The sequence below is a fragment of the Lissotriton vulgaris genome, chromosome 12, assembly GCF_964263255.1.
Source record: "Lissotriton vulgaris chromosome 12, aLisVul1.2, whole genome shotgun sequence".
In the NCBI taxonomy this organism is placed as follows: Eukaryota; Metazoa; Chordata; class Amphibia; order Caudata; family Salamandridae; genus Lissotriton; species Lissotriton vulgaris.
In genome coordinates this window covers 496,559,359-497,136,074 of record NC_141700.1, presented here as the reverse complement: position 1 = coordinate 497,136,074, position 576,716 = coordinate 496,559,359, and positions in this window count along the sequence as shown.

The window sequence follows — 576,716 nt, the reverse complement described above, 5'->3', positions numbered from 1 at the left end:
TTTCGTGCCCAGGTCTTGTTGAATTCTGGAATGGAGTAACTAAAGTTATTTCTACTAAACTTGGTACTCCTATTTGGCTCTCGCTAAAAGATGTATTTATAGGAACGTCAGTGGAAAATAATGTGTTATGTGATTTACTGAATATCTTAATTACTTGTGCTAGACTGACTATTGCTAGAGATTGGGTTCAACAAAACTCACCAAAGGTCATTGAGTGGTGGAGTCTTGTTAAAGAGATATATAATATGGAATATGCTCTGGCAAATACTAGGGGTCTACAGGCTAAACGGAAAGTGGACAGAATATGGGGATTAATTATGTCATAAAACTGCTTTTTGTAACTTTTTGTCATTTTTGTTTATATCTTTTTGTATAATTTGTTTGATGTACCCCTTTGATGCAAAATAATAAAAACAATAAAAAAAAAGGCAGTGTTCTCAGGCCTGGACCCATTTTGCCTAGCTTTCATCCATTATGCCCAGGGGTAGTGAGTGGTGCATGGACCTAGTCTTTCTGTGGGGTGTCTTGAATTTAAACATCATTGAGGGCATGGATGGCATGGGATTGTGCTGATTTTTGTGTGTTTTTCGTTTTTTTTGGCTGCTGTTGGGGCCTTTTGCCCAGGGCTAGTGAGTGGTGCATGGACTGAGTCTTTCTGTGGGGTCTCTTTAATGTAAACATCATGGAGGGCATGGATGGCATTGGATTGTGGTGATTATTGTGTGTTTTTCGATTTTTTGGGGGTGTTGATGGGGACTGGCCATGTGGGTGGGGGCCATTTTGAGTGCTGGTACAGGCAGGCCCTGGTCATGTGCTGGGGGGCAAGGGGCCATTTTGAATGCAGGCAGTGTTTTCAGGCCTGCACCTATTTTGCCTAGCTTTCATCCATTATGCCCAGGGGTAGTGAGTGGTGCATGGCCCTAGTCTTTCTGTGCAGTGTCTTGAATTTAAACATCATTGAGGGCATGGATGGCATGGGATTGTGCTTATTTTTGTGTGTTTTTTTATTTTTTTTGGCTGCTGTTGGGGCCTTTTGCCCAGGGCTAGTGAGTGGTGCATGGACTGAGTCTTTCTGTGGGGTCTCTTTAATGTAAACATCATAGAGGGCATGGACGGCATTGGATTGTGGTGATTTTTCTGTGTTTTTCGATTTTTTGGGGTGTTGATGGGGACTGGCCATGTGGGTGGGGGCCATTTTGAGTGCTGGTACAGGCAGGCCCTGGCCATGTGCTGGGGGGCAAGGGGCCATTTTGAATGCAGGCAGTGTTCTCAGGCCTGCACCCCTTTTGCCTAGCTTTCATCCATTATGCCCAGGGGTAGTGAGTGGTGCATGGACCTAGTCTTTCTGTGGGGTGTCTTGAATTTAAACATCATTGAGGGCATGGATGGCATGGGATTGTGCTGATTTTTGTGTGTTTTTTGATTTATTTGGCTGCTGTTGGGGCCTTTTGCCCAGGGCTAGTGAGTGGTGCATGGACTGAGTCTTTCTGTGGGGTCTCTTTAATGTAAACATTATGGAGGGCATGGATGGCATTGGATTGTGGTGATTTTTCTGTGTTTTTTGATTTTTTGGGGTGTTGATGGGGACTGGCCATGTGGGTGGGGGCCATTTTGAGTTCTGGTACAGGAAGGCCCTGGCCATGTGCTGGGGGGCAAGGGGCCATTTTGAATGCAGGCAGTGTTCTCAGGCCTGCACCCCTTTTGCCTAGCTTTCATCCATTATGCCCAGGGGTATTGAGTGGTGCATGGGCCTAGTCTTTCTGTGGGGTCTCTGTCTTTAATGTAAACATCATGGATGGCATGGGATTGTGCTAATTTTTGTGTGTTTTTCGACTTTTTGGGGTGTGTAACTGATGTTCCTCTGTCTTCCAATGCTTTTAGGTGCACAAGAGAACCACCAGTGCCAGGAAGAAGTCCTGCAGTGGTGTGTGCAGCATAACCTCACGCGACGTCACATGTGGCCACAGACTAAACAACTCTGCAACTCGTGCAACTGCGGCCTGCTGTTCTGAAATCTGAAGAAGATGGCTCCAAAAAAAGTTCCCCATAGCTCCTCTAGCAAGAAAGTTGCCAGTAAGGAGCAGAAGAAGCAAGTTACCAAGGAGACTGGTGTGCCGCCCGCCACATTTTTTGGGATTACAAAAAAAAGTACGCCTGCAGCAGCAGCGGGATCTGCTAGGGACCAAGCTGGGAGCAGCACCCCCGCTCCATTGGGCTCAGTGCCACCACCACCACGCCAACTTAAGTCCAAGCCCTTGAGTGCTTTAGAGACAGCGAGTCTAGTTGTTCAATCACCATCGACCAGTGATGTTGGCTCATCGCAAGAAAGTCGCAGCGTCCCTCAATCAACACAGGTTGTTGTAACTCATCTGACGAGTGTTCAACAACCACAGCCACAACAAAAACCACATGTGCAAGTACAAGCCCAAGTACATGTGGAAGGAGAGGCAGCGCAAGGAGATGCGCAAGCAGAGGTGCATGGAGCGGCACAAGTGCCCACAATAGTTGTTCCTCCCGAAATAGGGGCACATCAAGAAATCAACATTCAAGCCGAGGTATCATTTGAGGAAGCCACTCCTCCTGATCATTCATTGTCTTCCAGATCCCTAGCAAGTAAAAGATCAAGGATGGTGTCTACATCTTCTTCAAGCCCCCTTCCCCTATGGATCTAAATTGGGAACCACCACAGCCGTCTGAGAGTGAGGCACACCATGATCTGACAAAGGTAGCTAAGCGTAAAAGAAAGGTCCCCGAAACTCTCGTACTTATGGGGTGTGATGATGATGCTGAAGAAGAAGTGGCGTGTACTAGTCCTGCTGATGAAGACTCTCACGACGACGACGCAGTCTTTATAAACGTCACTACAGGCTCAGCGGGCATGCAGCAAACAGACATTTTTACCCTTGCCCGAAAAGCTGTTGAGCATGATGTTGTCGACAAGGAGGAACAGGGACCACCACCATTGCAGTCAACTAGTACACCACCACCTACCGCTTCCATATTTTCTCGCCAGAAGGGACCTCCATCCACCTCGACCTCCATTTCCTCAATTAGTGGTGCTGCAAGTGCACAACGTAGTAAAGTTCGGCAACACACATCCTCCACTTCATCTGGCATTAGCAGCATGACCAGTATCGCCTCCTCCGCCCCCCACAGACATTTGAAGTCCGCAGTTTGGGACTTCTTTAGTGTTTGCACAAAAAGGGAAAACATAGCCATTTGTAGCATTTGTAAGCTTGCAGTTAGTCGTGAAACGCTTGTTACCAACTATGGTACAGGAGGCCAGAGAGGTCATCTTGAGAGACAGCACACTGTCCAATGGCATGCGCACCTAAAGGAGATCAAGTAAGCCCGAACTGCAAGTCAACCAACTGTATCCGTTGATGTTTCATCTGATGATGACGAGGAGGAAGAAGCGTCAAACACTTCACTTACACCCAGTACCCCTGTCAGCAGCACACCCCCTGTGAGCCACACTAAGAGTGTGGGAGAGAGTGAGACACCAATGCGAAGAACTTCATCATCACCGAGCGTAACTGGGTCGAAGAAGTCATCATCATCATCATCCCGTAAAATCATGGTCCAGCCCACCATTAGAAGCATGTTGTTTTCAGATCCGCCATTTGAACGCAACCACCCAACGGCGCGTCTGTATAACACTAAGCTGGCTAAAATGCTAGTGCTGGACCTTCTCCCTTTTTCTTTTGTAGAAGGGGTTGGTTTTCTAGAATTAGTGGCAGCGCTGTGCCCTAAATGGAAGGTTCCTAGCCGGTTCTATTTTGCCAGAGTTGCGGTTCCAGCACTACATGAAGATGTGCTGGAGGTGATTGGGGCAGCTTTGCAGAAGAGTGCTGTTCACACTATACATCTGACAACAGACATGTGGACCAGTTGCGCAGCCATGATTACATGTGCATCACTGCACACTGGGTCTCTTTTTCAGGGGTTAAAGCAAAGCTAAACGCAGGTGTTGACCCGGACAACGTTTTTAAAGCTGCTTGGAAACATGCAACACTAGCCATGTTTGGCATGGAGACAAGTCATACAGGAGAAAACATTTTGCAGGAGTTTAACACAAAGGTCTTTCAATGGCTGTCCCCAAGAAAACGCAAGATTGGTTATGTTTCCACGGATAATGGCGCCAATGTAGTTAAGGCCATGGATAAGGGTAGCTATTTCAGAGTGCCGTGTTTTGCGCACTGTATAAACCTGGTTGTTAAAAAATTCTTGAGTGAAGAAAGTCCAGTGTGCGAGTTACTGACCACCTGCCGAAGAATGTGCACACATTTCAGCCATTCTTTTAAGGCCCAGAAGCATCTGAGGGGCCTGCTACATCAACATAAACTGCCAGTGAAAGCACTCATCCAGGAGGTGGCAACACGTTGGAACTCAACCTTCTACATGCTTGAGCGTCTGTATGAGCAGTGTGTGGTAGTCGATCAGTATTTCTTTAGACAGGGTGCAGCTATGAAGGACCTGAGGATACATGCGGAGCAATGGAAGCTAGTTTAAAGCCTGACAGACATGCTTCGTCCTTTTGAGGTCTTCACGCGTTCAGTCAGCAGGGAGGACTGTAATTTGGGAAAAGCTATCCCATTGTTGCGCACTCTAGAGCACCAACTGAAGGCGGTGTCTTCTACGTTTCAAAAAGATGAAGAAAAGCAAGAAGCTTTTGATTTGGCGGAGAAATTATTAGAGCGTCTACTTTGTAATGAACGTCTTCAAAAGATCCACACAGAACAGCATCACATTTGTGCTACTATTCTGGATCCACGCTACAAAAAGGCACTGGCAGGCAGAGTATTCTTTCCTTTTGGTGACGCAGAAGTTTCAAAGTACAAACGTTGGCTAGCTATGTCAGCCATGAGGTTTGAAAGAGAACGGCATGAAATTGAAGGAAAAGGCAGTACATTAACATCAGCAGGCCATCCGGAGTCAAAAGAATCCACTTCTGCACCTGTGGCTGTGGCAGAAGTGAGTGATTTTCCCTCTCAGCCGTTAAAGACACCAACAACCGGATCATCTGCACCAGACACAACAGTAGCATTGTGTGAAGAAGAGGATTGGCTAACTCAGCTTGCGTTTGCTTCTCTAAAGGTCCCAGCAAAAAGTAAGCAAAGTGGAGGAACCGTGGAGAACCTTTAGTCGATGGTGCAGGACTATCTGAATGACTCAACAGAGGTCTATGTTCATGATGACCCATTGGCGTATTGGCATGGGAAAAAAGAATTGTGGCCAGAGATATCCAACCTGGCTATAAATTACTTGTCTTGCCCACTCGCAAGCGTGTCTTCTGAACGTGTTTTCAGTGCTGCTGGTAGCATTGTAACTTCCAAAAGGACCCGCCTCTCGCCCAAAAATGTGGAGAGGTTAACAATGATCAAGATGAATCAGCACCTCATACCACCAGATTACAAAATACGAGAATACACGCAGGAAGAAGACGAGGAGGACACCAACTTAGATGAGGGAAGTTCTTCTCTGTTAGGTGACCTACTCCCGCCTGAATTCTCACAGTATGAGGATGAACTCTTCTTCCCTGACACCGAACCCTGAAAATGAGCCAATGAATCAATAACTTTCTTTTTCGTCCTTATTCACTTTTATTCCTGTGCGTCTGTCTTTCTTTGTTTTGCAAAGTCTATATAAAAAAATTGTAATCACCTAATCACAAAAACAAGCCCATCAGCAGAACTGTCTTCACTTATTTGCTTATTGATTTGAAGGTGCCGAAGTCTGCATTCCTCAGGTTCACAAGCTCACAAGAACATGCTCCTCTATCCTCCTCCTCCAGACTCCTATTTCCCTCAAAGCAGATGGCTGGATTACGCCCAATGAAGAAAGACTCTGCACTTGTGGGGGTGTTCTACTTCTTTGCGGGTGAGTTGACGGCTCTGGGGCCATTGCTGGGAAGGTCTAATACCGGATAAAAGTGGTTTGGAGAAAATCCATGAGGAAAAAGTTTTTGCCTTTTTGCTCACTATCGTGTTTTCGGGGGCCTGTTTGGGTGGGTTCCTGGTGTTTGGGGGTGGGTTTTGGGGTCTGGGAGCACTGCTGGCACAGTCTAATGTTGATTGCATTTGTTTTCCAGGACATCTATGGTGGAAAAGTGGAGTTATGACCTAGCTGCACAGCGCGTTTGGACAGAAGGCCGAAAAATATTGTAAGTATGAGATTTTCCATTTTTGCTTTTTGCCTGTTTGGGGGTGTTGTGCTTTTTTGCGGGTGGGTTGACGGCTCTGGGGCCATTGCTGGGAAGGTCTAATACCGGATAAAAGTGGTTTGGAGAAAATCCATGAGGAAAAAGTGTTTGCCTTTTTGCTCACTATCTTGTTTTCGGGGGCCTGTTTTGGGGGCTTCCTGGTGTTTGTGGGTGGGTTTTGTGTCTTGGAGCAAAGCTGGGTATTGATACTTTTCATTGCAAGTGGTTTGAAGCAAATCCATGGTGGCAAAGGGGAGTTAGTGCCTAGCTGCAGAGCGCGCATGGAGTGATATTGGAAATTTGCCTGAAAATTACTTTACTAATTCCCCATTTTTGTAGTTTTGCTTTTTGGCTGTTTGGGGGTCTTCTACTAGTTTTCGCCTGGGTTTACGGCTCTGGGGCCATTGCTGGGAAGGTCTAATACCGGATAAAAGTGGTTTGGAGAAAATCCATGAGGAAAAAGTGTTTGCCTTTTTGCTCACTATCGTGTTTTCGGGGGCCTGTTTGGGGGGCTTCCTGGTGTTTGTGGGTGGGTTTCGGGATCTTGGAGCAACGCTGGGTATGGATACTTTTCATTGCAAGTGGTTTGATGCAAATCCATGGTGGCAAAGGGGAGTTAGTGCCTAGCTGCAGAGCGCGCGTGGAGTGATTTTGGAAATTTGCCTGAAAATTACTAAGTCCCCATTTTTGTAGTTTTGCTTTTTGGCTGTTTGGGGGTCTTCTACTAGTTTTCGCCTAGGTTGACGGCTCTGGGGCCATTGCTGGGAAGGTCTAATACCGGATAAAAGTGGTTTGGAGAAAATTCATGCTGAAAAGCGTTTTGGCACATTAACTTAGGGCTCGTTAGGGTTAGCACTAGCAGCAGGATTGCATGTGTTTCGGGGTGTTCTAGATTTTTGCTACTGAGTTCTGGGGTCTTAGAGCACTCTTGGGAATCTGTAATTATAGTTGCAAGTGGTTCGAAGAAAATCCATGGTGGGGAAGGGGGGATTTGGCCTAGTTAAAGAAAGCGTTTGCCACTATTCTTAACTTAGGGCTCGTTAGGGTTAGCAGTATTGTATTGCATGTGTTTGGGCGGGGGGCTGTTTGTGGGGGGGATTGTGAGTCTTTGAGCGATGCTGGGTATGGATACTTTTGCTTGCTTGCAAGTGGTTTGAATACAATCCACGGTGGATAAGGGGGGATTTGGGCCTATTTTACTTTCAAAGTACGTTTTGTCACCATTTTTCTACTAGGCCTCGTTTTTTGAGATCTGATTGGGGGTCTTCTACATTTTTGCGACTGGGTTTAGTAAGGGTCTGGGAGCACTGCTTGGAAGGTCTAATTTTATTCTAAAACACAGTTTACAGTACACCTAGCTTGGGGGGAAAGATCCGCTAAATTAATTCGCCCATACTTATTTATCCTTCAAAAGGAGACTCAGACAGAGTACGCACTTTCAAAAATATTGTACTGTCTATTAGGAAACTCAAGTGTGACTTTTTGCACTACACAGCGTACATACCTTATATTTATTTGTCAGTGGTGTTCTAATATCACTTCCTGCTTTTCCATCAATAATTACAGGCCGGGTTTCAGTCTGTGCAATGGGAAAAAAGGATGAAGTCAGGCTTCACATTAGCGAGCCGCAATTCAGCATCCGCCAGGCAGGCAATGGACAGGGTGTCTTCTGGTCACCAACATTGATGGACTGAGCGTCAGCTGGAATGGAGGAGTCCCGCTAATAGGAGGAATGGTTTGATGCATGCAACTTACCAAATTCAACAGGACAACTACAACAACACACAGATACAGTATCCGTTCTTTTCTAATTATCTTTTAAGTAATGTTATTGCTGTGAACTTTTATGAGTGTGACTCTGCATTTCTTTGATCTCTGCTTCTAAATTCATCCCTACAGCCATTCTATAGGTTTTACTTGTTTTATCTTTTAAACCTAATTTAATGTAAGAAGTGTTTCTCTGAGTGCAGAGATAGGCAAGTGAAAACGCATAATTATTACTCCAGCCCTGTACTGTCTCATTCTTTCATTCACGGTTGTCGAAAGTACTACTTACATTTCAGTAACCATGCATGCAGTAGTGCATGCACTTCCTTTATGTCACTTAAAAGATTTATGGTTAGCTTTGTACCCAAAGATTTCTTTATCTTCAATTATTGTTTGTCCATGCTGTGCTTTTTTTTCTTCTCTCAACAAAACTTTCCCAAAATCCCCCATTCCCATCCATTTTCCAAACCCTAACCCTCTTTCCCCGGGCTGTGTGGTTTGGATTGATGCGTGACTAATATAATTCCACACACTTGCTGGGGAGGATAAGGTCATAGCAACAGGCTGGTGAAGGAATCCGAGGATATATTCTATTCTTACTCAGCTTGACACTCAGTCACTATTGGCAAATGAAAGCAGATTTTCATGTGCGTCATCAAGAACATCCTCCTCCTAGACGTGGCAAATTATTACGCTGCTGTGTCCTTCACCTTCGGTACTATTTCTAGTAGTAGTAGCCAATGTCAAAGAAATTCAACGCAAGTATTACTTATACTTTCAATACTTTACCATTTGTTAGGCTACATTGTGGCACTGTTCTAGTGTACTGTCACATGCTATATTCTCTATCGTACCGTTCTAATGCTACGGTAAGGACAAACAAGGTTTCATTTTCTTTTTTTTCAGATGCTGCAACTGCCACTGTGTAACACCACAAGTACCACCGCAATGATGACATTTCATCCACCAAGGATTGCCAACCTTAATCGCCATTTCGCGTGCAGCCAGCCCTGTGCCTAGCCCTATTTCCAAACACAAATTACAGGTAAGATAAGCGTTTGGGGGGAGGTAGTATAATGGAGTATTAGGACTCGGAGAGACGAGAGACTGACGGTCCTAGGACTATTGAATTCACTTACTCTGTGAGAGGCACTTAGTTTTGAAAACATTTGGGCTATTAGTACTTACACAACTTGAATCAAGATGCCACTTAAGTTTCTGGACTGTTAAACCCCCACCCACCAGCCTCAAAAGCAGTAAAAAACACCTATGCTAAGATAAAGTTTAAATTATATTTATATATCCCTAACATAAATAATCTCCCGCAAGACCCAACCCACCCCCCTCCCGAACCCCAACGAATGTCCCTGAAAACGAAGTCCAAAAAAGTAGAAAACCCAACTCCCAATTCCCACCCCCCAGAAGTCTTTAAAAAAGGGGCAAGGGACAGTCTCCTCCTACTGCTGGCTGCTGTTGACTTTTCGGCCAGGTCGGCATGCTCCTTGCGGAGGGTCTTGAGCAGGGTTTTGGTGTTGAGGAGCTCCTGCTCGAGGTAGGAAACCCTCAGGGAAAGGCGGTGCATCCTTTTTTTGTAACTGCTGTTGGTGGCATCTGATTTCTTTGCTGGTCGGCGGTGGCGGGTGGCTGCGGTACCCCTGCTCCGTACCGCTGGAGACCTGCTGCGCTGACTGGCTGACCCAGGGAGCACGGAGGAGGATGCAGGTGTCGCCGTGGATATTGTTGACATACTAGTCTGCGTGTCCTCCTCCTCCTGGGCCACCAGCCACCGATATTCGGCGACAGTGGCCACCATCCTCCGTTGCCGGGCCCTTTTAGCCAGCTCCTTCCGGGTTGGTTTGGAAGGAGCACCTATATGAAGAAAGAAAGACATAGTCTGTAACCAATGCTCTTTAAGATTAACACAAAATGATTCAGCAGAAAGTTGTCACAGTAGAACTAGCAACTTGCAAGCGCAGTACATAACTATTGTGGCCAGTATCTATCTAACCTCCCACTTCTTCATCCTTGCTCTAACATTAGTGGGAGTTTAAGGAATCAATTCTACGAGCACTATGGACTCACTCCATTAGAGTCGACTATGACAGTACACCACTCTTATTCTTCTTCTTCTCTCTTGTTTACCAAAATTGGTACGTTAACTTCTGCGAGCTGGCATAATGCCAGCGCAGTCAACTTGCACCCGAGAAAAACAGACGCCCGCCATGATGAGTGAGACAGACTTGCGTTACTGTACCAGTCCAGTACATGCAGGTGGTGATGCTCTTACTTTTCCATTACGGGTGGCACTGAGAATACTCTGTTACAAGGGCTACTGCCTAATTAATTTAACCTTCACCCTACAGTGCCAAAGAATACTAGAAAAGGAAAATGAAGAAGATAAATAATCTGATTATCTATCACTGCACATGGTATGTATTTGCTTACATATGGGATGACTTTAAGTGCTTTGCTTTTTATTGAGTGAACAGTGATACATCCACACATGAATGACCGAGTTCTACTAAACTTATTAACAGAGGTAGTGAGTGGCCATCGTAATAGCCGGATATATGATGTGCTTGCAATACAAACTACTGCTACTATTCATGGTAGTATTCGGAAAAAATTGCAACTTCTTTTCCTTGCCTTTCCTACACTGGGACGGACGTGCGGGTGCAGTGTTACATGCTCTTCAAAGTAACACTTAGTTCATCCAGTGACCGTCTACTCTCTCTAGATACACATATGCTATCTAAGAGTCAGATAGTACCATGATCCAGGCATCCATCCATTCAAACTATATGTCAATCATTCTTCTTCATGTCTCTCATCTGGACAAACCTTACGTTTTCTCACGGGGAGCACACTATGCAGTCTGCAATCTCAATAAGTAAGGAATATAAGAGCTTACCACTGCCCGCCACTACCGTGGCAACCCGCACAGCAGTTTCTTGGTCCGGCACTTGCACCGCCTCCTCCCCAGAGCTTTCCTCCTCCACCTCCGCACTGGGCCCAGCACCAGATGTTCCACCTACAAAGTATATTTAAGAATGTTAGATGTCATAGACATACACCACTCACTAGTATTTTGTCTAGGAATGAAGAAATGTGAATACAGAAACCAATCTAATAATTTGTGACTGTCTACTCTAAAGTAAAAATGTCCCTTTTTTCAGGGAAGGGTGTTGTCTTGCTGCACTTTTTGGCACAACTGATGAATGCTTGCTTTTTAACACGCACCATTTTTCTCATAACATACAGAAGCTTCCCTTCTAAGAACAAATCATCATCACCACTAGGACAGAGGGACCAACGATTCAGCACCAAAAAGAAAAATTAAAGTTCAAACCAGGTGAGGGCTCAGCTCGCCCACAATAAATGTGTGAAATAAATCACTATAAGCACTTTTCCATTTTTAATCAACCGTTTATGTTTTATGACAAGCTTGATTTTAATACATTTTTTTACTTTTAATAAAGCTTTAAAACTTAAATAGACTCTGTGGTTTTTGGTCAAGAGTGAATGAGCAAAAGGTTTTGCAATTTGCAAGCATGAGTCCGTGCCTCTGACACTTCTGGACTCTGACTCTGTACTCTTGTCCTGCGTTGGATAATCATCATTGGGGATCAATCATTGATGAATTCGGGAGCTAAATGACTCTGCCACACTATCTAGTCAGTAAGGAGATTGGGGGTTCTTCAAAGACTGATATCACTGAGGTATGTGGAAAGTCTACCTGCGCCAATTATAATTGATAAGCAATGCACTATTTAGTGTCCATAGTTCTGTTTGTGCAGATTTGTCCCTGCAACAGTAGTAGTATGGATTGTCCTCCTATCCAAACTAAAAGTAAAGTAGTATCTTATTCTTTCTTGGTGGTCATTCACCTTTTTATTGTTGGTAATTGTCAAAGCATAAACATTTAGAAGACTTGAAAAGACATAATGGAAAATCCCAGAGGACTGCACTCAGAGCATAGAGCTATTGCTGACTAGAATGGGAGTCCAATGGAATTGATAAATACAACAGAAGTTTCAAAAGAGGGTCCAAGGGATATGGAGTTTAAAGACCCACACCTGGTTTTATCCCCAGCTCCAACTAAATGTATAACATAAGAAACACAGGGGGTCTATTAGCTTACTATCAAAGCTACACTATCAATACTGAGTCGACTAGACCTCAACGTGTGAAAATCACGAAGATAGTGAAAGAATGAACAAATGAATAAAGAGGAGTGGACTCAAACTGCAAAGAAGATCGGTACATTATAGAATATTCATAAGTGGCTGACCAGTCCAAAACCGATGATATAGGGTTTCCATCAAAAAAGACTTAATGATCAGTCATATCATCTGGCCAAACCCTGGTGTGTGGAAGGCTAGTCCCCTTATCATAGGGACTGAACCGCACAGTGTCGATATCTTAGGATTTGGTCCACCAACATTAATGAAACATCCGTAGTGACTGATCTTTGATGGTTTGAAAAAAGGTGCAACACAACAGAAAATGTGACTTAAAATAGGATGGAATGCCCTCCTTTGTACAACTTTATTCTATGGACGTGACATGCCTCCTAATTAAAAACAGAACAGTGCAAGAAGACAGTACCAAATATCTGCCTGTAAATGGAATTGCATATATGTGAGATAACAATCCCAGGCATACAATTAAGGTAGTGGCACACTAGATTGAGGCAAACACACAACTAATTCAATATGAAAAAATACATTTTTATTATGATCGAAACATATAATAAAAATCAATACATTGATCCAAATTGATAAAATAACATTGTACTAATACATATGTTGTCACAATAAAAAGTATTATAAGAAGAACAGATGGTTTCCTGTCGACGCGTTTCGACATGCACACTATGCCTTCATCAGGACTTTAACCATCATATTTCTGTGAAAAAAGGATTATAAAAAATGTTTTACTACATGGTTCCTTCATTCTATAACAAGATGATTGAATCAGTTTCCGTTTGCCAAAAAATTCTATTGCCAAATATTTTTCCCAATCCTGATATACTGCTCAATAGTTTAATGCCTGTATTCTTATCAAGTACCTATGCATTACTTATTTTCTAAAAACATCACAAGTGAAACATACATGTCTTCAACATTATCTACAAAAACAACCATTTAACTAGCATAAAAAGGAGTAAGAAATTATAGCATGATGTCTAATGTTGAACCTTTACCCTTACAGTACTTTTAGTTCATAAATAGAATATAGGATTAGTTTCCTCTCCTAATGGTTCTACCTGTATCTCTATACTTAAATTCTTCCTATTTTTCATGCTATAATTTCTTACTCCTTTTTATGCTAGTTAAATGGTTGTTTTTGTAGATAAATCATTAATAAAATTCCAAGTATAATGATGAATTGTCAATGACTCATGTAGCGACTATTGCATTCAGCCATCATGTATAAATAGGAAATGTCAAACTTATATATGAATAAGAAAGAAATTTATACATAACCATCGTTTACATTATATCAAATGTGGTGCTATGTTGAAGACATGTATGTTTCACTTGTGATGTTTTTAGAAAATAAGTAATGCATAGGTACTTGATAAGAATACAGGCATTAAACTATTGAGCAGTATATCAGGATTGGGAAAAATATTTGGCAATAGAATTTTTTGGCAAACGGAAACTGATTCAATCATCTTGTTATAGAATGAAGGAACCATGTAGTAAAACATTTTTTATAATCCTTTTTTCACAGAAATATGATGGTTAAAGTCCTGATGAAGGCATAGTGTGTATGTCGAAACGCGTCGACAGGAAACCATCTGTTCTTATAATACTTTTTATTGTGACAACATATGTATAAGTACAATGTTATTTTATCAATTTGGATCAATGTATTGATTTTTATTATATGTTTCTATCATATTAAAAATGTATTTTTTCATATTGAATTAGTTGTGTGTTTGCCTCAATCTAGTGTGCCACTACCTTAATTGAATGCCTGGGATTGTTATCTCCCATATATTGTTTGCCCTGTCCCAGGATATTTATCCATAACAGGGGGTCCTTGTTTTGTCAAATGTAAATGGAATTGCCAAATGTGCAATCTTAGTTAGCTACACAGACAGACTAATAAGAATAATCTAGTAATACCTCATGGAGTCATAGTCCAGGCAGGATAAGAATTTAGAGTCTACAAGAAGATCAAAGACAATTTAAAAAAAATCGAATGAGGAACGCTAGGAAAAAATAGGTACTCTATATTAAAATTAAAACTTACCGGGCCAGCAAAGGAGCCCTCGCCTGACCGATCCTGGCCTTGTTCAGCAGCAGCAGCCTCCCCTAATGTCCTCTTGCCCCTGGGGGGAGCTGATGTACAACATGAAAGAAAGAAAGACCCGAAAACATGGATGATTGTTGTCAACCAAATCAAACATTACAAAAGAACAATCACAAAATGTTTTGGCGAATTAGCAAATAGACAACTATTCCACTGGATATATATTGACCTATCTCATGTGGTCTACTACGATATTAGTATTGCTTGATTTGCGGACCGTCGACTTGGAAAGTTATGTAACTCACTAAACACACTACTAAAAAGGTTCGCCTAGGACTGGCAGGCAGCAGTCCGCAGCACGCGAAGTGACAGACAAACTCCATCGTGATTGCAGATCAGCGACAACACTAAAAAGTTTCCTACTACATTAACCAATCATTAAAATACTCAAACTATCAATCCACCACCAGTATTTCTTCTTATTGCCAGGTGTACAAAGGAAGGACTGGACTTGAGTCTGTAGGGGCAGATTTACAAGCCCCTTGCGGCTCTTTTGCTCCGTTGTTGCGTGACTTTTGTGACGCAGCGGCAGAACAAAAGAGGCGCCATGATGCGGTGTATCTTAACAACGTGACGCATATGGGAGATGCATCACGTTGTAAAGCCCTGTGCCATCAGGGGGCGTTCCGGCACAAGGGAGGGCGTTCCTGCGCAGGAATGCATCCTAAAAGTGGCTGAGTGAAATCTACAAGATTTCAATCAGTCACTTTTAGGACAATGATGCTTGACTCAAACCCTGCTCCTGCTTGAAGCAGACGTACGGCTTGACTCAGTATTGGGGAGATAGGGCACCCCAGAGCATTTCTGGAGCTGCGCCATCGTTGCGATGCAACTCCAGCAATGCGCCGCCTTTACGGCACAGATGCGTAACGCTTCGGTCACGTTTTGGGCCCATGGTGCGCCGCATTGTAAATACGTCGCACCATGGGTGGTGGTGGCGTGGCGCACAATTACTGGCGCATCCCTGCTACGTCGCAGGGTTGCGCCGGTAATTAAAAATCTGACCCTTAGTGTCTAGCATTACGCAGTTCCTTAAACTACACTCATACATAATTTCTCAGGCCAATGAAATTAACCCAAAATCGAAAACAAATAAGCAGAGTACCAACGCTACTGAGAAGGATGAGCAGTGCACCTGAAATGCACAGAAGATTTTGAAATATAATTTACCTACAATGTAATCAGCAGCATTATTGCAAGAGAAAACAGAGCAGTGAAGAAATAGCTCCTACTACTCACCAAGCCCGGGGATCTCGAGGCCGACCAGGTTGATCAAGTCGCATTCCCGGTCCAGGAGATCCGTCCAACGGTGGGTGGCCTGGTTGTAGGTGCGCCGGACCCGAGAGTGTTGGTACATGGCCCGGCACACCTTCTCCCACCGCTTCCGGCGCTCCCTTATCCCCTAGCCGCTAGCGATCTTGCCGCCTGCCATGATGGTCCTGGGGAGGCGGCGCTGGACATAAAAGACTAGTGCGGCCACCTCCTCCGCACTAAAGATCTCCCGGGCTGAATAGATTAAAAAAAACTTCAAACAAGCAAAGGATGGCAGAGATTGACAGAGGATACAGAAAGCATGCCCAGAACCATAGCAATGAATGAAAAACAAGATGGCCGCGCCCGTTCATGACCCCGTGGGTAAGTTCGCGCGAGCACTACGCCAAAGTTCTAATGGACAAACAGTGGAAGTTTCCATCTGCAGAATCTACCGAATGACCTGAGGTGGCAGTGTTGCAAAAGAGAATTTCTCTGTGTTGCTGCGACCAAAAAAAGAAACCCATTCCTCAGCACTCTGCCCAAGTTCTAATGGACTAACAGTGGACGCTCCCATGTCCCGAATGACCAGAGGTGCCAGTGTTGCAGAAGAGAATTTCTCTGCATTGCGGAGACCCAAAAAAAAGAAAGAACCCATTCCTCAGCACTCGGCCCAAGTTCTAATGGACTAACAGTGGATGTTTCCATCTGCAGAATATACCTAATGACCAGTAGGGCCAGTGTTGCAGAAGAGAATTTCTCTGCGTTGCCAAGACCAAAAAAAAAGAAATAGTTCCTCAGCACTCGGCCTTCCTTTATCCATTTACATGGTAAGTAAAACATTCAATTGAATACTTTTGCTTGTCATTAAATAAGTTCATAGCATCTGGGGGCCCTCTGTACCTTTACAGTGGGGTCTTTGGCTTAATTATAATTTGTCGAGACTGTAGCAATATGGATGTTATTACAGTGATCATGGTATTTTATCAAAGACTTTGTCTCCAAGGCTGTCAAAGCCTGCTTTAGACGCTTGTGCTAACAATATGTCATCCGAGGACAATACTGTCTTAAAGGCTGGACTGAGTTGCTTTAAGTGAGGACGATTGAGTTACTTTCTCATGGAGTGAAACTCCTTTAACCTGTTTTACTTTCTCATGGAGTGAAACCCATTTAACATGTGTCCCTTTAGTCTGTATGTGCGACTCTGATACTCCAGGTGGTTTGCTGTTTAGGATACTCTGCTATCCTGTAGCTCTATCCCACTTACAAAAGGAGGACAAGGCTTTCAGTGGTTCAGAGTACTTTTCCATAACACCTCCTACTTGTCTTGCTTTCATTATTAAAGATAGTTCTCTTGTGTGTCCTCGCCACCCTGGGCGATTGGTCAAGTGGTGGCCTGACATCATAAAGCTAGAGCAGGATGTCATCTGACATGAGGGACAATCCATTCCCTAGAAAGCGCTAGGATACATTTATCATAGGATTGAAATGGGTAGCGGGGTAAACAGGTTGCCCAGCTGAAGACGTAGATGATTAGATGAAAGAAGCTAGGGCATTATTTGCGAGTTGTACATTTGTTTGAAGGTGTGTTTAATCACAAAGTTCTCAACTTCTCTATAGCTTAACTGATAGGGATGTACTAAGATGAGGATTGTCTGTTATTCATGGTTTTTATTATTCCCACTAACTGTAGTGTAAACCTTCCTCCCTCAACTCATCAGATAATCTAATTGCTATTGGTGTATCATACCCTAAAAGAATTGCACTGAGAAAGGGACACTGTCAATTGACTGGCAATCGCATTCTTTTATCTGCGTCCTGATATAGCTGCTAGTGTTGTGTAGAGAGTGGTAGCAATTGAGGCATAAGATTAAGAGTTGTATGCTAGGTTGAACATTAAAACACAGATTTACATTTTGAGTAAGCTGTGGATTTTCAAAATATTACTATCTCCACAGTACTGATTACTAACTTTTAGAAAACCTGTTTTTTATTGCATTGCATTAGTTGAAAATATTCCAAGTTCTAATGCACTAACAGTGGACTTTTCCATCTGCAGAAAATACCGACTGACCAGAGGTGGCATTGTTGCAGGAGAGAATTTCTCTGCGTTGCTGAGACCAAAATTAAAAAGAACCCATTCCTCAGCACTACGCTAATGTTCTAATGGACTAACAGTGGACTTTTCCATCTGCAGAAAATATGGAATAACCAGAGGTGGAAGTGTTGAAGAAGAGAATTTTTTCTGCGTTGCTGAGATGAAAAAAAAGGAAACCATTCCTCAGCACTACGCCCAAGTTCTAATGGACTAACATTGGACGTTTCCATCTGCAGAATATACTGAATGACCAGAGGTGGCAGTGTTTTAAAAGCGAATTTCTCTGTGTTGCTGCGGCCCAAAAAAAATCCCCATTCCTCAGCACTCTGCCCAAGTTCTAATGGACTAACAGTGGATGCTTCCATCTGCAGAATGTCCTGAATAACCAGAGGTGCCAGTGTTGAAGCAGAGAATTTCTCTGCGTTGCTGCGACCCAGAAAAAAAACAATTTACCAGCACTCTGCCCAAGTTCTAATTGACTAATAGTGGACGCTTCCATCTGCAGAAAATACGAAATGACCAGAGGTGAAAGTGTTGCAAGAGAGATTTTCTCTGCTTTGCTGAGACCTTAAAAAAACGAACCCATTCCTCAGCACCTGGCCCAAGTTCCAATGGACTAACAGTGGACGTTTCCATCTGCAGAATATACCTAATGACCAGAGGTGCCAGTGTTGCAGAAGAAAATTTCTCTCTGCTGCTGAGACCAAAAAAAAAGGACCCATTTCTCAGCACTCGGCCTTCCTTTATCCATTTACATGGTAAGTCAAACTCACATTGAATACTTTTGCTTGTCATTAAATAAGTTCATAGCATCTGAGGGCCCACGCTACCTATTTGGTGGGTCTTTGGCATAATTATAATTTGTCGAGACTGTAGCAATATGGATGTTACTACAGAGATCATGGTATTTTATCAAAGACTTTGTCTCCAAGACTGTCAAAGCCTGCTTTAGACGCATGTGCTAACAACATGTTATCAGAGGACTGTACTGTCTTTAAGGCTTCGACTGAGTTGCCCTAAGGGAGGGCAATTGAGATACTTTCTCATGGAGTTAAATTCATTTAACCTGTTTCCCCGCACTCTGTATGTGCGACTCTGTTTCTCCAGATGGATTGCTGCTTAGGATACTCTGCCGTCCTGTAGCTCCATCCCACTTCCAAAAGGAGGACAAGCCTTTCAGTGGTTCAGAGTACTTTCCCATTATACCTCCTACTTGCCTTGCTTTCATTATTACCGATAGTTACCTAGTGCATAATAGTGCATAATTGGTGATATCTGCTCCTCCTGTGTGTCCTCGTCACCCCGAGTAATTGGTCAAGTGGTGTCCTGACATCATAAAGCTGGAGCAGGATGTCATCTGACATGAGAGACAATCCATTGCCTAGAAAGCGCTAGGATACATTTATCATGGGATTGAAATGGGTAGTGGGTTAAACAGGTTGCCCACTTGAAGACATAGATGGTTAGATGAAAGAAGATAGGGCATTATTTGAGATGTGTCCATTAGTTTGATGGTGTGTTTAATCACAATGTTCTCTACTTCTCTATAGCTTAACTGATAGGGATGTACTAAGATGAGGATTGTCTGTTATTCATGGTTATTATTATTCCCACTACTGTAGCGAAAACCTTCCTCCCTCAACTCATCAGATAATCTAATTGCTATTGGTGTATCATAGGCTAAAAGAATTGCACTGAGAAGGGGACACCGTCACTTGGATGGCAATCTCATCCTTTTATCTGCGTCCTGATATAGCTGCTAGAGTTGTGTAGAGAGTGGTAGCAATTGAGGCATAGGATTAAGAGTTGTATGCTAGGTTGAACATTAAAACTGAGATTTACATTTTGAGTAAGCAATGGATTTTCAAAATATTACTATCTCCATAGTACTGATTACCAACTCTTAGAAAACCTGTTTTTTATTGCATTGCATTAGTTTGAAAATATTCAAGTTCTAATGTACTAACAGTGGACGTTGCCATCTGCAGAATATACTGAGTGACCAGAGGTGGCAGTGTTGCAAAAGAGAATTTTTCTGGGTTGCTGAGACCAACAAAAAAAAGAACTCATTCCTCAGCACTCTGCCCAAGTTCTATTGGACTAACAGTGGACCTTTCCATTTGCAGAATATACCTAATGACCAGAGGTGCCAGTGTTGCAGAAGAGAATTTCTCTGCGTTGCTGATACCAAAAAAAGAGAGAACCCATTCCTCAGCACTCTGCCCAAGTTCTAATGGACTAACAGTGGACGTTTCCATCTGCAGAATATACCTAATGGCCAGAGGTGCCAGTGTTACAGAAGAGAATTTCTCTGTGTTGCTGAGACAAAAAAAGGAACCCATTCCTCAGCACTACACCCAAGTTCTAATGTACTAACAGTGTTCTTTTCGATCTGCAGAATATACCTAATGACCAGAGATGGCAGTGTTGCAAAAGAGAATTTCTCTGTGTTGCTGCGACCAAAATAAAAAAAAACATTCCTCAGCACTCTGCCTAAGTTCCAATGGACTAACAGTGGACAATTCCATCGTGTTGCAGAAGAGAATTTCTCTGTGTTGCTGAGACAAAAAAAGGAACCCATTCCTCAGCACTACACCCAAGTTCTAATGTACTAACAGTGTTCTTTTCGATCTGCAGAATATACCTAATGACCACAGGTGCTAATGTTGCAGAAGAGAATTTCTCTGCGTTGCTGAGACCAAAAACAAATAACCCATTCCTAAGCGCTTGGCCTTCCTGTAGCCATTTACATGGTAAGTCAAACTCACATTGAATACTTTTGCTTGTCATTGTCTGTACCTTTTTAGTGGGGTCTTTGGCATAATTATAAATCTGAAAGAGACACGTTAGTGATAGATTCCTCACCTTAGAATATCCCCAGGCGTCAGACTGGATCCGGAATATTTTGCGTAGCAATACCCCTGCGCGCCGGCAGGCGTCGTCCGCGGTTCCGTGTCAGTCGTCGGCGTCGTTAGCGCCGGAATGACGTTGTCGGAGTTTTTACACGCCGCCCATGCGCGCGGACGTCAGTTCTTTTTTTTTCCGCGCCAGCTAGCGCAGATCCGGAGAAGCTCTACCCCTTAGTTTTTTTTGACTAAATTTTTTTATCTTTTTGATCATCTCTCTACTCGAGTCTTCGACTCCAACGGTGCCGGTAGGTCAAGGGACAGGTTGTGGGTTTGGAGGCCTTGCAGCTCCGGGAGTGGTCATCCGTCATCAGGATCCAAGTCCTCAGGTAAGAGGCATAAGAGGTCGGAGAGACATCATCGTTCCTCCGACCCACCCCGACGCTCGCACGATGCGCCCGGGGGTTCAGGTGACACCACCCACGCGGCTCCGACGGAGTCGCAGTCGTCGCCGCCTGCCCCACACCTTCGGGGCCCTGGGCAAGACGCGACGCCTGAGGAGATCGAGCGGTACCTCATGGCCTTGAGGTCCCTCCCTCCTCAGCCGGGTTCCGTGGTGCCTCCGGGCCCAAAGGCCCCGGCTGGAGGGCCTAGCGGGTCAGGTGCTTTGGCTCCGACGCCGTCGGGTGCTTCGACCCCGCCAACGACTTCGGTCCCGGTGCCACAGGCCCTCTCTGGATCCGCTTCCGGATCCGGGTCGTCGCCGGTCGTCCTCACGACCTCGCTGACGCCGGCCCTACGGGTGTCGCCCACGGCGCCTGCTATGGGTGCCGTCCCTGATCCTACCCCTGGTCCGGTTCTGGCGCCGGAGCGGCGCCAATGGGCACTGCATCCGACGGCTCCAACGCTGTTGGGTGCTTCGGCCCCGGAGCCGCCAGCGAGTTCGGTCCCGGCGCCGCAGGCCCTCTCTGGATCCGCTTCCGGATCCAGGTCGTCGCCGGTCGGCCTCGCCGACGCCGGCCCTACGGGTGTCGCCCCCGGCGCCTGCTATGGTGCCGTCCCCGATCCTACCCCCGGTCTGGTTCTGGCGCCGGAGCGGCGCCGATGGGCGCTGCATCCGACGGCATTTGGAGATTTCTATTTCCATGAGCAGGACCCATCTGTTGAGCCTGTACTACAGGAGATGGGTGACGAGGGTGATTGGGAGGGGTCTGAGGACCCTCTGGCACGGGAGTGCCAGTCACCACAGGACTGGACATATGAGCTTGGGGAGGCCAGTGGCATTGACACTTCGCCAGACACTGGATTTGTCTCCCCTCCCACCGTGGCTACGGAGGAGGGGGCTGCTTATAGTGTAGTGTTGACACGGGCAGCCAAGGCCTTAAACCTTGAGCTCCCTGTCGCGGCCGTGAGGACTAACCTCCTCACAGAGGTCCTTAAACCGCAGGCAAGCTCCAGTGAGCCTCTGCTGCTGTTTAATGAGGCCTTGTGTGACGTTCTTGTGGGCACTTGGTCCTAGCCCGCCACAGGTCCGACTGTGGATAGGAACGTGCCCAGAGGCTACTGCCCGACTCCGGGCGAACCTAGCTTTTTGTCCACCCACCCCACCCCCGAGAGCCTGGTCATCCAGGCCTCCACTTCCCAGACCGTATTCCTGACGGCCCCGCCCGATCGGGAATCCAAGAGGTATGAGCAGTGCGGGAAGAAGGTGTTCTCGTCCCTCAGTTTGGGACTGCGGTCAGTTAATACCGCATGCCTCTTGGGCCGCTATACCCACACCCTGTGGGACGCGGTCGCGGACGTACTACCACAATGTCCGGAGGAGGTCAGGGCAAAAATCACCCAAACCCTTGCGGAGGGTCGAGATGCAGCACGGTATTCCATCAGGTGTGGGCTGGATACCACGGACTCACTGGGCAGGGCGATGGCAACAACAGTGGCGGTTCGATGCCACGCTTGGTTGAGGTCTGCCAACTTTTCGGCCTATGTCCAGGCCACTCTGCTGGACATGCCGTTTGATGGCCGTTGCCTCTTTGGCGACAAGGCAGACCATGCGCTTGAGCGATTTAGGACTCCAGGGCTACAGCCAAGTACTTGGGCCTCTCGGCCCCTCACCAGCAAACGGGTGCCTTTCGCTCCTTTCGTGGCCAAGGAATGGGCGCCCCCACACGTGCTGCCAGCCACGCGCCGCAGAATGTATAACAGCACGGTGGCGGCTGTGGAAATCGCCGTGGCGGCGGTCGGAGACAACGGCGCGGCCAGTCCACACCTTCCCCCGCAGCACCTGCCTCAAAAGCCCCTCCTAGTCCGTGCTTTCAGTCCCATGTGATGCCAGTGGGAGGGCAGGGTTCACCATCACCTCTTCCACTGGTGCACTGTCACGTCGGACAGGTGGGTGCTGCAAATCGTCCGAAGGGGCTACTCCCTCCCTTTCGAGGCGACCCCTCCAGCCATGCCACCGCAATTCCACCGCGTGTCGGGGGATCACTTGCAACTTCTGCAAGAGGAAGTCACGGCCCTCATGGCCAAGGGGGCCATCGAGTGCGTTCCTAGGCCAGAAGTAGGGTGTGGTTGTTACTCCGACTACTTTCTGGTACCCAGGAAGGGCAAACGGGGCCTACGCCCTATTTTGGATCTACGGAACGTCAACGGCTTCCTCCGGAAAGAGAAGTTCAAGATGCTGACTCGGGCTCAGGTCTTAGCTGCCCTGGATCCAGGAGACTGGAAGGTAGCGTTGGACTTGCAGGACGCCTATTTTCACATCCCCGTCCTGCCGTCCCACCGGCGTTACCTCAGGTTCACGGTAGGCCATGAGCACTTTAAGTTTACCATGCTCCGCTTCAGCCTTACCAGCGCCCCACGGGTGTTCACCAAATGTAATGTAAAAATTTAATGTAAAATACATTTGTAAAGCGCATAAATCACCCGAAGGTCTCAGAGCGCTGGCAGAAAAAAACCCCAAAAAACAGAGCAGATAGACAGAGTAGGTCTATGGGCTTGCAGCCAAAAAGAGCCAGGTTTTTAAGTGTTTACAGAACCTTAGATGATTAGGTTCAGTCCTGATCTGGAGTGGAAGGGATTTCCAGGCTACAGGGGCAGTTTTACTGTAGGCCCTATCGCCATTTCTGACTGTACGTACCCTGGGGATTGTCAGCAGTGACTTGCCAGTAGATCTGGTTAGGACGGGGATCAGGACAGGGGCGTTCTTTGCTAAGATTTGAGGGGAGGCGGGGTCTCCCGGGGCTCCTGACTTCATTTTATGCAGTTTTACCTCCACCTCTGTTTCAGAACAGGTTGAGAATTCTCTTAGGCTGTTAATGTGGGTTGTTGGGTCACTGGAGTAGTTGGTGGGTAACAGAGTAGTCTGGGGCAGGGGGGGTGTTGAGGAAAGAGTTTGTGTATATCATTGATTTTGTCATGAAAATACAGGGCTACGGTGTCAACCCACTCTTTAGATTCGTTGGGTGTTTGCTGGCAGGCAGGTGGATTGGTGAACTCTTTTACAATTTTATATAACTCTCTCTGCGAGTTGGCTGCTTGGGAGATCCTGTTTCCGAGATACACTTTTTTGGCCGTGGCAATTTCACTCATGTAAGACCTGTGAGCTGCCTTATAATGTAGCCTGTCATTAGTGTCTTTGGTTTGGCGCCATTTTCTTTCTGCAACCCTGACCAAGTGTTTGGTTATTTTCAGGAACCATGGTGAGATCTTAGAGGGAGGCCTAGAGGCTCGTGCCGGGGCTATAGAATCTAGTGCCAGGGAGATGGCAGAATTCAGGTCAATCGCTGCAGTATTAGGGTTGGTATTTTCTGTGATAGGGGGTGGGGAAAAATGAGTGGCAAAAGCAGTCTGGGTAATTTTGTTCAGTGGTCTGCTCAGTTTTTTTTGGGTCATTTTGTGAGGTTCAGGATGGAAACCTGTGATAGAGAATGTTATTACAGAGTGGTCAGTCCAGAGTACAGGCGAGATCTGATTGACTTCAACTTTGGCCGAGTTGGTACAGATCAGATCAAGTGTGTGACCAGGGTTGTGCGTTGGGCCGGTCGGTATTGGGTAGAGTCCAAGAGAGGTCAAGTTGTTAACTAGGTCTATGGTATGGGGGTCACAGGATAGCTCCAAGTGATAGTTAACATCCCCTAATAGCAGGAAATTCCCTGTGGCCAGGGAATAGGGAGAAATAGCTCCAATTAGCTTATTTACAAAGTGGGTTTAACTCCTGGGGGTCTGTAAATAAGGGCCACTTTCCATGCCTCTTTATTCCCGAGGGTCAGGGTGACAATGCCCAATTCGCCCCAGGGCTCTAAGTAGGAGTCATGGGGTTGGAGTTTAATGGAGGATTTGTATATGATGGCAATACCTCCTCCTTTTTTGCTGCGCTGGTCGAGGCTGTATAATTTATAGTCATGGGGCAGGGCAATAGCGATGTCTGGGGTGGAGGACTCTTGACAAATAATATATCAGGATTATCGGAGTCCAGGAGCGACCAAACTTCTAGGGCATGTTTGGGCAATGATCTCGTGTTGCAATACATGCACATTAGGTTTGTCGGGGAATCAAAGTCCGGTGTGCTATTATGAGTTTGCACTGTTTTTGCCAGAGCAGAACCATTCCCTTTACAGTGGCTAAGTGATTTGGGAGTTTTATTACTGGAGCCGGTTGTGTTTAGGGAGTTGAGCTCCTGGTTTGTATATCATATAATACCCATTAAGGAGTCTGGGCCCGAAGGGCAGTAAGGGAACTAATATAAAGAACGAAAAGACCAGGGTACCTGGCATCTGGTATCGGCCGGGAGCGGACGGGCGCAGACGGGCTTGCCTTTGGCACACCGCCGGCGCGCCACTGCGCGCGTCCGCTCGGCGCACTGGTTAATGTAGTGCCAGTGGGCGGGAACACAGCAGTGTGGGCTGAGACTAAAGTGCTAACTCAAGCGTGACCAGGAAGTGAGGGTGCCTAGAAAGATGGTGTTAACCCCTCCGCTCAAACGGCACAAGCTGCGGCGGATCAGGGGGACACCGGACACAGGTGGAGTCCTGTTCACTTTTAAAAGCAATTCCGATTTTTAAAAGCAGCAATTTCCGATTTTTAAAAACAATAACAGTGTGCATGTGGTCGTGGGGGTGTCGCGGGCCGGAAAATCAGGCAAGGAGGCCGAATGTAGTGGGCTATAGTTGGGTTTTATTGTTACAAGAGTCAACCGAAAGGATGAAAAAGTAATCCAGCTGGGTCGCGTAGTTCTTCCGGGTCGGCTATCCTCCGCTTGAAGGTTCCGCGGCTGGGCTCCGTCTCCGTTGCTGGGGAGGTACCTCGGAGGGCAACAAGAGAAAGAAGGGACCGTTAGTCCGAACAGGGACTCAAGGCGTACGCTGCCACCGACACCGGGACGTGAGTGGGATGGAAAGGAACGAATAGTGAGGGAGGGAGATACGGGGAAGAGGAATGTACTGAAGGTTAAAGAACTAGACAATAGAAAGGGTGTCAGGGTGAGGGTGACGGGAAGAGGGGCGTCTTAAGGTGAGAGTGCTTTACGATATTCACAGTGTTTATAATGTGCGATAAGTGCCTAGAGGTAAGAGATCTATACAATATATACACTGAGCACCTAGCGTGCTCACGGGGAGGTTTACGCTACTCACGCGGTCCGCCGTAGCTCTCCAGTGAGCCACGGCCGCTCTTCAGCCACCTCCTCAAGGGCTCCACCAGTCCTCCGACCACTCGTCTTCTTCGGCTTGTTCTTCTTCTCGCTCTCCAACACCAGTCTGAGTATCCTGCCACAATGCTCCGACGGCGTACTCAATGGTGCTTCCGCTTTTCACTCGTTCTGTCGCTGCCTCCGGGGTGGGACTTCCGGGGTCACGGTGAAGTGCTTCCGGTGGCTGAGGGTCAGTGATTGGCTCCTGGAATAGAGAGAGGGGCGGGGCACTGTGGGTCATGGTTTTCGCTCTGGCAATGTTACGGACCCAAGGAGTTTGTCTGAAAGTGCTTGGGCGTGGGGCTCCCGACAGCGGTAAGGTTTCAGGGGGGCACAGTCCGGGCGGGGGTGACAAAGGGACCGGATCACAGTGCAAAATTACAATTTTTAAAAGATTGCCAAAGTGATGGCGGTGGTCGCAGCCCATCTGCGCAGGTTAGGGGTTTCAGTCTTTCTCGCCCCGACAGTCGTCAACCACCTCCAGACTACGGCCGATCTCCTGCATCTGCTGGGGTTCTCCATCAACGTGCCGAAGTCACACCTGTGTCCTTCTCAGAAGCTCCTCTTCATCGGAGCGGTTCTGGACTCGGCGCAGTTTCGGGTTTATCCACCCGAACAGCGGGTTCGGGACATTCAGGCTCTGATTCCAATCTTTCAGCCTTTATCCCGGGTCTCGGTCAGGTTGACACTGCGGCTTCTGGGGCTGATGGCCTCCTGCATCCTTCTGGTGCATCACGCCCGGTGGCGGATGCGGGCTCTGCAGTGGGACCTGAAGTTTGTGGGCCCAGCATCAGGGCAACTTGTCCGACCATGTCTTGATCTCGGAGGGCACTGCAAAACAGCTGCAGTGGTGGCTCACGAACCGCGATTGGGTCAGTGGCAGATCCCTCTCCCTACCCCACCCGGAGCACGTAGTTGTGATGGACGATTCCCTCCTGGTTTGGGGAGGCCACATGGGAGAGGCGGAGATCAGGGGTCTCTAGTCTCAGGCGGAGTCCCAGCTCCACATCAACCTTCTGGAGCTGCGGGCGATTCAACTTGCACTGAAGGCATTCCTCCCCTCTGTCCGGGGGAGTGTAGTGCAGGTGTTCATGGACAACACCACCGCCATGTGGTACTGCAACAAACAGGGCGGGGTGGGGTCGTGGACCCTATGCCAGGAGGCTCTACGCCTCTGGCAATGGCTGGAACATCAGGACGTGACTCTGTTGGTTAAACACCTGGCAGGTTCCCTGAACGCCAGGGCGGACGAACTCAGCCGTCGGTGCATGATGGATCACGAATGGCGTCTGAACTCGGACATGGCGCAAGGCCTCTTTCAGCAGTGGGGAAAGCCTTGGTTAGATCTATTCGCCACAGAAGAGAACGTGCAATGTCATCAGTTCTGCGCGTTGGAGTTTCCAAGGCGGCACTCGCTCAGGACGCTTTTTGTCGCGAGTGGAGTTGCAGTCTATTGTACGCATTTCCGCCTATACCACTTCTGCCCAGAGTGCTGAAGAAGATCAGACGCGACCGGGCCCAGGTTATCCTTGTGGCTCTGGACTTGGCACGAAGATACTGGTATCCCGAGCTACTGGTATCCCGAGCTACTCAGCATGTCAGTCGATCCCCCCGATTCGTCTGCCTCGTCGGGAGGACCTTCTGTCGCAGCAGCAGGGGACGGTCCTCCACCCGAACCTGTCCAGTCTCCACCTACAAGCTTGGAGATTGAGCGGCGACAGTTGAGGCCATTTGACTTGACTCCCGAAGTCTGTAATGTCATTCTGGCAGCCAGGCGTCCCTCCACAAAGTCGGTATACGCCTGCTGGTGGAACCGATTTGTGGCATGGTGCACAGCAAAGTCTGTAGATCCACTCTCTGCACCCCTTTCTGAGGTTCTCCTCTTCCTTCTTTCTCTTGCCCAGCAGGGCTCTGCTCTGGGCACTGTCAAGGACATCAGCCTTCCTTGTTCAAGTCCCCCATTGTAAACAGATTCTTAAAGGGCATTACTCATATGTTCCCTCCTGTTCCTTTCGTGATGTCCCAGTGGGACTTGAATCTTGTACTTAACTACCTAATGTGTGCTCCCTTTGAGCCGCTCCATAACTGTCCTCTCGGTCTTCTTACCTTGAAGACTGCTTTCCTGGTTGCCATCACCTCTGCCAGGAGAGTGAGTGAGCTCCAGGCTCTTTCTTCTACACCTCCTTGCCTCTCTGTTCATCCGGACAAGCTTGTGTTGCGGACGAGACCTTCGTTCCTGCCCAAGGTTGTCATGGCCTTCCACATCGGGCAGTCCATTACCTTGCCCACCTTCTTTCCGCCTCCGCATCCCTTGAAAGAGGAAGAGAGGCTCCACCGTCTCGACCCAAAACGTGCGCTCTCTTACTATCTGGATTGCACACGCCAGTTCCGGGTGGATGACCAACTCTTTGTTGGTTACGTGGGCGCTAAGAAGGGAAAGGCGGTGCACAAGCTGACCATCTCGCAGTGGATCATCTGGTGTATCCAGGCGTGTTACTCCTTGGCAAAGAAGGAACCCCCTGTGGGACTACGGGCTCATTCTACCCGGGCCACGGCGACTACCACTGCCCTGGGCCGAGGAGTGCCCTTGCAGGATATTTGCCAGGCAGCTACGTGGGCCTCGCTGCACATGTTTGCAAGACATTATTGCCTTGACAGCCAAGTCTGGAGGGATGGCTTCTTTGGCCGATCTGTCCTCCAGGACTTTCTGGTGTGATTATTGGTTCGCAGACCCACCACCGGGGTTGGTATTGCTGTGGTATCTATTCTAAGGTAAGGAATCTATCACTAACGTGTCTCTTTCAGATGCACAAGTTACTACTTGTGTAACGATATATCTGTAAGAGACATTAGTTAGTGATAGATTCCTTACCGATCCACCCATCCTCCCCGTTTTGCGAACCAATATCTAGGGTTAAGGTCATCCCCTTTCAGGGCCCTAGTTTCATGGCACCAGTGTTGGTTCTATCATGGCTCTGCGTATCTGGCACGGAAAAGCTGTGTATCAGAACTGACGTCAGCGCAAATGGGCGGCGTCTAAGTACTCCGACGACGTCATTCCTGCGCTAACGATGCCGACGGCGGACGCGGAGCTGCGGACGACGCCTGCTGCGCGCATCGGTATTGCTACGCAAAATTTTCCAGATCCAGTCTGATGCCTGGGTATATTCTAAGGTAAGGAATCTATCACTAACTAATGTCTCTTACAGATATATCGTTACACAAGAGACTGTAGCAATATGAATGTTATTATAGTGATTATGGTATTTTATCAAAGACTTTGTCTCCAAGGCTGTCAAAGCCTGGTTTAGAGGCATGTGCTAACAATATGTCATCAGAGGACATTGCTGTCTTTGAGGCGGGACTGAGTTGCCTTAAGTGAGGGCAATTGAGTTACTTTCTCATGGATTGAAATTCATTTAATCTGTTTCCCTGCACTCTGTATGTGCCACTCTGATACTCCAGATGGATTGCTGTTTAGGATACTCTGCCATCCTGTAGCTCCATCCCACTTCCAAAAGGAGAACAATGCTTTCAGTGGTTCAGACTAATTTTCCATGACACCTCCTACCTGCCTTGCTTTCATTATTACAGGAAGTTACCTAGTGCATAATATTGCATAATTGCTGATGTCTCCTCCTCCTGTGTGTCCTCATCACCCTGGGCGATTGGTCAAGTGGTGTACTGACATCATAAAGCTAGAGCAGGATGTCATCTGACATGAGGGACAATCCATTCCCAAGAAAGCGCTAGGATACATTTATCATGGGATTGAAATGGGTAGCTGGGTAAACAGGTCGCCCAGCTGAAGACGTAGATGGTTAGATGAAAGAAGCTAAGGCATTATTTGAGACTTGTCCGTTTGTTTGAAGGTGTGTTTAATCACAATGTTTTCGACTTCTCTGTAGCTTAAGTGATAGGGCTGTCCTAAGATGATAATTGTCTGTTATTCATGGTTTTTATAATTCCCACTAACTGTAGCGTAAACCTTCCTTCCTCAACTCATCAGATAATCTAATTGCTACTGGTGTATCATACCCTAATAGAATTGCACTGAGAAGGGTACAACGTCATTTGGCTGGCAATCGCATCCTTTTATCTGCGTACTGATATAGATGCTAAATTTGTGTAGAGAGTGGCAGCAATTCAGGCATAGGATTAAGAGTTATATGCTAGGTTGAACATTAAAACGGAGATTTATATTTTGAGTAAGCTGTGGATTTTCAAAATATTACTATCTCCACAGTACTGATTAATAACTCTTGGAAAGCCTGTTTTTTATTACATTGCATCAGTTTGAAAATATTCAAGTACTAATGGACTAACAGTGGACTTTTCCATCTGCAGAAAATACCGACTGACCAGAGGTGGCAGTGTTGCAGAAGAGAATTTCACTGTGTTGCTGAGACCAAAAAAAAAGAACCCATTCCTCAGCACTCAGCCCAAGTTCTAATGGACTAACAGTGGCCTTTTCCATCTGCAGAAAATACGAAATGACCAGAGGTGGAAGTGTTGCAATAGAGAATTTCTCTGCCTTGCTGAGACCAAAAAAAAGGAACCCATTCCTCAGCACTCGGACCAAGTTATAATGAACTAACAGTGGTCTTTTTCATCTGCAGAAAATATAGAATGGCCAGAGGTGGAAGTGTTGCAGAAGAGAGTTTCTCTGCGTTACTGAGACCAAAAAACAAGCATTTACAATGCAACAGTCTGTCCTTTGAAAAAGTTAGAGCTACTGGCATTGTAAATGTCAAACTTATTATTTATGTGTTAGTTTTGAAAACAGATAAATAAATGGCATTGTCATTTACAATGCCAGTAGCTTAATCTCTCGCAAATGTGCGACCTATTGCATTGCATTTCGCTGCCTGTGCAAGAAAAGTGTTGGTTGAAGGACGAGATACAACAGGTTGCATGCATATTCCTCTAATAAGGAAAGCAATAGTGCTGGTGTTTGACTTCACTAAGTGTGAGGGGGTAGAGGAAGAGGTGTGGGTATCCTCCACAGGAGTGGGGTGGGGAGGTAAATGTGCAGTTATGCACACAAGAAAATTGCAGCTGGGGTTATACACACAGACAGTGGTGGGCGGGGTTATGCACACAGACAACAATGGGAGGGCAGGCGGGGTTATACACACGGACAACCGCAGAGAGGGATATGCACACGGACAACAGATGGTTTGCAGATGGGGATACGCACACGAACAATGGAGGGTCGTCGGTTGGGATTCTGCACAAGGACAGCAGCACGAGGGCAGGCGGGGTTATGCTCATTAAAAACATAGGATAGGTTGGGTTATGCACACAGACAATGGCAGGTGGGTGGGATTATGCACACAAATAACGGCCGGATGGAGATAGGCACACAGACATCAGAGGATGGGCGGGGCTATGCACAAGGACAACAACATGCACAGTAATGTACACAGAGAATGGCGGGTAGTGTTATGCAAACAAACAATGGCTTCATGCACAGCAACAAAAGCAGGCTGGCAGGGTTAGGCACATGGACAATGGTGGGCAGGGTTAGACACATGGACAATGGCGGGCCGGCGATATAATGCATACGGACAACGGTGGGTAGGTTATGCACATTGACAATGGCGGGCAGGGTCATGCACCCGGACAACAGAGGGTGGGCAGGCGGGGTTAGGCACACGGACAATGGCGGGTGGGGTTAAGCACACAGACAACGATGGGTGGGCAGGTGTGGTTATGCAGAAAATGACAGAGGGATATGCACATTGACAACAGAGGGTGGGCAGGTGGGGTTAGGCACACAGACAACAGAGGGTGGGCGGGCAGGGTTAGGCACACGGACAACAGAGGGTGGGCTGGCAGGGTTAGGCTCACGGACAAGGTGTCCTGTTGCTACAAACGCCTTTCCAGTTGCCAGGGGCTGACCAGATATTACGTCAAGGGGAGGACACCTTCTTGCAGGCAGCTGCTCGGTTGGGTTGGTTCTTTTTGGGAAGTATAATGGGGTAAGAGATGACACAACAGTTGGGGAAGGGAGGGCAGCAGGCGCTATTATTAATGCGAGAAGAGGGAGGAGAGAAGGTACAGGTGAGAGCTCGGGCCACCAGTACAAGCACGAGGGCTGGTGAGCACTCAGGGAGTGTGAAGACATAAGGGCAAGAAAACAACAGCGAAGGAGTAAGCGAGAGCACAAGTGCGTAGAGGATATCGCGGCACCCGTGCTTTACTTGTAACATTATAAAAGTAAAGCGCGGGTGCCGTGACTATACCAAAATGAAAGAAATAGAAAAAAACATCTATTTCATTCATATTGGTATAATTACGGCACCCGCGCATTACTTTTAACATGTTACAAGTAAAGCGCGGATGCCACGATTATACCAAAATGAAAGAAATAGATGTTTTTTCTATATCTTTCATTTTGGTATAATCGTGGCAACCGCGCTTTACTTGCAACATATTTAATGCAAAGCGCGGGTGCCACGGTTATAATAAAAAAAAGTAAATTTCACTTTTAGAGCCGTCCCGTTCAACGGGCTCGGGCTGACTTGCTGTTGTGGTAAAAGCGTTCTCATCTTCTTTATGGGGCGAAACAGATGGCCCCATAAAGAAGATAAGAAAGCTTTTACCACAGCAGTAAGTCAAGGAAGCTAGTCCATGTGGGACAGCTTTAAAATAGAAAAGAGTACTTCACTAGGACCTTTTTTCCCATGGCTAGCCACCGTTTAGCATGAACGGTGACGGGGCGGGGCTTAACCTCGCTAGTGAAAGTACTCCATCTTATTAAAGCTCGCCAGTGAGATTGCACATGTGCCAGCCATCGCAGGCCGAGACCTAAAAAGGAACCCATTCCTCAGCACTACGCCAAAGTTCTAATGGACTAACAGTGGACATTTCCATCTGCAGAATATATCGAATGACCAGAGGTGACAGTGTTGCAAAAGAGATTTTCTCCGTGTTGCTGCGACCAAAAAAAAAACAATCTTCAGCACCCTGCCCAAGTTCTAATGGACTAACAGTGGACCTTTCCATTTGCAGAATATACCTAATGACCAAAGGTGCCAGTGTTGCAGAAGAGAATTTCTCTGCGTTGCTGAGACCAAAAAAAAGAACCCATTCCTCAGCACTCTGCCCAAGTTCTAATGGACTGACAGTGGACGTTTCCATCCGCAGAATATACAGAATGACTAGAGGTGCCAGTGTTGCAAAAGACAATTTCTCTGAGTTGCTGAGACCAAAAAAAAGGAACCCATTCCTCAGCACTACACCAAAGTACTAATGGACTAACAGTGGACGTTTTCATCCACAGAATATACCGAATGACCAGAGGTGGAAGTGTTGCAGAAGAGAGTTTCTCTGCATTACTGAGACCAAAAAACAAGCATTTACAATGCAACAGTCTGTCCTTTGGAAAAATTAGAGCTACTGGCATTGTAAATGTTAAACTTATTATTTATGTGTTAGTTTTGAAAACAGATAAATAAATGGCATTGTCATTTACAATGCCAGTAGCTTAATCTCTCGCAAATGTGAGACCTATTGCATTGCATTTCGCTGCCTGTGCAAGAAAAGTGTGGGTTGAAGGACGAGATACAACAGGTTGCATGCATATTCCTCTAATAAGTAAAGCAATAGTGCTGGTGTTTGACTTCACTAAGTGTGAGGGGGTAGAGGAAGAGGTGTGGGTATCCTCCACAGGAGTGGGGTGGGGGGGGGGGTAAATGTGCAGTTATGCACACAAGACAATGGCAGCTGGGGTTATACACACAGACAGTGGTGGGCGGGGTTATGCACACAGACAACAATGGGAGGGCAGGCGGGGTTATACACATGGACAACCGCAGAGAGGGATATGCACACGGACAACAGAGGGTGTGCAGATGGGGATACACACATGAACAATGGAGGGTCGTCGGTTGGGATTCTGCACAAGGACAGCAGCACGAGGGCAGGCGGGGTTATGCTCATGAAAACATAGGATAGGTTGGGTTATGCACACAGACAATGGCAGGTGGGTGGGATTATGCACACAAACAACGGCCGGATGGAGATAGGCACACAGACATCAGAGGATGGGCGGGGCTATGCACAAGGACAACAACATGCACAGTAATGTACACAGAGAATGGCAAGTAGTGTTATGCAAACAATCAATGGCTTCATGCACAGCAGCAAAAGCAGGCTGGCAGGGTTAGGCACATGGACAACGGTGGGCAGGGTTAGACACATGGACAATGGCGGGCCGGCGATATATTGCATATGGACAACGGTGGGTAGGTTATGCACATTGACAATGGCGGGCAGGGTCATGCACACGGACAACAGAGGGTGGGCAGGCGGGGTTAGGCCATGGACAACGGCGGGTGGGGTTAAGCACACAGACAATGATGGGTGGGAAGGTGTGGTTATGCAGAGAATGACAGAGGGATATGCACATTGACAACAGAGGGTGGGCGGGTGGGGTTAGGCACACAGACAACAGAGGGTGGGCGGGCAGGGTTAGGCACACGGACAACAGAAGGTGGGCTGGCAGGGTTAGGGACACGGACAAGGTGTCCTGTTGCTACAGACGCCTTGCCAGGAGCTGACCGGATATTACGTCAAGGGGAGGACACCTTCTTGCAGGCAGCTGCTTGGTTGGGTTGGTTCTTTTTGGGAAGTATGAAAGGGTAAGAGATGACACAACAGTTGGGGATGGGAAGGCAGCAGGCGCTATTATTAATGCGAGAAGAGGGAGGAGAGAAAAGACAGGTGAGAGCTCGGGGCACCAGTACAAGCACGAGGGCTGGTGAGCACTCAGGGAGTGTGAGGACATAAGGGCAAGAAAACAACAGCGAAGGAGTAAGCGAGAGCACAAGTGCGTAGAGGATATCGCGGCACCCGTGCTTTACTTGTAACATTATAAAAGTAAAGCGCGGGTGCCGTGACTATACCAAAATGAAAGAAATAGAAAAAACATCTATTTCTTTTATATTGGTATAATTACGGCACCCACGCGTTACTTTTAAAATGTTACAAGTAAAGCGCGGGTGCCACATTATACCAAAATGAAAGAAATAGATGTTTTTTCTATATCTTTTATTTTGGTATAATTGTGGCAACCGCGCTTTACTTGCAACATATTTAATGCAAAGCGCGGGTGCCGCGGTTATAATAAAAAAAAAGTAAATTTCTCTTTTAGAGCCATCCCGTTCAGACGGGCTCGGGCTGACTTGCTGCTGTGGTAAAAGCGTTCTCATCTTCTTTATGGGGCGAAATAGATGGCCCCATAAAGAAGATAAGAAAGCTTTTACCACAGCAGTAAGTCAAGGAAGCTAGTCCAAGTGGGACAGCTTTAAAATAGAAAAGAGTACTTCACTAGGACCTCTTTTCCCATGGCTAGCCACCATTTAGCATGAACGGTGACGCCAGCCAATGGAAAAGAGGGGCGGGGCTTAACCTCGCTAGTGAAAGTACTCCATCTTATTAAATCTCGCCAGTGAGATTGCACATGTGCCAGCCATCGCAGGCCGTAACCTAAAAAGGAACCCATTCTTCAGCACTACGCCAAAGTTCTAATGGACTAACAGTGGACATTTTCATCTGCAGAATATATCGAATGACCAGAGGTGACAGTGTTGCAAAAGAGATTTTCTCCGTGTTGCTGCGACCAAAAAAAAAAACAATCCTCAGCACCCTGCCCAAGTTCTAATGGATTAACAGTGGACGTTTCCATCCGCAGAATATACCGAATGAGTAGAGGTGCCAGTGTTGCAAAAGAGAATTTCTCTGCGTTGCTGAGACCAAAAAAAAGGAACCCATTCCTCAGCACGACACCAAAGTACTAATGGACTAACAGTGGACGTTTTCATCCACAGAATATACCGAATGACCAGAGGTGCCAGTGTTGCAGAAGAGAATTTCTCTGCGTTGCGGAGACCCAAAAAAAAGAAAGAACCCATTCCTCAGCACTCGGCCCAAGTTCTAATGGACTAACAGTGGACGTTTCCATCTGCAGAATATACCTATTGACCAGAGGTGCCAGTGTTGCAGAAGAGAATTTCTCTGTATTGCTGAGACCAAAAAAAAAGAACCCATTCCTCAGCACTCAGCCTTCTTTTATCCATTTACATGGTAAGTCACATTCACATTGAATACTTTTACTTGTCATCAAATACGTTCATAGCATCTGAGGGCCCTCAGTACCTTTTTAGTGGGGTCTTTGGCATAATTATAATTTGTCGACACTGTAGCAATATGGATGTTATTACAGTGATCATGGTATTTTATCAAGGACTTTGTCTCCAAGGGTGTCAAAGCCTGCTTTAGACACTTGTGCTAACAATATGTCATCAGAGGACATTACTGTCTTTAAGGCGGGACTGAGTTGTCTTAAGTGAGGGCGATTGAGTTACTTTCTCATGAAGGGAAACTCATTTAACCTGTTTCCCTGCACTCTGTATGTGCGTCTCTGATACTACAGATGAATTGCTGTTTAGGATACTCTGCCGTCCTGTAGTTCCATTCCACTTCCAATAGGAGGACAATGCTTTCAGTGGTTAAGAATACTTTCCCATTGGGGAGATGGGGGAAGAATGCATGTCATGTTAGGGGCACGCCCAAGTTCACAGGGAAACATCTCCACACAGCTATCTGACTGCACTGAGTTACGTATGCACCAGGATGCCGGATAATGATAGGGATGCCCATAGGAACCAGAGGGGAGTTAGTATTCGAACGTGGAATGTAAATGGGCTTGGTAGCAAGATTAAGAGGGGGTTGGTCAGTTCCTACATTAAGAGGTTGAGCCCCGACATCACACTACTCCAGGAAACGCATCTCAAAGGGACAAACTGCTCCTTTCTAGCTAGAGGACAATATAGGGTACTAGCACATGCAAGATACACCTCAGGATCGAGGGGGGTAGCTATCCTCATAAAAAAGACCACACCGTTCTCCATAGCCCAAACATGGAACGATTTACAGGGGACATACGTGGGGGTGAAGGAGACGTGGAATAGGCGCGAGTATACAATACTCTCAGTATATGCTCCCCCAAAATTACAGGCGAGCACCCTTAAGAAGGTGGTAGGAATACTCCTTGACACAGCAGACACGATACAGATTTTAGGCGGGGACTTGAATGACGTAATGGATCCGGGGCAGGACCGATCGGGGACGACCAATAGGGACCATGCTCGAACCCCCCTAGCGGGAATGGTGGCTACCATGGGACTCACGGATGTGTGGAGGTGGTTGCACGCAGACGAGCAGGCCTACTCCTTCTTTTCAGGGGCGCATATTGTACACTCAAGACTAGATTACATCCTCATGTCCAGACAGCACTTAGCAGTCAATGATACGGCAGACTACAAGGCGCGGGGGATCTCTGACCACTCCCTACTCCTGGTGCACCTGGGAGCAAGGGGGGAGGGGACGGCCGGGTCCTGGAGGCTGACGGCATGGGACCTGCAGAGTGTGAGTGTAGCAAAGGGTTTAAGAGCAGATCTGAGGGTCTACGTTGCCGATAATAAAGGGACAGTCCAATCCAAAGTCCTATTCTAGGAGGCTCTCAAAACGGTGATGAGGGACAGGATACAGAATAGGTTGGCTGAGGAACGGAGGAAACTCCAAGCGAACACGGCGGCACTCGAGGCATCTATTTTAGACTTGGAGAGGGAATATTTGATCTCGAAAGAGTCAAGAACCCTCCGGATGCTGACGGACACTCAAAAACAATATCGAGAACTAGTCACAGGGGAGGCCAAAACCCAAGCGTTAGCCACACTGCATAGAATGTATGATGTGGGGGATAAGTCGGGCAAGCTGTTGGCGTGGCTTAGCTAAAAGGAACGCGCAGCGCGTTGGGTGGAGCACGTCAGAGACCCTACGGGGACACGGCTGTGTACGGATGCTAGCATTGCCGAGGCCTTTGCGACCCACTATGAAGACTTTTACCAGGCTAGAGACCTAGGAACCTATGAGGAGGCGTTGCACTATATGGACACGATTGAGTTACCGGCCCTCTCTTCTGAAGCCCGTCATGGCCTAGAGGCGGACATTACTCTGGATGACATCACCGAAGCTCTTGCCCGGCTTCGGCCGGGTAAGACCCCGGGACCGAATGGCTTCCCGGCTGAATTCTTTAAACGCACGGCAGACCTCCTAACGCGTCACTTGAAGGGACTATTCGAAGGGGCACTGCAAGAAGGGGAACTTCCCCCGGACCTGCGCATGGCAATAATCGTCCTGATTCATAAAGATGGGAAGCCGCATGACGACTGTGTGTTGTACCGCCCCATTTCGCTCCTGAATATTGAGACGAAACTCCTGGCCACCATCCTTGCGACGCGCCTCTGTACGATAATATCGGACCTGATCCATATGGATCAGTCAGGGTTCCTTCCGGGTAAGGCCACTAGACTGAACCTTCGCCGCACCCATAATTGGCTGCAAGAAGTACGAGACAGGGAGGACCCGCATTGGTTTCTTTCCCTTGACGCAGAGAAGGCTTTCGACGCGGTCCACTGGCCTTTTCTTGAGTGTGTTCTCAAGAAGTTCGGCTTTGGCCCAAAATATTGTACCTGGGTTACCCTGCTTTATACCGAACCCAGAGCAAAAGTGAGAGTGAACGGCACCACGTTAAGGGATTTCCCAGTCCAGAAGGGGACCGGACAGGGCTGCTTGTTGTCCCCCCTCCTCATTGCACTCACGATTGAGGTCCTGGCAGCTAAGATAAGGCAAAATGTAGATATCAGGGGGTTCAGAAGGATTGACCTGGACTCCGCAGAGGAAAGAATATTGCTCTACGCGGATGAAATCCTCCTCTACATTACCCGCCCGGAAACCATGACCTTGGAGATCTTCCGGGAATTAGAACAGTATAGTAGGTACGCCGGTTACCAAGTGAACTGGCACCAATCGGCCGTATATGATCCTAAGGGACGGGGAACCTGGCCGTACCTTCCCGATCGATTGCTGACGACAGTGGAGGGGTTTAAATATCTTGGAGTATATGTTACCCTGGATCGTACACAGTCCTACCAACGCAATGTGGAGCGAATACTCCCGAACTTCGTGGAGGACGCGGCGCGATCGCTGCAGCTCCCTCTCACTTTATTGGGACGGGCGGTTATGTTCAAGATGATCTCACTACCCAAATTCCTCTATGCCCTGCAGAACGAACACTATCCCCTCCCGAACGCCGTCTTTAAGAAAATACATGCGGAGCTTCCGTCCTTCCTGTGGTTGGGCAAACATCCTAGAGTGGCACTGACTACACTCCAACGCCATCAGTATAGTGGGGGGATCTCCCTTCCGAACCTTGAGGCATACTACTGGGCGGAGCACATTGCCCCGATTAACGAATGGCTCCATGCGCCGGCTGATCATCCTACCTATGCCCTTGAGAGACATAAACTTTCCCCTAAACCGCTGCTGTACTACTTATATGGGGGGGTTCGACGACCATCGCTACCCCCCGTAACGAGTCTCACTCTACAGCTGTGGCACAAGGCGATGAGCCACGCGGGCTGGGGAAAGGCACCCACCCGACAAACACCGATATGGCTTCCGGAGTTGAACAAGTTAAGAGGGTTCCAGAGATGGGACGACATTGGTATTTCCACCTTGGGAGACATAGTGGCGAAATGGGACTTGAAAACTTTCGCAGCGCTGAAGTCGGAGTTTGGACTCCACCGCACGCAGTTCTTCAAGTATGTCCAGTTGAAACATGCCTGGCGAGCCGAAAAGACACAAATGACAGACCTACCGGAGTATGCCCCCCTGGAGGGTAGATTATTGCAGGAACAGATTCCACAGAAGGCGGTGTCGCTCACCTATAGAACACTGAGAAACAATATGCTAGGGGATCTGGGGAAACTTATGAGAACATGGGGGAATGAGGTGGGTGCCATGGAAGATTTAGATTGGGAGATGGTCCTAATGCATCCCAGAGAGGTGGCCATTAAATCCCGACTAGGGCTTATCCAGTTCAATGTCCTACATAGAACATACTATGACAGAGTCAGGCTCCATACCATAGGCAGGGCAGAGGACACTAGGTGCCTTAGGCGAACACGGAGGGGATTTCTACCATATCATATGGGCTTGCCCAATAATCCAGGGCTATTGGGGACACGTAGTCACAGAGTTAGGTGAGGTGCTGGAGACTCCTATCGCCTTGGACCCCAAACTGGCCCTTCTGGGCATGACCAACGATGTAGACCGTGCGCGCCCTCTGTTGATCTTTTTGGTAATGGCACTGGTGGTGGCCAAGAGGGATATAGCTAAACACTGGGGTGCGCCTGAACTGGCAGGAATGGAGGAGTGGAGGAAAGGGATAGACCTTTACATGGCCGCTGAAAGGGTTACATACAAGGCGAGGGATGTCCGAAGAAATTCCATAGGGTGTTGGGCAAATGGGAGAAGCATGGGAACGGGGGAAGATGCGCTGATGATTACATGCTGTATTGTTGAGTTTTATTAAAATGCAAATAAAAATGTTTTAAAAAAGAATACTTTCCCATTACACCTCCTACTTGCCTTGCTTCCATTATTACAGAGAGTTACCTTTTGCATAATAGTGCAATCTGAAAGAGACACGTTAGTGATAGATTCCTTACCTTAGAATATCCCCAGGCGTCAGACTGGATCCGGAAACTTTTGCGTAGCAATACCCCTGCGCGCTGGTAGGCGTCGTCTGCGGCTCCGCGTCCGTCGTCGGCGTCGTGAGCGCCGGGATGACGTCGTCGGAGTACTTAGACGGCGCCCATGCGCGCTGACGTCAGTTCTTCTTTTTTCCGCGCCAGCTAGCGCAGATCCGGAAGAAGCTCTACCCCCAGTCACTTTTTGACTGAAAAGTTTTTGATCCTTTTTGATCTCTTTTAGTCGACTGTCTCGACTATCGGTGCCAGGGATGCCCGGGTTCAAGCCTTGTACGAAGTGCGGCCGACTCATGTCGGTCACGGACCCCCATCGCCGGTGCCTGAAGTGCTTAGGCCTCGACCACGACGATCGAACCTGCGTCGACTGCCGGGCCCTGACGTCGAAGGCTAGGCGGGAGCGGTCCCGCAAGCGTCTCGAGCTGAGGCACTCGGCCCCGCGCCGCTCCAGGTCCCGGTCCCAGTCCCACGGGATACGAGGGACAGGTCGCGAGGTCGGAGTCATCGACGTTCCGGAAGTGGACACCGATCGTCTGGTTCCAAGTCCTCAGGTAAGAGGCATGAGAGGTCGGAACGACACCATCGGTCCTCCGACCCACCCCGACGCTCGCTCGATGCGGCCGGGGACTCGGGCGACACCGCCCACGCGGCTCCGCGGGAGTCGCAAGCGTCGCCGCCTGCCCCACACCTTCGGGTCCCTGGGCACGGCGCGTCGCAGGAGGAGGTCGAGAGGTACCTCATGGCCATGAGGGCCCTCCCTCCTCAGTCGGTTCCCGTGGCGCCTTCGGGCCGATCGGCTCCGTCTGGAGGTCCTTCCGGGTCGGGCGCTTCGGCCCCGACGACGTCGGGTACTTCGGGCCCGGCGCCGCTGGCGACTTCGGTCCCGGCGCCGCGCGACCTCGCTGGATCCGGCTCTGGATCCGGGACCTCGCCGGTCGACCTTGCGACCTCGCCGGCGCCGTCCCTTCAGGTGTCGTTCCCGGCAGCCGATGTGGTTGCCGACCCCAATGCTTCCTACGGTCCTACTCAGGAGTCGGAGGGGCGCCGCTGGGCGCCGATTCCGTCGGCCTTTGGAGACTTCTATCTCCACGAGGAGGCCCTGGCTGTTAATCCTGGTCTCCAGGAGCCAGGTGACGAGGAGCAATGGGAGGGGTCCGAGGACCCTCTGGCACGTGATTGCCAGTCGCATCAGGACTGGACATATGAGCTTGGGGAGGCCAGTGGTATTGACACCTCGCCAGACACTGGATTTACGTCGCCCCCGACTGTGGCTTCGGAGGCGGGTTCTGCTTACAGCGTAGAGTTGACGAAGGCAGCTAAGGCCTTAAACCTTCAGCTCCCCGTCGCGGCCGTGAGGACTAATCTCCTCACTGATGTCCTCAAACAGCAGTCCGGCTCCGCGGAGCCCCTCCTGCCGTTCAATGAGGCCTTGTGTGACGTTCTGCTGGGCACTTGGTCCAAGCCCGCCACAGGCCCCCCTGTGGACAGGAACGTGGCCAGACGCTACCGCCCGGCACCGGGCGACCCTTGCTTTTTGTCCACCCATCCCACCCCCGAGAGCCTGGTCATCCAGGCCTCTAACTCCCAAACCGCATTCCCGTCGGCCCCGCCCGACAGGGAATCCAAGAGATATGAGCAGTTCGGGAAGAAGGTCTTCTCGTCTGTGAGCCTAGGGCTACGGTCTGTGAACACCAACTGTCTCTTGGGCCGCTACACCCACACTCTGTGGGACACGGTTGCGGAGGTGCTGCCACAATGCCCTGAGGAGGTCAGGGCTAAACTCAGCCAAACCCTTGCGGACGGCCGAAATGCGACACGCTTCTCTATCCGGTGTGGGCTGGATACCACGGACTCACTGGGCAGGGCGATGGCAACGACGGTGGCGGTTCGACGCCACGCCTGGTTGAGGTCCGCCAACTTCTCGGCCGATGTCCAGGCCACCCTTCTGGACATGCCGTTTGATGGCCGTCGCCTCTTCGGCGACAAGGCAGACCATGCGCTGGAACGTTTCAAGGACTCCAGGGCCAAGGCCAAGTCCTTGGGCCTTACGGCCCCACGCCAGCAATCGGGTGCCTTTCGCTCCTTTCGTGGCCACGGAAGGGGCGCCCCACCGCGGACCGTCAGCCACGCGCCGCAGAATGTTCAGCAATGCGGTGGCGGCCGTGGGAACCGCCGTGGCGGTGGTCGGGGCCAGCGGCGAGGCCAGTCCACACCTCCCTCAGCAGCCCCCGCCTCAAAACCTTCCTAGTCCGAGTTTTCAGGCCCATGTGACGCCTGTGGGAGGCAGGGTTCGCCATCACCTCTCCCACTGGCATTCAGTCACTTCGGACAGGTGGGTGCTGCAAATTGTCCGAAGGGGTTTCTCCCTCCCCTTCGAGTCTTCCCCTCCATCCATGCCACCTCAATACCACCGTGTGTCGGGGGATCACTTGCGACTTCTGCAAGAGGAGGTTTCGGCCCTCTTGGCCAAGAGGGCCATCGAGCGCGTTCCTGGGCCAGAAGTAGGACGTGGTTGTTACTCCCACTACTTTCTGGTGCCCAAGAAGGGCAAAGGGGGCCTACGCCCTATCTTGGATCTGCGGAACGTCAACGGCTTCCTCCGGACGGAGAAGTTCAAGATGCTCACTTTGGCTCAGGTCCTGGCTGCCCTGGACCCGGGAGACTGGATGGTAGCGTTGGACTTGCAGGACGCCTATTTCCACATCCCCGTCCTGCCGGCCCACCGGCGTTACCTACGGTTCATGGTAGGCCAAGAGCACTTTCAGTTCACCGTGCTCCCCTTCGGCCTTGCCAGCGCCCCACGGGTGTTCACGAAGGTGATGGCGGTGGTCGCAGCCCATCTGCGCAGGCAGGGGATATCAGTCTTCCCCTACCTCGACGACTGGTTGTTGAAGGCGGGCTCGCCCCAGTCAGTCGTCAGCCACCTCCAGACTACGGCCGACCTCCTGCACTTGCTGGGGTTCTCCATCAATGTGCCGAAGTCACACCTGTGTCCCTCTCAAAAGCTCCTCTTCATCGGAGCGGTTCTCGACTCGGCGCAGTTTCGGGTTTACCCACCCGAACAGCGGGTTCGGGATATTCAGGCTCTGATTCCTGTCTTCAGGCCGTTATCCCGGGTCTCGGTCAGGTTGACGCTGCGGCTTCTGGGGCTGATGGCCTCCTGCATCCTTCTGGTGCGTCACGCCAGGTGGCGGATGCGGGCTCTGCAGTGGGACCTGAAGTTTCAGTGGGCCCAGCATCAGGGCAACCTGTCCGATCATGTCCTGATCTCAGAGGGCACTGCGAAGCAACTGCAGTGGTGGCTCACGGACCGCGACTGGGTCAGTGGCAGACCCCTCTCCCTACCCCAGCCGGAGCACGTAGTTGTGACGGACGCGTCCCTCCAGGGCTGGGGAGGCCACATGGGAGAGGCGGAGATCAGAGGCCTCTGGTCTCCGGCGGAGTCCCGGCTCCACATCAACCTTCTGGAGCTGCGGGCGATTCGTCTTGCACTGAAGGCATTCCTCCCCTCTGTCAAGGGGAGCGTAGTGCAAGTGTTCACCGACAACACCACCGCCATGTGGTACTGCAACAAACAGGGCGGTGTGGGGTCGTGGACCCTCTGCCAGGAGGCTCTGCGCCTCTGGCAGTGGCTGGAACATCAGGGCGTGACCCTGGTGGTTCAACACCTGGCAGGCTCTCTGAATAACAAGTATCAACAAAGGGAGGTAGAGTATGGAGATAGGATTCTCACTCCACGGGCACTGATATTTAAACAAGAAGAATCCTACTCAGGGTGTACACCTTAGGGAATGGGGGACACCCAGTGTTGTGTTTAATACCCCTCACACACCAACAGGCCCCTTGGTGTCATGCTTCATCATCGGGGTCTTCGCACCCCGCTGGAGGGATGCGGCGTGCTACGACCAGCGGCTGCGCGGGAGCACTAGAGTGGTTGACTATGTGTGGTGTGTGTTATGTGCTTGTGCTGGGGTATATGGGAGAATGTGAGTGAAGGGTGTGGTGAGGATTAAAAAGACACCTGGCCAGTAGGTTGTAAGAAAAATTTATTCGAAAACTCTGGCTGGTGCTATTAAAATAAGTGCAAGGCGAGGTTAGTAGTCTTGATTATGGACTTTACCTCTGGTGTGCGTCAACATGTTTCGGAACTCAGTGTTCCTTCTTCAGGACGGGTGCACAACTTCCCAACCCTACTCACGTGTGTTTTTTAGTAAAAAAATGTTGTTTACTAAATTTTTAGAAAAAAGTGAAAAATATTTACAGTGAGAGACTAGGCTATAGTGTGCCTACAGCGGTTTGTCGGGATCATGCAGTTGCATGTCTCATTTAGACTGTCATGTTCTGCCTTACGAGCATGTCCAGAAAGCCAGGGTGGGTAGGTGGACTCCTAATAAAGTCCGCCAAAGTAGGCCTCTTTCCTCCCTGCTATACTCCGCTGGCTCTCTGAATGCCAGGGCGGACGAACTCAGCCGCCGGTGCATGATGGATCACGAATGGCGTCTGAACTCGGACGTGGCGCAAGGTCTCTTTCGACAGTGGGGAGAGCCTTGGTTAGATCTATTCGCCACAGAAGAGAACGCGCAATGTCAGCAGTTCTGCGCGTTGGAGTTTCCAAGGCGGCACTCGCTCGGAGACGCTTTTCGTCGCGAGTGGAGCTGCGGTCTGTTGTACGCCTTTCCGCCTATACCACTTCTGCCCAGAGTGCTGAAGAAGATCAGGCGCGACCGGGCCCAGGTCGTCCTTGTGGCTCCGGACTGGGCACGAAGATACTGGTATCCCGAGCTACTCAGCATGTCAGTCGATCCCCCGATTCGTCTGCCTCTTCGGGAGGACCTTCTGTCGCAGCAGCAGGGGACGGTCCTGCACCCGAACCTGTCCAGTCTCCACCTACAAGCTTGGAGATTGAGCGGCGGCAGTTGAGGCCATTTGACTTGCCTCCCGAAGTCTGTGATATCATTCTGGCAGCCAGGCGTCCCTCCACAAAGTCGGTATACGCCTGCCGGTGAAACGGATTTGTGGCATGGTGCACAGCAAAGGCTGTGGATCCTCTCTCTGCACCCCTTTCGGAAGTGCTGCTCTTTCTTCTTTCCCTTGCCCAGCAGGGCTCTGCTCTGGGCACTCTTAAAGGGTACCTTTCTGCTCTATCAGGCTTCTTGAGGCTACCAGATCAGCCTTCTTTATTCAAGTCCCCTATTGTGAGTAGATTTCTGAAGGGCATCACGCACATGTTCCCTCCTGTCCCCTTCGTGATGCCCCAGTGGGACTTGAATCTGGTTCTCACCTATCTGATGTGTGCTCCCTTTGAGCCGCTTCATAACTGCCCTCTTCGTCTCCTTACTCTAAAGACGGCCTTCCTGGTTGCCATCACCTCTGCCAGGAGGGTGAGTGAGCTCCAGGCTCTTTCTTCTTCTCCACCTTTCCTATCTGTTCATCCACACAAGGTGGTGTTGCGTACACGACCTTCCTTTCTGCCCAAGGTTGTCACGGCCTTCCACATCGGGCAGTCCATCACTTTGCCCACCTTCTTTCCGCCTCCGCACCCCTCGAAAGAGGAGGAGAGGCTCCACCGTCTGGATCCAAAACGTGCGCTCTCCTACTACCTAGATCGCACACGCCAATTCCGGGTGGATGACCAACTCTTCGTTGGTTACGTGGGCGCGAAGAAGGGAAAGGCTGTGCACAAGAGGACCATCTCTAGGTGGATCATCTTGTGTATTCAAGCATGTTACTCCATGGCGAGGAAGGAGCCCCCGGCTGGATTGCGGGCTCACTCCACTCGGGCCACGGCAACGACAACTGCCCTGGGCCGCGGTGTCCCCCTGCAGGACATCTGTCAGGCAGCCACGTGGGCCTCGCTGCACACGTTCGCAAGACACTACTGCCTGGACAGTCAAGTCCGGAGGGATGGCTTCTTTGGCCGTTCCGTCCTCCAGGACTTTCTGGTGTGATATTCGTTCGCAGACCCACCACCGGGGTTGGTATTGCTGGGGTATCTATTCTAAGGTAAGGAATCTATCACTAACGTGTCTCTTTCAGATGCACAAGTTACTACTTGTGTAACGATATATCTGTAAGAGACATTAGTTAGTGATAGATTCCTTACCGACCCACCCATCCTCCCCGTTCTGCGAACCGATATCTAGGGTTAAGGTCATCCCCTTTCAGGGCCCTAGTTTCATGGCACCAGTGTTAGTTCTATCATGGCTCTGCGTATCTGGCGCGGAAAAGCTGTGTTATCAGAACTGACGTCAGCGCGCATGGGCGCCGTCTAAGTTCTCCGACGACGTCATCCCGGCGCTCACGACGCCGACGACGGACGCGGAGCCGCAGACGACGCCTACCAGCGCGCAGGGGTATTGCTACGCAAAAGTTTCCGGATCCAGTCTGACGCCTGGGGATATTCTAAGGTAAGGAATCTATCACTAACTAATGTCTCTTACAGATATATCGTTACACAAGTAGTAACTTGTGCTATTTGCTGATGTGTCCTCCTCCTGTATGTCCTCGTCACCCCGGGCGATTGGTCAAGTGGTGTCCTGACATCATAAAGCAAGAGCAGGATGTCATCTGCCATGAGGGACAATCCATTCCCTAGAAAGCGCTAGGATACATTTATCATGGGATTGAAATAGGTAGCTAGGTAAACAGGTTGCCCACCTGAAGACATAGATGGTTAGATGATAGAAGCTAGAGCATTATTTCAGACATGTCCATTTGTTGGACGGTGTGTTTAATCACAATGTTCTCGACTTCTCTATAGCTTAACTGATAGGGATGTACTAAAATGAGGATTGTCTGTTATTCATTGTTATTATTATTCCCACTAACTGTAGCATCAACCTTCCTCCCTCAACTCATCAGATAATCTAATTGCTATTGGTGTATCATACGCTAAAAGAATTGCACTGAGAAGGGGACACCGTCACTTGGCTGGCAAGCATGTTCTTTTATCTGCAACCTGATATAGCTGCTAGAGTTGTGTAGAGAGTGGTAGCAATAGAGGCATAGGACTAAGAGTTGTATGCTAGGTTGAACATTAAAACAGAGATTTACATTTTGAGTAAGCTGTGGATTTTCAAAATATGACTATCTCCACAGTACTGATTACTAACCCTTAAAAAAACTGTTTTTTATTACATTGCATTAGTTTGAAAATATTCAAGTTCTGTTAGACGGACCGGGAGGATCGGCCGAGGACAAGAGGAGAGGTCTCCGGGGAGAGCCGTCTCCAGCGATCGTACAGACGAGTAACTTCCCCCCCACAGACGGACACCACACAAAGATAAGGTTTACGTTCTTTATAAGCAATCTTAAAGTACGGTAGAATGGTACAAGGAGGTCTGGACTCAGGGGTCCCCTCGATTCTAGTCTCTCGGATGGGAAGGGGGTAGCGGGACAGTCTTGTTACCAATCTGGCAGGGGTGATGATATGATGGATAGCTCTCAATCCTCGAGCTCGGCGTTCTAGATGGACGGGCTGCGGCAGCGCCGGCAGGTCCCGAGATGATCGTAGGTAGCGACGGTCCGCGGCGGCGCCAGCAGGTCCCGGTGAAGATGGTAGTTACAACGGTCCGCGGCAGCGCCAGCTGGTCCCGACGAGGATGAAGGATTCAGAAGGTTACGGCAGCGCCAGCAGGCAAGACGATAGTTCGCAAGGCAGGGCTACGGCAGCGCCAGTAGTCCGTCAAGGATGAGTTCTTCACGGCGTCTCTCGACTCCAGGATACAACTGCCCTCCTGCTCTGGAGCTGCCCCAGTTATAGGTCTGGCGCCCTTTGATGTCCGGACCCTCGCACTTGGAGGTCGGGAGGTCCGGGATGAGGGAGTCCAGACACCCAGCAGGGGGGTGGAGCCAGCGCCCGGGGCCGCTGGGGGCGATCGGCACCTGGCGGGGGAGAGCCATCGACACTTCTTTCTCCCATCAACCTGCCAAGTGGAACGTTCACCTCCTGGGTGGATGGTGGTGCCGGGATGTCGGGGCCTGGCCAGGCCCAGGGTTAGGGTCGAGCTGAGGCCACGCGGCCTCGTGGTGCAGTGTCCAAGATGGCGGCCGGGCCAGGCGAGGGAGCCGGTAGTGGTTCGGCCCCATGATACAGAGATGTCCGAGGGCAGGAGTCCCGTATGAGACGGGGTGCGGGTTGCTTCTGTGGGTAATACCTGGTGGGCCGGGGCTCGGGCCCTGTCATGCGGGGAGGGAGCAAGCCCTTCATGTGGCCTGTCCAACATGCGTCCCCCCCCAGCTGAAGGCGGGGAGAGTCACCCATCCTCTTGGGGACTCTCCTCGTCGAGGCGGAAAAAGCGTGACAGGCCATCTGCGTTGGCGTGGTCTTGGCCAGGTCGATGTTCCACAGTGAAGTCCATCCCCTGCAGGGAGATGGGCCAACGCAACAGTTTGGGATTTTCCCCCCGCATCTGCATTAGCCACTGCAGGGGCCGATGATCGGTCTGCACCCGGAAGTGGGTACCGAAGAGATAGGGCCGGAGCTTTTTGAGGGCCCACACCACTGCGAAGGCCTCCCTCTCGATGGTGCTCCAGCGCTGTTCTCGGGCCAGGAGACGTCTGCTGATGAAGGCCACTGGTTGGTCAAGTCCTTCGGGGTTCAACTGGGAGAGGACCGCCCCAATGCCATGGTCGGAGGCATCCGTTTGTACGATGAATTCCCGACTGTAGTCGGGGGCCTGGAGCACAGGGGCAGTGCACATGGCGGCCTTTAGCCTCTCGAAGGCCGCTTGACAGTCTGGGGTCCAGTTGACCGTCTTCGGGTGGTTTTTGGACGTGAGCTCCGTGAGGGGCCCCACAATGCTGCCATAGTCCCTCACGAACCGCCGGTAGTAGCCAGTGAGCCCCAAGAAGGCTCGGACCTCGGTCTGCGTGACGGGAGGCTGCCAGGACTGGATGGCAGCGATCTTGACTTGAAGAGGGGCCACCAGACCGCTTCCCACCTGGTGTCCGAGGTAGGTTACGGACCCCTGACCAATTTGGCACTTGCTGGCCTTGATGGTGAGGCCGGCCCGTTGGAGGGCCTGCAGGACCTCTCGGAGGTGGTGGAGGTGGTCGGACCAGTGGCGGCTGTACACAGCGATATCGTCCAGGTAGGCGGCGCTGAACTCCTCAAGTCCCGCCAAGACCTGGTTTACCAGTCGCTGAAAAGTAGCTGGAGCATTCTTCATGTCGAATGGCATGACTTTGAAGTGGTAGTGGCCATCGGGGGTGGAAAAGGCAGATCGTTCTTGAGCCCGGGGGGTGAGACCGATCTGCCAGTGGCCCGCTGTTAGGTCGAACATGCTGAGGTAGCGGGCAGCCCCCATGCGGTCGATCAGTTCATCCGCTCGGGGGATGGGATGAGCGTCTGTTCTGGTGACAGCGTTCAGGCCCCGATAGTTTACGCAGAATCGGAGCTCAGGGGTGGTGCCGGGGGCAGCCGCTTTGGGGACCAGCACGACCGGGCTGGCCCAGGGGCTGTCCGAAGGCTCGATGACCCCGAGCATGAGCATCTTTGACACCTCCTCTTGGATGCAGGCCCGTACCCGATCTGGTACGCGGTACGCCCGATGTCTGATAGGGGGACTGTCCCCAGTGTCCACGTCGTGCAAGCACCAGGGGGTGACTCCTGGGGTGAGGGAAAACAGGGTTGCAAACTGCAGCAGGAGGTCCCGGCAGCCTTGGCGCTGTTCCGGGGTGAGGGCATCTGAGAGTCGGACCCCGTCCACGGAGCCATCTTTCTCCCGGGTCTTTAGGAGATCAGGGAGAGGTTCGGAGTTTTCTTCTGTTCCGTTGTCTGTAGCCATCAGGAGGCTGAGCTCCGAGCGCACAAAGTGGGGTTTGAGTCTATTGGCGTGGAGGACCCGGAGGGGGTTCCGTGGGGATTCCATATCGATGAGGTAGGTGACGGGGCTCTTGCGCTCGACCACCTTGAAGGGCCCCGTCCACTTGTCCTGCAAGGCACATGGTTCGGTGGGGGACATCACCCACACTTGTTGGCCCGGTTCGAATTCGATGGAGGAGGCATTTTGATCGTACCACTTTTTCATGTGCTCCTGACTGGCCTCAAGGTTCGCCTTCGCCATTTCTCTGAATCGCCTGGTCTGATTGCGTAGGGTCAGGAGGTACTTGAAGACATCTGGAGGGGTCTTTAGGGGGGCCATCTCCCAACCTTCTTTGACTAGGCTGAGGGGCCCGCGCACAGTGTGTCCGTACAAGAGTTCGAACGGGCTGAAGCCGAGGGACTTCTGGGGGACTTCTCGATATGCGAAGAGGAGGCACGGCAGTAGCACATCCCACTGGCGACGGAGGGGCTCTTCCAACCCCCCAATCATCCCTTTGAGCGTGCGGTTGAACCGCTCGACTAGTCCGTTTCCTTGAGGGTGATAGGGGGTCGTGAATCGGTAGGTGACCCCGCACTGTTGCCAGAGGGACTTCATATATTTGGAAATAAAGTTCGTGCCTCTGTCGCTGACGACTTCTCGGGGGAAGCCCACCCGGGAGAAGATCCCCATTAAGGCCCGGCCAACCACCGGGGCTGTTACAGTTCGCAGGGGAACGGCCTCGGGGTAGCGGGTGGCATGGTCCACCAGTACCAGGATGAACCGATGTCCTTGTGCTGTACGGGGGTCCAGGGGCCCCACAATGTTTATTCCCACCCTCTGGAATGGGGTGGTGACAACTGGGAAGGGTTGCAGAGGTGCTTTAAGTTTGCGGCCGCTCTTCCCGCTGGCCTGGCACGTGGGGCAGGACCGGCAGTGGTTGAGGACGTCGTTTCTCATCTTGGGCCAGAAAAAGTGGGTCACCAGGCGACTGTAGGTTTTGTCCTGACCCAGGTGTCCAGCCAGGGGGACATCGTGGGCCAAATTTAACAAGAAGTCTCTAAAACGGAGGGGCACCACCAACACTCGACTGGCCCCTAACTCCGCGATTCTCTGTTCACTGTACAACAGGTCGTTGTCCCAATAGATCCAATGGGCTCCGGTGGTGTCCCCTGCGCTCTGGGCGAGGGCTTGCTGGTGGAGTCCCTCGAGGGAGGGACAGGTCCTCTGCTCTTGACGGAACTGTTCCTGAGTGGGCCCCCCTTTTTGACGTCACTGAGCCAGGCCGGGAAGGTCCTGGGGCTGAGCGAGCCCTTCGGGAGTTTGCTCTGGGGGGTTAGTATGGTCGGTGTCCTCTACTGGAGCGATTGGGGGAGGAGGTGCTGGCCATTCGGGTTCTTCTGGTCGGGGGATGGTACGGACGGCCATGGACCGGGTGGTTACGCATGCCCAGTCCGGGAGGCCCAACATCCCCAGGTGCTCTCTTCTTTCCACGGCGGCCCACGGGGAGCTCTCAAGATCATTCCCCAGGAGACAGTCCACGGGGGCATCATCTCGGACCGTCACCTTCAACATGCCGGAGACCCCTCCCCATTCGAAGGGGACGCAGGCCATCCGACATAGGCTCTCCGAATTGTCGGCTGAACGGACGGGGCAGAGAATGTTCGGCAGGATCTGTTCCGGGGTCACCAGGTGACAGCGGACGGCCGTCACACTGGCCCCAGTGTCACGTAGGGCTTCGGCCCGGCGCCCATTAATGTTCACCCACTGACTATATTTTCTGGTGTTGGCGGGTAGGGGAGCCCGCGGGACCACGTCTCTTCCCCCTAAGCACGCTAGAACCATGGCAGCCGGTTCCCATTCTTGTGGTTCTTGTTCGCCTTCTTCCTGTTCTTCCGAGATTTGTTCTCCCCCCAGGGCGGCGGCAGCTACCTGGCGGGGTCTCGGAGTTTGGTTCTGGGGACAGTTCGGGTCATTGGCGTAGTGGCCTACTCGCTGGCATCTGTGACACGTGACATTGGCTCGGAACCCCGGCCGTACCGGGGGGTTGCCTCGGTTGGCCGGGGGCGGGGTGCTGGCAACGGGAGCGGCCGGGACGGTGTCTCTTCCTCGCCCCTGGCCTCCTCCTCGGGGACGGTGCTGACCTTGGTTGTTCCGGTTCTGTTCGTGCGGCCCACTCCGGCCCACTCGGGTGCTTTCCCACCGGTCAGCCTCGGCGGCGAGCTGCCGTGGGTCAGTCAATTTACTGTCGAGGAGGTGCTGCCTGAGCTTGACGAAGCAGTTGTTAGAGAGGTGCTCCCACACCATGAGATTAAAAAGTTGCTCGTAGGTCGTTACATGGCTTCCCTTGATCCAACCCTCGAAGGCTCGGCTGAAATAGTTTACATATTCCACCCAAGTGGTACCCGGGATCCGGGTGCAGTCTCGGAACCTCTGGCGGTACATTTCGGGTGTGAGCCCATATCGGGTGAGGAGGGCAGCCTTCATGTGGTCATAGGAGGTCATCAGATGGTCTGGGAGCTGTAGCAGGGCATCGCGGCCTTCATTGACGAACCTCCCCCATAGACCGGCTCCCCAGTCACTTCGATCGATCCGGTGGGAGGTCATGGCGATCTCGTAGGCCTTGAACCACTGTTGTATGTCGTCATCTCGGAAATACTCTCGAACGACATCCTTGGGGATGTGTACTTTCTTTTCTGTCGCTCCTGGGGTGCGCGGTTGCTCGGGCACCCCCAGTTCTTTGTTCTGCTTCCGTAGGTCTATTTCTGCTAGTTTGCGCTCGTGTTCGTACGCCAATCTCTTTTCTTCGAGCTCTCTCTGCCTCTGTTTTTCTTCCCGTTCTTCTCGGAGCCGCAGATGTTCTAGGTTCAGTTTTTGTTCGGCTAATTTGAGTTCACCGTCCATTTTGAGCCGGGCCATTTCCAACTCATGTAGTCTGCTTTTTTCTCTCTCTCGGATCTCTTCCTGCGAGAGACCCGTCCTTTGCTCCTCGGGAGCCGTGGTGTTCCTCTCTGATGCTGCAATGTTTTGGTCCGGGGGTCTGACGGCCCCGGTTTCTGCCCACGACTCAATGGCGTGCTTGAAATCGTCTTTAGTACTCAGACCGGTGGTAGCAATGCCTAGTTCAATGCAGAATTGTTTCAATTCACGATGGCTGTACTCTTCCAATTTCTCCATCTGGAATTTCTCAGTGGATCCGCTCTCTTTGGTTGTCATTGTGGTTTTGTCGTGGGGTGAGCTACTCTCTGTACGATTACGCGTTGATTCGGATCGCGCCGCTGGCCACCAATGTTAGACGGACCGGGAGGGTCGGCCGAGGACAAGAGGAGAGGTCTCCGGGGAGAGCCGTCTCCAGCGATCGTACAGACGAGTAACTTCCCCCCCACAGACGGACACCACACAAAGATAAGGTTTACGTTCTTTATAAGCAATCTTAAAGTACGGTAGAATGGTACAAGGAGGTCTGGACTCAGGGGTCCCCTCGATTCTAGTCTCTCGGATGGGAAGGGGGTAGCGGGACAGTCTTGTTACCAATCTGGCAGGGGTGATGATATGATGGATAGCTCTCAATCCTCGAGCTCGGCGTTCTAGATGGACGGGCCGCGGCAGCGCCGGCAGGTCCCGAGATGATCGTAGGTAGCGACGGTCCGCGGCGGCGCCAGCAGGTCCCGGTGAAGATGGTAGTTACAACGGTCCGCGGCAGCGCCAGCTGGTCCCGACGAGGATGAAGGATTCAGAAGGTTGCGGCAGCGCCAGCAGGCAAGACGATAGTTCGCAAGGCAGGGCTACGGCAGCGCCAGTAGTCCGTCAAGGATGAGTTCTTCACGGCGTCTCTCGACTCCAGGATACAACTGCCCTCCTGCTCGGGAGCTGCCCCAGTTATAGGTCTGGCGCCCTTTGATGTCCGGACCCTCGCACTTGGAGGTCGGGAGGTCCGGGATGAGGGAGTCCAGACACCCAGCAGGGGGGTGGAGCCAGCGCCCGGGGGAGCTGGGGGCGATCGGCACCTGGCGGGGGAGAGCCATCGACACTTCTTTCTCCCATCAACCTGCCAAGTGGTCCGTTCACCTCCTGGGTGGATGGTGGTGCCGGGATGTCGGGGCCTGGCCAGGCCCAGGGTTAGGGTCGAGCTGAGGCCACGCGGCCTCGTGGTGCAGTGTCCAAGATGGCGGCCGGGCCGGGCGAGGGAGCCGGTAGTGGTTCGGCCCCATGATACAGAGATGTCCGGGGGCAGGAGTCCCGTATGAGACTGGGTGCGGGTTGCTTCTGTGGGTAATACCTGGTGGGCCGGGGCTCGGGCCCTGTCATGCGGGGAGGGAGCAAGCCCTTCATGTGGCCTGTCCAACAAGTTCTAATGGACTAACAGTGGACTTTTCCATCTGCAGAAAATACCGACTATCCAGAGGTGGCAGTGTTGCAAAAGAGAATTTCACTTTGTTGCTGAGACCAAAAAAAAAAAGAACCCATTCCTCAGCACTCGGCCCAAGTTCTAGTGGACTAACAGTGGCCTTTTCCATCTGCAGAAAATACGGAATGACCAGAGGTGGAAGTGTTGCAGAAGAGAATTTCTCTGCGTTGCTGAGATAATAAAAAAAGGAACCCATTCCTCAGCACTCGGCCCAAGTTCTAATGGACTAACAGTGGTCTTTTCCATCTGCAGAAAATATAGAATGGCCACAGGTGGAAGTGTTGCAGAAGAGAATTTATCTGCGTTACTGAGACCAAAAAACAAGCATTTACAATGCAACAGTCTGTCCTTTGGAAAAGTTAGAGCTATTGGCATTGTAAATGTCAAACTTTTTATTTATGTGTTTGTTTTGAAAACAGATAAATAAATGGCATTATCATTTACAATGCCAGTAGCTTAATCTCTCACAAATGTGAGACCTATTGCATTGCATTTCGCTGCCTGTGCAAGAAAAGTGTGGGTTGAAGGCCGAGATACAACAGGATGCATGCATATTTCTCTAACAAGAAAAGCAATAGTGCTGGGGTTTGACTTCACTAAGTGTGAGGGGGTAGAGGAAGAGGTGCGGGTATCCTCTACGGGAGTGATGCGGGGGTAATTGTGCAGTTACGCACTCAAGACAATGGTAGGTGGGGTTATACACACAGACAATGGTGGGCGGGGTTATGCACACAGACAACAATGGAAGGGCAGGTGGGGTTATACACACGGACAACAGCAGAAAGGGATATGCACACGGACAGCAGAGGGTGTGCAGATGGGGATATGCACACGAACAATGGAGGTTGGTCGGTTAGGATTCTGCACAAGGACAGCAGCAGGGGGGCAGGCAGGGTTATGCACATGAAAAACATAGGATAGGTTGGGTTAAGCACACAGACAATGGCAGGTGGGTGGGATTATGCACACAAACAACGGCAGGGTGGAGATAGGCACACAGACATCGGAGGATGGGCGGGGATATGCACGAGGACACCAACATGCACAGTAATGTACACAGAGAATGGCGGGTGATGTTATGCAGACAAACAATGGCTTTATGCACAGCAACAAAAGCAGGCTGGCCGGATTAGGCACATGTACATTGGTGGGCAGGGTTAGGCACATGGACAACAGAGGGCAGGCGAGATAATGCATGCAGACAACGGTGGGTATGTTATGCACATTGACAATGGTGGGCGGGGTCATGCACAGGGACAACGATGGGTGGTCAGGTGTGGTTATGCACATCGAAAATGACAGAGGGATAAGCACATTGACAACGAAGGGTGGGAAGGCGGGGTTATGCACACAAACAGCGGCGGGTGGGGTTAAGCACACAGACAACAATGGGTGGGCAGGTGTGGTTATGCACAAGAAGAATTACGGAGGGATATGCACATTGACAACAGAGGGTGGGCGAGTGGGGTTAGGCACACAGACAAGGTTCCGGTTGCTACAGACGCCTTTCCGGTTGTCAGAGGCGGACCCTGGCAGATCGGGATATGCACACGGACAACAGAGGGTGTGCAGATGGGGATACGCACACGAAAAATTGAGGGTGGTTGGTTGGGATTCTGCACAAGGACAGCAGTAGTAGGGAAGGCAGGGTGATGACTTGAAAAACATTGGATACGTTAGGTTATGCACACAAACAATGGCAGGTGGGTGGGATTATGCACACGAACAACAGCCGAATGGAGATAGGCACACAGACATCAGAGGATGGGCGGGGATATGCACAAGGACAACAACATGCACAGTAATGTACACAGAGAATGGGGGGTGGTGTTATGCAAACAAACAATGGTTTCATGCATAGCAACAAAAGCAGGCTGGCAGGGTTAGGCACATGGAGAATGGTGGGCAGGGTTAGGCACATGGACAACGGTGGGTAGGGTTAGACACATGGACAATAGCGGGCAGCGAGATAATGCATACAGACAACTGTGGGTAGGTTATGCTCATTGACAATGGCGGGCAGGGTCATGCACAAAGACAACAGCGGGTGGGCGGGCAGGGTTAGGCACACGGACAACGGCGGGTGGGGTTAAGCACACAGACAACGATTGGTGGGCAGGTGTGGTTATGCACACGGAAAATGAAAGAGGGATATGCACATTGACAACAGAGAGTGGGCGGGTGGGGTTAGACACACGGACAACAGAGGGCTGGCAGGCAGGGTTAAGCACACTGACATCAGAGGGTAGGCAGGTGGCTTAGGCACACGGACAACAGGATGGGTGGGCGGGGTTAGGCACACAGACAACAGAGGGTGGGCGGGCAGGGTGATGCTCTCGGGAACGATGAGCAGGGTTAGGCACATGGACCATGTTGGGCAGGTGAGATAATGCATACAGACGATGGGTGGGCAGGTGTGGTTATGCACACGGAGAATGAAAGAGGGATATGCACATTGACAACAGAGGGTGGGCGGGTGGGGTTAGACACACGGCCCGAGGTTGGGGAATAGAGGCGGAGGAATAGGACTCCTCTTTAGAGAGTCCTTGGCCTTCTCTCTATTCGAGGTCAAAGCGGTCCAAGGGTTTGAACTTACGGGCTTTTCGCTCAAAGGACACAAAGGGGTTCTGGAATCCGGACTGCTCTGTTACAGACCGCCGGGTTCCGTATTATCCAAGATACCAGATCTAGTAGATTTAATTTACGATCTTTCCAGATTACTTATTTTGGGAGATTTTAATCTGTGGCCGGATGGGCCTTTGGATGTAGCCTAAAGAGAACTGTGCCAGGCCTGTAGCAACCTTCAGCTGCAACATTTGGTACTTTATCAGACCCATACGAAGGGTCATGCCTTAGACCTGGTTTTTTCAGAAGCCTCTCTGGTGGTAATTAGGGAATTAACCTTCCAATGCTGGGCAGACCATGCATTGGTTCACTTTTCCCTTTACCTTCCTGCAGAATCTCTCAGAAGGAATGGGTTGAACTCCATCAAAGTGAACAGGCAATGGTCTAAACTCCTGCATAACCCTGACCACCCATCTCTGCTTTCCGGTTGTTTTAATTTGAAGGAGAATGTCGAGGCGAGCTGCTCTAGCCTGTGCCAGCAAATCACCAACTCGCTGGACACGCTGGCTCCTTTACGAAAATCTAAAGTCGAGCGTAGACCTGCCATGCCATGGTACTCGACCAATCTACTTCAACTAAAACACCGGTGTAAGCAGGCAGAATGGGTCTGGAGGAAGTCCTATTCTGAGACCGCTAAATCTTTATACAAATCAGCACTGTTGGAATATAAAGCCCAGATTAAATGCGCCAAAGCAAAATATTTTGAGGTCACGCTGACGCAAGCAACTAATAAAGCGCAGACTTTGTTTAAAATAGTAAACGACCTCTTTTGGCCTGCTTGCGCGGCCAATAACATCCCAGCCTCACAATCCCTTTGCGACTCCTTAGCAAAGGCATTTGAGGATAAAATTGCCAACATCCTGAGTGCTCTCACTACTCCAGACACGTCCGGCCTTCGGACTCTGGATGTCCCTGTACCCTCTCCTACTTTAGCTGATTTGGAAGAACAGACAGCTCATCATTGGCTGGAAAGTTTTACTCTTCCCCCATTTGATGAGTTCTGCACTTTAGCAAATGGGGTGTCTTCGGGCTCTCCTCTGGATCCAATTCCCCACAAATACTGGAAATCCTTTCAGGACGAACTCTTCCAACCTTTATACTCCATCTGCCATCAGTCCTTCAGCACTGCCACTGTCCCTGATAGCTGGAAGCTAGCGGTGGTCTCCCCTCTCCTAAAGAAACCTACACTTGACCCCACCTGTCTGTCTAACTATCGGCCAATCTCATTGCTTCCTTTTCCAGTCAAGATCATTGAAAAACTTGTGACCCGGTCTCTATCCAGTTTTCTGGAAAGTAACAACTGTCTGGATGTGGCCCAGTTCGGCTTCCGGCCAGCCCATGGTACGGAGTCGGTGCTGGTGGTCGTGTTGGACACCCTTCGATCTCGGGCCGACAGTGGTCGAGCGGCCTTTTTAGTGTTGCTCGACATGTCGGCCGCGTTCGACACGGTCAGCCACTCCATTCTTATCAACAGGCTGGAGGAGGCCGGGGTAGCAGGTCTGGCACGGGACTGGCTGATTTCATATCTCCAGAATAGTCACCAGGAGGTGGCGTTACCACCTTTTCGATCAGGCCTTAGGAGAGTGGGACAGGGTGTCCCCCAGGGGTCTGCGATCAGCCCCATACTGTCCAATCTGTACCTGTGTCCCTTGGTAAAGTTGATCAAATCCTTCGGCATCTCTGTGATTAATTATGCCGACGAGACCCAGCTCATCTTCTCCCTTGAAGGAGAAGATGCTGTGTCTACAGAGACTTTCCATCGCTGTATGACCGCCACTGCCGACTGGTTGAGAATCAACTCTCTCCAATTTAATAGCTCCAAGACCGAGGTACTCCATTGCTCCTCGGACCGCGTTCCGCGCCCTTTGCCGACTGACCTTTGGCCTTCTTCCTCCTTGGGCAACGTGGTGGCGACGGATTCTGCCCGTAATGTCGGAGTCATGTTTAACTCTAACCTCCAGCTGGACGGTTTTGTTAATAAAACCATTTCCACATGCATGCTGCTACTTCGCACCTTGCGGAAAATCCACCCTCTGCTTCCGTTCCAGGCTAGACCAGAGGTGGTGCGTGGCATTATCCTTAGCAGGATAGATTATCGTAATGCACTGCTTCTGGGGCCGCCCAGCACGTTGATCAATAAGCTGCAGAGCATTCAAAACATGGCTGCGAAGCTGGCCCTTTCTAGGCCGTGTGCTGCTCCTCTTCTCTTGCTCTTAAAGACCTCCACTGGTTGCCAGTTCAACAACGAATTATTTTTAAATCATCCTACTTGGTTTTTAAGGCTTTACATGGCCAAGGTCCAGTCATGCTACAGAACAGCTTTTCTTGGTACCATGCAGCGAGACCTTTACGCTCCTCCTCATTACATCTGGCAGTGGTTCCGAGGATCCACAGGATACGGATGGGTGGCCGGTCCTTTGGTCACGCAGCTGCCAAGCTCTGGAATTCCCTCCCTCTGTCCTTGAGGAGCTTGGAAGACTTTCCATCCTTCAAGGAAAGTTTGAAAACTCATCTCTTCCCTAGAACAGCTTAAACAACGTGTCTGTGTAAATGGTTCAGTAAAGTCTAAAGCGCCAGGATACCCTCTGGGTGGCAGATTCGTGCTATACAAGTGCACAATACATACATACATACATACATACATGCACACTGAGAATGACAGAGGGAGATGCATATTGGCAAGAGGGTGGGCATGCGGCTTTAGACGTACGGACAACAGGTTGTGGGTGGGCGGGGTTAAGCACACAGACAACAGAGGGTGGGCGGGCGGGGTTAGGCACATGGACAACAGAGGGTGGGTGGGCGGGGTTAGGCACACAGACAACAGAGAGGTGGATGGGCGGAGACTCAAAAAAAAGAAATAACCCATTCCTCAGCACTCTGCCCAAGTTCTAATGGACAAACAGTGGACGTTTCCATCTGCAGAATATACCTAATGACCAGAGGTGCTAGTGCTGCAGAAGAGAATTTCTCTGCGTTGCTGAGACCAAAAAAAAAGAACCCATTCCTAAGCACTTGGCCTTCCTTTATCCATTTACATGGTAATCCAAACGCACATTGAATACTTTTGCTTGTCATTAAATAAGTTCATAGCATCTGCGGGCCCTCTGTACCTTTTTAGTGGGGTCTTAGGCATAATTATAATTTGTAGAGACTGTAGCAATGTGGATGTTATTATAGTGATCATGGTATTTTATCAAAGATTTTGTCTCCAAGGCTGTCAAAGCCTGTTTAAACTCATGTGCTAACAATATGTCATCAGAGGACATTACTGTCTTTAAGGCGGGACTGAGTTGCCTTAAGTGAGGGCAATTGAGTTACTTTCTCATGAAGTGAAATTCATTTAACCTGTTTCCCTGCACTCTCTATGTGCGACTCTGATACTCCAGATGGATTGCTGTTTAGGATACTCTGCCATCCTGAAGCTCCATCCCACTTCCAAAAGGAGGACAAGGCGTTCAGTGGTTCAGAGTAATTTTCCATGACACCTCCTACCTGCCTTGCTTTCATTATTACAGGTAGTTACCTAGTGCATAATATTGCATAATTCCTGATGTCTCCTCCTCCTGTGTGTCCTCATCACCCTGGGCGATTGGTCAAGTGGTGTACTGACATCATAAAGCTAGAGCAGGATGTCATCTGTCATGAGGGACAATCCATTCCCTAGAAAGCGCTAGTATACATTTATCATGGGATTGAAATGGGTAGCTGGGTAAACAGGTTGCCCACCTGAAGACATAGATGGTTAGATGAAAGAAGCTAGGGCATTATTTCAGACGTGTCCATTTGTTTGACGGTGTGTTTAATCACAATGTTCTCGACTTCTTTATAGCTTAACTGATAGGGATGTACTAAGATGACGATTGTCTTTTATTCATGGTTATTATTATTCACACTAACTGTAGCATTAACCTTCCTCCCTCAACTCATCAGATAATCTAATTGCTATTGGTGTATCATACGCTAGGAAACTGCACTGAGAAGGGGACACTGTCACTTGGCTGGCAAGCACGTTCTTTTATCTGCATCCTGATATAGCTGCTAGAGTTGTGTAGAGTGGTAGCAATTGAGGCATAGGATTAAGAGTTGTATGCTAGGTTGAACATTAAAACGGAGATTTACATTTTGAGTAAGCTGAGGTGTTATGCGGGATGTCCTCAGGATCGTTTTGACGTTTTATGTTCCACCTCTAAATCTAGCCAATGACTGAATTGCTGTAATAGCACAGTGCATTGGAAGGATTAAGTGGGGGAGAAATGGGGGTTTGGGATCAGGAAGGAAAGGAAAGGGACAGCAGGGAGGGAGATCTGGAAAACACAAAGAAAAGTGTATATCATGAATACCTTATCATTCTTATTGCCATGATCACACTGTAACCCTTCCCTTATTACTTTAGCTCTCTAACTACCTGAAAAGAAAAAGACACTTCAGTGTAGAAGCAGGTGATGGTTGATAGACGAGATGATGGTATTAAGGAAGTTGCTGCAATAAGACAAAACCAACATATACATATAACAACCACTACAGGAAACATATACAACAAGGCATCAACTGAGAGGATAACGCTACATGAACATACCCCTAACTCACTCCTGATATGCTTCACAGGGTTTGAGTGTAGACCACTACCACTCGTGAAGAACAAAGTTCATAGGTCGCACGCTACTCCACCATTCCAGCGTGTGTACCCCAGGAGCATCACGGTAGATGTAGTTTTCTCAAAGCGGGTGCGCTTATCAAAAGTTCCGAAGTGTGATGCACAGTTGCAGGCCAACTCTGGACACCGGTGTTTCTGGATTATTGTCCGTCATCAGCAGAGTGTAGGATGAGTTTCAGGGGTTGCTGTGCAGGCTGCCAAAGTGTTATCAGGTATGGTACCTCTCCGGGCGCGTAGGGCGTTACCTGAGCTCGTCAGCTCGAAGGCTCAAGGGAGCCGTAATTAAGTACAAAGTTCATAGGTCGCACGCTACTCCACCATTCCAGCGTGTGTACCCCAGGAGCATCACAGTAGATGTAGTTTTCTCAAAGCGGGTGCGCTTATCAAAAGTTCCGAAGTGTGATAAACAGTTGCAGGCCAACTCTGGACACCGGTGTTTCTGGATTATTGTCCGTCATCAGCAGAGTGTAGGATGAGTTTCAGGGGTTGCTGTGCAGGCTGCCAAAGTGTTATCAGGTATGGTACCTCTCCGGGCGCGTAGGGCGTTACCTGAGCTCGTCAGCTCGAAGGCTCAAGGGAGCCGTAATTAAGGACAAAGTTCATAGGTCGCACGCTACTGCACCATTCCAGCGTGTGTACCCCAGGAGCATCACGGTAGATGTAGTTTTCTCAAAGCGGGTGCGCTTATCAAAAGTTCCGAAGTGTGATGCACAGTTGCAGGCCAACTCTGGACACCGGTGTTTCTGGATTATTGTCCGTCATCAGCAGAGTGTAGGATGAGTTTCAGGGGTTGCTGTGCAGGCTGCCAAAGTGTTATCAGGTATAGTACCTCTCCGGGCGCGTAGGGCGTTACCTGAGCTCGTCAGCTCGAAGGCTCAAGGGAGCCGTAATTAAGTGCAAAGTTCATAGGTCGCACGCTACTCCACCATTCCAGCGTGTGTACCCCAGGAGCATCACGGTAGATGTAGTTTTCTCAAAGCGGGTGCGCTTATCAAAAGTTCCGAAGTGTGATGCACAGTTGCAGGCCAACTCTGGACACCGGTGTTTCTGGATTATTGTCCGTCATCAGCAGAGTGTAGGATGAGTTTCAGGGGTTGCTGTGCAGGCTGCCAAAGTGTTATCAGGTATGGTACCTCTCCGGGCGCGTAGGGCGTTACCTGAGCTCGTCAGCTCGAAGGCTCAAGGGAGCCGTAATTAAGTACAAAGTTCATAGGTCGCACGCTACTCCACCATTCCAGCGTGTGTACCCCAGGAGCATCACGGTAGATGTAGTTTTCTCAAAGCGGGTGCGAAAACGCGAAACACGTGTCCAGGGATGGCAAGCACACCAAGTGATTACCTTGAAGACTCAAGACCCAGGTAGAAGCGCACCCGCCGATACCGACTACATCGACCATCATGCTCCGGGGTCACACGCTGATGGGACAAGCGGTGTGCGACCTCATTCTGACATACTATTTATACAGGCTCCCTTGAGCCGGTGGAGGTGACGACCTCGAGATAACGCACCCGCGCGCCTTAAGAGGTATCCAGACTTACGAATATTTTCGGCAGCCCACGCAGCAACCCCGTGCACACGCCTAATCCCTGCTGATGAGCGTTAATGAACGCGAAACACGTGTCCAGGGATGGCAAGCACACCAAGTGAATACCTTGAAGACTCAAGACCCAGGTAGAAGCGCACCCGCCGATACCGACTACATCGACCATCATGCTCCGGGGTCACACGCTGATGGGACAAGCGGTGTGCGACCTCATTCGGACATACTATTTATACAGGCTCCCTTGAGCCGGTGGAGGTGACGACCTCGAGATAACGCACCCGCGCGCCTTAAGAGGTATCCAGACCTACGAATATTTTCGGCAGCCCACGCAGCAACCCCGTGCACACGCCTAATCCCTGCTGATGAGCGTTAATGAACGCGAAACACGTGTCCAGGGATGGCAAGCACACCAAGTGAATACCTTGAAGACTCAAGACCCAGGTAGAAGCGCACCCGCCGATACCGACTACATCGACCATCATGCTCCGGGGTCACACGCTGATGGGACAAGCGGTGTGCGACCTCATTCGGACATACTATTTATACAGGCTCCCTTGAGCCGGTGGAGGTGATGACCTCGAGATAACGCACCCGCGCGCCTTAAGGGGTATCCAGACCTACGAATATTTTCGGCAGCCCACGCAGCAACCCCGTGCACACGCCTAATCCCTGCTGATGAGCGTTAATGAACGCGAAACACGTGTCCAGGGATGGCAAGCACACCAAGTGAATACCTTGAAGACTCAAGACCCAGGTAGAAGCGCACCCGCCGATACCGACTACATCGACCATCATGCTCCGGGGTCACACGCTGATGGGACAAGCGGTGTGCGACCTCATTCGGACATACTATTTATACAGGCTCCCTTGAGCCGGTGGAGGTGACGACCTCGAGATAACGCACCCGCGCTCCTTAAGAGGTATCCAGACCTACGAATATTTTCGGCAGCCCACGCAGCAACCCCGTGCACACGCCTAATCCCTGCTGATGAGCGTTAATGAACGCGAAACACGTGTCCAGGGATGGCAAGCACACCAAGTGAATACCTTGAAGACTCAAGACCCAGGTAGAAGCGCACCCGCCGATACCGACTACATCGACCATCATGCTCCGGGGTCACACGCTGATGGGACAAGCGGTGTGCGACCTCATTCGGACATACTATTTATACAGGCTCCCTTGAGCCGGTGGAGGTGACGACCTCGAGATAACGCACCCGCGCGCCTTAAGAGGTATCCAGACCTACGAATATTTTCGGCAGCCCACGCAGCAACCCCGTGCACACGCCTAATCCCTGCTGATGAGCGTTAATGAACGCGAAACACGTGTCCAGGGATGGCAAGCACACCAAGTGAATACCTTGAAGACTCAAGACCCAGGTAGAAGCGCACCCGCCAATACCAACTACATCGACCATCATGCTCCGGGGTCACACGCTGATGGGACAAGCGGTGTGCGACCTCATTCGGACATACTATTTATACAGGCTCCCTTGAGCCGGTGGAGGTGACGACCTCGAGATAACGCACCCGCGCGCCTTAAGGGGTATCCAGACCTACGAATATTTTTGGCAGCCCACGCAGCAACCCCGTGCACACGCCTAATCCCTGCTGATGAGCGTTAATGAACGCGAAACACGTGTCCAGGGATGGCAAGCACACCAAGTGAATACCTTGAAGACTCAAGACCCAGGTAGAAGCGCACCCGCCGATACCGACTACATCGACCATCATGCTCCGGGGTCACACGCTGATGGGACAAGCGGTGTGCGACCTCATTCGGACATACCACTCGTGAAGAACCCCTTTTAATTGAGGAAGTCAGAGACAACAAAGGTTAATACACTGTACATCCTGAACACATTCTCCATCAAGAAATAATAGAAAAAACGAGAAGTGAGAAGCCCTGTAGTTAATGCACACAAGGCAACGTATCCGAGGCTAGAAACCTCTTGTAGTCTGAAGTTTAAGGGAGAGCTCCGTGCTCTAATTCTAGAATACCACAAAGTTAAAGTAACCAAAAGAACTGGAGATACCCGTGGATTATCAATCATCCACTTCTCCGTCGGCCGACAATACCGACCGGGTCAAATCCTGTGTGGAAAAGTACAGACCCAAAGTAGATCAAACAAGAACACGTGTGGGCATTTGCCAACACGACCTCAAAATCAAGTGAATACAAAAGCGGCCCAATCCTGGTGCAAGCACCCTTACCGCTCCCATAGAAGATCAGCAACCGCTACCAGAGCACTGGGCAGGAGGAATTTCCTATGCCGATCTCGGGAAATGTTTTCCTCTTATGCTTCCTGGTTCGTAATCTTGCGATACTCGCAAAGGATCATGGGAGTTGTAGTCAGTCAGTCAGTCAGTCAAAAATATCTTTATTCAATTTAGTTAAAAATCATACAAAGAGATAAAAACATTTCATACAATGTAAAAACTGTTTACAATATCATACAAATCAGAGCATACATGGGATTTATAAAAAGGTAAATTGAATTCATTTAGTATTAAGCAAAGTTTAAATACATTGATTAGACGCTGTATTAAAGGGACCTGTTGTTCTGATGTGTTTTTTTAGTTCTAGCTGCTGCCACCAAAAAATTGGCCATACAAAATGTAATGCGTATGTTGTTCAAAGATTGTAGGTAGAGCAGGGCTGGCCTCACTTGTGTGAAACCAGCCTCCTTCAAAACAGGTAACAGATATTTTTTCCTGGACTCCAAATAACAGCCACAAAACATAACAAAGTGCATGGTATCTTGTACAGAAAAGTGATCACAACAACAGGGGGGGGGCTAATACAGGTTTTTCCCACGTTTTAAAATTGCCCAAATAAAAATGTAACAAATTAAACCTAAACTTAGTTAGGAGAAACCTATGGAATGGGATCGTGACCAGGCCAAGGTAAGGTGCTAGTGCAAATGAATTTACAAGCAGATAATGCCTCCTCACTGCCGGTTTCGCTAATTCCTTTTCCTCGCGGCATGCTCTTGCCCTACCCATAAATTGCTTCTTAATCAAGTCAATATCTTGTTTTTTTATGTCCCGGGTGATGTAAAGAGTTCTGGTCTTCCTAGGTCTGAGAACCCCTTCATCAAGTAGGCCAGCCATGGCACCCTTTTAAAGTGGTCCAAGGAGATGACATCAGCCATGATCTTATGGTTAAGGGGCAGCTCTTCATTGAGCCAGGTCTTCAACCAAAAGATCAAGGGTGCCATGTTCAGCCCATCGGTGACGAAGTCCAGGCCCACCTCCATATGTATTGAAAAAGTTGGTGTGGACTGTGGGACAGACAGGAGGGTCCGAATAAATCTATTTTCCGCCTTCTGAATTGGTTCCAGGTTTACGTAACCCCAAAGGGGTGAACCATATGAAGCCAAAGCAACTGATTTACTTTTATAAATCTTCAGAAGGGCTTCCATCGGCCTAGCGCCCAACCTACTCGCAAATCCCATGATGGCTGCTGAAGATCTAGTCACCGCCAGCCTTTTCGCCCTAACCTGGGGTCCCCAGGATCCCCTCTGATCAAAAAGAACCCCCAGGTAGGGGAACGTGGAGACTCTGGTGACGATCTCTCCCTTACATTTAAAGATTTTAGATTTCCCCTTGCTACCTTGGCGCCCCACAACCATGGTTTGGGACTTATTTGTGTTTATCTTTAACTCCTTGGACGCTCATGACGAGCTCAGCTCGTCATGATGTACACCTCCATACACTCATGACGAGCTGAGCTCGTCATGAACAATGGGATTTTAAAAAATTCAGCATAGTAGATGAATTTCCTAAGCATTGATGTGGCTAAGTCCAAATGGTCCATAAATGTGCCAAAGGCATCCAGGAGATGTTGCAGGCAAACACCAGTGCGGGCTATCAGCACTACGTCGTCCACGTACAGGAGCGCAGGGATCTTAACTGCTCCTGCGCGCGGGACATCACCCTCAACATCCTCCAGGTAGGCACCCAAGCCATTAATGTAGATGGTAAAGAGCAACGGGGCCAGTATGCAGCCCTGCCTAACCCCTCGCATGGACTTAAAACGGGACGTGCACCTTCCCTCGTTAGTGACCCGCACTGCAGCAAAAAGCTCTTGGTGGAAAGAGGCCATGAACTTGACCAGTGACTCATATATCCCCCTGTTCAGGAGGGTGGTCCATAACTTAGACCTGTTCACCAGGTCGAAGGCCGAGGAGAGGTCCATAAACGCTAGGAATAGGGACCCCTCCTTGGCCACTGTATATTTCGAGATCAACAGGTGTAAGTTGGAGCATTGCTCAACCGTTCCTTTCTTCTCTCTGAAGCCGTACTGAATGTCGGCCAACCTCCCGCAACACTCTAAACTATCCCTCAATTTATCCAGGAGGACTCTACCTAGGATCTTGACTGTAGAGTCCAGGAGGGATATGGGCCTATAACACCCGGGGTCGTCCCGCTGGCCCTTCTTAAAAATGGGTACGATGGTAGAAATGGCCCAGGTGGATGGTATGAGGTTGCCATTAACGGCGGTAAAGAAATTAGCTAAAACCCCCGCCCATAACTTGGGTGCATGTATGAAAAAGTCAGCCGGCACCCCGTCAGGTCCAGGGGCCTTGTTCTTGGTAGTGGCCAAAATAGCTTTCTCCACCTCAAATGTATTAAAATAAATGGGAGCGGCATCCGGGGCCACCAAGGGGCATACTTGACCAACCGTCCCATTATCCCTATATACCTTTTTAAAGTGGTCCAGCCATTTGTCATCCCGGATAACACAATCCATGACATCGTTAGTTAAATCGGAGAAAAACGGCTGTTTAATTGTTTCCCAGAATTGCCTGCTATCTTTCAGGACGGCCACGGAGAGGAGATTCTCCCAGGCTTCACGTTTGATATTATCTTGTCTGGTCTTGACGGCTAGCTTGTAGTTCTTCCTCAACGTTACAATATCATCCCTTATCCTATGAGTTCTCTTCAAGGCTATCATTAGGGACTTATGTGCCTTTGAGCAGGAAGCATCAAACCAGCGCTGCTTATTTTTGCTCCTTTCCTGGGTTTTGCCAAAAGATCCTGTGAGACCTGCCCACACATAGTCTCAAAGGCCCCTATAATCTCACAGTCCCTGGCGTTTGGGTTTTGGCACAGGGCCACCTGAGCCTCGATTTTCGGGAAAACTTCTGCATAAAAGTTCTCCGGAACCACCTTGGCCCATTTGAGTCTTCTACCCATGTGCGTAAAGTGTGCTGTAATCTAGCTGGCCCCGGGGCTGGCCCCATATAATCTCCCCAAGCTACATCAAGTATGACTGGATTGTGGTCACTATAATGGGAAGGGACTGTACGATAAGTAATGACCCTGTTTAGAATACCTTGTGTTACAAAGATATAATCAATAATTGTTCCAGGGTCGGTACCCGTAAAGGTAGCTATTCTTGTGCCCCCCTCCGGTTCATAGAGGTTATGGTTGGCCAGAAAATCTTCTAGCTCCTCACCTGATGTAGTATGCTCGAAGTGCGGTCCTTCGGGACCATCTCCCCCTTCCTTGTTACTTGAGCCACACATTTTTTTACAGGAGTGTATATTAAAATCTCCCAATAGTATGTACTCCGAATCGAAATATGTATTCTGACTGACAGACATTAAAACAGCATCTAGTCTAGCAATATTATGATCACTATTGTCCCTGTTCCAGGAATTATAAAAATGTATATATAGTGTCCTCCTGGAGGGGCTAATCTCCCTTTCAACAATAAGGATGTTGGGAGAGACGTTATTGATCTGTTTTAAAGATCCTTTAAGTTCTAGTGAAAATAAAATAAGAAGACCTCCCTTAGCTCTGCCAGCACAGCTAGGGGTAGCAGCTTTAGCAAAGCTGATAAACCCATCCAACCAAAATTTAGCGGTACTGTCCCATGTTTCCTGTAAGGCAATCACCTTGTACCCTGAGACAAAGCTAATCCACTCCTTGTCTTTGCGTTTGGAGATAATACCTGCCACATTCCAGCTTAATATCTTACAAGCCCCAGCTTCATCATTTGTTAAATGCCCTGCCTCCTCTGTTGCACGGGTACAGTCGACTGCTAGTCAGTCTATGTCCTCCAGACCCAACAGGGGGGCAAAACGATTTTCCGTGGCCAACACCGGGCCCTTCCGGGCATTCTGGTGGTCATGGGGGTGACAAGTTAATGAGGTAGTTGGGCACCTTAAGGTTTATGGGAGTGCATGTGTGTTGGTCCTGCCCTCTCCCAGTGGTGGGCGCCCTCCAGGCCTACTGCTCCAGGGGCGTCTAAATAGCGTAGTGCAAACAGGGGGAGGGTAAAAAAAAAAACAGCGGGACAGGTCTCAGTTGGTCCTTTGAAGATAAGTCAGAGCCATCCCAGAAGAGCCTATCTGCTAGGTTAGCCCTGCTAAAATTGATGACCACACAATCTCCTTGGGTAGATTTCTGTTGTTTACCAATCCAACCCACCCTCCTTGCATAAATAATCTCGTCTGCGATGTTCTCCCCGCAACATTTAGCCGAGCACCACTTGTTAGTTTTAGCCATGAGGTCCGTGGTGGATTCCACCTCCCCGACCCTTGATGGGGGGACCCCGATGAAAACAGCTACTAGTGGGGACGCCTCAGGTGGCAAATTAAGTTTATATTTGCTGTAGGATACCCTCCCAAGATCAGGTGTGCAAGGCTGGTGCTGCCCCTCCAAAATTAGAGGGGATGCATCCTTGACTGGGATTAATATATTAGTATTGGGAACCCCTGTACTACTCTCAGGTTGCGATGCCGCACATGGTGCCTGTGCCAAATCCCCCCTGTCAATCACCTTCCTCCCTCCCCTGCACTCGGAGCACATTACTCTGGGGTTTTGGACCATGTGAGGCGGAGGGTTGTTAACAAGTCTATCAATTAAAGCACATTTCTTTAATAATCCTTCTAGGCAAGTGTTTAGTGTGTCCACAATGTCTTCCGCAATCCCAACAAGTAGTGGTTCGATCCTGGCAACAAAAAGTTCCTCTAATTTGTCCCCCAGTGGGTCAGTTGACAAATTTGAAGGGCAGATACTGGTAACGTTATTATCCAACGGTCTCCTGGTTGGTTGAGTGGTTGGCTGCTGACTCAGCTCTGGCTGGCTGGCGCAGTGGGGGTAGATACCCTAGCTGTAGGGCATATGGAAGGAGGATTAACAATTATCACAACGGGGTCTAGTGGTGGCGGGGGGTTGACATTAGGTGTTATATCACTCAGACCCGGGGGGATGGATAGGCTAGTGGCTACTGAGGGAGTGGCTGCCAGACCCAGTTCGAGCTCAGCATTGGCGATCTCCTTCGTCAAAGCACCCACCGCCGATGTAAGATAAGTCATAATAGAATTAGAGTGTCTTGGAACCTTAGCGTTCTTCCCGCCCTCCTCCATAATTGTTGCTTTCTTGCGCTTACCCATTGTCGGCAGTAGATGTAATGGGGGGGCCCAGCCAGCCTCCTTCAGCCCCTGACGGCCACAGACTGCCCGCCCTCTGCCCGGGCTCAGCCCGGCGTCGCCCACGCGCGTCCCGCGACGCGGGAGGAACGGCTCGATGATAAGTGCCTCCGGGCGCAGGCAAGTGACGCGGACGCTGCAGCCGGCGTCCAAGTAATGCAGCAGGGCACTCTGGGGATTGTAGGCAGGAGACAGGAGCCCCGGTGTCCAGGAAAGCACTCTTCCCCACTCGGCGGCCGCGGGATCTCACAAGCGGCGGCGGGGGAGAGTGCAGCAGGGCGTCGCGGTGGACAGTGCGCCCCTGGTGAAGCCTGGCGTCGAAGTAGCACCCAAGCAGTTATGGCCCCCGCTCCCCAGCAGCAGCGGCTCGATGATAAGCGCCTCCGGGCGCAGGCAAGTGACGCGGACGCTGCAGCCGGCGTCCACGTAATGCAGCAGGGCACGCTGGGGATTGTAGCCAGGAGACAGGAGCCCCGGTGTCCAGGAAAGCACTCTCCCCACTCGGCGGCTGCAGGATCTCACAAGCGGCGGCGGGGGAGAGTGAAGTAGGGCGTCGCGGTGGACAGTGCGCCCCTGGTGAAGCCTGGCGTCGAAGTAGCACCCAAGCAGTTCTGGCCCCATGGGAGATGTAGTTCCGACTCGCGTCTTGCTGGGAATTGTAGTTCCGATTCCAAGCGCGATCGTGACAGTACATCCCCCCACGGGGAAGGACACATCAAGGCCCACGTTTCTCCGGATGTCTCAGATGAAAGGACAACACCCGCGATGGCGAGTGGATCCCCGCCGCAGGTTCCCACGAGTTTTCTTCCGGGCCATACCCTTTCCAGGAAACCAGATACCACAGTTTGCGGCCCCGGAACTTAGAATTCAACAAGGTCTTGACCTCAGACTCGAGTTCGCCATCCACCCACACCGGCGGAGGACGCGATCGCCCCCGCGCATGGGAGGGCTTCAACAATGACACATAAAAGACCGGGTGAATACGCAAATGTGAAGGGAGCTTCAATTTCACAGCCACAGGATTCACTCTTTTAACAATGGTGTAAGGCCCAATGTACCGGGGGTTAAACACGCTGCGTTTCCGGAAACGTAGATTCCTTGGTTTTTTTTTTAAACATTTTTTTTATTGAAGTTGTATGCAGAGTTTTACAGTATATGTTAAAAAAAAAGGAGTGGAACATTTCACAAATACATATACATTTGATTCATTTTCAGTTTAACCCAATATGTAACAATTAATGCAAAATTAAGCAAATTTAAACAAAATTAAACAAAATTAAGCCCCCAAATTTGATCGAACTTTTTTGTACCCCCAACTCTTTTAGCATATAATTGTTCACTTTTCCTAACCCTTTTCATTTTTTCAAACCATTCCTGAGACGTCGGAGCTTGTGTTGAAAACCAGTTCTGTAGTAATAAAGATCTAGCAACGGCCATTATAATGTAAATCAATTTTGCCACATGGCTTGTAAATGTACATTCAGGATCATATCCAAACATGGCCTCCCAAGGCTTCAAACTCTTCAAAGGTTTTGAAAATATATGTCTGTGAATCAAGATCGGGTTTAATTAATAACATGATATCATCTGCATATAGTTTGATCTTGGTCATGGCAGTAAATGGTAAAGTGATGTGAAGACAATTCCTAATGGCAACAGCCAATGGTTCAATAAAAAAAGCAAAAAGAATAGGTGACAGGGGACAGCCTTGCCTAGTACCACGTTGAACTGCTATTGAGCCTGCTAATGATTTGTTTATGATTGTTTGCTCTAGCACCCGTATACAAGTTCTTTATCAAATTAATTATGTCTTGTGAAATAGCCAACATTCTTAAAATAACAAAAAGAGTGTCCCACACCACCAAATCAAAAGCTTTCTCAGTGTCCAATAATAAAACCAAGGCCTGGATCCCACGTGATTCAAAATAATCTAATGCCTCGACTAAAAAATGTGTGTTTGTAAATAATTGTCTACCTGTAACAAAACCGTTTTGATCAGAATGAATCAGCTCCGCCGTAAAATTATTGAAACGAAGTGAAAGCAACTTGGTGGTTATTTTGTAGTCTGAATTTAGTAAGGTGATTGGCCTATAAGAGTTCGGATCTTTGGGTTCTTTCCCCTTTTTCAGAAAACTAATAACTGTACCTTCATGGGAGGATTCAGGAATTTGTCCTCCAAGCATTGAATTTAATAATAACAAAAATAAGTCACTGAAAGAGTTAAAGAAAACTTTTAAGAACTCTGATGGAAGGCCATCAGGGCTGCAAGCCTTACCTAATGGAAGGTCTTTTACCACTATTTCCAATTCTGCCATAGAGAATGGTCGTTGCATATGCAGTTGATCTTCTAAAGACAGACTTGGAATTTCATGTCGTCCCAAGAAATCGGAGAGCTTTTGGTGATCGATAGTGTGTTTTGTATTATAGATTCTATTGTAATGTTGAAGCATGATAGAGTTTATTTCAGCCTGAGCGAATGTGTCAATGTGAGTAACCGGGTCTTTTAAAGAATTAATCATATTTGAGGCCACCTGCTCTTTTACTTGCCAGGCTAAAAATCTCCCTGTAAAATTACTCTCTTCGTATACCTTATTTGATGTATGTATATACCCAAGTGCCTAGAAAGTAAATTTTTACACAAAACCGTTTTACTGCAATCAACCTCAATTTTTTTAATTTTTTACCCCAGGCACCCCAACCCCAACCCCAACCCCAACCCCCACCCCCACCTGTGGCCATCTTCTTTCTACACTCTCCGTAGATTCCTTGTTGAAAGCCACACAGCATCCCCTCTGCAGTACAACAGACCCTGCCTCCGATGTTAATCAGCAGCAGCCTTGCACTTGACCTTAACCAATGCAAGATGCTCCTGGGCCTTAGCCAAAGTCTCCTGAATATGCACCACTCTCCGCGCAACCTCAGGCAGAGCAGGATCAGCCCTTGGATGGACAAAGGGAAGGAAATGAGGATGCCTGCCATAGTTGCAGTAGAACGGCGTCTCCTTGGTGGAGCCATGCGTGGCATTGTTGTACGCAACCTCAGCCAACCATAAATATCCTACCCAATTGTCCTTACTCTGGTCCACATAACACCTCAGATATTGCTTGAGAGTCTGGTTCAGGCGTTCAGTCTGCCCATCTGTTTGCGGGTGGAAACTAGTGGAAAGGGCTGTGTTGATGTGGAGCACAGAACACCACTTCTTCCAGAACTGGGCAGTGAACTGGGAACCCCTGTCAGATACGATAACACTCAGTAAGCGCGCCACATTAGTCATGAGCAACACCGCCAATTGACCAGCTGAGGGCACTTGTGCACAAGCGATGAAATTACCCATTTTGGTCAGGTAGTCGACCACCACCAAAATCGCCGTACACCCCTGATCTTTAGGCAGGCCTACCACAAAATCCAATGAGATCCTATCCCAAGGATCCGATGGAGTAGGAAGAGGTTGCAAAAGGCCTTGCGAATGGCTATGGTCCGACTTCATCCTCACACATTGTTCACAGGCAGCAACCCACCGCCCAACATCGAGCCTTAAGGACGGCCACCAGAAATGTCTGAGAATATGCTCCACAGTCTTAGCAACCCCCAAATGACCCGCGCAGGGGGACTCATGGCACCACACGAAAACCTGTTTCCTAAGCCGCTCAGTGGGCAACAACAACCGATTGTTGAACATCGGGAGTCCCCCATGCATTCTCCATTCAGGATTACCCCGAAGCCACGCCCTCCATGTGAAAGCCGCTACACCCCTCGCAACCTCTTTTAGGAATGTATCAGGCTGCATGGCGCATACGACCTTCCCTGGGTCTAAGATACTGGCAGTTGGAGTCCCCTCCAGCGGAGACATGGACGACTGACGAGTAAGGGCGTCCGCCTTACGATTGTCAGCCCCAGGCCTATATGTGATGATGAAGTGAAACCCAGAGAAAAACATCATCCACCGGAGTTGTCTCGGGGTAAGATGACGGGCTGCCGTCATAAACTGCAGGTTTCGATGGTCCATGAAAACGGTGACCACATGCCTGGCCCCCATGAGAAAGTGTCATGTCCCCACTCCTGAAAGGAGTCCCGGATAGCCAAAAGTTCTTTCTCAGAGATATGATAGTTCCTTTCAGCAGGATTGAGTTTCCGTGACATAAACGCAACCGGGTGGAGCTGACCGGTCTCGGCGTTTCTCTGAGACAATACGGCCCGACTGCCGCATCCGAAGCATCGGCCTCGACCACATATGCCTTTTCAGGATCCGGATGAGCGAGTACAGGAGCTGATACAAAGGCAAGTTTAAGAGCATCGAAAGCATGCTGCGCCTGGTCGTTCCAATAAAAAACTCTGGATTTCCGTAACAACTGCGTGATGGGTGCGACTAGCTGTGAAAACTGGTTGATAAATCGCGTGTAGAAATTGGCGAAGCCAATGAAACACTGTACATCACGAACGTTGCACGGAACAGGCCAGTTCTGTACAGCAGAAACCTTCCTTTCCGCCATCTCCTGGCCCTCAGGACTCAGAATTACCCCCAGGAATTCCACTGACCGGACATGGAAATCGCACTTAATGAGTTTACAAAACAAATTGTGCGACTGCAGTATGCCCAGCACTGATTTCACATGATGACAATGAAGCTCCTCAGACTCAGAATACACCAGGATGTTGTTGATGTAAACTATCACATAATGATCCAGTATCTCACAGAGGACATCATTGAGAAAGAATTGAAATGCCGCAGGGGCATTGCACAGCCCGAATGGCATCACCATGTATTCAAAGAGACCGTACCTGGTTTTAAAGGCGATCTTCCATTCATCCCCACTTCGCATCCGGGCCAAGTGGTATGCCCCTTTCAGATCCAGTTTAGTGAATACAGTAGCCCCTTTGACTTGCTCCAATAAAACGCTAATAAGTGGCAAAGGGTACTTATTCTTTACCGTGATAGCGTTTAGAGCGCGAAAATCCACACAAGCCCTCAATTCTTGGATGGGCGAATGAAACCCAATGCCAACAGTTTGTCTAGATAGGCCCTCAGATGAATAGTCTCTGATTCTGACAATGCATAAATACGCCCCGTAGGAACCACCGCCCCAGGTATTAAATCAATCTGGCAATCATACTGCCTATGGGGAGGGAGCTCCTCAGCGTGTACTTCACTAAACACCCTAGTGTATTCACTATAGGCAGCAGGGAGTTGAACGCTCTTTTCCGCCGCTGCAGCAATACTGGCGCTCCAAGACAAAGCCTGAGCATGTTTCATAGAAGTCACATGACAGTGCCCCATACAATAATCAGAGTCCATGAGCATAGTTCTTGTGTCCCAATCTATGCTAGGGTTATGTTTCTCTAACCAAGGAAGGCCGAATATAACTCCATACTGGGGGGCCCTGATAACGCTGAACGTTATCATTTCAGTATGTGAAACCCCATACAGTACTTCTAATTCCTCTGTCACATACTCAACGGGCCAGTACACAGCTTCCTCCCATCTACTGCATATATTTCCTCAGGGTTCTCATTCCGTATCAATGCAACACCCGTACGTTGTGCTTCTTGAATGTCCATAAACATCCCAGTGGCCCCAGAGTCCACCATAGCAGACATTAACACTCTTTCACCAGCAAGCATTACCACAATCGGTATGAACAGGTGTCCTTTTGATACCGTCTTTCCATCGCCTAATGAAGAGACACACAAAGGACTCCAAGAAACCCCTTCCTGAATCTTAGAGTCTGTTAGTTTTCCAACCACACGTCTGCACTAGCAGAGGCTACTCGAGGGGCACGGAAGCGGTTGACCTTGGGCTTCACTGGGCACTCCCTGACATAATGGCCACGTTTCCCACAGTACAGGCAAAGCCCTTGCTTACGACGTGACTCTCTCTCAGCAGGGGTTAAAGCTGACCTGACAGCTCCTATCTCCATAGGTTCAGGGGCGGGGTTGAAGGTTGTTCAACCGGTTTACCCCGGTCCCCTAGAGGCTTCCTACGTGTATCTCCTCTCCTCTCGCTCAACCTATGGTCAAGCCGTAAAGTTAAATTAATCAAATTCTCCACAGCAGTGTTGGTCTATCTGGGCTATGACGTCTTTCAGTTCCTCCCTGATGGAACAGTGAGGCTTGTTTACATTTGGGCCAATTGGTCTCAGCCACCAACCTCCTAAACATGTTTAGATAAACCACCTAATCCTTACTACCTTGCCATAGCTCCAACAATTCACGGTCCGCTGTGTATGAGTCAGCCCGTCTGTCAAACACTCTCAGAAATTCAGTTCGAAAGGCCTCCCAATCATGCAACAACGGATCGTTACGATTGACTAAAGGCACTGCCCATTGTGCCGCATGTCCAACTAAATACGAGACCAAAAAGGCCTCTTTGGCTTGGTTAGTAGGGAATGACTTGGGTTTACATGTAAAATGGAGCGTCACCTGTTAAAAACACCTGAACTTTTTCTACATCACCCTGAAAGCGTTCAGGCGATGCTAATGGTATGGTAACCGGCATCTCCACCACCACCGGTGGAGGAGGAGCCGGTGCCCCTGCATCAAACGGATTACGTGGAAGACCATCAAACCGTGCTCTAAGGTCCGATGCTCCTGTCTAGAAGCAACCACTTCCAACTGGAGATTGGCCAAGACCGCTATTACTTCATCTAAGGTGGCCATAATAATCAACCCGACCGGGAGGACAAAATTCCTGGGTCTGGAAATCTGTTATGCGGGATGTCCTCAGGATCGTTTTGACGTTTTATGTTCCACCTCTAAATCTAGCCAATGACTGAATTGCTGTAATAGCACAGTGCATTGGAAGGATTAAATGGGGGAGAAATGGGGGTTTGGGATCAGGAAGGAAAGGAAGGGGACAGCAGGGAGGGAGATCTGGAAAACACAAAGAAAAGCGTATTTCATGAATACCTTATCATTCTTATTGCCATGATCACACTGTAACCGTTCCCTTATTACTTTAGCTCTCTAACTACCTGAAAAGAAAAAGACACTTCAGTGTAGAAGCAGGTGATGGTTGATAGACGAGATGATGGTATTAAGGAAGTTGCTGCAATAATACAAAACCAACATATACATATAACAACCACTACAGGAAACATATACAACAAGGCATCAACTGAGAGGATAACGCTACATGAGATACCCCTAACTCACTCCTGATATGCTTCACAGGGATTGAGTGTAGACCACTACCACTCGTGAAGAACCCCTGTTAATAGAGGAAGTCAGAGACAACAAAGGTTAATACACTGTACATCCTGAACACATTCTCCATCAAGAAATAATAGAAAAAACGATAGGTGAGAAGCCCTGTAGTAAATGCACACAAGGCAACGTATCCGAGGCTAGAAACCTCTTGCAGTCTGAAGTTTAAGGGAGAGCTCCTTGCTCTAATTCCAGAATACCACAAAGTTAAAGTAACCAAAAGAACTGGAGATACCCGTGGATTATCAATCATCCACTTCTCCGTAGGCCGACAATACCGACCGGGTCATATCCTGTCTGGAAAAGTACTGACCCACAGTAGATCAAACAAGAACACGTGTGGGCATTTGCCAACACGACCTCAAAATCAAGTGAATACAAAAGCGTCCGAATCCTGGTGCAAGCCCCTTATCGCATCCATAGAAGATCAGCAACCGACACCAGAGCACTTGGCAGGAGGAATTCCCGACGCCGATCTCGGGAAATGTTTTCCTCTTATGCTTCCTGGTTCGTAATCTCGCGATACTCGCGAAGGTCATTGGGAGATGTAGTTCCAACTCGCGTCTTGCTGTGAATTGTAGTTCCGATCCCAAGCGCGATCGTGACATGAGGATTTGAAGTACCAAAAATTATATCATAGAGCTATACTTACCAATAGCCCATATACCTCTTTACCAATAATAAGTCAGTCGGCAATGGAGAAGGTTTAATTATTTATTTTGCAAAAAGGCCCTATATAGGGGAGCCTCTCTCGACACAGCCCTCGAAGGTGCGCAGAAAAGACTACTAGAATGCAAGCAGTACAATGCATATATACTTTCTACATACCTCATGAAACCCCCCTAGAAGGAGAAACACCACTCGTCAAGGAGCCAACAGGAAAGCCCATATAAGTCACAATTGATTGCTTCGAAGCTTAGCTCATACTATTCTGGGGGTAGGTCAGTAGAGGTGCCTCCCTTTCTATCTGGGGCACAGGAGTACAGGAACGGCGCCTGCAAGAATGTGCGCATCCTACAAGAAAGGCAGATGTGACCTTCGGTTCCCTGAGCTAGATACTAATGGTCCGTTCATAGCCCAGGCCGGCATCTCAGGTCTCTGCAACAGAAGCAGGTCACGTGCTTTTCTTAACTAACAAAGGGAGACACAGGGAAACGAAACCAAAATAGCGTCTATTCAGCAAAAGGCCCGATTCTGCACGAGTGTATAACTTTCGTGTATTTACTTAGGGGTTTCATATGGAAACATACTAACATATTGGATACATTAGGCCAACATCATGTAATATCGAATTTATATTCCTTCAGACCGCCCTTTTGGCGTGATGTAGCCAATATACAATGATCCTAATCTAAGAACACACCTTCATCGATCTGCATGAGATTGGCAACTTCCTTTTGAGTCCTCTGTTTCTCTATCTTCGCCTGATGAGAAACGGACAGTGATGAAGTTAGCTTGGCAGCACAGTAAGAACAACATGCTGGCCCGCAATGTAAACACAGGCAGCAAATAAACACTATACCCAGAGCTCCTGCCAGGATCATAAAGATCTTCCAACCCCATGTAGACAAAATATTCCAGAACCATCCAGTCAAGGACCATGTACCTGTATCAGCATGTACTTCTGCTGCCAAGCAATGCAATTTCTGAATCGCAAATGTATAGTGGGGGCAGAATCAGGTATGTACACACAGCAGGAGCTGCCAATCACACGGCATGCTCCTCCTCTATCTGCTAGAATGACGTCAAGAACCATCCTGTTCTGAAGCGAAACGAGCCTCGTAGCCTGAAGCTCTACAGTTAATTAGTCAATATTCCCACAGTGGTCTGAACTACATTTTCCACCACTCTGGCCAAACGTCTAACATCCCGGCTAGTGAAAATTGGGCCCCATAAGGGAAAGAGTCCTTTTGCTATATCTACAAACTGCTGTAATGCAGTATCAGTTAGGTCTGTATTGTCAGTATTGATACTTCTACTACCTCGATGAGAATCTATTTCTCGTTTAATCAATTGATGTCTTATGATAGTTAGAAGGAGCTATATATACTGAAGGATAAAGGAAGGAAAGATAACACTGTCCTACGCATCCTCGGGGAAGCCAAGTATAAGTATTTTCACCACACACAAAATATACATTAGGCGGAGTTATTAGAGGCGGGGTACTGTTTGTGTGTAAAGTGTAGGTATAATTACACCGACTATCTCCTACTTTGACATGACCCTGTACCTTAATACAAAAGGAAGCAGTACTATTCAGAATAGGAACTGGCATTGCTTTGTCGTCTGTGACATTTCGTTCTTGAAAACACTGAAAATATTGAGTGGAATTAAAATGTTCGAAATCCAACATTTCTTCTTTTAACCAAGTAACATTTTCATAGGCAGTATATACGTTCATACAGGCTTCTGGGTCCAGAGACCCCTCACCTCCATTGCCTGATTCATCAAAACCCTGATGCTGTTCTATATACTTCAAAATAGCTTCATAGTCTTTTTCCGTGTACCTTTTGGGCTCGGCTACATAATGCAGTGTGGGGTGTGGGGGTGTGCGGGCCGGAATAACAGGCGTGGAGGCCGGATATAGTGTGCTATGATTAGCAAGGGTTTTATTGAAGTACAGAGAAGTTAAGTCCTTGGCCTTCGTTATTCGGTAAGATCCTCGGTGTTTCGGCTGTGCTTCCTCGGAAGGGTCTCCGGTGGGAAGGGTCTTGAAGGGTCTTCTACTGCACCGCCGGATTTCTCCTTCCTGGCGACGGGAGTTGGGGCGTCCCTCGGAGATAAAGGAAAGAGACACGGGCAGTTAGTTCCAACGACCACGGGACTCAACAGGTTGGCACCGACACCAGAAGTGTTAGGGTTGGAAACAGACGGTGAGGGAGGAAGGGAAGGTCGGGGAAGAGGCGGACGAAAGAGATGGGCGAAGGTATAGAGTGTCAATAAAGGGGGGGTTTGTGGACAATAGGTACTATACAGTGCAGGCGTGCGTATAACATACAGTGGGGTGCTCGGGGTGTTCTGTACAAGATTTACACTATCTATACTAATTACACAGGAAAGGGGAAACACGGAGAACGGTAACGCTTTACTCACGTGCCCCGCCGTAACTCTCGTCCGAGTTACGGCCGCTCTCCAGCCACCTCCTGAGGATGCCACCAATCCTCGCACCAAACGTCGTCTTCTTCTTCTTTCTCTCTCTTCGACCTCTCGGCTACAGCCGTCGCTGTCGGTCCGTCGCGTCTCGCCGACTCCTGCCACGAGTCCGCCGCTGGGAACGCCTTCTCCTCTGTGTCGCTGGCTTTTCTACCGTCTGCTGGGGAAAAGCTTCCGGGGTCAGATGAGGTCACTTCCGGTCCATAAGTGGCCGTTGTAGTTCCGGGGTCGGTCCATGCTGCTTCCGGTCCGCCATACTCCGGGATTGTTGTTGGCGCCTGCAGGGAAACAGAAAGAGGTGTAGCCGGTTGGGGCTGGTTAGTGTTATCGCCCGTATGGGCGGTCCTACGGGAGTGTTGTACCCGGGAGGTAAGGTCTGCCTTTTCACATCCCCTTTCCCTAGGATTGTTACTAGTACGGGAGGTGGAAAGCGGATGCCGGGAGAGGTAGTCTGCATTGCCCTGATCCAGCCCTTTACGATGTAGAGTTTGGAAGCGAAAGGGTTGGAGTGAGAGGAACCACCTGAGTACTCGATCATTGTTACCACGGTTCCGTGCCATCCATTCCAGAGGCGCGTGATCCGTATACAGAATGAACTCCCGCCCCTCCAGGTAATACCGGAGACTTTCTATCGCCCATTTAATGGCGAGGGCCTCTTTCTCAACCACTGAGTAATTGGTTTCTCGGGGGAACAACTTTCTACTTAGATAAAGGACGGGTCTTTCGGCTCCACCAACATCTTTTTGGGACAAGACCGCCCCCAACCCCAGATCTGACGCATCGGTCTGCAATATAAAGGGCTGGGAATAGTCCGGACTCATCAGCACGGTTTCTGATGTTAAGGCCTTTTTGAGCCGATGAAAGGCCTGTAGCAACAAGGGGCTTGGCTGTTTGAGGACCTCTTCTGTTTTCGTTGTTTTCTTCAATAGATCTGTTAGGGGGGCTGCGGTATGGGAGAAGTTGGGTATAAACCTCCTGTAATATCCCAGCATACCCAGGAAAGCACGGAGATCTTTACGGGTTTGAGGAAAGGGAATGGCCTGGATGGATTTGACCTTACTGTCTTGTGGACGGATATGCCCCTCCCCCAGCAGATACCCTAAGTACTTTACGTTCTGGGCGCCTAGTGTTGTCTTAGAAGGGTTAATCGTAAAGCCGGAGGCACCTAGGGAGGTGACGATTGAGTGTACATGAATTAGATGCTGCTCCCAGGTGTCGCTATAGATGACGATGTCATCGAGGTAAGCCCCCGAGTATTGGGAGTGGGGTTGTAGGACCTGGTTCATGGCCCTTTGAAAGGTCGCTGGGGCCCCATGAAGACCGAAAGGCATAACTTTGAATTGGAACAGACCCTCTGGAGTGGAAAAGGCGGTCTTGTGTTTGTCCTCTGCTCTCAAGGGGATCTGCCAGTATCCCTTGCAGAGGTCAAGGGTACTTATATATTTAGCTCTGCCGATGCGTTCAACCATCTCGTCTACGCGAGGGAGAGGGTAGGAGTCGAAGGCTGAGATTTTGTTCACCTCCCTGAAATCAATACAAAATCTGGTGGAGCCATCGGGTTTTGGTACTAAAACAATGGGCGAGTTCCAGTTACTACAGGAAGGTTCAATGATGCCCATTTTCAACATATTATTGGTTTCTTCTTTTATGACCGCTCTTCGGGCTTCCGGAACACGGTATGGTCGCTGTCTGACGATTTTCCCGGGTTCCGTGTGGATGGCGTGTTCTACCACCGAAGTGTGTCCCGGCAGGGAAGAAAACACCTTTTGCACCGAAAACAGGGTCCGGCAGAGGTCCTGTTTCTTGCTTTCAGGTAGCTCGACATCAAAACAGCTCTCAAAGGGGAGTGGGCTAACAGCAGATAAGACGGGTCGAGGACCCTCCCATTTCTTTAAGAGATTGACGTGATATATTTGGACTGACCCTCTCGTGGCGTCTGTCTGTATTTCATAGGTTACTGGAGTCACCTGTCTGGTTACGGTGAACGGGCCTTGCCACTGACCTAGTAACTTATGGTCCGAGGAGGGTAGGAGCAACAGTACTAAGTCCCCGGGTACAAAGGACCGGGCTTTGGTTCCCTTATTGTATTGTTGCTTCTGAGACGTTTGGGCGGCCAGTAGGTTTTGTCTCACGATCTCTCTGATCTCCCCTAAATGTGTTTTTAGGTTGTTGACGTATTCAGGTAGAGGACGGGTTCGATCTGGCTCAGCTTCCCAGGCCTCACGAGCCATATCCAAAAGAGTCCTGGGAGGCCGGCCATACAGCAATTCATAGGGTGAATAACCCGTGCTGCTTTGGACCTTGCACCTGATGGCAAAAAGGGCCAAAGGAAGTAACTCCTCCCACCTCTTACTCTCGAGGCCCAAAAGTTTTTTCAAGGTGGTCTTTAGCGTGGCGTTGTACCGCTCCACCAAGCCGTCGGTCTGAGGGTGATAGGCAGAAGTCCGAATTTGTTTAATTCCCAGACTGGAACAGACTTGGCGCATGAGGGAGGAGACAAAAGGTGTACCCTGGTCGGTCAGGATCTCTCGAGGAAACCCCACCCTGGAAAAAATGGAAATGAGCGCTTTGGAGATGTTTTGGGTGGTTGGTTGACGGAGAGGTACAGCTTCCGGGAATCGTGTGGCGTAGTCCACTACCACTAAGGCATACCTACAGCCGCTCTTGGAGGGTAGCATAGGGCCTATAATGTCCATCCCTACTCTAGTGAAGGGGACATCGATCAGAGGGAGGGGCTGTAGGGGAGCCCTCGGTGGTCGGTACCGGCTGGTTCTTTGGCACACCGTGCATTCTCGACAATAACGTTTGATTTGAGCATACACGCCTGGCCAGTAAAACTTTTCCAAAATCGCCTCTCCTGTTTTTTCGTCACTAAAATGTCCACCCAACAGATGACTGTGAGCCAAAAACAAAACTTTATCACGAAACAGCCCGGGGATAACCAACTGGGTATTTGCCTGGGCTCCTCCTTTCCGATACAGGAGTCCGTTTCGGATGAAGAAATAGGGACCTACGTGTAAAGGATCCTCATTGGGAAGTGCACGGCCCCAGGCATCCTGTAGTACTGGATCCTCTTGTTGAGCAGCACGGAACTCCCGGTCTGTTTCCCAGGGATGATCGTCGACCTGGGCGGGATATGCGAGGGCGAAACCTCTCTTTTCTCTTTTTCTTTGGGCCTTGGTCTTCAACGGTTTGTGATTGTCCACCGAAGCAGGGGTTTCACTGGAGAACGGAGCCTCCGCCCACCATTTTCTTAGGGAGTCTGTGGTGTCTTGAAGGAGATGGGGAAGACCGCTGTAATCACTCCCAAGAATTGCCTGTTCCGGTAGATTAGGCACCAAGCCAACAGTCAGTAAGCTTCCTTTATCGGTAGGGTGTTGTACTCGCACTTGTGCTGTTGGGTAGCACTTCGTGTCCCCGTGGACGCATTTGATGGCCACTGACACGGTCACGGGTCCGACTGCATGAGGAAGTTCTTGGGGACGCACAACACTATGGCGACATCCAGTATCCGCAAGTGCCATCAGGGGGTGTCCTTCTATGCGCACGGGACAACGAAAGGGCGGAGGGGTGGTTTCTGCTGTAAGACACACATAGTTCTTGGCCAGTCCAATCTCCATGGGTTCCTCCTTCTGGGGGCACACGCGGGCTATGTGTCCGAACCCTCCACAATGATAACATTGGGGTCCTGGTTGAGGTGGTCTTGGCAGGACCGGATACGGCATCAAAGGGGCTGGTTCTTGTTTTCGTACAACCAGGGGAGGTCTCGACGGCCGGGGATGACTGCCACGAGCTATGGGGGTTGTGTGTTCTTCCTTCCCTCTTTGTGACTCCTGGGCTCGATTGTAAGCGCTAGCTATTTCGACGGCACTGTCGAGAGTTAGTCGGGCATGTTGGCGGACCCACTTCTGTGTGGCTGGATGTAGCGAAGCCAAATACTGTTCCAGGTATATCTTCGACATGATTTCTGCTTTACTGGAGGTTTCAGGCTTTAACCACCGGTCGGCCAAGTCCTGTATACGGTAGGATAATGCTCGGGGATTTTCTTGGGGCCCCTCCCTGGCCTGGCGGAGCCTAACCCGGTATGTTTCGTCATCTATCCCCAGACGTTCCAGTATGCACTTCTTGATATCAGCATAAGGGGTCTGACCTTGTACGTTTGCTTGTTGGTAGGCTGCTTGTAATTCGCCAGTCAGAAGGGGACCGAGATAATGACCCCAACGGTCCGGGGGCCAAGCCGCCGCTTGGGCCAGGCGTTCAAAGTTAGTGAAAAAGAAATCGGGGTCTTCGCCAGCCACATACTTCTGCAAGACTACCGAGGGTAGTGAGGTCATGGGCTTCTGCTGTCCCATGACTGTCGTCAGTTTCTCGAGTGCTTTGTCCTGGGCCGTGCCCTGCCCCTTCAAAACGTCGTGTAACTGCCCCCTGTCGTTTTCCGCGGTCTTAAGGAATTGTTCCATTAGTTTGCCGAGAAGTTCCTGGCCTTCTGCCAGCTGTTTGACGGCGGCCTCCATGCTTCCGGGCAATCCCACTTCTGACACCACTTGTGGGGTGTGGGGGTGTGCGGGCCGGAATAACAGGCGTGGAGGCCGGATATAGTGTGCTATGATTAGCAAGGGTTTTATTGAAGTACAGAGAAGTTAAGTCCTTGGCCTTCGTTATTCGGTAAGATCCTCGGTGTTTCGGCTGTGCTTCCTCGGAAGGGTCTCCGGTGGGAAGGGTCTTGAAGGGTCTTCTACTGCACCGCCGGATTTCTCCTTCCTGGCGACGGGAGTTGGGGCGTCCCTCGGAGATAAAGGAAAGAGACACGGGCAGTTAGTTCCAACGACCACGGGACTCAACAGGTTGGCACCGACACCAGAAGTGTTAGGGTTGGAAACAGACGGTGAGGGAGGAAGGGAAGGTCGGGGAAGAGGCGGACGAAAGAGATGGGCGAAGGTATAGAGTGTCAATAAAGGGGGGGTTTGTGGACAATAGGTACTATACAGTGCAGGCGTGCGTATAACATACAGTGGGGTGCTCGGGGTGTTCTGTACAAGATTTACACTATCTATACTAATTACACAGGAAAGGGGAAACACGGAGAACGGTAACGCTTTACTCACGTGCCCCGCCGTAACTCTCGTCCGAGTTACGGCCGCTCTCCAGCCACCTCCTGAGGATGCCACCAATCCTCGCACCAAACGTCGTCTTCTTCTTCTTTCTCTCTCTTCGACCTCTCGGCTACAGCCGTCGCTGTCGGTCCGTCGCGTCTCGCCGACTCCTGCCACGAGTCCGCCGCTGGGAACGCCTTCTCCTCTGTGTCGCTGGCTTTTCTACCGTCTGCTGGGGAAAAGCTTCCGGGGTCAGATGAGGTCACTTCCGGTCCATAAGTGGCCGTTGTAGTTCCGGGGTCGGTCCATGCTGCTTCCGGTCCGCCATACTCCGGGATTGTTGTTGGCGCCTGCAGGGAAACAGAAAGAGGTGTAGCCGGTTGGGGCTGGTTAGTGTTATCGCCCGTATGGGCGGTCCTACGGGAGTGTTGTACCCGGGAGGTAAGGTCTGCCTTTTCACATGCAGGTACATGAGAGATAATAACTGAAACCAAGCCTCACAACTGGCTAAATGTGCTAATGGCAATGAAATTAATAAATCATGTCGATGCATTACAGATGGCAAAAGGCCACATACCCAACAATTAGTCTTATTGGTAGTACTGTGAGCTTGATGCAACATTTCAATAAACGCATTTTTAGCATACGTTTCTCGATGTCTCTCCTTATGAGGAGGCAGGGTATAAAAATAGTGTTCAGTCGGAGCTGGTGTAGTACCTAATACCTTATGCATGGGATACTGGAATTCCAGATACACAAACACACTCATTAAGATAATCATGATTATAGCAATTGATACCACAAAGGCTGCCTTCACTCTGGTAGCCCAACTAGAAAATATTGGATCACTTTCAAAGAAAGGGGCAAGGGGTCGTTCATCTTCCATGGCAAATCGAGCAAAGGGATACATTCTCACTAAAAAATCCAAACTAAACTCGGAATATGAATGCACGCCAACTGCCAGAGGGGTTCTTCTTCCCTATAAGGGATCTTCTCCCTGTGTCCGTTAGAGCCTCACAGGCAGGCTCCTATCGTTCATTAGAATGAACAAATCCAAATTCAACTTTATGTTGGTGCAATTTAGGCCCTTAACACAGTCTTTCTTTCTGAACAGAGCAATGCAACAGTTCCAAGCTCTCAACGCGTTCAGTCCAGTGTCTCGCTCAGTACCTTAGTAAAACTAATTTCAACCCTTTAACTCAAGTCTTTCCCTATCTCCTGAGATCCGAAGCTGAGGTACTGTGTGTTTTCGGGGCTGCAAGTTGTATCGGAGATGGCCAGGTTGTTCCTGGTCTTGGAACAACACAGCAGCGGGGACATGCGGTGCAACAAAGCCCTCAGATGCTTTCGAGGTAACAGCTTTCTCCAAAGATTCAGAACCAGTAGTTGTTGTCCTTCCTTGCGATAATGACACTCCCTCCTCTTGCCCGATTTCAAGGGCATCCGAGAAAGGCACAAAACTCAACCTCCGCTCTCCTTCCTGTGTTAGAACTTCTTCTTGGTTCTGCTGTAAAAAAGGAAGCGGCAGAGGAAGCTTTTTGAGGTGCGACACGTGCACCCAATGTTTCCTCCCGTCCACTTTCACTGCTGTTTGCGTTGCCAATAAGATTTGATAGGGGTGACACCACCTCGGTTCCAAACTCGATTTCCGTTGATAATTCCGCAATAGGACCCACTGTCCTGGCGCCAAACCATGTCCGGGACCCTCCGGCAGTGGCTGCAGTGCAGCTGATACCTGTTGATGAATAGAACGTAAATCTTTAGTTAAAGCGTACAAATAATCTGTCATCATAGGGTAATCAATATCACAGAAAGACCGAGGCCTTGGGACTCCCCATACATTAGCTGGGCGTCCGAAAACTACCTCATAGGGCGATAATCCTGCCCATGAATGAGGTGTTACTCTTAATGACATTAATGCTAAGGACAAAGCATCGGGCCAGCTCAAACCTGTGCTTTCGTGTATTTTTGCCATCTTCAACTTCAATGTACCGTTATATTTCTCTACCAGTCCTGCAGACTGGGGGTGTCGTGCTGCATGGAACTTCTGTTTAATCTGTAGTCCTTTACAAATACTTTGTACAAGTTGTGCATTAAAGTATTTATCAAAAGAAGTTCCTTTCTGTGTATTACTCTGTTGGTTGGTGACCATGAGGCCTACACATTTAAATCAATGACCTTTGGTTTGTAACTGTGACACTAGGCAAATATTAGTACTCCACACTAGAATATCCTTTTAGTTACTCTCAAAATTTATTTTCATAGGAAAACATTTGTACTCAATAAAACCATGTTTTAAATTGCATTCAATATATACTTTGATTGGGTGCTCTGGTACAATCTTATATAAACTATCTAACAATTCCGGTTTACGGTATCTATCTCAGAGTCACACAGAATTTAAAATCATATACTTTAATAATTGCAAATTAAATACCAAACAAATACATTTCATATACATTATAAAAGTCCCACTGTCAACGTGTTTCGGTGCGTTGGTTACAATTATGGCACCTTCCTCAGGACGGACGGAGTTTAAAACCAAGATTTTTTTACTTCTTTCTAAAAAAGAGAATGCATATAATTAATACATTATTCCTATGGAGAGTTAGTTCTAGTTGTGGACTGTTCTAGTAGTGTTCACTATTTATATAGTAACTGCCCTTACTTGAAGTATAGGGATTGGTGTCCTTCTATGAATTTTATTTTATTTATTTATTTTATTTTTACCATTTATTAAGCGCACTGTTACCGGGCAGGTGTCCTGGCGCTGAAATGATGTGCTTTCTCCATGCGATGTTAGTCCCTATAGATTGAAAAGCCATGTTTTAATGTTCTTCCTAAATGTCATTAGGTCAGTGCTTTGTTTTAGGGGGAGGGGCATTTTATTCCAGATACCAGCTGCTCCGGAGATAAAACTGCGACCTCCTCATCGAGCTTTCCTAATACGATCAGTCTTGACAAGCCATTTATTGGATGATCTTAAATGTCGACCTGGCTTGTACAGCTGGAAGTGTTGTTGAAGGAAAGACGGACCTAGTCCATTCACTGCCTTGAACACTATGCACAGTGCTTTGAACATCATACGTTTCCGTACTGGGAGCCAGTGCAATTTGCTCAGTTCCCCAGAGACGGAGGCAAACTTGGGTAGACCTGTAATTAAGCGGACAGCAGCATTTTGCAGCGTCTGTAGCTTGTTCAAGATCCCTTGCTGTGCTTGTAGATACAGACTATTGCAGTAATCGAGGCGTGACAGCACTAATGCTGTCACGACAGTTTTCCTGCTGCTACTGGAGAGGAAGGGGAGAATTTTCCTTATTGTTTTTATTATCCAGTGGACCGAGGATGAGAGGGCATTGACTTGTGCCTTAAAAGTAAGTTGATTATCAATGAGTATCCCTAGATTTTTTACTGTCGTGGCAGGTATGGGAGGATCTCCCATTTCTTGAGGCCACCAGTTGGGGGTCCATAAGTTGGTCTCATTGCCAAAGAGAAGAACCTCTGTCTTCGAGGAGTTAAATTTAAGGCAATTCCTAGCCATCCATGAGCTTACTGCGGTCATACAGTCCTGAAATCTTGCTGCTGTTCCCTCCTCTCGACCCGGGAGCAGAGATACCACAATTTGTGTATCATCTGCATAAGATGTAAGTTCAAAGCCAAATGACCGAATCACCGGGGCGAGGGAGGAGATGTATATATTAAAGAGGGTGGGGCTCAGGGAGGAGCCCTGAGGAACCCCTCCTGGGAGTGTGAAAGGAGTGGATTCAAAATCTCCCAGGGCAACCACCTGAACTCTGTCCGAGAGGAAAGATTTCAGCAAGCTCAGCGCAACTCCCCGTACTCCGCAGCCCTCAAGGCGGTCCACCAAAATACTATGGTGGACCGTATCGAAGGCCGCGGACAGGTCGAGAAGCACCAGTTCTACAGAAAGTTCTACAAAAAAGGCATGGATTTACACAATAAGGCGGCATGAGAAAAGGATTTGAACGTGCAATAATAACCTTTAAGTGAGGGGATTTTAATAAAACCACACCCAATATGACTTTTCACCTCATAGGTTGGGAGAAGACAGAAGTGAAAATATCCCCACAACCAGCAGTGTGGCTAACAGCGCGCAAAGACAAGGAGATAGCGTTGTCCCGATCTCAGGCTGTCAAGAGATATTGCAGACCTTAACCGGTATGTATGTAACCTCTCCAATGAGTTAATGGACAGGTAGATGACATATTAATGACCCATGTATTACGGCATACTAAAATAGAACGTCATGTAATTTTGAAATAGGTACCAAGACACCACTTGAGAAGGTGCAGGGAAGGACAGCCTGAATGTTAACATTAGGCGTAAAACCTATTGGTATGTATATGGATGTTAATCTCAAAAATAAGCACTAGAGTTAGAACACCATTATCTAAAGTATATAGCACTATCTGTGTTCTCCACAGGCACGGCAAGATAACCATTTGCAGACGGTGCACATTGAAAGACGTACCTGATTTAAGACACCATTGAATATGTGTCAACTAGACTTTTAATAGTGAATGATTTTGTGATAATAATGAAAACAGGTTGAAAGTCTCTGAAGTATGGTATATAATTCCATGCCTTTTTTGTAGAACTTTTTGACTCCACTGACTATGATGCAAGTGGCTTAAACCATAAAGTTAAAAGGAGATTCAGTCGTCCTGAAAATTCATAGAAGGACACCAATCCCTATACTTCAAGTAAGGGCAGTTACTATATAAATAGTGAACACTACTAGAACAGTCCACAACTAGAACTAACTCTCCATTGGAATAATGTATTAATTATATGCATTCTCTTTTTTAGAAAGAAGTAAAAAAATCTTGGTTTTAAACTCCGTCCGTCCTGAGGAAGGTGCCATAATTGTAACCAACGCACCGAAACGCGTTGACAGTGGGACTTTTTAATGTATATGAAATGTATTTGCTTGGTATTTAATTTGCAATTATGAAAGTATATGATTTTAAATTCTGTGTGACTCTGAGATAGATACCGTAAACCGGAATTGTTAGATAGTTTATATAGGATTGTACCAGAGCACCCAATCAAAGTATATAGTGAATGCAATTTTAAAACATGGTTTTATTGAGTACAAATGTTTTCCTATGAAAATAAATTTTGAGAGTAACTAAAAGGATATTCTAGTGTGGAATACTAATATTTGCCTAGTGTCACAGTTACAAACCAAAGGTCATTGATTTAAATGTGTAGGCCTCATGGTCACCAACCAACAGAGTAATACACAGAAAGGAACTTCTTTTGATAAGTATCTGATACCCAGTCCTTTCTGGTCCCTGGGAAACTCTCTTTTTTTTGGGGGGAGAGTGCCTTAAAGTATACCCCGTTGTCTGACCAAATGACTAGGGGCAAACCAAAGCGGGTATTACCTCTTTGATAAGGGCTTTTGCGGTGGCTATGGCAGTATTCTCCTTGGTGGGGTATGCTTCGACCCACTTACTGAAAGCCCATACCACCACCAATACATATTTGAGATTATTGACCCTCTCAAGTTGAATATAATCTATCTGTATCACTTCAAAAGGCAAGGTAGATGGTGCAAAATTCCCACTAAGAACTGGTTCCCTCCCGCCAGGGTTGTCCTGTAAACAGACCATGCCGTATTTAACTACATGTGCAGCAGTCTTGGAAATGTTCGGGTTATTCCATACAGGATCTAATAATGCACAGACACCTTTCGCACCAATATGAGCGGGACCATGAGCCATCACTACTACAGCATAGACCAAAGCATTGGGTAATAACCATCGTTGTTTCTCAGTTAGATCAATCCAACAATTATTTTTGTCCAGTTTTCCTACTTCTTGTTCCCATTTTATTAGCTCATCAGGGGTAGCTTCCTTCTGTAATTCTCTCACACTTTAAATGGTGTTATCGAACAAGGACGTTTCCGCCACCCACCTGGCCGATACACTGGGAAACATAAGACATTTTAGTTTGTGCAGTATCTTTGGCCACTTGGTCGGCAAAGGCATTTCCCTTCCCAGTGGTGTCAGTAATTTTCTTGTGGGCGCTACACTTGATCATGGCCACTTTCTCTGGTAACGTCAAAGCATTCAATAATCTCCATTTAAGGGCCATTTTGTATTTTCTGACCATGGGAGGTGAGAAACCCTCTTTCTTTCCACAGCCACCCAAAACTATGGGCCACGCCAAAGGCGTACTGGCTGTCTGTAAAAATATTTACTCTCAAGCCTTCACTCAGCTCACATGCTCTTAACAGGGCTATTAGTTCAGCTGCCTGGGCTGAGTCAGGGGAAACCCGAGCGGTCTCCACTATAGTTCTAAGGGTTGTTACCACGTAGTCAGCTGTCGTTGTGCCATCTGGTAACCTAAAAAAAGAGCCATCCACATACAACTCCCCTTGAGGGTCAGATAAGGGGGTGTCGCTGAGGTCTACACGTCCCTTCATTTCTTCTTATGTTCGAAATATACAATCCAGGACATCGTCCTTTTCATCATTCGAAGGGAGGGATAGTAACGTGGCTGGGTTCAGAGTGGCACATCTTTTGATAATAATATGAGGCGCAAATAAAGTAAATTCATATCCAGTCAATCTTGCACTCGTAAGGTGCAGAGTTTTTGTTCGATTCAATAGTATATCCACAGCATGCGGTACCATTACTGTGAGGTCAGTATTTAAAACAATCCCCTCTGACTGTCGAATGGCCACTGCCACAGCAGCAGTAGCCTTTAGGCAGCTTGGGAGAGCTCTGGCGACATTATCCAACACCGCCGAAAAGTATGCACAGGGTCGTTGCTTACCACCAAAACCCTGTGTTAACACTGAAAGCGAACAAACGTCCACCTCGTGCATATAGACTACAAAAGGCTTACGGTAGTCTGGAATACCCAAGACAGGTGCAGAGCAAAGAGCAGATTTTAAAGAGTCAAAAGCATCCTGACATTCATCCGTTCAGGGCAAGGGTTCATGCACATCTTTGGTAGTCAAATGCAACAAGGGTTCAGCAAAAAGAGAAAAATTAGGAATACATTGGCGACAGTAAGATGTTATGCCAAGAAAAGCACGAACATCACGCTGAGTGCGGGGCACAGACATGTTAGAAATAACAAATATTGGTTCAGGAGTTAGTCTTCTCCCCGCTTTCGACAGTAAGTGGCCAAGGTAGGTCACTTCCTGTCAACAATACTGAAATTTGGACAAGGACACTTTATTACCATTGGTCACCAAATGAGTCAACAATTTAACAGTGGCCTCCTTACAACCCTCCGCCGTATCGGAGGCCACCAATATGTCATCCACATATTGGATGAGAACATTTGCAGGGGTAAGACCAGTTCATCTAGAACCGCTTTCAAAGCTTGACTATAAATACTGGGGCTTTCAGTATAACCTTGAGGAGCACAACAAAATCTGAAGCTGCGGCCAGATAACGAGAATCTGAAAATATGACGGCTGTCAGGATGGATTGGAATGCTAAAGAAAGCATTCTTTAAAACAATCACTGAAAAATACTGCGCCGAAGGGGGAATCATAGTAAGAATTGCAGTGATATCCAGAGCCACAGGATATTGGGGAACCACTATCTTATTTACCTCCCATAGATCAATCACAAATCGATATGTATTTTTATAATCGGGATCACCATCTATCGGGGTCTTCTTTAAAATCAGTAGAATAGGGCTATTACAGGTATTAGCAGCCGTTTCTTCCACTACTCCTCTCTTAATTAAATCACGAATGATGTGCAACAAAGCTTGTTCGCCCTCCGGCGAAATTTTATACTGGGGAATACTTGGCAACTGTGCATTCGGTTTCAAGGTAGTTGATACAGGGGCTATTTTTAACAATCCTACATCTGTATCTCCTGTCGCCCAAAGGGACTGGGAAATTGCAGAAAATTCAGGTGGGAGATGTTCATTTTTAGCAAAACATTGGGACGTGCTTTTAGTGGGTGGTTGCATTGTTAAATAAACACCATCAGGAGAACAATACATTCTTGCATGCAATTTCTTTAGTATGTCCAACCCTAACAGATTTTCCCCACAATTAGAAGTAAGCAGAAAAGGAGAGTCTACAGTAATCGGACCAACAGTAAATGGAAGTGGCTTGGAAATGGGGCTCTAATAAAAGAGAGAGGGACCCCAAAGCCAAAGGGATAGGGTTCCACAATTGACAACAAGTCAAAATATAATTCCCTTTGGGCGAATTACCATAGAAAGACTAGTTCTTATAGACAAAACATATATAAAAACACACCAATTCAAAACAGTTTACAACAAGGAAGCAATATAAACAATGAAAAAACAATATAAAAAACTAGTGAAAACACTATAATGAAAGTAAATCTAGACAGTTTATTCACATACACTATATTTTGTTAAAAATGGGAAACATACAAGACGAAACTGTGAGAAGGTGGCCTGATATGCAGTGCTCACTATTCTAGTGAACACTATGTATCAGTCCAGCAACCCTTATTGATGATTGGTTGTAAGTCAACCTTATAGACCAGCTATCCTAGTAGCGTGGATACGAGCAGTCGAAGGCTAAAGACTCGAGAGGGCGTGTTAAGCCAGCTGTTTACCACACATATACCCCTTGAATACCAAGTGAAAGGACACCACACAAGTGTTATGAAAATAAACAGTTATTTATTTAAAGATCACAACAGCCCTGTACTCTTTATGAGGACAGGGTACTAAGCACAAACCAAAACTCTTACAAAAATACTTAAGTTAGCACAGTATATACAAATGCCCGAGGGGCACGGAAAACCATATACTCTGAAAGTGGAATGCGAAATTCCTAGCAGGTAAGTACAGTACTAATAGCTTTTGGAATCGCTAGGACTTGACTAGGGAATCGTTAGATTACTTCTAGGAGGCCTAGGGGACTCGGGTGCAGTGTGTGCACTCTCACGCGAGATGCGGGACAAAAGTCTATGGTAGCTAGGAAATAGAAAGTTAGTGTTCTCGGGCGAACCCGACCTGGTAGGGAGAAAACGAAAGTGGATTCTGACCCTTGGATAGTGAGGCTATGCTGGGGCACCGAAATGCCGAAGTTACCTAGCCCAGGGGCTGCAGCTGCATAGGTCTGAAAAGACGTCGGGAATCCTCGTAGACGGACCAGGAGCCGGAAGAAAAGATGCTGGCCGGTGACCAGTGAAGAAAGTTCAGTTGGATCCAAGCCTGGATCTCGAAGATAGATGACACCTGAAAGCAGAGGGGACCAAGTTCGAGACTACTAGCCAGTAGTCAGTGGGCACCAGGAGGGCACCGGATGGTAGCCACCTCGACAAGGTGAGTGGGTGACGCTTGACTCGAAGATCTCACGGACCAGGAGGCGTTGTCGGCGACCAGGATGGGGGATCGAGCTGTCCCACGAAGATAGAAGCTGTCGGCGTCGCTGGACCCAGGATTGGGCAACAAAGCCTTGGCAAATTCAAGCCCACGCGGTGGACCAAAAATGGCGTCTGGAGTGGACCAGGAGGGTCCGGGGTGCCTCTCTTGAAGAAGGAAGCAAGGGCCAGCCTGGAGCAACCAGACCAGCAGTCGTGAAGTCGTTGGGCGTCGTTCAGAAGGCCACAAGCCAGCCGGCTAGTAGCCACACAACGCGGTGCACAGCAAACAGCAGAAGGGCCCCACGCCGATCGTGGAGATGCAGGGAGGCTGATCTTGGGTGCTGGAGCTGCGCAGGGTTGGGGCTTCTCGGACCCCAAAGCACTCACCAGTGGAGGACACGGTGGGCTTGCAGTAAAGATGTCGTGCAGTCTTGGCGATCGTCGGTCCCTTGAGGTCTCGTCGCACTCACGGTTCTCAGCTTGGCTGTAGAGGTGAGTAGAGGTCAGAGGTGCCAGGGAAGTCGGGTCTCGTCGAGCTGGGTCGTCGGATTCGTGATGAAGGACTTGCAGCAGACCGCAGTGTTCTTTAGGATGGTGCCTGCGGATGCAGGGTGACTACTCCTTAGCCACAAGGGAGAATCTTGAAGAAGAAATCGTGAAGTCCTTTCGAAGAAAGTGGTATCTTGATTCCAAAGATGATCTAATTTTAACAGGGGGCCCGCTCCCATCTTTATACTAAAAAAGGGGGCTGACCCGGTGACTAGGTCCTGCCTATGGGTGGGACTAGGTGGGGGGTGGTTACACCCCTCAGCCATGCCGGACTTCCCCAGGCCAGGGGCTGGTGTGCCCCTGGAACTGGTTCAGACCGGCCTATGCGTAGTGAGCACCGGGGTGCCACTCAGCAGTCACCTTCCTGTAAAGCCCTGCCTACCCAGGATACACAAAACCATGTCTGGGACGGTGCTAGCACCGCCCCTGACAGGAAACCCTTTGTCCAGGCTCCCCTCACTGGAAGGACTCCCAGCTGCAGGGGGTCAGACTCGTGTCTGTGGTGGCAGCATCCATTTTGTGGAGCTGAGGCTTCAGTTAACTTTAACCGGGGTTCACAGTTACATACATGTCGTGTCCCTCTAGAAGGGTGGAATGCTAACCCCGTCGCCAGAATTGGCGAGGGGTTAGTATTCCAATTCGTATGACACCTTACTCGACATGTTTTGATAAAGCAATACCAAAGATAGCATTTAACCGCGAGGATTATAATGCACTTAAGAGTATATGGTATGCGATATCATGGAACAGCTATTAGGACTTGATTCCGCAAGCTGCAGACAGGCTCAGCTCATGCCAGAGCACCATCTCACACGATTCCAAGCACTCTGCCTTCAGGATTGTCAAGGCCTGCCATAGGAGTGACTGATAGGAATCTGTGTGTCCATTTTAGGGTTAGGTATAGGTATACTACACCTACAGCAAAGGGTGATTACACGACTTTGCCCCAGCTGTCATGCAGCCAGTTGTGTCAAATTTAGGAGGCCAGCCAGGGGTGGCATAATACCTGCTGCAGCCCCTGGCAGCCCTGGGTACACCCATGCCCTGAGTTACAGGGTCTGATAGGGTGGCCCAGTACCAATTGGAAATGCACCTAGGGTACATGGAATCCATTTTAAAGAGAGAGCAGTAGGCCTGGGGTCCTGAATGGCAGGGTCCCAGGTCGACTATGTCCAAAACCAGCTAAAACACAGGGCAAAAAGTTGGGGGCAACCATAGTCAGGATGTACCTTCCTACACAACCCCCCCCCAAACGAAAGGAGATAAGGCTATCCTTGTCCAGGTAAGCCTCTATTACCTAAGTGGCCATATAAGGAAGTACCAGCTCTGGCTTGGTTTCCCCCTGTGTCATGGTCCACTAGGCAACCCCTCACCCTAAGGGTATCTGAGGGTCTCCACCATAGGGAATCTCTGTCTCTGGTGTGTCTTGGGAAAGAAGAAGGCTGATGTGGGGGTGGAGTACTGAAGTGAGGCTCCTCTACCTTTGGGCTCAACTTCCTCCAATCACCATTCATCATGTGTGCCTTTCTTTCTTTAGCTGAGATGCACTGAGCTCTCAGGGTCAGCCTCTGGCTACCTAAAGCTGGAGGCTGAGTCCCTCTGTTTGGCTTACTGGAGGGACAGGTCAGGTCTGGGGTTTTTAGGCCCCATGTTTGGCTGTGCCCAACAGTGTCCAGCTGTGGGAGTTCCCTAACTACTTTTAAGGGGGATCCCTCAGGAGTCTGACTTATTTTCACTTGGCTGGGTTTACCAGCTTCAGTGACCCTAATCTGCTGATTAAGTGGTTCTTTTGGACAGGGGGCCCTTTGGGGTCCACCACTGGCCTCCCTGGTCTCTTCAGCCCTGGGCTGACTGAGGCAGGGTAGAGAGGTGCAGGTTACCTGCTCCAGACGGGGTCCCACCTGGGAAGGGTCCGCTGCCATCAGGGGCTCTGCCAGGCTAGGCCTGACTACCTCTGGGGCAGTTCCTTCAACAGGGGTAGAGTCAGTTCCCTGAGGAGGCTGGCTCTCACCTAGTGTCTGGGAGGGGGAAGACTCTTCTTCCTCCTCAATGCTCTCTGTCTGAGTGGAGTGATCCATTGTTTCAGGCTTCACAACCTCACTATCTGTCTGAGTAGAGGCTGAGACCATTTCAACCTTGCCAACCTTTTCAGGAGGGCACTCAGTCTGTGTTTGGGCTGTGACTGTCACAGCCCTCCTATCCTGCTCTGGAAAGTCTGTCTGAGCCTGGGCAGTGGCTACCACTGCCCTTCCAACCTTTTCAGGGAGGACTGGTGCTTGGACTGGGGCGGTAGCTATTACTGCCCCACTAACCTGTCTGGATAGGCCTATCATTCTGGAATGAGTTTCTTGTTCCACTTCAGCCCATGCTGAGAGTTCTAGGTCATTCCCCAGTAAGCAATCTACAGGTAGGTTATCTGTCACTGCCACTCTCATGGGCCCTGTGACATTACCCCAGCTGAGCTTGACTACTGCCATGGGATGCCTTCTCTTTATTCCATGAATGTATGTCACCTGATAAGTAAAACCAGGGGTCAGTTGAGCAGAGGGGACCAGATGGTCACTCACCATGGTGAGGCTGGCCCCTGTGTCTCTGAATGCCTCAACTTTCTGACCATTCACTAAAACTTCTTGTCTATACTTGCCCAAAATGTGGGGTCCAGTAGTGAAGTTGGCAAACCCCATGCCAGTTTCACAGACAAGAGTGTGGTCAGGGAACCTGGCTAAGCCATAGTCCTCCTGTTGGCCCAGAGTAATGCCCACCACATTCTTGGGGGCACTCCCACCACCTGGGGGATTACCACTAGTGGTAACAGGAGGTTTAGGAGTATTACCTGGAGGTATATTTCCCTTATTACCATTTTTAGGGCAACTGGCATCACTTTTGTAATGGCCCACCTGTTTACAGGTATGGCAATAAGGTTTCTTTTGTTCAGAAGGAGTGTTCTGGGACCCACCATCCTTGTTGGAGTTTTGGGGCCCTTGGGAAGTCTTCTCTGTGGATTTATCCCCACCCTTCTCTTGAGGCTTGGTTGATTCCTTTTTCTGGTCACCACCCTGGTTTTTAGGCCTAACCCTGGTTCTGACCCATTTGTCTGCCCTCTTACCCAATTCCTGTGGAGAGGTCAACTCAGAGTCTACCAGGTGCTGATGTAATAGCTGGTTCTGACAATTATTTAAGATTTGCTCCCTCATAATTAGATTATACAATCCTTTAAAATCAGTAACCTTACTACCCAGTAGCCAGCCTTCAAAAGCCTTAGTGGCACAATCAACAAAGTCAGTCCAATCTTGAGACTGAGTTTTCTGGGTGTCTCTGAACAGCATCCTGTATTGTTCAGTGGTTAAACCAAACCCATCAACCAGTACATTTTTCAAGACTTGGTAATTGTTAGCATCCTCCACCCTTGTGGTGAGGAGCTTATCTCTACCTTTACCATCAAAGGAGAGCCACAAGATAGCTGCCCACTTACTTTGGGGAACACCCTGCACAGTGCAGGCTCTCTCCAAAGCAGTAATCCATTTGTGGATGTCATCCCCTTCTTTAAAGGGGGGCACTATCTTATTCAGGTGCTTTGTATCAAAACTCCTTTCCCTATTGCTAGGTTTATTGCTGCCACCAGTGGGAACTAGCCCACATAATTCTTGCTCTCTAGCAAGGGCAAGTCTCTCTTTGGCCAGGGCAAGTTCTTCCCTTTCAATCCTCAGTTTGACTGCCCTTTCTTCAGCTTCATACACTCTCCTCTTAGGGGAAGACATTCCTCTGTGAGAAGAGTTGAGAGAGCCATTGGTTCGAAAGGATCTGTTAGAGCCTCTTGATAGAGACCTAACTCGTCCATTCCCAATGTTAAGCTGACCTGAGAGTGGGCCCAGGGGTCCCCCAGTACCAAGCTCATGTCTGCTTAAGTTGGACCTGGTTAGTCTATTGACTTCTACCTGTCCCTTATCTGCCTCATCCCCAGACAACTCATCCTCCTCCTCAGCATCATCTGCCTCATGGAGGGGATGGATATCAAAGGGACCCTGTAAGGAGGGCATACTTCCTTCTGGATTAGAAGGGTCTGGGTTACCAGCCCTACTGGCATCATAAGCCTCTAGGAGACCAATCAGAAAGGAAGTGGTGGGGTTAGACCCCTGTTTTAGTTTCCTGAGAGTACACACTTGTCTCATCTCATGGAAGCTAAGAGCAGTATATTTTGAAGGGATGACCTGTGGAGGGTCAACTGACACAAGGGGAGACTCAGTGTTTCCTCCTGTGACCGACATACTGCTTCTAGTGTGGTGTAAGTGATGCACCTACCTACACTATGTGTTACCTACTGGTCCCTTGCTAGAGTTGCAGCCAAGGTGTGCTAAGCCTTGAGGAGCTACAACAGCTGGTTCAGTAGAACTCAGAGTATTCTAAGCTTTAGTTATATGTACCTAACAGTACTTATGTGATCTTTCAACAAGATATTCTTAGGATACGTGTGGTAAAACAACAGCAAGCTCAAATCCCAACCGCTGCTCACCAATGTGAGAAGGTGGCCTGATATGCAGTGCTCACTATTCTAGTGAACACTATGTATCAGTCCAGCAACCCTTATTGATGATTGGTTGTAAGTCAACCTTATAGACCAGCTATCCTAGTAGCGTGGATACGAGCAGTCGAAGGCTAAAGACTCGAGAGGGCGTGTTAAGCCAGCTGTTTACCACACATATACCCCTTGAATACCAAGTGAAAGGACACCACACAAGTGTTATGAAAATAAACAGTTATTTATTTAAAGATCACAACAGCCCTGTACTCTTTATGAGGACAGGGTACTAAGCACAAACCAAAACTCTTACAAAAATACTTAAGTTAGCACAGTATATACAAATGCCCGAGGGGCACGGAAAACCATATACTCTGAAAGTGGAATGCGAAATTCCTAGCAGGTAAGTACAGTACTAATAGCTTTTGGAATCGCTAGGACTTGACTAGGGAATCGTTAGATTACTTCTAGGAGGCCTAGGGGACTCGGGTGCAGTGTGTGCACTCTCACGCGAGATGCGGGACAAAAGTCTATGGTAGCTAGGAAATAGAAAGTTAGTGTTCTCGGGCGAACCCGACCTGGTAGGGAGAAAACGAAAGTGGATTCTGACCCTTGGATAGTGAGGCTATGCTGGGGCACCGAAATGCCGAAGTTACCTAGCCCAGGGGCTGCAGCTGCATAGGTCTGAAAAGACGTCGGGAATCCTCGTAGACGGACCAGGAGCCGGAAGAAAAGATGCTGGCCGGTGACCAGTGAAGAAAGTTCAGTTGGATCCAAGCCTGGATCTCGAAGATAGATGACACCTGAAAGCAGAGGGGACCAAGTTCGAGACTACTAGCCAGTAGTCAGTGGGCACCAGGAGGGCACCGGATGGTAGCCACCTCGACAAGGTGAGTGGGTGACGCTTGACTCGAAGATCTCACGGACCAGGAGGCGTTGTCGGCGACCAGGATGGAGGATCGAGCTGTCCCACGAAGATAGAAGCTGTCGGCGTCGCTGGACCCAGGATTGGGCAACAAAGCCTTGGCAAATTCAAGCCCACGCGGTGGACCAAAAATGGCGTCTGGAGTGGACCAGGAGGGTCCGGGGTGCCTCTCTTGAAGAAGGAAGCAAGGGCCAGCCTGGAGCAACCAGACCAGCAGTCGTGAAGTCGTTGGGCGTCGTTCAGAAGGCCACAAGCCAGCCGGCTAGTAGCCACACAACGCGGTGCACAGCAAACAGCAGAAGGGCCCCACGCCGATCGTGGAGATGCAGGGAGGCTGATCTTGGGTGCTGGAGCTGCGCAGGGTTGGGGCTTCTCGGACCCCAAAGCACTCACCAGTGGAGGACACGGTGGGCTTGCAGTAAAGATGTCGTGCAGTCTTGGCGATCGTCGGTCCCTTGAGGTCTCGTCGCACTCACGGTTCTCAGCTTGGCTGTAGAGGTGAGTAGAGGTCAGAGGTGCCAGGGAAGTCGGGTCTCGTCGAGCTGGGTCGTCGGATTCGTGATGAAGGACTTGCAGCAGACCGCAGTGTTCTTTAGGATGGTGCCTGCGGATGCAGGGTGACTACTCCTTAGCCACAAGGGAGAATCTTGAAGAAGAAATCGTGAAGTCCTTTCGAAGAAAGTGGTATCTTGATTCCAAAGATGATCTAATTTTAACAGGGGGCCCGCTCCCATCTTTATACTAAAAAAGGGGGCTGACCCGGTGACTAGGTCCTGCCTATGGGTGGGACTAGGTGGGGGGTGGTTACACCCCTCAGCCATGCCGGACTTCCCCAGGCCAGGGGCTGGTGTGCCCCTGGAACTGGTTCAGACCGGCCTATGCGTAGTGAGCACCGGGGTGCCACTCAGCAGTCACCTTCCTGTAAAGCCCTGCCTACCCAGGATACACAAAACCATGTCTGGGACGGTGCTAGCACCGCCCCTGACAGGAAACCCTTTGTCCAGGCTCCCCTCACTGGAAGGACTCCCAGCTGCAGGGGGTCAGACTCGTGTCTGTGGTGGCAGCATCCATTTTGTGGAGCTGAGGCTTCAGTTAACTTTAACCGGGGTTCACAGTTACATACATGTCGTGTCCCTCTAGAAGGGTGGAATGCTAACCCCGTCGCCAGAATTGGCGAGGGGTTAGTATTCCAATTCGTATGACACCTTACTCGACATGTTTTGATAAAGCAATACCAAAGATAGCATTTAACCGCGAGGATTATAATGCACTTAAGAGTATATGGTATGCGATATCATGGAACAGCTATTAGGACTTGATTCCGCAAGCTGCAGACAGGCTCAGCTCATGCCAGAGCACCATCTCACACGATTCCAAGCACTCTGCCTTCAGGATTGTCAAGGCCTGCCATAGGAGTGACTGATAGGAATCTGTGTTTCCATTTTAGGGTTAGGTATAGGTATACTACACCTACAGCAAAGGGTGATTACACGACTTTGCCCCAGCTGTCATGCAGCCAGTTGTGTCAAATTTAGGAGGCCAGCCAGGGGTGGCATAATACCTGCTGCAGCCCCTGGCAGCCCTGGGTACACCCATGCCCTGAGTTACAGGGTCTGATAGGGTGGCCCAGTACCAATTGGAAATGCACCTAGGGTACATGGAATCCATTTTAAAGAGAGAGCAGTAGGCCTGGGGTCCTGAATGGCAGGGTCCCAGGTCGACTATGTCCAAAACCAGCTAAAACACAGGGCAAAAAGTTGGGGGCAACCATAGTCAGGATGTACCTTCCTACAGAAACACTATAAAATAAATAAATCCAACATTCCAATAAAAAAGGAGGTACAGGTAAAGGACTAAATTCAATCAATAATTCAGAATTTTCCTCAATTTCTTATTCCAGTATTGCTCCTTGTGCATCGACGCGTTTCGGTGGTGTATTTAAAGTTAGACCACCTTCATCAGGACAATTGTAATGAATGTTTCCCAATGGTTCTCAATCATTAAGTATCGCTTGGTCTATAATAAGGGGTACTCAGCCTCCTTCTTAGTCAGAAAAGATATTCGTCCAGCGAAATATCTTCTCAGGTTAAAAAACACAATGTAATCCTCCTATTAATCTTGATAATAATTAGGGGACAGCGAAGCTTGTGTATTGCGTAGTATCTGAGCTTCGTACCTGGCAGTTTAAAAATAAATATGGAGTACTGTATATCTCACACGCGGTATTGGTTTAGTCATGTATACACATAGTGGAGTTTTGTATTAAGGTTTCGTTATGGGTAAACAATCCCAGGAATAAGGAACCCGTGATAATCCCAGCTTGCATTCCCTATTGGCGCTATACTGAAAGCGTCCCGCGTGTCGGCAATCTCAATTCAGCAACGGCAAACTTTACATTGTTTATATTGCTTCCTTGTTGTAAACTGTTTTGAATTGGCGTGTTTTTATATATGTTTTGTCTAGAAGAACTAGTCTTTCTTTGGAAATGGGGCTCACCACGGGGATTCCTGAGAAACCCACCAATACATTAGTTTGCCCAGACAGAGCATCCCCTGGGACCAGTGAATGAGCAACCAAACTATTCATTGCTCCAGTATCCACTAAAAACTTTTCAGATGTCCCCAGCAATTGTCCTTGTACATAAGGTCCTTGTTGATCAACTGGTACTGCTATATGGCCCCCGCTCTGTCCATGGCTGTCTCATGCGTATCCATTCCCATCATATCCATCGTCTTGATAGTCCTCATGATTGTACTGTCTACCTTGGCGGTCATCGAAATAGTTCCTTCTTGACTCACCACCTGACATTTCCTCTCGTCTCATACTATTTAGATCAGGGTTACCTCGTACTCTGCCTCTTCCTCTAGTAAAACCACCTCGGCCATGAAGCAACGGACACTCGGCTCTCCACTGTCCCTCCTGTCTACAGTTAGAACATTGATTTATTCCAATGTTAGGAGGTGGACCCATTCCTCCTCCTCTTCTACCCATTGCTCTTCTGGGGAATGAACCTCTTCCTCCTTCCCTTCCACTGCTCTGTCCCCTACTAACCTGTTGCAACAGTACTCTTGTTTTTAGTTCCTTAACCTTTTTGTCAGATTTGTCCTTACTCTCACTCTCCCGATGTTCGTAATACTGGGCCATGCTAAGAATTACTGACGGGCCGCAGTAGTCCACGTACTTTCAGCAGCCTGTAATCGAGTCATTATTTCAGGGAGCAGGTTAGTAACAAATCGATTTACAAATAATCGTATACCACCCTCCGTTGTTAGGAGTTAGACACCTTGACATGCGAGATTGCAGGCAATGTGATATTTTAGCCCATATCCCTAAACTAACTGATCACTATAATCTTTGTGAACGCTCCCTAAACTGAGTAAAGAGGCGCGGCAGAACGTAGCCGTTGCTTGGCTTACTGTTCCGGTACCACGACCCCTCTTCACTTCCTGGTTGTTTGCTCGCGTCCTCCGTAGCGTCCTACGGATCTCTCTGTGTGTTCCTGGATATTTCCCTTCCTGCATTCAGCCGTCCCCTTGTCCTGCAGCATCTCGCTGGCCTGGTACACTGTGAGAATGTTTCTGCCGGTCTTCGGCATTTCTTTGTTTTTGCGCGAGTAATCTATTGCGACTACCCTTCCTTTTTTCACGCATTTTGCGGGCGTTTTCTGCTCGTTTCATTTTTATTGCTCCTTCTGTGTGGCTTGTACTTACCCTTCATTTTTTGTTGTTTGGGGACTCCTTTGAGAGTGAGCGCTCCGCCCTTGCCGTCTTTTAGGGCCGGGTGTCTCTCCTCGTGTGTGTGTGCTGCTCCGCTGTATCTGAAAGAGACACGTTAGTGATAGATTCCTTACCTTAGAATATCCCCAGGCGTCAGACTGGATCCGGAAACTTTTGCGTAGCAATACCCCTGCGCGCTGGTAGGCGTCGTCTGCGGCTCCGCGTCCGTCGTCGGCGTCGTGAGCGCCGTGATGACGTCGTCGGAGTACTTAGACGGCGCCCATGCGCGCTGACGTCAGTTCTTCTTTTTTCCGCGCCAGCTAGCGCAGATCCGGAAGAAGCTCTACCCCCAGTCACTTTTTGACTGAAAAGTTTTTTGATCCTTTTTGATCTTCTCTTAGTCGACTGTCTCGACTATCGGTGCCAGGGATGCCCGGGTTCAAGCCTTGTTCGAAGTGCGGCCGACTCATGTCGGTCACGGACCCCCATCGCCGGTGCCTGAAGTGCTTAGGCCTCGACCACGACGATCGGACCTGCGTCGACTGCCGGGCCCTGACGTCGAAGGCTAGGCGGGAGCGGTCCCGCAAGCGTCTCGAGCTGAGGCACTCGGCCCCGCGCCGCTCCAGGTCCCGGTCCCGGTCCCACGGGAGGCAGAGGGACAGGTCGCGAGGTCGGAGTCATCGACGTTCCGGAAGTGGACACCGATCGTCTGGTTCCAAGTCCTCAGGTAAGAGGCATGAGAGGTCGGAGCGACACCATCGGTCCTCCGACCCGCCCCGACGCTCGCTCGATGCGGCCGGGGACTCGGGCGACACCGCCCACGCGGCTCCGCGGGAGTCGCAAGCGTCGCCGCCTGCCCCACACCTTCGGGTCCCTGGGCACGGCGCGTCGCAGGAGGAGGTCGAGAGGTACCTCATGGCCATGAGGGCCCTCCCTCCTCAGTCGGTTCCCGTGGCGCCTTCGGGCCGATCGGCTCCGTCTGGAGGTCCTTCCGGGTCGGGCGCTTCGGCCCCGACGTCGTTGGGTGCTTCGGGCCCGGCGCCGCTGGCGACTTCGGTCCCGGCGCCGCGCGACCTCGCTGGATCCGGCTCCGGATCCGGGACCTCGCCGGTCGACCTTACGACCTCGCCGGCGCCGTCCCTTCAGGTGTCGTCCCCGGCAGCCGATGTGGTTGCCGACCCCAATGTTTCCTACGGTCCTACTCAGGAGTCGGAGGGGCGCCGCTGGGCGCCGATTCCGTCGGCCTTTGGAGACTTCTATCTCCACGAGGAGGCCCTGGCTGTTAATCCTGGTCTCCAGGAGCCACGTGACGAGGAGCAATGGGAGGGGTCCGAGGACCCTCTGGCACGTGATTGCCAGTCGCATCAGGACTGGACATATGAGCTTGGGGAGGCCAGTGGCATTGACACCTCGCCAGACACTGGATTTACGTCGCCTCCGACTGTGGCTTCGGAGGCGGGTTCTGCTTACAGCGTAGTGTTGACGAAGGCAGCTAAGGCCTTAAACCTTCAGCTCCCCGTCGCGGCCGTGAGGACTAATCTCCTCACTGAGGTCCTCAAACAGCAGTCCGGCTCCGCGGAGCCCCTCCTGCCGTTCAATGAGGCCTTGTGTGACGTTCTGCTGGGCACTTGGTCCAAGCCCGCCACAGGCCCCCCTGTGGACAGGAACGTGGCCAGACGCTACCGCCCGGCACCGGGCGACCCATGCTTTTTGTCCACCCATCCCACCCCCGAGAGCCTGGTCATCCAGGCCTCTAACTCCCAAACCACATTCCCGTCGGCCCCGCCCGACAGGGAATCCAAGAGATATGAGCAGTTCGGGAAGAAGGTCTTCTCGTCTGTGAGCCTGGGGCTACGGTCTGTCAACACCAACTGTCTCTTGGGCCGCTACACCCACACTCTGTGGGACACGGTTGCGGAGGTGCTGCCGCAATGCCCTGAGGAGGTCAGGGCTAAACTCAGCCAAACCCTTGCGGACGGCCGAGATGCGGCACGCTTTTCTATCCGGTGTGGGCTGGATACCACGGACTCACTGGGCAGGGCGATGGCAACGACGGTGGCGGTTCGACGCCACGCCTGGTTGAGGTCCGCCAACTTCTCGGCCGATGTCCAGGCCACGCTCCTGGACATGCCGTTTGATGGCCGTCGCCTCTTCGGCGACAAGGCAGACCATGCGCTGGAACGTTTCAAGGACTCCAGGGCCACGGCCAAGTCCTTGGGCCTAACGGCCCCACGCCAGCAATCGGGTGCCTTTCGCTCCTTTCGTGGCCACGGAAGGGGCGCCCCACCACGGACCGTCAGCCACGCGCCGCAGAATGTTCAGCAACGCAGTGGCGGACGTGGGAACCGCCGTGGCGGTGGTCGGGGCCAGCGGCGAGGCCAGTCCACACCTCCCTCAGCAGCCCCCGCCTCAAAACCTTCCTAGTCCGAGTTTTCAGGCCCATGTGACGCCTGTGGGAGGCAGGGTTCGCCATCACCTCTCCCACTGGCATGCAGTCACTTCGGACAGGTGGGTGCTGCAAATTGTCCGAAGGGGTTTCTCCCTCCCCTTCGAGTCTTCCCCTCCATCCATGCCACCTCAATACCACCGTGTGTCGGGGGATCACTTGCAACTTCTGCAAGAGGAGGTTTCGGCCCTCTTGGCCAAGAGGGCCATCGAGCGCGTTCCTGGGCCAGAAGTAGGACGTGGTTGTTACTCCCACTACTTTCTGGTACCCAAGAAGGGCAAAGGGGGCCTACGCCCTATCTTGGATCTGCGGAACGTCAACGGCTACCTCCGGACGGAGAAGTTCAAGATGCTCACTTTGGCTCAGGTCCTGGCTGCCCTGGACCCGGGAGGCTGGATGGTAGCGTTGGACTTGCAGGACGCTTATTTCCACATCCCCGTCCTGCCGGCCCACCGGCGTTACCTACGGTTCATGGTAGGCCAAGAGCACTTTCAGTTTACCGTGCTCCCCTTCGGCCTTGCCAGCGCCCCACGGGTGTTCACGAAGGTGATGGCGGTGGTCGCAGCCCATCTGCGCAGGCAGGGGGTATCAGTCTTCCCCTACCTCGACAACTGGTTGTTGAAGGCGGGCTCGCCCCAGTCAGTCGTCAGCCACCTCCAGACTACGGCCGACCTCCTGCACTTGCTGGGGTTCTCCATCAATGTGCCGAAGTCACACCTGTGTCCCTCTCAAAAGCTCCTCTTCATCGGAGCGGTTCTCGACTCGGCGCAGTTTCGGGTTTACCCACCCGAACAGCGGGTTCGGGATATTCAGGCTCTGATTCCTATCTTCAGGCCGTTATCCCGGGTCTCAGTCAGGTTGACGCTGCGGCTTCTGGGGCTGATGGCCTCCTGCATCCTTCTGGTGCGTCACGCCAGGTGGCGGATGCGGGCTCTGCAGTGGGACCTGAAGTTTCAGTGGGCCCAGCAATCGGGCAACCTGTCCGATCATGTCCTGATCTCAGAGGGCACTGCGAAGCAACTGCAGTGGTGGCTCACGGACCGCGACTGGGTCAGTGGCAGACCCCTCTCCCTACCCCAGCCGGAGCACGTAGTTGTGACGGACGCGTCCCTCCAGGGCTGGGGAGGCCACATGGGAGAGGCGGAGATCAGAGGCCTCTGGTCTCCGGCGGAGTCCCGGCTCCACATCAACCTTCTGGAGCTGCGGGCGATTCGTCTTGCACTGAAGGCATTCCTCCCCTCTGTCAAGGGGAGCGTAGTGCAAGTGTTCACCGACAACACCACCGCCATGTGGTACTGCAACAAACAGGGCGGTGTGGGGTCGTGGACCCTCTGCCAGGAGGCTCTGCGCCTCTGGCAGTGGCTGGAAAATCAGGGCGTGACCCTGGTGGTTCAACACCTGGCAGGCTCTCTGAATGCCAGGGCAGACGAACTCAGCCGCCGGTGCATGATGGATCACGAATGGCGTCTGAACTCGGACGTGGCGCAAGGTCTCTTTCGACAGTGGGGAGAGCCTTGGTTAGATCTATTCGCCACAGCAGAGTACGCGCAATGTCAGCAGTTCTGCGCGTTGGAGTTTCCAAGGCGGCACTCGCTCGGAGACGCTTTTCGTCGCGAGTGGAGCTGCGGTCTGTTGTACGCCTTTCCGCCTATACCACTTCTGCCCAGAGTGCTGAAGAAGATCAGGCGCGACCGGGCCCAGGTCGTCCTTGTGGCTCCGGACTGGGCACGAAGATACTGGTATCCTGAGCTACTCAGCATGTCAGTCGATCCCCCGATTCGTCTGCCTCTTCGGGAGGACCTTCTGTCGCAGCAGCAGGGGACGGTCCTGCACCCGAACCTGTCCAGTCTCCACCTACAAGCTTGGAGATTGAGCGGCGGCAGTTGAGGCCATTTGACTTGCCTCCCGAAGTCTGTGATATCATTCTGGCAGCCAGGCGTCCCTCCACAAAGTCGGTATACGCCTGCCGGTGGAACAGATTTGTGGCATGGTGCACAGCAAAGGCTGTGGATCCTCTCTCTGCACCCCTTTCGGAAGTGCTGCTCTTTCTTCTTTCCCTTGCCCAGCAGGGCTCTGCTCTGGGCACTCTTAAAGGGTACCTTTCTGCTCTATCAGCCTTCTTGAGGCTACCAGATCAGCCTTCTTTATTCAAGTCCCCTATTGTGAGTAGGTTTCTGAAGGGCATCACGCACATGTTCCCTCCTGTTCCCTTCGTGATGCCCCAGTGGGACTTGAATCTGGTTCTCACCTATCTGATGTGTGCTCCCTTTGAGCCGCTTCATAACTGCCCTCTTCGTCTCCTTACTCTAAAGACGGCCTTCCTGGTTGCCATCACCTCTGCCAGGAGGGTGAGTGAGCTCCAGGCTCTTTCTTCTTCTCCACCTTTCCTGTCTGTTCATCCTGATAAGGTGGTGTTACGTACACGACCTTCCTTTCTGCCCAAGGTTGTCACGGCCTTCCACATCGGGCAGTCCATCACTTTGCCCACCTTCTTTCCGCCTCCGCATCCCTCGAAAGAGGAGGAGAGGCTCCACCGTCTGGATCCAAAACGTGCGCTCTCCTACTACCTAGATTGCACACGCCAATTCTGGGTGGATGACCAACTCTTCGTTGGTTACGTGGGCGCGAAGAAGGGAAAGGCTGTGCACAAGAGGACCATCTCTAGGTGGATCATCTTGTGTATTCAAGCATGTTACTCCATGGCGAGGAAGGAGCCCCCGGCTGGATTGCGGGCTCACTCCACTCGGGCCACGGCAACGACAACTGCCCTGGGCCGCGGTGTCCCCCTGCAGGACATCTGTCAGGCAGCCACGTGGGCCTCGCTGCACACGTTCGCAAGACACTACTGCCTGGACAGTCAAGTCCGGAGGGATGGCTTCTTTGGCCGTTCCGTCCTCCAGGACTTTCTGGTGTGATATTGGTTCGCAGACCCACCACCGGGGTTGGTATTGCTGGGGTATCTATTCTAAGGTAAGGAATCTATCACTAACGAGTCTCTTTCAGATGCACAAGTTACTACTTGTGTAACGATATATCTGTAAGAGACATTAGTTAGTGATAGATTCCTTACCGCCCACCCATCCTCCCCGTTCTGCGAACCGATATCTAGGGTTAAGGTCATCCCCTTTCAGGGCCCTAGTTTCATGGCACCAGTGTTAGTTCTATCATGGCTCTGCGTATCTGGCGCGGAAAAGCTGTGTTATCAGAACTGACGTCAGCGCGCATGGGCGCCGTCTAAGTACTCCGACGACATCATCCCGGCGCTCACGACGCCGACGACGGACGCGGAGCCGCAGACGACGCCTACCAGCGCGCAGGGGTATTGCTACGCAAAAGTTTCCGGATCCAGTCTGATGCCTGGGGATATTCTAAGGTAAGGAATCTATCACTAACTAATGTCTCTTACAGATATATCGTTACACAAGTAGTAACTTGTGCTTCAGCCCTAGACAGCCGGTCGGTGCTCCTCACTCCCATTATTGTTTTGGTTGTGTCTGGTGTGTATGTCCTTCGAGAGTTCTACTCCTCCGGCCCCGTTACTGAGTATCCTGCTTCCCTTAACTTGAACTCTTCGATAAAGTCCGCCCGACCTGCAGTTGGGGTAAGCATACCTGGAATATCACGCATGTCAATGTATCCTGTATTGAGGTCAGTGTAACAAGGGGATTATTACGTGTATAACTTATTTTGTTTCCTAGCCTGGACATCCACCTGAGATTCCTGCTGTACCCTGCCGACCCCCTTGTATGAGGAGAGTGGTGGACACTCCTTGGGTAATTCCCTCATACTTTTAGGGGACAGTAGACAGGAGTGTGTACAAATTCACATTCTTGCTTCTGTGTCCTGGAGGTGTGGGGATTCTTCTTCGCTCCCGTGGAAATTGGTTATTCGACTAACAGAAAGCCAAGCCCACGAATTACACTTCCCCCGAGTGAAGATGGATCCTGACCCTTCGTTGGGCACTCTTGACCTCCAGGCTCATACCAGAAGTAGGGAGGTTGGGGGTAGAAAATCAAAGACTATTAGCTGAGGTACACCAGTTAAGAACAGGAGAGAGAGAAACAGGTACCATACCTAAATCCCGCAAGAATTATATACAACCCGCTAGATTCACTTTAGCTTCTCCAGAAACAGACAAAGGGGCTAGCGGCGAGGCTACCATCTCCCCTATTCAAGTCACTGTGAATACCCCTAGCCCGGTTCCTCTAGCAATGCCTGAACGATTCACAGGGGATAGCACCAAATATAAGGTATTTATGAACCAATGCCAACTCCAGTTTTTATGTAAGACTGCCTCTTTTCCCAATGACTCTGCCAAAGTGGCCTTCATAATTTCCTATCTTGCAGGGAATGCAGCGGAATGGGCTGTTCCCTTGGTCCAGAATAATGATCCGGTGTTATATGATCTTGATCTCTTTAAGGAAAAGATGAGAAGCCTCTTTGCCAAACATTCATATATGCAAGCAAGTGATACAGAGTTACTCAATCTCAAATAAGGCTCCAAATATCTCTTGTCTTACATTACTAATTTCAACTGTTTAGTGGCGGAAACTCATTGGCCAGAAGATAAGCGAACTTCCTTGTTTTATCGTGGGTTAGGTGATGAGTTAAAAGACTTACTCTCCCAAATAGTGAACCCCCCGGAAGATTGTGCCTCCTTTATTGATCTTGTAGTTAAATTGGATCATTGACTGTATGAGAGAAAAGGGGTAAAGACTCGTAGCATTGTACCTAGATTTCTTTTAACCAGAGCTGAGAAACCCCTACCGAAAGATGCCCCTGAACCCATGCAAATAGGGGGAATACGAGGACCTCTATCCACAGAAGAAAAAGACAAGAGAAGGAAACTAACTGAACCTATGCTTGTACTGTGGTAAAGGGGGCCATTTTGCCAGAGACTGTCCTGTGTGTCCTAAGACACCAAAACAATCAGCTAGCAGTTTTACTTGTTCGGAAAACTAGAAAGCTTGGGGAACAGAGAGGTCAATTCCTCAAGCTACACACCTCAGCAGATCTCTACCAACAAGATACATGTAGTAAAACATTTTACATTACCCATCACACTCACTTACATCTGCCAAAAACAATACACCATGTCTGTCCTCCTAGATTCTGGAGCTACAGGGAACTTCTTTGATATCAAACTCGCTAAACAACTGTGCCTGTCTTTTGTTGCTAAACCCCAGCCTGAATCTATATGGGCAGTGGATGGGTCCGAATTGTCTTCTGGGTTGATAAGCTATCAAACCCCGCCTGTGGTTATTGTTTTTAATAATGGGCATTCGGAAAGTCTTGTCTTTGATCTAATAGACGCACCTAATTTTGGTGTCATTTTGGGATTACCATGGTTACAAGTACACAACCCAGCGATAGACTGGGTCAAAAGAACTGTTACCTTGATATCTCCGTATTGTAAATCCCACTGCTACCTAGAAGCCAGAGGACCTGAACTTCCCTTATATTGTGCAGTCCAAACAGGGGCAGACCTGAGGTTACCTGAACAGTATTCGGAGTTTAAAGATGTATTTAGCGAACAAGAAGCAACTAAATTACCTCCGCACAGGAGTTATGATTGCAGAATTGATTTGATACCAGGCGCAGATCTGCCCTGCAGTCGAATTTATGCTTTAACTCCAGCAGAAAATGATTATCTAAAAAACTATTTGGATGATATGCTTGCGAAAGGATTTATCAGACATTCTACTTCTCCCGTGTCTTCTCCTTTGTTTTTTATTGATAGAGGGAAGGTGGGCTCAGGGCGTGTCTAGACTATAGAGCCTTGAATAAAATCACAATAAAAAAGCAAATACCCTCTTCCACTGATTCAGGTCCTTCTTGACCAGATCAAAGGAGCAAAAATCTTCACCAAAATAGATCTCAGAGGTGCTTACCATTTGATACGCGTTAAACAGGGCGATGAATGGAAAACCGCATTTCGCACCAAATTTGGACTATATGAGTATTGTGTTATGCCATTCGGTCTGTGTAACGCACCGGCGGCGTTCCAATATTTTATCAATGACATACTACGGGAATATATCAACATTTTTGTCATCGTCTATATTGACGACGTCCTTATATTCTCTCAGAATGAGACGGACCATGTGGAACACGTCCGAAAGATCCTTACCAAACTACAGGAAAATCAGTTGTTCTCTAAATTGGACAAAAGTATGTTTCACACTTCTGAAGTGGACTTCTTGGGCTTCACCATCAAACCTAATGGCCTGCAGATGGATCCCAAGAAAGTTGAGGCCTTGCTTAAATGGAAAAGTCCTACCTCTGTTAAGAAAATACAATCTTTCCTAGGGTTCGCCAATTTTTATCGGCGGTTCATTGATCACTTTTCCGAGACGATTTCCCCGATAACTCAACTCCTGAAAAAAGGGGTACCTTTTATATGGTCGGCCGAAGCTGAAAGAGCCTTTTGTGACTTAAAAGCCCAGTTCACTTCCGCTCCTATCCTTCATCACGCAGCCAACACACAACCATTCTTTGTAGAGGCAGATGCATCTCAATACGCTGTTGGAGGTATCCTTTCTCAAAGAGACACTGAGACAGGACAAATGCATCCTATAGCGTATTTTTCTAAAACCTTATTACCAGCGGAGAGAAACTACTCCATAGGTGAAAGAGAATTGTTGGCCATCAAGCTGTCCTTTCAAGAGTGGAGGCATCATTTATTAGGATCCCCACATGTGGTAACCATTTATTCGGACCACAAGACCCTTCAGTTCTTTAAATCAGCAAGAGCCCTCACACCAAGGCAAATGAGGTGGCTGTTATTCTTTAGTGAATATGACTTTTTAATCACTTATCGTCCAGGGCTACAGCAAGGAAAGGCTGATGCCTTGTCACATCTTGGTCATGAAAAATGCTTGGACAAGGAACAACCACGTCCTATAATTCCTGAAAACAAGATACTGAGAGTGGGGGAAAAAGACCACAACCTCCTTGAGATATCAAACTTCTTCTCCTAGACTTGTCACCTGAAGACTGGTTGAAGGATCCTCTACACACCATCAGAGAAGGGTTGTTTTATCATGAAAACAAACTGTTTGTTCCTGTTTCCAAGTTGAGACAGAAGATCATAGAATGGTGTCATAGTAGCTCCTTGGCTGGTCATCCTGGCATTCGGAAAACTACTGAACTATGTCACAGGTGGTTTTGGTGGGACTCTATGTCCAAAGACGTATTAGCCTATGTGCAAGCTTGCGCAACTTGTGCTCGTCAAAAGACGTCGCATTGTGCTCCTACAGGACTCTTGAAAAACATAGCCATTCCTCCAAATCCCTGGCACACGATCAGTATGGATTTTATGACTGATTTACCCCCTTGTCAAGGTTTTACCACAGTCTATGTGGTCGTTGATTTACTGTCCAAAATGGGACACTTCATTCCTCTGAAGAAAGTACCTTCCTCTAAAGACTTAGCATCTATCTTTTTGAACAACATTGTCAAGTTACATGGTTTACCCACTGTCATAATCTCAGACAGAGGTCCCCAGTTTGTCTCGAAGTTCTGGAGAGGGTTGTGTTCTGTTCTGGGTATAGATCAGACTTTCCACTGCTTATCACCCACAAACTGATGGGCAAACAGAAAGGACCAATCAAACTTTAGAACAGTTTTTGCCTTGTTTATTGACATCCCTTCCATCCACCTGGGTTCAAGCCCTACCCTTGGCAGAATTTGCCTACAATAATTCTAGTCATTCTGATACACATATCTCTCCTTTTTTCTTTTTGCAGGCACAACACCCTAGAATGATCCCTATTACATTACATCACGAGGATTCCTCTGTGCCTTCCCTAGATGAACACCATGCCCAAATCAAACAAGTATGGGAATCAGCAAAGACAGAGCTAGGTAAAGCCAAAGAAGCCATGAAAAAACAAGCTGATAAACACCGAAGACCAGAGCCTATGTATACAATAGGAGAGAAAGTGTGGTTGTCCACTAGAAATCTCAAGATGGAAGATTCGAAAAAATGTCAACCCAGATTTAAAGGTCCTTTCCCCATAGAGAAAGTCATATCCCCTGTCACCCTGAAGTTACAACTACCCCCATGCATGAAAATCCACCCTGTTTTCCACAGCTCCTTGATAAAGAAATATATACATTTCATTGTCCCTGAAATCCCTCCCCCACCTGTACAGATCGATGGAGAAGCTGAATACGAAGTGCGAAAAATTCTGGATTCCAGGAAATCTAGAGGCAAACTCCAGTACTTCATAGATTGGGTAGGATACCCCCCAGAAGATAGATCCTGGGAACCTGAGGAAAACATTCATGCAGCCAGACTGATTAAACAATTCCACAGACTTCATCCCTCCAAGCCTGGTCCTATGAATAGGCCTTTGAGGAGGGGTACTGTTAGGAGTTAGACACCTTGACATGCGAGATTGCAGGCAATGTGATCTTTTAGCCCATATCCCTAAACTAACTGATCACTATAATCTTTGTGGACGCTCCCTAAACTGAGTAAAGAGGCGCGGCAGAACGTAGCCGTTGCTTGGCTTACTGTTCCGGTACCACGCCCCCTCTTCACTTCCTGGTTGTTTGCTCGCGTCCTCCATGGCGTCCTACGGATCTCTCCGTGTGTTCCTGGTTATTTCCCTTCCTGCATTCAGCCGTCCCCTTGTCCTGCAGCATCTCGCTGGCCTGGTACACTGTGAGAATGTTTCTGCCAGTCTTCGGCATTTCTTTGTTTTTGCGCGAGTAATCTATCGCGACTACCCTTCCTTTTTTCACGCATTTTGCGGGCGTTTTCTGCTCGTTTCATTGCTCCTTCTGTGTGGCTTGTACTTACCCTTCATTTTTTGTTGTTTGGGGACTCCTTTGAGAGTGAGCGCTCCGCCCTTGCCTTCTTTTAGGGCCGGGTGTCTCTCCTCGTGTGTGTGTGCTGCTCCGCTGTTTCAGCCCTAGACAGCCGGTCGGTGCTCCTCACTCCCATTATTGTTTTGGTTGTGTCTGGTGTGTATGTCCTTCGAGAGTTCTACTCCTCCGGGCCCGTTACTGAGTATCCTGCTTCCCTTAACTTGAACTCTTCGATAAAGTCCGCCCGACCTGCAGTTGGGGTAAGCATACCTGGAATATCACGCATGTCAATATATCCTGTATTGAGGTCAGTGTAACAAGGGGATTATTACGTGTATAACTTATTTTGTTTCCTAGCCTGGACATCCACCTGAGATTCCTGCTGTACCCTGCCGACCCCCTCGTATGAAGAGAGTGGTGGACACTCCTTGGGTAATTCCCTCATACTTTTAGGGGACAGTAGACAGGAGTGTGTACAAATTCACATTCTTGCTTCTGTGTCCTGGAGGTGTGGGGATTCTTCTTCGCTCCCGTGGAAATTGGTTATTCGACTAACAGATAGCCAAGCCCACGAATTACACTTCCCCCGAGCAAAGATGGATCCTGACCCTTCGTTGGGCACTCTTGACCTCCAGGCTCATACCATGGAAGACCTCACTGCGGCATTAGTGGCCCTTCAGAAGTAGGGAGATTGGGGGTAGAAAATCAAAGACTATTAGCTGAGGTACACCAGTTAAGAACAGGAGAGAGAGAAACAGGTACCATACCTAAATCCCGCAAGAATTATATACAACCCGCTAGATTCACTTTAGCTTCTCCAGAAACAGACAAAGGGGCTAGCGGCGAGGCTACCATCTCCCCTGTTCAAGTCACTGTGAATACCCCTAGCCCGGTTCCTCTAGCAATGCCTGAACGATTCACAGGGGATAGCACCAAATATAAGGTATTTATGAACCAATGCCAACTCCAGTTTTTATGTAAGACTGCCTCTTTTCCTGATGACTCTGCCAAAGTGGCCTTCATAATTTCCTATCTTGCAGGGAATGCAGCGGAATGGGCTGTTCCCTTGGTCCAGAATAATGATCCAGTGTTATATGATCTTGATCTCTTTAAGGAAAAGATGAGAAGCCTCTTTGCCAAACATTCATATATGCAAGCAAGTGATACAGAGTTACTCAATCTCAAATAAGGCTCCAAAGATCTCTTGTCTTACATTACTAATTTCAACCGTTTAGTGGCGGAAACTCATTGGCCAGAAGATAAGCGAACTTCCTTGTTTTATCGTGGGTTAGGTGATGAGTTAAAAGACTTACTCTCCCAAATAGTGAACCCCCCGGAAGATTGTGCCTCCTTTATTGATCTTGTAGTTAAATTGGATCATCGACTGCATGAGAGAAAAGGGGAAAAGACTCGTAGCATTGTACCTAGATTTCTTTTAACCAGAGCTGAGAAACCCCTACCGAAAGATGCCCCTGAACTGAATTTGCAGCTTCAGTTAATTCTTCATAATAAGCAGTAGGATTTTGTGGGGATCAGGGAGTTGGGCCTTTAAGGTAAGTACTTTACTTCTTTTCCAAGGGGTATAAACCCATTGTTCTTGAAGTCGGGCGTCTATTACTTGCCCACCACCATCTTTTAGTTCAGGGAGCTCGGGATGATAAAGGGGATGTACTTCTCTCATCGGGTGCTGCGTCCCCCAATCAGCACACTTCCTATGCATTCGATCACGATAATGCACCAGGGTTGCAACATTTTGGAATACTTCCTTAGCTTGTAAATGGAATTTAAAAGCTCGGTCCCTAATATCAAATAATATCTGAGGGGCTAATCCTTCCTCAAAACATTGGTCCCAGAAAGAGATCAACCGGACTGCCATATGTTCCAAGGCCATTTGTTGCGGCACTGGTTCAAAATCCTTCATAGTACACCAAATATCCTCCAGAGTATAAATCGGGTTATGCATCCATTGGGATGCTTGTACCACGATTGTCCTTCTTTTTTCGGATCCCAGAGACGATCGAGTAAAAGCTCGTCGACCCTCCAAGTCCCCAATGGGGCGTTTGGGTGTAACATCTACAAGAGTGGAGGTTGCTCCACTCAGGGAGACTACTAAGTCTTTAATCGGTGGCGTTAAAAATACTGGGTGCAAAGACGAGGCAGTAGCGGGTTCCGGCATTAAAGAAATTAATTCTGAGGTAGTTGGTCAGTTACTGGGGCAGTAGCAGTCGTGGGCACCCCTACAGAGGGTGCTGCTCCAATCTGGACTGATCTAACTAGTGGCACCGCTGGATATAGACCCTGAGGGGCATACGGAGGGGGTGGACGAGCCTTCAATAGTTCCTCTATCTCATCTCCTGTTTCTGTTCGAGAAACATAACTTTTATCTGTCTGTAATCAAACTTTTATATCCATTTGCTCAATATTCTTTTCCACTTTCTCTTTTTCATATGCTACTGCCTTTTGGGTAATTGTCTTTCCTGAATTTAAGCTTCCCCAATTTTTCTTCCCTGATTCGCCGTCGTTTTGCTTCCTCCAACCATGGGTTCAAAGAATCCAACATTGATTGTCGGCTCTTTTTCATAAACAATTTATTCTGCAAATAATTTATCTTCCTCTCATCGAAATACCCTGTTAGAGGCCATTGTAAATCAGTATTATCCTTGGTATATTTGTTCCAAAGAGTATTAAACAAGATTGGGGGAAGACCGTGTTTTACATACATATCAAAGCTCGGGCTACCCTCCGGGGGAGCAGGCTGTCTTTCTTCCAGCCTTCCACCCCGTCGACAGCAACATCCAAAACATATTTTACTAAAACACGACATATTTATAAATTCACCACATTACCATCACAACACTTACTCATTCATTCAGACGGGTCCTTTCACCACATACTCATTTGTTCCCAAAACATACAATCACTCTTGTAATATACGTAAAGTGTTCAAAAGAAAAGACATTTTTCTTCACTTATTATTTATTTCGTTCTCATTTCTTAATTAAATTCTTCAATACCATACTATAATCCTCGTAATACAAAATGACATGACTTTTCCAAATCGAACAGAGCCCGTTGACTCCTGTTCGGGGAATCGATCTCGCCGGATTCCAGATCAACAACTGTTCACAAAAGAGACAGTCCAAAGACTGCGCTGAGCTCACCAGACAGGCGAACCACGAACCCTCTTACTGACCAGTCCTGTGCTGGTTGGGCCGGGCGGCTGGGCGCGTGGCTCCAGAACCCAGACATAACCAGTTGCTCCTGGGACTTTTCCGAAGAGGATTCAGCCGAGTGAGCACCCTCCGTGCAACACTAAGGCGTCCGATGTTGGCTCAATTATCACTAAACAAGTCTGTGGGGCATCCTCCCATGCAGCCACTCCGCTGCCACGTCAGACCCCAAGATTCCCTGTGGCTCGCTGACCACTACTTTCCCAATACAGTTAACTGTTACAAAAAGTCACTTCTTCCAAGTGCTTTCTATTCTATTGACGTCGAATCAACATACAATACAATTCACTCACCTGGTGCACTCAGGTCTTATTGTGGATTCTCCACTGCCGACTCCTTTACAGACCAACACGGTCAGCTGTTCCGGGTTAAGCCCGAAGGACTCCGGCGAAGGGTCTTTTAGCAGCTGGGAAGGTCACTGGACTCGAGAGTGGAATTTCTTTTTTTCTACCACAAACTAGTTTCTCAATTAGGATCCTCCTTCCGTCCACCCACTCGGCCAGAACCCCTCCCTGTCCCTCTACTCCTGTTTACAGGAGGGGATGAACCTATCGCGGAGTCCCGGCGGAGTCGCCAACTGAAGTCCCAAAAATTATATCATAGAGCTATACTTACCAATAGCCCATATACCTCTTTACCAATAATAAGTCAGTCGGCAATGGAGATGGTTCAATCGTTTATTTTGCAAAAAGGCCCTATATAGGGGAGCCTCTCTCGACACAGCCCTCGAAGGTGCGCAGAGAAGACTACTAGAATACAAGCCGTACAAAGCATATATACTTTCTACATAGCTCATGAAACCCCCTAGAAGGAGAAACACCACTCGTCAAGGAGCCAACAGGAAAGCCCATATAAGGCACAAATGATTGCTTCGAAGCCTCGCTCATACTATTCCAGGGGTAGGTCAGTAGAGGTGCCTCCCTTTCTATCTGGGGCACAGGAGTACAGGAACGGCGCCTGCAAGAATGTGCGCATCCTACAAGAAAGGCAGATGTGACCTTGGGTTCCCTGAGCTAGATACTAATGGTCCGTTCATAGCCCAGGCCGGCATCTCAGGTCTATGCACAGAAGCAGGTCACGTGTTTTTCTTAACTAACAAAGGGAGACACAAGGAAACAAAACCAAGATGGCGTCAATTCAGCAAAAGGCCTGATTCTGCACGAGTGTATAACTTTCTTGTATTGCGAAAAACAAGAGAGAGTTTTCCCGAACAAACCCAGAAAGGACTGGGAAAAAGTGTGAAAAAAAAGGGGGGGGTTCCTTTCTGTAGTTATTTCATTATCATTATACGATAAATCAGACCAATAGAGCAAGACACCTGTTATGAGACAGATTTAAATTAAAGTATCCTCAGTAACACATATACCTTCAGACCATAGGTTGTATCAAAAATGTCACATTTATTAAAAAAGAAGAAAAAAGCATTTAAAGGATTCAAACAATTTCACATAAGCATTATCATTTCATAGAAATACATGCATATTCTCTTTCTTCCAAATGTTACAATATAAAAACATATAGAGATAAGTAAAAAAGCCAGTGTTGTCGACGCGTTTCGGTGCTTAGTTGGGTAGAACACCTTCTTCAGGACTATGATTAAAAACTTCATAAATCTAAAAAAAATATATGTGGCATGACATTAGTACAAGGTACATGAGGATTTTTTTAGAAAAACACTTTTATCTAAATTCATACAGGGTCATAACTACTAGTGGTCAAATTGTCTTACTCTTAAAGCATTTTCAATTTGCTATGCCAGTCTTGATCCTGGAGTGGAATGTTCCTTAATTTGTAAATTCACCTCAGCTTGACCATCTAGAGGATCTTAAAATGACAATAATACTTAGTTTTACACATGGTTCTCTATGTGATACATATATCATTTCTTTGCGAGCACCAATGCTTACTTGATGGTGATGTGCAGATTATGTAGTACTAGATGGAGACTTCTCCAAGCGCCTGCAGTTTGTCAAGGTCGCCTCGAGATAATCATGAACCTTCTTACAAGTTGTTAGAGTTAATTCCAATTGCTTGCTTCTTTGATAAGAATTTAGGCAGGCTTTTCACCTGCAAGCGGAATTAAACAGGGAAGGTCGATTTCCGTGTCCAATTTATAGTTTATTTAGGTGCATACAGTCACATTAATACCGACAAGCACTTGGCCAGTGCTTCGAATTATTATTATGGAGAGCCTTAACGCGCTTCACTTGTGGCTACAAAGTTGTAGCACATAAATATAACAAAACCAGTAGGCACGATTTAACTAGAGTGCCTTGGTTAATTTTAAGATGCACGTGGGATGAAAGCCACAGCGTTTATGCCTAATCATATTAGTGGTGATTCGTGCTAAGATCACAAATACGACCTACGTGTGGTGAACTCGTGGTCTAAAGTTTTAAAACACAGGAGTAATATGAACGTCAGGCACATATTAATTTAAAGTGTTCTAGAGGCTCTGTTTAATTCATGCGAGCAGTCAGGCACATATTAATTTAAAATGTTCTAGATACTCTGTTTAATTCATGCGAGCAGTACAATGCAGCCAGTGTAGGGATTATTTTATACACAAAGACGACTTGTATATGCAATACTTTAAGTTTTAATATAGCGACATATTTTGTAGATTCATAGCATAATTATGTGTTATACGTGTCCATCCTGTATGTCTGCTGTTTTGAGATGGAACAGTGTATCTATATATTCTAATTTCAACATTATATTTATCATAATCAGCTGTCTTGAGGTGGAACAGTATGCACACAGTGTTATAACCAGAAGGAAACATTATTTGATAATGAGTGTTAACACATATAATAGCAGGATGTAATTCAATTGTACTGGTGGGATGACTCTATCTATGTTGGCGCGGTTGTCCAATTACTTCACCTAATTAATGACAGGTGGATCTAGTTATCAGATTTTCCGCAATCCGACTGCGTATAAATACAACTTCCGCACCCCGGCCTCCATACCGACTCTGGAGACCGGGGAGACCAGGCGGACGGCTCAGAAAGAAATCAATCCAGGTAAGATTTTGCCCACGAACACGGAGATTCATACCCGTGTCCCGAGAAATAATTTGCTGGCTTCCTAACCATAGCGTACTTTTCATCTATTTGTCAAATACCGCCGCTATATTAAAACTTAAAGTATTGCATATACAAGTCGTCTTTGTGTATAAAATAATCCCTACACTGGCTGCATTGTACTGCTCGCATGAATTAAACAGAGTATCTAGAACATTTTAATTTAATATGTGCCTGACTGCTCGCATGAATTAAACAGAGCCTCTAGAACACTTTAAATTAATATGTGCCTGACGTTCATATTACTCCTGTGTTTTAAAACTTTAGACCACGAGTTCACCACACGTAGGTCGTATTTGTGATCTTAGCACGAATCACCACTAATATGATTAGGCATAAACGCTGTGGCTTTCATCCCACGTGCATCTTAAAATTAACCAAGGCACTCTAGTTAAATCGTGCCTACTGGTTTTGTTATGTTTATGTGCTACAACTTTGTAGCCACAAGTGAAGCGCGTTAAGGCTCTCTATAATAATAATTCGAAGCACTGGCCAAGTGCTTGTCGGTATTAATGTGACTGTATGCACCTAAATAAACTATAAATTGGACACGGAAATCGACCTTCCCTGTTTAATTCCGCTTGCAGGTGAAAAGCCCGCCTAAATTCCTATCAAGGAATTAACTCTAACAACTTGTAAGAAGGTTCATGATTATCTCGAGGCGACCTTGACAAACTGCAGGCGCTTGGAGAAGTCTCCATCTAGTACTACATAATCTGCACATCACCATCAAGTAAGCATTAGTGCTCGCAAAGAAATGATATATGTATCACATAGAGAACCATGTGTAAAACTAAGTATTATTGTCATTTTAAGATCCTCTAGATGGTCAAGCTGAGGTGAATTTACAAATTAAGGAACATTCCACTCCAGGATCAAGACTGGCATAGCAAATTGAAAATGCTTTAAGAGTAAGACAATTTGACCACTAGTAGTTATGACCCTGTATGAATTTAGATAAAAGTGTTTTTCTAAAAAAATCCTCATGTAACTTGTACTAATGTCATGCCACATATATTTTTTTTTAGATTTATGAAGTTTTTAATCATAGTCCTGAAGAAGGTGTTCTACCCAACTAAGCACCGAAACGCGTCGACAACACTGGCTTTTTTACTTATCTCTATATGTTTTTATATTGTAACATTTGGAAGAAAGAGAATATGCATGTATTTCTATGATATGATAATGCTTATGTGAAATTGTTTGAATCCTTTAAATGCTTTTTTCTTCTTTTTTAATAAATGTGACATTTTTGATACAACCTATGGTCTGAAGGTATATGTGTTACTGAGGATACTTTAATTTAAATCTGTCTCATAACAGGTGTTTTGCTCTATTGGTCTGATTTATCGTATAATGATAATGAAATAACTACAGAAAGGAACCCCCCCTTTTCTAACTTTCTTGTATTTACATAGGGGTTTCATATGGAAACATACTAACATATTGGATACATTAGGCCAACATCATGCAATATCGAATTTATATTCCTTCAGATTTTCAAAATATTACTATCTCCACAGTACTGATTACTAACTCTTAAAAACCTGTTTTTATTGCATGGCATTAGTTTGAAAATATTCTAGTTCTAATAGACTAACAGTGGACTTTTCCATCTGCAGAAAATACCAACTGACCAGAGGTGGCAGTGTTGCAGAAGACAATTTCTCTGCGTTGCTGAGAAAAAAAAAAGGAACCCATTCCTCAGCACTCGGCCCAAGTTCCAATGGACTAACAGTGGACGGTTCCATCTGCAGAATATACCTAATGACCAGTAGGGCCAGTGTTGCAGAAGAGAATTTCTCTGCGCTGCTGAGACCAAAAAAAAGAACCCATTTCTCAGCACTCAGCCTTCCTTTATCCAATTACATGGTAAGTCTAACTCACATTGAATACTTTTGCTTGTCATTAAATAAGTTCATAGCATCTGAGGGCCCTCAGAACTTTTATAGTGGGGTCTTTGGCATAATTATAATTTGTCGAGACTGTAGCAATATGGATGTTATTACAGTGATCATGGTATTTTATCAAAGACTTTGTGTCCAAGGCTGTCAAAGCCTGCTTAAGACGAATGTGCTAACAATATGTCATCAGAGGACATTACTGTCTTTAAGGCTGGACTGAGTTGCCTTAAGTGATGGCGATTGAGTTACTTTCTCATGGAGTGAAACTCCTTTAACCTGTTTTACTTTCTCATGGAGTGAAACTCATTTAACATGTTTCCCTGCACTCTGTATGTGCGACTCTGATACTCCAGATGGTTTGCTGTTTAGGATACTCTGCCATCCTGTAGCTCCATCCCACTTCCAAAAGGAGGACAAGGCTTTCAGTGGTTTAGAGTACTTTTCCATAACACCTCCTACTTGTCTTGCTTTCATTATTAAAGATAGTTACCTAGTGCACAATAGTGGATAATTGCTGATGTCTCCTCCTCCTGTGTGTCCTCGCCACCCCGGGCGATTGGTCAAGTGGTGTCCTGACATCATAAAGCTAGAGTAGGATGTCATCTGACATGAGGGACAATCCATTCCCTAGAAAGCGCTAGGTTATATTTATCATGGGATTGAAATGGGTAGCGGGTAAACAGGTTGCTCAGCTGAAGACGTAGATGATTAGATTAAAGAAGCTAGGGCATTATTTGCGAGTTGTCCATTTGTTTGAAGGTGTGTTTAATCACAAAGTTCTCGACTTATCTATAGCTTAACTCATAGGGATGTACTAAGATGAGGATTGTCTGTTAATCATGGTTCTTATTATTCCCACTAACTGTAGCGTAAACCTTCCTCACTCAATTCATCAGATAATCTAATTGCTATTGGTGTATCATACCCTAAAAGAATTGCACTGAGAAGGGTACACCGTCACTTGGCTGGCAATCGCATTCTTTTATCTGCGTCCTGATATAGCTGCTAGTGTTGTGTAGAGAGTGGTAGCAATTGAGGCATAAGATTAAGAGTTGTATGCTAGGAAAGAAGAAGCGGCAACGGTGGGGGCAGGTCTCTGCATGCAACAGGGAGGAGTGCTCAATATTTAAATTAGATTATAATGGTCTCCTGTTAGTAGGGCGGATGCTCTTCTTTTCTGGGTCCACCGCTAAGACCCCTTAGGAACCATAAAAAGAGAATCAATGAAAGGAGCACCCAAATAGAAAAAGTCACGATTAACAGTCCATATTGAAGTCCATATTCATTTTATTCAACGGAAATTGTTCATTTTCCAACAGAAGCATTCATTTTGTATGTTGCATCAATATTCCTTGTTACAAAGCGATGCACAGCCTACGCGTTTCGTCCCTAATGAGACATCATCAGGGCTCTAAAGATAACAAAACAAAATATCAACACTAACATTTGTTGCAAACATGATCATATAGATATGACTATTGCATTCAAGTCATATTATTAATTGTTCACTCTTGTACAATCAAACTAACATGATGTGTCACCTCGAGACCTTAAAACATATCATCTGTAGACACCGCCAACATGAAAATTGCTTTTAAAACATTGTTTAGCACAAAATATGGAAAGCATAACATATAATAATTATGCAAAACAAAAATATCATTTCTGACGCCCTAATATTGTCATCAATTAATCAAATCTGTATATACCATTGATAATGTCACATCTCACACACTGGCTTAAACTGTTCACCTATTCATGGAATCAAATCTGTATATACCATTGATATTGCCACGCCCCTCACACTGGCTTCAACTGTTCATGGATGTATTTCCATTCTTTTAAACATCAAAAACTATTATCCACAAACCTAGATCTAATATTAAATTTTGTCAATAACCCCCAGTACATGATCTCACCTGAATACGGGAAATCTTTCTCATAAGTTATTAAGGCGATTAGTAACAAAAGATCATATGATCCTGATAATGATCTGTAAATTCAAGAAAATAACCAGCCATTAAGATCATCTTGGCAATAAAAAAAAGGGGATTCTTACTCAGCATCACAAGATTAATCTACATTCTCACCTTAACCTCTTAAGGCAATTCAATTCTTCTTGTGTTCCTCGGTGAGTGTACAACCGCATTCAAGAACCTGATTAGATCCGAAACTTGCACCCAATTTTGAGAAACTTTAGTTTTAATCTGTAGATTTGAGAGATAGTCTGCCATTAATTAAATGTAAGTTGTAATGGCGTCTTAAATCAACATATCGACTTCCTTTATATATCTCACCTTTGCTACTGTATCAAATTAGAAACACCTTCAATTCCTTGTTACAAGGTAAAGGGTTTGCCTTTATTTCGTTACTTCCTGTATTCCCCGTAATTCTCACAAAGTGCTAAAAAGAAATGAAGTCCTATCCACTGTTAGGTCCATCCCAAAAGGAAAACAAACTGTAAGCATTTGAACATCCTAGCTATTACTAGTGGGGGCGTCGTTATCTTACAAAATCTCACCTTGAAAATGATAAGAGTAAAGCCAGGCAAATACGCTGCCTTAAATTCGTTTCTTCCTGTGGTACCCGTGATTATCACCAAATCCATAAATAAATAAAATCATATCCACTATTAGGTCCATCTCAAAACAAACTAAAGGAATTTCAACATCCTAGCTAATACTAGTAGCGAAGTCCTTATCTACTGGAGTCTCACCTTAACAAACAAAATGAGTAAAGCCAGCCAAATACGATGTCGCAGCATCAATGGGTCGTGATAAACCTGTGGTGCAATTTGCTATATGCAGCATTCCCGTTTATAAATCATGAGCCCTCCAATCAGGTAGTGGGGCGACATCTGGTCACCTGGCTATATATGTCAGATCCACGTTTGCTTCCTGGATTCGGTATGATGCACAAAGGGGTCCACCTCCCGACGTCCCCAACTCTGTATGAACACAGAGTAATGAGGCAATCAGGTGAGGGAAAAAATATAAGGTGTGGGCCGGAACCGCTGGGAAGGGGAGACCTGCAAAGAAGAACACAGTGTAAATACACAGCATTAAACAGTCTACACTCGCAATGTCTCACTATGGCGGGACTAATACCTGTGGTCTAGCTGCCGAAGCCTTTTCTCCCAAGATACCAACTACTGATCGCCAACAGAGATACTTCTCTCCAAGACCACAAAACGATAAATCTATAACAGATAAGGTATACAACATTATTCTTACTATCATAACGTCATTCAACCAAAACTCTCTGTGTACGCTCATACATACCAAAGAAGTGATTTTAAGTGCAACAAGGAATGGTCCACTCCAAAATGGAAATCATCCCCACGGAAGGTATCAAGAAGGGAATGCAACTTAGAATAAAACAGGACATGAATAGTTCCAGGTAATATCCAGCGGTAAGAAACAAAACAATAAACTCAAAGTCTTTAGGATCACAAAAGAGGAATACTCCCAGCGCCCGACAATAGCACGAGTAAACACAGGGTCCTTTAATCCCACACGCCAGGCTACAGCGTAAAACAACCAAAGTCGTAATTGTCAAATTCAGCGCGAATGAGAAAAGAAGTTAGCGCTTACCTGAGCTCGCCTCAGCTCAGTAACTCACAACCTCCCCGCTTACGTCAGTGGGAGGAACCAAGGAATCCAAAGACAGATTCAAAGTCCCGACAAGAAGCCCCGTGAGCCAGTTCAACTCTTGAACGCTTACGTCAGCGTGAGAGGAACCGAGGAGGGGTCCGACATAGTGCAACATTCACGCGGCTCACAAGAGAGTCCTAGCGCTGAAGTCGAAGCAGTATGCTTCTGCGAGCTGCCACTTTCCCACAGCGATTTTCGCAGAACAGAACTTGGAACCGGCAAAGAACAGGAACCAACACCCCTGGAAGGCTCCACGAACAACTGGGAAACATCAATAGCGGGATGACCGAAGACAAACAAGCCTGCTTGCCTCCATGAAAAGACAGAATTACGCGCACGTCCAGTGCGCACTTGGCGGCCTATATTGAATATGCTCCTCCCCTTGATCAAGAGCATGCTGGGAGATGTAGTCCAGGTTCATTACGTAGGCGCAATGATCACTTCCTTACAGTATAAGGCGGTGCATTCACTACTCCTCCCATCCCTTCAACCCCTGCGTCAGAGGTGGGAGACGGACATAGGTAGAGTGGTTCACGACAAAGAATGGAGCATGGCCCTGGAATACCCCCCAAAAGTATCCCTAAATGCAAGATTCCGCAACATACAGTTCAACATACTCCATAGGGCCTGCCGCACCGCCTACACCGCGTCTTCCCAGACACACACTTCGCCTGCCCCCAATGTCAACTGCTGGAAGCGGATTTTAAAGATATGTTCTGGGACTGCCCCTCGCTCCAAGGGTTCTGGGGTAAAGTTCACTGGACCCTTGAAGAGATAACTGCCATCACAACCATGTCCACATGGGAAGCCTCTGCGCTCGGGATCTTCCGCAGGCGGAAGACCGAGAAAGTGCAGTATTGATTCCTCTCACTGGCTATTCTCTTGGCAAAGCGGGGCATAGCCATGCATTGGAGGGCCCCCCCGGACCAGCAGAGTCAGGCTGGATGGGTGCCATGCTTAAATGGGGCAAAGCGGAGGAGGAGATACTCCGGGAGGAGGAAGTGAGGGGACACCGCAAACACCCTATCTCCCTAGACTGGGCCCAACTAATGTATGGATTCACACAGGCGACGAGCCCCCATGAAGCACCAACGGCCTCGGGGGGCGCTAGAGGGCGCGCAAACGGAATGGCTGCTTAGCTACGCAGCTCCCGTCCCTTGGGCATTAATCCTTCAAAAATTTGCGGACATCGGCGAGTAATCTCGCGAAAAACACCACTGTTGGCTGCAGCGGGTGCTCCCTAACACCCGACCTGAGGCTCGATCCTTTGGAGCGGCGGACCACGCTGATATCGGCATTGGAAGATCAGCCGGCTGAGCCTTCGGTGCACGCCCCTAGAGGGAACCGGCTGCAAGATCCTACGCCAGGACGGGGCTTGCCTCGAGGCGGCAGGCCTGATCGGCGCTATTGGCTTGGCGCCCGGGGCGTGCTTGCGCCGGGACCCCTGGGGTGCCAAAATCGGCGATTACGGCCAGCGGTGAGTTGCCCAGCCTGCTAGCTTGGTTTTAAGGGACTGCTGTACTGCTGAGGGGCTGCTGGGGTCGGCGGATACTGCCGCCCCTCACGCACGTTCTGAGAAGCGGAGGTACCTGCGGGGGGGGGGGGGGCACTGTGTGCGTCGCTACGGAGCCTGCAGCGGTCAGAAGTTGCCAGACTGACATCACTCCCCCCATGCTTCTGTACAGGGTGGGGAGCGCCTATCCTTGTGTTGGCTGTGCTGTCTTCCTCTGTTGAGAGCGTTGCTGAGGGCCACATACTGGATAACTGGCAGAACGAGTGGCAGGGGCCCTAGCTATGGCCTATTGCTGAGCTTAAGTATTGAAGATTGCCCCGACGCGTGGATGACCCTGTGGAGGTCACGGTACTGGCGTCATCTCTGCGGCCCATCACTGCAGTGCTCCGAGGTTGCGGTCGGCTGGTGCGGGGGCTGGGCGGTCTGCTCTGGTGCTTGAGGCGGACGCACCCCCCGAGGAGGGATCTGGACCTCTACACATACCTGACTTCGGTGGGCCAGGCAACGCACGAAAGGCCTGTTTTTTGGACGGATATCCTCTTTACCTTGGCAGGGTGGACTGTGGCTGAGGAGACTGCATTCTCTCTGTGGGATCCCCTGCAGGCGCTGGGGGTTCAAGTTCCGGGTCCCCTCCATCGTTGGATCAGCACACTTCTGGACGACGACAACCCACCCTGCGCCCTCAGTTTAACGTAGCTGGAGTGGTGATACACGGTGTGGTGTCGCTGCCGCACTCGGTAGCCACAATGGTGCGCCCAGAAAATCGCCAATCAAAAATCAGCTTTGATGGCGCCAAGAAGGGGACAAAGACGACGGCTGCTGACTCGGGGCCCGGTGACGCCACCACATGAACCGCTACCTCCCCCGCCAGGGACATCGATCTGCCCCGCCTTTTCCAGGAGATGAGACAGGGGCTTGCCACGGTGGTAGAGAAGGTGGATGGTATGACTGCAAGGCTAGACGCACTAGTCCATAAGGTTGATCGGCATGAGGAACGCATCACCGCCATGGAACAACGAATTTCGGACAACGAAGACATCACCACATCCCACACCACTCAACTCGCCCGCATGGACAACCTGCTCCGGCTCATAGCGGCTAAGAACGAGGACTTGGAAGCTCATAGCAGACGCAACAACATATGCGTCACGGGCATTCCAGAATCCACAAACACGGGCAAAATGAAACTATACATTGAGAAACTCCTCAAGGGCTCGATTAGAGAAGATGCCTTCTCGCCGCAATTTATTGTAGAACGGGCGCACCGATCACTGGCCCCTGCCCCTAAGCCCGGGCTGCCGCCCCGACCGATCATTGCCAAATTGCTAAATTACCGCGACCGCGATGTCGCGCTGCAGGCAGCTCGGACCCAACAAACACTGCAACATGATGGAGTGAAATTTTCCATGTATCCCGACTTCACCCCTTTAGTGCAAGAAGAAAGACGAAAGTTCCTCCCTGTCAAAAAGAAGCTACAAGAGGCTCAACTGGAATACGCCCTCCTCTACCCAGCGAGACTGCGAGTCACCTACCGAGGGAAGCATCGCATCTTTACAAACCCTCAAAAAGTTGAGGACTTCCTAAAGTCAATCGGTAAAACCCGGCGCAATGGTCGTAATGCTGAGGCGGATCTGGAGGAGGAGGATCCCTCCTCAGCAGCAGAGGAGCAATGAGCACGTGGTCACATTTTGCCCTAACTGATCACTGACCTAAACTATGACCGATTACACCCGCTTCGGGAGTTGGAGAGCTGTACAACCTGCACTGCTGGCCTGGACTACTAGAACTCACCGATGGTAACGTATCCCAAGGACCATTCTCCCTGCCCCGAGCTCCACTGAGGGCGGTACTGATCGGGAGACCGGCTGGCGGGAGCAGTGGCTGTGCGCCCTTGTTGTTGTTTCCCTATTGGGTGTCCCCCATGCACAATGTTAAAAGGTCAAAGTTGTGGGAAGGGGGGGTGGGGGGAGGGAGGAAGAGGGTGGGGACAGTTGGCTGCTGGCATGTTTGGGATGCAGTAATGGGAGGGGGGGCGGGATTGTTTGGGAAACACGATTCACACACGGAAGAGGAACTCACGGCACCAAACATAACCGTCGACTATATGCTGTCAATGGTTCGATACCTGCTGTCTCACCGCTACGGGGGTGGGGTGTGGCGATGGAGGGCTTCCAATGGCGGGCCTAGGGTCTGATACACAATTGAACTGCATTTCGTGGAATGTTAGGGGACTGAACAATGCTAGAAAATGTCGTGATGTCATTGCTTATCTTAACAGACATAATATCCATATTGCCATACTACAGGAGACTCACCTATCGCCAAGGGTCAGAGCAACTTTTGCGGGCAGGTGGGCGGGACTCTGGGCATTTTCCTCATATTCGACATACGCTAGAGGTGTAGCAATTCTATTCAAACGTGCAGTGCCGTTCCACAAATATGGAGAGTTACTAGATGGGGAGGGTCGCTATGACTTATTGTGGGGACGCATGGGCCACGACACAATTACATTCGTAAACTGCTATGCCCCCAATTCTGAAATGCCTTCCTTCTTTACCGCACTCTGGGGTAGGGTAGTGGATGTTGGGTCCCGCCATGTTCTATGGGGGGGAGACTTTAACCTGGCACTAATGCCTCACTTGGATCGATCTGACGTAGCACATCATTACAAACCAAAGGCCAGAGAGGCATTGGAGGGTGTCATTGTAGAGGGTAACCTAGTGGACGCATGGCGACACCTACACCCGACACAGCGTGAAGGCACACACTTTATTCCGCACTCGGGCACTTGGTCACGATTGGACTACTTCCTCATCTCCAAAGGGGTCACCTCGGAAGTGCTGGGGATTTCACATTTACCAAGGACGTACTCTGATCACAGCCCAGTCCTATTACATACACGCATTCCTGGGTGGGATAACCCTAGGCCGGGTTGGAGGTTACAGCCGGCGGCACTACTGGACAGTTTGTTCCGAACGGAGCTGAGGGAGGAGATCGCCGCTTTTTTTCCCAGGAACAAGGGTTCTGTAGACTCTGTCGAATGCATCTGGGAGGCCTTCAAAGTCACCATAAGGGGGTACTGTATATCCAAAAGCTTTGGGGTCCTGCGTGACATACGTAATACGATCCACTCACTTCACAAAGAACTTAGGGCACTAGAACTTCGCATGGCCGAGGAGGCTAATCCTGATCTTCACGCAGAATTCAGGGACAAGCTGTCGAAATACGAGGAGGAGGCTACCAGGGAGGCAAAATTCCGGGGGAAACATTGGCAGGCCAGAAGATATTGTGAGGGGGACAGACCAGGGAGGGCACTTGCGACTCTCACACGCTCCCATCGGGACCACAATACCATCCTAGAACTCACTGACGACCAGGGCCAAATTCTTAGGGACTCAGATGCACTACTTGAGGCCTTTACCACTCATTATCATGAGCTTTACACCACTGCTACCACAGCTGACGTACCCTATGCTGACTTCCTTGGAGAGGTGGCACTGTGCTGGCTTAGCGATGGCAATAGGGCTTTCCTGGCCGCTCCCTTCGAAATTGATGAGATCTGGGAGGCCATAATGTCTTTGCAGAATGGTAAAGCGCCGGGTCTTGACGGCATTCCCGCTGAATTCTATAAAGCTTATATTAACATCATGGCCCCTGTCCTTCGCGAGGTGTACGAGGAATCGCTGGCCGATGGCATTCTCCCTCGCTCTATGTGGGAAGTAGTTATTACCTCACTCTTGAAACCGGGTAAGGATCCTGCTTCATGCGGCTCGTACTGCCCACTCTCCCTTCTGAACTGCGACGTTAAGATCCTAGCAAAAGTCCTGGCCACCGACTGTCCCTCCTTATGACTCGGATCGTTCTACCTGACCAGGCCGGATTCGTTCCTGGTCGCTCAACATCGCACAATCTTCACACCTTGTTTTTCCTGCCTCGCACAGTTCACCCCGACTTGCCTGTAGCTGCTGTCTTCCTGGATGCCACCAAGGCATTCGACTCTGTCGAATGGCCCTATTTGTTCTCTGTCCTGGGGAATATGGGGTTTCCTAAACTCTTTATCTCCTGGATCAGACTACTCTACACACAACCTACTGCGAGGGTCCTCATCAATGGTCGCCTCTCACGCTCCATCGCTATTACCAGGGGTACGCGTCAGGGGTGCCCTCTGTCCCCTCTCCTTTTTGCCATCGCTGTCGAACCCCTGGCCTGCAGACTGCGTCAGCTGCATCGCGCTGGTGCGTTACAGTGCCTCCAGCGCCAAATCGATGTGTCCTTATACGCCGATGACATTTCCTCTATGTCAAAAACCCGGACCTCCACCTTAATCCTTTGTTGCGAGAATTCGTAGTTTTTGGTAGGATGTCGGGGATACACATAAATTGGTCCAAGTCACAATTCTTCCCTTTGACCGACGCAGTGACTGACTTCCCCCTTGATTTTCCACTTGAGTGGTGAAGGACAGATCTTCGTTACCTAGGTATTCAAGTATCCCGTGACAAGGATGAAACGCTCCGCGCTAATTACGAAGTGGCCGTCACGAAACTCACAGCCGCAGTTGACCGTTGGATTGCTCTGCCGCTCTCCATGGCGGGCTGAGCGTCCCTTATCAAAATGGTGGTCCTACCCCAGTTTTTATATCTTTTCCTCAACATTCCATACTACCCGGGTGCGTACTTCTTTAAAACATTGAGGTCTGAGCTGTGTCGTTGTTCTGGGGGGGTAAGAACCCTCGGCTGCGGTGGTCCACGCTGACTCTCCCTTGTGAGGTTGGAGGCTTCGACTTCCCTGACTTTGAAGCCTATTACCTGTGCGCACAAGCACAGTACGCATATCACTGGCTGGTCCCGACGCCCTTCATGCCTCAGCTGGCGGTGGAGGATTGGATTGTGCATCCCGTTCTCCTTAATGGTCTGCTTTTCTGCCCAGAGGCACTGATACAGACACCAAATACCTCGGTCTCTTGCACTCTTGATGCATGGCGCCGCATCGCAAGAGCGAGGATTTCGGTTACTCTGCGAGCGCCTGCGACTTGCCTCTTGGGGCGAGCTCTTCGTCAACGGTACGTTTAAAACTGCAGATGTTTTTTTTTCCTCCACTGATCGCACCCCGTTGGATAATTTTTACTTCCTGCGCCTTCGTCAGGGCATGAAAGACATATTGCCTGAGTTCCCCGGGGAGCCTGAGATCTCCCCCCCCCCTCCATTTTCTGCTTAGCTTGCAGGAAGGGAAACACTTGGTCGCCGGACTTTATCGCCAGCTTAGATCGGTCGCCGCGCCGCCTGAGGCGGGGGCCCGAGCGCGCTGGAGTGCGGATCTAGCCGTGGACCTCACTGATGACCACTGGCAATCCTGCTGTGCCCTGACGGCTCGAATATCTGCCAGTAGCAGATTCAAGATGATCCACTACAAATTCTTGCACCAATTATATTACACCCCGGTGAAGAAACACCGATTTCACCTGGCCGATGATGACCGGTGCGAGCGCTGTCACACAGAGCGTGCAGGCTTCCTGCATCTGGCTTGGGAATGCCCTCCTGTCCGATTATACTGGCAGCAGGTGACAGACGCTCTTACAGCAATGACCGCGGAAACCATTGCTGCGGAACCTATCATTACACTACTTGGACATACGGCCCACATCTCTAAATCCTGTAGGAAATTCGTGGACATGGCCTTGCTCTTGGTGAAGCGCCGAGTGGCGTGTCGCTGGGGAAGAGGTAGAGCCCCCAAATTCAGAGTGGCTGTCTGACTTGACTTATTGTCAGGAACAACATATCACCTTTACCGAGTTACTACCGATCTCTAGCCAGCCCAAAGACATCTGGAGCCCGCTGGTCGGTTATCTTCTGGCACGGGCGGATGACGGCGATGCCCCAGCGGGGGGGTCTGTAGGTGATTAGCTGACGCGGAGGCGTCCGGACGTTCGACAGTTATCTGCAATTGCATACATCACTTTTACCTTCTTACATTGCCACACTGCCTCACATGATACCCCGCTGGCCGTTTGCCTGCATGGCGCTTTCCCTACAGACTGTCCACTGACGCTACACAGCTGTCGTCGGACTCTTGCCTAGCATGCACACACCACGTCCCTGGCTACTCCATACACCCTCATTACTGGTTCCAGCACCGCTCTGTGGTGCTGCACGTCACCTCTAACCTCTAGGTAAACAGATACCATTGTGACTGTAAGGTGTTATTGCATTGCTTTGGAAGACTCTTGATGTGTAATATCACATATTCGTCCCAGTATTCTTCTCTTGTATGTGGCCGTGAACCCTCTGAGTTTTGTTCTAAAGTTGGGAACTGTTCAAAAGGACTACAAGTAAACAAAAACGAAAAAACCCTGTTCTGCTGCGGTACCTACTTAGGTGCATGCCTTCTGTACTGACTGTTGGACATTTATTGTATGGTACAGAATTGACGCTGCCGGGCCCCCGGGATGCCGGTTATACAGCTGTGTCCTTCCTACTATACTGTTGTCGCTCTGATGCACACAATGCTGCCGGCCTCTGGGTTGTAGGCACAGAAAGCGGTGTACTAACTATAACATTCAATAAAAGCAGTTTGAACGCCAAAAAAAAAAAGCACCAACGGCCTCACAATCCCAAACTTGAACGGCGGCGCCGGCCCATACACCCCAATGACGCCACCACAATGCTACCCACAAATAGTAAATATCCATACCCTGCGACCCCAGCTATCCACAGCACGCAACTGATTCCCCGCATGCCCCCGTACTGCGCAACGTACGGGCAAGGCAACCCCACCCCAGCACAGTAGACGCCCTCCCGCCCCTCCCCAGGCCCCATACCCCACCGAGTTCACCCCAAAGGTTGTAACAGTTAGAAAGTTTAGACTGGCAGGGGTATCTCCCCCTACCAATGGTTTATTGGGAAGACCACAGGACACAGACATCATGACGATACATGCAGGCACGGATCATGCCGACCTCATCGGCACGAATTGAAACAATGGAGTAACAATCCACTTACCATAAGGTCATCACCACACTACGACTGGTAGGTCGCCCAACAATGGGCAGCCTCGGCTCTCCACAGGGGCAAGATACCGACACCACAGGGGACTCTGTGGTACACATTGATGAACCAAGCAGCCTGGTATGATCGATCAACACATAAAGACTATAAGGGGAAGGCTGCTCAACGTATATTGATACTATGTACTTATTGTCACGCATTACGTACTGCATAATCACTGTCATGTTGATTGTAAAATGCCAACTAAGACCCAATAAACAAATTTAAACAGAATAAAAAAAAAGGTGGACTTTTCCATCTGCAGAAAATACAGACTGACCAGAGGTGGCAGTGTTGCAGGAGCGAATTTTTTCTGCGTTGCTGAGACCAAAAATAAAAAGAACCCATTCCTCAGCACTCGTCCCAAGTTCTAATGGACTAGCAGTGGCCTTTTCCATCTGCAGAAAATACGGAATGACCAGAGGTGGAAGTGTTGCAGAAGAGAATTTGTCTGCGTTGCTGAGACCAAAAAAAAAGGAACCCATTCCTCAACACTATGCCTAAGTTCTAATGGACTAACAGTGGACGTTTCCTTCTGCAGAATGTACCTAATGACCAGAGGTGACAGTGTTGCAAAAAAAAAATTCTCTGTGTTGCTGCAACCCCCCAAAAAAAAACATTTATCAGCACTTTGCCAAAGTTCTAATGGACTAACAGTGAAGGCTTCCATCTGCAGGATGTCCTGAATGACCAGAGGTGCCAGTGTTGCAGGAGAGATTTTCTCTGCGTTGCTGAGACAAAAAAAAGAACCCATTACTCAGCAGTCAGCCTAAGTTCTAATGGGCTAAAAGTGGACCTTTCCATCTGCAGAATATACCTAGTGACCGGAGGTGCCAGTGTTGCAAAAGAGAATTTCTCTTTATTTCTGCGTTGCTGAGACCAAAAAAAACCCCATTCCTCAGCACTCTGCCCAATTTCTAATGGCCTAACAGTGGACGCTTCAAGCTGCACAATGATCCGAATGACCAGAGGTGCCAGTGTTGCAAAAGAGAATTTCTATGCGTTGCTGAGACCAAAGAAAAACAACCCATTCCTCAGCACTCGGCCCATGTTCTAATGGACTAACTGTGCCCTTTTCCATCTGCAGAAAATACGAATGACCAGAGGTGGAAGTGTCACAGAAGACAATTTCTCTGCATTCCTGAGACAAAAAAAGGAACCGATTCCTCAGCACCTGGCCCAAGTTCCAATGGACTAACAGTGGATGTTTCCATATGCATAATATACCTAATGACCAGAGGTGCAAGGGTTGCAGAAGAGAATTTCTCTGCGTTGCTGAGACCAAAAAAAAAAGAACCCATTCCTCAGCACTCGGCCTTCCTTTATCCATTTATATGGTAAGTCAAACTCAAATTGAATACTTTTGCTTGTCATTAAATAAGTTCATAGCATCAGAGGGCCCTCTGTACCTCTTTAGTTGGGACTTTGGCATCATTTTAATTGGTCGAGACTGTAGCAATAAGTATGTTATTACAGTGATCATGGTATTTTAGTAAAGACTTTGTCTCCAAGGCTGTCAAAGCCTGCTTTCGACGCATGTGCTAACAATATGTCATCAGAGGACATTACTATATTTAAGGCTGGACTGAGTTGCCTTAAGTGAGGGCGATTGAGTTACTTTCTCTTGGAGTTAAACTAATTTAACCTGTTTTACTTTCTCATGGAGTGAAATTCATTTAACCTCTTTCCCTGCACTCTGTATTTGCGACTCTGATACTCCAGATGGATTGCTGTTTAGGATACTCTGCCGTCCTGTAGCTTCATCCCATTTCCAAAATGAGGACATGCCTTTCAGTGGTTCAGAGTACTTTCCCATTACACCTCCCAATTGCCTTGCTTTCATTATTACAGGTAGTTACATAGTGCATAATAGTGCAAATTGCTGATGTCTACTCCTCCTGTGTGTCCTTGTCACCCCAGGCGATTGGTCAAGTGGTGTCCTGACATCATAAAGCTAGAGCAGGATGTCATCTGATATGAGGGACAACCCATTCTCTAGTAAGCGCTAGGATACATTTATCATGGGATTGAAATGGGTAGCGGGGTGAACAGGTCGCCCGGCTGAAGACATAGATGGTTAGATGAAAGAAGCTAGGGCATTATTTGAGACTTGTTCATTTGTTTGAAGGTGTGTTTAATCACAAAGTTCTTGACTTCTCTATAGCTTAACTGATAGGGATATACTAAGATAAGGATTGTCTGTTATTCATGGTTTTTATTATTCCCACTAACTGTAGCGTAAACCTTCCTCCATCAACTCATAAGAATATCTAATTGCTATTGGTGTATCATACCCTAAAAGAATTGCACTGAGAAGGGGACACTGTCACTTGGCTGGCAATCACATTCTTTTATATGTGTCCTGATATAGCTGCTAGAGTTGTGTAGAGAGTGGTAGCAATTGAGGCATAAGATTAAAAGTTGTATGCTAGGTTGAACATTAAAACGGAGATTTACATTATGAGTAAGCTGTGGATTTTCAAAATATGACTATCTCCACAGTACTGATTACTAACTCTTAGAAAACCTGTTTTTATTGCATTGCATTAGTTTGAAAATATTCAAGTTCTAATGCACGAACAGTGGACTTTTCCATCTGCAGAAAATACCGACTGACCAGAGGTGGCAGTGTTGGAGGAGAGAATTTCTCTGCGTTGTTGAGACCAAAAATAAAAAGAACCCATTCCTCAGCACTTGGCCCAAGTTCTAATGGACTAACAGTGGACTTTTCCATGTGTAGAATATACCGAAAGACCAGAGGTGGCAGTCTTGCAAAAGAGAATTTCTCTGTATTGCTGAAATCCCCCCAAAAAAACCATTGCTCAGCTTCTGCCCAAGTTCTAATGGACTAACAGTGGCCGCTTCCATCGACAGAATGATCAGAGGTGCCAGTGTTGCAGAAGAGAATTTCTCTGCGTTGCTGAGACCAAAAATAAAAGAACCAATTCCTCAGCACGCGGCCCAAGTTCTAATGGACTAACAGTGGCCTTTTCCGTCTGCAGAAAATACCGACTGACCAGAGGTGGCAGTGTTGCAGGAGAGAATTTCTCTGGTTTGCTGAGACCAAAAAAAGGAACACATTCCTCAGCACTCTGCCCAAGTTCTAATGGACTAACAGTGGTCTTTTCCATCTGCAAAATATATGTTATGTTATGTTATTTTTATTTGTACCACGCACAGCTGCCCCAGCAAAGGGGCATCCTGGCGCTTTGAGAAGGTAAACACAACACAGCATTAAAAGCGGGCAGAAAGGAGAAGAGACACAACAGATGAGCTAAACAAATAAAAAGGTATTGATAGCCCGTCTAAACTGAAGTAGCTCATCGATGGCCCGGATTTGTGGAGGAAGAGAATTCCACCAGCTCGCTGCCAGGACTCGAAAGGAGCGGCCACCAGTTCTGCTCAACTTAAAATGCGGGACCACTGCTAAGTTCTGGCATAGCGATCTAAGAGTGCGAGAGGGGACATAGGGGATCAGCAGTTTCTCCAAGATTTGTGGGGAAGTACCCTTGAGGATTTTAAATGCAAGGCAGAGAACCTTGAATCTAATCCTCTGCTGCACAGGGAGCCAGTGGAGAGAGCGCAGGGCATTGTACACTGAGCACCGCCTAGGCAGACCTGTCACCAGTCGGGCCGCAGCGTTTTGAACCCGCTGGAGCTGCAGAAATTCTGACTGGTTAACCCCCGCCAGTAGGGAGCTGGCATAGTCCAGCCTGGACAGCACTGATGCTTGGACAACCAGCTGTCTTGTGGGTGCATCAAAGAATTTGAGGATAGGTCGAAGTCCTCTGATGATGCCATAGCAAGAAGCCGCCACCTTCTTGGTATGACAGATGAAACTCAGAGAAGGATCAAGCCACACCCCCAGGTTTTTTATCTCTGCCGCTGGGAGGGGAGTCACACCCAACTCCGAAGGCCACCATTTGTCACCCCACAAAGCCACCTGTTTACCAACCACCATAATCTCCGTCTTCTTGGTGTTTAACTGGAGACAGACTGGAATGACCAGAGGTGGAAGTGTTGCAGAAGAGAATTTCTCTGCGTTGCTGAGACGAAATAAAAAGGAACCCATTCCTCAGCACTACGCCCAAGTTCTAATGGACTAACAGTGGACGTTTCCTTCTGCAGAATATACCTAATGACCAGAGGTGACAGTGTTGCAAAACAGAGTTTCTCTGTGTTGCTGCGACCCCCCAAAAAACGCGTTCCTCAGCACTCTGCCAAGGTTCTAATGGACTAACAGTGGACGCTTCCATCTGCAGAATGTCCTAAATGACCAGAGGTGCCAGTGTTGCAGCAGAGAATTTCTCTGCGTTGCTGAGATAAAAAAAAAAGAACCCATTCCTCAGCACTCGACCCAATTTCTATTGGTCAAACAGTGGTCTTTTCCATCCGCTGAAAATATGGAATGACCAGTGGTGGTAGTGTTGCAAAAGAGAATTTCTCTGTGTTGCTGAGACCAACAACAAAAAAGAACCCATTCCTAAGCACTCGACCTTCCTTTATCCATTTACATGGTAAGTCAAACTCACATTGAATACTTGTGCTTGTCATTAAATAAGTTCATTGCATCTGAGGGCCCTCTTTACATTTTTACTGGGGTCTTTCGCATAATTATAATTTGTCGAGACTGTAGCAATATGGATGTTATTACAGTGATCATGGTATTTTATCAAAGACTTTGTCTCCAAGGCTGTCAAAGCCTGCTTTAGACGCATGTGCTAACAATATGTCATCAGAGGACATTACTGTCTTTAATGCTGGACTGAGTTGCCTATTTCATAATATATAGTTACCTAGTGCATAATAGTGCATAATTGCTGATGTCTCCTCCTTCTGTGTGTCCTCGTCACCCCGGGTGATTGGTCAAGTGGTGTCCTGACATCATAAAGCTAGAGCAGGATGTCATCAGACATGAGAGACAATCCATTCCCTAGAAAGGGCTAGGATACATTTATCATGGGATTGAAATGGGTACCGGGGTAAACAGGTCGCCCAGGTGAAGACCTAGATGGTTAGATGAAAGAAGCTAGAGCACTATTTGAGACTTGTCCATTTGTTTGAAGGTGTGTTTAATCACACTCGTCACCAGCCGTCTGGACTACGGCAACGCCCTCTACGCCAGAACCACCGCCAAGCTCCAGAAGAGACTCCAACGGATCCAGAACGCCTCAGCCAGACTCATCCTCGACATCCCACGACACAGCCACATCTCCGGACACCTAAAAGACCTGCACTGGCTCCCGGTCAACAAGAGAATCACCTTCCGTCTCCTTACCCACGCACACAAAGCTCTTCACGACCAAGGCCCGAGCTACCTCAACAACCGCATCAACCTCTACGCTCCCAAACGACACCTCCGATCAGCCAGTCACGCCCTCGCCGCCGTCCCCCGCATCTGAAGAACGACAACAGGAGGAAGGTCCTTCTCCTACCTGGCCGCCAAGACCTGGAACTCCCTCCCGACCGACCTGCGCCTGACCCAAGACCACCTCGCCTTCAGGAAGAAGCTCAAGACCTGGCTGTTCGGGTAGCAGCAGCACCCCCCCCCCCGCCCCCCCCCCCCTAGCGCCTTGAGACCCTCCGGGTAAGTAGAGCGCTCTATAAATGCCTATGATTGATTGATTGATTGACAATGTTATCCAGTATTGGGGTATCTTTCATAGATTCACATGCTTCGAATCATCCCCGCCGACGAGGTGGGAGTCTCGCAGTACAATAAAATATATACATTATGGTAATAATAACATTACACCATAGGCTATAGTAAATAGCAAAGTCACTACACTAGCCTATCTTAGTCCTTTTGCAAAAAGAACCAAACTTGGAAGCCAGCCAATCAGACATCAGCCCCTCCTAGCACCTTCCCCACAGAGAGGCAAACTCTCAGATTTTCTACCGCACCTCGTGTGTTAGGGAGTCTCCCTGCGCTCTGCTCAGTTTTTTTCCACAAGCTTTACTTCTTTGAAGAAAGTATGTCTGATTCTAAGAAGAGTTTGATTTTGAACAGTTCTTCGTGTGGAAAGAATAGACTACACTTTGACATAGAGACCTATTGTCTCTACCCAGCACACAAAGTCAAAGACGGCAGGATTTGTAGAACCTTCCCTGCCAAGACCTTGAAGGATAGAGAGGGTCGTCTGCTGGTTTGGTTGGAACAGTTGAAGGCATCATCTGAAGTGGTTTCTGAAGGAGAAGAAAGTGTCAGTCCTCAAGTGTCCACCCCTGTGACCAAGAAGAGGTATAGATCCGGAGATCCTCCTGAGAAGCTAAGTAAGACCTTGAAATCATCCTCTTCCGAAGTGGGTCACTCTTCCTCAAAAAAAGAGAAGGTCTCTTCTGAGGTAAAATCAAGAGATAAGGTGAAGATGTCTCAGAAAACGACCTCAAAATCTCTTCAAGATCCTCCGTCGATGAGTAGAACATCTTCATCGATGAGAAAATCACCACAGAAGGTGAGTGGATCTTCATCGTCGAAGAAAAGTATACTGTCGCCAAGATCCCCGCCGGTGGCATGGACAACGAGTGTCCAAACGTCGTCGACGACTCACATGTCGACGCCAGCTTAGTCGTCGACGACAGTTATCCCGTCGTCGATGAGTATCCTGTTGACGACGCTTCATGTTCCATGGACGAGCCCGCCGTCGACGATCTCACCGTCGGCGATGATCATGCCCTCGACGGCGAGTCCACCGTCGACGACAACTTCAACCATGACGTCGACGATCACATCGTCAACGACGTCTTTTCCGTCGACGACGACTATGATCGCAGCGTCGGTGATGCGTCTGTTACAGCCATTACAGCAGAATATGAATCACCATCGACATATATTGCTGCCACTTTGAAGCGTAAAAGACCTCCGACTTTACAATTTACGCCTATTTTGAGCTCTAAATTGTCGTCTACCAGACAATTTTATCATGATGTTTCGCATATTTCTCCTTTGCCTCCAAGCCATTACTTGTAGGAATCAGAAGATGATGATGATGACCCCTACGGACAGGCACATGATCCGTCACAACTAAGGATAAAATATCAAGACAATGAAGAAGAAGAAGAATATTATGAGCCGTGTGAGTCTCTAAGGGAGCCTCAAGAAGTTTTCCATCAAGAGCCAGTGGTACAAATGCCTGCTTCCATGCTTCAAGAACTGTCGGCAATGCTGAAGGACTACAATAGTTGTTTTCCTCCAGCTCCACCTCCACAACAACCTGCTCCTGTACAAATGCAACCAGTGACTCCTGCAACACCAGTTTCTGAGCCCCAGGTGACGCTGCCTTCACGCCTACTTCAGGATGATGATGGGGACACGGTACCTGAGGATGGAGAAATTCCTAATTCGCCCACTACCATAGACGAATGGGATGAATATCTAATTCCAGCTCCTGCTTCGCCGATCTCTCCAGCTGCAGATTCTCCTCCTGAGGACATAGGAGGATTCCATGCCATTATGGAAAGAGCTTCTACTAGGTTTCATCTAAACATGCCGGTACAGAAGACAGAGTGCTTCTTATATGATTTTAAAGACCAAAGCATGAAATCTACGCGCTCTATTCCCATAATTGATCACATATGGAAAGAGGGAATAAAAATTATGAAAACTCCATTCTCTGTTCCGGCAATCCTCCCTAGGATTGACAAAAAGTACAAAGCGCTGGAGGATGCACCAGCCTGGCTTTCAGGTCACCCTAAAGCTGACTCTGTTATTTCTCAGGCAGCGCAAAGAAAATCAAGGAACCCCTCAGCTCCAATAACAGCTCCTCCTGACAAGGATGAAAGGCGTCTGGACAATAAAGGCAAACGATTTACCACAATGGTAGGTGCTACTGTTCGAGCTACAAATTGTTTAGCCATTCTCAGCAGATATGACCGTCAACTGTGGTCGGACATCTCGCCCTATTTAGAAGATCTGCCAGATGATAAGAGAATGGAGGCAAGGAAAATTCTCATGGAGGGTGAAAGAGCTGCTTCCAAGATCATTGATATCTCAATGGATATTGCATCTCTTGGATTCCGTCAACTGGCAGGAGCAGCTACTCTTAGAAGGCAGGGCTGGCTGAAAGCCACAAGTTTTTGCCCAGAGATCCAGACGAAGATCCTGGACATGCCTTTTGATGGTGATCTCTTGTTCGGTAAGCATATTGACGATGCACTACAAAAGATAAAGAAGGACACTGAGACCACAAGATCATTGGGTTCCTTGCAATATCGGAAGACACCCTTACGAGGAGCAAGGGGTAAAGGTTCCTACTCCTTTCGAGGAGGCTATCAGACATACAAACAGGAGGGGAATCAGTGTCGATACGGATTTTTGTACCAGCAACATCAGCAAACCCACAGAAACCCTCCAACAGCCGCCTATAGGCAACAGGGCAAGAAGCGTCAACCTCAAGGCAGAGATTCTGCCAGATGGCAGTGACATTCCTATTGCACCTGTCGCAGGGATCCTGCTCTCACACAGAACTGTGCATAGAGACTTAGAACCTCAGTGAATTAGGGTTTACCAAAACTCACCTTAGTACCCTAAATCCCCTACCAGTCTAGCAATCAGTGTCTCATTGGTTCTTCCATACTCACAATGATTAGACAACCCAGAATATGGACTTAGAACACCTCAGATAACGTGGAACACATGAACACTCTTTCGTTATATGATCATACAATATCCAAAATGAGGAGTAAATAAAGACACGTGCAAGTTTGAAATATTTATTTCTAATGCTGTGTTCTCAGGCACAGTATCTTAGCTAATAGAAGCAAACATATTATAAGAAACAAGGTTAGCAGCATAGTTACTATTCCATAAAACACAAAGGGTGAAAGCATGTGAAAATGCTAAAGGGGAAAGGTCTAAATAGAACCTCAGCTTACCCTCCCTTGCTAGTATATTATATTATATCTACAGAAGGTCTCTTTGGGTTTAGAAGGGCGGGCCATACCTCTGGTCTTAGTAGAAAGAGATCACATCATCTTCTACCCCAACTCTCAGCATGCGAATGTTCATCAAGTGTGTCTGGAATGAGAAAAACAAGGACCCCCCTGGGTAGTAATGTAAGCAGACTCCTAGGGCAGGGTGAATAAAGTTTGTGAAAAATTTCCTAGGCAGTCTAACCAGTAGGCAAACAATCTGACCCAATAGCAAAAGGAACATTCAAGAAATACATTTATAAAACAAACATACTTTTAATTGACATAGTAAAAATCATATAGGGACCTGAACAAATATCAGACTATATGATGAAATCATACAATAATCAAAACAAATACAATTAATACATAAAATAAAATAAAAGTTTTTAACAATTTAATAAAAAGACACCCTAAATCGTAAGTGGTGCCTAGAGTGCCATGGCGAATAAGAACTCGACGCGCGTTTCGGTGGAAAACGCCTTCCTCAGGAGTCACAGTTGGTTATCTGGAAGTATATATAAAAAGCGTATATAAGGTACAATTCTTATATATTGTAAATACACAAGTCAAAAATACATTATCTAATAAAACGTAAGTCACCAGAGCATAACATTCTACATCTCTAACAAGAATATCCTTTACGCTATTCGGTTCAGACTTGCTAAGATGCAATAGCTTTACGCTATTCTGTACAGACTTGCATAAGATGGACATGTCTTTTCACTAGATTGTGTCGTACTCAACTATCAAGAAATTCTAATTTGCAGAACAACATATAGCAAGTGAGTGAAAATTGCACTGATAACATAAAGATTGTCGTTACCATAATACAGTGAATACTCCAGAATGAATGCATATATTGGTAATGACTTACATTTGGATACTGATGACAAGCAGATGATATCTTCATTCAAGATAAAAAACAAAACAGGCAATAGATGTTCCTGGGCAATAGAGACAAAAAAGTCATAGTAAATCTTTCTAATCGTGAACCAGAGATTTTCATAGAGTCCAATGAACACACCATGTCATATGAATGCACAAAAAGATGAAAGACTATGCTAGGTACAAAAGCAATTCAGAGGAAATAAACCTCTAAATGTAGGAGAGATGCAGTCCCAGACAAAGACAGAAGTTTAATGATATGGGATTTTCAGCAGAGGCAGGTTTCCCGCGCTAGTTGACTATTTAAACGTGGCAGTTTGAACCCTCCCACTGATTCCCTTTTGGCAGACGGAACGCCGCGCCAAACACGCCTTGTGAGCATTATCCTGCCGCCAGCCGTTTATCACCAGATAAGAGCCGTTATGTGCCGGTTCAGGCTTCTTTTCATCTGTGGAAGGCTCATTTTCTCGCTTTAATAATTGCATTTAAAGTTTATTTTATGTGTTGTTAGAGATGTAGAATGTTATGCTCTGGTGACTTACGTTTTATTAGATAATGTATTTTTGACTTGTGTGTTTACAATATATAAGAATTGTACCTTATATATGCTTTTTTTTTTTATATATTTTTTTTTTTTAAAGATATTTTTATTGCAGAATTATAAACCACAGGATACAATTAATCAGCCAGTTCACTCGTGATATCCCCCCGTCCAATAAGAAATCCCAGTCGTACACAGCCATTCAGCCCGCATCCCGGAGGCCGGGCGGCAAATTACTTCGTTCAATAGGAAAACATCACGGTGCACGTCCCATAGGGACCATGGTTGAAATGTCGTTTTGCGTATCTGCTTTTACCCCCCCACCCACAACATCACTCCCGTCAGCCAACCCAGTGATAATCAGTGGTACCGCCCTTGTCGGGACCTGCCCTAGGCGCTATGGGTTGTCACACCTGGCCGCTCTACCCAACCATTCCACACTCCACACAGTACCCACCGTCCTAGTAGATCCAAGGTGCCCTAACGAGCAACCATCTAATGGCTTCCGGCCCACCCCAAACTCCCGTCAACCAGCCCCCCCAAAGCCCCCCCTCCCCTGGCAACTGCTAAGGTGTGTGCCTCGTCCTGTCGAATTGGATGGATCCACTACAGTGCGTGGTACCATACTTCTGTGTTCGCCCCGCGGTGTCCATCGGCTTAGTCCTCACCATCCTCATCCTCTACCAAAGAATCACGCAAAGCCTGTACCACTAACTCCCATGCACGCGCCGCATCCAATGCCTTCTCATTCCCCAACTTTACAGCTTGCTTCATCCGGAGCACACTCTCGCAGTCAGACCACCGCAGCAGCTCATTCTTCCATCTACGCAGTGAAGGTCCCCCCTGGACTTCCAATGCCATGATATTTCCCTCTGCGCCAATATCAGACCCAGGTCTATGAATTTGCTTGTCACCTTGGTATGTTTAGTGTGCGGGAACCAGAGCAGCAGGCACGCCGCCATGTCGAATTCCACCTCCCTGTCAGTCACTTCATTCAGGAGTTCCCCTACCTCCGCCCAATAGGTCCCCAGGTGTGAGCACCCCCAAAACAAATGGTCCATGTCCGCTCCCAGAGACGAACACCGTGGGCATCGGGCATCCGGCACCTGAAAGTACCGCTGTAATTTCTCAGGAGTTAAATAAGCCCTATGAAGCACGTAGAAATGGACCTGCTGGAAGCGCGCATTTCTAGTGCCCTTCCACGTGCGCCGCAGGATGTGGCCCCATGCCGTATCCGGTATGGGTCGGCCTACGCTCACCTCCCATTTAGCCTTGAGCCCTTGGAGTGGTTCCAGTCCCTCATTCAGCATCCTATTATGGAGGCACGTCACAGCTTTGAACGTACCAGCCGCCATCACCACATATTGGCACGCCATAGTCGTCGTGGGTTCCATGAGCCCCCCTTTCCAGTGCTTCTGTATGGCAGCCACCACTGCCGCGTGTAGGAGGAATCCCCCATCAGGCAGCCCGAACTGGTCCCGGAGCACTTCGAACGGCGCCAAAGCCCCGTCTATGTACAAGTCGCCCACTACCTGCAGTCCCGCCTCTTCCCAATCCAGCAACGGGGACCAATCTCCCCCGTGCGGCAAAGCCGTCAGCATCCCGATCGGGATCTCCGGTGCATAAGGCCGCGATGCCCTCGCTCTCCGAAGGCTCCTCTGCCAGCACAGCCGGAGCGTCCGCTCTTCCATGGTGAGGGCCCGTAACTCGAGCCTCTGTTGCATAATGATGTAGGACAGCACGTGGCGTTGTATCCCCCGATCCCGGTCCTCTTCTGGACCCCGAAACACCCTAGATACGTTCTGTGTAAGGACCTGCAACTGTGCCGCAAGATAATACAGCTCGAGGTCGGGCACAGCCATGCCCCCCTCTTGCTTGGGGCGAAGTAGCGTGCTCAGGGCCACTCTACGGCGGCCATGCCCCCATAGGAAGCCAATTATCATTGACCGCAGTTCCCTAAATACCCCCTGGGGAATCCAGACAGGCAGCGTTCGGAAATAATAGAGGAAGCGGGGGAGCGCCACCATTTTCAACAGTGCAATCCTGCCCAGAACCGTCAGCGGGAGGGTCGACCAGAAAGACAAGCTGCCCCGCAGTGCCCGGACACAGCGACCAATGTTGCCCTCCAATAGGTCCGCAGTCGCGTGGTAGATGCGAACACCCAAATAGGTGATACAAGAGGGCTCCCATACCACACCCAATTCGCTGCCAGGGACTGGCGATCCCGCTCGCAGCGGGAACACACAAGTCTTCATCCAATTGACCTTAAGGCCCGACAGCCGGCCGAACTCAGACAACAAATCCATCGCTCCGACCAACGCCCCCGAGGTGTCGGCCAGGTACAGGAGCAAGTCATCCGCATATAGCGATATATAATGCCACTGCCCGCCGCTGACTATCCCCGCGTACCGGTCACCTGATCTCGCATGGACCGCCAAGGGTTCCATCGCCAGAGCAAACAATAGGGGGGAGAGAGAGCATCCCTGTCGAGTGCCCCTGCTCACCGGGTATGCCGCAGACACCAGGCCGCCCAAACGCACTCTCGCTGTTGCCGAGGTATATAAGACCCTCGTCCACCTTCGGAACCCCTCGCCCATGCCAAACCTCTCTAACACTCCATCCAGGAAAGACCATTCCAAACTATCAAAGGCCTTCTCGATGTCCACAGACAGGACCGCCGGAGCTCCCTCCCCGTCCAAGATGGCGTCCATTATCCCCACCAGGCGGCGGATATTCAGCGCCGTGCTCCTCGTGGGTATAAACCCGACCTGGTCCTTGTGTACCAGGCCCGTCATATGTGGGGCCAGCCTGGTGGCAAGGATTCGGCTCAGGATCTTATAATCCACCGTCAGCATGGATAGCGGGCGATAAGACCTCACATCCGCGGCATCCCGGCCAGGCTTTAGAAGCGGTACAATTAAGGCCTCCCGCATGGACCCAGGCAATGCCCCCGTCTCGAAAGCTTCCGTATATACCACCAGCAGCCTGGGAGCCAAGCTGTCCACATATTGTTGATAAAATTCAATCGGCAGTCCGTCCACCCCGGGCGTCTTGTTGCGGGCCATATGTTTGATGGCCACCCGTATTTCCGTGAGCGTGATCGGGCTACCCAGCTCCTTCGCGTCTTCCTCGTCCAGGACCGGAAGCTGTCTCTCCCCCAGGTATTCCGCGATGTCCTGAACCCCCACTCCCAGCTGACTCTGGTATAATTCCTCATAATACCCCCTAAAACGTTCCAATACCGCAGCCTGGGAGTACACCATTTCTCCCTGCGCGTTATTAATGCTGAGGATCGGGCAGCCCCTAAGTTCCGTGTTAGCTAGTCTGGCCAAGAGGGTACCCACCTTGTCTCTTTCTGCATGTGCCCTGATGATATACTGCCTGTAGTCATAGCACCTTAAACGTTCCGTCTCGGTGGCAACCACTTCCTTCGCTTCCAACAACTGGGCCTGTAAATCTGGCCTAGCCAGCCTGCGGCGCTCCAAGTCCCTCAAAGTTTCTTCCGCTTTCATTAGGTCGTTCAACACAGTCGTGCGAGCATTCGAGAACCTACCCAAACACACCCCTCTCACCACCACTTTCATTGCATCCCATTCAGTGGACCTACTCGTAGCCGTACCCTCATTCACTCCGAAATAACTATCAATGCCTTGCCGAACCGCGTCGCTGAACACAGAGTCCTCAAGCGTCTCCGGCCGAAGCCGCCATGTTGGTATCACTGAGCGCTCTCTCTGCCACTGAATGTGCACCAATAGGGGGTTATGATCGGAGATAGTCCTAGCCAGGTACTCCGCATGGGAAATCAATGGGGCTAGGGATCCACCGCAGAGCACCGAATCAATCCTGACATGCAGATCATGGAGAGCAGAATAAAAGGAATAATCCCTGGCTCCCCTGTGCCGCTCCCTCCAGACATCCAGCAACCCCCATCGTTCCTGCCAGTCCTTCCTGTGCGCGGCCAGCCTGCGCACCGGGGAGTCCACTAGGGGGGGATGGGACCTATCCAGAGCTACATCCGTGATCGAATTGAAGTCCCCCCCTAACACTATCGGACCCGCCAGGAAAGAGGCCAAGGACCCCGAGAGGCTATCAAAGTATCGAGCTTGGTCAGTGTTCGGTGCATAGACACAGCAGAAAACCACATCCCGTCCATATAACCTCCCCTCCACCGCCACAAACCGGCCATCCGGATCCACTACTTGGTTCAGCACTTGAAAGGGTATCCCCGCCCTCACCCAGATCAACACCCCCCTGGCATACGCTGAGTAAGTGGTGCCAAACACCTGGCCCCGCCATCTTTTCTGCAAGGCAGCGCACTCTTTTTTGGTGAGATGAGTCTCCTGGAGCATAGCAATCTGAACCCCCCTGCGTACTAGATATGCATGTACTTTGTGACGTTTCACCATAGTCCGCAGCCCCCGGACATTCCACGTCAGGCATTTCAAATTAGGTAATGTCCCCATTCCAACTTCGTACAGTCCGATTCAAATAACGAAGGATCATAGCCCCCCCAATGCAGTTGCCCCCCCCGAACATTCCCAAAACTGAAACACTTCCCAAACCCCACTCCCCAGGACAGAGCACACGAACCCAATGGCCGCCCCCATCCAAACCTAGAACCAACGTCGCACACTCTTACCCTGTGGTCTCCACCACAGTCGGCCTTAAGGGCCCAAGGGGGGTGAGTCACCGCCGACCCCAGCTAGCGGAGCCCGCGCCCCGCGCCTTCATCCCCTCCGAAGCACACAGCTCCCCCTCCCGGCAACCCGCCCTCCATCAACAGGATACCACCCTACCATGAAGTCTCGATCTAGTCCCAAGTCTATCTCAGCCGCAGAAAATACCATCCGATGTCTGTGGGGTCACTATCGGCCCCTTCGAGCTTTCCGCCTCTGAAAGTTCCTCTCCCGTCCTGCTGCCTTCCCCTCCCGAATCCGTTTCTGCCCGTTCACTGTTCTGTTGCGACCCTGTAATGGCCGCCGTCGCTGCGAGCGCATCCCTCTTCTCCGCCTCCATTTGAGCCTCCCGTTTCTCCCGCTGGCGCCTGTTGCGGGATCTGATGCGTTGTGACTGCCTCACCCGGGGCTGCTTGGGTTGGTCTCGTCTACTTTTATGCGATCTGTCCGTCCCCGCTCTATATGACTCCAGCCATTGCCAAACTTCGTCCGGAGTCTGAAAAAAGTGCGTAGAGCCATCCATGATGATCCGCAGCTTAGCCGGGTAGAGCAAGGAGTACTGGATGCCTTCCTCCCTGAGCTCCTTCTTCACCGCGAGGAACGATGCCCTGTTCTTCTGGACCGCTTGAGTGTAATCCGGGAAGATCGTAACCTTACTGTTCTCCCCCTCATACGGGCCCGACATCCTGGCCCGCTGGATGAGGAGATCCCGGTCCTTGTAGTGGAGGAGCCGCACCACCATCGGTTGGTGGGGGCGGCCAAGCCCCGGCGGGCGAGCAGGCACCCGGTGAGCTCGCTCCAGGGTGAAAAAAGGAGTAAGCCCCTCCGGCGCTACCACAGTGCGGAACCAGTTCTCCATATAGGCCACCGCATCCTCCCCCTCAATCCGTTCCGGCAGGCCTACGACCCGCACGTTGTTCCATCTATTGCGGCCTTCGGCATCCTCCGCCCTCCGCTCCAGTGAGTCCAATTGGGCCAAAATGTCCGTGATCCTGTGCTCCGCGGTCACCACCGATGGCTTCAGGTCCAGCAACAGTTGGTCATGGTCCTTGACCCTGTCCGCCAGCTTCGCGTGATCCGCGCGTAGCAGCCCCAGGCCCGTGGCCACTTGGGCAATGTCATTGTGCAATGCTTCCTTAGTGGAGGTGATCGCATCAAGTATGGCATCCAAACGCCGGTTCAGCCGCTGTTCTTGGTCAAGCTCCGGGGAGGGACTCTCGCTCAGCCGAGTTGATGTCGCCGAGTCCCCCTCGCGACTCCCGGGCATCGGCCCTCCGATCGCCGCCATGCCAGGGTGCTGCGTCACAAGTCCAGTCGCCCGTTTTGCGTCGACGCCCGTGTTTCCGTGCCAGTCTCCGGGCACCGGGCAGTGCAATGTCCCCACCGACGCTCTCAGGAGCAATGGCCAGGTAGACGGGCTCCGTTCCGTCACCCCCCTCCGAAGCCTGAGGGGGGAAGGATGAGTCTTAGGGCGGTGGCCAACGAAGGTCCCCAAGCTCCTGGGTGAATCAGGTCAGCGTCCCCTGGTCTCAGGACACAGCACCGCCGATCCTAGTGCCTCGGGCAGCCGAGTGCAGGTTCTCTTGCCACTCGGCGACAACTTGGCTCAGGGCTGAAGTTCGGGGCCGTCCGACCACCTCGCCGCCATTTTCTTCGCACCCTCGGCAACACCTCGGCCGCCTCTTCTCTCGATCTTCTCGGGGCCAGCAGTCCCCCAGCGACTCTCCGATTATGCCCAGCTGTCCCCTTACACTTCAGAGGGCAGGAACGTCGTCTTCGGGTCGCCTAGGGTCCCGAAAACAGGAGAATTAGCGGGATTCCGCGCGGAGCTGCGAGCTCACGCCGCCATCCCGATCGGCGTCCAAGCCACGCCCCCTGCTTTTTATATATACTTCCAGATAACCAACTGTGACTCCTGAGGAAGGCGTTTTCCACCGAAACGCGCGTCGAGTTCTTATTCGCCATTGCACTCTAGGCACCACTTATGATTTAGGGTGTCTTTTTATTAAATTGTTAAAAACTTTTTTTGAATTTTATGTATTAATTGTATATGTTTTGATTATTGTATGATTTCATCACACAGTCTGATATTTGTTCAGGTCCCTATATGATTTTTACTATGTCAATTAAAAGTATGCTTGTTTTATAAATTTATTTCTTGAATGTTCCTTTTGCTATTGGGTCAGATTAATTGTTTGCCTACTGGTTAGACTGCCTAGGAATTTTTTCACAAACATCAAGTGTGTCTGTGAATGCTCTGCGCAGTGCATTATTAAACGCGCCTAAAGCCGAGTTGGCCACAGCTGCATATGTATTATGTCTAGACCGTGTGCTGATCAAACCGAACAACAAGCGCTGTGTTGAAATAACCTTGAAGGCCTCTGCACTCACTGTTCAGACATAGCTTAACAAGCAAAACTGATATTATAGGCAAACATAGTAGTCTCGTGTGAAGCAAATATTCTACTAGGCTAAAAGCTTTAATAACAAAATGAGCCGTGTGCAGAGGATGCAGAGAAGGAAATTGGCGTTTAAACTTCTAAAAAGCTCATGCTAACTCAACACAGTGTGAAGGCAAAGCCCATCTACATGACACCCTACCTTTGATCCGAGCATGGATAGAATAATATAAGGGGCAAATTTAGAAATGCAGAGTTCAATATCGATATTCCGAACATAAGTCTCCAATTTGGCACCTCAATGCCAGAGAAAAAAATAATCATAAACATGTAACTGTTGTGTGTATATATATATATATATATATATATATATATATATATATATATATATATATATACAAAATTACGCAGCCTTTGGACATTTGATAAAGTCAATAGGTCTGGGCAAAAGAAATTGAGGGAAAAAAGTAAATCCAATTGTCTAATGAGAGGTATCGGTCATGGAAGTGAGACAGGAGACACACCTCATCCTAACAATGGATATGCAAAATATGCAGCAACAGCCTCCAACAGCAAGTCACTGTTCTCATCGGAAAATAATTCGGCCATCCAATTTAATAAAGGGAAAGAACATACATGTTCCTCAATTACCGGAGCCTCTAGAACCATCAGAGGACAACTCGGTGGGTTTTCGAGCAAGCTGCGTGCCAAGAAATCTTGCGCCGCTGCAAACACATTCCAACGACCCAGTATTCCATGCATCGCTGCAAAGGCCATAATCCCTCCATCATGACAAAGCAATTCATGAGCAACTAAGGGGCTCATAAGTTGATTATAATCCGCATCGGGAGACACCGTATTGCAGAGACCCAAATCCAGGGCCCATTCGAAGTCGCAACTCAGGCAATGAAAGACAGGCTGGACGCATGTAAAGTAGGAAAATCGAAACGATAATCCATAAGCTGCACTCAATGTAGCAAGAGGCAGCGCTCCATAGTACTCAAGTATTCGGGCGCGAAGCAGCCCCACCCGAGACAGCTCGTCTTGTAACACAGGATGTGCATCCATTTTGAAACAAGCAAAACAGCAGAAGTAAGCCAGCAACAAGAGCCAGTAGTAAGGGAAATCCACCAAACAGGCTTGAAAAAATGGAATGAAAGAACGCCGGAAAGACACCGAATATCGTTTGAAATGATGTCACAAGGCCACTGCTCACAACTTTAAAAAAGTGAGCCATTCCCGATGTGGAGGATACATTGAAGATAGTGTGAATTAACTAACTGAAATGCAAGGGCAAATCAGTATTTAATAAGGCATGCACCTCAGTGCGAGTGTTAGCCATGTGAAGGACGAATGTTTCACGAGCAGATGTGAGGGCAACTTCTTTTTGGGACAATAGAGCTCTTATGCGACTAATCTTATTGAACTCTGCTTTCAAGGTCGGAATCTTGGGCCAGATGGAAACATCAAGTTTCCCATGCTGGGGTGGATGCATTACATTCTTACAGCAAACCTCACGCTCACTGACAGTAACAACATAAGCAATCCCTTTTATTAACCTGCAGCAATCTTCATTGTTTAAAAGCAAATAACTCCCATTTGCCAGTAATTGAATGTGGGAACGATAGCAGGCACGGGGTACCTTTCAAAATATAGGCTAAATTTGGCTTGTTCTGATTACAGGAGCTGTGTAACTGGATATGTCTACACATTAATGAGTGATCCGGTGTTTCAGTGCAATCTTTACCATTCAAATAAACTTCTTTTCCCTCCCTAAGGCATCTATATGTAAAAGGAAGCGACCAAGCTTCATGGAGATAAGCACTACCAAGTGGCTCGTATCTACCAATGGCAAAGTACTTCATACAGCTCTTGAACTCGAACAGGGGGAACAGGAGAGTTATTAAACCATGGATAAGCCACGTTGCAGTATTGGCCTCTGCCACAGAAAACGGTAAAGACTCCAATCTCTCAATGTGTAACATAGAAAAAGATGCATATTTCATTGAAATCAAGCGCTGCTTGTCAGTCAAATTAAACGGGAAAAACAAGGAAGAGGTATTTATGTAATGCCATGGCACTTTCCCGGCCTTAAGGGTCTGCAGGGTCCATGCAAACTGCATAATAGAACGCAATTGAATTTGACCATGGTACACAATATCAACAACAGATGACACAATATTATCCAATGTGTAAAAGCGGGAAGAAAGCGTGTTAATGCTATTATCTACAACTGCTAGCACTTTTTCTAAATTAGCTTGATCTATAGCTCTAAGGCGGGTAGCCGCCTCAATCTGGGATGTTGTCCAGAATTCTTTATAGACAGCATATATCCATCTTTTAGATCTACCTTTAGCCTGGCCTTTTATAAAATCATTCAGATCAACATCGTCAGTCAGTTTAGACAAATGCTGTTTAACTTACGCCAAGGTAGAATGTTTGAGGCAATTCTGACACAATTTGCCTACAGAATAGGTAGTCACAGACTTTCAAAACGGGGATCCACTCTTACCTGTGAAAAGCCTTGAGCAAAACCCAGAAAACGATGCTGGGATGAGTCAGCACTTCTATGCCAGAGCAAGCAGCCATTGGGATCCAAACTGGATATGTTAAAGGAGGAATTTAGCAAAAGAGTTTGTAAGTCTCTGATCAAAAATTTTGTAGTATTACCCCAACCTGAATATTCTTCTAAGTCAGGGAAAGAAGGAGCATTTAATTTTTTAGTAGTAGCCAATCCAAAGCATGTCGTCTGTGAAGTTGTAGAATTAAAAAACAACATATGGTTCGGGATGAGACATGCACGGTGCAAAGCCTCAGTGCCTTGCACTTGCCAGCTTTTAGAACCCCAAACAGATTTAAGGTCAACTGTTTACTTCCACAACTCATAGCCTCCAACAGCTAACTGGTCTAGAAAGGACTTCGAATACAGTAATTTGGTATCGGTAAGTCTTACTTTGGATGTGGACTTTTCAGTCATTTTAAAATAAAATGCATTGGGATTCGACTGATTAAAATCGGTAAAGTAAGTGAACCTTTTCAAAAAGGAAGCGGAACTGCCTTGCATTGGAGCTGGACAGTGTTCCTACTGGGTATAATTTACAGTGAGCCTCCTGGTATTAGTTTTATGCAGGTAGTGATTGCCAAAATGTTAGTAACAATACAAATCACAGTAATTAGCAGACTCCAAATACAAATCTTCAGCATCAAAGGCAGCATAATATTTCAAATCAGAAAACAATGATTCTACAGCCTGAACATCCCAATCATCAGAACGTATATTTTGTTCAACTACATCTCCCATGATAACTCTAAGCACATTAGGGACATTTATAACCTCAGTGGGCCCATGGATTTGAAATTTAACAGCATCCCACACCATCCCATCTAAGACAGGCCGAGCCCTGATGTTAACAAAAGCCAAGTCTCTCTTCAATCTGTGTGATGAGGAATGGGGAGCCAATGTTCCATTGATATGTCGAATGCATGTTCTCTCCTCGACATAGCGTCCATTGACGAGACGGAAAAAATAAAACACAAAACCAATTGACATAAAAAGGTAAATCGAAAAAAGCACTAGCCAAACTTAGGTCCAAGGTGTAAGAAGGTGGCCTGATATGCAGTGCTCACTATTCTAGTGAACACTATGTATCAGTCCAGCAACCCTTATTGATGATTGGTTGTAAGTCAACCTTATAGACCAGCTATCCTAGTAGCGTGGATACGAGCAGTCTAAGGCTAAAGACTCGAGAGGGCGTGTTAAGCCAGCTGTTTACCACCCATATACCCCTTGAATACCAAGTGAAAGGACACCACACAAGTGTTATGAAAATAAACAGTTATTTATTTAAAGATCACAACAGCCCTGTACTCTTTATGAGGACAGGGTACTAAGCACAAACCAAAACTCTTACAAAAATACTTAAGTTAGCACAGTATATACAAATGCCCGAGGGGCACGGAAAACCATATACTCTGAAAGTGGAATGCGAAATTCCTAGCAGGTAAGTACAGTACTAATAGCTTTTGGAATCGCTAGGACTTGACTAGGGAATCGTTAGATTACTTCTAGGAGGCCTAGGGGACTCGGGTGCAGTGTGTGCACTCTCACGCGAGATGCGGGACAAAAGTCTATGGTAGCTAGGAAATAGAAAGTTAGTGTTCTCGGGCGAACCCGACCTGGTAGGGAGAAAACGAAAGTGGATTCTGACCCTTGGATAGTGAGGCTATGCTGGGGCACCGAAATGCCGAAGTTACCTAGCCCAGGGGCTGCAGCTGCATAGGTCTGAAAAGACGTCGGGAATCCTCGTAGACGGACCAGGAGCCGGAAGAAAAGATGCTGGCCGGTGACCAGTGAAGAAAGTTCAGTTGGATCCAAGCCTGGATCTCGAAGATAGATGACACCTGAAAGCAGAGGGGACCAAGTTCGAGACTACTAGCCAGTAGTCAGTGGGCACCAGGAGGGCACCGGATGGTAGCCACCTCGACAAGGTGAGTGGGTGACGCTTGACTCGAAGATCTCACGGACCAGGAGGCGTTGTCGGCGACCAGGATGGAGGATCGAGCTGTCCCACGAAGATAGAAGCTGTCGGCGTCGCTGGACCCAGGATTGGGCAACAAAGCCTTGGCAAATTCAAGCCCACGCGGTGGACCAAAAATGGCGTCTGGAGTGGACCAGGAGGGTCCGGGGTGCCTCTCTTGAAGAAGGAAGCAAGGGCCAGCCTGGAGCAACCAGACCAGCAGTCGTGAAGTCATTGGGCGTCGTTCAGAAGGCCACAAGCCAGCCGGCTAGTAGCCACACAACGCGGTGCACAGCAAACAGCAGAAGGGCCCCACGCCGATCGTGGAGATGCAGGGAGGCTGATCTTGGGTGCTGGAGCTGCGCAGGGTTGGGGCTTCTCGGACCCCAAAGCACTCACCAGTGGAGGACACGGTGGGCTTGCAGTAAAGATGTCGTGCAGTCTTGGCGATCGTCGGTCCCTTGAGGTCTCGTCGCACTCACGGTTCTCAGCTTGGCTGTAGAGGTGAGTAGAGGTCAGAGGTGCCAGGGAAGTCGGGTCTCGTCGAGCTGGGTCGTCGGATTCGTGATGAAGGACTTGCAGCAGACCGCAGTGTTCTTTAGGATGGTGCCTGCGGATGCAGGGTGACTACTCCTTAGCCACAAGGGAGAATCTTGAAGAAGAAATCGTGAAGTCCTTTCGAAGAAAGTGGTATCTTGATTCCAAAGATGATCTAATTTTAACAGGGGGCCCGCTCCCATCTTTATACTAAAAAAGGGGGCTGACCCGGTGACTAGGTCCTGCCTATGGGTGGGACTAGGTGGGGGGTGGTTACACCCCTCAGCCATGCCGGACTTCCCCAGGCCAGGGGCTGGTGTGCCCCTGGAACTGGTTCAGACCGGCCTATGCGTAGTGAGCACCGGGGTGCCACTCAGCAGTCACCTTCCTGTAAAGCCCTGCCTACCCAGGATACACAAAACCATGTCTGGGACGGTGCTAGCACCGCCCCTGACAGGAAACCCTTTGTCCAGGCTCCCCTCACTGGAAGGACTCCCAGCTGCAGGGGGTCAGACTCGTGTCTGTGGTGGCAGCATCCATTTTGTGGAGCTGAGGCTTCAGTTAACTTTAACCGGGGTTCACAGTTACATACATGTCGTGTCCCTCTAGAAGGGTGGAATGCTAACCCCGTCGCCAGAATTGGCGAGGGGTTAGTATTCCAATTCGTATGACACCTTACTCGACATGTTTTGATAAAGCAATACCAAAGATAGCATTTAACCGCGAGGATTATAATGCACTTAAGAGTATATGGTATGCGATATCATGGAACAGCTATTAGGACTTGATTCCGCAAGCTGCAGACAGGCTCAGCTCATGCCAGAGCACCATCTCACACGATTCCAAGCACTCTGCCTTCAGGATTGTCAAGGCCTGCCATAGGAGTGACTGATAGGAATCTGTGTGTCCATTTTAGGGTTAGGTATAGGTATACTACACCTACAGCAAAGGGTGATTACACGACTTTGCCCCAGCTGTCATGCAGCCAGTTGTGTCAAATTTAGGAGGCCAGCCAGGGGTGGCATAATACCTGCTGCAGCCCCTGGCAGCCCTGGGTACACCCATGCCCTGAGTTACAGGGTCTGATAGGGTGGCCCAGTACCAATTGGAAATGCACCTAGGGTACATGGAATCCATTTTAAAGAGAGAGCAGTAGGCCTGGGGTCCTGAATGGCAGGGTCCCAGGTCGACTATGTCCAAAACCAGCTAAAACACAGGGCAAAAAGTTGGGGGCAACCATAGTCAGGATGTACCTTCCTACACAACCCCCCCCCCAAACGAAAGGAGATAAGGCTATCCTTGTCCAGGTAAGCCTCTATTACCTAAGTGGCCATATAAGGAAGTACCAGCTCTGGCTTGGTTTCCCCCTGTGTCATGGTCCACTAGGCAACCCCTCACCCTAAGGGTATCTGAGGGTCTCCACCATAGGGAATCTCTGTCTCTGGTGTGTCTTGGGAAAGAAGAAGGCTGATGTGGGGGTGGAGTACTGAAGTGAGGCTCCTCTACCTTTGGGCTCAACTTCCTCCAATCACCATTCATCATGTGTGCCTTTCTTTCTTTAGCTGAGATGCACTGAGCTCTCAGGGTCAGCCTCTGGCTACCTAAAGCTGGAGGCTGAGTCCCTCTGTTTGGCTTACTGGAGGGACAGGTCAGGTCTGGGGTTTTTAGGCCCCATGTTTGGCTGTGCCCAACAGTGTCCAGCTGTGGGAGTTCCCTAACTACTTTTAAGGGGGATCCCTCAGGAGTCTGACTTATTTTCACTTGGCTGGGTTTACCAGCTTCAGTGACCCTAATCTGCTGATTAAGTGGTTCTTTTGGACAGGGGGCCCTTTGGGGTCCACCACTGGCCTCCCTGGTCTCTTCAGCCCTGGGCTGACTGAGGCAGGGTAGAGAGGTGCAGGTTACCTGCTCCAGACGGGGTCCCACCTGGGAAGGGTCCGCTGCCATCAGGGGCTCTGCCAGGCTAGGCCTGACTACCTCTGGGGCAGTTCCTTCAACAGGGGTAGAGTCAGTTCCCTGAGGAGGCTGGCTCTCACCTAGTGTCTGGGAGGGGGAAGACTCTTCTTCCTCCTCAATGCTCTCTGTCTGAGTGGAGTGATCCATTGTTTCAGGCTTCACAACCTCACTATCTGTCTGAGTAGAGGCTGAGACCATTTCAACCTTGCCAACCTTTTCAGGAGGGCACTCAGTCTGTGTTTGGGCTGTGACTGTCACAGCCCTCCTATCCTGCTCTGGAAAGTCTGTCTGAGCCTGGGCAGTGGCTACCACTGCCCTTCCAACCTTTTCAGGGAGGACTGGTGCTTGGACTGGGGCGGTAGCTATTACTGCCCCACTAACCTGTCTGGATAGGCCTATCATTCTGGAATGAGTTTCTTGTTCCACTTCAGCCCATGCTGAGAGTTCTAGGTCATTCCCCAGTAAGCAATCTACAGGTAGGTTATCTGTCACTGCCACTCTCATGGGCCCTGTGACATTACCCCAGCTGAGCTTGACTACTGCCATGGGATGCCTTCTCTTTATTCCATGAATGTCTGTCACCTGATAAGTAAAACCAGGGGTCAGTTGAGCAGAGGGGACCAGATGGTCACTCACCATGGTGAGGCTGGCCCCTGTGTCTCTGAATGCCTCAACTTTCTGACCATTCACTAAAACTTCTTGTCTATACTTGCCCAAAATGTGGGGTCCAGTAGTGAAGTTGGCAAACCCCATGCCAGTTTCACAGACAAGAGTGTGGTCAGGGAACCTGGCTAAGCCATAGTCCTCCTGTTGGCCCAGAGTAATGCCCACCACATTCTTGGGGGCACTCCCACCACCTGGGGGATTACCACTAGTGGTAACAGGAGGTTTAGGAGTATTACCTGGGGGTATATTTCCCTTATTACCATTTTTAGGGCAACTGGCATCACTTTTGTAATGGCCCACCTGTTTACAGGTATGGCAATAAGGTTTCTTTTGTTCAGAAGGAGTGTTCTGGGACCCACCATCCTTGTTGGAGTTTTGGGGCCCTTGGGAAGTCTTCTCTGTGGATTTATCCCCACCCTTCTCTTGAGGCTTGGTTGATTCCTTTTTCTGGTCACCACCCTGGTTTTTAGGCCTAACCCTGGTTCTGACCCATTTGTCTGCCCTCTTACCCAATTCCTGTGGAGAGGTCAACTCAGAGTCTACCAGGTGCTGATGTAATAGCTGGTTCTGACAATTATTTAAGATTTGCTCCCTCATAATTAGATTATACAATCCTTTAAAATCAGTAACCTTACTACCCAGTAGCCAGCCTTCAAAAGCCTTAGTGGCACAATCAACAAAGTCAGTCCAATCTTGAGACTGAGTTTTCTGGGTGTCTCTGAACAGCATCCTGTATTGTTCAGTGGTTAAACCAAACCCATCAACCAGTACATTTTTCAAGACTTGGTAATTGTTAGCATCCTCCACCCTTGTGGTGAGGAGCTTATCTCTACCTTTACCATCAAAGGAGAGCCACAAGATAGCTGCCCACTTACTTTGGGGAACACCCTGCACAGTGCAGGCTCTCTCCAAAGCAGTAATCCATTTGTGGATGTCATCCCCTTCTTTAAAGGGGGGCACTATCTTATTCAGGTGCTTTGTATCAAAACTCCTTTCCCTATTGCTAGGTTTATTGCTGCCACCAGTGGGAACTAGCCCACATAATTCTTGCTCTCTAGCAAGGGCAAGTCTCTCTTTGGCCAGGGCAAGTTCTTCCCTTTCAATCCTCAGTTTGACTGCCCTTTCTTCAGCTTCATACACTCTCCTCTTAGGGGAAGACATTCCTCTGTGAGAAGAGTTGAGAGAGCCATTGGTTCGAAAGGATCTGTTAGAGCCTCTTGATAGAGACCTAACTCGTCCATTCCCAATGTTAAGCTGACCTGAGAGTGGGCCCAGGGGTCCCCCAGTACCAAGCTCATGTCTGCTTAAGTTGGACCTGGTTAGTCTATTGACTTCTACCTGTCCCTTATCTGCCTCATCCCCAGACAACTCATCCTCCTCCTCAGCATCATCTGCCTCATGGAGGGGATGGATATCAAAGGGACCCTGTAAGGAGGGCATACTTCCTTCTGGATTAGAAGGGTCTGGGTTACCAGCCCTACTGGCATCATAAGCCTCTAGGAGACCAATCAGAAAGGAAGTGGTGGGGTTAGACCCCTGTTTTAGTTTCCTGAGAGTACACACTTGTCTCATCTCATGGAAGCTAAGAGCAGTATATTTTGAAGGGATGACCTGTGGAGGGTCAACTGACACAAGGGGAGACTCAGTGTTTCCTCCTGTGACCGACATACTGCTTCTAGTGTGGTGTAAGTGATGCACCTACCTACACTATGTGTTACCTACTGGTCCCTTGCTAGAGTTGCAGCCAAGGTGTGCTAAGCCTTGAGGAGCTACAACAGCTGGTTCAGTAGAACTCAGAGTATTCTAAGCTTTAGTTATATGTACCTAACAGTACTTATGTGATCTTTCAACAAGATATTCTTAGGATACGTGTGGTAAAACAACAGCAAGCTCAAATCCCAACCGCTGCTCACCAATGTGAGAAGGTGGCCTGATATGCAGTGCTCACTATTCTAGTGAACACTATGTATCAGTCCAGCAACCCTTATTGATGATTGGTTGTAAGTCAACCTTATAGACCAGCTATCCTAGTAGCGTGGATACGAGCAGTCTAAGGCTAAAGACTCGAGAGGGCGTGTTAAGCCAGCTGTTTACCACCCATATACCCCTTGAATACCAAGTGAAAGGACACCACACAAGTGTTATGAAAATAAACAGTTATTTATTTAAAGATCACAACAGCCCTGTACTCTTTATGAGGACAGGGTACTAAGCACAAACCAAAACTCTTACAAAAATACTTAAGTTAGCACAGTATATACAAATGCCCGAGGGGCACGGAAAACCATATACTCTGAAAGTGGAATGCGAAATTCCTAGCAGGTAAGTACAGTACTAATAGCTTTTGGAATCGCTAGGACTTGACTAGGGAATCGTTAGATTACTTCTAGGAGGCCTAGGGGACTCGGGTGCAGTGTGTGCACTCTCACGCGAGATGCGGGACAAAAGTCTATGGTAGCTAGGAAATAGAAAGTTAGTGTTCTCGGGCGAACCCGACCTGGTAGGGAGAAAACGAAAGTGGATTCTGACCCTTGGATAGTGAGGCTATGCTGGGGCACCGAAATGCCGAAGTTACCTAGCCCAGGGGCTGCAGCTGCATAGGTCTGAAAAGACGTCGGGAATCCTCGTAGACGGACCAGGAGCCGGAAGAAAAGATGCTGGCCGGTGACCAGTGAAGAAAGTTCAGTTGGATCCAAGCCTGGATCTCGAAGATAGATGACACCTGAAAGCAGAGGGGAACAAGTTCGAGACTACTAGCCAGTAGTCAGTGGGCACCAGGAGGGCACCGGATGGTAGCCACCTCGACAAGGTGAGTGGGTGACGCTTGACTCGAAGATCTCACGGACCAGGAGGCGTTGTCGGCGACCAGGATGGAGGATCGAGCTGTCCCACGAAGATAGAAGCTGTCGGCGTCGCTGGACCCAGGATTGGGCAACAAAGCCTTGGCAAATTCAAGCCCACGCGGTGGACCAAAAATGGCGTCTGGAGTGGACCAGGAGGGTCCGGGGTGCCTCTCTTGAAGAAGGAAGCAAGGGCCAGCCTGGAGCAACCAGACCAGCAGTCGTGAAGTCGTTGGGCGTCGTTCAGAAGGCCACAAGCCAGCCGGCTAGTAGCCACACAACGCGGTGCACAGCAAACAGCAGAAGGGCCCCACGCCGATCGTGGAGATGCAGGGAGGCTGATCTTGGGTGCTGGAGCTGCGCAGGGTTGGGGCTTCTCGGACCCCAAAGCACTCACCAGTGGAGGACACGGTGGGCTTGCAGTAAAGATGTCGTGCAGTCTTGGCGATCGTCGGTCCCTTGAGGTCTCGTCGCACTCACGGTTCTCAGCTTGGCTGTAGAGGTGAGTAGAGGTCAGAGGTGCCAGGGAAGTCGGGTCTCGTCGAGCTGGGTCGTCGGATTCGTGATGAAGGACTTGCAGCAGACCGCAGTGTTCTTTAGGATGGTGCCTGCGGATGCAGGGTGACTACTCCTTAGCCACAAGGGAGAATCTTGAAGAAGAAATCGTGAAGTCCTTTCGAAGAAAGTGGTATCTTGATTCCAAAGATGATCTAATTTTAACAGGGGGCCCGCTCCCATCTTTATACTAAAAAAGGGGGCTGACCCGGTGACTAGGTCCTGCCTATGGGTGGGACTAGGTGGGGGGTGGTTACACCCCTCAGCCATGCCGGACTTCCCCAGGCCAGGGGCTGGTGTGCCCCTGGAACTGGTTCAGACCGGCCTATGCGTAGTGAGCACCGGGGTGCCACTCAGCAGTCACCTTCCTGTAAAGCCCTGCCTACCCAGGATACACAAAACCATGTCTGGGACGGTGCTAGCACCGCCCCTGACAGGAAACCCTTTGTCCAGGCTCCCCTCACTGGAAGGACTCCCAGCTGCAGGGGGTCAGACTCGTGTCTGTGGTGGCAGCATCCATTTTGTGGAGCTGAGGCTTCAGTTAACTTTAACCGGGGTTCACAGTTACATACATGTCGTGTCCCTCTAGAAGGGTGGAATGCTAACCCCGTCGCCAGAATTGGCGAGGGGTTAGTATTCCAATTCGTATGACACCTTACTCGACATGTTTTGATAAAGCAATACCAAAGATAGCATTTAACCGCGAGGATTATAATGCACTTAAGAGTATATGGTATGCGATATCATGGAACAGCTATTAGGACTTGATTCCGCAAGCTGCAGACAGGCTCAGCTCATGCCAGAGCACCATCTCACACGATTCCAAGCACTCTGCCTTCAGGATTGTCAAGGCCTGCCATAGGAGTGACTGATAGGAATCTGTGTGTCCATTTTAGGGTTAGGTATAGGTATACTACACCTACAGCAAAGGGTGATTACACGACTTTGCCCCAGCTGTCATGCAGCCAGTTGTGTCAAATTTAGGAGGCCAGCCAGGGGTGGCATAATACCTGCTGCAGCCCCTGGCAGCCCTGGGTACACCCATGCCCTGAGTTACAGGGTCTGATAGGGTGGCCCAGTACCAATTGGAAATGCACCTAGGGTACATGGAATCCATTTTAAAGAGAGAGCAGTAGGCCTGGGGTCCTGAATGGCAGGGTCCCAGGTCGACTATGTCCAAAACCAGCTAAAACACAGGGCAAAAAGTTGGGGGCAACCATAGTCAGGATGTACCTTCCTACACAAGGGGGTATTAAAAAATGTTTTTTAAACAGTCTTACATAAACCGAAATCCTTGAAGGCTTTCTCAATGTGTGTGAAACAGTGTCAAATGAAAATCTGGATTCTGTAGCCAAGCGAGTCTGCAAATCAGGCATCGATAAGTCAGTTGGGTAAGTATGGTCAGTTTCATCAAGTTGAGCACCAGGCAGTGTACTCAATAAAGGACTTGAAATTGCAGGCATCTCAAGGGCAACATCAGGCACTGGATTTGAAGCCGGGGCCAAAACAGAATTTCTCAAAATCGAAGGACATGAGACCGCCGGTTTCATACTAAGAAGAATCGGCCACTCTGTGTATCTTGACATTGTCAATGGAGATATACCTGTTTTCCTTACTACCTGGAAGTGGAGGTAAAATGACTGTTCTTGTGCCCTTCACACCAAGCACTGGAACCGGAGATCTATAAGAGGGACCAAATTATTTCTTTTTCTCAATCTTCTCTCGAACCAGTTCTCCAACTTGGGGTAGCCAGCCAACTACCGGGATCTGCAACGCATCATCCGAGGTGGAGGGCATATGTTCCTTTGCAAGACTGTCTCTTGTCTTTTGTAGATCCTGTAAAACATTGCAATGTTCATCTAAGTCAAAGGAGGCAGCAACAGCCACCGGATCTAGACCTTCAAGGTCCGGAACAAACATCTTGATACCAAAGAGAATCTCGTATGGGGTCCGCCCACCCAGAGACCTTCTAGGGAGATTATTAAGAGCACGCTGCACGCTATTGAGGTGGGCCAGCCAGTTCCTGCCAGTGCCTATAACTCAAGCTGTCAATAACTGCTTTCAATCTAGGGTCATCCATTCCATCACACTATTACCCTCCTGCCTGTTTGGAGACGAAAACTTGATTTGGACCATCAACGAAGTCATGGCATCCTTATACACCTTAGAGGCAAAAGACAGACCCTGTCCGAATGGAAGGTACCACAGGCAAAAATCCCTACAAAGACACGCAAGTCTCTTATGACATTCTGTGAATCAGCACTGCGGTGTGGCCAGACCCTCACAAAGCGTGTGCATGAATCAGCTTGCTACTAAGATGTACTTATACGCAGTATCAGAAGAAAAAGGACCGCAATGATCTAAGTAAACACACCCAAGTGGTTTATTAGAAATGTACAACTGTGTCTGGGGAGGACGCGCAGCAGTTGAAGACTTAATCTGCTGGCAAATGTCACATTGATGGACATAATCACGCGTCTGTTTGTACAGTTCCCGCCACCAGAAACATTGTTGTAACTGAGCCACAGTAGCCAAAACGACCGCATGCACAGGCGCAACTCCTTCATGGGCAGCTGTGAGCAGTGTGTGCCTGCGATCCGCGTTGGGAATCAACCTCTCACCAACATCAGGTATTTTCACATAAGAAACTTTATCAGGACTTAAGTGATATGAATACTTCGAAGGGAATCCCTTTGGATATTTACTTCCCTTCTCAGTCTCAGCAACAGCTGCCAAGATATCATCATCGATCTTACTTTTGGAACGTGTAACTGCTGCAACCAAATATGTCGATACTGCTGATTTTGCTGCCTCATTGGCAAGCGAATTGCCAACAGCGTGGACTCCTATGCGCTGATGACCTAGAGTGTGAATCACAAACACGAGTGGCAACTGCTCTTTAAGCTCAGCCACTTGGACCCAGATCATTTTATGTTTTATTGTGCTACCCTTGGAATCACGAAAATCATTCTGAATCCAAAAGAAGAGGTTTTCATTATAAGACTGTGCACAGTAGTAAGAATCACTCACAATAAGAGTTGTCACACTAGGATCAGCGTACTCCAAAAGCATCAGAGCACGAAGCTCTGCCAATTGTGCGGTGCAGTCCCCCAGAGTCTGCGTGTGCACGACACTGGACTTGAACTCATCATTCAAGATTGCACCAACCACAATGGCGCAAGCGGAAACGTATGCGTGTTTAGAACCATGCGCAACTTGCGCTGAACCATCAGTGTATATGATGCAATGGAAATCCTCCAAAGGTCGCATAGCCAAACGCGCAGGGTGAACAAATTCATACTGCAAAAACTCCTGCGACTGTAGGGAGGCATCAAAGATAAATGTGACATCCGGAGATGTCCATGATGCTGCCCATTGTATCCACCGAGGGTGCACAGCTTTAGAATTTGGTACACTGGCTTTCGTCACTGCCGCCAAAGCAGGATACGGGGTAACAACCAACATGCGTTTTCCCTGCGACAGTGCACATTCCTTAAGAATCGCCATTTGCACTGCTGTCAAAACTTTTTCCACAGAAGAAAACCGCATTTCAGTCGAAGTGTACAAGTGTGGTGCTGCTCGCAGCCGCTTTTTCTGACCTTGGACTCTTGCACATACTGGGAAAGCTTGTGGACCAGTAATCACCGCCAGGATCATCTGGGGAGAGACCGAACTTTGGCCGGTTGTGGGCGCGGGACTGCGAGTCCCAGCAGGACCAGCGCTGGACCTAGCAGCGCACCTTTGACTCTTCCCGCCCCTCTCCTCCCCCTGCTGCTGTTGCTCTAAAACGGCTCGCGGCCCCCACTCCGCGGGAGCCGCTCGCAGCCGCTTTTTCTGACCTTGGACTCTTGCACATACTGGGAAAGCTTGTGGACCAGTAATCACCGCCAGGATCATCTGGGGAGAGACCGAACTTTGGCCGGTTGTGGGCGCGGGACTGCGAGTCCCAGCAGGACCAGCGCTGGACCTAGCAGCGCACCTGTGACTCTTCCCGCCCCTCTCCTCCCTCTACGTACATTCATTCAAATGCGCAAACGCGGGACGCGCACGGAACGGCCCAAGGCCAACCTATTTATCGATCAGAGTATTACTCTGATAGAAGGTAGAAGGTAGGGTGTCCTTGGATCTAGAACACGCTAAGAGATCCTCTATGGGCCACTTAGCGAAGGTAAGATCCTCTGCAATAGATGGTAATTCTGGGGAAGGGACTCTTTGTGAGGGCAGACTTAGCCTACCAAACACAGTCGACCTCTCGGTCTCCCAGCTCTCAGATTCCCAGATATCAGTAGGCCAGTCTATTTTAGACCTGGAAAGGACCCCAGAGCTCCCAGCTCAAACTACTCCAGACGAAATTAGACAAGCAAGAGGGAGGAGGGAGGGCGCAATAAGTAAAAGGAAAAATGACCGGAAAATCACTAACACCACAGAGATTGGAGATATGCCTACTAGGATAGAGATCGCACCTCCTAGGCCAGAACACATACTAGTCACGGCAATCGTAAACCGCTCTGCACAAGACTCACCCAGCCTTACTAGTCCAGAATCCCCTGTTCTTCTACCTTGTAGCAATGACATAACTGCTTTTTTTTTTTTTTTTTTTTAAGTTTTATTGTTTTATTGCAAGGAAATTCTTTCTTTTGGGGTGCAAGGACATACAGCTGGAAGATGTATTCATTCTGTGTTCAAGATCCATTTACGGCAGGTGCCGAATTCTGGAAATTTCTGTTAACGTATTTTTAATTAGGCTAATTTACCTTAAAAAAAAAAAACATATACAATGACTAAATTGTCGATATGTTCTATAAATGTTTGTGGCTTAAATGATAAAAGAAAAAGGGGTATAATGGCTCAGATGTTAAAAACTATGCGGATGGATATAGTCTGTGTACAGGAGACTCACATCGCCTGGTCTAACAGAGGGTGGTTAAGAGATCTTGGACTGGAAGTTGTAGGGTGCTCTCGTCAGAGCTCTACTATAAAAGGGGTTGCAATTCTAAAGAGATATGTAATGGGGGAAATAAAAAAAGTTAAAGAAGACTCATTAGGACGATGGGTGATTGCTGAACTTAAATTTGGAGGACTGATTACTACTATATGCTCACTATATGCATCTATAATGGATGATCCCACTGCTCTTAATCATTTAAGTGTAGAATTAGCTCAATGGTCATCTAATATTATACTATGTTGAGATTTTAACTTACATTTGGAGGAAACATTTGACATTCACAGCAGCACTCCATATGAGGGTAGGAAGAAGAAGGTATTTGGAGCACTCAAAGGGATTATTCAAGAATATAGACTGTCTGATGTAGGGCATGAGAAAAGGGGGGGAATGTCTGGATATACTTTTTTTTCTGCCCCGCATCAAAGATTTTTTAGATTAGATTACTTCTTTGTATCTAAGGGTTTATATAATGAGCTAGCTCAAGTGGAATATGGGGTTCTTCCAAAAATTATCTCAGATCATAATCCCATAACGCTTAAGTTTGAATTGAGATCTTCTAATGCCCCTCGATCATGGTCTTTTGATCGTAAATTATTGTATGATTTATCCTATATTGATCATATGAATATTTGGATTCCAGAATTTTTTTCTAACAATAAAGGCACTGCTTCCCCAGAAATAGTCTGGGATGCTTTTAAATGTGGGGTTCGGGGAGAAACATTGAGTTATACAATAAGAAAACAAAAGGAAGCTAGAATGCAAGAAGATTCCGAATTTAAAAACCTTAGATCCCTAGAGATTCAGCTTATGCAAGCATGTAACCAAGGTTTACCTACCGAAAGTATTATAAAGGAGTTAACGACTCTTAAAGTCAAGATACATCAGCGATTTGCCACAAAGTTTGCTCAACAAGTTTCTGCCTTTAGGACAGAGGTTTATGAAGTTGGAGAAAATTCTGTTAAACTCTTGGCAAAGAGGGCTAGACAAAAAGCGACATTTGCTAGTATCAATAAAATAAACAATCAGACAGGGACAACTGTTAGCAAATTAGAAGACATTCTTAAAGTATTCAGTGACTTTTATTCTAAGTTGTATGCTGGCGATGATCGTCCTGACTGTTTAGATCAGATTACTCGCTTTGTTGACTTAACTTTGAATACTACTCTATCTAATGAAGAGAAGCAGAAATTAGATTCACCATTCACGTGGGAGGACATCGAACTCTCTCTAATGTCCTTAGCTTCAGGAAAAGCTGCAGGCCCCGATGCCATTCCTTTAGAGTTTTTTAAACAGTTTAGGAATGTTCTAAAATTAGAATTATTGGATCTATGTCTGAATGCTCAGCAAGGTAGCGCCCCTCAATCATGGCATGATTCCATAATCACTGTGTTTCTCAAAAAAGGCAAGCCTCCGTTACTACCCTCATCTTTTCGTCCTATATCACTTATAAATGCCGATAGCAACATTTTTTCCAAAATTGTAGCTTTACGATTATCAAATATCATTTCCCCTTTAGTTTCTATTTACCAACATGGCTTTATTCCTGCTAGAGACACTGCTGATCATATTCGGCGTGTGACTTCTTTCTTGGATTGGTCTCAAGCAACTCGGTCTAATATTGGACTTGTATTTTTAGATGCTGAGAAAGCTTTTGACCGGGTTGCTTGGGGCTATCTTTGGGAAATCCTGTCCAGGAAGGGACTAGGCCAAGGCATTATAAAAGCTTTAAAAACTCTGTATACCTCCCCTAGAGCGTATATTCGAATCAATGGGCAAATATCCTCACCTTTCTTAATTACTAGAGGCACCCGACAGGGATGCCCCTGTTCTACGTTACTTTGTGCTTTTTATATTGACCCTCTAATTAATCGTTTTTTTCTGGAACCAAATATTAAACCTATTCACTTAGCTAATATCAATTATCGAGTTTTAGCCTATGCCGATGATATAGTGATAACCACTATGGATGCTCAAACAGCTCTACCTACTATTGATGAGATTGCTAAACAGTTTGGGTCTGTTTCTGGCTATAAACTCAATCTGGAGAAAACACAAATTCTTTGCTCAGGAGAAAATCCACCTGCAAATATCTCTACTACTCCAGAGGTCACATACTTAGGAATTAAGATCTCATTACCCATAGAGAAGATACCAGAACTTAACTTAAACCCTGTAATAACTCAAATTAATACTTCGCTGCAGCGCCTAGATCATTTACACTTATCACTTCTTGGCAGACTTAACATTTTAAAAATGCTGATTCTACCAAAAGTATTATATCTGTTTCGCACAATACCATTAGAATTTCAACTGTTTTGTTTTACAAATTTAGAAATAACTATTTTTCGGTTTCTATGGGGCTATAAACGTCATAGGAAAGCTGCAAAGAAAATGATACTCAGCAATGAATGTGGCGGATGGAATGTTTCTTACTTTCTTTTTTATTATTTTTCTGCCGCATTGCAATACATTAGCCCCTTAATTATGGGAGATAGAGTGGAAGTGCTCGATTGCCAGACTCCTTCAATTTATCAAATGATTATGGGTGAGAAAGTTAAGGGCAGCTTTTTGAGGATGGTAGAGCCCAGTTATTACAAGAAAACCAAATATAAGATATTGAAGTCTGCCTTTGGAGTCTGGCAAAAAGTCCGAAAACATATAAAACTAAGGAAATTAAACTTCTACACCCCCTTTATATCAAAGGACCTCTTACCAGAAATTTTCTATGATTTAACCATGTATAGATGGCAGCAGAAAGGAATAAGGTATCTGGGTGATTTATTTTATAATGACCAAATTGCTTCATTTCAGGATTTAATGAATAATTTTTCTGTGGGAAGAAATGATTTTTTTAAATTTCTTCAACTTCGTAGCTTCCTCCAGAATCATCCTTTAATTCTTCCAGTCACAATTCCATTGTTAGAGCTCTTGAAAGAAAAAACCCTTATAGGAATTATTTACTCTAGCTTAATGCAGGAATATGGAGATGACCTAGGTCAATGCCAGCTGAAATGGGATAACAGTTTAGGTATACCTGATGTTGATATTCTATTGTCGATTAAAATGGCTTCAGACTGTCTTATAACAGGGATGATGAAATCCCAACATTTTATGTGTATCCATAATCTTTATTACACTCCAAGCAAAATTGTTAAGTGGAGCACGACGACAGGTACGACCTGCAGTCGGTGCGGGCTATATGCAGCTGATGAATTACACATGTTTTTTTTGTGTCCCAAACTTTCAATGCTGTACCAACATATTGAAACTTTTGTATCCATTATTTTGAAATGTGAGATTAAGATAACTGCGGAATTGTTATTGCTTGGCATAGACCATACTGTTATTAGGTCAAGACCAACCTCCTACTTTCTTTTTCTCTGTATGGCTGCAGTTAGATCATGTATCACTAAGGAATGGAATAGCCCGGATCCGCCTACATTTTTTATGTGGCGTGAAAAATTATTATTTATGTACAACGTTGAATCTGCTATATATAAGTTAAAGGGGGTTAAAAACAGAGCCATGGGGGAAAAAATTTGGGCACCAATTGCCGAGGGGATTTAATTTAATCTATTTTACTGCTTGACTTACTCTTTCTTCTTTTTTTTTTTTTTTTCTCTTCTTTTTTCCTTTTTTCGTAAAAATCTGTCATATATTTTTAGAACACATTGTTATTATGCTTATTATGTACTGCTGTATTTCCTTGCAATAAAACAATAAAACTTTAAAGCAATGACATAACTGCTAGTAATAACTTACAGCTTATAAACACCATCAAAGACACCTTGAAATCTCTATTTGCGCCGGCAGAAGCAAGACTGGCGCAGATAGAGAACCAGCTAAACAGTCTAGCGAAGCATATAAAGCTGACGCAAGCCCCGGGGGGAACCAAGACTAGTAAACAGATCCTCCCCAACCACATAGATACACAAGACAATGTACCCACATTGGTAAATATAACATCTAAACCAATTGGCCCTAAAATGATAAATAAAAGCAGACAAACAAAACCCCCCACTAACACTGTTATAACTATCTCACAGAGCAATCCCCCGGTGCTATCAGTAGCAACGCCCAAAACACCAGTGTCCAAGACACCTGCACCTAAAAAACTCGTGTCAAAAACTACGGCAACTAAAACGCCTGTAGCTAAAACCCCGGGCTGTAAATCACAGCCACAAAAAAATCCGGCATCACTAGCAAATAGAGCCGGACGTAGAGGACCACCCGAAGGCAGATTTCCCGTAGAGATGCCACCAGAAGCAGCTCCCTTTGTGGTGGTAATGACAGGTGTCCCTGAATTGGCGGATTATAGCACGGAACCCACATGGTCATTACAAAATAAGGCCCAGCATTGGTTAAATAATAACCGCCAAATCCCACCATCATGGCCATCTAGGATTTTGATGGTTCGCAGAACGACCTGGGTGGGAAATGGTAGAAAGATGATTCCGGGAGACTGTATTGTCATTACATTCGAGGACCCCAGAGTAGTAGATTATATCTGCTCATGGGAGCACTCGGGTGGAAACGGGGGCATAAGCACGAAACCACTCTCCTTTTTTTAACACGCAAGACAATACAATGACTTTTTTAACAATCATCAAACTCCCTGGGAAGTAATAGCTCCGCTGCATTTTGATTATGGTAACATAAGACAAACAGCGGCTCCTCGCTGTCAAGATTATGATAACTCCTGGCACACAGTAGGTTCACGCTATAGGCGGGGGGGGCGTGGGATGATCAAAGCTTATACTCGCAGAGAATAATTCATAAAGAGCAACCACGTTGGGATACTTGGTTTAACATCCCAACGAGGAACAGATTTAGTGGCCTTGAAATGGTCAATTGACCACTAGAGGTGATTGAACCAACTAATTCCATCTCACCCCACGTAATAAACTCACCCCCCCAGAAAACGATGAAGTAGTGAAAACCCCAGTTTCGCCGCCTCTATCCATATTCTTTTGGAATGTGGCGGGTCTTCGCCCTAAAATTGATGACGGGACAGCTCTGTATTTTCTGGATCAGGGGAAAATAGTCTGCCTACAGGAGACATGGTCCATAGTGGAACTCCATCTCCAAGGATATAAAACTTACTTTATTCCAGCTTTGACCTGTAAAGCGGGCCGACTGAAGGGAGGGATCATCACGTACATCGCAAATACCCTGAACTTAAAAGTGACGATAGTTGGGTCTGACCCAAATTTTCAAATATTATTTCTGGCCTTTAAGAACAAGGACTCCATCCTTCTAATTAATCTCTATAATAACTTAGAAGAGGGACCATTTTTGACCCTCCTCTATAATATACAGGAGAAAATAATCCAGTTCCGCCAATCTAGGATAGGAAAAGGGGTAGTTCATCTTGTTTGGGGATGGGGATTTTAATATACACCCATGCCCACAAGCTAAGAAAAATCAATGCGGGATAGTGGATGAGCAAGATACCCCTCTGATGCACTTTGGGCACACTAAAGCGGGGACAGCTATGAATAATATACTATCGGAATTAAATCTCGAAATAGTTAACACCATAAGCCCAGATACAAATTACCTACAGCCAACTTATGTTGGTAGAGGATGTCAAACAGTTGACTACATCCTTCTTTCTCCTGGACTGGCATGTAGAGCTAGATCTTTTGAGGTTAGGTATAACACATTAAGTGATCATTCCGCCTTGAGGATGGATCTCCACATAAATCAGGCCAAATCCGTAATCACAATCATAGAGAAAACACTTGCTCAGAATAAATTAGAGATGGGAAAACAAAATGGATATACACTGAAATGGGAGAAGGTAAATCCGGCCGAAATTACTGGAAAACTGGTAAAAGTGGCCTATCCAAACATAATCAAATGTCTGGACTTGCAAGAAACAGACAAGGCCGTTTTAAATAATTTCACCCAAATATTGGAGAAACCAAAAAGTGTCTTCTCGTAGTCAATTCTAAAGGCTTGAATACATCCATTAGAGGATGGTTTAATCATAGCTGTACAGCGGCCCTAACCAACTTAAAGTCGGCCCTAAAAAACACTTCTAGAGATCCGGCTCAGATCCAACTCTGTAGACAACAATACAGTAGGGCACGCAAACAAAGAATACAAGAACTCAAGCAGAAGCTATGGGATGATCTCCATACCAGCGCTCTCTCTAAAAACAGCGAGACATTTTGGCGAACATTCAGATCACCCTATCTTATAGACGATAATAGCCCTAAGATAGAAGTCGCCATTGGGGAAGACATATGGGTGGCTCACTTCTCCAAAATTTTTAAAAACACAATAACACCAGGAAGGACTGAAAACACACTCACAAAGGTTGAATACCCAATATCCCTACAGTTTGACATCTCTGAGTTATTAGTCGCACTAGGAGCCAGTAAAAATGAGAAAGCCCCGGGCCCAGACGGGGTCCCGGTGGACCTCTTTAAATATAATTTAGGTCTCTGGACACCTATTCTTACTACAGTGTGCAGTGCAGCAGCAAAAGTGGGTCTGATAGAATCCTGGACCAGATCTATCATGGTCCCTATCTTTAAGAAAGGGGATCGACAGGTTGTTACATGCTATCGCCCCATCTCACTGCTCGACTCTCTGGGCAAAGTCGTAGGTAGGGTAATCCTCGAGAGACTCCAGCAGTGGGCTGAGGCGAAAGGCATTATTTCCGACCTCCAGTTCGGATTCCGAGAGGGGTTCGGCACGGTGGAGCAGGCCCTTAATCTCAGCCTGCTAACAAGTAAATATACACAAGCAAAGAAGGACATGGTCTACATGGTATACGTGGACCTGTCCGCGGCATTTGATTGTGTCTCACATGCGAAACTTTGGACAATCCTGAGCCTAATGGGAGTGGATTCTGTCCTCTTGGATTTTTTGAGAGAACTATATTCAAGAGCGACTGCGAGAGTGCGTTTTGGCCTAAGGGGGGAGCTGACGGCGTCGTTTGGGGTGGAACGCGGAGTCAGACAGGGAGCGTCCTGGCCCCCTTCCTATTCTCCTTGTATACCAACGGCCTCGAGGAAGAGATGCTGAGGGGGGCCCAGGACCTGCCACAGGTAAAAAAGCGTCTGATTCCCGCCCTGCTCTATGCAGACGCCGCCGTCATCTTGGCGCGCACTACGCGCGAATTACAGAAGTCCCTTAACAGATACACCGACTATATGGGCAAGTTGGACCTTCATGTGAATGTAAAAAAAACGTTCGTCATGATAGCAGGCAGTAGGAAAAATCAAGCGAGGAGCATATATCTCAATGGCCAAAAACTTGAGGTAACTGACCAATATCCGTATTTGGGTATTATGATTGATAGAAAACTGAATTGGCGGTCCGCAGTGGATGCAAGGTGTCATCTTTTCAAAAGAGCCCCAGCGGCCCTGATGAGCTTTTCACAGAGACTAGGAAGAAGGGCTCCAGCAGAGTTATTAAAAATGTATAATTCAAAGTGTCAGGCGATTGCATTATACGGGCGGGCCTCTGGGGTCATGTAGATGTAAGTACCCTTCAGGTTGCAGAAAACTCCTTTTTTAGATTCCTGCTAGCAACACCAAGATGTACTTCTATTTACACAACTCACTTGGAACTTGGTGTCCCCTATTTAGAGGATCTCATAAAGATTCAGCCGCTACTGCTTTGGAGGCGTATTTGGACCTCAGAAAAAAATTTATTCACACAGACAATCGTAGCAGAGCTGATGACTCTTGATCAAACTGATAACATATTATGGCTCCGGTATATCAGAAATTTTCTTAAAGATTTAGGCAAGGATAAGTATTATCTACAACCTGAAAACATCATTGCCTTACCAAAGAGAATATTGAAACAACTGGCACTAAGTCATCTAGAGTCACTGAGGCTGACCTCTGAGTCCTCGAAACCCTCGGCCCTCCACGCCAATATGGTCCAGGCCACAGAAAGCATTCAGCCCTGTCTAACACTACAGATTAGCACCTATGAGAGGATGCTGCTGACAAGATTTAGGCTAGACCTCTTCTTTAGGCTAGTAGCCTTTTGTGAAGGAAATAGCTGGGACCAAACTCTCCCGGCCTGTCCGTGTGATGAAAAATCAAAACAAACTAATTTACACACTATATTGTTGTGCAAATTCCATCTCTCACATCGGAAATTATGGTTATTACCATTGTTAAGGCAGTGGGGTTTGAGACAATGCCGTCCTGCAATGCTTCGCCTTCAAATGCTGGAATCTGAATCTGTTTGTTATTATGTCCTGAATTTTTTAAAATGTGTCATGAGGCATAGAAAAAATCTGTAATAATTTACATTGGTTGTGGCCCTAGAAAACGTATTTTAAATGTATCAGCCTGACTTTGATCGAACTTTACTATGTAATATGTAGATTTTATACCTTGTAGATAAGAAACTGTATTTTAAAAATGTTGCTTTTATGGTTTGCCAATGTGTTCAACCGAATAAAGAAATGTATATATATATATATATATATATATATATATATATATATATATACAAGTGTGACTTGTAAGCAATAGGAACTGTGTCTCCTTCGTTAAAAGTGAGGTAAGTGAAACCCACCACCCCAGGGATGATTCTTATCACCAGGTTGGTGTTGTTATCACGAGTCAGTAAGAATTTAGATTCTAGAAGATCAGCCTGCAAAGATCGCAAAATGGCGGAATGTTCTGGCAGCCAGCAAGACTTGGTAAAAGTAGGTTGTATCAACACATACAAAGGCTTGATACGCTCGGCATATTCGGGAATGTAAGTACGCCCGAAATTCAAAAATCCCAGCAAGGACTGTAATTTTTTCAGAGTTGTAGGAGCGTGCAGTTGTGCACATTTCTCCAAGAAGTGAGGAGCCAATCCTCGACCTTCATTGTTGAGCTCGGAGCCCAGGAACAACACTGTGTATTCTGCAATGTGTGATTTAGCAAAATTAAATTTGTAACTAAAGTCCGTAAAGTTACAAATTATGCGGTCAACGCGACACAGATGTGCCCAAAGCTCGTCGTCTGTGAGATATATGTCATCCACATACGAACACACGTCTGTGTCAATTCTCTCCAAAAGAGAGAGAATGCGGGCAGCAAACACGCCTGGACTATTTTAATAGCCCATGGGCAAACGTTTATATCTGAGAGAGACACGTTAGTGATAGATTCCTTACCTTAGAATATCCCCAGGCGTCAGACTGGATTCCGAAATTTTTGCGTAGCAGTATCCTTGCGCGTCGGCAGGCGTCATCTGCGGCTCCGCGTCCGTCGTGGGCGCCGTGATGACGTAGTCGGAGTACTTAGACGCCGCCTCCGCGTGCTGACGTCAGTTCTTAGACACAGCTTTTCCGCGCCAGAAACGCAGAGCTATGCCAAAAACCAACACTGGTGCCTAGAAACTAGGGCCCTGAAAGGGGATGAGCTTAACCCTAGATATCGGTTCGCAAAACGGGGAGGATGGGTGAGTCGGTAAGGAATCTATCACTAACTAATGTCTCTTACAGATATATCGTTACACAAGCAGTAACTTGTGCATCTGAAAGAGACACGTTAGTGATAGATTCCGCGTGCTGACGTCAGTTCTTCTTTTTTCGGCGCCAGCAAGCGCAGATCTGGAAAAAGCAGTAACCCTTGGTCAATTTTTGACTAACTTTTTGGATCATTTTTGATCATCTTTTCGAAGTCTATCGACTCAGGACGGTGCCTATGGATGCCTGGTTTTAAGCACTGCGAGGATTGCGACCGCACGATGTCGGTCACGGATCTTCACCGTCGGTGTCTCCTATGCCTCGGCGTCGACCACGACAAGACCTGCCCCGACTGCCGTGCCCTGTCTTCGAAAGCCAGGCGGGAGCGGTCCCGCAGGCGACTCAAATTCCGGCAGTCGGCCCCGCGCCGCGAAAGGTCCCGGTCCCACGGGAGGTCAAGGGACAGGTCGCGGGGTCGGAGCCATCACAGCTCCGAGAGTCGGCACCACTCCTCCGGATCGAAGTCGTCGACCGGTAAGAAACACAAGAAGTCGAAGAGACGTCCTCGCTCTTCTGACTCCCCCTGACGCTCGCACGACGTGGCTGGGGGTTCAGGTGGCACCGCCCACGCGGCTCCGTCGGAATCGGTGGCGCCGCGTCCTGCCCCACACCCTCCGGTCCCTGGGCAAGACGCGACGCCGGAGGAGATCGAGCCCTTCCTCATGGCCATGACGTCCCTCTCTCCTCCGACGGACTCCGCGGCGCCTTCGGGCCCAGCGGACCTGTCTGGGGCCCCTAACGGGTCGACGGCTTTGGCCCGACACCGTCGAGTGCTTCGGCCTCGACGCCGCCGACGCCTTCGGGCCCGGCGCCGCAGGGCCCCAGGGTCCCGACGCTGCCGGCGCCTTCGGACCCGGCGCAGCAGGGCCCCACTGGTTCTGCTTCGGGATCCGGGTCGTTGCCGGTGGACCTAACGACCCCCCCAGAGTCGGTCCGTCAGGTGTCACCTCCGGCGCCGTCCTCGGGCGGCGCCGTCCCCGAAGCCTCCCTCGCTCCGCTTCCGGCATCGGAACGGCGCCGCTGGGCGCCGCTATCGACGCCGCTTGGGGAGTTTAGCTTCTATGAACCGGCCTCATCGTTTGACAACCCTGACTATCAGGGGATGGGTGAAGAGGAGTATTGGGAGGGGTCTGAGGACCCTCTGACCCGAGAGTGTCAGTCTCAAGAGGACTGGACAGGTGGACTTGGGGATGCCAGTGGTCTGGAGACATCTCCAGACACTGGTTTTGTCTCACCTTCTACGGTGGCTTCGGAGGAGGGGGCAACCTACAGTGTGGTGTTGATGAGGGCAGCCAAGACCTTGGGCCTTGAGCTCCTCGTCGTGGCCGTGAGGACTAACCTCCTCACTGAGGTCCTTAAACCGCAGTCATGCTCGGCGAGCCTCTGCTGCCGTTTAATGAGGCCTTGTCCGACGTTCTTTTGGGCACTTGGTCCAGGCCCGCTACGGGTTCGCCCTTAGATAGAAACGTGGCCAGACGCCACCGCCCGGCCTCGGGCGACCCATGTTTCCTGTCCACCCACCCCACCCCCGAGAGCCTGGTCATCCAGGCATCCAATTCCCAGACCGCATTCCCGTTGGCTCCGCCGGACAGGGAATCCAAGAGGTATGAGCAGTACGGGAAAAAGATCTTCTCATCCCTTAGCTTGGGACTGCGGTCTTCCAACACCGCATGCCTCTTGGGCCGCTACACCCACTCTCTGTGGGACACAGTTGCGGAAGTGCTGCCAAAGTGTCCATTGGCGGTACAGGCCAAACCCTTGTGGAGGGCCAGGATGCAGCCAAATATTCAATACGGTGTGGGCTGGATACCACCGACTCACTAGATAGAGCGATGGCAATGACGGTGGCGATTAGACGCCACGCCTGGCTGAGGTCGGCCGATGTCCAAAACACACTGATGGACATGCCGTTTGATGGCCGTCGCCTTTTTGGCGACAAGGCAGACCATGCGCTTGAGCGCTTTAAGGACTCCAGGGCTACGGCCAAGTCCTTTGGCCTCTCTGCCCCACGCCAGCAAACGGGTGCCTTTCGCTCCTTTCGTGGCCAAGGAAGGGGCGCCCCCACACGTGCCGCCAGCCACGCACCACAGACTAACATCCAGCGCGGTGGCGGCCGTGGAAATTGCTGTGGAGGCGGTCGGGGACAACGGCGAAGCCAGTCCACACCCTCCCCCGCAGCCTCCGCCTCAAAACCCTCCTAGTCCGTGCTTTTAGGCCCATGTGACGCCAGTGGGGGGCAGGGTTCGCCATCACCACTCTCACTGGCGCACTGTCACTTCAAACAGGTGGGTGCTGCAGATCGTCCGAAGGGGCTACTCCCTCCCCTTCGAGACGACCCCTCAAGCCATGCCACTGCAACACCACCGCATATCGGGGGATCATTTGAGGCTTCTGCAGGAGGAAGTTTCAGCCCTCTTGGCCAAGGGGGCCATCGAGCGCGTTCCTGGGCCAGAAGTAGGATGTGGTTGCTACTCCCACTACTTTCTGGTACCCATGAAGGGCAAAGGGGGCCTACGCCCTATCTTGGATCTACGGAAGGTCAACGGCTTCCTCCGGAAGGAGAAGTTCAAAATGCTGACTCTGGCTCAGGTCTTAGCTGCCCTAGACCCAGGAGACTGGATGGTAGCGTTGGACTTGCAGGACGCTTATTTCCACATCCCCACATCCCCGTCCTGCAGGCCCACCGGCACTACCTGCGATTCATGGTAGGACACGAGCACTTTCAGTTTACCGTGCTCCCCTTCGGCCTTACCAGCGCCCCACGGGTGTTCACCAAGGTGATGGCGGTGGTTGCAGCTCATGTGCGCAGGTTAGGGTTTTCAGTCTTCCCCTACCTCGACGACTGGTTGTTAAAGGCGGGCTCGCCCCAGACAGTCGTCAGCCACCTCCAGACAACGGCAGACCTCTTGCACCAGCTGGGGTTCTCCATCAATGTGCCGAAGTCACACCTGTCATCGGAGCGGTTCTCAACTAGGCGCAGTTTTGGGTTTACAAACCCGAACATCGGGTTCGGGATATACAGGCTCTGATTCCAATCTTTCAGCCTTTATCCCGAGTTTCGGTCAAGTTGATGCTGCGGCTTCTGGGGCTGATGGCTTCCTGCATCCTTCCGGCGCATCACGCCGTTGGCGGATGCGGGCTCTGCAGTGGGACCTGAAGTTTCAGTGGGCCCAGCATCAGGGCAACCTGTCCGACCATGTCCTGATCTCGGAGGGCACTGCGAGACAGCTGCAGTAGTGGCTCACGGACCGCGATTGGGTCAGCGGCAGATCCCTCTCCCTTCTCCAACCGGAGCACGTAGTTGTGACGGACGCGTCCCTCCAGGGCTGGGGAGGCCATATGCGAGAGGCGGAGATCAGAGTCCTCTGGTTTTCCGGCGGAGTCCCGGCTCCATATCAACCTTTTGGAGCTGCGGGCGATTCGTCTAGCACTGAAGGCATTCCTCCCCTCTGTCCGGGGGAGTGTAGTGCAGGTGTTAACGGACAACACCACCACCATATGGTACTGCAACAAACAGGGCGGGGTGGGGTCGTGGACCCTCTGCCAGGAGGCTCTGCGCCTCTGGCAATGGCTGGAACATCAGGGCGTGACCCCGGTGGTTCAACACCTGGCAGGTTCTCTGAACGCCAGGGCGGACGAACTCAGCCGCCGGTGCATGATGAATCACGAATGGCGTCTGAACTCAGACGTGGCGCAAGGTCTCTTTCTGCAGTGGGGAGAGCCTTGGTTAGATCTATTCGCCACAGAAGAGAAAGCGCAATGTCATCAGTTCTGCGCGTTGGAATTTCCAAGGCGGCACTCGCTCAGAGACGCTTTTCATCGCGAGTGGAGTTGCGGTCTGTTGTACGCCTTTCCGCCTCTACCACTTCTTCCCAGAGTGCTGAAGAAGATCAAGCGCGACCTGGACCAAGTCATCCTTGTGGCTCCGGACTGGGCACGAAGGTATTGGTATCCAGAGCTACTCAGTATGTCAGTCGATCCCCCGGTTCGTCTGCCTCTTCAGGAGGACCTTCTGTCACAGCAGCAGGGGACGGTCCTCCACCCGAACCTGTCCAGTCTCCACCTCCATGCTTGGAGATTGAGCGGCGACAGTTGAGGCCATTTGACTTGCCTCCTGAAGTCTGTAACATCATTCTGGCAGCCAGGCGTCCCTCCACAAAGTCGGTATACGCCTGCAGGTGGAACATATTTGTGGCATGGTGCACAGCAAAGGCTGTGGATCCTCTCTCTGCCCCTCTTTCTGAGGTTCTTCTCTTCCTTCTTTCTCTTGCTCAGCAGGGCTCTGCTCTGGGCATTATCAAGGGCTACCTTTCTGTTCTTTCAGCCTTTTTGAGGCTGCCTGATCAACCTTCTTTGTTCAAGTCCCCTATTGTTAATCGATTCTTGAAAGGCATCACACATACGTTCCCTCCTGTTCCCTTTGTGATGCCTCAGTGGGACTTGAACTTGGTTCTTACTTTTTTGATGTGCGCTCCCTTCGAGCCACTTCACAACTGTCCTCTCCGCCTTCTTACATTGAAGACTGCCTTCCTGGTGGCCATCACCTCTGCCAGGAGAGTGAGTGAGCTCCAGCCTCTATCCTGTAAACCTCCTTTCCTTTCGGTCCATCCGGCCAAGGTTGTGTTGCAGACAAGGCCCTCTTTCCTGCCCAAGGTGGTCACAGCCTTCCACATCGGGCAATCCATCGCCTTGCCCACCTTCTTTCCACCTCCGCATCCCTCAAGAGAGGAAGAGAGGCTCCACCGTCTGGACCCACAATGTGCGCTCTCTTTCTATCTGAATCTCACACGCCAGTTCCGGGTGGATGACCAACTCTTTGTTGGTTACGTGGGCGCTAAGAAGGGAAAAGCGGTACACAAGCGGACCCTCTCGCGGTGGATCATATTGTGTATCCAGGCGTGCTACTCCTTGGCTAAGAAGGAACCCCCTGTTGGGCTGAGGGCTCATTCCACTCGGACCACGGCTACTACTACTGCCTTGGGCCGAGGAGTACCCTTGCAGGACATTTGCCAGGCAGCTGCGTGGGCCTCGCTGCACACGTTTGCAAGACATTATTGCCTGGACAGCCAAGTCCGGAGGGATGGCTTCTTTGGCCGTTCCGTCCTCCAGGACTTTCTGGTGTGATTATTGGTTCGCAGACCCACCCCTGGGGTTGGTATTGATGGGGTATCTATTCTAAGGGAAGGAATCTATCACTAAAGTGTCTCTTTCAGATGCACAAGTTACTACTTGTGTAACGATATATTTGTAAGAGACATTAGTTAGTGATAGATTCCTTACCGACCCACCCATCCTCCCCGTTCTGCGAACCGATATCTAGGGTTACGGTTATCCTCTTTCAGGGCCCTAGTTTCTAGGCACCAGTGTTGGTTTTTAGCATAGCTCTGCATTTCTGGTGCGGAAAAGCTGTGTCTAAGAACTGACGTCAGCACGCGGAGGCGGCGTCTAAGTACTCCGACGACGTCATCATGGCACCCACGACGACGGACGCGGAGCCGTAGACGATGCCTGCCGACGCGCAAGGGTACTGCTACGCAAAAATTTCCAGATCCAGTCTGACGCCTGGGGATATTTTAAGGTAAGGAATCTATCACTAACTAATGTCTCTTACAGATATATCGTTACACAAGTAGTAACTTGTGCATTGGCGTTGTTTGACGCCACAGGTAAAACTGGTCCACTGGGAACTCAGTCCGTCCAAATTGTGGGCAAAAAAAACGTTGGAAATGTCAAGTGTGGTTTAAAACCGTTTTCGCACAAGACCATCAACAAGAGCAGGCCGTGTGTATTCTGTACTGCACAGGTACAGCAATGCAAGTTCAAATGCCGGTAATCCAATACCAAACAGTACGAATCGTCAGGCTTGGTCACAGTAAAAAGAGGGTTATTCATCGGAGACACACAAGTTTCAATTACACCTTGATATTCCAATTGTTCAAGGATTTCCGCGATGGAAGCCTTAGCTTCACGTCGGATGGGATATTGAGGTTGAGGCTGGGGCATAGGCCGTAAAGGAATCTCGTGGTGGAGGGAAAATATATCCCATCCACAATGAGTACGGTACAGAGCCGGAGCAAGGGCCTAAGTCTACTCTTCTGCAAAATTCAGCACATGCTCCTTTGAGACTGTGTGCACGAAGCTAGGGAGGATCACCTCCTCCCCTCTCGGAGCTGCGGGAACAAAAGGTGGGGGCCAGTCAGCCTCCACTAACAAAATGTCTTAGGTAGTTGTAAGATTTTCCCAAAATACCCCTTTTATGGTACGTTGTATGTCACCTTCAATTAAAAGGACAATTTTATAAAGTCTATCAGGGGGAGCTACTCTAGTATCAGCTGTCTCCACAACAACATATTGGTCAGTCACTGTCATCTTCAGTAGCGGATGCAGGGCCTCTTGCACTATGGTAATCTCCCCCGCGCTGTCCAGCAAGGTCAGAGCCCATGTCTGATTCCGAAGCTGCGTTCTCACTATCTGTGGCATATCTCGCTGCTAAAGCGGCAACTTTCTTTTTCTGAGACTGGCGTCTCTTCGGTGTTGAATCGTCCTGCTTGCCTTTAGTGTCTTTCGGGCGGTGCTTGTCGCATCCCTGCTGGCCACCCCGACCTCTGCCGCCTCCTCCACCACCGGTCGATGAGGCCCATGAGTCCTGAAAAGAACCAGGAGAGCGTTGTTCAGAAACCTGAAAACGATCAGGTGATTTTATTGTCGCGCGATCGCGCAAGTCATAAATACGTTCTGTTGGCGCAATCACTGGAGATGCAGGACGAGACTTCTGTTTCTGCTGTTGTTGTTTACCCTGTTTTTGGTTTTTCAGCCAATTTTGCTTTTTAGCCTTGGGCTGTTCAGCAGTTTCTGACATCTGCCCTTGGGGGTGCTTTTTCTCTTTAGTAGAAATTGGCTTGACTCCCAAACTATTGTGGCCCACGGTTCTTGGTAACTGACGAAGTTTATCGGCATCGGGCGCAGCCTGCAAAGCATTAGACACCTGAAAGCTCACTGCATCTCCCTTGACATTTGCAAGTACGAGAAAGGAAACTAGTCAAAACTGCTGCATAAGCGCATACCCAATTCAACCGCTGCCTCAGGTCCGTGCTCATCCTGAACACGCTTCACGACCGTTGGAAGGACAGTCATTGACGGAGTGCCGAAGCACCTCATTAACACTGCCGCAAAGATTTTACCCCATGACTCACAGTCTCCAGCTTCTGGGATCAAGTCCTTAGGCTTGCTAATTGTCAGAATCCTGTGTTTCTCACCAGGAGTCGTGTTAGGAAATACTGCTTCCAGCTGGTCAAACTTCTCGGCAAGCCAGAATGGAAAATCATCTTTATTCTGGGGGCGCTTGCCCATCACTGCGTTTACCATCACAGGACTAAGCTTCATTTCGCCCTGTCCGACTGGAAGCGCCGCAACACCTGGGGCCCGCCCGGGAGATTGCGGGTCATGTACTGCACTAACAACCTAATTACATTAATTGTGACTGTATGTAATAGCTGCAAATCAGCAAAGGCAACCGCTCCTTGTCGAGGATGCGGTGTAAATCCAGCTAATACAGGCCAGGTAGCGCCTGGAATGGACAAAGGACCTAATCTCTGTGCTAACAAAGAGTGGGGTAGGGCGCCATTAAACCAAACTCGGTGCTGCCATGCATTAATCGGAACTTCCTGTGTCCTATACGGAGAATATTCCTGTGGCATAGCAGTGGAAGTGTACGTGTCGAACACAGTAGTATTTGCGTTCACAGGAAGGTCACACACGAATAAAAGATTTCGTAAGGGTAAGCTACTTCCGCGCTCACCACCATGATCACAGCTGTGCCATCCACCGGGATGTTATAAGCCTGCAAGTGATTGCGCACCGCAATGCGACTATGCTGCGGGATGTCCACCGCGGCCATAGTGACACAGAAAGGAAGAGGTACAATAAAAACTATGTAGCACAACTGGGTAGGTATTCAAGGAAACCGTTTTGAAATATTCAAGCTTGAAAAGACCTATGTAAGTTTAGGTAGGTTTGTCCGACACCACTGTTAACCGGAAACAATAGTGAAGGGGTGAAGGACTGAACGAAGTACTACTCAAGTGTCATGTAATAAGACCACCAACGGTTGGGCGCCATGTCGCAGGGATCCTGCTCTCACACAGAACTGTGCATAGAGACTTGGAACCTCAATGAATTAGGGTGTACCAAAACTCACCTTAGTGCCCAAAATCCCCAACCAAACTAGCAATCATTGTCTCATTGGTTCTTCCATACTCAAAATGATTAGACAACCCAGAACATGGACTTAGAACACCTCCGGTAACGTGGAACACATGAACACTTTTTCGTTATACTATCATACCAGTCCAAAACGAGGAGTAAATGAAGACACATGCAAGTTTGAAATAATTATTTCTAATGCAGTGTTCTCAAGCGCAGTATTTTAGTTAATACAAGCAAACATATTATGAGACACAAGGTTAGCAGCATAGTTACTATTCCATAAAATACAAAGGGTGAAAGCTTGTTAAAATTCTAAAGGGAAAAGGTCTAAATAGAACCTCAGTTTACCCTCCCTTACTAGTATATTACATTATACCTACAGAAGGTCTCTTTGGGTTTGGAAGGGAGGGCCCATACCACTGGTCTTAGTAGAAAGGGATCACATCATCTTCTACCCCAACTCTCAGCATGCAAATGTTCATCAAGTGTGTCTGTGCATGCTCTGCGCAGTGCAATATTAAACGCGCCAAAAGCCAGAGTTGGCCACAGCTGCATATGTATTAACTCTAGACCGTGCGCTGATCAAACCAAACAACAAGCGCTGTGTTGAAATAACCTTGAAGGCCTCTGCACTCACTGTTCAGACATAGCTTACCAAGCAAAGCTGAAATTATAGGCAAACATAGTATTTTCGTGTGAAGCAAATATTCTACTAGGCTAAAAGCTTTAATAACAAAATGTGCTGTGTGCAGAGGCCGCAGAGAAGGAAAATGGCATTTAAACTTCTAATAGGCTCATGCTAACTTAACACAGTGCGAAGGCAAAGCCAATCTACATGACACACCTGCTTCAGGCTTGCCTCAAACATTCAAGATTCCTAATATTTCCCAACATTTCAACAATTGGAGAAAAATACCCAAAGACAAATGGGTATGGGACATTATAAAATTCGCACACACCCTGGAGTTCACCAAATGTACTCCCCCTCATCCACCTCTAAAGAAAAATCCACCAAATCTTTCAATGTTGTTAAAAGGGGCAATAGAAAGAGTCCCTCACTCTCAAGCAGGAAAGGGATTCTATTCTCGTTTTTTCCTGACAAAGAAAATGTCTGGGGATTGGAGGACGATCTTAGACCTGTGAATGCTAAATAAATACTTACAAAAGAAATCCTATCGCATGGTAACACTTCAAGAAATTCTTCAGCTTCTGGACCATGTGGATTTCATGACAACCTTTGATCTCCAGGATGCATATTTTCATATCCCTATTCACCCCAAACATCGAAAGTTTCTGAGATTCACTGTGGTAGGTGCACATTTCCAATTCAAAGTCCTTCCATTTTCCTGTGCTCAGCTCCAAGAGTCTTTACCAAATTTCTAGCTCCAGTAGCAGCTCATCTCATGTTGCAAGGAATCCACCTATTCCCATATCTGGACGACTGGCTTATAAAGGCTCCTTCCCTTCGCCAGGCTTCTCTTGCAACAAGCAAATGCCTGCAAACCTTTCATTCTCTGGGCCTCTCGTTGAATGCTCAGAAGTCAAACCTCTATCCTTCTCAAGTGATACAGTTTCTGGGAGCAAAGTTGGACACTATTCAAGACAAGGCATTCTTATCCACAGACAGAATATCTTGTCTTCTCTCTCTAGCATCGAACCTCCTAAAAAGAAAGTTTGCTCCAGTGAGAATGATCAAATCTTTTCTGGGGATTCTGTCGTCAGCAATTCTGTTAGTGCCTCAGGCGCAGATAAGATGAGACCAATTCAAGAGGAGCTAGACAATCAGTGGCTCCAGATCTCCGGTTCATTTAACAACATGGTTCAAGTAACTCCAGTTATGAAAGAAATCCTTTCTTGGTGGAGGTTGTTCAAGAATATCTCAGTAGGGCTCACTTTTCAGCCTCCAGTTCCGGAACTTATCATCGCAACAGATGCTTCCGTGGAAGGTTGGGGTGCGCATCTTCAAGACCTAAGCGTAATAGGGAAGTGGCCTTCAGCAATGGCAAAAATGCAGATCAACTTTCTGGAACTTCAAGCAATTTCACTGGCCCTGCAGTCTTTTCTACCTCGTCTCCGAGGATCTACAGTTCTCATCAGGACTGACAACACCACCTGCATGCATTACCTAAACAAGCAGGGTGGTACAAGGTCTCAAATTCTGTCTCAGGAAGCTCAAAACATCTGGAAGTGGCTTCTCCAGCACAATATCACTATCAAAGTGGAACATCTTCCAGGGGTCCAAAATACCTGGGCAGATTCTCTCAGCAGGACAAAGAAATTGTGTCACGAATAGGAGCTGGATCAAACAATACTAGACAATGTCTTTCAAAAGTGGGGCAAACCAAATCTGGATCTCTTTGCCACCAAAGACAATCGGAAGTGCCTGTTCTTCGCAAGTTGGGAGCTGGAGAGAGGTTCATGGGGGAACGCTTTCCTGATGAGATGGACGGGAATCTTTGCCTACGCATTCCCTCCTGTTCCTCTGATCTAGAGAATTCTGCACAAAATGAAGAAGGAACCATGCTGCATGATTCTGATTGCACCAAAATGGCCACGTCAGCACTGGTTCACAGAGTTTCTTCTTCTCTCCAAGCGTAAACCATTCCGCCTTCCGATGCTGCCGGATCTATTAACAATGAGCAAGGGTCAGATTATTCCTCCTTGCCCAGCTTAACTACAACTCCATGCTTGGTTCCTGGACTCACAGATTTCAGAGATGTAGACTTATCTCAAGAATGCAGGGACATTCTAAATAAAGCAAGAGCCCCTTCTACATTACGGACCTATGCCTTAAAATGCAAGACATTCTGTTAGTGGTGTTCTAACAACAGCTTGCATCCAATGGAATGTCCTCCCGAAAAGATTTTTCCTTATCTTTTGTCGCTTTCAAAGTCGGGTCTAACGTTCGCATCGGTTAAATTGCATTTAGCTGCTATTTCTACATACAGAAGATCTTGTGGGATGGCATCACTCTGCTCCAATCGCCTTATTAAGCAGTTCCTGAAGGGACTTTTCAGAACTTTCCTACCTATTAGAGCTCCTCGTCCGGAATGGAGACTGAATTTGGTTTTACAACAACTGATGAAATATCCTTTTGAACCTATTTATAAAGCGGATATCAAATATCTCCCATGGAAGACGGCTCTACCGTTGGCACTCACATCTTCCCGACGAGTGAGTGAAATACAGGCGTTTACTATAAGGCAACCATATTTGAAATTTGCTAATGCTTAAGTCCTCCTGCGGACTAATCCAACATTTATACCTAAAGTTCCTACTTCATTTCATTTCAATGAGCGGGTAATTTTGCAGGCATTCTTTCCTAATCCGACTTCGGCAGCGGAGAAGTAATTGGATACCTTGGATGTCAAAAGATGCTTGAAATTCTACATATCTCGGACTGGGTCCATCAGAAAATCTGATCAGTTTTTTTTCTCATATGGTGGACCCAAGCCAGGCTTAGCTGTAACAAAAGCTACTATCTTGAAGTGGATTGCATCAGCCATTCAATTCTGCCATTGCAAGGCAGGTCATCCATTGTCAAGTAAGCCTAAAGCTCATTCTACCAGGACTATGTCCTCATCTACAGCATTGTTTGCTGGTGTGTCTCTGGACAAGATTTGCCGAGCTGCAACCTGGAAGAGTGTGCATACTTTCACTCTGCATTATTGGCTGGATCTGGCAACAGAAGCTGAGTCAGCAGTTGGACAAGCAGTGCTAAAAAACCCTTTTTAGATAAGGTAAGCTTGATGGCAAAGATTTATATTGTTTCTGATATTATGCAAAGTCGTTATTGTATACATTCGTGCTGTGTATATGTATGACGTACTCTTACTCACAGTATAGGTTTGTATATATATATGTTAGGCGCTGAGGAAGGAATGAATCCGAAATGCATTCGCCGCTGCCTGAGCTGTTCATTGGTGAATAAAGTCCTTTCTAACCGGTCTCCTCTGGGCTCCTGTTTCTTCGTTTGGGGACGTTTTTTGCATATATATATATATATATTATATATATATATATATATATATATATATATGTATTTTGCAATGGTTCGACATGGTATCTACTGAGTTTCTTATGATACCCACCATCCACTATGTCTATATGTATTATTTACTGCTAGCTACTCTGATTCTAAGCATGTGAATCTATGAAAGATACCCCAATACTGAATAAGAAAATGAGTTACTTACCTGTAACTTCATTTATCCAGTATAGGTACCTTTCATAGATTTACATGAGACCCACCCTTCTCCCTGGAGAGGCTTACCTTATCATTATGGCAGACTTATTGTCACTTGTGCTACGAAAATCTGAGGGTTTGCCTCTCTGTGGGGAAGGTTCTAGGAGGGGCTAATGCCTGATTGGCTGGCTTCCAAGTTTAGTTCTTTTTGCAAATGGACTAAGATAGGCTAGTGTAGAGACTTTTTGTATCTACTATAGCCTATGTTGTAATGTTATTATTACTATAATGTATATATTTTATTGTACAGCGAGACTCCCACCTCGTCGGCGGGGATGATTCTAAGCATGTGAATCTATGAAAGAGATCAATACTGGATAACGGAAGTTACAGGTAAGTAACTTGTTTTCTTCTCGACTTCTCTATAGCTTACCTGATAGGGATGTATTAAGATGAGGATTGTCTGTTATTTATGGTTTTCATTATTCCCACTAACTGTAGGGGAACCATCCTCCCTCAGCTCATCAGATAATCTAATTGCTATTGGTGTATTGTACGATAAGAGAATTGCACTGAGAAGGGGACACCGTCACTTGGCTGGCAATCACATCCTTTTATCTGCGTCCTGATATAGCTGCTAGAGTTGTGTAGAGAGTGGTAGCAATTGAGGCAAAGGATTAAGAGTTGTATGCTAGGTTGAACATTAAAACAGAGATTTCCATTTTGAGTAAGCTGTGGCTTTTCAAAATATTACTGTCTCCGTAGTACTGATTACTAACTCTTAGAAAACCTGTTTTTTATTGCATTGCATTAGTTTGAAAATATTCAAGTTCTAATGGACTAACAGTTGTCTTTTCCATCTGCAGAAAATACCGACTGGCCAGAGGGGGCAGTGTTGCAGAAGAGAATTTCTCTGCTTTTCTGAGACCAAAAAAAGGAACCCATTCATCGGAAATCGGGCCAAGTTCTAATGGACTAACAGTGGTCTTTTCCATCTGCAGAAAATATGGAATGACCAGAGGTGGAAGTGTAGCAGAAGAGAATTTCTCTGCGTTGCTGAGACCAAAAAAAAGGAACCCATTCCTCAGCACTACGCCAAAGTTCTAATGGACTAACAGTAGGCAATTCAATCTGCAGAATATACTGAATTTCTCTGTATTGCTGCGACCCCCCAAAAAAACCATTCCTCAGCACTCTGCTCAAGTTCTAATGGACTAACAGTGGACGCTTCCATCTGCAGAATGATCAGAATGACCAGAGGTGCCAGTGTTGCAGAAGAGAATTTCTCTGCGTCGCTGAAACCAAAAAAACAAGAACCCATTCCTCAGCACTCGGCCCAAGTTCTAATGGACTAACAGTGGACGCTTCCATCTGCAGAATGATCAGAATGACCAGAGGTGCCAGTGTTGCAGAAGAGAATTTCTCTGCGTTGCTGAGACCAAAAAAACAAGAACCCATTCCTCAGCTCTCGGCCCAAGTTCTAATGGATTAACAGTGGTCTTTTCCATCTGCAGAAAATACGGAATGACCAGAGATGGAAGTGTTGCAGAAGACAATTTCTCTGCGTTGCTGAGACAAAAAGAAAGGAACCCATTCCTCAGCACTCGGCCCAAGTTCCAATGAACTAACAGTGGACGTTTCCATCTGCAGAATATACTGAATGACCAGAGGTGGCAGTGTTGCAAAAGAGAATTTCTCTGTATTGTTGCGACCCCAAAAAAACCCATTCCTAATCACTCTGCCCAAGTTCTAATGGACTAACAGTGGACGCTTCCATCTGCAGAATGTTCTGAATAACTAGAGGTGCCAGTGTTTCAGCAGACAATTTCTCTGCATTGCTGAGACCAAAAGAAAAAAAAGAACCCATTCCTCAGCACTTGCCCAAGTGCTACTGGACTAACAGAGGATGTTTCCATCTGCAGAATATACCTGATGACCAGAGGTGCTAGTGTTGCAAAAGAGAATTTCTCTGTGTTGCTGAGACCAAAAAAAAAGGACCCATTCCTTAGCACTCGGCCTTCCTTTATCCATTTACATAGTAAGTCAAACTCACATTGAATACTTTTCCTTGTCACTAAATAAGTTGATAGGATCTGAGGGCCCTCTGTACATTTTTAGCGGGGTCTTTGACATAATTATAATTTGTCGAGACTGTAGCAATATTGATGTCATTACAGTGATCATGGTATTTGATTAAAGACTTTGTCTCCAAGGTTTTCAAAGCCTGCTTTAGACGCATGTTCTAACAATATGTCATCAGAGGACATTACCGTCTTTAAGGCTGGACTGAGTTGCCTTAAATGAGGGCAATTGAGTTACTTTCTCATGGAGTGAAACTCATTTAACCTGTTTCACTGCACTTTGTATGTGCGACTCTGATACTTCAGATGGATTGCTGTTTAGGATACTCTGCCGTCCTCTAGCTCTGTCCCACTTCTAAAAGGAGGACAATGCTTTCAGTGGTTGAGTACTTTCCCATTACACCTCCTACTTGCCTTGCTTTCATTATTACAGATTGTTACCTAGTGCATAATAGTGCATAATTGCTGATTTCTTCTCCTCCTCCTGTGTGTCCTCGTCACCCCTGGTGATTGCTCAAGTGGTGTCCTGACATTAATCTAGAGCAGGATGTCATCTGACATGAGGGACAATCCATTCCATAGAATGTGCTAGGATACATTGTTCATGGGATTGTAGTTGGTAGCGGGGTAAACAGGTCACCCAGCTGAAGACATAGATGGTTAGATGAAAGAAGCTAGGGCATTATTTGAGACTTGTCCATTTGTTTGAAGGTGTGTTTAATCACAATGTTCTCAGCTTCTCTATAGCTGAACTGATAGTGATGTACTAAGATGAGGATTGCCTGTTATTCATGGTTTTTATTATTCCCACTAACTGTAGCGTAAACCTTCCTCCCTCAACTCATCAGATAATCTGATTGCTATTGCTGTATCATACGCTAAAAGAATTGCACTGAGAAGGGGACACCGTCACTTGGCTGGCAATCGCATTCTTTTATCTGCGCCCTGATATAACTGCTAGTGTTGTGTAGAGAATGGTAGCAATTGAGGCATAAGATTAAGAGTTGTATGCTAGGTTGAACATTAAAATGGAGCTTTACATTTTGAGTGAGCTACGGAATTTCAAAATATTACTATCACCACAGTACTGATTGCTAACTCTTAGAAAACCTGTTTTTTATTGCATTGCATTAGATTGAAAATATTCAAGTTCTAATGGACTAACAGTGGACTTTTCCATCTGCAGAAAATACCGACTGACCAGAGGTGGCAGTGTTGCAGGAGAGAATTTCTCTGTGTTGCTGAGACCCAAAAAAAGAACACATTCCTTAGCACTCGGCCCAAGTTCTAAAGGACTAACAGTGGACGTTTCTATCTGCAGAATATACTCTATGACCAGAGGTGCCAGTGTTGCAGAAGAGGATTTCTCTGCATTGCTGAGACCAAAAAAAAAGAACTCATTCCTCAGCACTTTGCCTTCTTTTATCCATTTACATGGTAAGTCAACCTCACATTGAATTCTTTTGCTTGTCATTAAATAAGTTCAGAGTATCTGAGGGCCCTCAGTACCTTTTTAATGGGGTCCTTGGCATAATTATAATTTCTGTTGAGACTCTAGCAATATGGATGAAGTTACAGTGATCATGATATTTTTTTTTTCAGAACAAAGTTTTATTTTGGCGTTGATAAATTGCATAACAAGCACCACACCCCGGAAATTGGAGGAGCTGTGAGCATCAGAATAGTAATCACAGTAAAGCAATTCAATCAACATTTCAGGAGGAAAAGATGCAACCATAGCCCCCTCCCTCCACCCTCCCACTCCCCCAACCCAGAACCCCCCCCCACCCCTTGCACAGCGTTTAAAACATATTTCAAATACAGATACAGTAAGAAGCGTACAGTGTGTATGTCTCATGGCCCGGGCCCATCATCCAAGTGTTCCTCCACAGGCCGATCAGGTGGTGGCGGTTCCAGCCACAGTCCACGATAATCCGCCCATCGCTTCCAAATTTTATAATGTTTCCGGGGGCAGCCCCTAGCTACGAAAATCGGGCGTTCCAGTCCCATGTAGAAGTCCAATCCCCTTTTCCACACTCCCACCAGGGGGGCTCTAGGGTCTTTCCAGGCACGGACAATGTCTCTCTTGACCACATTAAGGCCCAACAAAAGCAAATGTTGTTTATAAATGTTCCCTCCAACCTGTTCCATGACATGGAGGAGACCCAACTGTGGCGAGCGCGGGAGCTCCCAGCCCAGCACCTCAGACAGGCAGTCCAACACTACAGACCAAAACTCTGCAGTCCAGCACACGACCACACAGTATGGAAAAAGGTGCCCACTTCCCTGCCGCATCTTAAACAATCCGGGGACCCAATCAGGCCCGCCTTCCCCAATCGTTCCCTTGTGTAGTAGGCCCTGTGGAGGTACTTGAACTGAATGAATCATAGACGTACCGCAATGGCAGCTCCTCGCGGGGCCTCAAGCACTTCCCTCCAGTCCTCCTCCTCAAAGGGACCAACATCCCTCTCCCATTTATTCCGTAGGTCGTCTAGGGAAGTTGAGCAATGTGTCACTAGTGTTTGATAGATAGTGGATATCTTTTTACTTTCTAATTCTCCCATGAATACTTTGGCCTCCAGCGGGCTGAACTCCGGTAAGGAGTCTAGGCCCCTCAGAGTGGGTGTAATGGCGTGTCTAAGCTGTAGGTATCTAAAAAACTGAGTCTGGGGCATATCATATTCCTCGCGAAGTTCCTGGAACGACTTGAGGGTCGTGCCCCTGACAATGTGACCCAGGGCCGATATTCCAATTGCGTCCCAGCCCCGAAACCCCGGCAGGGACGCCAATGACAGTAATAGTCCATTTCGCCAGAGAGGAGTCTCCCTTGTAAGTTTGTTCCACCACCCCATATGTCGGAGGGCGGCACGCCATATATGATACACTGTCTGGGTAACCACTGGGAGGCCCCTTCTCCTAGTTACCGAGTAGAGTATGGTGTGCAGCGTATACGGGTCCATCAGTACCTTTCCAGGGCATAGGCCGGGTCGCCCTGGTCTCCATATCACCACTCGTTTAGGATCAGAAGATGGGAGGCCTGATAACAGGACAGGATATTCGACGTCGCCAGGCCGCCACAGTATGTGGAAAGGAAACACGTGCGTAACGCTACTCTCGTCACCCCCCCGGACCAAAGAAACTGACTGAGAGCTGAATTGACCTGTCTGAACCATTGTGGTGAAATGGGATATGGGTGGTTTTGTAACTGGTACAACAGGCGAAGGAGGCCCACCATCTTGAATATGGCCGAGCGGCCATAAACATTAAGAGGCATGCGGGACCAGGTGGCCATATCCGAACGCACGCGCTCCCACACTGGCACAACATTGCGCGACCAGGAGACACCACTCAACTCAGTCAAAAACACACCTAGGTATTGAAGGCCGCCCGTCGCTTCCTGTAGCGTCCCCTCCCAGGGCCCTAGGTCATTGCGCTCTCCCATCACCCACAACACAGATTTACGTTGGTTCAGATGGAGGCCCGACACCACACCAAATATCCGCATGATGTCCAGGACCCGCGGCCCCGATTTATTCAGGTCAGTAAGGAAGAATAGGACGTTGTTCGCATACAGTGCGATTCTATCGGAGGGTCCTGCCTGCCAATCGACACCCCGCATCTGAGCATCTATTCTCACCCATGCTGCCAACGGCTCCATGGCCAGGGCAAATAAGTAGGGCGACAGAGGGCACCCCTGCCTGGTGCCTCGCCTATAGGGAAGGGGTCGGACACCGTGCCAGCCACCCTCACAGATGCAGTCAGGTCTGTATACTGTAGATGCAGATACGATAGAAAGCGGGGCCCGAGGTTCAGGCGGGACAGGAGTGCGCGAAGGTAGACGCAGCTCACTGAATCAAAAGCCTTATCTATGTCGGCCAGTAAGAGCGCCGCAGGAATCCCCGCTGCTCGGGCCGCTTCCACCACCACCTGGGCGCGTCTGATATTATGCTGCGTTGCTCTATGGGGCATGAAGCCGGCCTGGTCGGGATGAACAAGGTCGGTAATGTATGGGAGAAGACGATTGGCCAGCGCCTTCGCCAAGATTTTCGATTCGGTGTTTAATAGCGAAATTGGTCTGTAGGACTCGGGTAGGTCAGGGGGCCTACCAGGCTTGCAAAAAAACACTATCTCCGCATGCTGCCAGTCCCTCGGAAGCCGGCCACTCTCCCTGGCCGCCTCCAGAGCTCTACTGTAGTGTGTACCCAACTGGAGATGGAATCTCTTGAAGAATTCACAGGGGAACCCATTGGGTCGAGGGGCCTTGCCCGCGTTTAATTCACCGAGGGCCGTTCCCAACTCCTCCGCCGACAACGGGAGATCAAGTCGAGCGCGCCCTTCGTCTGAGATTGCTCGTGGTGGGAGGTCAACGAGAAATTTGTCCACTTCCTCCGCCTGGAGGAGTTCCTGGGGGGCGTATTGGGCCCCGTAATATCGTGCAAAGCTGGCCGCCAGGGCCGCCGGGGCAGTCATGGGCGTACCCTCTTCATCTCGAAGGCACGGCAGGGACTGGGGATGGAAGGTGCTCTGGCAAAGTCTGTATAGCATCGAGCTGGATTTATTGCCCCATTGGTAGATTCTACTTTGGGTCGCCAGCCACAACTGCCTGGCTTCATCCAACTGCAGGGAGTCGTACGACTGCTGTAACAGCAGCAGTTGACCCACGTCCTCCTCACTCCCACCCACATGGCAGCGTTCCTCCTGGGCATGAACACGGTCAGCGGCTGTCACAGTATCTGCCGTGCGCGCCTTACGGGCAGCCGCACACCAAGCAATGTCTACCCCTCGATGTGTAGGCTTCAGGGCCTCCCAGAGAGTCACCGCGTCCGTGTCAGGGTTATCGTTGTCATTCCAGTAGTGTGCAATAGCCTCCCTCATGTGTGTTTGGTAAGGTTCCTGCTGCAAATGCCATGTGGAGAGACGCCATCGGAACGGCTGTCGTCGCTTGTCTAAGAGTAGATCCATCGCTACCGGGAAGTGGTCCGACAGACCGCGGGGCAATATAGATGTGGTACCTACCCTCCCGACCCAGGCGTGGGGGACAAATAGGTAGTCGATCCTAGAGAAGGACTTATGTACCGCTGAAACATAGGTGTGCTCGCGACGTTGGGCGTGTTGGTGGCACCACACGTCTACCCACCCCATGCCTCTCACCATGCCGTTCAGTTTAGTGGGTGTGTCCGGGGGCAACTCACCTCCTAGCCTGCATCTATCCATCCGCGCATTCATCACGTCGTTCCAGTCACCGCCAACTACTGCCATAACTTCTGGCATCTCGGCCCACACACCAAACAATTTTTCGATAAGGGCTCCCTGCAGAGGAGGCGGGGCTTACACACGCCCAAAAACCACTGATTCAGTGCCTATCTTACCCTGGATGAACACATATCTACCTTGTGTGTCAAGCCATTGAGTTTCATGAACGTAGGACAGCCTACGGTGCACCAATACGGCCACTCCTCGAGATCCCCTCGCAAAACCGGCATGGTACACTTGCTGAAAGCCATACCGTTGCAAGCTAAGGGTCTTAGTACCCCTAAGGTGAGTCTCCTGCAGCAATAATACGTCGGCCCCATCCTTCTTCCGCTGCCGGATGACCGCCCCCCTCTTAATCCTGTCCAACATCCCCCTCACATTCCAGCTCACAACACGCAGCAAACCCCTTTGCAGGCCTGATTCAGGGTTATTAACCGCCATGTACGGGCAGAAAAATGAACATTCTGAGCACACGAGACCACAAACACACACCTCGCCTCAACAGTACATGAAAGAACACTGTGCAATTCAACGCCTCCCGCCACCCCGTGCCCCTCCTCCGCAACCCCTCAACAAGCCCCCCCACCTCCCAGGTCCCACCAACAACAGCCCCACTCCCCCCCCCACCCCATACCTCAAAAACGCTGAAGTATCTGTTGCGGTATAGGTCAACTCCGGCCCCCAACGGGAGGCCAGAGATCCGCTATGCCAATGGATCCCCATGAACTACCAACTTCGCCCCCTCTCAACCCCCCCAACAAAACTCCTCTAAAATGAGGGGCTACCTCCTTATAGTCCATCCTCCCCCACCCAACCCGCACCCCGCGTCTGTAAATCCACAGGTAGTCGCCAGTGTTAGTGTTACCATTAGCGTAGGCCATCTCCAAGCAGGCCGGCAATCGCCACTATGCGGCCTGCACCACAATCGGCAAGTCAAATAGTCACCCCTCGCCATTTCACTCCTCACGGATCCACCATCGGAGAGTCTGGGGGCTTAGTCTCTTCTGCAGTCCCCTTCTTGGCCGGGGAGCGTTTCTTGGAGCGTGATCTCCAGTTGCTTCTGCTGCGCGAGCGCCGGGGCGTCCGCGGCGGAGCTGCCGAAGAGGATGAGTCCGAGTCTCTAGCCAGCGGCGTGTGAGGCCGAATTCGTACAGTTTCATCCGTCCAAGTAAAGACTTCTTCAGGGGAATTGAAGAAGAAAGTGCGAAATTGAAAGATTACTCGCAGCCGAGCCGGGTAAAGCAGAGCATATTGGATCTTAAGGCCCCGCAGGCGGGCTTTTGCGGCCGCGAAGGACTGCTGCTGCACCAACCGTGTGTAGTCTGGGAAGATCATGATCAGTTGATTATTCCACATGAGGGGTTCTTTTAGCCGGGCCTGTTTCAGGATCGTGTCCCGATAGTGATAGTTGAGCAGCTTGGCTATCACCGGCCGCGGTCGTTCACCCACTGGTGGCTTCTGAGCGAGTGCCCTATGAGCCCACTCGATGATGAAGCAGCGGGAGAGGGACTCCGACGGGATCCAGCCCTCCAACCACTCAGTAAGAAAGGCTTCCATGTTTCCCTTCACACAGTCCTCCGGAAAGCCGACAAAGCGCAGGTTGTTGCGTCGAGCTCGCCCTTCGGCATCCTCAGCTCGGAGAGCTAGGCCCTTTTGTATGCCCTCCATATTGGCCACTCGTTTCTTCAAGGCCGCCATTTCGCCCTCCACTCCAGTGATCCGGGTTTCAGCTTCCGTGATACGGGCCACTGCATTGCGCAGATCTTGTCGCAGCAGGGTCACATCGGCTCCAACGGCCCCAATTTTAGCGTCCAATGTATCTCGGGACTGGGTGATTGCCGCCAGGAGGGCGGCATTGTCCGGCCCAGCGGTCTGTTGGCCTCCCGAAGCGCCGGAGTTTCCACTCGTGCCCGTGAATTTGTCAAGTGTTCCTTGTTTCGAGGTCCCGCCGCCGCTCCCGCCTCTGGTCATCGTGGGCGATAGGGAGGGTAGTCGTCAGGTCACCTCCACAGGTCACAACAATAGGCAGCAGTGGGTCGTGAGGCCTATGCGTGGATCCCCCGCCCACCGCCTGTTCCGGCCGCTACAGTGTCGGGCCTCACAGAAAGGGCGTCAGGGGAACTCCACCCACCTCAAATTCAGCGCACTCACTCATCGAGATCAGGGGGCCACCGCGGTCCGATCTGACCGCCGGATCTCCGCAGTTCTGCCCTCACTCTGCAGCTCCTCACATCCCCACCACAGAGTACACTCCGCCGGGCGTCCGGCCCGCTTCAAGGCCCTCGCCCAAACCTTCGGGCAGCCTGTCGATGTCGTGCTAGCAGCAAGCGGGCTTCCTCGGCACAGCACACCCTCCGGCACAGGGTATCTTCAGCAGGCACCCTCCAGCAGCCGCACCTCGGGAGGAGTCAGGCCACCATGCATCCCCGCTCCGCTGTCCGTCGTCCGCCGTCTGGTGGCACCCACCTCGGGCGCTGTCAAAATCGAGGTCCCGGCTTCACCTCGCGGTACAGGCCGCTCCGCCTCCGGGGCCGATTGCACCCGCGCCTAGTCCTCGGTGTGGTTGAAAATCTCGCTACACCCGCCTGACACCTTCCGCCACTCTTCCCCATCGCGGGATGGGCACTGGCGAGGGGGGAAGGCAGGATAAATGCTCAGTTGATGGAACGGCGGGACGGAGCTACACTAGGCTACGTCCGCCATGTTCACAGTCTTGGCCACGCCCCCGTGATCATGATATTTTATCAAAGACTTTGTCTCCAAGGCTGACAAAGCCTGCTTTAGATTCCTATGCTAACAATATGTCATCAGAGGACGTTACTGTCTTCACGGCTGGAATGAGTTGCCTTAAGTGAGGGCGATTAAGTTACTTTCCCATGGAGTGAAACTCATTCAACCTGTATCCCTGCACTCTGTATGTAAGACTCTGATCCTCCAGATGGGTTGCTGTTTAGGATACTCTGCCATCCTGTAGCTCCATCCCACTTCCGAAAGGAGGACAATGCTTTCAGTGGTTCAGATTATTTTCCCGTTACACCTCCTACATGACTTGCTGTCATTATTACAGAGAGTTACCTAGTCCATTATTCCGGATGTCTCCTCCTCCTGTGTGTTCTCGTCACCCAGGGTGATTGCTCAAGTGGTGTCCTGACATCATAAAGTTAGAGCAGAATTTCATCTGACATGAGGGACAATCAGATGCCTAGCAAGCGCTAGCAGACATTTATCTTCCCATTGAAATGGGTAGCAGGGTAAACAGGGTGCCCAACTGAAGACATAGATGGTCAGATGAAAGAAGCTAGGGCATTATTTGGGACTTGTCCATTTGCTTGAAGGTATGGGTAGTCACAATGTTCTCGACTGCTCTATAGCTTACCTGATAGTCATGTAATAAGATGAGGATGTTAATCTGTTGTTCATGGCCTTTATTATTCCCACTAACTGTAGCGTAAACCTTCCTCCCTCAGCTCATTTAATTGATATTGGTGTATCATACCATAAATAAATTGCACTAAGAAGGGGAGGCCATCACTTGGCTGGCAATCGCATCTTTTTATTTGTGTCCTGATCTAGCTTCTAGAGTTGTGTAGCGAGTGGTATCAAATGAGGCATAGGATTGAGAGATGTATGCTAGGTTGGACATTAAAACTGAGATTTACATTTTGGGTAAGCTGTGAATTTTCAAAATATTATGGTCTCCACAGTACTGAATAATAACCCTTAGAAAACCTGTTTTTAATTGCATTGCATTAGTTTGAAAATATTAAAGTAATAATGGACTAACTGTGGACTTTTCCATCTGAAGAATATACAGACTGACTAGATTTGGCAGTGTTGCAGAAGAGAATTTCTCTGTGTTACTGAGACAAACAAAACAAAAAAAACAGAACCCATACCTCAGCATTCTGCCAAAGTTCTAATGGACTAACAGTGGACTTTAACCATCTGCAGAATATACCAAATGACCAGAGGTGCCAGTGTTGCAGAAGAGAATTTCTCTGCGTTGCTGAGACCAACAAAAAAAAAAGAACCCATTCTCAGCACTCGGCCCAAGTTCTAATGGACAAACAGTGGACGTTTCCATCTGCAGAAAATACCTAATGACCAGAGGTGCCAGTGTTGCAGAAGAGAATTTCTCTGCGTTGCTGAGACCAACAAAAAAAAAGAACCCATTCTCAGCACTCGGCCCAAGTTCTAATGGACAAACAGTGGACTTTTCCATCTGCAGAATATACCGAATGACCAGAGGTGCCAGTGTTACAGAATAGAATTTCTCTGTGTTACTGAGACCCAAAAGAAGAAGCCATTCCTCAGCACTCGGCCTTCCTTTATCCATTTACATGGTAGGTCAAATTCACATTGAATTCTTTTGCTTGTCATTAAATAAGTTCATAGCATCTGAGGTCCCTCATTACCTTTTTAGTGGGGTCTTTGGCATAATTATAATTTCGGTTGAGACTGTAGCAATATGGATGAAGTTACAGTGATTATGATATTTTGTGGGACACCCCCGCGCCGCACGGCCACCAGCTGCTGCGTGTGCCCCATTGCCTAAACTGCCTCGCTGCCTGCCTCGCTGCCGCTGACCACGCCCCCTCCTCCGAGCGGCGTGGTCCGTGCTCGCCTGCCGGCTGCCTTTGCTTTTGTCAGCTTTTGGTCTTGTTTTTGCTTGCCATTTGTGCTTGTTTCTTTGTAATTTTGTGTTAACGTTTTCCTTCCTGTTTGCCCGCCTACCTCGCCGCCCTCCCCTCTCCCTCCCCGCTTCCCGCCACCGCCGATTACCCCGCCCCTTTTTCTCTTCTGTACCCTCCCCGCTCCCGCCTCCCAGCTGCTCCGCCCACCCGCGCACTTGGCCTTATATGGAGACCGTGCGACGCAGGTGAGTGTGACCCACTTGTGGGACACCCCCGCGTCGCACGGCCACCAGCTGCTGCGTGTGCCCCATTGCCTAAACTGCCTCGCTGCCTGCCTCGCTGCCGCTGACCACGCCCCCTCCTCCGAGCGGCGTGGTCCGTGCTCGCCTGCCGGCTGCCTTTGCTTTTGTCAGCTTTTGGTCTTGTTTTTGCTTGCCATTTGTGCTTGTTTCTTTGTAATTTTGTGTTAACGTTTTCCTTCCTGTTTGCCCGCCTACCTCACCGCCCTCCGCTCTCCCTCCCCGCTTCCCGCCACCGCCAATTACCCCGCCCCTTTTTCTCTTCTGTACCCTCCCCGCTCCCGCCTCCCAGCTGCTCCGCCCACCCGCGCACTTCGCCTTATATGGAGACCGTGCGAACGCGTAGCGGTCACGCGCAGCGGGTGCGCCGATTGTGCGCCGAAGGCGCGCCGAAGGTAAGCCCGTCTGCGCCCGTCTGCGACCGGATCGCGACCAGCGCCAGGACCCCTGGCCCACGAAGACCCCGACCGACCCGCCTGACGTACTCCGCCGCCACCCTCATCGCACTCAACACCGGCCGACTCCCAGAATGCCACCAAGCCACACCACGACGCACCCACGGACCTTTCAGCTGCCACGCCTGCCAATTCACCTGCATCCGGACATGCCTCGCACCAGCACCCGCCAAGTCGAACACCAGCAGCACCCACCTCAAGTGCATCCTGCTCAACACCCGCTCCGTCCACAGACACGCTATCGAACTCTGGAACCTCCTAGACGCCACAGCCCCTGACGTTGCCTTCCTCACAGAGACCTGGATGAACGCCTCTTCAGCTCCCGACATCGCCATCCCAGAGGGCTACAAGATCATCCGGAGGGACCGCAACGCCAACCAGATGGGAGGAGGCATCGCCATCATCCACAGGAACACCATCCGTCTCACGACCAGCACCGACAACACCCTGACCACTGCCGAACACCTGCATTTCCAGATCCACACCGACCCGAACACCACCCTCAGAGGCACCCTGATCTACCGACCCCCGGGACCACGCACACAATTCAGCGAGGACATCGCCGACTTCGTCAGCCCGCATGCCCTCCCCTCCGCTGACTACATCCTCCTGGGGGACCTCAACTTCAACCTGGAGAACAACAACGACCGCAACACCAGCACCCTGTTCGACAACCTAGCCAATCTTGGACTCAAGCAGCTGGTGTCCACCCCCACCCACCTCGCCGGACACACACTCGATGCAGTCTTCTCTTCCAGCACAGACATCGACTTCAGCCACGCCACAGAGCTTCAATGGACGGACCACAGCTGCGTCCACTTCACCTTCAAGAGAACGACGACCCACCACCACCAGCAACAGACCGCCCGCAGAAGCTGGAACAAGATCACAGCAGACCAGCTCGCCACCTCCCTGAGCCAGCACCCTCCTGCCAGCTCAGCGAACCCCATCCAGGCCGCCGACAACCTCACGAAGTGGATCAGCATCTGCGCGGACGAGCTTGCCCCGCTGAGGACCCCGCCCAGCAGACCCGGCAGCAAGAAAGCCCCGTGGTTCACCGACGAACTCAAGAGCTCCAAGAAGAACTGCCGAGCCCTTGAGAAAGTCTGGAGAAGGGAACCTACACCGGACAACAGGACCACCTTCAAGCTGGCCACCCGGAAGCACCACCAGCTGATCCGCGCCGCCAAGAAAACTGCATTCAAGGACCGGCTGGACAACAACGCACACAACTGCAAGGAACTCTTCAACATCGTGAAAGAGCTATCCAACCCCAGCGCAGGAAACAACGACATCACCCCATCGCAAGACCTCTGCAACTCCCTCGCTTCATACTTCCACAACAAGATCGCGGACATACACAACAGCTTCAACAACCAACCAACGCACACCAAGACCGAACAACCACCCCCCACCACCACCCTCCACGCCTGGACCCCGATCAGCACCGAAGACACCATCCGCACGATGAACTCCATCCACTCCGGATCACCGACCGACCCCTGCCCTCACCACATCTTCAACAAGGCCGACGCTGCCATCGCACCCCACCTGCGAGACACCATCAACACATCCTTCGACACCGCCACCTTCCCCGAGAGCTGGAAGCACGCCGAACTCAGTGCTCTACTCAAGAAACCCACAGCGGACCCCACCGAACTCAAGAATTACCGCCCCATCTCGCTCCTCACGTTTCCAGCCAAAGTCATCGAGAAGACTGTCAACAAGCAGATGGCCGCCTTCCTCGAGACGAATGGATCCCTCGACCCCTCACAGTCCGGCTTCCGAGCCAATCACAGCACCGAGACCGCCCTCATCGCCGCCACCGATGACATCCGAGCCCTGATGGACAACGGAGAAACAGCGGCCCTCATCCTCCTAGACCTCTCCGCGGCATTCGACACTGTCTGCCACCGCACCCTAGTACAGCGCCTCAGCAACGTCGGAATCCAGGACAAGGTGCTGGAATGGATCATCTCCTTCCTCGACGGAAGAACACAGAGAGTCCGCCTACCACCGTACAAGTCAGAGGCCACCGAAGTCATCTGCGGCGTCCCTCAAGGATCCTCTCTGAGCCCCACCCTCTTCAACGTCTACATGAGCCCCCTCGCGGCCATCGCACGCCAACACAACCTCAGCATAATCTCCTACGCCGACGACACCCAGCTGATCCTCTTCCTGACCAACGACCCCGCCGCCGCCAGAGCCAACCTGCACGAAGGTATGAAAGAGGTAGCCGAGTGGATGACGACCAGCCGCCTGAAACTGAACTCGGACAAGACGGAGGTCCTCATCCTGGGCTCTTCACCCTCCGCCTGGGACGACTCCTGGTGGCCTCCCGCCCTGGGCACCGCACCCAAACCGTGCGGTGCAGACCATGCACGCAACCTGGGCTTCATCCTGGACTCCTCCCTCTCCATGACCAGGCAAGTCAACAACGTCTCCTCGGCGTGCTTCAACATCCTACGCATGCTACGGAAGATCTTCTGGTGGATCCCCACCGAGACCAGGAAGACCGTCACCCAGGCCCTCGTCACTAGCCGACTGGACTACGGCAACGCCCTCTACGCTGGTACCACCGCCAAGCTCCAGAAGAGACTCCAGCGGATCCAGAACGCCTCAGCCAGACTCATCCTCGACATCCCACGAACCAGCCACATCTCCGGACATCTGAGAGACCTTCACTGGCTCCCCGTCAACAAAAGAATCACCTTCCGCCTCCTCACCCACGTACACAAAGCCCTACACGACCAAGGCCCGAGCTACCTCAACAGCCGAATCAACTTCTACGCTCCCAAACGCCACCTCCGATCAGCCAACCACGCCCTCGCCGCCGTCCCCCGCATCCGAAGAGCAACTACAGGAGGAAGGTCCTTCTCCTACCTGGCCGCCAAGACCTGGAACTCCCTCCCGACCGACCTGCGCCTGACCCAAGACCACCTCTCCTTCAGGAAGAAGCTGAAGACCTGGCTGTTCGAGCAGTAGCGGCCCCCCCCCCCCCCCCACCCCCAGCGCCTTGAGACCCTACGGGTATGTAGTGCGCTCTATAAATGTCTTTGATTGATTGATTGATTATCAAAGACTTTGCCTCCAAGGCTGACAAAGCCTGCTTTAGATGCCTGTGCTAACAATGTCATCAGAGGACATTACTGTCTTTAAGGCTGGAATGAGTTGCCTTAAGTGAGGGCTATTTAGTTACTTTCTCATGAAGTGAAACTCATTTAACCTGTTTCCTTGCACTCTGTATGTGGGGACTCTGATACTCCAGATGGATTATTATTTAGGATACTCTGTCGTCCTGTAGCTCCTTCCCACTTCCAAAAGGAGGACAATGCTTTCAGTGGTGCAGGGTACTTTCCATAACACCTCCTACTTGCCTTTCTGGCATTATTACAGATAGTTACCTAGTGCATAATTGCTGATGTCTCCTCCTCCATTGCGTTCTAGTCACCAAGGGCAATTCGTCAGGTGTTGTCCTGACATCACAAAGCTAGAGCAGGATGTCATCTGACATGAGGGACAATCAGTTGCCTAGCAAGTGCTAGGATACATTTATCATGCTATTGAAATTGGTAGCAGGGTAAACAGGGTGCACAGCTGCAGACATAGATGGTGAGATGAAAGAAGCTAGGGCATTTATGTTATGTTATTACTATTTATAACGCGCACAGATACCCATGAGTGTCCCGACGTCGAGCCAGAGGTGAGATAGAAAGGAGGGGACCGAAAGGAAGAAGGACAAGAAAGCCAAATTAGACAAACAAGTGGGTCTTCAGTTTCTGTTTAAACAGTGCTATATCCTGAATGGAGCGTAGTTCAAGGGAAAATGTGTTCCAGGATGAGCTGGCCTTCACAGTAAAAGAGCTAACTCCAAGCCGATGAAGCTTGTATCGAGGAACTTGGGCCAAGAGAAGGGACTGAGAACGAAGAGCATGTGCAGGTAGATAAAAAGAGAAGCGTCTCTGCAGGTATACAGGGCCAAGCTTACGGAGGGCACGGTGGGCCAAAACCAGAGCCTTAAACCTGACTCTGTATGCCAACAGGAAGCCAGTGAAGAGAACCCAGGTGGTGCTGTACACTGATCCTAGATGAAATACCTAGCAGCAGTCTAGTCGCTGTGTACTGCACGACCTGGAGTCGCTTTAACAGGTAGGCCGGTATGCCAATGCAGAGTGCATTCGCATAGTCCAAGCGAGATAATATCAAAGCACAGATGATGTCTCTTTCGCTGCTTGCGGAAGAAGTTGAAAGAAAATCCTCAGGGTTTTAAAGAGGCCAAAGCAGCAGCCAGTCAGTTTATTAATATGTGTTGAAAAAGAGAGCGACTCATCAAACCAAACCCCCAGATTTTTGGCTGGCTGACCCGTGTAGGATGGCAACAATGAGTCTGGAGGCCACAGAAGTTGGTGAAAGTTAGATGGAAAATTGCCAAAGAGCAAGATCTCTGATTTTTGTTTGTTACATTTCAGCTGGGCATCCGCCAGCCAGCTGAAAACTGCATCGAAACAATGCTGAGCCGCTGTGACAGAAAGCGAGATCTTATCCCAGGTAAAAAGCAGCTGGGTGTCATCGGCGTAGGCCATAACCTTAGCCTCTAGCTCCTCTGCCAAATATATCAAAGGAGTGACATAGATATTGAAGAGGAGAGGGCTAAGGACAGAACCCTGTGGAACCTCAGTCGTGACTGGTTGAGGATGGGAGGAACACGAGGGAAGCCAAATCTGCTCAATATGGCCTTCCAGGAAGGACTTAAGCCATGCCCACACTGTACCGGAGACGCCAATCCCCACTAACCGAGCCAGGAGAAGGTCATGCGGCACAGTGTTGAACGCAGCGGAGAGATCTAACAGGACAAGAGCCGCTCTTCCACCAGCGTCCAGGCACTCCAGAATGGCTTCTGATACCTCTACTAGAACAGTTTCAGTACTATGAGTGGATCGAAATCCAGACTGAGCAGGATGTAATAATGCCTCACTCTCCACAAAGTCTGTTAATTGTTTATTAACAATTTTTTCACAGACTTTCCATTTGTTTGAAGCTGTAGTTAATCACAATGTTCTCGACTTCTCTATAACTTAACTGATAGGGATGTACTAAGATGAAGATGTCTGTTATTTATGGTTTTTATTATTCCCACTAACAGTAGTGTAAAACTTCCTCCCTCAATTCATCAGATCATTAAATTGCTATTGGTGTATCATACCCTAAAAGAATTGCACTGAGGGGAAGCCATCACTTGGCTGGCAAACGCAACTTTTTATCTGCGTCCTGATATTGCTGCTAGAGTTGTGTAGAGAGTGGTAGCAAATGTATGCGAGATTGAACATTAAAATTAAGATTTACATTTTGAATAAGTTGTGGATTTTCTAAATATTATGTTCTCCACAGTACTGATGGCTAATGCTTACAAAAACTGTTTTTATAGCATTGCATTTGTTTAAAAATATTCATGTTCTAAAGGACTAACAGTGGAGTTTTCCATCTGCAGAATATACCAAATGATCAGAGGTGCCAGTGATCACATCATGTTGCCCTGTGTTTCGTTGATTTTATTGGGGTTTTTCATTAAAATCCATGTCTAGTATTAATATACCATTGATGTTTCTTCTTTATTAATGTTTCAAAGATGTTTGGTTGTATAAACAGTGTGCCAAAAAACTATCAGTTTCTGTAGTGATTCTGTGTTTTGGTGCAGAAGGTTTCACAGAAGATACTGACATCCGTGCGCTGAAGGGGACTTGTAAGGCCCCACTGACGTCATATCCATTGACTACATCACCTCGGAGCCATACGACAACAACCCCAGCGTGCAGAGGTACTTCTGAAACTTTTCTGGATCCAGGCTGGTACCAGCAGAGAATTCAAAGTTAAGGTATCTGTGGCTAGACTGTGTCTCTGCCAGATATAGCATTGCAGAAGGCAGATAACTTCTACAATTATCTTACACCTGATTGCCACATTTAATTTACTTATAAGTTCCTAACAAAGTGGTACTCTGTATACCCAGGACCTGTAAATTAAATGCCTCCAGCACTGATTTTGCCACTCACGGAAATAGTTGCAATGGCAGGTCTGAGACATGTTTAAAAAGACTGTAATTTCAACCTAGAAAAATAAAGCTTTTTACTGGTTTAGACCTTACTTTTTAAGATATGTATGTTAATCCTAAGGTAGGCCCTAAAGACTCATAATATACCCAAACTACAGTTAAATAGTGGGACAAGTGTTTTTAAGTTTTACATGTCCTGGTAGTGAAACTCAAGAATTTTTTTTTTACTACTCTGAGGCCTAATTCTACACTGTTTTACCTTATTACATTTAATAAGTGCTAACTTTTGATTAGGAATTGGTGGAAAGGTTGTGTTTGGACTCAAATGAATTGTAATTTAAAATACTCTTTATTGGGACAGTTGGATTTTTAATTCTGATTTTTAAAAAGGCACTTTTAGAAAGTTGCCATTTTACTGCCCAGATGTTTCTAAGGCATATAGGAGTTTCTAGCTGCCTGTGCCTATGACTGGGCCCAATATAGCTATTGGTAGAGCCAGACTGTGAACAGTAGGGAAGACGGTGTTGGCAGAATGGCTGGAGGTGAGGGTGCAAGAGCTGTTTCCTGTCCTAATTCATTTTTAAGGCTTGCCACCAACACACACAAATGAACTAAACACTAGTCTTTTCTCACCACATACTTGTTGAAGAATTGATAAGGGAATTGAAGAACATTCCTGAACCAGATGTAAGGGTTATAGGGATCCCTCCAATTTAAGGACTGGCATGAGGTTTAAACATTGCAGTCCTTCTGTAATGTCCGCAGGTCCAGGAATGTACTGAAGAGTGGCTCAGCAAGTTCATTGTTCTCCAGAGGACTGCCCTGCAGCTTCAGGCCTGCTTTGCTCTCTGAGTAGGAAGACTGGGTCTGCTCTCTTCACCTCAAGCAGGGTAACTCCAAGGATCAGTTGGCTGACCTCCTGTTCCGAGCTACAGGCACGCAGCAAGCTCCAGAGGCCTCCCTGCAACTGCCCAGCTGACTTGCTCTAACTGGGCCTGCCTGAACCCTGCTGGCCTTATCTAAAGTTAGTCCCTGATCTCCAAATGATGCCTCCCCAGATCCTGGACCCTTGGCAGACAGAGGACACTCCTCTACAAGAAAAGGAGAAACCTTGAAGTTATGGACTCTTTTTCGCCAGACTTTGAGTCGAAAGCTTTTTCGGTGGGACTAACCTGGCTCCTATATCTGGATCGTGCTTCCCCATGGTCTGCCTGAACTTGCAGTCATTTGATGCGAAAGTCAAAGTGGTACTTTGTTCTTTTAGGGACTAAACACGGCTAAAACTTTAAAGTTTTATATCCCCGGTTCTATTGATTGGGTTTTTGTCATCTTAGAGTACATTTTAATAAATAAAATTAAACCATTTTTCAAAATTGGTTTGGGAATGTTCTTTTGTTGTGCTTTTACTTTATTTTCGTTTGTGCAAAGTATTCCTGCAGCACACAGTGCTTCAAACTGGACTGCTTTTGTGCCAAGCTACCAGAGGGTTAAGCACAGGTTAATTTTAGTGACTTTCATGGTTCACCCTGACAAGGACTGTGGTTTGTGCTTGAGAAGGACTTACCCATTAAACCCAGTTTCTTGCAAGGACTGACTATGCTGATGTTTTACATTGATGGACTGGTACTACGCTTAGAGGTTGCTCAGCTTGATGCAACACTGCAATCTCCACTTTGCATGCTGAAAATGTGCATGCACTGGCGTTACAAAAGTTAAGGGGGCCCCCCTTTAAGGTACATAAAGAGGACCCCACTCCGTATTTAATATGAAGCACTACAACCTGAGTACTGTGCTGAGGGGACCCCCTGCAGCTCTAGGGCCTGCATTACGCCAGTGTGTACATGTACGAGGTTCATCGGAGGTAGGGGCTGCTCTGTGGCAGTCAGGTACTAATCGCTACATAAAAGTAATTACAGCACACATTCAAATGGAATTGTAGTTTTTGGCACATGGTAGGTGTCCTGGGAAAACAAAGCTTCAGAAGAACCCCCTGCTGCTGTCCTTCTCTACTCCACACCTCCCTGTGACCTTTCTTTTAACCATGCAATGGAGGCCTGCAAAGGAGCCGGCATCTGTTTTCCTTTCTTTCGCACACATGGCATACCATGGGCTGAGAGGAATGAGCCAGCAATTGAGTTACAACTTAAACCCCCTGAATCACTTTAATCTTTGGGAAACAGAGGAGATATGGGCTTTGGCCCTGGGGAGCGAGGTTCGAGTCCCGGTGTTGGCTCATCTTCCTGTGATGCTCGGGGGATCACTTAATCAAAACACTATAATAATCTGAGCCTTGAACCAAGGGTATTAGAATGCTTTACAGAGCACCAGTTAACATTGCACACATTTACTTTATATAAAATTGGTAAATGCCGGCTGCTCGACTGTATTTTGTGCAGTCTCCATAAGCAATTCCCAGGTGGGGTGCACAAGCTCTAACTGCGCACTGCTGGCGGGTCTGAAATGCCAGGAATGGTTGAGCACAGTGTAGGGAGCTGGGCCCAAGGAGCTGGAAGGAGAGGTCCTTCCCCGAGCAGTACCTACCCTCCAGGATCTTACAGACCGTTACGTACGCAGATGTCTTGTCCTTTCTTTTCTGCGACTTTATTCGGTTATCTGGGGCTCTCTAGGACCAGTGTGTGAGTTGTCCTTGGGGAAAGATAAACGGGGAGCTCACTGCCTCCAGCAGCTAATATTCTCACAGTGCCCTACCAGAGAGGAATGTTTTATTTGGGGGTGACCACAAAACTCCCCCTTCCCTTCTCCCTCCAAAATCAAAAACAGTCTTGGCCCCAGTCGTGGACTTCTAGCCCATAGGAGCATTCAAAAATCCATGTTGATATGATTGCTTTCGAACTTTGCAGCTCACAGCCAATATACTATGCTGCTACTAAATAAAAAGTCGACAGATAAACACATAGGCACTTTCGTTTATGCTCTTCTAACAATTTGTTTGTCACATTAGCTTGTGAAGACCTATTATGATTTAGGACTTACTAAGCAGTTTCCATTAGCAAAAAGAGAAAACATCTGGGTCTTCCTCTCACCAAAGCTTTGATGTCAAATTACACAGTATGTGTTTGTTTTGGGTAACATCCAAACCAAAGTCTACAAAGTACCCCACATACAAACATACTTCTCATATTAAGCTGCCACTTTGATGTTACAGCTTTAGGGTACAGCTAGGACTGTTGGCTCAATAGATTGAAATCTATTATCTGTTACATTTTGCAAGCTCCTATACACACTAGGTAAACATAATTTGTGCCAGATACTTACCCTTTAAAAAGTGTTAAGATGATCACCACAGAGTTCATATTTTTGCTTCTATGCAAGTGATGACTATTTGCATCAAGATTTACCTGCCAAATATTTTTGGTTTCAGTATGTATTTAAACTAAACATTAAAGTACTATTTCTAATTCCACAAAAAAAACTCTAAAGAATTGCTACTTCTGGTTGACAAAACCAGTTTGCTTTTTTTGCAAACAGGCAAGACTGATTGGCTTTGCCAGTACCAATGCTTGCGTTTTTTTTAATCATTTGTCTGTAACAATTAGGAAATGTGGCCATGTGGTCAGGAGCTGTAACAAAACATGCAAAGAAACAATGGCAGCTTGAGGAGTTGTTAATGGTCTTCACAGAAGGCATCAGACAGAGGGATACATAAATGTAACATTGCATCCTGGCTCTCAAGCTCAGCCTGTACAATGGAACAATATGGCGTTGGAGTTAAAGCTCTCTCAGCCAAATAATCATTGAAATGCTCCATTCAGGGGCGCAAAGGTAACATTGACTAATGGAGAAAGACAACAGAGGCCTTGTTAAAAAAAATGTAGATTGAAGGACAACGCCCATCTTTGTTGCATCCCCTTTGATGCTGTGGAAAGGTAAGCAAGACAAAATGCTTGTCTTAGACAGGTTCATCCACTTACCAATAAAACCAAACATTCACAGTTACTATAGAACAGGAAACTTTCTAGCGAACATTTGATAATAAAATAAAGTCGGAACTGAAAGCTACATCACTATGTACATAAACATGTACACAATGCACATATAATAACGCTGGTCAATATACTCCCTAATATGATCTTTATTTTAACACACCTAGGCATCCTTAATAGTTGGTCATATCAACAAGGTGTTAATCTCCTTATTTTTTTCATTTACTAACATTGTGTCTCCAACAAACAATACATCGCTAACAAACTATTCTGACTTTAAGAGCCAGTTGGGAAACAAGTGAGTAAGTGGGTCAAAAAGCACTAAGAACTTATCAGAACACTGCACATTTTTCAGGCTTTCCCGTATAGATGAAAAACGTTTATAGAAATCAATTCTGGTGAATAGTTTAAATCTCCTTTAACTTTTTTTTAACTTCTTATTTAAATATTGAGAATTGTCTTCTTTGATGACAGATTGTTGGTAGGGGGAATTGTATGTTTTACATTTCATATTTGTGTTTATAATGTGAATAAAATGCTGTTGAAGAATTGCCAATAAAAATAAAACAGGTGATGGACCGAATGTGGATCAATGTCACACATTCACCCCAGTCCGAAGATCTGGGCCCAAATCCATCGTTTTTTTGCACCCCACACCACCCTGGGTTAGACAATGGCGATATGCAAATCAGCTCTGACCCTGTGCCCCATGGGAACAGTCCAGTCCGAACTACAAAAGCCATGTCCTTCCCAGAACGGAATCAAGCATCCGAGGACCGGACCGGTTTCGAGGTAACACCTCATCAGCCCGGCTAGCTTGACTCCAGTGGTGTGGAGTGCCTGTGGATTTTGAGTAATTTAGGTTCAAAAAAATATCTATAAAAAATAAATAGATTATAAAAAAATCTATAAGCGCGCACCGGGGCGCGCACCAGCGCGCTACGCGAGTTCGCGCGGGGAAAGCTGATTGGCTCTCGGGTGTCTGTCAACATTCCAAACAGTCCGGAGCGGCCCCCATCTTGTGTCTCGGTAGGATCGAGACACAAGAGGTGGCAAAAACAAAGGGGGAAATGACCAAAAGGGGGCAGGGTAGACCCCCCCTGACCCCCTAGGTTTGATGTGGGGGCCATAAAAGGGCCCCGCGGGGCATAAAAAAAAAATATATTTTTTCGATTTGCGCGGGGGAGCGCCCGGTACGCGCACTGGGGAGCCTACCGGGGAGCGTACCATAAAGAATAAAGAATGATATATTTTTTAAAAAATGAAGCATTTTTTTATAAATTGGAGGTAGTTCTAAAAAGAACTGTTTTTTTTAATTCTTTTTGTTGTTTTATATTTTTTTATTGTTTTTGAACATTTTTTTACTTTTTTTGGCTTTTATGAACAGTTTTATATTTTTTTGTAATTTTTATGGGGAGAAACAAAAAACAGGGAATTGTAAACGGCTCAACTGGAGCAAAAAAAAATCGGGAAAAAAATTCAGGTTTTTTTCTGCAGATATGGTTATCTCCTGCACGGTTGATTAGGTTTATACTTTTTTCGCCATATGTAATTGTAGTCCCACAATAGATACAAAAAATGTTAAAACATCCAAACTTGGTTTGGATGTTTGGGACTATCTCCCTTGCCTCTGGACCCGATGGAGTGGGTTCTTTGCTTGTTGAGGTTCTGGAGGAAGATTGGGGAAGGTTTCTGGACAGTTCTCTCACCTCTGCCGCAGAATAGTTGTTAGGATGCTTGCGTTGCATGTGGCGAATCATGGTGTGATTACCAAAAGAATATTTTTTTGTAGGGTCCCCCCTGCAAAGATCAGACAATTCACTTTTGCCGCATTGACTTTCTTCTGGCCTCTTGGGAATTTAAAAAACTCCCACACAATGTGCTCTCGGTTTGTAAGGGAGATTGTCTTCAGGAAGAAACGTCCTCTCCTCCTCCTCCTCCTCACCACCAATGTGGTGTTGTGGTGGTCCTTGTGGTGGTGGTGGTGGTGGTGCAGATGCTCCTGCTGCTGCTGCTACTGTAGCCATTTCTCAATGAATGAAAACAGGTCTTCCTCACTCGAAGATCAAAGTGAGAATGAGGAAAAAAGGTTGGGGCTTTCATCATTTGGAAACCAAAACTGTCCTGAACCAATAAAAAGTGTTATTTTTAGGTCACATGACCCGACACGCTTACGCTACGCGCCCGGGGGCGCGTCGGATGGTTACGTAGCACGATCGTATGCGCTGGAGTGCTTCCGGGTGCGCTTAGGCCGTGCGTATCACGCGGACGCGGCTACGCGATACGTCATGATGATGTTTTCGTTTGCGGCAAAAGCGCTAACGGGACGCTCACCGGTACGCGCCCTGGGGCACACAGCAAGACTGCGCTTACCGGTGCGCTCACCGGGACGCGCACCGGGAGCGCTCCAGGGCAAAAAAAAAAAACATGAACAATATACATAACAAAAATTGTATTACATAAATATACAATATAGGATTCATTATAAAAAATATTACATTTCATACCTATAGAAATTTGCTATTAAAAAACCTTTGAAATTCACTGAAAAAAACATAGGTTTGAGGCCCTATATATAGTTAGGAATTAGCATTTAAAAAAATATGAAATTAACTGAAAAAACGAGAGGTTTCACACCAGTTATAGTTAGGAATTAGCATTTAAAAAACCTATTAAATTCAATGAAAAAACCATAGGTTTCACACCAGTTATAGTTAGCTGGAAATTTTACTGACATAAAACCATTGAAATTCCCACATTATAGTTAGTTGGACTCACTATAACTTGCGCGCCTGCAATGCACTGCTGATGACGTCACATATTACATCACTCATGACATGGTCAGTGACATCACTCATGACATCACTGATGACACCATCCTTGTGACAGACTGACAGACCTCCTTTCAGTGTAATGTAACCCTTGAAACACATATTCAAAAATAGAAACTAACATTTTCAAAAAAATTGAGATACCCATACCAGATACAACCAATTCAGTAATTCCACTATCTATATGCACATCCACTCATTCAGCAACAGTTCTATATAGTCACTCATACATATACTAACTCATCATATGTAGTGATACACTTATATATCCTGTTACACACCGACAGTCTTCCAAAAGTTACTCACACACGCAAATAAACTATTGAAGATCCATTTATTAGCATATACAACTATACACACACTACCACCTTACTTCTAAGGAAACTTACACATACTTACTCTCTTAAACAATCACTTAAAGAAACACATACTTATTTAAACAGGAACTCTTACAATCTCTCACTCTCACATATACTTACTTATATACATCAATACTCACATATACTAGATTAAAACGTATGTTGTTACTAATAAAGACACTAGTGAGACAGTCATTCACTCACTAACACACACATATACACACTCATCCACCCTTAAAATCCTACACATATGGTGTGTTCAAAACACATACAAACAGTGAGTCAGTCACCAACCCATGCAGCCACTTATGCACAAAGTGAAACACTGATACATATATTTCAATATTTAAAAGTTACTCGCTAATATATGTATTCACTAAGATACACTTAATAAGCCAGTTAACCAATCATTTTTTTAAAAAATCCATTTAGACACTTATTTAAACATGTATTCTTCCATCGACCTTTACATATACATAAATAAAACATATTACTTCTCAGAAAGACACACATTCACTGGATGGTGTCATCAGTGATGTCATGAGTGATGTCACTGACCATGTCATGAGTGATGTAATATGTGACGTCATCAGCAGTGCATTGCAGGCGCGCAAGTTATAGTGAGTCCAACTAACTATAACGTGGGAATTTCAATGGTTTTATGTCAGTAAAATTTCCAGCTAACTATAACTGGTGTGAAACCTATGGTTTTTTCGTTGAATTTAATAGGTTTTTTAAATGCTAATTCCTAACTATGACTGGTGTGAAACCTCTTTTTTTTTCAGTGAATATATATATATATATATATATAATGAAAATTAAGTGAGTCAAGTTGGTCCACCTTTTGGATCTGGCCTCTGAAATTATAAAACAAAAAATGCTAAGTTTGTAATAAAAACGAATCAGAGGTATTGCTTATTCAAGAACGTGAAGATCAAAATTTGTATAGAACAAGAGCTGTATATAATAATATTGTATTGTATTCAGATTCGCAATGTATTTGAATTTCATTTATGTGTAAAGTGTAGTTGTGTCTTCAGTGCATGTCTATAAATGTATTGGATTTGTATTGTGAAATTGTTTAAACAAATTATTGGTTTTCAAAACAAAGATAACAAATGAGAAAAAATATTTGATAAAGAAAAATAAAATTCAACTTTTTTCCAACCAGAGTGTTTAGGTCGTTTGGTTGTTGGTGTAATTGGGAAGTATGAATGGCTATCAGTATTGGCATTTATTTTTAGTTATTGGTGTTTTAAATGTGGCATATAGGGGCTGGTGGGCCGCAGCATTGCTGACGGCCGTCTCCAGAGCACAATGACCCGGAAAGGCCCTACGAGTGGGTGAGCATCCAACCCATCTCTGCCCTCAGCCGGCCGAGAGCCTGCTGCTCTAACCTGCCATTCCCCCTGCATCAATTCCACCTAAACAACAGTGGCTGCTACCCCCCTCCCACAGCCATTGGACGAGATTATTATTATTATTATGCAATTTGTATCGCGCAAACTAAACCCGAAGGTGTCAAGGCGCCTATCAAAAAAGATCAAAATTGCAAAGCACCACTACAGGTACGCGCGTACAAAGAGGTGGGTCTTTAGGGCAGATCTAAAAGCTTGTAGAGTGAGGAGAGACCTTACTTCAAGAGGGAGAGCATTCCACCATTTAGGGGCCAGATTGGAAAAAGCTTTACCCCCCCCATCTGGTCTTCCGGATACGAGGAACAGAAAGAAGAAGTCTGTTTGAGGAACGAAGGTTCCTGCCAGGATTATAATGGGACAAAATAGATCCAATGCCAGTAGGGCTGGTTTTAGCTAAAGCCTTATAGACCATGCACATGGTCTTAAAAAGGATACGGTCCACAACAGGAAGCCAATGAAGCTGCTTCCGGGCAGAGGTGGCAGAGGCACGTCGGGGTAGATCGAGAACAAATCTGGCTGCTGCGTTCTGGACCACCTGCAAGCGCTGTAGCTGACTTTTATTCAGTCCAGCATACAGAGCATTGCAATAGTCCAGATGAGAGCCCAGGAGGGCAACGGCAAGTTGCTTTCTTGCCTGCAAAGAAAGATAGTGCCTGATTTTCCTTAGTATATGGATGATACCCCAACAGGTCGATACAGTCCTGTTGACCTGTTGGCACATGCTAAGGATAGGATCGATCATAACCCCCAGGTTTTTGGCTGAGGAGGTAGGATCAGGGCAGGCACCCAGTGAGTCCGGCCACGACTCAGCTGACCAGATCTCTTCCTTTCCTCCAAACACCATCACCTCAGTCTTCTCCCCGTTCAGTTTCAATGAATTGTGAATCATCCATTGGCCGACTGCCTCCATGCAAGATCTAAAGTTGGCGGCAGTCGACGTAACTGACTGGGAGAGAGAGACGAGGATCTGGGTGTCATCCGCATAGGAGACTACCTCCATCCCAAAAGATCTAATGAGTCTGGCAAGGGGGGTCACATAAATGTTAAAAAGGGTAGGACTAAGCGCTGACCCTTGAGGGACCCCACATTGCACAGACAGGGATGGAGATAGAAACTGACCCAGCATAACCCTTTGCTCTCTATGATCAAGAAAAGAGGAAAGGAGCCCCAGGGCTGCCCCCGAACCCCAATCTCCTTCAGTCGAGATGTTAATACCGAGGGAGAAAGGGTGTCGAAGGCAGCCGTGAGGTCTAAAAGGATCAGGAGGGAGGTCTTTCCCCCATCTATCCGCGTGCGGATGTTATCAAGCACTATGGTGAGGGCAGATTCGGTGCTATGTTCCCTCCTGAATCCATGCTGGGAAAGATCCAGACAACCCGAACTCTCCACGAAGGCAGCAAGATGTTTATTTAAATGGGCTTCTAACATCTTCGCGGGAGCCGGGAGCAGTGAGATGGGGCGAAAGTTTTTTAATACCCCAGGGTCAAGAGAGGGCTTCTTGAGCAGTGGTTTTACCACAGCATTTTTCCACTGCTGGGGAAAAATGCCCTCTTTCATCGCCCTATTCATGATGTCAACCAAAGGGGGAAGGAGGGATTCTCTACACTGCTTGATGATCTTTAATGGGCAGACATCTAGCGGAGAACCAGATTTAGTTTTGTTAAGAAGAGTCTCAAGATCCTGGCAAGAGAGAGGGGAAAAGGATTCCAGACCCACGAGCCGAGGTAGTTCTGCAAAATTAGAGTCCAAGACAGTGGGCACCGGAGGCTCAGCGGTAGAGGATCTTTGCGACTCCAAGGCAATGTAAATGTCCGAAATTTTGGACTGAAAGAAGGAGGCTATCTTGTTGCAGAGCTCCTGAGATGCAACAACGGGGTCTGGGATCTGGAGAGAAGTAAGAGAATCAACAATCCCGAAGAGCTCTCTAGGAGATGAAAGTGAGGATGTGAGGGCCGTAAAGTATTCTTGTTTGGTCTTAATCACTTCCAGCTTGTATCTTTTTAGCAGGATCTTATGAGCTTCTCTATCCTTTTGGTCCCAGCTAGAATGCCATAGGCGCTCCTGTCTCCTTACTTCTTGTCTATGGAGCCTTAGTTGTTCTGAGAACCAGGGAGCTGAAGGTCTTTTCCTGGCTGAATAACAGGACCTAGCAGGAGCCAGTTCATCCAGGGCCTCCGAGATGGTCTTTTCATATTGTGAGACCGCTGAAGGAACATCCATCCCCTGAGTAGTGGACAGACTAGATGTCCACGGATAGAAAGAGTCTTCCCTGATGTTTTTGAAATTCCTTCGTACTTCCATTGTACTCGGGACCCTTCTAATAGTGTCCTGGATCGGATAGGTCAGATTAAAAGGAACGGCCAAATGATCCGACCATGAAAGATGGAGGGGGTCGGTTACTGTCAGCCTCTGATCGTTAGAAAAAATCCCATCGAGCGTGTGCCCCGCTCTGTGGGTGGGTCCTTTCACCAATTGGGTGAGTCCACAGGCTGACATAACTTCCAGCAGGGAGATAGTGTCATGGGCCTCCAGCAGCTCTAAGTGAAAATTGAAATCACCTAGAATAGTGAGATTTTGGCGGCCAAAATAAGGTTCCAAAACCTGAAATAATTTCAGCCCAAAATCTGCTCTGGGGCCGGGGGGACGATAAAGCAAAATCCCATTGAACGCAGGATTAGAAGAGTCGGACAGGGAAAAGTATAGTACTTGGAACACATCCTTGGGGTCAGAGACAGGTATAGTGTGGCATTGAAACCTGTCTTTATACAGGATAGCCAGCCCACCACCAACCCGGCCCATTCTGTCCTGCCGTGCTAAGCAGTAGCCCTCAGGGACCGCTTCAACAAGATCTGAACCTGAAGAGTCTTTAGCCCATGTTTCAGTAATAAAGACCCAAGAGGGTTTCCTTTCTAATATGAGCTCTTTAAAAACCATATTGTTTTTAATGAGTGAGCGAGCGTTAATAAGAAGACAATTTTCACTCGACATACTGAGTCCCAGCGGAGGGCAGGGCTCCAGGGGAGAGGGGGGGGAGGGTAGGTTGGGACCCCCCGAGTCTGCCTGAAAGCAGCCACACCCCAAGGGTAGTAGGAAGTCTTCAGGGGTGCACCTATGGAAACAAGGTGCTACTGGAGGTTTGAGCCGTAATACATCCTGTAAGGAGTATTTCAATGAGTGAAAGCCTACCTTATCCTGACCTACAGTCCAGCCACCCAGCCCGTCCTCAGCGCGGATGGGCGCAGACGGGCTGGACTCTGGCGTGACTCTGGCGTGACTCCGGCGTGGCTGCGGCGAACACGGTGCGCGCACACGCTGCGCGTCATTATGACCGGTGTAAGTAGAGCTCTAGCCAGTTCTCCTGACTGCTAGAGCGCGGGAGAGTCCAGCGTTCCCCTACACCCACCCAAGATGGCGCTCACCAAATCCTGAGCGCGAGGGACCTCCCCGCCAAAGTAGCAGTGAGGAGCCTATTAAGGTGCAAGAATGCGAGCGGGGGTTTAAAAGCAAGGGATAACAGTGAAAAAAGAAAATAAATTAAAATGAGAGAGATGGTGGGATAGGCGTGTGGGCAGCAGGCAGCAAGCTGAGTGAGATAAAGGCTAGGGCCACATCCCACAGTGAGCAGGCGCAGAGGCGGCCGACATTAGGCCGGTGCAGCTTGTGCCTTGCAGACGTTGGGCCCTACACCCACTCTTCCCTGCTATGCCTACATTTGCACTACATTCGTAATTGCTGCACAAGCTTTGAAACCACACTCCATCTTGCCTTACAGCAGCCCAAAAAAGCAACGCAAGCAATGATTTCTGCCCCATAGTTGATCTGCCTTAACTCAAACCTACTAACACCGCAGTGGGTGCTTGGTAGAGTCCAGTTATGTAGATGCGCTCCTGCCAGGTTGGAGTGCGGCTTGCATGACTGGTGTATGCTCCCCCACCTACCCTACCCTCACATCTGTGTTTTCTGATTGCTGGTGCTGTTGTTTGAGAACCGGGTGGCAAGCCGGCAGTTTGGCTTGTGTCCTGAAATCTGCAGGCTGTAACTCATCTAATTCTACCTGAGATCTGCAGCCTGCACTTTGTTTAAAATTTCTTGCCAGTTCCGAAAAAAACGTGATGTACCTCCAGGGAGGAGAGTCTTCCCCATTTCCATCCATGTGTATGCTTGTGCCCCTTCTCTGGCCACATAGGAGCATCAGCAAACTGCTGAGGACCAGAGTGGATGAGTCAGCGCCCTGTATCATAATTGTGCAGCACAGTCGCAGTTCCCGGGAGATTCCGGGTGTTTTTTTAATCAATATGTGTGAAACAAGGGCCAAAGCATGGGTTGCAGCCAATTTAAGGATGTGCGCAGGATAGGAGCATAATGTGGATACTATAGCCTAAACAATTGTGTAGGATCAACTGGTGGGGGTTCATGAGATAGGGTTTAGACTAGGGTTAGTGACTAATATAGACCAGGCACCCATTGCTGTGGGTGTTGCTACACTAGATAAACATGATAGCATTACTCTAAAACACAGGGCCTTTAGTACCAGCAAAGGCAAGAAATTGACTGCCGAGGGAATTGGGGTATCATCATCATCCATCTCAACCAAACAAATCCTACACAAGTTTCCAGCAGCCAACTCCAATACTATTAAAAACTATTTTGGAGGAAAAGTAGAAAACCCGTCAATGGATGTCTCCCCCGCAATTGCTATGCCCTCAATTGTACAATATGAGCCAACAGAATCAAATCAGTTTCTATCTGATCCTGTACAGATTAAACAAGTGCCACAGCCCACAAACAGCCCAATCTGTTTAGTTTTAATGGTTCTCTGATTCCTAACAATCTAATAAATATAATTGCAGATTCCTCCCCTTTAAACTTCAGGCGTCCGGTTGGATCTGGGAGATTTTTCAAAGCAGAACCCCTGCGCACCGTTAGGTAGCTTCAGATGACTCTGCGTGATGTCGCTGTGTTTGTTGTTGTGATATCCGGCGGGCTGACGTCAGTTTTTTTCTTTCTGCACCAGCCAGCGTAGATCCTTTGAAGAGAGCTTACCTCTTGTCATTTGTGACAGACTTTAAAAAAAAAACTTTTTGTTGATTCCTTTTGGTGTGCTAGGGATGTCTAGCAAGAAGACCTCTGGTTTCAAGCCATGTGGTGCCCGTCACCGCGCCATGTCAGTCACAGACCTCCACTTAGTGTGTCTCAGCTGCCTGGAGCACAATCCTGGGCCATGGCGCTGAAAGCTTTGAGGGAGCTGTCCCTAAAGCTAATCGAGGCCTGGCATCCGGCACCTTGGAGGTCGCCACATCGATCTCGATCTTGGTTAAGAGGAAGGTCCGAACATCGCTCTGGAGAATTGAAGCCCTCTTCTTCACAGTCATCCAGTAAGCGGCATCACAAGAAACACAAGAGGTTGATGCATGTCTGGATTTCACCACACCGGTTGCCTGACAAGACAGAGGAACCTCGGTGCTCAAGGCTCTGATCCGTGGAGCAGGTGCCTGGGTCGGCTCAGCATTTCACTCCCTTCCTGGGCTGGACGTGACCCCTACCCCCAACTGAAGGAGTTCTATGATGCAATATTCACTATATTTGGACTGCTTGACCCTGCCGGTGCGCCTTTGGCCTCCGCAGGCTTGAATTATGGTGTTCCTTTGGGTTTCATGCCTTCAGCTCCAGCATCACGGCCTCATACTGGACCTGTTCCTGGGCCCTGACCAGCACCGGTTGCACCTCCACGGCGACCTTCCCCGGCACCACATCTGCAGCCAAGGTTTTCTGCATTGCCGGCGGTGCTTCCTAAATCCTCATTTCTGACGACATGGAGCCGGTTGGGCATCCACTGACACTGGGACTAGACTCGATTGAGCCATCCGGCTCCATGCCGTTTAACCTATACTATTCTGAAGGGTTAGGGTTGGATGAGGAGGATTGGGAGGTTGAGCAGGACCACTTAGAAATTCCACAACCCCAGTACATTGACTGGTATGAGGAACTGGGTGATGCTATAATCTGGAGACGTTTCCAGGCCACTGGCATGCTGCCTGCCACTAACCTGGCTACGGTGGAGGGGGCATCATTCGCTATGGGGGTGCATAGGGCTACTGAGGTCTTTCTCAAGATGTTGGACCTGCAGCTTGATACAGTGGCAGTCAAGACTGAGGTCCTGTAGCCTGGTGTCTGGGCACCTGGTCCAAGTCCAGTACAATGGCTCCTGTGAATAGAACGATTCCATATGGGACACGTTTGCACAAGTGCTGCCCAGGGTCTAATGGGGGACCGGATTCTACTATCACAGGCCATTTCAGACAGGAGAGATGCAGAAAAGTTTGCCATCCGATGTGGCATGGACGCAACAGACTTGCTGGGCAGAGCAATTTGGACGAAGGTGGCCATACGTCGCTATGCCTGGCTGTGGACATCTGGCTTTTTGGGGGATGTCCAAGCTATCCTGAGGGACATGCCCTTTGATGGCTCCTGTCTCTCTGAAGACAAAGCAGATGCTGCCCTTGAGAGTTTCAAGGACTCGCGGGCTACGGCCAAGTCCGTGGGCCTCAGCACCACATCACAACCTGTGTCTGCCTTTCGCTCCTTTCATGGCTACAGAAGGGCCAACCAACCGTGCCAACCCTGTTCCGGCCTGAGGGCTCCGCAAGTTCAGTAACCTCTGCGTGGCCGTGGCGTGGTTCGATTTGTTTCTGGAAGCCGGTAATAGACCATGCCACGATTCCCTCCTCCACCGCAAAAACCCTCCTAGTCCGATCCCTCAGGATCATTCACTGCCAGTTGGTGGCAGAATACGCCATCATCTCCACCACTCGAAAAATATCACCTTGGACACGTGGGTGCTGCAAATAGTCTGAAGGGGCTACTCACTACCCTTAGAGACTACCCATCCATCTATGCCCCCAGTGTATGATCGGCTGATGGAGGATCACCTTGCCTTACGTTATGAGGACGCACGTCTCTCTTGGCTAAGGGAGCTATAGGGAGGGTTCCCATGCCCGAAATAGGACAAAGGACTTCATCCTTCTTTGGGACCAGAAAATAGAGGGAATAACAACCACAGCCTATCTTTGACCTCAAAGCCCTCAAACGTCTCCTTTTTGAGGAAGTAGTTAAGATGCTCACCCTAGCTCAGGTCCTGCCTGCCCTGGACCATGGAGACTGGCTAGTAACGCTGGGCTTTCAGGATGCCTATTTTCATATCCCCGTCCTGTCTGCCCATTGTTGCTACCTGCGATTTACAGTGGGCCATGAGCACTTTGTTTGCCGTGCTCCCCTTCGGCCTCACCAATGCCCCTAGGGTGTTCATGATGGTGATGGCGGTGGTCGCTGCCCTTCTGCGGAGATTAGGGGTTCAAGTCTTCTCCTATCTCGATGACTGGTTGTTGAACGCGGGCTTGTTCCAAGTAGTCGACTCCCACCTACAGGCTATGGTGAACCTCCGGCACTTGATAGTGAACCCCAGGGAATGCAGAAGTCACACCTGACTCCCTCTCAGATGCTCCTTTGCACTTTGTCCAGAACCACTCCTATGAAGTTTCGGGCCTATCCTCTAGAACGGTGAGTATATGATATTCAGGCTCTTATACCAATGTTTCTGCCTTTAACCTGGATTTCGGTGAGAATGACTCTGAGGCTGTTGGGCTTTGTGGCCTCCTGCATCCTGCTGGTGGGTCAAGTACGGTGGTGCATGCAGACTGTGCAGTGGGACCTGAAGTTCCAATGGGTGCAATATCGAGAAAATCTCACTGACCTGGTTCATATATCTGAGGGCACTGCGAAAGACTTGCAGTGCTGGCTGACAAATCAAGATTGGGTCAGAAGTAGACCCCTCTCCCTTCCCCACCCAGATCTCACAGTATGGATGAGTGGCCATTTCGGGGAGGTGGAGATTGGAGAACTGTGGTCTCTGGCAGAAGCCAAGCTCCATATCAACCTTTTTTTAAAGCTTTGTGCAATCCGATTGGCACTGAAAGCCCTCAAAGGTAGGCTAGTTCAGGTGTTCATGTTCAACACTACTGCCTTGTTGTACTGCAACAAATAGTTTCCATGAGCTCACTCAGCCCTGTCAGGAGCTCCTGCGGCTCTGGACTTGACTCGAACAACAGTGCATTTCCCTGGTAGTTTATCATCTGGTTGGTTCTTTGAATGCCAGAGCAGACAAACTCAGCTGAAAGTGCCTTGCAGATCATGAGTGGTGTCTCCATCTGGAGGAGGTGCAAGGTCTCTTTCAGTGGTTGGGAGAGCCTCTCTTAGGTCTGTTTGCTTCCGAAGAGAACGCGCAATGTCAGCAGTTTTGCGCGTTGGATTTTCCAAGGCGATGCTTCCCGAGTGAAGCCCAGGCACCCTGTCTGGGCAGGAGTGGTGTGGGCGGAAAGGCAGAGTGCTCAAGAAGATCAGGAGAGAAAGGGCACAGGTTATTCTTGTGGCTTTGGATTGAGCATGAAGAGTTTGGTATCCCGAGCTTCTGGATAGGAGCATCGATCCTCCATTCAGGCTGCCTCTTCAGGAGGATCCTCTGTCGCAGTTTGTCGGGGAGGGTCCTCCACCTGAACCTGTCCACACACTGCTTCCTTCCATGGAGATTGAATGGCAACAGTTGACAACTTTTGACCTTCCTCCTGAACTCTTAGTCTGTGAAGTTATTCTGGCTGCCAGGTGTCCCTTCACGACATTGGTATACGTCTGTCGATGGAACGAAGTTTGTAAACATTGTACAGAATGGTATATTGACCCCTTATCTGCATCTCTGGCAGATATTCTCTTGTTTATCTTTTCCTTGGCCCAGCAGGGCTCTGCTTTGGGCACTTTGAAGGGCAACCATTTGGCCCTCTTGGCTTTTCTCCGGCTGCCAGATCAGCCTTCACTTTTTAAGTCACCTCTGGTGCAGAGGTGAAGGGGTTAACCCTCTTGTTTCCCCTTGCTCCCTTTCTTATGCCACAATGGGACCTTAATTTGATCCTTACATTCTTGATGTGCACAACTTTTGTGCCACTGCACAACTGCCCTCTACGGTTGCCACCAAAAAAGCTGTTTGGAAAGTGAGCAATTACCTCTGCCAGGAGGATAAGCACACTGCATGCACGGTCATCACAGCCTCCTTACCTGACAGTCTTTGTTGACGAAGTGGTACTAAGAACTAAGGCATCTGCCCAAGGTTGTAACTCCCTTCCATCTGGGACAGTCATTTACCCACTTAATATACACCTTTCCAAAGAAGAGATCAACCCCCCCTGCTGCGGAAACCCTCCGCCGACCTGAAGGACCTCAAGAAGTTCAGCCCCATCTCTCTGCTCCCCTTCCCATCGAGAAGATCATCAACACCCAACTCTCCGTATTCATTGAGCGAACCGCATCCTGGACCTCTCCCAATCCGGCTTCCAAAGCAACCACAGTATTGAGACGGCCCTCTTCACCAGCTGAACACAGTCAACCTACCACTGTTCCACTCTGAACCCACAGAGATCAGCTGCAGGGTGCCTCTGGCTCTCCCTGCGCCCCACTGTCTTCAGCATCTACATGGGCCCAATCCCAGCCATTGTCAGGGACCACAGACTCTGCATCATCTATGCCAATAGCACCCAGCTAATCCTCCCTCACCAACAAACCCACTGTTGCCAAGAACATTTTCCACGACTGGATGATGGCTGTCGCCACCTGGATGAAGGACAGATGCCTCAAGCTAAACTAGGAGAAGACCAAAGTCCTCATCCTGGGTTCCACCCCTTCTACCTGGGACGACACTTGGTAGGCCGCAGATCTTTGATTCCCCCCACAGACCACACGCAAAATCTCTGCAGCCTTATGGACTCCTCGCTCATCATGAACCACCAGATCAACACCATCTCATCATCCTGTTTCCACAATGCCTGCTTAGAAAGATCTTCAGGTGGCTCCCACTGAGTCCAGAATGACGGTCAACCATGCACTAGTGAGCAGCAGACTAGACTAAGGCGACCCACTCTCTGCTTGCATCACACAGAAACTCCTCAAGAAACTGCAGAGCATCCAGAACGCCTCCACAAGACGTGTCCTCAAAATCCCAGCTGCAGCCACATTACCAGCCACCTAAGAGACCTCCACTAGCTCCTAGTCAAATGAAGAATCACCTTCAAGTTACTCACACGCCTACAAAGCCCTAGATGGCGCAGGACCTACATACCTCAACCACCATCTCGCATTCCACACACCCACCAGAGACCATTGCTCCTCCCAACTGACCTTGGCTGCCATCCCACATATCCGCAAGGCTGTAGCCGGGGGAAGATCCTTCTACCTCGCAACAAAAACCTGGAACACCCTGCCTCTCCACCCAAGGCAATCACTGTCACTGGCCAAATTGAGTAAGGACCTCAAGACTAGGCTCTTCGACTGAACCACAATTCCTGCAACAGATCAGCAGTCTCCCACCCCTCAAACCCCAGCACCTTGAGACCCTTACGGGTGAGTAGTCATGCTTTACAAGTCACTTGATTGATGGATTGATTGAAAATCCTGTGGGTTGCCCTGTCTGTCCAGCTGGCTTACGACTGACACATAAGGAGAAGGGACACCGCTTGATGCCTGTCCTCACAAAGGGCTTGCACCAATTTTAGCAGTCTGGAAAGCAAGATGGCATGGGAAAGCAGCAGACACATCTAGTAGAACCAAGGCGCCGAACTAGCCTTATCAGCTAGCATACTTAGATAATTTAAAAACAGAAAATAATGCAGTTTCAGTGCTATGTCCCGAGCAAAAACCAGACTGAAAAGGGTCCAAAAGCTGGTTCTGTTCTAGAAAATTGGACATCTAACATATTTCTCTATGATTTTAACTGCAAAAGGCAATGGAGAAAGGCAGAGGTATCTTTGGTGTTGGCCAAACTGCTTCCAAATAAGGCACCAGGGCTGGACAGGATCCCTAGAGACCTGTTTAGAAATGACCATGTTGTATGGGCACCCTACTTATGGACCCTATTCAACGCCATCCTTCAAGGCATGGTGCTTCCTCCGATTTGGGCTGGTGCAGAAATTTTTCCTATTTATAAAAAAGGTTCCCCGCATAACCGGCAAACTATCGGCCAATAAGTCTCATTGATGTTTCCCAAAAGATATTACCTGTGTACTCCTGGGTCGACTGCAATCATGGATGGATGAGACGAATGTATTAACCCCCCTACAAGCTGGCTTTAGGTCTAAAACTTCAACCATCGATCAGTTTTTCAGATTGCAACTGATCCATTGGAAACTGTAATCTTGGAGGGTGGCAGTCTTTATCTAACCTTTGTGGATCTCAAATCCGCCTTCGACATGGTGCGACGCGATCAGCTATGGGGCTTACTCCACGATATGGGAGCACCAGCATACCTTTGACATCAGCTGAAGCGCCTTCGTGAAGGCACCTACGCAAGGATAAGACATAGCAAGAATGGGGAACTGACAGCTCCGTTTCCCGTTGAGAAAGGGGTGAGGCAGGGTTGCATGTTAGAACTGACTCTGTTCTCCTCTTTCCAAACAGCTTAATCAACAATCTCCTTGCAGTCAAGGATATAGATTCCCCAAGGTTAGCAAATCGTAAAATTCCAGCTTTAATGTTTGCTGACGACACGCTCCTCCTATCAAAGTCACCAATGGGTATGCACCGGGTACTGGAAGAATTTAGTTTATTTTGTAAGAAAAGGGTTTTAGAGCTAAATCTCCAGAAAACTAAATATATGGTCATTCATGCCAATACTCCCAATTGTCCACCCCCCCGAATGGAAGGCAGGCCACTAGAGAGGGTGTTCACTTTTGATTACTTGAACCTTAACCTTACTGACAAGATGGATTGGAGGACTCAAGTAAAGAAAGCTAACCTAAGATTAACACAGTCCATAGGGGGAATCTTAAAAGTTCATAAAAATTGTACCCAAAATCTTTAAGACCCAAGTGAGGGGAGCCTCACTATATGGCGCTGAACTCTGGGGCTACTGCCCATCTAACACCCTAACAGTGACAGAGAACACCTGTATTGGGCAGCTGTTGGGGCTCCCAAAAAGTACCCCTCTAACTCCATTTAGGATGGACGTGGGAATTGGCCCTTTTGCTGACCTAATTGCTGCTCGCCCACTCTTATACTGGCGTCGCCTATGGAGCACGCCGGAGTGAGGAACCAAAGGATATCATGTCCACTCTGGGCGAGAGGAAATACCTTGGTTGTCTTATATTAGGAATATATGCCATGCATTGGGGAGGGAAAATATGTGGCTAACAACAAAAGAGACTTGCCCCTCAATTTCTAAAAAGCCTCTAACCATCGCTTTTAAACAATATAAATTGGCCCATATCTCTCAGAGCATAGAGTCATCTTGCTTGACCTCCAGGTTTTTGGACATCAAACACCAATATAAGTTAGAGCCGGCCCTGGATAGTATCCAACCTTTCATGGCAAAGAAACTATTCTTACAATTTAGGCACGGGACGCTCCCATTGCGTGCATTCACAAATAAATGGAAGGGAGCTACTAAACAAGACTGTCCTGGGTGTACCTTAACAGAAGAAACAGAACTTCATGTCATACTTTTTTGTCCTGCCTATAGAAGGTCCAAGTCTAAGTGGGCCCTTCAGCTCTATAGAAACTTGGGGATTAGAAATTACATCGAGGTCTTTAGGTTACTCAAATATGAGACGCATCCATTATTTGTAGCCGCCACCTCTAGATTTTTATTTGCGATGTGGTGTATTTGCAGAGGTATCATAAAGGGAAAAGAGTTGGGTAACAATGTAACTCTGTCCTCTCATTAGATATACTACGGACTCAAAACTGCATATATCTCCTATGGGGGAAATTCCTCTGAAATGTTAGTTTAGTTAATTGATCTTAATGTTTTTACTTTTAAATTATTTTTTTAACTGTACAGTTCTCAATTGTTCTTATGGTTTTAAATCTTGTCTTTAGAAAACCTGGTAACAGATGATTTATATGGTTTTTGTTTATCAGGTGACGATTAGTTTTAGCTTCAGGAAACACTTTATAAAAATTGCTCTTGGCTTTAATTATACTTAGTACTACTGTTTTAGCCTTTAATTGCTGTCTATTATAACTTTGTGCATTATTTTGTAACATCATAACCAATTGTGCTGTTATGGCTGCAAAGCCGAAATAAAGTTTTTTGACACACTGACTGAATAGAGACATAGGGTGAAAGTTAGAGAGAAGGAGCCTTTTTCCACTAGCTGGGAACAAAAGCATCAATAAGTGAGCTTTTGCTACCTCTAGCAAAGGTTGTAGGAGTGCATATTTTGTCATTTTTTAGTATTTAGGAGGTACCGGATCAAGAGAAGAACCAGTTTTGATGGACCCACAGATTTTATCTCTGTTGGAGTTTGCCAGGATATAATGGGCTGTCAAGAAATGTATCTTGCCTACTTAAAGTTCCCATAGTAAATTATATCAATGGTTTACATCTCAGAGCTGAAAGCCTAAAGCAACTCAGTGCGTCCAAACACGCAACAAACTGATTTTCAAATTTTTAACAAACACGCTCGCTGAGTTTTCGTCCCTTTACATCTAATCTCACGAGATTAGCGGCCATATTGAATTTGGGATTTATGTAAAAACTATACACAATGATGGGGAGTAGGTTATTTTCAAACCATTCTTAAATTGTAAAGAGTTCAGTAACTTAACTTGTTCTGGTCTTCCGCTTTAATGCCTTGCTTACTGTCCGTTGTGTTTGCTTTTGTGTATGCAAAGGCTGTTTGATGGTAAATTTAAATCCTAGGACACAGTTCTGCTGCTTCTTTGACTACTGACAGCTTTGTTCCCATAGAAACAACATCAAAATTACAGCCATAGAACCACACTTACAGCAGAACACTGCTCAGTTTCATCGCCCCCAGGATAACATCCCAAACCGGCAGCCACGAATAACTGTGACCCGACAAACTAGCTATCTCATCCGGTAAACTAGAGCCTGCCTTTGAACCCGACATTACAGAGTACAAGGCGAGTGTGACCAACGCAGTACAGAGCATCAGCTTGCAAACTAGCGTGTCCATACTGCATAAAGCCCTGATTGACACAACACTCGCTCTGCCTTGCAGGAATCAGATTCACTCTACTTTGGTTTATTTTTAGTTTTTCACTTATGCAATGCGCAAGCTCCATTGCAACTCAGTTCTTCACAAATGTTGGTAGGGCACAGATAAGTCACCTGAAGAAAACACAGCCAGGTCCACAATTTACAGGTGAAGCCAGAGTCTCATGCCCAAAAAACGAGTTAGGAGAGCAGCAAGTAAAAAGAGGCACAGGCTCAAAACAAACAATGTTGGTGTCGTTTTTCTTTCCTCACAGCCGACGCCCATTTTTATAAAAGCACTGCAGCCGCCGTTTTAAACAACCAAAAAAAAGAATAAATACTTGTAGCGCTTTTTAAAAGCGTTCACCGGCTCTGGGAAAATAAATCTGCCACAGTTTTTGTTGCTAATCAGGGGCTGCGTGCCCGCGGTGCTTTATAAAAGCGGGCCCCTGCTGTGAAAAAAAAAAGCTGTCCATATGGAAGCGGGTGTGGTGCTGCAATATTAAGCGATTGTGAAAGGGCTGTGGAATCTCCACAAGCTATTAGGCGGAGCACAGCCTTAGTGGGGCGACCAAATTCGCCTCCTGGTATTTAGAAACAAAATTAATAAACTTTAAATAGTACACTCAAAGGTGTTGAGTTTAATTAAACATTTAACACATTTCACTTGTTCCACAATAATTATTTCATCAGTAGTTGACTTAGTCTTTCATTACTGTAGCAACATGAATTTGAAAACTAACAAACAATTCATTCTGGGCAAAAGTACATCGAAATATACACTTTGGTCATACATAAATCAAATGAGCAATTCAAGAAGCAAATCCCAATGCATATCGGGTTCTATGAAGCACGAACCCTTCTTCAGGGGATATATAAATGATTCTAAGTTCCAAAGAATGTTCACATTTTCTTTCCACAGGAACCTACAAATGCAATAAGTACCACAGTCTCAACAAGTATCAAATATAAACAGAACCAATATGTACATTTCTTACAATCAGCGTGAGTAGAATTTGCACTCTGAGTTAAAGACTTAAAAAATAAAAAATTTGTTAATAAATGGGAAATGGTGAACAGGTGTGTGGTACATTCTGACTGTGCAAAGTAATTGATCGGTAAAAGTAATGTAATCTGTGCAAAAATGTGATGAACCAAATAACCCGGGTATGCCTTTAAAACGTGCCTATTGAAATGTGCAATTAGTGTTATGTCTAAGTACTAAGTGGAGGTAAAGGCTTACCGCCCACTTGAAATGAAGATGAATCAGAGCAGTCACTTGAAATCCGTATGTGAATCAAAGTTCATTCACGAGGTTGCTGCAATCAAACATAAAACGGGACCGCAAATGAGCGAGCTAAGCATGATAGTAACGAGCTGTGATCGTTATGCTCCAAGTGCCTGCTAGCACTTACCAATGTATATGACCGATGCCGCTTTGTTGGTGAGAAACTCTCAGCAATTCGAGAAAACTGCCAGACTCCTCTGTGAAAAATGGATATATTCAAACTCAGAGGTGTGTTGTGTTACGAATATAAATGGTGCATAGACCCAGCGTGTAGGTCTCTTACCTCGGTGACCATGCTTGTGATTCCAAAAATGTTCGCCCGCGAGTGTGTGTTGCTTCCGCGTAGGATGAAAGTAATCCCGGCATGCCCTGGTATTTAAAGGCATAGCGTACTATTTACTGTTAGTTGCCGTAGTGAGTGTAAAACGGAGCTCGAATACTGTAAAGCAACATGCAAAACCGGGAATGAATTATCATTGTGCGATCGGTGATCATTGTGAGAGAAAAAAATGATAAAAAAGCGGATACTGAAAAATAAAGTTTGCCGCGCCACGGACCTGGATGATGTGTGTGTATGGAGGATTTGAATATAACTTTATTTTACCAATGTCAACACAGTGGCGTGAGAGCCATATTGGAGTGTCCTCAGGTGTCTTAGAATGTATGTGAATGTTGGAAAAGGGAGTGGTTGTTCCATCAATCACGTTAATATGTTTGAGAATGTGATAGAGAACAATATGTGATGTCAGGCTGCGTTGTAATTAGAAACTGTAGGGGTATCTGAGTGCTCTCATGAAATATGAAAAAGTAGAAGATAGAAGGAAATGATATGTGAAATCCAAAATAATGAAGCTGAGTCTCCTGCCGTTTGGGGATGATAACAGAAACAATAACAATGCCAGAGTGCAAATTCTGTACATAAAGGTTACAATGTGTCCATGGAAGTAATACAATGGTTGTAAATCATAAAAAACAAATCATTTCATAATGATCATTGAGTCCCGCCGGTGTCACTGTCCCTAAAGTTTTTATCCAGAATGTCTCTCTGCGAGCTAGTATGGTATTGATGTCAGTACCTGGCTTTGATTGGATGTGTTCCAGTATAGTGAAACGCAATTGGGGTATAGTGTGAGATGCTTGTACCCAATGTGCAGCTAGTGGTGAGGTTATGTTGCGGTTGCGGATCCTACTTTTGTGCTCCACAATGCTAATTTTAATTTTGCGACTTGTTCTTCCAATGTATACTAAGCCGCATGGGCATTTGATGGCATAAATCACATGTTCAGTGCTGCAATCCGAAGTGTGTTGTAATTTGAATTGTTTGCCAGTGTGTGGATGTGCAAACACATTGCCCAAAATGACATTACTACATTGTCCGCAGTTGTAGCATTTCCGCATCCCTTTGTGCGTCGCTGTGATTCTTTGTTTGGGTTTCAGAAATTCCCGTAAATTCCTGGATCTAGTGTGAGCAAATAGAGGTGGACCATTGAATATGGTTGTGAAATCTTTTTCTTGATCAATGATATCCCATCTATTTCTTATGATCCTTTTAATTTGGGAGGCTTGACTGTAGTGTTTTAAGACAAACACTTCACGTTTTTGTGCTGGCTGAATATGTGGTTTCAGTAATTGTTCTCTTGGTTTCGTGTCTATTCGTGCAAGAGATGTCTCCACTATCTCCGAAGGATAACCCCTGGCCTTGAATCTCTTAGATTGATCTTGAATCAAATTGTCACTTTCTTGTGGATCCGAGGTAATTCTTTTAATCCTCATAAATTGAGAGAAAGGTAGATGGTGTTTTAATGTCATGGGGTGCGCGCTATGGAAATGTAGACCGTTGTTCACATCTGTAGGCTTTCTGTAAACTGATGTTTTTATGCCGTTGGGTGTTTTGTGAATCTCTATATCGAGAAAATGAATGGTCTCTTTTTGTATATTGTGTGTGAATTGTATCCTGGGATTTTGAAGATTAAGGTTCACAATGCATTCCTCCAGTTCCAATCGTGACCCTCTCCAAATGAGTAAAATGTCGTCAATGTACCGCAGAAAGATAGCTGTTTTGGTCTGCCAATGTGGGTTATTGAGAATATGTGTATGTTCATAAAAAGCCATGAATATATTTGCGTAGGACGGGGCCCCTGGAAAGCCCATAGAAGTTCCTGTGCGCTGTAAATAAAAACGATCCTTCCAACTGAAATAACTGTGATACAAAGAGAAATGTAACAATTCAAGTAAAAAAGTGCATTGGTCTGTGCTCAAGGCGGAATTGAGAAGTCTCCATTCGACTGCCTCTATGCCCTCATTGTGGGCTATTGATGTATAGAGAGCCGTTACATCTATTGTGCACAATAGGATATCTTCTAGAAATACTGCTTTGATCTTTTCCAATTTCAATAAGCAGTCCGTGGTGTCTTTAACGTAGGTTGTCCAAGATTGGACCAACGGTTGTAAAAAATGGTCTAAGTAGTATCCCACTGCCTGATGAATCGAATCACAACCGGCCACAATGGGCCTGAAAGGTGGTAGAGTTTAGTGTTTGTGCATTTTTGGGATCATGTAGATCTTAGGAATCTTTGGTGTTTGATTGATGAGACATTTTGCAGTTTTGTCATCTATGATGCCAGCTTCAACAGCCTTCGAGACTATATTAGTTAAAGTGACAATCAACTCATTTGTGGGATCCTGCTCTAGAAGAATGTAAGTATCTGGATTGGATACATGTGCGTCCACGTTTTGTTAATAAAAGTCTTTATCAAGGACTACTAGAGCCCCACCTTTGTCTGCTGGTTGGAAAATGATGGAATCATCCTGTTGTAATGAGTTTAAGATCTGCATTTCTTTTCGTGTCATGTTAGAATGAGATGTCTTATTGTAGGTTATGTGCTCAAGGTCTTTTTTGACAAGGTGTTCAAAAATATCCAGCGCTTTGTGAGATATGGGTGACATGAAACGGCTTTTAGGACGAAATGTTTTGGCTTCCTCACTGTTGTCTACATTTGTTGGTAAAGTAGAAAAAAAACATTTTAAGCGCAACTTGCGCATAAATTTGAATAAACAAATTTCAGTCTCCAAAGCATTGGAAGTATACGTGGGTACAAATGAGGTACCTTTATTCAACACTTTTAGTTCTGGTACAGTAAGCTGTCTCTTTGATATGTTCATGACTAACAAATCTACTTCTTCGTGCCCCTGGTTGGTCTGCCTTCCGTTTTTTTTTGCTGTTGTTTTTCCCCTTCTGGTGTGCCTTCCGGAACGTTCAGAACCTTGTCTGGTGGGCCCTTTGGTGGTGGGCCTTCCCCTAAAAATGGCTGCACTAGAGACGTGGAGGGAATGCTTTCAGATGATACACTCGTTTGAGTTTGGGATGCAGAAGGTGTGGGACGTTGTAATGTTAAGTCTTGATCCGTCACTAAGCTCTCCTCTGATGAGTTCGGGTTGGTGTTAGGTTTAAAAAAAAAAAAAATTGGGGCATAATTCTCTGCCCAAGAGTACACTTCATCTAACTTATAGTCAATGGTGTCCCGACGAAATTTCCGAATCTTCCTCTCGTGTACTTGCTTAGCATGTTTATCCAAATTGAGATTGATGTCTTCTAAAACTTTTTGCCAATCTTCACTTTCCATTTTTTGAGAAATTTCATCCTTTAGTTTATTGATGTCCAAAGTGAGTTCGGAGAGTGTAGTTGATATTTCTTCTATTATTAGAAGTATTAAGTCAAGGGAACATTTATTGAGTATAGCATACCATCGGGCCATAAAAGCCTTATTGAATTTGAAAAGCATGGGTTTTAAACCTACTCTTAGTCCCCTTGGGATTCTCTTCACTTTATGGTATTCAATGAGGGTTGTCGCGTGGAGACGTTGGTTAATCTCCTTCTTGAGTAGGTACTCTAGTTGTCTAAGTTGTTGTGTAGTGTTACCTGTGGATGTTCCATAATCTCGTACTTCTTTAATTAGTGTATATATGGACTCTGCCTCGTCTGTAGTGTATGCTTTCGTTTCAGCCTGATTAGTGGTTAAGTCTGCTATATCTTTACAAGACATGATGTGGTGTGGGTGCAAAAACACGTGTGGGTCTGTGAGAATTTATACAACAAGATTTCTGTTGTGTTTGCACACCTATGTTTATCAAAGTAGTCTCTGGTTGATAAGTTATTCTGAACTTGAATATATGTGCGTGCTACCGCCTTAGAGAATGATCAGACCCCTGTCCCTCTCTGTATCATAAATCAATTGTGAAAGGGCTGTGGAATCTCCACAACCTATTAGGCGGAGCACAGCCTTAGTGGGGCGACCAAATATTAAGCGAGGCACCAGAGCGATGAGAAAGTCATTTAAAAAAAAGCAAATCTCCCGTTGCAGCAAGCAGTAATGGGCAGAGAGGGGGCAGGGGGAAGGGAGGCGGGTGAAGAAAAAAGTTCCAGAATCGCAGCGGATGGCGATTAATCAAGGGAAATTAATGCATGGTTGAGCAGTGCTGCATAGCAAGATAACAGAAGTGACGTATCAGGTCAGGAGCAAATTAGATGGCAGTATTGGACGATGTGTCTATATTGCTGTGTAACGAGTTGGAAATGTGGGGGGTGGTTGGGAGAAGCATGGGAACGGGGGAAGATGCACTGATGATGACATGCTGTATTGTTGAGTTTTATTAAAATGCAAATAAAAATGTTTAAAAAAATAAAGAATACTTTCCCATTACACCTCCTATGTGCCTTGCTTCGAATATTACAGAGAGTTACCTTTTGCATAATAGTGCATATTTGCTGATGTGTCCTCCTCCTGTGTGTCCTCGTCACCCCGGGCGATTTGTCAAGTGGTGTCCTGACATCATAAAGCTAGAGCAGGATGTCATCTGTCATGAGGGACAATCCATTCCCTAGAAAGCGCTAGGATACATTTATCATGGGATTGAAATGGGTAGCTAGGTAAACAGGTTGCCCACCTGAAGACATAGATGGTTAGATGAAAGAAGCTAGAGCATTATTTCAGACATGTCCATTTGTTGGACGGTGTGTTCAATCACAATGTTCTCGACTTCTCTATAGCTTAACTGATAGGGATGTACTAAGATGAGGATTGTCTGTTATTCATGGTTATTATTATTACCACTAACTGTAGCAATAATCTTCCTCCCTCAACTCATCAGATAATCTAATTGCTATTGGTGTATCATACGCTAAAAGAATTGCACTGAGAAGGGGACACCGTCACTTGGCTGGCAAGCACGTTCTTTTATCTGTACCTGATATAGCTGCTAGAGTTGTGCAGAGAGTGGTAGCAATTGAGGCATAGGATTAAGGGTTGTATGCTAGGTTGAACATTAAAACGGAGATTTACATTTTGAGTAAGCTGAGGATTTTGAAAATATTACCATCTCCACAGTACTGATTACTGACTCTTAAAAACCCTGTTTTTTATTGCATGGCATTAGTTTGAAAATATTCAAGTTCTGATGGACTAACAGTGGACTTTTCCATCTGCAGAAAACACAGACTGACCAGAGGTGACTATGTTGCAGAAGAGAGTTATACTGCGTTTCTGAGACCCCCCCAAAAAAAGAACCCATTCCTCAGCACTCGGCCCAAGTTCTAATCGACTAACAGTGGCCTTTTCCATCTGCACATAATATGGAATGACCAGAGGTGGAAGTGTTGCAGAAGAGAATTTCTCTGCGTTGCGGAGACCCAAAAAAAAGAAAGAACCCATTCCTCAGCACTCGGCCCAAGTTCTAATGGACTAACATTGGACGTTTCCATCTGCAGAATATACCTAATGACCAGAGTTGCCAGTGTTGCAGAAGAGAATTTCTCTGCGTTTCTGAGACCAAAAAAAAACCCATTCCTCAGCACTCTGCGGAAGTTCTAATGGAATAAAATTGGACGTTTCCATCTGCAGAATACACCTATTGACCAGAGGTGCCAGTGTTGCAGAAGAGAATTTCTCTGGGTTGCTGAGACCAAATAAAATAAAAGAACCCTTTCCTCAGCAGTCGGCCCAAGTTCTAATCGACCAACAGTGGCCTTTTCCATCTGCACATAATATGGAATGACCAGAGGTGGAAGTGTTGCAGAAGAGAATTTCTCTGCGTTGCGGAGACCCAAAAAAAAGAAAGAACCCATTCCTCAGCACTCGGCCCAAGTTCTAATGGACTAACATTGGACGTTTCCATCTGCAGAATATACCTAATGACCAGAGTTGCCAGTGTTGCAGAAGAGAATTTCTCTGCGTTTCTGAGACCAAAATAAAACCCATTCCTCAGCACTCTGCCGAAGTTCTAATGGAATAAAATTGGACGTTTCCATCTGCAGAATACACCTATTGACCAGAGGTGCCAGTGTTGCAGAAGAGAATTTCTCTGGGTTGCTGAGACCAAATAAAATAAAAGAACCCTTTCCTCAGCAGTCGGCCCAAGTTCTAATGGACTAACAGTGGGCTTTTCGATCTGCAGAAAATACAAAATTACCAGAGGAGGAAGTGTTGCAGAGGATAATTTCTCTACATTGCTGAGACCAATAAAAAAGGAACCCATTTCTCAGCACTTCGCCAAAGTTCTAATGGACTAACAGTGGGCTTTTCGATCTGCAGAAAATACGAAATGACCAGGGGAGGAAGTGTTGCAGAGGATAATTTCTCTGCATTGCTGAGACCAATAAAAAGGAACCCATTTCTCAGCACTACGCCAAAGTTCTAATGGACTAACAGCGGACGTTTCCATCTGCAGAATATACCGAATGACCAGAGGTGGCAGTAGTGCAAAAGAGAATTTCTCTGTGTTGCTGCGACAAAAAAAAGAAACCCATTCCTCAGCACTCGGCCCAAGTTCCAATGGACTAACAGTGGACGTCTCCATCTGCAGAATATACCTAATGACCAGTAGGGCCAGTGTTGCAGAAGAGAATTTCTCTGCGTTGCCAAGACCAAAAATAAAAGGATCAGTTCCTCAGCACTCGGTCTTCCTTTATCCATTTACATGGTAAGTCAAACTCACATTGAATACTTTTGCTTGTCATTAAATAAGTTCATAGCATCTGAGTGCCCTCTGTACCTTTATAATGGGGTATTTGGCATTTTTATAATTTGTCGAGACTGTAGCAATATGGATGTTATTACAGTGATCATGGTATTTTATCAAAGACTTTGTCTCCAAGGCTGTCAAAGCCTGCTTTAGACGAATGTGTGTCATCAGAGGACAATACTGTCTTAAAGGCTGGACTGAGTTGCCTTAAGTGAGGGCGATTGAGTTACTTTCTCTTGGAGTGAAACTCCAATAACCTGTTTTACTTTCTCATGGAGTGAAACTCATTTAACATGTTTCACTGTACTCTGTATGTGCGACTCTGATACTCCAGATGGTTTGCTGTTTAGGATACTCTGCCGTCCTGTAGCTCCATCCCACTTACAAAAGGAGGACGAGGCTTTCAGTGGTTCAGAGTATTTTTCCATAACACCTCCTACTTGTCTTGCTTTCATTATTAAATATAGTTACCTAGTACACAATAGTGGATAATTGCTGATGTCTCCGCATCCTGTGTGTCCTTGCCACTCCGGGCGATTGGTCAAGTTGTGTCCTGACATCATAAAGCTAGAGCAGGATGTCATCTGACATGAGGGACAATCCATTCCCTAGAAAGCGCTAGGATACATTTATCATAGGATTGAAATGGGTAGCGGGGTAAACAGGTTGCCCAGCTAAAGACGTAGATGATTAGATGAAAGAAGCTAGGGCATTATTTGCAAGTTGTCCATTTGTTTGAAGGTGTGTCTAATCACAAAGGTCTCGACTTCTCTATAGCTTAACTGATCGGGATGTACTAAGATGAGGATTGTCTGTTAATCATGGTTTTTAATATTCCCACTAACTGTAGTGTAAACCTTCCTCCCTCAACTCATCAGATAATCTAATTGCTATTGGTGTATCATACCCTAACAGAATTGCACTGAGAAGGGGACACCGTCACTTGGCTGGCAATCGCAATCTTTTATCTGCATCCTGATATAGCTGCTAGTGTTGTGTAGAGAGTGGTAGCAATTGAGGCATAATATTAAGAGTTGTATGCTAGGTTGAACATTGAAACAGAGATTTACATTTTGAGTAAGCTGTGGATTTTCAATATATTGCTATCTCCACAGTACTGATTACTAACTCTTAGAAAACCTGTTTTTTATTGCATTGCATTAGTTTGAAAATATTCTAGTTCTAATGCACCAACAGTGGACTTTTCCATCTGCAGAAAATACCGACTGACCAGAGGTGGCATTGTTGCAGGAGAGAATTTCTCTGCGTTGCTGAGACCAAAAATAAAAAGAACCCATTCCTCAGCACTCAGCCCAAGTTCTAATGGACTAACAGTGGTCTTTTCCATCTGCAGAAAATATGGAATGACCGGAGGTGTAAGTGTTGCAGAAGACAATTTCTCTGCGTTCCTGAGACAAAAAAAGGAACCCATTCCTCAGCACTCGGCCCAAGTTCCAATGGACTAACAGTGGACGTCTCCACCTGCAGAATATACCTAATGACCAGTAGGGCCAGTGTTGCAGACGAGAATTTCTCTGCGTTGCCAAGACCAAAAAAAAAGAACCAGTTCCTCAGCATTCGGCCTTCCTTTATCCATTTACATGGTAAGTCAAACTCACATTGAATACTTTTGCTTGTCATTAAATAAGTTCATAGCATCTGAGGGCCCTCTGTACCTTTTTAGTGGGGTCTTTGGCATAATTATAATTTGTCGAGACTGTAGCAATATGGATGTTATTACAGTGATAATGGTATTTTATCAAAGACTTTGTCTCCAAGGCTGTCAAAGCCTGCTTTAGACGCTTGTGCTAACAATATGTCATCAGAGGACATTACTGTCTTTAAGGCAGGACTGAGTTGCCTTAAGTGAGGGCGATTGAGTTACTTTCTCATGAAGTGAATCTCATTAAACATGTTTCCCTGCACTCTGTATGTGTGAATCTGATACTCCAGATGGATTGCTGTTTAGGATACTCTGCCGTCCTGTAGCTCCATCCCACTTCCAAAAGGAGGACAATGCTTTCAGTGGTTAAGAATACTTTCCCATTACACCTCCTGCTTGCCTTGCTTCCATTATTACAGAGAGTTACCTTTTGCATAATAGTGCATATTTGCTGATGTGTCCTCCTCCTGTGTGTCCTCTTCAGCCCGGGCGATTGGTCAAGTGGTGTCCTGACATCAGAAAGCTAGAGCAGGATGTCATCTGATATGAGGGACAATCCATTCCCTAGAAAGTGCTAGGATACATTTATCCTTGGATTGAAAGGGGTAAGTGGGTAAACAGGTTGCCCACCTGAAGACATAGATGGTTAGATGAAAGAAGCTAGGGCATTATTTGAGACTTGTCCGTTTGTTTGAAGATGTGTTTAATCACAATTTATTCGACTTCTCTATAGCTTAACTGATAGGGATGTCCTAAGATGAGGATTGTCTGTTATACATGGTTTTTATTATTCCCACTAACTGTAGCATAAACCTTTCTCCCTCAACTCATCAGATAATCTAATTGCTATTGGTGTATCATACGCTAAAAGAATTGCACTGAGAAGGGGACACTGTCACTTGGCTGGCAAGCACGTTCTTTTATCTGCATCCTGATATAGCTGCTAGAGTTGTGTAGAGAGTGGTAGCAATCAAGGCATAGGATTAAGAGTTGGATGCTAGATTGAACATTAAAACAGAGATTTACATTTTGAGTAAGCTGTGGATTTTCAAAATACGACTATCTCCACAATGTTGATTACTAACTCTTAGAAACACTGTTTTTTATTACATTGCATTAGTTTGAAAATATTCAAGTTCTAATGGACTAACAGTGGACTTTTCCATCTGCAGAAAATACCGACTGACCAGAGGTGGCAGTGTTACAGAAGAGTATTTCACTGTGTTGCTGAGACCAAAAAAAAAAGAACCCATTCCTCAGCACTCGGCCCAAGTTCTAGTGGACTAAAAGTGGCCTTTTCCATCTGCAGAAAATACGGAATGACCAGAGGTGGAAGTGTTGCAGAAGAGAATTTCTCTGCGTTGCTGAGATAATAAAAAAAGGAACCATTCCTCAGCACTCGGCCCAAGTTCTAATGGACTAACAGTGGTCTTTTCCATCTGCAGAAAATATAGAATGGCCACAGGTGGAAGTGTTGCAGACGAGAATTTCTCTGCGTTACTGAGACCAAAAAACAAGCATTTACAATGCAACAGTCTGTCCTTTGGAAAAGTTAGAGCTATTGGCATTGTAAATGTCAAACTTTTTATTTATGTGTTGGTTTTGAAAACAGATAAATAAATGGCATTGTCATTTACAATGCCAGTAGCTTAATCTCTCGCAAATGTGAGACCTATTGCATTGCATTTCGCTACCTGTGCAAGAAAAGTGTGGGTTGAAGGACGAGATACAACAGGATGCATGCATATTCCTCTAACAAGAAAAGCAATAGTGCTGGGGTTTGACTTCACTAAGTGTGAGGGGGTAGAGGAAGAGGTGCGGGTATCCTCCACGGGAGTGGGGTGGGGGTAATTGTGCAGTTACGCACACAAGACAATGGTAGGTGGGGTTATACACACAGACAATGGTGGGCGGGGTTATGCACACAGACAACAATGGGAGGGCAGGTGGGGTTATACACACGGACAACCGCAGAAAGGGATATGCACACGGACAACAGAGGTTGTTCAGATGGGGATATGCACACGAACAATGGAGGGTGGTCGGTTGGGATTCTGCACAAGGACAGCAGCAGGAGAGCAGGCAGGGTTATGCACTTGAAAAACATAGGATAGGTTGGGTTAAGCACACAGACAATGGCAGGTGGGTGGGATTATGAACACAAACAACGGCAGGATGGAGATAGGCATACAGACATCGGAGGATGGGCGGGGATATGCACAAGGACACCAACATGCACAGTAATGTACACAGAGAATGGCAGGTGATGTTATGCAGACAAACATTGGCTTTATGCACAGCAACAAAAGCAGGCTGGCCGGATTAGGCACATGTACAACGGTGGGCAGGGTTAGGCACATGGACAACGGAGGGCAGGCGAGATAATGCATACTGACAACGGTGGGTAGGTTATGCACATTGACAATGGTGGGCGGGGTCATGCACAGGGACAACGATGGGTGGTCAGGTGTGGTTATGCACACAGAGAATGACAGAGGGATATGCATATTGGCAACGAAGGGTGGGAAGGCGGGGTCATGCACACAAACAGCGGCGGGTGGGGTTAAGCACACAGACAACAATGGGTGGGAAGGTGTGGTTATGCACAAGGAGAATTGCGGAGGGATAGGCACATTGACAACAGAGGGTGGGCGAGTGGGGTTAGGCACACAGACATCGGTTGCTGCAGACGCCTTTCCGGTTGTCAGGGGCTGACCCTGGCAGATAGGGATATGCACGCGGACAACAGAGGGTGTGTGGATGGGGATACTCACACGAACAATTGAGGGTGGTTGGTTGGGATTCTGCACAAGGACAGCAGTAGGAGGGAAGGCAGGGTGATGACATGAAAGACATTGGATAGGTTGGGTTATGCACACGAACAATGGCAGGTGGGTGGGATTATGCACACGAACAACAGCCGGATGGAGATAGGCACACAGGCATCAGAGGATGGGCGGCGATATGCACAAGGACAACAACATGCACAGTAATGTACACAGAGAATGGGGGGTGGTGTTATGCAAACAAACAATGGCTTCATGCACAGTAACAAAAGCAGGCTGGCAGGGTTAGGCACATGGACAACGGTGGGCAGGGTTAGGCACATGGACAACGGTGGGTAGGGTTAAACACATGGATAATGGCGGGCAGGCGAGATAATTCATACAGACAACTGTGGGTAGGTTATGCACATTGACAATGGCGGGCAGGGTCATGCACACAGACAACAGCGGGTGGGCGGGCAGGGTTAGGCACACGGCAGCGGCGGGTGGGGTTAAGCACACGGACAACGATTGGTGGGCAGGTGTGGTGATTCACACGGAGAATGACAGAGGGATATGCACATTGACAACAGAGGGTGGGCTGGTGGGGTTAGACACACGGACAACAGAGGGCCGGCAGGCAGGGTTAAGCACACTGACATCAGAGGGTAGGCGGGGTGGGTTAGGCACACGGACAACAGGATCGGTGGGTGGGGTTAGGCACACGGACAACAGACGGTGGGCCGGCAGGGTGAGGCACTCGGACAACGATGAGCAGGGTTAGGCACATGGACAATGGTGGGCAGGTGAGATAATGCATACAGACAACGATGGTGGGCAGGTGTGGTTATGCACACTGAGAATGACAGAGGGATATGCATATTGACAAGAGGGTGGGCGTGCAGCGTTAGAGATACAGACAACAGGGTGTGGGTGGGCGGGGTTAAGCACACAGACAACAGAGGGTGGGCGGATGGGGTTAGGCACATGGACAACAGAGGGTGGGCGGGCAGGGTTAGGCACACAGACAAGGTGTCCCGTTGCTACAGACCCCTTTCCGGTTGCGAGGAGCTGACCGGATATTATGTGAAGGGGAGGACACCTTCTTGCAGGTAGCTGCTAGGTCGGGTTGGTTCTATTGGGTGAGTAAACAAGGGGTAAGAGATGACACAACAGTTGGGGAAGGGAGGGCAGCGGGAGCGCTATTATTAACGCGAGAAGAGGGAGGAGAGAAGGGTCGGGTGAGAGCTCGGGGCACCAGTAGAAGCACGAGGGCTGGTGAGCACTCAGGGAGTGTGAGGGCATAAAGGCAAGAAAACAACAGCGCAGGAATAGGCGAGAGCACAAGAGCATAGAGGATATCACAGCATCTGCGCTTTACTTGTAACATTATAAAAGTAAAGCGCGGGTGCCGTGACTATACCAAAATGAAAGAAATAGAAAAAACATCTATTTCTTTCATTTTGGAATAATCGCGGCACCCGCGCATTACTTTTAAAATGTTACAAGTAAAGCGCGGGTGCCGCGATTATACCAAAATGGAAGAAATAGATGTTTTTTCTATATCTTTCATTTTGGTATAATCGTGGCACCCGCGCCTTACTTGTAACATTTTTAAAATAAAGCGCGGGTGCCGCGATTATACTAAAAAAAAGGAAATTTCTCTTTTAGAGCCGTCCCGTTCGGACGGCCTTGGGTTGACTTGCTGCTGTGGTAAAAGCTTTCTCATCTTCTTTATGGGGCGAAACAGATGGCACCATAAAGAAGATAAGAAAGCTTTTACCACAGCAGTAAGTCAAGGAAGCTAGTCCATGTGGGACAGCTTCAGAAGAGAAAAGTGTACATCACTAGGTCCTCTTTTCCCATGGCTGGCCACCGTTTAGCATGAACGGCGACGCCAGCCAATGGAAATGAGGAGCGGGGCTTAACCTCGCAAGTGAAAGTACTCTATCTCATTAAATTTCGCTAGAGAGATTACACATGTGAAGCCATCGCAGACTGAGACCTAAAAAGGAAACCATTCCTCAGCACTACGCCAAAGTTCTAATGGACTAACAGTGGACATTTCCATCTGCAGAATATACCGAATGACCAGAGGTGACAGTGTTTGCAAAGAGATTTTCTCTGTGTTGCTGCAACCAAAAAAATAAAATTCCTCAGCACCCTGCCCAAGTTCTAATGGAGTACCAGTGGACCTTTCCATTTGCAGAATGTACCCAATGACCAGAGGTGCCAGTGTTGCTGAAGAGAATTTCTCTGCGTTGCTGAGACCAAAAAAAAGAACCCATTCCTCACCACTCTGCCCAAGTTCTAATGGACTAACAGTGGACGTTTCCATCTGCATAATATACCTAATGACCAGAGGTGCCAGTGTTGAAGAAGAGAATTTCTCTGCGTTGCTGAGACCAAAAAAAAGGAACCCATTCCTCAGCACTACGCCAAAGTTCTAATGGACTAACAGTGACATTTCCTTCTGCAGAATATACTTAATGACCAGAGGTGCCAGTGTTGCAGAAGAGAATTTTCTGCGTTGCGGAGACCCAAAAAAAAAGACCCATTCCTCAGCATTCGGCCCAAGTTCTAATGGACTAACAGTGGACGTTTCCATCTGCAGAATGCACCTAATGACCAGAGGTGCCAGTGTTGCAGAAGGGAATTTCTCTGTATTGCTGAGAGAGACCATAAAAAAAGAACCCATTCCTCAGCACTCAGCCTTTCTTTATCCATTTACATGGTAAGTCCCATTCACATTGAATACTTTTCCTTGTCATTAAATAAGTTCATAGCATCTGAGGACCCTCAGTACCTTTTTAGTGGGATCTTTGGCATAATTATAGTTTTTCGAGACTGTAGCAATATGGATGTTATTACAATGATCATGGTATTTTATCAAAGACTTTTTCTCCAAGGCTGTCAAAGCCTGCTTTAGACGCTTGTGCTAACAATATGTCATCAGAGGACATTACTGTCTTTAAGGCAGGACTGAGTTGCCTTAAGTGATGGCGATTGAGTTACTTTCTCATGAAGGGAAACTCATTAAACCTGTTTCCCTGCACTCTGTAAGTGCGACTCTGATACTACAGATGGATTGCTGTTCAGGATACTCTGCCGTCCTGTAGCTCCATCCCACTTCCAAAAGGAGGACAATGCTTTCAGTGGTTCAGAATACTTTCCCATTACACTTCCTGCTTGCCTTACTTCCATTATTACAGAGAGTTACCTTTTGAATAATAGTGCATATTTGCTGATGTGTCCTCCTCCTGTGTGACCTCGTCACCCCGGGCGATTGGTCAAGTGGTTTCCTTCCTGACATCATAAAGCTAGAGCAGCATGTCCACTGACATGAGGGACTATCCATTCCCTAGAAAGTGCTAGAATACATTTATCATGGGATTGAAATGGGTAGCTGGGTAAACAGGTTGCCCACCTGAAGACATAGATGGTTAGATGAAAGAAGCTAGGGCATTATTTCAGACTTGTCCATTTGTTGGACGGTGTGTTTAATCACAATGTTCTCGACTTCTCTATAGCTTAACTCATAGGGATGTACTAAGATGAGGATTGTCTGTTATTCATGATTATTATTATTCCCACTACTGTAGCAATAACCTTCCTCCCTCAACTCATCAGATAATCTAATTGATATTGGTGTATCATACGCTAAAAGAATTGCACTGAGAAGGGGACACCGTCACTTGGCTGGCAAGCACGTTCTTTTATCTGTACCTGATATAGCTGCTAGAGTTGTGCAGAGAGTGGTAGCAATTGAGGCATAGGATTAAGAGTTGTATGCTAGGTTGAACATTAAAACGGAGATTTACATTTTGAGTAAGCTGAGGATTTTGAAAATATTACCATCTCCACAGTACTGATTACTGACTCTTAAAAACCCTGTTTTTTATTGCATGGCATTAGTTTGAAAATATTCAAGTTCTGATGGACTAACAGTGGACTTTTCCATCTGCAGAAAACACAGACTGACCAGAGGTGGCAATGTTGCAGAAGAGATTTTCACTGCGTTTCTGAGACCCCAAAAAAAAAAGAACCCATTCCTCAGCACTCGGCCCAAGTTCTAATCGACTAACTGTGGCCTTTTCCATCTGCACATAATATGGAATGACCAGAGGTGGAAGTGTTGCAGAAGAGAATTTCTCTGCGTTGCGGAGACCCAAAAAAACAGAAAGCACCCATTCCTCAGCACTCGGCCCAAGTTCTAATGGACTAACATTGGACGTTTCCATCTGCAGAATATACCTAATGACCAGAGTTGCCAGTGTTGCAGAAGAGAATTTCTCTGCATTTCTGAGACCAAAAAAAAAACATTCCTCAGCACTCTGCCGAAGTTCTAATGGAATAAAATTGGACGTTTCCATCTGCAGAATACACCTATTGACCAGAGGTGCCAGTGTTGCAGAAGAGAATTACTCTGGGTTGCTGAGACCAAATAAAATAAAAGAACCCTTTCCTCAGCAGTCGGCCCAAGTTCTAATGGACTAACAGTGGGCTTTTCGATCTGCAGAAAATACGAATTGACCAGAGGAGGAAGTGTTGCAGAGGATAATTTCTCTGCATTGCTGAGACCAATAAAAAGGAACTCATTTCTCAGCACTACGCCAAAGTTCTAATGGACTAACAGCGGACGTTTCCATCTGCAGAATATACCGAATGACCAGAGGTGGCAGTAGTGCAAAAGAGAATTTCTCTGTGTTGCTGCGACCAAAAAAAGAAACCCATTCCCCAGCACTCTGCCCAAGTTCTAATGGACTAGCAGTGGATGTTTCCATCTGCAGAAAATACGGAATGAGCAGAGATGTAAGTGTTGCAGAAGACAAGTTCTCTGCGTTGCTGAGACAAAAAAAAGGAACCCATTCCTCAGCACTCGGCCCAAGTTCCAATGGACTAACAGTGGACGTCTCCATATGCAGAATATACCTAATGACCAGTAGGGCCAGTGTTGCAGAAGAGAATTTCTCTGCGTTGCCAAGACCAAAAAAAAAAGGACCAGTTCCTCAGCACTCGGCCTTCCTTTATCCATTTACATCGTAAGTCAAACTCACATTGAATACTTTTGCTTGTCATTAAATAAGTTCATAGCATCTGAGGGCCCTCTGTACCTTTATAGTGGGGTCTTTGGCATTATTATAATTTGTCGAGACTGTAGCAATATGGATGTTATTACAGTGATCATGGTATTTTATCAAAGACTTTGTCTCCAAGGCTGTCAAAGCCTGCTTTAGACGAATGTGCTAACAATATGTCATCAGAGGACAATACTGTCTTAAAGGCTGGACTGAGTTGCCTTAAGTGAGGGCGATTGAGTTACTTTCTCTTGGAGTGAAACTCCAATAACCTGTTTCACTTTCTCATGGAGTGAAACTCATTTAACATGTTTCACTGTACTCTGTATGTGCGACTCTGATACTCCAGATGGTTTGCTGTTTAGGATACTCTGCCGTCTTGTAGCTCCATCCCACTTACTAAAGGAGGACAAGGCTTTCAGTGGTTCAGAGTATTTTTCCATAACACCTCCTACTTGTCTTGCTTTCATTATTAAAGATAGTTACCTAGTACACAATAGTGGATAATTGCTGATGTCTCCTCCTCCTGTGTGTCCTTGCCACCCCGGGCGATTGGTCAAGTTGTGTCCTGACATCATAAAGCTAGAGCAGGTTGTCATCTGACATGAGGGACAATCCATTCCCTAGAAAGCGCTAGAATACATTTATCATAGGATTGAAATGGGTAGCGGGGTAAACAGGTTGCCCAGCTGAAGACGTAGATGATTAGATGAAAGAAGCTAGGGCATTATTTGTGAGTTGTCCATTTGTTTGAAGGTGTGTCTAATCACAAAGTTCTTGACTTCTCTATAGCTTAACTGATAGGGATGTACTAAGATGAGGATTGTCTGTTAATCATGGATTTTAATATTCCCACTAACTGTAGTGTAAACCTTCCTCCCTCAGCTCATCAGATAATCTAAGTGTTATTGGTGTATCATACCCTAACAGAATTGAACTGAGAAGGGGACACCGTCACTTGGCTGGCAATCGCATTCTTTTATCTGCGTCCTGATATAGCTGCCAGTGTTGTGTAGAGAGTGGTAGCAATTGAGGCATAAGATTAAGAGTTGTATGCTAGGTTGAACATTGAAACAGAGATTTACATTTTGAGTAAGCTGTGTATTTTCAAAATATTACTATCTCCACAGTACTGATTACTAACTCTTAGAAAACCTGTTTTTTATTGCATTGCATTAGTTTGAAAATATTCAAGTTCTAATGCACCAACAGTGGACTTTTCCATCTGCAGAAAATACCGACTGACCAGAGGTGGCATTGTTGCAGGAGAGAATTTCTCTGCGTTGCTGAGACCAAAAATAAAAAGAACCCATTCCTCAGCACTCAGCCCAAGTTCTAATGGACTAACAGTGGCCTTTTCCATCTGCAGAAAATATGGAATGACCGGAGGTGTAAGTGTTGCAGAAGACAATTTCTCTGCGTTGCTGAGACAAAAAAAGGAACCCATTCCTCAGCACTCGGCCCAAGTTCCAATTGACTAACAGTGGACGTCTCCATCTGCAGAATATACCTAATGACCAGTAGGGCCAGTGTTGCAGAAGAGAATTTCTCTGCGTTGCCACGACCAAAAGAAAAGAACCAGTTCCTCAGCACTCTGCCTTCCTTTATCCATTTACATGGTAAGTCAAACTCACATTGAATACTTTTGCTTGTCATTAAATAAGTTCATAGCATCTGAGGGCCCTCTGTACCTTTTTAGTGGGGTCTTTGGCATAATTATAATTTGTCGAGACTGTAGCAATATGGATGTTATTACAGTGATAATGGTATTTTATCAAAGACTTTTTCTCCAATGCTGTCAAAGCCTGCTTTAGACGCTTGTGCTAACAATATGTCATCAGAGGACATTACTGTCTTTAAGGCAGGACTGAGTTGCCTTAAGTGATGGCGATTGAGTTACTTTCTCATGAAGTGAATCTCATTAAACATGTTTCCCTGCACTCTGTATGTGCGAATCTGATACTCCAGATGGATTGCTGTTTAGGATACTCTGCCATCCTGTAGCTCCATCCCACTTCCAAAAGGAGGACAATGCTTTTCAGTGGTTAAGAATACTTTCTCATTACACCTCCTGCTTGCCTTGCTTCCATTATTACAGAGAGTAACCTTTTGCATAATAGTGCATATTTGCTGATGTGTCCTCCTCCTGTGTGTCCTCTTCACCCCGGGCGATTGGTCAAGTGGTGTCCTGACATCAGAAAGCTAGAGCAGGATGTCTTCTGATATGAGGGACAATCTATTCCCTAGAAAGTGCTAGGATACATGTATCCTTGGATTGAAAGGGGTAGCTGGGTAAACAGGTTGCCCACCTGAAGACATAGATGGTTAGATGAAAGAAGCTAGGGCATTATTTGAGACTTCTCCGTTTGTTTGAAGATGTGTTTAATCACAATTTATTCGACTTCTCTATAGCTTAACTGATAGGGATGTCCTAAGATGAGGATTGTCTGTTATACATGGTTTTTATTATTCCCACTAACTGTAGCATAAACCTTTCTCCCTCAACTCATCAGATAATCTAATTGCTATTGGTGTATCATACGCTAAAAGAATTGCACTGAGAAGAGGACACTGTCACTTGGCTGGCAAGCACGTTCTTTTATCTGCATCCTGATATAGCTGCTAGAGTTGTGTAGAGAGTGGTAGCAATAGAGGCATAGGATTAAGAGTTGTATGCTAGGTTGAACATTAAAACACAGATTTACATTTTGAGTAAGCTGTGGATTTTCAAAATATGACTATCTCCACAGTACTGATTACTAACTCTTAGAAAAACTGTTTTTATTACATTGCATTAGTTTGAAAATATTCAAGTTCTAATGGACTAACAATGGACTTTTCCATCTGCAGAAAATACCGACTGACCAGAGGTGGCAGTGTTGCAGAAGAGTATTTCACTGTGTTGCTGAGACCAAAAAAAAAAGAACCCATTCCTCAGCACTCGGCCCAAGTTCTAGTGAACTAAAAGTGGCCTTTTCCATCTGCAGAAAATACGGAATGACCAGAGGTGGAAGTGTTGCAGAAGAGAATTTCTCTGCGTTGCTGAGATAATAAAAAAAGGAACCATTCCTCAGCACTCGGCCCAAGTTCTAATGGACTAACAGTGGTCTTTTCCATCTGCAGAAAATATAGAATGGCCACAGGTGGAAGTGTTGCAGACGAGAATTTCTCTGCGTTACTGAGACCAAAAAACAAGCATTTACAATGCAACAGTCTGTCCTTTGGAAAAGTTAGAGCTATTGGCATTGTAAATGTCAAACTTTTATTTATGTGTCGGTTTTGAAAACAGATAAATAAATGGCATTGTCATTTACAATGCCAGTAGCTTAATCTCTCTCAAATGTGAGACCTATTGCATTGCATTTCGCTACCTGTGCAAGAAAAGTGTGGGTTGAAGGACGAGATACAACAGGATGCATGCAAATTCCTCTAACAAGAAAAGCAATAGTGCTGGGGTTTGACTTCACTAAGTGTGAGGGGGTAGAGGAAGAGGTGCGGGTATCCTCCACGGGAGTGGGGTGGGGGTAATTGTGCAGTTACGCACACAAGACAATGGTAGGTGGGGTTATACACACAGACAATGGTGGGCGGGGTTATGCACACAGACAACAATGGGAGGGCAGGTGGGGTTATACACACGGACAACCGCAGAAAGGGATATGCACACGGACAACAGAGGTTGTTCAGATGGGGATATGCACACGAACAATGGAGGGTGGTCGGTTGGGATTCTGCACAAGGACAGCAGCAGGAGGGCAGGCAGAGTTATGCACTTGAAAAACATAGGATAGGTTGGGTTAAGCACACAGACAATGGCAGGTGGGTGGGATTATGAACACAAACAACGGCAGGATGGAGATCGGCATACAAACATCGGAGGATTGGCGGGGATATGCACAAGGACACCAACATGCACAGTAATGTACACAGAGAATGGCAGGTGATGTTATGCAGACAAACATTGGCTTTATGCACAGCAACAAAAGCAGGCTGGCCGGATTAGGCACATGTACAACGGTGGGCAGGGTTAGGCACATGGACAACGGAGGGCAGGCGAGATAATGCATACAGACAACGGTGGGTAGGTTATGCACATTGACAATGGTGGGCGGGGTCATGCACAGGGACAACGATGGGTGGTCAGGTGTGGTTATACACACAGAGAATGACAGAGGGATATGCATATTGACAACGAAGGGTGTGAAGGCGGGGTCATGCACACAAACAGCGGCGGGTGGGGTTAAGCACACAGACAACAATGGGTGGGAAGGTGTGGTTATGCACAAGGAGAATTGCGGAGGGATAGGCACATTGACAACAGAGGGTGGGCGAGTGGGGTTAGACATACAGACATGGTATCGGTTGCTACAGACGCCTTTCCGGTTGTCAGGGGCTGACCCTGGCATATAGGGATATGCACGCGGACAACGGAGGGTGTGTGGATGGGGATACTCACACAAACAATTGAGGGTGGTTGGTTGGGATTCTGCACAAGGACAGCAGTAGGAGGGAAGGCAGGGTGATGACATGAAAGACATTGGATAGGTTGGGTTATGCACACGAACAATGGCAGGTGGGTGGGATTTTGCACACGAACAACAGCCGGATGGAGATAGGCACACAGACATCAGAGGATGGGCGGCGATATGCACAAGGACAACAACATGCACAGTAATGTACACAGAGAATGGGGGGTGGTGTTATGCAAACAAACAATGGCTTCATGCACAGCAACAAAAGCAGGCTGGCAGGGTTAGGCTCATGGACAACGGTGGGCAGGGTTAGGCACATGGACAACGGTGGGTAGGGTTAAACACATGGATAATGGCGGGCAGGCGAGATAATGCATACAGACAACTGTGGGTAGGTTATGCACATTGACAATGGCGGGCAGGGTCATGCACACAGACAACAGCGGGTGGGCGGGCAGGGTTAGGCACACGGCAGCGGCGGGTGGGGTTAAGCACACGGACAACGATTGGTGGGCAGGTGTGGTGATGCACACGGAGAATGACAGAGGGATATGCACATTGACAACAGAGGGTGGGCTGGTGGGGTTAGACACACGGACAACAGAGGGCCGGCAGGCAGGGTTAAGCACACTGACATCAGAGGGTAGGCGGGGTGGGTTAGGCACACGGACAACAGGATGGGTGGGTGGGGTTAGGCACACGGACAACAGACGGTGGGCGGGCAGGGTGAGGCACTCGGACAACGATGAGCAGGGTTAGGCACATGGACAATGGTGGGCAGGTGAGATAATGCATACAGACAACGATGGGTGGGCAGGTGTGGTTATGCACACTGAGAATGACAGAGGGATATGCATATTGACAAGAGGGTGGGCGTGCAGCGTTAGAGATACAGACAACAGGGTGTGGGTGGGCGGGGTTAAGCACACAGACAACAGAGGGTGGGCGGGTGGGGTTAGGCACATGGACAACAGAGGGTGGGTGGGCGGGGTTAGGCACACTGACAACAGAGGGTGGGCAGGCAGGCTTAGGCACACAGACAAGGTGTCCCATTGCTACAGACGCCTTTCCGGTTGCCAGGAGCTGACCGGATATTATGTGAAGGGGAGGACACCTTCTTGCAGGCAGCTGCGAGGTCGGGTTTGTTCTATTGGGTGAGTAAACAAGGGGTAAGAGATGACACAACAGTTGGGGAAGGGAGGGCAGCGGGAGCGCTATTATTAACGCGAGAAGAGGGAGGAGAGAAGGGACGGGTGAGAGCTCGGGGCACCAGTAGAAGCACGAGGGCTGGTGAGCACTCAGGGAGTGTGAGGGCATAAAGGCAAGAAAACAACAGCGCAGGAATAGGCGAGAGCATAGAGGATATCACAGCATCTGCGCTTTACTTGTAACATTATAAAAGTAAAGCGCGGGTGCCGTGACTATACCAAAATGAAAGAAATAGAAAAAACATCTATTTCTTTCATTTTGGAATAATCGCGGCACCCGCGCATTACTGTTAAAATGTTACAAGTAAAGCGCGGGTGCCGCGATTATACCAAAATGGAAGAAATAGATGTTTTTTCTATATCTTTCATTTTGGTATAATCGTGGCACCCGCCCCTTACTTGTAACATTTTTAAAATAAAGCGCGGCTGCCGCGATTATACTAAAAAAAAGGAAATTTCTCTTTTTGAGCCGTCCCGTTCGGACGGGCTTAGGTTGACTTGCTGCTGTGGTAAAAGCTTTCTCAGCTTATTTATGGGGCGAAACAGATGGCCCCATAAAGAAGATAAGAAAGACTTTACCACAGCAGTAAGTCAAGGAAGCTAGTCCATGTGGGACAGCTTCAAAAGAGAAAAGAGTACGTCACTAGGACCTCTTTTCCCATGGATGGCCACCGTTTAGCATGAACGGCAACGCCAGCCAATGGAAAAGAGGAGCGGGGCTTAACCTCGCAAGTGAAAGTACTCTATCTCATTAAATCTCGCCAGAGAGATTGCACGTGTGCAGCCATCGCAGGACGAGACCTAAAAAGGAAACCATTCCTCAGCACTACGCCAAAGTTCTAATGGACTAACAGTGGACATTTCCATCTGCAGAATATACCGAATGACCAGAGGTGACAGTGTTTACAAAGAGATTTTCTCTGTGTTTCTGCGACCCAAAAAATAAAATTCTTCAGCACCCTGCCCAAGTTCTAATGGACTACCAGTGGACCTTTCCATTTGCAGAATATACCCAATGATCAGAGGTGCCAGTGTTGCTGAAGAGAATTTCTCTGCGTTGCTGAGACCAAAAAAAAAGAACCCATTCCTCACCACTCTGCCCAAGTTCTAATGGACTAACAGTGGACGTTTCTATCTGCATAATATACCTAATGACCAGAGGTGCCAGTGTTGAAGAAGAGAATTTCTCTGCGTTGCTGAGACCAAAAAAAAGGAACCCATTCCTCAGCATCACGCCAAAGTTCTAATGGACTAACAGTGGACATTTCCTTCTGCAGAATATACTTAATGACCAGAGGTGCCAGTGTTGCAGAAGAGAATTTTCTGCTTGGCGGAGACCCAAAAAAAAGAAAGACCCATTCCTCAGCATTCGGCTCAAGTTCTAATGGACTAACAGTGGACGTTTCCATCTGCAGAATATACCTAATGACCAGAGGTGCCAGTGTTGCAGAAGGGAATTTCTCTGTATTGCTGAGACCATAAAAAAAGAACCCATTCCTCAGCACTCAGCCTTTCTTTATCCATTTACATGGTAAGTCCCATTCACATTGAATACTTTTCCTTGTCATTAAATAAGTTCATAGCATCTGAGGGCCCTCTGTACCTTTATAGTGGGGTCTTTAGCATTATTATAATTTGTCGAGACTGTAGCAATATGGATGTTATTACAATGATCATGGTATTTTATCAAAGACTTTTTCTCCAATGCTGTCAAAGCCTGCTTTAGACGCTTGTGCTAACAATATGTCATCAGAGGACATTACTGTCTTTAAGGCAGGACTGAGTTGCCTTAAGTGATGGCGATTGAGTTACTTTCTCATGAAGGGAAACTCATTAAACCTGTTTCCCTGCACTCTGTAAGTGCGACTCTGATACTACAGATGGATTGCTGTTCAGGATACTCTGCCGTCCTGTAGCTCCATCCCACTTCCAAAAGGAGGACAATGCTTTCAGTGGTTCAGAATACTTTCCCATTACACTTCCCACTTGCCTTACTTCCATTATTACATAGAGTTACCTTTTGCATTATAGTGCATATTTGCTGATGTGACCTCCTCCTGTGTGACCTCGTCACCCCAGGCGATTGGTCAAGTGGTTTCCTTCCTGACATCATAAAGCTAGAGCAGCATGTCCACTGATATGAGAGACTATCCATTCCCTAGAAAGCGCTAGAATACATTTATCATGGGATTGAAATGGGTAGCTGGGTAAACAGGTTGCCCACCCGAAGACATAGATAGTTAGATGAAAGAAGCGAGGGCATTATTTCAGACGTGTCCATTTGTTGGACGGTGTGTTTAATCACAATGTTCTCGAATTCTCTATAGCTGAACTGCTAGGGATGTACTAAGATGGGGATTGTCTGTTATTCATGGTTATTATTATTCCCACTAACTGTAGCAATAACCTTCCTCCCTCAACTCATCAGATAATTTAATTGCTATTGGTGTATCATACGCTAAAAGAATTGCACTGAGAAGGGGACACCGTCACTTGGCTGGCAAGCACGTTCTTTTATGTGTACCTAATACAGCTGCTAGAGTTGTGCAGAGAGTGGTAGCAATTGAGGCATAGGATTAAGAGTTGTATGCTAGGTTGAACATTAAAACGGAGATTTACATTTTGAGTAAGCTGAGAATTTTGAAAATATTACTATCTCCACAGTACTGATTACTAACTCTTAAAAACCCTGTTTTTTATTGCATGGCATTAGTTTGAAAATATTCAAGTTCTGATGGACTAACAGTGGACTTTTCCATCTGCAGAAAACACAGACTGACCAGAGGTGGCAATGTTGCAGAAGAGATTTTCACTGCGTTTCTGAGACCCCCCCAAAAAAATAACCCATTCCTCAGCACTCGGCCCAAGTTCTAATCGACTAACAGTGGCCTTTTCCATCTGCACATAATATGGATTGACCAGAGGTGGAAGTATTGCAGAAGAGAATATCTCTGCGTTGCGGAGACCCAAAGAAAGAAAGAACCCATTCCTCAGCACTCGGCCCAAGTTCTAATGGACTAACATTGGACGTTTCCATCTGCAGAATATACCTAATGACCAGAGTTGCCAGTGTTGCAGAAGAGAATTTCTCTGCGTTTCTGAGACCAAAAAAAAAAACATTCCTCAGCACTCTGCCGAAGTTCTAATGCAATAAAATTGGACGTTTCCATCTGCAGAATACACCTATTGACCAGAGGTGCCAGTGTTGCAGAAGAGAATTTCTCTGGGTTGCTGAGACCAAATAAAATAAAAGAACCCTTTCCTCAGCACTCGGCCCAAGTTCTAATGGACTAACAGTGGGCTTTTCGATCTGCAGAAAATACAAAATGACCAGAGGAGGAAGTGTTGCAGAGGATAATTTCTCTGCATTGCTGAGACCAATAAAAAAGGAACCCATTTCTCAGCACTACGCCAAAGTTCTAATGTACTAACAGTGGGCTTTTCGATCTGCAGAAAATACGAAATGACCAGAGGAGGAAGTGTTGCAGAGGATAATTTCTCTGCATTGCTGAGAGCAATAAATGAAACCCATTTCTCAGCACTACGCCAAAGTTCTAATGGACTAACTGCGGACGTTTCCATCTGCAGAATATACCGAATGACCAGAGGTGGCAGTAGTGCAAAAGAGAATTTCTCTGTGTTGCTGCGACCAAAAAAAGAAACCCATTCCTCAGCACTCTGCCCAAGTTCTAATGGACTAACAGTGGATGTTTCCATCTGCAGAAAATACGAAATGAGCAGAGATGTAAGTGTTGCAGAAGACAATTTCTCTGCGTTGCTGAGACAAAAAAAAAGGAACCCATTCCTCAGCACTCGGCCCAAGTTCCAATGGACTAACAGTGGACGTCTCCATCTGCAGAATATACCTAATGACCAGTAGGGCCAGTGTTGCAGAAGAGAATTTCTCTGCGTTGCCAAGACCAAAAAAATTAAGGACCAGTTCCTCAGCACTCGGCCTTCCTTTATCCATTTACATGGTAAGTCAAACTCACATTGAATACTTTTGCTTGTCATTAAATAAGTTCATAGCATCTGAGGGCCCTCTGTACCTTTATAGTGGGGTATTTAGCATTATTATAATTTGTCGAGACTGTAGCAATATGGATGTTATTACAATGATCATGGTATTTTATCAAAGACTTTTTCTCCAATGCTGTCAAAGCCTGCTTTAGACACTTGTGCTAACAATATGTCATCAGAGGACATTACTGTCTTTAAGGCAGGACTCAGTTGCCTTAAGTGATGGCGATTGAGTTACTTTCTCATGAAGGGAAACTCATTAAACCTGTTTCCCTGCACTCTGTAAGTGCGACTCTGATACTACAGATGGATTGCTGTTCAGGATACTCTGCCGTCCTGTAGCTCCATCCCACTTCCAAAAGGAGGACAATGCTTTCAGTGGTTCAGAATACTTTCCCATTACACTTCCCACTTGCCTTACTTCCATTATTACATAGAGTTACCTTTTGCATTATAGTGCATATTTGCTGATGTGACCTCCTCCTGTGTGACCTCGTCACCCCAGGCGATTGGTCAAGTGGTTTCCTTCCTGACATCATAAAGCTAGAGCAGCATGTCCACTGACATGAGAGACTATCCATTCCCTAGAAAGCGCTAGAATACATTTATCATGGGATTGAAATGGGTAGCTGGGTAAACAGGTTGCCCACCCGAAGACATAGATAGTTAGATGAAAGAAGCGAGGGCATTATTTCAGACGTGTCCATTTGTTGGACGGTGTGTTTAATCACAATGTTCTCGACTTCTCTATAGCTGAACTGATAGGAATGTACTAAGATGAGGATTGTCTGTTATTCATGGTTATTATTATTCCCACTAACTGTAGCAATAACCTTCCTCCCTCAACTCATCAGATAATTTAATTGCTATTGGTGTATCATACGCTAAAAGAATTGCACTGAGAAGGGGACACCGTCACTTGGCTGGCAAGCACATTCTTTTATGTGTACCTAATATAGCTGCTAGAGTTGTGCAGAGAGTGGTAGCAATTGAGGCATAGGATTAAGAGTTGTATGCTAGGTTGAACATTAAAACGGAGATTTACATTTTGAGTAAGCTGAGGATTTTGAAAATATTACTATCTCCACAGTACTGATTACTAACTCTTAAAAACCCTGTTTTTTATTGCATGGCATTAGTTTGAAAATATTCAAGTTCTGATGGACTAACAGTGGACTTTTCCATCTGCAGAAAACACAGACTGACCAGAGGTGGCAATGTTGCAGAAGAGATTTTCACTGCGTTTCTGAGACCCCCCCAAAAAAATAACCCATTCCTCAGCACTCGGCCCAAGTTCTAATCGACTAACAGTGGCCTTTTCCATCTGCACATAATATGGATTGACCAGAGGTGGAAGTGTTGCAGAAGAGAATATCTCTGCGTTGCGGAGACCCAAAAAAAGAAAGAACCCATTCCTCAGCAATCGGCCCAAGTTCTAATGGACTAACCTTGGACGTTTCCATCTGCAGAATATACCTAATGACCAGAGTTGCCAGTGTTGCAGAAGAGAATTTCTCTGCGTTTCTGAGACCAAAAAAAAAACATTCCTCAGCACTCGGCCGAAGTTCTAATGGAATAAAATTGGACGTTTCCATCTGCAGAATACACCTATTGACCAGAGGTGCCAGTGTTGCAGAAGAGAATTTCTCTGGGTTGCTGAGACCAAATAAAATAAAAGAACCCTTTCCTCAGCACTCGGCCCAAGTTCTAATGGACTAACAGTGGGCTTTTCGATCTGCAGAAAATACAAAATGGCCAGAGGAGGAAGTGTTGTAGAGGATAATTTCTCTGCATTGCTGAGACCAATAAAAAAGGAACCCATTTCTCAGCACTACGCCAAAGTTCTAATGTACTAACAGTGGGCTTTTCGATCTGCAGAAAATATGAAATGACCAGAGGAGGAAGTGTTGCAGAGGATAATTTCTCTGCATTGCTGAGACCAATAAAAAGGAACCCATTTCTCAGCACTACGCCAAAGTTCTAATGGACTAACAGCGGACGTTTCCATCTGCAGAATATACCGAATGACCAGAGGTGGCAGTAGTGCAAAAGAGAATTTCTCTGTGTTGCTGCGACCAAAAAAAGAAACCCATTCCTCAGCACTCTGCCCAAGTTCTAATGGACTAACAGTGGATGTTTCCATCTGCAGAAAATACGGAATGACCAGAGGTGGAAGTGTTGCAGAAGACAATTCCTCTGCGTTTCTGAGACCAAAAAAAGGAACCCATTCCTCAGCACTCGGCCCAAGTTCCAATGGACTAACAGTGGACGTCTCCATCTGCAGAATATACCTAATGACCAGTAGGGCCAGTGTTGCAGAAGAGAATTTCTCTGCGTTGCCAAGACCAAAAAAAAAAGAACCCGTTCCTCAGCACTCGGCCTTCCTTTATCCATTTACATGGTAAGTCAAACTCACATTGAATACTTTTGCTTGTCATTAAATAAGTTCATAGCATCTGAGGGCCCTCTGTACCTTTATAGTGGGGTCTTTGGCATTATTATAATTTGTCGAGACTGTAGCAATATGGATGTTATTACAGTGATCATGGTATTTTATCAAAGACTTTGTCTCCAAGGCTGTCAAAGCCTGCTTTAGACGAATGTGCTAACAATATGTCATCAGAGGACAATACTGTCTTAAAAGCTGGACTGAGTTGCCTTAAGTGAGGGCGATTGAGTTACTTTCTCTTGGAGTGAAACTCCAATAACCTGTTTTACTTTCTCATGGAGTGAAACTCATTTAACATGTTTCACTGTACTCTGTATGTGCGACTCTGATACTCCAGATGGTTTGCTGTTTAGGATACTCTGCCGTCCTGTAGCTCCATCCCACTTACAAAAGGAGGACAAGGCTTTCAGTGGTTCAGAGTATTTTTCCATAACACCTCCTACTTGTCTTGCTTTCATTATTAAAGATAGTTACCTAGTACACAATAGAGGATAATTGCTGATGTCTCCTCCTCCTGTGTGTCCTTGCCACCCCGGGCGATTGGTCAAGTTGTGTCCTGACATCATAAAGCTAGAGCAGGATGTCATCTGACATGAGGGACAATCCATTCCCTAGAAAGTGCTAGGATACATTTATCATAGGATTGAAAAGGGTAGCGGGGTAAACAGGTTGCCCAGCTGAAGAAGTAGATGATTAGATGAAAGAAGCTAGGGCATTATTTGCGAGTTGTCCATTTGTTTGAAGGTGTGTCTAATCACAAAGTTCTCGACTTCTCTATAGCTTAACTGATAGGGAGGTACTAAGATGAGGATTGTCTGTTAATCATGTTTTTTATTATTCCCACTAACTGTAGTGTATACCTTCCTCCCTCAACTCATCAGATAATCTAATTGCTATTGGTGTATCATACCCTAAAAGAATTGCACTGAGAAGGGGACACCTTCACTTGGCTGGCAATCGCATTCTTTTATCTGCATCCTGATAGAGCTGCTAGTGTTGTGTAGAGAGTGGTAGCAATTGAGGCATAAGATTAAGAGTTGTATGCTAGGTTGAACATTGAAACAGAGATTTGCATTTTGAGTAAGCTGTGGATTTTCAAAATATTACTATCTCCACAGTACTGATTACTAACTCTTAGAAAACTTGTTTTTATTGCATTGCATTAGTTTGAAAATATTCAAGTTCTAATGGACTAACAGTGGCCTTTTTCATCTGCAGAAAATACGGAATGACCAGAGGTGGAAGTGTTGCAGAAGAGAATTTCTCTGCGTTGCTGAGACAAAAAAAAAGGAACCCATTCCTCGACACTATGCCAAAGTTCTAATGGACTAACAGTGGACGTTTCCATCTGCAGAATATACTGAGTGACCAGAGGTGGCAGTGTTGCAAAATAGAATTTCTCTGTGTTGCTGCGACCAAAAAAAAAAACAACATTACTCAGCACTCTGTCCAAGTTCTAATGGACTAACAGTGGACGTTTTCATTTGCAGAATACACCTATTGACCAGAGGTGCCAGTGTTGCAGAAGAGAATTTCTCTGGGTTTCTGAGACCAACAAAAAAAAAAGAACCCATTCCTCAGCACTACGCCCAAGTTCTAATGGACTAACAGTGTTCTTTTCGATCTGCAGAATATACCTAGTGACCAGAGATGGCAGTGTTGCAAAATAGAATTTCTCTGTGTTGCTGTGACCAAAAAAAAGACATTCCTCAGCACTCTGCCTAAGTTCCAATAGACTAACAGTGGACACTTCCATCGTGTTGCAGAAGAGAATTTCTCTGTGTTGCTGAGACCAAAAAAAAGAACCCATTACTCAGCACTCTGCCCAAGTTCTAATGGACAAACAGTGGACGTTTCCATCTGCAGAATATACCTAATGACCAGAGGTGCTAGTGTTGCAGAAGAGAATTTCTCTGTGTTGCTGAGACCAAAAAAAAGAACCCATTCCTAAGCATTTGGCCTTCCTTTATCCATTTACATGGTAAGTCAAACACACATTCAATACTTTTGATTGTCATTAAATAAGTTCATAGCATCTGCCGGCCCTCTGTACCTTTTTAGTGGGGTCTTTGGCATAATTATAATTTGTAGAGACTGTAGCAATATGGATGTTATTATAGTGATCATGGTATTTTATCAAAGACTTTATCTCCAAGGCTGTCAAAGCCGGTTTAAACTCATGTGCTAACAATATGTCATCAGAGGACATTACTGTCTTTAAGGCGGGACTGAGTTGCCTTAAGTGAGGGCAATTGAGTTACTTTCTCATGAAGTGAAATTCATTTAACCTGTTTCCCTGCACTCTGTATGTGCGACTCTGATACTCCAGATGGATTGCTGTTTAGGATACTCTGCCATCCTGTAGCTCCATCCCACTTTCAAAAGGAGGACAATACTTTCAGTGGTTGAGTAATTTTCCATGACACATCCTACCTGCCTTGCTTTCATTATTACAGGTAGTTACCTAGTGCATAATATTGCATAATTGCTGATGTCTCCTCCTCCTATGTGTCCTCATCACCCTGGGCGATTGGTCAAGTGGTGTACTGACATCATAAAGCTAGAGCATGATGTCATCTGACATGAGGGACAATCCATTCCCTAGAAAGCGCTAGGATACATTTATCATGGGATTGAAATGGGTAGCTGGGTAAACAAGTCGCCCAGCTGAAGACGTAGATGGTTAGATGAAAGAAGCTAAGGCATTATTTGAGACTTGTCCATTTGTTTGAAGGTGTGTTAATCACAATGTTTTCGACTTCTCCGTAGCTTAAGTGATAGGGATGTCCTAAGATGATAATTGTCTGTTATTCATGGTTTTTATTATTCCCACTAACTGTAGCGTAAACCTTCCTCCCTCAACTCATCAGATAATCAATTGCTATTGGTGTATCATACCCTAATAGAATTGCACTGGGAAGGGGACAACGTGATTTGTCTGGCAATCGCATCCTTTTATCTGCGTCCTGATATAGATGCAAAATTTGTGTAGAGAGTGGCAGCAATTCAGGCATAGGATTAAGAGTTGTATGCTAGGTTGAACATTAAAACAGAGATTTATATTTTGAGTAAGCTGTGGATTTTCAAAATATTACTATCTCCACAGTACTGATTACTAACTCTCAGAAAACCTGTTTTTTATTACATTGCATTAGTTTGAAAATATTCAAGTACTTCTGGACTAACAGTGGACTTTTCCATCTGCAGAAAATACTGACTGAACAGAGGTGGCAGTGTTGCAGAAGAGAATTTCACTGTGTTGCTGAGACAAAAAAAAAGAACCCATTCCTCAGCACTCGGCCCAAGTTCTAGTCGACTAACAGTGGCCTTTTCCATCTGCAGAAAATACGAAATGACCAGAGGTGGAAGTGTTGCAGAAGAGAATTTCTCTGCGTTACTGAGACCAAAAAAAGGAACCCATTCCTCAGCACTCGGCCCAAGTTATAATGAACTAACAGTGGTCTTTTTCGTCTGCAGAAAATATAGAATGGCTAGAGGTGGAAGTGTTGCAGAAGAGAGTTTCTCTGCGTTACTGAGACCAAAAAACAAGCATTTACAATGCAACAGTCTGTCCTTTGGAAAAGTTAGAGCTACTGGCATTGTACATGTCAAACTTATTACTTATGTGTCAGTTTTGAAAACAGATAAATAAATGGCATTGTCATTTACAATGCCAGTAGCTTAATCTCTCGCAAATGTGAGACCTATTGCATTGCATTGCATTTCGCTGCCTGTGCAAGAAAAGTGTGGGTTGAAGGACGAGATACAACAGGTTGCATGCATATTCCTCTAATAAGGAAAGCAATAGTGCTGGGGTTTGACTTCACTAAGTGTGAGGGGGTAGAGGAAGAGGTGTGGGTATTCTCCACGGGAGTGGGGTGTGGGGGGTAAATGTGCAGTTATGCACACAAGACAATGGCAGCTGGGGTTATACACACAGACAGTGGTGGGCGGGGTTATGCACACAGACAACAATGGGAGGGCAGGCAGGGTTATACACACGGACAACCGCAGAGAGGGATATGCACACGGACAACAAACAGAGGGTGTGCAGATGGGGATACACACACGAACAATGGAGGGTGGTCGGTTGGGATTCTGCACAAAGACAGCAGCACGAGGCCAGGCGGGGTTATGCACATGAAAAACATAGGCTAGGTTGGGTTATGCACACAGACAATGGCAGGTGGGTGGGAATATGCACACAAACAACGGCCGGATGGAGATAGGCACACTGACAAGGCAGTAAGTCAAGGAAGCTAGTCCATGTGAGAATGGTTCAAAATAGAAAAGAGTACATCACTAGGACCTCTTTTCCCATGGATAGCCACCATTTAGCATGAACGGTGACGCCAGCCAATGGAAAAGAGGGGCGGGGCTTAACCTCGCTATTGAAAGTACTCTATTTTATTAAATCTCGCCAGTGAGATTGTACGGGCCAGCCATCGCAGACCGAGACCTAAAAAGGCACCCATTCCTCAGCACCCTGCCCAAGTTCTAATGGACTAACAGTGGACGTTACCATCCGCAGAATATACCGAATGACCAGAGGTGCCAGTGTTGCAAAAGAGAATTTCTCTGCGTTGCTGAGACCAAAAAAAAATGAACCCAATCCTCAGCACTACACCAAAGTAGTAATGGACTAATAGTGGACGTTTCCATCTGCAGAATATACCTAATGACCAGAGGTGCCAGTGTTGCAGAAGAGAATTTCTCTGTGTTGCTGAGACCAAAAAAAAAAGAACCCATTCCTCAGCACTCAGCCTTCCTTTACGTCACATTTACATTGAATACTTTTACTTTTCATTAAATAAGTTCATAGCATATGAGGGCCCTCAGTACCTTTTTAGTGGGGTCTTTGGCATAATTAAAATTTCTTTTTTTAAATTCAAAAGATTTTTTATTAGGAGCTGCAAAGAGAATCATCAGTACAGGAATAGTCGGATCAGTACGAATAGTTACAGTCACATGAATAGGAATACAGAAAATTGTCAACAATGATGCAATTGAGTACATAAAACATAAAACATAAAACAATGAGTCCATCACGTTACATAAAATACCCTTAAAATGTCCACATACATTCCGATAATAACTGGTGTCATGTAGAGCCTGACCTTGAAGGAGATAGGCACCACCCCACTATCGCAGAGGCTACATAAGCTGTACATTTTCGTAACCCAAACCTGTAGTAAATAATTAAAATTTCTGTTGAGACTGTAGCAATATGGATAAAGTTACAGTGATTATGATATTTTATCAAAGACTTTGTATCCAAGGCTGACAAAGCCTGCTTTAGATGCCTGTGCTAACAATGTCATCAGAGGACATTACTGTCTTTAAGGCTGGAATGAGTTGCCTTAAGTGAGGGTGATTGAGTTACTTTCTCATGGAGTGAAACTCATTTAACCTGTTTCCTTGCACTCTGTATGTGGGGACTCTGATACTCCAGATGGATTGGTATTTAGGATACTCTTTCGTCCTGTAGCTCCTTCCCACTTCCAAAAGGAGAACAATGCTTTCAGTGGTGCAGGGTACTTTCCATTACACCTCCTACTTGCCTTTCTGGCATTATTACAGATAGTTACCTAGTGCATAATTGCTGATGTCTCCTCCTCCATTGTGTTCTCGTCACCAAGGGAAATTCATCAAGTGTTGTCCTGACATCATAAAGCTAGAGCAGGATGTCATCTGACATGAGGGACAATCAGTTGCCTAGCAAGTGCTAGGATACATTTATCATGCTATTGAAATTGGTAGCAGGGTAAACAGGGTGCCCAGCTGCAGACATAGATGGTGAGATGAAAGAAGCTAGGGCATTTATGTTATGTTATTACTATTTATAACGCGCACAGATATTCATGAGTGTCCCGACGTGGAGCCAGAGGTGAGACAGAAAAGAGGGGACCGAAAGGAAGAAGGACAAGAAAGCCAAATTAGACAAACAAGTGGGTCTTCAGTTTCTGTTAAACAGTGCTGTATCCTGAATGGAGCGTAGATCTGAAAGAGACACGTTAGTGATAGATTCCTTACCTTAGAATATCCCCAGGCGTCAGACTGGATCCGGAAACTTTTGCGTAGCAATACCCCTGCGCGCCGGTAGGCGTCGTCTGCGGCTCCGCGTCCGTCGTCGGCGTCGTGAGCGCCGGGATGACGTCGTCGGAGTACTTAGACGGCGCCCATGCGCGCTGACGTCAGTTCTTCTTTTTTCCGCGCCAGCTAGCGCTGATCCGGAAGAAGCTCTACCCCCAGTCACTTTTTGACTGAAAAGTTTTTTGATCCTTTTTGATCTTCTCTTAGTCGACTGTCTCGACTATCGGTGCCAGGGATGCCCGGGTTCAAGCCTTGTTCGAAGTGCGGCCGACTCATGTCGGTCCCGGACCCCCATCGCCGGTGCCTGAAGTGCTTAGGCCTCGACCACGACGATCGTACCTGTGCCGACTGCCGGGCCCTGGCGTCGAAGGCTAGGCGGGAGCGGTCCCGCAAGCGTCTCGAGCTGAGGCACTCGGCCCGCGCCGCTCCAGGTCCCGGTCCCGGTCCCACGGGAGGTCGAGGGACTGGTCGCGAGGTCGGAGTCATCGACGTTCCGGAAGTGGACACCGATCGTCTGGTTCCAAGTCCTCAGGTAAGAGGCATGAGAGGTCGGAACGACACCATCGGTCCTCCGACCCGCCCCGACGCTCGCTCGATGCGGCCGGGGACTCGGGCGACACCGCCCACGCGGCTCCGCGGGAGTCGCAAGCGTCGCCGCCTGCCCCACACCTTCGGGTCCCTGGGCACGGCGCGTCGCAGGAGGAGGTCGAGAGGTACCTCATGGCCATGAGGGCCCTCCCTCCTCAGTCGGTTCCCGTGGCGCCTTCGGGCCGATCGGCTCCGTCTGGAGGTCCTTCCGGGTCGGGCGCTTCGGCCCCGACGACGTCGGGTGCTTCGGGCCCGGCGCCGCTGGCGACTTCGGTCCCGGCGCCGCGCGACCTCGCTGGATCCGGCTCAGGATCCGGGACCTCGCCGGTCGACCTTACGACCTCGCCGGCGCCGTCCCTTCAGGTGTCGTCCCCGGCAGCCGATGTGGTTGCCGACCCCAATGTTTCCTACGGTCCTACTCAGGAGTCAGAGGGGCGCCGCTGGGCGCCGATTCCGTCGGCCTTTGGAGACTTATATCTCCACGAGGAGGCCCTGGCTGTTAATCCTGGTCTCCAGGAGCCAGGTGACGAGGAGCAATGGGAGGGGTCCGAGGACCCTCTGGCACGTGATTGCCAGTCACATCAGGACTGGACATATGAGCTTGGGGAGGCCAGTGGTATTGACACCTCGCCAGACACTGGATTTACGTCGCCCCCGACTGTGGCTTCGGAGGCGGGTTCTGCTTACAGCGTAGTGTTGACGAAGGCAGCTAAGGCCTTAAACCTTCAGCTCCCCGTCGCGGCCGTGAGGACTAATCTCCTCACTGAGGTCCTCAAACAGCAGTCCGGCTCCGCGGAGCCCCTCCTGCCGTTCAATGAGGCCTTGTGTGACGTTCTGCTGGGCACTTGGTCCAAGCCCGCCACAGGCCCCCCTGTGGACAGGAATGTGGCCAGACGCTACCGCCCGGCACCGGGCGACCCATGCTTTTTGTCCACCCATCCCACCCCCGAGAGCCTGGTCATCCAGGCCTCTAACTCCCAAACCGCATTCCCGTCGGCCCCGCCCGACAGGGAATCCAAGAGATATGAGCAGTTCGGGAAGAAGGTCTTCTCGTCTGTGAGCCTAGGGCTACGGTCTGTGAACACCAACTGTCTCTTGGGCCGCTACACCCACACTCTGTGGGACACGGTTGCGGAGGTGCTGCCACAATGCCCTGAGGAGGTCAGGGCTAAACTCAGCCAAACCCTTGCGGACGGCCGAGATGCGGCACGCTTTTCTATCCGGTGTGGGCTGGATACCACGGACTCACTGGGCAGGGCGATGGCAACGACGGTGGCGGTTCGACGCCACGCCTGGTTGAGGTCCGCCAACTTCTCGGCCGATGTCCAGGCCACCCTCCTGGACATGCCGTTTGATGGCCGTCGCCTCTTCGGCGACAAGGCAGACCATGCGCTGGAACGTTTCAAGGACTCCAGGGCCACGGCCAAGTCCTTGGGCCTTACGGCCCCACGCCAGCAATCGGGTGCCTTTCGCTCCTTTCGTGGCCACGGAAGGGGCACCCCACCACGGACCGTCAGCCACGCGCCGCAGAATGTTCAGCAACGCGGTGGCGGACGTGGGAACCGCCGTGGCGGTGGTCGGGGCCAGCGGCGAGGCCAGTCCACACCTCCCTCAGCAGCCCCCGCCTCAAAACCTTCCTAGTCCGAGTTTTCAGGCCCATGTGACGCCTGTGGGAGGCAGGGTTCGCCATCACCTCTCCCACTGGCATACAGTCACTTCGGACAGGTGGGTGCTGCAAATTGTCCGAAGGGGTTTCTCCCTCCCCTTCGAGTCTTCCCCTCCATCCATGCCACCTCAATACCACCGTGTGTCGGGGGATCACTTGCAACTTCTGCAAGAGGAGGTTTCGGCCCTCTTGGCCAAGTGGGCCATCGAGCGCGTTACTGGGCCAGAAGTAGGACGTGGTTGTTACTCCCACTACTTTCTGGTACCCAAGAAGGGCAAAGGGGGCCTACGCCCTATCTTGGATCTGCGGTACGTCAACGGCTTCCTCCGGACGGAGAAGTTCAAGATGCTCACTTTGGCTCAGGTCCTGGCTGCCCTGGACCCGGGAGACTGGATGGTAGCGTTGGACTTGCAGGACGCCTATTTCCACATCCCCGTCCTGCCGGCCCACCGGCGTTACCTACGGTTCATGGTAGGCCAAGAGCACTTTCAGTTTACCGTGCTCCCCTTCGGCCTTGCCAGCGCCCCACGGGTGTTCACGAAGGTGATGGCGGTGGTCGCAGCCCATCTGCGCAGGCAGGGGATATCAGTCTTCCCCTACCTCGACGACTGGTTGTTGAAGGCGGGCTCGCCCCAGTCAGTCGTCAGCCACCTCCAGACTACGGCCGACCTCCTGCACTTGCTGGGGTTCTCCATCAATGTGCCGAAGTCACACCTGTGTCCCTCTCAAAAGCTCCTCTTCATCGGAGCGGTTCTCGACTCGGCGCAGTTTCGGGTTTACCCACCTGAACAGCGGGTTCGGGATATTCAGGCTCTGATTCCTATCTTCAGGCCGTTATCCCGGGTCTCGGTCTGGTTGACGCTGCGGCTTCTGGGGCTGATGGCCTCCTGCATCCTTCTGGTGCGTCACGCCAGGTGGCGGATGCGGGCTCTGCAGTGGGACCTGAAGTTTCAGTGGGCCCAGCATCAGGGCAACCTGTCCGATCATGTCCTGATCTCAGAGGGCACTGCGAAGCAACTGCAGTGGTGGCTCACGGACCGCGACTGGGTCAGTGGCAGACCCCTCTCCCTTCCCCAGCCGGAGCACGTAGTTGTGACGGACGCGTCCCTCCAGGGCTGGGGAGGCCACATGGGAGAGGCGGAGATCAGAGGCCTCTGGTCTCCGGCGGAGTCCCGGCTCCACATCAACCTTCTGGAGCTGCGGGCGATTCGTCTTGCACTGAAGGCATTCCTCCCCTCTGTCAAGGGGAGCGTAGTGCAAGTGTTCACCGACAACACCACCGCCATGTGGTACTGCAACAAACAGGGCGGTGTGGGGTCGTGGACCCTCTGCCAGGAGGCTCTGCACCTCTGGCAGTGGCTGGAACATCAGGGCGTGACCCTGGTGGTTCAACACCTGGCAGGCTCTCTGAATGCCAGGGCGGACGAACTCAGCCGCCGGTGCATGATGGATCACGAATGGCGTCTGAACTCGGACGTGGCGCAAGGTCTCTTTCGACAGTGGGGAGAGCCTTGGTTAGATCTATTCGCCACAGAAGAGAACGCGCAATGTCAGCAATTCTGCGCGTTGGAATTTCCAAGGCGGCACTCGCTCGGAGACGCTTTTCGTCGCGAGTGGAGCTGCGGTCTGTTGTACGCCTTTCCGCCTATACCACTTCTGCCCAGAGTGCTGAAGAAGATCAGGCGCGACCGGGCCCAGGTCGTCTATGTGGCTCCGGACTGGGCACGAAGATACTGGTATCCCGAGCTACTCAGCATGTCAGTCGATCCCCCGATTCGTCTGCCTTTTCAGGAGGACCTTCTGTCGCAGCAGCAGGGGACGGTCCTGCACCCGAACCTGTCCAGTCTCCACCTACAAGCTTGGAGATTGAGCGGCGGCAGTTGAGGCCATTTGACTTGCCTCCCGAAGTCTGTGATATCATTCTGGCAGCCAGGCGTCCCTCCACAAAGTCGGTATACGCCTGCCGGTGGAACAGATTTGTGGCATGGTGCACAGCAAAGGCTGTGGATCCTCTCTCTGCACCCCTTTCGGAAGTGCTGCTCTTTCTTCTTTCCCTTGCCCAGCAGGGCTCTGCTCTGGGCACTCTTAAAGGGTACCTTTCTGCTCTTTCAGCCTTCTTGAGGCTACCAGATCAGCCTTCTTTATTCAAGTCCCCTATTGTGAGTAGATTTCTGAAGGGCATCACGCACATGTTCCCTCCTGTTCCCTTCGTGATGCCCCAGTGGGACTTGAATCTGGTTCTCACCTATCTGATGTGTGCTCCCTTTGAGCCGCTTCATAACTGCCCTCTTCGTCTCCTTACTCTAAAGACGGCCTTCCTGGTTGCCATCACCTCTGCCAGGAGGGTGAGTGAGCTCCAGGCTCTTTCTTCTTCTCCACCTTTCCTGTCTGTTCATCCTGATAAGGTGGTGTTACGTACACGACCTTCCTTTCTGCCCAAGGTTGTCACGGCCTTCCACATCGGGCAGTCCATCACTTTGCCCACCTTCTTTCCGCCTCCGCATCCCTCGAAAGAGGATGAGAGGCTCCACCGTCTGGATCCAAAACGTGCGCTCTCCTACTACCTAGATCGCACACGCCAATTCCGGGTGGATGACCAACTCTTCGTTGGTTACGTGGGCGCGAAGAAGGGGAAGGCTGTGCACAAGAGGACCATCTCTAGGTGGATCATCTTGTGTATCCAAGCATGTTACTCCATGGCGAGGAAGGAGCCCCCAGCTGGTTTGCGGGCTCACTCCACTCGGGCCACGGCAACGACAACTGCCCTGGGCCGCGGTGTCCCCCTGCAGGACATCTGTCAGGCAGCCACGTGGGCCTCGCTGCACACGTTCGCAAGACACTACTGCCTGGACAGTCAAGTCCGGAGGGATGGCTTCTTTGGCCGTTCCGTCCTCCAGGACTTTCTGGTGTGATATTGGTTCGCAGACCCACCACCGGGGTTGGTATTGCTGGGGTATCTATTCTAAGGTAAGGAATCTATCACTAACGTGTCTCTTTCAGATGCACAAGTTACTACTTGTGTAACGATATATCTGTAAGAGACATTAGTTAGTGATAGATTCCTTACCGCCCACCCATCCTCCCCGTTCTGCGAACCGATATCTAGGGTTAAGGTCATCCCCTTTCAGGGCCCTAGTTTCATGGCACCAGTGTTAGTTCTATCATGGCTCTGCGTATCTGGCGCGGAAAAGCTGTGTTATCAGAACTGACGTCAGCGCGCATGGGCGCCGTCTAAGTACTCCGACGACGTCATCCCGGCGCCGACGACGGACGCGGAGCCGCAGACGACGCCTACCGGCGCGCAGGGGTATTGCTACGCAAAAGTTTCCGGATCCAGTCTGACGCCTGGGGATATTCTAAGGTAAGGAATCTATCACTAACTAATGTCTCTTACAGATATATCGTTACACAAGTAGTAACTTGTGCTTCAAGGGGAAATGTGTTCCAGGCTGAGCTGGCCTTCACAGTAAAAGAGCTACCTCCAAGCCGATGAAGCTTGTATCGAGGAACTCGGGCCAAGAGAAGGGACTGAGAACGAAGAGCATGTGCAGGTAGATAAAAAGAGAAGCGTCTCTGCAGGTATACAGGGCCAAGCTTACGGAGGGCACGGTGGGCCAAAACCAGAGCCTTAAACCTGACTCTGTATGCCACAGGAAGCCAGTGAAGAGAACGCAGGTGGTGCTGTACAGTGATCCTAGATGAAATACCTAGCAGCAGTCTAGTCGATGTGTACTGCACGACCAGGAGTCGCTTTAACAGGTAGGCCGGTATGCCAATGCAGAGTGCATTCGCATAGTCCAAGCGAGATAATATCAAAGCACAGATGATGTCTGTTTCGCTGCTTGCTGAAGAAGTTGAAAGAAAATCCTCAGGGTTTAAAAGAGGCCAAAGCAGCAGACAGTCAGTTTATTAATATGTGTTGAAAAAGAGAGGGACTCATCAAACCAAACCCCCAGATTTTTGGCTGGCTGACCCGTGGAGGATGGCAACAATGAGTCTGGAGGCCACAGAAGTTGGCGAAAGTTAGATGGAAAATTGCCAAAGAGCAAGATCTCTGATTTTTGTTTGTTACATTTCAGCTGGGCATCCGCCAGCCAGCTGAAAACTGCAGCGAGACAATGCTGAGCCGCTGTGACAGAAAGCGAGATCTTATCCCAGGTAAAAAGCAGCTGGGTGTCATCGGCGTAGGCCATAACCTTAGCCCCTAGCTCCTCTGCCAAATATATCAAAAGAGTGACATAGATATTGAAGAGGAGAGGGCTAAGGACAGAACCCTGTGGAACCTCAGTCGTGACTGGTTGAGGAGGGGAGGAACACGAGGAAAGCCAAATCTACTCAATATGGCCTTCCAGGAAGGACTTAAGCCATGCCCACACTGTACCGGAGACGCCAATCCCCACTAACCGAGCCAGGAGAAGGTCATGCGGCACAGTGTAGAGCGCAGCAGAGAGATCTAACAGGACAAGAGCCGCTCTTCCGCCAGCGTCCAGGCACTCCAGAATGGCTTCTGATACCTCTACTAGAACAGTTTCAGTACTATGAGTGGATCGAAATCCAGACTGAGCAGGATGTAATAATGCCTCACTCTCCACAAAGTCTGTTAATTGTTTATTAACAATTTTTCACAGACTTTCAATTTGTTTGAAGCTGTAGTTAATAACAATGTTCTCGACTTCTCTATAGCTTAACTGATAGGGATGTACTAAGATGAAGATGTCTGTTATGTATGGTTTTTATTATTCCCACTAACAGTAGTGTAAAACTTCCTCCCTCAACTCATCAGATCATTAAATTGCTATTGGTGTATCATACCCTAAAAGAATTGCACAGAGAAGGGGACGCCATCACTTGGCTGGCAAACGCAACTTTTTATCTGCGTCCTGATATTGCTGCTAGAGTTGTGTAGAGAGTGGTAGCAAATGTATGCGAGATTGAACATTAAAATTGAGATTTACATATTGAATAAGCTGTGGATTTTCTAAATATTATGGTCTCCACAGTACTGATGGCTAATGCTTACAAAAACTGTTTTTTATAGCATTGCATTTGTTTGAAAATATTCATGTTCTAAAGGACTAACAGTGGAGTTTTCCATCTGCAGAACATACCGAATGATCAGAGGTGCCAGTGATCACATCATGTTGCCCTGTGTTTCGTTGATTTTATTGGGGTTTTTCATTAAAATCCATGTCTAGTGTTAATATACCATTGATGTTTCTTCTTTAATAATGTTTCAAAGATGTTTGGTTGTAGAAACAGTGTGCCAAAAAACGATCAGTTTCTGTAGTGGTTCCGTGTTCTGGTGCAGAAGGTTTCACAGAAGAAACTGCCATACGTGCGCTGAAGGGGACTTGTAAGGCTCCACTGACGTCATATCCATTTGATAGAGCGCGCAGGTCACCCGATCCTTACTTTACCAAATATACACTACTGGGCCCATAACATGTGTATCACTATATTTCATAAACCAGGTAACCTACACACCGCTATCAGTAATTCGAGTTTCCTTTCTGTCTATTCCGTGTACCTGACTTACCAATCCTCGAGACCAGGTACTTATGATCAAAATGGATCAGGAGCTAATATTGAGATTCAAGCAGATAACACCAATTTCCATATACATTTATATTTTGTTTATATCATATAATAACCACAAACGCAAGAAGTTTTAAAAACGTTATCTAAATCATCAAAAGTCTTCGTATGCCATGAGAATGAAATTTACACAGATCAAAACATCTATGACCAAGATTAGAAAAATAGTATAACTATGAATCAACGTGAGGATCATCTATCATTCAGAAAGTATAAAGGAGATGGGAAAAAGGGAACACGCTAATTTGATCTAACAGATTTGTATTACGTCACTAAAGGTTGGGTAAGAACAAGGGAACATTCTACTAAATGCTAATTGGAATATACTGACAGATTTAGAAAAATACGATACTTTAGAATACATTCAATTTCTATAGGGAGGGTAACAGTGGAACTTAATAGATATGCAAAACAGTTCAATGTTTGAGTAAGGGTAAGGAGAAGATAAAGAACATGCTAGAATAATACTTTTCATGAGAGTCAAAATGTCAAAGATAAATCACATAGGCAAGATTGCTTTATTAGGAAAATAGGAGAGAAAAGATTTAGATAGACAAACACCCAAATATACTATATTTACCTAGGACAGAATGAGGACTAACCCTGGCCATGGGTTAGTTGGGAAAAGCGGGAAAGGACTCTCAAGGATTTGAAATGCCAGTAGGCGAGCTGGTACAGCTCATGGACAGTCAGGACAGGATCACCCCAGGATTCGGATCAAGATTTGGGCTCATCAAGGGTACGACCAACACCTGCAGCTTCGGATGCAACGCCTGCGCTACGCCCTCTCTGCAAGGAATCTGCCAATAACCCCGATTGGGTTCTCGAATTTCCCAGCAAAGTGCTTCGCCAGCACTTAAAGTTTCTCCACCCCAGACTAAGTTTGTGGAAATTACGGACAGAGTGCTCCGCAGCTCTCTGTATCAATCACCTATAGAGTTCGTAGGGTCAGTGACAGGTCAGCTACTCGGAGAAGTCAGACAATTTCTCTAGCTAAACCTAGGCCATTTATACTGTTTTCGGGTCGATGTACCACCCACAAATGTTGCAAGTGAAAGGATCCCCAACTTCGGATAGGACAAGAGAGGCGGTTAGGTCATGACACCACCTATAATTTGAACTTTCCCAGAATTAATATTCAGTTTTTGAACCCACCCCTTACATTCCAGTTCCCATGGCATAGAAATTCAGAATACAATGAGGCATACAAATTTTATCGCAATATGTAACAATTTCAGGTACAGTCGAAGTCTTCTCCTGGAGCAAGGGTCATGTTCTCAGGAGCATCTTGGCTTCGGTAGCCAGCTGGCTAAGTTCCACTACTGCTTGATTCGTTTCTCCTTCATCACGTGGTTAGTACTGCACAGGCTTCAAACATGGAGTGGCTCCCCATCCCAGGCCCACAATGTGCGGTACGTGAAAAGTAAGCGAAAACAATTTAAAACACAGAAAAATTGAAGTCACTGTATACCATGATTAGCTTCACTACACCCCTTACTTTATAATATCTATAGCATTAGGAGTTAAGTAGAACAAAACAACTGAGCAAAAGCAACGGTGGCAAGCGAGGAGCATGTTAGAACAAAGCGGCCATGTTTAGCAATACTGCGCATGAGCGAAAAAAGTTCCCTCCAGAACTACGAGTGCGTCACATCACATGGGTATGACCGACGCATGCGCAGACTGGAATCCCGCATAGCAGCGACCATGTTAACTGCAAGCGTAGTTAGGATCAGTAAACACATAGGCAAGCGTCTCTGGGACACCAGCGTGTAGTGTAAAAGTGCAATATTAATAAACGAAACAAGTTGATTATTATGTTACCATTATGCGAGGTTCTTGAATTCAAGCAAGTCGCGTGACGTGCGAATCCTTGCTCCATCACATTGACTACATCACCGCGGAGCCATATGACAACAACCCCAGCGTGCAGATGTACTTCTGAAACTTTTCTGGATCCAGGCTGGTACCAGCGGAGAATTCAAAGTTAAGGTATCTGTGGCTAGACTGTGTCTCTGCCAGATATAGCATTGCAGAAGGCAGATAACTTCTACAATTATCTTACACCTGATTGCCACATTTAATTTACTTATAAGTTCCTAACAAAGTGGTACTCTGTATACCCAGGACCTGTAAATTAAATGCCTCCAGCACTGATTTTGCCACTCACGGAAATAGTTGCAATGGCAGGTCTGAGACATGTTTAAAAAGACTGTTATTTCAACCTAGAAAAATAAAGCTTTTTACTGGTTTAGACCTTACTTTTTAAGATATGTATGTTAATCCTAAGGTAGGCCCTAAAGACTCATAATATACCCACACTATAGTTAATAAGTGGGACAAGTGTTTTTAAGTTTTACATGTCCTGGTAGTGAAACTCAAGAATTTCTTGTTTACTACTCTGAGGCCTAATTATACACTGTTTTACCTTATTACATTTAATAAGTGCTAACTTTTGATTAGGAATTGGTGGAAAGGTTGTGTTTGGACTCAAATGAATTGTAATTTAAAATACTCTTTATTGGGACAGTTGGATTTTTAATTCTGATTTTTAAAAAGGCATTTTTAGAAAGTTGCCATTTTCCTGCCCAGATGTTTCTAAGGCATATAGGAGTTTCTAGGTGCCTGTGCCTATGACTGGGTCAAATATAGCTATTGGTAGAGCCAGACAGTGAACAGTAGGGAAGAAGGTGTTGGCAGAATGGCTGGAGGTGAGGGTGCAAGAGCTGTTTCCTGTCCTAATTCATTTTTTAGGCTTGCCACCAACACATACAAATGAACTAAACACCAGTCTTTTCTCACCACATACTTGTTGAAGAATTGATAAGGGAATTGAAGAACATTCCTGAACCAGATGTAAGGGTTATAGGGATCCCTCCAATTTAAGGGCTGGCATGAGGTTTAAACATTGCAGTCCTTCTGTAATGTCTGCAGGTCCAGGAATGTACTGAAGAGTGGCTCAGGAGGTTCATTGTTCTCCAGAGGACTGCCCTTCAGCTTCAGGCCTGCTTTGCTCTCTGAGTAGGAAGACTGGGTCTGCTCTCTTCACCTCAAGCATGGTAACTCCAAGGATCAGTTGGCTGACCTCCTGTTCCGAGCTACAGGCACGCAGCAAGCTCCAGAGGCCTCCCTGCAACTGCCCAGCTGACTTGCTCTAACTGGGCCTGCCTGAACCCTGCTGGCCTTATCTAAAGTTAGTCCCTGATCTCCAAGAGATGCCTCCCCAGATCCTGGACCCTTGGCAGGCAGAGGACACTCCTCTACAAGAAAAGGAGAAACCTTAAAGTTATGGACTCTTTTTCGCCAGACTTTGTGAAGAAAGCTTTTTCGGTGGGACTAACCTGGCTCCTATATCTGCAAGTTCAGGCAGACCATGGGGAAGCACGATCCAGTCATTCGATGCGAAAGTCACAAGTGGTACTTTGTTCTTTTAGGGACTAAACACGGCTAAAACTTTAAAGTTGTATATCCCCGGTTCTATTGATTGGGTTTTTGTCATCTTAGAGTACATTTTAATAAATAAAATTAAACCATTTTTCAAAATTGGTATGGGAATTTTCTTGTGTTGTGCTTTTACTTTATTTTTGTTTGTGCAAAGTATTCCTGCAGCACACAGTGCCTCAAACTGGACTGCTTTTGCGCCAAGCTACCAGAGGGTTATGCACAGGTTAATTTTAGTGACTTTCATGGTTCACCCTGACAAGGACTGTGGTTTGTGCTTGAGAAGGACTTACCCATTAACCCAGTTTCTTGCAAGGACTGACTATGCTGATGTTTTACATTGATGGACTGGTAATACGCTTAGAGGTTGCTCAGCTCGATGCAACACTGCAATCTCCACTTTGCATGCTGAAAATGTACATGCACTGGCGTAACAAAAGTTAAGGGGGCCCCCCTTCAAGGTACATAAAGAGGACCCCACTCCGTATTTAATATGAAGCTCTACAGCCTGAGTACTGTGCTGAGGGGATGCCCTGCAGCTCGAGGGCCTGCGTTACGCCAGTGTGTACATGTACGAGGTTCATCGGAGGTAGGGGCTGCTCTGTGGCAGTCAGGTACTAATCGCTACATAAAAGTAATTACAGCACACATTCAGATTCAGATTAGCTTTATTCGATTTTTTGAATATAAAAATAATAAAAGCAACAATACATTTATATACACCATTCCATTTCATTTCACAATAAATAACATTATATTAAAATGGAATTAAATCATTAGAACTAATCATTGAAGCACGTTTTCCTAAAACACTTTTTAAAAAAACAGTCATTACCATGGTACATGTGGCGTTACCCAGTTGCTGTAAACTAAGGTACGCTGGTCTACATTACCGCCAGTCACCTTGCCTCAAGTATTGTCGAATCCACCTTTTTCGCTCTTTCGCATACAGTTTACAGAATAATACTACATGGAAGGTGGATTGCGACCACATATTATCACATGAGCAATAAGCAGGCTTTCTAGACCAGTCATTTTTAATCGGGAATGTGACCATCCGCTGGAATAGATTACACCTAAATCTGGTCAAGATAAAACGGTCAAAAGTCATGCTACACAGTGTTAAATATGGCTGTATTTTATAGGTGCTCAGTGACAATTGGTGTTCAATTACCGTTTTCTTGGTAATTTCCCCTGCACATCTAAGTAAGTTAAAATGGGCCATACATAGACTCTTGAGTTCTTTTTTTGGGACATTCCTGATTAAGTCCAGATTGGTAAAGAGCTCCGGCCGTTGGAGGTCATTTAGAGTTTTCTTAATGTATTCTAGCCAGGCAATGCGCTTTGCATTGTCTAGACCCATGACATCCTTTAAAATATCCTGGTTTAGGCCAAGAGCTTCCGAAGTCCATACTCTTCGCCAAAGCAGGATGGGCTGTAGTTTAATCAGGTCTGAAATATGGTCCATCCCTAATTCCTCATGGCAGTTAAAAACAGAAGTACCCTTCGGGAGGGCTAGCAGATATCTAAAAAGGTTATTTTCTTCAACTTGTAGTGCTGTTGTATCCTGATATCCCAAAATCCCTGCCTCGTACAGTGCGATACTTTGGCATTTGGCTACGTAAATCTTTAGCATAATTTCCGGGGGTCGTTTACCCAGCTTGGAGGAGAAGTTTTTCAGCGCTCCTATAGAGCGTTTGAAAGATAAGGTCCTATTCTTAACTTCAGGTCCCCATGATCCTGTACCATCAATTAAGACTCCCAAATATGGGAAAGTTTTGGTATTTTCAATTTCTAGCCAGGGAACTTTAAGGTTTTTGCAGGTTCCACGCCCTTTGCCACACTGCATCACATATGACTTCTTGGGATTGATGTTAAGGCCCCTGACTTTCATGAAATCCAGATATTTGGTTAGAGCCCTCTTTGCTCCCACCTTCGTTCTTGCCATCAATACCGCGTCATCCGCTTACAAAAGTGAAACAATTTGTTGTTGCCATACCTCGGAGAATCAATTTTACTGGCCCCCAATTCTGCCTCAAGGTTGTTCGTATAGAGGGAAAAAAGAAAGGGGGCCAACACGAAACCTTGTCTCACACCTTTTTCTATACTAAAGGATCCAGTACACTCCCCCCTCAGCCCATATCTTACTTTAGCTGTAGCCCCAGTGTAGAGCTGCCTTAAGAATAAAACAATGGCCGGCTCGACTTTCATATCCTCTAGTGTTTGCCACAGTTTAGTGTGTATCACGGAATCAAAGGCGGACGATAGATCGACAAAGATTGCATAAAAACAGCCCTCTTTGGCCCGTGTATATTTTGCTTGAAGTAGTACAAAATTGAGGACCTGCTCCACGGTACCCATCCCTTCCCGGAAGCCATACTGGATGGGACTTAAAATACCATGTTCCTCCGCCCATAGTTGCATTTTATTTAAAAGCACTCTCCCTGCCATTTTCATGAGAGAGTCTAGTAGGGATATTGGTCTGTAATTGGACGGACTCTCCCTATCCCCCTTTTTATATATCGGTATGATGACCGACTCTGCCCACGTGCCAATAAAACCTTTTGCACAACAGGCCCGAAGGACCTGCGTGCAAAGTGGTGCCTATAGATCTGAATTTAATTTATAAATATCATTGGGGATCCCATCCGGGCCCGGGGCTTTGTTATTTTTGCTGGCCTGCAAAGCTGTGTGTACTTCTTCCAGGGTAATATCTATAGTTATTGCCTGATGGCCACCCCCTCTATGTAAAAGGCCCGTTTCACCATCCTCAGACGCGGGTGCCCCCTGCAAATTACTATATACCTTGGAGAAGGAATCAACCCAAGTTTGATCGTCTATGGCTATTTCTAGCCTTGCTGCTTCCTTTTTGGTGAAGAAGGGTGCATTGACTACCTGCCAAAAAGACCTGGAATCTCTACACTAGGATGCGCTCAACAGGTTCTGCCATGCTACTTCCTTAATATCCTTTTTCCGTTGGCGCCTGGCCAAGGTATACTCTTTCCTGCACTTTTTTATTGCATCGTGATCCCTAGGTTTGTTGCCCAAGGCAGCCTTAAGGGCGGTGTATGCCTTAGTACAACTTGAATCAAACCAGCCCACTCCTTTGTTTGACTTATTACTCTGCACCCTAAATAGTTTTTCTTGAATAATGCCAGTAATGTTACTATATGCCTCCAGTATTTGTTCATCAGAGGAGTTCTCGCTCAGGCATACCATAATATGTGTAAGAGCAAAAGTTATGATTTCTTTAGACTTTTTGTGTGGGTCAACAATGCTCCATTTTAAAGCCAATCCATTTTGGCGTGCTATGGCTATATTTTGTGTCCAGGTCAAGGACTCAATGATAGAAGCACTAGTAAACTCACTGGTACTTATGTTCAATCTGAGAGGGAGATGATCACTTAAACCAATGTTGGGAATCTCAAAATCTTCAATGCAATTGGAGAATCTATTCGGTACGATAACAAAATCTATAACAGAATGAAGGCCCCTAGCTAGAAAAGTGGCACTAAATTCAACCTTCGGTGTACAGAGCAAGTTTGCAAAACCAAGGTCGTAATTAGCCATTATACTATTTATTATATCCTTTTTCAGAGTGCGTGAAATTACACCTATCCGCATTCTCCCCCTTCCGTATTCCTCGACCCCACAGGTTACTCGTTCACAAATTTTCATGTTGAAATCCCATAGCCATATCTGGATTTTATTTCCCCCCTTTAGTGAGTTGTACTGCTCTAATTCCACCTGTAGTTTACATAGAACCTCCTTGAAATCCTCCTTCTTTATATTGTTATAGAAGTTAACAATTAATAATTCCACCCGATGTTTTAAAATAACAGAGACCATTTGGAAATAATGCGTGCAATTTCTGGTGGTAATCTTGGCAACTTTTAACAGGTTGGACACATATATGCATAGCCCTCTTTTATGCCTACCAAACGGGGAGCGCACTGCCGCAACATGATAAGTTTTAAAGCCATCAAGGTGTTTCTCTTTGATAAGTCAGGTTTCCTGTATACATAAAATGTCAATGTTCTGCACAAACTCCCCCCAGATTCTACTTTGTGGCTTGCTCTCTAGCCCACACACATTCCAGGAAATAATCCTCACTTGGCCACCCCGCTGCCTGAGAGAGTTTTGGTTTGAACATAACTTCTCCTTTACCGGGCTCACCTGCAGTAAATCAGTCATTAAAACAGGCCCAGTAACGACTTTGTCATCATACCGTTCTTTATTCCCGTCCATCGTGGACACTATGCCCTTATCATCCCCTCTAATAGGTGTACCCATGGTTACTTTATTCAGTAGTGAATTTACAGTTATGGTGGCTATTTCCTGAGCGGTGGGACCGAGCATCGTGTGCGGGTCCCAAGTTACACTATTACACTGTGTCTCATGCTCAAAGGTGGGAGGTTGAGTGGAAGTTTTCCCCGTTTGTGCTACATTAGTGGGTGTCTGCATTTCTGTGTCTTCTTTTCCACCCAGTCAATCACAGTCGTTAAGATCGGAGAGAACTGCAAACCAGTTTGGGCCTTCAAAGTTTGGCACATATCCCAAATTTGCCCGGTGTATCCAATATGGGTAACGTGGGTGACTTCTTCTAGGGAATTCCCAGCCCTGGCTTGCCTGTGGGTGCAAAATCCTATTGTGTCCCCATCCATTACCTCTATTAGGTTTTACTCTATTCAGATCTCTATAGAAATACTCGAGAGGGAGGATCTCAATACCCTGCTTCCGTGGCCCTATATGGGACATGACCTCAGCACACATTCTAATAGAATTGTAGTTTTTGGCACATGGTAGGTGTCCTGGGAAAACAAAGCTTCAGAAGAACCCCCTGCTGCTGTCCTTCTCTACTCCACACCTCCCTGTGACCTTTCTTTTAACCATGCAATGGAGGCCTGCAAAGGAGCCAGCATCTGTTTTCCTTTCTTTCGCACACATGGCATACCATGGGCTGAGAGGAATGAGCCAGCAATTGAGTTCCAACTTAAACCCCCTGAATCACTTTAATCTTTGGAAAACAGAGGAGATATGGACTTTGGCCCTGGGGAGCGAGGTTCGAGTCCCGGTGTTGGCTCATCTTCCTGTGATGCGCGGGGGATCACTTAATCAAAACACTATAATAATCTGAGCTTTGAACCAAGGGTATTAGAATGCTTTACAGAGCACCAGTTAACATTGCACACATTTACTTTATATAAAATTGGTAAATGCCGGCTGCTCGACTGTATTTTGTGCAGTCTCCATAAGCAAATCCCAGGTGGGGTGCACAAGCTCTAACTGCGCACTGCTTGCGGGTCTGAAATGCCAGGAATGGTTGAGCACAGTGTAGGGAGCTGGGCCCAAGGAGCTGGAAGGAGAGGTCCTTCCCCGAGCAGTACCTACCCTCCAGGATCTTACAGACCGTTACGTACGCAGATGTCTTGTCCTTTCTTTTCTGCGACTTTATTCGGTTATCTAGGGCTCTCTAGGACCAGTGTGTGAGTTGTCCTTGGGGAAAGATAAACGGGGAGCTCACTGCCTCCAGCAGCTAATATTCTCACAGTGCCCTACCAGAGAGGAATGTTTTATTTGGGGGTGACCACAAAACTCCCCCTTCCCTTCTCCCTCCAAAATCAAAAACAGTCTTGGCCCCAGTTGTGGACTTCTAGCCCATAGGAGCATTCAAAAATCCATGTTGATATGATTGCTTTCGAACTTTGCAGCCCACAGCCAATATACCATGCTGCTACTAAATAAAAAGTCGACAGATAAACACATAGGCACTTTTGTTTATGCTCTTCATACATTAATAGGGAGGTGAAAAACAGCAGTATTTTCACATTAAAACAAGCCATCTTACAAAACTTAGCACAGTAAAACTACCATATGTATACATACATTTTTGTTTGCTTTAAGAGAAATAAATAAAATAAGTATAAGTTTTCGTTTAGAAATGCCAGTCTTCTTATTACATGTAACGATACCATTTATTTTTAAAGTAGCCAGATTAACAATTTGTTTTTCAAATTAGCTTGTGAAGACCTAATATGATTTAGGACTTACTAAGCAGTTTCCATTAGCAAATAGAGAAAACATCTGGGTCTTCCTCTCACCAAAGCTTTGTTGTCAAATTACACAGTATGTGTTTGTTTTGGGTAACATCCAAACCAAAGTCTACAAAGTACCCCACATACAAACATACTTCTCATATTAAGCTGCCACTTTGATGTTACAGCTTTAGGGTACAGCTAGGACTGTTGGCTCAATAGATTGAAATCTATTATCTGTTACATTTTGCAAGCTCCTATACACACTAGGTAAACATAATTTGTGCCAGATACTTACCCTTTAAAAAGTGTTAAGATGATCACCACAGAGTTCATATTTTTGCTTCTATGCAAGTGATGACTATTTGCATCAAGATTTACCTGCCAAATATTTTTGGTTTCAGTATGTATTTAAACTAAACATTAAAGTACTATTTCTAATTCCACAAAAAAAACTCTAAAGAATTGCTACTTCTGGTTGACAAAACCAGTTTGCTTTTTTTGCAAACAGGCAAGACTGATTGGCTTTGCCAGTACCAATGCTTGCGTTTTTTTTAATCATATGTCTGTAACAATTAGGAAATGTGGCCATGTGGTCAGGAGCTGTAACAAAACATGCAAAGAAACAATGGCAGCTTGAGGAGTTGTTAATGGTCTTCACAGAAGGCATCAGACAGAGGGATACATAAATGTAACATTGCATCCTGGCTCTCAAGCTCAGCCTGTACAATGGAACAATATGGCGTTGGAGTTAAAGCTCTCTCAGCCAAATAATCATTGAAATGCTCCATTCAGGGGCGCAAAGGTAACATTGACTAATGGAGAAAGACAACAGAGGCCTTGTTAAAAAAAATGTAGATTGAAGGACAACGCCCATCTTTGTTGCATCCCCTTTGATGCTGTGGAAAGGTAAGCAAGACAAAATGCTTGTCTTACACAGGTTCATCCACTTACCAATAAAACCAAACATTCACAGTTACTATAGAACAGGAAACTTTCTAGCGAACATTTGATAATAAAATAAAGTCGGAACTGAAAGCTACATCACTATGTACATAAACATGTACAAAATGCACATATAATAACGCTGGTCAATATACTCCCTAATATGATCTTTATTTTAACACACCTAGGCATCCTTAATAGTTGGTCATATCAACAAGGTGTTAATCTCCTTATATTTTTTCATTTACTAACATTGTGTCTCCAACAAACTATACATCGCTAACAAACTATACTGACTTTAAGAGCCAGTTGGGAAACAAGTGAGTAAGTGGGTCAAAAAGCACTAAGAACTTATCAGAACACTGCACATTTTTCAGGCTTTCCCGTATAGATGTAGTCGGTGAAAAACGTTTATAGAAATCAATTCTGGTGAATAGTTTAAATCTCCTTTAACTTTTTTTTAACTTCTTATTTAAATATTGAGAATTGTCTTCTTTGAGGACAGATTGTTGGTAGGGGGAATTGTATGTTTTACATTTCATATTTGTGTTTATAATGTGAATAAAATGCTGTTGAAGAATTGTCAATAAAAATAAAACAGGTGATGGACCGAATGTGGATCAATGTCACACATTCACCCCAGTCCGAAGATCTGGGCCCAAATCCATCGTTTTTTTGCACCCACACCACCCTGGGTTAGACAATGGCGATATGCAAATCAGCTCTGACCCTGTGCCCCATGGGAACAGTCCAGTCCGAACTACAAAAGCCATGTCCTTCCCAGAACGGAATCAAGCATCCGAGGACCGGACTGGTTTCGAGGTAACACCTCTCATCAGCCCGGCTAGCTTGACTCCAGTGGTGTGGAGTGCCTGGGACCCACGTCTGGGGGGAAAAAAAAAAAAAAAAAAGAAAAAACGATGGATTTGGGCCCAGATCTTTGGACTGGGGTGAATGTGTGACATTGATCCACATTCTGTCCATCACCTGTTTTGTTTGCAATTGCCGCCATAAGTGCGCTGGGGATGCTCAGACGTGGGTCCCAGGCACTCCACACCACTGGAGTCAAGCTAGCCGGGCTGATGAGAGGTGTTACCTCGAAACCGGTCCGGTCCTCGGATGCTTGATTCCATTCTGGGAAGGACATGGCAGAGCTGGCGGTTGCCAGTAGGTAGTTATAGTTAGGAATATTTTGTATAGGGAATTCGCAACATTCTATTGGGAATAACTTTGGCGCCGGTTGAGGAATCTGCCTGAAATTTCCCTCAAATTTGCCTAGTGGCCCTCCGCTCCTTCCCTGAAAGTTTTGCGGGGATTCCTCAAGCGGGGGCCGAGATAAAAGGGGGGTCCCAAAACGTGTTTTCCCCATGTTAATTTCCATAGGACGGTCGAACTCACTTTTAGCCCGAACGGCTGAATGGATTTCCACCAAACTTGGCAAAATTGTAGGGACTGGTAGCCCGATGTGTTTTTTCTATGTCTCAAGATATGTGCTCCAGTGGATTTTGAGTAATTTAGGTTCAAAAAAATATATATATCTATAAGCGCGCACCGGGGCGCGCACCAGCGCGCTACGCGAGTTCGCGCGCGGAAAGCTGATTGGCTCTCGGGTGTCTGTCAACATTCCAAACAGTCCGGAGCGGCCCCCATCTTGTGTCTCGGTAGGATCGAGACAAAAACAAAGGGGGAAATGACCAAAAGGGGGCAGGGTAGACCCCCCTGACCCCCTAGGTTTGATGTGGGGGCCATAAAAGGGCCCAGCGGGGCATAAAAAAAAAAATATTTTTTCGATTTGTGCGGGGGAGCGCCCGGTACGCGCCCTGGGGAGCCTACCAGGGAGCGTACCATAAAGAATAAAGAATGACATATTTTTTTTTGTTTTTTGAACATTTTTTACTTTTTTTGGCTTTTATGAACAGTTTTATATTTTTTTTGTAATTTTTATGGGGAGAAACAAAAAACAGGGAATTGTAAACGGCTCAACTGGAGCAAAAAAAAATCAGGAAAATAATTAAGGTTTTTTTCTGCAGATATGGTTATCTCCTGCACGGTTGATTAGGTTTATACTTTTTTCGCCATATGTAATTGTAGTCCCACAATAGATACAAAAATTTTAAAACATCCAAACTTGGTTTGGATGTTTGGGACTATCTCGCTTGCCTCTGGACCCGATGGAGTGGGTTCTTTGCTTGTTGAGGTTCTGGAGGAAGATTGGGGAAGGTTTCTGGACAGTTCTCTCACCTCTGCCGCAGAATAGTTGTTAGGATGCTTGCGTTGCATGTGGCGAATCATGGTGTGATTACCAAAAGAATATTTTTTTGTAGGGTCCGCCCTGCAAAGATCAGACAATTCACTTTTGCCGCATTGACTTTCTTCTAGCCTCTTGGGAATTAAAAAAACTCCCACACAATGTGCTCTCTCGGTTTGTAAGGGAGATTGTCTTCAGGAAGAAACGTCCTCTCCTCCTCCTCCTCCTCACCACCAATGTGGTGTTGTGGTGGTCCTTGTGGTGGTGGTGGTGGTGGTGCAGATGCTCCTGCTGCTGCTGCTACTGTAGCCATTTCTCAATGAATGAAAACAGGTCTTCCTCACTCGAAGATCAAAGTGAGAATGAGGAAAAAAGGTTGGGGCTTTCATCATTTGGAAACCAAAACTGTCCTGAACCAATAAAAAGTGTTATTTTTAGGTCACATGACCCGACGCGCTTACGCTACGTGCCCCGGGGCGCGTCGGATGGTTACGTAGCACGATCGTATGTGCTGGAGTGCTTTCGGGTGCGCTTACGCCGTGCGTATCACGCGGACGCGGCTACTCGATACGTCATGATGATGTTTTTGTTTGCGGCAAAAGCGCTAACGGGACGCTCACCGGTACGCGCCCTGGGGCGCACAGCAAGACTGCGCTTACCGGTGCGCTCACCGGGACGCGCACCGGGAGCGCTCCAGGGCAAAAAAAAAAAACATGAACAATATACATAAAAAAAATTGTATTACATAAATATACAATATAGGATTCATTATAAAAAATATTACATTTCATACCTATAGAAATTTGCTATTAAAAAACCTTTGAAATTCACTGAAAAAAACATAGGTTTGAGGCCCTATATATAGTTAGGAATTAGCATTTAAAAAAATATGAAATTAACTGAAAAAACGAGAGGTTTCACACCAGTTATAGTTAGGAATTAGCATTTAAAAAACCTATTAAATTCAATGAAAAAACCATAAGTTTCACACCAGTTGTAGTTAGCTGGAAATTTTACTGACATAAAACCATTGAAATTCCCACGTTATAGTTAGTTGGACTCACTATAACTTGCGCGCCTGCAATGCACTGCTGATTAGGGGTGGGCGGAAAATCCGTTCCGCTCGCGGATTTTGCGGATTTTCGGGAAATCCGCAATCCGCGAGATTTGCGAATTTCCTGCAAAATCCGCAAATCCGCGAGCAGCGGATTTGGCTCGCACTGCTCGCACTGTTCGCGTGAGTTCGCGCCCCGCGAATAAGTGCGAATAAGTGCAAAATTGCAGAAATACGCTCTTAGCAAAACTGAAAGTAACTACTTACCAGGTTCAAAAGTTCAGGCTCATCATTAGTAGCCATTTTCTGTAGTGCTTCCTGAGGGGCCCCTCCAGAGTTCAGTTGCAGGTTGCAACTATTATGTGACCCTGCTCTGAACCTCAGAATAGTTACATATATGCCACAAAGGTCCTGAATTACAGCTAAGGGAGACAAGCAGGAGCCAGGCTGGAGGTTCAAATCCATTATTCAGCCCCTAATTCATTATTGTCAGTTGGGGCAGGGCAGGTGTTGTAACTAATTTTGCAACAATGAAAGCACTTAGCAAGTTCAAAAGATCACTAATCAGGAAGCACTAAGGAAGCAGGTGCCAGCTAAAAAAATATTCTGTGACACATTAATCAGCCCCAAATTAATTCAGGTCACTTGAGGCAGGGAAGGTGTGCTTGTTGCCACAATAATGTACACTGACTGGACAACCAGAGGGTGCTGTGATGAAACAGAGGGTGGCATGGGTGGGCCAGAGGGTGGCATGAGTAGTCAGAGAGTGGCAGTGGTGACAGAGAGTGGCAGTGATGAAGAAGAGTGTCCCAAACAGGCTGGACACGTAGAAACAACAAGTTCGCGAAACTTGCGACCCGACAGGTAAGTTCGCAATTTGCGACATTGTACAAAACCCTCGCGAACTGGCAGAAACCCGCGCAAACACAAAAAAAAAAAAAATCCGCAAATTCGCGGAAATTCGCGGATTTTGCGGATTGCGAATCCGCAAATCCGCAAAATTCGCGAACGCGAGATCCGCAAAATTCGCTCATGCTTACTGCTGATGACGTCACATATTACATCACTCATGACATGGTCAGTGACATCACTCATGACATCACTGATGACACCATTCTTGTGACAGACTGACAGACCTCCTTTCAGTGTAATGTAACCCTTGAAACACATATTCAAAAATAGAAACTAACATTTTCAAAAAATGGAGATACCCATACCAGATACAACCAATTCAGTAATTCCACTATCTATATGCACATCCACTCATTCAGCAACAGTTCTATATAGTCACTCATACATATACTCACTCATCATATGTAGTGATACACATATATATCCTGTTACACACCGACAGTCTTCCAAAAGTTACTCACACACGCAAATAAACTATTGAAGATCCATTTATTAGCATATACAACTATACACACACTACCACCTTACTTCTTAGGAAACTTACACATACTTACTCTCTTAAACAATCACTTAAAGAAACACATACTTATTTAAACAGGAACTCTTACAATCTCTCACTCTCACACATACTTACTTATATGCATCAATACTCACATATACTAGATTAAAACACATGTTACTAATAAAGACACTAGTGAGACAGTCATTCACTCACTAACACACACATATACACACTCATCCACCCTTAAAATCCTACACATATGGTGTGTTCAAAACACATACAAACAGTGAGTCAGTCACCAACCCATGCAGCCACTTATACACAAAGTGAAACACTGATACATATATTTCAATATTTAAAAGTTACTCGCTAATATATGTATTCACTAAGATACACTTAATAAGCCAGTTAATCAATCATTTTTTTTTAAAATCCATTTAGACACTTATTTAAACATGTATTCTTCCATCGACCTTTACATATACATAAATAAAACATATTACTTCTCAGAAAGACACACATTCACTGGATGGTGTCATCAGTGATGTCATGAGTGATGTCACTGACCATGTCATGAGTGATGTAATATGTGACGTCATCAGCAGTGCATTGCAGGCGCGCAAGTTATAGTGAGTCCAACTAACTATAACGTGGGAATTTCAATGGTTTTATGTCAGTAAAATTTCCAGCTAACTATAACTGGTGTGAAACCTATGGTTTTTTCGTTGAATTTAATAGGTTTTTTACATGCTAATTCCTAACTATGACTGGTGTGAAACCTCTTTTTTTTTCAGTGAATATATATATATATATATATATATATATATATATATATTCCACAATATTTCTCCCCTTCGAGGAAGAAAACACGGAGTCGCATTCAAAACAAATTCCAGCACTGCACTGCGGTTAAGTTTCTTTGGTGATTTTATTAATCCATGGGGTCAAAAACAAAAAACCAACGCGTTTCAACAGCGTCCGCTGTCTTGTTCACGGTGAACAAGACATCGGACGCTGTCGAAACGCGTTGTTTTTTTTTTTTTTGACCCCATGGATTAATAAAATCACCAAAGAAACTTAACCGCAGTGCAGTGCTGGAATTTATTTTGAATGCGACTCCGTGTTTTCTTCCTCGAAGGGGAGAAATATTGTGGAATAGAAAGCAGTTGGGCTCAACTGCGGGAGTGACGCGACCACATTTGCAGCGCCTACCTGGGAAAGGAGGGAGCCATAAGGAGGAGATATATATATATATATATATATATATATATAATGAAAATTAAGTGAGTCAAGTTGGTCCACCTTTTAGATCTGGCCTCTGAAATTATAAAACAAAAAATGCTAAGTTTGTAATAAAAAAGAATCAGAGGTATTGCTTATTCAAGAACGTGAAGATCAAAATTTGTATAGAACAAGAGCTGTATATAATAATATTGTATTGTATTCAGATTCGTAATGTATTTGAATTTCATTTATGTGTAAAGTGTTGTTGTGTCTTCAGTGCATGTCTATAAATGTATTGGATTTGTATTGTGAAATTGTTAAAACAAATTATTGGTTTTCAAAACAAAGATAACAAATTAGAAAAAATATTTGATAAAGAAAAATAAAATTCAACTTTTTTCCAACCAGAGTGTTTAGGTCGTTTGGTTGTTGGTGTAGTTGGGAAGTATGAATGGCTATCAGTATTGGCATTTATTTTTAGTTATTGGTGTTTTAAATGTGGCATATAGGGGCTGGTGGGCCGCAGCATTGCTGACGGCCGTCTCCAGAGCACAATGACCCGGAAAGGCCCTACGAGTGGGTGAGCATCCAACCCATCTCTGCCCTCAGCCGCCGAGAGCCTGCTGCTCTAACCTGCCATTCCCCCTGCATCAATTCCACCTAAACAACAGTGGCAGCTACCCCCCTCCCACAGCCATTGGACGAGATTATTATTATTATTATGCAATTTGTATCGCGCAAACTAAACCCGAAGGTGTCAAGGCGCCTATCAAAAAAGATCAAAATTGCAAAGCACCACTACAGGTACGCGCGTACAAAGAGGTGGGTCTTTAGGGCAGATCTAAAAGCTTGTAGAGTGAGGAGAGACCTTACTTCAAGAGGGAGAGCATTCCACCATTTAGGGGCCAGATTGGAAAAAGCTTTACCCCCCCCATCTGGTCTTCCGGATACGAGGAACAGAAAGAAGAAGTCTGTTTGAGGAACGAAGGTTCCTGCCAGGATTATAATGGGACAAAATAGATCCAATGCCAGTAGGGCTGGTTTTAGCTAAAGCCTTATAGACCATGCACATGGTCTAAAAAAGGATACGGTCCACAACAGGAAGCCAATGAAGCTGCTTCCGGGCAGAGGTGGCAGAGGCACGTCGGGGTAGATCGAGAACAAATCTGGCTGCTGCGTTCTGGACCACCTGCAAGCGCTGTAGCTGACTTTTATTCAGTCCAGCATATACAGCGCATTGCAATAGTCCAGACGAGAGCCCAGGAGGGCAACGGCAAGTTGCTTTCTTGCCTGCAAAGAAAGATAGTGCCTGATTTTCCTTAGTATATGGATGATACCCCAACAGGTCGATACAGTCCTGTTGACCTGTTGGCACATGCTAAGGATAGGATCGATCATAACCCCCAGGTTTTTGGCTGAGGAGGTAGGATCAGGGCAGGCACCCAGTGAGTCCGGCCACCACTCAGCTGACCAGATCTCTTCCTTTCCTCCAAACACCATCACCTCAGTCTTCTCCCCGTTCAGTTTCAATGAATTGTGAATCATCCATTGGCCGACTGCCTCCATGCAAGATCTAAAGTTGGCGGCAGTCGACGTAACTGACTGGGAGAGAGAGACGAGGATCTGGGTGTCATCCGCATAGGAGACTACCTCCATCCCAAAAGATCTAATGAGTCTGGCAAGGGGGGGTCACATAAATGTTAAAAAGGGTAGGACTAAGCGCTGACCCTTGAGGGACCCCACATTGCACAGACAGGGATGGAGATAGAAACTGACCCAGCATAACCCTTTGCTCTCTATGATCAAGAAAAGAGGAAAGGAGCCCCAGGGCCGCCCCCGAACCCCAATCTCCTTCAGTCGAGATGTTAATACCGAGGGAGAAAGGGTATCGAAGGCAGCCGTGAGGTCTAAAAGGATCAGGAGGGAGGTCTGTCCCCCATCTATCCGCGTGCGGATGTTATCAAGCACTATGGTGAGGGCAGACTCGGTGCTATGTTCCCTCCTGAATCCAAGCTGGGAAAGATCCAGACAACCCGAACTCTCCACGAAGGCAGCAAGATGTTTATTTAAATGGGCTTCTAACATCTTCGCGGGAGTCGGGAGCAGTGAGATTGGGCGAAAGTTTTTTAATACCCCAGGGTCAAGAGAGGGCTTCTTGAGCAGTGGTTTTACCACAGCATTTTTCCACTGCTGGGGAAAAATGCCCTCCTTCATCGCCCTATTCATGATGTCAACCAAAGGGGGAAGGAGGGATTCTCTACACTGCTTGAGGATCTTTAACGGGCAGACATCTAGCGGAGAACCAGATTTAGTTTTGTTAAGAAGAGTCTCAAGATCCTGGCAAGAGAGAGGGGGAAAGGATTCCAGACCCACGAGCCGAGGTAGTTCTGCAAAATTAGAGTCCAACACAGCGGGCACCGGAGGCTCAGCGGTAGAGGATCTTTGCGACTCCAAGGCAATGTAAATGTCCGAAATTTTGGACTGAAAGAAGGAGGCTATCTTGTTGCAGAGCTCCTGAGATGCAACAACAGGGTCTGGGATCTGGAGAGAAGTAAGCGAATCAACAATCCTGAAGAGCTTTCTAGGAGATGAAAGTGAGGATGTGAGGGCCGTAAAGTATTCTTGTTTGGTCTTAATCACTTCCAGCTTGTATCTTTTTAGCAGGCTCTTATGAGCTTCTCTATCCTTTTGGTCCCAGCTAGAATGCCATAGGCGCTCCTGTCTCCTTACTTCTTGTCTAAGGAGCCTTAGTTGTTCTGAGAACCAGGGAGCTGAAGGTCTTTTCCTGGCTGAATAACAGGACCTAGCAGGAGCCAGTTCATCCAGGGCCTCCGAGATGGTCTTTTCGTATTGTGAGACCGCTGAAGGAACATCCATCCCCTGAGTAGTGGACAGACTAGATGTCCACGGATAGAAAGAGTCTTCCCTGATGTTTTTGAAATTCCTTCGTACTTCCATTGTACTCGGGACCCTTCTAATAGTGTCCTGGATCGGATAGGTTAGTTTAAAAGGAACGGCCAAATGATCCGACCATGAAAGATGGAGGGGGTCGGTTACTGTCAGCCTCTGATCGTTAGAAAAAATCCCATCGAGCGTGTGCCCCGCTCGGTGGGTGGGTCCTTTCACCAATTGGGTGAGTCCACAGGCTGACATAACTTCCAGCAGGGAGATAGTGTCATGGGCCTCCAGCAGCTCTAAGTGAAAATTGAAATCACCTAGAATAGTGAGATTTTGGCGGCCAAAATAAGGTTCCAAAACCTGAAATAATTTCAGCCCAAAATCTGCTCTGGGGCCGGGGGACGATAAAGCAAAATCCCATTGAACGCGGGATTAGAAGAGTCGGACAGGGAAAAGTATAGTACTTGGAACACATCCTTGGGGTCAGAGACAGGTATAGTGTGGCATTGAAACCTGCCTTTATACAGGATAGCCAGCCCACCACCAACCCGGCCCATTCTGTCCTGCCGTGCTAAGCAGTAGCCCTCAGGGACCGCTTCAACAAGATCTGGACCTGAAGAGTCTTTAGCCCATGTTTCAGTAATAAAGACCCAAGAGGGTTTCCTTTCTAATATGAGCTCCTTAAAAACCATATTGTTTTTAATGAGTGAGCGAGCGTTAATAAGAAGACAATTTTCACTCGACATACTGAGTCCCAGCGGAGGGCAGGGCTCCAGGGGAGAGGGGGGGGGAGGGTAGGTTGGGACCCCCCCGAGTCTGCCTGAAAGCAGCCACACCCCAAGGGTAGTAGGAAGTCTTCAGGGGTGCACCTATGGAAACAAGGTGCTACTGGAGGTTTGAGCCGTAATACATCCTGAAAGGAGTATTTCAATGAGTGAAAGCCTACCTTATCCTGACCTACAGTCCAGCCACCCAGCCCGTCCTCAGCGCGGACGGGCGCAGACGGGCTGGACTCTGGCGTGACTCCGGCGTGGCTGCGGCGAACACGCTGCGCGCACACGCTGCACGTCATTATGACCGGTGTAAGTAGAGCTCTAGCCAGTCCTCCTGACTGCTAGAGCGCGGGAGAGTCCAGCGTCCCACCCAAGATGGCGCTCACCAAATCCTGAGCACGAGGGACCGGCCCGCCAAAGTAGCGGTGAGGAGCCTATTAAGGTGCAAGAATGCGAGCGGGGGTTTAAAAGCAGGGGATAACAGTGAAAAAAGAAAATAAATTAAAATGAGAGAGATGGTGGGATAGGCGTGTGGGCAGCAGGCAGCAAGCTGAGTGAGATAAGGCCTAGGGCCACATCCCACAGTGAGCAGGCGCAGAGGCGGCCGACATTAGGCCGGTGCAGCTTGTGCCTTGCAGACGTTGGGCCCTACACCCACTCTTCCCTGCTATGCCTACATTTGCACTACATTCGTAATTGCTGCACAAGCTTTGAAACCACACTCCATCTTGCCTTACAGCAGCCCAAAAAAGCAACGCAAGCAATGATTTCTGCCCCATAGTTGATCTGCCTTAACTCAAACCTACTAACACCGCAGTGGGTGCTTGGTAGAGCCCAGTTATGTAGATGCGCTCCTGCCAGGTTGGAGTGTGGCTTGCATGACCGGTGTATGCTCCCCCACCTACCCTACCCTCACATCCACATCTGTGTTTTCTGATTGCTGGTGCTGTTGTTTGAGAACCGGGTGGCAAGCCGGCAGTTTGGCTTGTGTCCTGAAATCTGCAGGCTGTAACTCATCTAATTCTACCTGAGATCTGCAGCCTGCGCTTTGTTTAAAATTTCTTGCCAGTTCCGAAAAAAACGTGATGTACCTCCAGGGAGGAGAGTCTTCCCCATTTCCATCCATGTGTGTGCTTGCGCCCCTTCTCTGGCCACATAGGAGCATCAGCAAACTGCTGAGGACCAGAGTGGATGAGTCAGCGCCCTGTATCATAATTGTGCAGCACAGTCGCAGTTCCTGGGAGATTCCGGGTGTTTTTTTAATCAATATGTGTGAAACAAGGGCCAAAGCATGGGTTGCAGCCAATTTAAGGATGTGCGCAGGATAGGAGCATAATGTGGATACTATAGCCTAAACAATTGTGTAGGATCAACTGGTGGGGGTTCATGAGATAGGGTTTAGACTAGGGTTAGTGACTAATATAGACCAGGCACCCATTGCTGTGGGTGTTGCTACACTAGATAAACATGATAGCATTACTCTAAAACACAGGGCCTTTAGTACCAGCAAAGGCAAGAAATTGACTGCCGAGGGAATTGGGGTATCATCATCATCCATCTCAACCAAACAAATCCTACACAAGTTTCCAGCAGCCAACTCCAATACTATTAAAAACTATTTTGGAGGAAAAGTAGAAAAACCGTCAATGGATGTCTCCCCCGCAATTGCTATGGCCTCAATTGTACAATATGAGCCAACAGAATCAAATCAGTTTCTATCTGATCCTGTACAGATTAAACAAGTGTCACAGCCCACAAACAGCCCAATCTGTTTAGTTTTAATGGTTCTCTGATTCCTAACAATCTGATAAATATAATTGCAGATTCCTCCCCTTTAAACTTCAGGCGTCAGGTTGGATCTGGGAGATTTTTCAAAGCAGAACCCCTGCGCACCGTTAGGTAGCTTCAGATGACTCTGCGTGATGTCGCTGTGTTTGTTGTTGTGATATCCGGCGGGCTGACGTCAGTTTTTTTCTTTCTGCACCAGCCAGCGTAGATCCTTTGAAGAGAGCTTACCTCTTGTCATTTGTGACAGACTTTAAAAAAAAAACTTTTTGTTTATTCCTTTTGGTGTGCTAGGGATGTCTAGCAAGAAGACCTCTGGTTTCAAGCCATGTGGTGCCCGTCACCGCGCCATGTCAGTCACAGACCTCCACTTAGTGTGTCTCAGCTGCCTGGAGCACAATCCTGGGCCATGGCGCTGAAAGCTTTGAGGGAGCTGTCCCTAAAGCTAATCGAGGCCTGGCATCCGGCACCTTGGAGGTCGCCCCATCGATCTCGATCTTGGTTAAGAGGAAGGTCCGAGCATCGCTCTGGAGAATTGAAGCCCTCTTCTTCACAGTCATCTAGTAAGCGGCATCACAAGAAACACAAGAGGTTGATGCATGTCTGGACTTCACCACACCGGTTGCCTGACAAGACAGAGGAACCTCGGTGCTCAAGGCTCTGATCCGTGGAGCAGGTGCCTGGGTCGGCTCAGCATTTCACTCCCTTCCTGGGCTGGACGTGACCCCTACCCCCAACTGAAGGAGTTCTATGATGCAATATTCACTATATTTGGACTGCTTGACCCTGCCGGTGCGCCTTTGGCCTCCGCAGGCTTGAATTATGGTGTTCCTTTGGGTTTCATGCCTTCAGCTCCAGCATCACAGCCTCATACTGGACCTGTTCCTGGGCCCTGACCAGCACCGGTTGCACCTCCACGGCGACCTTCCCCGGCACCACATCTGCAGTCAAGGTTTTCTGCATTGCCGGCGGTGCTTCCTAAATCCTCATTTCTGACGACATGGAGCCGGTTGGGCATCCACTGACACTGGGACTAGACTCGATGGAGCCATCCGGCTCCATGCCGTTTAACCTATACTATTCTGAAGGGTTAGGGTTGGATGAGGAGGATTGGGAGGTTGAGCAGGACCACTTAGAAATTCCACAACCCCAGGACATTGACTGGTATGAGGAACTGGGTGATGCTATAATCTGGAGACGTTTCCAGGCCACTGGCATGCTGCCTCCCACTAACCTGGCTACGGTGGAGGGGGCATCATTCGCTATGGGGGTGCATAGGGCTACTGAGGTCTTTCTCAAGATGTTGGACCTGCAGCTCGATACAGTGGCAGTCAAGACTGAGGTCCTGTAGCCTGGTGTCTGGGCACCTGGTCCAAGTCCAGTACAATGGCTCCTGTGAATAGAACGATTCCATATGGGACACGTTTGTGCAAGTGCTGCCCAGGGTCTAATGGGGGACCGGATTCTACTATCACAGGCCATTTCAGACAGGAGAGATGCAGAAAAGTTTGCCATCCGATGTGGCATGGACGCAACAGACTCGCTGGGCAGAGCAATTTGCACGAAGGTGGCCATACGTCGCTATGCCTGGCTGTGGACATCTGGCTTTTTGGGGGATGTCCAAGCTATCCTGAGGGACATGCCCTTTGATGGCTCCTGTCTCTCTGAAGACAAAACAGATGCTGCCCTTGAGAGTTTCAAGGACTCGCGGGCTACGGCCAAGTCCGTGGGCCTCAGCACCACATCACAACCTGTGTCTGCCTTTCGCTCCTTTCATGGCTACAGAAGGGCCAACCAACCGTGCCAACCCTGTTCCGGCCTGAGGGCTCCGCAAGTTCAGTAACCTCTGCGTGGCCGTGGCGTGGTTCGATGTGTTTCTGGAAGCCGGTAATAGACCATGCCACGATTCCCTCCTCCACCGCAAAAACCCTCCTAGTCCTATCCCTCAGGATCATTCACTGCCAGTTGGTGGCAGAATACGCCATCATCTCCACCACTCGAAAAATATCACCTTGGACAGGTGGGTGCTGCAAATAGTCTGAAGGGGCTACTCACTACCCTTAGAGACTACCCATCCATCTATGCCCTCAGTGTATGATCGGCTGATGGAGGATCACCTTGCCTTACGTTATGAGGACGCAAGTCTCTCTTGGCTAAGGGAGCTATAGGGAGGGTTCCCAGGCCAGAAATAGGACAAAGGACTTCATCCTTCTTTGGGACCAGAAAATGGAGGGAATAACAACCACAGCCTATCTTTGACCTCAAAGCCCTCAAACGTCTCCTTTTTGAGGAAGTAGTTAAGATGCTCACCCTAGCTCAGGTCCTGCCTGCCCTGGACCATGGAGACTGGCTAGTAACGCTGGACTTTCAGGATGCCTATTTTCATATCCCCGTCCTGTCTGCCCATTGTTGCTACCTGCGATTTACAGTGGGCCATGAGCACTTTGTTTGCCGTGCTCCCCTTCGGCCTCACCAATGCCCCTAGGGTGTTCATGATGGTGATGGCGGTGGTCGCTGCCCTTCTGCGGAGATTAGGGGTTCAAGTCTTCTCCTATCTCGATGACTGGTTGTTGAAGGCGGGCTTGTTCCAAGCAGTCGACTCCCACCTACAGGCTATGGTGAACTTTCGGCACTTGATAGTGAACCCCAGGGAATGCAGAAGTCACACCTGACTCCCTCTCAGATGCTCCTTTGCACTTTGTCCAGAACCACTCCTATGAAGTTTCAGGCCTATCCTCTAGAACGGTGAGTATATGATATTCAGGCTCTTATACCGATGTTTCTGCCTTTAACCTGGATTTCGGTGAGAATGACTCTGAGGCTGTTGGGCTTTGTGGCCTCCTGCATCCTGCTGGTGGGTCAAGTACGGTGGTGCATGCAGACTGTGCAGTGGGACCTGAAGTTCCAATGGGTGCAATATCGAGAAAATCTCACTGACCTGGTTCATATATCTGAGGGCACTGCGAAAGACTTGCAGTGCTGGCTGACAAATCAAGATTGGGTCAGAAGTAGACCCCTCTCCCTTCCCCACCCAGATCTCACAGTATGGATGAGTGGCCATTTCGGGGAGGTGGAGATTGGAGAACTGTGGTCTCTGGCAGAAGCCAAGCTCCATATCAACCTTTTTTTAAAACTTTGTGCAATCCGATTGGCACTGAAAGCCTTCAAAGGTAGGCTAGTTCAGGTGTTCATGTTCAACACTACTGCCTTGTTGTACTGCAACAAATAGTTTCCATGAGCTCACTCAGCCCTGTCAGGAGCTCCTGCGGCTCTGGACTTGACTCGAACAACAGTGCATTTCCCTGGTAGTTTATCATCTGGTTGGTTCTTTGAATGCCAGAGCAGACAAACTCAGCTGAAAGTGCCTTGCAGATCATGAGTGGTGTCTCCATCCGGAGGCGATACAAGGTCTCTTTCAGTGGTTGGGAGAGCCTCTCTTAGGTCTGTTTGCTTCCGAAGAGAACGTGCAATGTCAGCAGTTTTGCGCGTTGGATTTTCCAAGGCGATGCTTCCCGAGTGAAGCCCAGGCACCCTGTCTGGGCAGGAGTGGTGTGGGCGGAAAGGCAGAGTGCTCAAGAAGATCAGGAGAGAAAGGGCACAGGTTATTCTTGTGGCTTTGGATTGAGCATGGAGAGTTTGGTATCCCGAGCTTCTGGATAGGAGCATCGATCCTCCATTCAGGCTGCCTCTTCAGGAGGATCCTCTGTCGCAGTTTGTCGGGGAGGGTCCTCCACCTGAACCTGTCCACACACTGCTTCCTTCCATGGAGATTGAATGGCAACAGTTGACAACTTTTGACCTTCCTCCTGAACTCTTAGTCTGTGAAGTTATTCTGGCTGCCAGGTGTCCCTTCACGACATTGGTATACGTCTGTCGATGGAACGAAGTTTGTAAACATTGTACAGAATGGTATATTGACCCCTTATCTGCATCTCTGGCAGATATTCTCTTGTCTTTTCCTTGGCCCAGCAGGGCTCTGCTTTGGGCACTTTGAAGGACTACCATTTGGCCCTCTTGGCTTTTCCCCCGCTGCCAGATCAGCCTTCACTTTTTAAGTCACCTCTGGTGCAGAGGTGAAGGGGTTAACCCTCTTGTTTCCCCTTGCTCCCTTTCTTATGCCACAATGGGACCTTAATTTGATCCTTACATTCTTGATGTGCACAACTTTTGTGCCACTGCACAACTGCCCTCTACGGTTGCCACCAAAAAAGCTGTTTGGAAAGTGAGCAATTACCTCTGCCAGGAGGATAAGCACACTGCATGCACTGTCATCACAGCCTCCTTACCTGACAGTCTTTGTTGACGAAGTGGTACTAAGAACTAAGGCATCTGCCCAAGGTTGTAACTCCCTTCCATCTGGGACAGTCATTTACCCACTTAATATACACCTTTCCAAAGAAGAGATCAACCCCCCCTGCTGCGGAAACCCTCCGCCGACCTGAAGGACCTCAAGAAGTTCAGCCCCATCTCTCTGCTCCCCTTCCCATCGAGAAGATCATCAACACCCAACTCTCCGTATTCATTGAGCGAACCGCATCCTGGACCTCTCCCAATCCGGCTTCCAAAGCAACCACAGTATTGAGACGGCCCTCTTCACCAGCTGAACACAGTCAACCTACCACTGTTCCACTCTGAACCCACAGAGATCAGCTGCAGGGTGCCTATGGCTCTCCCTGCGCCCCACTGTCTTCAACATCTATATGGGCCCAATCGCAGCCATTGTCAGGGACCACAGACTCCGCATCATATATGCCAATAGCACCCAGCTAATCCTCCCTCACCAACAAACCCACTGTTGCCAAGAACATTTTCCACGACTGGATGATGGCTGTCGCCACCTGGATGAAGGGCAGATGCCTCAAGCTAAACTAGGAGAAGACCAAAGTCCTCATCCTGGGTTCCACCCCTTCTACCTGGGACGACACTTGGTAGGCCGCAGATCTTTGATTCCCCCCACAGACCACGCGCAAAATCTCGGCAGCCTTATGGACTCCTCGCTCATCATGAACCACCAGATCAACACCATCTCATCATCCTGTTTCCACAATGCCTGCTTAGAAAGATCTTCAAGTGGATCCCACTGAGTCCAGAATGACGGTCAACCATGCACTAGTGAGCAGCAGACTAGACTAAGGCGACCCACTCTCTGCTTGCATCACACAGAAACTCCTCAAGAAACTGCAGAGCATCCAGAACGCCTCCACATGACGTGTCCTCAAAATCCCAGCTGCAGCCACATTACCAGCCACCTAAGAGACCTCCACTAGCTCCTAGTCAAATGAAGAATCACCTTCAAGTTACTCACACGCCTACAAAGCCCTAGATGGCGCAGGACCTACATACCTCAACCACCATCTCGCATTCCACACACCCACCAGAGACCATTGCTCCTCCCAACTGACCTTGGCTGCCATCCCAAATATCCGCAAGGCTGTAGCCGGGGGAAGATCCTTCTACCTCGCAACAAAAACCAGGAACACCCTGCCTCTCCACCCAAGGCAATCACTGTCACTGGCCAAATTCAGTAAGGACCTCAAGACTAGGCTCTTCGACTGAACCACAATTCCTGCAACAGATCAGCAGTCTCCCACCCCTCACACCCCAGCACCTTGAGACCCTTACGGTTGAGTAGTCACGCTTTACAAGTCACTTGATTGATGGATTGATTGAAAATCCTGTGGGTTGCCCTGTCTGTCCAGCTGGCTTACGAATGACACATAAGGAGAAGGGACACAGCTTGATGCCTGTCCTCACAAAGGGCTTGCACCAATTTTAGCAGTCTGGAAAGCAAGATGGCATGGGAAAGCAGCAGACACATCTAGTAGAACCAAGGCGCTGAACTAGCCTTATCAGCTAGCATCCTTAGATAATCTCAAAACAGAAAATAATGCAGTTTCAGTGCTATGTCCCGAGCAAAAACCAGACTGAAAAGGGTCCAAAAGCTGGTTCTGTTCTAGAAAATTGGACATCTAACATATTTCTCTATGATTTTAACTGCAAAAGGCAATGGAGAAAGGCAGAGGTATCTTTGGTGTTGGCCAAACTGCTTCCAAATAAGGCACCAGGGCTGGACAGGATCCCTAGAGACCTGTTTAGAAATGACCATGTTGTATGGGCACCCTACTTATGGACCCTATTCAACGCCATCCTTCAAGGCATGGTGCTTCCTTCGATTTGGGCTGGTGCAGAAATTTTTCCTATTTATAAAAAAGGTTCCCCGCATAACCGGCAAACTATCGGCCAATAAGTCTCATTGATGTTTCCCAAAAGATATTTGCCTGTGTACTCCTGGGTCGACTGCAATCATGGATGGATGAGACGAATGTATTAACCCCCCTACAAGCTGGCTTTAGGTCTAAAACTTCAACCATCGATCAGTTTTTCAGATTGCAACTGATCCATTGGAGACTGTAATCTTGGAGGGTGGCAGTCTTTATCTAACCTTTGTGGATCTCAAATCCGCCTTCGACATGGTGCAACGCGATCAGCTATGGGGCTTACTCCACGATATGGGAGCACCAGCATACCTTTGACATCAGCTGAAGCGCCTTCGTGAAGGCTCCTACGCAAGGATAAGACATAGCAAGAATGGGGAACTGACAGCTCCGTTTCCCGTTGAGAAAGGGGTGAGGCAGGGTTGCATGTTAGAACTGACTCTGTTCTCCTCTTTCCAAACAGCTTAATCGACAATCTCCTTACAGTCAAGGATATAGATTCCCCAAGGTTAGCAAATCGTAAAATTCCAGCTTTAATGTTTGCTGACGACACCCTCCTCCTATCAAGGTCACCAATGGGTATGCAGTGGGTACTGGAAGAATTTAGTTTATTTTGTAAGAATAGGGTTTTAGAGCTAAATCTCCAGAAAACTAAATATATGGTCTTTCATACCAATACTCCCAATTGTCCACACCCCCGAATGGAAGGCAGGCCACTAGAGAGGGTGTTCACTTTTGATTACTTGAACCTTAACCTAACTGACAAGATGGATTGGAGGACTCAAGTAAAGAAAGCTAACCTAAGATTAACACAGTCCATAGGGGGAATCTTAAAAGTTCATAAAAATTGTACCCAAAATCTTTAAGACCCAAGTGAGGGGAGCCTCACTATATGGCGCTGAACTCTGGGGCTACTGCCCATCTAACACCCTAACAGTGACAGAGAACACCTGTATTGGGCAGCTGTTGGGGCTCCCAAAAAGTACCCCTCTAACCCCATTTAGGATGGACGTGGGAATTGGCCCTTTTGCTGACCTAATTGCTGCTCGCCCACTCTTATACTGGCGTCGCCTATGGAGCACGCCGGAGTGAGGAACCAAAGGATATCATGTCCACTCTGGGCGAGAGGAAATTACCTTGGTTGTCTTATATTAGGAATATATGCCATGCATTGGGGAGGGAAAATATGTGGCTAACAACAGAAGAGACTTGCCCCTCAATTTCTAAAAAGCCTCTAACCATCGCTTTTAAACAATATAAATTGGCCCATATCTCTCAGAGCATAGAGTCATCTTGCTTGACCTCCAGGTTTTTGGACATCAAACACCAATATAAGTTAGAGCCGGCCCTGGATAGTATCCAACCTTTCATGGCAAAGAAACTATTCTTACAATTTAGGCACGGGACGCTCCCATTGCGTGCATTCACAAATAAATGGAAGGGAGCTACTAAACAAGACTGTCCTGGGTGTACCTTAACAGAAGAAACAGAACTTCATGTCATACTTTTTTGTCCTGCCTATAGAAGGCCCAAGTCTAAGTGGGCCCTTCAGCTCTATAGAAACTTGGGAATTAGAAATTACATCGAGGTCTTTAGGTTACTCAAATATGAGACGCATCCATTATTTGTAGCCGCCACCTCTAGATTTTTATTTGCGATGTGGTGTATTTGCAGAGGTATCATAAAGGGAAAAGAGTTGGGTAACAATGTAACTCTGTCCTCTCATTAGATATACTACGGACTCAAAACTGCATATATCTCCTATGGGGGAAATTCCTCTGAAATATTAGTTTAGTTAATTGATCTTAATGTTTTTACTTTTAAATTATTTTTTTAACTGTACGGTTCTCAATTGTTCTTATTGTTTTAAATCTTGTCTTTAGAAAACCTGGTAACAGATGATTTATATGGTTTTTGTTTATCAGGTGACGATTAGTTTTAGCTTCAGGAAACACTTAATAAAAATTGCTCTTGGCTTTAATTATACTTAGTACTACTGTTTTAGCCTTTAATTGCTGTCTATTATAACTTTGTGCATTATTTTGTAACATCATAACCGATTGTGCTGTTATGGCTGCAAAGCCGAAATAAAGTTTTTTGACACACTGACTGAATAGAGACATAGGGTGAAAGTTAGAGAGAAATAATTGGTCAACAGTGACAATAAGAGCCTTTTTCCACTAGCTGGGAACAAAAGCATCAATAAGTGAGCTTTTGCTACCTCTAGCAAAGGTTGTAGGAGTGCAGATGTTGTCATTTTTTAGTATTTAGGAGGTACCGGATCAAGAGAAGAACCAGTTTTGATGGACCCACAGATTTTATCTCTGTTGGAGTTTGCCAGGATATAATGGGCTGTCAAGAAATGTATCTTGCCTACTTAAAGTTCCCATAGTAAATTATATCAATGGTTTACATCTCAGAGCTGAAAGCCTAAAGCAACTCAGTGCGTCCAAACACGCAACAAACTGATTTTCAAATTTTTAACAAACATGCTCGCTGAGTTTTTGTCCCTTTACATCTAATCTCACGAGATTAGCGGCCATATTGAATTTGGGATTTATGTAAAAACTATACACAATGATGGGGAGTAGGTTATTTTCAACCCATTCTTAAATTGTAAAGAGTTCAGTAACTTAACTTGTTCTGGTCTTCCGCTTTAATGCTTTGCTTACTGTCCGTTGTGTTTGCTTTTGTGTATGCAAAGGCTGTTTGATGGTAAATTTAATTCCTAGGACGCAGTTCTGCTGCTTCTTTGACTACTGACAGCTTTGTTCCCATAGAAACAACATCAAAATTACAGCCATAGAACCACACTTACAGCAGAACACTGCTCAGTTTCATCGCCCCCAGGATAACATCCCAAACCGGCAGCCACGAATAACTGTGACCCGACAAACTAGCTATCTCATCCGGTAAACTAGAGCCTGCCTTTGAACCCGACATTACAGAGTACAAGACAAGTGTGACCAACGCAGTACAGAGCATCAGCTTGCAAACTAGCGTGTCCATACTGCATAAAGCCCTGATTGACACAACACTCGCTCTGCCTTGCAGGAATCAGATTCACTCTACTTTGGTTTATTTTTAGTTTTTCACTTATGCAATGCGCAAGCTCCATTGCAACTCAGTTCTTCACAAATGTTGGTAGGGCACAGATAAGTCACCTGAAGAAAACACAGCCAGGTCCACAATTTACAGGTGAAGCCAGAGTCTCATGCCCAAAAAACGAGTTAGGAGAGCAGCAAGTAAAAAGAGGCACAGGCTCAAAACAAACAATGTTGGTGTCGTTTTTCTTTCCTCACAGCCGGCACCCATTTTTATAAAAGCACTGCAGCCGCCGTTTTAAACAACCAAAAAAAAAGAATAAATACCTGTAGCGCTTTATAAAAGCGTTCACCGGCTCTGGGAAAATAAATCTGCCACCGTTTTTGTTGCTAATCAGGGGCTGCGTGCCCGCGATGCTTTATAAAAGCGGGCCCCTGCTGTGAAAAAAAAAGCTGTCCATATGAAAGCGGGTGTGGTGCTGCAATATTAAGCGATTGTGAAAGGGCTGTGGAATCCCCACAACCTATTAGGCGGAGCACAGCCTTAGTGGGGCGACCAAATTCGCCTCCTGGTATTTAGAAACAAAATTAATAAACTTTAAATAGTACACTCAAAGGTGTTGAGTTTAATTAAACATTTAACACATTTCACTTGTTCCACAATAATTATTTCATCAGTAGTTGACTTAGCCTTTCATTACTGTAGCAACATGAATTTGAAAACTAACAAACAATTCATTCTGGGCAAAAGTACATCGAAATATACACTTTGGTCATACATAAATCAAATGAGCAATTCAAGAAGCAAATCCCAATGCATTTCCGGTTCTATGAAGCACGAACCCTTCTTCAGGGGATATATAAATGATTCTAAGTTCCAAAGAATGTTCACATTTTCTTTCCACAGGAACCTACAAATGCAATAAGTACCACAGTCTCAACAAGTATCAAATATAAACAGAACCAATATGTACATTTCTTACAATCAGCGTGAGTAGAATTTGCACTCTGAGTTAAAGACTTAAAAAATTTAAAATTTGTTAATAAATGGGAAATGGTGAACAGGTGTGTGGTACATTCTGACTGTGCAAAGTAATTGATCGGTAAAAGTAATGTAATCTGTGCAAAAATGTGATGAACCAAATAACCCGGGTATGCCTTTAAAACGTGCCTATTGAAATGTGCAATTAGTGTTATGTCTAAGTACTAAGTGGAGGTAAAGGCTTACCGCCCACTTGAAATGAAGATGAATCAGAGCAGTCACTTGAAATCCATATGTGAATCAAAGTTCATTCACGAGGTTGCTGCAATCAAATATAAAACGGGACCGCAAATGAGCGAGCTAAGCATGATAGTAACGAGCTGTGATCGTTATGCTCCAAGTGCCTGCTAGCACTTACCAATGTATATGACCGATGCCGCTTTGTTGGTGAGAAACTCTCAGCATTACGAGAAAACTGCCAGACTCATCTGTGAAAAATGGATATATTCAAACTCAGAGGTGTGTTGTGTTACGAATATAAATGGTGCATAGACCCAGCGTGTAGGTCTCTTACCTCGGTGACCATGCTTGTGATTCCAAAAATGTTCGCCCGCGAGTGTGTGTTGCTTCCGCGTAGGATGAAAGTAATCCCGGCATGCCCTGGTATTTAAAGGCATAGCGTACTATTTACTGTTAGTTGCCGTAGAGAGTGTAAAACGGAGCTCGAATACTGTAAAGCAACATGCAAAACCGGGAATGAATTATCATTGTGCGATCGGTGATCATTGTGAGAGAAAAAAATGATAAAAAAGCGGATACTGAAAAATAAAGTTTGCCGCGCCACGAACCTGGATGATGTGTGTGTATGGAGGATTTGAATATAACTTTATTTTACCAATGTCAACACAGTGGCGTGAGAGCCATATTGGAGTGTCCTCAGGTGTCTTAGAATGTATGTGAATGTTGGAAAAGGGAGTGGTTGTTCCATCAATCACGTTAATATGTTTGAGAATGTGATAGAGAACAATATGTGATGTCAGGCTGCGTTGTAATTAGAAACTGTAGGGGTATCTGAGTGCTCTCATGAAATATGAAAAAGTAGAAGATAGAAGGAAATGATATGTGAAATCCAAAATAATGAAGCTGAGTCTCCTGCCGTTTGGGGATGATAACAAAAACAATAACAATGCCAGAGTGCAAATTCTGTACATAAAGGTTACAATGTGTCCATGGAAGTATTACAATGGTTGTAAATCATAAAAAACAAATCATTTCATAATGATCATTGAGTCCCGCCGGTGTCACTGTCCCTAAAGTTTTTATCCAGAATGTCTCTCTGCGAGCTAGTATGGTATTGATGTCAGTACCTGGCTTTGATTGGATGTGTTCCAGTATAGTGAAACGCAATTGGGGTATAGTGTGAGATGCTTGTACCCAATGTGCAGCTAGTGGTGAGGTTATGTTGCGGTTGCGGATCCTACTTTTGTGCTCCACAATGCTAATTTTAATTTTGCGACTTGTTCTTCCAATGTATACTAAGCCGCATGGGCATTTGATGGCATAAATCACATGTTCAGTGTTGCAATCCGAAGTGTGTTGTAATTTAAATTGTTTGCCAGTGTGTGGATGTGCAAACACATTGCCCAAAATGACATTACTACATTGTCCGCAGTTGTAGCATTTCCGCATCCCTTTGTGCGTCGCTGCGATTCTTTGTTTGGGTTTCAGAAATTCCCGTAAATTCCTGGATCTAGTGTGAGCAAATAGAGGTGGACCATTGAATATGGTTGTGAAATCTTTTTCTTGATCAATGATATCCCATCTATTTCTTATGATCCTTTTAATTTGGGAGGCTTGACTGTAGTGTTTTAAGACAAACACTTCACGTTTTTGTGCTGGCTGAATATGTGGTTTCAGTAATTGTTCTCTTGGTTTTGTGTCTATTCGTGCAAGAGATGTCTCCACTATCTCCGAAGGATAACCCCTGGCCTTGAATCTCTTAGATTGATCTTGAATCAAATTGTCACTTTCTTGTGGATCCGAGGTAATTCTTTTAATCCTCATAAATTGAGAGAAAGGTAGATGGTGTTTTAATGTTATGGGGTGCGCGCTATGGAAATGTAGAGCGTTGTTCACATCTGTAGGCTTTCTGTAAACTGATGTTTTTATGCCGTTGGGTGTTTTGTGAATCTCTATATCGAGAAAATGAATGGTCTCTTTTTGTATATTGTGTGTGAATTGTATCCTGGGATTTTGAAGATTAAGGTTCAATGCATTCCTCCAGTTCCAATCGTGACCCTCTCCAAATGAGTAAAATGTCGTCAATGTACCGCAGAAAGATAGCTGTTTTGGTCTGCCAATGTGGGTTATTGAGAATATGTGTATGTTCAAAAAAAGCCATGAATATATTTGCGTAGGACGGGGCCCCTGGAAAGCCCATAGAAGTTCCTGTGCGCTGTAAATAAAAACGATCCTTCCAACTGAAATAACTGTGATACAAAGAGAAATGTAACAATTCAAGTAAAAAAGTGGATTGGTCTGTGCTCAAGGTGGAATTGAGAAGTCTCCATTCGACTGCCTCTATGCCCTCATTGTGGGCTATTGATGTATAGAGAGCCGTTACATCTATTGTGCACAATAGGATATCTTCTAGAAATACTGCTTTGATCTTTTCCAATTTCAATAAGCAGTCCGTGGTGTCTTTAACGTAGGTTGTCCAAGATTGGACCAACGGTTGTAAAAAATGGTCTAAGTAGTATCCCACTGCCTGATGAATCGAATCACAACCGGCCACAATGGGCCTGAAAGGTGGTAGAGTTTTGTGTTTGTGCATTTTTGGGATCATGTAGATCTTAGGAATCTTTGGTGTTTGATTGATGAGAAATTTTGCAGTTTTGTCATCTATGATGCCAGCTTCAACAGCCTTCGAGACTATATTAGTTAAAGTGACAATCAACTCATTCGTGGGATCCTGCTCTAGAAGAATGTAAGTATCTTGATTGGATACATACAGATCCACACCAACCCGAACACTCCAGATCCACACCAACCCGAACACCACCCTCAGAGGCACCCTGATCTACCGACCCCCTGGACCACGCACACAATTCAGCGAGGACATCGCCGACTTCGTCAGCCCGCATGCCCTCCCCTCCGCTGACTACATCCTCCTGGGAGACCTCAACTTCCATCTGGAGAACAACAACGACCGCAACACCAGCACCCTGCTCGACAACCTCGCCAATCTTGGACTCAAGCAACTGGTGTCCACCCCCACCCACCTCGCCGGACACACACTCGACGCAGTCTTCTCTTCCAGCACAGACATCGACTTCAGCCACGCCACAGAGCTTCAATGGACGGACCACAGCTGCGTCCACTTCACCTTCAAGAGAACGACGACCCACCACCACCAGCAACAGGCCGCCCGCAGAAGCTGGAACAAGATCACAGCAGACCAGCTCGCCACCTCCCTGAACCAGCACCCTCCTGCCAGCTCAGCGAACCCCAGCCAGGCCGCCGACAACCTCACGAAGTGGATCAGCATCTGCGCGGACGAGCTCGCCCCGCTGAGGACCCCGCCCAGCAGACCCGGCAGCAAGAAAGCCCCGTGGTTCACCGACGAACTCAAGAGCTCCAAGAAGAACTGCCGAGCCCTCGAGAAAGTCTGGAGAAGGGAACCGACACCGGACAACAGGACCTCCTTCAAGCTTGCCACCCGGAAGCACCACCAGCTGATCCGCGCCGCCAAGAAAACAGCATTCAAGGACCGGTTGGACAACAACGCACCCAACTGCAAGGAACTCTTCAACATCGTGAAAGAGCTTTCCAACCCCAGCGCAGGGAACAACGACATCACCCCATCGCAAGACCTCTGCAACTCCCTCGCTTCATACTTCCACAACAAGATCGCGGACATACACAACAGCTTCAACAACCAACCAACGCACACCATGACCGAACAACCACCCCCCACCACCACCCTCCACGCCTGGACCCCGATCAGCACCGAAGACACCATCCGCACGATGAACTCCATCCACTCCGGATCACCGACCGACCCCTGCCCTCACCACATCTTCAACAAGGCCGACGCTGCCATCGCACCCCACCTGCGAGACATCATCAACACATCCTTCAACACCGCCATCTTCCCTGAGAGCTGGAAACACGCCGAACTCAGCGCTCTACTCAAGAAACCAACAGCGGACCCCACCGACCTCAAGAACTACCGCCCCATCTCGCTCCTCCCGTTTCCAGCCAAAGTCATCGAGAAGACCGCCAACAAGCAGATGGCCGCCTTCCTCGAGACGAACGGATCCCTCGACCCCTCACAGTCCGGCTTCCGAGCCAATCACAGCACGAGACCGCCCTCATCGCCGCCACCGATGACATCCGAGCCCTGATGGACAATGGAGAAACAGCGGCCCTCATCCTCCTAGACCTCTCCGCGGCATTCGACACGGTCTGCCACCGCACCCTAGTACAGCGCCTCAGCAACATCGGAATCCAGGACAAGGCGCTGGAATGGATCATCTCCTTCCTCGACGGAAGAACACAGAGAGTCCGCCTACCACCGTACAAGTCAGAGGCCTCCGAAGTCATCTGCGGCGTCCCTCAAGGATCATCTCTGAGCCCCACCCTCTTCAACGTCTACATGAGCCCCCTCGCGGCCATCGTACGCAAACACAACCTCAGCATAATCTCCTACGCCGACGACACCCAGCTGATCCTCTCCCTGACCAACGACCCCGCCTCCGCCAGAGCCAACCTGCACGAAGGGATGAAAGAGGTAGCCGAGTGGATGACGACCAGCCGCCTGAAACTGAACTCGGACAAGACGGAGGTCCTCATCCTGGGCTCTTCACCCTCCACCTGGGACGACTCCTGGTGGCCTCCAGCCCTGGGCACCGCACCCAAACCGACAGACCATGCACGCAACCTGGGCTTCATCCTGGACTCCTCCCTCTCCATGACCAGGCAAGTCAACAACGTCTCCTCGGCATGCTTCAACATCCTACGCATGCTACGGAAGATCTTCTGGTGGATCCCCACCGAGACCAGGAAGACCGTCACCCAGGCCCTCGTCACCAGCCGACTGGACTACGGCAACGCCCTCTACGCCGGTACCACCGCCAAGATCCAGAAGAGACTCCAGCGGATCCAGAACGCCTCAGCCAGACTCATCCTCGACATCCCACGAACCAGCCACATCACCGGACATCTGAGAGACCTTTACTGGCTCCCCGTCAACAAAAGAATCACCTTCCGCCTCCTCACCCACGCACACAAAGCCCTACACGACCAAGGCCCGAGCTACCTCAACAGCCGGATCAACTTCTACGCTCCCAAACGCCACCTCCGATCAGCCAACCACGCCCTCGCCGCCGTCCCCCGCATCCGAAGAGCGACTACAGGAGGAAGGTCCTTCTCCTACCTGGCCGCCAAGACCTGGAACTCCCTCCCGACCGACCTGCGCCTGACCCAAGACCACCTCTCCTTCAGGAAGAAGCTGAAGACCTGGCTGTTCGAGCAGTAGCGGCACCCCCCCCCCCCAGCGCCTTGAGACCCTACGGGTATGTAGCGCGCTCTATTAGTGTCACTGATTGATTGATTGATTGATTGATACATGTGCGTCCACGTTTTGTTAATAAAAGTCTTTATCAAGGACTACTAGAGCCCCACCTTTGTCTGCTGGTTGGAAAATTATGGAATCATCCTGTTGTAATGAGTTTAAGATCTGCATTTCTTTTCGTGTCATGTTAGAATGAGATGTCTTATTGTAGGTTATGTGCTCAAGGTCTTTTTTGACAAGGTGTTCAAAAATATCCAGCGCTTTGTGAGATATGGGTGACATGAAACGGCTTTTAGGACGAAATGTTTTGGCTTCCTCACTGTTGTCTACATTTGTTGGTAAAGTAGAAAAAAAACATTTTAAGCGCAACTTGCGCATAAATTTGAATAAACAAATTTCAGTCTCCAAAGCATTGGAAGTATACGTGGGTACAAATGAGGTACCTTTATTCAACACTTTTAGTTCTGGTACAGTAAGCTGTCTCTTTGATATGTTCATGACTAACAAATCAACTTCTTCGTGCCCCTGGTTGGTCTGCCTTCCGTTTTTTTTTGCTGTTGTTTTTCCCCTTCTGGTGTGCCTTCCGGAACGTTCAGAACCTTGTCTGGTGGGCCCTTTGGTGGTGGCCCTTCCCCTAAAAAAGGCTGCACTAGAGATGTGGAGGGAATGCTTTCAGATGATACACTCGTTTGTGTTTGGGATGCAGAAGGTTTGGGACGTTGTAATGTTAAGTCTTGATCCGTCACTAAGCTCTCCTCTGACGAGTTCGGGTTGGTGTTAGGTTTTTTGAAAAAAAAATTTTGGGCATAATTCTCTGCCCAAGACTATACTTCATCTAACTTATAGTCAATGGTGTCCCGACGAAATTTCCGAATCTTCCTCTTGTGTACTTCCTTAGCATGTTTATCCAAATTGAGATTGATGTCTTCTAAAACTTTTTGCCAATCTTCACTTTCCATTTTTTGAGAAATTTCATCCTTTAGTTTATTGATGTCCAAAGTGAGTTCGGAGAGTGTAGTTGATATTTCTTCTATTATTAGAAGTATTAAGTCAAGGGAACATTTATTGAGTATAGCATACCATCGGGCCATAAAAGCCTTATTGAATTTGAAAAGCATGGGTTTTAAACCTACTCGTAGTCCCCTTGGGATTCTCTTCACTTTATGGTATTCAATGAGGGTTGTCGCGTGGAGACGTTGGTTAATCTCCTTCTTGAGTAGGTACTCTAGTTGTCTAAGTTGTTGTGTAGTGTTACCTCTGGATGTTCCATAATCTCGTACTTCTTTAATTAGTGTATATATGGACTCTGCCTCGTCTGTAGTGTATGCTTTCGTTTCAGCCTGATTAGTGGTTAAGTCTGCTATATCTTTCCAAGACATGATGTGGTGTGGGTGCAAAAACACGTGTGGGTCTGTGAGAATTTATACAACAAGATTTCTGTTGTGTTTGCACACCTATGTTTATCAAAGTAGTCTCTGGTTGATAAGTTATTCTGAACTTGAATATATGTGCGTGCTACCGCCTTAGAGAATGATCAGACCCCTGTCCCTCTCTGTATCATAAATCAATTGTGAAAGGGCTGTGGAATCTCCACAACCTATTAGGCGAAACACAGCCTTAGTGGGGCGACCAAATATTAAGCGAGGCACCAGAGCGATGAGAAAGTCATTTAAAAAAAAGCAAATCTCCCGTTGCAGCAAGCAGTAATGGGCAGAGAGGGGGGAAGGGAGGCGGGTGAAGAAAAAAGTTCCAGAATCGCAGCGGATGGCGATTAATTAAGGGAAATTAATGCATGGTTGAGCAGTGCTGCATAGCAAGATAACAGAAGTGACGTATCGGGTCAGGAGCAAATTAGATGGCAGTATTGGACGATGTGTCTATATTGCTGTGTAACCAGTTGGAAATGTGGGGGGTGGTTGGGAGAAGCATGGGAACGGGGGAAGATGCACTGATGATGACATGCTGTATTGTTGAGTTTTATTAAAATGCAAATAAAAATGTTTAAAAAAATAAAGAATACTTTCCCATTACACCTCCTATGTGCCTTGCTTCGAATATTACAGAGAGTTACCTTTTGAATAATAGTGCATATTTGCTGATGTGTCCTCCTCCTGTGTGTCCTCGTCACCCCGGGCGATTGGTCAAGTGGTGTCCTGACATCATAAAGCTAGAGCAGGATGTCATCTGTCATGAGGGACAATCCATTCCCTAGAAAGCGCTAGGATACATTTATCATGGGATTGAAATGGGTAGCTAGTTAAACAGGTTGCCCACCTGAAGACATAGATGGTTAGATGAAAGAAGCTAGAGAATTATTTCAGACATGTCCATTTGTTGGACGGTGTGTTCAATCACAATGTTCTCGACTTCTCTATAGCTTAACTGATAGGGATGTACTAAGATGAGGATTGTCTGTTATTCATGGTTATTATTATTACCACTAACTGTAGCAATAACCTTCCTCCCTCAACTCATCAGATAATCTAATTGCTATTGGTGTATCATACGCTAAAAGAATTGCACTGAGAAAGGAACACCGTCACTTGGCTGGCAAGCACGTTCTTTTATCTGTATCCTGATATAGCTGCTAGAGTTGTGCAGAGAGTGGTAGCAATTGAGGCATAGGATTAAGAGTTGTATGCTAGGTTGAACATTAAAACGGAGATTTACATTTTGAGTAAGCTGAGGATTTTGAAAATATTACCATCTCCACAGTACTGATTACTGACTCTTAAAAACCCTGTTTTTTATTGCATGGCATTAGTTTGAAAATATTCAAGTTCTGATGGACTAACAGTGGACTTTTCCATCTGCAGAAAACACAGACTGACCAGAGGTGACTATGTTGCAGAAGAGATTTATACTGCGTTTCTGAGACCCCCCCAAAAAAAGAACCCATTCCTCAGCACTCGGCCCAAGTTCTAATCGACTAACAGTGGCCTTTTCCATCTGCACATAATATGGAATGACCAGAGGTGGAAGTGTTGCAGAAGATAATTTCTCTGCGTTGCGGAGACCCAAAAAAAAGAAAGAACCCATTCCTCAGCACTCGGCCCAAGTTCTAATGGAATAAAATTGGACGTTTCCATCTGCAGAATACACCTATTGACCAGAGGTGCCAGTGTTGCAGAAGAGAATTTCTCTGGGTTGCTGAGACCAAATAAAATAAAAGAACCCTTTCCTCAGCAGTTGGCCCACGTTCTAATGGACTAGCAGTGGGCTTTTCGATCTGCAGAAAATACAAAATGACCAGAGGAGGAAGTGTTGCAGAGGTTAACTTCTCTGCATTGCTGAGACCAATAAAAAAGGAACCCATTTCTCAGCACTACGCCAAAGTTCTAATGGACTAACAGTGGGCTTTTCGATCTGCAGAAAATACGAAATGACCAGAGGAGGAAGTGTTGCAGAGGATAATTTCTCTGCATTGCTGAGACCAATAAAAAGGAACCCATTTCTCAGCACTACGCCAAAGTTCTAATGGACTAACAGCGGACGTTTCCATCTGCAGAATATACCAAATGACCAGAGGTGGCAATAGTGCAAAAGAGAATTTCTCTGTGTTGCTGCGACAAAAAAAAGAAACCCATTCCTCAGCACTCTGCCCAAGTTCTAATGGACTAACAGTGGATGTTTCCATCTGCAGAAAATACGGAATGAGCAGAGATGTAAGTGTTGCAGAAGACAATTTCTCTGCGTTGCTGAGACAAAAAAAGGAACCCATTCCTCAGCACTCGGCCCAAGTTCCAATGGACTAACAGTGGACGTCTCCATCTGCAGAATATACCTAATGACCAGTAGGGCCAGTGTTGCAGAAGAGAATTTCTCTGCGTTGCCAAGACCAAAAAAAAAAGAACCCATTCCTCAGCATTCGGCCTTCCTTTATCCATTTACATGGTAAGTCAAACTCACATTGAATACTTTTGCTTGTCATTAAAGAAGTTCATAGCATCTGAGGACCCTCAGTACCTTTATAATGGGGTATTTGGCATTATTATAATTTGTCGAGACTGTAGCAATATGGATGTTATTACAGTGATCATGGTATTTTATCGAAGACTTTGTCTCCAAGGCTGTCAAAGCCTGCTTTAGACGAATGTGCTAACAATATGTCATCAGAGGACAATACTGTCTTAAAGGCTGGACTGAGTTGCCTTAAGTGAGGGCGATTGAGTTACTTTCTCTTGGAGTGAAACTCCAATAACCTGTTTTACTTTCTCATGGAGTGAAACTCATTTAACATGTTTCACTGTACTCTGTATGTGCGACTCTGATACTCCAGATGGTTTGCTGTTTAGGATACTCTGCCATCCTGTAGCTCCATCCCACTTACAAAAGGAGGACAAGGCTTTCAGTGGTTCAGAGTATTTTTCCATAACACCTCCTACTTGTCTTGCTTTCATTATTAAAGATAGTTACCTAGTACACAATAGTGGATAATTGCTGATGTCTCCTCCTCCTGTCTGTCCTCGCCACCCCGGGCGATTGGTCAAGTTGTGTCCTGACATCATAAAGCTAGAGCAGGATGTCATCTGACATGAGGGACAATCCATTCCCTAGAAAGCGCTAGGATACATTTATCATAGGATTGAAATGGGTAGCGGGGTAAACAGGTTGCCCAGCTGAAGACGTAGATGATTAGATGAAAGAAGCTAGGGCATTATTTGCGAGTTGTCAATTTGTTTGAAGGTGTGTCTAATCACAAAGTTCTCGACTTCTCTATAGCTTAACTGATAGGGATGTACTAAGATGAGGATTGTCTGTTAATCATGGTTTTTAATATTCCCACTAACTGTAGTGTAAACCTTCCTCCCTCAACTCATCAGATAATCTAATTGCTATTGGTGTATCATACCCTAACAGAATTGCACTGAGAAGGGGACACCGTCACTTGGCTGGCAATCGCAATCTTTTATCTGCGTCCTGATATAGCTGCTAGTGTTGTGTAGAGAGTGGTAGCAATTGAGGCATAATATTAAGAGTTGTATGCTAGGTTGAACATTGAAACAGAGATTTACATTTTGAGTAAGCTGTGGATTTTCAATATATTACTATCTCCACAGTACTGATTACTAACTCTTAGAAAACCTGTTTTTTATTGCATTGCATTAGTTTGAAAATATTCAAGTTCTAATGCACCAACAGTGGACTTTTCCATCTGCAGAAAATACCGACTGACCAGAGGTGGCATTGTTGCAGGAGAGAATTTCTCTGCGTTGCTGAGACCAAAAATAAAAAGAACCCATTCCTCAGCACTCAGCCCAAGTTCTAATGGACTAACAGTGGCCTTTTCCATCTGCAGAAAATATGGAATGACCGGAGGTGTAAGTGTTGCAGAAGACAATTTCTCTGCGTTGCTGAGACAAAAAAAGGAACCCATTCCTCAGCACTCTGCCCAAGTTCCAATGGACTAACAGTGGACGTCTCCATCTGCAGAATATACCTAATGACCAGTAGGGCCAGTGTTGCAGAAGAGAATTTCTCTGCGTTGCCAAGACCAAAAAAAAAAGAACCCATTCCTCAGCATTCGGCCTTCCTTTATCCATTTACATGGTAAGTCAAACTCACATTGAATACTTTTGCTTGTCATTAAATAAGTTCATAGCATCTGAGGGCCCTCTGTACCTTTTTAGTGGGGTCTTTGGCATAATTATAATTTGTCGAGACTGTAGCAATATGGATGTTATTACAGTGATAATGGTATTTTATCAAAGACTTTGTCTCCAAGGCTGTCAAAGCCTGCTTTAGACGCTTGTGCTAACAATATGTCATCAGAGGACATTACTGTCTTTAAGGCAGGACTGAGTTGCCTTAAGTGAGGGGGATTGAGTTACTTTCTCATGAAGTGAATCTCATTAAACATGTTTCCCTGCACTCTGTATGTGCGAATCTGATACTCCAGATGGATTGCTGTTTAGGATACTCTGCCGTCCTGTAGCTCCATCCCACTTCCAAAAGGAGGACAAGGCTTTCAGTGGTTCAGAGTATTTTCCCATTACACCTCCTGCTTGCCTTGCTTCCATTATTACAGAGAGTTACCTTTTGCATAATAGTGCATATTTGCTGATGTGTCCTCCTCCTGTGTGTCCTCTTCACCCCGGGCGATTGGTCAAGTGGTGTCCTGACATCAGAAAGCTAGAGCAGGATGTCATCTGATATGAGGGACAATCCATTCCCTAGAAAGTGCTAGGATACATTTATCCTTGGATTGAAAGGGGTAGCTGGGTAAACAGGTTGCCCACCTGAAGACATAGATGGTTAGGTGAAAGAAGCTAGGGCATTATTTGAGACTTGTCCGTTTGTTTGAAGATGTGTTTAATCACAATGTATTCGACTTCTCTATAGCTTAACTGATAGGGATGTCCTAAAATGAGGATTGTCTGTTATACATGGTTTTTATTATTCCCACTAACTGTAGCATAAACCTTTCTCCCTCAACTCATCAGATAATCTAATTGCTATTGGTGTATCATACGCTAAAAGAATTGCACTGAGAAGGGGACACTGTCACTTGGCTGGCAAGCACGTTCTTTTATCTGCATCCTGATATAGCTGCTAGAGTTGTGTAGAGAGTGGTAGCAATAGAGGCATAGGATTAAGAGTTGTATGCTAGGTTGAACATTAAAACAGAGATTTACATTTTGAGTAAACTGTGGATTTTCAAAATATGACTATCTCCACAGTACTGATTACTAACTCTTAGAAAAACAGTTTTTTATTACATTGCATTAGTTTGAAAATATTCAAGTTCTAATGGACTAACAGTGGACTTTTCCATCTGCAGAAAATACCGACTGACCAGAGGTGGCAGTGTTACAGAAGAGTATTTCACTGTGTTGCTGAGACCAAATAAAAAAAACCATTCCTCAGCACTCTGCCCAAGTTCTAGTGGACTAAAAGTGGCCTTTTCCATCTGCAGAAAATACGGAATGACCAGAGGTGGATGTGTTGCAGAAGAGAATTTCTCTGCGTTGCTGAGATAATAAAAAAAGGAACCATTCCTCAGCACTCGGCCCAAGTTCTAATGGACTAACAGTGGTCTTTTCCATCTGCAGAAAATATAGAATGGCCACAGGTGGAAGTGTTGCAGAAGAGAATTTCTCTGCGTTACTGAGACCAAAAAACAAGCATTTACAATGCAACAGTCTGTCCTTTGGAAAAGTTAGAGCTATTGGCATTGTAAATGTCAAACTTTTTATTTATGTGTTGGTTTTGAAAACAGATAAATAAATGGCATTGTCATTTACAATGCCAGTATCTTAATCTCTCGCAAATGTGAGACCTATTGCATTGCATTTCGCTGCCTGTGCAAGAAAAGTGTGGGTTGAAGGACGAGATACAACAGGATGCATGCATATTCCTCTAACAAGAAAAGCAATAGTGCTGGGGTTTGACTTTACTAAGTGTGAGGGGGTAGAGGAAGAGGTGCGGGTATCCTCCACGGAAGTGGGGTGGGGGTAATTGTGCAGTTACGCACACAAGACAATGGTAGGTTGGGTTATACATACAGACAATGGTGAGCGGGGTTATGCACACAGACAACAAAGGGAGGGCAGGTGGGGTTATACACAAGGACAACCACAGAAAGGGATATGCACACGGACAACAGAGGTTGTTCAGATGGGGATATGCACGCGAACAATGGAGGGTGGTTGGTTGGGATTCCGCACAAGGACAGCAGCAGGAGGACAGGCAGTGTTATGCACTTGAAAAACATAGGATAGGTTGGGTTAAGCACACAGACAATGGCAGGTGGGTGGGATTATGAACACAAACAACGGCAGGATGGAGATAGGCACACAGATATCGGACGATGGGCGGGGATATGCACAAGGACACCAACATGCACAGTAATGTACACAGAGAATGGCAGGTGATTTTATGCACAGCAACAAAAGCAGGCTGGCCGGATTAGGCACATGTACAACGGTGGGCCGGGTTAGGCACATGGACAACGGAGGGCAGGCGAGATAATGCATACAGACAACGGTGGGTAGGTTATGCACATTGACTATGGTGGGTGGGGTCATGCACAGGGACAACGATGGGTGGTCAGGTGTGGTTATGCACACAGAGAATGACAGAGGGATATGCATATTAACAACGAAGGGTGGGAAGGCGGGGTCATGCACACAAACAGCGGCGGGTAGGGTTAAGCACACAGACAACAATGGGTGGGAAGGTGTGGTTATGCACAAGGAGAATTGCGGAGGGATATGCACATTGACAACAGAGGGTGGGCGAGTGGGGTTAGGCACACAGACAAGGTGCCGGTTGCTACAGACGCCTTTCCGGTTGTCAGGGGCTGACCCTGGCAGATAGGGATATGCACACGGACAACAGAGGGTGTCTAGATGGGGATACGCACACAAACAATTGAGGGTGGTTGGTTGGGATTCTGCACAAGGACAGCAGTAGGAGGGAAGGCAGGGTGATGACATGAAAAACATTGGATAGGTTGGGTTATGCACACGAACAATGGCAGGTGGGTGGGATTATGCACACGAACAACAGCCGGATGGAGATAGGCACACAGACATCAGAGGATGGGCGGGGATATGCACAAGGACAACAACATGCACAGTAATGTACACAGAGAATGGGGGGTGGTGTTATGCAAACAAACAATGGCTTCATGCACAGCAACAAAAGCAGGCTGGCAGGGTTAGGCACATGACAACGGTGGGCAGGGTTAGGCACATGGACAACGGTAGGTAGGGTTACACACATGGATAATGGCGGGCAGGCGAGATAATGCATACAGACAACTGTGGGTAGGTTATGCACATTGACAATGGCGGGCAGGGTCATGCACACAGACAACAGCGGGTGGGCGGGCAGGGTTAGGCACACGGCAGCGGCGGGTGGGGTTAAGCACACGGACAACGATTGGTGGGCAGGTGTGGTGATGCACACGGAGAATGACAGAGGGATATGCACATTGACAACAGAGGGTGGGGTTAGACACACGGACAACAGAGGGCCGGCAGGCAGGGTTAAGCACACTGACATCAGAGGATAGGCGCGGTGGGTTAGGCACACGGACAAAAGGATGGGTGGGCGGGGTTAGGCACACGGACAACAGAGGGTGGGCGGGCAGGGTGAGGCACTCAGACAACGATGAGCAGGGTTAGGCACATGGACAATGGTGGGCAGGTGAGATAATGCATACAGACAACGATGGGTGGGCAGGTGTGGTTATGCACACTGAGAATGACAGAGGGATATGCATATTGACAAGAGGGTGGGTGTGCAGCGTTAGAGATACGGACAACAGGGTGTGGGTGGGCGGAGTTAAGCACACAGACAACGGAGGGTGGGCGGGTGGGGTTAGGCACATGGACAACAGAGGGTGGGTGGGCAGGGTTAGGCACACAGACAACAGAGGGTGGGTGGGCGGGGTTAGGCACACTGACAACAGAGGGTGGGCAGGCAGGCTTAGGCACACGGACAAGGTGTCCCGTTGCTACAGACGCCTTTCCGGTTGCCAGGGGCTGACCGGATATTATGTGAAGGGGAGGACACCTTCTTGCAGGCAGCTGCTAGGTCGGGTTGGTTCTATTGGGTGAGTAAACAAGGGGTAAGAGATGACACAACAGTTGGGGAAGGGAGGGCAGCGGGAGCGCTATTATTAACGCGAGAAGAGGGAGGAGAGAAGGGACGGGTGAGAGCTCGGGGCACCAGTAGAAGCACGAGGGCTGGTGAGCACTCAGGGAGTGTGAGGGCATAAAGGCAAGAAAACAACAGCGCAGGAGTAGGCGAGAGCACAAGAGCATAGAGGATATCGCAGCATCTGCGCTTTACTTGTAACATTATAAAAGTAAAGCGCGGGTGCCGTGACTATACCAAAATGAAAGAAATAGAAAAAACATCTATTTCTTTCATTTTTGAATAATCGCGACACCCGCGCATTACTTTTAAAATGTTTCAAGTAAAGCGCGGGTGCCGCGATTATACCAAAATGGAAGAAATAGATGTTTTTTCTATATCTTTCATTTTGGTATAATCGTGGCACCCGCGCCTTACTTGTAACATTTTTAAAATAAAGCGCGGGTGCCGCGATTATACTAAAAAAAAAGAAATTTCTCTTTTAGAGCCGTCCCGTTCGGACGGGCTTGGGTTGACTTGCTGCTGTGGTAAAAGCTTTCTCATCTTCTTTATGGGGCGAAACAGATGGCCCCATAAAGAAGATAAGAAAGCTTTTACCACAGCAGTAAGTCAAGGAAGCTAGTCCATGTGGGACAGCTTCAAAAGAGAAAAGAGTACGTCACTAGGTCCTCTTTTCCCATGGCTGGCCACCGTTTAGCATGAACGGCGACGCCAGCCAATGGAAAAGAGGAGCGGGGCTTAACCTCGCAAGTGAAAGTACTCTATCTCATTAAATCTCGCCAGAGAGATTACACATGTGAAGCCATCCAGACCGAGACCTAAAAAGGAAACCATTCCTCAGCACTACGCCAAAGTTCTAATGGACTAACAGTGGACATTTCCATCTGCAGAATATACCGAATGACCAGAGGTGACAGTGTTTGCAAAGAGATTTTCTCTGTGTTGCTGCAACCAAAAAAATAAAATTCCTCAGCACCCTGCCCAAGTTCTAATGGAGTACCAGTGGACCTTTCCATTTGCAGAATGTACCCAATGACCAGAGGTGCCAGTGTTGCTGAAGAGAATTTCTCTGCGTTGCTGAGACCAAAAAAAAAGAACCCATTCCTCACCACTCTGCCCAAGTTCTAATGGACTAACAGTGGACGTTTCCATCTGCATAATATACCTAATGACCAGAGGTGCCAGTGTTGAAGAAGAGAATTTCTCTGCGTTGCTGAGACCAAAAAAAAGGAACCCATTCCTCAGCACTACGCCAAAGTTCTAATGGACTAACAGTGGACATTTCCTTCTGCAGAATATACTTAATGACCAGAGGTGCCAGTGTTGCAGAAGAGAATTTTCTGCGTTGCGGAGACCCAAAAAAAAAAGACAAATGGGGGTGGGGTCGCACACTACTCACACACCGGCGGTGTCGCCCCAAAGGACTCTGGTCAATGTAGGAAAGTGTTCGCGATGCATCATCTTTCGATCTTCTGCTATCTTCGCTGTCTTCGCCATCCCTGGACACGTGTTTCGGGGTATTACCCCTCATCAGCAGGGATAGGCAGTGTTCTGGGGTTGCCGATGGCTGCCAATATCTGCCAGGTATAGTACCACTCCGGCGCGTAGGTGCGGGATCCCAGGCTCGTCAGCCCGCTGCTCAAGGGAGCTTTAAAGTTACAAATGGGGGTGGGGTCGCACACTACTCACACACCGGCGGTGTCGCCCCAAAGGACTCTGGTCAATGTAGGAAAGTGTTCGCGATGCATCATCTTTCGATCTTCTGCTATCTTCGCTGTCTTCGCCATCCCTGGACACGTGTTTCGGGGTATTACCCCTCATCAGCAGGGATAGGCAGTGTTCTGGGGTTGCCGATGGCTGCCAATATCTGCCAGGTATAGTACCACTCCGGCGCGTAGGTGCGGGATCCCAGGCTCGTCAGCCCGCTGCTCAAGGGAGCTTTAAAGTTACAAATGGGGGTGGGGTCGCACACTACTCACACACCGGCGGTGTCGCCCCAAAGGACTCTGGTCAATGTAGGAAAGTGTTCGCGATGCATCATCTTTCGATCTTCTGCTATCTTCGCTGTCTTCGCCATCCCTGGACACGTGTTTCGGGGTATTACCCCTCATCAGCAGGGATAGGCAGTGTTCTGGGGTTGCCGATGGCTGCCAATATCTGCCAGGTATAGTACCACTCCGGCGCGTAGGTGCGGGATCCCAGGCTCGTCAGCCCGCTGCTCAAGGGAGCTTTAAAGTTACAAATGGGGGTGGGGTCGCACACTACTCACACACCGGCGGTGTCGCCCCAAAGGACTCTGGTCAATGTAGGAAAGTGTTCGCGATGCATCATCTTTCGACCTTCTACTATCTTCGCTGTCTTCGCCATCCCTGGACACGTGTTTCGGGGTATTACCCCTCATCAGCAGGGATAGGCAGTGTTCTGGGGTTGCCGATGGCTGCCAATATCTGCCAGGTATAGTACCACTCCGGCGCGTAGGTGCGGGATCCCAGGCTCGTCAGCCCGCTGCTCAAGGGAGCTTTAAAGTTACAAATGGGGGTGGGGTCGCACACTACTCACACACCGGCGGTGTCGCCCCAAAGGACTCTGGTCAATGTAGGAAAGTGTTCGCGATGCATCATCTTTCGATCTTCTGCTATCTTCGCTGTCTTCGCCATCCCTGGACACGTGTTTCGGGGTATTACCCCTCATCAGCAGGGATAGGCAGTGTTCTGGGGTTGCCGATGGCTGCCAATATCTGCCAGGTATAGTACCACTCCGGCGCGTAGGTGCGGGATCCCAGGCTCGTCAGCCCACTGCTCAAGGGAGCTTTAAAGTTACAAATGGGGGTGGGGTCGCACACTACTCACACACCGGCGGTGTCGCCCCAAAGGACTCTGGTCAATGTAGGAAAGTGTTCGCGATGCATCATCTTTCGATCTTCTGCTATCTTCGCTGTCTTCGCCATCCCTGGACACGTGTTTCGGGGTATTACCCCTCATCAGCAGGGATAGGCAGTGTTCTGGGGTTGCCGATGGCTGCCAATATCTGCCAGGTATAGTACCACTCCGGCGCGTAGGTGCGGGATCCCAGGCTCGTCAGCCCGCTGCTCAAGGGAGCTTTAAAGTTACAAATGGGGTTGGGGTCGCACACTACTCACACACCGGCGGTGTCGCCCCAAAGGACTCTGGTCAATGTAGGAAAGTGTTCGCGATGCATCATCTTTCGATCTTCTGCTATCTTCGCTGTCTTCGCCATCCCTGGACACGTGTTTCGGGGTATTACCCCTCATCAGCAGGGATAGGCAGTGTTCTGGGGTTGCCGATGGCTGCCAATATCTGCCAGGTATAGTACCACTCCGGCGCGTAGGTGCGGGATCCCAGGCTCGTCAGCCCGCTGCTCAAGGGAGCTTTAAAGTTACAAATGGGGGTGGGGTCGCACACTACTCACACACCGGCGGTGTCGCCCCAAAGGACTCTGGTCAATGTAGGAAAGTGTTCGCGATGCATCATCTTTCGATCTTCTGCTATCTTCGCTGTCTTCGCCATCCCTGGACAATGACCAGAGTCCTTAGGGGCAACTTCCGCCGGTGTGTGAGTAGTGTGCGACCCCACCCCCTTTTGTAACTTAAAGCTCCCTTGAGCAGCGGGCTGACGAGCCTGGGATCCCGCACCTACGCGCCGGAGTGGTACTATACCTGGCAGATATTGGCAGCCATCGGCGACCCCAGAACACTGCCTATCCCTGCTGACGAGGGTTGAAAACCCGAAACACGTGTCCAGGGATGGCGAAGACAGTGAAGATAGCAAGATCGAAAGATGATGCATCGCGAACACTCTACTACAATGACCAGAGTCCTTAGGGGCAACTTCCGCCGGTGTGTGAGTAGTGTGCGACCCCACCCCCTTTTGTAACTTAAAGCTCCCTTGAGCAGCGGGCTGACGAGCCTGGGATCCCGCACCTACGCGCCGGAGTGGTACTATACCTGGCAGATATTGGCAGCCATCGGCGACCCCAGAACACTGCCTATCCCTGCTGACGAGGGTTGAAAACCCGAAACACGTGTCCAGGGATGGCGAAGACAGCGAAGATAGCAAGATCGAAAGATGATGCATCGCGAACACTCTACTACAATGACCAGAGTCCTTAGGGGCAACTTCCGCCGGTGTGTGAGTAGTGTGCGACCCCACCCCCTTTTGTAACTTAAAGCTCCCTTGAGCAGCGGGCTGACGAGCCTGGGATCCCGCACCTACGCGCCGGAGTGGTACTATACCTGGCAGATATTGGCAGCCATCGGCGACCCCAGAACACTGCCTATCCCTGCTGACGAGGGTTGAAAACCCGAAACACGTGTCCAGGGATGGCGAAGACAGCGAAGATAGCAAGATCGAAAGATGATGCATCGCGAACACTCTACTACAATGACCAGAGTCCTTAGGGGCAACTTCCGCCGGTGTGTGAGTAGTGTGCGACCCCACCCCCTTTTGTAACTTAAAGCTCCCTTGAGCAGCGGGCTGACGAGCCTGGGATCCCGCACCTACGCGCCGGAGTGGTACTATACCTGGCAGATATTGGCAGCCATCGGCGACCCCAGAACACTGCCTATCCCTGCTGACGAGGGTTGAAAACCCGAAACACGTGTCCAGGGATGGCGAAGACAGCGAAGATAGCAAGATCGAAAGATGATGCATCGCGAACACTCTACTACAATGACCAGAGTCCTTAGGGGCAACTTCCGCCGGTGTGTGAGTAGTGTGCGACCCCACCCCCTTTTGTAACTTAAAGCTCCCTTGAGCAGCGGGCTGACGAGCCTGGGATCCCGCACCTACGCGCCGGAGTGGTACTATACCTGGCAGATATTGGCAGCCATCGGCGACCCCAGAACACTGCCTATCCCTGCTGACGAGGGTTGAAAACCCGAAACACGTGTCCAGGGATGGCGAAGACAGCGAAGATAGCAAGATCGAAAGATGATGCATCGCGAACACTCTACTACAATGACCAGAGTCCTTAGGGGCAACTTCCGCCGGTGTGTGAGTAGTGTGCGACCCCACCCCCTTTTGTAACTTAAAGCTCCCTTGAGCAGCGGGCTGACGAGCCTGGGATCCCGCACCTACGCGCCGGAGTGGTACTATACCTGGCAGATATTGGCAGCCATCGGCGACCCCAGAACACTGCCTATCCCTGCTGACGAGGGTTGAAAACCCGAAACACGTGTCCAGGGATGGCGAAGACAGCGAAGATAGCAAGATCGAAAGATGATGCATCGCGAACACTCTACTACAATGACCAGAGTCCTTAGGGGCAACTTCCGCCGGTGTGTGAGTAGTGTGCGACCCCACCCCCTTTTGTAACTTAAAGCTCCCTTGAGCAGCGGGCTGACGAGCCTGGGATCCCGCACCTACGCGCCGGAGTGGTACTATACCTGGCAGATATTGGCAGCCATCGGCGACCCCAGAACACTGCCTATCCCTGCTGACGAGGGTTGAAAACCCGAAACACGTGTCCAGGGATGGCGAAGACAGCGAAGATAGCAAGATCGAAAGATGATGCATCGCGAACACTCTACTACAATGACCAGAGTCCTTAGGGGCAACTTCCGCCGGTGTGTGAGTAGTGTGCGACCCCACCCCCTTTTGTAACTTAAAGCTCCCTTGAGCAGCGGGCTGACGAGCCTGGGATCCCGCACCTACGCGCCGGAGTGGTACTATACCTGGCAGATATTGGCAGCCATCGGCGACCCCAGAACACTGCCTATCCCTGCTGACGAGGGTTGAAAACCCGAAACACGTGTCCAGGGATGGCGAAGACAGCGAAGATAGCAAGATCGAAAGATGATGCATCGCGAACACTCTACTACAATGACCAGAGTCCTTAGGGGCAACTTCCGCCGGTGTGTGAGTAGTGTGCGACCCCACCCCCTTTTGTAACTTAAAGCTCCCTTGAGCAGCGGGCTGACGAGCCTGGGATCCCGCACCTACGCGCCGGAGTGGTACTATACCTGGCAGATATTGGCAGCCATCGGCGACCCCAGAACACTGCCTATCCCTGCTGACGAGGGTTGAAAACCCGAAACACGTGTCCAGGGATGGCGAAGACAGCGAAGATAGCAAGATCGAAAGATGATGCATCGCGAACACTCTACTACAATGACCAGAGTCCTTAGGGGCAACTTCCGCCGGTGTGTGAGTAGTGTGCGACCCCACCCCCTTTTGTAACTTAAAGCTCCCTTGAGCAGCGGGCTGACGAGCCTGGGATCCCGCACCTACGCGCCGGAGTGGTACTATACCTGGCAGATATTGGCAGCCATCGGCGACCCCAGAACACTGCCTATCCCTGCTGACGAGGGTTGAAAACCCGAAACACGTGTCCAGGGATGGCGAAGACAGCGAAGATAGCAAGATCGAAAGATGATGCATCGCGAACACTCTACTACAATGACCAGAGTCCTTAGGGGCAACTTCCGCCGGTGTGTGAGTAGTGTGCGACCCCACCCCCTTTTGTAACTTAAAGCTCCCTTGAGCAGCGGGCTGACGAGCCTGGGATCCCGCACCTACGCGCCGGAGTGGTACTATACCTGGCAGATATTGGCAGCCATCGGCGACCCCAGAACACTGCCTATCCCTGCTGACGAGGGTTGAAAACCCGAAACACGTGTCCAGGGATGGCGAAGACAGCGAAGATAGCAAGATCGAAAGATGATGCATCGCGAACACTCTACTACAATGACCAGAGTCCTTAGGGGCAACTTCCGCCGGTGTGTGAGTAGTGTGCGACCCCACCCCCTTTTGTAACTTAAAGCTCCCTTGAGCAGCGGGCTGACGAGCCTGGGATCCCGCACCTACGCGCCGGAGTGGTACTATACCTGGCAGATATTGGCAGCCATCGGCGACCCCAGAACACTGCCTATCCCTGCTGACGAGGGTTGAAAACCCGAAACACGTGTCCAGGGATGGCGAAGACAGCGAAGATAGCAAGATCGAAAGATGATGCATCGCGAACACTCTACTACAATGACCAGAGTCCTTAGGGGCAACTTCCGCCGGTGTGTGAGTAGTGTGCGACCCCACCCCCTTTTGTAACTTAAAGCTCCCTTGAGCAGCGGGCTGACGAGCCTGGGATCCCGCACCTACGCGCCGGAGTGGTACTATACCTGGCAGATATTGGCAGCCATCGGCGACCCCAGAACACTGCCTATCCCTGCTGACGAGGGTTGAAAACCCGAAACACGTGTCCAGGGATGGCGAAGACAGCGAAGATAGCAAGATCGAAAGATGATGCATCGCGAACACTCTACTACAATGACCAGAGTCCTTAGGGGCAACTTCCGCCGGTGTGTGAGTAGTGTGCGACCCCACCCCCTTTCAAAAAAAAAAGACCCATTCCTCAGCATTCGGCCCAAGTTCTAATGGACTAACAGTGGACGTTTCCATCTGCAGAATATACCTAATGACCAGAGGTGCCAGTGTTGGCGAAGGGAATATCTCTGTATTGCTGAGACCATAAAAAAGAACCCATTCCTCAGCACTCAGCCTTTCTTCATCCATTTACCTGGTAAGTCCCATTCACATTGAATACTTTTCCTTGTCATTAAATAAGTTCATAGCATCTGAGGACCCTCAGTACCTTTTTAGTGGGATCTTTGGCATAATTATAGTTTTTCGAGACTGTAGCAATATGGATGTTATTACAGTGATCATGGTATTATATCAAAGACTTCGTCTCCAAGGCTGTCAAAGCCTGCTTTAGACGCTTGTGCTAACAATATGTCATCAGAGGACATTACTGTCTTTAAGGCAGGACTGAGTTGCCTTAAGTGATGGCGATTGAGTTACTTTCTCATGAAGGGAAACTCATTAAACCTGTTTCCCTGCACTCTGTAAGTGCGACTCTGATACTACAGATGGATTGCTGTTCAGGATACTCTGCCGTCCTGTAGCTCCATCCCACTTCCAAAAGGAGGACAATGCTTTCAGTGGTTCAGAATACTTTCCCATTACACTTCCTGCTTGCCTTACTTCCATTATTACAGAGAGTTACCTTTTGAATAATAGTGCATATTTGCTGATGTGTCCTCCTCCTGTGTGACCTCGTCACCCCGGGCGATTGGTCAAGTGGTTTCCTTCCTGACATCATAAAGCTAGAGCAGGATGTCATCTGACATGAGGGACTATCCATTCCCTAGAAAGCGCTAGAATACATTTATCATGGGGTATTGAAATGGGTAGCTGGGTAAACAGGTTGCCCACCTGAAGACATAAATAGTTAGATGAAAGAAGCTAGGGCATTATTTCAGACGTGTCCATTTGTTGGACGGTGTGTTTAATCACAATGTTCTCGACTTCTCTATAGCTTAACTGATAGGGATGTACTAAGATGAGGATTGTCTGTTATTCATGGTTATTATTATTCCCACTACTGTAGCAATAACCTTCCTCCCTCAACTCATCAGATAATCTAATTGATATTGGTGTATCATACGCTAAAAGAATTGCACTGAGAAGGGGACACCGTCACTTGGCTGGCAAGCACGTTCTTTTATCTGTACCTGATATAGCTGCTAGAGTTGTGCAGAGAGTGGTAGCAATTGAGGCATAGGATTAAGGGTTGTATGCTAGGTTGAACATTAAAACGGAGATTTACATTTTGAGTAAGCTGAGGATTTTGAAAATATTACCATCTCCACAGTACTGATTACTAACTCTTAAAACCCCTTTTTTTTATTGCATGGCATTAGTTTGAAAATATTCAAGTTCTGATGGACTAACAGTGGACTTTTCCATCTGCAGAAAACACAGACTGACCAGAGGTGGCAATGTTGCAGAAGAGATTTTCACTGCGTTTCTGAGACCCCCAAAAAAAAGAACCCATTCCTCAGCACTCGGCCCAAGTTCTAATCGACTAACTGTGGCCTTTTCCATCTGCACATAATATGGAATGACCAGAGGTGGAAGTGTTGCAGAAGAGAATTTCTCTGCGTTGCGGAGACCCAAAAAAACAGAAAGAACCCATTCCTCAGCACTCGGCCCAAGTTCTTATGGACTAACATTGGACGTTTCCATCTGCAGAATATACCTAATGACCAGAGTTGCCAGTGTTGCAGAAGAGAATTTCTCTGCATTTCTGAGACCAAAAAAAAAACATTCCTCAGCACTCTGCCGAAGTTCTAATGGAATAAAATTGGACGTTTCCATCTGCAGAATACACCTATTGACCAGAGGTGCCAGTGTTGCAGAAGAAAATTTCTCTGGGTTGCTGAGACCAAATAAAATAAAAGAACCCTTTCCTCAGCAGTCGGCCCAAGTTCTAATGGACTAACAGTGGGCTTTTCGATCTGCAGAAAATACGAAATGACCAGAGGAGGAAGTGTTGCAGAGGATAATTTCTCTGCATTGCTGAGACCAATAAAAAGGAACCCATTTCTCAGCACTACGCCAAAGTTCTAATGGACTAACAGCGGACGTTTCCATCTGCAGAATATACCGAATGACCAGAGGTGGCAGTAGTGCAAAAGAGAATTTCTCTGTGTTGCTGCGACCAAAAAAGAAACCCATTCCCCAGCACTCTGCCCAAGTTCTAATGGACTAGCAGTGGATGTTTCCATCTGCAGAAAATACGGAATGAGCAGAGATGTAAGTGTTGCAGAAGACAAGTTCTCTGCGTTGCTGAGACAAAAAAAAGGAACCCATTCCTCAGCACTCGGCCCAAGTTCCAATGGACTAACAGTGGACGTCTCCATCTGCAGAATATACCTAATGACCAGTAGGGCCAGTGTTGCAGAAGAGAATTTCTCTGCGTTGCCAAGACCAAACAAAGAAAAAGGACCAGTTCCTCAGCACTCGGCCTTCCTTATCCATTTACATCGTAAGTCAAACTCACATTGAATACTTTTGCTTGTCATTAAATAAGTTCATAGCATCTGTGGGCCCTCTGTACCTTTTTAGTGGGGTCTTTGGCATAATTATAATTTGTCGAGACTGTAGCAATATGGATGTTATTACAGTGATAATGGTATTTTATCAAGGACTTTGTCTCCAAGGCTGTCAAAGCCTGCTTTAGACGCTTGTGCTAACAATATGTCATCAGAGGACATTACTGTCTTTAAGGCAGGACTGAGTTGCCTTAAGTGATGGCGATTGAGTTACTTTCTCATGAAGTGAATCTCATTAAACATGTTTCCCTGCACTCTGTATGTGCGAATCTGATACTCCAGATGGATTGCTGTTTAGGATACTCTGGCGTCCTGTAGCTCCATCCCACTTCCAAAAGGAGGGCAATGCTTTCAGTGGTTAAGAATACTTTCCCATTACACCTCCTGCTTGCCTTGCTTCCATTATTACAGTAACCTTTTGCATAATAGTGCATATTTGCTGATGTGTCCTCCTCCTGTGTGTCCTCTTCACCCCGGGCGATTGGTCAAGTGGTGTCCTGACATCAGAAAGCTAGAGCAGGATGTCATCTGATATGAGGGACAATCTATTCCCTAGAAAGTGCTAGGATACATTTATCCTTGGATTGAAAGGGGTAGCTGGGTAAACAGGTTGCCCACCTGAAGACATAGATGGTTAGATGAAAGAAGCTAGGGCATTATTTGAGACTTGTCCGTTTGTTTGAAGATGTGTTTAATCACAATTTATTCAACTTCTCTATAGCTTAACTGATAGGGATGTCCTAAGATGAGGATTGTCTGTTATACATGGTTTTTATTATTCCCACTAACTGTAGCATAAACCTTTCTCCCTCAACTCATCAGATAATCTAATTGCTATTGGTGTATCATACGCTAAAAGAATTGCACTGAGAAGAGGACACTGTCACTTGGCTGGCAAGCACGTTCTTTTATCTGCATCCTGATATAGCTGCTAGAGTTGTGTAGAGAGTGGTAGCAATAGAGGCATAGGATTGAGTTGTATGCTAGGTTGAACATTAAAACAGAGATTTACATTTTGAGTAAGCTGTGGATTTTCAAAATATGACTATCTCCACAGTACTGATTACTAACTCTTAGAAAAACTGTTTTTATTACATTGCACTAACAGTGGACTTTTCCATCTGCAGAAAATACCGACTGACCAGAGGTGGCAGTGTTGCAGAAGAGTATTTCACTGTGTTGCTGAGACCAAAAAAAAAAGAACCCATTCCTCAGTACTCGGCCCAAGTTCTAGTGAACTAAAAGTGGCCTTTTCCATCTGCAGAAAATACGGAATGACCAAAGGTGGAAGTGTTGCAGAAGAGAATTTCTCTGCGTTGCTGAGATAATAAAAAAAGGAACCATTCCTCAGCACTCGGCCCAAGTTCTAATGGACTAACAGTGGTCTTTTCCATCTGCAGAAAATATAGAATGTCCACAGGTGGAAGTGTTGCAGAAGAGAATTTCTCTGCGTTACTGAGACCAAAAAACAAGCATTTACAATGCAACAGTCTGTCCTTTGGAAAAGTTAGAGCTATTGGCATTGTAAATGTCAAACTTTTTATTTATGTGTTGGTTTTGAAAACAGATAAATAAATGGCATTGTCATTTACAATGCCAGTAGCTTAATCTCTCGCAAATGTGAGACCTATTGCATTGCATTTCGCTGCCTGTGCAAGAAAAGTGTGGGTTGAAGGACGAGATACAACAGGATGCATGCATATTCCTCTAACAAGAAAAGCAATAGTGCTGGGGTTTGACTTCACTAAGTGTGAGGGGGTAGAGGAAGAGGTGCGAGTATCCTCCACGGGAGTGGGGTGGGGGTAATTGTGCAGTTACGCACACAAGACAATGGTAGGTGGGGTTATACACACAGACAATGGTGGGCGGGGTTATGCACACAGACAACAATGGGAGGGCAGGTGGGGTTATACACGGACAACCGCAGAAAGGGATATGCACACGGACAACAGAGGTTGTTCAGATGGGGATATGCACACGAACAATGGAGGGTGGTCGGTTGGGATTCTGCACAAGGACAGCAGCAGGAGGGCAGGCAGGGTTATGCACTTGAAAATCATAGGATAGGTTGGGTTAAGCACACAGACAATGGCAGGTGGGTGGGATTATGAACACAAACAACGGCAGGATGGAGATAGGCATACAGACATCGGAGAATGGGCGGGGATATGCACAAGGACACCAACATGCACAGTAATGTACACAGAGAATGGCAGGTGATGTTATGCAGACAAACATTGGCTTTATGCACAGCAACAAAAGCAGGCTGGCCGGATTAGGCACATGTACAACGGTGGGCAGGATTAGGCACATGGACAACGGAGGGCAGGCGAGATAATGCATACAGACAACGGTGGGTAGGTTATGCACATTGACAATGGTGGGCGGGGTCATGCACAGGGACAACGATGGGTGGTCAGGTGTGGTTATGCACACAGAGAATGACAGAGGGATATGCATATTGACAACGAAGGGTTGGAAGGCGGGGTCATGCACACAAACAGTGGCGGGTGGGGTTAAGCACACAGACCACAATGGGTGGGAAGGTGTGGTTATGCACAAGGAGAATTGCGGAGGGATATGCACATTGACAACAGAGGGTGGGCAAGTGGGGTTAGGCACACAGACAAGGTATCGGTTGCTACAGACGCCTTTCCGGTTGTCAGGGGCTGACCCTGGCAGATAGGGATATGCACGCGGACAACAGAGGGTGTGTGGATGGGGATACGCACACGAACAATTGAGGGTGGTTGGTTGGGATTCTGCACAAGGACAGCAGTAGGAGGGAAGGCAGGGTGATGACATGAAAGACATTGGATAGGTTGGGTTATGCACACGAACAATGGCAGGTGGGTGGGATTATGCACACGAACAACAGCCGGATGGAGATAGGCACACAGACATAAGAGGATGGGCGGCGATATGCACAAGGACAACAACATGCACAGTAATGTACACAGAGAATGGGGGTGGTGTTATGCAAACAAACAATGGCTTCATGCACAGCAACAAAAGCAGGCTGGCAGGGTTAGGCACATGGACAACGGTGGGCAGGGTTAGGCACATGGACAACGGTGGGTAGGGTTAAACACATGGATAATGGCGGGCAGGCGAGATAATGCATACAGACAACTGTGGGTAGGGTATGCACATTGACAATGGCGGGCAGGGTCATGCACACAGACAACAGCGGGTGGGCGGGCAGGGTTAGGCACACGGCAGCGGCGGGTGGGGTTAAGCACAGGGACAACGATTGGTGGGCAGGTATGGTGATGCACACGGAGAATGACAGAGGGATATGCACATTGACAACAGAGGGTGGGCTGGTGGGGTTAGACACACGGACAACAGAGGGCCGGCAGGCAGGGTTAAACACACTGACATCAGAGGGTAGGCGGGGTGGGTTAGGCACACGGACAACAGGATGGGTGGGTGGGGTTAGGCACACGGACAACAGACGGTGGGCGGGCAGGGTGAGGCACTCGGACAACGATGAGCAGGGTTAGGCACATGGACAATGGTGGGCAGGTGAGATAATGCATACAGACAACGATGGGTGGGCAGGTGTGGTTATGCACACTGAGAATGACAGAGGGATATGCATATTGACAAGAGGGTGGGCGTGCAGCGTTAGAGATACAGACAACAGGGTGTGGGTGGGCGGGGTTAAGTACACAGACAACAGAGGGTGGGCGGGTGGGGTTAGGCACATGGACAACAGAGGGTGGGTGGGCAGGGTTAGGCACACAGACAACAGAGGGTGGGTGGGCGGGGTTAGGCACACTGACAACAGAGGGTGGGCAGGCAGGCTTAGGCACACAGACAAGGTGTCCCGTTGCTACAGACGCCTTTCCGGTTGCCAGGAGCTGACCGGATATTATGTGAAGGGGAGGACACCTTCTTGCAGGCAGCTGCTAGGTCGGGTTGGTTCTATTGGGTGAGTAAACAAGGGGTAAGAGATGACACAACAGTTGGGGAAGGGAGGGCAGCTGGAGCGCTATTATTAACGCGAGAAGAGGGAGGAGAGAAGGGACGGGTGAGAGCTCGGGGCACCAGTAGAAGCACGAGGGCTGGTGAGCACTCAGGGAGTGTGAGGGCATAAAGGCAAGAAAACAACAGCGCAGGAATAGGCGAGAGCACAAGAGCATAGAGGATATCACAGCATCTGCACTTTACTTGTAACATTATAAAAGTAAAGCGCGGGTGCCGTGACTATACCAAAATGAAAGAAATAGAAAAAACATCTATTTCTTTAATTTTGGAATAATCGCGGCACCCGCGCATTACTTTTAAAATGTTACAAGTAAAGCGCGGGTGCCGCGATTATACCAAAATGGAAGAAATAGATGTTTTTTCTATATCTTTCATTTTGGTATAATCGTGGCACCCGCGCCTTACTTGTAACATTTTTAAAATAAAGCGCGGGTGCCCCGATTATACTAAAAAAAAGGAAATTTCTCTTTTAGAGCCGTCCCGTTCGGACGGGCTTGGGTTGACTTGCTGCTGTGGTAAAAGCTTTCTCAGCTTCTTTATGGGGCGAAACAGATGGCCCCATAAAGAAGATAAGAAAGCTTTTACCACAGCAGTAAGTCAAGGAAGCTAGTCTATGTGGAACAGCTTCAAAAGAGAAAAGAGTACGTCACTAGGACCTCTTTTCCCATGGCTGACCACCGTTTAGCATGAACGGCAACGCCAGCCAATGGAAAAGAGGAGCGGGGCTTAACTTCGCAAGTGAAAGTACTCTATCTCATTAAATCTCGCCAGAGAGATTGCACGTGTGCAGCCATCGCAGGACGAGACCTAAAAAGGAAACCATTCCTCAGCACTACGCCAAAGTTCTAATGGACTAACAGTGGACATTTCCATCTGCAGAATATACCGAATGACCAGAGGTGACAGTGTTTACAAAGAGATTTTCTCTGTGTTTCTGCGACCAAAAAAATAAAATTCTTCAGCACCCTGCCCAAGTTCTAATGGACTACCAGTGGACCTTTCCATTTGCAGAATATACCCAATTATCAGAGGTGCCAGTGTTGCTAAAGAGAATTTCTCTGCGTTGCTGAGACCAAAAAAAAAGAACCCATTCCTCACCACTCTGCCCAAGTTCTAATGGACTAACAGTAGACGTTTCCTTCTGCAGAATATACTTAATGACCAGAGGTGCCAGTGTTGCAGAAGAGAATTTTCTGCGTTGCGGAGACCCAAAAAAAAGAAAGACCCATTCCTCAGCATTCGGCTCAAGTTCTAATGGACTAACAGTGGACGTTTCCATCTGCAGAATATACCTAATGACCAGAGGTGCCAGTGTTGCAGAAGGGAATTTCTCTGTATTGCAGAGACCATAAAAAAAGAACCCATTCCTCAGCACTCAGCCTTTCTTTATCCATTTACCTGGTAAGTCCCATTCACATTGAATACTTTTCCTTGTCATTAAATAAGTTCATAGCATCTGAGGACCCTCAGTACCTTTTTAGTGGGGTCTTTGGCATAATTATAGTTTTTCGAGACTGTAGCAATATGGATGTTATTACAATGATCATGGTATTTTATCAAGGACTTTGTCTCCAAGGCTGTCAAAGCATGCTTTAGACACTTGTGCTAACAATATGTCATCAGAGGACATTACTGTCTTTAAGGCAGAACTGAGTTGCCTTAAGTGATGGCGATTGAGTTACTTTCTCATGAAGGGAAACTCATTAAACCTGTTTCCCTGCACTCTCTAAGTGCGACTCTGATACTACAGATGGATTGCTGTTCAGGATACTCTGCCGTCCTGTAGCTCCATCCCACTTCCTAAAGGAAGACAATGCTTTCAGTTGTTCAGAATACTTTCCCATTACACTTCCCACTTGCCTTACTTCCATTATTACATAGAGTTACCTTTTGCATAATAGTGCATATTTGCTAATGTGTCCTCCTCCTGCGTGACCTCGTCACCCCGGGCGATTGGTCAAGTGGTTTCCTTCCTGACATCATAAAGCTAGAGCAGCATGTCCACTGACATGAGAGACTATCCATTCCCTAGAAAGCGCTAGAATACATTTATCATGGGATTGAAATGGGTAGCTGGGTAAACAGGTTGCCCACCTGAAGACATAGATAGTTAGATGAAAGAAGCTAGGGCATTATTTCAGACGTGTCCATTTGTTGGACGGTGTGTTTAATCACAATGTTCTCGACTTCTCTATAGCTGAACTGATAGGGATGTACTAAGATGAGGATTGTCTGTTATTCATGGTTATTATTATTCCCACTAACTGTAGCAATAACCTTCCTCCCTCAACTCATCAGATAATTTAATTGCTATTGGTGTATCATACGCTAAAAGAATTGCACTGAGAAGGGGACACCGTCACTTGGCTGGCAAGCACGTTCTTTTATGTGTACCTAATATAGCTGCTAGAGTTGTGCAGAGAGTGGTAGCAATTGAGGCATAGGATTAAGAGTTGTATGCTAGGTTGAACATTAAAACGGAGATTTACATTTTGAGTAAGCTGAGGATTTTGAAAATATTACTATCTCCACAGTACTGTATACTAACTCTTAAAAACCCTGTTTTTTATTGCATGGCATTAGTTTGAAAATATTCAAGTTCTGATGGACTAACAGTGGACTTTTCCATCTGCAGAAAACACAGACTGACCAGAGGTGGCAATGTTGCAGAAGAGATTTTCACTGCGTTTCTGAGACCCCCCCAAAAAAATAACCCATTCCTCAGCACTCGGCCCAAGTTCTAATCGACTAACAGTGGCCTTTTCCATCTGCACATAATATGGATATGACCAGAGGTGGAAGTGTTGCAGAAGAGAATATCTCTGCGTTGCGGAGACCCAAAAAAAGAAAGAACCCATTCCTCAGCACTCGGCCCAAGTTCTGATGGACTAATATTGGACGTTTCCATCTGCAGAATATACCTAATGACCAGAGTTGCCAGTGTTGCAGAAGAGAATTTCTCTGCGTTTCTGAGACAAAAAAAAAACCATTCCTCAGCACTCTGCCGAAGTTCTAATGCAATAAAATTGGACGTTTCCATCTGCAGAATACACCTATTGACCAGAGGTGCCAGTGTTGCAGAAGAGAATTTCTCTGGGTTGCTGAGACCAAATAAAATAAAAGAACCCTTTCCTCAGCACTTGGCCCAAGTTCTAATGGACTAACAGTGGGCTTTTCGATCTGCAGAAAATACAAAATGACCAGAGGAGGAAGTGTTGCAGAGGATAATTTCTCTGCATTGCTGAGACCAATAAAAAAGGAACCCATTTCTCAGCACTACGCCAAAGTTCTAATGTACTAACAGTGGGCTTTTCGATCTGCAGAAAATACGAAATGACCAGAGGAGGAAGTGTTGCAGAGGATAATTTCTCTGCATTGCTGAGACCAATAAAAAGAAACCCATTTCTCAGCACTACGCCAAAGTTTTCATGGACTAACAGCGGACGTTTCCATCTGCAGAATATACCGAATGACCAGAGGTGGCAGTAGTGCAAAAGAGAATTTCTCTGTGTTGCTGCGACCAAAAAAAGAAACCCATTCCTCAGCACTCTGCCCAAGTTCTAATGACTAAGAGTGGATGTTTCCATCTGCAGAAAATACGAAATGAGCAGAGATGTAAGTGTTGCAGAAGACAATTTCTCTGCGTTGCTGAGACAAAAAAAAGGAACCCATTCCTCAGCACTCGGCCCAAGTTCCAATGGACTAACAGTGGACGTCTCCATCTGCAGAATATACCTAATGACCAGTAGGGCCAGTGTTGCAGAAGAGAATGTCTCTGCGTTGCCAAGACCAAAAAAATTAAGGACCAGTTCCTCAGCACTCGGCCTTCCTTTATCCATTTACATGGTAAGTCAAACTCACATTGAATACTTTTGCTTGTCATTAAATAAGTTCATAGCATCTGAGGGCCCTCTGTACCTTTATAGTGGGGTCTTTAGCATTATTATAATTTGTCGAGACTGTAGCAATATGGATGTTATTACAATGATCATGGTATTTTATCAAAGACTTTTTCTCCAATGCTGTCAAAGCCTGCTTTAGACGCTTGTGCTAACAATATGTCATCAGAGGACATTACTGTCTTTAAGGCAGGACTGAGTTGCCTTAAGTGATGGCGATTGAGTTACTTTCACATGAAGGGAAACTCATTAAACCTGTTTCCCTGCACTCTGTAAGTGCGACTCTGATACTACAGATGGATTGCTGTTCAGGATACTCTGCCGTCCTGTAGCTCCATCCCACTTCCAAAAGGAGGACAATGCTTTCAGTGGTTCAGAATACTTTCCCATTACACTTCCCACTTGCCTTACTTCCATTATTACATAGAGTTACCTTTTGCATTATAGTGCATATTTGCTGATGTGTCCTCCTCCTGTGTGACCTCGTCACCCCAGGCGATTGGTCAAGTGGTTTCCTTCCTGACATCATAAAGCTAGAGCAGCATGTCCACTGACATGAGAGACTATCCATTCCCTAGAAAGCGCTAGAATACATTTATCATGGGATTGAATTGGGTAGCTGGGTAAACAGGTTGCCCACCCGAAGACATAGATAGTTAGATGAAAGAAGCAAGGGCATTATTTCAGACGTGTCCATTTGTTGGACGGTGTGTTTAATCACAATGTTCTCGACTTCTCTATAGCTGAACTGATAGGGATGTACTAAGATGAGGATTGTCTGTTATTCATGGTTATTATTATTCCCACTAACTGTAGCAATAACCTTCCTCCCTCAACTCATCAGATAATCTAATTGCTATTGGTGTATCATACGCTAAAAGAATTGCACTGAGAAGGGGACACCGTCACTTGGCTACCAAGCACGTTCTTTTATGTGTACCTGATATAGCTGTTAGAGTTGTGCAGAGAGTGGTAGCAATTGAGGCATAGGATTAAGAGTTGTATGCTAGGTTGAACATTAAAACGGAGATTTACATTTTGAGTAAGCTGAGGATTTTGAAAATATTACTATCTCCACAGTACTGATTACTAACTCTTAAAAACCCTGTTTTTTATTGCATGGCATTAGTTTGAAAATATTCAAGTTCTGATGGACTAACAGTGGACTTTTCCATCTGCAGAAAACACAGACTGACCAGAGGTGGCAATTTTGTAGAAGAGATTTTCACTGCGTTTCTGAGACCTCAAAAAAAAAGAACCCATTCCTTAGCACTCGGCCCAAGTTCTAACCGACTAACAGTGGCCTTTTCCATCTGCACATAATATGGATTGACCAGAGGTGGAAGTGTTGCAGAAGAGAATGTCTCTGCGTTGCGGAGACCCAAAAAAAGAAAGAACCCATTCCTCAGCACTCGGCCCAAGTTCTAATGGACTAACTTGGACGTTTCCATCTGCAGAATATACCTAATGACCAGAGTTGCCAGTGTTGCAGAAGAGAATTTCTCTGCGTTTCTGAGACCAAAAATAAAAACATTCCTCAGCACTCTGCCGAAGTTCTAATGGAATAAAATTAGACGTTTCCATCTGCAGAATACACCTATTGACCAGAGGTGCCAGTGTTGCAGAAGAGAATTTCTCTGGGTTGCTGAGACCAAATAAAATAAAAGAACCCTTTCCTCAGCACTCGGCCCAAGTTCTAATGGACTAACAGTGGGCTTTTTGATCTGCAGAAAACACAAAATGACCAGAGGAGGAAGTGTTGCAGAGGATAATTTCTCTGCATTGCTGAGACCAATAAAAAAGGAACCCATTTCTCAGCACTACGCCAAAGTTCTAATGTACTAACAGTGGGCTTTTCGATCTGCAGAAAATACGAAATGACCAGAGGGGGAAGTGTTGCAGAGGATAATTTCTCTGCATTGCTGAGACCAATAAAAAGGAACCCATTTCTCAGCACTACGCCAAAGTTCTAATGGACTAACAGCGGACGTTTCCATCTGCAGAATATACCGAATGACCAGAGGTGGCAGTAGTGCAAAAGAGAATTTCTCTGTGTTGCTGCAACCAAAAAAAGAAACCCATTCCTCAGCACTCTGCCCAAGTTCTAATGGACTAACAGTGGATGTTTCCATCTGCAGAAAATACGGAATGACCAGAGGTGGAAGTGTTGCAGAAGACAATTCCTCTGCGTTGCCAAGACCAAAAAAAAAAAGAACCCATTCCTAAGCATTTGGCCTTCCTTTATCCATTTACATGGTAAGTCAAACTCACATTGAATACTTTTGCTTGTCTAATCTTACCAACACCTGGTGTGGTGCCGAGAAAAAAGTACTGCTATCTAGCAGTGGATGTTGCATCACCCAGGGGTCTACCAAGAGATTATTGTAAACCATGTTGACAATCGCCCTATTTACCTTTCTCTTTCTACCACTGTACACCGCTCCTATATTCATGAATGAACTTGAAGGGTCATGTAAATTAAAATCTCCACAACAAATTACTGGTTCAGACCACTGTGCTAGTTCTGTATCTATAAACTGCCATATCTCCGGGTCATCCTCGGTGGAACCGTATATGGTAACTAATGTTAACCTGAACCCTTTAAAGCATAGTTCCGCTATGACCCATCTCCCCCATTGGTCCTCTTTCTTTCTTTTAAATATCACCTCTCTTCTTCTCCCCAAAATTGCAACTCCTCTTGTCCTAGATCCTTGCCTACTAGCTGCGAGAACATCAAAGCCCAATTGATTCATCAAATATATCTGTTTCTACTCAATATGCGTTTCTTGTAAGCATATCAGGTCTACTTGTAAAGTTCTAATATAGGCTGCTACATTTGCCCTTTTCCTTGGATCGTTTAATCCACATACATTTATAGAGACTACCTTACATGACATTGCGCTTTGTAGAAGAAAACCCTTCTTCGTATCCCAGCTATTTCTTTGGTCAACTTTCCCTCCATTGCCATCATTCTCCTCCCTTCTCTTCTTGAAATAAATGCTTACAACAAACTATAAATGCAATCAATGTGTGCTAAAGAACATAACCAAAACTATACACTTCCGCTGGTTTTTTGGTCTTTCCTCGACTTCAGCTACTCTCCCCGCCAGTCCTTCATACAGTTTGTTTGTTTTCCGGAGCGTAGATTGAATCTTCTTAAAGTCTTGTCTTGTTTTACGACTTGTAGATCTTGCTTCAGTCTGTATTTGTTTCAGCATATCAAAGACCATTCCTAGTGCATCATCTCGTCTTGGGCCTGTTTCTTGCTCTTCCTGATATGTCTGCGAGGTTGCCGAATAGTCCCAATCCAGTTTCCTCTCCGCACCTCTTGTGGGCGATCTTTCATGCCTGCAGTGTCTTAGCTGTTTCTTTTTTTGTGTAGACTCTTTGCCTATGTCCGTTCCTGAGGAGGTAGAGGCTGACCATGAATCCTCTTCATCCTCAACTTCGTCTTCGTCTTCATCCTCCTCCTTTTCTCCCTCTTCTTCTGTAATCTCCCCTTCTTGTTGCACAGAGTCAGAGTCCTCATTAACTGAGAAAAAGTGATCCCCCTCCAACGAGCATACATCTTCCTTCTCCCTGGGGTAGACGACATCTACTTTCTCAGCCACCAGGTTAACAGAACTCCCCCATGAGGGGTTAGGGGTTTTAGCCCGTATTTCTGCTTCCACCTGCATGATTGCGTGTAACATGTCTGCATTTTCGTTTTATTTTTCTTGCCCCCTTGACTCCCCCTTACCGTTTTCTGTTTCCCCATCCACAATATTTCCATCTGCGAACACCATCTTCTGCAGTGTCCCCTTCTCTCCTTTCTTACCGGCACTTTGTACAACCCTCTGTCCCGCATTCTCCACTGTTTTATCCTCTGTGCCACTTTCAGCGTTCTGCTCGAGAATGAGTTTTGCCGCGAGGGGTTGCCTAGCAACCGTCGACTCAGCGTCTGTCACGTTTCCAACTCCGATCATCGCTGCTGCCGCTGCGTCCTCGAGGACGCTCCGATGGCTGACAGGCTCCGATTCTGCATTGCCGGGGATCCCTGCTGCGATGCCAGGGCCGCTGTCTCTGAGCTGGCTGGTCGGATAAACGATTCCGGTAAGGTGGGCTGTCTAAGGGGGGTTCCTTTATTCTTTCCGCTCACAGGTTTTTCAAACATTTTAGTGCGCCCTTTCGCCGTAGCGCTTTCCTCGCCGCCCAGCGGTTTCCCTTTTTGATCCAGCTTCTTTTTTACAGGAGGCACCACCACTTTCCTTATGGCGCCTGGGTTCTTCGCCGCCAGCTGTGTCCTCAGTGCGGCGGGAGTCTCTGGTTCCATGGGGGCTGATTTACTGCTCTCGCTCCCCTCTTTGGCTTTCGATTTATCAGCTTTCGCAGATCTTGGGGGCATTGTTGATCTCAGCATGCAGCTTAACTCCTGGATTCTAAGTACTGAAAAGCTTTTTACTTGCCACAACAGGCTGTTTGTAAGCCTTCTCAGTCTCTTTGAAAATCTGCTGCAATCAGCCACTACCTTGTTAGCAAGCAGATTAATAGTTGACTGTACGGAGCTATAAACTATACATTTCCCGGCACCGAGTCCAATTATCATGCGATCAGGGTCAGTAGCCATCCGGAGGGTCTGGCACTATCATTATAAATCCAGCTCTTTCATGATGTAGCCGACATATAGGAGAGAGGTTCGGTGCGACTGCTCACAACACCCCACCCGCGGCCATCTTGCCTCCCAAAAGTTTTTAGTTTCAAGGTCTTTAGTGTCGGAGACATCAATTGAAAAACTACCAAGGATTATCTCCGATCATAGCCCTTTAATATTAACAGTGAAGATTCCGCAACCAGAGTATAAGAGGTCAACATGGACTTTCGAGAGGAGCCTCCTCCAAGACGCTGAATATACGAAGCACATGGAGGGGTGGATCAGGTCCTTTTGGGAGATTAACTATGGTACGGCCTCTATAGGTCAAACCTGGGATTGCTTCAAAGCTGGAGTCAGAGGAGAAACATTGTGCTACGTAGTGACAAGACGCAGGAAAGAGAGGTTAAGGATCGAAACTATCAGGCTGAAGTTGAATATAGAGGAAGGAAAGTTAGCAGCGGCTGTAGCATCTAAATCCAGTTTGGAACATATATTATTAAAATTGGTAGCATTAAAGGCAGAAGCTGTAGAAAACTTTTCCAGAAAGCTTGCTGAAAAATACATGGCTAAAAAACAAGAGGCCTATGAGTGTAGTGAGAAAGTGGGTCATATCTTAGCGGTTAAAGTTAGACAGCAGAGCGCAGCTGCAGAGATAAAAGAGATAATGGATCCACTGGGTGTTATCGTTGCAGACCCGGACAAGATAAGAGATGTATTTAGATCATTTTATGAAAAATTGTATACACAGGAAGACACAGGAGGTATAGTGGAAATTAGCAACTATCTTAAAGATATAGTCCCCTTATCTATCTCAAAAGAAGAAGGAGAAATATTAGAATCTACTCTAGGTCTGGAGGAACTTACTGATGCATTAAGCAGTCTACCATCAGGAAAGGCATCTGGTCCTGATCAAATTCCGGTTGAGTTTTATAAAGAATTTCGTGGTTGTTTGTTGATTTATATGTTTGAGGTTATGTTGTATGTACAAAAAGGGGGGCAGGCACCGGAGTCATGGGCAGGGGCCGATATAATTGTTATTGCTAAAAAAGGGAAGCCCCCAACACTCCCCGGTTCTTATAGGCCAATCACATTGATAAATGCAGATGTTAAAGTATATTCAAAGATGTTGGCAAAAAGACTTGCAGGCTGTATTGAACATCTGGTGAGCCCTCTACAACATGGTTTTATACCCGGGAAGGGCACTACGCAGCATACTAGGACAGTTATTACTATGTTTGATGCGGCAGAGGTCGCAGGCGTCCCTATCTCAGCTCTCTTTTTAGATGCTGAGAAGGCCTTTGATAGGGTCGCCTGGGGTTACCTTTGGGAAGTTATGAAGTGGTGTGGTATCGGGCCTGGGTTTATACTGGCAATACAAGCTTTATATAAAAACCCGGTAGCAAAAATCAGAGTAAATGGAGGGCACTCAGATCTAGTGAATATACAAAGAGGGACTCGACAGGGTTGTCCGTCTTCTCCATTGCTTTTCGCCCTATACATAGAGCCACTACTCCGCAAACTTGAGGAAAACTCTGAAATTCAGGCAATATCATTAAACGGCTGTTCTGTGAAAACTCTCGCCTATGCAGATGACGTGGCTATACTGACTCTGAACCCGGATATAGCTATGGCGGGAGTAGAAGCAGAGGCACAGGGCTTTGGGCTGATCTCAGGATACAGCCTTAACAAAACAAAAACCCAAATAATCATGAATAGGTTTGCAACTAGTCTGGATAACAGAGTGGTTAATAGTACAATATATTTAGGGATCGATATCTCCGCAAACTTGGAGGAGTTAGTCGAGCGTAATATTGAACCATTGATAACGAAGGTAAAAAGTGACTTGGAAAGGATAAATAACTTGCACCTTTCTCTAGTTGGATGCACGAATGTGTTGAAAATGTTGGTTTTGCCCAAATTTTTGTATCTATTTAGGGCAATACCTTTAGCTTTTGAGAATAAATGGTTCAATATGTTGGAGAGAGTAGCTAACAGATTTATCTGGGCCCAAGGAAAAACTCGTAGGGCTTATAAATGTATCACTTTGCCAAGGGATAGAGGGGGCTGGGGCGCACCAGACTTCAGATCGTACTATTTGGCTGCTGCTCTCCAATACATGCAGGGACTAATAGGAGGAGGCGGAGGGTCATCAAAGTCTATTAATATGTCAATCGAAGCTTACACATCGGTACTAGGTCAGAATGCAGAGAACTGTTTTCTGTATTTATGGACTTGGGCTATCTTAGAAGACAGACGTATAAGACACTTAGGGCGGCACTTAAAATCTGGAGTTCCTTTCTGAAAAAGACAGGCATGGGAAGATTCAATAGATACACTAAAGTCTATAAAAATAAATCCTTCCCCGAAGATATTTTTGCAGATTCTGTAATGGCAGACTGGGAAGTCAAAGGGATACATCAAATTGGGGATTTAATAAATTCAGAGGACATGGTACAATTTGAGGATTTGGTGAATGTTTATAAAATAAATAGAAGGGATTTTTTTAAATATCTTCAGATTAGGAGTTTTTTAAGAAACAAGCAAGGAGGGCCGTTGGGATTTCAACCTAATGATTTGATGGAAGGGATTACTACGGGGGAGGAATATTCTATTAGGTCAATATATGCTGCCTTGGCAAAAAGTAGACCAGACGACCTGGATAAGCATAGGGTCAAATGGGAGGAGAGAATAGAGGCTACTCCTGGCTCTTTCAACGAATCCTTGAAACTGGGTCGGTCTATGTTATGCTCTGCCCCCTTGCAATCCCAACATTACAAAACTTTATTCTCGCTGTATTACACTCCAGCTAGGATTGCGAAATGGGGCGGTACAGAGGGTATTACTTGTCCCAGATGTAACTCTACTGAGGCAGATATTGTTCACATGTTCGCTACATGTCCCCAGCTACATACATTAATTAAGGATATTGAGCACTTTTTAGTTAATTCACTAAGGATAAAGATAACTATCACAGTAAGTTTAATCATGTTGGGAGTCGATGAGGGAAATGACCAAAGGGATTCGGGTGATACTATGTTTTTGTTTATGGTAGCTGCTGTTTTTAGATTAATGTTAGCTAGAGTGTGGTTAGATAAAAATCCCCCATCTATGCAAATATGGTTATCAAATCTTATTGCTATACATAATCTAGAGAAGCATATATATGCAAGAAAAGGTAGGATGGGGAGGGCTCGAGGTATCAAAATATGGGGTCCCTTGGAGAAGTGGAGAACAGGAATAGGCTGATAGGACATGACTGATGATTTATGTATTTGTTTTCAACATATTATAACATGATGGGTCGATGTATTGGCTTCCTTCCCTAGAGTTTATCTTGTTTTTTTTTGATTTATGATTCTCTTTTATAGTGTGAGTTGAACAAATGTAAGAGATAATTTGTTTTTTCTTTCAATGTGTGCTCCTCTGAAGTTTAAAATAAAAATATATTTAAAAAAATAAATAAATAAATAAAAAAAAAGAATACTTTTGCTAGTCATTAAATAAGTTCATAGCATCTGAGGGCCCTCTGTACCTTTATAGTGGGGTCTTTGGCATTATTATAATTTGTCGAGACTGTAGCAATATGGATGTTATTACAGTGATCATGGTACTTTATCAAAGACTTTGTCTCCAAGGCTGTCAAAGCCTGCTTTAGACGAATGTGCTAACAATATGTCATCAGAGGACAATACTGTCTTAAAGGCTGGACTGAGTTGCCTTAAGTGAGGGCGATTGAGTTACTTTCTCTTGGAGTGAAACTCCAATAACCTGTTTTACTTTCTCATGGAGTGAAACTAATTTAACATGTTTCACTGTACTCTGTATGTGCGACTCTGATACTCCAGATGGTTTGCTGTTTAGGATACTCTGCCATCCTGTAGCTCCATCCCACTTACAAAAGGAGGACAAGGCTTTCAGTGGTTCAGAGTATTTTTCCATAACACCTCCTACTTGTCTTGCTTTCATTATTAAAGATAGTTACCTAGTACATAATAGAGGATAATTGCTGATGTCTCCTCCTCCTGTGTGTCCTTGCCACCCCGGGCGATTGGTCAAGTTGTGTCCTGACATCATAAAGCTAGAGCAGGATGTCATCTAACATGAGGGACAATCCATTCCCTAGAAAGCACTAGGATACATTTATCATAGGATTGAAAAGGGTAGCGGGGTAAACAGGTTGCCCAGCTGAAGAAGTAGATGATTAGATGAAAGAAGCTAGGGCATTATTTGCGAGTTGTCCATTTGTTTGAAGGTGTGTCTAATCACAAAGTTCTCGACTTCTCTATAGCTTAACTGATAGGGAGGTACTAAGATGAGGATTGTCTGTTAATCATGTTTTTTATTATTCCCACTAACTGTAGTGTATACCTTCCTCCCTCAACTCATCAGATAATCTAATTGCTATTGGTGTATCATACCCTAAAAGAATTGCACTGAGAAGGGGACACCTTCACTTGGCTGGCAATCACATTCTTTTATCTGCATCCTGATATAGCTGCTAGTGTTGTGTAGAGAGTGGTAGCAATTGAGGCATAAGATTAAGAGTTGTATGCTAGGTTGAACATTGAAACAGAGATTTACATTTTGAGTAAGCTGTGGATTTTCAAAATATTACTATCTCCACAGTGCTGATTACTAACTCTTAGAAAACCTGTTTTTTATTGCATTGCATTAGTTTGAAAATATTCAAGTTCTAATGCACCAACAGTGGACTATTCCATCTGCAGAAAATACCGACTGAACAGAGGTGGCATTGTTGCAGGAGAAAATTTCTCTGCGTTGCTGAGACCAAAAATAAAAAGAACCCATTCCTCAGTACTCAGCCCAAGTTCTAATGGACTAACAGTGGCCTTTTCCATCTGCAGAAAATATGGAATGACCGGAGGTGTAAGTGTTGCAGAAGACAATTTCTCTGCGTTTCTGAGACCAAAAAAAAGGAACCCATTCCTCAGCACTACGCCAATGTTCTAATGGACTAACAGTGGACTTTTCCATCTGCAGAAAATATGGAATAACCAGAGGTGGAAGTGTTGCACAAGAGAATTTTTTCTGCGTTGCTGAGATGAAAAAAAAGGAAACCATTCCTCAGCACTACGCCCAAGTTCTAATGGACTAACATTGGACGTTTCCATCTGCAGAATATACTGAAAGACCAGAGGTGCCAGTGTTGTAAAAGCTAATTTCTCTGTGTTGCTGCGGCCCAAAAAAAATCCCCATTCCTTAGCACTCTGCCCAAGTTCAAATGGACTACCAGTAGATGCTTCCATCTGCAGAATGTCCCGAATAACCAGAGGTGCCAGTGTTGCAGCAGAGAATTTCTCTGCGTTGCTGCGACCCAGAAAAAAACCCATTAACCAGCACTCTGCCCAAGTTCTAATGGACTAATAGTGGACGCTTCCATCTGCAGAAAATACGGAATGACCTGAGGTGGAAGTGTTGCAAGAGAGATTTTCTCTGCTTTGCTGAGACCTTAAAACAAGCATTTACAATGCAGCGGTTTCGCCTTTGCAAAAGTTCAAGCTATTGGCATTTTAAATGACAACATTTTTATTTTTGTGTTGGTTTTGAAAACAGATAAATAAGTGGCATTGTCATTTACAATGCCAATAGCTTAATCTCTCTCAAATGCCACACACACACACCCACAGAGAGCCCTCCCACACACACACAGAGCCCCTCCACACCCACACAGAGCCCCCCGACACACCCACACAGAGCCCCCCCACACACACCCACACAGAGCCCCCCCACACACACCCACACAGACCCCCCCACACACTGCGAGCCCCCCCATACACCCACACAGAGCCCCCCCAACATTGGGTGCTCACCAGCATACATGTGTAGTATAATGCGAATATTTAGAAGAGGGTGTATTGTAATATTTGCCCTCTTAATTTTCTAAAACGCGTCGAAGTATGTGTGCAGGTTTATCAGTTAAGTAAATGTGGAAACAATTTTACAACCACATTTATCCCCGAAATATACAGTAAATATGGATAAATAATTATAAAAATGGCCCAAACATAATTATGGATAAATACAGACGGAAATGTTAAAAAACAAATGCCATAAACCCGGAGCCTTAATTATACTCCAAAAAAACTAAAGCACATTTCAGTTACAGTACATAACTCACCAACCCCAGTACAGACATATCCTTCACAATCCTGAGTGCATACACTGGCACAATTGCACACACACACACTCAAATCACAGCCCTCCGTAAACTAAAATCATAACACTATAATAATATTATTCCAATAATAAAACCACACACCCCTTCCACATCTCTCATGATTCCTATAAATATACCCTATGTGATGTGACCGGCAGCTACAGCCCCAGTAGAAGTGCCACAGTCCCGTGTTCAGCCTCATCCCTTCACAAACCCCTCCATTGAACCACAGTCCCCAGTACATGCGTCAGAGTGGGAAGTACACACCTCTCGTACGTCAGTAATCCCATCACAGGCCTCATCCATCATAACCTCCAGTATATCCCAGAGTCCTGAGTACCTCCACATGTATCTCAACACAGACCCCCTCAGCCCATCACAACCCTCTTCCCCCATAAAAGCAAGAGAGTTTCCAAGTGCATGTTCTATCACAGCTCTACATGACATCACCGACAACTTCAGCTCACCAGAGCCCCAGTGCATGGTACGTCATACCGGTGTATCCCATCACAGACCACTTCAGCCTACGATGGCCCCCAGAGCAAGCGTCAGTCTAAAACGCACATCCCTCTCAATGTACATCATGTATCCTACCACAGACCCCTCGTGTGCACCACCGACCCCTGCAAAGGCAGCTGAGTACCAAGCAAACGTGCCAGCACACCATCAGACACCTTCACTACGGTTACCAGGTGAGTCCATGCCATTATTAACACCGTTTCCTACTCCTAGGATTTTCTTAACCCCCTTAATGCATTTTGGCAAAGGGAAGTACTGTCTCGTTTCCCCTCAAGCAACTGGACTAGCACACCTGAAAACAGTGATTAGTAAAAGGAAAGTCCTGGACTGGAGCACTGTCCCGGACCACATGGAGTAATTTGGTAACCAGTGAGTGCCCTTCAGTATTTCCCGCACCAGAGCCCGAGTGTACCCTACCCGACCCAGCCCCCTACAGTTCGAGTACCTGCAACTGCAGCCCCTGCTTGTGGGTTCACCAGAGCCCCCTCCGTTGGGATTTTCAACTTCCAGCCCCATTGTAGGTCTGCACCGCTGACGGGGTTCACTTCTCGTTGCCTGGCGGAGGCGCCTCGAATCTCCGCGTCCTGTCCAAGGCGCTACAATTCTGTCGGGCTGGGGGTCTCGTTCTGACAGACCCACTGAGTCTCTTGACCCGCGCTGCAGGCCTGTGCTCCCTGGAGGTCTCGCGGTGGGTGCCTCGTCTCTGCTGGTGTTGTGCGTGCAGCGCTGCGCTGCCTCCGCTGGGGGCTGGTTCACGTATGCCGCCTCCCTCCAGTAAGCGCTTCCCGCTCGCAGGTGCACACTGCCTCTTGCCTCCAAAGCGGCTCTTTTCCCCGCCAGTGGCTCTGCGGCGGCCGCCCGCTGGTGTCGCCCATTACCCCCATCCTCTGCCACTCTCCCAGTGCCAGTTGCGCCCCTCCCCTGCTTGCTTCCAGCAGCCACGCTGCAAACACCAGACCGCAGGTCACAGCAGCAAACGCGAGGCGAGGCAAACTGCCACATGCTTAATTTATTATCTCATCTCCGTGCCATGGCCCTTCTACTCACCTTTTTGAATTGAGAATTAATGGCGGGAACAAATGGATCGCTGACGGCGGGAGGAGGGCGGGATAACTCCTCGGCGAGAGGAGTGGGCAAGAGGGAGGAGGCACGGACAGTGGGCGGGAGGGAGAAGGCACGGACAACAGGAGAGACGGCGGGGGATAAACAAATGGCTCGCTGACGGCGGCATAACTCCTCGGCGAGAGGCAGGGGGGCGGGACTTAAAAAAAGAGTCAGAAACGCCCACGATTCGCGTTCTGAACGGGAAACAGTGATGGACAACCATGTCTTCCAATGGCTAGCCTCCATTTATGGAGCTAGCCAATGGAAGACGGAGGCGGGACGAAGCCCCATACTGGAGATCATAAGATTTCGCCCTGGGCGGAGCACCTGCTTCGCAGGTGCTACGGCCAGGGCGAAACCTAAAAAGGAACCCATTCCTCAGCACTTGACCCAAGTTCCAATGGACTAACAGTGGGCGTTTCCATCTGCAGAATATACCTCATGACCAGAGGTGCCAGTGTTGCAGAAGAAAATTTCTCTGCGCTGCTGAAACCAAAAGAAATATCCCATTTCTCAGCACTCGGCCTTCCTTTATCCATTTACATGGTAAGTCAAACTCACATTGAATACTTTTGCTTGTCATTAAATAAGTTCATAGCATCTGAGGGCCCTCGCTACCTTTTTAGTGGGTCTTTGGCATAATTATAATTTCTGTTGAGACTGTAGCAATATGGATGTTATTACAGTGATCATGGTATTTTATCAGACTCTGTCTCCAAGACTGTCAAAGCCTGCTTTAGACGCATGTGCTAACAACATGTCATCAGAGGACTTTACTGTCTTTAAGGCTTCGCTTGAGTTGCCTTAAGTGAGGGCAATTGAGTTACTTTTGTCATGGAGTGAAATTCAGTTAACCTGTTTCCCTGCACTCTGTATGTGCAACTCTGTTTCTCCAGATGGATTGCTGCTTAGGATACTCTGCCATCCTGTAGCTCCATCCCACTTCCAAAAGGAGGACAAGCCTTTCAGTGGTTCAGAGTACTTTCCCATTACACCTCCTACTTGCCTTGCTTTCATTATTACAGATAGTTACCTAGTGCATAACAGTGCATAATTGGTGATGTCTCCTCCTCCTGTGTGTCCTCGTCACCCCGGGTGATTGGTCAAGTGGTGTCCTGACATCATAAAGCTGGAGCAGGATGTCATCTGACATGAGAGACAATCTATTGCCTAGAAAGCGCTAGGATACATTTATCATGGGATTGAAATGGGTAGTGGGGTAAACAGGTTGCCCACTTGAAGACATAGATGGTTAGACGAAAGAAGATAGGGCATTATTTGAGATGTGTCAATTTGTTTGACAGTGTGTTTAATCACAATGTTCTCTACTTCTCTATAGCTTAACTGATAGGGATGTTCTAAGATGAGGAGTGTCTGTTATTCATGGTTATTATTATTCCCACTAACTGTAGCGAAAACCTTCCTCCCTCAACTCATCAGATAATCTAATTGCTATTGGTGTATCATACGCTAAAAGAATTGCACTGAGAAGGGGACACCGTCATTTGGATGGGAATCGCATCCTTTTATCTGAGTCCTGATATAGCTGCTAGAGTTGTGTAGAGAGTGGTAGCAATTGAGGCATAGGATTAAGAGTTGTATGCTAGGTTTAAAATTAAAACGGAGATTTACATTTTGAGTAAGCAATGGATTTTCAAAATATTACTATCTCCACAGTACTGATTACTAACTCTTAGAAAACTTGTTTTTATTGCATTGCATTAGTTTGAAAATATTCAAGTTCTAATGGACTAACAGTGGCCTTTTTCATCTGCAGAAAATACGGAATGACCAGAGGTGGAAGTGTTGCAGAAGAGAATTTCTCTGCGTTGCTGAGACCAAAAAAAAGGAACCCATTCCTCGACACTATGCCAAAGTTCTAATGGACTAACAGTGGACGTTTCCATCTGCAGAATATACTGAGTGACCAGAGGTGGCAGTGTTGCAAAATAGAATTTCTCTGTGTTGCTGCGACCAAAAAAAAAAACAACATTACTCAGCACTCTGTCCAAGTTCTAATGGACTAACAGTGGACGTTTCCATTTGCAGAATACACCTATTGACCAGAGGTGCCAGTGTTGCAGAAGAGAATTTCTCTGGGTTTCTGAGACCAACAGAAAAAAAGAACCCATTCCTCAGCACTACGCCCAAGTTCTAATGGACTAACAGTGTTCTTTTCGATCTGCAGAATATACCTAGTGACCAGAGATGGCAGTGTTGCAAAATAGAATTTCTCTGTGTTGCTGTGACCAAAAAAAAAACATTCCTCAGCACTCTGCCTAAGTTCCAATAGACTAACAGTGGACACTTCCATCGTGTTGCAGAAGAGAATTTCTCTGTGTTGCTGAGACCAAAAAAAAGAACCCATTACTCAGCACTCTGCCCAAGTTCTAATGGACAAACAGTGGACGTTTCCATCTGCAGAATATACCTAATGACCATAGGTGCTAGTGTTGCAGAAGAGAATTTCTCTGTGTTGCTGAGACCAAAAAAAAGAACCCATTCCTAAGCATTTGGCCTTCCTTTATCCATTTACATGGTAAGTCAAACGCACATTCAATACTTTTGCTTGTCATTAAATAAGTTCATAGCATCTGCCGGCCCTCTGTACCTTTTTAGTGGGGTCTTTGGCATAATTATAATTTGTAGAGACTGTAGCAATATGGATGTTATTATAGTGATCATGGTATTTTATCAAAGATTTTATCTCCAAGGCTGTCAAAGCCTGTTTAAACTCATGTGCTAACAATATGTCATCAGAGGACATTACTGTCTTTAAGGCGGGACTGAGTTGCCTTAAGTGAGGGCAATTGAGTTACTTTCTCATGAAGTGAAACTCATTTAACCTGTTTACCTGCACTCTGTTGTGCGACTCTGATACTCCAGATGGATTGCTGTTTAGGATACTCTGCCATCCTGTAGCTCCATCCCACTTCCAAAAGGAGGACAATACTTTCCGTGGTTGAGTAATTTTCCATGACACATTCTCCCTGCCTTGCTTTTATTATTACAGGTAGTTACCTAGTGCATAATATTGCATAATTGCTGATGTCTCCTCCTCCTATGTGTCCTCATCACCCTGGGCGATTGGGCAAGTGGTGTACTGACATCATAAAGCTAGAGCATGATGTCATCTGACATGAGGGACAATCCATTCCCTAGAAAGCGCTAGGATACATTTATTATGAGATTGAAATGGGTAGCTGGGTAAACACGTCGCCCAGCTGAAGACGTAGATGTTTAGATGAAAGAAGCTAAGGCATTATTTGAGACTTGTCCATTTGTTTGAAGGTGTGTTAATCACAATGTTTTCGACTTCTCTGTAGCTTAAGTGATAGGGATGTCCTAAGATGATAATTGTCTGTTATACATGGTTTTTATTATTCCCACTAACTGTAGCGTAAACCTTCCTCCCTCAACTCATCAGATAATCAATTGCTATTGGTGTATCATGCCCTAATAGAATTGCACTGGGAAGGGGACAACGTCATTTGTCTGGCAATCGCATCCTTTTATCTGCGTCCTGATATAGATGCAAAATTTGTGTAGAGAGTGGCAGCAATTCAGGCATAGGATTAAGAGTTGTATGCTAGGTTGAACATTAAAACAGAGATTTATATTTTGAGTAAGCTGTGGATTTTCAAAATATTACTATCTCCACAGTACTGATTACTAACTCTCAGAAAACCTGTTTTTTATTACATTGCATTAGTTTGAAAATATTCAAGTACTTCTGGACTAACAGTGGACTTTTCCATCTGCAGAAAATACCGACTGAACAGAGGTGGCAGTGTTGCAGAAGAGAATTTCACTGTGTTGCTGAGACAAAAAAAAAGAACCCATTCCTCAGCACTCGGCCCACGTTCTAGTGGACTAACAGTGGCCTTTTCCATCTGCAGAAAATACGAAATGACCAGAGGTGGAAGTGTTGCAGAAGAGAATTTCTCTGCGTTACTGAGACCAAAAAAAAGACCAACATTACTCAGCACTCTGTCCAAGTTCTAATGGACTAACAGTGGACGTTTCCATTTGCAGAATACACCTATTGACCAGAGGTGCCAGTGTTGCAGAAGAGAATTTCTCTGGGTTTCTGAGACCAACAGAAAAAAAGAACCCATTCCTCAGCACTACGCCCAAGTTCTAATGGACTAACAGTGTTCTTTTCGATCTGCAGAATATACCTAGTGACCAGAGATGGCAGTGTTGCAAAATAGAATTTCTCTGTGTTGCTGTGACCAAAAAAAAAACATTCCTCAGCACTCTGCCTAAGTTCCAATAGACTAACAGTGGACACTTCCATCGTGTTGCAGAAGAGAATTTCTCTGTGTTGCTGAGACCAAAAAAAAGAACCCATTCCTAAGCATTTGGCCTTCCTTTATCCATTTACATGGTAAGTCAAACGCACATTCAATACTTTTGCTTGTCATTAAATAAGTTCATAGCATCTGCCGGCCCTCTGTACCTTTTTAGTGGGGTCTTTGGCATAATTATAATTTGTAGAGACTGTAGCAATATGGATGTTATTATAGTGATCATGGTATTTTATCAAAGATTTTATCTCCAAGGCTGTCAAAGCCTGTTTAAACTCATGTGCTAACAATATGTCATCAGAGGACATTACTGTCTTTAAGGCGGGACTGAGTTGCCTTAAGTGAGGGCAATTGAGTTACTTTCTCATGAAGTGAAACTCATTTAACCTGTTTACCTTCACTCTGTTGTGCGACTCTGATACTCCAGATGGATTGCTGTTTAGGATACTCTGCCATCCTGTAGCTCCATCCCACTTCCAAAAGGAGGACAATACTTTCAGTGGTTGAGTAATTTTCCATGACACATTCTCCCTGCCTTGCTTTTATTATTACAGGTAGTTACCTAGTGCATAATATTGCATAATTGCTGATGTCTCCTCCTCCTATGTGTCCTCATCACCCTGGGCGATTGGGCAAGTGGTGTACTGACATCATAAAGCTAGAGCATGATGTCATCTGACATGAGGGACAATCCATTCCCTAGAAAGCGCTAGGATACATTTATTATGGGATTGAAATGGGTAGCTGGGTAAACAAGTCGCCCAGCTGAAGACGTAGATGTTTAGATGAAAGAAGCTAAGGCATTATTTGAGACTTGTCCATTTGTTTGAAGGTGTGTTAATCACAATGTTTTCGACTTCTCTGTAGCTTAAGTGATAGGGATGTCCTAAGATGATAATTGTCTGTTATACATGGTTTTTATTATTCCCACTAACTGTAGCGTAAACCTTCCTCCCTCAACTCATCAGATAATCAATTGCTATTGGTGTATCATGCCCTAATAGAATTGCACTGGGAAGGGGACAACGTCATTTGTCTGGCAATCTCATCCTTTTATCTGCGTCCTGATATAGATGCAAAATTTGTGTAGAGAGTGGCAGCAATTCAGGCATAGGATTAAGAGTTGTATGCTAGGTTGAACATTAAAACAGAGATTTATATTTTGAGTAAGCTGTGGATTTTCAAAATATTACTATCTCCACAGTACTGATTACTAACTCTCAGAAAACCTGTTTTTTATTACATTGCATTAGTTTGAAAATATTCAAGTACTTCTGGACTAACAGTGGACTTTTCCATCTGCAGAAAATACCGACTAAACAGAGGTGGCAGTGTTGCAGAAGAGAATTTCACTGTGTTGCTGAGACAAAAAAAAAGAACCCATTCCTCAGCACTCGGCCCACGTTCTAGTGGACTAACAGTGGCCTTTTCCATCTGCAGAAAATACGAAATGACCAGAGGTGGAAGTGTTGCAGAAGAGAATTTCTCTGCGTTATTGAGACCAAAAAAAAGGAACCCATTCCTCAGCACTCGGCCCAAGTTATAATGAACTAACAGTGGTCTTTTTCATCTGCAGAAAATATAGAATGGCCAGAGGTGGAAGTGTTGCAGAAGAGAGTTTCTCTGCGTTACTGAGACCAAAAAACAAGCCTTTACAATGCAACAGTCTGTCCTTTGGAAAAGTTAGAGCTACTGGCATTGTACATGTCAAACTTATTACTTATGTGTCAGTTTTCAAAACAGATAAATAAATGGCATTGTCATTTACAATGCCAGTAGCTTAATCTCTCGCAAATGTGAGACCTATTGCATTGCATTGCATTTAGCTGCCTGTGCAAGAAAAGTGTGGATTGAAGGACGAGATACAACAGGTTGCATGCATATTCCTCTAATAAGGAAAGCAATAGTGCTGGGGTTTTACTTCACTAAGTGTGAGGGGGTAGAGGAAGAGGTGTGGGTATTCTCCACGGGAGTGGGGTGTGGGGGGTAAATGTGCAGTTATGCACACAAGACAATGGCAGCTGGGGTTATACACACAGACAGTGGTGGGCGGGGTTATGCACACAGACAACAATGGGAGGGCAGGCAGGGTTATACACACGGACAACCGCAGAGAGGGATATGCACACGGACAACAGAGGGTGTGCAGATGGGGATACACACACGAACAATGGAGGGTGGTCGGTTGGGATTCTGCACAAAGACAGCAGCACGAGGCCAGGCGGGGTTATGCACATGAAAAACATAGGCTAGGTTGGGTTATGCACACAGACAATGGCAGGTGGGTGGGATTATGCACACAAACAACGGCCGGATGGAGATAGGCACACTGACATCAGAGGATGTGCGGGGCTATGCACAAGGACAACAACATGCACAGTAATGTACACAGAGAATGGCGGGTAGTGTTATGCAACCAAACAATGGCTTCATGCACAGCAACAAAAGAAGGCTGGCAGGGTTAGGCACATGGACAACGGTGGGCAGGGTTAGACACATGGACAATGGCGGGCCGGCGAGATAATGCATACAGACAACGGTGGGTAGGTTATGCACATTGACAATGGCGGGCAGGGTCATGCACATGGACAACAGAGGATGGGCAGGCGGGGTTAGGCACATGGACAACGGCGGGTGGGGTAAATCACACAGACAATGATGGGTGGGCAGGTGTGGTTATGCAGAGAATGACAGAGGGATATGCACATTGACAACAGAGGGTGGGTGGGTGGGGTTAGGCACACAGACAACAGAGGGTGGGCGGGCTGGGTTAGGCACACGGTTAACAGAGGGTGGGCTGGCAGGGTTAGGCACACGGACAAGGTGTCCTGTTGCCACAGACGCCTTTCCAGTTGCCAGGCACTGACCGGATATTACGTCAAGGGGAGGACACCTTCTTGCAGGCAGCTGCTCGGTTGGGTTGGTTCTATTGGGAAGTATAAAGGGGTAAGAGATGACACAGCAGTTGGGGAAGGGAGGGCAGCAGGCGCTATTATTAATGCGAGAAGAGGGAGGAGAGAAGGGACAGGTGAGTGCTCGGGGCACCAGTACAAGCATGAGGGCTGGTGAGCACTCAGGGAGTGTGAGGACATAAGGGCAAGAAAACAACAGCGAAGGAGTAGGCGAGAGCACAAGAGCGCAGAGGATATCGCGGCACCCGTGCTTTAATTGTAACATTATAAAAGTAAAGCGCGAGTGCCGTGACTATACCAAAATGAAAGAAATAGAAAAAACATCTATTTCTTTCATATTGGTATAATTGCGGCACCCGCGCATTACTTTTAAAATGTTACAAGTAAAGCGCGGGTGCCGCGATTATACCAAAATGAAAGAAATAGATGTTTTTTCTATATCTTTCATTTTGGTATAATCGTGGCAACCGCGCTTTACTTGTAATATTTTTAAAGTAAAGCGTTGCTGCCGTGATTATACTAAAAAAAAGGAATTTCTCTTTTAGAGCCGTCTCTTTCAGACGGGCTCAGGCTGAGTTGCTGCTGTGGTAAAAGCATTCTCATCTTCTTTATGGGGCGAAACAGATGGCCCCATAAAGAAGATAAGAAAGCTTTTACCAAGGCAGTAAGTCAAGGAAGCTAGTCCATGTGAGAATGGTTCAAAATAGAAAAGAGTACATCACTAGGACCTCTTTTCCCATGGATAGCCACCATTTAGCATGAACGGTGACGCCAGCCAATGGAAAAGAGGGGCGGGGCTTAACCTCGCTATTGAAAGTACTCTATTTTATTAAATCTCGCCAGTGAGATTGCACGAGCCAGCCATCGCAGACCGAGACCTAAAAAGGCACCCATTCCTCAGCAGTACGCCAAAGTTCTAATGGACTAACAGTGGACATTTCCATCTGCAGAATATACTGAATGACCAGAGGTGACAGTGTTGCAGAAGAGAATTTCTCCGTGTTGCTGAGACCAAAAAAAAGAACCCTTCCTTTATCCATTTACATGGTAAGTCACATTCACATTGAATACTTTTACTTTTCATTAAATAAGTTCATAGCATATGAGGGCCCTCAGTACCTTTTTAGTGGGGTCTTTGGCATAATTATAATTTGTCGACACTGTAGTAATATGGATGTTATTACAGTGATCATGGTATTTTATCAAAGACTTTGTCTCCAAGGCTGTCAAAGCCTGCTTTAGACGCTTGTGCTAACAATATGTCATCAGAGGACATTACTGTCTTTAAGGCGGGACTGAGTTGCCTTAAGTGAGGGCGATTGAGTTACTTTCTCATGAAGGGAAACTCATTTAACCTGTTTCCCTGCACTCTGTATGTGCGTCTCTGATACTACAGATGGATTGCTGTTTAGGATACTCTACCGTCCTGTAGCTCCATTCCACTTCCAAAAGGAGGATAATGCTTTCAGTGGTTAAGAATATTTTCCCATTACACCTCCTACATGCCTTGCTTCCATTATTACAGAGAGTTACCTTTTGCATAATAGTGCATATTTGCTGATGTGTCCTCCTCCTGTATGTCTTCGTCACCCCGGGCGATTGGTCAAGTGGTGTCCTGACATCATAAAGCTAGAGCAGGATGTCATCTGTCATGAGGGACAATCCATTCCCTAGAAAGCGCTAGGATACAGTTATCATAGGATTGAAATGGGTAGCTGGGTAAACAGGTTGCCCACCTGAAGACATAGATGGTTAGATGAAAGAAGCTAGGGCATTATTTCAGATGGGTCCATTTGTTTGACGGTGTGTTTAATCACAATGTTCTCGACTTCTCTATAGCTTAACTGATAGGGATGTACTAAGATGAGGATTGTCTTTTATTCATGGTTATTATTATTCCCACTAACTGTAGCATTAACCTTCCTCCCTCAACTCATCAGATAATCTAATTGCTATTGGTGTATCATACGCTAAAAGAATTGCACTGAGAAGGGGACACCGTCACTTGGCTGGCAAGCACGTTCTTTTATCTGCATCCTGATATAGCTGCTAGAGTTGGGTAGAGAGGGGTAGCAATTGAGGCATAGGATTAAGAGTTGTATGCTAGGTTGAACATTAAAACGGAGATTTACATTTTGAGTAAGCTGAGGATTTGAAGTACCAAAAATTATATCATAGAGCTATACTTACCAATAGCCCATATACCTCTTTACTAATAATAAGTCAGTCGGCAATGGAGAAGGTTTAATCGTTTATTTTGCAAAAAGGCCCTTTACAGGGGAGCCTCTCTCGACACAGCCCTCGAAGGTGCGCAGAGAAGACTACTAGAATACAAGCAGTACAATGCATATATACTTTCTACATACCTCATGAAACCCCCCTAGAAGGAGAAACACCACTCGTCAAGGACCCAACAGGAAAGCCCATATAAGGCACAATTGATTGCTTCGAAGCTTAGCTCATACTATTCCGGGGGTAGGTCAGTAGAGGTACCTCCCTTTCTATCTGGGGCACAGGAGTACAGGAACGGCGCCTGCAAGAATGTACGCATCCTACAAGAAAGGCAGATGTGACCTTGGGTTCCCTGAGCTAGATACTAATGGTCCGTTCATAGCCCAGGCCGGCATCTCAGGTCTCTGCACAGAAGCAGGTCACGTGCTTTTCTTAACTAACAAAGGGAGACACAGGGAAACGAAACCAAAATGGCGTCTATTCAGCAAAAGGCCCGATTCTGCACGAGTGTATAACTTTTGTGTATTTACTTAGGGGTTTCATATGGAAACATACTAACATATTGGATACATTAGGCCAACATCATATAATATCGAATTTATATTCCTTCAGACCGCCCTTTTGGCGTGATGTAGCCAATATACAATGATCCTAATCTAAGAACACACCTTCATCGATCTGCATGAGATCGGCAACTTCCTTTTGAGTCATCTGTTTCTCTATCTTCGCCTGATGAGAAACGGACAGTGATGAAGTTAGCTTGGCAGCACAGTAAGAACAACATGCTGTCCCGCAATGTAAACACAGGCAGCAAATAAACACTATACCCAGAGCTCCTGCAAGGATCATAAAGATCTTCCAACCCCATGTAGACAAAATATTCCAGAACCATCCAGTCAAGGACCACGTACCTGTATCAGCATGTACTTCTGCTGCCAGGCGATGCAATTTCTGAATCGCAAATGTATAGTGGGAGCAGAATCAGGTATGTACACACAGCAGGAGCTGCCAATCACGCGGCATGCTCCTCTATCTGCTAGAATGACGTCAAGAACCATCCTGTTCTGAAGCGAAACGAGCCTCGTAGCCTGAAGCTCTACAGTTAGATTAGTCAATATTCCCGCAGTGGTCTGAACTACATTTTCCACTACTCTGGCCAAACGTCTAACATCCTGGCTAGTGAAAAGTGGGCCCCATATTGGAAAGAGTCCCTTTGCTATATCTACAAACTGCTGTAATACAGTATCAGTTAGGTCTGTATTGTCAGTATTGATACTTCTATTACCTCGATGAGAATCTAACTCTCGTTTAATCAATTGATGTGTCTTATGATAGTTCGAAGGAGCTATATATACTGGAGGATAATGGAAGGAAAGATAACACTGTCCTGCCCATCCTCGGGGAAGCCAAGTATAAGCATTTTCACCACACACAAAATATACATTAGGCAGAGTTATTAGAGGCGGGGTACTGTTTGTGTGTAAAGTGTAGGTATAATTACACCGACTATCTCCTACTTTGACATGACCCTGTCCCTTAATACAAAAGGAAGCAGTAGTATTCAGAATAGGAACTGGCATTGCTTTGTTGTCTGTGACATTTCGTTCTTGAAAACACTGAAAATATTGAGTGGAATTAAAATTTTCAAAATCCAACATTTCTTCTTTTAACCAAGTAACATTTTCATAGGCAGTATATACGTTCATACAGGCTTCTGGGTCCAGAGACCCCTCACCTCCATTGCCCGATTCATCAAAACCCTGATGCTGTTCTATATACTTCAAAATAGCTTCATAGTCTTTTTCCCTGTACCTTTTGGGCTCAGCTACATAATGCAGGTACATGAGAGATAATAACTGCAACCAAACCTCACAACTGGCTAAATGTGCTAATGGCAATGAAATTAATAAATCATGTCGATGCATTACAGATGGCAAAAGGCCACATACCCAACAATTAGTCTTATTGGTAGTACTGTGGGCTTGATGCAACATTTCAATAAACACATTTTTAGCATACGTTTCTCGATGTCTCTCCTTATGAGGAGGCAGGGTATAAAAATAGTGTTCAGTCGGAGCTGGTGTAGTACCTAATACCTTATGCATGGGATACTGGAATTCCAGATACACAAACACACTCATTAAGATAATCATGATTATAGCAATTGATACCACAAAGGCTACCTTCACTCTGGTAGCCCAACTAGAAAATATTGGATCACTTTCAAAGAAATGACGGGGAGCAAGGGGTTGTTCATCTTCCATGGCAAATCGAGCAAAGGGATACATTCTCACTAAAAAATCCAAACTAAACTCGGAATATGAATGCACGCCAACTGCCAGAGGGGTTGTTCTTCCCTATAAGGTATCTTCTCCCTGTGTCCGTTAGAGCCTCACAGGCAGGCTCCTATCGTTCATCAGAATGAACAAATCCAGATTCAACTTTATGTTGGTGCAACTTAGGCCCTGTAGACTGGGCTGGTTGACCTGAGGCACTAGCGATAGCTGTTTGTGGTGCAGAAACGACTGGGACAGCGGTACGTGGGGTTAAAGAAGGTTTTCTTGGGATGCCTCGATTAGTTTTTAGCATCAATGTTCTCCTGGTTCTAAAGGTGAGCCTCTCTTTTGCGAACTGGCTGGGATCCGTCTTGGCGGTTGGTGTTCTTCCGTTTCCTTTCCTGGACGCAGCGCTGCCTTCTAGGTCTGGTCAGGGTCCTGGGGTTAGGCAAGGTCTTGGCTCCGGTGCCCCTACTCTCCGCGCTCACCGGTTCTTCGTCTCCTTCTCCGCTCCTCGCCGCCTCTCCTGGGGTGATGTCACACGCCAAGTAATACACTTCCTCCTTCATATCCAATCCGGGTCCGGTGACGTGCGTCGAAGGCCGGTCCTCCTCCTCCGAGTACGCCCACTTAAAGGAGCCCTGTTCCTCCTCATCAGGTTCGTCATGGTCCGACCCCCATGTCTCAGTCTGCAACGAATGAGGGTGTACTAGGTCATTCCTGGGGGCCCACCACTCGCCACCCCTACGTAGCCTCCCCACCCCGTTACACTCCTCCCCCCCTGGATTCTCCCGATCGGGGAGAATGGGCATCGGCATGCGAGACAGGTAATCCGCGTTCCCATTATCCCTCCCCTTCCTATGCACAACGGTAAAGGAAAAGGGCTGGAGGAAGAGAAACCACCTCAGTATTCTAGCGTTCTGGGTCCGGTTCTTTTGCATCCACTGCAAAGGGGCATGGTCCGAATAGAGGGTAAAGGCCTTCCCCTCCAGGTAATATCGCAACTTTTCCACCGCCCACCTTATTGCCAGACACTCTTTTTCCACGGTCGGAAACCGCTGTTCCCGAGGGTGGAGCTTTCTGCTGATGTACAGGATCGGGTGTTCGATCTGGTCCTCTCCCATTTGAGATAAAACCGCTCCTATACCCGTATCCGAAGCATCAGTGGCTAGGGAAAACGGCTTTTCAAAGTCCGGAGGCAGTAACACAGGACTAGTGGTTATGGCTCTCTTCAATAGAATGAAGGCATTCATGGCTTCTTGTGAAGGGGGCCGTGGTAAGGTGTTCTTGACGTTTTTTTGGAGCAAATTGGTTAAGGGGGTGGCAATATCGGCAAAGTTCTGTAAAAACCGCCTATAATAGCCCATGAGGCCTAAAAAGGCCCTGAGTTCCTTTTTGGTGGTTGGAAACGGAGTTTCTGTGATTGCCTTGATCTTCTCCTCTTGGGGTGCAATCACTCCGTCCCCCAACATAAACCCGAGATATTTCACTCTTGAATAAGCCGCTCTGGATTTTCGGGCGTTGACATGCAATCGGGCATCTCGCAGAGAGGCCATGACCTGTGATACATGTTCCAGGTGCTCGGACCATGTATTACTGAAGATGACTATGTCATCCAAATACACAGAACTGTAGCGGCGATGTGGGGCCAGTACCGTATTCATAAGCCTCTGAAAGGTGGCAGGCGCACCGTGGAGGCCGAAGGGGAGTACATTGAATTCGTATAGTCCCTCCTCGGTGGCGAAGGCAGTTTTGTGGCGGTCCCCCTCCCTTAAGGGTACCTGCCAATAACCCTTTGTCAGGTCCAGGGTCGTTATGTATTTGGCCTCCCCTATGCGTTCAATCAATTCGTCCACCCTGGGAATGGGGAACGCATCGAAGGAGGAAACGGCGTTCAATGCCCTGAAGTCCATGCAAAAACGGGTGGACCCGTCAGGTTTGGGCACCATGACTATTGGGGATGACCAATTACTTTTTGAGGGTCTGATGACACCAAGCTCTAGCATACTAGCCTCTTCCCTTCTCACGTCCGCCCTTTTTGCGGCGGGTACGCGATAGGCCCTTTGTTTTATTATACTGCCCTGGGTGGTGCGTATTTCATGTTCTGCCAGGTGGGTGCAGCCAGGGGTATCCGAAAACAAGGGAGAAAAAGGGCGGAGCACATCCAATAGTTCTTGTCTCGCCGAGTCCGACAACTCCGGGTTGATTGGTAAGAAGGCCAGGGTGGATTCTTCCCTGCTTTCAGGGAGGGCTAGATTGGAGGAGCGAGGTACCGGTCCCAACCATTTCTTCAGTAGATTCATGTGAAAGGTTTGTTTACGTGTGGGCGACATTTGTAACTGATATGTGGTGTTGCCAAACTTCTCTATTACTTGATATGGCCCTTTCCACTCGCTCCTAAATTTCTGAGTGGAGGAAGGTAGTAAAACCAATGCCCAGTCCCCTAGAGTCATGGTCCTCCATCTTTTGCCTTTATCGTAGCACCGTTTTTGGTGACTCTGGGCTGCCTTCAGATTTGAATAAGCCAAATCCCTCAGTTTCCCCAACCGGGACCTCAACTGCTGGGTGTACTCTAGAAGGGACCGTTGCTCGTTAGCCTCTTCTCTCTCCCATGTGTCCCTGGTTATTTCTAGCAAGGACCTCGGCTGCCGGCCATATAGCAGTTCGAAGGGAGAGTATCCAAGGCTACTCTGGACCTGTGCTCTTACTACATAAAGAGCCAACGGAAGCATTCTGTCCCACTCCTTATTTTCAGATGACAACAGTTTCTTGAGGGTGGATTTCAGGGTCCGGTTGTATCTTTCCACTAAACCATCCGTTTGTGGGTGGTATGCGGATGTGCGGATGTGTTGTAGGTCTAGTGTTTTACATACTTCTGTCATCATGCGTGATACAAAGGGCGTCCCTTGATCCGTTAGGATCTCCCTCGGAAACCCTACCCTTGAAAACAGTTCTACTAGCCTTTCTGCCACATTCTTTGTGGTGGGACTGCTTAGGGGAAAGGCCTCCGGGAAACGGGTGGCGTAATCCACCACCACTAATGCATAGGTATGCCCCCGGGATGAACGGGGCAAGGGCCCTATGAGGTCCATACCCACCCATTCCCAGGGATTGCCAATCACAGGGAGGGGTTGTAACGGCAGCGCTGGGGGCTTGGTCATGTTCCTTTTCTGGCACACCTCACATGGTTGACAATAGACCTCCGTTTCTTTATAGATTCCTGGCCAGAAAAACAATCGCAAAATGTTTTGGGTAGTCTTCTCTGCCCCGCTGTGTCCAGCTGTCAAATGGGTGTGGGCATAGAACAATATCTGTTCCCGGAATGCACGGGGTACCACTAATTGCCTGGGTTCTCCCTCCTTCCCTTCTCTGTATAATAGGTCATTGTCTATACTAAAGCGGGGGTATCGCTGAGGTGAGTCAGAAGCCAGGGCAACGTGGGCGGCTTCCCACGCATTCAGCAGGGTGGGATCGTTAGCTTGTGCATACTTGAACCCCCTGTCTATGACCCAGGGCTCGGTAGAGAGGTAGGCCTCAGCAGGGCGTTTGTCTATCTCCCCTTTGAACAAGGCTAGGAATTGTGGATTGTCCACCCCTAAAATCAGTTCTTCCGGCAAGGACCCCACCACTCCCACTCTTATGGTTAAAGGCTCCCTTCCTATAGGGTGAATGGTTATGCGCGCTATAGGATACGTCTTGACGTCCCCATGAACGCACCGAATGTGCACTTCGCCCTCCTGCCCTATCTGACTGGGGTACACTAGTTTCTCCCTTATTACGGATTGTCTACAACCAGAGTCCAGGACTGCTTTTACAGGAGTGTGGTTCACCCGTACCTTTACATAGTAGGAAGGACCCATTTCTGCGCTGTACATAACTGCCTTAGGGATATACCCAACCTCCATGGGTTCCTCCGCGGGTTTTCTCCTGGGACACAACCTTGCTATGTGTCCCCATTCCCCGCACTCGAAGCACTGAGGACCCCTTAAAGGTGGAAGGTCTGGGCGGAAGGGCCTTGGTTTCAGTGGTTCGAATGTCGTAAATATTTAATTTACCGTCTTAATTTCTATGCAGGTAAGTACTTAATCAATAATAACTCAATCGGAAAGAAAGAAACAGAGTCCGTGGTGTTAGAGTTCTTAGGGGTTTTATTCCTTAAAAAGGAATCGTTCCGGAACTGGATATCAGGTTCCTGCAACCACAAAGGGTTCAGGAAGGAATAGAGCAAACTTTTATTGACAATACATAGCTTATATACTTAATTTACATCATAGAAACCAATATAGGAGGCGTAACAGCTGAGAGAAGACAAGATAACAGCATCCACGTGTTAGTACTACGTAATCAGGAGGCGTGAACTAGAGGTGTGCTAGAAACGTCACAGATAGGTGTCATATGTGGGTGGCACTAAACAGAAATGTTGCAATGTCAGCAGAAATCGGAGGCTTGGATGCGCGCGCAGCTGCATGACGTGTGATTGACGTGAAACTGGAGGGTGCAGGGGACTTGACATTTACACTGACGGAAAGAGACAGAAGTCTGGCATGTCAGATCAACTCGTACTTCTATCATATCTGATATCTGATGTTTGGGAACCATATTATCTGAACGGAAAAGGTCTCTGGGGCAGAAGCTATTCTATACTGACTGTGAGTGCGTGTATAAGCGCCTGAGTGTCTGCATGAGAAGCGTGGGGGCATGGGCCTTCCATGGGAGCATGGTAACAGAGGCTATGAATTACTTGCACGGAGACAGGCCGGACCTCCTGCTCTGCAGCTGGGGGGATGTTTACTTAAACTAGTAGGCAGGAATGCATTTTCGAGGAGCGGAACAGATAATTCGAAGGTTGTAGTCAGTCTTGGCAGGCAGCAGGCTGAGCTAAGCGCGGTGGGCCGCGCTGGAAGTAAGTCAGAGTTCACGGGTACAGAGACAGCCTGGGCTGAGGCTTTCAGAGTCAGATGCCAGAAAAAAGGCTCGATGGCAGAAATTCAAAGCCTACTTCGCCAGAGCAGAAAAACGTGTAAAGTACACTACAAGAAGACGTTGGCATAACATACTTAGGAACGGACTATTCAACCCATTCAGGGTGGGTCTGAAAGAGGACATGTTAACGTTGGACGCAAATGTATTTGCGTCTTCATAGCTGGCACAGGAGGGAAGTTACATGCACTTCAAGCTGGTACATGGAGACGGTGGGGTACACGCTAGGGAACACAACTTGACCATAAAATTTATATTTCCTCATTCCCTCCTTGTTCCCTACGGACCCTTCATGATATATCGATCCTCATGAATCAATCAGTTTGTTCTTGTAACATCATTTGCTCTTCTTTCTTTCTTTGACGTTGTGAGAGAAAACTAGAATGTTCAATGCATGATGTGGCACACAGTCCACAAATCGCTGGCCCACACTGTAGGCACAGGCAGCAACTGAATACTAGGACTAGGCCAATGCCTAGGAAGGATAGGATCTTCCATCCCCAAGCGGTTAACGTTGTCCAGAACCAACCGGACCAAGTCCAGGTGCCTGGATTCTGATGTATCAGATTGACAATTTTATGAAGACGTGTAATAGCTTTGTATACAGATGGCGCGTTTTCTGGAATGAAAACACAGCAACTTGACCCGATGACCTTACAGGCTCCACCTCTATCTGCCAAGATGACGTCAATAACAAGACGATTCTGAAGGACAACAACCCGCATGGCGGACTGCTCTTCGGTTAAGTTACCTAGGGCGGAGGCAGTTTCATTCCCTACTGCTTCAAGTGTTCTAGTTAATCTGCGTATTAGTTTACTTTTTTGGACGGGGCCTAAAAAGAAAAAGAATCCTTTATTAAAATCGGTGTATTGTTCCCATGCCGTTTCTGTGTAGTCGACAAGCTGGAGATCTCTTCGGAGTCTATTCTTTACTAGATTTGTATTTCTGTGATAATCAGGAGGGGCTAGAAAAACAGGTGGCAGAAGGAATGCAATATAACCGGTACCATCCCAATCTGGAGGTAAACGTATGTATGCGGTATGACCACAAACAAAATAAGAATGACGGGTAGCTTTAAAGGACGATTTACCTTGATCACTGAATTCGACCACAGTAGTACATTTACTATGACCTAAGTGTACTGAACCTTTCTTCCTGACACATAATTCACCAGTGACTGGTAATACTGACATAGCGGGCAGAACTGGTGCAGCTTCGGATTCAACAGTAAGAATCATAAGGTTAATTGTGTAATTACTTAATCCATATACTTCATTTTCTAGATCAGTTCCTATTCTAGCGGGGAGTCCCTCCTTATCAGGGTAACAGACATCGAGCAGAACTAAGTTCAAGTTTCCCCAAACCCAGCTCCCTTGGAAAACAGCAATATCAGGATCTAAGGAATTAATTATTTTAAACCATGCACCACAGGAGCCATTGTGAGTGAACGGGTACGGAAAGAGGGGCAGAGCTCCCTTGTAATTCTGGTAGGGAGGGAGTCGGCCACATATCCAGCAGTTTGTAGCATTATTAGTCTGATGGGAATGATGTAGCATACTAATGAATGTGTTGTTGCGCAGCGCGAGTCTGTAAGAAAGTTCATGTGGAGGTAACTCACTAAAAGAATGTTCAGCAGAAACATTGTAAGTGGATTGTACACGCTTGAAAATAGGGTAATAGATAGGAAGTAGTATACTTGCAACAATAATCAGAAGACTTAGAAAAAACATGATTAATAATGTCACTATACAGTGACTACGCAGTGATTTGCAATATGTACGTTTCTTGAATTGCCTCTCTCTCTCTCTATCTCGATCTAGGGGATACATGTCAGAAACTATTTAACCGATTCACCTAGGGGAGGACTTAAACAATTAAACTGTCTGACTTGCTAGATCGGAGCTTTAATCTAAACTCCTCTTGGGGAGTTTTCTCTCGTTCGGAAACTTTAAAGTCACTAGGCTCGATACTGTCTTTGGAAGGGGTGGACGAGCCTGGGTCTGGTTTCAGTTCATTGCATTGTTTAATATGGCTCGTGTGGATCCACCCCTTTCTTCCTTCCACTTTCACTGCTGTCCTCGTAGTAAGAAGGACGGTCTTCGGCGCTTTCCAGCGGGGCTCCAGCGGACTTTTCCTGTCGAAGTTCCTAATTAAAACCAGGTCGCCAGGACGGACATCATGCGGTTTTACATCAGTGTTGTCAGGGAAGCCTGCGGCAACCTGTGAACGACATGATTGGAGTGCAGACATCAAGGAGGCAAGGTAATCTGTCAACATGTTACAATCAACATCAGTAATTTTCTTAGGAATGGGCGTCCCCCACATATTCGGTGGTCTACCAAAAACCACTTCGTACGGGGATTTGTCAGTGGAACATCTGTTAAGTCTCGTCGAGGCTTCGTTACTGCATTAATGATTTCTATACAATCATGCGGGGCTGGATCTGTCATAATTGAAGGTAACAATGTTGCGGGGTTCAGAATGCTGCAGCGTCTGATTTCTATGTGTGGCTGGAATAGCGTTAATTCGTAACCTGTCAGTCGTGCTATAGTCAAGTGCTGAGTCTGGGTTCTGTTTAAAAGAACCTCTACAGAATGTGGAACTTGTACTGTTAACTGATGGCCTAAAACAATTGAATCGCTCTGTCTGATTGCTAATGCTGTTGCTGCTACTGACTTTAAGCACGCAGGGAGTGCCTGGGCTACTGAATCCAATGTACTTGAAAAATAAGCGCAAGGCTTATGTGAACCTGCTTGGTCTTGAGTGAGGACAGACAATGCTGTGCCATCACGTTCTGTAACAAAAGTGTAAAAGGTTTGCTGTAACATGGTGTCGCTAAAACTGGTGCTCGACATAATGCTTTCTTTAATTCCTCAAAGGCTTGTGTGTGTTCCTGAGTCCAAGGGAGGACAGTCGAAGTCGCTGCCTCCTGTGTTGTTAACTGAATGAGTGGTTTAGCTAGAAATGCATATTGAGGAATCCATTGTCTGCAGTACGAGGTGAGGCCTATGAAGGCCCGCACTTCCTTTTGTGTCTGGGGTTGCGGCATATTTACAATTAACTGAATACGATCGGGAGTGAGCTGTCTCCCCACTTTGGACAGCAAGTGACCCAAGTACACAACTTGCTGAACACAGAATTGTAGCTTCGAAGGAGACACCTTGTGTCCCTTGTCGGCCAGGAAATGTAAAACTGTCAGTGATGCTTGTTCACATTCGGGCTCACTTCGTGCGGTGATCAGCAGATCATCGACGTATTGCAGTAAAGCGGTGTTAACTGGCATTTGAATACAATCTAGTTGTCTTTTCAGTGCTTGACTATAGATGCTGGGGCTTTCTGTGAATCCTTGAGGTGCGCGGGAAAATTTGAAACTTCGTCCATTTAAACTGAATCCGAAGAGATATTGGCTCTCTGGATCAATGGGTACACTAAAGAAAGCGTTCTTGAGATCAATTACAGTAAAGAACGTTGCTTCAGAATCAATAGCAGTCAATAGGGAAGAGATATCGGGGACCACAGGGTACTGTGGTACAATGCATTTATTCAGCTCTCGCAGATCAATCACCAGCCGATATACTGGCGGTGCATTGGGATCAGTACGTTTAAGAATTGGAATGATGGGTGAATTACAGATATTGGAGTCGGTCTCTACGACCACTCCTTGGGCAATGAGCTCTTCAATGATTTCCAGTAAAGCCACTACAGCATCAGGTGGTAACTTGTATTGTCTGATTCGGGGTAAGACAACTCCTGTCTTGAGTGTAACACGGTATGGTGTGATATGCATACAACCTACATCAGTTGGGCCTTTTGCCCACAAGTGGTCTGGTACATTTTTCAATCTGACATCAAACTCTCGTAATACATAATGACCCTTGAAATCCCGCAGAAAGAGTCTAACTCCCTCCGGGGAACAGCATATTATGGCTCCTAAAGCCTTCAATGTTTTTATTCCTAACAGATTTTCTGGACATGATTTCGTAAGTAACAAGTCTGTAACTCGTGATAATGGACCCACAGCCAGGGGGACTGGTTCTGATACTTCATTTACAATGGGCTGTCCTGAAAAACCAAGGGAAACATTCTGTGAGCCTGAGAGGGGTGCCCCTGGGACTTCGTCATGGCTTATTGTGGCGCGGCTTGCCCCTGTGTCAATTAAAAACTTTCTGTCTTTTCCCAATACTTGACTGTGTACATAAGGACCTTCTTGGTCTACAGGAATTTCAATAAGAGGCAAACCCAACTCCCTCTCTAGGCTGTTTCATGCATAACGTTGGTAATCGGGGTAAGCAGCTTGGGCATACTGGTACATCTGTTGGGAAACTTGTTGAGTCGCGGCAATGGGCTGTGGCTGTGATACCGCTACTGTCTGTGCTGTATGAGATGAAGCATGCATAGGCTGCGTGTTCTGCATGGGCTGTACATTCTGTGAGGCCTGTTGCTGGGCCTGATCTTGTCTTGGTGGATGCAGTCTCTCCTTAGTTTTACCTGTTGATATGTTATGTTTCAGAACTGGACATTCATGTACGTAGTGACCTGGCTGCTTGCAATAGTTGCATGTCCCTTTAACGGGAGCTGCGGTGTGACCTGTCTGGGTCGTACCCTTTCTGTGGCCGTCGGTTGGGACCGACTGGGCTACTAGCATTTTCATTTTCGTGTCTTTCATACGTTTCTGTTCCTGATCCTGTTCTTCTCTAATTCTGTTCTGATGGTATTGTAACATTTGTAACATCTGTGATGGCGTATTGGCTTGCCATGTACTCTCGACCTTGTCTACACGGTTTTTAACTGCTAACAGGGAATTCTCGACTAACTTAGATACAAAAAGATGCGGGTACGACTCGCTACTTGGTTTAAGACCACTATTAATAATAAAACATTTCTCGAATCTTGAATAGAAGTCACTAGTATCTTCGTCGGTTTCTGTTTACATGCTGAGATTGCGTCCCAGTCTTCCTTTCTTGTTGTCAGTAATCTTGGCAGAACCTGTACTATCAAACCTGGTAATGCTTTAGTTTTCTCCCCAAGGCCTACCCTTGGGACACGTTTGTTCTCTTCGTCTTCTATTTCTGCCCATACAATCTTTTTCTCTCCCACCTCCCATTCTTTTTCCTTTAGTTTCTCGTAGATGCCCGTGGGCAGCAGTACCTTTAACATTTTCATGATATCTTCGTATGTGTAATCCCCCATCAGTAACATGTCTTTAAGCTCTCTGTGAAAACCTGCAGGGTCTTTATCATGGCACGGGACTAGTTTCTTCATTTCTAACAGTTCTAACTTAAACAGAGGCGTGTGTACATACACACGTTTCAAGGTATGATCGTCACCCATAACTGGATGTACTTCTCGTAAGGGGTTCTGACTTTCAATGCCATGCAGACGTTCCATATGATACATTTTTCTTTCTGGGGGCGGAGCGGGAACATATTCGGAGCTTATGAAAGTGTTCTATCTATGTCGTTGTTCTAGAATTATTTGTATTAACTTGGCACTTAGACCTCTCCATCTATCCATGAGTAGTGCTTCTAATGTATCGTGTAAGGGACCTGGATCAGAATGTTGGTTCCTGTATAACGTGAGGAGGTGCTGAATCAAGTATACACCTGCTAATTTCTGCTCGTCTGGGGAAAGGTTCAGGAATGTCTGTGCTACGGTGTCATCATTGTATATATCCGGATTGTCAGTCCATAATATGGCTGACCGGGCTAGTTCTTGTTCATCCATAGAATTGAGTACATGGTACCCCATTCGTTCTCGAAGCCTTTTATCAGTCTCCTGGAACTGATGTTCAGGAGAATTCGGGTTGGTTAAGGCAGAGAGAAAAACTCTCTTGCTTTCTGGACGGATGCCTTTCCTAAGGTAAGTTCCCTTACCTACATACGCTATAGTATCTGTAGTCTTTTCTGGTTCTTCAAGTTCTTCTTCCCCCTCGGAGGAAGCCTTTTCTTTCTCTTTCTCGTGTATGTCTATCACTGCTTTTCTTATTTTCTTGTACATACTGGCTATGCAAGTCCCCTTATCATGTTTTCCTTCAGATATATTTTGGCCCCACCTGTTGAGTGCATCTAATTCATCCTGATCTGTTTCAGGCCTGTCTCGTTCTCTTATTAGGCAATTTATGAAAAAACGTAGTATATATGCTTGAGTGTCAACTTTCTGATGCTCCATAGCATCCTTAATACTGTCAGGGTCTTTCCCAGTCTGAACAAACTGATATATTCTATCTAGGCGCTCCTTCATTCCTGCAAATAACAGCAGGAAATCAGTAGCAGATCGTAACCGTAGTGATGCCATCATCATTCTATCGTCTTTGCCGGGTACTGGATCATATCTGCAGACTGTAAGTTGTTCTTTGAGTATGTCGAGACGGGGTGATTTGAACGTGAAAGGACTCTGTATATCCTTAAGGTTTAATCTGTGTGTTAATGGCGGGGTCCGAAAACCCCCCATCGCACCTCCTGAAGCGGAAGCTTGGACATTATCTCTCTGTGGAGTCTGTATCTGTACTTGAATTTGTCTTTTAGTAGGGTCAGGTAGAAGCGGTTTCGGTGGATCAGCTTTAGGTGCAGGAAGTGGTGGAGGTGGAGGAATTGCCGATCGAACGGGGAAACCTGGTTGCAGTTGTGGCAGAATTTGGTCTGGAGGCGGGTTGACACCCCCGTCCCCGTCAGTAGGCGGGGCGCGAACAGGCAGATTGGTGTAAGCGGGTGCTACATCCTCTAGATAGGAATTCAGGAATATGTCTTTAGTGGTCCTGTGAGTTACTTTAGTTGGAACCAATGGTGGCGGCAGATTTTTCGGTATTTCTGAAATGGCCTCAGGCGAACCCTCGGCCGCGAGGTACATACCGTTTACGAGATTGTTTCGTGCACGGTCTATTTGCTCTGATTTTACTCGGATCCCTTCAGTGACTAATTCGTTTTCTTGGGCTTTATCTGATTCTTTAAGTCTGTCTTCTCTACGTAGTTCTTTTTCAGCACGCTTATGTGATTCCTTACGCCAAAACTCTATGGCGTCTTTCTGAGATTGTCTGGCTTTCTTTTTCCATAGTACTTCCTCTACCTTCATGATGCACTCGGCATCCCATGTTCCGGTGACAGGCCATCTGTGTCTCTCGTCTAGATGCTTAGTATACTCGGCCCATAAATTTAGATACAATATGGCATCTATGCCATGCTTATGGTACATAAAATTTCCAGGAGTATCCCTGGGGGGGATAGGAATTTCTTCCTCTAGTATCCCTTTCCTAGTTCCTATCTGCTTTAACTTGTTGAAAAACAGCATCTTGTTTACTTAGTACTGAATGCTCAATCCTTGCTACTTAATACTGAATACAGCTAGTTATACAAGAACACAATAATGCGCATTAAAAAAACGGTCACACTCATACCACGACATTAATCACATGAAAAGACATTTGAGACATATATGACTACCCCCTATACCGGATGTACTGCTAAACAGCACAGATACACTGTCAGAGACAATGCAAAAACTTGAATAACTGATGTACTGCTAAACAGTACAGATACACTGTCTAAAACAGTGCAGACCGGACTTGTGTACCCAAACCCGTCTAGATACGTCCCAGCAATGGTACTCACCGGGAAGCACGGAAAACAGAAGGCCTCGGAAAACTCGACTGGACTGGACCGGACTCGACTCGACTCGACACGTGGATACTTCGGAAAACTGGTGGGCCTCTTGACACCTCGGACCTTGCTTCTTTCGGCTAGGCTCTGGTCGGGATCCTCCGCACTCCTCACCGCCTCGTCTGGGTGCTGATCGCAGTCTTCGTCACCTCCGTGGGCCAGAGGGAGATACAGGAAATCCTGCCGGTACGCGTAGTTTCCTTCTAACTGATGGCAGGGGACAGAGCTTGCAACGCACCAACCGGCGCGTGGGGTGGGGGAGGGGTCCCTATTCGGGCGCCAAAATGTCGTAAATATTTAATTTACCGTCTTAATTTCTATGCAGGTAAGTACTTAATCAATAATAACTCAATCGGAAAGAAAGAAACAGAGTCCGTGGTGTTAGAGTTCTTAGGGGTTTTATTCCTTAAAAAGGAATCGTTCCGGAACTGGATATCAGGTTCCTGCAACCACAAAGGGTTCAGGAAGGGATAGAGCAAACTTTTATTGACAATACATAGCTTATATACTTAATTTACATCATAGAAACCAATATAGGAGGCGTAACAGCTGAGAGAAGACAAGATAACAGCATCCACGTGTTAGTACTACGTAATCAGGAGGCGTGAACTAGAGGTGTGTGCTAGAAACGTCACAGATAGGTGTCATATGTGGGTGGCACTAAACAGAAATGTTGCAATGTCAGCAGAAATCGGAGGCTTGGATGCGCGCGCAGCTGCATGACGTGTGATTGACGTGAAACTGGAGGGTGCAGGGGACTTGACATTTACACTGACGGAAAGAGACAGAAGTCTGGCATGTCAGATCAACTCGTACTTCTATCATATCTGATATCTGATGTTTGGGAACCATATTATCTGAACGGAAAAGGTCTCTGGGGCAGAAGCTATTCTATACTGACTGTGAGTGCGTGTATAAGCGCCTGAGTGTCTGCATGAGAAGCGTGGGGGCATGGGCCTTCCATGGGAGCATGGTAACAGAGGCTATGAATTACTTGCACGGAGACAGGCCGGACCTCCTGCTCTGCAGCTGGGGGGATGTTTACTTAAACTAGTAGGCAGGAATGCATTTTCGAGGAGCGGAACAGATAATTCGAAGGTTGTAGTCAGTCTTGGCAGGCAGCAGGCTGAGCTAAGCGCGGTGGGCCGCGCTGGAAGTAAGTCAGAGTTCACGGGTACAGAGACAGCCTGGGCTGAGGCTTTCAGAGTCAGAAGCCAGAAAAAAGGCTCGATGGCAGAAATTCAGGGCCTACTTCGCCAGAGCAGAAAAACGTGTAAAGTACACTACAAGAAGACGTTGGCATAACATACTTAGGAACGGACTATTCAACCCATTCAGGGTGGGTCTGAAAGAGGACATGTTAACGTTGGACGCAAATGTATTTGCGTCTTCATAGCTGGCACAGGAGGGAAGTTACATGCACTTCAAGCTGGTACATGGAGACGGTGGGGTACACGCTAGGGAACACAACTTGACCATAAAATTTATATTTCCTCACGAAAACGGTCTTCTTTTTCTCCAACTTGGGTGGAGGGACTGGGGTCTTAGACGACTTCTCCGTCTCCCATGGAAAGGTCCGAGGGGCGGCCCTGGTATAGTTCGCTGCCATCTCGATCGCTTGGGCTGCGGTCAGGCCTGGATGTTGCCTCAACCATCTTTGAGTCCCGTATGGTAGAGCTTCCATGAATTGTTCAAGTATAATACTTGTCATGACCTCTTCTTTGCTCCTGTTGTCCGGTCTCAGCCATTTTTCGGCCGCCATTTTCAGACGTAAATATAAAGTCTTAGGATTTTCCCCTTGTGGAAAATCAGGGGTCCCTACCTCATCAGAAGGGCGGAACAGACAGGGGTCTCCCACCCCCACGCCGGCACGAACAGCATCCCTAGGTCATCGGACTTCCTCTCTTCACCCACAGGATCCGCTAACCGACGAAGAGCGGAAGACGAGAGGAGATCGTAGAGAAGGCGGAAAGCGGAGAGGAGAAGGAGGAAGAGGACCTGTGGTCGGAGGACTGGTGGCGACCTCCATTTTGTTCTCTCTCTTACATATCTCCGAGGAGACCCATCACCCGACCGTCATCTGATGACAACAACCTACAGAGGACCCTGAACAAGACATCAACCCTACAACAGAACCCACCCGTCCCGACGTTCTCTCCGGACTTCCTCCCCTATATCTCTGTGGAACACTACTGTGTGTGCCTTACCTGTGAATAAAATCCGAAACCATAGCTCACTACATCCGGCCTCCCAGCCTGTTATTCCGGTCCGCCCAACCCACAACTCCACAGGTGGTGTCAGAAGTGGGATCCGCCGGAAGCATGGAGGCCGCGGTTAAACAGCTAGCGGAGAGCCAGGAGGTGCTTGGAAAAAAGATGGAGCGGTTCCTCAAGACCGCGGAGGATGACCGTGGCCAACTCCACGATGTCCTTAAAGGACAGGGGACTGCTCAGGACCAAGCCCTCGAGAAACTGACCACCGTCATGGGGCAACAAAGGCCCACCACCTCCTTACCCTCTGTGGTCCTCCAAAAATATGTGTCGGGTGAAGACCCCGACTATTTTTTCACAAATTTTGAGCGCTTGGCCCAGGCTGCCGCATGGCCTGCCGATCGCTGGAGCCACTACCTTGGTCCACTGTTAACAGGTGAACTACAGGCCGCCTATCAGGCCAATATCCAGGGAGTGACCCCCTACCAAGACGTCAAAACCTGCATTCTTGAGAGACTGGGAATCGACGACGAAACGTACAGGGTTCGTTTGCGGCAGGCCAAAGAGGGCCCCCAAGAAACGCCGCGTGCTCTCTCATTCTGGATACAGGACTTGGCAAACAGATGGCTAAAACCGGCCACCGCCACTAAGGACGAGATCCTTTCAAAGATATATTTGGAACAGTACCTGGCGTCTCTTCATCCAGCCACCCAGAAATGGGTGAGACAACACGCCCGCCTGACTCTGGACAGTGCGGTGGAAATAGCCAGCGCCTACAGTAGAGCCCAAGAGTCCTAACGGGTCAAAGAAGAACAACATCCACGTATTCCACATGGCAACCACTCACGGCCCCAAAGACCACCACCCCCGGTCAGAAGACCGGATCCCGCTCCCCTGATGCCGTACCCAGTCCTGCCTCGACCTCCCCCACCCGGTCCACAGTGTTATCACTGTGGAGGATACGGACACATAGCCCGGGTGTGTCCTCAAAAGGAGGAGCCCATGGACATAGGGATGGCACGGAATTATGTATGCCTCACCAACGAAGTCACCCCACCACCTTTTCGCTGCCCCGTGAGAATTGATGGACACCGTATGATGGCCTTGGCGGACACGGGGTGTAGACATAGCGTCCTAAGACCCCAGGAACCTACCCCATCCTGTCGGACCCCATACTGGGACTGTCGCTATAAAATGCGTTCACGGCGACACCAAGAGCTATCCAACGGCCCAAGTAAGGGTACAACAAAACGCAGACGAGGGTAGCATGTTAACAGTCGGGCTGGTTCCTAATCTCCCTGAACAAGCCATATTAGGCAGCGATTATAGCGGTCTTCCCCACCTCCTGAAAGACACTACAGACTCCCTAAAGAAATGGTGGGCGGAGGCCCCGTTTCCCCATGGATCTCCGACCACGGACTCTCCCTCAAAACCCGGAAAGACTAAGAAACAAAAGAAAAGAGAAAAGAGAACATTTACCGGTGCATTCCCTGCTCATGTCGACGATCATCCCTGGGAAACGGACCGCGAATTCCGAGCTGCCCAGCAAGAGGATCCCGTATTACAGGAAGCCTGGAATCGTGCCCTGGACAATGAAGACCCACTGCACGTAGGTCCTTACTTCTTTCGCAAGCATGGACTCCTCTATAGAAAAGGGGGGCCCCAGGACCCCACCCAGTTAGTTATCCCCGGATTGTTTCGGGACAAAGTCCTATACCTGGCCCACAGTCATTTGCTGGGAGGACATTTCAGTGATGTAAAAACAGGGCAAACTATCCTCGAAAAGTTCTACTGGCCGGGCGTTCATGGCCAAATAAAGCAATACTGTAGGGAGTGTCCGGTCTGCCAGAGAAACAGCCGGTATCGACCCCCCCGAGTGCCTCTCCAACCCCTTCCTCTTATTGATGTCCCTTTTTCCCGAGTGGGTATGGACCTGATAGGATCCCTGTTACCCTCTAGGACGGGTTGTAGGTACGCCCTGGTGTTAGTAGATTACGCCACCCGGTTCCCGGAGGCCATCCCTTTGAAGCAGCCCACTACACAAAACATCGCTAAAGCCCTTATCTCCATCCTCAGTAGGGTAGGATTCCCTCGTGAGATCTTAACAGATCAGGGTACGCCTTTCGTGTCCTCCCTCATGCGTCAAGTATGCGCCAATTTGGGTATCAAACAGATAAGGACTTCGGCCTATCACCCCCAGACAGACGGGTTGGTGGAGAGATATAACGCCACCATAAAAGCCACCCTGAAAAAGCTCCTGGGCCTTGAGAGTAAAAGGTGGGAGGAGATGCTTCCCCTCGCCCTCTTCGCCATTCGGTGCAAAGTGCAAAGCAGCACCGGGTATTCCCCATATGAATTGTTATATGGACGTGCCCCGAGGATCCTGTTAGACATGGCTCGCGAGGCATGGGAAGCTGAACCAGACCGTACCCGCCCTCTCCCCGAGTATGTCGATAACCTCCGAACCCACTTGACCCAAATCAGAGAAATAGTGAGGCAGAATCTGACAGCTTCGCAGGACACTCAAAAACAGCAGTATAATAAAGGAACTAAGGCCCGTTCTTTCAAACCAGGAGACCTGGCGTTGTTACTCCTGCCATCCTCCGACCATAAACTGTTGGGACATTGGCAGGGCCCCTACCCTATCTTGAGACAAGTAACTCCCGTCACCTATGAACTGGAGTTGGATGCCAACCGAAGGGTCACCCAGATCTACCACGTCAATCTGTTAAAGAAGTGGGAGGGACCCCTCCCTGTCCTGACAGGCTCACTCTCTCTGCCCTTTGAGGGCTGTATAGACCCTGACCTCCCTGAAATAAACAAACAGGACCTTAAACGGGCCTTGTCCTCGGTCCAAGCAGTGTTTTCCTCCCTACCTGGACACTCCACCATAGTGGAGCACGCAATCCACACAGAAGCAGGGAAAATCGTGCGACAAAGGCCCTACCGGATCCCTGAAGCACGCCGAGCAGTTATAAAAGAAGAGACCACCCAAATGTTGAAGATGGGTATAATCGAACCATCTAACAGCAGTTGGAATTCCCCAATCGTGTTAGTACCCAAACCCGATGGCTCCACCCGTTTCTGCATAGATTTCAGGGAGGTGAATAAAATCTCGGCTTTCGACTCCTATCCCCTGCCTCGAGTGGACGAGATGGTGGAACGGATAGGCAAAGCTAAATATATCAGTACCCTTGACTGGTGTAAAGGGTACTGGCAGATCCCTTTAAAGCCGGAAGACAAACCTAAAACAGCATTTTCAACCCCTGAGGGTTTGTTCCAATTCAAAGTGATGCCCTTCGGGCTCCATGGGGCCCCGGCGACATTTCAAAGGGCTATGAACCTGGTCTTACGACCCCATGCCAGCTTTGCCGGGGCGTAGTTAGATGACATAGTCATATACAGCGACAGCTTGGAACAACACCTACTCCATTTACAGGCAGTGGTGCACTCCCTAGGTAAATGTAAATGTAAATGTGCTGGACTTGTAAAGCGCACAGCTGCCCGTAAGCGTCCCGGCGCTTGCTTAGGGAACCCGTCCTGGTATTCCCCTGTGAGAAACCACGGCAGGGTGTCCACAAGGTGAAAGCCAGGCATCCCACCGCGAGGGGCCGTAGTGGAGATTAAGCAAGCTATTGCCCAGAGTCGCAGAGTGTGACCCCGTGAGTTGAGTAGGCACCAGAGCCAGAATTGTCGAGTCCGTGGAATTTTGAGCCCGAGACCCGCCGAGGCGGGGAATCGAACCCTGGTCCACGGTCGATCTCAGCTTCCGGGTCTGCCGCCTCTAACCACTGAGCCACGCTTCATGGTTTTACCATTAACCCCGCCAAGACCACCTTGGCGGCCCAAAGTGTGAAGTATCTGGGGTATCTCTTAGGGGAGGGGGTCATTCGTCCCCAAAACAATAAGATACAAGCCATACACTCTATACCCTTCCCTCACACAAAGAGAGAACTTCGTGCCTTTCTCGGATTACTAGGGTATTACAGGAGGTTTATTCCCCGTTTCTCCCAGATAGCCGCTCCCTTGACGGACCTTTTGAAAAAGACCGCCAGAACCGAAGAGAAGTTGCAACAACCCACTCCTCTCCTGCTGCAGGCCTTCGATCTCCTCAAGCAATCCCTGTTGTGGGAACCCGTGTTGATCAGTCCGGACTATTCCCGACCTTTCATCCTGCAGACAGACGCCTCCGATCAGGGTTTGGGGGCGGTCCTGTCCCAGAAAGATGAAAAAGGGGTCGAAAAACCGGTTCTGTATATCAGTCGGAAGCTCTTTCAGCGGGAGCAAAACTATGCAGTCGTGGAGAAAGAGGCTCTGGCGATTAAATGGGCAGTGGACAGTCTCAGGTACTATTTAGAGGGCCGGGAATTTATCCTGTACACGGACCATGCACCACTTGAGTGGATGGCCCGCAATCGGGGCCACAACGACAGGGTTCTTAGGTGGTTCCTATCGCTACAGCCTTTTCGTTTCAAAACGCTACATCGAAAGGGACTAGACCAGGGCAATGCTGATTACCTCTCACGTTATCCAGCACCTTCCACCCCTACTAGTAAGACAGCTAGGGAAAGGGGATGTGGAAAATCAGGGGTCCCTACCTCATCAGAAGGGCGGAACAGACAGGGGTCTCCCACCCCCACGCCGGCACGAACAGCATCCCTAGGTCATCGGACTTCCTCTCTTCACCCACAGGATCCGCTAACCGACGAAGACCCGGAACCCGACAAACCGGAAACCGGAAGTGAAGTCCCTACTGGTGACCCGGAACCCGAACCATCCGGAAGCGGAAGTGCGTCAACTACGCTCCACCAGGAACATAGAAAAGTCGGGAGAGCAGTCAAGACCTCGTTCAGCCCAGCGGACTCGTGGCAGGAGACAGCGAACGGCGCGGAACCCCCGACGGAGAGCGGAAGACGAGAGGAGATCGTAGAGAAGGCGGAAAGCGGAGAGGAGAAGGAGGAAGAGGACCTGTGGTCGGCGGACTGGTGGCGACCTCCGGAGGTGGCTGGAGAGCGGCCGCAACTCGGATGAGAGTTGCGGCGGGGCACGTGAGTACACTCTATCCTTTCTCCGTGTCCCTTTGTATATATAGTGTAAATACCTGTAAAGCCTGTATATAGAGCGTCACGAGCACCCTGCACTGTCCCCATAGATAAACGAAGTATCACGAGCACCTTGTATATATATCACTATCCTCGCACTGACCCGGACACCCCAGTCACTATACCCCTCCCGCTTGCTCAGTTGACCTTATCCCCCTCTGCCCTTCCCACCTCCCACACGTTTCCTTTCCTGGCCAACTCACTCCCGGTGAAGGTGACAGTACTCGGTAGTCCTCGTCGGACTGGACTAACCCCATTTTGTTCTCTCTCTTACATATCTCCGAGGAGACCCATCACCCGACCGTCATCTGATGACAACAACCTACAGAGGACCCTGAACAAGACATCAACCCTACAACAGAACCCACCCGTCCCGACGTTCTCTCCGGACTTCCTCCCCTATATCTCTGTGGAACACTACTGTGTGTGCCTTACCTGTGAATAAAATCCGAAACCATAGCTCACTACATCCGGCCTCCCAGCCTGTTATTCCGGTCCGCCCAACCCACAACTCCACACCCCTGTGATACCTTTTTCTTTCCGGAACCTAAGCCTGTATGCCTCTGCATCCATACCGAGGTGATCCAGTATCACCCCCTTGATCTCGGCATAGGTGGAGGTTCCGGTATTGTTAGCAACCTGGTATGCTGTCTGGGCTTCTCCCGTCAGCAGGGGTGCGAGGAAGAAAGGCCATTTATCTTCTGGCCACCCACAGGCTCGGGCAGCTCGTTCAAAATTTACCAAGAAGGCGTCCGGGTCTTCACCTATAATGTACTTCTGGAGGGAGACCCCCGATGGATGGGGCCCGAAGGGTCTCCGGTCTACCGACACTGCGGCCCCTGGTGTCTGCACCACTTTCTGAAGGTTATCCATCTGTTGGGTCATGGTGCTGCGAAATAGGGCTCGGTCTGCATCCGCAGTACTGATTTGCTGGCCAATAGCCCACACCAGTTTCTGTTGTCCCTCGATGAGGGCTTGAATGACTTGGTCCATGATTGGGTCCTGTTCTGAGGGAGTAGATCCCACTTCTGACACCACTGTAGACTGGGCTGGTTGACCTGAGGCACTAGCGATAGCTGTTTGTGGTGCAGAAACGACTGGGACAGCGGTACGTGGGGTTAAAGAAGGTTTTATTGGGATGCCTCGATTAGTTTTTAGCATCAATGTTCTCCTGGTTCTAAAGGTGAGCCTCTCTTTTGCGAACTGGCTGGGATCCGTCTTGGCGGTTGGTGTTCTTCCGTTTCCTTTCCTGGACGCAGCGCTGCCTTCTAGGTCTGGTCAGGGTCCTGGGGTTAGGCAAGGTCTTGGCTCCGGTGCCCCATGTAAAAATAAGACCAACAGAGAGGGAGCCGTTAGTTCAGCCGTCCGCTGGGGTAAATATGCACCGAAGGGACCAGGTGAGATGTGAGGGAATAGTTGTCACCAGTGAACTTGTCACTCAATCCTAGGTCCGTGCAGTGTGGGGGGGAGGGAAGGTACAAGACGGTGAGGGATATACGCGGGGTAAAAGTGAAACAAAAGGGGTGGGACCACGCAGGACACAAACAGTGGCTATTTACACTATCACATAAACTTGCTTTCCACCCAAGCCGCCATACGCTGCCGTACCTGGGAAAGCCACGCTCCTCCCCCGGGAGAGTGGCACGGCGGCTCGCAGGGTCGTTGGCCTCCTGGCTCTCCCTCGGACTCTCCTCCGCTTGCTTCTAGGAATTCCTCCGGTTTTCTCCTACTCTCCTCGCTCACCGGTTCTTCGTCTCCGTCTCTGCTCCTCGCCGCCTCTCCTGGGGTGATGTCACACGCCAAGTAATACACTTCCTCCTTCATATTCAATCCGGGTCCGGTGACGTGCGTCGAAGGCCGGTCCTCCTCCTCCGAGTACGCCCACTTAAAGGAGCCCTGTTCCTCCTTATCAGGTTCGTCATGGTCCGACCCCCATGTCTCAGTCTGCAACGAATGAGGGTGTACTAGGTCATTCCTGGGGGCCCACCACTCGCCACCCCTACGTAGCCTCCCCACCCCGTTACAGGCCCTTAACACAGTCTTTCTTTCTGAACAGAGCAATGCAACAGTTCCAAGCTCTCAACGCATTCAGTCCAGTGTCTCGCTCAGTACCTCAGTAAAACTAATTTCAACCCTTTAACTCCAGTCTTTCCCTATCTCCTGAGATCCGAAGCTGAGGTACTGTGTTGTTTTTGGGGCCGCAAGTTGTATCGGAGATGGCCAGGTTGTTCCTGGTCTTGGAACAACACAGCAGCGGGGACATTCGGTGCAACAAAGCCCTCAGATGCTTCCGAGGTAACAGCTTTCTCCCAAGATTCAAAACCAGTAGCTGTTGTGCTTCCTTGCAATAATGACACTCCCTCCTCTTGCCCAATTTCAAGGGCATCCGAGAAAGGCACGAAACTCAACCTCCGCTCTCCTTCCTCATTAGAACTCCTTCTCGGTTCTGCTGTAAAAAAGGAAGCGGCAGAGGAAGCTTTTTGAGGTGCGACATGTGCATCCAATGTTTCCTCCCTTCCACTTTCACTGCTGTTCGCGTTGCCAATAAGATTTGATAGGGGTGACTCCACCTCTGTTCCAAACTCGATTTCCGTTGATAATTCCGCACTATGACCCACTGTCCTGGCTCCAAACCATGTCCTGGACCCTCCGGCAGTGGCTGCAGTGCAGCTGATACCTGTTGATGAATAGAACGCAAGCGTACAAATAATTTGTCATCATAGGGTAATCAATATCACGGAAAGACCGAGGCCTTGGGACTCCCCATACATTAGCTGGGCGTCCGAAAACTACCTCATAGGGCGATAATCCTGCCCGTGAATGAGGTGTTACTCTTAATGACATTAATGCTAAGGACAAAAGCATCCGGCCAGATCAACCCTGTGCTTTCGTGTATTTTTGCCATCTTCAACTTCAATGTACCGTTATATTTCTCTACCAGTCCTGCAGACTGGGGGTGTCGTGCTGCATGGAACTTCTGTTTAATCTTTAGTCCTTTACAAATACTTTGTACAAGTTGTGCATTAAAGTGTACCCCGTTGTCTGACCAAATGACTCGGGGCAAACCAAAGCGGGGTATAAACTCTTTGATAAGGGCTTTTTCAGTGGCTATGGCAGTATTTTCCTTGGTGGGGTATGCTTCGACCCACTTACTGAAAGCGCATACCAGCACCAATACATATTTGAGATTATTCACCCTCTCAAGTTGAATATTATCTATCTGTATCACTTCAAAAGGCAAGGTAGGTGGTGCAAAATTCCCACTAAGAACTGGTTCCCTCCCGCCAGGGTTGTGCTGTAAATAGACCATGCAGTATTTAACTAAATGTGCAGCAGTCTTGGAAATGTTCGGGTTATTCCATACAGGATCTAATAATGCACAGATACCTTTCGCACCAATATGAGCGGGACCATAAGCCATCACTACTACAGCATAGATCAAAGCATTGGGTAATAACCATCTTTGTTTCCCAGTTAGATCAATCCAACAATTATTTTTGTCCAGTTTTCCTACTTGTTCCTATTTTATTAGCTCATCAGGGGTAGCTTCCTTCTGTAATTCTCTCACACTTTCAATGGTGTTATCGAACAAGGACGTTTCCGCCACCCACCGGGCCGATACACTGGGAAACATAACAGACATTTTAGTTTGTGCCGTATTTTTGGCCACTTGGTCGGCAAAGGCATTTCCCTTCCCAGTGGTGTCAGTAATTTTCTTGTGGGCGCTACACTTGACAATGGCCACTTTCTCTGGTAACGTCAAAGCATTCAATAATCTCTATTTAAGGGCCATTTTGTATTTTCTGACCATGGGAGGTGAGAAACCCTCTTTCTTTCCACAGCCGCCCAAAACTATGGGCCACGCCAAAGGCGTGCTGTCTGTCAAAATATTTACTCTCAAGCCTTCACTCAGTTCACATGCTCTTAACAGGGCTATTAGTTCAGCTGCCTGGGCTGAGTGATGGGAAACCCGAGCGGTCTCCACTATAGTTCTAAGAGTTGTTACCGCGTATTCAGCTGTCGTTGTGCCATCTGGTAACCTAAAAAAAGAGCCATCCACATACCCCCTTATCTGACCCCCAAGGGGAGTTGTGTCGGTGAGGTCTACACGTCCCATCATTTCTTCTTCTGTTCGAAATATACAATCCAGGACATCATCCTTTTCATCATTCGAAGGGAGGGGTAGTAACGTGGCTGGGTTCAGAGTGGCACATCTTTTGATAATAATATGAGGTGCAAATAAAGTCAATTCATATCCAATCAATCGTGCACTCATAAGGTGCTGAGTTTTTGTTCGATTCAATAGTATATCCACAGCATGCGGTACCATTACTGTGAGGTCAGTATTTAAAAAAATCCCCTCCGACTGTCGAATGGCCACTGCCACAGCAGCAGTAGCCTTTAGGCAGCTTGGGAGAGCTCTGGCGACATTATCCAACACCCTCGAAAAGTATGCACAGGGTCGTTGCTTACCAACAAAACCCTGTGTTAACACTGAAAGCGACCAACCGTCCACCTCGTGCACATAGAGTACAAAAGGCTTACGGTAGGTGAAAGCGGACGCCTGGAGCTGATTCATGGGATACTGATTGACACGGAAAGACTCCTTGTGTGCGGACGGGCTTTGTGGTGTTTTTGACCCTCATCTGTGCCAGCAACTCGCCGGACCCGCTGCGCGGGTCCCGCAGCGCACCAGACTCTGCGAGCCATCAAAGAGGAGGGGCTGCTCTCACCACCTACGAGCGTTACCTGATCGGGGCTGCGAGCAAGAAAGCAGGGACTCCACTGTCCAGGAGTCCCTGCGAGCCCAATCATCAACACCTGTGCTGCTCTCCCTGATCGCCACGCCCACCACCTCCCTATTAAGGGAAAGCATCATCCCCGCTGCGCGAGAGCGCGCGGGAGTGTGCCGGGAGAAGCCCGGGACCGTCTGTGGCCGTCAGGGGCCGAAGGAGGCTATGCTGGGCCCACTCTCTGACATTGCATCTTTTGATTTATTGTCATAATTTGTTCCTGTGTTTAGAGAATTCTGGTTTCTTGCTTACATAGTATTTTCCCTCTTAAAGTATACTGTCTGCCAAGTATGCCTTCCCCTCCAAATACCACTGCCCAAAGCTCCCCCCAGCCCGAGGCGGGGTCAGCTATCTTGGGTCCTTTAGATAAATACTTTAGTCGGGCAACTCAAGACATTGATAAAGAGATCGCTTTGGCGGAGAAACGCGTTGAGCGTAGGCTATCAATTGAACTCCTTAAAATTTCCTTGGAGAAACGGCCACCTCTGGGTTTCCCGGCATTGGTTCCTCCTTTATCATCCCTAACCCTACCAGCTGTACTAGAAACGCCTTATGCTTTTTCCCAGTCACCTGGCCCATCGGCTGACTCTTCTGTGGGTGATGATAGGACCATTTTGGTCCTCACCTCGCCTATTATACCAACTGATTTATCTACTAGTGAGGTAAACACTGCCCAACCAGTGCGTCACCTCACGTGGTTATTAACAAACCGTGCACCAAAGGGAAAAGAAGTGCTGCCCCGAAGAAATGCTATCTTCCCAAACATCCCAAAAAATAAGGAAAATTTGAATAGGCTTGCGTCCCCCTTGCGAGCCTACTGGGGTTGGCTCTGACAGGGTCAAGATTGCTAAGGACGCAGTTATTCCGGCTAGCCCTGTATCCAACCTTAGTGACCCTTCACCGATGGGATTGGCCGAGACCCTACCTTCTGCTTCACCCCTGCTCCTCAAGTTGGAGAGGCTGATGAGGTCTCTCCTGACTGCCATCGAGGAACGAGTCAAAAGACTAGCTGATCGATTAGACCATTTCGAGCAGGCTACTCTAGATAACTTCTTTTCCACTAAATCCCTAATTAAGTCCCACCCTAGGACGGGGGATAGTAACAATCTTCCAAAACCAAGTGGGCAGGCAAACAGTGTGTCCGCCGCTGAGCCTCCTCCCCCTGTAGTTACTACTACAAATAGGCCTCGGTCGACGAGACAAATCCCTAAGACTAATTTACATTTATCGGACCACCCAAGTAGCAATACTCCTAAACATAAAAAGCAACCCGATACTGTAGCTATGGGCACCAAAGATAGCTCCAAAACTGGCAATCCTGTATTGAATAGTTCCCAACTCCCACCAAGCATTCCAACATCCCGTCCTGTTGTTCCTGCCCTTAGTCTGCCTGATACACTCCCTATGAGGGCACCCCGTAGGATACCTCCTATGAATCTCCCCCCAGATTCTTATCCTTACGTAGCTATCCTCACTAACGTACCACCTTTGCAGGTTGGGCAAAGAGAATCCTACCAGACGCTAAAAAACAAGGCAATGCACTGGTTAAAGACAAACAGACCACTGCCCAGGGAAGTGGACGGGTTGATTATTGGAGTAAGAAGGACAGACTGGATAGGCTGTACTCCTAAGCCCTTGGAGGGGGACTGTATAGTTGTCAATTTCCAAGATCCCAGGGTGGTACGTTTGATCACGAGGCAAAATTGGGGCGTAAGTAGTGGTGGAATTGGTGTTGTTGATCTCATATTCGTCTATCCAAGACCAACAGGTATCCAATTTGGCACGGTCACTGAAGTAGGTTGTTATAACAATCTCCCCTCCCCAGGATTTGATCCTTTCACTGTACCCTCACAACGGGGAAACTATTGTAATGTACCAACGTATAATCGTTTTGAAGTGATGACAGATCCGGGGTGGGTCTATTGACCAAATTCTTATTATTCCATGAACAACTGGGAAAATATGAATCTTTGGGATACATGTGGGGAGCCTGTATTAACTCTTTTGACTGAAAATGTGGAATCAAATGGAATAAGAACTAGTTGGGAAACTGTAAATCTGGAGGCAACATGTGGGGAGTTTATTCCAATTTCTGGGGAATCTGATAATGAGGATCAAATTACACTTAGTACTGTTGGCACCCAGGAGGTTGAGCACAATAATGAAGGTAAAAACTGAGACAGGGAGGGGTATTAAGGAATCCTAACAAGCCACTCTGGGATGTCTTCTGTAGGAGCAGTACCTATAGATGGCCCCTGTTTAGGGAAGTTGGTTTCATGGAACATCGCGGGGTTGAGTAGCAAGCTGGCATCCCAAAACTGGATAGACTTCATTAACGGTTTTGATGTATGTCTATTCCAGGAGACATGGGCCTGCGACCCTATATTTCTTCCTGGCTATCTAAATTTTTCAATCCCGGCTAGTAGAGGTGGCAGGGGTCAACCGATGGGAGGCCTTACAATTTGGATACGGCAACGCTTACAAATAACAATCAAAGTGGTGGATCTGGGTTGCAAGGACATCCAAATGTTAAGAATAGCATCAGAAAACTGGGGAGGGATAGATATTTATAACATCTATGCCAGGGGTAGTACCATAGGGAATTCACCCATTTTAGAGGCTTTGTCCACTTTTCTGGAAATGCAGTCCTTGGGAAAAAAAATTGTAGTAGCTGGCGACCTAAACAGGACCTTTGAACCGTTGGACAGCTCGGACGATCCCTTGGGGCAAGAGGAGGATATGCAATGGGGCGTTCCAATATTAAATCTGGCTCCGGTCAAGCGGTGGACGAAAGATATATTACAACTGAATGCCATTTGTCTGGAACAAGGATTAAGAGCCTTAAATGGGAGAACTAAGAGCGATAGGGAAGGTGCCTGCACATTCGACAATGGTCGTAACCAAAGTCGGATAGATTATGTCCTTTGTAGCCTTAATCTGTGGCAGTTGGTATGCGACATGGAAATTGAGGGCAGACTGGAGAGTGATCATAATCCTCTCTGTGTGACCCACAATTGGTGGTTGGCCACATCAGGGAATCCTCAATTGAGTGATGGACCAATGCCTATTATGGCCAACGACATGCGCAGACTTAACTGGCCGAGTGTATTGGCTAATGCAGAATCTATGGCCTTTATAAGTTCTGAGGTGGATATTGCAATCACCGCTATGGAGGTTGCAAACCCTGTAATTCCAGGGTCTAGGGAAATAACTGACATACATGACAAGCTCTTTTCCCTTCTAAAACCGCACTTCCTGAGGCCCCGCAAGACAAATAGGAAACAACCACCCAAACCAGCTAGGTGGTTTAACCATCAGTGCAGGGAAGCCAGGTTAAGCTTGGGAAGAGCAATTAGGAATAGGGACAGGGCAGCGATAAGTGGGGCTAGGAAGCACTACAAGGCTTGTATATCCCTAGCAAAAAAAATATGGGACGAAAAGCATTGGGTAGAACTAAAGGAGGCTTCGGGGGCTAAGGACTCCAGGTTATTCTGGAATATTGTTAAGTGGGGTAGAGGTGGAACTCCAGACAAACCCGACAATAATGTCACTGAGGGTGCATGGGTGGATTATTTTAAACCCCAATATGCAGAGACTACTGAGTTTAAGAATGTGGAAGTAATTTCAGCTGTATTCCCTATCGGGAATTTATTTACCCCTAAAGAAACCGAGGTCGCAATATGTACTGCCCCCGGGGGAAGGGCCCCGGGTCTAGATGGGATACCCTCTGATGTTTTTATAAACGACAAGGCAAGGTGGGCCAAGTATGTATTCCTTCTGGGAAATGCTATCGCGAAGGGAACGGCTGTCCCATAACTATGGAAGGGAGCAACCATCATACCCATATATAAAAAAGGGGATTGGTCCCTCCCGGCCAATTACAGGCCGATAAGCTTGATTGCCACTGTCCAAAAAGTGGTAGGGAGAATGATGGTTAATCAACTAATGGATTGGGTTAATGAGAACAATTCCCTGTCTCCTTATCAGGCTGGTTTTCGGCGGGCTACAAGTACAGTCGACCAGGTGTTTCGCTTTGCTCTGCTGCAGTGGGGAACAGTGGTGCTTGGCGAAGGCAGCCTGTATGTTGCCTTTGTTGACCTGCGGGCTGCCTTCGACCTGGTCCCAAGGAGAAAGCTCTGGGCAGTTCTGAGCAAAATTGGTCTTCCGGCTGAGTTGCCCACCCTGATAATGAGGTTGCATGAAAGTAACTTCGCCAAAGTCCAATGGGGTACGAATGGCGAATCATCTGCCGACTTCCCGATTGAACGCGGAGTACGACAGGGGTGTGCAATGGCCCCCCTGCTTTTTTCCTTGTTTGTTAATGGGATAGTGGCTCGGATGCTGGAAGCCAGTGTAGACGCACCTTCGTTGGCGGGCCTCAGGGTTCCGATCCTGATGTTCGCCGACGATACGTTGAGCCGGCTGGCCTGCAGCGAGCTCTAAACATTTTTGACCTCTTCTGCGGGGAGCATGGCCTGGAAGTCAACGCGGCCAAGACCAAGCTGATGGCTTTTACATCAAAACGTAGACCCCGGCTAAAAATACTCTAGAACAACTGTCAGCTTGAGGTGGTTACTGTATTTACCTATCTTGAGATACAGATAGCAAATAATTCAAGATGGTCCCAGCATATAGAAAAGGCGGTTTTGAAGCACCAACAGATCTCGGGGGCGCTTAGGGTGGAACACAAAAAGTCGAAATCCAAGCCTATAAAACCCGTCTTGGCTGTATATGACGCCAAGGCTCTTGGGTCTGCCCTCTATGGGGCTGAGCTGTGGGGATTTGGAAAGCTCCTCCCTTTGCAGATATCTGAGAATAGGTTCCTTAGGGGAATCACAGGACTCCCGCAGAGTACACCATTAATCCCACTTGGTCTTGATTTAGGGAGAAGATCAGTTAGCAGCCAAGCGAGGTTGCGCCCGATTCTCTATTGGAGACGCCTCTGGACTACCCCGGAGATCCAGCACTATGCAGAGGGGTTTCTGGCCATAATTAAGGCTGACACTTTTCACAAGATGGTCTGGTTAAAAAATCTCGGGACTGCATTAGGTGATCTTGGCCTCTCTAATCTATGGGATAATCCATCTGGGGAACCCTTCCCAAGCAAAAATATGATCAAAGGCTTATATTGGGATTGGGTAGATGGAAGACTCTGGAGTAAAACGAGATCTGACACAATGACGGGGCGTTTCTTTGACGTCAAACTGTATCCTGCATTGGAACCATATTGGGACAGCATCACCAACCCAGGGGATAGGAAGCTTTTCTTCCAGTTAAGATCAGGTGCCCTTCCTCTAAGATCATTGACAGGCAGGTGGAGGAGTTCCACCACCTCCTGCTGCCCAGTCTGTGGTGCAGTAGATGAAAGTATAGGCCACTTTCTATTCTCATGCAAAGCTTACGCCAATCCGAGAAGAGTCTGGTTAGCTCCTGCCTGTAGAAATCTAGGGACATCTCGGGGTGTTGAGGCACTACGAATACTCTGTACCACCACTGATATGCCTATTGTTCTAGGAACAGCAAAGTATTTGGGGTGGGCATGGTCCATTAGACGGAGGGCAATCTCTACTAATGTAAATTGATTGGAGTACTTTTTGTGGTTCTTGTGTAATCATACATCAAAGATTTTTATTGTTTATGTCTGTACAATTGTTTTAAAATTATGTATAATTAGGAAAAATCTTTTTTAAATGATGTATTTTAAATGTATGTTTGTGCTTTTATGAGTATAATTCTCGAATAAAGCTTTGATGATGATGATGCTTACGGTAGTCTGGAGTACCCAAGACGGGTGCAGAGCAAAGAGCAAATTTTAAAGAGTCAAAAGCATCCTGACATTCATCCGTCCAGGGCAAGGGTTCATGCACATCTTTGGTAGTCAAATGCAACAAGGGTTTAGCAAAAAGAGAAAAATTAGGAATCCATTGGCAACAGTAAGAGGTTATGCCAAGAAAAGCACGGACATCACGCTGAGTGCGGGGCACAGACATGTTAGAAATAACAGATATTCGTTCAGTAGGTAGTCTTCTCCCCGCTTTCGACAGTAAGTGGCCAAGGTAGGTCACTTCCTGTCGACAATACTGAAATTTGGACAAAGACACTTTATTACCATTGGTCGCCAAATGAGTCAACAATTTAACAGTGGCCTCCTTACAACCCTCCGCCGTATCGGAGGCCACCAATATGGCATCCACATATTGGAAGAGAACATTTGCAGGGGGTAAGACCAGTTCATCTAGAACCGCTTTCAAAGCTTGACTATAAATACTGGGGCTTTCAGTATAACCTTGAGGAGCACTACAAAATCTGAAGCTGCGGCCAGATAACAAGAATCCGAAAATATGACAACAGTCAGGATGGATTGGAATGCTAAAGAAAGCATTCTTTAAAACAATCACTGAAAAATACTGCGCCGAAGGGGGAATCATAGTAAGAATTGCAGTGATATCCGGAACCACAGGATATTGGGGAACCACTATCCTATTTACCTCCCATAGATCAATCACAAATCGATATGTATTTTTATAATCGGGATCACCATCTATCGGGGTCTTCTTTAAAATCAGTAGAATAGGGCTATTACAGGTATTAGCAGCCGTTTCTTCCACTACTCCTCTCTTAATTAAATCACGAATGATGTGCAACAAAGCTTGTTCACCCTCCGGCGAAATTTTATACTGGGGAATACTTGGCAACTGTGCATTCGGTTTAAAGGTAAATGATACAGGGGCTATTTTTAACAATCCTACATCCGTATCTCCTGTCGCCCAAATGGACTGGGGAATTGCAGAAAATTCAGGTGGGAGATGTTCATTTTTAGCAAAACATTGGGTCGTGCTTTTAGTGGGTGGTTGCATTGTTAAATAAACACCATCAGGAGAACAATAAATTCTAGCATGCAATTTCTTTAGTATGTCCAACCCTAACAGATTTTCCCCACAATTAAAAGTAAGCAGAAAAGGAGAGTCTACAGTAATCGGACCAACAGTAAATGGAAGTGGCTTGGAAATCAGGCTCACCACGGGGATTCCTGAGAAACCCACCAATACATTAGTTTGCCAAGACAGAGCAGCCCCTGGGACCAGTGAATGAGCAACCGAACTATTCATTGCTCCAGTGTCCACTAAAAACCTTTCAGATGTCCCCAGCAATTGTCCTTGTACATAAGGTTCTTGTTGATCAACTAGTACTGCTATATGGCCCCCGCTCTGTCCATAGCTGTCTCATGCGTATCCAGTCCCATCATATCCATCGTCTTGATAGTCCTCATGATAGTACTGTCTACCTTGGGGGTCATCGAAATAGTTCCTTCTTGACTCACCACCTGCCATTTCCTCTCGTCTCATACTATTTCGATCAGGGTTACCTCGTCCTCTGCCTCTTCCTCTAGTAAAACCACCTCGGCCATGAAGCAACGGACACTCGGCTCTTCAATGTCCCTCCTGTGTACAGTTAGAACATTGATTTATTCCAATGTTAGGAAGTGGACCCATTCCTCCTCCTCTTCTACCCATTGCTCTTCTGGGGAATAAACCTCTTCCTCCTTCCCTTCCACTGCTCTGTCCCCTACTAACCTGTTGCAACAGTACTCTTGTTTTTAGTTCCTTAACCTTTTTGTCAGATTTGTCCTTACTCTCATTCTCCCGATGTTCATAATACTGGGCCATGCTAAGAATTACTGACGGGGCCGCAGTAGTCCACGTACTTTCAGCAGCCTGTAATCGAGTCATTATTACAAGGAGCAGGTTAGTAACAAATCGATTTACAAATAATCGTATACGACCCTCCGTGGATAGATCCTGTCCACTAAAATCTATGAATACTTTTTCAAACCGTGTGAAAAAATGAGAGACACTTTCATCCTTTTTTTGTCTGCAAGCTGTTCATTTATCCCAATCAACCTTTCGAGGGGGAAGAGTTTGCATATAGGTGATAATTCGGGCCTGTACGGCCAAAACTTCATCCCTAGGTTTGTCACCTGGTTTACGATCTTTATCCCCTGGTTTACGATCTTTATCCCAAGTCCCATCCAGTTCTAGGGCGTGGTCAGTATCATGTATCTGTCTCCAAATATCTACCGGGATCAAAAGACCGAAAAACAGTTCAATATCAGCCAAAGTCATAACAGCTGAATTTGCAGCTTCAGTTAATTCTTTATAATAAGCAGTAGGATTTTTATGGGGATCAGGGGGTTGGGCCTTTAAGGTAAGTACTTCACTTCTTTTCCAAGGGGTATAAACCCATTGTTCTTGAAGTCAGGCGTCTATTACTTGCCCACCACCATCTTTTAGTTCAGGGAGCTCGGGATGATAAAGGGGATGTACTTCTCTCATCGGGTGCTGCGTCCCCCAATCAGCACACTTCCTATGCATTTGATCACGATAATGCACCAGGATTGCAACATTTTGGAATACTTCCTTAGCTTGTAAATCGAATTTAAAAGCTTGGTCCCTAATATCAAATAATATCTGAGGGTCTAATCCTTCCTCAAAACATTGGTCCCAGAAAGAGATTAACCGGACCGCCATATGTTCCAAGGCCATTTGTTGCGGCACTGGTTCAAAATCCTTCATAGTACTCAAAATATCCTCCAGAGTATAAATCTGGTTACGCATCCTTTGGGATGGTTGTACCACGATTGTCCTTCTTTTTTCAAGTCCCAGAGACTATCGAGTAAAAGCTCGTCGACCCTCCAAATCCCCTATGGGGCGTTTGGGTGTAACATCTACAAGAGTGCTGGTCGCTCCACTCGGGGAGACTACTAAGTCTTTAATCGGTGGCGTTAAAAATACTGGGTGCAAAGACGAGGCAGTAGCGGGTTCCGGCATTAAAGAAATTAATTCTGAGGTAGTTGGTCAGAGAGTAGGAGGAGAAAATACTGGGGCCTGAGGGGACACGGCTACTGGGACAGTAGCAGTCGTGGGCACCCCTACAGAGGGTGCTGCACCAATATGGACTGCTCTAACTAGTGGCACCGCTGTATATAGACCCTGAGGGGCATACAGAGGGGATGGACGAGCCTCCAATAGTTCCTCTATCTCATCTCCTGTTTCTGTTTGAGAAACATAACTTTTATCTGTCTGTAATCGAAATTTTCTATCCATTTGCTCAATATTCTTTTCCACTTTCTCTTTTTCATATGCTACTGCCTTTTAGGTAATTGTCTGTCCTGATTTAAGCTTCCCCAATTTTTCTTCCCTGATTCGCCGTCGTTTCGCTTCCTTCAACCATAGGTTCAAAGAATCCAACATTGATTGACGGCTCTTTTTCATAAACAATTTATTCTGCAAATAATGTATCTTCCTCCCATCGAAAGACCCTGTTAGGGGCCATTGTAAATAAGTATTATCCTTGGTATATTTGTTCCAAAGAGTATTAAACAAGATTGGGGGAAGACCGTGTTTTACATACATATCAAAGCTCGGGCTGCCCTCCGGGGGAGCAGGCTGTCTTTCTTCCAGACTTCCATCCCGTCGACAGCAACATCCAAAACATATTTTACTAAAACACGACATATTTATAAATTCACCACTTACTCATTCATTTGGACGCGTCCTTTCACCACATACTCATTTGTTCCCAAAACATACAATCGCTCTTGTAATATACGTAAAGTGCTCAAAAGAAAAGACATTTTTCTTCACTTATTATTTCTTTCGTTCTCATTTCTTAATTAACTTCTTCAATACCATACTATAATTCTCGTAATACAAAATGACATGTCTTTTCCAAATCGAACAGAGCCCGTCGACTCCTGTTCGGGGAATCGATCTCGCCGGATTCCAGACCAACAACTGTTCACAAAAGAGACAGTCCAAAGACTGCGCTGAGATCACCAGACAGGAGAACCATGAACCCTCTTACAGACCATCCCATAGTCCTGTGCTGGTTGGGCCGGGCGGCTGGGCGCGTGGCTCCAGAACCCAGGCTTACCCAGTTGCTCCTAAGGCTTTTCCGAAGAGGATTCAGCCGAGTGAGCACCCTCCGTGCAACACTAAGGCGTCCGATGTTGGCTCAATTATCACCAAACAAGTCTGTGGGGCATCCACCCATGCAGCCACTCCGCTGCCACGTCAGACCCCAAGATTCCCTGTGGCTCGCCGACCACTACTTTCCCAATACAGTTAACTGTTACAAAAAGCCACTTCTTCCAAGTGCTTTCTATTCCATCGACATCGAATAAACATACAATACAATTCACTCACCTGGTGCACTCAGGTCTTATTGTGGATTCTCCACTGCCGACTCCTTTATAGACCAACACGGTCAGCTATTCCGGGTTAAGCCCGAAGGACTCCGGCGAAGGGTCTTTTAGCAGCTGGGAAGGTCACTGGACTCGAGGGTGGAATTTCTTTTTTTCTACCACAAACTGGTTTCTCAATTAGGATCCTCTTTCCGTCCACCCACTCGGCCAGAACCCCTCCCTGTCCCTCTACTCCTGTTTACAGGAGGGGATGACCCTTTCGCGGAGTCCCGGCGGAGTCGCCAACTGAAGTCCCAAAAATTATATCATAGAGCTATACTTACCAATAGCCCATATACCTCTTTACCAATAATAAGTCAGTCGGCAATAGAGAAGGTTCAATCGTTTATTTTGCAAAAAGGCCCTATATAGGGGAGCCTCTCTCGACACAGCCCTCGAAGGTGCGCAGAGAAGACTACTAGAATACAAGCAGTACAATGCATATATACTTTCTACATAGCTCATGAAACCCCCTAGAAGGAGAAACACCACTCGTCAAGGAGCCAACAGGAAAGCCCATATAAGGCACAAATGATTGCTTCGAAGCCTCGCTCATACTATTCCAGGGGTAGGTCAGTAGAGGTGCCTCCCTTTCTATCTGGGGCACAGGAGTACAGGAACGGCGCCTGCAAGAATGTGCGCATCCTACAAGAAAGGCAGATGTGACCTTGGGTTCCCTGAGCTAGATACTAATGGTCCGTTCATAGCCCAGGCCGGCATCTCAGGTCTATGCACAGAAGCAGGTCACATGTTTTTCTTAACTAACAAAGGGAGACACAGGGACACGAAACCAAGATGGCGTCTATTCAGCAAAAGGCCCGATTCTGCACGAGTGTATAACTTTCTTGTATTTACATAGGGGTTTCATATGGAAACATACTAACATATTGGATACATTAGGCCAACATCATGTAATATCGAATTTTATTCCTTCAGATTTTCAAAATATTACTATCTCCACAGTACTGATTACTAACTCTTAAAAACCTGTTTTTGTTGCATGGCATTAGTTTGAAAATATTCAAGTTCTAATAGACTAACAGTGGACTTTTCAATCTGCAGAAAATACCAACTGACCAGAGGTGGCAGTGTTGCAGAAGACAATTTCTCTGCGTTGCAGAGAAGAAAAAAAAGGAACCCATTCATCAGCACTCGGCCCAAGTTCCAATGGACTAACAGTGGACGTTTCCATCTGCAGAATATACCTAATGACCAGTAGGGCCAGTGTTGCAGAAGAGAATTTCTCTGCGTAGCCAAGACCAAAAAAAAAAGAACAAGTTCCTCAGCACTCAGCCTTCCTTTATCCATTTACATGGTAAGTCAAACTCACATTGAATACTTTTCCTTGTCATTAAATAAGTTCATAGCATCTGAGGGCCCTCTGTACTTTTATAGTGGGGTCTTTGGCATAATTATAATTTGTCGAGACTGTAGCAATATGGATGTTATTACAGTGATCATGGTATTTTATCAAAGACTTTGTCTCCAAGGCTGTCAAAGCCTGCTTTAGACGAATGTGCTAACAATATGTCATCAGAGGACATTACTGTCTTTAAGGCTGGACTGATTTGCCTTAAGTGATGGCGATTGAGTTACTTACGCATGGAGTGAAACTCATTTAACCTGTTTTACTTTGTCATGGAGTGAAACTCATTTAACATGTTTCCCTGCACTCTGTATGCGCGACTCTGATACTCCAGATGGTTTGCTGTTTAGGATACTCTGCCATCCTGTAGCTCCATCCCACTTCCAAAAGGCTTTCAGTGGTTCAGAGTACTTTTCCATACCACCTCCTACTTGTCTTGCTTTCATTATTAAAGATAGTTACCTAGTGCACAATAGTGGATAATTGCTGATGTCTCCTCCTCCTGTGTGTCCTCGCCACCCCGGGCGATTGGTCAAGTGGTGTCCTGACATCATAAAGCTAGAGTAGGATGTCATCTGACATGAGGGACAATCCATTCCCTAGAAAGCGCTAGGATACATTTATCATGGGATTGAAATGGGTAGCGGGGTAAACAGGTTGCCCAGCTGAAGACGTAGATGATTAGATGAAAGAAGCTAGGGCATTATTTGCGAGTTGTCCATTTGTTTGAAGGTGTGTTTAATCACAAAGTTCTCGACTTATCTATAGCTTAACTGATAGGGATGTACTAAGATGAGGATTGTCTGTTAATCATGGTTCCTATTATTCCCACTAACTGTAGCGTAAACCTTCCTCACTCAATTCATCAGATAATCTAATTGCTATTGGTGTATCATACCCTAAAAGAATTGCACTGAGAAGGGTACACCGTCACTTGGCTGGCAATCGCATTCTTTTATCTGCGTCCTGATATAGCTGCTAGTGTTGTGTAGAGAGTGGTAGCAATTGAGGTATAAGATTAAGAGTTGTATGCTAGGAAAGAAGAAGCAGCAACGGTGGGGGCAGGTCTTTGCATGCAACAGGGAGGAGTGCTCAATATTTAAATTAGATTATAATAGTCTCCTGTTAGTAGGGCGGATGCTCTTCTTTCCTGGGTCCACCGTTAAGACCCCTACGAACCATAAAAAGAGAATCAATGAAAGGAGCACCCAAATAGAAAAATTCACGATTAACAGTCCATATTGAAGTCCATATTCATTTTATTCAACGAAAATTGTTCATTTTCCAACAGAAGCATTCATTTTTTTACGTTGCATCAATATTTCTTGTTACAAAGCGATCACCAGCCTACGCGTTTCGTCCCTAATGGGACATCATCAGGGCTGTAAAGATAACAAAACAAAATATCAACACCAAAATTTGTTGCAAACATGATGATATAGATGTGACGATTGCATTCAAGTCATATTATTAATTTTTCACTCTTAAGACCTTAAAACATATCATCTGTAGACACCACCGACATGAAAATTGCTTTTAAAACATTGTTTAGCACAAAATATGGAAAGCATTACATATAAGAATTATGCAAAACAAAAATATCATTTCTGACGCCCTAATAGTATCATCATTTAATCAAATCTGTATATACCATTGATAATGTCACATCTCACACACTGGCTTAAACTGTTCACCTATTCATGGAATCAAATCTGTATATACCATTGATATTGTCACGCCCCTCACACTGGCTTCAACTGTTCATGGATGTATTTCCATTCTTTTAAACATCACGAACTATTATCCACAAACCTAGATCTAATGTTAAATTTTGTCAATAACCCACAGTACATGATCTCACCTGAATAGGGGAGATCTTTCTCATAAGTTATTAAGGCGATTAGTAACAAAAGATCATATGATCCTGATAACGATCTGTAAATTCAAGAAAATAACCAGCCATTAAAATCATCTTGGCAATAAAGAAAAAGGGGATTCTTACTCAGCATCACAAGATTAAGATACATTCTCACCTTAACCTCTTAAGGCAATTAAATTCTTCTTGTGTTCCTCGGTGCGTGTACAACCGCATTCAAGAACCTGATTAGATCCGAAACTTGCACCCAATTTTGAGAAACTTTAGTTTTAATCTGTAGATTTGAGAGATAGTCTGCCATTAATTAAATGTAAGTTGTAATGGCGTCTTAAATCAACATATCGACTTCCTTTACATATCTCACCTCTGCTATTGTATCAAACTAGAAGCACCTTCAATTCCTTGTTACAAGGTAGAGGGTTTGCCTTTGTTTCGTTACTTCCTGTAATCCCCGTAATTCTCACAAAGTGCTAAAAAGAAATGAAGTCATATCCACTGTTAGGTCCATCCCAAAAGGAAAACGAACTGTAAGCATTTGAACATCCTAGCTATTACTAGTGGGGGCGTCCTTATCTTATAGAATCTCACCTTGAAAATGATAAGAGTAAAGCCAGCCAAATACGCTGCCTGAAATTCGTTTCTTCCTGTGGTACCCGTGATTATCACCAAATCTATAAATAAATAAAATCATATCCACTATTAGGTCCATCTCAAAACAAACTAAAGGAATTTCAACATCCTAGCTAATACTAGTAGCGAAGTCCTTATCTACTAGAGTCTCACCTTAACAAACGAAATGAGTAAAGCCAGCCAAATACGCTGTCGCAGCAACAATGGGTCGTGATAAACCTGTGGTGTAATTTGCTAGGTGCAGCATTTCCGTTTATAAATCATGAGCCCTCCAATCGGGGAGTGGGGCGACATCTGGTCACCTGGCTATATAAGGCGGTGCGTTCACTATTCCTCCCATCCCTTCAACCCCTGCGCCAGAGGTGGGAGACGGACATAGGTAGAGTGGTTCACGACAAAGAATGGAGCATGGCCCTGGAATACCCCCAAAAAGTATCCCGAAATGCAAGATTCCGCAACATACAGTTCAACATACTCCATAGGGCCTACCTCACGCCGCACCGCCTACACCGCGTCTTCCCAGACACACACTTCGCCTGCCCCCAATGTCAACTGCTGGAAGCGGATTTTAAAGATATGTTCTGGGACTGCCCCTCGCTCCAAGGGTTCTGGGGTAAAGTTCACTGGACCCTTGAAGAGATAACTGCCATCACAACCATGTCCACATGGGAAGCCTCTGCGCTCGGGATCTTCCGCAGGCGGAAGACCGAGAAAGTGCAGTATTGATTCCTCTCACTGGCTATTCTCTTGGCAAAGCGGGGCATAGCCATGCATTGGAGGGCCCCCCCGGGACCAGCAGAGGCAGCCTGGATGGGTGCCATGCTTAAATGGGCAAAGCGGAGGAGGAGATACTCCGGGAGGAGGAAGTGAGAGGACATCGCAAACACCCTATCTCCCTAGACTGGGCCCAACTAATGTATGGATTCACACAGCCGATGAGCCCCCATGAAGCACCAACGGACTCACAATCCCAAACTTTAGCGGCGGCGCCGGCCCATACACCCCAATGACGCCACCACAATGCTACCCACACATAGTAAATATCCATACCCTGCGGCCCCAGCTATCCAGAGCACGCAACTGATTCCCCGCATGCTCCTGTACTGCGTAACGTACGGGCAAGGCAACCCCACCCCAGCACAGTAAACGCCCTCACACCCCTCCCCAGGCCCCATACCCCTCTGAGTTCACCCCAAAGGTTGTAACAGTTAGAAAGTTTAGACTGGCAGGGGTATCTCCCCCTACCAATGGTTTATTGGGAAGACCACACGACACAGACATCATGACGATACATGCAGGCACGGATCATGCCGATCTCGTCGGCACAAATTGAAACAATGGAGTAACAATCCACTTACCATAAGGTCATCACCACACTACGACTGGTAGGTCGCTCGACCATGTGCAATCTCGGCTCTCCACAGGGGCAAGATACGGACACCACAGGGGACTCTGTGGTACACATTGATGAACCAAGCAGCCTGGTATGATCGATCAACACATAAAGACTATAAGGGGAAGGCTGCTCAACGTATATTGATACTATGTACTTATTGTCACGCATTCACGTACTGCATAATCACTGTCATGTTGATTGCAAAATGCCAACTAAAACCCAATAAACAAATTTAAACAAAAAAAAAACAGTGGACTTTTCCATCTGCAGAAAATACAGACAGACCAGAGGTGGCAGTGTTGCAGGAGAGAATTTCTCTGCTTTGCTGAGACCAAAAAAAAAGGAACCCATTCCTCAGCACTCGTCCCAAGTTATAATGGACTAACAGTGGCCTTTTCCATCTGCAGAAAATACGGAATGACCAGAGGTGGAAGTGTTGCAGAAGAGAATTTGTCTGTGTTGCTGAGACCAAAAAAAAAAGAACCCATTCCTCAGCACTCGTCCCAAGTTCTAATGGACTAACAGTGGACGTTTCCTTCTGCAGAATGTACCTAATGAACAGAGGTGGCAGTGTTGCAAAAAAGAATGTCTCTGTGTTGCTGCAACCCCCCCAAAAAAAAGCATTCCTCAGCACTTTGCCAAAGTTCTAATGGACTAACAGTGGAGGCTTCCATCTGCAGGATGTCATGAATGACCAGAGGTGCCAGTGTTGCATCAGAGATTTTCTCTGCGTTGCTGAGACAAAAAAAAGATCCCATTCCTCAGCAGTCGGCCCAAGTTCTAATGGACTAACAGTGGACGTTTCCATCTGCTGAATATACCTAATGACCAGAGGTGCCAGTGTTGCAAAAGAGAATTTCTCTTTATTTCTGCGACCCAAAAAAAAACTCCATTCCTCAGCACTCTGCCCAAGTTCTAATGGCCTAACAGTGGACGCTTCCAGCTGCACAATGATCCGAATGACCAGAGGTGCCAGTGTTGCAAAAGAGAATTTCTATGCGTTGCTGAGACCAAAGAAAAAGAACCCATTCCTCAGCACTCGGCCCAAGTTCTAATCTACTAACAGTGGCCTTTTCCATCTGCAGAAAATACGAATGACCAGAGGTGGAAGTGTCACAGAAGACAATTTCTCTGCATTCCTGAGACAAAAAAAGGAACCCATTCCTCAGCACCTGGCCCAAGTTCTAATGGACTAACAGTGGATGACCATCTGCATAATATACCTAATGGCCAGAGGTGCTAGGGTTGCAGAAGAGAATTTCTCTGCGTTGCTGAGACCAAAAAAAAAATAACTCATTCCTCAGCACTCGGCCTTCCTTTATCCATTTATATGGTAAGTCAAACTCACATTGAATACTTTTGTTTGTCATTAAATAAGTTCATAGCATCTGAGGGCCCTCTGTACCTCTTTAGTTGGGTCTTTGGCATCATTTTAATTGGTCGAGACTGTAGCAATAAGTATGTTATTACAGTGATCATGGTATTTTATTAAAGACTTTGTCTCCAAGGCTGTCAAAGCCTGATTTTGACGCATGTGCTAACAATATATCATCAGAGGACATTACTGTATTTAATGCTGGACTGGGTTGCCTATTTCATAATATATAGTTACCTAGTTCATAATAGTGCATAATTGCTGATGTCTCCTCCTCCTGTGTGTCCTCGTCACCCCGGGTGATTGGTCAAGTGGTGTCCTGACATCATGAAGCTAGAGCAGGATGTCATCAGACATGAGAGACAATCCATTCCCTAGAAAGGGCTAGGATACATTTATCATGGGATTGAAATGGGTAGCGGGGTAAACAGGTCGCCCAGCTGAAGACCTAGATGGTTAGATGAAAGAAGCTAGAACACTATTTGAGACTTGTCCATTTGTTTAAAGGTGTGTTTAATCACAATGTTATCCAGTATTGGGGTATCTTTCATAGATTCACATGCTTCGAATCATCCCCACCGACGAGGTGGGAGTCTCGCGGTACATTAAAATATAAACATTATGGTAATAATAACATTACACCATAGGCTATAGTAGATAGCAAAGTCACTACACTAGCCTATCTTAGTCCTTTTGCAAAAAGAACCAAACTTGGAAGCCAGCCAATCAGGCATCAGCCCCTCCTAGCACCTTCCCCACAGAGAGGCAAACTCTCAGATTTTCTACTGCACCTCGTGTCTTAGGGAGTCTCCCTGAGCTCTGCTCTGTTTTTTTCCACAAGCTTTACTTCTTTGAAGAAAGTATGTCTGATTCTAAGAAGAGTTTGTTTTTGGCCTGTTCTTCATGTGGAAAGAATAGACTACACTTTGACATAGAGATCTATTGTCTCTACCCAGCACACAAAGTCAAAGACTGCAGTATTTGTAGAACCTTCCCTGCCAAGACCTTGAAGGATAGAGAGGGTCGTCTGCTGGTTTGGTTGGAACAGTTGAAGGCATCATCTGAAGTGGTTTCTGTAGGAGAAGAAAGTGTCAGTCCTCAAGTGTCCACCCCTGTGACCAAGAAGAGGGATGGATCCGGAGATCCTCCTGAGAAGCTAAGTAAGACCTTGAAATCATCTCCTTCTGAAGTGGGTCACTCTTCCACAAAAAAAGAGAAGGTCTCTTCTGAGGGAAAATCAAGAGATAAGGTGAAGGTGTCTCAGAAAACGACCTCAAAATCTCTTCAAGATCCTCCGTCGATGAGTAGAACATCTTCATTGATGAGAAAATCACCACAGAAGGTGAGTGGATCTTCATCGTCGAAGAAAAGTATACCGTCACAAAGATCCCCGTCGGTGGCATCGACAACAAGTGTCCATACGTCGTCGACGACTCACATGTTGATGCCAGCTTCGTCGTAGACGACAGTTATCCCGTGATGATCACAAAGAATGTAGCAGTGGACCCTATGGTGCCGCACCTAAAATCCAGTTCCAGAATTAGACTTTAGAGCTATGTGCTGCCAACCCCAATGTCAGCTGCTGTTTGACGTTGCTGTGCTTTCCAGATCAAAAGGATATTTTGTTCGATTTTTTGCGGGGCGCACCAAAAAAGAAGTCCAAAAAGATTGTTTCTTATGTATGTAGAAAAGTTATTTATTTGTTTTTATCCGTTCTTTAAAATACAAATCACCAGGCACTTTACAAAAAAGATCAGCCAACGTGTTTCACTCCCTTCCAGGGAGTTTCTTCAGGGCTGAAAGCAGAATAAATAAAAGAAAGCTACCATGAGTTTCATATGTCATAGTTCCTATCTCTAAATACATTTTTTCATACCTTTTTCACATTTCATCTAAGTTAAAAAAGAAGACATATGACACATAGTAACTAACATTTCAAAAAGAGGCGCAGTGTCCGGTTCTTTGAAAGACTACTAGAACCAAGATATAAGGTATCATAAAAAGCAAGCAACTTTAACCTCAATACAGGGTTTTACAGTCCCAGTATTGTCCATACAACTCTTATTGTTTGGTCTTCTTACATGCCCTAATCATAAGTTTCTCAAATGTGTTAGACAGTGTCTATGTAAGTTTCATGGATTCATGGATCTTCCATGATATATACAATTCAAACAAGCACAATATGGTTCCTGGCAATCCCTGTCTTTAAATGGGCGGCCACGGAAGGGGGAAGAAGAACAGGTTATGCGGCAATCCACAAAAAAAAAAGGAAAGTCCAGAAGGAAAAGCAAGGAGCCGAACAAAATAGATCTCAATTGGCATGCAGTATCATCACTAGCAGCACATTATTGTACATTTTGTTCCATTGCAACTTTTACATCTTTATAAATTAAAATCTATCGATTTCATACATGACATGAATTAGCACCGCATTACTGTCTCATTGATTACAGGGTTCACATTTGTTGTCAATGCGAGAGCGTTGTCCGTCCAAAGTTAGGTTTTGAATTTTGAGAGAAAACTGTGGGAAACGAAAAAGAGAGAAGAGAAAAAGAAAAGAGTAGTGGAAACTCAGTTGGAGGGAGAGATCATTTGCAGGGGTTTGTGTAAGTCCTCAAATGTGGGAAAGATGAGGATGCGTAAACCTCATGGCACTTTTTTCTGATGGATATTTTGCTGTAGAGTTACGCCGTCCCACCAGCGTGAGAGTTCTTGTTTCCTAAGTCGCTCCAATTTCTGAAATAATGCTTTTAATCCTCCAGTTTTTTGTACATTCTGTATAGTAGAGGTTGTGTTAGAATCTTTTCCAAATAAGTCCTGCGCCATCTCTTCGCGTTTGTCATCAAATTTAGACATTTTTGTTGTTGCTTGTTATCCACATTTCTGCCTTTGATGCCCAAAGACGCACTGGATGTTTTCAGTGACAGGATTATTACAGAACTTAAGATACTCAATAAATCGGTGCTTGGAAAGAAAAAACAATGTGATTTTAACAATGTGCAATATACTAAACTTGTTAAAAAAATTCAGGGTAATAACCAGGTGATAGTGAAGAGTGCGGACAAGGGGGGCAACACAGTATTGTGGGCCAAAACTGATTATATATTAGAGGCAGCCCGCCAACTTGGCGACCCCCTTTGCTATACTAGAACTACCAAGTTTGTGATGCTGAATAGCCACGAGAAAACTAGAAAAGACATCAATCTCTTGTATAGACGTGGCTTACTCACGAAAGATGAAATAAAATTCCTTAATGTATCACATCCCATCACGCCCCTTTCCTATCTTTTACCTAAGATTCATAAATGCACCGTTCCTGTCCCAGGTCGTCCCATCATTTCTGCTCAAGGCAGCATGAATGAAAATATTTCAAAATATGTGGATTTTTTCTTACAGCCCCATATGATTTCTCTCCCTTCTTTTCTTAAAGATACCACAGATTTTTTGGTTAAGATTAGTCAAATCACTTGGTGTCCTGATTTTTGTTTCCTGGTGATGGATATTGAGGCACTTTACACCAGCATCAACCATCTACAGGGTCTGGAAGCTGTTCAATACTTCCTAGATTCACGAGAGGCTGCCATGAGAGATCACAACCTCATGTTACTTGACATGATACGCATTTGCCTTTTTAACAACTACTTCCAATTTGACAAGGATTTTTACCACCAGGAACGCGGGGTGGCCATGGGTTCATGCTTCTCCCCCAGCTACTCATGTCTTCATGTTGGCTGGTGGGGGAGGCATGTTCTGGGGGTCACCCACACACATTGGCTTCCTCACCTTGTTCATTGTTGGAGGTTCATCGACGATATTTTTATCGTCTGGAAGGGTTCTCAAGAACAAGCAGCTTCATTTGTTAATGACATCAATACAAACAACAGGAACTTAAAATTCACTGCTAATATTACATCTAACTCTGCAGAATTTTTGGATGTCCAGGTTTATATTGATCATAACACCATTCAGACAAAACTTCACAGGAAAAGTACTGCGGGCAATTCCATCTTGAACGCCCGCAGTGCCCATCCCCCTCACACCATAAATAGCATACCTCTGGGAGAATTCATTTGTATCAAAAGCATTTGCAGTAGCCCAGACACCACCAACCAGTGTTTATTGGAATCTAGGGAAAGATTCCTCAGGCGTGGTTACAATCGAGTTATTCTAGATCGGGCTCTTGCTAAAGTACTAGCTCGTCCTCGTGAGGAACTCTTGACTCCAAAAATTAAAATTATCCCTGATTCCGCTACCATGGGCTCAACTCGCTTTATCACCACCTACTGTTCCCAGACCTCTAAGTTAAGTAAGATCATCAGATCAGAGTGGCCTATAGTATTAACAGATGTGATTCTGGGTCCATTTTAGCCTAGATTACCGGCCATCACCTTTAGCAGGGCTCCTTCTATGAAAGACTCTTTAGATAGAACCCAACCTGAGCTACCACCTAGAACTACCTGGCTAAACAAACTGGGTTTTTATAGGTGTACTTCATGCCGTACTTGTACCTTTGCTGTCAACGGTACGCATTACACATCTGCCTTCAATGAGAGAGCTATTCCAATAAAAGAACATCTTACATGTTGCAGTGACTATGTAGTTTATCAACTTACCTGCACATGTTCACTCTCTTACATTGGAAGTACTAAGTTGCGAACTAATCAACGGATATTGCAACATATCCGAGCCATAGTAAACTCCGATATGAATTATCCAGTGGCTCGCCATTTCAAAGCAGTTCACGATAAAAAATTGAAAGATTTGAAATATACTTTATTGTGTTCTGTAGCTAATCCGGGAAGGGGAGGTGATCGTGAGAAACTGCTGCGCCAAAGAGAAGCGTTTTTTTATCCTATTGCTTGAATCCAGATCTCCTAACGGGTTAAATGCTTTTGATGAATTACATCATTTTCTGTAATGGTTGTTTCTGTTCTTAACAATGGTTAGTGGGTTATTTCCCTTATGCTATATTTTCTATATGTCTGATTAGGACATGTTTATATATGCTTGATGAGCACTTGCTGTTGTTCTGTGATATATACACTTTTTCTGCAGGTTTTCACAAGAGTTTCCCTATCGCCTAAATGTATTCCATGTATCTAACATCTGAATATGAGGTTTTTTTAAGCATTTGCACTTTAACATTCAAGCACTTTGAGACTGTGGTTTACACAATTTTTTAGATTAGGCCTATGTACTTGGTTTTTCAACCACATCTTGCACTTGCAATAGACACATTTTTTCCGTTGTTATACTTTTTGATGAAATTATGGGAGAGTATACAAGGAATACATATGTTGTGGTTTTGTTCCATAAATTATTGGATGATGATGTCATGGCAAACTATTTTACTGAAATTGATTTGATCTGTATTTGTTTGTTTGCATTTTTGACATCCGGCCTTTTCTATCGCATTTGAGCACTATGCTTTTATTGTGTCTCTATATTCAAACATTTCCAAGCACTTTAGCATTTATTGTCAACATGGTGTTTAACTACTGCTTGTTTGCTTTGTTGTGACCCTTGCGTCCTCTTTCTTTAGGCGCTTGGGCTTTTAATTACCATTTATTGCACCGCCTACTCCTGACGCGTCATGTGACCAAGCTCCGTTCGCGGAATGAAACTCGTCAGGGAGTGCACTTGCTCTTACACTCTTTTGCAAAATAAATATGCACTGCTGGCACTTTGATTAGTGTGATGGCTTGTCTGGTGATTTAACATCTGATATCCGTTCTCTGGAGAGGAGGTCTCCGCCTGCTTTAACCGCTGCCAGAAGCGGTTGGGATCCTTCGTTTCATATATATATATATATATATATATATATATATATATATATATATATATATATATATATATACACACAAAATAACGCAGCCTTTGGACATTTGATAAAGTCAATAGGTCTGGGCAAAAGAAATTTAGGGAAAACATTTAATCTGATTGTCTAATGAGAGGTATCGGTCATGGAAGTGAGACAGGAGACACACCTCATCCTAACAATGGATATGCAAAATATGCAGCAACAGCCTCCGAACAGCAAGTCACTGTTCTCATCGGAAAATAATTTGGCCATCCAATTTATTAAAGGGAAAGAACATACATGTACCTCAATTACCGGAGCCTCTAGAACCATCAGAGAACAACTCGGTGGGTTTTCGAGGAAGCTGCGTGCCAACAAATCTTGCGCCGCTGCAAACAAATTCCAACGACCCAGTATTCCATGCATCGCTACAAAGGCCATAATCCCTCCATCAGAACAAAGCAATTCATGAGCAACTAAGGGCTCATAAGTTGATTATAATCCGCATCGGGAGACACCGTATTGCAGAGACACAAATCCAGGACCCATTCGAAGTTGCAACTCGGGCAATGAAAGACAGGCTTGACGCATGTAAAGTAGGAAAATCGAAACGATAATCCATAAGCTGCACTCAATGTAGCAAGAGGCAGCGCTCCATAGTACTCAAACATTCGGGCGCGAAGCAGTCCCAGCCGAGACAGCTCGTCTTGTAACACACAATGTGCATCCATTTTGAAACAAGCAAAACAGCAGAAGTAAGCCAGCAGCAAGAGCCAGTAGTAAGGGAAATCCACCAAACAGGCTGGAAAAAATAGAATGAAAGAACCCCGGAAAGACACCGAATATCGTTTGAAATGATGTCACAACCACTGCTCACAATTTTAAAAAAGTGAGCCATTCCCGATGTGGAGGATACATTGAAGATAGTGTGAATTAACTCAATGAAATGCAAGGGCAAATCAGTATTTAAGAAGGCATGCACCTCAGTGCGAGTGTTAGCCACGTGAAGGACGAATGTTTCACGAGCAGATGTGAGGGCAACTTCTTTTTGGGGCAATAGAGCTCTTATGCGACTAATCTTATTGAACTCTGCTTTCAAGGTCGGAATCTTGGGCCAGATGGAAACATCAAGTTTCCCATGCTGGGGTGGATACATTACATTCTTAAAGCAAACCTCATGCTCACTGACAGTAACAACATAAGCAATCCCTTTTATTAACCTGCAGCAATATTCATTGTTTAAAAGCAAATAACTCCCATTTGCCAGTAATGTGAATGTGGGAATGATAGCAGGCACGGGGGTACCTTTCAAAATATAGGCTAAATTTGGCTTGTTCTGATTACAGGAGCCGTGTAACTGGATATGTCTACACATTAACGAGTGATCCGGTGTTTCAGTGCAATCTTTACCATTCAAATAAACTTCTTTTCCCTTCCTAAGGCATCTATATGTAAAAGGAAGCGACCAAGCTTCATGGAGATAAGCACTACCAAGTGGCTCGTATCTTCCAATGGCAAAGTACTTCATACAGCTCTTAAACTCGAGTAGGGGGAACGGGAGAGTTATTAAACCGTGGATAAGCCACGTTACAGTATTGGCCTCTGCCACAGAAAACGGTAAAGACTCCAATCTCTCAATGTGTAACATAGAAAAAGATGCATCTTTCATTGAAAGCAAGCGCTGCTTGTCAGTCAAATTAAACAGGGCAAACAAGGAAGAGGCATTCATGTAATGCCATGGCTCTTTTCTAGGCTTAAGGGTCTGTAGGGTCCATGCAAACTGCATAATAGAACGCAATTGATTGTGACCATGGTACAAAACAGACACTTCATCTTGCCCAATATCAACAACAGATGACACAATATTATCTAATGTGTAAATGCGGGAAGAAAGCGTGTTAATGCTATTATCTACAACTGCTAGCACTTTTTCTAAATTAGCTTGATCTATAGCTCTAAAGCGGGTAGCCGCCTCAATCTCGGATGTTGTCCAGAATTTGTTATAGACAGCATATATCCATCTTTTAGATCTACCTTTAGCCGGGCCTTTTATAAAATCATTCAGATCAACATCGTCAGTCAGTTTAGACAAATGTTGTTTAACTTATGCCAAGGTAGAATGTTTGAGGCAATTCTGAAACAATTTGCTTACAGAATAGGTAGTCACAGACTTTCAAAACGGGGATCCACTCTAACCTATGTAAAGCCTTGAGCAAAATGGGATGAGTCAGCACTTCTGTGCCAGAGCAACCAGCCATTGGGATCCAAACTGGATATGTTAAAGGAGGAATTTAGCAAAAGAGTTTGTAAGTCTCTGATCAAACATTTTGTAGTATTACCCCAACCTGAATATTCTTCTAAGTCAGGGAAAGAAGGAGCATTTAATTTTTTAGTAGTAGCCAATCCAAAGCATGTCGTCTGTGAAATTGTAGAATTCAAAAACAACATATGGTTCGGGATGAGACATGCACGGTGCAAAGCCTCAGTGCCTTGCACTTGCCAGCTTTTAGAACCCCAAACAAATTTAAGGTCAACTGTTTACTTCCACAACTCGTAGCCTCCAACAGCCAACTGGTCTAGAAAGGACTTCGAATACAGTAATTTGGTATCGGTAAGTCTAACTTTGGATGTGGACTTTTCAGTCATTTTAAAATAAAATGCATTGGGATTCGACTGATTAAAATTGGTAAAGTAAGTGAACCTTTTCAAAAAGGAAGCGGAACTGCCCTGTATTGGAGCTGGACAGTGTTCCCACTGGGTATAATTTACAGTGAGCCTCCTGGTATTAGTTGTATGCAGGTAGTGATTGCCAAAATGTTAGTAACAATACAAATCACAGTAATTAGCAGACTCCAAATACAAATCTTCAGCATCAAAGGCCGCATAATATTTCAAATCAGAAAACAATGATTCTACATCCCAATCATCAGAACGTATATTTTGTTCAACTACATCCCCCATGATAACTCTAAGCACATTAGGGACATTTATAACCTCAGTGGGCCCATGGATTTGAAATTTAACAGCATCCCACACAATCCCATCTAACACAGGCCGAGCCCTGATGTTAACAAAAGCCAAGTCTCTCTTTAATCTGTGTGATGAGGAATGGGGAGCCAATGTTCCATTGATATGTCGAATGCATGTTCTCTCCTCGGCATAGTGTCCATTGACGAGACGGAAAAAATAAAACACAAAACCAATTGACATAAAAAGGTAAATCGAAAAAAGCACTAGCCAAACTTAGGTCCAAGGGGGTATTAAAAAATGTTTTTTAAACAGTCTTACATAAACAGAAATCCTTGAAGGCTTTCTTGATGTGTGTGAAACAGTGTTAAATGAAAATCTGGATTCTGTAGCCAAGCGAGTCTGCAAATCAGGCATCGATAAGTCAGTTGGGTAAGTATGGTCAGTTTCATCAAATTGAGCACCAGGCAGTGTACTCAATAAAGGACTTGAAATTGCAGGCATCTCAAGGGCAACATCAGGCACTGGATTTGAAGCTGGGGCCAAAACAGAATTTCTCAAAATCGAAGGACATGAGACCGCCGGTGTCATACTAAGAAGAATCGGCCACTCTGTGTATCTTGACATTGTCAATGGAGATATACCTGTTTTCCTTACGACCTGGAAGTGGAGGTAAAATGACTGTTCTTATGCCCTTCACACCAAGCACTGGAACCGGAGATCTATAAGAGGGACCAAATTCTTTCTTGTTCTCCTCTTGAACCAGTTCTCCAACTTGGGGTAGCCAGCCAACTACCGGGATCTGCAGCGCATCATCCGAGGTGGAGGGCAAATGTTCCTTTGCAAGACTGTCTCTTGTCTTTTGTAGATCCTGTAAAACATTGCAATGCTCATCTAAGTCAAAGGAGGCAGCAACAGCCACCGGGTCTAGACCTTCAAGGTCGGGTACAAACATCTTGATACCAAAGAGAATCTCGTATGGGGTCCGCCCACCCAGAGACCTTCTAGGGAGATTATTAAGAGCACTCTGCACGCTATTGAAGTGGGCCAGCCAGTTCCTGCCAGTGCCTATAACTCAAGCTGTCAAAGACTGCTTTAAATCTCGGTTCATTCGTTCCATAACACTATTACCCTCAGGCCTGTATGGAGATGAAAACTTGATTTGGACCCCCAACGAAGTCATGGCATCCTTATACACCTTAGAGGCAAAAGCCAGACCCTGTCCGAATGGAAGGTACCACAGGCAAAAATCCCTACAAAGACACGCAAGTCTCTTATGACAGTCTGTGAATCAGCGCTGCGATGTGGCCAGACCCACACAAAGCGTGTGCATGAATCAGCTTGCTACTAAGATGTACTTATACGCAGTATCAGAAGAAAAAGGACTGCAATGATCTAAGTAAACACACCCAAGTGGTTTATTAGAAATGTACAACTGTGTCTGGGGAGGACGCGCAGCAGTTGAAGACTTAATCTGCTGGCAAATGTCACATTGAAGGACATAATCACGCGTCTGTTTGTACAGTCCCTGCCACCAGAAACGTTGTTGTAACTAAGCCACAGTAGCCAAAACGACCGCATGCACAGACGCAACTCCTTCATTGGTAGCTGTGAGCAGTGTGTGCCTGCGATCCGCATTGGGAATCAACCTCTCACCAACATCAGGTATTTTCACATAAGAAACTTTATTAGGATTTAAGTGATATGAATACTTCGAAGGGAATCCCTTTGGATATTTACTTCCCTTCTCAGTCGCAGCAACAGCTGCCAAGATATCATCATCGATCTTACTTTTGGAACGTGTAACTGCTGCAACAAATTAGTCGATACTGCTGATTTTGCTGCCTCATCGGCAAGCGAATTGCCAACAGCGTGGACTCCTACACGCTGATGACCTAGAGTGTGAATCACAAACACGAGTGATAACTGCTCTTTAAGCTCAGCCACTTGGACCCAGATCATTTTATGTTTTATTGTGCTACCCTTGGAATCATGAAAATCATTCTGAATCCAAAAGAAGAGGTTTTCATTATTAGACTGTGCACAGTAGTAAGAATCACTCACAATAAGAGTTGTCACACTAGGATCAGCGCACTCCAATGCAAGCATCAGAGCACGAAGCTCTGCCAATTGTGCGGTGCAGTCCCCTAGAGTCTGCGTGTGCACAACTCTGGACTTGAACTCATCATTCAAGGTTGCACCGACCACAATGGCGCAAGCGGAAACGTATGCGTGTTTAGAACCATGCGCAACTTGCGCTGAACTATCAGTGTATATCATGCAATGGGGAATCCTCCAAAGGCCGCATAGCCAAAGGCGCAGGGTGAACAAATTCATACTGCAAAAACTCCTGCGTCTGTAGGGAGGCATCAAAGATAAATGTGACATCTGGAGATGTCAATGATGCTGCCCATTGTATCCATCGAGGGTGCAAAGCTTTAGAATTTGGTACACTGGCTTTCGTCACTGCCTCCAAAGCAGGATACGGGGTAACAACCAACATGCGTTTTCCCTGCGACAGTGCACGTTCCTTAAGAATCGCCATTTGCACTGCTGTCAAAATTTTTCCACAGAAGAAAACCGCATTTCAGCCGAAGTGTACAAGTGTGACTTGTAAGCAATAGGAACTGTGTCTCCTTCGTTAAAAGTGAGGTAAGTGAAACCCACCACCCCAGGGATGATTCTTATCACCAGGTTGGTGTGGCTATCACGAGTCAGTAAGAATTTAGATTCTAGATGATCAGCCTGCAAAGATCGCAAAATGGCTGAATGTTCTGGCAGCCAGCAAGATTTGGTAAAAGTAGGTTGTATCAACACATACAAAGGCTTGATACGCTGGGCATATTCGGGAATGTAAGAACGCCCAAAATAAAAAAATCCCAGCAAGGACTGTAATTTTTTCAGAGTTGTAGGAGCGTGCAGTTGTGCGCATTTCTCCAAGAAGTGAGGAGCCAATCCTCGAACTTCATTGTTGAGCTCGTAGCCCAGGAACAACACTGTGTATTCTGCAATGTATGATTTAGAAAAATTAAATTTGTAACCAAAGTCCGCAAAGTTACAAATTATGCGGTCAACACGACACAGATGTGCCCAAAGCTCGTCGTCTGTGAGATATATGTCATCCACATACGAACACGCGTCTGTGTCAATTCTCTCCAAAACAGAGAGAATGCGGGCAGCAAACACGCCTGGATTATTTTAATAGCCTATGGGCAAATGTTTATATCTGAAAGAGACACGTTAGTGATAGATTCCTTACCTTAGAATATCCCCAGGCGTCAGACTGGATCCGGAAATTTTTGGGTAGCAGTACCCTTGCTCGTCGGCAGGCGTCGTCTGCGGCTCCGCGTCCGTCGTCGGCGTCATGGGCGCCGTGATGACGTCGTCAGAGTACTTAGATGCCGCCTCCGCGTGCTGACGTCAGTTCTTAGACACAGCTTTTCCACGCCGGAAACGCAGAGCTATGCCAAAAACCAACACTGGTGCCTAGAAACTAGGGCCCTGAAAGGGGATGACCTTAACCCTAAATATCGGTTCGCAGAACGGGGAGGATGGGTGGGTCGGTAAGGAATCTATCACTAACTAATGTCTCTTACAGATATATCGTTACGCAAGTAGTAACTTGTGCATCTGAAAGAGACACGTTAGTGATAGATTCCTTACCTTAGAATAGATACCCCATCAATACCAACCCCGGTGGTGGGTCTGCGAACCAATAATCACACCAGAAAGTCCTGCAGGACGGAACGGCCAAAGAAGCCATCCCTCCGGACTTGGCTGTCCAGGCAATATTGTCTTGCAAACGTGTGCAGCGAGGCCCATGTAGCAGCCTGGCAAATGTCCTGCAAGGGCACTCCTCGGCCCAAGGCAGTATTAGTAGCCGTGGTTTCACGTCGGATGGGATATTGAGGTTGAGGCTGGGGCATAGTTTGTAAAGGAATCTCGTGGTGCGGGGAAAATATATCCCATCTACAATGTGTACGGTACAGAGCCGGAGCAAGGGCCTTAGTCTACTCTTCTGCAAAATTCAGCGCATGCTCCTTTGAGACTGTGTGCACGAAGCTAGGGAGGATCACCTCCTCCCCTCTCGGAGCTGCGAGAACAAAAGGTGGGGGCCAGTCAGCCTCCGCTAACAAAATGTCATAGGTAGTCATAAGATTTTCCCAAAATACCCCTTTTATGGTACGTTGTATGTCACCTTCAATTAAAAGGACAATTTTATAAAGTCTATCAGGGGGAGTGTGACGGTGCGGGACACCACTATGACTCCTACAGTGAGGAACTTGATGTGTCACGAGACTGGTGGTCAGCTGTTCCCTTTTCGCCCCTTTCAGTTCCCGTCAAACAGGATGCCACCCCTTGTCCAGAGGAGTGGCCTCTGGCGGACACTGAGCACCAGTGGGGATACGAAGACGAGAAAGGACACGGCCCCTTTAATTCTGCCGTTGATGAAGACGAAACTCCGCCCCCCTGGGTCGTCACGGAGCGAAAAGAAGGTGGAACTAGGAAAACCTCGGACGGCGTTTACCCGGAGGAAGAAGGCGTGAGAGACTGGAGAGCGAGAGCGGAACCGAGGTGCGGCGAGGAAGAAACCCTGACGAGCCCAGCTGTGGACTTCAAGCCAGGTGGCCAACGTATTGGTGATTCGCCCCACCACATTCCCGCGGGAGGAGCGTGGCTCAAAAAGGTACGGGGCAGAGTGGCAGGTTGGATAACTCGTAGTGGCCAGCCGACTGACTAATAGCCAGTGTGTATATAAGTGTATAGACTCCTCCTTCCGTACCCCCTCACAAGCACGAAAGGCACAGTATCGCTCCTTTGAAAATACACTACCGCACTTGGTGTCCCTCACTCCCCGGCCCCAAACGTCCTACGTGGAACATCGGAGTGACAGCTTTCTTTCTCCTTTCTTTGCCTTTCCGACCCCTACTGAGAACACCGCCTCATAAGGACACAGCTGAACCTCCGGTCTGGCAAGTATCCACCCCCTGCGTGGTAGAAGCATCCTGGAACTACCAGCGTTCCCCAAGGGCGTAAGGACGGAGCCGGTCGAGTTTGCACGCTTGAGACTCACTAGCAGAAGAAGAAAGGCTTATATGAAAATAAAACCTTCCTTGAAATCCTTACTACAAGTGTCAGACTCTGTCCCTTCTACCCCTCCTGCTCCCGATCCCGTACAACTGGTGTCAGAAGTGGGATTAACATCTCAGTCCATCTGTGATCCCGAGATGGACGCCCTCATACAACATCTCGTAAAGGGACAGGAGAAATTGGAATGGGCGGTGGAGCGTCAGCTCTCTTCGGCGCAAGCTGACAGGGACTTGTTCAAAAACACCATAGCCGCCCAGCTGGTAAGCCTGCAGAAAAACATGTCAACACCAACAGGCTCTGTGTCGGTAGAGAGTAGGGTACATGTACCCAACCCCTCGGGGAAAGCCATACTGAAATACGTACAGGGGGAAGACCCTGATGCCTTCCTCATGAATTTTGAACGGGCAGCTAGGGCATTAGGGTGGCCGGAGGAGAAGTGGCCCTTTTTTCTAGCCCCCTTGTTGACTGGCCAGGCGCAGTTTGCATACCAGGTGGCCAACCCTGTAGGTAATGCTGCATACCACCTGATCAAGAATGTGATACTGGACCACTTGAGGTTAGACCCTGAGGCGTATCGAGTACGATTTAGAAAAAAAAAGGGGTCACCTGGGGAGAATCCGAAAACCCTTTTCTTCAGACTAAAAATGATGGCAGACACGTGGTTGAAGCCTGAGGCCAGCACCAAAGAAGACATCCTTGCCAAAATATATCTGGAGCAGTTCATGGAGGCCCTTCCGTATGGGTCTCAAAGATGGCTGAGGCAACACTCAGGGCTCACGGTAGAGCAGGCCATCGAGATGGGAGCCAATTATGCATGAGCTCAACCCCGCGGTTCAGGATGGGAACATGAGAAATATACCAAAAGCCTGCCTCCTGTCAAACCAGAGAAAAAAACAAAAACTACAATAGAACCATCAAGACACAGACCATCCAGGATGGAATCCCCTATGTCACGTGGGCCCCAATGTTTCGAATGTGGTGAGTGGGGCCACATTGCTCGTTTATGTCCTAGAAAGCACCCAACAGAAGAGCCGATGGAGGTGGGCTATCTACCCAAAACCGTTCTATACTCCGCAGAGATGGCAACCTCATTCTACGTGAGTATGAGGATAAATGATCGTGTGGTGAAAGCCCTTTTAGACTCAGGCTGCAGACAGTCAGTTGTCCAAGAACGCCTTGTCCTCCCCAGTCAGTATGTCCCCGATACCCTGGTTCATATCCGCTGCGTCCATGGGGACATAAAGCCCTATCCCTTAGCCCATGTTGCTATACGACCTAAAGACAAACCAGCATGTATAGTGAAAGTAGGAGTAGTGGACTCCCTTCCAGAGGACATGATTCTGGGGGTGGACAACCCCGAGTTCCTTGCCCTATTTCAGAAGACTGTATTTAAACGCCCCCTGACTGTAGAGGGTCCCAAGGCAGCACTCATAACCCCTGACCCGTGGATATTGGATCGCAGTTTCAGATTCGCCCAGGCAGAGGACAGAACTCTGTACAATGCCTGGGAAGCCGCTCATGCAGCACAAGATGCACCAAACCCTTCCTTTCCCAGGTTTGTCATACAGAATGACCTCCTATATAGGGAGGCAGAAGCGGGACAATGCCCTCAGCTCTTAGTGCCCTTAACCTTCCGGGAGCAAGTACTCTTCTTTGCTCATGCCCATCTAACGGTTGGACATGCAGGCAAAGAAGAAAACACTGAGAGCTTTGTGCGGCATTTCTATTGGCCAGGCATCTACAGGGATGTGCAGGACTATTGTAAGAAGTGCGAAATCTGCCAGCGAAAGAACACCCACAGACCACCGGCTGCGCCTCTACAACCAATGCATATTATCGGAGTACCCTTCGAACAGGTAGGGATGGACCTAATCGGACCCCTGCCCAAGTCATCTAAGGGACACCAATATGCTCTCGTTATCGTCGATTACGCAATCAGATTCATAGAGGCTTTTTCCCTAAGGGCTCCCACCACCGCAAACGTGGCAGAGAAGTTCATAGAATTCTTTGCCCGTGTCGGATTTCCTAAAGAGGTCTTAACAGACCAGGGGACTCCCTTTACGTCACGCATGATGAAAAAGGTCTGCAAGTCCCTGAACATCCACCACCTGAAGACATCGGTCTATCATCCCCAGACCGATGGTCTAGTCGAGAGGTACAACCAGACGTTGAAGTCTACCTTAAAGAAGATGCTGTCCACAGAAGGTCAGGCTTGGGACAGCTCGCTTCCGCTTGCGCTATATGGGCTTAGGGCTCAAAAGCAGAGCAGCCTTGGCTACTCAGCTTTTGAACTCCACTACGGACGTGTCCCGAGGTACTTGTTGGAGATGACGAAAGACACCTGGGAAACACAAGAAGCACAAGAACAGAAGTCCCTCCTGGAATATACGCTGCAATTACTCTCAAAACTGGGAAAACTTTGAAGCCTTGCATACACTAACCTGGAACAACAAAGGCAAAACAGAAAATGTATTACGACAAAGGAACAAAACTGAGAAGACTCGGAGTCGGGGAATGGGCACTGGTGCTCCTACCGTCTATATCCAACAAGAACGAATGGGTGGGACCCTATGAGGTGGTCGAGACGATAGGGAACACCACGTATAGACTTCGGCTTTCCCCGACTAAAACCCAAAGTTACCACATCAATTAATTGAAGAAGTGGATTGGGCCGATTCCGCGTGGTAACAACCTGGTGCTTCCTACCCTGCCAGAAAAGGCGTCGACAATAGAACACCTCGTCATAAACCCGAATCTTACCGACCTAATGAAGAAGGACCTTCAGGACGTCATACAACCCTTGTCCGATATCTTTTCTGACTTACCAGGGAAGACAACCTTGGTGGAGCACTGTATTGAAACACAACCAGGAAAAATTGTGAAGCAACGGCCGTATAGGATTCCCGCGTCCCGACGAGAAGCCGTAAGAAAGTAGGTGCTGGAAATGCCAAAACTGGGTGTGATCAGGCCGTCCAAAAGCAGTTGGTCCTCCCCGATTGTGATGGTCCCGAAACCCGACGGATCAAAGAGATTTTGTATGGATTTTAGGGCCCTTAATGCCATCTCTACATTTGATGCATATCCCATACCCCATGTGGACGAACTGGTGGAAAAACATGGGGACGCTGTCTTTATCACCACCATTGATCTAACAAAAGGGTATTGGCAGGTGTCCCTCCGTGAAGAAGACAGAAAGAAGACCGCCTTCGTCACTGACGGTGGACTGTATGAGTTCACGGTTCTTCCGTTTGGATTACACGGGGCACCTGCCACTTTTCAGTGCCTTATGAACCATGTGTTGAAACCCTATACATCATTTAGTTCGGCCTACTTGGACGACATCGTCATTTACAGCAAAACATGGGAGGAGCACTTACGGCACCTACGCATCATCCGATCAGCACTACAACAAGCCGGGTTGCACGTCAACTCAAAAAATTCCCTGGCCACCTTCAACAGCGTCAACTACTTGGGATATGTCCTGGGTAAGGGCACTATTGCACCACAAGCAGAGAAGGTGAAAGCCATTCGGAAGACATGTTTTCCGAATAACAAAAGAGAATTACGTGCCTTCCTGGGACTAATCGGCTATTACAGGAGGTTCATTCCTAAATTTGCTGAGGTCGCCGCTCCCCTCACGGATCTTCTACAGGAAGAGGTCAGACCTAAGGAGATACAGAACCCCTCTCGCGAAGCCCGAGACGCATTTGAAGGCTTGAAAAACATCATAACAACTGCCCCGGTCTTAGAGTCCCCCAACTTCACTAAGACCTTCATACTTGCCACTGACGCCTCAGACGTAGGTATAGGGGCTGTACTGTCACAGGTGGGCGACAATGGGGTAGAACATCCCATTTTATATACCAGCCGTAAGTTATTCCCTAGAGAGTGTAGATACTCCACTGTGGAACGTGAGTGCCTGGCCATCAACTGGGCCATTGACAAGTTACACTATTACTTGGAAGGGAGGGCCTTCATCCTACAGACCGATCATGCTCCATTAAAGTGGATGTACCAGAGTCGAACATTGAATGCAAGAGTACTCAGGTGGTTCCTATCCCTCCAGCCCTACTCCTTTTCTGTGCAACATAAAAAGGGCACCGAAAATGGGAATGCAGACTATCTGTCAAAGGTCTTTCCTCTCCCCGATCGGGAGATTCCAGGGGGGGAGGCGTGTGACGGGGCGGGACACCACTATGACTCCTACAGTGAGGAACTTGATGTGTCACGAGACTGGTCGTCAGCTGTTCCCTTTTCGCCCCTTTCTGTTCCCGTCAAACAGCATGCCACCCCTTGTCCAGAGGAGTGGCCTCTGGCAGACACTGAGCACCAGTGGGGATATGAAGACGAGAAAGGACATGGCCTCTTTAATTCTGCCGTTGATGAAGACAAAACTCTGCCCCCCTGGGTTGTCATGGAGCTAAAAGAAGGTGGAACCTGGAAGACCTCGGACGGCGTTTCCCCGGAGGAAGAAGGCGTGAGAGACTGGAGAGCGAGAGCGGAACCGAAGTGCGGTGAGGAAGAAACCCGGACGAGCCCAGTTGTGGACTTCAAGCCAGGAAGCCAACGTATCGGTGATTCGCCCTGCCACATTCCCGCGGGAGGAGCGTGGCTCACAAAGGTACGGGGCAGAGTGGCGGGTTGGATAACTCGTAGTGGCCAGCCGACTGACTTATAGCCAGTGTGTATATAAGTGTTTAGACTCCTCCTTCCTTACCCCCTCACGAGCACGAAAGGCACAGTATCGCTCATTTGTAAATACACTACCGCACTTGGTGTCCCTCACTCCCCGGCCCCAAACGTTCTACGTGGAAAATCAGAGTGACAGCTTTCTTTCTCCTTTCTTTGCCTTTCCGACCCCTACTGAGAAAACCACCTCAGACGGACACAGCTGAACCTTCGGTCTGGCGAGTATCCACCCCCTGCGTGGTAGAAGCACCCTGGAACTACCAGCGTTCCCCAAGGGCGTAAGGACGGAGCCGGACGAGTTTGCACGCTTGAGACTCACTAGCAGAAGAAGAAAGGCTTATATGAAAATAAAACCTTCCTTGAAATCCTTACTACAAGTGTCAGACTCTGTCCCTTCTACCCCTCCTCCTCCCGATCCCGTACAGGGAGCTACTCTAGTATCAGCTGTCCCCACAACAACATATTGGTCAGTCGCTGTCACCTTCAGTAGCGGACGTAGGGCCTCTCACACTATGGTAATCTCCACCGCACAGCAAGGTCAGAGCCCATGTCTGATTCCGAAGCTGCGATCTCACTATCTGTGGCATATCTCGCTGTTAAAGCGGCAACTTTCTTTTTCTGAAACTGGGTTCTCTTCGGTGTTGAATCGTCCTTCTTGCCTTTACCGTCTTTCGGGCGGGTCTGGTCGCGTCCCTGCTGGCCACCCCAACCTCTGCCGCCTCCTCCACCACCGGTCGATGAGGCCAATGAGTCCTGAAAAGAACCAGGCGAGCGTTGTTCAGAAACCTGAAAACGATCAGGTGATTTTATCGTCGCGCGATCGCGCAAGTCATAAATACGTTCTGTTGGCGCAGGCACTGGAGATGCAGGATGAGACTCCTGTTTCTGCTGTTGTTGTTTACCCTGTTTTTGGTTTTTCAGCCAATTTTGCTTTTTAGCCTTGGGCTGTTCAGCAGTTTCTGACTTCTGCCCTTGGGGTTGCTTTTTCTCTTTAGTAGAAAATGGCTTGACTCCCAAACTATTGCGGCCACAGTTCTTGGTAACTGACGGGGTTTATCGGCATCGGGCACAGCCTGCAAAGCATTAGACACCTGAAAGCTCATTGCATCTCCCTTGACATTTGCAAGTACGAGAACGGAAACTACGTCAAAACTGCCGCATAGGCGCATACCCAATTCAACCGCTGCCTCAGGTCTGTGCTCATCCTGAACTCGCTTCACGACCGTTGGAAGGACAGTCATTGACGGAGTGCCGAAGCACCTCTTTAACACTGCCGCAAAGATTTTACCCCATGACTCAAAGTCACCAGCTTCTGGGATCAAGTCCTTAAGCTTGCTAATTGTCAGAATCCTGTGTTTCTCACCAGGAGTCGTGTTAGGAAATACTGCTTCCAGCTGGTCAAACTTCTCGGCAAGCCAGAATGGAAAATCATCTTTATTCTGGGAGCGCTTGCCCATCACTGCGTTTACCATCACAGGACTAAGCTTCATTTCGCTCTGTCCGGCTGGAAGCACCGCAACACCTGGGGCCCCGCCCGGGAGATTGCGGGTAATGTACTGCACTAACGACCTAATTACATTAATTGCAACTGTATGTAATAGCTGCAAATCAGCAACGGCAACCGCTCCTTGTCGAGGATGCAGTGTAAATCCAGCCAATACAGGCCAGGTAGCGCCTGGAATGGACAAAGGACCTAATCTCGGTGCTAACAAAGAGTGGGGTAGGGCGCCATTAAACCAAACTCGGTGCTGCCATGCGTTAATGGGAACTTCCTGTGTCCTATACGGAGCATATTCCTGTGGCACAGCAGTGGAAGTGTACGTGTCGAACACAGTAGTATTTGCGTTCACAGCCGGGAAGGTCACACACGAATAAAAGATTTCGTAAGGGTAAGCTACTTCCGCGCTCACCACCATGATCACAGCCATGCCATCCACCGGGACGTTATAAGCCTGCAAGTGATTGCGCACCGCAATGCGACTATGCTGCGGGATGTCCACCGCGGCCATTGTGACACAGAAAGGAAGAGGTACAATAAAAACTATGTAGCACAACTGGGTAGGTATTCAAGGAAACCGTTTTGAAATATTCAAGCTTGAAAAGACCTATGTAAGTATAGGTAGGTTTATCCGACACCACTGTTAACCAGAAACAATAGTGAAGGGATGAAGGACTGAACGAAGTACTACTCAAGTGTCATGTAATAAGACCACCAACGGTTGGGTGCCATGTCGCAGGGATCCTGCTCTCACACAGAACTGTGCATAGAGACTTGGAACCTCAGTGAATTAGGGTGTACCAAAACTCACCTTAGTGCCCAAAATCCCCAACCAAACTAGCAATCAGTGTCTCATTGGTTCTTCCATACTCAAAATGATTAAACAACCCAGAACATGGACTTAGAACACCTCAGGTAACGTGGAACACATGAACACTCTTTTGTTATACTATTATACCAGTCCAAAACGAGGAGTAAATGAAGACACGTGCGAGTTTGAAATATTTATTTCTAATGCAGTGTTCTCAAGCGCAGTATCTTACAAGCAAACATATTATAAGAAACAAGGTTAGCAGCATAGTTACTATTCCATAAAATACAAAGGGTGAAAGCTTAAAATGCTAAAGGGAAAAGGTCTAAATAGAACCTCAGTTTACCCTCCCTTACTAGTATATTATATTATATCTACAGAAGGTCTCTTTGGGTTTAGAAGAGCGGGCCCATACCACTGGTCTTAGTAGAAAGGGATTACATCATCTTCTACCCCAACTCTCAGCATGCAAATGTTCATCAAGTTTGTCTGTGCATGCTCCGCGCAGTGCATTATTAAACGCGCCAAAAGCCAGAGTTGGCCACAGCTGCATATGTATTATGTCTAGACCGTGCGCTGATCAAGCCAAACAACAAGCGCTGTGTTGAAATAACCTTGAAGGCCTCTGCACTCACTGTTCAGACATAGCTTACCAAGCAAAGCTGATATTATAGGCAAACATAGTATTCTCGTGTGAAGCAAATATTCTACTAGGCTAAAAGCTTTAATAACAAAATGTGCTGTGTGCAGAGACTGCAGAGAAGGTAAATGGCATTTAAACTTCTAATAAGCTCATGCTAACTTAACACAGTGTGAAGGCAAAGTCCATCTACATGACACACCTGCTTCAGGCTTGCCTCAAACATTCAAGATTCCTATTATTTCCCAACATTTCAACAATTGGAGAAAAATAACCAAAGACAAATGGGAATTGGACATTATAAAATTCGCACAAACCCTGGAGTTCACCAAATGTACTCCCCCTCATCCACCTCTAAAGAAAAATCCACCACATCTTTCTCTACTCAGGAAAGAAGTAAAATCAATGTTGTTAAAAGGGGCGATAGAAAGAGTCCCTCGCTCTCAAGCAGGAAAGGGATTCTGTTCTCGTTTTTTCCTGACAAAGAAAAAGTCTGGGGATTGGAGGACGATCTTAGACCTGCGAATGCTAAATAAATACTTACAAAAGAAATCCTATCGCATGGTAACACTTCATGAAATTCTTCAGCTTCTGGACCATGCGGATTTCATGACAACCTTGGATCTCCAGGATGCATGTTTTCATATCCCTATTCACCCCAAACATCGAAAGTTTCTGAGATTTACTGTGGTAGGTGCACATTTCCATTTCAAAGTCCTTCCATTTGGCCTGTGCTCAGCTCCAAGAGTCTTTACCAAATTTCTAGCTCCAGTAGCAGCTCATCTCATGTTGCAAGGAATCCAACTATTCCCATATCTGGACGACTGGCTTATAAAGGCTCCTTCCCTTCGCCAGGCTTCTCTTGCAACAACCAAATGCCTGCCAACCTTTCATTTGCTGAGCCTCTCGTTGAATGCTCAAAAGTCAAACCTCTATCCTTCTCAAGTGATACAGTTTCTGGGAGCAAAGTTGGACACTATTCAAGACAAGGCATTCTTATCCACAGACAGAATATCTTGTCTTCTCTCTCTGGCATCGAACCTCCTAAAAAGAAAGTTTGCTTCAGTGAGAATGATCAAATCTTTTCTGGGGATTCTGTCGTCAGCAATTCTGCTAGTGCCTCAAGCACAGCTAAAGATGAGACCAATTCAAGAGGAGCTAGACAATCAGTGGCTCCTGATCTCAGGTTCATTCAACGACATAGTTCAAGTAACTCCAGTTATGAAAGAAATCCTTTCTTGGTGGAGGTTTTTCAAGAATATCTCAATAGGGCTCACTTTTCAGCCTCCAGTTCCGGAACTTATCATCACAACAGATGCTTCCCTGGAAGGTTGTGGTGCGCATCTTCAAGACCTGAGTGTAACAGGGAAGTGGCCTTCAGCAATGGCAAAAATGCACATCAACTTTCTGAAACTTCGAGCAATTTCACTGGCCCTGCAGTCTTTTCGACCTCGTCTGCGAGGATCTACAGTTCTCATCAGGACCGACAACACCACCTGCATGCATTACCTAAACAAGCAGGGTGGTTTCAAATTCTGTCTCAGGAAGCTCAAAACATCTGGAAGTGGCTTCTCCAGCACAATATCACTATCAAAGTGGAACATCTTCCAGGGGTCCAAAATACCTGGGCAGATTCTCTCAGCAGGACAAAGAATTTGTGTCAAGAATGGGAGCTGGATCAAACAATACTAGACAATGTCTTTCAAAAGTGGGGCAAACCAAATCTGGATCTCTTTGCCACCAAAGACAATCGGAAGTGCCTGTTCTTCGCAAGTTGGGAGCTGGAGAGAGGTTCATGGGGGAACGCTTTCCTGATGAGATGGACGGGAATCTTTGCCTACGCATTCCCTCCTGTCCCTATGGAATGTCCCCCCAAAAAGATTTTGCCTTATCTTTTGTCGCTTTCAAAGTCGGGTCTAATGTTCGGATCGGTTAAATTGCATTTAGCTGCTATTTCTACGTACAGAAGATCTTGTGGGATGGCATCACTCTGCTCCAATCGCCTTATTAAGCAGTTCCTGAAGGGACTTTTCAGAACTTTCCCACCTATTAGAGCTCCTCGTCCGGAATGGAGACTGAATTTGGTTTTACAGCAACTGATGAAATATCCTTTTGAACCTATTCATAAAGCGGATATCAAATATCTCTCATGGAAGACGACTCTACCGTTGGCACTCACATCTTCCCGACGAGTGAGTGAAATACAGGCGTTTACTATAAGGCAACCATATTTGAAATTTGCTAATGCTTAAGTCCTCCTGCGGACTAATCCAACATTTATACCTAAAGTTCCTACTTCATTTCATTTCAATGAGCGGGTAATTTTGCAGGCATTCTTTCCTAATCCGACTTCGGCAGCGGAGAAGTCATTGGATACCTTGGATGTCAAAAGATGCTTGAAATTCTACATATCTCGGACTGTGTCCATCAGAAAATCTGATCAGTTATTTTTCTCGTATGGTGGACCCAAGCCAGGCTTAACTGTAACAAAAGCTACTATCTTGAAGTGGATTGCATCCGCCATTCAATTCTGCCATTGCAAGGCAGGTCATCCATTGTCAAGCAAGCCTAAAGCTCATTCTACCAGGACTATATCCTCATCTACAGCATTGTTTGCTGGTGTGTCTCTGGACAAGATTTGCCGAGCTGCAACCTGGACGAGTGTGCATACTTTCACTCTGCATTATTGGCTGGATCTGGCAACAGAAGCTGAGTCAGCAGTTGGACAAGCAGTGCTAAAAAAACCTTTTTAGATAAGGTAAGCCTGATGGCAAAGATTTATATTGTTTCTGATATTATGCAAAGTCGTTATTGTATACAATCATGCTGTGTATATGTATGACGAACTCTTACTCACAGTATAGGTTTGTATATATATATATATATATGTATTTTGCAATGGTTCGACATGGTATCTACTGAGTTTCTTATGATATCCACCATCCACTATGTATATAAGTATTATTTACTGCTAGCTACTGTGATTCTAAGCATGTGAATGTATGAAAGATACCGCAATACTGGATAAGAAAATGAGATACTTACCTGTAACTTCATTTATCCAGTTTAGGTATCTTTCATAGATTTACATGAGACCCACCCTTCTCCCCGGAGAGGCTTACCTTATCATTATGGCAGACTTATTGTCACTTGTGCTAAGAAAATCTGAGGGTTTGCCTCTCTGTGGGGAAGGTTCTAGGAGGGGCTAATGCCTGATTGGCTGGCTTCCAAGTTTGGTTCTTTTTGCAAAAGGACTAAGATAGGCTAGTGTAGAGACTTTGCTATCTACTATAGCCTATGGTGTAATGTTATTATTACTATAATGTATATATTTTATTGTACAGCGAGACTCCCACCTCGTCGGCGGGGATGAATATATGAAAGATACCAATACTGGATAACGGAAGTTACAGGTAAGTAACTCGTTTTCTTCTCGACTTCTCTATAGCTTAACTGATAGGGATGTATTAAGATGAGGATTGTCTGTTATTTATGGTTTTTATTATTCCCACTAACTATAGGGGAAACCTTCCTCCCTCAACTCATCAGATAATCTAATTGCTATTGGTGTATCGTACCCTAAGAGAATTGCACTGAGAAGGGGACACCATCACTTGGCTGGCAATCACATCCTTTTATCTGCGTCCTGATATAGCTGCTAGAGTTGTGTAGAGAGTGGTAGCAATTGAGGCAAAGGATTAAGAGTTGTATGCTAGGTTGAACATTAAAACAGAGATTTCCATTTTGAGTAAGCTGTGGATTTTCAAAATATTACTATCTCCGCAGTACTGTTTACTAACTCTTAGAAAACCTGTTTTTATTGCATTGCATTAGTTTGAAAGTATTCACGTTCTAATGGACTAACGGTTGTCTTTTCCATCTGCAGAAAATACCGACTGACCAGAGGGGGCAGTGTTGCAGAAGAGAATTTCTCTGCTTTTCTGAGCCTATAAAAAAGGAACCTATTCATCAGCACTCGGGCCAAGTTCTAATGGACTAACAGTGGTCTTTTCCATCTGCTGAAAATATGGAATGACCAGAGGTGGAAATGTTGCAGAAGAGAATTTCTCTGCGTTGCTGAGACCAAAAAAAAGGAACCCATTCCTCAGCACTACGCCAAAGTTCTAATGGACTAACAGTAGACGTTTCAATGTGCAGAATGTACAGAATTTCTCTGTATTGCTGCGACCACCCAAAAAGAACATTCCTCAGCACTCTGCTCAAGTTCCAATGGACTAACAGTGGACGCTTCCATCTGCAGAATGATCAGAATGACCAGAGGTGCCAGTGTTGCAGAAGATAATTTCTCTGCGTTGCTGAGACCCAAAACATGGAACTTATTCCTCAGCACTATGCCTAAGTTCTAATGGACTAACAGTGGACGTTTCCTTCTGCAGAATATACCTAATGACCAGAGGTGACAGTGTTGCAAAAAAGAATTTCTCTGTGTTGCTGCGACCCCCCAAAAAAACCCATTCCTCAGCACTCTGCCCAAGTTCTAATGAACTAACAGTGGACGCTTCCAGCTGCAGAATGATCCGAACGACCAGAGGTGCCAGTGTTGCAGAAGAGAATTTTTCTGCTTTGCTGAGACCAAAAAAATAGAACCCATTCCTCAGCACTCGGCCCATGTCCCGAATGACCAGAGGTGCCAGTGTTGCAGCAGATAGTTTCTTTGCTGTGCTGAGACCCCAAAAAAAAGAACCCATTCTTCAGCACTCGGCCCAAGTTCTAATGGACTAACAGTGGATGTTTCCATCTGCAGAATATACCTAATGACCGGAGGTGCCAGTGTTGCAAAAGAGAATTTCTCTGTATTGCTGCGACCCAAAAAAAAAACATTCCTCGCAACTCTGCCCAAGTTTTAATGAACTAACAGTGGACGCTTCCAGCTGCAGAATGATCCGAACGACCAGAGGTGCCAGTGTTGCAGAAGAGAATTTTTCTGCTTTGCTGAGACCAAAAAAATAGAACCCATTCCTCAGCACTCGGCCCATGTTCTAATGGATTAACAGTGGCCTTTTCCATCTGCAGAAAATACGAACGACCAGAGGTGGAAGTGTCACAGAAGACAATTTCTCTGTGTTGCTGGGACAAAAAAATAGGAACCCATTCATCAGCACCTGGCCCAAGTTCCAATGGACTAACAGTGGATGTTTCCATCTGCAGAATTTACCTAATGACCAGATGTGCTAGTGTTGCAGAAGAGAATTTCTCTGCGTTGCTGAGACCAAAAAAAAGGAACCTATTCCTCAGCACTCGGCCCAAGTTCAAATAGACTAACAGTGTTCTTTTCTATCTGCAGAATATGGAATGACCAAAGGTGGAAGTGTTGCAGAAAAGAATTTCTCTGTATTGCTGCGACCCCCCAAAAAAAACCATTCCTCAGCACTCGGCCCAAGTTCTAATGGACCAAAAGTGGTCTTTTCCAGCTGCAGAAAATATGGAATGAACAGAGGTGGCAGTGTTGCCGAAGAGAATTTCTCTGCGTTGCTGAGACCAAATTAAAAAAAAAAGAACCCATTCCTCGGCACTCTCACCAAGTTCTAATGGACTAACAGTGGACTTTTCCATCTGCAGAATATACCGAATGACCAGAGGTCAGTTTTGCTGAAGAGAATTTCTCTGCATTGCTGAGACCTAAAAAAAAAAAGAACTCATTCCTCAGCACTCTGCCTAAGTTCTAATGGACCAACAGTGGACTTTTCAATTTGCAGAATATACTGAATGACCAGATATAGCAGTGTTGCAGAAGATCATTTCTCTGCTTTGCTGAGACCAAAAAAAAAAGAACTCATTCCTCAGCCCTTTCCCCAAGTTCTAATGGACCAACAGTGGACTTTTCAATTTGCAGAAAATACCAAATGACCAGAGATAGCAGTGTTGCAAAAGATAATTTTTCTGCTTTGCTGAGACCAAAAAAAAACATTTCCTCAGCACTCGGCCCAAGTTCTAATGGACTAACAGTGGACTTTTTAATCTGCAGAGCATACCGAATGATAAGAGGTGCCAGTGTTTCAGAACATTATTTCTCTGTGTTGCTGAGACCAAAAAAAAAGAACACATTCCTTAGCACTCGGCCCAAGTTCTAAAGGACTAACAGTGGACTTTTCTATCTGCAGAATATACTCTATGACCAGAGGTGCCAGTGTTGCAGAAGAGGATTTCTCTGCGTTGCTGAGACCAAAAAAATAGAACTCATTCCTCAGCACTTTGCCTTCCTTTATCCATTTACATGGTAACTAATCCTCACATTGAATTCTTTTGCTTGTCATTAAATAAGTTCAGAGTATCTGAGGGCCCTCAGTACCTTTTTAATGGGGTCCTTGGCATAATTATAATTTCTGTCGAGACTCTAGCAATATGGATGAAGTTACAGTGATCATGATATTTTATCAAAGACTATGGGGCAGATTTATGAAGGCCTTGCGCCGCCGGTGCGTCATTTTTAACATGGGAAAAAGTGACGCACCGGCGGCGCAAGTCCTTCATAAATCTGCCCCTTTGTCTCCAAGGCTGACAAAAACTGTTTTAGATTCCTGTGCTAACAATATGTCATCAGAGGACGTTACTGTCTTTAAGGCTGGAATGAGTTGCCTTAAGTGAGGGCGATTGAGTGATTTTCTCATGGAGTGAAACTCATTTAACCTGTTTCCCTTCACTCTGTATGTAGGACTCTTATACTCCAGATGGTTTGCTGTTTAGGATACTCTGCCATCCTGTAGCTCCATCCCACTTCCAAAAGGAGGACAAGGCTTTCAGTGGTTCAGATTGCTTTCCCGTTACACCTCCTACAGGCCTTGCTGTAATTATTACAGAGAGTTACCTAGTCCATAATTGCTGATGTCTCCTCTTCCTGTGTGTACTCGTCACCCAGGGTGATTGGTCAAGAGGTGTCCTGACATCATAAAGTTAGAGCAGAATGTCATCTGACATGAGGGACAGTCAGTTGCCTAGCGAGCGCTAGAAGACATTTATCATGCTATTGAAATGGGTAGCAGTGTAAACAGGGCGCCCAGCTGAAGACATAGATGGTCACATGAAAGAAGCTAGGGCATTATTTGAGACTTGTCCATTGTTTTGAAGGTGTGGTTAGTCACAATGTTCTCGACTGCTCTCTAGCTTAACTGCTAGTGAATTACTAAAATGATGATGTTAATCTGTTGTTCATGGCTTTTATTATTCCCACTGACTGTAACATAAACCTTCCTCCCTCGAATCAGATCAGATCGTTTAATTGATATTGGTGTATCATACTCTAAAAGAATTGCACTGAGGAGGGGAGGCCATCACTTGGCTGGCAATCGTATCTTTTTATATGTGTCCTGATATCGCTACTAGAGTTGTGTAGCGAGTGGTAGCAAATGAGGCATAGGATTGAGAGCTGTATGCCAGGTTGGACATTAAAACTGAGATTTACAATTTGAGTAAGCCGTGCATTTTCACAATATTACGGTATCCATGGTACTGATTACTAACGCTTATACCACCTGTTTTTTATTGCATTGCATTTGTTTGAAAATATTCAAGTTCTAATGGACTAACAGTGGACTTTTCCATCTGCAGAATATACCGAATGACCAGAGGTGGCAGTGTTGCCGAAGAGATTTTCTCTGCGTTACTGAGACCCAAAATAAAACAAATCTCATTCCTCAGCACTCGTCCTTTCTTCATACATTTACATGGTAAGTCAAACTCACATTGAATACTTTTGGTTGTCATTCAATAAGTTCATAGAATCAGAGGGCCCTTAGTACCTTTTTAGTGGGGTCCTTGGCATAATTATAATTTCTTTTGAAACTGTAGCAATATGGATGAAGTTACAGTGATCATGATATTTTATCAAAGACTTTGTCTCCAAGGCTGACAAAGTCTGCTTTAGATTCCTATGCTAACAATATTACTGTCTTTAAGGCTGGAATGAGTTGCCTTAAGTGAGGGCGATTAAGTTACTTTCCCATGGAGTGAAACTCATTTAACCTGTATCCCTGCACTCTGTATGTAAGACTCTGATCCTCCAGATAGAATGCTGTTTAGGATACTCTGCCATCCTGTAGCTCCATCCCACTTCCAAAAGGAGGACAATGCTTTCAGTGGTTCAGATTACTTTACTGTTACACCTCCTACATGACTTGCTGTCATTATTACAGAGAGTTACCTCGTCCATTATTCCTGATGTCTCCTCCTCCTGTGTGTTCTCGTCACCCAGGGTGATTGCTCAAGTGGTGTCCTGACATCATAAAGTTAGAGCAGAATGTCATCTGACATGAGGGACAATCAGTTGCCTAGCAAGCGCTAGCAGACATTTATCTTGCTATTGAAATGGGTAGCAGGGTAAAGAGGGTGCCCAGCTGAAGACATAGATGGTCAGATGAAAGAAGCTAGGGCATTATTTGAGACTTGTCCATTTGCTTGAAGGTATGTTTAGTCACAATGTTCTCGACTGCTCTATAGCTTAACTGATAGTCATGTAAAAGATGAGGATGTTAATCAGGCCATCACTTGGCTGGCAATCGCATCTTTTTATGTGTGTCCTGATATAGCTTCTAGAGTTGTGTAGCGAGTCGTATCAAATGAGGCATAGGATTGAGAGATGTATGCTAGGTTGGACATTAAAACTGAGATTTACATTTTGGGTAAGCTGTGAATTTTCAAAATATTATGGTCTCCACAGTACTGATTAATAACCCTTAGAAAACCTGTTTTTAATTGCATTGCATTAGTTTGAAAATATTAATGTTCTAATGGACTAACTGTGGACTTTTCCATCTGCAGAATATACCAAATGACCAGAGGTGCAAGTGTTGCAGAAGAGAATTTCTCTGTGTTACTGAGACAAACAAAACAACAAAAAACAGAACCCATACCTCAGCATTCTGCCAAAGTTCTAATGGACTAACAGTGGACTTTAACCATCTGCAGAATATACCAAATGACCAGAGGTGCAAGTGTTGCAGAAGAGAATTGCTCTGCGTTGCTAAGACCAACAAAAAAAAGAACTCATTCCTCAGCACTCCGCCCAAGTTCTAATGGACTAACAGTGGACCTTTCCATCTGCAGAATATACCGAATGACCAGAGGTGCCAGTGTTACAGAATATAATTTCTCTGTGTTACTGAGACCCAAAAGAAGAAGCCATTCCTCAGCACTCGGCCTTCCTTTATCCATTTACATGGTAGGTCAAATTCACATTGAATTCTTTTGCTTGTCATTAAATAAGTTCATAGCATCTGAGGTCCATCATTACCTTTTTAGTGGGGTCTTTGGCATAATTAAAATTTCTGTTGAGACTGTAGCAATATGGATGAAGTTACAGTGATTATGATATTTTATCAAAGACTTTGTCTCCAAGGCTGACAAAGCCTGCTTTAGATGCCTGTGCTAACAATGTCATCGGAGGACATTACTGTCTTTAAGGCTGGAATGAGTTCCCTTAAGTGAGGGTGATTGAGTTACTTTCTCATGAGTGAAACTCATTTAACCTGTTTCCTTGCACTCTGTATGTGGGGACTCTGATACTCCAGATGGATTGTTATTTAGGATACTCTTTCGTCCTGTAGCTCCTTCCCACTTCCAAAAGGAGGACAAGGCGTTCAGTGGTTCAGAGTACTTTCCATTACACCTCCTACTTGCCTTTCTGTCATTATTACAGATAGTTACCTAGTGCATAATTGCTGATGTCTCCTCCTCCATTGTGTTCTCGTCACCAAGGGAAATTCATCAAGTGTTGTCCTGACATCATAAAGCTAGAGCAGGATGTCATCTGACATGAGGGACAATCAGGTGCCTAGCAAGTGCTAGGATACATTTATCATGCTATTGAAATTGGTAGCAGGGTAAACAGGGTGTCCAGCTGCAGACATAGATGGTGAGATGAAAGAAGCTAGGGCATTTATGTTATGTTATTACTATTTATAACGCGCACAGATACTCATGAGTGTCCCGACGTGGAGCCAGAGGTGAGATAGAAAAGAGGGGACCGAAAGGAAGAAGGACAAGAAAGCCAAATTAGACAAACAAGTGGGTCTTCAGTTTCTGTTTAAACAGTGCTGTATCCTGTAGAAAGGGATTACATCATCTTCTACCCCAACTCTCAGCATGCAAATGTTCATCAAGTTTGTCTGTGCATGCTCCGCGCAGTGCATTATTAAACGAGCCAAAAGCCAGAGTTGGCCACAGCTGCATATGTATTATGTCTAGACCGTGCGCTGATCAAGCCAAACAACAAGCGCTGTGTTGAAATAACCTTGAAGGCCTCTGCACTCACTGTTCAGACATAGCTTACCAAGCAAAGCTGATATTATAGGCAAACATAGTATTCTCGTGTGAAGCAAATATTCTACTAGGCTAAAAGCTTTAATAACAAAATGTGCTGTGTGCAGAGACTGCAGAGAAGGTAAATGGCATTTAAACTTCTAATAAGCTCATGCTAACTTAACACAGTGTGAAGGCAAAGTCCATCTACATGACACACCTGCTTCAGGCTTGCCTCAAACATTCAAGATTCCTATTATTTCCCAACATTTCAACAATTGGAGAAAAATAACCAAAGACAAATGGGAATTGGACATTATAAAATTCGCACAAACCCTGGAGTTCACCAAATGTACTCCCCCTCATCCACCTCTAAAGAAAAATCCACCACATCTTTCTCTACTCAGGAAAGAAGTAAAATCAATGTTGTTAAAAGGGGAGATAGAAAGAGTCCCTCGCTCTCAAGCAGGAAAGGGATTCTGTTCTCGTTTTTTCCTGACAAAGAAAAAGTCTGGGGATTGGAGGACGATCTTAGACCTGCGAATGCTAAATAAATACTTACAAAAGAAATCCTATCGCATGGTAACACTTCATGAAATTCTTCAGCTTCTGGACCATGCGGATTTCATGACAACCTTCGATCTCCAGGATGCATGTTTTCATATCCCTATTCACCCCAAACATCGAAAGTTTCTGAGATTTACTGTGGTAGGTGCACATTTCCATTTCAAAGTCCTTTCATTTGGCCTGTGCTCAGCTCCAAGAGTCTTTACCAAATTTCTAGCTCCAGTAGCAGCTCATCTCATGTTGCAAGGTATCCAACTATTCCCATATCTGGACGACTGGCTTATAAAGGCTCCTTCCCTTCGCCAGGCTTCTCTTGCAACAACCAAATGCCTGCAAACCTTTCATTTGCTGAGCCTCTCGTTGAATGCTCAAAAGTCAAACCTCTATCCTTCTCAAGTGATACAGTTTCTGGGAGCAAAGTTGGACACTATTCAAGACAAGGCATTCTTATCCACAGACAGAATATCTTGTCTTCTCTCTCTAGCATCGAACCTCCTAAAAAGAAAGTTTGCTTCAGTGAGAATGATCAAATCTTTTCTGGGGATTCTGTCGTCAGCAATTCTGCTAGTGCCTCAAGCACAGCTAAAGATGAGACCAATTCAAGAGGAGCTAGACAATCAGTGGCTCCTGATCTCAGGTTCATTCAACGACAGAGTTCAAGTAACTCCAGTTATGAAAGAAATCCTTTCTTGGTGGAGGTTTTTCAAGAATATCTCAGTAGGGCTCACTTTTCAGCCTCCAGTTCCGGAACTTATCATCACAACAGATGCTTCCCTGGAAGGTTGTGGTGCGCATCTTCAAGACCTGAGTGTAACAGGGAAGTGGCCTTCAGCAATGGCAAAAATGCACATCAACTTTCTGAAACTTTGAGCAATTTCACTGGCCCTGCAGTCTTTTCGACCTCGTCTGCGAGGATCTACAGTTCTCATCAGGACCGACAACACCACCTGCATGCATTACCTAAACAAGCAGGGTGGTTTCAAATTCTGTCTCAGGAAGCTCAAAACATCTGGAAGTGGCTTCTCCAGCACAATATCACTATCAAAGTGGAACATCTTCCAGGGGTCCAAAATACCTGGGCAGATTCTCTCAGCAGGACAAAGAATTTGTGTCAAGAATGGGAGCTGGATCAAACAATACTAGACAATGTCTTTCAAAAGTGGGGCAAACCAAATCTGGATCTCTTTGCCACCAAAGACAATCGGAAGTGCCTGTTCTTCGCAAGTTGGGAGCTGGAGAGAGGTTCATGGGGGAACGCTTTCCTGATGAGATGGACGGGAATCTTTGCCTACGCATTCCCTCCTGTCCCTATGGAATGTCCTCCCAAAAAGATTTTGCCTTATCTTTTGTCGCTTTCAAAGTCGGGTCTAATGTTCGGATCGGTTAAATTGCATTTAGCTGCTATTTCTACGTACAGAAGATCTTGTGGGATGGCATCACTCTGCTCCAATCGCCTTATTAAGCAGTTCCTGAAGGGACTTTTCAGAACTTTCCCACCTATTAGAGCTCCTCGTCCGGAATGGAGACTGAATTTGGTTTTACAGCAACTGATGAAATATCCTTTTGAACCTATTCATAAAGCGGATATCAAATATCTCTCATGGAAGACGACTCTACCGTTGGCACTCACATCTTCCCGACGAGTGAGTGAAATACAGGCGTTTACTATAAGGCAACCATATTTGAAATTTGCTAATGCTTAAGTCCTCCTGCGGACTAATCCAACATTTATACCTAAAGTTCCTACTTCATTTCATTTCAATGAGCGGGTAATTTTGCAGGCATTCTTTCCTAATCCTACTTCGGCAGCGGAGAAGTCATTGGATACCTTGGATGTCAAAAGATGCTTGAAATTCTACATATCTCGGACTGTGTCCATCAGAAAATCTGATCAGTTATTTTTCTCGTATGGTGGACCCAAGCCAGGCTTAACTGTAACAAAAGCTACTATCTTGAAGTGGATTGCATCCGCCATTCAATTCTGCCATTGCAAGGCAGGTCATCCATTGTCAAGCAAGCCTAAAGCTCATTCTACCAGGACTATATCCTCATCTACAGCATTGTTTGCTGGTGTGTCTCTGGACAAGATTTGCCGAGCTGCAACCTGGACGAGTGTGCATACTTTCACTCTGCATTATTGGCTGGATCTGGCAACAGAAGCTGAGTCAGCAGTTGGACAAGCAGTGCTAAAAAACCTTTTTAGATAAGGTAAGCCTGATGGCAAAGATTTATATTGTTTCTGATATTATGCAAAGTCGTTATTGTATACAATCATGCTGTGTATATGTATGACGAACTCTTACTCACAGTATAGGTTTGTATATATATATATATATATATATATATATGTATTTTGCAATGGTGCGACATGGTATCTACTGAGTTTCTTATGATATCCACCATCCACTATGTATATAAGTATTATTTACTGCTAGCTACTGTGATTCTAAGCATGTGAATGTATGAAAGATACCCCAATACTGGATAAGAAAATGAGATACTTACCTGTAACTTCATTTATCCAGTTTAGGTATCTTTCATAGATTTACATGAGACCCACCCTTCTCCCCAGAGAGGCTTACCTTATCATTATGGCAGACTTATTGTCACTTGTGCTAAGAAAATCTGAGGGTTTGCCTCTCTGTGGGGAAGGTTCTAGGAGGGGCTAATGCCTGATTGGCTGGCTTCCAAGTTTGGTTCTTTTTGCAAAAGGACTAAGATAGGCTAGTGTAGAGACTTTGCTATCTACTATAGCCTATGGTGTAATGTTATTATTACTATAATGTATATATTTTATTGTACAGCGAGACTCCCACCTCGTCGGCGGGGATGAATATATGAAAGATACCAATACTGGATAACGGAAGTTACAGGTAAGTAACTCGTTTTCTTCTCGACTTCTCTATAGCTTAACTGATAGGGATGTATTAAGATGAGGATTGTCTGTTATTTATGGTTTTTATTATTCCCACTAACTATAGGGGAAACCTTCCTCCCTCAACTCATCAGATAATCTAATTGCTATTGGTGTATCGTACCCTAAGAGAATTGCACTGAGAAGGGGACACCATCACTTGGCTGGCAATCACATCCTTTTATCTGCGTCCTGATATAGCTGCTAGAGTTGTGTAGCGAGTGGTAGCAATTGAGGCAAAGGATTAAGAGTTGTATGCTAGGTTGAACATTAAAACAGAGATTTCCATTTTGAGTAAGCTGTGGATTTTCAAAATATTACTATCTCTGCAGTACTGTTTACTAACTCTTAGAAAACCTGTTTTTATTGCATTGCATTAGTTTGAAAGTATTCACGTTCTAATGGACTAACGGTTGTCTTTTCCATCTGCAGAAAATACCAACTGACCAGAGGGGGCAGTGTTGCAGAAGAGAATTTCTCTGCTTTTCTGAGCCTATAAAAAAGGAACCCATTCATCAGCACTCGGGCCAAGTTCTAATGGACTAACAGTGGTCTTTTCCATCTGCAGAAAATATGGAATGACCAGAGGTGGAAATGTTGCAGAAGAGAATTTCTCTGCGTTGCTGAGACCAAAAAAAAGGAACCCATTCCTCAGCACTACGCCAAAGTTCTAATGGACTAACAGTAGACGTTTCAATGTGCAGAATGTACAGAATTTCTCTGTATTGCTGCGACCACCCAAAAAGAACATTCCTCAGCACTCTGCTCAAGTTCCAATGGACTAACAGTGGACGCTTCCATCTGCAGAATGACCAGAGGTGGAAGTGTTGCAGAAGATAATTTCTCTGCGTTGCTGAGACCCAAAACATGGAACTCATTCCTCAGCACTATGCCTAAGTTCTAATGGACTAACAGTGGACGTTTCCTTCTGCAGAATATACCTAATGACCAGAGGTGACAGTGTTGCAAAAAAGAATTTCTCTGTGTTGCTGCGACCCCCCAAAAAAACCCATTCCTCAGCACTCTGCCCAAGTTCTAATGAACTAACAGTGGACGCTTCCAGCTGCAGAATGATCCGAACGACCAGAGGTGCCAGTGTTGCAGAAGAGGATTTTTCTGCTTTGCTGAGACCAAAAAAATAGAACCCATTCCTCAGCACTCGGCCCATGTCCCGAATGACCAGAGGTGCCAGTGTTGCAGCAGATAGTTTCTTTGCTGTGCTGAGACCCCAAAAAAAAGAACCCATTCTTCAGCACTCGGCCCAAGTTCTAATGGACTAACAGTGGATGTTTCCATCTGCAGAATATACCTAATGACCGGAGGTGCCAGTGTTGCAAAAGAGAATTTCTCTGTATTGCTGCGACCCAAAAAAAAAACATTCCTCACAACTCTGCCCAAGTTTTAATGAACTAACAGTGGACGCTTCCAGCTGCAGAATGATCCGAACGACCAGAGGTGCCAGTGTTGCAGAAGAGAATTTTTCTGCTTTGCTGAGACCAAAAAAATAGAACCCATTCCTCAGCACTCGGCCCATGTTCTAATGGATTAACAGTGGCCTTTTCCATCTGCAGAAAATACGAACGACCAGAGGTGGAAGTGTCACAGAAGACAAAATTCTCTGTGTTGCTGGGACAAAAAAATAGGAACCCATTCCTCAGCACCTGGCCCAAGTTCCAATGGACTAACAGTGGATGTTTCCATCTGCAGAATTTACCTAATGACCAGATGTGCTAGTGTTGCAGAAGAGAATTTCTCTGCGTTGCTGAGACCAAAAAAAAGGAACCTATTCCTCAGCACTCGGCCCAAGTTCAAATAGACTAACAGTGTTCTTTTCTATCTGCAGAATATGGAATGACCAAAGGTGGAAGTGTTGCAGAAAAGAATTTCTCTGTATTGCTGCGACCCCCCAAAAAAAAACCATTCCTCAGCACTCGGCCCAAGTTCTAATGGACCAAAAGTGGTCTTTTCCAGCTGCAGAAAATATGGAATGAACAGAGGTGGCAGTGTTGCCGAAGAGAATTTCTCTGCGTTGCTGAGACCAAATTAAAAAAAAAGAACCCATTCCTCGGCACTCTCACCAAGTTCTAATGGACTAACAGTGGACTTTTCCATCTGCAGAATATACCGAATGACCAGAGGTCAGTTTTGCTGAAGAGAATTTCTCTGCATTGCTGAGACCTAAAAAAAAAAAGAACTCATTCCTCAGCACTCTGCCTAAGTTCTAATGGACCAACAGTGGACTTTTCAATTTGCAGAATATACTGAATGACCAGATATAGCAGTGTTGCAGAAGATCATTTCTCTGCTTTGCTGAGACCAAAAAAAAAAGAACTCATTCCTCAGCCCTTTCCCCAAGTTCTAATGGACCAACAGTGGACTTTTCAATTTGCAGAAAATACCAAATGACCAGAGATAGCAGTGTTGCAAAAGATAATTTTTCTGCTTTGCTGAGACCAAAAAAAAAACATTTCCTCAGCACTCGGCCCAAGTTCTAATGGACTAACAGTGGACTTTTTAATCTGCAGAGCATACCGAATGATAAGAGGTGCCAGTGTTTCAGAACATTATTTCTCTGTGTTGCTGAGACCAAAAAAAAAGAACACATTCCTTAGCACTCGGCCCAAGTTCTAAAGGACTAACAGTGGACGTTTCTATCTGCAGAATATACTCTATGACCAGAGGTGCCAGTGTTGCAGAAGAGGATTTCTCTGCGTTGCTGAGACCAAAAAAATAGAACTCATTCCTCAGCACTTTGCCTTCCTTTATCCATTTACATGGTAACTAATCCTCACATTGAATTCTTTTGCTTGTCCTTAAATAAGTTCAGAGTATCTGAGGGCCCTCAGTACCTTTTTAATGGGGTCCTTGGCATAATTATAATTTCTGTCGAGACTCTAGCAATATGGATGAAGTTACAGTGATCATGATATTTTATCAAAGACTATGGGGCAGATTTATGAAGGCCTTGCGCCGCCGGTGCGTCATTTTTAACATGGGAAAAACTGACGCACCGGCGGCGCAAGTCCTTCATAAATCTGCCCCTTTGTCTCCAAGGCTGACAAAAACTGTTTTAGATTCCTGTGCTAACAATATGTCATCAGAGGACGTTACTGTCTTTAAGGCTGGAATGAGTTGCCTTAAGTGAGGGCGATTGAGTGATTTTCTCATGGAGTGAAACTCATTTAACCTGTTTCCCTTCACTCTGTATGTAGGACTCTTATACACCAGATGGGTTGCTGTTTAGGATACTCTGCCATCATGTAGCTCCATCCCACTTCCAAAAGGAGGACAAGGCTTTCAGTGGTTCAGATTGCTTTCCCGTTACACCTCCTACAGGCCTTGCTGTAATTATTACAGAGAGTTACCTAGTCCATAATTGCTGATGTCTCCTCTTCCTGTGTGTACTCGTCACCCAGGGTGATTGGTCAAGAGGTGTCCTGACATCATAAAGTTAGAGCAGAATGTCATCTGACATGAGGGACAGTCAGTTGCCTAGCGAGCGCTAGAAGACATTTATCATGCTATTGAAATGGGTAGCAGTGTAAACAGGGCGCCCAGCTGAAGACATAGATGGTCACATGAAAGAAGCTAGGGCATTATTTGAGACTTGTCCATTGTTTTGAAGGTGTGGTTAGTCACAATGTTCTCGACTGCTCTCTAGCTTAACTGCTAGTGAATTACTAAAATGATGATGTTAATCTGTTGTTCATGGCTTTTATTATTCCCACTGACTGTAACATAAACCTTCCTCCCTCGAATCAGATCAGATCGTTTAATTGATATTGGTGTATCATACTCTAAAAGAATTGCACTGAGGAGGGGAGGCCATCACTTGGCTGGCAATCGTATCTTTTTATATGTGTCCTGATATCGCTACTAGAGTTGTGTAGCGAGTGGTAGCAAATGAGGCATAGGATTGAGAGCTGTATGCCAGGTTGGACATTAAAACTGAGATTTACAATTTGAGTAAGCCGTGCATTTTCACAATATTACGGTATCCATGGTACTGATTACTAACGCTTATACCACCTGTTTTTTATTGCATTGCATTTGTTTGAAAATATTCAAGTTCTAATGGACTAACAGTGGACTTTTCCATCTGCAGAATATACCGAATGACCAGAGGTGGCAGTGTTGCCGAAGAGATTTTCTCTGCGTTACTGAGACCCAAAATAAAACAAATCTCATTCCTCAGCACTCGTCCTTTCTTCATCCATTTACATGGTAAGTCAAACTCACATTGAATACTTTTGGTTGTCATTCAATAAGTTCATAGAATCAGAGGGCCCTTAGTACCTTTTTAGTGGGGTCCTTGGCATAATAATAATTTATTTTGAAACTGTAGCAATATGGATGAAGTTACAGTGATCATGATATTTTATCAAATACTTTGTCTCCAAGGCTGACAAAGTCTGCTTTAGATTCCTATGCTAACAATATTACTGTCTTTAAGGCTGGAATGAGTTGCCTTAAGTGAGGGCGATTAAGTTACTTTCCCATGGAGTGAAACTCATTTAACCTGTATCCCTGCACTCTGTATGTAAGACTCTGATCCTCCAGATAGAATGCTGTTTAGGATACTCTGCCATCCTGTAGCTCCATCCCACTTCCAAAAGGAGGACAATGCTTTCAGTGGTTCAGATTACTTTACCGTTACACCTCCTACATGACTTGCTGTCATTATTACAGAGAGTTACCTCGTCCATTATTCCTGATGTCTCCTCCTCCTGTGTGTTCTCGTCACCCAGGGTGATTGCTCAAGTGGTGTCCTGACATCATAAAGTTAGAGCAGAATGTCATCTGACATGTGGGACAATCAGTTGCCTAGCAAGCGCTAGCAGACATTTATCTTGCTATTGAAATGGGTAGCAGGGTAAACAGGGTGCCCAGCTGAAGACATAGATGGTCAGATGAAAGAAGCTAGGGCATTATTTGAGACTTGTCCATTTGCTTGAAGGTATGGTTAGTCACAATGTTCTCGACTGCTCTATAGCTTAACTGATAGTCATGTAAAAGATGAGGATGTTAATCAGGCCATCACTTGGCTGGCAATCGCATCTTTTTATGTGTGTCCTGATATAGCTTCTAGAGTTGTGTAGCGAGTCGTATCAAATGAGGCATAGGATTGAGAGATGTATGCTAGGTTGGACATTAAAACTGAGATTTACATTTTGGGTAAGCTGTGAATTTTCAAAATATTATGGTCTCCACAGTACTGATTAATAACCCTTAGAAAACCTGTTTTTAATTGCATTGCATTAGTTTGAAAATATTAATGTTCTAATGGACTAACTGTGGACTTTTCCATCTGAAGAATATACAGACTGACTAGATTTGGCAGTGTTGCAGAAGAGAATTTCTCTGTGTTACTGAGACAAACAAAACAACAAAAAACAGAACCCATACTTCAGCATTCTGCCAAAGTTCTAATGGACTAACAGTGGACTTTAACCATCTGCAGAATATACCAAATGACCAGAGGTGCAAGTGTTGCAGAAGAGAATTTCTCTGCTTTGCTAAGACCAACAAAAAAAAGAACGCATTCCTCAGCACTCCGCCCAAGTTCTAATGGACTAACAGTGGACCTTTCCATCTGCAGAATATACCGAATGACCAGAGGTGCCAGTGTTACAGAATATAATTTCTCTGTGTTACTGAGACCCAAAAGAAGAAGCCATTCCTCAGCACTCGGCCTTCCTTTATCCATTTACATGGTAGATCAAATTCACATTGAATTCTTTTGCTTGTCATTAAATAAGTTCATAGCATCTGAGGTCCATCATTACCTTTTTAGTGGGGTCTTTGGCATAATTAAAATTTCTGTTGAGACTGTAGCAATATGGATGAAGTTACAGTGATTATGATATTTTATCAAAGACTTTGTCTCCAAGGCTGACAAAGCCTGCTTTAGATGCCTGTGCTAACAATGTCATCAGAGGACATTACTGTCTTTAAGGCTGGAATGAGTTGCCTTAAGTGAGGGTGATTGAGTTACTTTCTCATGAGTGAAACTCATTTAACCTGTTTCCTTGCACTCTGTATGTGGGGACTCTGATACTCCAGATGGATTGTTATTTAGGATGCTCTTTCGTCCTGTAGCTCCTTCCCACTTCCAAAAGGAGGACAAGGCGTTCAGTGGTTCAGAGTACTTTCCATTACACCTCCTACTTGCCTTTCTGTCATTATTACAGATAGTTACCTAGTGCATAATTGCTGATGTCTCCTCCTCCATTGTGTTCTCGTCACCAAGGGAAATTCATCAAGTGTTGTCCTGACATCATAAAGCTAGAGCAGGATGTCATCTGACATGAGGGACAATCAGGTGCCTAGCAAGTGCTAGGATACATTTATCATGCTATTGAAATTGGTAGCAGGGTAAACAGGGTGTCCAGCTGCAGACATAGATGGTGAGATGAAAGAAGCTAGGGCATTTATGTTATGTTATTACTATTTATAACGCGCACAGATACTCATGAGTGTCCCGACGTGGAGCCAGAGGTGAGATAGAAAAGAGGGGACCGAAAGGAAGAAGGACAAGAAAGCCAAATTAGACAAACAAGTGGGTCTTCAGTTTCTGTTTAAACAGTGCTGTATCCTGAATGGAGCGTAGTTCAAGGGGAAATGTGTTCCAGGCTGAGCTAGCCTTCACAGTAAAAGAGCTACCTCCAAGCCGATGAAGCTTGTATCGAGGAACTCGGGCCAAGAGAAGGGACTGAGAACGAAGAGCATGTGCAGGTAGATAAAAAGAGAAGCGTCTCTGCAGGTATACAGGGCCAAGCTTACGGAGGGCACGGTGGGCCAAAACCAGAGCCTTAAACCTGACTCTGTATGCCACAGGAAGCCAGTGAAGAGAACGCAGGTGGTGCTGTACAGTGATCCTAGATGAAATACCGAGCAGCAGTCTAGTCACTGTGTACTGCACGACCAGGAGTCGCTTTAACAGGTAGGCCGGTATGCCAATGCAGAGTGCATTCGCATAGTCCAAGCGAGATAATATCAAAGCACAGATGATGTCTGTTTCGCTGCTTGCGGAAGAAGTTGAAAGAAAATCCTCAGGGTTTAAAAGAGGCCAAAGCAGCAGACAGTCAGTTTATTAATATGTGTTGAAAAAGAGAGGGACTCATCAAACCAAACCCCCAGATTTTTGGCTGGCTGACCCGTGGAGGATGGCAACAATGAGTCTGGAGGCACAGAAGTTGGCGAAAGTTAGATGGAAAATTGCCAAAGAGCAAGATCTCTGATTTTTGTTTGTTACATTTCAGCTGGGCATCCGCCAGCCAGCTGAAAACTGCAGCGAGACAATGCTGAGCCGCTGTGACAGAAAGCGAGATCTTATCCCAGGTAAAAAGCAGCTGGGTGTCATCGGCGTAGGCCATAACCTTAGCCCCTAGCTCCTCTGCCAAATATATCAAAAGAGTGACATAGATATTGAAGAGGAGAGGGCTAAGGACAGAACCCTGTGGAACCTCAGTCGTGACTGGTTGTGGAGGGGAGGAACACGAGGAAAGCCAAATCCGCTCAATATGGCCTTCCAGGAAGGACTTAAGCCATGCCCACACTGTACCGGAGACGCCAATCCCCACTAACCGAGCCAGGAGAAGGTCATGCGGCACAGTGTAGAACGCAGCAGAGAGATCTAACAGGACAAGAGCCGCTCTTCCGCCAGCGTCCAGGCACTCCAGAATGGCTTCTGATACCTCTACTAGAACAGTTTCAGTACTATGAGTGGATCGAAATCCAGACTGAGCAGGATGTAATAATGCCTCACTCTCCACAAAGTCTGTTAATTGTTTATTAACAATTTTTTCACAGACTTTCAATTTGTTTGAAGCTGTAGTTAATCACAATGTTCTCGACTTCTCTATAGCTTAACTGATAGGGATGTACTAAGATGAAGATGTCTGTTATGTATGGTTTTTATTATTCCCACTAACAGTAGTGTAAAACTTCCTCCCTCAACTCATCAGATCATTAAATTGCTATTGGTGTATCATACCCTAAAATAATTGCACAGAGAAGGGGATGCCATCACTTGGCTGGCAAACGCAACTTTTTATCTGCGTCCTGATATTGCTGCTAGAGTTGTGTAGAGAGTGGTAGCAAATGTATGCGAGATTGAACATTAAAATTGAGATTTACATTTTGAATAAGCTGTGGATTTTCTAAATATTATGGTCTCCACAGTACTGATGGCTAATGCTTACAAAAACTGTTTTTATAGCATTGCATTTGTTTGAAAATATTCATGTTCTAACGGACTAACAGTGGAGTTTTCCATCTGCAGAACATACCGAATGATCAGAGGTGCCAGTGATCACATCATGTTGCCCTGTGTTTCATTGATTTTATTGGGGTTTTTCATTAAAATCCATGTCTAGTGTTAATATACCATTAATGTTTCTTCTTTAATAATGTTTCAAAGATGTTTGGTTGTAGAAACAGTGTGCCAAAAAACGTTCAGTTTCTGTAGTGGTTCCTTGTTCTGGTGCAGAAGGTTTCACAGAAGAAACTGCCATACGTGCGCTGAAGGGGACTTGTAAGGCTCCACTGACGTCATATCCATTTGATAGAGCGCGCAGGTCACCCGATCCTTACTTTACCAAATATACACTACTGGGCCCATAACATGTGTATCACTATATTTCATAAACCAGGTAACCTACACACCGCTATCAGTAATTCGAGTTTCCTTTCTGTCTATTCCGTGTACCTGACTTACCAATCCTCGAGACCAGGTACTTATGATCAAAATGGATCAGGAGCTAATATTGAGATTCAAGCAGATAACACCAATTTCCATATACATTTATATTTTGTTTATATCATATAATAACCACAAATGCAAGAAGTTCTAAAAACGTTATCTAAATCATCAAAAGTCTTCGTATGCCATGAGAATGAAATTTACACAGATCAAAACATCTATGACCAAGATTAGAAAAATAGTATAACTATGAATCAACATGAGGATCATCTATCATTCAGAAAGTATAAAGGAGATGGGAAAAAGGGAACACGCTAATTTGATCTAACAGATTTGTATTACGTCACTAAAGGTTGGGTAAGAACAAGGGAACATTCTACTAAATGCTAATTGGAATATACTGACAGATTTAGAAAAATACGATACTTTAGAATACATTCAATTTCTATAGGAAGGGTAACAGTGGAACTTAATAGATATGCAAAACAGTTCAATGTTTGAGTAAGGGTAAGGAGAAGATAAAGAACATGCTAGAATAATACTTTTCATGAGAGTCAAAATGTCAAAGATAAATCACATAGGTAAGATTGCTTTATTAGGAAAATAGGAGAGAAAAGATTTAGATAGACAAATACCCAAATATACTATATTTACCTAGGACAGAATGAGGACTAACCCTGGCCATGGGTTAGTTGGGAAAGGCAGGAAAGGACCCTCAAGGATTTGAAATGCCAGTAGGCGAGCTGGTACAGCTCATGGACAGTCAGGACAGGATCACCCCAGGATTCGGATCAAGATTTGGGCTCATCAAGGGTACGACCAACACCTGCAGCTTCGGATGCAACACCTGCGCTACGCCCTCTCTGCAAGGAATCTGCCAATAACCCCGATTGGGTTCTTGAATTTCCCAGCAAAGTGCTTCGCCAGCACTTAAAGTTTCTCCACCCCAGACTAAGTTTGTGGAAATTACGGACCGAGTGCTCCGCAGCTCTCTGTATCAATCACCTATAGAGTTCGTAGGGTCAGTGACAGGTCAGCTACTCGGAGAAGTCAGACAATTTCTCTAGCTAAACCTAGGCCATTTATACTGTTTTCGGGTCGATGTACCACCCACAAATGTTGCAAGTGAAAGGATCCCCAACTTCGGATAGGACAAGAGAGGCGGTTAGGTCATGACACCACCTATAATTTGAACTTTCCCAGAATTAATATTCAGTTTTTGAACCCACCCCTTACATTCCAGTTCCCATGGCATAGAAATTCAGAATACAATGAGGCATACAAATTTTATCGCAATATGTAACAATTTCAGGTACAGTCGAAGTCTTCTCCTGGAGCAAGGGTCATGTTCTCAGGAGCATCTTGGCTTCGGTAGCCAGCTGGCTAAGTTCCACTACTGCGTGATTCGTTTCTCCTTCATCACGTGGTTAGTACTACACAGGCTTCAAACATGGAGTGGCTCCCCGCTCCCAGGCCCACAATGTGCGGTACGTGAAAAGTAAGCGAAAACAATTTAGAAACACAGAAAAATTGAAGTCACTGTATACCATGATTAGCTTCACTACACCCCTTACTTTATAATATCTATAGCATTAGGAGTTAAGCAGAACAAAACAACTGAGCAAAAGCAGCGGTGGCAAGCGAAGAGCATGTTAGAACAAAGCGGCCATGTTTAGCAATACTGCGCATGAGCGAAAAAAGTTCCCTCCAGAACAACGAGTGCGTCACATCACATGGGTATGACCGACGCATGCGCAGACTGGAATCCCGCATAGCAGCGACCATGTTAACTGCAAGCGTAGTTAGGATCAGTAAACACATAGGCAAGCGTCTCTGGGACACCAGCGTATAGTGTAAAAGTGCAATATTAATAAACGAAACAAGTTGATTATTATGTTACCATTATGCGAGGTTCTTGAATTCAAGCAAGTCGCGTGACGTGCGAATCCTTGCTCCATCACATTGACTACATCACCGCGGAGCCATATGACAACAACCCCAGCGTGCAGATGTACTTCTGAAACTTTTCTGGATCCAGGCTGGTACCAGCAGAGAATTCAAAGTTAAGGTATCTGTGGCTAGACTGTGTCTCTGCCAGATATAGCATTGCAGAAGGCAGATAACTTCTACAAATATCTTACACCTGATCGCCACATTTAATTTTCTTATAAGTTCCTAACAAAGTGGTACTCTGTATACCCAGGACCTGTAAATTAAATGCCTCCAGCACTGATTTTGCCACTCACGGAAATAGTTGCAATGGCAGGTCTGAGACATGTTTAAAAAGACTGTAATTTCAACCTAGAAAAATAAAGCTTTTTACTGGTTTAGACCTTACTTTTTAAGATATGTATGTTAATCCTAAGGTAGGCCCTAAAGACTCATAATATACCCACACTATAGTTAATAAGTGGGACAAGTGTTTTTAAGTTTTACATGTCCTGGTAGTGAAACTCAAGAATTTCTTTTTTACTACTCTGAGGCCTAATTATACACTGTTTTACCTTATTACATTTAATAAGTGCTAACTTTTGATTAGGAATTGGTGGAAAGGTTGTGTTTGGACTCAAATGAATTGTAATTTAAAATACTCTTTATTGGGACAGTTGGATTTTTAATTTTGATTTTTAAAAAGGCACTTTTAGAAAGTTGCCATTTTCCTGCCCAGATGTTTCTAAGGCATATAGGAGTTTCTAGCTGCCTGTGCCTATGACTGGGCCAAATATAGCTATTGGTAGAGCCAGACAGTGAACAGTAGGGAAGAAGGTGTTGGCAGAATGGCTGGAGGTGAGGGTGCAAGAGCTGTTTCCTGTCCTAATTCATTTTTTAGGCTTGCCACCAACACATACAAATGAACTAAACACTAGTCTTTTCTCACCACATACTTGTTGAAGAATTGATAAGGGAATTGAAGAACATTCCTGAACCAGATGTAAGGGTTATAGGGATCCCTCCAATTTAAGGGCTGGCATGAGGTTTAAACATTGCAGTCCTTCTGTAATGTCTGCAGGTCCAGGAATGTACTGAAGAGTGGCTCAGGAGGTTCATTGTTCTCCAGAGGACTGCCCTGCAGCTTCAGGCCTGCTTTGCTCTCTGAGTAGGAAGACTGGGTCTGCTCTCTTCACCTCAAGCAGGGTAACTCCAAGGATCAGTTGGCTGACCTCCTGTTCCGAGCTACAGGCATGCAGCAAGCTCCAGAGGCCTCCCTGCAACTGCCCAGCTGACTTGCTCTAACTGGGCCTGCCTGAACCCTGCTGGCCTTATCTAAAATTAGTCCCTGATCTCCAAGAGATGCCTCCCCAGATCCTGGACCCTTGGCAGACAGAGGACACTCCTCTACAAGAAAAGGAGAAACCTTGAAGTTATGGACTCTTTTTCGCCAGACTTTGTGAAGAAAGCTTTTTCGGTGGGACTAACCTGGCTCCTATATCTGGATCGTGCTTCCCCATGGTCTGCCTGAACTTGCAGTCATTCGATGCGAAAGTCACAAGTGGTACTTTGTTCTTTTAGGGACTAAACACGGCTAAAACTTTAAAGTTGTATATCCCCGGTTCTATTGATTGGGTTTTTGTCATCTTAGAGTACATTTTAATAAATAAAATTAAACCATTTTTCAAAATTGGTTTGGGAATTTTCTTGTGTTGTGCTTTTACTTTATTTTTGTTTGTGCAAAGTATTCCTGCAGCACACAGTGCCTCAAACTAGACTGCTTTTGTGCCAAGCTACCAGAGGGTTATGCACAGGTTAATTTTAGTGACTTTCATGGTTCACCCTGACAAGGACTGTGGTTTGTGCTTGAGAAGGACTTGCCCATTAACCCAGTTTCTTGCAAGGACTGACTATGCTGATGTTTTACATTGATGGACTGGTAATACGCTTAGAGGTTGCTCAGCTCGATGCAACACTGCAATCTCCACTTTGCATGCTGAAAATGTACATGCACTGGTGTAACAAAAGTTAAGGGGTCCCCCCTTCAAGGTACATAAAGTGGACCCCACTCCGTATTTAATATGAAGCTCTACAGCCTGAGTACTGTGCTGAGGGGATGCGCTGCAGCTCGAGGGCCTGCGTTACGCCAGTGTGTACATGTACGAGGTTCATCGGAGGTAGGGGCTGCTCTGTGGCAGTCAGGTGCTAATCGCTACATAAAAGTAATTACAGCACACATTCAGATTCAGATTAGCTTTATTCAATTTTTTGAATATAAAAATCATAAAAGCAACAATACATTTATATACACCATTCCATTTCATTTCACAATAAATAACATTATATTAAAATGGAATTAAATCATTAGAACAAGTCAGCTAATCATTGAAGAACGTTTTCCTAAAACACTTTTTAAAAAACCAGTCATTACCATGGTACATGTGGCGTTACCCAGTTGCTGTAAACTAAGGTACGCTGGTCTACATTACCCCCAGGCACCTTGCCTCAAGTATTGTCGAATCCACCTTTTTCGCTCTTTCGCATACAGTTTACAGAATAATACTACATGGAAGGTGGATTGCGACGACATATTATCACATGAGCAATAAGCAGGCTTTCTAGACCAGTCATTTTTAATCGGGAATGTGACCATCCGCTGGAATAGATTAAACCTAAATCTGGTCAAGATAAAACGGTCAAAAGTCATGCTACACAGTGTTAAATATGGCTGTATTTTATTGGTGCTCAGTGACAATTGGTGTTCAATTACCGTTTTCTTGGTAATTTCCCCTGCACATCTAAGTAAGTTAAAATGGGCCATACATAGACTCTTGAGTTCTTTTTTTGGGACCTTCCTGATTAAGTCCAGATTGGTAAAGAGCTCCGGCCGTTGGAGGTCATTTAGAGTTTTCTTAATGTATTCTAGTCAGGCAATGCGCTTTGCATTGTCTAGACCCATGACATCCTTTAAAATATCCTGGTTTAGGCCAAGAGCTTCCGAAGTCCATACTCTTCGCCAAAGCAGGATGGGCTGTAGTTTAATCAGGTCTGAAATATGGTCCATCCCTAATTCCTTGTGGCAGTTAAAAACAGAAGTACCCTTCGGGAGGGCTAGCAGATATCTAAAAAGGTTATTTTCTTCAACTTGTAGTGCTGTTGTATCCTGATATCCCAAAATCCCTGCCTCGTACAGTGCGATACTTTGGCATTTGGCTACGTAAATCTTTAGCATAATTTCCGGGGGTCGTTTACCCAGCTTGGAGGAGAAGTTTTTCAGCGCTCCTATAGAGCGTTTGAAAGATAAGGTCCTATTCTTAACTTCAGGTCCCCATGATCCTGTACCATCAATTAAGACTCCCAAATATGGGAAAGTTTTGGTATTTTCAATTTCTAGCCAGGGAACTTTAAGGTTTTTGCAGGTTCCACGCCCTTTGCCACACTGCATCACATATGACTTCTTGGGATTGATGTTAAGGCCCCTGACTTTCATGAAATCCAGATATTTGGTTAGAGCCCTCTTTGCTCCCACCTTCGTTCTTGCCATCAATACCGCGTCATCCGCTTACAAAAGTGAAACAATTTGTTGTTGCCATACCTCGGGGAATCAATTTTACTGGCCCCCAATTCTGCCTCAAGGTTGTTCGTATAGAGGGAAAAAAGAAAGGGGGCCAACACGAAACCTTGTCTCACACCTTTTTCTATACTAAAGGATCCAGTACACTCCCCCCTCAGCCCATATCTTACTTTAGCTGTAGCCCCAGTGTAGAGCTGCCTTAAGAATAAAACAATGGCCGGCTCGACTTTCGTATCCTCTAGTGTTTGCCACAGTTTAGTGTGTATCACGGAATCAAAGGCGGACGATAGATCGACAAAGATTGCATAAAAACAGCCCTCTTTGGCCCGTGTATATTTTGCTTGAAGTAGTACAAAATTGAGGACCTGCTCCACGGTACCCATCCCTTCCCGGAAGCCATACTGGATGGGACTTAAAATACCATGTTCCTCCGCCCATAGTTGCATTTTATTTAAAAGCACTCTCCCTGCCATTTTCATGAGAGTCTAGTAGGGATATTGGTCTGTAATTGGACGGACTCTCCCTATCCCCCTTTTTATATATCGGTATGATGACCGACTCTGCCCACGTGCCAATAAAACCTTTTGCACAACAAGCCCGAAGGACCTGCGTGCAAAGTGGTGCCTATAGATCTGAATTTAATTTATAAATATCATTGGGGATCCCATCCGGGCCCGAGGCTTTGTTATTTTTGCTGGCCTGCAAAGCTGTGTGTACTTCTTCCAGGGTAATATCTATAGTTATTGCCTGATGGCCACCCCCTCTATGTAAAAGGCCCGTTTCACCATCCTCAGACGCGGGTGCCCCCTGCAAATTACTATATACCTTGGAGAAGAAATCAACCCAAGTTTGATCGTCTATGGCTATTTCTAGCCTTGCTGCTTCCTTTTTGGTGAAGAAGGGTGCATTGACTACCTGCCAAAAAGACCTGGAATCTCTACACTGGGATGCGCTCAACAGGTTCTGCCATGCTACTTCCTTAATATCCTTTTTCCGTTGGCGCCTGACCAAGGAATACTTCTTCCTGCACTTTTTTATTGCATCGTGATCCCTAGGTTTGTTGCCCAAGGCAGCTTTAGGGGCGGTGTATGCCTTGGTACAACGTGAATCAAACCAGCCCACTCCTTTGTTTGACTTATTACTCTGCACCCTAAATAGTTTTTCTTGAATAATGCCAGTAATGTTACTATATGCCTCCAGTATTTGTTCTCAGAGGAGTTCTCGCTCAGGCATACCATAATATGTGTAAGAGCAAAAGTTATGATTTCTTTAGACTTTTTGTGTGGGTCAACAATACTCCATTTTAAAGCCAATCCATTTTGGCGTGCTATGGCTATATTTTGTGTCCAGGTCAAGGACTCAATGATAGAAGCACTAGTAAACTCACTGGTACTTATGTTCAATCTGAGAGGGAGATGATCACTTAAACCAATGTTGGGAATCTCAAAATCTTCAATGCAATTGGAGAATCTATTCGGTACGATAACAAAATCTATAACATAATGAAGGCCCCTAGCTAGAAAAGTGGCATTAAATTCAACCTTCGGTGTACAGAGCAAGTTTGCAAAACCAAGGTCGTAATTAGCCATTATACTATTTATTATATCCTTTTTCAGAGTGCGTGAAATTACACCTATCCGCATTCTCCCCCCTTCCGTATTCCTCGACCCCACAGGTTACTCGTTCACAAATTTTCATGTTGAAATCCCATAGCCATATCTGGATTTTATTTCCCCCCTTTAGTGAGTTGTACTGCTCTATATCCACCTGTAGTTTACATAGAACCTCCTTGAAATCCTCCTTCTTTATATTGTTATAGAAGTTAACAATTAATAATTCCACCCGATGTTTTAAAATAACAGAGACCATTTGGAAATAATGCGTGCAATTTCTGGTGGTAATCTTGGCAACTTTTAACAGGTTGGACACATATATGCATAGCCCTCTTTTATGCCTACCAAACGGGGAGCGCACTGCCGGAACATGATAAGTTTTAAAGCCATCAAGGTATTTCTCTTTGATAAGCCAGGTTTCCTGTATACATAAAATGTCAATGTTCTGCACAAACTCCCCCCAGATTCTACTTTGTGGCTTGCTCTCTAGCCCACACACATTCCAGGAAATAATCCTCACTTGGCCACCCCGCTGCCTGAGAGAGTTTTGGTTTGAACATAACTTCTCCTTTACCGGGCTCACCTGCAGTAAATCAGTCATTAAAACAGGCCCAGTAACGACTTGGTCATCATACCGTTCTTTATTCCCGTCCATCGTGGACACTATGCCCTTATCATCCCCTCTAATAGGTGTACTCATGGTTACTTTATTCAGTAGTGAATTTACAGTGATGGTGGCTATTTCCTGAGCGGTGGGACCGAGCATCGTGTGCGGGTCCCAAGTTACACTATTACACTGTGTCTCATGCTCAAAGGTGGGAGGTTGAGTGGAAGTTTTCCCCGTTTGTGCTACATTAGTGGGTGTCTGCGTTTCTGTGTCTTCTTTTCCACCCAGCCAATCACAGTCGTTAAGATCGGAGAGAACTGCAAACCAGTTTGGGCCTTCAAAGTTTGGCACATATCCCAAATTTCCCCGGTGTATCCAATATGGGTAACGTGGGTGACTTCTTCTAGGGTATTCCCAGCCCTGGCTTGCCTGTGGGTGCAAAATCCTATTGTGTCCCCATCCATTACCTCTATTAGGATTTACTCTATTCAGATCTCTATAGAAATACTCGAGAGGGAGGATCTCAATACCCTGCTTCCGTGGCCCTATATGGGACATGACCTCAGCACACATTCAAATGGAATTGTAGTTTTTGGCACATGGTAGGTGTCCTGGGAAAACAAAGCTTCAGAAGAACCCCCTGCTGCTGTCCTTCTCTACTCCACACCTCCCTGTGACCTTTCTTTTAACCATGCAATGGAGGCCTGCAAAGGAGCCGGCATCTGTTTTCCTTTCTTTCGCACACATGGCATACCATGGGCTGAGAGGAATGAGCCAGCAATTGAGTTCCAACTTAAACCCCCTGAATCACTTTAATCTTTGGAAAACAGAGGAGATATGGACTTTGGCCCTGGGGAGCGAGGTTCGAGTCCCGGTGTTGGCTCATCTTCCTGTGATGCTCGGGGGATCACTTAATCAAAACACTATAATAATCTGAGCCTTGAACCAAGGGTATTAGAATGCTTTACAGAGCACCAGTTAACATTGCACACATTTACTTTATATAAAATTGGTAAATGCCGGCTGCTCGACTGTATTTTGTGCAGTCTCCATAAGCAATTCCCAGGTGGGGTGCACAAGCTCTAACTGCGCACTGCTGGCGGGTCTGAAATGCCAGGAATGGTTGAGCACAGTGTAGGGAGCTGGGCCCAAGGAGCTGGTAGGAGAGGTCCTTCCCCGAGCAGTACCTACCCTCCAGGATCTTACAGACCGTTACGTACGCAGATGTCTTGTCCTTTCTTTTCTGCGACTTTATTCGGTTATCTGGGGCTCTCTAGGACCAGTGTGTGAGTTGTCCTTGGGGAAAGATAAACGGGGAGCTCACTGCCTCCAGCAGCTAATATTCTCACAGTGCCCTACCAGAGAGGAATGTTTTATTTGGGGGTGACCACAAAACTCCCTCTTCCCTTCTCCCTCCAAAATCAAAAACAGTCTTGGCCCCAGTTGTGGACTTCTAGCCCATAGGAGCATTCAAAAATCCATGTTGATATGATTGCTTTCGAACTTTGCAGCTCACAGCCAATATACCATGCTGCTACTAAATAAAAAGTCGACAGATAAACACATAGGCACTTTCGTTTATGCTCTTCATACATTAATAGGGAGGTGAAAAACAGCAGTATTTTCACATTAAAACAAGTCATCTTACAAAACTTAGCACAGTAAAACTACCATATGTATACATACATTTTTGTTTGCTTTAAGAGAAATAAATAAAATAAGTATAAGTTTTCGTTTAGAAATGCCAGTCTTCTTATTACATGTAACGATACCATTTATTTTTAAAGTAGCCAGATTAACAATTTGTTTTTCAAATTAGCTTGTGAAGACCTAATATGATTTAGGACTTACTAAGCAGTTTCCATTAGCAAATAGAGAAAACATCTGGGTCTTCCTCTCACCAAAGCTTTGTTGTCAAATTACACAGTATGTGTTTGTTTTGGGTAACATCCAAACCAAAGTCTACAAAGTACCCCACATACAAACATACTTCTCATATTAAGCTGCCACTTTGATGTTACAGCTTTAGGGTACAGCTAGGACTGTTGGCTCAATAGATTGAAATCTATTATCTGTTACATTTTGCAAGCTCCTATACACACTAGGTAAACATAATTTGTGCCAGATACTTACCCTTTAAAAAGTGTTAAGATGATCACCACAGAGTTCATATTTTTGCTTCTATGCAAGTGATGACTATTTGCATCAAGATTTACCTGCCAAATATTTTTGGTTTCAGTATGTATTTAAACTAAACATTAAAGTACTATTTCTAATTCCACAAAAAAAACTCTAAAGAATTGCTACTTCTGGTTGACAAAACCAGTTTGCTTTTTTTGCACACAGGCAAGACTGATTGGCTTTGCCAGTACCAATGCTTGCGTTTTTTTAATCATATGTCTGTAACAATTAGGAAATGTGGCCATGTGGTCAGGAGCTGTAGCAAAACATGCAAAGAAACAATGGCAGCTTGAGGAGTTGTTAATGGTCTTCACAGAAGGCATCAGACAGAGGGATACATAAATGTAACATTGCATCCTGGCTCTCAAGCTCAGCCTGTACAATGGAACAATATGGCGTTGGAGTTAAAGCTCTCTCAGCCAAATAATCATTGAAATGCTCCATTCAGGGGCGCAAAGGTAACATTGACTAATGGAGAAAGACAACAGAGGCCTTGTTAAAAAAAATGTAGATTGAAGGACAACGCCCATCTTTGTTGCATCCCCTTTGATGCTGTAGAAAGGTAAGCAAGACAAAATGCTTGTCTTACACAGGTTCATCCACTTACCAATAAAACCAAACATTCACAGTTACTATAGAACAGGAAACTTTCTAGCGAACATTTGATAATAAAATAAAGTCGGAACTGAAAGCTACATCACTATGTACATAAACATGTACAAAATGCACATATAATAACGCTGGTCAATATACTCCCTAATATGATCTTTATTTTAACACACCTAGGCATCCTTAATAGTTGGTCATATCAACAAGGTGTTAATCTCCTTATTTTTTTCATTTACTAACATTGTGTCTCCAACAAACTATACATCGCTAACAAACTATACTGACTTTAAGAGCCAGTTGGGAAACAAGTGAGTAAGTGGGTCAAAAAGCACTAAGAACTTATCAGAACACTGCACATTTATCAGGCTTTCCCGTATAGATGTAGTCGGTGAAAAACGTTTATAGAAATCAATTCTGGTGAATAGTTTAAATCTCCTTTAACTTTTTTTTAACTTCTTATTTAAATATTGTGAATTGTCTTCTTTGAGGACAGATTGTTGGTAGTGGGAATTGTATGTTTTGCATTTCATATTTGTGTTTATAATGTGAATAAAATGCTGTTGAAGAATTGCCATCATTGTGCGTAATAGGCAGTTTAAGTCTAAAATGCCATTTGAAAAGTGACAAAACCAGAAAGAATAGCTGATGGATAGAATGCGAAACAAATCAAACATCCACCGCCAGTCACAGATCTGGGTTTAATCCATCATTTTTTTGCTCACCACCTCACCCCAGTAGTGGACCCAGCCATATGCAAATCAGTCTTGACCCTGCTCCCAATGGGAGCAGGCCAGCCTGAACTGCCAGGCTGTCCTTAGACCAGAAACAGGCATCCAGGGATCGGTTTTGGGGTATTGTGCTGATCTGTAGTACAGCGGACCGACAACAGGCAGTACAACAGATAGGAGTTGCTGAAGTGGACAAAACAGGTGAAGGAATCTCCAAAGAAGTGGCATCAAATTTTCTAGACAATTATGCATAAATCAGGGACAGAGGTGAGGGATTAGGCTCCTGGAAATTAAAAATATGGAAGCTATTTGGGTTTGAAACTCCTTGATAGCTGTGCATCCGCTCACCATTAATCACAGTGCAGATGCACAACAATCGAGGATTTGAATTTTTCAAATGTCTTACTTTAAAAGGAAAACAGTGGCGCAGACTTGCCAAGGTGAGTGTGAAAAAAACAGTGAAGCAGACTTGCCATGGCAAGTGTGATGAAAACAGTGGCACAGACTTGCCAAGGCGAGCATCAAGCGAGCGAGTGGTTTGAGCCATACACGGAAAGACAGATGGAGGCTGTGCGGTAAGGAGCCGGTGTTTGAAATGCCATGGAAGTGATCATACGGGTGAAGGCGCGGATGTATTTGGTTCGCCGAGGTTTGTATGGAGAAACAAACAAAAATGTTGAATATCAACACCAGTGATAAACAATTGCATGCAAGGTACATTTTCTTCAAGTCTTACAAGTTGCTTTCTATGACTTATATCACCAGCTGGTGAATAAGGAGATTGACGTCAGTTTAACAGAAAATTGAGCTTGAAGTTCTACGTCCTGAGGAGAACCCGACATTGATGACCTAAGGGTTCGAAACGTGTTGACAGTCTGTTTTTCACAGTGCTCATTAGTAAATAGGCGTGTATGTGTGTATATATATATATATATATATATATATATATATATATATATATATATATATATATATATATATATATCCAAAACGAAAATTCAGTGTTGTACGCTCTCAGAAATCAAACACAGTCCAAGAGTGAAGTAGAACCTTGGTTTTAATCACACAACGCGTTTCGGCGACCTGCCTTGATCACGTGTGACATCAATGTGAAAAAAAGTGTGCTATTTACAAAACAATACAGTGAAACCAAAGAAGGACTATGGGTACATCAGCACATAAGCGTCGGACATATTGGAATGGTAATCATACGTTTACACTGCTGGTTAGAGCATATCCAAATTCACATTGGTAAAACATTAAGCAACTGTGGTATTAATAAATCATATCACATTGCCCCCCGTCTACTGGGTGAAATAATGACAGCTGTCATCATCCCTACCACATGTCCATTGCTTAAAGACCACATAAGCATAAAATATTCATGTCGGACATATTGGAATGGTACGGTACATCGGGGATAATAAATGGCATTAAGTACTGTGTATCTCTTGAAGTATCAGAGATGCGCTTGCGCGACCATCAAATAACCTCTACTCATGCACATCCAACTACAGAGCGGTAATGACAAGTGTCCAGAAAACCAACACTGATAGGTGGTATGCCAGGCGGGTATCGTGATCTAACCCACATGACTGGGAGACGGTAATGACCAGTGTCCAAGGAGACCAAACCAGACAACTAAAAGGACGGGACTGCGTGCAGAAATTAATTACGACGGAGTCCTAGGTATGTCCCGGGGTAATAGCAATGAAGGTAGATCGTCCGGTCAATAAACAGTTCCTCGTGGACCCCTATCCCCCCTGCAGAAATTTCATAAAGTAAAAAGTGCTCAAGTGCAACATGCAATTCTGCTGAGACCTGCAAGGAAAATACTGTTGGGTCTCAGTCTAACATCAGTTATGGCATGGATAAGAGGGTAATAAAGGATCAGAGATCTAAATCTGTGCCAGTGTCATGAACAGTCTCCAACTATGGGTGCTTGGAATCCAACTCAGCATAGTCCTACTGGCGACTGTAGCGATTGTGCAGAACAGGTGAGTAAACGATAACTGACCGTGAAAAGGTGTCTAAAGATAGAAGTGCAAACTGGAAGTGCCAATGACAGTGGTGCCCAATTCTGGAATCCATTCATACTGGGAAACCCTGCCTGTACACCTGCAAATGAATACACAAAAGATAAAAATAAGAGTTAAAATAATGCTCTAGGAATTATGTTTCTAGCACACATAAAACATGTTGGAGAGAAACAAGCAGAATGAAGAGCAAGCAGCACATTTTCATTGTTACAGCAAAATCCTATAAGCTACATAGGTTATTCATGAGTACATAGACAGGAAGGCACATATTAGGAGTCAACCCTGAGATGTATTTCTAACTCCTCATCCCAGTTGAGCCCACCCGGGTACTTGCTTTGGAAGTTAATAATATGTCTTGACTCTTGTTGTCTTAGGGATAACAACCTGTCCCCTCCTCTGGGTTTGGCTTGAACCTGTTCAATGAGCATGTAACTCAATAAATTGGCATCCGAGTAATGTTTTTCCCTGAAATGTCGTGCCACCGGATACTTAGGGTCATGGTTGGTTATCGCCCTCCGGTGTTCCAATATTCTCTTTTTAGCACTACACTTGGTACTTCCTATATACCATAGGTGACATGGACATTCAATCACATAAACTACATAACTTGTGCTACAAGTCAGAAATTGGGTTATTTTTCTTTTGACTCCATTATACGAAAGTTCATTTTTATAAACACTGTTACTACACGCTTTGCAGTGACTGCAGGGGTAAAAACCCTGCAGTCCATGTTCCAGAGGCCAAGCAATGCACCAACAACAGGAACGAAGAAACGAAGAAACCGCAAAAAAAGATTACAACAACGCTGGGAATCAAGACAAAGGAAAGGGAGCCATGGGAAAACGTATCACTCGCTCCAACAAAGACAAATAATGGATCTACAAACGGTAAATCGAACTGTTGTCAATCTCTCACAAAGAACTCTCAGTGACTTAGAAAAACGTACTTTATGTTTAGGCTTGTCTTTCTGTCCGACAGCGCATTTTAATTTCACTGAAACTCGAATAGATGTATTTTAGTTTGTACGTAAAATCAAATTGAAAAAGTGGTATAAACTGAAAAGACTGGGCCATGGACCCAATACAGACATTCCTACTAATAATAATCAGTGTGATTTTAATGTGGGAGATGTTGATAGCCTCATAGCAATTGCCCAACTGGACATGTCAGATAACACTATGACTGATTCCAACACATCAGCAGATATACTCAGTGGGGCGGGTTTTCAGGTAGGAGCAGCGGCCACGACCAGCTTCAAAACCCGTTCTACATTTATGCCCACTCTCCCCCATGATCATATTGACACCTTCCATGACTGTGTGGTGAAAGATCTAGTCAAATTAAGGTCCAAACAGGGGGTGGGCAACAGAGACAAACACGAGCTTCCCAACAATTTGACCCCCAAACAGCGTATGGTTCTTAAAACGTTACAAGAGGATTCTTCCATTGTTATACGCCCAGCAGACAAGGGGGGTAACATTGTGGTGCTAAATAGAAGTGATTATATCACTGAGGCCATGCGTCAACTTAGTGACGACAAATTCTATGTACAGATTAAGAGATCTGAATATGGTAAAAGCGTCACTGAGATTTGGGACAAACTTGTAATGTGGAAAGACCAAGGGTTGCTTTCGTGGGAGGAATACTGTTACCTTAAAAAGGATAATCCCATTCTTCCCATTTTATACCTATTACCGAAACTTCATAAGCATAAGACACAACCACCAGGCCGGCCCATAGTCTCTTCCATAGGCAGTGTCTGCGAACATATTTCTAAGTACGTAGATCACTTCCTGAGAGACTATGTGGTTAGTTTACCGAGCTACCTGAGAGATACCAAGGATTTCCTCAGTAAGATTGATACTCTGAAATGGGAAAGTGATTGGACCTTTATGGTGTTAGATGTACACTCACTCTACACCATAATTGAACACCAACAAGGGCTTGAGGCATGCGAATTCTACTTACGCAATAGATCAATCAAGTTTTTTTAACATAATACAATGGTGATGAACATGATTGATTATTGTCTCAAAAATAATATCTTCTCATTTGATGGCGCCCTCTACAGGCAGACCAATGGTACTGCCATGGGTTCTTGCTTTGCTCCCAGTTTCGCGAATCTGTTTATGGGACACTGGGAGCAGGAGATCCATGGCAGTGCCACCCTGCAGGAAGACTTTGGTAGAGTCATGGTGTGGCTACGGTACATAGACGATCTATTTATTGTCTATAAGGGGACCAAAGTACAAGCCGTAACCTTTCTAACCAAACTGAATGCCAACAGATACCACATCAAACTATCAGGAACCATCAGCAATACTATGGTGGAATACCTGGATGTGAGACTTGAGATTAAAGATAACATCATCAGTACCTCATTGTTTCGCAAGGATACAGCAGGCAACAGCATACTGCATGCCCTCAGCAGCCATCCTGAGGTGCTCAAATGGAGCATACCTTATGGAGAACTGTTGAGGGCTAAGAGAAACTGTAACTCTGTTGAAGCATTTCAGAGAGAACGTGACATCATAACAGAGAGGTTCAAGGAAAGAGGTTACCCCAACTGGGTTATTAAACAAGCTACCATGAGAGCAGACAAGGTAGACAGGAAGGAAACACTAGAAGAGGCAGAACCTGTGGGTGAAGAGTCTGACGAGACGACGAGGTTGATACTTACCTTCAATTCTCAGTCGACCTCTGTCAAAAAAGTCATAGCTAAACATTGGGACATTTTGAGAAATGACAACACCATAGGTAATATTGTGAAAGAAAGACCCAGTATAACGTATAAACGGAACCTTAATATCAGGGATCTGGTATCTAGGAATGATGTTACAGAATACAAGGAATCCACGGAACATGGACTGCAGGGTTTTTACCCCTGCAGTCACTGCAAAGCGTGTAGTAACAGTGTTTATAAAAATGAACTTTCGTATAATGGAGTCAAAAGAAAAATAACCCAATTTCTGACTTGTAGCACAAGTTATGTAGTTTATGTGATTGAATGTCCATGTCACCTATGGTATATAGGAAGTACCAAGTGTAGTGCTAAAAAGAGAATATTGGAACACCGGAGGGCGATAACCAACCATGACCCTAAGTATCCGGTGGCACGACATTTCAGGGAAAAACATTACTCGGATGCCAATTTATTGAGTTACATGCTCATTGAACAGGTTCAAGCCAAACCCAGAGGAGGGGACAGGTTGTTAGCCCTAAGACAACAAGAGTCAAGACATATTATTAACTTCCAAAGCAAGTACCCGGGTGGGCTCAACTGGGATGAGGAGTTAGAAATACATCTCAGGGTTGACTCCTAATATGTGCCTTCCTGTCTATGTACTCATGAATAACCTATGTAGCTTATAGGATTTTGCTGTAACAATGAAAATGTGCTGCTTGCTCTTCATTCTGCTTGTTTCTCTCCAACATGTTTTATGTGTGCTAGAAACATAATTCCTAGAGCATTATTTTAACTCTTATTTTTATCTTTTGTGTATTCATTTGCAGGTGTACAGGCAGGGTTTCCCAGTATGAATGGATTCCAGAATTGGGCACCACTGTCATTGGCACTTCCAGTTTGCACTTCTATCTTTAGACACCTTTTCACGGTCAGTTATCGTTTACTCACCTGTTCTGCACAATCGCTACAGTCGCCAGTAGGACTATGCTGAGTTGGATTCCAAGCACCCATAGTTGGAGACTGTTCATGACACTGGCACAGATTTAGATCTCTGATCCTTTATTACCCTCTTATCCATGCCATAACTGATGTTAGACTGAGACCCAACAGTATTTTCCTTGCAGGTCTCAGCAGAATTGCATGTTGCACTTGAGCACTTTTTACTTTATGAAATTTCTGCAGGGGGGATAGGGGTCCACGAGGAACTGTTTATTGACCGGACGATCTACCTTCATTGCTATTACCCCGGGACATATCTAGGACTCCGTCGTAATTAATTTCTGCACGCAGTCCCGTCCTTTTAGTTGTCTGGTTTGGTCTCCTTGGACACTGGTCATTACCGTCTCCCAGTCATGTGGGTTAGATCACGATACCCGCCTGGCATACCACCTATCAGTGTTGGTTTTCTGGACACTTGTCATTACCGCTCTGTAGTTGGATGTGCATGAGTAGAGGTTATTTGATGGTCGCGCAAGCGCATCTCTGATACTTCAAGAGATACACAGTACTTAATGCCATTTATTATCCCCGATGTACCGTACCATTCCAATATGTCCGACATGAATATTTTATGCTTATGTGGTCTTTAAGCAATGGACATGTGGTAGGGATGATGACAGCTGTCATTATTTCACCCAGTAGACGGGGGGCAATGTGATATGATTTATTAATACCACAGTTGCTTAATGTTTTACCAATGTGAATTTGGATATGCTCTAACCAGCAGTGTAAACGTATGATTACCATTCCAATATGTCCGACGCTTATGTGCTGATGTACCCATAGTCCTTCTTTGGTTTCACTGTATTGTTTTGTAAATAGCACACTTTTTTTCACATTGATGTCACACGTGATCAAGGCAGGTCGCCGAAACGCGTTGTGTGATTAAAACCAAGGTTCTACTTCACTCTTGGACTGTGTTTGATTTCTGAGAGCGTACAACACTGAATTTTCGTTTTGGATATTGATTTTCCGGTTGCTTCACCGGAGTGTACGCCACTTGTCCACGGGTCACCGCGTTGCAGCAGGAGCAGCTTTCGTTGGTATATATATATATATATCCTACTGGCGGTTGCCAGTAGGTAGTTATAGTTAGGAATATTTTGTATAGGGAATTCGCAACATTCTATTGGGAATAACTTTGGCGCCGGTTGAGGAATCTGCCTGAAATTTGCCTCGTGGCCCTCCGCTCCTTCCCTGAAAGTTTTGGGGGGATTCGTCAAGCGGGGGCCGAGATAAAAGGGGCGTCCCAAAATGTGTTTTCCCCATGTTAATTTCCATACGACGGTCAAACTCACTTTTAGCCCGAACGGCTGAATGGATTTCCACCAAACTTGGCAAAATTGTAGGGACTGGTAGCCCGATGTGCCTTTGCTATGTCTCAAGATATGTGCTCCAGTGGATTTTGAGTAATTTAGGTTAAAAAAAATATATATATTATCTATAAGCGTGCCCCGGTATGCGCACCGGGGCGCGCACCAGCGCGCTACGCGATTTCGCGCGCGGAAAGCTGATTGGCTCTTGGGTGTCTGTCAACATTCCAAACAGTCCGGAGCGGCCGCCATCTTGTGTCTCGGTAGGATCGAGACACAAGAGGTGGCAAAAACAAAGGGGGAAATGACCAAAAGGGGGCAGGGTAGACCCCCCTGACCCCCTAGGTTTGATGTGGGGGCCATAAAAGGGCCCCGCAGGGCATAAAAAAAAATATATTTTTTTTAGATTTGCCCGGGGGAGCGCCCGGTACGCGCAATGGGGAGCCTACCGGGGAGCGTACCATAAGGAATAAAGAATGACATATTTTTTTAAAAATGAAGCATTTTTTTATAAATTGGAGGTAGTTCTAAAAAGAACTGTTTTTTTAATTCTTTTTGTTGTTTTATATTTTTTTATTGTTTTTTGAACATTTTTTACTTTTTTTGGCTTTTATGAACAGTTTTATATTTTTTTTGTAATTTTTATGGGGAGAAACAAAAAACAGGGAATTGTAAACGGCTCAACTGGAGCAAAAAAAAATCAGGAAAATAATTAAGGTTTTTTTCTGCAGATATGGTTATCTCCTGCACGGTTGATTAGGTTTATACTTTTTTCGCCATATGTAATTGTAGTCCCACAATAGATACAAAAATTTTTAAAACATCCAAACTTGGTTTGGATGTTTGGGACTATCTCCCTTGCCTCTGGACCCGATGGAGTGGGTTCTTTGCTTGTTAAGTTTCCGAAGGAAGATTGGGGAAGCTTTCTGGACAGGTCTCTCACCTCTGCCGCAGAATAGTTGTTAGGATGCTTGCTTTGCATGTGGCGAATCATGGTGTGATTACCAAAAGAATATTTTTTTGTAGGGTCCCCCCTGCAAAGATCAGACAAGTCACTTTTGCCGCATTGACTTTCTTCTGGCCTCTTGGGAATTTAAAAAACTCCCACACAATGTGCTCTCTCGGTTTGTAAGGGAGATTGTCTTCAGGAAGGAACGTCCTCTCCTCCTCCTCCTCCTCCTCCTCACCACCAATGTGGTGTTGTGGTGGTCCTTGTGGTGGTGGTGGTGGTGGTGGTGGTGCAGATGCTCCTGCTGCTGCTGCTACTGTAGCCATTTCTCAATGAATGAAAACAGGTCTTCCTCGCTCGAAGATCAAAGTGAGAATGAGGAAAAAAGGTGGGGGCTTTCATCATTTGGAAACCAAAACTGTCCTGAACCAATAAAAAGTGTTATTTTTAGGTCACATGACCCGGCGCGCTTACGCTACGCGCCCTGGGGCGCGTCAGATGGTTACGTAGCACGATCGTATGAGCTCGAGTGCTTCCGGGTGCGCTTACGCCGTGCGTATCACGCGGACGCGGCTACGCGATACGTCATGATGATGTTTTCGTTTGCGGCAAAAACGCTAACGGGACGCTCACCGGTACGCGCCCTGGGGCGCGCAGCAAGACTGCGCTTACCAGTGCGCTCACCGGGACGCGCACCGGGAGCGCTCCAGGGCAAAAAAAAAAAAACATGAACAATATACATAAAGAAAATTGTATTACATAAATATACAATATAGGATTCATTATAAAAAATATTACATTTCATACCTATAGAAATTTGCTATTAAAAAACCTTTGAAATTCACTGAAAAAAACATAGGTTTGAGGCCCTATATATAGTTAGGAATTAGCATTTAAAAAAATATGAAATTAACTGAAAAAACGAGAGGTTTCACACCAGTTATAGTTAGGAATTAGCATTTAAAAAACCTATTAAATTCAATGAAAAAAACCATAGGTTTCACACCAGTTATAGTTAGCTGGAAATTTTACTGACATAAACCATTGAAATTCCCACGTTATAGTTAGCTGGACTCACTATAACTTGCGCGCCTGCAATGCACTGCTGATGACGTCACATATTACATCACTCGTGACATGGTCAGTGACATCACTCATGACATCACTGATGACACCATCCTTGTGACAGACTGACAGACCTCCTTTCAGTGTAATGTAACCCTTGAAACACATATTCAAAAATAGAAACTAACATTTTCAAATAAATGGAGATACCCATACCAGATACAACCAATTCAGTAATTCCACTATCTATATGCACATCCACTCATTCAGCAACAGTTCTATATAGTCACTCATACATATACGCACTCATCATATGTAGTGATACACATATACATCCTGTTACACATCGACAGTCTTCCAAAAGTTACTCACACACGCAAATAAACTATTGAACATCCATTTATTAGCATATACAACTATACACACACTACCACCTTACTTCTAAGGAAACTTACACATACTTACTCTCTTAAACAATCACTTAAAGAAACACATACTTATTTAAACAGGAACTCTTACAATCTCTTACTCTCACATATACTTACTTATATACATCAATACTCACATATACTAGATTAAAACATGTGTCGTTACTAATAAAGACACTAGTGAGACAGTCATTCACTCACTAACACACACATATACACACTCATCCACCCTTAAAATCCTACACATATGGTGTGTTCAAAACACATACAAACAGTGAGTCAGTCACCAACCCATGCAGCCACTTATACACAAAGTGAAACACTGATACATATATTTCAATATTTAAAAGTTACTCGCTAATATATGTATTCACTAAGATACACTTAATAAGCCAGTTAACCAATCATTTATTTATTTTTTAAATCCATTTAGACACTTATTTAAACATGTATTCTTCCATCGACCTTTACATATACATAAATAAAACATATTACTTCTCAGAAAGACACACATTCACTGGATGGTGTCATCAGTGATGTCATGAGTGATGTCACTGACCATGTCACGAGTGATGTAATATGTGACGTCATCAGCAGTGCATTGCAGGCGCGCAAGTTATAGTGAGTCCAACTAACTATAACGTGGGAATTTCAATGGTTTTATGTCAGTAAAATTTCCAGCTAACTATAACTGGTGTGAAACCTATGTTTTTTGTTGTTGAATTTAATAGGTTTTTTAAATGCTAATTCCTAACTATGACTGGTGTGAAACCTGTTTTTTTCAGTGAATATATATATATATATATATAATATGAAAATTAAGTGAGTCAAGTTGGTCCACCTTTTGGATCTGGCCTCTGAAATTATAAAACAAAAAATGCTAAGTTTGTAATAAAAAAGAATCAGAGGTATTGCTTATTCAAGAACGTGAAGATCAAAATTTGTATAGAACAAGAGCTGTATATAATAATATTGTATTGTATTCAGATTCGTAATGTATTTGAATTTCATTTATGTGTAAAGTGTTGTTGTGTCTTCAGTGCATGTCTATAAATGTATTGGATTTGTATTGTGAAATTGTTTAAACAAATTATTGGTTTTCAAAACAAAGATAACAAATGAGAAAAAATATTTGATAAAGAAAAATAAAATTCAACTTTTTTCCAACCAGAGTGTTTAGGTCGTTTGGTTGTTGGTGTAATTGGGAAGTATGAATGGCTATCAGTATTGGCATTTATTTTTTGTTATTGGTGTTTTAAATGTGGCATATAGGGGCTGGTGGGCCGCAGCATTGCTGACGGCCGTCTCCAGAGCACAATGACCCGGAAAGGCCCTACGAGTGGGTGAGCATCCAACCCATCTCTGCCCTCAGCCGGCCGAGAGCCTGCTGCTCTAACCTGCCATTCCCCCTGCATCAATTCCGCCTAAATAGTGGCTGCTACCCCCCTCCCACAGCCATTGGACGAGAGATGGTGGGATAGGCGTGTGGGCAGCAGGCAGCAAGCTGAGTGAGATAAGGCCTAGGGCCACATCCCACAGTAAGCAGGCGCAGAGGCGGACGACATTAGGCCGGTGCAGCTTGTGCCTTGCAGACGTTGGGCCCTACGCCCACTCTTCCCTGCTATGCCTACATTTGCACTACATTCGTAATTGCTGCACAAGCTTTGAAACCACACTCCATCTTGCCTTACAGCAGCCCAAAAAAGCAACGCAAGCAATGATTTCTGCCCCATAGTTGATCTGCCTTAACTCAAACCTACTAACACCGCAGTGGGTGCTTGGTAGAGTCCAGTTATGTAGATGCGCTCCTGCCAGGTTGGAGTGCGGCTTGCATGACCGGTGTATGCTCCCCCACCTACCCTACCCTCACATCCACATCTGTGTTTTCTGATTGCTGGTGCTGTTGTTTGAGAACCGGGTGGCAAGCCGGCAGTTTGGCTTGTGTCCTGAAATCTGCAGGCTGTAACTCATCTAATTCGACCTGAGATCTGCAGCCTACACTTTGTTTAAAATTTCTTGCCAGTTCCGAAAAAAACGTGATGTACCTCCAGGGAGGAGAGTCTTCCCCACTTCCATCCATGTGTGTGCTTGCGCCCCTTCTCTGGCCACATAGGAGCATCAGCAAACTGCTGAGGACCAGAGTGGATGAGTCAGCGCCCTGTATCATAATTGTGCAGCACAGTCGCAGTTCCTGGGAGATTCCGGGTGTTTTTTTAATCAATATGTGTGAAAAAAGGGCCAAAGCATGGGTTGCAGCCAATTTAAGGATGTGCGCAGGATAGGAGCATAATGTGGATACTATAGCCTAAACAATTGTGTAGGATCAACTGGTGGGGGTTCATGAGATAGGGTTTAGACTAGGGTTAGTGACTAATATAGACCAGGCACCCATTGCTGTGGGTGTTGCTACACTAGATAAACATGTTAGCATTACTCTAAAACACAGGGCCTTTAGTACCAGCAAAGGCAAGAAATTGACTGCCGAGGGAATTGGGGTATCATCATCCATCTCAACCAAACAAATCCTATACAAGTTTCCAGCAGCCAACTCCAATACTATTACAAACTATTTTGGAGGAAAAGTAGAAAAACCGTCAATGGATGTCTCCTCCGCAATTGCTATGCCCTCAATTGTACAATATGAGCCAACAGAATCAATTCAGTTTCTATCTGATCCTGTACAGATTAAACAAGTGTCACAGCCCACAAAAACCCCAATCTGTTTAGTTTTAATGGTTCTCTGATTCCTAACAATCTGATCAATATAATTGCAGATTCCTCCCCTTTAAACTTCAGGCTTCAGGTTGGATCTGGGAGATTTTTCAAAGCAGAACCCCTGCGCACCGTTAGGTAGCTTCAGATGACTCTGCGTGATGTCGCTGTGTTTGTTGTTGTGATATCCGGCGGGCTGACGTTAGTTTTTTTCTTTTTAGCGTAGATCCTTTGAAGAGAGCTTACCTCTTGTCATTTGTGACAGACTTTAAAAAAAACTTTTTGTTGATTCCTTTTGGTGTGCTAGGGATGTCTAGCAAGAAGACCTCTGGTTTCAAGCCATGTGGTGCCCATCACCGCGCCATGTCAGTCACAGACCTCCACTTAGTGTGTCTCAGCTGCCTGGAGCACAATCCTGGGCCATGGCGCTGAAAGCTTTGAGGGAGCTGTCCCTGAAGCTAATCGAGGCCTGGCATCCGGCACCTTGGAGGTCGCCCCATCGATCTCGATCTTGGTTAAGAGGAAGGTCCGAGCATCGCTCTGGAGAATTGAAGCCCTCTTCTTCACAGTCATCCAGTAAGCGGCATCACAAGAAACACAAGAGGTTGATGCATGTCTGGACTTCACCACACCGGTTGCCTGACAAGACAGAGGAACCTCGGTGCGCAAGGCTCTGACCCGTGGAGCAGGTGCCTGGGTCGGCTCAGCATTTCACTCCCTTCCTGGGCTGGACGTGACCCCTACCCCCAACTGAAGGAGTTCTATGATGCAATATTCACTATATTTGGACTGCTTGACCCTGCCGGTGCGCCTTTGGCCTCCGCAGGCTTGAATTATGGTGTTCCTTTGGGTTTCATGCCTTCAGCTCCAGCATCACGGCCTCATACTGGACCTGTTCCTGGGCCCTGACCAGCACCGGTTGCACCTCCACGGCGACCTTCCCCGGCACCACATCTGCAGCCAAGGTTTTCTGCATTGCCGGCGGTGCTTCCTAAATCCTCATTTCTGACGACATGGAGCCGGTTGGGCATCCACTGACACTGGGACTAGACCCGATGGAGCCATCCGGCTCCATGCCGTTTAACCTATACTATTCTGAAGGGTTAGGGTTGGATGAGGAGGATTGGGAGGTTGAGCAGGACCACTTAGAAATTCCACAACCCCAGGACATTGACTGGTATGAGGAACTGGGTGATGCTATATTCTGGAGACGTTTCCAGGCCACTGGCATGCTGCCTCCCACTAACCTGGCTACGGTGGAGGGGGCATCATTCGCTATGGGGGTGCATAGGGCTACTGAGGTCTTTCTCAAGATGTTGGACCTGCAGCTCGATACAGTGGCAGTCAAGACTGAGGTCCTGTAGCCTGGTGTCTGGGCACCTGGTCCAAGTCCAGTACAATGGCTCCTGTGAATAGAACGATTCCATATGGGACACGTTTGTACAAGTGCTGCCCAGGGTCTAATGGGGGACCGGATTCTACTATCACAGGCCATTTCAGACAGGAGAGATGCAGAAAAGTTTGCCATCCGATGTGGCATGGACGCAACAGACTCGCTGGGCAGAGCAATTTGCACGAAGGTGGACATACGTCGCTATGCCTGGCTGTGGACATCTGGCTTTTTGGGGAATGCCCAAGCTATCATGAGGGACATGCCCTTTGATGGCTCCTGTCTCTCTGAAGACAAAGCAGATGCCGCCCTTGAGAGTTTCAAGGACTCGCGGGCTATGGCCAAGTCCGTAGGCCTCAGCACCACATCACAACCTGTGTCTGCCTTTCGCTCCTTTCATGGCTACAGAAGGGCCAACCAACCGTGCCAACCCTGTTCCTGCCTGAGGGCTCCGCAAGTTCAGTAACCTCTGCATGGACGTGGCGTGGTTCGATGTGTTTCTGGAAGCCGGTAATAGACCATGCCACGATTCCCTCCTCCACCGCAAAAACCCTCCTAGTCCGATCCCTCAGGATCATTCACTGCCAGTTGGTGGCAGAATACGCCATCATCTCCACCACTCGAAAAATATCACCTTGGACAGGTGGGTGCTGCAAATAGTCTGAAGGGGCTACTCACTACCCTTAGAGACTACCCATCCATCTATGCCCCCAGTATATGATCGGCTGATGGAGGATCACCTTGCCTTATGTTATGAGGACGCAAGTCTCTCTTGGCTAAGGGAGCTATAGGGAGGGTTCCCAGGCCAGAAATAGGACAAAGGACTTCATCCTTCTTTGGGACCAGAAAATAGAGGGAATAACAACCACAGCCTATCTTTGACCTCAAAGCCCTCAAACTTCTCCTTTTTGAGGAAGTAGTTAAGATGCTCACCCTAGCTCAGGTCCTGCCTGCCCTGGACCATGGAGACTGGCTAGTGACGCTGAACTTTCAGGATGCCTATTTTCATATCCCCGTCCTGTCTGCCCATTGTTGCTACCTGCGATTTACAGTGGGCCATGAGCACTTTGTTTGCCATGCTCCCCTTCGGCCTCACCAATGCCCCTAGGGTGTTCATGATGGTGATGGCGGTGGTCGCTGCCCTTCTGCGGAGATTAGGGGTTCAAGTCTTCTCCTATCTCGATGACTGGTTGTTGAAGGAGGGCTTGTTCCAAGCAGTCGACTCCCACCTACAGGCTATGGTGAACCTCCGGCACTTGATAGTGAACCCCAGGGAATGCAGAAGTCACACCTGACTCCCTCTCAGATGCTCCTTTGCACTTTGTCCAGAACCACTCCTATGAAGTTTCGGGCCTATCCTCTAGAACGGTGAGTATATGATATTCAGGCTCTTATACCGATGTTTCTGCCTCTAACCTGGATTTCGGTGAGATTGACTCTGAGGCTGTTGGGCTTTGTGGCCTCCTGCATCCTGCTGGTGGGTCAAGTACGGTGGTGCATGCAGACTGTGCAGTGGGACCTGAAGTTCCAATGGGTGCAATATCGAGAAAATCTCACTGACCTGGTTCATATATCTGAGGGCACTGCGAAAGACTTGCAGTGCTAGCTGACAAATCAAGATTGGGTCAGAAGTAGACCCCTCTCCCTTCCCCACCCAGATCTCACAGTATGGATGAGTGGCCATTTCGGGGAGGTGGAGATTGGAGAACTGTGGTCTCTGGCAGAAGCCAAGCTCCATATCAACCTTTTTTTAAAGCTTTGTGCAATCCGATTGGCACTGAAAGCCTTCAAAGGTAAGCTAGTTCAGGTGTTCATGTTCAACACTACTGCCTTGTTGTATTGCAACAAAGAGTTTCCATGAGCTCACTCAGCCCTGTCAGGAGCTCCTGCGGCTCTGGACTTGACTCGAACAACAGTTTATTTCCCTGGTAGTTTATCATCTGGTTGGTTCTCTGAATGCCAGAGCAGACAAACTCAGCTGAAAGTGCCTTGCAGATCATGAGTGGTGTCTCCATCCGGAGGAGGTACAAGGTCTCTTTCAGTGGTTGGGAGATCCTCTCTTAGGTCTGTTTGCTTCCGAAGAGAACGCGCAATGTCAGCAGTTTTGCGCGTTGGAGTTTCCAAGGCGATGCTTCCCGAGTGAAGCCCAGGCATCCTGTCTGGGCAGGAGTGGTGTGGGCGGAAAGGCAGAGTGCTCAAGAAGATCAGGAGAGAAAGGGCACAGGTTATTCTTGTGGCTTTGGATTGAGCATGGAGAGTTTGGTATCCCGAGCTTCTGGATAGGAGCATCGATCCTCCATTCAGGCTGCCTCTTCAGGAGGATCCTCTGTCGCAGTTTGTCGGGGAGGGTCCTCCACCTGAACCTGTCCACACACTGCTTCCTTCCATGGAGATTGAATGGCAACAGTTGACAACTTTTGACCTTCCTCCTGAACTCTTAGTCTGTGAAGTTATTCTGGCTGCCAGGTGTCCCTTCACAACATTGGTATACGTCTGTCGATGGAACGAAGTTTGTAAACATTGTACAGAATGGTATATTGACCCCTTATCTGCATCTCTGGCAGATATTCTCTTGTTTATCTTTTCCTTGGCCCAGCAGGGCTCTGCTTTGGGCACTTTGAAGGGCTACCATTTGGCCCTCTTGGCTTTTCTCCGGCTGCCAGATCAGCATTCACTTATTAAGTCCCCTCTGGTGCAGAGGTGAAGGGGTTAACCCTCTTGTTTCCCCTTGCTCCCTTTCTTATGCCACAATGGGACCTTAATTTGATCCTTACATTCTTGATGTGCACAACTTTTGTGCCACTGCACAACTGCCCTCTACGGTTGCCACCAAAAAAGCTGTTTGGAAAGTGAGCAATTACCTCTGCCAGGAGGATAAGCACACTGCATGCACTGTCATCACAGCCTCCTTACCTGACAGTCTTTGTTGACGAAGTGGTACTAAGAACTAAGGCATCTGCCCAAGGTTGTAACTCCCTTCCATCTGGGACAGTCATTTACCCACTTAATATACACCTTTCCAAAGAAGAGATCAACCCCCCTGCTGCGGAAACCCTCCGCCGACCTGAAGGACCTCAAGAAGTTCAGCCCCATCTCTCTGCTCCCCTTCCCATCGAGAAGATCATCAACACCCAACTCTCCGTATTCATTGAGCGAACCGCATCCTGGACCTCTCCCAATCCGGCTTCCAAAGCAACCACAGTATTGAGACGGCCCTCTTCACCAGCTGAACACAGTCAACCTACCACTGTTCCACTCTGAACCCACAGAGATCAGCTGCAGGGTGCCTCTGGCTCTCCCTGCGCCCCACTGTCTTCAACATCTACATGGGCCCAATCGCAGCCATTGTCAGGGACCACAGACTCCGCATCATCTATGCCAATAGCACCCAGCTAATCCTCCCTCACCAACAAACCCACTGTTGCCAAGAACATTTTCCACGACTGGATGATGGCTGTCACCACCTGGATGAAGGACAGATGCCTCAAGCTAAACTAGGAGAAGACCAAAGTCCTCATCCTGGGTTCCACCCCTTCTACCTGGGACGACACTTGGTAGGCCGCAGATCTTTGATTCCCCCCACAGAACACGCGCAAAATCTCGGCAGCCTTATGGACTCCTCGCTCATCATGAACCACCAGATCAACACCATCTCATCATCCTGTTTCCACAATGCCTGCTTAGAAAGATCTTCAAGTGGATCCCACTGAGTCCAGAATGACGGTCAACCATGCACTAGTGAGCAGCAGACTCGACTAAGGCGACCCACTCTCTGCTTGCATCACACAGAAACTCCTCAAGAAACTGCAGAGCATCCAGAACGCCTCCACAAGACGTGTCCTCAAAATCCCAGCTGCAGCCACATTACCAGCCACCTAAGAGACCTCCACTAGCTCCTAGTCAAATGAAGAATCACCTTCAAGTTACTCACACGCCTACAAAGCCCTAGATTGCGCAGGACCTACATACCTCAACCACCATCTCGCATTCCACACACCCACCAGAGACCATTGCTCCTCCCAACTGACCTTGGCTGCCATCCCACAAATCCGCAAGGCTATAGCCGGGGGAAGATCCTTCTACCTCGCAACAAAAACCTGGAACACCCTGCCTCTCCACCCAAGGCAATCACTGTCACTGGCCAAATTCAGTAAGGACCTCAAGACTAGGCTCTTCGACTGAACCACAATTCCTGCAACAGATCAGCAGTCTCCCACCCCTCACACCCCAGCACCTTGAGACCCTTACAGGTGAGTAGTCACGCTTTACAAGTCACTTGATTGATGGATTGATTGAAAATCCTGTGGGTTGCCCTGTCTGTCCAGCTGGCTTACGACTGACACATAAGGAGAAGGGACACAGCTTGATGCCTGTCCTCACAAAGGGCTTGCACCAATTTTAGCAGTCTGGAAAGCAAGATGGCATGGGAAAGCAGCAGACACATCTAGTAGAACCAAGGCGCTGAACTAGCCTTATCAGCTAGCATCCTTATATAATCTAAAAACAGAAAATAATGCAGTTTCAGTGCTATGTCCCGAGCAAAAACCAGACTGAAAAGGGTCCAAAAGCTGGTTCTGTTCTAGAAAATTGGACATCTAACATATTTCTCTATGATTTTAACTGCGACAGGCAATGGAGAAAGGCAGAGGTATCTTTGGTGTTGGCCAAACTGCTTCCAAATAAGGCACCAGGGCTGGACAGGATCCCTAGAAACCTGTTTAGAAATGACCATGTTGTATGGGCACCCTACTTATGGACCCTATTCAACGCCATCCTTCAAGGCATGGTGCTTCCTCCGATTTGGGCTGGTGCAGAAATTATTCCTATTTATAAAAAAGGTTCCCCGCATAACCGGCAAACTATCGGCCAATAAGTCTCATTGATGTTTCCCAAAAGATATTTGCCTGTGTACTCCTGGGTCGACTGCAATCATGGATGGATGAGACGAATGTATTAACCCCCCTACAAGCTGGCTTTAGGTCTAAAACTTCAACCATCGATCAGTTATTCAGATTGCAACTGATCCATTGGAAACTTTAATCTTGGAGGGTGGCAGTCTTTATCTAACCTTTGTGGATCTCAAATCCGCCTTCGACATGGTGCGACGCGATCAGCTATGGGGCTTACTCCACGATATGGCAGCACCAGCATACCTTTGACATCAGCTGAAGCGCCTTCGTGAAGGCACCTACGCAAGGATAAGACATAGCAAGAATGGGGAACTGACAGCTCCGTTTCCCGTTGAGAAAGGGGTGAGGCAGGGTTGCATGTTAGAACTGACTCTGTTCTCCTCTTTCCAAACAGCTTAATCGACAATCTCCTTGCAGTCAAGGATATAGATTCCCCAAGGTTAGCAAATTGTAAAATTCCAGCTTTAATGTTTGCTGACGACACCCTCCTCCTATCAAAGTCACCAATGGGTATGCAGCGGGTACTGGAAGAATTTAGTTTATTTTGTAAGAAAAGGGTTTTAGAGCTAAATCTCCAGAAAACTAAATATATGGTCTTTCATGCCAATACTCCCAATTGTCCACACCCCAAATGGAAGGCAGGCCACTAGAGAGGGTGTTCACTTTTGATTACTTGAACCTTAACCTAACTGACAAGATGGATTGGGGGACTCAAGTAAAGAAAGCTAACCTAAGATTAACACAGTCCATAGGGGGAATCTTAAAAGTTCATAAAAATTGTACCCAAAATCTTTAAGACCCAAGTGAGGGGAGCCTCACTATATGGCGCTGAACTCTGGGGCTACTGCCCATCTAACACCCTAACAGTGACAGAGAACACCTGTATTGGGCAGCTGTTGGGGCTCCCAAAAAGTACCCCTCTAACTCCATTTAGGATGGACGTGGGAATTGGCCCTTTTGCTGACCTAATTGCTGCTCGCCCACTCTTATACTGGCGTCGCCTATGGAGCACGCCGGAGTGAGGAACCAAAGGATATCATGTCCACTCTGGGCGAAAGGAAATTACCTTGGTTGTCTTATATTAGGAATATATGCCATGCATTGGGGAGGGAAAATATGTGGCTAACAACAGAAGAGACTTGCCCCTCAATTTCTAAAAAGCCTCTAACCATCGCTTTTAAGCAATATAAATTGGCCCATATCTCTCAGAGCATAGAGTCATCTTGCTTGACCTCCATTTTTTTGGAAATCAAACACCAATATAAGTTAGAGCCGGCCTTGGATAGTATCCAACCTTTCATGGCAAATAAACTATTCTTACAATTTAGGCACGGGACGCTCCCATTGCGTGCATTCACAAATAAATGGAAGGGTGCTACTAAACAAGACTGTCCTGGGTGTACCTTAACAGAAGAAACAGAACTTCATGTCATACTTTCTTGTCCTGCCTATAGAAGGTCCAAGTCTAAGTGGGCCCTTCAGCTCTGTAGAAACTTGGGGATTAGAAATTACATCGAGGTCTTTAGGTTACTCAAATATGAGACTCATCCATTATTTGTAGCCGCCACCTCTAGATTTTTATTTGCGATGTGGTGTATTTGCAGAGGTATCATAAAGGGAAAAGAGTTGGGTAACAATGTAACTCTGTCCTCTCATTAGATATACTACGGACTCAAAACTGCATATATCTCTCCTATGGGGGAAATTCCTCTGAAATGTTAGTTTAGTTAATTGATCTTAATGTTTTTACTTTTAAATTATTTTTGTAACTGTACAGTTCTCAATTGTTCTTATTGTTTTAAATCTTGTCTTTAGAAAACCTGGTAACAGATGATTTATATGGTTTTTGTTTATCAGGTGACGATAAGTTTTGGCTTCAGGAAACACTTTATACAAATTGCTCTTGGCTTTAATGATACTTAGTACTACTGTTTTAGCCTTTAATTGCGGTCTATTATAACTTCGTGCATTATTTTGTAACATCATAACCGATTGTGCTGTTATGGCTGCAAAGCCGAAATAAAGTTTTTTGACACACTGACTGAATAGAGACATAGGGTGAAAGTTAGAGAGAAATAATTGGTCAACAGTGACAATAAGAGCCTTTTCCCACTAGCTGGTAATAAAAGCATCAATAAGTGAGCTTTTGCTACCTCTAGCAAAGGTTGTAGGAGTGCAGATTTTGTCATTTTTTAGCATTTAGGAGGTACCGGATCAAGAGAAGAACCAGTTTTGATGGACCCACAGATTTTATCTCTGTTGGAGTTTTCCAGGATATAATGGGCTGTCAAGAAATGTATCTTGCCTACTTAAAGTTCCCATAGTAAATTATATCAATGGTTTACATCTCAGAGCTGAAAGCCTAAAGCAACTCAGTGCGTCCAAACGCGCAACAAACTGATTTTCAAATTTTTAACATACATGCTCGCTGAGTTTTTGTCCCTTTACATCTAATCTCACAAGATTAGCGGCCATATTGAATTTGGGATTTATGTAAAAACTATACACAATGATGGGGAGTAGGTTATTTTCAACCCATTCTTAAATTGTAAAGAGTTCAGTAACTTAACTTGTTCTGGTCTTCCGCTTTAATGCTTTGCTTACTGTCCGTTGTGTTTGCTTTTGTGTATGCAAAGGCTGTTTGATGGTAAATTTAAATCCTAGGACGCAGTTCTGCTGCTTCTTTGACTACTGACAGCTTTGTTCCCATAGAAACGACATCAAAATTACAGCCATAGAACCACACTTACAGCAGAACACTGCTCAGTTTCATCGCCCCCAGGATAACATCCCAAACCGGCAGCCACGAATAACTGTGACCCGACAAACTAGCTATCTCATCCGGTAAACTAGAGCCTGCCTTTGAACCCGACATTACAGAGTACAAGGCGAGTGTGACCAACGCAGTACAGAGCATCAGCTTGCAAACTAGCGTGTCCATACTGCATAAAACCCTGATTGACACAACACTCGCTCTGCCTTGCAGGAATCATATTCACTCTACTTTAGTTTATTTTTAGTTTTTCACTTATGCAATGCTCAAGCTCCATTGCAACTCAGTTCTTCACAAATGTTGGTAGGGCACAGATAAGTCACCTGAAGAAAACACAGCCAGGTCCACAATTTACAGGTGAAGCCAGAGTCTCATGCCCAAAAAACGAGTTAGGAGAGCAGCAAGTAAAAAGAGGCACAGGCTCAAAACAAAAATGTTGGTGTCGTTTTTCTTTCCTCACAGCCGGCGCCCATTTTTATAAAAGCACTGCAGCCGCCGTTTTAAACAACCAAAAAAAAGAATAAATACCTGTAGCGCTTTATAAAAGCGTTCACCGGCTCTGGGAAAATAAATCTGCCACCGTTATTGTTGCTAATCAGGGGCTGCGTGCCCGCGGTGCTTTATAAAAGCGGGCCCCTGCTGTGAAAAAAAAAAAGCTGTCCATATGGAAGTGGGTGCGGTGCTGCAATATTAAGCGATTGTGAAAGGGTTGTGGAATCTCCACAACCTATTAGGCGGAGCACAGCCTTAGTAGGGCGACCAAATTCGCCTCCTGGTATTTAGAAACAAAATTAATAAACTTTAAATAGTACACTCAAAGGTGTTGAGTTTAATTAAACATTTAACACATTTCACTTGTTCCACAATAATTATTTCATCAGTAGTTGACTTAGCCTTTCATTACTGTAGCAACATGAATTTGAAAACTAACAAACAATTCATTCTGGGCAAAAGTACATCAAAATATACACTTTGGTCATACATAAATCAAATGAGCAATTCAAGAAGCAAATCCCAATGCATTTCCGGTTCTATGAAGCACGAACCCTTCTTCAGGGGATATATAAATGATTCTAAGTTCCAAAGAATGTTCACATTTTCTTTCCACAGGAACCTACAAATGCAATAAGTACCACAGTCTCAACAAGTATCAAATATAAACAGAACCAATATGTACATTTCTTACAATCAGCGTGAGTAGAATTTGCACTCTGAGTTAAAGACTTAAAAAATTAAAAATTTGTTAATAAATGGGAAATGGTGAACTGGTGTGTGGTACATTCTGACTGTGCAAAGTAATTGATCGGTAAAAGTAATGTAATCTGTGCAAAAATGTGATGAACCAAATAACCCGGGTATGCCTTTAAAACGTGCCTATGGAAATGTGCAATTAGTGTTATGTCTAAGTACTAAGTGGAGGTAAAGGCTTACCGCCCACTTGAAATGAAGATGAATCAGAGCAGTCACTTGAAATCCGTATGTGAATCAAAGTTCATTCACGAGGTTGCTGCAATCAAATATAAAACGGGACCGCAAATGAGCGAGCTAAGCATGATAGTAACGAGCTGTGATCGTTATGCTCCAAGTGCCTGCTAGCACTTACCAATGTATATGACCGATGCCGCTTTGTTGGTGAGAAACTCTCAGCAGTACGAGAAAACTGCCAGCCTCATCTGTGAAAAATGGATATATTCAAACTCAGAGGTGTGTTGTGTTACGAATATAAATGGTGCATAGACCCAGCGTGTAGGTCTCTTACCTCGGTGACCATGCTTGTGATTCCAAAAATGTTCGCCCGCGAGTGTGTGTTGCTTCCGCGTAGGATGAAAGTAATCCCGGCATGCCCTGGTATTTAAAGGCATAGCGTACTATTTACTGTTAGTTGCCGTAGTGAGTGTAAAACGGAGCTCGAATACTGTAAAGCAACATGCAAAACCGGGAATGAATTATCATTGTGCGATCGGTGATCATTGTGAGAGAAAAAAATGATAAAAAGCGGATACTGAAAAATAAAGTTTGCCGCGCCACGAACCTGGATGATGTGTGTGTATGGAGGATTTGAATATAACTTTATTTTACCATTGTCAACACAGTGGCGTGAGAGCCATATTGGAGTGACCTCAGGTGTCTTAGAATGTATGTGAATGTTGGAAAAGGGAGTGGTTGTTTCATCAATCACGTTAATATGTTTGAGAATGTGATAGAGAACAATATGTGATGTCAGGCTGCGTTGTAATTAGAAACTGTAGGGGTATCTGAGTGCTCTCATGAAATATGAAAAAGTAGAAGATAGAAGGAAATGATATGTGAAATCCAAAATAATGAAGCTGAGTCTCCTGCCGTTTGGGGATGATAACAGAAACAATAACAATGCCAGAGTGCAAATTCTCTACATAAACGTTACAATGTGTCCATGGAAGTATTACAATGGTTGTAAATCATAAAAAACAAATCATTTCATAATGATCATTGAGTCCCGCCGGTGTCACTGTCCCTAAAGTTTTTATCCAGAATGTCTCTCTGCGAGCTAGTATGGTATTGATGTCAGTACCTGGCTTTGATTGGATGTGTTCCAGTATAGTGAAACGCAATTGGGGTATAGTGTGAGATGCTTGTACCCAATGTGCAGCTAGTGGTAAGGTTATGTTGCGGTTGCGGATACTACTTTTGTGCTCCACAATTCTAATTTTAATTTTGCGACTTGTTCTTCCAATGTATACTAAGCCGCATGGGCATTTGATGGCATAAATCACATGTTCAGTGTTGCAATCCGAAGTGTGTTGTAATTTAAATTGTTTGCCAGTGTGTGGATGTGCAAACACATTGCCCAAAATGACATTACTACATTGTCCGCAGTTGTAGCATTTCCGCATCCCTTTGTGCGTCGCTGTGATTCTTTGTTTGGGTTTCAGGAATTCACGTAAATTCCTGGATCTAGTGTGAGCAAATAGAGGTGGACCATTGAATATGGTTGTGAAATCTTTTTCTTGATCAATGATATCCCATCTATTTCTTATGATCCTTTTAATTTGGGAGGCTTGACTGTAGTGTTTTAAGACAAACACTTCACGTTTTTGTGCTGGCTGAATATGTGGTTTCAGTAATTGTTCTCTTGGTTTCGTGTCTATTCGTGCAAGAGCTGTCTCCACTATCTCCGAAGGATAACCCCTGGCCTTGAATCTCTTAGATTGATCTTGAATCAAATTGTCACTTTCTTGTGGATCCGAGGTAATTCTTTTAATCCTCATAAATTGAGAGAAAGGTAGATGGTGTTTTAATGTCATGGGGTGCGCGCTATGGAAATGTAGAGCGTTGTTCACATCTGTAGGCTTTCTGTAAACTGATGTTTTCATGCCGTTGGGTGTTTTGTGAATCTCTATATCCAGAAAATGAATGGTCTCTTTTTGTAATTTGTGTGTGAATTGTATCCTGGGATTTTGAAGATTAAGGTTCAATGCATTCCTCCAGTTCCAATCGTGACCCTCTCCAAATGAGTAAAATGTCGTCAATGTACCGCAGAAAGATAGCTGTTTTGGTCTGCCAATGTGGGTTATTGAGAATATGTGTATGTTCAAAAAAAGCCATGAATATATTTGCGTAGGACGGGGCCCCTGGAAAGCCCATAGAAGTTCCTGTGCGCTGTAAATAAAAACGATCCTTCCAACTGAAATAACTGTGATACAAAGAGAAATGTAACAATTCAAGTAAAAAAGTGGATTGGTCTGTGCTCAAGGTGGAATTGAGAAGTCTCCATTCGACTGCCTCTATGCCCTCATTGTGGGCTATTGATGTATAGAGAGCCGTTACATCTATTGTGCACAATAGGATATCTTCTAGAAATACTGCTTTGATCTTTTCCAATTTCAATAAGCAGTCCGTGGTGTCTTTAACGTAGGTTGTCCAAGATTGGACCAACGGTTGTAAAAAATGGTCTAAGTAGTATCCCACTGCCTGATGAATCGAATCACAACCGGCCACAATGGGCCTGAAAGGTGGTAGAGTTTAGTGTTTGTGCATTTTTGGGATCATGTAGATCTTAGAAATCTTTGGTGTTTGATTGATTAGAAATTTTGCAGTTTTGTCATCTATGATGCCAGCTTCAACAGCCTTCGAGACTATATTAGTTAAAGCGACAATCAACTCATTCGTGGGATCCTGCTCTAGAAGAATGTAAGTATCTGGATTGGATACATGTGCGTCCACGTTTTGTTAATAAAAGTCTTTATCAAGGACTAGTAGAGCCACACCTTTGTCTGCTGGTTGGAAAATGATGGAATCATCCTGTTGTAATGAGTTTAAGATCTGCATTTCTTTTCGTGTCATGTTAGAATGAGATGTCTTATTGTAGGTTAGGTGCTCAAGGTCTTTTTTGACAAGGTGTTCAAAAATATCCAGCGCTTTGTGAGATATGGGTGACATGAAACGGCTTTTAGGACAAAATGTTTTGGCTTCCTCACTGTTGTCTACATTTGTTGGTAAAGTAGAAAAAAAACATTTTAAGCGCAACTTGCGCATAAATTTGAATAAACAAATTTCAGTCTCCAAAGCATTGGAAGTATACGTGGGTACAAATGAGGTACCTTTATTCAACACTTTTAGTTCTGGTACAGTAAGCTGTCTCTTTGATATGTTCATGACTAACAAATCTACTTCTTCTTGCCCCTGGTTGGTCTGCCTTCCGTTTTTTTTTGCTGTTGTTTTTCCCCTTCTGGTGTGCCTTCCGGAACGTTCAGAACCTTGTCTGGTGGGCCCTTTGGTGGTGGGCCTTCCCCTAAAAAAGGCTGCACTAGAGATGTGAAGGGAATGCTTTCAGATGATACACTCGTTTGTGTTTGGGATGCAGAAGGTTTGGGACTTGTAATGTTAAGTCTTGATCCGTCACTAAGCTCTCCTCTGACGAGTTCGGGTTGGTGTTAGGTTTTTTGAAAAAACGTTTTTGGGCATAATTCTCTGCCCAAGAGTACACTTCATCTAACTTATAGTCGATGGTGTCCCGACGAAATTTCCGAATCTTCCTCTCGTGTACTTCCTTAGCATGTTTATCCAAATTGAGATTGATGTCTTCTAAAACTTTTTGCCAATCTTCACTTTCCATTTTTTGAGAAATGTCATCCTTTAGTTTATTGATGTCCAAAGTGAGTTCGGAGAGTGTAGTTGATATTTCTTCTATTATTAGAAGTATTAAGTCAAGGGAACATTTATTGAGTATAGCATACCATCGGGCCATAAAAGCCTTATTGAATTTGAAAAGCATGGGTTTTAAACCTACTCGTAGTCCCCTTGGGATTCTCTTCACTTTATGGTATTCAATGAGGGTTGTCGCGTGGAGACGTTGGTTAATCTCCTTCTTGAGTAGGTACTCTAGTTGTCTAAGTTGTTGTGTAGTGTTACCTGTGGATGTTCCATAATCTCGTACTTCTTTAATTAGTGTATATATGGACTCTGCCTCGTCTGTAGTGTATGCTTTCGTTTCAGCCTGATTAGTGTTTAAGTCTGCTATATCTTTCCAAGACATGATGTGGTGTGGGTGCAAAAACACGTGTGGGTCTGTGAGAATTTATACAACAAGATTTCTGTTGTGTTTGCACACCTATGTTTATCAAAGTAGTCTCTGGTTGATAAGTTATTCTGAACTTGAATATATGTGCGTGCTACCGCCTTAGAGAATGATCAGACCCCTGTCCCTCTCTGTATCATAAATCAATTGTGAAAGGGCTGTGGAATTTCCACAACCTATTAGGCGGAGCACAGCCTTAGTGGGGCGACCAAATATTAAGCGAGGCACCAGAGCGATGAGAAAGTCATAAAAAAAAAGCAAATCTCCCGTTGCAGCAAGCAGTAATGAGCAGAGAGGGGGCAGGGGGAAAGGGAGGCGGGTGAAGAAAAAAGTTCCAGAATCGCAGCGGATGGCGATTAATCAAGGGAAATTAATGCATGGTTGAGCAGTGCTGCATAGCAAGATAACAGAAGTGACGTATCGGGTCAGGAGCAAATTAGATGGCAGTATTGGACGATGTGTCTATATTGCTGTGTAACGAGTTGGAAATGTGGGGGGTGGTTGGGAGAAGCATGGGAACGGGAGAAGATGCACTGATGATGACATGCTGTATTGTTGAGTTTTATTAAAATGCAAATAAAAATGTTTAAAAAAATAAAGAATACTTTCCCATTACACCTCCTACGTGCCTTGCTTCGAATATTACAGAGTTACCTTTTGCATAATAGTGCATATTTGCTTATGTGTCCTCCTCCTGTGTGTCCTCGTCACCCCGGGCGATTGGTCAAGTGGTGTCCTGACATCATAAAGCTAGAGCAGGATGTCATCTGTCATGAGGGAAAATCCATTCCCTAGAAAGCGCTAGGATAAATTTATCATGGGATTGAAATGGGTAGCTAGGTAAACAGGTCGCCCACCTGAAGACATAGATGGTTAGATGAAAGAAGCTAGAGCATTATTTCAGACATGTCCATTTGTTGGACGGTGTGTTCAATCACAATGTTCTCGACTTCTCTATAGCTTAACTGATAGGGATGTACTAAGATGAGGATTGTCTGTTATTCATGGTTATTATTATTACCACTAACTGTAGCAATAACCTTCCTCCCTCAACTCATCAGATAATCTGATTGCTATTGGTGTATCATACGCTAAAAGAATTGCACTGAGAAGGGAACACCGTCACTTGGCTGGCAAGCACGTTCTTTTATCTGTATCCTGATATAGCTGCTAGAGTTGTGCAGAGAGTGGTAGCAATTGAGGCATAGGATTAAGAGTTGTATGCTAGGTTGAACATTAAAACGGAGATTTACATTTTGAGTAAGCTGAGGATTTTGAAAATATTACTATCTCCACAGTACTGATTACTAACCCTGTTTTTTATTGCATGGCATTAGTTTGAAAATATTCAAGTTCTGATGGACTAACAGTGGTCTTTTCCATCTGCAGAAAACACAGACTGACCAGAGGTGACAATGTTGCAGAAGAGATTTTCACTGCGTTTCTGAGACCCCCCCAAAAAAAGAACCCATTCCTCAGCACTCGGCCCAAGTTCTAATCGACTAACAGTGGCCTTTTTCATCTGCACATAATATGGAATGACCAGAGGTGGAAGTGTTGCAGAAGAGAATTTCTCTGCGTTGCGGAGACCCAAAAAAAGAAAGAACCCATTCCTCAGCACTCGGCCCAAGTTCTAATGGACTAACATTGGACGTTTCCATCTGCAGAATATACCTAATGACCTGTAACACAGCGGGGTCAGCACGAAGAAATGACTATAAAGGATATGCAAGTAGACAAATGATAAACACTACCTCTTCCTCTCCACAGAACGTTGAAACAGAGGTAGACACGCAATCCACACAGTAGCCCTTTAATTCTGAATGGAACTCGGAATGGGAGGAGTCTCGTCAGGACACGGAGACCTCTTATGCCGGAATGGACGAATCAAGGGTGTGCTTGTTCACCCAGAGCGAGGAAGGAGACGAGGAGGAAGACGGAAGCGGAGCGGAGCAAAGGAAGAACGTATATGCGGAGAAAGAACGGAGAGACGAGAAAGAAGACGGAAGCGGAGCGGTGCGAAGGAAGACCGGGTCTGAGGAGAGACAGCAGAGGGACGAAGCGGAGGACGTTAAGGAAGAGACGCCAGAAGGCCACCGACACCACGAGCCGCCCAGCCATACACCCGGGGGAGGTGTATGGCTTAACCAGGTGCGTGACAAGCTAAGGGGTTGGGTCACTCATAAAATAGTAACGTCGGACTAAACCCGGGATCCCCTTCTTCCTGGTGTTTTCCCCTACCCCGAGCACAAAACCCTTCACCTCGGCATTTAGCTACAGAGTGCCTCACGTGTGTTTGGTCCCTCACTCCCCTCCCTGTAATCCGCGATATAGAACGGGTACTGATACACCGTTTTTGCCTTTTATTTCCCTGTTCCGGTAACTGACGGGCATCACGGAAACCGACGGAGACCTTCCTCGGCGGACACCCGACCGAGGACGTAGAGCAGCCTCCACAGATTCAGGCATCCGGAAAGCAGCGAGGACCCGTTCCCCGAGACTTTCACGAAGCACAAGAAAGAAAAGCTCAGATTCACTATATACTAAAATAAAACCTAGAACTACTAGAATCAGCGTATTGCCTATCCTTCCCGCGCCTGCTACATGACCAGAGTTGCCAGTGTTGCAGAAGAGAATTTCTCTGCGTTTCTGAGACCAAAAAAAAAACTATTCCTCAGCACTCTTCCGAAGTTCTAATGGAATAAAATTGGACGTTTCCATCTGCAGAATACACCTATTGACCAGAGGTGCCAGTGTTGCAGAAGAGAATTTCTCTGGGTTGCTGACACCAAATAAAATAAAATAACCCTTTCCTCAGCAGTCGGCCCAAGTTCTAATGGACTAACAGTGGGCTTTTCGATCTGCAGAAAATACAAAATGACCAGAGGAGGAAGTGTTGCAGAGGATAATTTCTCTGCATTGCTGAGACCAATAAAAAAGGAACCCATTTCTCAGCACTACGCCAACGTTCTAATGGACTAACAGTGGGCTTTTCGATCTGCAGAAAATACGAAATGACCAGAGGAGGAAGTGTTGCAGAGGATAATTTCTCTGCATTGCTGAGACCAATAAAAAGGAACCCATTTATCAGCACTACGCCAAAGTTCTAATGGACTAACAGTGGATGTTTCCATCTGCAGAAAATACGGAATGAGCAGAGATGTAAGTGTTGCAGAATACAATTTCTCTGCATTGCTGAAACAAAAAAAAGGAACCCATTCCTCAGCACTCGGCCCAAGTTCCAATGGACTAACAGTGGACGTCTCCATCTGCAGAATATACCTAATGACCAGTAGGGCCAGTGTTGCAGAAGAGAATTTCTCTGCGTTGCCAAGACCAAAAAAAAAAGGATCAGTTCCTCAGCACTCGGCCTTCCTTTATCCATTTACATGGTAAGTCAAACTCACATTGAATACTTTTGCTTGTCATTAAATAAGTTCATAGCATCTGAGGGCCCTCTGTACCTTTATAGTGGGGTCTTTGGCATTATTATAATTTGTCGAGACTGTAGCAATATGGATGTTATTACAGTGATCATGGTATTTTATCAAAGACTTTGTCTCCAAGGCTGTCAAAGCCTGCCTTAGACGAATGTGCTAACAATATGTCATCAGAGGACAATACTGTCTTAAAGGCTGGACTGAGATGCCTTAAGTGAGGGCGATTGAGTTACTTTCTCTTGGAGTGAAACTCCAATAACCTGTTTTACTTTCTCATGAAGTGAAACTCATTTAACATGTTTCCCTGCACTTTGTATGTGCGAATCCGATACTCCAGATGGATTGCTGTTTAGGATACTCTGCCGTCCTGTAGCTCCATCCCACTTCCAAAAGAAGGACAATGCTTTCAGTGGTTAAGAATACTTTCCCATTACACCTACTGCTTGCCTTGCTTCCATTATTACAGAGAGTTACCTTTTGCATAATCGTGCATATTTGCTGATGTGTCCTCCTCCTGTGTGTCCTCTTCACCCTGGGCGATTGGTCAAGTGGTGTCCTGACATCAGAAAGCTAGAGCAGGATGTCATCTGATATGAGGGACAATCCATTCCATTGAAAGTGCTAGGATACATTTATCCTTGGATTGAAAGGGGTAGCTGGGTAAACAGGGTGCCCACCTGAAGACATAGATGGTTAGATGAAAGAAGCTAGGGCATTATTTGAGACTTGTCCGTTTGTTTGAAGATGTGTTTAATCACAATTTATTCGACTTCTCTATAGCTTAACTGATAGGGATGTCCTAAGATGAGGATTGTCCGTTATACATGGTTTTTATTATTCCCACTAACTGTAGCATAAACCTTTCTCCCTCAACTCATCAGATAATCTAATTGCTATTGGTGTATCATACGCTAAAAGAATTGCACTGAGAAGGGGACACTGTCACTTGGCTGGCAAGCACGTTCTTTTATCTGCATCCTGATATAGCTGCTAGAGTTGTGTAGAGAGTGGTAGCAATAGAGGCATAGGATTAAGAGTTGTATGCTAGGTTGAACAGTAAAACAGAGATTTACATTTTGAGTAAGCTGTGGATTTTCAAAATATGACTATCTACACAGTACTGATTACTAACTCTTAGAAAACCTGTTTATTATTACATTGCATTAGTTTGAAAATATTCAAGTTCTATTGGACTAACAGTGGACTTTTCCATCTGCAGAAAATACCGACTGACCAGAGGTGGCAGTGTTGCAGAAGAGTATTTCACTGTGTTGCTGAGACCAAAAAAAAAGAACCCATTCCTCAGCACTCAGCCCAAGTTCTAGTGGACTAAAAGTGACCTTTTCCATCTGCAGAAAATACGGAATGACCAGAGGTGGAAGTGTTGCAGAAGAGAATTTCTCTGCGTTGCTGAGATAATAAAAAAAGGAACCATTCCTCAGCACTCAGCCCAAGTTCTAATGGACTAACAGTGGTCTTTTCCATCTGCAGAAAATATAGAATGGCCACAGGTGGAAGTGTTGCAGAAGAGAATTTCTCTGCGTTACTGAGACCAAAAATCAAGCATTTACAATGCAACAGTCTGTCCTTTGGAAAAGTTAGAGCTATTGGCATTGTAAATGTCAAACTTTTTATTTATGTGTTGGTTTTGAAAACAGATAAATAAATGGCATTGTCATTTACAATGCCAGTATCTTAATCTCTCGCAAATGTGAGACCTATTGCATTGCATTTCGCTGCCTGTGCAAGAAAAGTGTGGGTTGAAGGACGAGATACAACAGGATGCAACCATATTCCTCTAACAAGAAAAGCAATAGTGCTGGGGTTTGACTTCACTAAGTGTGAGGGGGTAGAGGAAGAGGTGCAGGTATCCTCCTCGGAAGTGGGGTGGGGGTAATTGTGCAGTTACGCACACAAGACAATGGTAGGTGGGGTTATACACACAGTCAATGGTGGGCGGGGTTATGCACACAGACAACAATGGGAGGGCAGGTGGGGTTATACACACGGACAACCGCAGAAAGGGATATGCACACGGACAACAGAGGTTGTTCAGATGGGGATATGCACACGAACAATGGAGGGTGGTTGGTTGGGATTCTGCACAAGGACAGCAGCAGGAGGGCAGGCAGGGTTATGCACTTGAAAAACATAGGATAGGTTGGGTTAAGCACACAGACAATGGCAGGTGGGTGGGATTATGAACACAAACAACGGCAGGATGGAGATAGGCACACAGATATCGGAGGATGGGTGGGGATATGCACAAGGACACCAACATGCACAGTAATGTACACAGAGAATGGCAGGTGATTTTATGCACAGCAACAAAAGCAGGCTGGCCGGATTAGGCACATGTACAACGGTGGGCAGGATTAGGCACATGGACAACGGAGGGCAGGCGAGATAATGCATACAGACAACGGTGGGTAGGTTATGCACATTGACTATGGTGGGCCGGGTCATGCACAGGGACAATGATGGGTGAACAGGTGTGGTTATGCACACAGAGAATGACAAAGGGATATGCATATTGACAAAAAAGGGTGGGAAGGCGGGGTCATGCACACAAACAGCCGCGGGTGGGGTTAAGCACACAGACAACAATGGGTGGGAAGGTGTGGTTATGCACAAGGAGAATTGCGGAGGGATATGCACATTGACAACAGAGGGTGGGCGAGTGGGGTTAGGCACACAGACAAGGTGCCGGTTGCTACAGACGCCTTTCCGGTTGTCAGGGGCTGACCCTGGCAGATAGGGATATGCACACGGACAACAGAGGGTGTGTAGATGGGGATACCCACACGAACAATTGAGGGTGGTTGGTTGGGATTCTGCACAAGGACAGCAGTAGGAAGGAAGGCAGGGTGATGACATGAAAAGCATTGGATAGGTTGGGTTATGCACACGAACAATGGCAGGTGGGTGGGATTATGCACACGAACAACAGCCGGATGGAGATAGGCACACAGACATCAGAGGATGGGTGGGGATATGCACAAGGACAACAACATGCACAGTAATGTACACAGAGAATGGGGGGTGGTGTCATGCAAACAAACAATGGCTTCATGCACAGCAACAAAAGCAGGCTGGCAGGGTTAGGCACATGACAACGGTGGGCAGGGTTAGGCACATGGACAACGGTGGGTAGGGTTACACACATGGATAATGGCGGGCAGGCGAGATAATGCATACAGACAACTGTGGGTAGGTTATGCATATTGACAATGGCGGGCAGGGTCATGCACGCAGACAACAGCGGGTGGGCGGGCAGGGTTAGGCACACGGCAGCGGCGGGTGGGCTTAAGCACACGGACAACGATTGGTGGGCAGGTGTGGTGATGCACACGGAGAATGACAGAGGGATATGCACATTGACAACAGATGGTGGGCGGGCGGGGTTAGACACACGGACAACAGAGGGCCGGCAGGCAGGGTTAAGCACACTGACATCAGAGGATAGGCGGGGTGGGTTAGGCACACGGACAACAGGATGGGTGGGCGGGGTTAGGCACACGGACAACAGATGGTGGGCGGGCAGGGTGAGGCACTCGGACAACGATGAGCAGGGTTAGGCACATGGACAATGGTGGGCAGGTGAGATAATGCATACAGACAACGATGGGTGGGCAGGTGTGGTTATGCACACTGAGAATGACAGAGGGATATGCATATTGACAAGAGGGTGGGCGTGCAGCGTTAGAGATACAGACAACAGGGTGTGGGTGGGCGGGGTTAAGCACACAGACAACAGAGGGTGGGCGGGTGGGGTTAGGCACATGGACAACAGAGGGTGGGTGGGCAGGGTTAGGCACACAGACAACAGAGAGTGGGTGGGCGGGGTTAGGCACACTGACAACAGAGGGTGGAGCAGGCAGGCTTAGGCACACGGACAAGGTGTCCCGTTGCTACAGACGCCTTTCCGGTTGCCAGGGGCTGACCGGATATTATGTGAAGGGGAGGACATTTTCTTGCAGGCAGCTGCTAGGTCGGGTTGGTTCTATTGGGTGAGTAAACAAGGGGTAAGAGATGACACAACAGTTGGGGAAGGGAGGGCAGCGGGAGCGCTATTATTAACGCGAGAAGAGGGAGGAGAGAAGGGACGGGTGAGAGCTCGGGGCACCAGTAGAAGCACGAGGGCTGGTGAGCACTCAGGGAGTGTGAGGGCATAAAGGCAAGAAAACAACAGCGCAGGAGTAGGCGAGAGCACAAGAGCATAGAGGATATCTCAGCATCTGCGCTTTACTTGTAACATTATAAAAGTAAAGCGCGGGTGCCGTGACTATACCAAAATGAAAGAAATAGAAAAAACATCTATTTCTTTCATTTTGGAATAATCGCGGCACCCGCGCATTACTTTTAAAATTTTAAAAATGTTACAAGTAAAGCGCGGGTGCCGCAATTATACCAAAATGGAAGAAATAGATGTTTTTTCTATATCTTTCGTTTTGGTATAATTGTGGCACCCGCGCCTTACTTGTAACATTTTTAAAATAAAGCGCGGGTGCCGCGATTATACTAAAAAAAAGGAAATTTCTCTTTTAGAGCCGTCCCGTTCGGACGGGCTTGGGTTGACTTGCTGCTGTGGTAAAAGCTTTCTCATCTTCTTTATGGGGCGAAACAGATGGCCCCATAAAGAAGATAAGAAAGCTTTTACCACAGCAGTAAGTCAAGGAAGCTAGTCCATGTGGGACAGCTTCAAAAGAGAAAAGAGTACGTCACTAGGACCTCTTTTCCCATGGCTGGCCACCGTTTAGCATGAACGGCGACGCCAGCCAATGGAAAAGAGGAGCGGGGCTTAACCTCGCAAGTGAAAGTACTCTATCTCATTAAATCTCGCCAGAGAGATTACACATGTGAAGCCATCGCAGGCCGAGACCTAAAAAGGAAACCATTCCTCAGCACTACGACAAAGTTCTAATGGACTAACAGTGGACATTTCCATCTGCAGAATATACCGAATGACCAGAGGTGACAGTGTTTGCAAAGAGATTTTCTCTGTGTTGCTGCAACCAAAAAAATTAAATTCCTCAGCACCCTGCCCAAGTTCTAATGGAGTACCAGTGGACCTTTCCATTTGCAGAATATACCAATGACCAGAGGTGCCAGTGTTGCTGAAGAGAATTTCTCTGCGTTGCTGAGACCAAAAAAAAAGAACCCATTCCTCACCACTCTGCCCAAGTTCTAATGGACTAACAGTGGACGTTTCCATCTGCATAATATACCTAATGACCAGAGGTGCCAGTGTTGAAGAAGAGAATTTCTCTGCATTGCTGAGACCAAAAAAAAGGAACCCATTCCTCAGCACTACGCCAAAGTTCTAATGGACTAACAGTGGACATTTCCTTCTGCAGAATATACTTAATGACCAGAGGTGCCAGTGTTGCAGAAGAGAATTTTCTGTGTTGCGGAGACCCAAAAAAAAAGAAAGACCCATTCCTTAGCATTCGGCCCAAGTTCTAATGGACTAACAGTGGACGTTTCCATCTGCAGAATATACCTAATGACCAGAGGTGCCAGTGTTGCAGAAGGGAATTTCTCTGTATTGCTGAGACCATAAAAAAAGAACCCATTCCTCAACACTCGGCCTTCCTTTATCCATTTACATGGTAAGTCCCATTCACATTGAATACTTTTCCTTGTCATTAAATAAGTTCATAGCATCTGAGGACCCTCAGTACCTTTTTAGTGGGATCTTTGGCATAATTATAGTTTTTCGAGACTGTAGCAATATGGATGTTATTACAATGATCATGCTATTTTATCAAAGACTTTTTCTCCAAGGCTGTCAAAGCATGCTTTAGACACTTGTGCTAACAATATGTCATCAGAGGACATTACTGTCTTTAAGGCAGGACTGAGTTGCCTTAAGTGATGGCGATTGAGTTACTTTCTCATGAAGGGAAACTCATTAAACCTATTTCCCTGCACTCTGTAAGTGCGACTCTGATACTACAGATGGATTGCTGTTCAGGATACTCTGCCGTCCTGTAGCTCCATCCCACTTCCAAAAGGAGGACAATGCTTTCAGTGGTTCAGAATACTTTCCCATTACACTTCCTGCTTGCCTTACTTCCATTATTACAGAGAGTTACCTTTTGAATAATAGTGCATATTTGCTGATGTGTCCTCCTCCTGTGTGACCTCGTCACCCCGGGCGATTGGTCAAGTGGTTTCCTTCCTGACATCATAAAGCTAGAGCAGCATGTCCACTGACATGAGGGACTATCCATTCCCTAGAAAGCGCTAGAATACATTTATCATGGGATTGAAATGGGTAGCTGGGTAAACAGGTTGCCCACCTGAAGACATAGATAGTTAGATAAAAGAAGCTAGGGCATTGTTTCAGACGTGTCCATTTGTTGGACGGTGTGTTTAATCACAATGTTCTCGACTTCTCTATAGCTTAACTGATAGGGATGTACTAAGATGAGGATTGTCTGTTATTCATGGTTATTATTATTCCCACTAACTGTAGCAATAACCTTCCTCCCTCAACTCATCAGATAATCTAATTGATATTGGTGTATCATACGCTAAAAGAATTGCACTGAGAAGGGGACACCGTCACTTGGCTGGCAAGCACGTTCTTTTATCTGTACCTGATATAGCTGCTAGAGTTGTGCAGAGAGTGGTAGCAATTGAGGCAAAGGTTTAAGAGTTGTATGCTAGGTTGAACATTAAAACGGAGATTTACATTTTGAGTAAGCTGGGGATTTTGAAAATATTACTATCTCCACAGTACTGATTACTAACTCTTAAAAACCCTGTTTTTTATTGCATGGCATTAGTTTGAAAATATTCAAGTTCTGATGGACTAACAGTGGACTTTTCCATCTGCAGAAAACACAGACTGACCAGAGGTGGCACTGTTGCAGAAGAGATTTTCACGGCGTTTCTGAGACCCCCCAAAAAAAAGAACCCATTCCTCAGCACTCGGCCCAAGTTCTAATCGACTAACAGTGGCCTTTTCCATCTGCACATAATATGGAATGACCAGAGGTGGAAGTGTTGCAGAAGAGAATATCTCTGCGTTGCGGAGACCCAAAAAAAGAAAGAACCCATTCCTCAGCACTCGGCCCAAGTTCTAATGGAGTAACATTGGACGTTTCCATCTGCAGAATATACCTAATGACCAGAGTTACCAGTGTTGCAGAAGAGAATTTCTCTGCATTTCTGAGACCAAAAAAAAAACCCATTCCTCAGCACTCGGCCCAAGTTCTAATGGAATAAAATTGGACGTTTCCATCTGCAGAATGCACCTATTGGCCAGAGGTGCCAGTGTTGCAGAAGAGAATTTCTCTGGGTTGCTCAGACCAAATAAAATAAAAGAACCCTTTCCTCAGCACTTGGCCCAAGTTCTAATGGACTAACAGTGGGCTTTTCGATCTGCAGAAAATACAAAAGGACCAGAGGAGGAAGTGTTGCAGAGGATAATTTCTCTGCATTGCTGAGACCAATAAAAAAGGAACCCATTTCTCAGCACTACGCCAAAGATCTAATGTACTAACAGTGGGCTTTTCAATCTGCAGAAAATACGAAATGACCAGAGGAGGAAGTGTTGCAGAGGATAATTTCTCTGCATTGCTGAGACCAATAAAAAGGAACCCATTTCTCAGCACTACCCCAAAGTTCTAATGGACTAACAGCGGACGTTTCCATCTGCAGAATATACCGAATGACCAGAGGTGGCAGTAGTGCAAAAGAGAATTTCTCTGTGTTGCTGCGACCAAAAAAAGAAACCCATTCCTCAGCACCCTGCCCAAGTTCTAATGGACTAGCAGTGGCCTTTTCCTTCTGCAGAAAATATGGAATGACCGGAGGTGTAAGTGTTGCAGAAGACAATTTCTCTGCGTTGCTGAGACAAAAAAAGGAACCCATTCCTCTGCACTCGGCCCAAGTTCCAATGGACTAACAGTGGACGTCTCCATCTGCAGAATATACCTAATGACCAGTAGGGCCAGTGTTGCAGAAGAGAATTTCTCTGCGTTGCCAAGACCAAAAAAAAAAGAACCAGTTCCTCAGCACTCGGCCTTCCTTTATCCATTTACATGGTAAGTCAAACTCACATTGAATACTTTTGCTTATCATTAAATAAGTTCATAGCATCTGAGGGCCCTCAGTACCTTTATAGTGGGGTCTTTGGCATTATTATAATTTGTCGAGACTGTAGCAATATGGATGTTATTACAGTGATCATGGTATTTTATCAAAGACTTTGTCTCCAAGGCTGTCAAAGCCTGCTTTAGACGAATGTGCTAACAATATGTCATCAGAGGACAATACTGTCTTAAAGGCTGGACTAAGTTGCCTTAAGTGAGGGCAATTGAGTTACTTTCTCTTGAAGGGAAACTCATTTAACCTGTTTCCCTGCACTCTGTATGTGCGTCTCTGTTACTACAGATGGATTGCTGTTTAGGATACTCTACCGTCCTGTAGCTCCATCCCACTTCCAAAAGGAGGATAATTCTTTCAGTGGTTAAGAATATTTTCCCATTACACCTCCTACATGCCTTGCTTCCATTATTACAGAGAGTTACCTTTTGCATAATAGTGCATATTTGCTGATGTGTCCTCCTCCTGTATGTCTTTGTCACCCCGGGCGATTGGTCAAGTGGTGTCCTGACATCATAAAGCTAGAGCAGGATGTCATCTGTCATGAGGGACAATCCATTCCCTAGAAAGCGCTAGGATACATTTATCATAGGATTGAAATGGGTAGCGGGGTAAACAGGTTGCCCAGCTGAAGACATAGATGGTTAGATGAAAGAAGCTAGGGCATTATTTCAGATGGGTCCATTTGTTTGACGGTGTGTTTAATCACAATGTTCTCGACTTCTCTATAGCTTAACTGATAGGGATGTACTAAGATGAGGATTGTCTTTTATTCATGGTTATTATTATTCCCACTAACTGTAGCATTAACCTTCCTCCCTCAACTCATCAAATAATCTAATTGCTATTGGTGTATCATACGCTAAAAGAATTGCACTGAGAAGGGGACACCGTCACTTGGCTGGCAAGCACGTTCTTTTATCTGCATCCTGATATAGCTGCTAGTTCAGTTCATATAGTCTTTATTTTGAATAAAAAATTCATAAAAGACACAATATATACAAAAAAACATTTCAGCATTACAATGTTGTACAATGGATCCCCCAAATACATAAAAGTGAGTTAGCACAATCATATGCAGCATAAAATGTGATTACTGTTAAAAACAGGGATTTACAATTAAAGGGCAATTTACAGTTTCTTTGCACGAATCAACCACATCCAACCCAAAAATTTAGCTATACAAATCACTGATTTAGCAGTGAGCAAGTCACGCAGTTTAAGCAAAGCTATATTGCTACCTCGACAGTTCAGTGTTTTGCAAATTGGTTTCAGCCATTTTAATCTACGCAATCGATATGCAGGACATGCAAAGAATATATGTCCAATACTTTCCGCCTGGTCAGGGCAGAAGGGGCATTTATTGCTTGTGTCCTTAGCCCACTTTGCAGTGAAGGACTTGACCGGCAAGGTTCCCACCCGAAACCGATGGTACAGCTTACGGTCGAGTGTTTTGCATATCAAGTCCCAATAGGGTTCGAGGAACGGAGTTAGCTTATGCATTAAAAACTGTCCCGTTAGGCTGTTCTCTGAAGAGAGAGTGACCAGTACAGATTTCTTAGTGGCCCAAAAAAGCTCTTTGAATTCCACTTTAGATGGGAAACAAGAACTTTCCGGGTGTAGCCATAGCTCGGGGAGGCCCATGGAGTACAATATTAGCTTAACCTCTCGTAGCCATGGAATTTTCTGGGCACCGCACAATGCTCTTACCTCCCCCAATTCATGAGCAAAGAGACTAAGCTCTTCGGTCGTCCACAGACGACGCCATAGAGCTACAAGGCGATACTGTGCCATCTCATTCAGTGGTTTACAACCTAAATCTAAAAGCAGGGGTTTAATGGGGGTGGATTGAGGAAGTCCTACTAAATTCCTAAGAAACCTATTCTGTGCACTGGTTAACGCCAGCAAGCCCTTGTAACCCCATATATCCGCCCCATACAGGATAGCTGTGTTCACCTTGGCCTCGTAAATTTTTAACGCAGGTGTAATGCGTTTGGTCAAGGTTTTTTTCTGTTCCTTCAACAAGCATCCTGTAAGGCGAACAAATTTTAAGGGTTGACACCTCCAATTGGGGTTTCCATGTAAGTTGGTGGTCAAGAGTCACTCCCAGGTATGACATGACTTTAACCTGTTCTATTGGGACACCCTCTAATAAAAATGAACTTGAAATGGGTTTGTTTTTGTTAAAAATCATAAATTTGGTTTTGTCGGTATTAATCTGAAGGTCATTAACTGTGCAAAATTCGGCAAATCTGTTAAGAGCAGCCTGAAGGCCACACCGAGTCCTGGAAAGGAGCAGGGTGTCGTCGGCGAATATTAGCATGGGGTACTTTGAACCCCCCAAGGATGGAGCATCAGTATGTGCGTCTTTTAGAAATGCAACCACCCGGTTGATAAACAGGAGGAACAAAGTAGGGGCCAGCACGCAACCCTGCCTTACTCCACGTTCCACAGGGAAGCTAGCGGTCACCTGACCCTGTTTACCCCATCTTACACGGGCAAAATTATCCTCGTGTAGGCGCCTTACTAGCTCTAGTATTTCAGGTGGAAATCCCATAAGTTCCAGGGCTGCCCAGAGTTTTGCCCTAGGTACCAGGTCGAATGCCGACCTGATATCAATAAAGGCAGCGTAGATGACACCGCCGCCCAGAGAAACCACCTTCCAATACAGCATGGTAAGGCGAAACACCTGGTCTAAAGTGCTAGTGCCTGATCGAAACCCTGCCTGCATGGGGGAGAGTATGTTATTTTGTTCTATCCACCCTTGTATTCTGGCTAGGGCCATTCGTGAAACCACTTTTTGGATGGTATTGATCAGGCTGATGGGGCGATAATTTTTGGGTGAAGATCGATCCCCTTTCTTATAGACCGGAAGAATCTCAGCCCCTTTCCAGGATTGGGGAATCCTCTCTCCAGCTGCGATGGAATTTGCCAAAGTAGTTATGTAAGTGACCCACAGATCTAAATTTAGTTGAAAAAGATCAGCTGGTACCGCATCAATACCTGGTGCTTTCCCGGACTGAATAGATTTTAGTGCATGTTCAGTGTCAGAGTTATTAAAAATAAGCCTGTCCTTGTGAGGAGCTAATATAGTCCCTGCTAAGGGATCTTCAGCCAACTGGGAGACGTTAGGGTTTTTGAATTGAGTCGAAAAAAAATTCACCCAATCATCAGCAGAGACATGGTTTTCAGGGGATAGTGAATCTGAGCCCCTGCCCCATCTGACTATCTCCCAGAACTTGATTTGGTTGGACGATTCACAGGCTTGAAGGAGATCGAGCCAGTAGGAGTCGTCCCAATCCCTTTTAGCCTCCCAAATAATTCGTCTATAGTCCTGTCGCGCTGCCCTGATGGCGAGGGTATTTCTGGATTTTACAGCAGCAATGAGAATACTGTGGGCTTCTCTACAGTTCTTGTTATACCAACCCTTAATTTGCTTCGCTTTCTGTTTCCGGCATGGCCTAGTTAGAAGTTCCTTAATAGCCGCGAAACAGGCCTCATGGAGATCAACAATATTTTGCTTAGGAATAACATTTGTGGTTACTGCCATAATCCTAACACTTGTATCTAAGACCAGGTCTTCTATCTGGCAAACAAGCTCATTGTTGGCTAAAACCCTAGGCCATTTGACCCGTCTTCTGTTATCACACAAAACAAGGTCAGATGTGATACAAGATGTTTCTGCCTGGGGAAGCCCTAGTCCTGGAATCTTGAGTATAAGTGAAAGAGGATTATGATCACTCTCTGGCCTAGTGTCAATAGACATGTCACTAACTAAAGCCCAAGATTCAATGTTAATTAAAATATAGTCAATGCGACTTGTGCTAGACCCATTGTCGAAAGTTGGTTTACCCTCCTTGTCAGATAAACTGCGGCCGTTCACCGCTCGGAGCCCCCATTCTAGGCAGAGTCCAAGCCAGTGGAGGGCAGCCTCAGTACCCCTGACACCCTTGGTAATTGATAGTGGGGGAATATCCCAGGCGAAATCTTCCTCTGAGCCTACATCCTCATCGAGATTCAAAATGGGCTCAAATGAGGAATTCAAGTCACCAGCCACTAGAATAAGCTGGTCACTTTTATACTCATTAAAAAAGATTTCTAAGTCATTAACAATTGGTTGCTTTTTGCCCCCCTGGCATCCTCTAGCATAAATGTTGATAAGGATAATATCCTTGCAATTTGCCTTGCTAAGGGATATGCAAAGAAGGTCAGGGTTCGTCATCTGGATTTCCTTGATACTAAAACCAAGTGTGTTTCTTACCCATATGGTGAGACCACCCGAAGCCCTACCCTTTATACCCTGTACCGCTGGTTTATAGAAGTTTAAGAAGCCCAAACAAAACAGGGGGGCAACAGACCAGGTTTCCTGAAAGGTGATAATATCATGTGAGGTGATATAGTCTACTCAGTCATCATTGTCCAGGCGGCCCCGTAAACCAGCTATATTCCAGGAGGCTATTTTAAGTACATGAGCCGGGATGCCAGGGCATGGATTGTCTGATTGTGCCAAAGTGCCCAACTCAGTCGGGATGAGATTATGGGCATTGCCAAGAGTTACTTGTTGGCCTGATAGTAACATAGAACAACCTGTGTTGGAAACTGTAGTGGTGGGCGGGGTGGAGTCTGCAATAATAAAATCCGCCCGCCCGAGTCAGTCAACCTCCTCAAGGCAACCAAACATATTAGATGTAGGGGCCCCCTGCCACCAAATACCCTGATTGGGTCCACCATTCCCAAAACCCCCATGCCTGGTTTTTTGAGTTGTCGTCCATGACCCACCCAGTCTATGCTGATTTTTAGGGGGATAGAAAAAAGTGAGGGGTCTGACAACAACTGTGTGATCTTCTTCACAAGGTGCCCAAGAACAGAGATGCTGAGCAGTATGGGGATCAGAAAAAGTCACCACTATACAGTCACCCCTGATGGATTTGTGGGTGGGTCCAACCCATGGTACTCGTCGTACCATTAGTACCCGGCTTCTTTGGTGACTGGGGAGCTGCCTGTTAGTATTAAGCCAGTATATGACCTTGTTTTTAAGAGACCAATGATCTTCTTTAGTTTGTGAATCAAGGATAGGTACACCAGCCAATACAATAACATATTGGCTGGCTTCTGGCGGTAAATCAATATAACCACCTCGGAAGTTGGGTCGATTAGGTTCAAAAGGTGGCAAGGTATTATGGGTTGGCTGTTTGGGCTGCTGTGCGGCAGATTGGGGCATATGTTTAGGACGTGTCACATTCTGTGGATTATGTGATTGGATCTCAGCAGAGTGTGGTGTATCCCTTACATGACAGGTGTTGAGTTTGGGTTTGGGTGGTACAGGGACTTGAGTTGGGAGACAAACGTCATGATTTGGAATGTTAATGTCGTTGTTCCCAATTTTCGTGCGGGGTTTGGGCACAGGTTTAGATCTAGGAGGGTGAACAGTCGGTACCTCTGTTTCTATTGTTTGTAAAGTTAAAGCCTCCCCCTGTGGAAATTTGGCCTCTAATTGCTTAAGACTTAGGCTAGCCAATGTGACAATTGTCCTATCCATTTCTAACAAATGGTTTTCCATTCTGGAAAGTCTAAGTTCCAGGGGGGTGAGTAATTTTTTTAGTGTGTCCCATACAGTTTGTACAAATTCCTCATCCCCCCTCCTGTCCCCCTCTACCCCACTCAGTCTACCCTCCCTTAGTCCATCTTTACTTATTGCTGGGAAAGCTTCCACCAGGGGAACATTCACAACACCATCAGAGCCATGGGGAGTGGGACTAAAAGGCAGAACTAAATTACATTCATCATGTACTTCCCCATGGCCTGTGGTACCTAATTGCCGTCGACAATTAAAAAACTGCGCTCTCGCAATTTTGGCCTTTTTGCGAGCAAATGCAGACCTGGCCTGACTTTTCTTTTGCTGGAGAGCAGTTTTTTTTGCATGTACAGCAGCTTTGGATGGTTTACCATTCCCTAACACACTTTTATCAAACCCAGAGGTGGGTGGTTGGAGCTCCACAATAGGATCCAATATAGGGTCATTGGCTAGTTGGGGTGGGGACAGGGATGGGCGGTGGTGTATATCAACCGTTGTAAGTAAGGGTCGAGGGCCAGATATACGCTCAGGAGTCAATGCCAAAGCTAGGTTGCCTAATGACGATTTCTTAGAACTAGCTATATTTAAGGACAGCTTGCGAGCAGCTTCAAGTTCTAGGGAAACCCTATGCTGCATTTTATTAATTTCGGCATCAATGGCCAAGTTTGTCTTTGTTAAGAAATCGTCCAAAGTCCCGCTAGGCCCGTTGAGACCCTTGGCAGTTTTACTACGTGTGGCCCTAGTACACATAATAAACTATGAAGAACTATAACACAGGGGAAAGAAAAAAAAATGAGATACCAGTTCACAAGGAAATCAGCCAAGGGATATGGCCCAGACCAGACCTCTAGGACCTCGAACGGCCTCAAACGGCCCGCTCTTAGCCCGGTCTTTGCCCCGGGCTGCGTCCCGCGCTGCGGGGGAAGAGGCAGTGTTTAAAGTGTTAGTGAAAGGGCGGGGGCGGAGCTCCAGGGAGAGCGGACCGGAAGCTGACCACGGTCTCGCAGGGACACCTGGGTAAGGTAGTCCCTGCACGCTCGCAGCCCTGGAGTTCCAAGTTCACCCTGAGTCACCCCCACCGAAGACGGGCAGAGACAGCACCAGCACGGTATCCCAGATGAAGCGGCACCCGTGGAGCGGGTGCGGCGAACAGCACAACAGTCAGGAAAACAAGGGTGAGGTGAGCGCTAATCCACGAGTGCGCTTAGCAGCAACAGCGAGGTGTCCCAAGGTCAGGAACTGCCCAGGTGGTTTAAATTGCCTTCTGATGGGCGGGGGGCGGAGCTCCAGGGAGAGCGGACCGGAAGCTGACCACGGTCTCGCAGGGACACCTGGGTAAGGTAGTCCCTGCACGCTCGCAGCCCTGGAGTTCCAAGTTCACCCTGAGTCACCCCCACCGAAGACGGGCAGAGACAGCACCAGCACGGTATCCCAGATGAAGCGGCACCCGCGGAGCGGGTGCGGCGAACAGCACAACAGTCAGGAAAACAAGGGTGAGGTGAGCGCTAATCCACGAGTGTGCTTAGCAGCAACAGCGAGGTGTCCCAAGGTCAGGAACTGCCCAGGTGGTTTAAATTGCCTTCTGATGGGCGGGGGGCGGAGCTCCAGGGAGAGCGGACCGGAAGCTGACCACGGTCTCGCAGGGACACCTGGGTAAGGTAGTCCCTGCACGCTCGCAGCCCTGGAGTTCCAAGTTCACCCTGAGTCACCCCCACCGAAGACGGGCAGAGACAGCACCAGCACGGTATCCCAGATGAAGCGGCACCCGCGGAGCGGGTGCGGCGAACAGCACAACAGTCAGGAAAACAAGGGTGAGGTGAGCGCTAATCCACGAGTGCGCTTAGCAGCAATGTGATATAGCTGCTAGAGTTGTGTAGAGAGGGGTAGCAATTGAGGCATAGGATTAAGAGTTGTATGCTAGGTTGAACATTAAAACTGAGATTTACATTTTGAGTAAGCTGAGGATTTGAAGTACCAAAAATTATATCATAGAGCTATACTTACCAATAGCCCATATACCTCTTTACCAATAATAAGTCAGTCGGCAATGGAGAAGGTTTAATCGTTTATTTTGCAAAAAGGCCCTTTACAGGGGAGCCTCTCTCGACACAGCCCTCGAAGGTTCGCAGAGAAGACTACTAGAATACAAGCAGTACAATGCATATATACTTTCTACATACCTCATGAAACCCCCCTAGAAGGAGAAACACCACTCGTCAAGGACCCAACAGGAAAGCCCATATAAGGCACAATTGATTGCTTCGAAGCTTAGCTCATACTATTCCGGGGGAAGGTCAGTAGAGGTACCTCCCTTTCTATCTGGGGCACAGGAGTACAGGAACGGCGCCTGCAAGAATGTACGCATCCTACAAGAAAGGCAGATGTGACCTTGGGTTCCCTGAGCTAGATACTAATGGTCCGTTCATAGCCCAGGCCGGCATCTCAGGTCTCTGCACAGAAGCAGGTCACGTGCTTTTCTTAACTAGCAAAGGGAGACACAGGGAAACTAAACCAAAATGGCGTCTATTCAGCAAAAGGCCTGATTCTGCACGAGTGTATAACTTTCGTGTATTTACTTAGGGGTTTCATATGGAAACATACTAACATATTGGATACATTAGGCCAACATCATATAATATCGAATTTATATTCCTTCAGACCGCCCTTTTGGCGTGATGTAGCCAATATACAATGATCCTAATCTAAGAACACACCTTCATCGATCTGCATGAGATCGGCAACTTCCTTTTGAGTCATTTGTTTCTCTATCTTCGCCTGATGAGAAACGGACAGTGATGAAGTTAGCTTGGCAGCACAGTAAGAACAACATGCTGTCCCGCAATGTAAACACAGGCAGCAAATAAACACTATAGCCAGAGCTCCTGCAAGGATCATAAAGATCTTCCAACCCCATGTAGACAAAATATTCCAGAACCATCCAGTCAAGGACCTCGTACCTGTATCAGCATGTACTTCTGCTGCCAAGGGATGCAATTTCTGAATCGCAAATGTATAGTGGGGGCAGAATCAGGTATGTACACACAGCAGGAGCTGCCAATCACGCGGCATGCTCCTCCTCTATCTGCTAGAATGACGTCAAGAACCATCCTGTTCTGAAGCGAAACGAGCCTCGTAGCCTGAAGCTCTACAGTTAGATTAGTCAATATTCCCGCAGTGGTCTGAACTACATTTTCCACTACTCTGGCCAAACGTCTAACATCCTGGCTATTGAAAAGTGGGCCCCATATTGGAAAGAGTCCCTTTGCTATATCTACAAACTGCTGTAATGCAGTATCAGTTAGGTCTGTATTGTCAGTATTGATACTTCTACTACCTCGATGAGAATCTAACTCTCGTTTAATCAATTGATGTGTCTTATGATAGTTCGAAGGAGCTATATATACTGGAGGATAATGGAAGGAAAGATAACACTGTCCTGCCCATCCTCGGGGAAGCCAAGTATAAGCATTTTCACCACACACAAAATATACATTAGGCAGAGTTATTAGAGGCGGGGTACTGTTTGTGTGTAAAGTGTAGGTATAATTACACCGACTATCTCCTACTTTGACATGACCCTGTCCCTTAATACAAAAGGAAGCAGTAGTATTCAGAATAGGAACTGGCATTGCTTTGTTGTCTGTGACATTTCGTTCTTGAAAACACTGAAAATATTGAGTGGAATTAAAATTTTCAAAATCCAACATTTCTTCTTTTAACAAAGTAACATTTTCATAGGCAGTATATACGTTCATACAGGCTTCTGGGTCCAGAGACCCCTCACCTCCATTGCCCGATTCATCAAAACCCTGATGCTGTTCTATATACTTCAAAATAGCTTCATAGTCTTTTTCCGTGTACCTTTTGGGCTCAGCTACATAATGCAGGTACATGAGAGATAATAACTGCAACCAAACCTCACAACTGGCTAAATGTGCTAATGGCAATGAAATTAATAAATCATGTCGATGCATTACAGATGGCAAAAGGCCACATACCCAACAATTAGTCTTATTGGTAGTACTGTGGGCTTGATGCAACATTTCAATAAACACATTTTTAGCATACGTTTCTCGATGTCTCTCCTTATGAGGAGGCAGGGTATAAAAATAGTGTTCAGTCGGAGCTGATGTAGTACCTAATACCTTATGCATGGGATACTGGAATTCCAGATACACAAACACACTCATTAAGATAATCATGATTATAGCAATTGATACCACAAAGGCTACCTTCACTCTGGTAGCCCAACTAGAAAATATTGGATCACTTTCAAAGAAATGACGGGGAGCAAGGGGTCGTTCATCTTCCATGGCAAATCGAGCAAAGGGATACATTCTCACTAAAAAATCCGAACTAAACTCGGAATATGAATGCACGCCAACTGCCAGAGGGGTTGTTCTTCCCTATAAGGTATCTTCTCCCTGTGTCCGTTAGAGCCTCACAGGCAGGCTCCTATCGTTCATCAGAATGAACAAATCCAGATTCAACTTTATGTTGGTGCAACTTAGGCCCTTAACACAGTCTTTCTTTCTGAACAGAGCAATGCAACAGTTCCAAGCTCTCAACGCATTCAGCCCAGTGTCTCGCTCAGTACCTCAGTAAAACTAATTTCAACCCTTTAACTCAAGTCTTTCCCTTTCTCCTGAGATCTGAAGCTGAGGTACTGTGTTGTTTTTGGGGCCGCAAGTTGTATCGGAGATGGCCAGGTTGTTCCTAGTCTTGGAACAACACAGCAGCGGGGACATTCGGTGCAACAAAGCCCTCAGATGCTTCCGAGGTAACAGCTTTTTCCAAAGGTTCAGAACCAGTAGCTGTTGTGCTTCCTTGCAATAATGACACTCCCTCCTCTTGCCCGATTTCAAGGGCATCCGAGAAAGGCACGAAACTCAACCTCCGCTCTCCTTCCTGCGTTAGAACTCCTTCTCGGTTCTGCTGTAAAAAAGGAAGCGGCAGAGGAAGCTTTTTGAGGTGCGACATGTGCATCCAATGTTTCCTCCCTTCCACTTTCACTGCTGTTCGCGTTGCCAATAAGATTTGATAGGGGTGACTCCACCTCTGGTCCAAACTCGATTTCCGTTGATAATTATGCACTAGGACCCACTGTCCTGGCTCCAAACCATGTCCTGGACCCTCCGGCAGTGGCTGCAGTGCAGCTGATACCTGTTGATGAATAGAACGCAAGCGTACAAATAATCTGTCATCATAGGGTAATCAATATCACGGAAAGACCGAGGCCTTGGGACTCCCCATACATTAGCTGGGCGTCTGAAAACTACCTCATAGGGCGATAATCCTGCCCGTGAATGAGGTGTTACTCTTAATGACATTAATGCTAAGGACAAAAGCATCCGGCCAGCTCAAACCCGTGCTTTCGTGTATTTTTGCCATCTTCAACTTCAATGTACCGTTATATTTCTCTTCCAGTCCTGCAGACTGGGGGTGTCGTGCTGCATGGAACTTCTGTTTAATCTGTAGTCCTTTACAAATACTTTGTACAAGTTGTGCATTAAAGTGTACCCCGTTGTCTGACCAAATGACTCGGGGCAAACCAAAGCGGGGTATAAACTCTTTGATAAGGGCTTTTTCAGTGGCTATGGCAGTATTTTCCCTGGTGGGGTATGCTTCGACCCACTTACTGAAAGCGCATACCAGCACCAATACATATTTGAGATTATTCACCCTCTCAAGTTGAATATTATCTATCTGTATCACTTCAAAAGGCAAGGTAGGTGGTGCAAAATTCCCACTAAGAACTGGTTCCCTCCCGCCAGGGTTGTGCTGTAAATAGACCATGCAGTATTTAACTAAATGTGCAGCAGTCTTGGAAATGTTCGGGTCATTCCATACAGGATCTAATAATGCACAGATACCTTTCGCACAAATATGAGCGGGACCATGAGCCATCACTACTACAGCATAGACCAAAGCATTGGGTAATAACCATCTTTGTTTCCCAGCTAGATCAATCCAACAATTATTTTTGTCCAGTTTTCCTACTTGTTCCCATTTTATTAGCTCATCAGGGGTAGCTTCCTTCTGTAATTCTCTCACACTTTCAATGGTGTTATCGAACAAGGACGTTTCCGCCACCCACCTGGCCGATACACTGGGAAACATAACAGACATTTTAGTTTGTGCCGTATTTTTGGCCACTTGGTCGGCAAAGGCATTTCCCTTCCCAGTGATGTCAGTAATTTTCTTGTGGGTGCTACACTCGACAATGGCCACTTTCTCTGGTAACTTCAAAGCATTCAATAATCTCCATTTAAGGGCCATTTTGTATTTTCTGACCATGGGAGGTGAGAACCCCTCTTTCTTTCCACAGCCGCCCAAAACTATGGGCCACGCCAAAGGCGTGCTGTCTGTAAAAATATTTACTCTCAAGCCTTCACTCAGTTCACATACTCTTAACAGGGCTATTAGTTCAGCTGCCTGAGCTGAGTGATGGGAAACCCGATCGGTCTCCACTATAGTTCTAAGAGTTGTTACCGCGTATTCAGCTGTTGTTGTGCCATCTGGTAACCTAAATAAAGAGCCATCCACATACAACTCCCCTTGGGGGTCAGATAAGGGGGTGTCGGTGAGGTCTACACGTCCCTTCATTTCTTCTTCTGTTCGAAATATACAATCCAGGACATCATCCTTTTCATCATTCGAAGGGAGGGGTAGTAACGTGGCTGGGTTCAGAGTGGCACATCTTTTGATCATAATATGAGGCGCAAATAAAGTCAATTCATATCCAATCAATCGTGCATGCATAAGGTGCTGAGTTTTTGTTCGATTCAATAGTATATCCACAGCATGCGGTATCATTACTGTGAGGTCAGTATTTAATAAAATCCCCTCCGACTGTCGAATGGCCACTGCCACAGCAGCAGTAGCCTTTAGGCAGCTTGGGAGAGCTCTGGCGACATTATCCAACACCGCCGAAAAGTATGCACAGGGTCGTTGCTTACCAACAAAACCCTGTGTTAACACTGAAAGCGAACAACCGTCCACCTCGTGCACATAGAGTACAAAAGGCTTACGGTAGGTGAAAGCGGACGCCTGGAGCTGATTCATGGGATACTGATTGACACGGAAAGACTCCTTGTGTGCGGACGGGCTTTGTGGTGTTTTAGACCCTCATCTGTGCCAGCAACTCGCCGGACCCGCTGCGCGGGTCCCGCAGCGCACCAGACTCTGCGAGCCATCAAAGAGGAGGGGCTGCTCTCACCACCTACGAGCGTTACCTGATCTGGGCTGCGAGCAAGAAAGCAGGGACTCCACTGTCCAGGAGTCCCTGCGAGCCCAATCATCAACACCTGTGCTGCTCTCCCTGATCACCACGCCCACCACCTCCCTATTAAGGAAAAGCATCATCCCCGCTGCGCGAGAGCGCGCGGGAGTGTGCTGGGAGAAGCCCAGGACAAGGGCGGGACCGTCTGTGGCCGTCAGGGGCCGAAGGAGGCTGGGCTGGGCCCACTCTCTGACATTGCGTCTTTTGATTTATTGTCATAATTTGTTCCTGTGTTTAGAGAATTCTGGTTTCTTGCTTACATAGTATTTTCCCTCTTAAAGTATACTGTCTGCCAAGTATGCCTTCCCCTCCAAAAACCACTGCCCAAAGCTCCCCCCAGCCCGAGGCGGGGTCAGCTATCTTGGGTCCTTTAGATAAATACTTTAGTCGGGCAACCCAAGACATTGATAAAGAGATCGCTTTGGCGGAGAAACGCGCTGAGCGTAGGCTATCAATTGAACTCCTTAAAATTTCCTTGGAGAAACGGCCACCTCTGGGTTTCCCGGCATTGGTTCCTCCTTTATCATCCCTAACCCTACCAGCTGTACTAGAAACGCCTTATGCTTTTTCCCAGTCACCTGGCCCATCGGCTGACTCTTCTGTGGGTGATGATAGGACCATTTTGGTCCTCACCTCGCCTATTATACCAACTGATTTATCTACTGGTGAGGTAAACACTGCCCAATCGAGTGCGCCACCTCACGTGGTTATTAACAAACCGTGCACCAAAGGGAAAAGAAGTGCTGCCCCGAAGAAATGCTATCTTCCCAAACATCCCAAAAAAATAAGGAAAATTTAAATAGGCTTGCGTCCCCCTTGCGAGCCTACTGGGGTTGGCTCTGACGGGGTCAAGATTGCTAAGGACGCAGTTATTCCGGCTAGCCCTGTATCCAACCTTAGTGACCCTTCACCGATGGGATTGGCCGAGACCCTACCTTCTGCTTCACCCCTGCTCCTCAAGTTGGAGAGGCTGATGAGGTCTCTCCTGACTCCCATCGAGGAACGAGTCAAAAGACTAGCTGATCGATTAGACCATTTCGAGCAGGCTACTCTAGATAACTTCTTTTCCACTAAATCCCTAATTAAGTCCCACCCTAGGACGGGGGATAGTAACCATCTTCCAAAACCAAGTGGGCAGGCAAACAGTGTGTCCGCCGCTGAGCCTCCTCCCCCTGTAGTTACTGATACAAATAGGCCTCGGTCGACGAGACAAATCCCTAAGACTAATTTACATTTATCGGACCACCCAAGTAGCAATACTCCTAAACATAAAAAGCAACCCGATACTGTAGCTATGGGCACCAAAGATAGCTCCAAAACTGGCAATCCTGTATTGAATAGTTCCCAACTCCCACCAAGCATTCCAACATCCCGTCCTGTTGTTCCTGCCCTTAGTCTGCCTGATACACTCCCTATGAGGGCACCCCGTAGGATACCTCTTATGAATCTCCCCCCAGATTCTTATCCTTACGTAGCTATCCTCACTAACGTACCACCTTTGCAGGTTGGGCAAAGAGAATCCTTCCAGACGCTAAAAAACAAGGCAATGCACTGGTTAAAGACAAACAGACCACTGCCCAGGGAAGTGGACGGGTTGATTATTGGAGTAAGAAGGACAGACTGGATAGGCTGTACTCCTAAGCCCTTGGAGGTGGACTGTATAGTTGTCAATTTCCAAGATCCCAGGGTGGTACGTTTGATCACGAGGCAAAATTGGGGCATAAGTAGTGGTGGAATTGGTGTTATTGATCTCATATTCTTCTATCCAAGACCAACAGGTATCCAATTTGGCACGGTCACTGAAGTAGGTTGTTATAACAATCTCCCCTCCCCAGGATTTGATCCTTTCACTGTACCCTCACAACGGGGAAACTATTGTAATGTACCAACGTATAATCGTTTTGAAGTGATGACAGATCCGGGGTGGGTCTATTGACCAAATTCTTATTATTCCATGAACAACTGGGAAAATATGAATCTTTGGGATACATGTGGGGAGCCTGTATTAACTCTTTTGACTGAAAATGTGGAATCAAATGGAATAAGAACTAGTTGGGAAACTGTAAATCTGGAGGCAACATGTGGGGAGTTTATTCCAATTTCTGAGGAATCTGATAATGAGGATCAAATTACACTTAGTACTGTTGGCACCCAGGAGGTTGAGCACAATAATGAAGGTAAAAACCGAGACAGGGAGGGGTATGAAGGAATCCTAACAAGCCACTCTGGGATGTCATCTGTAGGAGCAGTACCTATGGATGGCCCCTGTTTAGGGAAGTTGGTTTCATGGAACATCGCGGGGTTGAGTAGCAAGCTGGCATCCCAAACTGGATAGACTTCATTAACGGTTTTGATGTATGTCTATTCCAGGAGACATGGGCCTGCGACCCTATATTTCTTCCTGACTATCTAAATTTTTCAATCCCGGCTAGTAGAGGTGGCAGGGGTCAACCGATGGGAGGCCTTACAATTTGGATACGGCAACACTTACAAATAACAATCAAAGTGGTGGATCTGGGTTGCAAGGACATCCAAATGTTAAGAATAGCATCAGAAAACTGGGGAGGGATAGATATTTATAACATCTATGCCAGGGGTAGTACCATAGGGAATTCACCCATTTTAGAGGCTTTGTCCACTTTTCTGGAAATGCAGTCCTTGGGAAAAAAAGTTGTAGTAGCTGGCGACCTAAACAGGACCTTTGAACCGTTGGACAGCTCGGACGATCCCTTGGGGCAAGAGGAGGAAATGCCATTTGTCTGGAACAAGGATTAAGAGCCTTAAATGGGAGAACTAAGAGCGATAGGGAAGGTGCCTGCACATTCGACAATGGTCGTAACCAAAGTCGGATAGATTATGTCCTTTGTAGCCTTAATCTGTGGCAGTTGGTATGCGACATGAAAATTGAGGGCAGACTGGAGAGTGATCATAATCCTCTCTGTGTGACCCACAATTTGTGGTTGGCCCCATCAGGGAATCCTCAATTGAGTGATGGACCAATGCCTATTATGGCCAACGACATGCGCAGACTTAACTGGCAGAGTGTATTGGCTAATGCAGAATCTATGGCCTTTATAAGTTCTGAGGTGGATATTGCAATCACCGCTATGGAGGTTGCAAACCCTGTAATTCCAGGGTCTAGGGAAATAACTGACATACATGACAAGCTCTTTTCCCTTCTAAAACCGCACTTCCTGAGGCCCCGCAAGACAAATAGGAAACAACCACCCAAACCAGCTAGGTGGTTTAACCATCAGTGCAGGGAAGCCAGGTTAAGCTTGGGAAGAGCAATTAGGAATAGGGACAGGGCAGCGATTAGTGGGGCTAGGAAGCACTACAAGGCTTGTATATCCCTAGCAAAAAAAATATGGGACGAAAAGCATTGGGTAGAACTAAAGGAGGCTTCGGGGGCTAAGGACTCCAGGTTATTCTGGAATATTGTTAAGTGGGGTAGAGGTGGAACTCCAGACAAAACCTACAATAATGTCACTGAGGGTGCATGGGTGGATTATTTTAAACCCCAATATGGAGAGACTACTGAGTTTAAGAATGTGGAAGTAATTTCAGCTGTATTCCCTATCGGGAATTTATTTACCCCTAAAGAAACCGAGGTCGCAATATGTACTGCCCCCGGGGGAAGGGCCCCGGGTCTAGATGGGATACCCTCTGATGTTTTTATAAACGACAAGGCGAGGTGGGCCAAGTATGTATTCCTTCTGGGAAATGCTATCGCGAAGGGAACGGCTGTCCCTGAACTATGGAAGGGAGCAACCATCATACCCATATATAAAAAAGGGGATTGGTCCCTCCAGGCCAATTACAGGGCGATAAGCTTGATTGCCACTGTCCAAAAAGTGGTAGGGAGAATGATGGTTAATCAACTAATGGATTGGGTTGATGAGAACAATGCCCTGTCTCCTTATCAGGCTGGTTTTCGGCGGGCTACAAGTACAGTCGACCAGGTGTTTCGCTTTGCTCTGCTGCAGTGGGGAACAGTGGTGCTTGGCGAAGGCAGCCTGTATGTTGCCTTTGTTGACCTGCGGGCTGCCTTCGACCTGGTCCCAAGGAGAAAGCTCTGGGCAGTTCTGAGCGAAATTGGTCTTCTGGCTGAGTTGCCCACCCTGATAATGAGGTTGCATGAAAGTAACTTCGCCAAAGTCCAATGGGGTACGAATGGCGAATCATCTGCCGACTTCCCGATTGAACGCGGAGTACGACAGGGGTGTGCAATGGCCCCCCTGCTTTTTTCCTTGTTTGTTAATGGGATAGTGGCTCGGATGCTGGAAGCCAGTGTAGACGCACCTTCGTTGGCGGGCCTCAGGGTTCCGATCCTGATGTTCGCCGACGATACGTTGAGCCGGCTGGCCTGCAGCGAGCTCTAAACATTTTTGACCTCTTCTGCGGGGAGCATGGCCTGGAAGTCAACGTGGCCAAGACCAAGCTGATGGCTTTTACATCAAAACGTAGACCCCGGCTAATAACACTCTTGAACAACTGTCAGCTTGAGGTGGTTACTGTATTTACCTATCTTGAGATACAGATAGCAAATAATTCAAGATGGTCCCAGCATATAGAAAAGGCGGTTTTGAAGCACCAACAGATCTCGGGGGCGCTTAGGGTGGAACACAAAAAGTCGAAATCCAAGCCTATAAAACCCGTCTTGGCTGTATATGACGCCAAGGCTCTTGGGTCTGCCCTCTATGGGGCTGAGCTGTGGGGATTTGGAAAGCTCCTCCCCTTGCAGATATCTGAGAATAGGTTCCTTAGGGGAATCACAGGACTCCCGCAGAGTACACCATTAATCCCACTTGGTCTTGATTTAGGGAGAAGATCAGTTAGCAGCCAAGCGAGGTTGCGCCCGATTCTCTATTGGAGACGCCTCTGGACTACCCCGGAGATCCAGCACTATGCAGAGGGGTTTCTGGCCATAATTAAGGCTGACACTTTTCACAAGATGGTCTGGTTAAAAAATCTCAGGACTGCATTAGGTGATCTTGGCCTCTCTAATCTATGGGATAATCCATCTGGGGAACCCTTCCCAAGCAAAAATACGATCAAAGGCTTATATTGGGATTGGGTAGATGGAAGACTCTGGAGTAAAACGAGATCTGACACAATGACGGGGCGTTTCTTTGACGTCAAACTGTATCCTGCATTGGAACCATATTGGGACAGCATCACCAACCCAGGGGATAGGAAGCTTTTCTTCCAGTTAAGATCAGGTGCCCTTCCTCTAAGATCATTGACAGGCAGGTGGAGGAGTTCCACCACCTCCTGCTGCCCAGTCTGTGGTGCAGTAGATGAAAGTATAGGCCACTTTCTATTCTCATGCAAAGCTTACGCCATCCCGAGAAGAGTCTGGTTAGCTCCTGTCTGTAGAAATCTAGGGACATCTCGGGGTGTTGAGGCACTACGAATACTCTGTACCACCACTGATATGCCTATTGTTCTAGGAACAGCAAAGTATTTGGGGTGGGCATGGTCCATTAGACGTAGGGCAATCTCTACTAATGTAAATTGATTGGAGTACTTTTTGTGGTTCTTGTGTAATCATACATCAAAGATTTTTATTGTTTGTCTGTACAATTGTTTTAAAAATTTTTATAATTAGGAAAAATCTTTTTTAAATGATGTATTTTAAATGTATGTTTGTGCTTTTATGAGTATAATTCTCGAATAAAGCTTTGATGATGATGATGCTTACGGTAGTCTGGAGTACCCAAGACGGGTGCAGAGCAAAGAGCAGATTTTAAAGAGTCAAAAGCATCCTGACATTCATCCGTCCAGGGCAAGGGGTTCATGCACATCTTTGGTAGTCAAATGCAACAAGGGTTTAGCAAAAAGAGAAAAATTAGGAATCCATTGGCGACAGTAAGAGGTTATGCCAAGAAAAGCACGGACATCACGCTGAGTGCGGGGCACAGACATGTTAGAAATAACAGATATTCGTTCAGTAGGTAGTCTTCTCCCCGCTTTCGACAGTAAGTGGCCAAGGTAGGTCACTTCTTGTCGACAATACTGAAATTTGGACAAAGACACTTTATTACCATTGGTCGCCAAATGAGTCAACAATTTAACAGTGGCCTCCTTACAACCCTCCGCCGTATCGGAGGCCACCAATATGTCATCCACATATTGGAAGAGAACATTTGCAGGGGGTAAGACCAGTTCATCTAGAACCGCTTTCAAAGCTTGACTATAAATACTGGGGCTTTCAGTATAACCTTGAGGAGCACTACAAAATCTGAAGCTGCGGCCAGATAACAAGAATTCGAAAATATGACGGCTGTCAGGATGGATTGGAATGCTAAAGAAAGCATTCTTTAAAACAATCACTGAAAAATACTGCGCCGAAGGGGGAATCATAGTAAGAATTGCAGTGATATCCGGAACCACAGGATATTGGGGAACCACTATCCTATTTACCTCCCATAGATCAATCACAAATCGATATGTATTTTTATAATCGGGATCACCATCTATCGGGGTCTTCTTTAAAATCAGTAGAATAGGGCTATTACAGGTATTAGCAGCCGTTTCTTCCACTACTCCTCTCTTAATTAAATCACGAATGATGTGCAACAAAGCTTGTTCACCCTCCGGCGAAATTTTATACTGGGGAATACTTGGCAACTGTGCATTCGGTTTAAAGGTAATTGATACAGGGGCTATTTTTAACAATCCTACATCCGTATCTCCTGTCGCCCAAATGGACTGGGGAATTGCAGAAAATTCAGGTGGGAGATGTTCATTTTTAGCAAAACATTGGGACGTACTTTTAGTGGGTGGTTGCATTGTTAAATAAACACCATCAGGAGAACAATAAATTCTTGCATGCAATGTCTTTAGTATGTCCAACCCTAACAGATTTTCCCCACAATTAGAAGTAAGCAGAAAAGCAGAGTCTACAGTAATCGGACCAACAGTAAATGGAAGTGGCTTGGAAATCAGGCTCACCACGGGGATTCCTGAGAAACCCACCAATACATTAGTTTGCCAAGACAGAGCAGCCCCTGGGGCCAGTGAATGAGCAACCGAACTATTCATTGCTCCAGTGTCCTCTAAAAACCTTTCAGATGTCCCCAGCAATTGTCCTTGTACATAATGTCCTTGTTGATCAACTAGTACTGCTATATGGCCCCCGCTCTGTCCATAGCTGTCTCATGCGTATCCAGTCCCATCATATCCATCGTCTTGATAGTCCTCATGATAGTACTGTCTACCTTGGGGGTCATCGAAATAGTTCCTTCTTGACTCACCACCTGCCATTTCCTCTCGTCTCATACTATTTCGATCAGGGTTACCTCGTCCTCTGCCTCTTCCTCTAGTAAAACCACCTCAGCCATGAAGCAACGGACACTCGGCTCTCCAATGTCCCTCCTGTCTACAGTTAGAACATTGATTTATTCCAATGTTAGGAAGTGGACCCATTCCTCCTCCTCTTCTACCCATTGCTCTTCTGGGGAATAAACCTCTTCCTCCTTCCCTTCCACTGCTCTGTCCCCTACTAACCTGTTGCAACAGTACTCTTGTTTTTAGTTCCTTAACCTTTTTGTCAGATTTGTCCTTACTCTCATTCTCCCGATGTTCATAATACTGGGCCATGCTAAGAATTACTGACGGGGCTGCAGTAGTCCACGTACTTTCAGCAGCCTGTAATCGAGTCATTATTACAAGGAGCAGGTTAGTAACAAATCGATTTACAAATAATCGTATACGACCCTCCGTGGATAGATCCTGTCCACTAAAATCTATGAATACTTTTTCAAACCGTGTGAAAAAATGAGAGACACTTTCATCCTTCTTTTGTCTGCAAGCTGTTCATTTATCCCAATCAACCTTTCGAGGGGGAAGAGTTTGCATATAGGTGATAATTCGGGCCGGTACGGCCAAAACTTCATCCCTAGGTTTGTCACCTGGTTTACGATCTTTATCCCCTGGTTTACGATCTTTATCCCAAGTCCCACCCAGTTCTAGGGCGTGGTCAGTATCATGTATCTGTCTCCAAATATCTACCGGGATCAAAAGACCGAAAAACAGTTCAATATCAGCCAAAGTCATAACAGCTGAATTTGCAGCTTCAGTTAATTCTTTATAATAAGCAGTAGGATTTTTATGGGGATCAGGGAGTAGGGCCTTTAAGGTAAGTACTTCACTTCTTTTCCAAGGGGTATAAACCCATTGTTCTTGAAGTCAGGCGTCTATTACTTGCCCACCACCATCTTTCAGTTCAGGGAGCTCGGGATGATAAAGGGGATGTACTTCTCTCATCGGGTGCTGCGTCCCCCAATCAGCACACTTCCTGTGCATTTGATCACGATAATGCACCAGGATTGCAACATTTTGGAATACTTCCTTAGCTTGTAAATTGAATTTAAAAGCTTGGTCCCTAATATCAAATAATATCTGAGGGTCTAATCCTTCCTCAAAACATTGGTCCCAGAAAGAGATTAACCGGACCGCCATATGTTCCAAGGCCATTTGTTGCGGCACTGGTTCAAAATCCTTCATAGTACTCCAAATATCCTCCAGAGTATAAATCTGGTTACGCATCCATTGGGATGGTTGTACCATGATTGTCCTTCTTTTTTCGGATCCCAGAGACTATCGAGTAAAAGCTCGTCGACCCTCCAAATCCCCTATGGGGCGTTTGGGTGTAACATCTACAAGAGTGCTGGTCGCTCCACTCGGGGAGACTACTAAGTCTTTAATCGGTGGCGTTAAAAATACTGGGTGCAAAGACGAGGCAGTAGCGGGTTCCGGCATTAAAGAAATTAATTCTGAGGTAGTTGGTCAGAGAGTAGGAGGAGAAAATACTGGGGCCTGAGGGGACACGGCTACTGGGACAGTAGCAGTCGTGGGCACCCCTACAGAGGGTGCTGCACCAATATGGACTGCTCTAACTAGTGGCACCGCTGGATATAGACCCTGAGGGGCATACCGAGGGGATGGACGAGCCTCCAATAGTTCCTCTATCTCATCTCCTGTTTCTGTTTGAGCAACATAACTTTTATCTGTCTGTAATCGAAATTTTCTATCCATTTGCTCAATATTCTTTTCCACTTTCTCTTTTTCATATGCTACTGCCTTTTAGGTAATTGTCTGTCCTGATTTAAGCTTCCCCAATTTTTCTTCCCTGATTCGCCGTCGTTTTGCTTCCTTCAACCATAGGTTCAAAGAATCCAACATTGATTGACGGCTCTTTTTCATAAACAATTTATTCTGCAAATAATTTATCTTCCTCCCATCGAAAGACCCTGTTAGGGGCCATTGTAAATAAGTATTATCCTTAGTATATTTGTTCCAAAGATTATTAAACAAGATTGGGGGAAGACCGTGTTTTACATACATATCAAAGCTCGGGCTGCCCTCCGGGGGAGCAGGCTGTCTTTCTTCCAGACTTCCATCCCGTCGACAGCAACATCCAAAACATATTTTACTAAAACACGACATATTTATAAATTCACCACTTACTCATTCATTCGGACGCGTCCTTTCACCACATACTCATTTGTTCCCAAAACATACAATCGTTCTTGTAATATACGTAAAGTGCTCAAAAGAAAAGATATTTTTCTTCACTTATTATTTCTTTCGTTCTCATTTCTTAATTAAATTCTTCAATACCATACTATAATTCTCGTAATACAAAATGACATGTCTTTTCCAAATCGAACAGAGCCCGTCGACTCCTGTTCGGGGAATCGATCTCGCCGGATTCCAGACCAACAACTGTTCACAAAAGAGACAGTCCAAAGACTGCGCTGAGATCACCAGACAGGAGAACCACAAACCCTCTTACAGACCATCCCATAGTCCTGTGCTGGTTGGGCCGGGCGGCTGGGCGCGTGGCTCCAGAACCCAGGCTTACCCAGTTGCTTCTAAGGCTTTTCCGAAGAGGATTCAGCCGAGTGAGCACCCTCCGTGCAACACTAAGGCGTCCGATGTTGGCTCAATTATCACCAAACAAGTCTGTGGGGCATCCACCCATGCAGCCACTCCGCTGCCACGTCAGACCCCAAGATTCCCTGTGGCTCGCCGACCACTACTTTCCCAATACAGTTAACTGTTACAAAAAGCCACTTCTTCCAAGTGCTTTCTATTCCATCGACATCGAATAAACATGCAATACAATTCACTCACCTGGTGCACTCAGGTCTTATTGTGGATTCTCCACTGCCGACTCCTTTATAGACCAACGCGGTCAGCTGTTCCGGGTTAAGCCCGAAGGACTCCGGCGAAGGGTCTTTTACCAGCTGGGAAGGTCACTGGACTTGAGGGTGGAATTTCTTTTTTTCTACCACAAACTGGTTTCTCAATTAGGATCCTCTTTCCGTCCACCCACTCAGCCAGAACCCCTCCCTGTCCCTCTACTCCTGTTTACAGGAGGGGATGACCCTATCGCGGAGTCGCCAACTGAAGTCCCAAAAATTATATCATAGAGCTATACTTACCAATAGCCCATATACCTCTTTACCAATAATAAGTCAGTCGGCAATGGAGAAGATTCAATCGTTTATTTTGCAAAAAGGCCCTATATAGGGGAGCCTCTCTCGACACAGCCCTCGAAGGTGCGCAGAGAAGACTACTAGAATACAAGCAGTACAATGCATATATACTTTCTACATAGCTCATGAAACCCCCTAGAAGGAGAAACACCACTCGTCAAGGAGCCAACAGGAAAGCCCATATAAGGCACAAATGATTGCTTCGAAGCCTCGCTCATACTATTCCAGGGGTAGGTCAGTAGAGGTGCCTCCCTTTCTATCTGGGGCACAGGAGTACAGGAACGGCGCCTGCAAGAATGTGCGCATCCTACAAGAAAGGCAGATGTGACCTTGGGTTCCCTGAGCTAGATACTAATGGTCCGTTCATAGCCCAGGCCGGCATCTCAGGTCTATGCACAGATGCAGGTCACATGTTTTTCTTAACTAACAAAGGGAGACACAGGGACACGAAACCAAGATGGCGTCTATTCAGCAAAAGGCCCGATTCTGCAGGAGTGTATAACTTTCTTGTATTTACATAGGGGTTTCATATGGAAACATACTAACATATTGGATACATTAGGCCAACATCATGTAATATCGAATTTTATTCCTTCAGATTTTCAAAATATTACTATCTCCACAGTACTGATTACTAACTCTTAAAAACCTGTTTTTGTTGCATGGCATTAGTTTAAAAATATTCAAGTTCTAATAGACTAACAGTGGACTTTTCAATCTGCAGAAAATACCAACTGACCAGAGGTGGCAGTGTTGCAGAAGACAATTTCTCTGCGTTGCTGAGAAGAAAAAAAAGGAACCCATTCCTCAGCACTCGGCCCAAGTTCCAATGGACTAACAGTGGACGTTTCCATCTGCAGAATATACCTAATGACCAGTAGGGCCAGTGTTGCAGAAGAGAATTTCTCTGCGTAGCCAAGACCAAAAAAAAAAGAACAAGTTCCTCAGCACTCGGCCTTCCTTTATCCATTTACATGGTAAGACAAACTCACATTGAATACTTTTCCTTGTCATTAAATAAGTTCATAGCATCTGAGGGCCCTCTGTACTTTTATAGTGGGGTCTTAGGCATAATTATAATTTGTCGAGACTGTAGCAATATGGATGTTATTACAGTGATCATGGTATTTTATCAAAGACTTTGTCTCCAAGGCTGTCAAAGCCTGCTTTAGACGAATGTGCTAACAATATGTCATCAGAGGACATTACTGTCTTTAAGGCTGGACTGAGTTGCCTTAAGTGATGGCGATTGAGTTACTTTCTCATGGAGTGAAACTCATTTAACCTGTTTTACTTTGTCATGGAGTGAAACTCATTTAACATGTTTCCCTGCACTCTGTATGTGCGACTCTGATACTCCAGATGGTTTGCTGTTTAGGATACTCTGCCATCCTGTAGCTCCATCCCACTTCCAAAAGGCTTTCAGTGGTTCAGAGTACTTTTCCATAACACCTCCTACTTGTCTTGCTTTCATTATTAAAGATAGTTACCTAGTGCACAATAGTGGATAATTGCTGATGTCTCCTCCTCCTGTGTGTCCTCGCCACCCCGGGCGATTGGTCAAGTGGTGTCCTGACATCATAAAGCTAGAGTAGGATGTCATCTGACATGAGGGACAATCCATTCCCTAGAAAGCGCTAGGATACATTTATCATGGGATTGAAATGGGTAGCGGGGTAAACAGGTTGCCCAGCTGAAGACGTAGATGATTAGATGAAAGAAGCTAGGGCATTATTTGCGAGTTGTCCATTTGTTTGAAGGTGTGTTTAATCACAAAGTTCTCGACTTATCTATAGCTTAACTGATAGGGATGTACTAAGATGAGGATTGTCTGTTAATCATGGTTCCTATTATTCCCACTAACTGTAGCGTAAACCTTCCTCACTCAATCCATCAGATAATCTAATTGCTATTGGTGTATCATACCCTAAAAGAATTGCACTGAGAAGGGTACACCGTCACTTGGCTGGCAATCGCATTCTTTTATCTGCGTCCTGATATAGCTGCTAGTGTTGTGTAGAGAGTGGTAGCAATTGAGGCATAAGATTAAGAGTTGTATGCTAGGAAAGAAGAAGCGGCAACGGTGGGGGCAGGTCTTTGCATGCAACGGGGAGGAGTGCTCAATATTTAAATTAGATTATAATAGTCTCCTGTTAGTAGGGCGGATGCTCTTCTTTCCTGGGTCCACCGTTAAGACCCCTACGAACCATAAAAAGAGAATCAATGAAAGGAGCACCCAAATAGAAAAATTCACGATTAACAGTCCATATTGAAGTCCATATTCATTTTATTCAACGAAAATTGTTCATTTTCCAACAGAAGCATTCACTTTTTTACGTTGCATCAATATTTCTTGTTACAAAGCGATCACCAGCCTACGCGTTTCATCCCTAATGGGACATCATCAGGGCTGTAAAGATAACAAAACAAAATATCAACACCAAAATTTGTTGCAAACATGATGATATAGATGTGACGATTGCATTCAAGTCATATTATTAATTTTTCACTCTTAAGACCTTAAAACATATCATCTGTAGACACCACCGACATGAAAATTGCTTTTAAAACATTGTTTAGCACAAAATATGGAAAGCATAACATATAAGAATTATGCAAAACAAAAATATCATTTCTGACGCCCTAATAGTATCATCATTTAATCAAATCTGTATATACCATTGATAATGTCACATCTCACACACTGGCTTAAACTGTTCACCTATTCATGGAATCAAATCTGTATATACCATTGATATTGTCACGCCCCTCACACTGGCTTCAACTGTTCATGGATGTATTTCCATTCTTTTAAACATCACAAACTATTATCCACAAACCTAGATCTAATATCAAATTTTGTCAATAACCCCCAGTACATGATCTCACCTGAATAGGGGAGATCTTTCTCATAAGTTATTAAGGCGATTAGTAACAAAAGATCATATGATCCTGATAACGATCTGTAAATTCAAGAAAATAACCAGCCATTAATATCATCTTGGCAATAAAGAAAAAGGGGATTCTTACTCAGCATCACAAGATTAATCTACATTCTCACCTTAACCTCTTAAGGCAATTAAATTCTTCTTGTGTTCCTCGGTGCATGTACAACCGCATTCAAGAACCTAATTAGATCGGAAACTTGCACCCAATTTTGAGAAATTTTTGTTTTAATCTGTAGATTTGAGAGATAGTCTGCCATTAATTAAATGTAAGTTGTAATGGCGTCTTAAATCAACATATCGACTTCCTTTACATATCTCACCTCTGCTACTGTATCAAATTAGAAGCACCTTCAATTCCTTGTTACAAGGTAGAGGGTTTGCCTTTGTTTCGTTACTTCCTGTAATCCCCGTAATTCTCACAAAGTGCTAAAAAGAAATGAAGTCATATCCACTGTTAGGTCCATCCCAAAAGGAAAACGAACTGTAAGCATTTGAACATCCTAGCTATTACTAGTGGGGGCGTCCTTATCTTATAGAATCTCACCTTGAAAATGATAAGAGTAAAGCCAGCCAAATACGCTGCCTGAAATTCGTTTCTTCCTGTGGTACCCGTGATTATCACCAAATCTATAAATAAATAAAATCATATCCACTATTAGGTCCATCTCAAAACAAACTAAAGGAATTTCAACATCCTAGCTAATACTAGTAGCGAAGTCCTTATCTACTAGAGTCTCACCTTAAAAAACGAAATGAGTAAAGCCAGCCAAATACGCTGTCGCAGCAACAATGGGTCGTGATAAACCTGTGGTGTAATTTGCTAGGTGCAGCATTTCCGTTTATAAATCATGAGCCCTCCAATCGGGGAGTGGGGCGACATCTGGTCACCTGGCTATATAAGGCGGTGCGTTCACTACTCCTCCCATCCCTTCAACCCCTGCGTCAGAGGTGGGAGACGGACATAGGTAGAGTGGTTCACAACAAAGAATGGAGCATGGCCCTGGAATACCCCCAAAAAGTATCCCGAAATGCAAGATTCCGCAACATACAGTTCAACATACTCCATAGGGCCTACCTCACGCCGCACCGCCTACACCGCGTCTTCCCAGACACACACTTCGCCTGCCCCCAATGTCAACTGCTGGAAGCGGATTTTAAAGATATGTTCTGGGACTGCCCCTCGCTCCAAGGGTTCTGGGGTAAAGTTCACTGGACCCTTGAAGACATAACTGCCATCACAACCATGTCCACATGGGAAGCCTGTGCGCTCGGGATCTTCCGCAGGCGGAAGACCGAGAAAGTGCAGTATCGATTCCTCTCACTGGCTATTCTCTTGGCAAAGCGGGGCATAGCCATGCATTGGAGGGCCCCCCCGGGACCAGCAGAGGCAGCCTGGATGGGTGCCATGCTTAAATGGGCAAAGCGGAGGAGGAGATACTCCAGGAGGAGGAAGTGAGAGGACACCGCAAACACCCTATCTCCCTAGACTGGGCCCAACTAATGTATGGATTCACACAGCCGATGAGCCCCCATGAAGCACCAACGGACTCAGAATCCCAAACTTTAGCGGCGGCGCCGGCCCATACACCCCAATGACGCCACCACAATGCTACCCACACATAGTAAATATCCATACCCTGCGGCCCCAGCTATCCAGAGCACGCAACTGATTCCCCGCATGCTCCTGTACTGCGTAACGTACGGGCAAGGCAACCCCACCCCAGCACAGTAAACGCCCTCACACCCCTCCCCAGGCCCCATACCCCTCCGAGTTCACCCCAAAGGTTGTAACAGTTAGAAAGTTTAGACTGGCAGGGGTATCTCCCCCTACCAATGGTTTATTGGGAAGACCACACGACACAGACATCATGACGATACATGCAGGCACGGATCATGCCGATCTCATCGGCACAAATTGAAACAATGGAGTAACAATCCACTTACCATAAGGTCATCACCACACTACGACTGGTAGGTCGCTCGACCATGTGCAATCTCGGCTCTCCACAGGGGCAAGATACGGACACCACAGGGGACTCTGTGGTACACATTGATGAACCAAGCAGCCTGGTATGATCGATCAACACATAAAGACTATAAGGGGAAGGCTGCTCAACGTATATTGATACTATGTACTTATTGTCACGCATTCACGTACTGCATAATCACTGTCATGTTGATTGCAAAATGCCAACTAAAACCCAATAAACAAATTTAAACAAAAAAAAAACAGTGGACTTTTCCATCTGCAGAAAATACAGACAGACCAGAGGTGGCAGTGTTGCAGGAGAGAATTTCTCTGCTTTGCTGAGACCAAAAAAAAGGAACCCATTCCTCAGCACTCTTCCCAAGTTATAATGGACTAACAGTGCCTTTTCCATCTGCAGAAAATACGGAATGACCAGAGGTGGAAGTGTTGCAGAAGAGAATTTGTCTGTGTTGCTGAGACCAAAAAAAAAAGAACCCATTCCTCAGCACTCGTCCCAAGTTCTAATGGACTAACAGTGGACGTTTCCTTCTGCAGAATGTACCTAATGACCAGAGGTGGCAGTGTTGCAAAAAAGAATGTCTCTGTGTTGCTGCAACCCCCCCAAAAAAAACATTCCTCAGCACTTTGCCAAAGTTCTAATGGACTAACAGTGGAGGCTTCCATCTGCAGGATGTCATGAATGACCAGAGGTGCCAGTGTTGCATCAGAGATTTTCTCTGCGTTGCTGAGACAAAAAAAAGATCCCATTCCTCAGCAGTCGGCCCAAGTTCTAATGGACTAACAGTGGACGTTTCCATCTGCTGAATATACCTAATGACCAGAGGTGCCAGTGTTGCAAAAGAGAATTTCTCTTTATTTCTGCGACCCAAAAAAAACCCCCATTCCTCAGCACTCTGCCCAAGTTCTAATGGCCTAACAGTGGACGCTTCCAGCTGCACAATGATCCGAATGACCAGAGGTGCCAGTGTTGCAAAAGAGAATTTCTATGCGTTGCTGAGACCAAAGAAAAAGAACCCATTCCTCAGCACTCGGCCCAAGTTCTAATGGACTAACAGTGGCCTTTTCCATCTGCAGAAAATACGAATGACCAGAGGTGGAAGTGTCACAGAAGACAATTTCTCTGCATTCCTGAGACAAAAAAAGGAACCCATTCCTCAGCACCTGGCCCAAGTTCTAATGGACTAACAGTGGATGACCATCTGCATAATATACCTAATGACCAGAGGTGCTAGGGTTGCAGAAGAGAATTTCTCTGCGTTGCTGAGACCAAAAAAAAAAAATAACTCATTCCTCAGCACTCGGCCTTCCTTTATCCATTTATATGGTAAGTCAAACTCACATTGAATACTTTTGTTTGTCATTAAATAAGTTCATAGCATCTGAGGGCCCTCTGTACCTCTTTAGTTGGGTCTTTGGCATCATTTTAATTGGTTGAGACTGTAGCAATAAGTATGTTATTACAGTGATCATGGTATTTTATTAAAGACTTTGTCTCCAAGGCTGTCAAAGCCTGATTTAGACGCATGTGCTAACAATATGTCATCAGAGGACATTACTGTCTTTAATGCTGGACTGAGTTGCCTATTTCATAATATATAGTTACCTAGTTCATAATAGTGCATAATTGCTGATGTCTCCTCCTCCTGTGTGTCCTTGTCACCCCGGGTGATTGGTCAAGTGGTGTCCTGACATCATGAAGCTAGAGCAGGATGTCATCAGACATGAGAGACAATCCATTCCCTAGAAAGGGCTAGGATACATTTATCATGGGACTGAAATGGGTAGCGGGGTAAACAGGTCGCCCAGCTGAAGACCTAGATGGTTAGATGAAAGAAGCTAGAGCACTATTTGAGACTTGTCCATTTGTTTAAAGGTGTGTTTAATCACAATGTTATCCAGTATTGGGGTATCTTTCATAGATTCACATGCTTCGAATCATCCCCGCCGACGAGGTGAGAGTCTCGCGGTACATTAAAATATAAACATTATGGTAATAATAACATTACACCATAGGCTATAGTAGATAGCAAAGTCACTACACTAGCCTATCTTAGTCCTTTTGCAAAAAGAACCAAACTTGGAAGCCAGCCAATCAGGCATCAGCCCCTCCTAGCACCTTCCCCACAGAGAGGCAAACTCTCAGATTTTCTACCGCACCTCGTGTCTTAGGGAGTCTCCCTGAGCTCTGCTCAGTTTTTTTCCACAAGCTTTACTTCTTTGAAGAAAGTATGTCTGATTCTAAGAAGAGTTTTTTTTTTTGGCCTGTTCTTCATGTGGAAAGAATAGACTACACTTTGACATTGAGATCTATTGTCTCTACTCAGCACACAAAGTCAAAGACTGCAGTATTTGTAGAACCTTCCCTGCCAAGACCTTGAAGGATAGAGAGGGTCGTCTGCTGGTTTGGTTACAACAGTTGAAGGCATCATCTGAAGTGGTTTCTGAAGGAGAAGAAAGTGTCAGTCCTCAAGTGTCCACCCCTGTGACCAAGAAGAGGGATAGATCCGGAGATCCTCCTGAGAAGCTAAGTAAGACCTTGAAATCATCTTCTTCTGAAGTGGGTCACTCTTCCTCAAAAAAAGAGAAGGTCTCTTCTGAGGTAAAATCAAGAGATAAGGTGAAGGTGTCTCAGAAAACGACCTCAAAATCTCTTCAAGATCCTCCGTCGATGAGTAGAACATCTTCATCGATGAGAAAATCACCACAGAAGGTGAGTGGATCTTCATCGTCGAAGAAAAGTATACCGTCACGAAGATCCCCGTAGGTGGCATCGACAACGAGTGTCCATACGTCGTCGACGACTCAAATGTTGATGCCAGCGTCGTCGTAGACGACAGTTATCCCGTGATGATCACAAAGAATGTAGCAGTGGACCCTACGGTGCCGCACCTAAAATCCAGTTCCAGAATTAGTCTTTAGACTAGAGCTATGTGCTGCCAACCCCAATGTCAGCTGCTGTTTGACGTTGCTGTGCTTTCCAGATCAAAAGGATATTTTGTTCGATTTTTTGCGGGGGCGCACCAAAAAAGAAGTCCAAAAAGATTGTTTCTTATGTATGTAGAAAAGTTCTATATTTGTTTTTATCCGTTCTTTAAAATACAAATTACCCGGCACTTTACAAAAAAGATCAGCCAACGCGTTTCACTCCCTTCCAGGGAGTTTCTTCAGGGCTGAAAGCAGAATAAATAAAAGAAAGCTACCATGAGTTTCATATGTCATAGTTCTTATCTCTAAATACATTTTTTCATACCTTTTTCACATTTCATCTAAGTTAAAAAAGAAGACATATGACACATAGTAACTAACATTTCAAAAAGAGGCGCAGTGTCCGGTTTTTTGAAAGACTACTAGAACCAAGATATAGGGTATCATAAAAAGCAAGCAACCTTAACCTCAATACAGGGTTGTACAGTCCCAGTATTGTCCATACAACTCTTATTTTTTGGTCTTCTTACATGCCCTAATCATAAGTTTCTCAAATGTGTTAGACAGTGTCTATGTAAGTTTCATGGATTCATGGATCTTCCATGATATATACAATTCAAACAAGCACAATATAGTTCCTGGCAATCCCTGTCTTTAAATGGGCGGCCGCGGAAGGGGGAAGAAGAACAGGTTATGCGGCAATCCACAAAAAGAAAAGGAAAGTCCAGAAGGAAAAGCAAGGAGCCGAACAAAATAGATCTCAATTGGCATGCGGTATCATCACTAGCAGCACATTATTGTACATTTTGTTCCATTGCAACTTTTACATCTTTATAAATTAAAATCTATCGATTTCATACATGACATGAATTAGCACCGCATTACTGTCTCATTGATTACAGGATTCACATTTGTTGTCAATGCGAGAGCGTTTGTCCGTCCAAAGTTAGGTTTTGAATTTTGAGAGAAAACTGTGGGAAACGAAAAAGAGAGAAGAGAAAAAGAAAAGAGTAGTGGAAACTCAGTTGGAGGGAGAGATCATTTGCGGGGGTTTGTGTAAGTCCTCAAATGTGGGAAAGATGAGGATGCGTAAACCTCGTGGCACTTTTTTCTGATGGATATTTTGCTGTAGAGTTACGCCGTCCCACCAGCGTGAGAGTTCTTGTTTCCTAAGTCGCTCCAATTTCTGAAATAATGCTTTTAATCCTCCAGTTTTTTGTACATTCTGTATAGTAGAGGTTGTGTTAGAATCTTTTCCAAATAAGTCCTGCGCAATCTCTTCGCGTTTGTCATCAAATTTAGACATTTTTGTTGTTGCTTGTTATTGGATGGATAATAGTGCTTGCTGGTCCAGGTAGTAGGTGATGATCACAAAGAATGTAGCAGCGGACCCTACGGTGCCGCACCTAAAATACAGTTCCAGAATTAGTCTTTAGAGCTATGTGCTGCCAACCCCAACGTCAGCTGCTGTTTGACCTTGCTGTGGTTTCCAGATCAAAAGGATATTTTGTTCGATTTTTTGCGGGGGCGCACCAAAAAAGAAGTCCAAAAAGATTGTTTCTTATGTATGTAGAAAAATTCTTTATTTGTTTTTATCTGTTCTTTAAAATGCAAATCACCAGGCACTTTACAAAAAAGATCAGCCAACGCGTTTCACTCACTTCCAGTGAGTTTCTTCGGGACTGAAAGCAGAATAAATAAAAGAAAGCTACCATGAGTTTCATATATCATAGTTCTTATCTCTAAATACATTTTTTCATACCTATTTCACTTTCACATTTCATCTAAGTTAAAAAAGAAGACATATGACACATAGTAACTAACATTTCAAAAAGAGGTGCAGTGTCCGGTTTTTTGAAAGACTACTAGAACCAAGATATAGGGTATCATAAAAAGCAAGCAAGTATAACCTCAATACAGGGTTTTACAGTCCCAGTATTGTCCATACAACTCTTATTGTTTGGTCTTCTTACATGCCCTAATCATAAGTTTCTCAAATGTGTTAGACAGTGTCTATGTAAGTTTCATGGATTCATGGTTCTTCCATGATATATATACAATTCAAACAAGCACAATATAGTTCCTGGCAATCCCTGTCTTTAAATGGGCGGCCGCGGAAGGGGGAAGAAGAACAGGTTATGCGGCAATCCACAAAAAGAAAAGGAAAGTCTAGAAGGAAAGTCCATCCAATAACAAGCAACAACAAAAATGTCTAAATTTGATGACAAACGCAAAGAGATGGCACAGGACTTATTTGGAAAAGATTCTAACACAACCTCTACTATACAGAATTTACAAAAAACTGGAGGATTAAAAGCATTATTTCAGAAATTGGAGCGACTTAGGAAACAAGAACTCTCACGCTGGTGGGACGGCGTAACTCTACAGCAATATATCCATCAGAAAAAAGTGCCATGAGGTTTACGCATCGTCATCTTTCCCACATTTGAGGACTTACACAAACCCCCGCAAATGATCTCTCCCTCCAACTGAGTTTCCACTACTCTTCTTTTTCTCTTCTCTCTTTTTCGTTTCCCACCGTTTACTCTCAAAATTCAAAACCTAACTTTGGACGGACAACGCTCTCGCATTGACAACAAATGTGAACCCTGTAATCAATGAGACAGTACTGCGGTGCTAATTCATGTCATGTATGAAATCGATAGATTTTAAGTTATAAAGATGTAAAGGTTGCAATGGAACAAAATGTACAATAATGTGCTGCTAGTGATGATACTGCATGCCAATTGAGATCTATTTTGTTCGGCTCCTTGCTTTTCCTTCTGGACTTTCCTTTTCTTTTTGTGGATTGCCGCATAACCTGTTCTTCTTCCCCCTTCCGCGGCCGCCCATTTAAAGACAGGGATTGCCAGGAACTATATTGTGCTTGTTTGAATTGTATATATCATGGAAGATCCATGAATCCATGAAACTTACATAGACACTGTCTAACACATTTGAGAAACTTATGATTAGGGCATGTAAGAAGACCAAACAATAAGAGTTGTATTGGCAATACTGGGACTGTAAAACCCTGTATTGAGGTTATAGTTGCTTGCTTTTTATGATACCCTATATCTTGGTTCTAGTAGTCTTTCAAAAAACCGGACACTGCGCCTCTTTTTGAAATGTTAGTTACTATGTGTCATATCTTTTCTTTTTTAACTTAGATGAAATGTGAAAAAGGTATGAAAAAATGTATTTAGAGATAAGAACTATGACATATGAAACTCATGGTAGCTTTCTTTTATTTATTCTGCTTTCAGCCCTGAAGAAACTCCCTGGAAGGGAGTGAAACGCGTTGGCTGATCTTTTTTGTAAAGTGCCTGGTGATTTGTATTTTAAAGAACGGATAAAAACAAGTAAAGAACTTTTCTACATACATAAGAAACAATCTTTTTGGACTTCTTTTTTGGTGCGCCCCCGCAAAAAATCGAACAAAAAATGACAGTTATCCCGTCGTCGATGAGTATCCCGTTGACGACGCTTCATGTTCCATCGACGAGCCCGCCTTCGACGATCTCACCGTCGATGATGATTATGCCCTCGACGATGAGTCCACCGTCGACGACAACTTCAACCATGATGTCGACGATCACATCGTCGACGACGTCTTTTCCGTCGACGACGACTATGATCGCAGCGTCGGTGATGCGTCTGTTACAGCCATTACAGCAGAATATGAATCACCATCGACATATATTGCTGCCACTTTGAAGCGTAAAAGACCTCCGAATTTACAATTTACGCCTATTTTGAGCTCTAAATTGTCTTCTACCAGACAATTTTATCATGATTTATTTATTTATTTTATTTTGAAAGTTTTATATAGCGCGGACATGATCCTCGCGGATATCAGAGCGCTTTACAAGAGAAGTACATGGGGGAGCATAGTCGGACAGGTAGATCTACAAAGACCAACATGTGAATAATCAGGCAATTAGTAATAGTAATGAAAGGTTGAGTGAGAGAAGTCGGGCGGGTAGGTGTGCGCTGCAATAGTGGGCAGACATTCTTTCATGTATGAGGTAGCATTCTGGGCATTACACATGTTCAGAATATAGTTAAATGAAAAAATAATTCAATTATAGGCAGACATTCTATCACAAGAAGGTGTGGATACATAGCTGAGCCAAGTGTTCAGTAGTTGTGATTATTCTAGAGTGTAAAATTCTTAGCGAGTGTTCAGCTAATGCAGAGAATGAATAATCCAGGAAGTCCGTCCCTGAAAGAGACAAGTCAAATATGTCCGCCATGTAGGTGGGATAGAGACATCAGTCCTTTGTTTGTTGCAGTTTCCCTTTTCCTTCATGTCTGCAGGGGAGGTGGAAATATTAGTCCTCTGTCTGTTGTTATTGCTTTCAGCATAGGGGGAGGAGTTTCATTTTCCATCCGATTCCGCATTGCTACAGCTATCTGGGAGGAATGCTGTGTGGGGGAGTTAAAGTTAGGAGCCTCGTGGACAGAGGTACGGGGGGAGGGTGGGGGGATTTAATGTTACAGGTTTATGGCTCCAGCCATTTTGAACAAACGACGTAGATTAAACACAATGATGTTTCGCATATTTCTCCTTTGCCTCCAAGCCATTACTTGGAGGAATCAGAAGATGATGATGATAACCCCTACGGACAGGCACATGATCCGTCACAACTAAGGATAAAATATCAAGACAATGATGAAGAAGAAGAATATTATGAGCTGTGTGAGTCTCTAAGGGAGCCTCAAGAAGTTTTCCATCAAGAGCCAGTGGTACAAATGCCTGCTTCCTTGCTTCAAGATCTGTCAGCAATGCTGAAGGACTACAATAGTTGTTTTCCTCCAGCTCCACCTCCACAACAACCTTCTTCTGTACAAATGCAACTGGTGACTCCTGCAACACCAGTTTCTGAGCCCCAGGTGACGTTGCCTTCACGCCTACTTCAGGATGATGATGGGGACACGGTACCTGAGGATGGAGAAATTCCTAATTCGCCCACTACCGTAGACGAATGGGATGAATATCTAATTCCAGCTCCTGCTACGCCGATCTCTCCAGCTGCAGATTCTCCTCCTGAGGACATAGGAGGATTCCATGCCATTATGGAAAGAGCTTCTACTAGGTTTCCTCTAATCATGCCAGTACAGAAGACAGAGTGCTTCTTGTACGATTTTAAAGACCAAAGCATGAAATCTACGCGCTCTATTCCCATAATTGATCACATATGGAAAGAGGGAATAAAAATTATGAAAACTCCATTCTCCCCTCCCTAGAATTGACAAAAAGGAGAAAGCGCTGGAGGATGCACCAGCCTGGCTTTCAGGTCACCCTAAAGCTGACTGTTATTTCTCAGGCAGCGCTAAGAAAATCAAGGAACCCCTCAGCTCCAATAACAGCTCCTCCTGACAAGGATGGAAGGCGTCTGGACAATATAGGCAGACGATTTACCACAATGGCGGGTGCTACTGTTCGAGCTACAAATTGTTTAGCCATTCTCAGCAGATATGACCGTCAACTGTGGTCGGACATCTCGCCCTATTTAGAAGATCTACCAGATGATAAGAGAATGGAGGCGAGGAAAATTCTCATGGAGGGTGAAAGAACCGCTTCCAAGGTCATTGATATTTCAATGGATATTGCATCTCTTGGATTCCGTCAACTGGCAGGAGCAGCTACTCTTAGAGGACAGGGCTGGCTGAAAGCCACAAGTTTTTGCCGAGAGATCCAGACGAAGGTCCTGGACATGCCTTTTGATGGCGATCTCTTGTTCAGTAAGCATATTGACGATGCACTACAAAAGATAAAGAAGGACACAGAGACCACAAGATCATTGGGTTCCTTGTAATATCGGAAGACACCCTTTTGAGGAGCAAGGGGTAGAGGTTCCTACTCCTTTCGAGGAGGCTACCAGAAATACAAGCAGCAGGGGAATCATTGTCGATACGGATTTTTGTACCAGCAACATCAGCAAACCTACAGAAACCCTCCAACGGCCGCCTATAGGCAACAGGGCAAGAAGCGTCAACCTCAAGGCAGAGATTCTGCCAGAAGGCAGTGACATTCTTATTGCACCTGTCGCAGGGATCCTGCTCTCACACAGAACTGTGCATAGAGACTTTGAACCTCAGTGAATTAGGGTGCACCAAAACTCACCTTAGTACCCTAAATCCCCTACCAGACTAGCAATCAGTGTCTCTTTGGTTCTTCCATACTCACAATGATTAGACAACCCAGAACATGGACTTAGAACACCTCAGGTAACGTGGAACACATGAACACTCTTTCGTTATACGATCATACCAGTCCAAAATGAGGAGTAAATAAAGACACGTGCTAGTTTGAAATATTTATTTCTAATGCAGTGTTCTCAGGCACAGTATCTTAGCTAATAGAAGCAAACATATTATAAGAAACAAGGTTAGCAGCATAGTTACTATTCCATAAAATACAAAGGGTGGAAGCATGTTAAAATGCTAAATGGAAAAGGTCTAAATAGAACCTCAGTTTACCCTCCCTTGCTAGTATATTATATTATATCTACAGAAGGTCTCTTTGGGTTTAGAAGGGCGGGCCCATACCTCTGGTCTTATTAGAAAGAGATTACATCATCTTCTACCCCAACTCTCAGCATTCGAATGTTCATCAAGTGTGTCTATGCATGCTCTGCGCAGTGCATTATTAAACGCGCCTAAAGCCAGAGTTGGCCTCAGCTGCATATGTATTATGTCTAGACCGTGCTCTGATCAAACCGAACAACAAGCGTTGTGTTGAAATAACCTTGAAGGCCTCTGCACTCACTGTTCAGACATAGCTTACCAAGCAAAGCTGATATTATAGGCAAACATAGTATTCTCGTGTGAAGCAAATATTCTACTAGGCTAAAAGCTTTAATAACAAAATGAGCCGTGTGCAGAGGCTGTAGAGAAGGAAAATGGCGTTTAAACTTCTAATAAGCTCATGCTAACTTAACACAGTGTGAAGGCAAAGCCCATCTACATGACACCCTACCTTTGATCTGAGCGTGGATAGAATAATATAAGGGGCAAATTTAGGAATGCAGAGTTCAAGATCGATAGTCCGAACATAAGTCTCCAATTTGGCACCTCAATTTAAGAGATAAAAATAATCATAAACACGTAACTGTTGTGTATATATATATCACCATCAAACGAGTAGTCATTACAGGTTAAGAATTTACAAGGACTACAAACTTTGATTTCTTTGGCCAATGAAGAAAGTTCGCAAACCAACCTTACAGTCAGTCAAGTCATTACTGTGAATCAATCACCAACTACTGCTTTTCGGGGCAAATCCACATTTCTGCCTTTGATGCCCAAAGACGCACTGGATGTTTTCAGTGACAGGATTATTACAGAACTTAAGATACTCAATAAATCGGTGCTTGGAAAGAAAAAACAATGTGATTTTAACAATGTGCAATATACTAAACTTGTTTAAAAATTCAGGGTAATAACCAGGTGATAGTGAAGAGTGCGGACAAGGGGGGCAACACAGTATTGTGGGCCAAAACTGATTATATATTAAAGGCAGCCCGCCAACTTGGCGACCCCCTTTGCTATACTAGAACTACCAAGTTTGTGATGCTGAATAGCCACGAGAAAACTAGAAAAGACATCAATCTCTGGTATAGAAAGATGAAATAAAATTCCTTAATGTATCACATCCCATCACGCCCCTTTTCTATCTTTTACCTAAGATTCATAAATGCACCGTTCCTGTCCCAGGTCGTCCCATCATTTCTGCTCAAGGCAGCATGAATGAAAATATTTCAAAATATGTGGATTTTTTCTTACAGCCCCATATGATTTCTCTCCCTTCTTTTCTTAAAGATACCACAGATTTTTTGGTTAAGATTAGTCAAGTCACTTGGTGTCCTGATTTTTGTTTCCTGGTGATGGATATTGAGGCACTTTACACCAGCATCAACCATCTACAGGGTCTGGAAGCTGTTCAATACTTCCTAGATTCACGAGAGGCTGCCATGAGAGATCACAACCTCATGTTACTTGACATGATACGCATTTGCCTTTTTAACAACTACTTCCAATTTGACAAGGATTTTTACCACCAGGAACGCGGGGTGGCCATGGGTTCATGCTTCTCCCCCAGCTACTCATGTCTTCATGTTGGCTGGTGGGAGAGGCATGTTCTGGGGGTCACCCACGCACATTGGCTTCCTCACCTTGTTAATTATTGGAGGTTCATCAACGATATTTTTATCGTCTGGAAGGGTTCTCAAGAACAAGCAGCTTCATTTGTTAATGACATCAATACAAACAACAGGAACTTAAAATTCACTGCTAATATTACATCTAACTCTGCAGAATTTCCATCTTGCACGCCCGCAGTGCCCATCCCCCTCACACCATAAATAGCATACCTCTGGGAGAATTCATTTGTATCAAACGCATTTGCAGTAGCCCAGACACCACCAACCAGTGTTTATTGGAATCTAGGGAAAGATTCCTCAGGCGTGGTTGCAATCGAGTTATTCTAGATCGGGCTCTTGCTAAAGTACTAGCTCGTCCTCGTGAGGAACTCTTGACTCCAAAAATTAAAATTATTCCTGATTCCGCTACCATAAGCTCTTCTCGCTTTATCACCACCTACTGTTCCCAGACCTCTAAGTTAAGTAAGATCATCAGATCAGAGTGGCCTATAGTATTAACAGATGTGATTCTGGGTCCATTTTAGCCTAGATTACCGGCCATCACCTTTAGGAGGGCTCCTTCTATGAAAGACTCTTTAGATAGAACCCAACCTGAGCTACCACCTAGAACTACCTGGCTAAACAAACTGGGTTTTTATAGGTGTACTTCATGCCGTGCTTGTACCTTTGCTGTCAACGGTACGCATTACACATCTGCCTTCAATGAGAGAGCTATTCCAATAAAAGAACATCTTGCATGTCGCAGTGACTATGTAGTTTATCGACTTACCTGCACATGTTCACTCTCTTACATTGGAAGTACTAAGTTGCGAACTAATCAACGGATATTGCAACATATCCGAGCCATAGTAAACTCCAATATGAATTATCCAGTGGCTCGCCACTTCAAAGCAGTTCACGATAAAAAATTGAAAGATTTGAAATATACTTTATTGTATTCTGTAGCTAATCCGGGAAGGGGAGGTGATCGTGAGAAACTGCTGCGCCAAAGAGAAGCGTTTTTTATCCTATTGCTTGACACCAGATCTCCTAACGGGTTAAATGCTTTTGATGAATTACATCATTTTCTGTAATGGTTGCTTCTGTTCTGAACCATGGTTAGTGGGTTATTTCCCTTATGCTATATTTTCTATATGTCTGATTAGGACATGTTTATATATGCTTGATGAGCCCTTGCTGTTGTTCTGTGATATATACACTTTTTCTGCAGGTTTTCACAAGAGTTTCCCTATCGCCTAAATTTATTCCATGTATCTAACATCTGAATATGAGTTTTTTTTAAGCATTTGCACTTTAGCATTCAAGCACTTTGAGACTGTGGTTTACACAATTTTTCAGATTAGGCCTATGTACTTGGTTTTTCAACCACATCTTGCACTTGCAATAGACACATTTTTTCCGTTGTTATACTTTTTGATGAAATTATGGGAGAGTATACAAGGAATACATATGTTGTGGTTTTGTTCCATAAATTATTGGATGATGATGTCATGGCAAACTATTTTACTGAAATTGATTTGATCTGTATTTGTTTGTTTGCATATTTGACATCCGGCCTTTTCTATCGCATTTGAGCACTATGCTTTTATTGTGTCTCTATATTCAAACATTTCCAAGTACTTTAGCATTTATTGTCAACATGGTGTTTAACTACTGCTTGTTTGCTTTGTTGTGACCCTTGCGTCCTCTTTCTTTAGGCGCTTGGGCTTTTAATTACCATTTATTGCACCGCCTACTCCTGACGCGTCATGTGACCAAGCTCCGTTCGCGGAGCGAAACGCGTCAGGGAGGGCACTTGCTCTTACACTCTTTTGCAAAATAAATATGCACTGCTGGCACTTTGATTAGTGTGATGGCTTGTCTGGTGATTTAACATCTGATATCCGTTCTCTGGAGAGGAGGTCTGCGCCTGCTTTAACCGCTGCCCGAAGCTTTTGGGATCCTTCGTTTCATTCATTCATATATATATATATATATATATATATATATATATATATATATACACACACACAAAATAACGCAGCCTTTGGACTTTTGATAAAGTCAATAGGTCTGGGCAAAAGAAATTTAGGGAAAACATTTAATATGATTGTCTAATGAGAGGTATCTGTCATGGAAGTGAGACAGGAGACACACCTCATCCTAACAATGGATATGCAAAATATGCAGCAGCAGCCTCCGAACAGCAAGTCACTGTTCTCATCGGAAAATAATTTGGCCATCCAATTTATTAAAGGGAAAGAACATACATGTTCCTCAATTACCGGAGCCTCTAGAACCATCAGAGAACAACTCGGTGGGTTTTCGAGGAAGCTGCGTGCCAAGAAATCTTGCGCTGCTGCAAACACATTCCAACGACCCAGTATTCCATGCATCGCTACAAAGGCCATAATCCCTCCATCAGAACAAAGCAATTCATGAGCAACTAAGGGCTCATAAGTTGAATCCGCATCGGGAGACACCGTATTGCAGAGACACAAATCCAAGGCCCATTCGAAGTCGCAACTCGTGCAATGAAAGACAGGCTTGATGCATGTAAAGTAGGAAAATCGAAACGATAATCCATAAGCTGCACTCAATGTAGCAAGAGGCAGCGCTCCATAGTACTCAAGCATTCGGCCGCGAAGCAGCCCCAGCCGAGACAGCTCGTCTTGTAACACACGATGTGCATCCATTTTGAAACAAGCAAAACAGCAGAAGTAAGCCAGCAGCAAGAGCCAGTAGTAAGGGAAATCCACCAAACAGGCTGGAAAAAATAGAATGAAAGAACCCCGGAAAGACACCGAATATCGTTTGAAATGATGTCACAAACCACTGCTCACAATTTTTAAAAAGTGAGCCATTCCCGATGTGGAGGATACATTGAAGATAGTGTGAATTAACTCAATGAAATGCAAGGGCAAATCAGTATTTAATAAGGCATGCACCTCAGTGCGAGTGCTAGCCACGTGAAGGACGAATGTTTCACGAGCAGATGTGAGGGCAACTTCTTTTTGCGACAATAGAGCTCTTATGCGACTAATCTTATTGAACTCTGCTTTCAAGGTCGGAATCTTGGGCCAGATGGAAACATCAAGTTTCCCATGCTGGGGTGGATACATTACATTCTTAAAGCAAACCTCACGCTCACTGACAGTAACAACATGAGCAATCCCTTTTATTAACCTGCAGCAATATTCATTGTTTAAAAGCAAATAACTCCCATTTGCCAGTAATGTGAATGTGGGAATGATAGCAGGCACGGGGGTACCTTTCAAAATATAGGCTAAATTTGGCTTGTTCTGATTACAGGAGCCGTGTAGCTGGATATGTCTACACATTAATGAGTGATCCGGTGTTTCAGTGCAATCTTTACCATTCAAATAAACTTCTTTTCCCTTCCTAAGGCATCTATATGTGAAAGGAAGCGACCAAGCTTCATGGAGATAAGCACTACCAAGTGGCTCGTATCTACCAATGGCAAAGTACTTCATATAGCTCTAGAACTCGAACAGGGGGAACGTGAGAGTTATTAAACCGTGGATAAGCCACATTACAGTATTGGCCTCTGCCACAGAAAACGGTAAAGACTCCAATCTCTCAATGTGTAACATAAAAAAAGATGCATCTTTCATTGAAAGCAAGCACTGCTTGTCAGTCAAATTAAACAGGGCAAACAAGGAAGAGGCATTCATGTAATGCCATGGCTCTTTTCTCGGCTTAAGGGTCTGTAGGGTCCATGCAAACTGCATAATAGAACGCAATTGATTGTGACCATGGTACAAAACAGACACTTCATCTTGCCCAATATCAACAACAGATGACACAATATTATCTAATGTGTAAATGCGGGAAGAAAGCGTGTTAATGCTATTATCTACAACTGCTAGCACTTTTTCTAAATTAGCTTGATCTACAGCTCTAAAGCGGGTAGCTGCCTCAATCTTGGATGTTGTCCAGAATTTGTTATAGACAGCATATATCCATCTTTTATATCTACCTTTAGCCGGGCCTTTTATAAAATCATTCAGATCAACATCGTCAGTCAGTTTAGACAAATGCTGTTTAACTTACGCCAAGGTAGAATGTTTGAGGCAATTCTGACACAATTTGCTTACAGAATAGTTAGTCACAGACTTTCAAAACGGGGATCCACTCTAACCTGTGTAAAGCCTTGAGCAAAATGGGATGAGTCTGCACTTCTGTGCCAGAGCAACCAGCCATTGGGATCCAAACTGGATATGTTAAAGGAGGAATTTAGCAAAAGAGTTTGTAAGTCTCTGATCAAAAATTTTGTAGTATTACCCCAACCTGAATATTCTTCTAAGTCAGGGAAAGAAGGAGCATTTAATTTGTTAGTAGTAGCCAATCCAAAGCATGTCGTCTGTGAAATTGTAGAATTCAAAAACAACATATGGTTCGGGATGAGACATGCACGGTGCAAAGCCTCAGTGCCTTGCACTTGCCAGCTTTTAGAACCGCAAACAAATTTAAGGTCAACTGTTTACTTCCACAACTCGTAGCCTCCAACAGCCAACTGGTCTAGAAAGGACTTCGAATACAGTAATTTGGTATTGGTAAGTCTAACTTTGGATGTGGACTTTTCAGTCATTTTAAAATAAAATGCATTGGGATTCGACTGATTAAAATTGGTAAAGTAAGTGAACCTTTTCAAAAAGGAAGCGGAACTGCCCTGTATTGGAGCTGGACAGTGTTCCCACTGGGTATAATTTACAGTGAGCCTCCTGGTATTAGTTTTATGCAGGTAGTGATTGCCAAAATGTTAGTTACAATACAAATCGCAGTAATTAGCAGACTCCAAATACAAATCTTCAGCATCAAAGGCCGCATAATATTTCAAATCAGAAAACAATGATTCTACATCCCAATCATCAGAACGTATATTTTGTTCAACTACATCCCCCATGATAACTCTAAGCACATTAGGGACATTTATAACCTCAGTGGGCCCATGGATTTGAAATTTAACAGCATCCCACACAATCCCATCTAAGACAGGCCGAGCCCTGATGTTAACAAAAGCCAAGTCTCTCTTTAATCTGTGTGATGAGGAATGGGGAGCCAATGTTCCATTGATATGTCGAATGCATGTTCTCTCCTCGACATAGTGTCCATTGACGAGACGGAAAAAATAAAACACAAAACCAATTGACATAAAAAGGTAAATCGAAAAAAGCACTAGCCAAACTTAGGTCCAAGGGGGTATTAAAAAATGTTTTTTAAACAGTCTTACATAAAGAGAAATCCTTGAAGGCTTTCTTGATGTGTGTGAAACAGTGTTAAATGAAAATCTGGATTCTGTAGCCAAGCAAGTCTGCAAATCAGGCATCGATAAGTCAGTTGGGTAAGTATGGTCAGTTTCATCAAATTGAGCACCAGGCAGTGTACTCAATAAAGGGCTTGCAATTGCATGCATCTCAAGGGCAACATCAGGCACTGGATTTGAAGCTGGGGCCAAAACAGAATTTCTCAAAATCGAAGGACATGAGACCGCCGGTGTCATACTAAGAAGAATCGGCCACTCTGTGTATCTTGACATTGTCAATGGAGATATACCTGTTTTCCTTACGACCTGGAAGTGGAGGTAAAATGACTGTTCTTGGGCCCTTCACACCAAGCACTGGAACCGGAGATCTATAAGAGGGACCAAATTCTTTCTTGTTCTCGATCTTCTCTTGAACCAGTTCTCCAACTTGGGGTAGCCAGCCAACTACCGGGATCTGCAGCGCATCATCCGAGGTGGAGGGCAAATGTTCCTTTGGAAGACTGTCTCTTGTCTTTTGTAGATCCTGTAAAACATTGCAATGCTCATCTAAGTCAAAGGAGGCAGCAACAGCCACCGGGTCTAGACCTTCAAGGTCCGGTACAGACATCTTGATACCAAAGAGAATCTCGTATGGGGTCCGCCCACCCAGAGACCTTCTAGGGAGATTATTAAGAGCACGCTGCACGCTATTGAGGTGGGCCAGCCAGTTCCTGCCAGTGCCTATAACTCAAGCTGTCAAAGACTGCTTTAAATCTCGGTTCATCCGTTCCATAACACTATTACCCTCAGGCCTGTATGGAGATGAAAACTTGATTTGGACCCCCAACAAAGTCATGGCATCCTTATACACCTTAGAGGCAAAAGCCAGACCCTGTCCGAATGGAAGGTACCACAGGCAAAAATCCCTACAAAGACACGCAAGTCTCTTATGACAGTCTGTGAATCAGCGCTGCGATGTGGCCAGACCCACACAAAGCGTGTGCATGAATCAGCTTGCTACTAAGATGTACTTATACGCAGTATCAGAAGAAAAAGGACTGCAATGATCTAAGTAAACACACCCAAGTGGTTTATTAGAAATGTACAACTGTGTCTGGGGAGGACGCGCAGCAGTTGAAGACTTAATCTGCTGGCAAATGTCACATTGAAGGACATAATCACGCGTCTGTTTGTACAGTCCCTGCCACCAGAAACGTTGTTGTAACTGAGCCACAGTAGCCGAAACGACCGCATGCACAGACGCAACTCCTTCATTGGCAGCTGTGAGCAGTGTGTGCCTGCGATCCGCGTTGGGAATCAACCTCTCACCAACATCAGGTATTTTCACATAAGAAACTTTATTAGGATTTAAGTGATATGAATACTTCGAAGGGAATCCCTTTGGATATTTACTTCCCTTCTCAGTCGCAGCAACAGCTGCCAAGATATCATCATCGATCTTACTTTTGGAACGTGTAACTGCTGCAACCAAATATGTCTATACTGCTGATTTTGCTGCCTCATCGGCAAGCGAATTGCCAACAGCGTGGACTCCTACACGCTGATGACCTAGAGTGTGAATCACAAACACGAGTGACAACTGCTCTTTAAGCTCAGCCACTTGGACCCAGATCTTTTTATGTTTTATTGTGCTACCCTTGGAATCATGAAAATCTTTCTGAATCCAAAAGAAGAGGTTTTCATTATAAGACTGTGCACAGTAGTAAGAATCACTCACAATAAGAGTTGTCACACTAGGATCAGCGTACTCCAATGCAAGCATCAGAGCACGAAGCTCTGCCAATTGTGCGGTGCAGTCCCCTAGAGTCTGCGTGTGCACGACTCTGGACTTGAACTCATCATTCAAGATTGCACCGACCACAATGGCGCAAGCGGAAACGTATGCGTGTTTAGAACCATGCGCAACTTGCCTTGAACCATCAGTGTATATCATGCAATGGAAATCCTCCAAAGGCCGCATAGCCAAAGGTGCAGGGTGAACAAATTCATACTGCAAAAACTCCTGCGTCTGTAGGGAGGCATCAAAGATAAATGTGACATCCGGAGATGTCAATGATGCTGCCCATTGTATCCATCGAGGGTGCAAAGCTTTAGAATTTGGTACACTGGCTTTCGTCACTGCCTCCAAAGCAGGATACGGGGTAACAACCAACATGCGTTTTCCCTGCGACAGTGCACGTTCCTTAAGAATCGCCATTTGCACTGCTGTCAAAAATTTTCCACAGAAGAAAACCGCATTTCAGCCGAAGTGTACAAGTGTGACTTGTAAGCAATAGGAACTGTGTCTCCTTCGTTAAAAGTGAGGTAAGTGAAACCCACCACCCCAGGAATGATTCTTATCACCAGGTTGGTGTGGCTATCACGAGTCATTAAGAATTTAGATTCTAGAAGATCAGCCTGCAAAGATCGCAAAATGGCTGAATGTTCTGGCAGCCAGCAAGATTTGGTAAAAGTAGGTTGTATCAACACATACTTGATATGCTGGGCATATTCGGGAATGTAAGAACGCCCGAAATTAAAAAATCCCAGCAAGGACTGTAATTTTTTCAGAGTTGTAGGAGCGTGCAGTTGTGCGCATTTCTCCAAGAAGTGAGGAGCCAATCCTCGAACTTCATTGTTGAGCTCGTATCCCAGGAACAACACTGTGTATTCTGCAATGTATGATTTAGCAAAATTAAATTTGTAACCAAAGTCCGCAAAGTTACAAATTATGCGGTCAACGCGACACAGATGTGCCCAAAGCTCGTCGTCTGTGAGATATATGTCATCCACATACGAACACGCGTCTGTGCCAATTCTCTCCAAAACAGAGAGAATGCGGGCAGCAAACACGCCTGGATTATTTTAATAGCCTATGGGCAAATGTTTATATCTGAAAGAGACACGATAGTGATAGATTCCTTACCTTAGAATATCCCCAGGCGTCAGACTGGATCCGGAAATTTTTGGGTAGCAGTACCCTTGCTCGTCGGCAGGCGTTGTCTGCGGCTCCGCGTCCGTCTGCGGCGTCATGGGCGCCGTGATGACGTCGTCAGAGTACTTAGATGCCGCCTCCGCGTGCTGACGTCAGTTCTTAGACACAGCTTTTCCACGCCAGAAACGCAGAGCTATGCCAAAAACCAACACTGGTGCCTAGAAACTAGGGCCCTGAAAGGGGATGACCTTAACCCTAGATATCGGTTCGCAGAACGGGGAGGATGGGTGGGTCGGTAAGGAATCTATCACTAACTAATGTCTCTTACAGATATATCGTTACACAAGTAGTAACTTGTGCATCTGAAAGAGATACGTTAGTGATAGATTCCTTACCTTAGAATAGATACCCCATCAATACCAACCCCGGTGGTGGGTCTGCGAACCAATAATCACACCAGAAAGTCCTGCAGGACGGAACGGCCAAAGAAGCCATCCTTCCGGACTTGGCTGTCCAGGCAATATTGTCTTGCAAACGTGTGCAGCGAGGCCCATGTAGCTGCCTGGCAAATGTCCTGCAAGGGCACTCCTCGGCCCAAGGCAGTATTAGTAGCCATGGCTTCACGTCGGATGGGATATTGAGGTTGAGGCTGGGGCATAGTTTGTAAAGGAATCTCGTGGTGCGGGGAAAATATATCCCATCTACAATGTGTACGGTACAGAGCCGGAGCAAGGGCCTTAGTCTACTCCTCTGCAAAATTCAGCGCATGCTCCTTTGAGACTGTGTGCACGAAGCTAGGGAGGATCACCTCCTCCCCTCTCGGAGCTGCGAGAACAAAAGGTGGGGGCCAGTCAGCCTCCGCTAACAAAATGTCATAGGTAGTCGTAAGATTTTCCCAAAATACCCCTTTTATGGTACGTTGTATGTCACCTTCAATTAAAAGGACAATTTTATAAAGTCTATCAGGGGGAGTGTGACGGGGCCGGACACCACTCTGACTCCTACAGTGAGGAACTTGATGTGTCACGAGACTGGTCGTCAGCTGTTCCCTTTTCGCCCCTTTCTGTTCCCGTCAAACAGCATGCCACCCCTTGTCCAGAGGAGTGGCCTCTGGCAGACACTGAGCACCAGTGGGGATACGAAGACCAGAAAGGACATGGCCTCTTTAATTCTGCCGTTGATGAAGACAAAACTCTGCCCCCCTGGGTTGTCATGGAGCTAAAAGAAGGTGGAACCTGGAAGACCTCGGACGGCGTTTCCCCAGAGGAAGTAGCCGTGAGAGACTGGAGAGCGAGAGCGGAACCGAAGTGCGGTGAGGAAGAAACCCGGACGAGCCCAGTTGTGGACTTCAAGCCAGGAGGCCAACGTATCGGTGATTCGCCCCGCCACGTTCCCGCGGGAGGAGCGTGGCTCACAAAGGTACGGGGCAGAGTGGCGGGTTGGATAACTCGTAGTGGCCAGCCGACTGACTTATAGCCAGTGTGTATATAAGTGTATAGACTCCTTCTTCCTTACCCCCTCACGAGCACGAAAGGCACAGTATCGCTCCTTTGTAAATACACTACCGCACTTGGTGTCCCTCACTCCCCGGCCCCAAACGTTCTACGTGGAAAATCAGAGTGACAGCTTTCTTTCTCCTTTCTTTGCCTTTCCGACCCCTACTGAGAAAACCACCTCAGACGGACACGGCTGAACCTCCGGTCTGGCGAGTATCCACCCCCTGCGTGGTAGAAGCAATCCTGGAACTACCAGCGTTCCCCAAGGGCGTAAGGACGGAGCCGGACGAGTTTGCACGCTTGAGACTCACTAGCAGAAGAAGAAAGGCTTATCTATACTACTATTATAAAGAGAGAACTTGCACCTTTAGGCAAGGTAAACTCGGGAACTACAGCGCCAATCCACACACCCAAGAGATCTTAGAAAACCTCAGGGCAAGCAGAAGGACATAGGCTACATAAAAATAAAAATAAAACGTTTTTTAAAATATTAATAAATTTAAAAAAGTAGTCCCTTGCAACTAGCGCCGGCCGCGACATCTGCGTGAGGGGAGGAGCGGCGATGACATGAGCTATGTGAGGAGAGGAGCGGCGTTGACCACAACCAGGAAAAGCGGAGGACAACAGCGCCGGTAGGAGCTGCGAGAACCGGAGGAGCAGTGACAGTGAGAGGTACGTTGCTGGGGCGGGAGGCGGCGGGTGCACCGCTAACTTAAAACTTATGTTGATGGAGTCCGGGCGGGAGGCGGGGCGGGCGGGCAGGCAGGCTGCTTCTTAACTTAATTTGTATGTTGCTGGAGTCCGGGCGGGAGGCGGGGCCGGGGCGGAGTCAGCGGTGCAACCCTCGAGAACATGCTGCCGGGAGGCGGGAGGGAGTCGGCGGGTGCACCGCTAACTTAAAACTTATGTTGATGGAGTCCGGGCGGGAGGCGGGGCGGGCGGGCGGGCAGGCTGCTTCTTAACTTAATTTGTATGTTGCTGGAGTCCGGGCGGGAGGCGAGGCGGGAGGCGGGGGGGGGGCGGGAGGCGGCGGTGCAACCCTCGAGAACATGCTGCCCCAGCCACCTTCTGCCCCGGGGTAAAAATGCAGCCCCCAGCCCCCTTCTGCCCCAGGCAACGCTGGGGCGGGCTGCTAGTATAAAAATAAAACCTTCCTTGAAATCCTTACTACAAGTGTCAGACTCTGTCCCTTCTACCCCTCCTGCTCCCGATCCCGTACAGGGAGCTACTCTAGTATCAGCTGTCTCCACAACAACATATTGGTCAGTCGCTGTCACCTTCAGTAGCGGACGCAGGGCCTCTCACACTATGGTAATCTCCACCGCACAGCAAGGTCAGAGCCCATGTCTGATTCCAAAGCTGCGATCTCACTATCTGTGGCATATCTCGCTGTTAAAGCGGCAACTTTCTTTTTCTGAAACTGGGGTCTCTTCGGTGTTGAATCGTCCTTCTTGCCTTTACCGTCTTTCGGGCGGGTCTGGTCGCGTCCCTGCTGGCCACCCCAACCTCTGCTGCCTCCTCCACCACTGGTCGATGAGGCCAATGAGTCCTGAAAAGAACCAGGCGAGCGTTGTTCAGAAACCTGAAAACGATCAGGTGATTTTATCGTCGCGCGATCGCGCAAGTCATAAATACGTTCTGTTGGCGCAGGCACTGGAGATGCAGGATGAGACTCCTGTTTCTGCTGTTGTTGTTTACCCTGTTTTTGGTTTTTCAGCCAATTTTGCTTTTTAGCCTTGGGCTGTTCAGCAGTTTCTGAACTCTGCCCTTGGGGTTGCTTTTTCTCTTTAGTAGAAAATGGCTTGACTCCCAAACTATTGCGGCCACAGTTTTTGGTAACTGACGGGGTTTATCGGCATCAGGCACAGCCTGCAAAGCATTAGACACCTGAAAGCTCATTGCATCTCCCTTGACATTTGCAAGTACGAGAACGGAAACTACGTCAAAACTGCTGCATAGGCGCATACCCAATTCAACCGCTGCCTCAGGTCTGTGCTCATCCTGAACTCGCTTCACGACCGTTGGAAGGACAGTCATTGACGGAGTGCCGAAGCACCTCTTTAACACTGCTGCAAAGATTTTACCCCATGACTCACAGTCACCAGCTTCTGGGATCAAGTCCTTAGGCTTGCTAATTGTCAGAATCCTGTGTTTTTCACCAGGAGTCGTGTTAGGAAATCCTTGTCGAGGATGCGGTGTAAATCCAGCCAATACAGGCCAGGTAGCGCCTGGAATGGACAAAGGACCTAATCTCGGTGCTAACTAAGAGTGGGGTAGGGCGCCATTAAACTAAACTCGGTGCTGCCATGCGTTAATGGGAACTTCCTGTGTCCTATACGGAGCATATTCCTGTGGCACAGCAGTGGAAGTGTACGTGTCGAACACAGTAGTATTTGCGTTCACAGCCGGGAAGGTCACACACGAATAAATGATTTCGTAAGGGTAAGCTACTTCCGCGCTCACCACCATGATCACAGCCATGCCATCCACCGGGACGTTATAAGCCTGCAAGTGATTGCGCACCGCAATGCGACTATGCTGCGGGATGTCCACCGCGGCCATTGTGACACAGAAAGGAAGAGGTACAATAAAAACTATGTAGCACAACTGGGTAGGTATTCAAGGAAACCGTTTTGAAATATTCAAGCTTGAAAAGACCTATGTAAGTATAGGTAGGTTTGTCCGACACCACTGTTAACCAGAAACAATAGTGAAGGGATGAAGGACTGAACGAAGTACTACTCAAGTGTCATGTAATAAGACCACCAACGGTTGGGTGCCATGTCGCAGGGATCCTGCTCTCACACAGAACTGTGCATAGAGACTTGGAACCTCAGTGAATTAGGGTGTACCAAAACTCACCTTCGTGCCCAAAATCCCCAACCAAACTAGCAATCAGTGTCTCATTGGTTCTTCCATACTCAAAATGATTAGACAACCCAGAACATAGACTTAGAACACCTCAGGTAACGTGGAACACATGAACACTCTTTTGTTATACTATCATACCAGTCCAAAACGAGGAGTAAATGAAGACACGTGCGAGTTTGAAATATTTATTTCTAATGCAGTGTTCTCAAGCGCAGTATCTTACAAGCAAACATATTATTAGAAACAAGGTTAGCAGCATATTTACTATTCCATAAAATACAAAGGGTGAAAGCTTAAAATGCTAAAGGGAAAAGGTCTAAATAGAACCTCAGTTTACCCTCCCTTACTAGTATATTATATTATATCTACAGAAGGTCTCTTTGGGTTTAGAAGAGCGGGCCCATACCACTGGTCTTAGTAGAAAGGGATTACATCATCTTCTACCCCAACTCTCAGCATGCAAATGTTCATCAAGTGTGTCTGTGCATGCTCTGCGCAGTGCATTATTAAACGCGCCAAAAGCCAGAGTTGGCCACAGCTGCATATGTATTATGTCTAGACCGTGCGCTGATCAAACCAAACAACAAGCGCTGTGTTGAAATAACCCTGAAGGCCTCTGCACTCACTGTTCAGACATAGCTTACCAAGCAAAGCTGATATTATAGGCAAACATAGTATTCTCGTGTGAAGCAAATATTCTACTAGGCTAAAAGCTTTAATAACAAAATGTGCTGTGTGCAGAGACTGCAGAGAAGGTAAATGGCATTTAAACTTCTAATAAGCTCATGCTAACTTAACACAGTGTGAAGGCAAAGCCCATCTACATGACACACCTGCTTCAGGCTTGCCTCAAACATTCAAGATTCCTATTATTTCCCAACATTTCAACAATTGGAGAAAAATAACCAAAGACAAATGGGAATTGGACATTATAAAATTCGCACACACCCTGGAGTTCACCAAATGTACTCCCCCTCATCCACCACTTTTTTTTTTAAATCTTTTTATTCACAGAATTTTTTAAGTTTTTTCCACCCTCTGGAGCACAGAGGGGGCATGGAGCAAATAATACAGAAAAACAACATTGTCTACTCGTATGAGGTTTACACCATATGTTTCAACTGAGGTAAGAAAAAAAGAAACATCTTCTTAATAACTAAATAATACATCCCTCCATATTGGGGTGAGTTCCATCTACTTATACATGCAAATTAACTTCAATTGCATACTATACATGTTATTCGTTGTTAAGCCCCCTTTTTTTTTTTTTTTTTTTTTTTTAACACAAAATCTACACACTAATACAAGTTATATACAAGTTATATACATATACATTTCCTATACACACGAATACAATTTATATACAAATTATTTACATATACATTTCCTATACAAATCATTCTTCTTCCTTCCATTTCGTTATTATCCCCCATATTTCCAAGCCTATTTTCCTCAGCCTTTTCCCTCTTCTGGAGTAGATCGCTTTTTCTAGATTGTATATACTCAACAGCCTGGCTAACCATTGTTGAAATGATGGAGCCATTTGGTCTAACCATGCAGTTGCAACACACAGTCTGTACACTGCCATAGCCACAAAGATGAAATATTTCCCTGTCTCAACACCATAATTTCCATCTACACCTAACAAGATAATCGCGGGTGTTAGGTTAGCAGGTAGTTTTAATGCCCTATGTAGAAACATTTCTATATCTTTAAGTACTGTAGCTAAACTCGGACATGTTGCAAACATATGTATTGAGTCTGCGGCTGCGCTCGTACATCTGGGGCAATTTATACCAGTTGTCGCTCCCCACTGTGCCAGTTTAGCCGGAGTATAATATAGCCAATACATAGTCTTGTAGTGTTGTGCTTGTAATGACGCAGAGCATAAAATATTCACCCCTAATTCTAATGATGTATTAAAACACTCTTGTTCCACGCCCAGCTTCATTGACCAAGTTTCCCCCCATTTAGCCAAGTCATCTGGCCTTTTTTCGTTTAACTCAAGATAGAATCTTTTAATTGTGCAATCTACTCCAGTCTCTATTATCTCTAATATGTTATTTTTTTCAAATCCACATGCACCCCCTCTTTTGCTTTGTAGACAACTTCTTACTTGCAAATACTTGAAGAAATGTTGTGTTGACAAGTTAAATTTTTTCTGTATTGTTACAAATTGTTTCACCCCTTGTGTCCCCATTACATCCCCTAATTTTCTTATCCCTTTCCCATACCATTCTGTAAAGACTGAATCAGAAAATATATCTCCCGAAAATAACATATTCTTGTATAGCCTCGTATACCTATTAAACTTCCCTAAACCAAACTTTTTCATAAAAGCCTTCCATATTTTATGTGCGTCCAATAAGGTCTTAAAGCGTGTTCTTTTAAAATATGCCGTGTCAAAGTTTTTCAAAAAAATATCTTTTATTTCTTCACCCATCAGTATACCATATACCGCTAATGACCCTAAGTGATCTTCCCCTTCTACTTCAGCTCCGCCTATTAAGCCTACCATATACTGCAGGGCAGCGGCCCAGTAATACAACTTAATGTCTGGCAACGCCCATCCTCCTCTTTCTCGCGGGAGTGCCAGAAACCTCGCCGCTCTTCTAGTTTTACCCTTGGACCATATAAATTTGTTGATCAAATTTTCAATCCTTTTGAACCACGTATTATCAAACCATAGAGGAATTGTTCGGAAGAGGTATAAAAATTTCGGCATGATTAACATTTTTATAATATTCACTCTTCCAACCAGGGTAAGATGGAGATTATTCAGTCTATCTAGTTCCCCCCCAACTTTCCGTACAATAGGATCGATATTTAATTCAACTATCTTATCTAATTCTGAAGTTATGGTTATTCCCAGATAGGTTCCCGTCCGTGCCACCCGAGGGTCCTGACATAAAGCCTTGCTATTTTTTATAATTTGTGTTTTTCCAGTATTCAAAGAATACCCGGAAATCTTCCCAAAATTCTTTGCCTCCTGCTCTACGTGTCTTATAGCCTCTGTGGGTGATGATGTTATAACCGCCACGTCATCGGCATAGGCCAATATCTTACACTCCCCCCTTAGTGTGACAATTGGGGGGATATTCCTGTTTAGCTCCAGTCTTCTAATTAAAGGGTCTAGATATATTGCAAATAACAGCGGGGAGCATGGGCAACCCTGCCTTGTGCCCCTGTTAATTTTTACTTTATCCGTTAACCCCGCATTAATTCTAATTGCAGCCACGGGCTCTCTATACAGTGTTTTTAACGCTTTTATAAAGCCACTCCCAAATCCAAATTTTTCCAATACACTCCACATATATACCCATGACACACGATCGAAAGCTTTTTCAGCATCAAGTAATAATACCGCGAATGGGTCTCCATCAGCCTCTGTTTTATCCATAAGGGTAATTAACTTCCTTACATGATGTGTGGTCCCCCGCCCCGGTATAAAACCATGTTGATTGTTAGTAACTAAAGGTGTTATTACACTTGCAAATCTTGTTGCCAGCGTTTTTGAGTAGATCTTAGTGTCCGTATTCATAAGAGTAATCGGTCTGTATGACCCCGGATTAGTTGGCGTTTTCCCCTTCTTAAGAATAACCACAATTTCAGCCTCAGACCAAGTACCTGGTATTGAGATTCCCTCCTGTGCCTGTTTCATAGTATAGAGCATATCTCCACATAACTCCTCCCAAAATACCTTGTAAAACTCTAGCGGGATTTTATCCGGGCCAGCCGCCTTTCCTGATGGTAAACTCTTCATGGCTGCTTTTACCTCCTCTAATTCTAGCAAGTTGTCGATCCTCTTCTTCTCTACTTCCTCCAACTGTCTCCCCTCATGATAATTCAAGTACTCCATTATGTCTTCAGGGTCTCTTATATCACTTTCAGAATATAGAACCGTGTAAAAATTCCTGAAGACTTCCCTTATTTGTTGTGCATCGGTGACAGTCGCCCCTGAGCTATCTTTGATTGCTTTTATCTCCCCAAAAGATACCTTCTGCCTAGTTCTAGCTGCTAACATTTTGCCCACCCTTTCATTCATCTCGTAACAATTCTCCCTATTCACTGTATATTGTTTGGCTGCCCTTTCTGCTATCTGTTCTTCCTCCTCCATTCGCAGTTTTGCGAGTTTAAGGTATGCGGAGTCCGTTGGAGCGACATTATCAGTTTGATCTGTCCTGCTGTTCAATTCCTCCTCTGCCCGCAGTAGTTCCCTCCTTACCCCCTCACTTCTTTCTTTCTCCTGTTTCCTTTTCCTAACCCCATAACTGATGGTCTCGCCCCTCACTCCGGCTTTGAAGCAATCCCACACTATTCCTACGGGTGCTGTATGTCTATTTATATCCAAGAACTCAGTTATCCATCTCCTCATATGTTGGATATATGCGTCCTCCACTAAAAAAGCCTTTTCAAAGGACCACTCCGAATCCTTCCTTACCACTGTCATATCTTTTAAAGTGATTATAAGAGGGTTATGGTCCGATAACAACCTTGGTATTCTTTCGATATCTATCCCATCAGTGCCTTGGTTGTTGACTAAGAAATAATCTAGTCTGACACTTATCCTATGGGGTGCTGAATAATATGTAAAACCATCTTGACCAGGGTTAAGAGTATCCCAAACGTCGATCAAACCATTGTTTCTGGCTAAATTAACAACTGCTTTATAGACTCTTTTCTTCCTTCCCTTATATTTTATTGGGGGCCTCAAGCCCAGCCCCAATCCCCCTGCTCCATTGATGTTAAAATCCCCTCCTATCACTATAAATGGAGCCCATGTTGCCAGCTCAATATCAATTTCTTCAAAGATCTCAGGATCATCTCCTGTAGACCCATAAAGAGACCCGAGGGTGACCCACGTTTCTCCAATCAAGCATTCTATCAAGGCCCATCTACCCCATACATCCTCCCATTTTTTCCTAGTAGTGACACCTCTTTGCCTTGCCATAACCGCAACCCCCCTATTCCTACTTCCCTGCCTAGAGTGTGCTAAAACAGTAAGACCCAACTGGTCTAACAGGCTAATTTCAGACAATTGTATATGGGTCTCTTGGAGTAGTAAGAAATCTATTTTTAAACTTTTGATCAAGACAGCTGCCTTCTGCCTTTTGGTCTTATCATTAAGGCCACACACGTTCCATGTCATTATTCGTATACTCATCCTGGGTTTTTAACAGATACATTCACAATTTTAATCATATAATAAAAAAAAAACAAGTTGCACACTGTAACCACGGCTTTATATAACACAGCGAACATAAAGCTTCCTTCTGTTTCATTATTCCCCTTATTCCATAATATTTCCTGTATTATACATTTCCTGTATGTTTTACGCTCCTTGCCCCCCCCGTGTCTCCCACCCTTTCCCCCCACCCCGACTATCCCACCCCCCCTACGGGCAAATAGGTCCATCGGACCTATATGTGACAGCTGTGTCTGTTTGGGTCCCACGCCTCCCCCCCCCCGCTCTCATTGTGCCACAAACCCTCTACGTAGAAAATACTCACTTATTAATATCTACACATTTATATAGCAATTCTTGTGCTTCTATAGAGACTTTCAGCGGTCTTAGTTTTTATATCCTACTGCCTTTAGCTGGTAGGTCTACCACTAAGTCCTGAGATTGTGCACTGTTCTGCGGGGTCCTTTCCTTGAGCCATGTCAAAAATTCAGCTGCTTTGACCTCAGAAAAAAAAATCTTAAACTGGCCATCCTTAACCACTTTCAGCCTGCTAGGGAACATTAGGTATGCCTCACACCCGATTCTCTGTTCTCGTTTTTCCTGACAAAGAAAAAGTCTGGGGATTGGAGGACGATCTTAGACCTGCAAATGCTAAATAAATACTTACAAAAGAAATCCTATCGCATGGTAACACTTCATGAAATTCTTCAGCTTCTGGACCATGCGGATTTCATGACAAACTTGGATCTCCAGGATGCATGTTTTCATATCCCTATTCAACCCAAACATCGAAAGTTTCTGAGATTTACTGTGGTAGGTGCACATTTCCATTTCAAAGTCCTTTCATTTGGCCTGTGCTCAGCTCCAAGAGTCTTTACCAAATTTCTAGCTCCAGTCGCAGCTCATCTCATGTTGCAAGGAATCCAACTATTCCCATATCTGGACGACTGGCTTATAAAGGCTCCTTCCCTTCGCCAGGCTTCTCTTGCAACAACCAAATGCCTGCAAACCTTTCATTCGCTGAGCCTCTCGTTGAATGCTCAAAAGTCAAACCTCTATCCTTCTCAAGTGATACAGTTTCTGGGAGCAAAGTTGGACACTATTCAAGACAAGGCATTCTTATCCACAGACATAATATCTTGTCTTCTCTCTCTAGCATCGAACCTCCTAAAAAGAAAGTTTGCTTCAGTGAGAATGATCAAATCTTTTCTGGGGATTCTGTCGTCAGCAATTCTGCTAGTGCCTCAGGCACAGCTAAAGATGAGACCAATTCAAGAGGAGCTAGACAATCAGTGGCTCCTGATCTCAGGTTCATTCAACGACATGGTTCAAGTAACTCCAGTTATGAAAGAAATCCTTTCTTGGTGGAGGTTTTTCAAGAATATCTCAGTAGGGCTCACTTTTCAGCCTCCAGTTCCGGAACTTATCATCACAACAGATGCTTCCCTGGAAGGTTGTGGTGCGCATCTTCAAGACCTGAGTGTAACAGGGAAGGTGGCCTTCAGCAATGGCAAAAATGCACATCAACTTTCTGGAACTTCGAGCAATTTCACTGGCCCTGCAGTCTTTTCGACCTCGTCTGCGAGGATCTACGGTTCTCATCAGGACCGACAACACCACCTGCATGCATTACCTAAACAAGCAGGGTGGTTTCAAATTCTGTCTCAGGAAGCTCAAAACATCTGGAAGTGGCTTCTCCAGCACAATATCACTATCAAAGTGGAACATCTTCCAGGGGTCCAAAATACCTGGCCAGATTCTCTCAGCAGGACAGAGAATTTGTGTCAAAAGTGGGGCAAACCAAATCTGGATCTCTTTGCCACCAAAGACAATCGGAAGTGCCTGTTCTTAGCAAGTTGGGAGGTGGAGAGAGGTTCATGGGGGAACGCTTTCCTGATGAGATGGACGGGAATCTTTGCCTACGCATTCCCTCCTGTTCCTCTGATCCAGAGAATTCTGCACAAAATGAAGAAGGAACCATGTTGCATGATTCTGATTGCACCAAAATGGCCACGTCAGCACTGGTTCACAGAGTTTCTTCTTCTCTCCAAGCGTAAACCATTCCGCCTTCCGATGCTGCAGGATCTATTAACAATGAGCAAGGGTCAGATTCTTCATCCTTGCCCAGCTCAACTACAACTCCATGCTTGGTTCCTGGACTCACAGATTTCAGAGATGTAGACTTATCTCAAGAATGCAGGGACATTCTAAATAAAGCAAGAGCCCCTTCTACACTACGGACCTATGCCTTAAAATGGAAGACATTCTGTTACTGGTGTTCTAACAACAGATTGCATCCAATGGAATGTCCTCCCAAAAAGATTTTGCATTATCTTTTGTCGCTTTCAAAGTCGGGTCTAATGTTCGGATCGGTTAAATTGCATTTAGCTGCTATTTCTACGTACAGAAGATCTTGTGGGATGGCATCACTCTGCTCCAATCGCCTTATTAAGCAGTTCCTGAAGGGACTTTTCAGAACTTTCCCACCTATTAGAGCTCCTCTTCCGGAATGGAGACTGAATTTGGTTTTACAACAACTGATGAAATATCCTTTTGAACCTATTCATAAAGCGGATATCAAATATCTCTCATGGAAGACGGCTCTACCGTTGGCACTCACATCTTCCCGACGAGTGATTGAAATACAGGCGTTTACTATAAGGCAACCATATTTGAAATTTGCTAATGCTTAAGTCCTCCTGCGGACTAATCCAACATTTATACCTAAAGTTCCTACTTCATTTCATTTCAATGAGCGAGTAATTTTGCAGGCATTCTTTCCTAATCCGACTTCGGCAGCGGAGAAGTCATTGGATACCTTGGATGTCAAAAGATGCTTGAAATTCTACATATCTCGGACTGTGTCCATCAGAAAATCTGATCAGTTATTTTTCTCGTATGGTGGACCCAAGCCAGGCTTAGCTGTAACAAAAGCTACTATCTTGAAGTGGATTGCATCCGCCATTCAATTCTGCCATTGCAAGGCATGTCATCCATTGTCAAGCAAGCCTAAAGCTCATTCTACCAGGACTATATCCTCATCTACAGCATTGTTTGCTGGTGTGTCTCTGGACAAGATTTGCCGAGCTGCAACCTGGACGAGTGTGCATACTTTCACTCTGCATTATTGGCTGGATCTGGCAACAGAAGCTGAGTCAGCAGTTGGACAAGCAGTGCTAAAAAAACCTTTTTAGGTAAGGTAAGCCTGATGGCAAAGATTTATATTGTTTCTGATATTATGCAAAGTCGTTATTGTATACAATCATGCTGTGTATATGTATGACGAACTCTTACTCACAGTATAGGTTTGTATATATATATATATATATATATATGTATTTTGCAATGGTTTGACATGGTATCTACTGAGTTTCTTATGATATCCACCATCCACTATGTATATAAGTATTATTTACTGCTAGCTACTGTGATTCTAAGCATGTGAATGTATGAAAGATACCCCAATACTGGATAAGAAAATGAGATACTTACCTGTAACTTCATTTATCCAGTTTAGGTATCTTTCATAGATTTACATGAGACCCACCCTTCTCCCCGGAGAGGCTAACCTTATCATTATGGCAGACTTATTGTCACTTGTGCTAAGAAAATCTGAGGGTTTGCCTCTCTGTGGGGAAGGTTCTAGGAGGGGCTAATGCCTGATTGGCTGGCTTCCAAGTTTGGTTCTTTTTGCAAAAGGACTAAGATAGGCTAGTGTAGAGACTTTGCTATCTACTATAGCCTATGGTGTAATGTTATTATTACTATAATGTATATATTTTATTGTACAGCTAGACTCCCACCTCGTCGGCGGGGATGAATATATGAAAGATACCAATACTGGATAACGGAAGTTACAGGTAAGTAACTCGTTTTCTTCTCGACTTCTCTATAGCTTAACTGATAGGGATGTATTAAGATGAGGATTGTCTGTTATTTATGGTTTTTATTATTCCCACTAACTGTAGGGGAAACCTTCCTCCCTCAACTCATCAGATAATCTAATTGCTATTGGTGTATCGTACCCTAAGAGAATTGCACTGAGAAGGGGACACCATCACTTGGCTGGCAATCACATCCTTTTATCTGTGTCCTGATATAACTGCTAGTGTTGTGTAGAGAATGGTAGCAATTGAGGCATAGGATTAAGAGTTGTATGCTAGGTGGAACATTAAAACGGAGATTTACATTTTGAGTAAGCTATGGATTTTCAAAATATTACTATCGCCACAGTACTGATTACTAAGTCTTAGAAAACCTGTTTTTTATTGCATTGCATTAGATTGAAAATATTCAAGTTCTAATGGACTAACAGTGGACTTTTCCATCTGCAGAAAATACTGACTGACCAGAGGTGGCAGTGTTGCAGGAGAGAATTTCTCTGTGTTGCTGAGACCAAAAATTAAAAGAACCCATTCCTCAGCACTCGTCCCAAGTTCTAATGGATTAACAGTGGTCTTTTCCATCTGCAGAAAATATGGAATGACCAGAGGTGGAAGTGTTGCAGAAGAGAATTTGTCTGCGTTGCTGAGACCCAAAAAATGGAACTCATTCCTCAGCACTATGCCTAAGTTCTAATGGACTAACAGTGGACGTTTCCTTCTGCAGAATATACCTAATGACCAGAGGTGACAGTGTTGCAAAAAAGAATTTCTCTGTGTTGCTGCGACCCCCCAAAAAAACCCATTCCTCAGCACTCTGCCCAAGTTCTAATGAACTAACAGTGGACGCTTCCAGCTGCAGAATGATCCGAACGACCAGAGGTGCCAGTGTTGCAGAAGAGAATTTTTCTGCTTTGCTGAGACCAAAAAAATAGAACCCATTCCTCAGCACTCGGCCCATGTCCCGAATGACCAGAGGTGCCAGTGTTGCAGCAGATAGTTTCTTTGCTGTGCTGAGACCCCAAAAAAAAAACCCATTCTTCAGCACTCGGCCCAAGTTTTAATGGACTAACAGTGGATGTTTCCATCTGCAGGATATACCTAATGACCGGAGGTGCCAGTGTTGCAAAAGAGAATTTCTCTGTATTGCTGCGACCCAAAAAAAAAACCATTCCTCACAACTCTGCCCAAGTTTTAATGAACTAACAGTGGACGCTTCCAGCTGCAGAATGATCCGAACGACCAGAGGTGCCAGTGTTGCAGAAGAGAATTTTTCTGCTTTGCTGAGACCAAAAAAATAGAACCCATTCCTCAGCACTCGGCCCATGTTCTAATGGATTAACAGTGGCCTTTTCCATCTGCAGAAAATACGAATGACCAGAGGTGGAAGTGTCACAGAAAACAATTTCTCTGTGTTGCTGGGACCAAAAAAATAGGAATCCATTCCTCAGCACCTGGCCCAAGTTCCAATGGACTAACAGTGGATGTTTCCATCTGCAGAAATTACCTAATGACCAGAGGTGCTAATGTTGCACAAGAGAATTTCTCTGCGTTGCTGAGACCAAAAAAAAGGAACCTATTCCTCAGCACTCGGCCCATGTCCCGAATGACCAGAGGTGCCATTGTTGCAGCAGATAGTTTCTTTGCTGGGCTGAGACCCCCAAAAAAAGAACCCATTCTTCAGCACTCGGCCCAAGTTCTAATGGACTAACAGTGGATGTTTCCATCTGCAGAATATACCTAATGACCGGAGGTGCCAGTGTTGCAAAAGAGAATTTCTCTGTATTGCTGCGACCCAAAAGAAAACCTTTCCTCACAACTCTGCCCAAGTTTTAATGAACGAACAGTGGACGCTTCCAGCTGCAGAATGATCCGAACGACCAGAGGTGCCAGTGTTGCAGAAGAGAATTTTTCTGCTTTGCTGAGACCAAAAAAATAGAACCCATTCCTCAGCACTCTGCCCATGTTCTAATGGATTAACAGTGGCCTTTTCCATCTGCAGTAAATACGAATGACCAGAGGTGGAAGTGTCACAGAAGACAATTTCTCTGCGTTGCTGGGACAAAAAAATAGGAATCCATTCCTCAGCACCTGGCCCAAGTTCCAATGGACTAACAGTGGATGTTTCCATCTGCAGAATTTACCTAATGGCCAGAGGTGCTAGTGTTGCAGAAGAGAATTTCTCTGCGTTGCTGAGACCAAAAAAAAGGAACCCATTCCTCAGTACCCGGCCCAAGTTCAAATAGACTAACAGTGTTCTTTTCCATCTGCAGAATATGGAATGACCAAAGGTGGAAGTGTTGCAGAAAAGAATTTCTCCGCGTTCCTCAGCACTACGCCAAAGTTTTAATGGACTAACAGTGGACGTTTCCATCTGCAGAATATACTGAATGACCAGAGGTGGCAGTGTTGCAAAAGAGAATTTCTCTGCATTGCTGAGACCTAAAAAAAAGAACTCATTCCTCAGCACTCTTCCTAAGTTCTAATGGACCAACAGTGGACTTTTCAATTTGCAGAATATACTGAATGACCAGATATAGCAGTGTTGCAGAAGATCATTTCTCTGCTTTGCTGAGAACAAAAAAAAAAAGAACTCATTCCTCAGCACTTTCCCCAAGTTCTAATGGACCAACAGTGAACTTTTCAATTTGCAGAAAATACCAAATGACCAGAGATAGCAGTGTTGCAAAAGATAATTTTTCTGCTTTGCTGAGACCAAAAAAAAACATTTCCTCAGCACTCGGTCCAAGTTCTAATGGACTAACAGTGGACTTTTTAATCTGCAGAGCATACCGAATGATAAGAGGTGCCAGTGTTTCAGAAGAATATTTCTCTGTGTTGCTGAGACCAAAAAAAAAGAACACATTCCTTAGCACTCGGCCCAAGTTCTAAAGGACTGACAGTGGACGTTTCTATCTGCAGAATATACTCTATGACCAGAGGTGCCAGTGTTGCAGAAGAGGATTTCTCTGCGTTGCTGAGACCAAAAAAATAGAACTCATTCCTCAGCACTTTGCCTTTCTTTATCCATTTACATGGTAAGTAATCCTCACATTAAATTCTTTTGCTTGTCATTAAATAAGTTCAGAGTATCTGAGGGCCCTCAGTACATTTTTAATGGGGTCCTTGGCATAATTATAATTTCTGTCGAGACTCTAGCAATATGGATGAAGTTACAGTGATCATGATATTTTATCAAAGACTATGGGGCAGATTTATGAAGGCCTTGCGCCGCCGGTGCGTCATTTTTAACATGGGAAAAAGTGACGCACCGGCGGCGCAAGTCCTTCATAAATCTGCCCCTTTGTCTCCAAGGCTGACAAAACCTGCTTTAGATTCCTGTGCTAACAATATGTCATCAGAGGACGTTACTGTCTTTAAGGCTGGAATGAGTTGCCTTAAGTGAGGGCGATTGAGTGATTTTCTCATGGAATGAAACTCATTTAACCTGTTTCCCTTCACTCTGTATGTAGGACTCTTATACTCCAGATGGGTTGCTGTTTAGGATACTCTGCCATCCTGTAGCTCCATCCCACTTCCAAAAGGAGGACAAGGCTTTCAGTGGTTCAGATTGCTTTCCCGTTACACCTCCTACAGGCCTTGCTGTAATTATTACAGAGAGTTACCTAGTCCATAATTGCTGATGTCTCCTCTTCCTGTGTGTACTCGTCACCCAGGGTGATTGGTCAAGAGGTGTCCTGACATCATAAAGTTAGAGCAGAATGTCATCTGACATGAGGGACAGTCAGTTGCCTAGTGAGCGCTAGAAGACATTTATCATGCTATTGAAATGGGTAGCAGTGTAAACAGGGCACCCAGCTGAAGACATAGATGGTCACATGAAAGAAGCTAGGGCATTATTTGAGACTTGTCCATTGTTTTGAAGGTGTGGTTAGTCACAATGTTCTCGACTGCTCTCTAGCTTAACTGATAGTCAATTACTAAGATGATGATGTTAATCTGTTGTTCATGGCTTTTATTATTCCCACTGACTGTAACATAAACCTTCCTCCCTCAAATCATCAGATCATTTAATTGATGTTGGTGTATCATACTCTAAAAGAATTGCACTGAGGAGGGGAGGCCATCACTTGGCTGGCAATCGTATCTTTTTATATGTGTCCTAATATCGCTACTAGAGTTGTGTAGCGAGTGGTAGCAAATGAGGCATAGGATTGAGAGATGTATACCAGGTTGGACATTAAAACTGAAATTTACAATTTGAGTAAGCTGTGCATTTTCACAATATTACGGTATCCATGGTACTGATTACTAACGCTTATACCACCTGTTTTTTATTGCATTGCATTTGTTTGAAAATATTCAAGTTCTAATGGACTAACAGTGGACTTTTCCATCTGCAGAATATACCGAATGACCAGAGGTGGCAGTGTTGCCGAAGAGATTTTCTCTGCGTTACTGAGACCCAAAATAAAACAAATCTCATTCCTCAGCATTCATCCTTTCTTCATCCATTTACATGGTAAGTCAAACTCACATTGAATACTTTTGGTTGTCATTCAATAAGTTCATAGAATCAGAGGGCCCTCAGTACCTTTTTAGTGGGGTCCTTGGCATAAGTATAATTTCTTTTGAGACTGTAGCAATATGGATGAAGTTACAGTGATCATGATATTTTATCAAAGACTTTGTCTCCAAGGCTGACAAAGCCTGCTTTAGATTCCTATGCTAACAATAAGTCATCAGAGGACATTACTGTCTTCACGGCTGGAATGAGTTGCCTTAAGTGAGGGCGATTAAGTTACTTTCCCATGGAGTGAAACTCATTCAACCTGTATCCCTGCACTCTGTATGTAAGACTCTGATCCTCCAGATGGATTGCTGTTTAGGATACTCTGCCATCCTGTAGCTCCATCCCACTTCCAAAAGGAGGACAATGCTTTCAGTGGTTCAGATTACTTTACCGTTACACCTCCTACATGACTTGCTGTCATTATTACAGAGAGTTACCTCGTCCATTATTCCTGATGTCTCCTCCTCCTGTGTGTTCTCATCACCCAGGGTGATTGCTCAAGTGGTGTCCTGACATCATAAAGTTAGAGCAGAATGTCATCTGACATGAAGGACAATCAGTTGCCTAGCAAGCGCTAGCAGACATTTATCTTGCTATTGAAATGGGTAGCAGGGTAAACAGGGTGCCCAGCTGAAGACATAGATGGTCAGATGAAAGAAGCTAGGGCATTATTTGAGACTTGTCCATTTGCTTGAAGGTATGGTTAGTCACAATGTTCTCGACTGCTCTATAGCTTAACTGATAGTCATGTAAAAGATGAGGATGTTAATCTGTTGTTCATGACCTTTATTATTCCCACTAACTGTAGCGTAAACCTTCCTCCCTCAGCTCCTCAGATCATTTAATTGATATTAATGTATCATACCATAAATGAATTGCACTGAGAAGGGGAGGCCATCACTTGGCTGGCAATCGCATCTTTTTATGTGTGTCCTGATATAGCTTCTAGAGTTGTGTAGCGAGTCGTATCAAATGAGGCATAGGATTGAGAGATATATGCTAGGTTGGACATTAAAACTGAGATTTACATTTTGGGTAAGCTGTGAATTTTCAAAATATTATGGTCTCCACAGTTCTGATTAATAACCCTTAGAAAACCTGTTTTTAATTGCATTGCATTAGTTTAAAAATATTAAAGTTCTAATGGACTAACTGTGGACTTTTCCATCTGAAGAATATACAGACTGACTAGATTTGGCAGTGTTGCAGAAGAGAATTTCTCTGTGTTACTGAGACAAACAAAACAACAAAAAACAGAACCCATACCTCAGCATTCTGCCAAAGTTCTAATGGACTAACAGTGGACTTTAACCATCTGCAGAATATACCAAATGACCAGAGGTGCAAGTGTTGCAGAAGAGAATTTCTCTGCGTTGCTAAGACCAACAAAAAAAAGAACTCATTCCTCAGCACTCCGCCCAAGTTCTAATGGACTAACAGTGGACTTTTCCATCTGCAGAATATACCGAATGACCAGACGTGCCAGTGTTACAGAATATAATTTCTCTGTGCTACTGAGACCCAAAAGAAGAAGCCATTCCTCAGCACTCGGCCTCCCTTTATCCATTTACATGGTAGGTCAAATTCACATTGAATTATTTTGCTTGTCATTAAATAAGTTCATAGCATCTGAGGTCCATCATTACCTTTTTAGTGGGGTCTTTGGCATAATTATAATTTCTGTTGAGACTGTAGCAATATGGATGAAGTTACAGTGATTATGATATTTTATCAAAGACTTTGTCTCCAAGGCTGACAAAGCCTGCTTTAGATGCCTGTGCTAACAATGTCATCAGAGGACATTACTGTCTTTAAGGCTGGAATGAGTTGCCTTAAGTGAGGGTGATTGAGTTACTTTCTCATGGAGTGAAACTCATTTAACCTGTTTCCTTGCACTCTGTATGTGGGGACTCTGATACTCCAGATGGATTGTTATTTAGGATACTCTTTCGTCCTGTAGCTCCTTCCCACTTCCAAAAGGAGAACAATGCTTTCAGTGGTGCAGGGTACTTTCCATTACACCTCCTACTTGCCTTTCTGTCATTATTACAGATAGTTACCTAGTGCATAATTGCTGATGTCTCCTCCTCCATTGTGTTCTCGTCACCAAGGGAAATTCATCAAGTGTTGTCCTGACATCATAAAGCTAGAGCAGGATGTCATCTGACATGAGGGACAATCAGTTGCCTAGCAAGTGCTAGGATACATTTATCATGCTATTGAAATTGGTAGCAGGGTAAACAGGGTGCCCAGCTGCAGACATAGATGGTGAGATGAAAGAAGCTAGGGCATTTATGTTATGTTATTACTATTTATAACGCGCACAGATACTCATGAGTGTCCCGACGTGGAGCCAGAGGTGAGATAGAAAGGAGGGGACCGAAAGGAAGAAGGACAAGAAAGCCAAATTAGACAAACAAGTGGGTCTTCAGTTTCTGTTTAAACAGTGCTGTATCCTGAATGGAGCGTAGTTCAAGGGGAAATGTGTTCCAGGCTGAGCTGGCCTTCACAGTAAAAGAGCTACCTCCAAGCCGATGAAGCTTGTATCGAGGAACTCGGGCCAAGAGAAGGGACTGAGAACGAAGAGCATGTGCAGGTAGATAAAAAGAGAAGCGTCTCTGCAGGTGTACAGGGCCAAGCTTACGGAGGGCACGGTGGGCCAAAACCAGAGCCTTAAACCTGACTCTGTATGCCACAGGAAGCCAGTGAAGAGAACGCAGGTGGTGCTGTACAGTGATCCTAGATGAAATACCTAGCAGCAGTCTAGTCGCTGTGTACTGCACGACCAGGAGTCGCTTTAACAGGTAGGCCGTTATGCCAATGCAGAGTGCATTCGCATAGTCCAAGCGAGATAATATCAAAGCACAGATGATGTCTGTTTCGCTGCTTGCGGAAGAAGTTGAAAGAAAATCCTCAGGGTTTAAAAGAGGCCAAAGCAGCAGACAGTCAGTTTATTAATATGTGTTGAAAAAGAGAGGGACTCATCAAACCAAACCCCCAGATTTTTGGCTGGCTGACCCGTGGAGGATGGCAACAATGAGTCTGGAGGCCACAGAAGTTGGCGAAAGTTAGATGGAAAATTGCCAAAGAGCAAGATCTCTGATTTTTGTTTGTTACATTTCAGCTGGGCATCCGCCAGCCAGCTGAAAACTGCAGCGAGACAATGCTGAGCCGCTGTGACATAAAGCGAGATCTTATCCCAGGTAAAAAGCAGCTGGGTGTCATCGGCGTAGGCCATAACCTTAGCCCCTAGCTCCTCTGCCAAATATATCAAAAGAGTGACATAGATATTGAAGAGGAGAGGGCTAAGGACAGAACCCTGTGGAACCTCAGTCGTGACTGGTTGAGGAGGGGAGGAACACGAGGAAAGCCAAATCTGCTCAATATGGCCTTCCAGGAAGGACTTAAGCCATGCCCACACTGTACCGGAGACGCCAATCCCCACTAACCGAGCCAGGAGAAGGTCATGCGGCACAGTGTAGAACGCAGCAGAGAGATCTAACAGGACAAGAGCCGCTCTTCCGCCAGCGTCCAGGCACTCCAGAATAACTTCTGATACCTCTACTAGAACAGTTTCAGTACTATGAGTGGATCGAAATCCAGACTGAGCAGGATGTAATAATGCCTCACTCTCCACAAAGTCTGTTAATTGTTTATTAACAATTCTTTCACAGACTTTCCATTTGTTTGAAGCTGTAGTTAATCACAATGTTCTCGACTTCTCTATAGCTTAACTGATAGGGATGTACTAAGATGAAGATGTCTGTTATGTATGGTTTTTATTATTCCCACTAACAGTAGTGTAAAACTTCCTCCCTCAACTCATCAGATCATTAAATTGCTATTGGTGTATCATACCCTAAAAGAATTGCACAGAGATGGGGACGCCATCACTTGGCTGGCAAACGCAACTTTTTATCTGCGTCCTGATATTGCTGCTAGAGTTGTGTAGAGAGTGGTAGCAAATGTATGCAAGATTGAACATTAAAATTGAGATTTACATTTTGAATAAGCTGTGGATTTTCTAAATATTATGGTCTCCACAGTACTGATGGCTAATGCTTACAAAAACTGTTTTTTATAGCATTGCATTTGTTTGAAAATATTCATGTTCTAAAGGACTAACAGTGGAGTTTTCCATCTGCAGAACATACCGAATGATCAGATGTGCCAGTGATCACATCATGTTGCCCTGTGTTTCGTTGATTTTATTGGGGTTTTTCATTAAAATCCATGTCTAGTGTTAATATACCATTGATGTTTCTTCTTTAATAATGTTTCAAAGATGTTTGGTTGTAGAAACAGTGTGCCAAAAAACTATCAGTTTCTGAAGTGGTTCCGTGTTCTGGTGCAGAGGGTTTCACAGAAGAAACTGCCATACGTGCGCTGAAGGGGACTTGTAAGGCTCCACTGACGTCATATCCATTTGGTAGAGCGCGCAGGTCACCCGATCCTTACTTTACCAAATATACACTACTGGGCCCATAACATGTGTATCACTATATTTCATAAACCAGGTAACCTACACACCGCTATCAGTAATTCGAGTTTCCTTTCTGTCTATTCCGTGTACCTGACTTACCAATCCTCGAGACCAGGTACTTATGATCAAAATGGATCAGGAGCTAATATTGAGATTCAAGCAGATAACACCAATTTCCATATACATTTATATTTTGTTTATATCATATAATAACCACAAACGCAAGAAGTTTTAAAAACGTTATCTAAATCATCAAAAGTCTTCGTATGCCATGAGAATGAAATTTACACAGATCAAAACATCTATGACCAAGATTAGAAAAATAGTATAACTATGAATCAACGTGAGGATCATCTATCGTTCAGAAAGTATAAAGGAGATGGGAAAAAGGGAACACGCTAATTTGATCTAACAGATTTGTATTCCGTCACTAAAGGTTGGGTAAGAACAAGGGAACATTCTACTAAATGCTAATTGGAATATACTGACAGATTTAGAAAAATATGATACTTTAGAATACATTCAATTTCTATAGGGAGGGTAACAGTGGAACTTAATAGATATGCAAAACAGTTCAATGTTTGAGTAAGGGTAAGGAGAAGATAAAGAACATGCTAGAATAATACTTTTCATGAGAGTCAAAATGTCAAAGATAAATCACATAGGCAAGATTGCTTTATTAGGAAAATAGGAGAGAAAAGATTTAGATAGACAAACACCCAAATATACTATATTTACCTAGGACAGAATGAGGACTAACCCTGGCCATGGGTTAGTTGGGAAAGGCAGGAAAGGACCCTCAAGGATTTGAAATGCCAGTAGGCGAGCTGGTACAGCTCATGGACAGTCAGGACAGGATCACCCCAGGATTCGGATCAAGATTTGGGCTCATCAAGGGTACGACCAACACCTGCAGCTTCGGATGCAACGCCTGCGCTACGCCCTCTCTGCAAGGAATCTGCCAATAACCACGATTGGGTTCTCGAATTTCCCAGCAAAGTGCTTCGCCAGCACTTAAAATTTCTCCACCCCAGACTAAGTTTGTGGAAATTACGGACAGAGTGCTCCGCAGCTCTCTGTATCAATCACCTATGGAGTTCGTAAGGTCAGTGACAGGTCAGCTACTCGGAGAAGTCAGACAATTTCTCTAGCTAAACCTAGGCCATTTATACTGTTTTCGGGTCGATGTACCACCCACAAATGTTGCAAGTGAAAGGATCCCCAACTTCGGATAGGACAAGAGAGGCGGTTAGGTCATGACACCACCTATAATTTGAACTTTCCCAGAATTAATATTCAGTTTTTGAACCCACCCCTTACATTCCAGTTCCCATGGCATAGAAATTCAGAATACAATGAGGCATACAAATTTTATCGCAATATGTAACAATTTCAGGTACAGTCGAAGTCTTCTCCTGGAGCAAGGGTCATGTTCTCAGGAGCCTCTTGGCTTCGGTAGCCAGCTGGCTAAGTTCCACTACTGCGTGATTCGTTTCTCCTTCATCACGTGGTTAGTACTACACAGGCTTCAAACATGGAGTGGCTCCCCGCTCACAGGCCCACAATGTGCGGTACGTGAAAAGTAAGCGAAAATAATTTAGAAACACAGAAAAATTGAAGTCACTGTATACCATGATTAGCTTCACTACACCCCTTACTTTATGATATCTATAGCATTAGGAGTTAAGCAGAACAAAACAACTGAGCAAAAGCAGCGGTGGCAAGCGAAGAGCATGTTAGAACAAAGCGGCCATGTTTAGCAATACTGCGCATGAGAGAAAAAAGTTCCCTCCAGAACTACGAGTGCGTCACATCACATGGGTATGACCGACGCATGCGCAGACTGGAATCCCGCATAGCAGCGACCATGTTAACTGCAAGCGTAGTTAGGATCAGTAAACACATAGGCAAGCGTCTCTGGGACACCAGCGTGTAGTGTAAAAGTGCAATATTAATAAACGAAACAAGTTGATTATTATGTTACCATTATGCGAGGTTCTTGAATTCAAGCAAGTCGCGTGACGTGCGAATCCTTGCTCCATCACATTGACTACATCACCGCGGAGCCATATGACAACAACCCCAGCGTGCAGATGTACTTCTGAAACTTTTCTGGATCCAGGCTGGTACCAGCGGAGAATTCAAAGTTAAGGTATCTGTGGCTAGACTGTGTCTCTGCCAGATATAGCATTGCAGAAGGCAGATAACTTCTACAATTATCTTACACCTGATCGCCACGTTTAATTTACTTATAAGTTCCTAACAAAGTGGTACTCTGTATACCCAGGACCTGTAAATTAAATGCCTCCAGCACTGATTTTGCCCCTCACGGAAATAGTTGCAATGGCAGGTCTGAGACATGTTTAAAAAGACTGTAATTTCAACCTAGAAAAATAAAGCTTTTTACTGGTTTAGACCTTACTTTTTAAGATATGTATGTTAATCCTAAGGTAGGCCCTAAAGACTCATAATATACCCACACTATAGTTAATAAGTGGGACAAGTGTTTTTAAGTTTTACATGTCCTGGTAGTGAAACTCAAGAATTTCTTTTTTACTACTCTGAGGCCTAATTATACACTGTTTTACCTTATTACATTTAATAAGTGCTAACTTTTGATTAGGAATTGGTGGAAAGGTTGTGTTTGGACTCAAATGAATTGTAATTTAAAATACTCTTTATTGGGACAGTTGGATTTTTAATTCTGATTTTTAAAAAGGCACTTTTAGAAAGTTGCCATTTTCCTGCCCAGATGTTTCTAAGGCATATAGGAGTTTCTAGCTGCCTGTGCCTATGACTGGGCCAAATATAGCTATTGGTAGAGCCAGACAGTGAACAGTAGGGAAGAAGGTGTTGGCAGAATGGCTGGAGGTGAGGGTGCAAGAGCTGTTTCCTGTCCTAATTCATTTTTTAGGCTTGCCACCAACACATACAAATGAACTAAACACTAGTCTTTTCTCACCACATACTTGTTGAAGAATTGATAAGGGAATTGAAGAACATTCCTGAACCAGATGTAAGGGTTATAGGGATCCCTCCAATTTAAGGGCTGGCATGAGGTTTAAACATTGCAGTCCTTCTGTAATGTCTGCAGGTCCAGGAATGTACTGAAGAGTGGCTTAGGAGGTTCATTGTTCTCCAGAGGACTGCCCTTCAGCTTCAGGCCTGCTTTGCTCTCTGAGTAGGAAGACTGGGTCTGCTCTCTTCACCTCAAGCAGGGTAACTCCAAGGATCAGTTGGCTGACCTCCTGTTCCGAGCTACAGGCACGCAGCAAGCTCCAGAGGCCTCCCTGCAACTGCCCAGCTGACTTGCTCTAACTGGGCCTGCCTGAACCCTGCTGGCCTTATCTAAAGTTAGTCCCTGATCTCCAAGAGATGCCTCCCCAGATCCTGGACCCTTGGCAGACAGAGGACACTCCTCTACAAGAAAAGGAGAAACCTTGAAGTTATGGACTCTTTTTCGCCAGACTTTGTGAAGAAAGCTTTTTCGGTGGGACTAACCTGGCTCCTATATCTGGATCGTGCTTCCCCATGGTCTGCCTGAACTTGCAGTCATTCGATGCGAAAGTCACAAGTGGTACTTTGTTCTTTTAGGGACTAAACACGGCTAAAACTTTAAAGTTGTATATCCCCGGTTCTATTGATTGGGTTTTTGTCATCTTAGAGTACATTTTAATAAATAAAATTAAACCATTTTTCAAAATTGGTTTGGGAATTTTCTTGTGTTGTGCTTTTACTTTATTTTTGTTTGTGCAAAGTATTCCTGCAGCACACAGTGCCTCAAACTGGACTGCTTTTGTGCCAAGCTACCAGAGGGTTATGCACAGGTTAATTTTAGTGACTTTCATGGTTCACCCTGACAAGGACTGTGGTTTGTGCTTGAGAAGGACTTACCCATTAACCCAGTTTCTTGCAAGGACTGACTATGCTGATGTTTTACATTGATGGACTGGTAAAACGCTTAGAGGTTGCTCAGCTCGATGCAACACTGCAATCTCCACTTTGCATGCTGAAAATGTACATGCACTGGTGTAACAAAAGTTAAGGGGGTCCCCCCTTCAAGGTACATAAAGGGAACCCCACTCCGTATTTAATATGAAGCTCTACAGCCTGAGTACTGTGCTGAGGGGATGCCCTGCAGCTCGAGGGCCTGCGTTACGCCAGTGTGTACATGTACGAGGTTCATCGGAGGTAGGGGCTGCTCTGTGGCAGTCAGGTACTAATCGCTCCATAAAAGTAATTACAGCACACATTCAGAT